The 576,716-nt window shown below is 38.2% G+C and overlaps 20 protein-coding genes, 3 long non-coding RNA genes and 1 other non-coding gene across 43 annotated transcripts; 8 read left to right on the top strand and 16 right to left on the bottom strand.

Moving 5' to 3' along the window:
* Positions 1-9,231: 9,231 nt before the first annotated feature.
* On the bottom strand, positions 9,232-22,750 carry spata18 (spermatogenesis associated 18). Of its 2 annotated transcripts, none has more exons than XM_022664370.2 (12): positions 22,163-22,750; positions 18,889-18,994; positions 18,481-18,596; positions 17,530-17,648; positions 17,310-17,405; positions 16,906-17,040; positions 15,413-15,647; positions 13,769-13,927; positions 13,457-13,632; positions 12,110-12,233; positions 11,366-11,431; positions 9,232-10,604 (listed from the first exon to the last, which is right to left on the bottom strand). In XM_022664370.2, exons 1-12 carry the CDS (start codon positions 22,247-22,249, stop codon positions 10,548-10,550), a joined length of 1,476 nt encoding a protein of 491 aa, XP_022520091.1. In that variant the 5' UTR covers positions 22,250-22,750; the 3' UTR covers positions 9,232-10,547. The 2 variants fall into 2 exon arrangements, with proteins under 2 accessions (XP_022520091.1, XP_022520085.1); XM_022664364.2 differs by having other exon boundaries at positions 9,232-10,607; positions 22,163-22,626.
* A 1,797-nt stretch (positions 22,751-24,547) lies between these two features.
* Positions 24,548-31,564, top strand: sgcb (sarcoglycan, beta (dystrophin-associated glycoprotein)). Its single transcript, XM_007257032.3, has 6 exons — positions 24,548-24,655; positions 26,673-26,882; positions 27,038-27,223; positions 27,455-27,646; positions 28,083-28,214; positions 29,560-31,564. Exons 1-6 carry the CDS (start codon positions 24,641-24,643, stop codon positions 29,764-29,766), a joined length of 942 nt encoding a protein of 313 aa, XP_007257094.1. The 5' UTR covers positions 24,548-24,640; the 3' UTR covers positions 29,767-31,564.
* A 1,506-nt stretch (positions 31,565-33,070) lies between these two features.
* Positions 33,071-50,652, top strand: LOC103040471 (titin homolog). Of its 3 annotated transcripts, none has more exons than XM_049481838.1 (6): positions 33,071-33,426; positions 34,596-35,024; positions 41,187-41,356; positions 42,625-42,967; positions 43,680-46,573; positions 48,077-50,652. In XM_049481838.1, the coding sequence occupies exons 2-6, from the start codon at positions 34,607-34,609 to the stop codon at positions 50,351-50,353; spliced, it is 6,102 nt and encodes a 2,033-aa protein (XP_049337795.1). In that variant the 5' UTR covers positions 33,071-33,426; positions 34,596-34,606; the 3' UTR covers positions 50,354-50,652. The 3 variants fall into 3 exon arrangements, with proteins under 3 accessions (XP_049337795.1, XP_049337794.1, XP_049337793.1); XM_049481837.1 differs by having other exon boundaries at positions 33,077-33,426; positions 46,760-50,648; XM_049481836.1 differs by having other exon boundaries at positions 33,078-33,426; positions 43,680-50,647.
* An 866-nt stretch (positions 50,653-51,518) lies between these two features.
* Positions 51,519-67,816, bottom strand: dcun1d4 (DCN1, defective in cullin neddylation 1, domain containing 4 (S. cerevisiae)). Of its 2 annotated transcripts, none has more exons than XM_022664352.2 (11): positions 67,735-67,816; positions 63,349-63,419; positions 61,226-61,265; positions 61,052-61,139; positions 60,661-60,749; positions 59,389-59,459; positions 58,751-58,842; positions 58,264-58,372; positions 57,558-57,662; positions 56,493-56,595; positions 51,519-56,362 (listed from the first exon to the last, which is right to left on the bottom strand). In XM_022664352.2, exons 4-11 carry the CDS (start codon positions 61,120-61,122, stop codon positions 56,307-56,309), a joined length of 696 nt encoding a protein of 231 aa, XP_022520073.1. In that variant the 5' UTR covers positions 61,123-61,139; positions 61,226-61,265; positions 63,349-63,419; positions 67,735-67,816; the 3' UTR covers positions 51,519-56,306. The 2 variants fall into 2 exon arrangements, with proteins under 2 accessions (XP_022520073.1, XP_007257091.1); XM_007257029.3 differs by lacking the exon at positions 67,735-67,816 and adding an exon at positions 67,026-67,137.
* A 3,607-nt stretch (positions 67,817-71,423) lies between these two features.
* ociad2 (OCIA domain containing 2) lies at positions 71,424-82,185 on the bottom strand. The gene is made up of 7 exons (XM_007257028.4): positions 81,945-82,185; positions 76,166-76,250; positions 74,662-74,715; positions 73,929-73,976; positions 73,315-73,453; positions 71,769-71,854; positions 71,424-71,652 (listed from the first exon to the last, which is right to left on the bottom strand). Exons 1-6 carry the CDS (start codon positions 82,008-82,010, stop codon positions 71,770-71,772), a joined length of 477 nt encoding a protein of 158 aa, XP_007257090.1. The 5' UTR covers positions 82,011-82,185; the 3' UTR covers positions 71,424-71,652; position 71,769.
* Positions 82,186-87,827: 5,642 nt separating this feature from the next.
* Positions 87,828-87,943, top strand: LOC125785823 (U5 spliceosomal RNA). Its single transcript, XR_007428170.1, has one exon. It is a non-coding gene; the product is annotated as a U5 spliceosomal RNA (small nuclear RNA).
* A 3,692-nt stretch (positions 87,944-91,635) lies between these two features.
* On the bottom strand, positions 91,636-92,420 carry LOC111191941 (uncharacterized). Its single transcript, XR_002649739.2, has 2 exons — positions 92,129-92,420; positions 91,636-91,842 (listed from the first exon to the last, which is right to left on the bottom strand). It is a non-coding gene; the product is annotated as an uncharacterized LOC111191941 (long non-coding RNA).
* A 104-nt stretch (positions 92,421-92,524) lies between these two features.
* On the bottom strand, positions 92,525-93,546 carry LOC125802483 (uncharacterized). The gene is made up of 3 exons (XR_007439616.1): positions 92,954-93,546; positions 92,691-92,760; positions 92,525-92,611 (listed from the first exon to the last, which is right to left on the bottom strand). It is a non-coding gene; the product is annotated as an uncharacterized LOC125802483 (long non-coding RNA).
* A 1,997-nt stretch (positions 93,547-95,543) lies between these two features.
* Positions 95,544-100,315, bottom strand: ociad1 (OCIA domain containing 1). Of its 2 annotated transcripts, none has more exons than XM_007257027.3 (8): positions 100,050-100,315; positions 98,292-98,376; positions 98,139-98,192; positions 97,996-98,043; positions 97,465-97,597; positions 97,104-97,264; positions 96,007-96,153; positions 95,544-95,751 (listed from the first exon to the last, which is right to left on the bottom strand). In XM_007257027.3, the coding sequence occupies exons 1-8, from the start codon at positions 100,107-100,109 to the stop codon at positions 95,714-95,716; spliced, it is 726 nt and encodes a 241-aa protein (XP_007257089.2). In that variant the 5' UTR covers positions 100,110-100,315; the 3' UTR covers positions 95,544-95,713. The 2 variants fall into 2 exon arrangements, with proteins under 2 accessions (XP_007257089.2, XP_007257088.2); XM_007257026.3 differs by having other exon boundaries at positions 97,074-97,264.
* Positions 100,316-102,311: 1,996 nt separating this feature from the next.
* Positions 102,312-256,755, top strand: fryl (furry homolog, like). Of its 8 annotated transcripts, none has more exons than XM_049481839.1 (64): positions 102,312-102,627; positions 127,027-127,097; positions 134,425-135,142; positions 178,158-178,372; positions 180,476-180,529; positions 183,631-183,770; positions 183,935-184,031; positions 184,131-184,210; positions 185,359-185,439; positions 187,229-187,397; positions 187,915-188,007; positions 189,440-189,538; positions 189,719-189,820; positions 193,205-193,249; positions 195,211-195,314; positions 195,522-195,630; positions 195,761-195,847; positions 197,749-197,920; positions 198,604-198,736; positions 200,067-200,174; positions 201,833-202,070; positions 202,467-202,643; positions 202,748-202,834; positions 202,932-203,200; positions 204,061-204,271; positions 206,775-206,899; positions 207,132-207,189; positions 207,360-207,451; positions 208,003-208,175; positions 208,344-208,504; positions 208,588-208,698; positions 209,873-210,027; positions 210,117-210,216; positions 210,384-210,552; positions 210,646-210,899; positions 211,427-211,567; positions 211,951-212,116; positions 213,824-213,908; positions 214,522-214,634; positions 214,784-214,934; positions 215,451-215,554; positions 215,730-215,912; positions 217,996-218,191; positions 219,326-219,447; positions 220,307-220,494; positions 220,654-220,748; positions 221,901-222,550; positions 223,581-223,849; positions 223,972-224,112; positions 225,840-226,040; positions 226,405-226,566; positions 226,676-226,750; positions 229,167-229,343; positions 231,442-231,642; positions 232,797-232,979; positions 239,205-239,542; positions 242,102-242,309; positions 244,010-244,159; positions 244,377-244,475; positions 250,040-250,108; positions 251,663-251,680; positions 252,416-252,526; positions 254,163-254,356; positions 254,540-256,755. In XM_049481839.1, the coding sequence occupies exons 3-64, from the start codon at positions 134,929-134,931 to the stop codon at positions 254,823-254,825; spliced, it is 9,558 nt and encodes a 3,185-aa protein (XP_049337796.1). In that variant the 5' UTR covers positions 102,312-102,627; positions 127,027-127,097; positions 134,425-134,928; the 3' UTR covers positions 254,826-256,755. The 8 variants fall into 8 exon arrangements, with proteins under 8 accessions (XP_049337796.1, XP_049337798.1, XP_049337797.1 ...); XM_049481841.1 differs by having other exon boundaries at positions 231,442-231,603; XM_049481840.1 differs by lacking the exon at positions 251,663-251,680.
* Positions 256,756-259,015: 2,260 nt separating this feature from the next.
* zar1 (zygote arrest 1) lies at positions 259,016-260,772 on the bottom strand. Its single transcript, XM_007257025.4, has 4 exons — positions 260,049-260,772; positions 259,584-259,676; positions 259,437-259,511; positions 259,016-259,365 (listed from the first exon to the last, which is right to left on the bottom strand). Exons 1-4 carry the CDS (start codon positions 260,745-260,747, stop codon positions 259,222-259,224), a joined length of 1,011 nt encoding a protein of 336 aa, XP_007257087.2. The 5' UTR covers positions 260,748-260,772; the 3' UTR covers positions 259,016-259,221.
* Positions 260,773-262,645: 1,873 nt separating this feature from the next.
* On the bottom strand, positions 262,646-270,595 carry slc10a4 (solute carrier family 10 member 4). The gene is made up of 3 exons (XM_022664317.2): positions 270,090-270,595; positions 268,025-268,235; positions 262,646-264,949 (listed from the first exon to the last, which is right to left on the bottom strand). Exons 1-3 carry the CDS (start codon positions 270,446-270,448, stop codon positions 264,404-264,406), a joined length of 1,116 nt encoding a protein of 371 aa, XP_022520038.2. The 5' UTR covers positions 270,449-270,595; the 3' UTR covers positions 262,646-264,403.
* Positions 270,596-273,144: 2,549 nt separating this feature from the next.
* Positions 273,145-278,506, top strand: si:dkey-90m5.4 (leucine-rich alpha-2-glycoprotein). Its single transcript, XM_007257024.4, has 4 exons — positions 273,145-273,216; positions 273,342-273,444; positions 274,546-274,889; positions 277,681-278,506. Exons 3-4 carry the CDS (start codon positions 274,556-274,558, stop codon positions 278,328-278,330), a joined length of 984 nt encoding a protein of 327 aa, XP_007257086.3. The 5' UTR covers positions 273,145-273,216; positions 273,342-273,444; positions 274,546-274,555; the 3' UTR covers positions 278,331-278,506.
* A 2,524-nt stretch (positions 278,507-281,030) lies between these two features.
* slain2 (SLAIN motif family, member 2) lies at positions 281,031-304,603 on the bottom strand. Of its 6 annotated transcripts, none has more exons than XM_007257019.4 (10): positions 303,910-304,603; positions 299,350-299,492; positions 291,060-291,230; positions 290,542-290,709; positions 289,944-290,294; positions 288,852-288,992; positions 287,877-287,957; positions 284,953-284,991; positions 284,059-284,266; positions 281,031-283,074 (listed from the first exon to the last, which is right to left on the bottom strand). In XM_007257019.4, exons 1-10 carry the CDS (start codon positions 304,371-304,373, stop codon positions 283,008-283,010), a joined length of 1,833 nt encoding a protein of 610 aa, XP_007257081.3. In that variant the 5' UTR covers positions 304,374-304,603; the 3' UTR covers positions 281,031-283,007. The 6 variants fall into 6 exon arrangements, with proteins under 6 accessions (XP_007257081.3, XP_007257080.3, XP_007257084.3 ...); XM_007257018.4 differs by having other exon boundaries at positions 287,877-287,960; XM_007257022.4 differs by lacking the exon at positions 287,877-287,957.
* A 1,027-nt stretch (positions 304,604-305,630) lies between these two features.
* On the bottom strand, positions 305,631-324,175 carry anapc4 (anaphase promoting complex subunit 4). Its single transcript, XM_007257017.4, has 29 exons — positions 323,998-324,175; positions 323,042-323,173; positions 321,669-321,774; positions 321,443-321,575; positions 321,285-321,359; positions 319,600-319,626; positions 319,439-319,483; positions 319,271-319,355; positions 318,325-318,432; positions 317,831-317,914; positions 317,270-317,356; positions 316,038-316,102; positions 315,254-315,296; positions 315,011-315,087; positions 314,631-314,731; positions 313,756-313,807; positions 313,575-313,630; positions 313,435-313,481; positions 312,668-312,724; positions 312,516-312,572; positions 312,323-312,416; positions 311,314-311,411; positions 309,436-309,497; positions 309,294-309,332; positions 308,890-308,991; positions 308,372-308,458; positions 308,061-308,228; positions 307,732-307,855; positions 305,631-306,027 (listed from the first exon to the last, which is right to left on the bottom strand). Exons 2-29 carry the CDS (start codon positions 323,147-323,149, stop codon positions 305,791-305,793), a joined length of 2,424 nt encoding a protein of 807 aa, XP_007257079.3. The 5' UTR covers positions 323,150-323,173; positions 323,998-324,175; the 3' UTR covers positions 305,631-305,790.
* Positions 324,176-325,469: 1,294 nt separating this feature from the next.
* Positions 325,470-377,692, top strand: trappc8 (trafficking protein particle complex subunit 8). Of its 3 annotated transcripts, none has more exons than XM_007257014.3 (30): positions 325,470-325,799; positions 331,363-331,557; positions 336,232-336,315; positions 338,738-338,827; positions 339,305-339,479; positions 340,745-340,898; positions 341,010-341,082; positions 341,803-342,059; positions 342,680-342,795; positions 343,215-343,365; positions 343,457-343,557; positions 344,237-344,342; positions 344,583-344,714; positions 344,815-345,039; positions 352,048-352,156; positions 353,615-353,809; positions 353,902-354,065; positions 354,168-354,242; positions 354,488-354,587; positions 355,962-356,110; positions 357,573-358,006; positions 359,435-359,603; positions 360,788-360,884; positions 366,099-366,167; positions 366,798-366,856; positions 368,099-368,293; positions 369,576-369,677; positions 373,562-373,704; positions 375,661-375,750; positions 376,370-377,692. In XM_007257014.3, the coding sequence occupies exons 1-30, from the start codon at positions 325,643-325,645 to the stop codon at positions 376,602-376,604; spliced, it is 4,401 nt and encodes a 1,466-aa protein (XP_007257076.3). In that variant the 5' UTR covers positions 325,470-325,642; the 3' UTR covers positions 376,605-377,692. The 3 variants fall into 3 exon arrangements, with proteins under 3 accessions (XP_007257076.3, XP_007257077.3, XP_007257078.3); XM_007257015.3 differs by having other exon boundaries at positions 336,247-336,315; XM_007257016.3 differs by lacking the exon at positions 336,232-336,315 and having other exon boundaries at positions 325,471-325,799.
* Positions 377,693-384,489: 6,797 nt separating this feature from the next.
* Positions 384,490-420,684, top strand: opn7a (opsin 7, group member a). The gene is made up of 6 exons (XM_022664256.2): positions 384,490-384,702; positions 399,850-399,937; positions 411,823-411,985; positions 414,344-414,471; positions 417,675-418,006; positions 419,579-420,684. Exons 2-6 carry the CDS (start codon positions 399,850-399,852, stop codon positions 420,224-420,226), a joined length of 1,359 nt encoding a protein of 452 aa, XP_022519977.2. The 5' UTR covers positions 384,490-384,702; the 3' UTR covers positions 420,227-420,684.
* On the bottom strand, positions 397,128-398,996 carry LOC125803743 (uncharacterized). Its single transcript, XR_007440117.1, has 3 exons — positions 398,449-398,996; positions 397,955-398,192; positions 397,128-397,405 (listed from the first exon to the last, which is right to left on the bottom strand). It is a non-coding gene; the product is annotated as an uncharacterized LOC125803743 (long non-coding RNA).
* A 16,130-nt stretch (positions 420,685-436,814) lies between the features above and the next one.
* On the top strand, positions 436,815-460,025 carry b4galt6 (UDP-Gal:betaGlcNAc beta 1,4- galactosyltransferase, polypeptide 6). Its single transcript, XM_007257013.4, has 9 exons — positions 436,815-437,376; positions 449,247-449,363; positions 449,486-449,599; positions 451,807-451,928; positions 453,369-453,485; positions 454,071-454,258; positions 454,925-455,047; positions 455,537-455,638; positions 455,991-460,025. The coding sequence occupies exons 1-9, from the start codon at positions 437,262-437,264 to the stop codon at positions 456,136-456,138; spliced, it is 1,146 nt and encodes a 381-aa protein (XP_007257075.3). The 5' UTR covers positions 436,815-437,261; the 3' UTR covers positions 456,139-460,025.
* ttr (transthyretin (prealbumin, amyloidosis type I)) lies at positions 459,756-464,934 on the bottom strand. The gene is made up of 5 exons (XM_007257009.4): positions 464,827-464,934; positions 464,159-464,298; positions 463,707-463,842; positions 462,127-462,273; positions 459,756-459,988 (listed from the first exon to the last, which is right to left on the bottom strand). The coding sequence occupies exons 1-4, from the start codon at positions 464,890-464,892 to the stop codon at positions 462,166-462,168; spliced, it is 450 nt and encodes a 149-aa protein (XP_007257071.1). The 5' UTR covers positions 464,893-464,934; the 3' UTR covers positions 459,756-459,988; positions 462,127-462,165.
* A 4,030-nt stretch (positions 464,935-468,964) lies between these two features.
* LOC125803755 (surface protein-like) lies at positions 468,965-471,349 on the bottom strand. The gene is made up of 2 exons (XM_049481921.1): positions 470,394-471,349; positions 468,965-470,267 (listed from the first exon to the last, which is right to left on the bottom strand). Exons 1-2 carry the CDS (start codon positions 471,347-471,349, stop codon positions 470,264-470,266), a joined length of 960 nt encoding a protein of 319 aa, XP_049337878.1. The 3' UTR covers positions 468,965-470,263.
* A 1,412-nt stretch (positions 471,350-472,761) lies between these two features.
* LOC103046397 (desmoglein-2) lies at positions 472,762-491,952 on the bottom strand. The gene is made up of 15 exons (XM_049472698.1): positions 491,739-491,952; positions 485,017-485,124; positions 482,825-482,983; positions 482,572-482,710; positions 482,216-482,385; positions 477,514-477,648; positions 477,246-477,431; positions 476,787-477,130; positions 476,518-476,660; positions 476,171-476,392; positions 474,829-475,074; positions 474,562-474,680; positions 473,455-473,712; positions 472,949-473,359; positions 472,762-472,818 (listed from the first exon to the last, which is right to left on the bottom strand). Exons 1-15 carry the CDS (start codon positions 491,790-491,792, stop codon positions 472,762-472,764), a joined length of 2,751 nt encoding a protein of 916 aa, XP_049328655.1. The 5' UTR covers positions 491,793-491,952.
* A 5,421-nt stretch (positions 491,953-497,373) lies between these two features.
* Positions 497,374-533,252, bottom strand: LOC103034413 (uncharacterized). The gene is made up of 28 exons (XM_049472967.1): positions 533,159-533,252; positions 526,980-527,105; positions 525,700-525,849; positions 524,909-525,050; positions 523,678-523,844; positions 523,401-523,535; positions 522,335-522,520; positions 521,694-522,151; positions 521,396-521,538; positions 521,071-521,292; positions 520,670-520,924; positions 519,657-519,796; positions 519,281-519,499; positions 517,592-518,890; positions 513,271-513,426; positions 508,960-509,067; positions 507,787-507,945; positions 505,654-505,792; positions 505,223-505,392; positions 504,990-505,124; positions 503,305-503,490; positions 501,878-502,542; positions 501,522-501,664; positions 501,145-501,366; positions 500,805-501,044; positions 500,589-500,707; positions 499,057-499,359; positions 497,374-498,931 (listed from the first exon to the last, which is right to left on the bottom strand). The coding sequence occupies exons 1-28, from the start codon at positions 533,210-533,212 to the stop codon at positions 498,122-498,124; spliced, it is 7,251 nt and encodes a 2,416-aa protein (XP_049328924.1). The 5' UTR covers positions 533,213-533,252; the 3' UTR covers positions 497,374-498,121.
* A 12,518-nt stretch (positions 533,253-545,770) lies between these two features.
* dsg2.1 (desmoglein 2, tandem duplicate 1) lies at positions 545,771-557,451 on the bottom strand. Its single transcript, XM_049481885.1, has 14 exons — positions 557,279-557,451; positions 554,328-554,456; positions 554,005-554,166; positions 553,571-553,715; positions 553,106-553,269; positions 552,634-552,768; positions 552,344-552,529; positions 551,711-552,153; positions 551,479-551,621; positions 550,514-550,735; positions 550,096-550,329; positions 549,375-549,502; positions 548,883-549,170; positions 545,771-548,013 (listed from the first exon to the last, which is right to left on the bottom strand). The coding sequence occupies exons 1-14, from the start codon at positions 557,327-557,329 to the stop codon at positions 546,916-546,918; spliced, it is 3,528 nt and encodes a 1,175-aa protein (XP_049337842.1). The 5' UTR covers positions 557,330-557,451; the 3' UTR covers positions 545,771-546,915.
* Positions 557,452-576,716: the final 19,265 nt, after the last annotated feature.

Consider the following 576,716-nt stretch of genomic DNA (forward strand, 5'->3'; position numbering starts at 1 on the left):
TACGCAATTAGCTCATTATTAGACTGCTGTGCTTTTTGGCCCTCAACATTTTTAAAACAATGGTTTGAAATTTTTAATTCTTTTCACTGTTCTTAATGTTAATAACCATTTTTCCAAGCTTTTTATTTTCACTTTTTATGTCCTGTCATGCATGCGTCCACCTTGTCTTAGCAAGCTGCAAAACAGGGTAGACAATGACAGGATCAAACCATTTTAGCAAACATTGGCATTATTATTATAATTATTATTATATATATATTATTATTATATATTTTTTTTCTACAATTTGTCAAGGTCACTTTCTTAAAGGAATCGGGGTTATCCCAGGATGACAGGGTGGACAGGGAATTTTGGAAACATTTAAGTAGCTATATATAATATACAGTACGAGTTTTTGTTTATTAAATAATTCCTGTAGTTCTTATATAGCTTTAATATCTTCAATATTAAATTTACAATGTAAAAAAGGAAAAAAAATACTTGGAAAGAAAAGATGTATGTCCAAACTTGATTGCTACTGTATTTTATAAAAGTGCTAAATGACTTATTGAAATGCATAAATTGTAAAAAAAAAAAATAATAATAATAATAAAAATGCATCTTCGAATATTTAAGAATATATATATATATATATATATATATATATATATATATATATATATATATATATATATATATTTAAAAAAACCTTTACTTTTAACCACTGTAAAAAAAAACATAACCAGGCAACACAGCAGATATGGCTAAATGCCCAACCCCGAATCAAATAAAAACTGTATTAAATTCACCAAACGTTTTTTTAAAGTGAAGGTTAACATTCCTCTATATTTGTATTACATTTGATTTTTTAATTTAGAGTAAATCTTGAAAAACATTAAACATCAGTGTAGGAAATATGAAAAAAACAATGCCATAGGCAGGAAGTGCATGTTATGGATTGATAGTCAAACATTTATAAACACATTTTACATGTTTCTGTCTCTCTCCTTTTTTCTTCCCTTGTTTAAATTACACAGCTCTCAAACTCTGCTCTAGGAAGTCGATGCTCAGTGACGTTCAAACAGCTGAAGCACAAACCCCAAACTTCCTGTCAGAGGCGGTCTTTGCATAGAGGCATTGCTAGGCAACTGCCTTGGGCCCCTCCCACTGCAGCCCACTGTAGGGGCCCCCTGACTAGCTGCAAACTTCCCATAGGCCTACAGCTGTAATTGGGGCCCTTTGGGCAGTAATTCACAGAAATGGTGATTCTTGTATGTTTAAAATGGAAACAAAGACAACACAATAAATTACAAAGAAATACAGTTCAGTCCACACCCCCTCTCTTTCCCGTTAAAATGGAATATTCCATCCACGCCATGTGGCCATGCCTTGAACCGCTACACGAATTAAGGTGAAATTAAGTGTACAAGTGGGTTGTGAGCGAAGCCATGAAGCGCCACTTGCTACAAAAAGAAAAAAAGAAGGAAGAGGCTAAACTAAAAACAGATCCTCTTCCAAAACTGATAAGCTTTTTTTTATCAATAAAATACTATTTTTTTTTAAATGAATAATAAGTAATTAATATAAAATAAAAACTCATTTAAAACACAATCAAAAGCTATATAATAGTGCACAGAATAATATCAGTTTTAGTTAGTTTCAGTTTCAAATAATTGAAACAGCTCACCAAAACCTCTACCCATCCTTTATATTTGACAATATTTTATTACTTTACAGGTCCTCACCCATCTTAATTTTAGTTGTTATATTATTTTTAGCCTCGCGCTGAATTTAGCTCTGTGCTGCGGGAGGGAGGGAGGGAGGGGGAGAGAGAGAGCGCAGCGCAGCAGCGCGGCGCATTTTGCCTGATTTCTCTTGATTAAATTTCAATAAACATGTGAATTTAATACCTTTTAATACAATATATTTTAATTCACTTGATAGGACCTTATTTATTAAAAAGTTTTTTTTAAATCGCAATGCCGCGCATGCTTTCCTTTTGACTGACGCTAAACTGTTTGATCCAGTTGTTATATTAGATTATATTAATACCATTTTAACGTTTTTCGTTTCTATGTTTTGAAATTTGTTAGATTATATTTTTGTCAACATTTTGGGTTTATTTTCGTTTGTTATTTTTCTAATAATAATAGAATTTACATAATTTATTTTCAAAGTACCGTGCCCAACACTGGCTGACAATGAGCAAGTTTCCTGGCACAAACCAGCATGAATGACATGAAATGTTTAAAATTAATACAGACATGTAGAAAAACGAAGACGAAGACAAGCTGTAACCTAGATATAAATAATAATAGAATAATAATAATAGAATAATAATAAATAATAATAAATAATAATAAATAATAGAATAATATGCCAATTATGCATATTTGTAGTAGGGTATTTTTTCATCCCTGACTCTAATTCATTTAAGTTATATACCTGATTTGATCTTTTTCCTACAATCCCTGCTAAGTTTTAGGTGAAGGAGACCTAAAGAAGGTCAGTGCATGTTTCTGGAAAAACAAAACAGTGGGCGTGGCATCGCGATGGTTACCATCCATCGCAATGTTGGGTCATAAATGAGGATGGACTATGATATCATCCATCGGCACAACCCTATTTCTTGCATATTAATGTCGATGGGCCCCCTAGCTAAATTCTACGGTGGCCGAGAAAGCCCAGCGCAGTGCAAATTGAAAAGCGCTGCAAAAGCACAAAACACATCCATCAAAATTACAACACAGGCGCAGCAAATAGAAAAACGCGCTGCAAATAGAAAAACGCGCTGCAAATAGAACCACAACACAACGGAAGTGAGTCACAACACAACGGAATTTTCCCGGGGGACCTTAAAAGATGCTGTACCAGCTGTATACAAAGGACAATAAGTGGCAAACAAGCTTCTGAAAAGTAAGTTATGTTTATTACCTGTGATTACCACGGTTGTGTGCATATTATTAAAAGTTCTGCTTCACAAAACGCCTTGTTTGCCACTTATTGTCCTTTGTACACATAGTGAAGTCCGAGACGTTACTGAAGACGCAGCTTAGCTGGTACAGTATCTTTTAAGGTCCCCCGGGAAAATTCCGTTGTGTTGTGACTCACTTCCGTTGTGTTGTGGTTCTATTTGCAGCGCGTTTTTCTATTTGCAGCGCGTTTTTCTAGTTGCAGCGCGTTTTTCTATTTGCTGCGCCTGTGTCGTAATTTTGATGGATGTGTTTTGTGCTTTTGCAGCGCTTTTCAATTTGCACTGCGTTGGGCTTTCTCGGCCACCGTAAAATTCGCCTTGAGCCCCCATATTGCTAAGTCCGCCACTGCTTCCTGTCTGTGTCCTCACTTTCCCTTTCTATCCAACTACACACCCTGTTATTTCTAACAGCTCAACTCATAGACTTATTTTCAGCATAAACAAAGTTCCCCACTCTGTCCTGACCGCCTGCCACCCTCTGTACAGTAGAGCAACAGCGCCACCCAATGGCCATCTCCTATTCTACTAAAGGAAATGTGGGATCACTACCAAACCCAAAAACCAGACTCAAACCTGCCAAAACCAAAATTGACCCTAACTGCTGCACTGCAGTCAACATCAAAAAAGGCCAGTGACACTTTTCTCCACTCTCAGTCAATGCCAGGTCCCTTCTTCTCCCTCAGACAGGCGCTTTTTTATTTTGAGGTTAAACCTTGTGTATTTCTTCTCTCGCCCATTCTTCGGGTCCCAGGGCCAGCGGCCTGATCTCAATGATTATACAGCCTCCTGCGGAGTGACTCAATTCTTAAAAATAAAGATGTTTAAATGGTTATTCACTTGGATGGACAATAAAGGAGAAAAAACATTAAACTCGGTCTGGGGAACAACACCCAGTTTAAGCCGATTCATTATTATTACCAGACATGTTTGGTGTTTAAAGATGATGCTTCTTTAGTTGTGCGACTAAAGAACATTGCCAACAAATACTATGAGTAAAAAGTCAACTCTTTTAATACAGGAGTTTTTAACCTTTTTTCCTGTGTGATCCCTTTTTAAAGAACCCTGATGCACATGAGTGAACTGATCTGATTCAGTGAGAGGACAACTCTGTATAATGTCCGGATCTAAAGGCTGGATGTCCAGTTTTGCGATGAAGTGTTTGACTGATGTGTGGAACTTTGCCAGAGTTGTGTCTCTATGTATATAAAAAAAATAATAATAATTTTACCCGCATGGACAGGTGCAAGTATAAACTAGGCATTAATTAAACTTTATAGGGACTTTTTTGTTACACAGGGAGTTCTGCTGGGTCTGGTGGACCCATTGCATTTTGAGGTTCCTCTTCCCCTGCATTACCATCAAAACCCTCTCTCTCTTCCAGTATCAACTGTTTTCAGTATGAACATAGAATCTTGATCAGTTGTGTTATGGATAAACTGAAAACAGGTCCCACTGTTTCAATAAATGCAATAAAAACCATGTATTGACTGATTGACTACATGTAGTATGTAGGAAAATACTGTATGTAAGAAAAGAGACGTTATCTAAATGAAATTTCTGATAAAAATTATTCCTTTAAATATTCTTCCTATTTATACATCTTATATTTCAAGGATATTTAGGCAATAGCACCATTTTGAGGGTCAACAGACCTTTAATGTCCATATTTTTAAGACTGTATGGTTGTTATATTCTTTCCTAAATGACCCAATGTGTATGCAGCTAGACTATTGTTACCAGTTTTATCAATTTGCTTTGTTTTGGCTAAAAATAAGAATATTATCATTGGAATTGTGTCCAGTGTCAAAACAAAAGTAGAACTTTCAGAATATATTAAGTAGTTACCCATTGTACTGCATTGTACTGATCATAAGTGGCTGGTAGATTAAGTATCACTTAGTAAGTAAGGCATCCTCTGATAATTAGCTCTGTTTAAACCAGGCTCCAGAGGCCTTTTGATCATGGACTCCAAACCCACTTTACCCAGTTGTAAGTCTTGGATTTCTTCCTCAGCCAATAAGGCTGTAGAGAACACAAATAGGCAGTTGAGTTCAGACAGCAACAGCACTAAAAATAACCTCCAGCCAGTGTATTTCAAGGCCTCTGGACAACATATAGCTGCCCATTCAGTTCAGAAAATGATTAGTTTAAAAAAAGAGTGGGCTCTGTGTGAGTTTGTGCTGCGTCCGCTGTATTACTGGTCTGTGCTTTATAATTTGCCGTTCTGATTCGGCCTTGAGCTGTTCTGCAATTACAATGCAGGAGCCTCCCTTTCTGGCACTCTGTTTGGCAGCAGGGGGTTATGTGATGCTGCGCAAACCATTAAGTGATGGTTTTATTTGCTTTCTCTTTGAAAGGGATGTTTCTGGCAGTGTGTGTCTGCCTCAGTAGCCACTGTTTGTTTCAGTGTTTTTGAGTGCTCTGGAAACTAAGTGATTATATGATAACACCATAGTTGCTCTCTTGTAATTATGTGCTGGCCCTGAATAGCTGAGACTGCTTGTTTGATTTACTTCACAGTGGAACATGTTACTTGTGTTTCTCATGAGTTTGTAGTTGAATCATCACCGGAACATTGTTCTTCTGTGTTGTTTTTCTATGTTTTTTGCACAATCACTGCATTCAGCAGGTAAATGAGCTTTTGCATCTTCAAAACATGCCATCAGTATTGGGTTGGAGTTGGGTTGGGTTGTAAAAGGAAGCCAGTGCCTCCTCTCTGAAAAGTGAAAGTACTTTGTACAAGCCTCTTTTAGGCCTTTTTTTCCTTTCCCTGCACAGTCATTTTCTTTGTTTGTTTGTTCATTAGATTACTTGATGTCACATTCTATTTGTGAATAAATAAATGTGCAAAATAAATAAATAAATGAATAAACAAAGATAAGTGGGAGAGATAACTAAGTTAAAGTGGGGAGACAGGATGGTGGATTGATACAAAGACTTGATGTGAACAAGTGCACAAAGTATACTGTATTTTTACAGACTATGAGGTGCACTAAAATCCTTTAATTTTCCCAAAAATGGCCAGTGCGCCTTATAAGTCAGTGCGCCTTACGTATGAATCTAAAAATCTACTCGAGTAAAAGTAAAAAAGTACTCAATTTAAAATGTACTTTGAGAAAAAGTTACATAGTTACTTTTAATTATTTGATGTAAAAAAGTACAACAAATCATAAATGAAAGAGTTTTTAATGAACTATTATTACACGTAATAATTTGAACCTTTCAGGCAGTATTTGTTCAGACCACCCCATAAAACATTTTCAGAATAGTGGCATAGGTTTCTATGATCCATTTTTTTTCTTTACATTTAAGAATGTATGGTCATATAGGTGACTTTAAACTGTATTTTTATAGTTTTACAGGTCATTATTATTTTTTAACTTGTTATTGCTATGCTTTAACTGATATTTACATGTTTTTTTAACATTTAAGCAGATTGTTTAATGATAAAAATATGTACCACCACATGCTTTCGCAGGTTTTATGTGAAGGTTTTGAGAGGTGACAGCTCTGTCCGGTGGGGCAGGCGCATTTTGCATTGCATGAAGACGTTAATGTCTCGTTATTCCAGCATCCGTGTGCCGGCGCATCCGCGCCAATTTTTTTCCCCCAGCATTTTATTTTTTACCCAGTAACAGGGATTTTTTCAATGTAGTGAAGTAAATCACTTGTGTCAAAATGTACTTGAGTAAAAGTAAACTTACCTATTTTAAAAACTACTTTAAAAATGACAAATTACTCATAAAATGTACTCAATTACTTTCCACCTCTGTCCAGCACTAAGGCTGGGTGTAGCACCATTAGCATTAGCCATTAACCGCAGCAGTAATATACAGTAAAATAGGAGAGAAATCTGCGTCGCTTAATGTGTCTTTAATCCAGTGCGCTTTATGTATGAAAATAGATCAGAAAATAGACCTTATAGTCCAAATTATATTTATACAACATTTTAAAACACCACTAGCAAAGAAGTTACTTAATAATTCCATGTGGAAATGTAGTCATAAAGTGGACCAAACTGTTATCTTATATTATGTGTTACAGATTGACTTATCTAGTGAACCTGCTTAGGTACTTAGTTTTCTTCTTCCAATCCATTTGTCAATAAACAGGCTTAGAGCAATTCGAATTATAGCTCTTTTTCATTACATACTGCTTTTGGTTTTCCTGAGTTGAGGAGCTGAGAAGAACCATGGCTCTCCTGGATCTTTGGAATTCTGTAGGACTGTAGGGGGGTGTGGGTGACCCCTAGTGGAGAACACAGGATGCTCTTGTAAAGAGTCACTAAAGACATTAAAGTTGCAGCTGGAAGAACGCACGTTTGATCTCCAGCCACTTTAGTTACTGAAGTATTGACTGTAATGAGGCCTTTTATGTTTTTTTAAGCAATACTGCAGCCATCTGTAAGGGGTATTTTTCTCACTTATAAGAAGCTGCAGTAGGACTACTAATGCAGTGTTCTCATGAAGGGCGATTTTAGGATCAGAGGTTTAGTGGTGATGAACACCCAACAAACACAGTCCCATCATCCTTAAAAAAACTGTACATGAATTTCAGGAGAGTTCCCAGGAGTGGTCAGTGTGACATAAAAAAAAAAAAATTAATCATTCAGATACAAAGCCGACACACAAACTATTATGCTCAGGGGCCAGATGTCTTACTCTAATTTTAACCATTTATTCAGATCAAACATCCCTCCAACAGCTGCATTCTATTTTTTTTTTAAACTGAAAGCTTCTTAAAACTCAGTATAGATTTTTCAGGGCATTTGCCCACGCTCAACAATGAAATCCCATCATTTGTTCTCACCTCACACTCTCACTCAATACCAAGGGCTGACTGGCTGGCACACACACACACAGGACATATCAGGAGTGGGACATCACCTGTCTCATCTTATCTTGTTTTATTCTGTATCTTTAATATGTTGATAATAAGTTTAAAATCATCAGAACGTTGTTCCAAAAGGCTTGAGGGTCATCAGAGTATTTTTGAAAATTTGTGCTTTACACCTTGCAACACTCCCACGTATACAATGTTTGCCTATTGGTGGAAATCATGTTCATCTGGGTTGTTTTTTGACTGCCAGGAAAAGTTGTTGCTGTGCTCTTGGAGGAATCTTGGTAGACTTCTGGGAAGATTCAGTACTGTTCCAAGTTTTCTCTGTTTGAAGATAATGGCTCTCATTGTGGTTAATTGTGGTTCAGCTTTGTAACCCTTTCCAAACCCTAACATTTTATTAACTTTATTTTGATCGTGGCATAGTGTACTTCTTCTCATGACCATTTAGCTTACTCCGGACAGCTAGCAAAGTTAATATTTTGATTATTAGATTATTAGGTCATAACATGGATGGCAGCAATCAAGCATGGGTTGGTCAAATAATAATAATGGTCCATTAATAACCTAAGTTATGTAACTGGATGATTGAGTGACTATTTGAGCAAAATGTTGTGCAAAAAAAATATACATCATATATATATATATATATATATAAATCGTTATTCAAAGATCTGTATATATGCACTGCGCATTGTTTGTTTGCATTTATAGTACCAGTCAAACATTTGGATATACCTTCTCATTCACAGTATTTTGTTTTCTACATTGTAAATGAATACTGAAGTCATCCAGAAACATAAGGAATAATGTAGTCAATTAAAAAAAAATGTTAAACGAAACAAAATAATCTGTGAAGCATTTAGGTATCTCTTATCTAAATGCTTCTCTTGTCCAACAGAGGTAACTCTTGCTCTTCCTTTTCTGGGGCGGTCCTAATGAGAACCAGTTTAATCATGAATTTTTTTTTTTGATTGACTGACCTTCATTTCTTAGATTATTTTTTCTTTACTTAGTTGAGTAGTTCTTGCCATAATATGGATTAGAACATTAATCAAATAGGGTTTTTGTTCTGTAGACCAACTCTACCTCTAAATTCAAATTATTAACTCTTGACGAGTTCAGCACAGCTATTAACTAAAAGCTATTCCAAGTGACTCTACCTCAGAAAGCTGACTAAAAAACTGCATAATGTGCAAAGCTGTTATCTAAACAAAAGGTGCCTCTTTTAAGAATGTAAAATATAAAACATGTTCCAGTTTATTTAACATTTGTTTACTAAATAATTATATAGTTTGGATGATTTTCATATAAATCTACAATGCAGATTTTAAAATAATGAAAAAACACTAAATTGAAGGTGTCCAGACTTTTTAAATAAAAAGTAAAAAAAGGAATTTACAATTTTTAACCTTTCAGGATAAAAAACAACAACATAGTTGCATTCAGGTTTAATTTATTAGTCATTTGTTATTTTCCATTGTTTTTAAAGAAATACAATATATTTACTTGTCCTCATTGCAGTTCTTTTTTTGTATGTTAATAAACCCTTACAAACACTGCAGTATCATCTTACAAAATCATCAACCTTTTTACAGAGTAATCAAACAGAAATACAGAGTTTACAGAGTAACTACTAATACAAAAAAATAGAATTAAAGAAGTTAAAAACTGGAATGTCTGATTTGTCCACAATGATGAAACACAGATGCCTCTGAGAGGTAGTAAACTCAATATTTTAGCACCAGTGAAAAGAGTGACCTTCACATTGTCTGCATAATGGTCTGGCAAAAGTATAAAGTGGCAAAGCACACAGAAAATACAATAAAGTATTAACCATACACATTCCACTCTACTCATGCAAACATCAGGGGGAAACTCCAGACTCATTATATTCATATGAGGATATAAACAGTCATGTTGACACTTAAGAATCATCAAACCTTATGAGACTTAATATCTGCCAAGCTTGTGCTGTCAAAATGTTGACTGCATTGTTATTACTAAAACAATGTAAGGAATGTTTTTCTTATAATTTAGAATCTAGAAATTTATACTTTTTAATTGGAAGAAAAATATAAATTGTACGGGCACTAAAGTTTAAAAATACATAGAAAGACACTGTAACTGGGAAATAGAGCCCTACAGTACACACTCATTTGCGTTAAAATCAGAAATAGGTCTTATACCTGAAAAGTCAGAAAAGTGCTACTGTGCAGGCTTTAAGACTGATAGACTACAGAGTAACTATCCTACTGTAAAACTCTATGACTAGTCCTACTGATTTGAACACTGAGAATTTTAAAAACACAGCACACACACATTTAGAAAAGGCTGAAACTGTAGCACCTTTGAAGGTTTGTCCAGCTATTTTACTAGACAATAAAAGCACCTTAACCTTAGTGGCAGGCCACAGATTGGGGAGCTTTTACTCATAAAGAGTGTAATGTATTAGCACCCAGGCTCTCCAAATGCTCCTGATTTATTTAATGCATGTTCCTGGTATTCTTTGAATGCCCTGGCCTTTGGCTTTGTATCGAGAGGTTTTCTGAGTATAAAACAAGCTTCAGTCCATATACTAAGGGTTAGTAAACTTGTGCCCATCTTTAAAGAAACAAAATGTCAAATTTATACAAATACAATCTGGAAAGACTCTCTAATACAAATGTAAAAGATAAAAGGAGATGAATATTAGTGGTAATGAGTCTACTAAAATTTCAGCCAAAGCTGAAAAGATGGATTTCACAAGCTAATTTTACAGCCGGCTCGCTGAGAGACGTCCAGGGGAAGGACTCCTACTACGACTGGACATCTGCTGAAAGAGAGAGAAAGAGAGAGAGAACAGAGGGTATGGTTGTAGAGTAAGTCACAGAGAGACAAAAAGTGTCAGAGAGAAAGAGAGAGAAAGGGAGCGTGAATGACAGATAGTCACAAATCTAAATCCAGCATCACACAAGCACTGAACAAGCATGGAGTGTAGCAGGATAGCATGGAGGCCTCTGGTCTACAACAAAAAATAATTTACCTATGTAAATGATACAAATATAATATCACTATATATCACTATGAATTAAAAATATAACAGTTTGTATTTAATAAGGAAAGCATTAGATAGATTTAGTGTTCTGTTTGTATGATAAAAAAAAACATCATGAATGTTTGGTAGCAGCATCATTAATTGGGGCTGCTTTGCTGCCAGAGATTTAGGATGTCTTGCATTTATGAAGGACCTATACATTACTGTTGAGGAAGTGCTGTTTAACTCTTTGTGAGTAAAGAAGCACGATAAGGACATTAACACACAGGTACTGGGTGATTAGACCACATTTTAGATCAAATATAAAAAGCTTGTAAACATTCTAGCACTGTTTACCATCAGTTATAAAGCAGTATAGTTCTATACTCACCCTCAGACCAAGAAAGCATGCACAGAAGAAATACAAAACTTAACATTGAGACACATATCTTTACAAAATATATCAGAAGTTCAACAGTCCAGAAAAGAATGTGAATGCACCATCAACCGTGATTGGCAGAAGCACTGATGAATCTTCAGTCATCAGAGAAACTTACAAGGGTGCGGGTGGGGCTTCCTGGGCGAGAGCGGACAGGACTGGAGCTGCGGCTTCTGCTTCTCCACTAAAACACATACAACAGAAACAAACAGTTACAACTACACTCACTGGCCATTTTGATGGAAACGTCTACTATGTATTCTTCTCACTGGATACTTTATAAACCAGTCCTACTGTATGTTATGAATGAGAAATACAGGTACACTGTATACTGTACAGGCCATCTGTTCATGCACAAGTTATAAGCCACACTCAGTCCCATTCATAAATGGTTTGTTTATGAGCACATGACGGCTGTTGTTAAGCTATTATTATATATTGGTCTGTTCTCAACACAGCTGTGATACTGACATACTCAGTGGTATGGTAGGCTGAGAGTATGGTGCTAGCATGACAGTCAGTGTTACTGCTAAGTTTAGAGTGCTCCACAATCCAAAAATATCCAGAAAAATCCAGACAACACTAAAGAACACTCGAGAGAAGTGGTTAGATTCTCCAACTGTACTCCTACTAGTACCAGTACAAGGCTGACGTATGAGGTGGATGTTTAAAATAATGATAAGCTGTGATTATAAACCAAAATAAAAAAACAGCTACAACAAACACATATGGAGCTCTGATAAAGTGAAATAAACTGTCAATGTACAGTATCTGGACTTCTCTACATCGTATTACTCAAATGCAGCTTTAGGCTGTATATTAAACAGTGTGTGTGTGTATATGGGTGTGTGTGTGTACATACCAGTGCCCCTCTCCTGGTCACAGCCTCTCCTTTTACTATGACAGCATCACCTTCCATCAGCGCAGGCCACACATGGTACGCTACCAGTGGAGCAGTGAACTCAGAGTCATAGCTACGCCTGTACCTAAATGAAAAAATTAAGTGGAAAAAACGTAAAACATAAATCTTCTGTAAATATGGGTGAATATCATTAAACTGCAATAAACTTTTTCACATATATATAGCTCAGTGTAACCTTATAGGGCAAGGAAACATGTTCTTACCTGAATATTATTAGCAATTACAAGTTATCAAATGTAGACAATATTAATAAAAATATTGTCATTTAGAGCATTTATTTGCAGAAAATAAGAAATGGCTGAAATAACAAAAAAGATGCAATCAAGTACATATTTATAAAGAAATCAATATTTGGTGGAATAACCCTGGTTTTTAACCTGGTTTTAATGCATCTTGGCATGTTCTTCTCCGCCAATCTTACACACTGGTTTTGGATAACTTTATGCCATTCCTGTTGCAAACATCCAAGCAGATTAGCTTGGTTTGATGGCTTGTGATCATTTATGTTCCCATTGATTATATTCCAGAGGTTTTTAATTTGGTAAAATTAGATATTCATCATTTTGTGATGGTCTCTTATTTTTTTTCCAGAGCTGTGCATACAATGCAGAACAGTTATTGTGAAAATGTGTTGATTATTTCTGCATCACCCACTTCTACCATTTCTAACAAATATGTATTCACACAATATAAAGAGCATATGAAATAAAAAAAAATGCATCTGCAAAACAAAGCATTTCATTTTGTGTGAGTGACATATGAAGTTCTTTCATCTTGCCTCCAGAGGTCACTATTACCAAGTTAGTGAAATTCCATGATTAACTGTGTCCACCTGTTTCTGTTTGTTTACTGATTGTTTAGTTCATGTCTGAATTCTGACACTATATATACTACACAGTGCACTATATTGGGAGTCTGTGTCCAGGACATCAACATATATGAATGTGGAATAAACACGAAGCACTATTTGCACTGTGGGTATATTTATGTAAGTAAATGTTTCTATTTATTTTGTTTAAGCTTTTTAAAAATGATAAAGAAAGAACTTTCTCTGACTCAACATCACAGTGCAAACTGCACATAATGTACAATCTATGAATTTGCAGCAAACAGGTTTAGGGAAAAAAGATGGTGGAACTATTCTAAATGCATTCTATATACCATAACATTAATTTTGCAAATCAAGTCAGATTTTTGTATTTATGAGCTGTAATTTTTCATCATTCCAGTAGCAGTCTGCGAGCATTTTTGCGTGCAAAACATAAATGAGATTGTGTATGCTCTCACTTCATGTCACTGTAGAGTTCTCCATCTGAGCTGAAGGCCAGGTCTAGAGTAGGATCAAGCGTCTGCATGGCGAAGGCGATTCTACACATCTCTCTGATGAAGCTACTGATAAGCACAAAGTCCACTTCCGGAGGGAAGGAGATACGTGGGTTCACGTTCATTGAGTTGATCACATCCTTCAAAAGATAAAAATAACACTGTTACTGTCACAGCTATGCTACTATGCCACTATACACTTTAAAACATTCAATATCAATGTTTAACAGATCACAATATTAATCTTTATATATAAGTCAACAGCACCGTACATACATTAACACTTGTTTGGACATCGTAGAGGTCAAGGTTTCGAACAATGTAATCCACTACTGCATCCTCCAGAGTCTCAGGACCAACATGTGTAGGGGACAGGGTCTTCCTCACACGTAGTTTAAACTGCCGATAGGCCAGTTTAGCTGCCTGGAATGACTCCTATTGGACACATTAGGATTTAGGGTGAAAGAAAAATAATTTTTATAATGGCAAAAATGTGTCATGACATAGAACACAAAAAATCATTTTCTTCACAATATAAAACAGTAATTTATAACAGCCATTTATTAATCAAGTAGTAGTAAACATAGCTTCTGTATCTTCATTAAAATCCTAAATCCTAAAAAGCAAACCTATCTAAAATGCCCTCAGTGCAGCGGAAGTAATGCAGAGGAACTGAGAGGTCTGACGAGAATATACAGTATAATCTTAATGGAAAAGTCATAAACAAAAGAAAACTTTAACTGATCTTATCACCTAATGTTTAAAGTATAAAACAGGCTGTCTAGAGAAGCCAGAAGATTTGAAAACAAGGGAAGAGCACTAATAAATTTAAAATAAAAGTAAAAAATAACTCTTTGGTCACATTTAGCAAATAAAAAGAACACATTGCCTACTGTTAAGCATGGGTCATGTCGATGTGTCTTTGGTACCATGAGAGTGTAAAAAATATGCCTTGCACATCTCGAAATGCACAAAAGGTATGTACTTATTCTACTAATTAATTATGGGTGTGTTTTAGGCGTAACAAGAAGTAAACCAGTAATATCAGTGTGCCAGTCGTCATTCCCTGACTTTGGCATGATGATATCTTAACATCTTGGCGCTTTTGTGCGTCTCAGCAGAAAAAACTGACCTGACACACTTCACTTCCAGACCACCACGCCCATCGGCGTAATTATATTCCTAAACTCCAATGCTATTAACGGTGTAAGAGAAAGGTGTGAAAATAAATTGTTCACAGCATCTAAGATAGCAATGAGCATTGCGACGCGCCTTGTGCATGGTGTACGTTAGGGCCCATGCTGTCACCAGTGGCATCAGCAAGACTACACAGAAGGCAGGAAGAATTAATTCCACAAAAGCTCAATTTTTCACTAAAGGGGAAAGTCTGATTGTTATGAAAGTCCAACAGTCTACTAAGGCCTGTGTTTACTAAACTGAAAAAAATGATGAGTAAAATTTACTTGAAAAACGTTTCGCAACTTTCTGCATTTGCTTTTTTAAATAAATTTAATTTCAGACAAAATTTAAGTAACTTCAACTCGGTTTCAGGACTTAAATGTTACATAGAGTAAATAATTGAACTGAACTTATACAATATTACTCAAATAATTTATGATACATAATACATTATAATTCCTGAAATGTAAATATTTTTAGTTAAAACACACATATTACACCTTTACTTAAAGAAACGGTTGACTGAAGTTAAGTTCACTTAACAGTCTTGAAACTGAGTTGAAGTTACTTAAATTTACATGAAATTAAATTTACTTAAAAAAGCAAATACAAAAAATTGCGAAACTTTTTTAAAGTAAATTTTACTCATCATTTTTTCAGTGTACTTTGACATGTGTGGCTGATTATGAAAAATCTTTTCATAATAAGCTAATAATGTAAACATTAATGAACCTGTCATACCACAGCAGCGATGAAAATGATCCTCTGCACTGTCTCCAAGTCATCGATGTAGCGGCGGAGGAAGCTCTGGGCCTCTAGCCTCTCAGTGGCGTACAGGTCAGAGAAGCGGGACACAAGCCGTGCGTGTCGGGATGAGTTGGTCAGTTGAGCGCGAGTGGGAGACTCACTTCTGACAGGACTGCTGGTACGACTCCTTCGAGGTAGAATTGGACTGGGTGAACGACTCCTCACTAGCCTTGAGAGGGAGAGGGTCATTAACTACTACCCTGAGTGTAGATTCCCAAAATCATCTTAGAGCTAAGATACATTAAGTGCTAGATTGGTAGACAGAGTGTTCAGTGGGATTGTTGTACAAATACAGTACAGTGAAAAAGTTTAAAAGTTTTTTTCTGCAAGCTGGCTTAGCTAATACTGGTGTTTTGACCAGCCTTGTGGATTTTTGTGCTTATTTTATTATATTTTTGAGCACATAAACCAACCTGTAATAAAAAAAATAAAAATGATATTGCCAACACCACAGTGGATATTCAGAGAAACAACCTTAGAAATTACATTTGACCCCGCAGCTAAAAAACATACCCAAATCTGATTTAGTTTAATGGTTTGCAGTAAATCTGAAATTTTAAATGAATTTCTTCATGTGTGCCTATACGTTTTGTCTGTAGTCATGCAGGGGTTCGGCTATTAAATTTAATTGTCAACAGAATTATGTTAACTGGTTGATTAGTAGTTTACAATTACATTTTTACATATTTTTATAAAAGAGTATAGTATATTTTTATAATAGACTGTAGTATATCGCACATGAGTGTTTACCATGTTAAACAAGCTACGTGTGAAGAAACGCTAGCTGATAGCACCCTGCCTTACCGGACCTCTGTGCTGCTGCTAACCACAGCTAGCGCTGCTGCTAACTGCAATAAAATACTGGAATTCTAAGCTTGCTGTAATAAATGGAAATGATTTACTCACCCAAATAAACAGTTTTTAAGAGAGAAATCTCTGTAGATTAGCATCCAGCACTCGTTTGACTTTTCTCGTTTGAAAGAAAATAGCAGCAAGACCTGCTAAAATTAGATGGGAAACAAGGCACCCTTGTTTTTTACTATTGTCATTTAAAATGCGCCTTATAGTCCGTTGTGCCTTATGTATAAAAATATGGTATACGGAAACAACATCCTCGCCTATAGCACAGTTGAACCCGCGAGGGCGCTGCAGAAATGAGGCAGAAATGACTGCAATAAAAGTGTTTTATAAAGGTTAGGAAAGGTTTATAAAAAAATAAGCAGGACAGGTATGTTTCATGTTTTCATGTTTCAACTTCAAAGAAACACATTTCAGCTATTAATGTAAAAAAATATGGTTTAGGGTTTAGTGCATCTTTATGGTTAGAACTTAAACAAGCAGCAGAGTGTAATATGTCCAAGGACAGGGATGGCACCGTGGTGTAATGCGTGTGTGTCTGTATGTGTGTGCGCATGTCTGTAACCCACCTTTCCTGTAACATGGTTTTCTCCGCAGTGAGAAAGGTGACCTCATCTCTCAGTAACCTGACCTGCCTCTCGTAGTCCTCCAGCACGTCCAGCTTCCTCTTATACACATCCACCTGTTCATAGGCTGCCCGCAACCTGCACCAAGACACATCACTTTAATCATGCATCTCAGCCCTGGCAGCAATACAATCAGCTTAGTGACATCCAGAGTTCTCAGAAGAAGAGGTTCAGTTACATGTTTAAGAACAATTCAGAAATTATTATTATTGTGCAGCGTGGAAAAAGTGTAAAAAGTGCACAAAGCTCAAATCTTATGAACATGTATTATTCCTAAAACTTAACAGTGGTGTCACAAGTATTTTGAATACCTGAATACCTATTTTGGCAAAGAGTTTTTAACTCACTCTGCTTTAAGGTGCAGTATTTCATCCTCTGTGGCAAGAAGGGTAGTGACTGATTTGTTTTTAGTGGAGTCCAGTTGAACCTTAGCTTCAGTGAGCCTGAAAACACACCCAGCCCACAATATATTTGTATTATACAGTACAAATGGCACCATGGTTTAGGTATAAGTATTGATTGCTGAAGTACAGTCCTGTGTGCTGTGTAAACTGAACTGGTACTGACTCCTGTTTGACAGAGCTCAGCTCTATGCGTGTGGAGCACAGCTGATCCTCAATCTTCTGCATGTCACTCTCGTGAGACAGCGACAGCTCTCGGATCTTCCTCTCCTTCTCCACATTGTCCTAAACAACACACAAGTACAACTGAACTTCATTTCAATCATATAAAGTCTGACACAAACTAGATTCAATTTAATTATCTTTCTAATAGGCCTTAGTGTGTATATGGGCCACAAGGTGATACAAAAAACATTTTTCTCTGCGGTAAAATAATTTATTTACACCCTGAAAACTTTGAAGCTTTTAGAGATTTCTACAGGACATGTGGAGAAGTTGCCACTGTCCACTGTCATACTGATTTTAAAATGAAGTTTAGGAAAGCGCCGATTTAATGATTTTTGTTATTCATATATTGACCGTTGCAGATTTACATTTACATCTATTAGAATTACAATTAAGATTTTCAGTAACATTTCTAATCAAACATGAAACCTTTATATGTAATGCCTGAATAGAAATCCTCAAGATATAAGTTTGTAATATTAGGAAGAAAATTGACAAAAAGGCGTGTTATGATACGAATCTGTTAAGGCTTTAATGTTAATGTTAAAACTAAGATTTTGAGAACAATTAAATTTTATTTATTGCATTTATTTGTTGATTGTAGTAGAATTATAACATTATAATTCTAATGTTGATGTTTTTACATTTTTTAAGACCTTTTTGCATGCTTCAACACTCTAGACACTTAACAACTGACTTTTAGATTCTCAGTTTCATATTAATTTTTGCAACATAAAAATGTGAATAGTTTGCATATATCATTATTATCATATTTCGTTTTATCTGCATACAAATATATTTTATTTTATTGCAAACAATAATTCTGCACTTTGTACTGGTAGTGAATCTCCACCTACAAAACACATTGTGTATCTATAAGATGTGAATTGACCTGAATGAGGTTGAGGCTGGTGTCTGGAGAGACGGAGGAGGATGCCATTGTGAAGCAAGTACTGAGCCATGGCAACAGACGGGATTTAAGGGTGTCCGCTCCTGCATAGTGACCACCTGCAGCAGAGAGAAATCTCATAGTGTGACACTCAAAACAACACATGTCTGTAGAGCATTAGAGTAGAGGCTCAGGAGTCTGTTAGGGACATTTTTATTGTTTTTTTGTCTAAATAGCCTAGGGACATAATACAGAGGTGGTGGGAAAAAACATCCCACCATATATTTTAAGTAGAGGGGGCAGAGGCGGTAAAAGAGAAAGGGTTGAAGAAGGGATGAGTAGGAATCAAATAAGGTCAAAGAAGCTCCCACTGTGGCAGAAAGAATGTGTTTTACATCATGTGTTTTGTACCTTCTTGAGCTGTGAGGTTTAGGATAGTGAACAGCTGCCCTTGAATCTTAGAGGTGAGCTCCACCAACTCACAGCAGCGGTTCAGGTTCTGGTCACATGAGATGACCTGCAGTCACATGAGATCAACAATATGATCCAGAGTGCATCGGAGATGTTTACCACTTTTCACTCACTTAAATTCATTGGAGGCTAAGAAGCTGTGTTGCTCCTGCAGACTGAATAACCTTACATTCTTCTTATAAATACAAAACATTTTGATATATTTTGGATAGTCAAGATGGAAGCTAATCTACTAAGAAATTGGGTTTATCTATTGTATGGTTCAAGTTTATTGTGTGTCTGTTTTCCCTGGCTGCAAAGGATCACTGTGGCTACACAAAAGCCAAAGGATATTTAATTAAATTTATGAAGGCTGAGAGCAACTGATGAAACAATGAGAACCAGGTGTGCTTCGGCATAGTTGCAACGAAAAAACAATACCAGTCTTTTGCAGGTAAGACCCTTGATTTAGCTTGCACAGACTAGGCCAGGGCTCTGCAACTCTGCTCCAGCACAGTTGAGTGGTTTTCCCTTCAAGGTTTTGTAGACACATTTAAGAATGGAGTCTTTATATAAAGACTTAAGTTTTTACTTAGTTTTCCAGCTTTTTAATTTTACTTTTTATTTCCTGTCATACATGCATACCCTGAGATGGAAAGTTGCACAAGAGAGTGGACAATTCTTGGTTGAATTGTTCAACATGACCTTGTTCTGTTTCAAAGATTCATTCTGATTTTCTAAAATTACCATGATATTTTTTACCACGAAAGTATGGATACCTTAGGGTGGATACTATGATACTTCACAGCATCTGTATTACTGAAGAGGATTAAATACTCCTAAATAAGCGAAATTATGCATTTACTGGTATCAGTTTCACAGAATTTGACAAAAAAAAAAAATCAGGTTTACCCTATTAATTTGATTAGCTCCACCATGTGGAGTAATGAAGCTGTAACATTGGTAAGTCAAATTAGGGAGTGAGCAATTTCACTCACTGCAATGTTCAACCTATGCCATAGCCTACATAAACCCTGTGAGAGTGTGCTACGCAGTGGAGTGCTAGTATACGTCTGTGTATGCGTGTCTGTGGTTCTGTGTCGCTCTGCAGTTTAAACTGTGGAGCTGCCCTGAGGACATGGTAAAAACCCACCTTCACAATAAAAGAAAAATGTACAAGAAGTGAAGGTAAACTTTCCCCTATATTTGTAAAAACTTGTTAATTCTTGAAAAATGTATTGTTACACAGAGATTGTATGAAATGTTAACAACTACGCTACATAAAATAAATTTTATATTGACATTGTCATGCTTTTGACCTGTTTTATGTTTTTTTGTCTGCTTGTTGTGGTTTTTTTCTCACCATGTGCTTTTTATCACATGACTTTGTTTTGTTTCTGTCTTGTCTCTGCCCTAGCCCAATATAGTCATTCGTTTCCCCACCTTTCTCATTTGTTAGCCAGCCCTCTTGTTATCTTTCCCATGTGTTCCCTGTATGTTTGTGTGTATATACAGTCCCTTTGTTTCTGTGTTTCTATGTCTGTTCTTTTGTGCAAGTTTCCATGTCAGTTAAAAGTGTATGTTAGCTTGGTTTTGATGTGTTTTGTTAGTCTTGCTTATTTATTATATAGTTTGTCTTGGTTTGTTTTCTTTTTTAATTAGAACCTGCTATTATGTCTGCAACTGTGAAAGATATTTACCAAAATGTGCTAAATACTGTCCTAGTGTAAGCTACATTATCTTACAGTTAAAAATGGCCTGGAGCTATGCACACTACAGTCCAGAGAGGGTGCTCATAAAATGTAGATTGTTCTTAGATCAGATTTCCCCAGGTTTGATGGTTAAATCAGTGTTTTTTTCCCCTGTCCTGCACATTTTAGGAGTTGTCCTGCTTTAAATTACCCCTGCAGCTCTGAGGGACTTGTTATGATCTGAGTAGTTGAATCAGGTGTGTTGGAAGCAGAACAGGACTGAGAAACACTGCTTTAAGAGATCGGAAGCTGGTTGTAGATCAGTGTTTTGTGAATGCAGGACCAGTCAGTCCATTCAGACTTTTACGGGGCCTGTCGGGGGCGCGCACGTTGCCTCTGACGCCACGAGGAAGCTCAGGAATGGGTCCACCGTTGCCCTGGCAACTGGCGTCCATAGCAACCAAACTCTGCTGGTGAATCATGGCAGCGAAAACAAACATTCCGTTGAGTAAAGTTTCCCTTTCTGAACTGCCGGGGTTAACATACTCTAAACTGATACAAACTAGAAACTTCACTCGAGAGGTTCTGACTGATAAGAGTCACACTCTGTTATATTATTAGCGTATTATTATACAGCTGTTGTGAGGGAAAGTTGGCTTGTCTGTGAGGATAAGTAAATATTAGCTCAACAACTAGCTAGCTAACCTAGCTAATCCTCAAAGCTCTGGTAGCAGCTGTGTAAAATCTAGCTGTCTGAGTTTCTCGTTTTAAAACACTACAAAGTATTTATTATTACATAAATTGCTGCATATTTTTCTCTGATACAGTGAATTATATGCAGTCCGAATATCTTTCCTCTATTACTTCTGCTGGGAACATTTTCTGATATAATGCTTTTAGTCAATCACAATATATTTTATTGTAGCTTTTACTTAACGTTAATTATTTAAACAGCTTTAGCTAACTACATATAAAAATAACACTTCGATACAAAAAGCACCAGAACAGCACCAGTTTATTTTAGCAATAAAAGCAATATGCTGTCACATTTGCAAGATAAAAGTGCATCTAAACTAATCAACTAACTAAGACTTTCATGCTTTCTGATTCTAGTCTCTGCAAACTAGCTCTGGATATTTTCGAAGCACAAGTTAAGTGTAAATGTAAAATATCTCTCTTTCGCTTTTAGTTTACACACTTTTCTATATAAATGTTAATTTATAAAACGCCAGCTGTAGTCAGATTACAGAAAACAGGAGACCATAGAGAACTGAGAATTTATATTATTGATATAGCTACATGTGCAGTAATGAATTGTGCAGCTTTTTCCATCACCATTACCTGAAATATGTGTTTTAGTTTTTCGTGAAACCTTATTATACTTCCTGTCTTGTTGTGTGCATATGTATACCCTTATACGTTATTAATAATAGTAAATGAATAAGACTACTCTCTTCGGCTGCACGTGGTGATCTAGTCACAGCCCCCTCTCTCAGTGTGGTTGGAAGAAGCCACAGATTTCAGGTCAGTTGTGAGTGACTTACATGGTAGTCTTTGTACCAGGCCTCCAGTTTCTGCTGCAGGACGCTGTATGATGATGTGTTGACCAGCCTCCGCAGCGTGTCTGCCATGTCTGCAGTTCAGCAGCACCCTTAATCCTGCTAGGACGTCCCAGAGAAACCGCGGGACTTAATCTGGAGCCGGAGCGCTCCCTATTTATACCCCCTGTATGTGTGATACACACACACACAGTTCCTGCAGCTCGTGACGCTGGATACTACGGACGCTCTTTAGTTGTAGCAACGGAGCTGCTGAGTTTGTGCCTCCGGTCTGTGAGTAAAAAACGCTCCTGAGTAAACCTGTTCTCCTCCTCTCAGAGTTTTACTATCCATTGAACACATAAAGCAGGGCGCGTGCGCGTGCCCGTGAGCGCTAGCTCTGTGCCCGAAGCGCGTGAACTGCTCTGGTGTTGGTGATGTAATGAGATGCTGAAATGGCACACTGTCATCACACACACACTCTCTCTTTCTCACACACACACACACAAACGCCGGGTGTTAGATGTCAAGTGGAGGACGGAGATTATTTACACAAATTTAGTGAAGGTTAATTAGCCTAATTTCTAATACAGTATAACACAGTATAGACTACTCATTCACTGCAGAGAAGTAAGCACCAATACCACCAATAACACCAATACATTTTAATATAAAAGAGCCAACATTCTTATGTGGGGCTTACATTGCCATTGTTTTTACATGTGTTTTACTGGGACCCAGTTGGATTTCATAAATGGGCCCAGACCCATCACTACAACCCACCTTTATCTAGAATGGGTTCCAGGCCTCATGTTCAGTACACAACCCAAATGAGGCCCATGTTAAACCTCTCCTGCTCTGGATAAATTGACAAATCTTTCTGGTTCCTTACAACAGTACAATGCAACCATAAAACAAACTTGTGGTACTTGCACAGATGGAATTTGACCTCCACCTTTAACCAATTCCTGCAGTAAACACACAAACACAAATACTCATGCCCTGAACAGTGGGCAGAAGAGCCCAGTGGACAATTAGGGTCCTAGCCTTGCTCAAGGGCCAAACAGTGGCAGCTTGCCAAACCAATCCCACAACCTTGTGGGTGATGGCCCAGTGCTTGCCACACCACAATTTCTTATCAATTAAAATTAATGAGATACCCCTAATTGTACCTATAATGACTTACTCTGTTACATGGGCAATTTAAATACAAACATTTCAGATATAGTTATTCTTTTAATTATTTAGGGTTAGTTATTATTTAGTTAGACCTCACTCACTGTTTTATTCTGTTTTTAAATGTATTTTCCAATTGAAAATAAAAATTTTACGTCACAGTCCTGCAGTTTTATACTTTGTATACTGGTGTTTTATACTTTGAGTGTTTATTGTCCCTTCATATTTATTTTTTACATTTACTATATATTAATGTTAAAATTGGAAATAGTTTGTTAGTCAATAATTGTCAATATTCTATTAAACCGGTTTGTTTACGATTGCCACACCATTATACACACAAAGTTTTGTTGTTTTTACTAAATAAAAAAAACGATAATTTTCTCACTTTCCTCAGTAAGGATAAACAGTGATGTTTTGTTCCACCTTGTTGTTTGTGTGTGTAGTAAATCATGTTTCTGGGAGTCTGGGGCAGAGCAGTGTGTGTGGGCCCTCTGGCTGTGTGTCTGTATGAATGGCTGCGCTTTATTTGGGTTTGCCTTTTCGGGAGAGCGCTTTATCTCTATTGGCTTTCATCGACTGGCCTAAACCATCTGAAACATGGGGGGGTTCACAGAGTTCCATCGGTTTTTGAGGAATATCCTCTTTTACGTACAGTGTAAAGTACAGTATGGAATTAATGTATGTATACACACCTCTGAAAAAATAAGAGACCACTTAAAAATGATGAATTTATTTTATTTTATCAAATTTAAAACCTCTGGAATATAATCAAGAAGATGGATGATCACAAGCCATCAAACCCAGCTGAACTTGTATTTTTGCACCAGCAGTGGCAGAGAACCAGTGGTGGAAGAGAACATGTCAAACTGCATGAAAACTGTGATTAAAAACAGGGTTATTCCACCAAATATTGATTTCTGGACTCTTAAAACTCTTTTGAATATGAACTTGTTTTCTTTGCATTATTTGAGGTCTGAAAGCTCTGCATCTTTTTTGTTATTTCAGCCATTTCTCATTTTCTGCAAATAAATGCTCTAAATGACAATATATATTTTTTTGGAATTTTGGAGAAATGCTGTTCGTAGTTTATATAATAAAACAACAATGTTAATTTTACTCAAACAATCTATAAATAGCAAAATCAGAGAAACGAAACTGAAGAACTCTTAATATTTCCCAGAGCTGTATATCGTGCTGTGTGTGAGGAGAGTTTGTGGACGCCCCCCCGCTTGTGTGAGAGAGTGGTTCGGTCCGGTGGTCTCTCGGTCCTGCGGTCCAAACGCAGCTCTGGGAGGGAGGGTGAACATGGCGTCGGAGCAGGTCTGTTTTTAAACCCGAACACACATAACTGCGTTAATAACATGCTCTGGGTGTGGAGTGTTTGGTGTGAATGTAGGTGAGATTGAGCGGGTTTGTGTGAGAGCGGTGGTGTTTAGTGTGTGCTGGTTCTGTCTGTGTCAGACTGAGGGGGTTCTGCTCGGTTCGTGTTTTAATCGGTTTATGGAAAAACTGAGTTAATGCTGAACTGCTCCTCAGATTTGTTGTCGTTTTACTGAATTTAGAGGTGCTGAAGTTAATTGTGTTGAGTATAAGGGAGGGCGACTGTACTGTATTTTATTACCCAGGCATTACTGAAAATATGGGAGTGCTATTTATTTTTAGTCCGTTACTCGCAGAGGGACAGACTGCGGTCTGTCATTACTGACAGAGAGAGTGAGCGCCCCCCTGTGTCCTCTACAGACACTGCGCCTCCTTCCTTATCTATTCAGAGCACGCTGCTCTCTGAGAGAAACAGGGGTCCTGGGGTTCCCCTTGTCCTGTACAATTTAGTGCCCTACAGCCTCCACACACAGTTCACCCTCAACTAATCACATCATTAGAAAGACCTGCTGCTGAAAAAAACACTCAAATATGCAGGAAAGGGGTTCCTGGGTTGAGAATGTATCACCTAAAAAGCATAGCAGTCAGCCTTTAACTTTTTTAGTTTGGGGCATGTACTTTTTATTTGTATTACTTTCCACTTCTTTACTCCACAGTAAATAAAACCTGAATAAATTGTTGTACATTATTTCAGGCTGCACTTTTTAGACCGCCTTAGCAATTTGTGTATAGAAAATGCACTCTTAATCTTACTCTTAATCTTAATAGCTCTTACCTACATGTGTAAATCTTACTCTTAATGTATTGAGTTTAATAGCAGTTAGGGCTATTATTTTTATGTATTAGAAGTTAATCATTTTAGTCTGTTTCTAATGAAACTTTCAAATTATTTATAGGATAAAAATATAAGTATATATGATATAAGACATAACTTGTGAAACCAGAGGCGGTCAGTGTGTGTAAATACCAAACTGCAGCTTCTTGTTTGACCAAAATTTCACAGAATATTCTGGTGTATCTTATTAGTAAATATCAGCACATCTAATTCACAAAGTAGGACTGGGCAATGTTGGAAAAAAATCTCTTCACATGTATGAGCAATTACTTCAGTTTTTATTTGTAAACCGACAGAACCATTTAAAGTAATTCGCAAGCTACTGTTTCCTTTACAATTAATTTCAATTTTAAGATTTTTTAATGAATAGTAAGCATTCCTCTTCAACCTTACTTGCAGCTTTTGTTTTCAACATGGTGTAAACACATCCTCCTTATATTTTAACTTAGGAGAAATGTAAAATATGAAAATCACTACCACATAAAAGAGTTCTTTACAGGTTTCTGACAGAATTACAAGCCTATTTACTGATAATCCCTCCTACAGCTCTCTGTAAATATTGTTCTCTGCACACTAATGGGAACCTGCACCCACGTTTTTCACTCACATGTACACCTGTACTCTGTGACATGACAGTAAAAATGTTAAATCTTGACAGCTTCTGTAAACCTGTACAATCTCAAATATTTTAATTTTAAAAATCACAATTAACCAGTAATTTAATTAATTGTCATTATACTTGAGTTGCAGCACTTAATCACCCTCATTATCTCCTTGAATATACAATATGTTGCACATGAGAATGAAAGATGATTCTTAGGTGTGTAAAAATGTTGTTTATTTAAAAAATTACAGCACATAATCTTGACTAGCATTTTCAATTTTGTGCTTTCCTAATAATGATTCATTTTGTTGTTAAATCGTTGACAAAAGTGGAAATATCTTTTTATTGATCCATGCTACTTCTCCTAAAAGTAAATTACATTAAGACTAGCATTATAACTTTAAAGGACCAAGGATGAAATTTAGCATGACACATCCAGCTAAATATTTTTTTCAGATAATTTTTGTATATTTTAGTAGTACTGATATTAATGAATGTTTAATATTTCCTTGCTGTAGGAAAGCTCGAATGGGCCAGTGAAGAAGTCAATGCGGGAGAAGGCCATTGATAGAAGGACGGCTAATAAAGAACACAACAGTAACTTTAAGGCTGGATATGTTCCCATAGAAGAGGAGAGACTGCACAAGACAGGACTGAGGGGTCGAAAGGGCAATATTGCTGTGTGTGTTATTGTCCTGCTCTTCCTGCTCGCTCTCATCAACCTCATTGTGAGTGAAGCTTCAGTGTATTAAGTGTGAGGTGTATATGCAGTCATGGTAAAAGCCATGTTATTGACCTGAAGTGTCAAATGTAGTTTTAATGTGGATATATCATAAATGTACATCAATGTTGTTAATGCTCTTTGTTTCTTACTCTGTGTCAGATAACTCTGGTGATATGGACAGTAATTCGAATAGGTCCCAGTGGCTGCGACAGCATGGAGTTTCATGAGAGTGGGCTGCTCCGTTTTAAGCAAAAGGCAGATATGGGGGTGGTCCACCCACTACACAAGAGCACTGTGGGAGGGAGGAAGGACCAGGACCTTGTCATAACTGGCAACAACAACCCAGTAAGTCTGAAAGACACTTGCACATGTTTAGTCTTTAGACTCACCTTTGATTCTGTGGCTAAAGTGTATCGTAAAACTTTTTGTAAACTTTCTTAATTATTTGATTAGTTAGTTTTAGTACAAAAAAAGTTTGTTTTTACAAAACATTGTTAAAATAATAAGATCTAATATATTTTTACAAACATAAATGTTGTTTGGTCAATAGTGTGTTTGTATGTGTGTGTGTTTTAGGTAGTGTTCCAGCAGGGCAACACAAAGCTCAGTGTTGAGAAAGATAAGACATCCATCACCAGTGACTTAGGTGTTTCATTCACGGACCCACGCACCCAAACTACATTCTTTAGCACAGACTTTGACAACCACGAGTTCCACCTGCCCAAACAGGTCAAGGTCCTCAATGTAAAGAAAGCCTCCACAGAACGGGTGAGCACCTGCACAGCATGAGCTTAATGTAAAAACGCAAGCGCACCTGCAGTCTTTTTTTCACAGTTGCAACGTTTTTGGCTTGCTTTCAGATGGGCATATTAAGCTTGAGTTGAAATGCTTGTTTCAAAGCTTAGTAGTTTTAAAGATTACATATTGTGTATTTGTCCAATGTTGCTTGCATGCTAATTTGTCATTTATTGCATCTTGGAGGAAATGTTGGATGGGCAGTGTCCAATTCCAAGCCTAACCTTCCTGAATAGACTCTAATTTAATCCCTATCCGTAAAGCGAACCCATAATTTCACAAATATTATCCATAAAACTAACCCTGGCTCAGTTTTCTCAAAGTGAGTGCTCAGTGAGATGTTTGCTTCACCATTTAAGAATCACCTTTTGTGTGAAGATGTTTTTTGGAAACTTTTGTGCTTTTACAGATCACTAGCAATGCATCGTCTGACCTGACAATCAAAGGAGACGGCAAGGCCATCATCAGAGGCAACGAAGGCGTCTTCATCATGGGAAAGACAGTAGAGTTCAGGATGGGTGGTGATATTGAGCTCAAGGCTGTGAGTACTAAACTTAGTTACAGTAAAACTCCCCTGACACAGAACACTGCTGAATTTTAGAAACTGTCTTTGGAGAATCAGGAGTTAACTTAATCCAAAACTACGGTGGCCGAGAAAGCCCAGCGCAGTGCAAATTGAAAAGCGCTGCAAAAGCACAAAACACATCCATCAAAATTACAACACAGGCGCAGCAAATAGAAAAACGCGCTGCAAAAAGAAAAACGCGCTGCAAATAGAACCACAACACAACGGAAGTGAGTCACAACTCAACGGAATTTTCCCGGGGGACCTTAAAAGATGCTGTACCAGCTGTATACAAAGGACAATAAGTGGCAAACAAGCTTCTGAAAAGTAAGTTATGTTTATTAAAAGTTCTGCTTCACAAAACGCCTTGTTTGCCACTTATTGTCCTTTGTACACATAGTGAAGTCCGAGACGTTACTGAAGACGCAGCTTAGCTGGTACAGTATCTTTTAAGGTCCCCCGGGAAAATTCCTTTGTGTTGTGACTCACTTCCGTTGTGTTGTGGTTCTAGTTGCAGCGCGTTTTTCTATTTGCTGCGCCTGTGTTGTTATTTTGATGGATGTGTTTTGTGCTTTTGCAGCGCTTTTCAATTTGCACTGCGTTGGGCTTTCTCGGCCACCGTACAAAACTCATCTTCGGCTAGACTTGCTAATTTTACTATTCTTATTTATTACTATGACAGATGTTGTATAATAGTAGTAATATGCTATTTATACCATACTCTTCATAACACTCGTCTTCTTCTAAACTTCTAAAAAAAAACACACATTCTAAAAGGTGTATGTAGCCATGTAACTGATGTGCTGTTTTGTTTTCTAAATGGAAGTTTAGCTGGCAAAGTTTACAAGAAGAACAGGCCCTAAACTCGTAATTGTGAGAGACCCCAAAATAAATCTGAATCGTTTAACAAATGATTTCACAGTAAGATAATAAAAAAAAATGCATTCCCAGTAAATAAACCCAAAATGTAAGGATTTCAAGCATCAGCACTATGCCTGAGGTCAAGTGACATTGTTGTACTAAGGTTAAAATCTAAATCAAGATCATAATTTCTCAAATAATTAATTTTCAACATGATAAAGTTACATGTATTATAAAATATATGAATATTTTTCTTTAAATAGCTCATGAGCACAGTTTACAGTAGGTAAAACTAAACAGCGCACTCAGTAAAACCCATTTTAACTGGTTGTTAAGGTTACAGCCGTCTTCTATTCTTTGTCTGCACAGATATTTTGTTTAAAAAAATCTTAATATCCCTAATGAAGTAACTCATTCAGAGATGCTTAGAGATTTATCATGTTAAACCTTTCATCTGCAGGAGAACAACATTATCCTTAACGGCTCTGTGATGTTCAGTCCATCCCGTATTCCAAACACCTCCCTGGGAAGCGAGCTGTACTTCGACGAGGGTCTGGAGAGGTATAAGCTGTGTATGTGTGCAGATGGGACCCTCTTCAGAGTTCAGGTCAAATATTCCAACATGGGCTGTCAAACCTCAAACAACCCCTGTGGAGCAGCTCACTGAGTGATGGGGGACACCACTGCAAATTTGCATACACTCAACACACACATACCATACACAGAGACACAAACACACACATCCCTCCATACAGCAAAAATATAAAGACAATGCAAGGAAATAGTTTTTTTTTTTTTTTCAATTCTATCAGTTACTATCAATTTTTAACTGAGAAATAAATTCAGTAAGTAATCTTATCTAAAAAAGAAAGCAGTAAAACAGCAAAGAAACAAAAGAATATGATTTTCATAAGCTGTTGGTATACTGTATCCCATTAAAATGGCTCATTCTAAAGGTGCCCTGTTGTATTTGACATTAAAATGTGTGTTATTTGTTAAACAAAATCCAATATTTAACTTTAACTATGAGAAATGACAAATCAGCTCTATTATTCACAGCGAGCAGCTTACGATGAGTTTCATCCACAGACAGAACACTAAGAAATACTCATATGTACTGACAGACCTTTCCGCCTTATGGTGTGTGTTAATCACAGACACACACACAACTTTGCTGTTTCTGAAACTGGCACATACACATGTACATTTTAATTCCTCATAACCATAAACCTCGTCATACACAAACTCTCCTCTTTTTATTATGTAATGATTTGGCCAAAGAGCTCTTTGTGTTTTATCAATAAAGATATCGTTGTTAGATTGTGGTTACGAAATCAAAAATCAGAAGACATTGTAGAGTCACCACATTTTGTTGGGAGAAAGCTGAAAAATCAAGAAGCTCATGTTTTTTGTAAAAAGATATCATGCTTAATATGAGCAGTTAACCTTAAAGTAAATAAAAGGTCAATATATTTTTACAGACCTCGAGAGGTTTGACCTTTAGCTTTCACTCTGTGCAGAACGTTGTTTTGTTTTATATATTTTTTTTTTAATGAAGGATACATGATATTTATATCTTGGGCAGTATTACAATGGTTTTAACCAAGCCTTATATTTTTTCAGACATAGTTTAGCCTAAATTTTAGTTCAAGGACAAGAACATTTTCTCAAGGACTGTTTTAAACATCTAAAATGTCTGGACATACTTTATCTTGTATCAAGTAGGATGTCGGATTTGCAATATCAATTAAATCTGCACTGTGTTCCACAGTATGAAAGAATCAGAAGAGCAGAAGTTGTTATGGGTGTATTTTTGAACGGATTATAGTATTCAAAGTGGTCTTGTTACCACTGTAGAGATTTTAACACATTTATTGCAATGCTTTGTTGACTTAATGTGCTTCATATAACTGTTTGTGTCATTATGACTTCAAAACAATCTAACCAAATATTGTTTTTCAGGTTTTTAATAGAAAACTTTAATAAGCATGGCTAAGCATCTCCGTCCTGAAACTCTGAAAGGTCAATGGCCGATCGCCTTTAACACTGATGTTTCATATATATATTTGAAGTGTGTTGAGTTAAAAGTGCCAAACTAATTTAAAGTGTTACAGATTGCCATTTTAGATTCTCAAATTACCATTTTGTGCTGAAAATCAGGCATGAATGCAATTCAGTTTGATGATGGAGTTTTTGTCAGCCGATATGAAGGTGTGATTTAAATAATATTTTTTGATAAGATAAAAGCAAAAAATAGGATGATATATTTGAGTTGTTTGTTACTGTGTGCAATATAATGTTTAATCACTCATATGAGTCCCAGTGTTCATGTTTGGTATTTATTTGAACTTTTGTTTTATATCTTGTTGAAGTTCTGAAGTGTTCATATGGTGGTCATACTGCATTTTTACTAATGGACATTAAATCTGCATCACCTTTATATCATTTGATTTATCTTATTTTGAAATGGATACGTGTGGAGTGTTGGTTGGAGTAGTATTTGTCTGGTCTTGTTTATGTACAGACAAAGGGAAATTAAATAAAAAAACTAAATAAATCCCATGTTTGTTTTTGTTTGAACTGAGTATTTGCTCGCTATGTTCAATAATTACATGTATTATGATTGTGCTAAAAAGCTATAAAATGCTGACTTTAATTAAATTTTACAAAATAATTTTAATTAAAGTTAAATTAATTTAATTAATTTAAAGTTAAATGTATTTAATTAAATGTTAAAGTAGATGTAGTTATTTTGGAGCATTTTAATGGTGTCTTTTTCATGAAATACATTTAAAGTCACAAACTAAAATCCAATAATCAAATTATAGAAAATCACATTTTACATTATTACCCAGACAGCTCATCAGTGTAGGGTTTTAGGCCAATTAAACGCTATAGCTGTAAGTTATAAGTGGTACAAAAGAAAATATTTATTTGTGTGAATGTTTTTAGGGAAAAAACAACCCATATTTGGATGTTTTTTCTAGAATACACTCTTATGAAAGAAACGTTTCTTCAAATTGTTATTTTAGTGATGGCATAGAAGCACCATGCCGTTTCTACCATTTTTGAGGAAGATAATTGGTTAAGAATATTTTCTTCTATCAAGTGGAGATTCTTAAAAACGTTTTTAAACACATCTCTTTAACAAACAAGATTCTTTATAGAAGATATATAAAATGGCATCTTCTAGAGTGTATATGATGAACATGTTATTTTCTGTTGGCTGTTTGATCATCTTGGACCAAGCACTGTGCTCTGTGATTATATAAACTGTATTTTATATCAGTGTGGGATCTCAAAAAGATGACTCTAAAAATTACTTAGTAATTTACATGGTGATAAAAGAGGACATATTAGGCAAAACCTTTTGCATGCTTTTCTGTTTTTGTTTGTGTCTCTGCTGCATCTACAAACAAGTGTGAAAAAATCCATTCATTCATCAGTTTTCTGTGAATCAGACTTTGGTGTCAGGAATCGTATGAGCGATTCTATGAGTTGTTTGGATGGCTCAGTTATTGTGATTACACAGGACTGTCAACTCCCACCAGAGCCCCACCCACTAGATAAGCTGAAGTAATGCCATTTCAGTCTGCTGGTTGAGCACTGTGCTTTGTCTGAAGTAGAGAGATTTAAGTGCTTTTAAATATCGCAGCTAAGCATGAACAAGTTTGTGTTCATGAGCATGAACATGGTGTTGCATTTGCATAAAAGTGACAGAGCCCTTAAACAGCTCATGCTAAAGGGACTGAAACTGGAAGGAGTTGGTGAGATCTTTTTATGTGAGAGTGATTTTGTTCAAAGAACTTAAAAAAATGTTTTGTAAAGCTTTTAGACCTGTTGTAAGTTTTGTAAAAAAAAAAAAAAAAAAGCCCCCCTTTAAACTCAGCAACTAACCATCAAGAACACAACAGTATTTTAATGGATAAGTAACTGACATTTCTTTCACAAATAATGAGATCATGGTTTTACTGGACCTCTCGCCTTTTTAACTTCTCCCTTTTTTTTACTTTGAAGTGGAAGAAGTATTTTGATGTTATTTTTTACTCTCCTCAGTTTTTTATGAAAGTGCTGAAGAGGACGGACACCAGAGTAAGCTATTAACTTAGATTTGTGAATCATTGTTGTAAGGTATTCACTATTGTGTGTGTGTGTGTGTGTATCATCATGTGTGTCTCAGCTGCCGCAGTACTGTGCAGACTTTGATCTGAGGTGAGTTTGAGTCAAAGTCAAAGATTTCTCCAGTCACCCTCAGTGTTTAGATGATAATTACGGAGCAAGTTGCGCAGAATTGCTTCTGATCTGACAGCTGTGAACAGTGCGAGAGGTAAGTGTAAACGTTTCCCTTTAAATCCTGTTGAATTTTAACCTAAAGGGGAACTCTCCTCTTCATAATGGGAGATATTTAAGTGTTTGATCTTTGCAACCATGTACAACTAGTTCTGTCAGTGTAAACAGATGTAGAAGTTTATATCATAATGATTCAAAGCTGTTTTATAAGTACATTCAGATTAATTCTTACATGTAATAGAGGTGGTATCTTTACACTGATTGGTATCAGTATGGACCTGGTATTGGCAGAGGACGAAAAGTAATGAAGCTGTTCCAGTGCCATAATACAAAACCCTAGCTTGTGTAATGTGATGTAGACTGTGTGTTAGTGTAAGTCTGTCCTACTAGAGTAGTAAATATTTAATAATTAGTTTTTAAAGAAGATATATTTCAATTATGTCAACACTCAGGGTTTTAATATTGGTACAAGTATTAGAGAAGAACTGATTTCGAGGCATTTCTATAATGTAACTCCTTTGGTATTAGTAAGTATCTAAAATGTCTACAGGTCCTTAAGTCTTCATTACTTGGTCTTGTTAATGTTAAACTAAATGCACAGTCACATTAGAAATAAAACAAAGGCATTTACTAAATCTTATGTGTAAAAGTGTAAAAGGAAAAGCCTTTTAAATAATAGAAGATTATGCTGTGCACATTTTTCTTTGCTGCATTTAGAAATGGAAAATTTGAAATAAGCAAACAATGATCTCTGATTTAGTAACTGTATGTACATGTAAATGGCTAAATCATTTTACAAGCATGGTCCCACCCTTTGGATTGAAACATTTAGCTTTGAATTTGATGCAACAATCAGCTTTAATTCCACTTATTCATCAAATATATCCAATGCTGAGATCTCACACAACATACAGTGCATCCTGAAAATGTAGGAATTTGCAGTTCCATCTTAAATAGTGAAGAAGTGATAAAATATTACATACCTTTAGGAGTGCCCATACTGAAAACACTGAGCTGAGGTAGCCATAAGTTATGCAATCATTTTTATCATCTGTTGGATAATTATTCTAAAATAATGATAAAAAACTGTCAGTGGTACTTATAACACTCTAAATCACATAGGCACTTGAGCTATTCACAAGGACCTGCCTAATCAAGTGTTATTTCTGTATTTTATTGCTTACATCATGTCTTCCCATTGTATAGGGCCTGCTGTGATGTCAGCGTCCAGCTTAGTGCCCTGCATCGCCATCCTGCTCCTCCAGCTGTGGGGAGCACACGCATTCTCCTCTACACCCCTCTGTCCAACACCCTGCCTATGTCAACAGACTCCCCTCCTAAACTGCTCCTCATCTGGCCTCTCGGAGTCCCCGTCACATATCCCAGCAACTGCCACGGCACTGGACCTTTCCCATAATGCCATACGCTCTCTGGTCCCTCTTGGTCGTGCACGTTTGAGAGGGCTTCAGCACTTGTGGGTGGGAGATAATGCCCTGGAGAGTTTGTCAATGTGTTTGGGGAAGGGTGTGGAGGGAACTAAGAGCCTCCCTAGAAGAAAAGAGTGGTGTGTGTCTTGGGCACCTGACCTTCAGCTGCTGTCCGCTCAGAGAAACCAGCTGAAACGTCTACCAAAGGGTGAGAACATCACACACACACAGATATTGAATGTAAATGAGTTAAATGAATCCACACTCATAGCCATTATATCTTAATAAGCAAAAAACAGATACAGTATTTCACACATTTATGCAAACATTTTTTTTATATCTTTTGATGGGACAACACTACAGAAATGAACCTTGAATATCATGTAGATTGTATAGCACCATACATTTATTGTCCTCTGAAAATATCTCAATACACAACAATTAACAGCTGGCAATACAGGTAAGTACACCACACACTGAACCTCCAACGTCCAAATTGTGCCCAATTATGTTCACATTTTGTATGACGACCATTATTATTTTGCATTGCCTTAACCTATTTGGGCATAATATTGACCAGAGCTGCACTCAGCTGCATTTAGGTTGCTACTGAAACCTTAGTCCATTCCTCCACAATGACAACACAAACCTGGTGAATGTTAGAGATCTCATGTTCCTCCACATTTCACTTGAGGATGCCCCTCTGGTGCTCAATTGGGTTTAGGTCTAAAGACATACTTGGCCAGCAACTTTATCTTCAGCTGTTGGAAAACTGCCATGCAGCCCAGTTTCACAAGGGAGGGGATTATACCCTGCATCAAAATGTAATACTATCCTGTGGGAATTCAGCTCCCCAGACCATGATGCTACCACCACCATGCTTGACTGTAGGCTAGAGGCAGTTGTCTTGGAACTCCATATCAGGGCACCACCACACATGTGGGACACCATCTGAGACAAACAAGTTTATCTTGGTCTTGTCAGACCACAGGACATGGTTCCAGTAGTCCATGCTCATGGACTGCTTGTCTTCAGCAAACCGTTTACAGACTTTCTTGGTTATTAGCTTCAGAAGAGGCCTCCTTCTAGACAGTGCTATGCAGACAGAGATGATGCAATATGCAGTGTACAGCCTAAGCGCTACAGGCAGACCTCATATGTCTATTTTAAAGCCAATCTCTGGATATTGCGCTAAACATATGCACTCAATTTCTTTGGTAAACCCTGGGAGGGCTTGTTCTGGGTGGAACCCATCCTGCAAAACTGCTTAGTTTCAGGGTGCGAACAATCTTATTATAGCCTAGATCATCTTTGTAGAGAGCAACAATTCTGTCTCTTACATCCTTAGAGAGATATTTGCCATGAAGTGCCATGTTGAATATCCAGTGGCCAGTACCCAAAACAAATTTAACAGCCCTGCTCCCCATTCACACCTGAAAGCTTGTACATCCAACCAGTTACATAACGTCAGGGAGGGACAATGAGACAAATCACACTGTCCACTGTGAGGTGAACTCAGTTGTGTTACCAGCTATTTAGACATTAGTGATGAATTATATTCAGAGAGCAATAAATCTATACTGCTATACAAGCTGTACACTGACTACTTAGTTATATCCAAGTTTAATTTCTATACTGTTGCCCCATGAAACTATATAATATTTGCAGAAATGTAAGGGGTACCACTTTTCAGAGACACTGTAAGAATGATTCATGCAGTGTGTCTGTTTATCGCAGTTTCTACCCTGTAGTAAATCACTCTGCAACATGGTAATTACTAGACCTTTGCTCTATTACACTATAGACACTCCTGATTTACTAGTGTCCTTCAGCCAGCCAATCAGAATGCCCAGTTCTGAGTAAACGGGCTGGGCACAGAAATTCCAGTGGATCATGAGGGGTTGTAAAAGAAGGCATGGCTGTGTCTAAAGATATCAATACATTCCACAGATATCAGGGTTAATGTAACATTTAAAGGTGTGTTCCCAGCACAGTGGCATTTTTGGAATCGAAACCTTTTAATTTCTCAGCGATTATAACGTTGTAATATTTCCATGCTTCCAAAGTTACTTTGTCACCACCAGTTTTCCATTTTTAAAATAGAGTTTGCCCTTGTGTATTTAAAAGACACATCTGGAAGTGAATAAAATGATCAACCAGAATATTTGTAGAGCAACACTGCCTTTCCTGAGTGGGGTTTGAGATGATGTGTAAACTGCAGAGTGAAACATTTTCAGTATAAAATGCAAAAAGCCTCACACTGAGAATCTGGAACACAATTCCTCCAGCAGTATCTCCATCACTAGTCGTCACTAACCCTTTTAAAGGGTGCTCAAGCACACCTAAAATAATGAAATTGTTGTGATATAATAATCTCAGTCTCCCTAAAAGTGAAAGCATGAAATTGTGTTTTTCTTGATTTGTATCTGACAAGGTAAAACATTTTCAAATCTTTAAAAGTAGATCATTAAACAAGAACAAAAATACAGCAGTCTCCACTCAAAGGGCAAATGATAATATTAATTTTCTTAAACACACACATGTGCACAATCAAACAGCACTCTTTATGCTGTTATTATATGTTTCTTATTTTAATAAACTAATGTTCCAGGCTAATATGTTTGAGCAGCCCAAAGAGCATTTGCAGAGTTTTTTTTACTATATTAAAGCATCTCAAAAAAATTAGAAAATCATTTAAAAAAATATTATTTTAGTCATTCAGTTCAAAATGTGTAACTCGTTTATTGTATAGATGTTTTAAACACAGAGTGATCTATTTTAAGTGTTTATTTATTGTATTGTTGATGATTTTCCTGATTTTTCAGGAAAATACTGCACTGACTTTAGACTTGATACAACACAGTGGATCAACACCAGCAGATAATATGTCTCCCCAAACCATCACTGTTTGTGGCAACTTCACACTATAGACCTCAAGCAGCTCGAACTGTTTGTCTCTCCACACTTCCTCCAGACCCTGACCCCTTGATTTCCTAATGAAATGCAAAATTTACTGATGATCAGTGATGGTCATGTCATCTGCTGGTGTGCACTGATTTTTGGGTTTTCATTGATGTAAGCCATAATCATCAACAATAAAAGAAATAAACACTTAAAATATATTAATCTGTGTGTAATACATTTTGAACTGAATTATTGAAATAAAGTAATTTGTCAATGATATTCTAATTTTTTGAGATTAGTATTGTAGAAAAATCTGCAAATAATCTTTGGGCTGCTCAAACATACATTATTTTGTCGCTGTCCAGTAAAAATTAGTATCTCCATTTTTTTTTATTTTTAGTTTACTACAGTTTAAACAGACAAACTGTCCCTTACACTGTGCCAAAATTACTTGATGAACGGACCAATAGAAATACTTTACAATTACCTGAAATAAACTATTTTTCAATACTTGTTTTTCATTGGACAGAGGCGATGTGAATCCTAAATCCTAAAGACAACAGTATTTTCCTATTTGTGCAGCTTACTTTTGAATAAAATCATGGCCCATAATTGAGTAGTAATGTGTTAATTGTATTCCTGCTCTCATAAATCTACTAACTGCAGTGTTTATGGTTGGGCTTTATGTCAGGGATTAAATACACAAATCAGTGTTTCCTTCCTTCCAGATAGTATCTAGGTCAGTATTTGCCGTTGGATACAGCAGTGTCTATTCCCTGTGAAGGTTTCACTGTTTTTTGAGTAGAGTGTCTGTGTTAAGACCTCTGTGTTTTTCCATGGTTGTGGTAATTAATGTCAAAGGGCTTTGCTTCGTCTCTGTCCCTACTGGCATGACCGGCTTCAGTTTTCACAGTCCACTCTGAGCCTCTACAACCTTGAGATGCAGGGAGTTTTTTTCTATGAAAGCAGAATCAGAGATTATTGCAGCAAATATCTGAAAACTCTACCTGCCAACATCTTAAACCAACCTGCAGTAAGAAGTGTGAAACACAATGTTTCTGTTTCCTGAGGCAGTGTGCTAAAGCTGTGGGAGTGAGCAGTTTTTAATGTAGTCTTATTACAGCTGAAGAGACAGTGTTTTATCACAGAGCTGCACAGCCATTGCTTCGTAAGTGGAATAATCAAAAGAAAGCTAAACCCAGAGTCCATGCGCGTTAGTGAAATGTGGGCTTATTAAGGTGGTCTCAGACACCACACACATGACAGGATCTCTCAGCTGTTTGTGAGTCAGTGCACAGCCTCTCCTCTCTAACGAATCCCTGACCAGCAGGCCGTCAGTTCTGCTCTGCAGTCAATACAGCTCTCAGTATAGAGGAAGCAGACATCTCCATTTCTCTCCTTCTTTCTTCTGCTGTATCAGACAGATCATCATTACCCAGGTCTGAATATGCAGTATCAGCAACAAGATCATAATATACTGGAAACATATACAGCACTGAGGAGGCTATTCTGTTTCTTTAGTTTTTCCATTAATATCCACATTATATATATATACAGTAATGAACAAAGGATTGAAAATGACAGAAAACGATTGCAATTACACACATTTTATTTTGCACATGTTTATTTTCTGTGTGTGTACTGGAACAACAAAGAAAAACAAAAAGCTAAAACATATATAAGATCATTAAAACTCAAAAAATGGGCCTGACAAAATTACTGGCACCCTCAATTTCACCCTCGGGTGAACACCCTTTGGAAAAATAACTGAAATCAATAGTTTTTTATAACCATCAACAAGCTTCTTACACCTCTCAACTGGAATTTCAGACTACTCTTCTTCTGCAAACCGCTCCAGGTCTCTCATATTTGAAAAGTGCTTCTCCCAACAGCAATTTTAAAATCTCTCCACAGTTCAATGGGTTTTAGATCCAGACTCCTTGCTGGCCATATTAGAACTCTCCAACACTTTGTTTCCATCCATCTCTAGGTGCTTTCTGAAGTATACTTGAGGTCATTGTCCTGCTGGAAGAACCATGACCTAAAGTGCAAACCCAGCTTTCTGACATTGGGCCAAAATCTATTGGTGATCTATAGATTTCATTTTGCAATGCACTCAGTCAAGTCACCCAGTTCCAGAGGCAGCAAAACAACCCCGAAACATTTTTAAGCCTACACCATGTGTTGACTGTAGATACTGTGTTCTTCCTTTGTAGGGCTTATTGCTTTTTCATTAAACAGTAAAATTATATTCTTTACCAAAAAGCTCAAGCTTGGTCTCATCTGTCCATAAGATGTTTTCCCAGAAGGATTTTGGCTTACTCACATACATTTTGGAACACTGCAATCTAGCATTTTAATATCTCTGTCAGCAGTGGGGTCCTCTCGAATCTCCTGCCGTTATTTTATTTAAATGCTGGCGGATAGTTTGCGCTGACGCTGATGCACCCTGAGCCTGCAGGACACTTTGAATTTCTTTGGAACTTGATTGGGGCTGCTTTTCCACCAACCAGACTATCCTGCATTGCAGCCTTTCATCAATTTTACTCTTCTGTCCATGTCCAGAGAGATTAGCTACAGTGCCATGGGTTGTACCCTTCTTGATTATGTCGTGCACCATGAACAAAGGAATGTTTTAATATTTTACTAGTAATGTATTTTGACCTTAAATTACAAATGATTTTTCCATTTCAAATCTGTTAACTCTTTATTTGAAGGGGAGGCAGTGAATAAAGCATTGGATGCAATGCTTTAATATTTACAAATACCATAAACATTCATAGAACTGATACGTATTAGTCATGAATAGCTGTCTGTCTTATACACTCTACGTGTTGTGGGAATGATGCTTTATAACAGTGCTATAAATGAAGCAAAGGTTAATTAATGTAGTTTAATCAAATTTTTTTAATGAATCTGAAAAACATATTTCTTAACAGACAAGAACTGTCCTAATTTTAATGAGAGGAATTACTGTAGAGTGTTTGATATAAAAAAAACATAGATAAATACAGATTTAAATATGATTTGTCAATGCAGCCTTTAATTCATAAAATGTCTTCTGTCAAGTTAAGAGTACTGGCATATGGTATTCATAAATATTAAACCATTTCTTTATAAATGTATTATTCAATGCTTATGAAGCACTTTTATGGGTACCTTTCAACTAAAGTGTTACCACAAATTTTGTTTTTTGCTTTATTTTATGCCTAATTGTGCTCCATTTTACAGTACTGTGTGTTTTTTCTTCATGAGGTTTCAGAGCAATTGTAGAGAACAGGTGCGACTCCAGGACCAGAGTGAATCTGAGATCTAGTCCAAGGACACAGTGACAGCAGCCATAATATCAAACACATAATACAAAACCTGACAGTGTGTGAAGGAGGAGGGATGATTGCAAACCAGAATTCTATTATTTTCTATTACACAGTTCTTAATGTAACATCTGTTGTCTCTGTCTTCCCAGGACTCGGCAGGATAAAATCTCTGCAGGTGCTTCAGTTCGCTCATAACCAGATCTCAGAGCTTGGTCCTGCTGACCTGGCTGACTGTACTCACCTGAGAGAAGTTCACCTCCAGCATAACCTCATACACACTATTCACCCACAGGCCTTTAAAGACCTGACAAATCTACAGGTAAAATACTTTAAATGTTACACACTCAGAAAACAGTAGTGCATTCAATTTTATTTGATTAATAAAATCCTAATATATTACCTCAACAAAATGACTTTGTCTGACTAAAAAATATGTGTCTGCTGTAATAAATAAAATCTCATACGGTACCAGTCAAAAGTTTGAACACCTACTTATTCAATGTTTTTATTTATTTAAAGAATAAAAACATAAAGAATCACGTAGTAACCTAAAAGTGTTAAACAAACAAAAAAACACTCTGGAAAGCATTTAGATGCTCTTATCTGGGGAGCTGTTAACTTGCGGCTGTTTAGGCTGATAACTCTGATGAACTTATCCCGTAAAACAGAGAAAACTTTTTCCTAGGGTGATCCTGATGAGAGCCAGTTTCATCATAACGCTTTTAAATGTTTTCAAAGTTCTTGAAATGTTTCAGATTGAAGACCTTCAAGTATTTTTTTCTTTACTTAATATGGATTAGAACATTAATCAAATAGAGATATTTACTGTATACCAACTCTACCTCTTCACAACTTTACAACGGATGCTCTCAAACACATAAAGAGACAAGAAATTCAAATAAATAACTCTTGATAAGTTCAGCACAGCTGGTAACCGAAAGCTATTCCAGGTGACTCTACCTCATAAAGCTGACTGATAAAATGTCAAGATCTAAAATATAAAAAATATTCTGGTTTGTAAACTTTTGGTTTACTAAATAATGTAATGTTTTTCTTCATAGTTTGGATGATTTGGTACTATATTATTCTACAATGCAGAACAAAAAATAAATAATATGCAGAAAAATATTTTTAAAACATTAAATGTTTGACTGGTACTGCATTTATACAAATCCTTCAATATTGATGGTTTAGCTGACCTACAAACACGATCAACTTGATAAGGCTAAATAACCAGTATTACCAGGCCTAACCATGCTGGTTGACCAGCATCACCACCATTACCAAGCAACATGACCAGATTGGTCAAACAGCTTGGCTGGTCAAGCACTGGGTTATCCAGCTAGCTATCTAGCTGGCTTGTTAGCTTGTGATATGATTTTATCTGGAATTCCATCTTTTCAACCACCTTTACCATCAAAGAGCAGCTTATATCAGCTACCAGCAAAAACTGGTCTTGAGCTGTATTTCAGCAAAGTGGTCACTTTATATGTACCTCATATGTATGATCTATAGTTTTCCAAATGAAAACTATACTTGTACAAATTTTCTCAAAGTAACAGTTTATTCATCCATCATGTCATTTAGGTTCTTGACCTGAGCTATAACCTGCTTACCATCGTACCACTACCAGCCTTCCTGTCTCTGCGGAACCTGAACACCTTTGTGTCCATTTCTGGAAACAGGTGGAGGTGTGACTGTAACTTACAGACAATAAGAAGATGGCTAAGCTTTGACAACGAATTAGGTAATCCAACATGGAAAGTGGACTGTTTCTCTCCAGCTCATCATGCTGGAAAAGATCTGATACATCTGGAAGAGTCTGATCTTAAATGTCCACCACCTGAATTTAGCACACCGGGTCTTCTTAAGGAGGTTACTGTAGATGAGGGGACTGAAGTATTGCTTTCCTGTGGAGACACCAGCCAAGGTACTGATTATCACAACTGTCTTTCATGATCTTAGCAGATATAATAGTTATTATAATATAATTTGTGCATGTTTTTAGTTGTTGTTTGTTTTTAACATAATACACTTAAAATACCTTACTTTTAAACTTTAAAATGAACCCATAAGAGATGATCCAGATCCAGTACTGAATATTGATACAAAATTCTACATTGGATCAGTTAAATTAATTGAGGAACTCATTTTTTTTTCTTATTGTAAAGATAATGAGGATACATGACTGTAAACATTTTAAGGTTAAAATACCTAAAAATTATTTCAGAAGTTTTTTATTTGATCTTCTGTTTTAGAAACTTTGTGAGAACTAGTTATATGGAATATAAACATTTAACTTAAGCATTTGATTTGTTAAACTGGTTGGAACAGACCTGTAGAAGCTAAAAATACACTTTAAAATGAGTATGAGCTACTAAAGTTTTATCTCTAGCCCTAACCCAGCACTCCTACATTCTGTAGATAAAGTCAAATGAAAAATCACACAAGTTTATGTCACTTAAGGACTTCATAGGTTAAAGTGAAGAACAGAATGCTGTAAGGATCTTTACACATCTTTTAAAGGGTCTGTCACCATGGGCTCTTTTGGGTTAAACATGTCTGTCCAGTTATTATTAATATACAATATGTTTATGTGTATGTAATGAATAGAAATGAAATCCCTGTTGTATTTTCTTTAGGACTCACACAGACTAGATGGTGGATACCTCAAGGCCACGTCTCCGAGAATCAACAGGTCCTTTTTATCAGCAACATCACAGAGCAGCATGCCGGACATTATGTCTGTATCTCAGGAGCCCAGGAGCAGCATGTATCCATATTTAATCTACATGTTCGTAAAAGAGTTTATGAAACGAGGCAGCGACGAGAAGCCCAAAATGTGAACATGGTGAGGAACGTGCGAGCTGTAGAACAATCCCAGTTTGTCTTAGCTGTCTGCCTTTCCGTCTTCATTACCTTCATCGTGGCCTTCATCCTTGGTGTTGTGTTACGGCCATTTTTGGACAAATTATGGCAAAGGATTCGCAACAAGAGGGACTCTAGATCATCGTCTGCAAACTCCAGAACTTCCTCAGCTCAACCAAGGCCGTATGACAACGAGGGATTTTCGGATACAGATGAACCTGTGCAGGAAGTGCGAGTGGGATCAAGAGTGACGTTTGGCGGAGTGACAGAAGTTAATGACAATGCGGGCAACATTCCTTACTACGTCACAGTTGAAGACACCAAATCAGACAGCTCTTCTGAGGACAATATGGATGTTGAAGCATCATACGAGAACACACATGGCAGGGAACCCTTGACTAATACTGTTATAACTCATGTTGAGATGGAGGATTTAAGGGGCAAGGAAAGCAGCATTCCTAGCAGCTCAATACCCGTCAGTAAAGAACTACCTTTGAGAGAGGAGAACCCAAGAACAAGTGTGGAAACTACAGAAGCTGTGGAGTTGGAAGCTATTCCAGACCCAGAAGACTCTATAGAGTTAGAAGAGAAGAGGATTTCTAGTGTATCCAGAGAATCTGGATTGCCCCAAGAACAGGGGTCCATTTATGAAGTAATTGAGTCTGAAGAGCAAAGTGTAGATCCTCCGACAGTGACCACTCTGGATGATGAGGAAAGTTATACAGACAACACAGAGGCAACAATACTGGGATTTACAACTGACCCATTTTCAGGGACACTGTCTGATCTAAATGAAGAGAATGTGGATGATCTGGACAGAGATTTATGGAACGACAGTGGCGAGAGCTTTTCTTTCCCTGATGAATCTCCAAGATCAAGCAGCCGAACTACACAGGGTGCTGTTCTTGATTTTCCACTTTTTGAGGAGGAGCTGTCGGTGGATAAACAAACTAACAACCTAGGGTCTTGCAGCTCAAGTGAAAGTGGTCTTACTGAAGGAGAACAAACAGAATACACAGTAAACTCAGAGGAATACGCAGAATCAGAAACCTATGATGATCCACACTCAAGAAATGATGACTTCAGCGACACAGTAACACCAGTCCCTAGTGAGTTCTCTGATTATTCAAATGGCAATTTTAACGCAGAAGAACTTCTTGAATACCATGTGCACCCTGTGTATAGGCCTGGCCAAAAGACTACCAGTGTCCCAAAGACAAATGAAGCAGGTGCCAGTATCTCCAGTGAGGACGAAGAGACACAAGCTGAATATGAGGACTATCCCCGGAAACTTGAAATAAAAGTAGACCCCGAGGTCATTAACGAGAGTGTTATTCCAGTTCAAAATACCAGCAGCATCGTCAATATCAACTTTGACAATTCCTCAACTAGTACAGATATAGAGGAAAGGCATAAGGAGATGGTTCCTTCCTCTGAACAGAGTTTCTTTGAAATAATAGGACTAACTTTTGATCAACTACCGAAAGTGAAAAAATCTCTCCAGTTCTCAGTCTCTGTTCCTCAACCTCCAACTCAACATGGATCTACAACGACACCTGAGGCAGGATGTGATTTAAAGTCGTCCCAGCTGAATTCCTCCTCTGAAGAAAGTTTCTTGGGGAAATTTGATGTGACTTTGTATCCAGTACCAACAGTAAAGAGATATCTTCAGTTCTCACATTCTGAGCCTCCACCTTTAGTTTCATCTCCCTCAACATCTTTAAAGACAGAAACGATCACACCAGTGTTAGGAACTACAACCCAACAATCTGTGAGACCTAATTCGTCATCTGAAGATGAGCTCAGTCCAACCGGAGACAGTTTCTTTGGGGAAATAGGTGCATCAGTTGATGCTGTGCCAAAAGTAAAGAGATACATTCAGTTCAGACCATCTAATCTTCAACCTCTTTCTCCATCAGCATCTTTAAACACAGAAACAATCACACCAAATCTGGTGCCAAAAACCCAGTATGAGACATATGATTCATCGTTTAGGGATGAACACAGCCCATCCTCAAAAGAAGACAACTTCTTCCAGCAAATAGGAGCATCTGTTGATGAAGTGCCAAAGGTGACAAAATACATTCAGTTCTCAGAGACTGAGCCTCAACCTTCAGCTCTGTCTCCCCCAACATCTTTGAAGACAGAAACAATCAAACCAGTGTTAGGGTCTAATACACAGTCCAAGAGACCTGATTCTTCATCTGAGGACGAAGACAGTTTCTTTGGACAAATAGGTGCATCTGTTGGTGAAGTGCCAAAAGTGAAAAGATACATTCAGTTCAAACCATTTGAGGACCAACCTTCATCTCCATCAACACCAATAAACACAGAAACAATCACACCAAATTTGGTGCCAAACACACAGTCTGGGTTTCAGGATAACCACAGCTCAACTACAAAGGAAAATCATTTCTTTGAGCAAATAGGTGCATCTCTTGACAAAGTGCCAAAGATAGAGAGATACATTCAGTTTACACAATCTGAAGTTCAACCTGGCTCCACAGCCAAGGATGGGTTCAGTCCAACCTCTAAGGGAGACGGTTTCTTTGGACAAATAGATGTATCTATTGACGAAGTGCCAAAAGTGAAGAGATACATTCAGTTCTCAGAGACTGGGCCTCAACCTTCAACTCTGTCCCCATCAGCATCTTTAAAGACAGAAAAGGTCACACCAGTGGTAGGAACCCAAACACAATTGATGAGACCCGATGCTTCGTCTGAGGACAGAGACGATTTCTTTGGACAAATAGGTGCATCTGTTAATGAAGTGCCAAAAGTGAAGAGATACATTCAGTTCAAACAATCTGAGCCTCAACCTTTAACTCCATCAACGTCTTTAAAATCAGAAAAGATCACACCAGTGTTAGGAACTACAACACAGTCTATGAGCCCCGATTCATTTAAAGACAGAGACGATTTTTTTGGACAAATAGGTGCATCTATTGATGAAGTGCCAAAAGTGAAGAGATACATTCAGTTCTCAGAGACTGGGCCTCAACCTTCAACTCTGTCCCCATCAGCATCTTTAAAGACAGAAAAGATCACACCAGTGGTAGGAACTACAACACAGTCTATGAGACCTGATTATCCACCTGAGGACAAAGACAATTTCTTTGCACAAATAGGTGCATCTGTTGATGAAGTGCCCAAAGTGAAGGGATACATTAAGTTCTCAGAGCCTCAACCTTCAACTCTGTCCCCATCAACATCTTTAAAGACAGAAAAGGTCACACCAGTGGTAGGAACCCAAACACAATTGATGAGACCCGATGCTTCGTCTGAGGACAGAGACGATTTCTTTGGACAAATAGGTGCATCTGTTAATGAAGTGCCAAAAGTGAAGAGATACATTCAGTTCAAACAATCTGAGCCTCAACCTTTAACTCCATCAACGTCTTTAAAATCAGAAAAGATCACACCAGTGTTAGGAACTACAACACAGTCTATGAGCCCCGATTCATTTAAAGACAGAGACGATTTTTTTGGACAAATAGGTGCATCTATTGATGAAGTGCCAAAAGTGAAGAGATACATTCAGTTCTCAGAGACTGGGCCTCAACCTTCAACTCTGTCCCCATCAGCATCTTTAAAGACAGAAAAGATCACACCAGTGGTAGGAACTACAACACAGTCTATGAGACCTGATTATCCACCTGAGGACAAAGACAATTTCTTTGCACAAATAGGTGCATCTGTTGATGAAGTGCCCAAAGTGAAGGGATACATTAAGTTCTCAGAGCCTCAACCTTCAACTCTGTCCCCATCAACATCTTTAAAGACAGAAAAGGTCACACCAGTGGTAGGAACCCAAACACAATTGATGAGACCTGATGCTTCGTCTGAGGACAGAGACGATTTCTTTGGACAAATAGGTGCATCTGTTAATGAAGTGCCAAAAGTGAAGAGATACATTCAGTTCAAACAAACTGAGCCTCAACCTTTAACTCTGTCTCCATCAACGTCTTTAAAGATAGAAAAGATCACACCAGTGTTAGGAACTACAACACAGTCTTTGAAACCTGATTCATTTAAAGACAGAGACGATTTTTTTGGACAAATAGGTGCATCTATTGATGAAGTGCCAAAAGTAAAGAGATACATTAAGTTCTCAGAGACTGAGCCTCAACCTTCAACGCTGTCCTCAACATCATCTTTAAAGACAGAAAAGATCACACCAGTGGTAGGAACCCAAACACAATCCCTAAGACCTGATTCTTCCTCTGAGAACAGAGAAGATTTCTTTGGACAAATAGGTGCATCTGTTGATGAAGTGCCAAAAGTTAAGAGATACATTCAGTTCTCACCATCTGAGGGCCAACCTTCAACTCTGACCCCATCAACCTCTTTAAACACAGAAACAATCAAACCACAGTCAGTGCCAAAAACCCAGTCTGTGAGTCCTGATCCTTCATCTGTGTTTGGAGTCACTTTCTTTGGACAAACAGGAACACCTATTGAAGGAGTGCCAAAAGTGAAGAGATACATCCAATTCTCACATTCAGAGCCTCAACCTTCAACTTTAAAAACAGAAAAGTTCACACCAGTGATAGGGAATAAAACACAGTCTATCAGACCTGATTCTTCATCTGATGATGAAGTCTTCTTTGGAGCAAGTGAAGCTTTTATTGATGGAGTACCAAAAGTGAAACAATACATTAAATTTACACCACACGAAGCCCAACCTTTAACTCCATCAGCATCTTTAAAGACAGAAACAATCACTCCAAATGTGGCACCACAAACCCAGGCTGTGAATCCTGTTTTTTCATCTGTAGATGGAGACGGTTTCTTTGAAGTCGTTGGAGTACCTATTGAAGGAGTGCCAAAAGTAAAGAGGTACATTCAGTTCTCCCATTCAGAGCCTTGGCCTTCAACTGTGACCCCATCAGCATCTTTAAAGACAGAAAAGATCACACCAGTCATAGGAGCTACAACACAGTCTACGAGACCCGATTCTTCATCTGAGGACAGAGATGATTTCTTTGAAGCAACTGGAGCATCTTTTGGTGGCGTGCCAAAAGTGAAAAGATATATTCAGTTTACCCAGTCAGAGGCCCAACATTTGTCTCCATCATTAAACACAGAAACAATCACACCAAATTTGGTGCCAAAAACCCAGTCTGGGAAATATGATTCATCATTCAAGAATAGCCAGAGTCCAACCACAAAGGATCAGAATTTCTTTGAGCAAATAGGTACATCCATTGATGAAGTTCCAAGGATACAGAGATACATTGAGTTTACACAATCTGAAGTTCAACCTGGTTCCACATCTGAGAATGGGTTCAGTCCAACCACTAAGGAAGACGGTTTCTTTGGACAAATAGGAGCATCTTTTGATGGAGTGCCAAAAGTACAAAGATACATTCAGTTTTCACAGACTGAAGTTCAACCTTCAGCTGAATCTCCATCAACAGTGTTCGATTCAGAAAGGATCCCACCGAAGTTTGTGACTACAGTACAGTCTGAAGAAGGGCTCAGTCAGACCAAGGGAGGCAGTTTCTTTGAGCAAGAAGGCACATCTTTTGATGGAGTCCCAAAAGTGAAGAGATACATCCAGTTCTCACAATCTGAACCTCTTTCTCAGTCTCTGCTACCAAGTACAGGCACAGGAGCACAGAGGAATAGCTCATCATCTGTAGATGGTGTTAAACCAACTGCTGAAGAACACAGTATCTTTTGGTCAATTGATGTCTCTGCTGATGGAATACCAAAAGTAAAGAAATACATTCACTTCACACATTCTGCATCTCAGCAGTCAGGACAGTCTCCAACCCAGGATTTAGACAGACTATCTACACAACAGTTTGAAGTGAAGCCAAGCGGCGACAAAGACAGTTTCTTGGGGGGAATAAGTGTACCTCTTGATGACATACCAAAAATACAAAGATCTCTGCAGTTCTCACAATCTGAGCCTAAACCTGAGATGACAGTAGCCACAGAAACAAGCGTGCTAGACCAAATCTCCAGGCCTAAGAGAACTCTCTTCTTTTCTAATTCAGAGCCATACGGTCAAACTGACCAATCATTCACTTCACCACAACCCCGATTCAGCCAGAGTATCTCACATTCCCACTTCGATGATGATGAAGATTCAAATGCACAAGATTCATCCCCAGCATCCTTAGGAAAGGATGATGCCAGAGAGTATCTCCGAGACAGCTCTCAAGCTCGGGAGAAGCAGGAGCGGAGGCGATTACTGTTTACGCAGAAAAGAAGAGCCATGGATGGGTTCAAGTTGACCACCCACTCTTACACCGTACAAAGACCGTCAGATCACAATGAAGAGACATTCCCAGTCTACAAAAGGAACATTTTCCATGGAATTTCTACAGGAACAGCAGACACTCCGATCCACACAGATTTTACTGCTGCAGAAACTGCTGAGAGCCTGAGTGCCAAGAGTATCTCACCCCTCAGATACAAATATCGTACTGATGTTTAAACAGACTCGAACAGACTGATTTCGCGTTTCAACATTTGATATGTATTTATATATATATATGCACATTTGTAAAATGTTATTAATTTACTTTTATCTAAGTTACTAATTCCGCTCAAAAAATACAAATATGGAATGTTAATTGTTTATCAAGCCTTATTATTAATGTAAAAAATAAATTAAATCTCTTTATTTGCTTTGGCACAAAAAAGTACATAATGTGAAATATTTTTTTAATGAAGTAGATTCAAACATTTATTTACCTGATATATTTTTTTCTAATGTTTACCTTCTTTAAAAGACCATCATATTAAAGTAAACAAATAAGAAGAAATGAATGTTATAATTAAAGAAATGTTTAAAAGAATGTAAAATTGTTCAGTATTTTTGTCATGAATTTTGTTTAAAAAGAATTGGTAATTACTGACAATTTTTTTTTAGTAATAAAATTTGTTTCAAGATTTTTACTTTTTACAAGATTTCACTAGAAGGCAGTGATCAAGCATAATATGATATTAATAATATACACTGCGAATCAAAATCATAGTTAAATGTATTATTTTGTTTAACTGGTAGATATGCAGCACATATCAAAAATGTTTGTTTTAATGGGTTATGACATTGCACAAGACATGCAATGTGCATGTGATAAAGATGCTTAAATTATATACTATGATGCCCTAGAAAGAATGTTGCATTCTTTTTTTCCCCATTCTCTCCCCAATTTACACAGCCAATTACCCAACCCACTCATTAGGACTCCCCCTATCACAACTGATGCCCCACCAACACAAGGAAGGTGAAGACTAACACATGCCTCCTCCGATACGTGAAATCAGCCACCGCCTCTTTTTGAACTCTTTTTGCTTTGTTAAGCAGCATCACAGCGCACTGATACATCAGCTCACAGACGCCTTGTGCTGATCAACATCACCCTTTGGAGTGATGAGAGGAAAAAGCGCCATCTACCCACCCAGAGAGAGCAAGGCCAATTGTGCTCTCTCAGGGCTCCGGTAGCTGATGGCAAGCTACATGAACAGGATTCGAACCGGCGATCTCCTGATCACAGTGGCAAATGTTGCATTCTTATATACTAGATGTGTTGATACACAAGAAGGAAAGACTTTTCTCATTTAAAATGTATGATAGACCAAAAAGGCACAACAACTCGTTAATAAACCCCTTTATATACTGAACGTAGAGATAGGTTACAGTGAAAACAAACACATATACACACATCCATACATATATACAGTCAGATGAGATTGTTCAGCCCCCTGCATTAGCCAACGTTCCCACCAAAAACAGTCATGACTAAGAGATCTGCTTCTTCTTTTCACATCTCCATACTTTCAAAGCAGACCCTTCTTCATTCAGAGGCACAGACAGCTATATGAAAGAACCTACAAAAAAGTGTCTATGGCAATGTTAGACTGTATGGTCTCTAATTAGCATGCACATCACAGTGGGTTTGTTGCCATTTCACGTAAAATTTGGTAATATATCGTATCTAACTCTAGTATAAACATTTAACTCCTTAACATATCACAAATTTAGGGTCGCCACCTGATATCCTAACCCTCCGCTGACTTGAATCCCTATTAAATTAAATATTTGGCTAAACAAAATTTTAATCATATAAAAAAATGGTTAATCAGTGATCCCAGATGCAGTTGATAAATGAAAATGTGTTTTTTATAGACAAAGTAAATCATACATTTTGTAAATTATTATATTATCATAAAAGAGTTGTCTCTTTCAAACAAATGAAGATCTGGATGTTTGGGGCATGTATTTACAGAGAAGAAATAGGTGACAGTCTACGTCCATTGTTTTTAGCAACAATAGCCTAGTATTTGTCATTCTAAACATGTCTTGGCTAATCGACTGCATCTGGGGGGAAAATAAACCAAGTTAATACAATTTTTTAACTCATATGTTGTAAGCATCAACAGCCAATACCATAAACTCAAATATGTTATACCTCTAGAGGTGTACAGAGGTTATACATTTTGTTCAACACTTTAATACGTACAATTTAATACATTAAAAGAAAAACATTGAATGGTAAATTTATTCCAGGCATAAATTGTGTTCAAGTCAGCTTAGCATTAACAAAGTTATGAAACTTATGAATAAGGGAATCACATTTTCTCCCAGTCTGATTTTAACAAGTATCTATTGTGTAGATGTAAATGCATTCCCAAAAAAAAAACAGACCTTTATTTCTGGTTTTGGGTAAGAATTATAATGTTATCATGTCACCGTACTATAATATAAGGAAGGCTCATAATTACCAGTTAGTTCTTAAATTATTCTAACTAATGTATTTGCATTGAATTTGTATTCCTTTATTGCCTTTATGCATTTCAGACTGACATGGCCACCATAGAGAATGAGACTTTGGTCTCAACAGACTTTGTGCAATTTAGTTTTAAACTAAATGAAGTCTAAAAAAAATAAATATAAAAATATTACAGTTGGAATGACGCAGCAACCAAGAAGAGGGACAATACATCTTATAAGAAACCATTTTAAATGAAAAATAATGGAAAGCAAACAGTCGTTGGGCATTTGATGCTGTGAGCAGAATGTGACATTATTTGCAAATAACCTTGAATGCCGCAATGACTTCTGGGAGTTGGAGTTCAGCACTTGGTGAAAATGGTGGGACAGTAAAGTAATGCAAAGAGGAACATCTCAGCAAATGAGGTTACAAGTGTGTTTAAGCTCTAAATACCATCACACAACCATGATGTTTTATAAAGCATTAAGATTGCATGACTGGAAACAAAAATAAGCACAAGTCCACAAATACCTGTACAAAAAAAATCACAAAATTTACAAAAAAAAAGGAATTTATTCACAGACAGCTCTGATGGGAGTGGAGCATGCATGCACACTTTTTTCACTCCAAAGACAAGTTAGCTTCACATCACAGCCAGAGACAAAACTGAACATTTTTACAAATGTAACTAGAGTGTTAAGTGGTTGCTCTGCAACAGTCACTATGGGTTTAAGGTCTTTGCTGTGGAAGTTTGTTTCACTTCAAGAGCCTGTCTCCATATCGCCGGTTTACTTTTGCAATACGAGAGCAACTGTCCAAAGGAACACTTGTTTGGAACAACAGGAAAAAAAGTGGAATGGCCTCATACTCTCACAGCTGTACGATTCTGTGGGAGATCTATCAGAGTTGGCCAACCGGAGGCTGTGCCCACCGCCAACACAGACTTCAACCAGAGGGCATGAACTCAATCTAAGGGCACAGCAGCGTCTGCAATCTACAGTCCATTCAAAACTCAAGGAAACAGTCATACACACCTGGGACAATAACACACTGAGCCTCAAAGAAAACTCCCTGCAGTGAAAGCAGCATGAAGACTAAGTGATAAAAGAAATGTAACACTTAAAATCTGTAGCTAGAGAGTGGCCAGAATCTAACTACTAACTTTTGGCAAACTTTCCTGCATTTAACTGTTAGCCTCACTTATCTAATGTCAGCAATATCATCTCCACCACAATGTCTCAAATTATTAGCCACAGTAAAGAAAAAAGTGCTAAGTTTTCTAAAATGATTTTGCGCTGAAAAGTAGCATTCTAAAGGCTACACAGTACCTACATAAGCTGTTCATAACATAAATCTACATAGAGTTCAGAAAAGCATTTTCAAACCAGTATTAGTTGAGTTATGCTTGTGTTAATTTCACCCCATAAAAGCCTCATCATAACAGACAAATTATTAAAATAAGCTTTTATAAACATGTACATAAAGAACCTCACAAACATGAGTACACCCCTCACATTTATGTAGGTATTTTATTATATCTTCAGTGTTTTCCCATGAAAAGGTATACGTATATCTCACATTTACTGTGTCTGCAAAATAACTCAATAACTCAGTGCCATGTTGAATATCCAGTGGCCAGTATGAGAGAATTTTGCACAAAACACCACATTTAACTGATCTGCACCCAAGAACTTGTAACACTAACGAGTCACATGACACCAGGGAGGGAAAAGGGCTAATTTGGAACAATTTGGCCATTTTCTCTCAGGGGTGTACTCACTTTTGTTGCCCGTGGTTTAGACATTAACGGCTGTGTGTTGAGTTATTTTGAAAACACAGCAAATTCACACTGTAATACAAGCTGTACACTGACTACTTTACTTTGTATCAAAGTATCATACCGTCAGTGTAATCTCATGAGAAGATATTTAATATATAGAATATTTACAAAAATGTGAGGGGTGTACTTACTTTTGTGAGATACTGTAGGTTTTAATTCAACTAAAATAAAAGACTTGACTAGGTGCAGTGTAGCCACTAGAAAGCAGCCCTTCATGAAAGTGTTACCACAGGAACTACAACATAAAGTAGGCCTAAAAACAGAAAAAGAATGGCAACTTAATTATTACTTCATAACAATCATTATTTCTTATAGCTGGCACTTCATAAAATCTGCCACACCGAAGTTCATTTTGCTTCACACCTAATAACTGTTGCCACTCAGTTAAGTACAAGTTCAGGTATGATTAACAGCATTAACAGATCCAATTGAATCAACCATCAAAAACGAAGAAAGAAAATAAAAAGTGTGATAAATAGGCATTTCCATGCCTACTGAAAGGTGCTATTGAGGTACAGAAGAAATAATTTGTACAGAAATAGATTCGGAATCAGGATCACACATGGATGTAGTGTATCCTGAGCAAAGTGAGACACTGTACGAAATGGAGCTAAAGTACTGTAATGTGCTCTGGTAACTTTTCTCCAGTGTGAAGACCACCATAAGCAACGTTGGAAGCATGGCGGCCAGCGATAACACACACAGGTAAACATACAGCGTGTTATACAGAAATTAAGAAAAGGAAGAATGTTTTTAAAAGGCCAAACCAACTGAATACACAAACATGTCTCATCTGTTTTCCACACAGCCTGGGCCTCATTTATCAAATATGTGCAGAACAATGACAGTCATTATGATCCTATATAATTAATATATAAGGATCAATTTATATTAAATATTTTAAGTTACTGTTCATTTACCCTGTGGAAATGGTGGATTTAAAGCAATATGTGCAAACTTAATACATAAAACACTCCAAATTTTAGGAACTTGTAACTTACAATTGAATTGTAAACACTCCAATTCAGTCTAACTCCAGTCTAACTGGACTTTATCGTGCTGTTTAAGGGAAGGAGTCGATTAATAGTGTATTTCTCTATAAAAGCAAGTAAAGTGAAAAGGGAACATCTTTTGTTTGGATGCTGTATTTTCACATAAAATACATCAGAAGCTGAGGACTCACACATACGTTTTAACCCTTCTCGTATTTGATAAATAAGGCCCAGTGCAATCAATGCCATGGCATTATTACGTAAAATCACTAAGAATAAAAAGTAAAAAGGGGGAGGGGCCTGTTTGGAGATACCCTGCCATGTGGAGAATACAACTGCTCTTAAACGCCCATCAAAACATTCACAGTAATATGACACGTCACAGTAGGGTGGGAGGGAGCGGCACTGAGGTTGGCTGTGTGCTTTCCCAAAGGTGCACTGCATGTCAGGGAGGACATCAGGTGGGGATTTAGGACTGAGGTGCAGTTTGTCCTACGATTCACCAGTGGTGACCCTCACATAAAAATGGTGAGAAGGGCAACATGTGAACTGGTGCATTACAGGACTCTCTCTCGCTCACTCAGTCTCTCCATAATTCACTCATGCATTCACTCAACCACTCACTCACTGATCCATCCATTCATTCATTCACACAAACACACACACACACACGCTACTCATCACTGGCAGGACACCTACAGTTTGCGCCAGCCGGTTCAGGTTTATGCTTTGTTTCTTTGTGGACCTTTGTTTCTATGCCATTTCTGTCATTGTCGCCTTGGTGCTTTGTTGCCGATTAGTTTCTAGTTGTTGGTGTCAAAGGCAAGGAAACTGTCGCTACGACATCTCTCTGTCTTTGTACCATTCCACAAATTCATCCAGCAACACTGGCCCTGAGGGGAAAGTGAAAAAAGAAGGAATGTAGAACATAGTAAATCCTAATATAATATTTCAGTGTACAGGAATATCATAAAGGCAAAACTTTTGCATGGCAATGTAACACTGAAGTGCGTTTTTACTTACAGGCCCCATCCTCATCGTAGTTGCTGAGATCTAAGTTGATGGTCCTACTGAATTCTAGAACATTGCACCACTGGTCTTTATTTACTACTTTGTACTTGGATTGCTGAAAAAAAGGAGAGAGAGAAACAGAGATTCTGAGCACACATGGAACCGCTAATGAACAAGGTATAATGTAGCAGGGCTGGACATTATTAGTTATTTAAAATAATAATAAAAATAGACAGTTTTACTCTTTTTTATTTGAAGAAGTGCCAAAATAGTAAAAAAAAAAAAAACAGCTATAACAACAAACTTAATGCAGCAATCTTTTTCTAAGAATTCCAGCAGCTTTTATATTGAACCAGATACAAAATAACCTCCATATATAATATAAAAATCACTGTCACATAAAAGTGTTCTTTGTAGTTTCTTGACCAAAATACAAGCATAACTACTGTTTCAGGCTTTAGAGGCTTTAGGCAGGTTCTATATTTAAATTTTACGACTACCCCATTTTGAAAATCGCTATTAAAACAGTAATTTGTTTAATAGAATAAATTAGATCCTATAACCCCCAAGCACAAATCTGGGAAACCATGTTAGCACAAACAAACACTTACATATTTAAATATACAAAATCTCTTGCATGCTGGTTGAGTATGTATAGACATCACTAAATTTTCATATATGCTCAATCATGTTCATTACATATAAAAAGTATTTGGAACATCAGCACAGTGAAAGCAAAAACAGGTTCATACCTATATCATCATTTTACTTATGTAATGAAGCCAATGCACACATATTTCTGAGAATTGGGTCTTAATCCGCCTTGATTGGCATTACAGTGAAACAAACAATTTATTAATATTATAGATGGAATAAAAACATCCAAGACTTATATAGCTATCAGACAAAAGCCTTGTTTCTCTCTTAAATGTGGCAGTTGTCATTTATATAGTTACCATTCTGGATGTATACACAATGTATAATTGTTTTAATTTGTTATTATTTGCCCACACTGATATGACGTTGCTACCTTGTATCCGTTCTTTAAGTGATCTGGGTAAGAGTTAAAAGTGGTACCTCTAGAAACTGGTTGAACACAGGAAACAGTGGCCAGGTCTTCCCCAATAGAAGTCCCAGCATGCACTTGGCAGTATTTAAATCTAAACTCCTCTGATCCTTCTCCTGCACACACAATGGTGTCACATGTTAGCAGTCATACATTATATGCTTAAAACTGTGTGTGTGTGTGTGTGTGTGTGTGTGTGTGTGTGTGTGTGTTGTGTACAATTAAACACTTCTTTGCAACAGGTACACCTTAAAGCAGCTGAATTTGGTAATTAGCTTATCAGTACAACCTTCTGGAGATTGATATTACTTCGGGCAATTCAAAGAACAGACTTCATACAGCTTCAAATTAAGTTAACTAAACACTTATCATGAGTGTTCATCTCCTCATAATCCCTTTTTTTTACAGGTACACTTTTCCAAGGCCTCATAAGATATTCATTAAGCTTTTTTATGTTCTTGTTTAAATCAGTCTAGTCTGCTGCTTTAAAGCAGTTTCTTTAGCTTTTCAGAGTGGATAAACAGAAATTACTTGTATGAGAGTCACTACAGATACAACAGACAATTCTCTCTACTCTTGCACAGTCTTGTCTTGTGGTCTGCCTATTAACATTTTTAGACAGTGACAAAGAACTTTTCTTGCAGTATTATGACAGTGCTAGGCAGAAAGAGCTGATAGAAAGATGAAGATCATCAAGAAAAATCAGCAGTCACTTACCCGGGCAAAGTCGAAGGCGTATCGGTAAATGAGTTTGAAACTGGTGGCATCATTGAGGATAGACCTCAGGTAGTCTAAAGAATTCCTGAGTTTTTCAGTTGAATCACATCTGGAAGAAAGATAAGGGGAGTGAGAGAGTGACAAACTTAATCAAACAAAAGAAAAACTGAGCTTGGAGACTGTTCAAGTTTTTGTATTTTTTTATTCCTAGCATGTAGTGCTTGTATATAGTGAGAATTAATTTATTTATTTATTTATTTTTTAGAGAAGAATCTCGAATTTGAGTGAAGTTCACGAGGCTGAGACATTTGTAGGACTTGAGTCCAAGATGGCATTGGGCCTGGTGCTAGGTGGTCCAGCAACTTAACATAACTAGTCCACACACACAATTATCTTATTCAAGAATAATTTCAACAAAGGTTTCACTATTTTTTGTGAAAAAAGTTTAAAGCTAAAAATTAAAGCTAAAAAAAGTTAAAAGTCTTACTGCAAAGAGCCCATCCCCTTGAGCCACTCCTGAAGAGTGAAGTAGCCCATACTCTGGGCATTCAGTTTCCAGGCTAACACCAGCATCACGACCTGTGTACACACATACACACAGAAACAGACTGACTGAATGAGAGCAAATATAACTTTAACTCTTTACACTACATGAGTTTAGTAATACTACTCATGATTGAGTGCTAGAGTGAACACAGTGGAAGAAATCTTAAAGTCCACGTTCATCTTTAGTGCATGCTTTCATTATTTTTTTCTCATAATTCAAATGTGTTATAACAAGATAATTCCTTCTCAATCTTACAAGGTGTCTCCAAATCACCATTTCTCCTTTAATCGCACACCAAATGCTCATTTACTTTAGGCACATATAGTAAATTTATGCTACATATTTGTACCTTATACATATCACACAGTAAAAATGCTAACTGCATTTAATACAAAAACTTATGATTCCCAACTTTCAGTGGAACCAATTGTTGAACTCATAAATTAAAAGCTCATAAATAAATTAATAATATATAAAAGCTGCTAAAACATGAGTTCCAGGGTTAACCATTTCAAATTTGCAAAGAACAAATGCCTTTATTTTGCATGTATTGTTCAGCATCATTATTAGTGTCATACATTCTCTGGCTCCACTCCGATATCTTCACAGAATTTCTCCATGCCTTCTGGTCCTACCACCTCATCACACCCTAAAAAATACACACACACACACACACACACACACACACACACACACACACACACACACACAGACACACAGACACACAGACATCAATATCACTTTGTGTTTCTATTATTTTACATAACAAGATTACATATTGAATATATACTTTATTAATTTACTTATCTAAACTAGAGTCGGTTTACTTTAGGAATAAACAGGTTTTTTTACTTTATTTTATTGACAGTGTTAAATAAAAAAAAAATGTTGTTCAAACAATCAGGCAGAGCTTGTATTTTAAGTTTGTAAGTACATGCTACAGAAAGTGGATAAAAACTTCAGTGCTCAAATGTTGCATTTTAAAGTAAACACAGTAATGCTAAAGTACATCTCTAGGCTTCCACGTAATAATTAGAGATGCTTAAATATCGGCTGATAATTGCTTTTTTTTTTCAAACCGATACTTGCTGATTGAAATACTTGCGCATTTATTGTGTGTTAGAAAAAGAACAATTGCTGTCCGCTACTACAACTGGCCAACAAAGGCCGGGTTACTATTTTTAAATTCACAGATTAAGCACATTTTTCAAAGTATTAAACTAAGTATTAAACTAAGGTTATTCTGGGGTGTTTATTCACTCTATTCTCTCTGTTATTAATTTGTTATAAATGTGTATATAGGCATCAGCAGAAATGTACATGTGATATGTACATCTGCATTGGCTCAAAATTCCCACATTAGTGCATTCCTAATAATAATAAATGTCATCGTTGAAAAGTAAAATGTTTGCTCACTGAAAGAATATTTTCTATACCAACAGACAGCAGCAGCATATCACTTTCTTAAAGTTATAGAGTCAACCCGCCTATCTGTGTGTATTAAACAGGGTCAAGTTATCGGAGGTTAAATTTTTTTTACACGCCCCCTCAATAATAAAATAGTTTCTCACAACCAGTTGGCAAAAAAGAACACCAGAGTTTGAGTGAATTTAGTATGACTGATTCATATTGTCTCAGGACCAGATTCACAACAACTGCAATCCAACAATGGTTTTAATTCATTTTCGTTTCAAAAAGTTTTAGGAATTGACAAGTGCTTGACATTGTGTGGTCTTCAAGTTAAATACAAGTTAGCTGTTATCTGAATGATTCCATGGTAACTGGCTGAACACACAAAGGTAAAATCAGTGCTGTTCCTTCTCTAATAATCTCTAATAACCAGAACTTACCTGCATACTCATAAAACCACTCCAGACATCTCTTATTAGAGAAGGCCTCTGCCTCCTGAATGTGTGATGGCTCCTGTTTTCTGTAAACACTGAAATACATAGACAGTTCTAATAAAATATCAGCACACAAACACATACCCTGGCCAAAACACACCTTTACAGATAGATACATTGTTTACAGATACACGCACCCTTATGCAGCATCAATTATACAAATATTATTTGCATTTAACTCTAAAGGGTCAGAATCAATGACCTCTGCAGATACCCTTTAAAGGATTAAAACATTCTTTTAATGCTGAATTAATGAAAATAAGAATTAGCAAATTAAAAAATGAATGGACAGGTGAAGAGAAAGGTGATTGGAAAAGGATCGAGTTGTGACATTTACTTGTCCTGGCGGCTCTTCTTGGCGGACAGGTCATCTCCTGCTGTGGGCCTCCTCTTTTTCCTGGGGGGCATGGCTCTGGAGCAGCAGGCTAAGGCAGAGAAAGGAAGAGATTAATTCAATGTAATCTTGACTGCTGTAAAAGTTGGGATTTGGTAAAAGTGATGACGTCCTTACCTGTGGCGTGAGTGTCTGGCCCAACGTCCTCGGTCAGATTCTAAGAGGGGAAAGAAACACAGTCATAAACTCATAATCCCTCTTGCTGTCTCTCTCTCTCTCTCTCTCTCTCTCTCACACACACACATAATACAGTACAGCAGAGCCTGTCAACTGTATTAGCATACTGCCGTGCAAGGAAAGTGTGTGTGTGAGCAAAGTAGGAGGCAGCCTCTCTCTTTTTCTCAAATCTCTAACCTTTCCAGATGCTTCTTACATTCTAACTTCAAACAGAGTCTCAGGGGCTGGAAACAAAAATAACGCAATAGCCCATAAGCCTACCAAAATCATGCAGCAAATAACGACACAAAGTGCTGAAATCGCATCTCTTCTGTTACTGAACTACATCATGAGCAGTGAATCAAACATTAATGACAAAACAGTACCTTCAACCATGCTTTCAGTAAAACCTAAAAGCCTGAAACATTATGCAGCAATAATGCTGAACAACAGGAATATCTCAATCCTGACTAGTCACAGGCTCCCTCACTGTTGGCTAAATTTTTCATCACTGTCTCCCTCTATGCTTTTCCAGAACAGTCTGCACACACATACCAAAGACCATTCACATCATCTGATATCATTAAAATGTTAGCCCACACTGCTTATTCACAATAACTGGAAAAGGCATAAGAAAAAGGAATTTTTTTGGTAACTATAAACTTAATGTAACTGTTTTATTCTGCATTTTTAAACTAATCCCAAGACTGCTGGATAGTTGTATGGATAGCTATTTAAGGAAACACAAATAAAAAACACTGTTAAATATCATTAGCATGGATAAAAGTGATTTTAAGGAGACAAAAATCTTTGTCTAAGAATGTTTGTTGAATAAGAGTATACTTAGTTAGTAATACATACTTAGTAATACATAACTGCTAACTACACATTTATACATGCGTGGCACGTTTTCTGTGTCCATTTAATGTGTTGGTTATGCACTTATTTGCACACCTTATTTGTACTATATGTTTTTGCCCCGGTGGCAAATGAAAACCTCTAGCAGATGCCTCCTGTAACATGCATAGCACATAGTCAAGTATATAAACTGTTACGTTTGTGGCGCAGTCAATTGCCTATGTTAGCGCACAGCCAAACAGAAAGTATATCTCTAAACTAAGGCCCAATGTACTTATGCCATTTTTAACATTTTTAAACAGGACTAATTAAGCTGTCTTTACTTTTTTCCCCACTCTTCAAGTGACTAGTATAAACTGGATGAAATAATGATAAGATTTTAACCACATGCATATACACTTGGTAGTCACAAGCATTTCCAGGTAGTAAGACTAAAATTTGATTAGCTTTGTGGGACAGAGTATGCAAACGTGCTGCAATTATTACTGGTGTTTCAGTTGCACTGGGAGGAATCTAGGTTGTTGAATGTGTCTTGGAGAGACAGATGTGTTCACTTCTAATACATGTGGCTCAAATGTATCTCATACCATCTATTGATGTGGTCTGAATGACTTGTTATATTTGTTAAAAATGTGTCTTGGTGTGTTTACACTTTGGTCTGATCGCGTTATAATCCTGGCACTCAAGATAAAATGCAAAGGTGTAAACGGGGTCCTACTATTGAAATCACTGTTTCTGATTTAAAAAAGGTTGTTCAGGGTGATGCTCAATAATGTAGCCAAAATGCTTTTGGAAAACCCAGCCCAGTTTTTGAGTTTTAATGAGATACTGCCACTCTGCATGATATGTTTAGAATATGCATATAATGTCATGTCTCACAAAAGCAATAAAGTATCATATCATTATACTACCCATTTACAGTATTTACCTTTTACTGTGTACTTATTGCGCACGATTGGTCTGGTCAAGCTTGATTTGAGCTAAACCTTATTACATAAAAAGACCCATAGTCCATGCACACCCAGAACAGCAGTGTTTTTAATCTGAAACAGATTTTAACTGGCTGGTCTGAAAGATCAACTAACTTACACAGACAAAGTGATGCTGAAGGCTCTTGCCATGACAACCTAGAGCAAAGTGTAGCCTCACACAACGTGCAACCCATAGCTTATTACAATGACCTCACTACAATGCTTGTGCAGAAGTTGAGGAGAATGGGTATTTACCAGCCTGTGCAGTGTATGGTAGATCTTGTGGATGCTGGCCAGTGTGGACAAGTGGGAGTTCAGCTGAAAATCTGCAAGAGAGAGGCAGAATTAGCCATAGTGCAAACGTCAGTCAGATTTTGCTCACCTGCATGCACACATCTAATTAATTGATATAGACAGGGTCACGGCTTGTATGTGCTCGTGCGCATGCCTTCAAACATTCACACATCATACTGTACATAGTGTGGAAGCAAGCCATCTGCTCCAGTGCGGCTGCACTGCCCTCTGGGTCAAAGCAACTCCAGCCAATAGTATAAGGGAATCATCCATGAGTCAGGAGCTTGTACACAGATATATATTTATGCCTATGCAGTTATACAGCACTGCATGGGCAATCCATTGTTGTTTAAATTAGAGGTGGCATTTTAGTATTGATAGGCATCAGTATGGAGCGGATCTCAGCAGAAAATGCTGGATGGGATATTGGAGAATGAAAAAAGAATGAATCCAATCCAATCCTGTAACAGATCTAGCCTGACACAGCTCATGCTCTCACTATACTGTTGTTAGCTGTTAACTGTGTTTCTTCGTGTGGGGTAGTTAAGTATTGGGCAGTTTGAACTTGATGGCCTACTTTAAAAGAAGCACATTTTTAAAATGCACTAGTTTTAAAAGCCAAAAACATTGCACCCTTATCTGCTTCCTCCTGGTCAGGGTTACAGAACATCGCCTGGAAAGGGTGGAAGTTCATCGCAGAGTACCCCACATACCTGAGAGAAGAACCATAGCATCCAGAGACTGAAGTAACAGAAAAAGCAATTGAAAGGAGGGTCGAAAGGACAACCTTTAGAGCCCTGGTGCTTCACACTGGGCCATTGCTAATTTCAACAATTGTTATCTGGACTAGTTGTGCAAAAACATAGTGATGAAGATGAATCCTTTGGCTTTCTAAAGCGATCTTTCTAGAACACACATATTCTTACTTCCTTACTAAGATGACCATAATGCACTTGCAACGACAGGTTCACTGACAGGGATTAAAGCTCTAGTTCTGGACTACACAGAATTTAATTTAATTGCAACTTTTAATACATTAACAAATGTACAGTTGTTTTCAGAAATCTCCTTTGCCTGTGCCAAGATACACTTCCACAAACATGTTGTGAAGAGAAGACATTGACAGATCCTTGTTCTTCAAATAAAACTGGGTGGCAACACGCACCTGATTCCCATCCCATACTTTTTCCACTCACAAATATGTAATATTGAAAAATTGTCCTCATTCTTGTCTAGGTTGTTCAACATTATCATTCTTTTTATCTACTTTTAGGAATTTAGGAAATTTAGGAAAATCTGATGAGGTTTTAGGTCATATTTATGTAGAAATATAGAAACAGAGAAAGTTTACAAACTTTCAGGCACCACTGCAGGCCAGGACCTTGGTTACTTTCTGTGTACAGAAAAAAAACATATACACCTCTGGAAAAAATAAGGGACCACCAAAAATGTTTGAGTTTCTTTGATTTTACCTAACTTAAAACCTCTGGAATATAATCAAGAGGAAGATGGATGATCACAAGCCATCAACCCAAGCTGAACTGCTTGAATTTTTGCACCAAAAGTGCCATAAAGTTATCCAAAAGCAGTGTGTAAGACTGGTGGAGGAGAACATGCCAAGATGCATGAAAACTGTAATTAAAACCAGGGTTATTTCACCAAATATTGATTTCTGAACTCTTAAACCTTTCTGAATATGAACTTGTTCTCTTGCATGATTTGAAGTCTGAAAGCTCTGCATCTTTTTTGTGATTTCAGCCATTTCTCATTCTCATTTTGAGAGAAATGTTGTCAGTAGTTTATAGAATAAAACAACAATGTTCATTCTACTCAAACATTTACCTATAAATTGCAAAATTCAGAAGAACTGATTCAGAAACTGAAGTTTTTTTTTTTCTAGAACTGTAGGTGCTACTTAAAGCAAGGTTTCTCAATATATAACCTAAAAAAATAAAAACAAGAGTGTAGACTGTCCGGCAGAAAGGTCCTTTATATCTCCTACTGGACAGCCTTGACATTTGACTTAATGATGTGGGTAAGTGTATGTGTGCTCCTGCTTTGGGAAGCAGTGTCCATGTCAGGTTTAGTTTGAGGCAGGGAAACACTAAGACAATGATGGCGGCCCGTCTAACACACATACACTCACAGACACAGTCATACACACACTAAAATCGGGACTAATGTGGTACTGCATATGAGAGGATAGGATCCTTGTGGCCCAGTGTTTGTATTACACAGTACAGGGGTTCAGATTTGGGGAGAGACAAGATACCATAGACACATATGACAACAACTAAACAACTACATAATTATGCTGTGTGTGTGCTCAGCGTTTCTGTAAATGTGTGTGTGTAAAAACACAGTTAGTCTGCGACCCTGTGACGCAGTCTGAAGAAAAAGGCTGATAGCTAACACACATACACACACACACACACACACACACACACACACATAATAAAACCTCTGCTCCGCGCGTGTGTTTATATATATTTGTACCCATTGTCACGCACCCACACCGTACCGGAGCACCGCACGCACTGCACGGACTAAACCTGGCCAACACTCGGCCCGAATGCCACCGAAGTGACCACATACCGAGCATAACAGCGCGCACACAACTTGCAACGAGTTTACAAAGTATCTCAGCGCGAACGGGCTTCTGGGAGATGTAGTCCCCATGACGTATCCCAACTCTCTTCCTCGAACGCAGTGAACCGGCAGAGCGAACTACACTTCCCAGAATTCCCGAGTGAAATAATTTTATTCGGCACCCCTTCTCCTGACACTCACCCCAACTGATGAATGCAATCCAAATGCCACAAAAAACGTCCTGATTTCTAATGAAAAAAGTCCGGGTCGGGGGGCTCGGTCACTCCGCGAGGGGCTTTAGGGCACCGTGCTCGCGCTCTTGCAGAAGACGCGCGCGGGCGCTGCGAAATTTTTACACAACTGCGTCACAATTTTCACCCCCTGTAATTTTCCGCAGTTTTCTCGGAAAACTGACCTATTTAACGCTAATACCGCGGGGTTACACAATCCCCCTGCAGCCTGCTCGCCCAGACCGAGCGAAAGAGCGAGCTGAGGCCAAGCGGAGCTCGCAGATCCCCGAGGTATTAAGGCTAATTAGACTTACAAGTGCATTGTCTGGCTAAACAGGCTCAGATAGATAACCTAACCAACTACAGTCCTGCACTAGATAACCTAGCTGTCTATCTATCTACAGCTCTTGGTCTCTGTGTCTCAGGGAGTAAACACTTTTAGAGAGAGAGAATAATAATAATAAAGGAAGAGCACCGCGAGGCTCAGCTAATATACAGGGTTATGGCTATCTGAAGCTATCAGAGGAGAGAGAGCTATCCGCCGTCGCTGCCAGACCCCAACACAACCACAGCAGCAGAGACAGAGAAATACAAAGAGCCCGGTGAGCTTTAGATTATCCATAGCTATGTTAATACTGTCTCTCCCCTGATTTGTACAGACTGTTATCGCTCGGGTTTCGGCTAGTTTAACACCGCTAAAATGCGTCAAACGCCACAAACAAGGCGAAACGCTCCGTCGTGCAACAAGTTCGCAGCGGGCGCCCCGTGTCGGAACCGTAGCCGGAGAAAAGCGCGCTATTAAGACACTATTGTACTTACTTGTCGCATCTGAGTGCATTTTTATGAAACGCTCAACTGTATTTGTGTGAAGCTGCAGCAGACCGGCCAGTGGGCGGGATATGTCACTGTTCCCCATGCCCACCGATGATTTAGGTGGACGATGGATTTGCAGGCCACGCCCACAATCGACACCGATTGGCCACGACAGGTGCCAATCTCTGAAGGCACACACAAAGAGGTGAAGCCCTCACAGGACGCGGTGTGATACGCTGAAGCTCCACTAAAGCCCCGCCCCTCAAAGCAGCCCACTGGCTGTAGGTCTTCTACGAGCGAATCAATTACGACCGTTTCCTCGTGCAAAGAAGAAAACCGCCCCACGCTGACAGCTCATTGGATACTGTGCGCCCGGGTGCCGCCCCCACCTCTGCTGACAGTGGTCTAAACTCACGTCAATCATCGCTGATTCGGCTGATCTCACGCGCTGATTGGTCGAGGCGCCCAGTTTTGTTTACTGTAGGGCGTGAGAGTCCATTTCCTCACAGATATTTTTGTAGAAAGTTACCACACAGCGAGTTACTCCCTACAGGATTCGTCTTAAAATCTAAACTGCGCTTAAAGTAAACCCAACACTGACTAAAGGCCGCTCTTTAAAACACCGCAGCGCTGTCCTAACGCTCTCTCTCTCTCTTTATCACGGCTGCTCCTGAGGTGTCCATCGCACACATAAATATTCATTTCCTTTGTTTACCATCGTCTCGTATTGTGTTCTTGGAATTTCGCTGTTCACACAAGCACCTTCTCCGTCGACTGAACCCCTCCCCAAGACCTCCTGGCTTTAGATAGACAGATAATGAAGAAAGCTGGCTGTTTATTCCTCAAACTGTGACCATATTCCTCACACATACAGTGGGAGGGGACTCCACAGGGCTGGACTTGCCACGCATGAAGATGTAGCTTCCATCAGATGTTTTATCAATGTTCAGCTTCGAGTCTAGAGCTACAGCTCTGCTCCCAGTACCACCATGCAGTTAGCTGACAATACTGCCTATGTATATAAATATACCCAGCACCACTTGGTGGATTATTTCAGTTTCGTTCAGCATGTTGTCATTCAGAACTCCTTCCTTACTGTTTAACCTGTAGTAAGACATTAATTACCCAAACATGACTGCAGACTACCTTCACACTCTTATCCTGGATTTTTTTTATTGGTCAGCCATGCAAAATTACATCCCTGCTAAAAACAAAATCCAGCTCGAGTCTAGCTTTTATTGGTTGCTGGTTTCAAATGGGCTTTTTGGTATCGAATTTCGAAACACAGCCCTAGTGCCCTGAACGTTTAAGATTCAAAAGTTTATTCTCATATGCACAGAAAAACAGGTAGTTTCACTGTACAATGAAATTCTTACTCTGCCCTTTCCCCTGGACCACAAGTAGGCCGACAAACAATGACAGTAAAATATATGCATTATATACATGTACAAACGGGACAAAGTACACAATATATTTGCAGTATGATTAAATAATGACAATAAAAAAGTGTCAATATGAATGCAAAAGATAATACTGTGCAATACTAAATAGCTGCTAAAAGAGACTTGAGCATTTATATATTTATAAGTATTTTGCAGTATAAATAATAATGTAGGTCTATGAAAGAGGTGACGCATAGAATTGACTAGTGTATTATGCAAAAGAGCAGAGCACTGTGTGTAATGTTCTAGTGATCATCTCATGGGAGAGATGAAAGAGCATGAACTGCATTACTGGTCAGATGCCTGTTCCTAAACCTGTTCCATAATCTGGTCGTCCTTGATTTCACACTCCTGTATAGCCTGCCAAATGGGAGGACTGTGAAGAGGTTTTGTTGAGGATGAGTGTTATCCTTGATAATCTTGTGGACCCTCCTGAAGTGGGGGGGGGGGGGGGGGGGGGGGGGCTTGGATCCAAATCAGTGATGCTTTCAATGATGCACCTGTAGATGTTCCTCAGAGTTTTGGTTGGCATGGTAGCTTTATTGAGTCTTTGTACAAAATACCGAATTTGATACAGAAAATACCAAAGTACCGAAAGATGGCACAAAAAAATTCACTCCCATTCTTTAACTTGCATCAATTTCATTGTGCGTCCATTTATTTTTCTATTTTAGAGACCCTTAATGTACAGTTTTTTCATTTACATGCTCTAACACCAAAATAATCAAGATTTCATCATTATTGGACATTTTGAATAAAAAATTGCTATATAAGCTGTAAAAAGTCAATCATTTTTCTAAGCTTAATTTTTATTTTTGCCATATGCTATATTATATTGTAGAATGATTTTTGTATGCACTGCTATTGATATAAAAAAATTGGTATTGTTACAACCCTACTACAATTCTACTACAATTTGGTCAATTTGGTTTGGGTGGTAGTCCATAGAAAGTCTGTTGTTCTTTAAGCCTGCTGTAAATATTTTGAGCACCATAGGAAAGCCCCAGCCTAGGAGGAGCTTCTTAATTAACTACATATTTGAATGGCATCTGTTTTATGAGGAAGCGTGCAAAAATGTGCAGCATGTACGGTTACTAGAGCTGACTTTGTGAACCTCTGAACTCTGCACTGCTTATTGTACCAATCCTAAAGCAGAGGGTTAGTGTGCTTTGATGTAACCTTTCCAGTACATCTAAAATATCATATCTAGTTAATTTATTTAATTTAAAAGGTAGCATTAACCTGTACCACTTTGGACAGTTCAGATCACCTTTTTTAGGTTTACACATGGATCAAGTGTGTTAGATTAAACTGGAGCCAAAATCTGCAAGGCAAAATCTTGACAGAACAAGTATTGGACATCTCTAAAAGTAGTTATTTTTACTAAGTTGTTCATTTGCTGCTGTATATGTAATGCTCTACATATAGGTCTACTTTCTGTTATTCTGTGTTTACTCTGGTGCAGTTGCTGTGTTGCTTTGTTTAGCTAAGTATTTTATTTTGCTGATATGTAAGCCAATTGGCCTAAATTGGCTTAAATTTAATTAAAACAATTAAAACATGTCAAACAACAATTGATCTACCCAATTTAAGTTGAGGCCTCCGGTGTCCACTAGATGCCCCTATTGGTCAAAAACAATTTAGATGTGTGTGGAATTGTTTTAGATATCAGGGTTGTAAATATAAATCCGAACCAGTAAGAAATCAGGCCAAAGACAAATTAATATATAGTGTTAAAAAATAATTATTACAGGTATATTACATTTCTACTGCAGTCTAAAAATTACTTAAATTAATTTATAAACATGCTATATATTTTAGTTATTGTGCAGTTTCTTACTTTTCTTTCTGTATGTTGATGGACATTATAAATCTATTAGTTGCACCATGTTGTTTCTGCTTACAATTTGCATGATGATGATGAGCTGCAAGTTTAAATACTGGGAAGGATATTCTGCTTGTGCCGGACCGTGACCATGAATGGGATTTTGAGAACAGAAAAAGTTGCGCATCATTGGTGAACCAAATAAAAAAATACCCTATACTGTCCCATAATGTCTAAACAAGACCATAATGCATATCTATGATCAGCTTAATCTAGTAACAACTCATTATTATATGGATTCTGAAAATTCTCTCCATTGAAATGTTCGAACATGGTGTAGATATCAGCAGTGTGAAACTATGTTAATGTGTAAAAAGAAAACTTTGTAATATCTGCAGTGTCAGTGTTACAACTGTGAATGAATTATAAAACTAACTACTAAAAGCTCACTGGCTAAAACAAAATCTGGATATGTTCGGACAAGGCTTACAGTTTCTTTTTCTCCTGTCAACAAAGCTTTAAAAAAAACTCTCCAAAATGGAAAGTTTAAAATCTGTAATTTTGTTACTTGCATAGTACACTACATTGGGAATAGTGTGTAATACATAGGTCTGGAATCTGAATTTTATCTCCTTCCACAAATGTATACAAAATACACAGCTGCCACAGTTTTCCCACCATTGTTCAAACACTGAAATACACAATGGGACTGAAACAGCAGGTGGGGAAGGGCACACAAAATGCATGGTTTATAGAACACATGCTAATTTAAAAAGTGAAGACCCTACTTTAGGTAAAAGAAGAAGACTTTAAGTGAGCCTGGCTTTAATAAAATTGTGTGTGTTTTTTATTATCAAAGACATGGATACTTTATGTTGGATCCAAGTTTACTGGTTTTAAGGGGGCAGCTTGTTTGATTGTAAGTTAATGATAATGGTAGGTTGGTGTTATAATAAGCTTATTATTTAATTAATGATAATAAATAATGTTATCCACAATAAGGTTTGGGATCCACACTTAGAAGACCATTTGATATGTATGATTACCTACCTTTATGTTAAATGAAACATAGTGTGAACTGACTCAATGAATGGGCCTGGAGTAAAATGTTGTACAAATGTGTTCATTACTAACGAGTATGTATTGTGAAAACTTTATTCATTACATTTTTCAGGACAAAAAAACATAAAAATATGATAACATATAGGAAATGTTTTTTAAGATCTTTTATAGATTTTTCTTACAAAATGTTAGCTTTTGAATAACAATTATAAACCAGAAGTCTGTTCCTTTTCTGCTTTGGCTCCCCCTTGTGGTGTAGCTTTGGTCAAAGAAGACACACATTTCTGCATAGAAGTTTAGTGTCCTGTGAAGAAAGTGTACGAGAATTAATGGCTTGAATATAATAGCAGCTTTTTAATGTTTGTAAGTGTTAGTGTGTGTGTGAGAGAGAGTGAGGGATGAAAGGTGTGTAAAAACTACCTCAGCTTTGAGTAGGTGTTTCTGGTGCTGCTCCATCTTCTTTTTTTTTTGCTTTTTGACACTCTTGACATACATGATTGCAGTGTCTGGAGAAGATGAAATATTGGAAAGAGAAATCAATATGAGAAACAAATATTCAGTCTTCATTATCACTATACCATTTTTATTCATGTTTTTGTTCACTGTAAATTTAGGAGAATTATGTTAGAAACCACACAAGCAAGTCTTTTTTTTATTAGATTACCTGACAACTTGACAACATGGTGCAAAGTGTATGTTTAGACATGTCGTGTGTGAAATGTTACTTGGTATGGTATAAGCTTTTGTCCAAAATGTACTTGTAAATATAAAGAAATAAAAAATGCCAATTAGTAACCATCAGCATACTAGCGGTACTTAGAATGCACTTGAACTCTTTTCAGAAATAAACTAGAAAATCAGAAACATGATCAGAGCTGCCCTTTTACACATACAGTGTACTGCTTGAGATTTTCCCTTAATTTTGACCCAATAATGTGTATTGACTGGACAACATCTGGGTAACCGTGCATGTATGAAATTGGCTTTAGAGTCCACTTTGATACACACACTTACATTGTTGGTACACCCTGCCTGGTGTAACTCATGTTTGTTTTTCCCATGTATGTCTGACCACAGAACAATGAATACATGGACATATTTGTTGATTTGCTATTTTCAAAAATAAAAAAGTCCCACTTAGGGTGAAAAAAACGCTCATATCCTGTTGGTACTATCTACCATCTAAATAATATCTGGACAAAAATAATGGGTAATAAAGGGTACACACTGTGTATAGATCATCTCCTAAACTGGCAACTCAATGTACAGTACAGGCCAAAAGTTTGGACACACCTTTTCATTCAATGCATTTTCTTTATTTTCATGACTATTTATATTGTAGATTCTCACTGAAGTCATCAAAACTATGAATGAACACATGTGGAGTTTTATGTACTTATTAAAAAATGACCTGGCCTCCACAGTCACCGGACCTGAACCCAATCCAGATGGTTTGGGGTGAGCTAGACCGCAGAGTAGCCAACAAGGCTACAAGGCAAAGGAGCCAACAAGTGCTGAACACCTCTGGGAACTCCTTCATTCAAGACTGTTGAAAAAAACATTTCAGGTGACTACCTCTTGAAGCTCATTGAGAGAATGCCAAGTGTGCGCAAAGCAGTAATCAGAGCAAAGGGGGGCTATTTTGAAGAAACTAGAATATAAAACATGTTTTCAGTTATTTCACCTTTTTGTTTAATACATAACTCCACATGTGTTCATTCATAGTTTTGATTCATTCAGTAAGAATCTACAATGTAAACAGTCATGAAAATAAAGAAACGCAGTGAAAAAGAGAAGGTGTGTCCAAACTTTTGGCCTGTACTGTATAATATACTGGCTGGTATAGATTACATGGTACACTTAGCAGCTAAATATATCTGTGTGTGTTTAGGTAGTTAACAACAGTCTACTATCCAGTGTATACTGTCAAAAATATATATTTAAAAAATATATATTTACTGCTCACCTGTGGCCTGGGCCTCCGAAGCCAGGACCCCAGCCTGTGCCAAAGCCTTTACTGAACTCCGGTCCCAGCTTCTGGAACTTTTCTCTACATGTTCCCATGTAGGAAGCTTTCCCCACAGCGTAACCAAGAATACCTGCCACTAAAGTGGGAAAACAGGGACAGGTTATATTTCAATGTATTTTATTCCCTCACAATGTAAAGCGACCTTGGGTTTTTGAAAAGTGCTATATAAATTGAACTTCTTCTTCTTATTATTATTATTATTATTATTATTATTATTATTATTATTATTATTATTATTATGTCACAATCTCTGACAGCTACTTGCTGATAATTAAATAATAAATTAGATTTCAAAAACATAATATTTCCTATTTATTCTATACAGTCCAAACGTGATTATTTGGAAAAAAGGCCAATTAACTTGGAAGAAAAACAAACCTTTTTACATTATTTATTCGGAAGGTTTTTTTCTTTTACTGTCAAGTTACTGTTCTGGACATACAAATATTTTTTTTTACTATGGCAAAAACATATTTTGAAAACTAAACATTTAACTAACTAATATGGATAAGCATCACAACCATTACTCCTTCATGTTTTAAGCATCTTACCTGCTAGCTTGGGGAATGGTCCCAGACGCTTTGATTGTTTCCAAACACCTGTTGTAAATAAATATACATTGCTGAAAAGAGTCAATTTCATAAGACAGTAAAAGTCCAGTGTCATTCTATTTCCTTTACATGTTTTTCGTAAGATGCTGTTATTTCTGTTCTTTCACTGGATGGTTATATCTGCATAGACAATATAGGCAGATGTTAGCTAATATTGGCAATATTATAAGACATAATTTTATTAAAGGACAATCCTGATTCAACTATATAGAGTTTCTAAAGCAATTATATGGTCAGAATCTGACAACCAACTAAAAAAAAAGAATAAATTGAAAATGCAAATTATATCAACAGATGAGCTACAGTCTGCACACCAACATAATGCAATGTTCTATTAAATATATTCATCATCAAAGGCTCTAAAAGCTTTTCTGTTCATTTAGAGAATAAACAGATGCTAAAGCCAACATCTGCAGTGATGCTACTCTAAACATGCTCACCATGAGTCAGACAAGAGAGAGGGGTTGGGCACAGTTCAACAGTAAACAAGTGTAAACCAGGGAATCTGGGCAAAATATTTTTGCTAGTAAAAAAGTATGTAACATTTCAATGATACAGTAGCTTTATTTTTAAAAATAGTTACAGTTACTAATCTTACTAATCTTCAACTACTAGATTAATTTACATGTGCGTCAGATGTACCACGGCTCTGAAACTGTAGTGTAATATTTACCATTGTAGATTAGTCCCCCGGTCACAGCCATGCTTCCAAGAGAGAGAGGAAGAGCTGTGAATGGAAAAAAAATATATATTAATATAAAGATTCAGTCAATTTAATTCAAAATGTCATTCGTTCTCACAGTCATAACAGTCGAACCTTAATTCTCACTCTATATTCAAGTCACATGTACTGAGGTCAGCCTTTTTTTCATGTGACCACATTTAGTAATGAAATGAAAAAATATATATATATAAATCTACATACATAAACAGTATGTTCCAATTTATTTTTTTTATTTTTTTCAAATTTTATCCCATTTTCTCCCAATTTACACATCCAATTACCCAACCCCCTCCTCAGGACTCCCTCTATTACTACCAATGCCCCAACACCACAAGGGTGAAGACTAGCCTATGCCCCCTCTGATACATGTGAAGTCAGCCACCACCTCTTTTTGAACTGCTGCTGATGCAGCATTACCGAGTAGCATCACAGCGCACTCATAGGAAAAGGCAGCAACTTAGTTTTGGTACATCAGCTCACAGACGCTTTGTGCTGAGCGACATCAACCTTTGGGCTGATGAGGGGAGAGAGCACCATCTACCCATCTAGAGAGAGCACGGCCAGTTGTGCTCTCTTAGGGCTTCAGTAGCCGATGGCAAGCTACATGAACAGAATTCGAACCGGCGAACTCTGATGTTGGCAGCGCTAAGACCACTATAGCCTACTATATTGTACTTTAAGATGGCAGTCTTATTTTAAGTAATTTAGTACATAATATATAATAAATAATAGATAGTTTAGTTTAAAGTTATAAAAACACAGTTTTGTCTCAGTGTCCATAATAGTTCTGGTGGTCAATCCATGTGTGAAAATAATGTTTCCTGCACTCTCTGCACAATCTGAGCCCCATGAATCCTGGCAATGTCTTCTTGGAATATGTCCATGCAATAACGTAAGAAAAAATCCATTGATAGGACAACCTGGTGATTCAGTAGCCTACACTGTAGCCAGGCACTATAGTTTTACTAAAGAGACAGTGTAAAATAACGCACATCCAGCTTTCATGTCTCAACAGCTGCCTACTTGGGGGTGGGGTTCAAGTATGCACTCACACGCACATGCACACATGGAAAGGGCTAATGTGGAAACAATTTCACCCAAAAGCCAGATGTAAACATTAGTGACTGATTAGGCCAATCTTCCTCTTTGCTAAAAGCCACTATTCAGAAAAAAACTGTACTCAAAGCCCAAACTGAATCACCGTGGTCTATGTAGATATATTTTAACGCAAAAATATGTAAAAAATAAAAAAATAAAAATAAAAAAATAACCGCTCACAAAAATAAATATTGATATAGCTTTAAAAATATTAATTATTAATTAACAGCCAAGCGGTCAGATGAAAGATAAACTGGTCCCAATTTTAATCGCTGTTTTATTATCAGAAAACAGATTAGAAGTTGTGTAAAGGTCAGAGTAAATGTGATATGTCTGTGGGTGTTTTGTTTTATACCTCTGTACCAAAAGCTCTCTTCTTGGCATTCCTTCCAGATCTGCTTAACCTCCTCTCTATTGACATTTTTGTCTGAAATGGGACACTGAAGTCAATGGGACAACAGATTAGTAACAGCTCGTTCAAGTCCTGAACATTTCCCCTCTGGAACTATTTCTATATGAAGCCTCATATTTCATCACAAAAGCTTTTAGACTTTTCAGTATTAGGTAGTATAACAGTGATCAATATAATGAAGTGTAGAGAGACAGTGTTTCTCTTGTGTTCTATTATATGATCATGACTATCACTATGAGTATAACGACTACAAGACAAGTACAACTACCAGACAAAGACAAGAACATGTTCCCCCAATTTCCCTGGAAAGACAGACTTTTCTTTTACTAATGTATACACTTCAGATTGTTAAAAAAGGAAAAAAAACTTTTCACTGTACTAATATAAAATGTCTGTCTTCCGTTTTTAAATCTTTACAATATATTTGACAGATAATGCGCAAAAGCTTAAATAATTATATAATAACATTATTAGAGTATAACAGTGGTTTGTTTTTAGGATTTAAATAACTAGTTGTGCAAATTGTAGTTATGATGTCACAATGTCCTGACTAATTACATTTTAAAGAAGCGCATCATTGTTTGGTTTCTAAAAATGTGCTGTCTAATTACAAAATGTTCAGTTTAAAGTAGATTTGTTATGATTATTATTATTAGTAGTAGTAGTAGTAGTAGTAGCAGTGGTAGTATTAGTTAGTAGTTTCGTACAATACTAACAATAGTAATAGTAGTAGTAGTAGTAGTAGTAGTAAGAATCATATTGGTAATGTGTTCTTTGTTCATTTATTTCTTTACCACTTATTTACCCTGCTAAAAATCCAGCTCAACAACTGCTGGTCATTCAGAAATAAACATTCCTTATGGTGGTAGCCCATTAACCCTAAATCATAGGGTACATTTTTTGTGAATGACCAGCTGCTCCTAAGCTGGATTTTGTTTTTAGCAGGGGAAAGGGGTATTTTTCTGCACTATGAGGTGCAACTATGAGGTTGTAAATGCCTTAAAAATCATTAATAATCAGTTATAGCACATACATAAAAAGGGCAACAATATAGATGGCTGTGGGTTCACTATTTGGCAAAAAACAGGTCATTGTTGCCCTTTCTACGTATGTGTTATAACTGATAATTAATGTTTTTTAAGGCATTTACAACCTAATTAGTAACCATTAATAAATAATAATTGTAAACCATTTATAAGCCATTTATAAATGTACTCTTATTTTAAAGTGGTACCAAAACCTTTATAAACTTTAGTTATAAGTAATTTATAGCTATATTATATAGCTATATATATAGGGATAACCTGCACATCCACTGTGAGCAACTGTATTCTTTACTGAACTTTTACCCATTAAAACACAAAATAAGATTTGTTTAAGCCACTCAGTAGCTAGTCTATTGCCAAGCACTACTCTAAACAAACATCATTACAGTTATTAGACCAGCTAAAACACACGAGGCTGAAGTTGGTTTGATATTCGCAGCTCCAGATTCGTTTGGCTCGATATTCACAGCCTCGTATTCCCCGGCTGAAGTTGGTTTGATATTCGCAGCTGCCGCTTCACTGAACCACCGTGAACTAAAGGGAGCGTTCACAAACACCCGCTGTTTATATTAAACACCTCACAGATCATAGAATGTAGAAAAGCAGTACAGCTGTTAATGAACAATGTAAATATACAATATATTATTAAATATAATTTTATATACACGACCTTTCATCAATTATTTTCTCCAGTTTTACTTACAACATGAATTTGCTGTTCTAGAGTAATTCATTCATTTCCTGAGTAAAAAATATCTGAAATAGAGATTTAGCCTCCTACTTTCAAGAAAACCTGGCATTATCCTGTCCGGAGCTAATTGTATATTGTAAAATATTTATTTTAACTACTGAATTTATAATTATATATTATAATAAATAATAAAAATATATATTTAATACAATTATATTTTAAAAGCCATTGCGCTCAAAAAATATGAGGCAGATGTTCAAGTGTGATTTTGAAGAACTTTTTCATGTTGGGCCAGAACAAATACACATGATCTGAAGAGTACTAGTCTTCTTCTTTAAGAAAAACCTGGAATTAGCCTGGCCCAAGCTGATTTTATACTTTAAAATAAACTGGCAACATAGCATACCGATCCATAATGCACAGTTTTTTTATGTAAAGCTGATGTTCTAGTGTGATTTTGAAAGACTATTTCATCTTGGGCCAGACCAAAGACACATGATCTGAAGAGTACTAGTCTTCTTCTTTAAGAAAAACCTGGAATTAGCCTGGCCCAAGCTGATTTTATACTTTAAAATGAACTGGCAACATAGCATACTGATCCATAATGCACAAAAAAATTGAATATAAAGCTGATCTTCTAGTGTGATTTTGAAGGACTTTTTAATCTTGGGCCAGAACAAATACACATGATCTGAAGAGAACTAGTCTTCTACTTTAAGGAAAACCTGGAAATAGCCTGGCCCAAGCTGATTTTATACTTTAAAATTAACTGGCAACATGGTATAACGAGCCATTATGGAACATCAGCTTTACATAAAAAAATAGTGCTTTATGGATCGGTATTCCATGTTGCCAGTTCATTTTAAAGTATAAAATCAGCTTGGGCCAGGCTAATTCCAGGTTTTCCTTAAAGTAGAAGACTACTACTCTTCAGATCATGTGTATTTGTTCTGGCCCAAGATTTAAAAAATCTTCAAAATTGTACTGGAACAGTGTTTTTTTTGTGCAAAATGGCTCGTTATACCATGTTGCCAATTCATTTTAAAGTATAAAATCAGCTTGGGCCAGGCTAATTCCAGGTTTTTCTTAAAGTAGAAGACTAGTACTCTTCAGATCATGTGTATTTGGTCTGGCCCAAGATTAAAAAGTCCTTCAAAATCACACTAGAACATCAGCTTTATATTCAATTTTTTTGTGCATTATGGATCGGTAGGCCATGTTGCCAGTTCATTTTGAAGTATAAAATCAGCTCGGGCCAGGCTAATTCCAGGCTTTCCCTAAAGTAGAAGACTAGTACTCTTTAGATCATGTGTATTTGGTCTGGCCCAATATGAAAAAGTCCTTCAAAATCACACTGGAACATCAGCTTTACATAAAAAAATTGTGCATTATGGATCGGTATTCCATGTTGCCAGTTCATTTTAAAGTATAAAATCAGCTTGGGCCAGGCTATTTCCAGGTTTTCCTTAAAGTAGAAGACTAGTACTCTTCAGATCATGTGTATTTGGTCTGGCCCAAGATTAAAAAGTCCTTCAAAATCACACTAGAACATCAGCTTTACATAAAAAAATTGTGCATTATGGATTGGTATGCTATGTTGCCAGTTCATTTTAAAGTATAAAATCAGCTCGGGCCAGGCTAATTCCAGGTTTTCCTCAAAGTGGGAGAGTAGTTCTCTTCATCTGATGTGTATGTGTTCTGGCCCAAGATGAAAAAGTCTTTCAAAGTTTGCCAGTTTATTTTAAAGTATAAAATCAGCTTGGGCCAGGCTAATTCCAGGTTTTTCTTAAAGTAGAAGACTAGTACTCTTTAGATCATGTGTATTTGGTCTGGCCCAAGATTAAAAAGTCCTTCAAAATCACACTAGAACATCAGCTTTATATTCAGTTTTTTTGTGCATTATGGATCGGTAGGCCATGTTGCCAGTTCATTTTAAAGTATAAAATCAGCTCGGGCCAGGCTAATTCCAGGTTTTCCTTAAAGAAGAAGACTAGTACTCTTCAGATCATGTGTATTTGTTCTGGCCCAAGATGAAAAAGTCCTTCAAAATCACACTGGAACATCAGCTTTACATAAAAAATTGTGCTTTATGGATCGGTATTCCATGTTGCCAGTTCATTTTAAAGTATAAAATCAGCTCGGGCCAGGCTAATTCCAGGTTTTTCTTAAAGTAGAAGACTAGTACTCTTTAGATCATGTGTATTTGGTCTGGTCCAAGATTAAAAAGTCCTTCAAAATCACACTAGAACATCAGCTTTATATTCAGTTTTTTTGTGCATTATGGATCGGTAGGCCATGTTGCCAGTTAATTTTAAAGTATAAAATCAGCTTGGGCCAGGCTAATTCCAGGCTTTCCCTAAAGTAGAAGACTAGTACTCTTTAGATCATGTGTATTTGGTCTGGCCCAAGATGAAAAAGCCCTTCAAAATCACACTGGAACATCAGCTTTACATAAAAAAATTGTGCTTTATGGATCAGTATTCCATGTTGCCAGTTCATTTTAAAGTATAAAATCAGCTTGGGCCAGGCTAATTCCAGGTTTTCCTTAAAGTAGAAGACTAGTTCTCTTCAGATCATGAGTATTTGTTCTGGCCCAAGATGAAAAAGTCCTTCAAAATCACACTAGAACATCAGCTTTATATTCAATTTTTTTGTGCATTATGGATCGGTATGCCATGTTGCCAGTTCATTTTGAAGTATAAAATCAGCTCGGGCCAGGCTAATTCCAGGTTTTCCTTAAAGAAGAAGACTAGTACTCTTCAGATCATGTGTATTTGTTCTGGCCCAAGATGAAAAAGTCCTTCAAAATCACACTGGAACATCAGCTTTACATAAAAAATTGTGCTTTATGGATCGGTATTCCATGTTGCCGGTTCATTTTAAAGTATAAAATCAGCTTGGGCCAGGCTAATTCCAGGTTTTTCTTAAAGTAGAAGACTAGTACTCTTTAGATCATGTGTACTTGTTCTGGCCCAAGATTAAAAAGTCCTTCAAAATCACACTAGAACATCAGCTTTATATTCAATTTTTTTGTTCATTATGGATCGGTAGGCCATGTTGCCAGTTCATTTTAAAGTATAAAATCAGCTTGGGCCAGGCTATTTCCAGGTTTTCCTTAAAGTAGAAGACTAGTACTCTTTAGATCATGTGTATTTGGTCTGGCCCAAGATTAAAAAGTCCTTCAAAATCACACTAGAACATCAGCTTTACATAAAAAAAATTGTGCATTATGGATTGGTATGCTATGTTGCCAGTTCATTTTAAAGTATAAAATCAGCTCGGGCCAGGCTAATTCCAGGTTTTCCTCAAAGTGGGAGAGTAGTTCTCTTCATCTGATGTGTATGTGTTCTGGCCCAAGATGAAAAAGTCTTTCAAAGTTTGCCAGTTTATTTTAAAGTATAAAATCAGCTTGGGCCAGGCTAATTCCAGGTTTTTCTTAAAGTAGAAGACTAGTACTCTTCAGATCATGTGTATTTGTTCTGGCCCAACATGAAAAAGTTCTTCAAAATCACACTTGAACATCTGCCTCATATTTTTTGAGCGCAATGGCTTTTAAAATATAATTTTATTAAATATATATTTAATTATTTATTGTAATATATAATTATAAATTCAGTAATTAAAATAAATATTTTACAATATACAAAATTATATTTAATAATATATTGTATATTTACATTTTTAATAAACAGATGTACTGCTTTTCTTCATTCTATCTCCTTCAGTGTTGATCTGTGAGGTGTTTAATATAAACAGCGGGTGTTTGTGAACGCTCCCTTTAGTTCACGGTGGTTCAGTGAAGCGGCAGCTGCGAATATCAAACCAACTTCAGCCGGGGAATACGAGGCTGCGAATATCGAGCCAAACGAATCTGGAGCTGCGAATATCAAACCAACTTCAGCCTCGTCTAAAACACACAGCACTCATTCACACAGCTAGGTTACCTGCCTCAAACACAGACCGACCCCTCAAATGCTCCACTCACCGGCCAGCCTGACGATTTTGCCTGCGCTGCTTCTGCCTCTGTTTTCTCCGGTACCTGGGTGCTCATGTTTTCTCCTGCTCGCTCTCTCTCTGTTACAGGGACGTTCAGTAAGTCAGTTCTCTCTCTCAGCCACTTCCTCTGGTCTTTATCTTGTGTTCTAACCTGTGTTTCAGGCCTCGTTTAACCTCTGCCTCAAAAACACGTCTGACTCCTCCCCCCTTCTGTAAACATTAAACAGAGCTTGCCCACCAGCTCAGCCATGCAACCTCCTGAAATACTGAGCTGCTGACACAATACCCCCTTTACTGAGTGCAATATCAACCCCACGTGCTGCTAACATAGGCCATTAATATTACAGCTACTGAGCCATTCCACCAAATCTGTGCCATTTTATTATTAAGCATATTGTCTTGTACATTGACCTAAACTACTTAGAACACTGAAAAATAACATTAATTACATGTCCCTACTCTCTAACTGTAACTTTCACCATGAAATATAATTATTAAAATCATTCAGAGATGTAATTTCTTTTGCATTTTTGTTACTTTTTTTCATAATAAATCCATAATATTTAAGTTAAAATACAATTTTTTTTGTGTCCCTGGGTTTCACTCATTCCTGTCACTGTACAATATTAATCCATTTGAAACATCTGTAAACACTCTACAAGTCACATCTACAACAGGAAGTTACATCAGTTGGTTCTTCTGAAGATCGTGAGAAGACCAAAATCAAGTTCCCTCATTTGTTTTTCTGTATATTTAATCTTATTGTAGCTATGACTGAGGAGGTCAATCTCAACACTCATTTCTGTTACCTACATTAATTCTTGTATGTTATTTGTTTATTTTTAAAATACAAATTGTTGGAAAATCACTAGAATGTGCTCAGTGTTATCCTCATGCTCTTAGCACAGCCGCCATTTAGCTATTTTCATATTTTTGCTAATTCTATGCTAAAAACTTAGTCCTGTTACATTAATTCCTGTTACTCAAAACATAAAAAACAGAAATAAGGACTAGTGACAGAAGTGAGTTCCAGTGACAAGAGTGAGTTCCAGTAAGGGGAGTGAGTGTCAGTAACAGGAGTGGGTTTTTTTTGTCATAAATATCCATTATTTGAACATGCAGTCAACTATTTCTTTAACATAAAGACTTTTTTTGAGAGAGAAAATTAAAGAAATGAGTGGACTTGCTTTTAAACATAAATGGGTTTTGTAACCATCTTTTGCTTGGAACCTTGTGAAAAAAACAAACAAAAAAACAATAAGTTTAATCTGGAAGAGTTACAAACAAGCAAATTGCACCCATTCGGTGAAATAGCCCTACTACATTAAACACTATACAGCAAAGCTGTGCAGACATCTTAAAAGACAGGATAGAGATATCTAAAAGATAAGATATCTAATCTGTTTTTTCATGATTATAAAAAAAACACCCCACATAGCAACCATTCTAATTGGTACAAACAGTTGCCTTGTCTAGACTCTCTCCTTAAAGTAAACTAGGATCTAAAGTCTAAAAAATCATACTACAAAAGCCCCACTCCATGTTCTGCCTCTGACTATTCCAGTTCTGTGAGTATGATGCTATGCTAAAACACTAAACTCATGGCTAAAAGGGTTATCCAGTGCCCTATTATCAGGCTCCCCCTTCCTATAACATCTTCAACTGGTTAAAGAGTAACTCAAAATTTCTCCTTTGTTTTGTCTACCTGATCACAGGTAGTAGCTTACTCCGGAAACGCCTGCTCCCATTTGTGCTCAACTTTTACACCAATTCGTAAACAACCACTCCCTATGTAAACTGTCTCTAATCTGCAGGTGTGGAGAGGTGTGGAGAGATGTGGGAGAGTCTGTAGCTTTAAAATGAAGCTAAGATCACAAATGTAATCAGTGGTCACACAGGTTTTCTCTTTGTTACTGCACTTTATTAAATTTACACAAACTCCCTTAAAGACTAAATAGATGAAAAATGAAAATCACATGTTTATCCTAAAGCCTAAAACTAGATAACACAAAGCCAATTGAACATTTGATTGATTTTTATATTTTTTTAATAAGGTGCCATCTAAATGATTCTCCATCTTTGCTGGAAAAGCTACACAAGTTACTAAGTAAGTAATTTACATATAGAAAAATATAAAAATACACAAACCTTTGCACATATTGAAATATACATTTTAATTTCTAGTATATACCATTTACACAATCTACACTGACTGGCCAATGATCTGGCGTTGCTGCAGTTGTTCAGGTCTGGGTTTAGCAACAGTATGTGCTGAAAGAATGAGGTCAGCTGATTACCTGAATATACTGAATATAGACCAGGTTATTCCAACAATGGATTTTTTCTTCCCTGATGGCACGGGAATATTCCAAGATGACAATGTCAGGATTCATGGGGCTGGAATTGTGAAAGAGTGATTCAGGGAGCATGAAATCATCATTTTCACAAATGGATTGTTCACCACAGAGTCCAGACCTTAACCCTATTGAGAATAAGATGGGTCTTTTGCAGTTTGCCACAAGCTCTGTAGGGGACACAGCAAATATGTGGAAGATAGTACTTTGGCCAGATGAGACCAAAGTGGACCTTTTTGGCCTAAATGCAAAACACTGTGTAGCGAAAAACTATTCACTGAGTGATTCAGCGAGCATGAGATCATTATTTTCACACATGGATTGTTCATCAGATCCAGATCTTAACCTCATCAATGCTTGGTGATGATCTTGGTGAAAAATGAATGCAACACTGGATTGAAATAAATATTGTGACATTGCAGAAGCTTATTGAAAAAATGCTACAATGAATGTGTGCTTCGATCAAAGCTAAAGGCGGTCCAACCAAATATTTAGTTGTGTTTATATGTATATATTATTATATATACAAGTGTATATAATTTATTTGTATATAAGATTGATTTGTATGGTCTTCTCACACCCATTCTACTGTAACAAACATTTTTGCTTGATCAGAATGTTGTGGTGAGTACCAGAGAGCCTATTACACCCATTTTAGCACTATTACACTGGCTGTTTGTTTCTTTTACAATTGATGTTAAGATAAATTCATTATTTTTGAAGCTCTCAATAATGAACAGCTTCTTACATTTCAGAATCTTACAGAACAAGTGTCAAAGTGTTATGTTAGGTCATCAAATGTTGGCTTGCTATAGTTTACAAATATTTGCCATAATGCAATAAACTCTAGAACACGCTTTTGATAGATATTTATCAGACATCTAAAATTACCAGTTATAAAAAGGTGGTAATGGTGCAACTGAAACAGTTTAGATTAGTGTTTGTATAGTTTTTTTTTATATATTTACATTTTAAGTTATTTAATTTGATATTTATTATTATGTTTAAAACCACTATCATACCTCTGTTATATTCTGCGTTTTTATCGTATTTGCAATTGCACTGCTCCAAAATGAACTAAAATAACCTTTTTTTCCAAGTTAAGGTTATATCTCTTTTCTGTGAAGTTGCTGTATTGGAGATACATGTTTTTCATCGGACATAAATAATATTTAATTTTTTTTTTTCATGCAGTTTCATTTTATTATTAATGTTTTTTCATTATCTTATGTACTACCTTAGCACTTTGAGATTCATTTAATGTCTAAAAACTATTATATAAATAAAATTATTATATTTATTTTACATGGGGAAAGATTTATATGTGCCTTTCCTTAATACTGTAAGTGTAGTTTATGTCCGCATTACAGTCACAGCTGACTAAATGCTATGTAAGTTTACTGTTTAAGGCACATGTGTCAAACACAAGGCCCGCGGGCCAAATGTGGCCCGCCACGTCTTTTTATGTGGCCCGCGAGAGCTTGTAAAATCTTAGTGTCTATAATAAATAGGTCAGAAGCGTTCTTTGACCAAAAAATAAATTTCCCACAATGCTTGTCGATTGTATGACCCGCAAAGTTACGGCTTACTGCCACTACACGGCAGTGTAGTCATTGATGTGGAAACCCTGCCGGAGGGAAGGTGTAACTTCGCGGGTGGAATTGAGACATGTTTATCCCATAATATCCAGAAAAAGAAAAGTTGATGCAGACGGACGGCTGTGCTTCAAGGCGAAAGACCGGTATGCATTTTGTGTTACTGACCAAAATAAACGCTTTTTAGAAGAGATATAAATTATGTGTAAATATTTATAAGACAATAGCTGATAAAATCTGTTTTAATGAGGTTAATAAACATCACTGTGACATCGCTAGTCGCAGTTTCACCTCAGCAAAGGACGAGGAGGTGAATCACTTATCTAACCAGCCTTTACTGATTTCTGCCCCCAATAACCCTTTCAATAACCTCCAATAGCCTTTAATAGTCTCCAGTAGCCTTCAACAGTCTAACCTTGCAGCCGTGGTGTGTTCTAAACTCCGTAGTTATAAACATCCTGAGGTTAGCAGCGCGCTAACTGACCTGTTTATAATGTAATCCGAGCAGTGCCTCCGGGATGGCTGCTCTAAACTGCTGCTGTTAGCTGCTTGGGCTGAAATATGAACTGTAGAGAGCTGTATTATCCGGTTAGTGGGGTTATTTTATTTCATACACAGAAGAACTTAAAATTTTAAAAACGCTCCAGACTGGCTCAGCTGAGTCCTGTAGCCCGTGGCTGGGCTGTAGCTCTGACTCAGTAAAGACTGTGGGCTTGTGCTGCTGCAGCTCCCACTAGTGGTTGGATGAGGAAATGCTAAATCTGTCACAGCTCACAATTTTTGATTTTATATTAATTAAGCCTCTTTTCAGTATCAAACGTTTTGATCAAAGTTAATATAACTTGTATTTTATGTCATTTCTATTCACTTGTATAGTTTGGTTCTTGATTGATGGAGTTTTTGGATTTCATAACAGGATTTATGTTAATAGAGCAACAAGCAAACATTTTTTTCCATGCAACTGTAATATTTGATTGAATAAATAATATATTGAGAGTTATTTAACATTAAGGAGTAATTACATTCATTTACATATATTACATTTGGTTACATTTTCTTATATTTATAAGTTACATCTGGCCCTCGGAGGACAGCCAATATGCCAATGTGGCCCTCGGCCAAAATGAGTTTGACACCCCTGGTTTAAGGGATTAAGTTGGGCAGCATCTTATCTTATTAAGTTGATATCACGCTCTAGCCAATGCTGTAGGATTTGAATGATATATTTAATATGTAAATACTGTATCTAACTTTTACTGGCTTACTGAATGGGGGGAGAGAGGGCAACTATTTAATGCTGCAATTAAACTTATAACCTTCTGGTAAAGGGATTTTTAAAAGAGAAGTTAACACAGCATTGCTGTTTTTATGACCATTTAATATTATTGGATAGATTGGATTACTGGATACTGCAGCTTGTATGGTTAATCTACATTGAGACATCAGTAAATCGGTTTGTTCAATCTGTATTTTTGTCTAGATAATCTCGGGAAATGTGTTGAGTCATACTGCATCAGAACACAGGAGCAATCTTTTATCACTGTAAGCTCTGTTCCAATGATAAACTCAGATCATCCTGTGCAGGTGCTGTTTTGTAGACACAGCGAGGAAATCCAGTGTGTGTGTGTGTGTGTGTGTGTGTGTGTGTGTGTCAGAGACTGCTGAGACCACGTGGTCCAACCATGACGTAGAAATCGTTGGCTGATTATGCGTCCCATGATGCACTGCGGTGTAATACTTTAGCTTTAGATGAGTTTAATATCTGTTTCTGACTCTGGTCAGATGGTAGTAAGAGCGGATATGAACTGGTTAAGGGGTGCTGTGTGATGTGTCGTGTTTATGGGGTGAGCATGGAGAGTCTCCCATAGTGGTGAATGGTACTCCTCTCGGTGTGGTCGTGAGCAGCGCGCTTTGCTCCTTAGTACACTCTTGTTTCTCTTCAGATCGTATAAATCTTTCGCCTTTTACTAAAGATTTCCGTGGGGAGGAACATTATGAGTATCAACTAATTTTTTGATGCCCTGCTTAACGGCGGGGCTCCTCATCTGGTTAAAAATTAGATTCAATGAATTATCGTGAGAGTTCGTACATGAATGAGGCGCTCTGAACATCTGTACTGCGCATGCGTGTTCGTAGCGCACAAGCAGTGGGTTTCGATTTACAGTAGGTAAAGTAGCTACTGAACTCCTGAAGAGACATGAGGGGGAAACACTGGGAGTGACTATTTGTACCAGGATATAAGCAGCATTTGCAGCACAGGAAGGCTGATTTCGCCCGTTAATTTAAAAAAGGAAACAAAACAAGTGCGCATATCTATCAACGAATGTGAGGACAGAATTTGGTGCATATGTATTTATAAAGTAAGTTACATCAGATATTTTTAAAGTACTTCTTAGCATCTAAGGTACACGTATACACTTCCACCAAAAACCTACAGACTGTCACTTTAAGTTAGATCAATTTTTTAGAAACTCAATCTTCAGTGCAGTTTACCCTATTGACTGGGAACATCTCATTTACTGGTTATAATACAGATAGAGATGTATACATTAATGTTAAAACAACGTCAAGCCTCTTGTTATTCTGTGAGCTTTAGAATAAAGATAAATCATATGGGTAAATAAGTACTTACATTTTAAAAATGGCCATTGTATTAAAACCAATCTAACATTTAGGTGCAAGTGAATAAAGGAAAGATTCTAGTTTTAAGAATGTAGATTGTCAATATTGTCACACAAAAACCTTGTATCTTAATATTTGTTTTTTACATAGTTTAAATCTGAAATGATGAATGGACACGATTTTAACATTGACTTTCATATATATATTTTAGTAAGAGTACACACTGACCTGTGTACAAACAGTACACACTGCTACATACACGTGTGTACAAATACTAATAAAACAAAATATTACATGCTCAAGAGTTTTTTTTTTTTGGGAGAGGAGTCCACTTGAGTTTTCCTTTAGGAATAATTATCACGAGGTAATTATTTAGATTTAGAAAAATCCTTTTTTTGCCAGCAGCATTACCCGCGCGGGCCTTTAGATGGCACCATTAAACCATTCACTAGTGTCTTTTTAGCTCAAGCGTGTTACAAATCTGCTCAGATGAAGGACCGCACTGATGAATTCGTGCTATTCGTTCTTTTTAACAGGAGCTACGGTTTTCTGGACAGCATAGATGAATGTGTATGCATCCTTTTGGGGGGTCCGTAGTAAATAGCGTCAAACGTTTTAAAGGTAAGATATTCTATGAAGTTACAGAATTTTTTTTTTGTGCAGTTCAATCTGCTGCATATGGAAGCCCATTTCCGCCACCTGAAGAAAAAAAAAACGTCCTCAACTATGAGATAGAAAAGTCATAATTATGGGATAGTAAGTCATAATTATGAGATAGTAAGTCATAATTATGAGATAGTAAGTCATAATTATGAGACACTAAGTCATAATTATGAGATAGAAAGTCATAATTATGAGATGACTTTTTATCTCATAAATATGACTTACTATCTCATAATTATGACTTTTTTATCTCATAATTATGACTTACTATCTCATAATTATGACTTACTATCCCATAATTATGACTTTTCTATCTCATAATTATGACTTAGTTGAGGATGTTTTTTTTTCTTCAGGTGGCGGAAATGGGCTTCCATAGGGGGCTGCATACCACAGTGGTCTGAAATAGAGTTCCAGAGGGATTTATTGAACAAAAATATTTACTTGCTAGTACAGTCATAGCCACCTCAGTAGCTAAGTCACAAGCTACTCGAGCAAAAGCTGTGTTTGTTTGTCACTTCTGACAATGTTCTACTATATAAAGTCATGCTTTTTGAACTTCTGCTCCCGCCACTTTTCAGTGGCTTGTAAATCACATACTACCTGGTATGCAAAGCTGTAAGGCATATTTAGATAATGTGGTTCTTTATTGCTCTTCTTGGAAGGAAAAATATCTTCAAATTAAGAAATGTTTTGGCTGTCTAAACAAAACCCAGTTGACTGTCAGCCTGACCAAATGTGAATTTCGAGTTCAACCTGTTACTGCAAGGATTGAGGCAATTTGTAATTTCTCTACACCCAACAGCCGTAAGAAACTATGATGGATCCTTGGGATGACTGGCTACTACAGGGGGTGTTGTCAGTTTTGCAACAGTGGTTGCCCCACTTACCAATATTCTTAGTTCAAATGTGATGTTCCAGTGGTCAGAAAAGTGTCAACAGGCCTTTGAAAATGTTAAGGCTCTGCTCACATGTTCGCCAGTTTTACCTGCCCCCGTTTTTGTGAAAGCTTTTACCCATGCTATTGATGCTAGTGATGTGGGCGTAGGTGCAGTTTTGCTGCGATGTGGTTCAGATGGGATTGCTCAGCTCGTTTTTTACTATTGTAAAAAGTTAACCCCCCCCCCCCACCCCCCCCCCCCCTCAGAGCGGTGGAAAAGGAGGCCTTTGCATTCATTTTAGCATTTGACCATTTCAAAGTGTATCAGAGTTCTTTAGCTGGTTCTACTGTAATGTATACGGATCAAAATCCCTTGGCTTTGTTACGGTGGAGTTTGGCCCTTCAGATTTACCAACTTGAGATCGGACACAATCAGTGGTGTTGACAATGTGGTGGCTGTTACTCTTTCTAAACAAGAGTCTAAACCAGAGACTGTATACAAGATTGACGCCGTGTCACCGATCCCATTCACTCAATGAAAATGAAGCCAAAATCTTCCGCCATGTTGGCGATCCTGAAACCCGAGTCTGCGCAAGTAGAGATCAGAGGAGGGAGAAAGACTGTGGAGAGACAGCCTACTCATTTAAATAAACCCGCCCCTGAGGGCTGCCTCCACAGAGCTCACACAGACTATGTTCCCACCCATACAGTCATTGGTCCCACCTCGGCTAGCTGTAATCCAGCCCTTTTACAATAACCACACCTTTTTGAATAGAGCTGAATAATGTTTAAAAAAAACTAATTCTGTGGGGATATACAAATATGACTATATAAGCAGAGGTTACACTAGCTGTTGCATTTAAATAATGGAGGTAGAATTACAGTATATTGAAAAAAACGTGATTGAAAGTTGTCTGTTTTGCCATTGAAACCTATGGGGATGGGTGGGGTTACACAGCTTTCTGCAACCGAACAGCAGGGGGCGCCCGACCTGTGGTGGCTTCACTTTTGAGAGACGATGCTCTGTCCAGCTATACACAGTCTATGGTGGAAACGAAAAAAAAAAAAAAAAACACTGGTGTTGGAGGCATATGTTTATTTTTCTTCTAAACTCTGTTCCTCTATTATAGATTATACGTTTAGGGTGTATTGGGTTGGAGAGAGAAATTTTGGTTTACTTTGAGGAATCCTTTTAAGGGTGGAGGTGTTACGACCCTGTGTGTTGTAACTCAACCTGTCAGGTTGTGATTGAAATTGTGGGTAAAACTTATGGGGGAACAGACACTTTTTTATAAAGGGTTAGATTGGTTTGGATTTTCTCTTAAATAAATGAAATCCTCAATTAGAAACTATTTATATTTAGAATTTGTATAATATTAAACTTTGTTTGACAATCTGAAAAATGTAAGTCTGACAAAAATAGACACAAATGTACTGTAAGTACAAATACGGTACTTTTTCATGACACTGTAAGTGCCTCACACTGGGGTAAACTTGATATTAACTGGATCCAGATAATATGCCCATGTGAGATCTAGATCAAATTCCTTACAGAAACACAGAAAATGTTGCTTTGGTTTTATTTAAATAAAATCTCTATTTAGTGGAGACAGGTCATGATGGTAGTGATGGCAACCAGGCTGGGTTGGTTACAACTTCATCTTGAATGCTGTTCTTTTTTCACTCTTTCCTGTTTTTCCATCTTTCCTGTTTTCTTTTTTTATATTTTGTCTTGCAGTCCTCCAATGGTTCCCCAGTTGCCGCAACAACCTACTGAAATACACAAGAACAGCCATAAAGAGCTGCCCTTCTCTTCAAATGAAGGAGTGCTAAACTTTCAAAAATTTATAATATGGTCATAAAAACAAATTAATGATGAATAATGATATATTGTAATAGTCCCTATTGTGCTTAAAATCATTTTCAAATTACACTTTACAATACAGACACTCAGTATTCCCCTTAAACATAAACAGAGAGCCATTTCAGTCACAGCCAGTCAGAATTACAACTGTACATGCTTTTATATGGTATTAATGAATATACAGCATTTACATACCGTTCACCCAGGCCTACACCAAGTTCAGCCAAGCTGATCTCTTCTCTATGCAGTCTAACAGCCCAGCAGATGTCCTGCACTCACTGCTCCTAGCTGTCTCACCCACTCAAGCAGAAACAGAGAGACAAAAACAGTGATACATTTGAACTTAAAGATCAAACATGAAGAGATGAATTATTCTAATTATTGTGGAGCTGAATGTGGGTATGTCTCAGTGGTTTGGATTTATTAGCTCTTTAGTTGGAGGGCAGTGGATTTGTCAATCAGATTCTTCATAGTTGTTCCTGCATGTTTTATCTGAAGGGAGATAAAACACAATACACTCAACATCATCATCTTTATCACAACACATCTATATATATCAGTGATGATCTTTATCTGAATACCAACCAGGTGAGAATATCCATAGCCCAGGAATCCATAAGGGACTGCCAGTTCTGCATCCAACACTCCGATCTTCCCTTCCTCCTACTTAGATGGGCCCTGTCACATACAATACAGCACCACATGAGCACCAGACATTGCAAAAGCAGTAAGCTTGTATATCATCACTCCCACACACCTTCTTCATGATCAAATTCTCCAGAAATGTCAGCCTGAACGTCATTCATATAATTTGTAGACGTGAAAGCCTGGCAAACACACACACAAAAATAATAATGAACGATACATCAAAACTTAGGATGTTTAAACTAAGTGTGACTAAAATGTGGTATTAATGGATGTGCAGTATCACCATTTATAGTTCCCTCAAGCCCAGATCAAGTTCAGTGAGGATTATCCATGCCAGTCTCAGCTTAAACCCTCAAGAAGTGCGACACTTACCTGGCTCTCCTCCTTACGGCTTGTTCCACTAGGCCTGCAGGTTCAGAACAACTGACTGAGTCTGACTGTATCAGTGAGTCGAGGTCCACTGGGGGCAGTGTAGAGCTCAGTGTAGGGCAGGGGTGTCCAAACTTTTTTTGTTGGGGGCCAGAAGGAGAAATATATTTGAAGTCACGGGCCACACTCTGTAATAAAACAAATAATGAAATATACCACTTTAAATAATACTTTTTCCTGATTATTTCATTTACACACCATTTTACTTGACTTACTATCTTTATCTTTGACAGTGTTGTGTAAACTAAGATTTTTCAAATTGATGTTTAATTTCATGATGTCTCTTAATATTAAACTCCTTAATTACGGCAACTTTTAGACTTTTTGCTAGAAATGCACACTCTCTCCGCTTTTAGACTCTTTTGCCCCGTTTTTCTGCGCTAGAAATGCGCACCCTCGCCGCTTTTAGACTCTTTTGCCCCGTTTTTCTGCACTAGAAATGCGCACCCTCACCGCTTTTAGACTCATTGGCCCGTTTTTCTGCGCTAGAAATGCGCTCCCTCTCCGTTTTTAGATTCTTTGGCCTGTTTCTGACACCTAGCGTTCAAACTTTGAATCTCACATTATAAAAAAACATATATATATATATATATATATATATATATGTTTTTTTTTTACCCTGTTTTGATTTTAGAAAACCTCAAAATATAACAATTTCTGCACCAAATTCTTGTTTCTTCTATTACATATCTATAAATCAAGTTATTTATAGTTAACTTATTGGATTGCAAATCTATAGTCTCTTTCTAATTAGAACACAATGAGCAATTGTTTTTGATGTTTGAGCTGAAAGAAAAAATATATGAGATGATAAATCACAAATTTGTAGTGGAGGTTCACCCAATCTTTGATAAGAAAAGTTTTTTTTTTTAAATTAAAATTCCTTCAGCCTCCTCCTCGAGATAAAATGCGTGCTCAACCGGCGATCCACTAAAGGTCTAAACCTTTATACTTTTCTCCATGAAGGCTGCATTTCTCTGTAAACTGGCAGACAGCTACTGCTACTGAATTTGTTCAGCTGTCTTCATTATAGATTAGTGAGCTCATTGCAGAAGCAGCCGTGCAAACCAAGACTTCAGTTCTTACTGATTTGGTTAACATATTGTGGTATGGCTCCTTAAGATTTCTTGGAATAGGGGATTGTGATAGCTTCACCCCTGCCCTGCAGAGTTTATTTTATTGTCTATTTTTGGTCCAGTTCCCCCAATAATTCAGTCATGGACTGCCATTGTTTTCTTTGGCAGACCTGTTCGTTGTCTGGTTTTACAGCACATCAGTGGTTTCTTTCCTTTTTAGGACATTCTAAATGATTAAACTGGCTTTTCTTGTGCTTGAGCAACTGATTTGGTCTGGTTAATGTTCTCTTTTGTCTCAGCTTTAAAACAATTGCTTTTCTACCATAGATAGCCCATTGGTCTTCATATTGTTTCTTGTTTTTAACAAATGCCTTTACATATGAAACCCAGGGCTCTAAAAGTAGATCATTCAGATCCAATAATTCTTTAGACAGTCAAACTCTTAGGACACAATTGGATAACATGTGATACATGTCAGTGTTACGATTCAACATTTTTTACACACACAAAAGTGCATATTGTGTAACTTACTTTTTAGGACGAATGATCCATTCTCTTAGCAGGTATAGAATGCATTAAAATAATAAATAATATACAGCAAAGATCTGCATATGCAAGAAATCAGTTTAACCAGTTTAATTGTGTTGGTTGCTTGAGTAATTAATTTATTATTTTTATACAAGTATTGCATTTTAAAAGATTTTAGATTTAATCAGTGATACATTCAATGCTGGTGCTGAAGCAGTTATACAGAGCTAGAGATGTACACAGAAGAAAGGTTCCCTCATACTACATTTAAGCCAATGCAACACTTGTTCTGGCTCACTTTTGTGCCAGAACATATCAACTATTGCTCCCTACTGTAAAAACAAATATTCAGTATCAGAACACTCTACACATTAATTGAATGTGTACTTTAAATTATAGAAGCTGTTTACACCCGGTCACATCATTCATGTATCCAGATTGTATCTTGATAAATATAAAGCCACATACATTCACATTTGGTTGAGCAATGTCTTTCCAGTTAGTCAGACTGAAATGTGATTTCTGTGTGGGGCAGAATATGCAAATTCACTGTATCAGGTATTCTTGAAGAAAGATGGGTGCTTTTACACTGCTTTAACGTGGTTCAAATCAGACCACCTCCAGAAGTGGAGTCATCAGATTTGCATCTGTTTAAATGGGTCCTGGGTGTGTTTACACTTGCATTTTCTGTGGCTTGGTCTTATCCGGATATAACCCTGATACTCAATATTCATGAAGTGTGTAAACAGGGTTTAAAAATGAACAAGAACACTTTTATGGATTACTATCGATCCATTACTAGAAAAAAAATGAGAACACATATGGTCTGATAAAAAAACACATACATTCAAACTTTATTATAATCTAATTAAACATTTTAAATCATTATGCATGTAAATTGTCAAAATAAAAACAATTCATAATTTAAGTCCATCAATATTGCTGTTTATTTTTATATCAGGAACAGGACTCAAACACATCCAAAAGCTTTGGGCTTTAGTGTGATTAAATGGCTGCACTGCATCACACTTAATAAATCACTGACATATTTAACACCCAGTGAAATTGTAGGGTAGTCAGTAGGAGCTCCAACACCGTCTTATTCTTCCCAAGAATCACCATACTTGTTTCTTTTACCTAAAGAAACAAAAGAAAACATTAAACATACAATATATTTTGCCTACGGGAAAAATGTAACACTGCTCTTATTTTTATTTTTTAGTGCTACGATACAACAATGATTTAAAGCAAACTGAAAACTGAAGAGAGTAGTATACAGCCAAAATGTCCAAATGTTTCTACAAACATGCTGCAAGAAACATAATAGACCTGGGGATTGAAATAATATCATTATGATATGAAATATAAAAATGACACCTTAATTTTTCTCACCTTCTTTTTTTGGTACCTCAGCATGTGGTTTTAGACTTTCAGCCCTTTGTGTGAGGGCGACCTCATAATTCTCCCTGTTTTTACTGCGCAGGTCCTCATACAGTACTTTTCTTTTCTTAGGGATATCCTCTTCCTGGTACAGAGGAGCTGTAGGATAGAACAGATAACCAGAGATGTATTAAAATGAAGTTGAACTACTTCACTAAAATAATGTAGCTTTTTATACTGGGGCATTTTTCATAAGTTAATACATAGATATGTTTATAAAAATGTTAAGATTCATTCCAAACCCATATTATCACTAAAGCCAAAGGGGTAGATAGATGCTCTACATGTTTGAAACACTTTAAAAAGTAACTACTCAAGTTACTTTTTTGATAGCGCTCTTCTACTTTTACTTAAGTCTGGGTCTCTAGTACTTTATAAATGTCTGCTTACAACCATCAGTTTGCTATAACAGCTATATCAGCTGAAGCTCAATAACCTCGAATATCAGAAACTGATTTTTTGTTGATTAGCATCACTGAGGGCATTTTAACTGAAAGTCAGGACCACAGTGTAACACTGTATACATTTAGTCCAGTAAGCTTTGTTTTCAGACTGCAGTTTAGTCAGCAGACTAAATAATTCGTTTTGCTATCATTACTTATGTGAGCTGTTTTTCTGTTTGTTTTTTTCTGTTTATAAATTAGAGATAATCTACAGTGTACAAGTAACCTGCTGTGTAAATCATGTGACCCCTTTTTAATCTGTTGTTGAATGGTTGATGACATTGTGTCTCAAAAAATATTTTACGTTGAAAACGAACCGGACCAAGTTTCATTTGATCAGGTCTGGACCAAAGAAAATATTTTGCTTCAAATTTAACACCTTGGTTTCCCAATTACATTGGGACTAGTATGAACTTTAAGGCTGGGATGGAAAACAGGGCTAGAGTCCATCATAGTTTGTCAAGTAAACCTGGTATTTAGCTGTTTAATTAGATGTTGACTCCAGCCCTGTAGGACCAACATTTCCAAATTCTGCATTATGGACACTTAATCAGAACAGTCAAATAATTTTCTTACAATCTTGTGATTGTAACGCCGCAGGCTCACTTTGTCCAGAGCTGAAAGAGGCTCGGTCATATGAGGGAAAGTCACTGGAATAACTGCTGTAGGAACTTGGCTGAGAGTCTTCTGCAGGCTGGAATGCTCCCTCAAACCCTGACTGCTGTGAAACTGCTGGATTTGGATCTGCAAACTCTGACTGGTTCGACCTGGTTAATCAGAGCAAAAATATCACTGTTTAAGTCAACCTAATAGGTCTATACAGTATAAGCCAATGTTCTACTGTACCAATATTAGGTTTCATTAAATGGAAATGACCACAGCTGTGGATTGTTAACTACAAGACCTAGCTAGAATATGTGTATTAAAAATATATATAAAAAAGCGTGAGTGACAACTCAGTACTTACTCAGGGTGTGCACGGCGAAGGTGTGCTTGCCGAAGTGCATCTCCGAGTGGGGAGTTTTCCAGGGATTTAAACTTTTCTTGACAAATTTTCATGTAGGACACCTTCCCTCCAAAAAATCCACACAAACCAGCAACTGCAAATAAATACATTCACTGAAGATGCCACATTTTAAAAACTTTGCCCAAGTACACGTATTGCAACTGGATGCTGTGTAAAGAAGGTAATCCTGGTCTTCGAGTGCCCCTCAAATGATTTTGCACCTATTTTATATGCAACACATGACCACAGCTAGAAAGCAATTTGTCGTGTGACATTTTATATCAGCAGTTTTCATGAGATTTAAAATGTGGACACACAAATTTGTTAACTGCAAAAAAATTAAAAACATTCAGTACTGTAGTGAACTAGTTTTCTGTATTGTACGGGGGAGTGTGTTGCCAAAAAGATGTGCAGAGACAGGGCTATGCAGAACCAGAGCTGGAAGACACCAAAAGATATAGGTCACAGTAAAATATACTTTTTGTAACTTACATGCAAGTTTTGGTAGGGAGCCAAACCTTGGGGATGCCGATAATACTCCTGAATAAAAGAGATAAAAACAACATTAATAAAACAGCCAATAAGATGACCCATCAATACAGCAATGAGAACTGGACAAAACCACTTGGACTCACCTCTAGTTACCATTACCTGAGTGGCTGTCATTGCAAGAGCTGCCAATGGCAAGGCTAACAGAAACAGAGGAAAAACAGAGACTCATGTACAACTACATTGAGTGACAACTGTTTGACTAACATATAACATGACTGTAGCCTCAAAACACTCACATCGGTACCAAAAGCTCTCGCGGTTACATTCTTGAAAGATACGTCTCTCATCCTCAGTGGGACTGTACCCCGCTCCTAAGGGAGCCTAGATATAAAACAGGACAAATGAAACAGGACACAACTATATAATTTAGCAATACTTGCAATTTATGAGCAAATAATGTTCTAAGAAAATATATCAATATAAAAAGACATTTTGCACTACTTTTAATTTAAAATGATACATTATACATGCACAGAGAGGATGAATAGGGAAAAACACACTTTTACTGGATATGCCTTAAACACTGTAAAGCCTTGCAATCTCTTAATCCTTCTTCTTGTTCGCTATGCTCGTCTATACTTTTTTCACAATTGGTGAATTTATGGTACAATTTTATGGCAGAACAATATATTTTTTCAGCATTACCACTGCAATATGCACATTGCACAGGATGTTATGTATGGCAGCTTAAACTAAATGTTAATAATTTGGCTGCTTGACACTTAATGAAACATTTTCATTCAGTGACTTATCTACCAGAGGCAAATTTATTTATCATTTATATTTCACTCCAATCTGGGATACACAGAGTATATTAATTAAGTTTTGGGATTGTTTACTTTTGTTGTAACCAGATTAAAATAATGTAACCTTCTATTTATTATTGCAATGTTTATTGCAGAAAGAAATCTTAGTGCATTGTACTAATCCATACATCTTAAATGATTACCATTGTAAAGTGGACAATAAAAATGAGCTTAGATTGATTTATCAAGGTATTCTTGCAATGCTTGATGTACCTGTAGTAAGAAATACTGAGTAGAAACAAACTATGATGATTTTTTCCAAATAAACACAAAACGCATGTGAGCAAGACATATTATTTGATGTGGTGTTATTAAGAGTATATATATCACATCATACACAATAATATTACAATGAAAAAACTTGTATAATATATTTAAAATATATTAATGAAAGTGATATTATTGAAAGAGGATTATTTTGTAATTTGTTTTACTATTTAAAATATTTACTTTTAATTGTCTGCTTGCCGTTTATATCCATGAACTACATATGCTGAGTTTTTTTTTGTAACATTTTATTTTGTTACATTTTTAATATTTTATACAGAATCAGGGTCTTGGCAAGTTAACCTACTCTATATTAAATATACAAACATTTATAAAGAAAATAGTTTCTGGTAAATGCATGAAAAACTGCCCACCTGTATTTCTACTAAATAAAATAATTGTGTGTTTTGTGGCAGTGTCAAATTCTTGATTTTTTTTTGTTTTGTCATATCACCAAAAATGTTGTTATCGCAGAAATACCCTAAAGTTTTTAGGAGCATATTGCACAGCCCTAGTCTGTATTCAGTGTACACTCAGACAGGACAGACCAAGAGGGGTCTGCTGAGTAAATTAACTGCTGGACTTGAGTTGAAGAAATGTTCTGTGCTTTATTAACGCAAATGTAGTTAATTAATCTTAAACACAGAGACTTACGTAACGTTAACTAGGTTAATACATTCTATAATGAAGAATCAATACAGTAATGTAGGCAGCTAGGTTAATACAGCTTACTTAATTAACTAGTTAGCTAACTTCCCTACTGACGTTTTAAAATGTTGTTTTACAGCACTGGGTTGGGAGAAAAGCCTCTATTTTGTTTAATAAAGGCTGTTAAGTATTTTTATTCGGTAACTAACGGTGTCGTTGTTGTTGCTATGAGCTAGGTTAGCTATAGATTAGCTAAGTTAGCTGGTCACTTGCCTGTGTGTTCCGCTGTGTGTGCTGGGAGGCAGGGTTAAAGCCTGAGGACGCCTGAGACATGGCTAGCTAACTCTGCTAAATCATAAAACACACACTGGCTCCACTAAACAGACTGACTGTATATCACTCCACTGTTTCTGAACTGCAGTCCTGCAGATCTCAGGGGTTAAACACACTCACACACAAACACCACAGACACAGCACAGCACGACCTCCACACAGCACCCGCTCTAACCCGGAGCTGAACGCTGCTGCCTCGGCGGGGTCTACCAGTGCTCCGCGGATGAACACAGGGCGCGTGTACTGCCCCCTACCGCCTCCACACACCACTACACTACACTATAATTACACTACACACACAGTTGCTGCTGAACATTTCTACTTGAGCTGTCAACATGTACACGTTAATGTATGTAGTTAACCATTTTAGACCTAAATTATTATGTTCCAGTGATGGAAAAATATAGGAATGCTGTTTTTCTGTCTGTACACAAATATGTAATCTGTATCTATCACTTTTAATGACCAAGCTGAGAGTACTGAGTGAATGATCAGCACTTAACACTCCACAATCACGTTTCTGTCCCCAGCACTTTGTGTAGTACATTGCAGTTACAAAGCACAGATTAGTGGACACTCAAATTTAGATCCAATGAATGTTTATAATCAATATTTGTCAATTATGTCAACTAACTGTTGCAACCTAATTGATATTATTGTTTGCATAAAATGATCTTATATATTCTTATACAACACCTTGTCAAAAGATACAATAAACTACTGAGCAAATGCTCTTTTTTACACAAAAGCAGGTGATTGTGTTTGAATGTTATATATGCAGAGTTTTAGTCTATTTCATGTGCACTGTTTTAAACAGACATAAACTTACAGGAGCTAACAAACCCCAATGTTTTGTGTCCTTACAACCAATGGAGTCCAGCTGGGCTGTGATTTATGCACCAATAAACAAATGGGCTGCTTTTTTGTATTTGACTATTAATGAACAACACAATAGTACAGCCATCAGTCAATGAACTATTTTGTCATAATTCCAGAAACAGTGAAACAAACAAAAGCAGTACCACAGTATTACACATAAATATTAAAAACAGAGCATAGGTTTCAGTTTTTTTTACTTTACAGCTTCTAAGTAAAAGATGAGCAAAAGGGCATCGCAAAACATTCCACATCTTTGATAAAACACAGAATGTGCCTTACGCTAGTACTTTCCATAGGAAAATTCTTTTGCTCAAATGTTGACTTGTGTCAGGAGATGTACCGGTATTTGGGATTGTCACTTACTCATTAAGAAAAATAAGTATGCTGGGGCTGTATCTTATATTGAGGTACAATGGAGTAGCTGTCAGTTTTTTGTACCAGTAAAGATTATAAAGATTTAAAAAATTAGCATCAACTGAAAATGTGTCAAGAACCTAATGATGTAAAATTATCTGGCTTTCAAATGAAAAATGTATAATTAAAATATATATTGTTTATTAATACAGTGATAAGGATTCCAAATGTACATTTTGGTTGGTTAAATGGTACAAATCTGAACTTCCTGCTGTAAGGAAAAACTTTGTACTTCAGAGGGAACACATCTGGCCCTGTAAAGACCAATATTATATCTTTGAGGGTACAATTATGAAAAGTGTACCTTTGAGTACAAGAAAGTACTCATATCATACCTCTGTTTTTTTTAGTGTGTAGGTTTTATTTAAAGTCTCTTTTCATCTGACCTCCTTTTTTGTCTATGAGAGATAATAGAGAGATAACTACAGAAATAATAAAAATATCTACTTTTTTCTTTCTTTTTTATTTTAGCTTGCCAAGCTTAAAAAGAGTTAGATTACATACATTTGTGAAACAGAACAAATCAGTTCAATTCCATTATAAATAAAATCCTGAATAAAGCTACAAATATTTAGTACGTTAGTATTGTGAGGGTTTCTGGTTATAAATCACAAAATAAACAGTTTATATCAGTGTTGAACTTAAATATTGAGACTAGAATGGATTTTACTTGGGGAAAATTTGATCAATGGGTTTATAGAATTTTTATTTATTTATTTGACTTTATTTTAATATATAAAACGTATTGTGGAGCACAAGTGGATCTGTTGTTTCTGGGGGTCCGGGTGGGGAGTGTGTCCCCCGGTGGCGGACTGTATAGCGGGGGGCGGGTGTGTGTGATGTGAGTGTGTGTGTGAGAGGAGAGAGAGAGAGCGAGCGGCGCTGTTGACAGTGATCTGCTCCTATCAGGGAAGAGAGCCGCCGAGGCCGTTAGCTCGGGCTGCTCCAATCTGACGGACAGGGAGGAGGGCTCGCTCGTCGTCCGTCGAGTTTTTAGCCGTTTTAAACGACAGGAACATAACGATATAGTAACAGACAAACCGATAAACATGGATCGGAAATCGGTGGGTGTAGATGCCCCTTTGTAGATAGTGAACGCGGTCTTTTAGCAGTCGGAAAACGGCCCTGGACGGAGCGAGTCAGCGGGTTTTCAGAGCTAGCCGATCAGCAGCAGGCGAGCGAGCTAAGCTAAAGTGTCCAGGAAAAAGCACAGCGACTCAGTGAGGTAAGAACGGCCGAGTCTGGAGGTACTCTCTCTCTCTCAGCCACGATTTAACGTTACTCTTCTCCACACTGCAGCTCTCCTCCTCTGAACTGACCCCTTTAAAAACACCAGCGGGCTGGAGCTGTGCTCTGTAGTGTAGCTAACCTAACGCTAGAGGTGGTTTTAAATGCAAGACTAAGTTAACTAGCTAACGCTAAATAAGCTAGCTATTATTTAATGGACCTATATTTAGCTAACGTTAGCTATCCTAGCAAAATATCTAGCTTTCTTTTTGCAAAAAACAGAACAGCTCCTCTCTCTGTCTGTCTGTCTGTGTCTGTGTATATTTAATCACTGAGTCTGATGGGCTCTTATCTCCCTCTCCGCCTGGACTACATTTCACCAAAATCTCGGGTTGAGTACATCAGCACTGATCTCGGTGTCCTGGTCGTGCTAGAGTGTGAGAATCAGCTGCAGGAGAGGAAGACCAGTCTGCTTCCAGTTAGCTCACTAGCTAGGCTAGCTATCTCAGCTTCTCACACTAAACGTCAGTTAGACAACTAACGTTAGCTACTGTTAGCTACTGTTAGCCAGTGTTGGCTATGTGTTAGCAAGCATTCAGAAAGCTGGCTAACTAGCTAACCTATCTAAGAATAGCTAACACATAAGAATAAAGCAGGCTAGTTGGCTAGATAATGTTAGGTTAAGCTAGCTAGTTAGCCAGGTTAGCTACATTATAATTAAGATTTTTTTTCTTTTTCTGTAAGTTATATATGTTGACAGCAATCTCTTTAGTTTAATGAGCTAGTCAGAGTCTTCATTATTGTTTATGAGCTAACTGCTAAGGTAAGACGTTTCAAAAACTAGATAAGTTAGCTAACCAACGTTAACTAACCCTGTGTTTACTGTGCTCAGCTAGGTTAGTTAGCTAACGCTAATCAAACTAACGTTAGTTATAACTAGGTTAGCTGTTATGTTATTTAGGATATGGCCAGCTAGTTATGGAGTTGTAACTTACTTTGGCTGCACTGCTATGATTATGGTCATGGATATAGGTTAGCCACTTGACATAGTTTTAGAAGGTAGCTAAGCTGACCTCAATAACTGGGTATATTGGTATAGAAGCCTCTCTGAAAGTCAGCTAGCACCTCACTGTGTAAAAAAAAAGTGTGCAATTTCATTTAGTGAATTAGTTGGTCGATGTTTCCTGGAATCTGACAAGCAGCCTGAAATGTTTTTGCTGTGGCAGTTCACTTAGTTAAAAAGTGTGTAGGTAGGTAGGCAGTATACTATGAGAGAAAACTGTCTTCACACCAAAAAGGAAATATCTTATTTAGTTAGGTGAGTGAACATAAGTTCATATTTACCACTGAGATTTTCCATGAGCTCCTACTTTCCAAGTTGGGGCGTGTCAGTAAAATGGCTAATTTAATAGTATCTAGGTAAAAAGGTCACAGGACAAAAAAAAACTTTCCCCAGGCTATTTGTTCTTTCTGACTAAAATCACTTCAGCAGAAAGACCTCCAAAGTTGTAAGTCAGCATGGGCTCGAAGTGAGTTTGTACTAGGGCTGAACGATATTGGGGGGAAAAAACTGCCATTGTAATATTTAGCATTTCTGATGTATATATTGCAATATTTTTCACCAATGTTTACATGAATGCTGCTGATGTTATTGATTTAACACGCCATAATATCAATGATGCACTCTATTCATCAAAGATTGCAGTTATCAAATATAATCTACCTTTGGTAGAAATGTCATGCAAAGTAAAAATGGTGCTAAATTAAAGTTGTGGCATATTGATTTGCATTATGTGACTTTGCCAGGGCTCTATAAAATATAAACGAGTTTTTTTTTCCGATTTAAATTCAGATATTTTTATCTTTGTGTGATTGTGTTCATGTTCACCACTGCAGGGCCCTACATTGCATGTCCTGCAATGTGACTACTTGTACTTGTACGATGCGATGACTATGCCCATGACATATATTGTGCAGCCCTAGTTTGTATGTGTTTTTTTTTATACTAACACAGTTACAATTACATTTTACAATAATCTCAGATGGGTCCCATCTATGCCCAGTAGGCAGTGTATAATCCAGATGGGCCCATGTTAAACTCCTCCTGCTCTTATTGCTATCCATGTTGGGACCCATTCAAATAGGTAATGTCAAAATGGAACCCATGGACAAAATTGACTGGTTTCTAGTTGGGCTACCTGAATGTGGTCATTCTGTCTGGGATTATCATGGCTAGCAATTCCTTTAGCCAATTCAAATGACAGCATCTTTGCAACATCCAGGTGATTAATTAGGTTGTCATTGATTTCTTCAACCAGCTGAAAACATCCAGGTGATTCATTAGGTTGTCATTGATTTCTTCAACCAGCTGAAAAGTAAATCTGAAATTTAGCCAACTGCTCTAACAGTAAAAAAACAGTGAGAAGCTGGCCAGTGCACCATTTAGAAAGCCACAATTGCTTTTTTTTTAACCTGAGGCAGGCCTAATTACTCATTACTCATTACAGCGAATGAGCTGAAACAGTGTCAACACGATGTACTGTCTAATCGCCTATAGTTATATCTTTAGGTGTTTGCATTTGACCTAAGTGTGTTTGTACATGCCCCGGGCTAAATGTGCAATCTAGGTCGTAACCACTGGCTTTGGTTGAGCTGATTTCCTCCACTCATGGCTACTCTCTGCCTTCCGTGCATAAGCCAGGACTTCTTTTATAATTGTGTGATTTAAACAACAGAACCTGGCTTAATGGCCATGCTCTCTGTGCAGAGTATGCACGACACCTATTTCTCTTCAAGGAAAAAAATAAATAAAGATCATCAGAATGGTCTTATACACAGTGCTGTGTAGTATCCTGTGGTACGCAAACCATCTTTAACATATAATATATAGTTGGGAGTGTGTGCTTACTCTGCTTATATTTTTGTCGCCAAAGTGTTGAGAAATTAGGTGCACCATGATTATTTAAGTGGAAGTTTATTTTTACTTTATAAACAATTGATTAATAACCGATTGATGCAATCATCATAATCATACTGATACAAAAGGTCACAGACACCTTCTCATAAGAAAACATGAACTAAATATTGTGATCTGACCCCCCTCATACTTTCAAAGGTTACTGGACCTTTGCACATGCCTTTACAGTGTCTCTCACTTTGCGTAGTGTAGTTTTCTGCATGATCAGATGAATGACTCCAGTCTGTCTCCACCCTGCTCCCTAAATAAGGCACAGCATAACAACATACATTACCCCATAATTGCTCTATTTAGCCAAATTTAGACAAGATTTGCAGATAGCCTAACACCTACAGATGATGTCTCATGAACCAAAGAGAGATCAAGTGCTATGTGCTAATAGTCTTATTAGAATAGTGTCATTAAAGAGTGTGGAGGTGATGAAGAGGGGTGCTGCTGAATGCCCGGAGCCACTTCTGTAATATCTGTTGCTGCTTGATTACTCTTGCCTTACACTTCAGTTTTCTGCATGTCTGACTGGATCTCCTCCCACACTTTTCATTTCAGTAATACTGCAGTCCTATGACCTGGTCTTTAGGACTGTCTGTCACCATTGATTATATTGATTGTTTTAGTTGTGTACCAATTAGGTTGATTGACTAATCAGGGTAATAAAAAAAAAGGTCAAACAATAAGTATGGATTTTGCTAAACAGTAACTGATGACTTATAGGTAAAAGTCAGTGAATTCTTTGGAACTTGTTTTTTTTTTTTTTACTATTTAAAACTGTAGTGTTATAGTTATCATTTAAATCACAGTTAAGGACAAACACATTATAATTAAACTAATAAAATGTACCTTTTGTGTCTTGTGTTCAGATCATTCCACAGCATTATGTTAGGGTTAGGCTAGAGTTATATTTGCTGTTTCTTCAGGTGTTTGATTTGAATGAGTCTTGAATGTAAAACCTAAAACATTCTTCATATGCAAAGACACAAGTATGCAAATGCCAACTCCCAGCCAAAGCTCAGCAAACGCACAGTCAGCGTGCATCATTTACTGTGGTAGTTTAAAACACTCTGCTCACAGGGCTTATAGATTAGAAATCATAGCCCCATGACAGTTGATCCAAAAGAAGGCTTTAATGTAAAGTGCTCCTATACTTTTGATGACTTGGGTCGTACATTTCTCTCTCTTTTTATTAATAACGTTGTCCTCTGCTGTCCGTCTTTTTTTAAATGCTTCTTCCAGAATGCGGCACACAAAGGCTTACTGCTCCACATTATGGGATGGCAACTGTACATGCGTGTATAAATTATGTATACCAACTAATTGATTATTAAGTTAGTTGCCAACTATTCTATTAATCGGTTTTAATCAATTAAATCGATTAGTTGTTGCAGCCCTAGGTTAGGTTTGACACACAAGTATAAATTGTTCTTATGGTGTGATAATCACAATATAGCAAAGTAACAAATCGCACTGTGATTGTAAAAAAACAAACAAAAAAAAAAATGCAGAAGTATGTGGTAGGTGTAATGCGGCCGCCAGGCAAGAAACTCTCGGGGCAGAAATGAGGAAGCACAGTCACCTTAGATACGTACCGAAAGTACGTACCGAACGTCTTTGCCAGTATAAACATGCTTTTACATTTACAGAGCTGTATGTAACAGGTTTCTTAAATGCTTCTTCTGTGTTGCATTGTTTATTAACATCATTCCGAACAGATTTCACTCATTAAAACAAGAAGAATTCAGAATTGTGCTTGCTCTTGTGTTGCATTGTGTTGTGTTGCTTGTGTAGGCACATTTCTAAACAAAACTAAACTGATGCATAATAGATGAAGCAGCCATCGTGTGTGTGAATGCGTATTAAGTATATTTCAAGCCTTAAGGTCAGAACTCTAACTTGGTTATTTTGAAACGCACATCTTCCTCTATTTCAACCATTATTTGTTGACTGACTTTGGTTGATGCAACAGGACAAAGACACACAACATCCACAGCTTCCTCTTTTTCAACCATTCTTGAGTTGGTTTGCTTGTGTACCTTGGGTCATTGTCTTGATGCATCATCATCCAGCATCATCATCAGCTTGTTCTCATGGTTGCGTGTTCTTACCTTCTTTGTAAAATGTTTTAATATATACAATACAATTATGAGGCAGCAAATCATCACCAAACCTTGATGCTCCCTTCGCCATGCTTCACAGCTGGGATTAGGATATGGTGTTTGCGTGTAGTGTTGTTGTAGAACATTGTAAAACATTCAGGTAGTCTTGGATCTTTGAACAGCAACACTTTTCTTTGGAGTGTCTTTTTATTTTCAGAACATTCACGTTCCGTTTTTTTTCTAATAATAAACAGTATAATTGTATTTTTTGCCGTAGAGTCTTTTGTAGGCCTTTAACAGATACATTTGAGAGTAAAGTAGTGTTTGTAATGGTCTGTTTAGCTGAATGGTTTATTCATGCAGTTCAAGGCTCAAGAAGGCAAGTAATGCTTCTGATGCTTCATTCCACCTGTCCAGTTACATCACTCTTAATCTGTGTTTGTATTGTAACTGAGTATGTCCCATTAACAGTGCATTTATCTTGGAAACTCAGTGCACTATCAATAACAATGCAATTATTCATTTTGCTTTCATATTGCCACACCAACTTGACGTGTGTGTTTAAATATTTGTGAACTTCCTATTGAATAATCACATTTAGTTACTTTAGGGTGCACCCTACACACACACACACACACACACAGCTTGTCTAGAGTATATAAAGAAGTTTTTTATTAGAATAGGACTGTATGTCTGTATGTATGTAGGGTCTTTTCTTGAAAGTAGAGACAGTTACTAAAACACAACTCTTTTTAATACCTTTGAATTGGAAGAATGTCCATATAGTGTATCTAAAAATTGTCATCTATTCATTTGTAATAATTTTAAATGGTTTTACAGTGATCGATTAGGGCTTGGAGCATAAATGCTTTAATCAATTTACTGTTTAAGTACGATTCTCAAAATGGGATAATAGATTGTACATCATTCCAAATAGAAGCTGTCAGAGGAAATCTTAGTAGTAAGACATTTATTTCTGTCATAAATCAAATAATAACTTTTTAGTGTGGCATTGATTTTCTTTTTTGACACTTTTCACTTGTATTTTAACTGAAATACAAGGAGGTTATGTGTACACTGTGTTTCATATAAAAGCTGCATGTAAAGGTTGTGGGGGGCTGCTTACTATTCATATAATGTTAAAAAAGTTATAGGAAACAATAGCTTGTGCATTACTTTAAATGGTGCTGCATGTTTCCTAATAAACCAACTGAGGTTGTTCTGTAACTGCTAAAAATCTAAATCGTAATCGAGAATTGTTTATATAGTTGAAAAAATATCAAGATTTTAATTATTTTTTCAATATCGTCCAGCCCTATAATCGAGTGTCTGTGATTAATTGAGTTGATTACTCTTATGTAATTAGTGCATATGCGTAAGCACATGGTACACATTTTTGTTGTCCAGCTGTGCACATTCCCTGCTGTTCAAAATGGTCTGCACATGGGAGCTGAACTGACCACAGGCTGAACCTAACACTCTAAACTATGCAAGTGAAACAGTGTGTGTGTGTGTGTGTGTGTGTGTGTCTCTCTCTCTCTCTCTTGCGCTCGCTGTGTGTTTGCTCAGCTTCTTGTGAAAGGATTTCTTCATCTCTTCCTCTCGAGAATCTCGTCGTGGCCTGGGTGTGAGGGACAGAGAAGTGGAGAGAAAAAAGCGCCTCACACAACGGGAGCTTTTTGTTTTTGTGTCATCTGATGTCTGGCGCTGGCTAAAAGGCACTTGGAGCCATGAGGCTCGTCAGACTAGTGTAGGTGCATACGTGGGCCTAATGGAACTCTGCCTTACAAAGCAGTATTTTAATATGGACACTGAACACAGTTTTTGTTCCCAGCTTTGTTGTAAACACGAATAATCGGACACAATTTACCCCCTGGACTCCTATGCCCTTTTGCGTGTTGTGTAATCGCACATTTGTTTAGTGATGTAAGATGGGAGTGTGAATGTGACGCTGTGCACATGAGCATATTTTCATATGCCATCTTTGATGAACATTGAGGACTCAGCTTCTGCCTGTTTGGCTTTCCACCAAAACAGAAAAAGTTAAATGTGTCGTAGCTTCAGCTTGTGCACCCGGAGCTCCAGGGCAGAGATGATTACGCTGTGAAATGGCGATTATAATCCTCAGTCCTTTCAGAGAATCTGTGCGATTTAACCAGCAAATCCTTGCCTTGGTTTACTACTAATGGATGGGATAAGCTAGTAGTGGCTGCTTTAGTACAGCTGTGTGTATGTTTGTGCTGCATCTGGATGTGGTGGGTTTGTATGTGTCGTCTGATGTGGCTGTAATATGAAAAAGAACCCACCCTGAATGCCCAAGTGTAATATTAGCAGTTTGTTAACTTGATTTTTAAATTAAATCATTTGCAAAGTTTTTTTTCAAAATGGTTACTAAATATAAACAGCCAGGAAAATCTCAACACATTTATTTTTAATTACCTTTAATTATCCCACAAATCGACAGTGTGCCTTATAATCTGGTGCGTCTTATATATGAATTTTACCAGTCAGGTTGTAAGGAGCAGTAAAGCCACTCCTTTTTGGTGAAGTTTTTCCAGCACTGAGGCTGGAGCAGTATTAGCATTAGCTGCTAACAGCAGTGCTAGCGCTTTTGCTAATCAGAGTTGAGTATAGGGGCCTGTAGTCTGCGTGTTTACCGTGTTAAAACAAGCCATATGGGATGAACCGCTAGTTAATAGCACTCTGGTTTACTGGAACACTCAGAGTCTAGTGCTATCGGGCAGCATTTACTAGTGCTGCTAATAACCGCGCTGTTGAAAATATTGGGAATCTAAGCTTACTGTAAATAAACGGAAGCGCTTTACTCACCCAGGAGAGAAATCTGTGTAGATTATTGTTGTTTAAATGAGCCTTATGTATGAAAATAGATCAGAAAATAGACATTTGTTGATAGTGTGTCTTGCAATCTGGTGCGCCTATCAGTTTGTAAAAAACGGTACTGTAAAATGTAACCACAGCCGTTTAACTATATTCTATACAAACTGTGTGTGTGTGTGTGTGTGTGTGTGTGTGGTGGGGGGGGGGTCAATCAATAAGGATCAGATTGTATGTGATCTTTTCTGTCATGTACACTTGAAATTTCAGAATAAGACCTAAACTAAATGTCTTTGGTAGTTGTCAGTAGTTGTCAGGAACAAATTGTGAGTGCTGTTCAGTATATAAGGTGTATTTAGCTGCACGCTGTACATTTATTTACCACATTTACTTACATTACCTTTAGTTTAAGGCAAATAATAGAAGGGGTTATACAGCTTTCTATTCTGTTTCTCCAAGGGTTAGGTAGCTACATGAAGTTTGGAGGTCTGTAGTGAGTTGGTGATCGCTGTGCACTATGCTCTTCAGCATCCACTGACCACATTCAGTTATTTTACACTGACAGACTGAGTTGTTTAAGTCCCAGTCACTTTCACTTTTTATAATAGCACTGAAAGTTGACTGTGGAATATTTAGTAGTGAGACAATTTCAAGACTGGACTTGACAACATCCTATCACAGTACCACGCTGAAGTTCACTGAGCTCCTGAGAGCTAATGTTTATAGAATCTGTCTGCACGTCTAGTTGGTTTTATACACCTGTAGCCCTGGAGCCATGGAAGTAATTGGTACTTAACTTCAGTTATTTTAATGAGTGAACAAATGCTTTTGGCTAGGGCTGAACGATTAATCGTTTTTAAAATGGAAATAACGATTAGAATGGACACAATTTAAAGTGTGTGTGTGTGTGTGTGTGTGTGTGTGTGTGTGAAGAGGCAGCTTGCTGTTCTGGAGATGTGTCACAGCCTTGCGGCCTTGAGTTTGTAGTCCGTAAAGTGCTGGGGATTGTAGTTTTTAGGCTTACAGTCACTCCCATGCTCAGGGGTAATGACAGGAGGCGCAGAATGAGCCGTGGCCGGTGTAATAATGTCTTAATATTTATGTCTTATTTATTTATTTATTTTTTGTTCATTGAAATTTAAAAGTACATCTGACGACTGCATTTAATCTACAGATCTCTGGGTTTAGGGTTTAATAGATTAAAAAGAATCAGAATTTAAATATAAAATTGCAATTAGATATTTTGCCCAAGTTGTACAGCCTTCCTTTTGGCAATATAGTGCATTTAGTTAGTTGGACATTGCAATATTAAGTTGTCCAGCGATAAATATTGCTGTGATAATGAAAATACAGGGATTTCACTAAATTTTGACAGATGTTAATGATTCAATATGTAATAATATTAATATAACAATCTGTGTATCAGTGATGGGTGGAAAATAAATGATATTGGGTTTATATAATTAATTGGTAGATATTTTCATGCAAAATGAGAACGGCGTATTTTCAGGCAGCAAAAATATTTTATAAATATAATTTGACATCGCACAGATCATTGCACATCCTGCTGTGTGACTGTTGTGCATGAGTGCATTGCAGTATTGATTTTGAAACGATATATTGTGCAGAGCTAATACTCTATATATCTCTGCTTACACTTGCACCTGTATATGTTTACCAGGTTGCAGATCTAAATGTTTGAGATGTATCTTTTTGAATTGTATCGAATGGGCATTGATTTAATATCCTCTCTTTTCCTCCTTCATCAGTGTTGTTTTGTTAAGGTGTTTAGTGCAGTCAGAAGCTCTCAAAACTACGGTTAATTTCTGCACTGCAGTGTCGCAGTGCTGTGATGCACTCATTTTCTGAAAAAGTCTCCCAGTTATGCCCGCTGTTGTCTCTGTCTGTGCTGAGGTGTGTAATGAGACCTGATGCTGAATGCATTGTCCCTGGGGTCTCTCTGAGCAGGAGGAGCGCTGCAGTGCTGCCTGCGTGTCCACTCAGCTCTAAACTGTCCTGCAGCAGGGAAATTCTATCAGTCTGCACTGGAACACAGTGCATTATTAATGCTGTGAGGGACATGGTTCTAGCTCACTGGTGGCTCGGTACAGCGGCACAGCAGAGGTCCTTCTCAGTCCATTCTTCACTGTCTGTTTGGCCCTAGCTTCTCGTTGTCCGAGTCTGCTGACAGACTAGCTAAAATGCTGTCCTCTTTCTAAGTGACTTAGTGTTTAAAATTTGGGTAAATCAAGAATGCAAACAGATGAGCTGACGAGGATGTTGAAAAATGTTTTTTTTTGTGGTGCAGTATCAGTGGTTCACATCAGGACACATTCAGTACACAGCTGAAGACCTGAAATACTCTCTCTAGAGACTGAGTGCCAAACTTTAATGCTGCAGCAATTTTGGACAGACATGGATTTGGCCTTTTGATAGACCTTTGTTGATTAAATGAAATGAATTATTAACTTTATTTGTGGAGGCTGGTTGTTGTAAAGAGTGTTATGGACATTTCTTTTCTGGTAGCTTTATACAGGCTCAGGGATTAGGCCTTATTTAGTATTTAAAATAGTGAAGTTTAAGACCAGGCTTAAACCATTAAACCACTGGCCCATTAAGTCTTATGCAATTGTTCAGACATCCTTTTTCAAATAACACATTCTCTGGAGTAGACCGGTCGCAATATAATTACATTATCGACTTATCGTACAGTACATAGAAATAACCACAATAATTTTGCTGACCTCAAAATAGCTTTTTTGCATTTTATTTTATTTTTTATTTTTTTGTGAGAAGAAACCATAAACACAAGTGCACTGGTAGGTCATCTGTGTTCAAAAAGTGTTTAGGTGTTCTTAGGATATTTCATGTAAAATATTCCAATGTTTGAATATTTAAAATAATAAATCTTAATTGCTCTTTAAAAGGGTGCAACTGCATTATTGTGTTAAATAATTGTCATTATATTAGTGGAATAATAAAGTTTAAAATGTCCCACAATTTTTTGGTGGGACAATATATCGTCAAAAAAAACCAGGCCTACTTTGAAGCTTCTTAAATCACATTATTTGTAGCAAATGCTAATGCACATTTATGTTATTAAATTCTAACACACAAACACACTTTAAATAATCTGTATGCTCTGTGTAAATGGGCATATTAGCAAATTAGGCAAGAGGCATGCCACCATTTTTAATTAGGAACTGTTTAGTTGACTAAAATGTCTAAGCTTCACATATTCTGACTGTGTTAATATTCAGCCAGTATGGGCTCCACTAACCAACTTTCTTCAATACCACATAACTTTGTAAATGAGTACTGTGGACTGCTAAAATACTTTTGGTCAACAAAAAAAACGAAAACAAAACAAAAAACACCTTGCTTACTACTTACTACTCCTGATGCAAGGGGTGACTCTGATATGATTTGGTGTTGACAGTGACATGGGCAAAATTCTGCAAATAGATTTTTAAATAGAAGTTCCATGATCTAAGTATAATATAATATTAAATGACCAGAGAATATCTGGTAATTTCTGGAGCTAAAGGACAGCAGGAAAATGTACAACACTGAAAGAACTGAAAAAAAAATCACAAAGTCCTCACAAAGCCCTGTGTATTCCAGAACATAAATCTTCCAGTTTCTTTCAAAGTTTTAAGAACAACAGCGTAAATGTGCATTAACACTGCCAATTTGATATTTTTGTTCATTGTGCTGCAGAGACTATTTATTTACTGCTTAAAATGTTGGCCTATCTTAAGTAAGACTGCAGGCCAGTCTTTTTTTTTTTTTTTTTTTTTTTTTTTTTTTTTTTTTAAACCTCCCTTACTTTGGTACGTATAGCAGGAAGCTATTTTCAGTTGTCAGTTTTGTACTGGTTTTGGTGAGAGACACACATTCAGTGTTTTATTTCCTCTTTTGTTTCTGTTATGTCATGCTGTTTTGGCTGTGTTCGTGTCCGTTTGGAGAGCAGGTGCTTTCTGGTTGATCTTTGACCGTTTTTCCCCCATGTGTCGGTTTACGTGAGGGAGTTCGTTACTGCTGGTTAAATATCAAACCAAATTCAGAACGTTTTAGTTTCATAGATGGTGTTTGAAGAAAGGCAGGTGGTGTTTGTGGAGGCCAGACAGTTAAAGCATTATGCCTATATTTCACCCTTTGCCCTATCACACAGATTATACGGCCGCACCTGGCTGTGTGTGTCTGTGTGTCTGTGCGTCTGTGTGCATAGTTACCTCATCAATTTAATTTTTTTATGGATAACACCTGACCCCTCCCAGCCATGATAATTACATTAACCACTTATCGTATAATGTGTGGACATAACCTCATATCATTTTACTGACCTCAGTATTGCTCATTATGTTTTAGCAAGGAGAGTCCATTTTATTTGTTTTGGAATTATTATTAACATTCATACACTGCAAATAGTATTTTTTTTTATTTTTATTTTATTGTTGATTATGGCTTACGGCTAATGAAAAAAACCCCTAAAAAATCATTGTCTCAAGAAATTTGAATATTATATATGACCAGTTGGTACTTTTAGCAGTGTGGACAGTGTGCCAAGTCCTGCTGGAAAATGAAATCCTCATCTTCATAAAAGTTTCAGCAGAGGGAAGCATGAAGTGCTTTAAGATTCTGCGGTAATTTTGCACTGAATTTGGACTTGGTAATACACAGTGGATCAACACCAGCAGATGACATGTCTCTCCAAACCATCACTGATCATCAGTAAATTTTACATTTAATTTGTAAATCAAGGGAGCAGAGTCTGGAGGAAGAGTGGAGAGACACAGTCCAAGCTGCTTGAGGTATAGTTTGAAGTTTCCACAATCAGTGATGGTTTGGAGAGTCATGTCTTCTGCTGGTGTTGGTAAAGGCAGTCATTGTTTTCCCAGAAAATGTTGCAGCACTTAATGCTTCACTCTGCTGACAGAGAACAACTTAAAGTAGCTGAATGCATTGATTAGATGTCCACAAACAGTTGGACATGCAGTATAGTATATTTTGAACTGCGGTGATAAACATATTAAAAATGACGAGTATTTATTGATTATTAGCAAAACATTCATTAATAGTTTTAGGAGTGTTTTTAACGAATGAATATAGGGCCAGCACTGTACCTTAATAAATGCATGCCACTGATTCATTGAGTCAGTCAGATACCAGCTTTCAGCAAGGGCTTGCCGCAGTTTAAACAGCACCTAAACAAATTGCACATTTTGCATAGGACACATCATATCATTGATCTTTTATGATTTAATGTGATTTCTTCCTGTACTCAATTATAATAGGTTCTTGTGTAGTGCAGAGTTGAACACCCTGCCCTAGTCTCATCAACAGCACAGTCTCATCAAATCAGTACTAGCTGTTGTATTCTGATAAAAACTTGTGAGGGAGAAATTCATTCTAGTTGTCCTCTCTGTTCAGCAGAATTTTAGGTCATGCAAAGTTGGCTCTTGGCAGGTGTGCAGGCAAATACAGTGCAGGAGGAATTGTGGTGTGACTAAGCAGACCTATTTTAAATAGGACATTTCAGCAGCTTAAACACCTATTTCACCAAATCAATGTTCTGCCTATTCAGGTTCAGTTTCAGTCATGGCTTGTGAAGCTTTGAGGTAGCCTTGAGACTGATAAACTGAGAAATGTGCGCACACACATCCGTTAACCTTTAAAGAATGCAGACATGGGTGATTTTGGTGGTCAGAATATTATCTTCTATTTGTGTCTTGAAGCTTGTTGGTTAAACGACAGTTTACCATTTCTTTACTCAATCTTTTGCATTTTTATTGAACATGACAAGATCTTTTAAGCTGACTGCACTAACTGTGTAGTAGGGGGCAGACAAGGCAGGTCCACGGCCAACAGTTCGTGACTCAACAAATTACATGTGGAGTGATGATTGGACAGTCAGATATCATCTGTCTGATATATACCAATAAAAATGGCGTTTAAGTTGCAGCCAAATTTAATCGTGTTTTGGACCTAAAAACTTGTAGTTTTCCCAAAAATGGACAGTGCGCCTTATAATCCAGTGCGCCTTATGAAGAAATTCTACTGGTCAGGTTGTAAGGATCATCCTTTAGCACTGCTAACCGTGGCTGGCTAGCTCTGTTAACCGTGGCTGGCTAGCTCTGTTAACCGTGGCTGGCTAGCTCTGCTAACCGTGGCTGGCTAGCTCTGTTAACCGTGGCTGGCTAGCTCTGTTAACCGTGGCTGGCTAGCCCTGCTAACCGTGGCTGGCTAGCTCTGTTAACCGTGGCTGGCTAGCCCTGCTAACCGTGGCTGGCTAGCCCGTCTAACCACAGTAACCTTTACTGATAAGTTGTCTGATTAAGGGAAATGCACTTCCCAGCCAGAATTAGGGGCTTTGCCTTTCTCTCCCTATAATTCAGTAAAGTGGCATACTTGTGTTTTTTGTGTCTGTTTTATAAAACAAAGTAAATTGAAGAATCTTATTTACCCAACGGGCCTCTGACTAATGACTCAGCTCAGCTCAAATGTTTATATATTGTTGTTGCTATAAGCACAGAAAAGTGATAAGCGTTTCTTTATTATTTGATCAGACTTCCTGTGTTCCTCCTCTCTCTGTACAGTAACAGTAAGAGAGTAAGAGTGTGTGTAAGAATAAGATAACTAGCGCAGCTTTAAATAGTCTAATTAAGCTTGACCTTGGCTGATTACCCTTGGCCCAGACAGTACCAGTCACTGGTTCCTGACTTCCACAACAAAAACACTCTTCTCTTCTAGCTGGGAACTGTTCTGCTTTGTGTTCTCTGATGAATCTCACCTGATCTTCACATTGAATAAAGCTTTGTACTGATGGTTGTGGATATGCCCTGAGAGTATTCTGGCTGAGTCAGACTTCTGTCTGACCTCACCTCTCCTCTTCTGACCCACAGAACAAGAGTTACCAGAGGCTGAATGAGACATGTTTAATGATTTAATCATGTTTACTTCGTCTTTAATATTTTATATATTTAATATTTTATATATTATAATTTATAATTTCTGAAATTTGTCCATTTATGAAATTTCTTACAATGCAGATTAGTTGCTACCTGTACCTTCAAATATAGTCCACCCTAAATATTTGTCTGCTACCTCAATATCCCTTCACTCAAACCTTCTTCACTCTTCTTGTCCCTTTCCCTTCTTTTTTAGTAACATATAAAAGCTGCATCATTTCACATTAAATATGTATCAGATTTCAGCACTTTGTAGTAAAGTAGACCAATTAAAAAAAAAACTCACACAGATAAAACATAATGTATACCATATGAGTAATATATATCCAATATTTTCCATTGCAGCCTGTTATTCAATTATATAAACTGATAGGTAGAGCCTCAGTGAGGTGCTTGCATGACTATAAAATATTTTAAATATGCTTAAATTATGTGTGTTAAAATGTTGCTTTATTTCTTCTTGTTATTATACATTTGTGATCCATTGTGTGAATGAATATCCGTTCAGAGAGTGTGCATATGAATAACATATGAAATGATTTCACTGCAGTGCTTTAAAATATCTAGCGGCTGAATGATCAGAGAAAGTCTTAAAAAATGTATAAAGTTTTACTTAATGTGAGTACGGTAGTGTTTATGTATTGTGGATTTATTAGGCTTGTGATATATGACCCTAAAATAATAGCACAGTATTTCATGTTTTTTGTCCTATAACAATATTTCTGGTGATATGAAAAATATTGATGTTTTTTTTTAAAACAAAAAAAATAACATCTAGAATTCACTGCTTCAAAAACAAAACAAATCTTAGAATTTTATCATACATTTCATACATTCAGGAGAAACGTTTGTCTGTTTTATAAAATAATAGTGTAACAAAAAAAAATACAAAAAAAAATTGACCACAAAACTAAAGTGCAACATCTTAAGTGTATGCATATAAACCGCATACAAAAAAATAAATAAATAAATAAATACACTACTAGAAGAAAAACAAATTCAAAATGGTGCTTTCAAGAATGTTACAATATCATAATATAGTGTTTTTTTTATTGCTCAATATTATTACTCTGTATTTTGTGAGCAGTGTGACAGTAAGACATATTGAATTTGTCAGTTAATTTTGCTAAGAAGATAAGTCTCTAAAATCACACAGTCTTTCCCCACTTCCTGCAAGCCAGAACATGAGCTCATGCGAGCGTGTTCAGTTGTTCCTCTGTATGTCTGGCTGTGGTTTCTGTGTGTGAGAGAAACTGAAAGATTTGAATGTGTGAACTGTTCTAGTTTGGAGAATGTGCATCCATTTGTCTCTTGGTTTCATTTTTTGTGTGTCCGTTGCTTTTCTGTGAGTTTCAGATTCTTGTCTGCGCGGCTGAGCTGTGACAGGAAGTCGGATGTGTTGCGTTGTGTGTCTCCGGTGTTTTGGGGAGGCAGACTGTGGTTGTGAGTGTGTTTGTGTGTGTTTGGCTGACAGAACGCTAGTAAATGTTAGCAGTCTTTTTCAGACGCTGGTCTGTATGTAAGCTAAGTAAATTAACGCCTGGGTGGGAAGTTCTGTGCTGAACATTGTTTTGGGTGATTGATGGGACCGTCCTGTTTCTCTGTGTTTGTGTGTGTCTGTGAGCTGGAGTCGCTAGGTTGTGCGTTTGGGGACTTTCCCAAGGGCTGTAAAATCAGCCTGTATAATCTTGTCCTCTTTATACTGCTTTTTTCAACAGTTTCACTCTTTAAAGATTTCTTTTTTCTTTTTTTCTGAATCGTTTGGTTTGTAACATGTGAATAACTGTTGTAGTACCACTAAAATTCAAAATTCATCTGCTAAACACAAAGAATGTAGAATTAGTTTGAGTAAATGAATCTACCTGTTGCCCTGTTCCACTCGTTATAATTATAAACAGTAAGATAATCTACAATGTGTGTCACTACTGGACTGAGAATAGTCCACCAACCAGAAATATGCAGCCAAAATTGTCCTGTGGGCAGCGTCCTGTGAGCACTGATAAAGGACTAGAGGATTACCAAAACCAACAGTTCACCAGCAGACAGTGTTGGGAAGTAACGGATTACATGTAACGGCGTTACGTAATCAGATTACAAATTATGAGTAACTGTAATCCGTTACAGTTACTGCTTCAGTAAATGGTAATCAGATTACAGTTACTCTGCTAAAATAAAAGGATTACATTGCGGTACTTTCCTGTTTTTGCTCTTCCAATCCAACACTGACAAAACGCAAATAACATTTTGCGGTGAAATCGCTCTGATATGACAGGAAACTGTCTGCCCCTCCTCCCGTCTCGCTGCACACACACACACAGGGAGGAGGGGCAGACAGCGGCTCACAGCACACACAACGAGACGAAATTAACTGACATTTTGGTCAACGAATAAAAACGAGACGAAAATGTTTAGCAGGGACGAAATCCAATCAGAACTGATTTAGTTCTGTGAAAGGTAGGGACCAGTTAGGAAGAGATCCAATCACTGCTACTTTAGCGAAGGTGGAGAGGCGGGATAAGCGGGGTAGTCATCCAATCAGTACCTGTTTTTCCTGCAGTAGCGCTGCGCGCTCAGTTACAAACCCGGGAATTAACCTGTCGTTACTTACGGAGCTCGACTGGAAGTTAACTCGACAGTGTTCAGCAGGGAGAGAGAGAGAGAGAGAGAGAGAGAGAGAGAGAGAGAGATATTTGACATATTTCTCCTTTGACGTCGCAAAAAAACAAGACAACGTGTAAACCGCGTGGAGCGACTCCATCTCCGGTAAAAACACCACTAATCTTTCAGCTTCTGCAGACCACAGAGTCACAGGTCTCCATGCAGAGATCCGCGTTTTAATGCTGATGTTATTTCATGAGCTGATGGGGTGTTTAACTCGGCAGTGCACTAAAACACAGATCTGATACAGAACTCACTCATTAAGACCAGATCATCTGTTTAGTATCACAGTGGGAAAGATATAGCTAGTGTTAAATCAGCAGCAGGTCAGAAAGGAACTCAATAATATAACCAAAATAAAACAATAAAATAAGTGAATCTATGAACCCAAAAGTCTGTGTAAATTCCTTACAGCACTTTCTCATAAGTTTCTCACTTTAACTCATGAAGTCTCTCAGTACATCCTGAGAGCATCTCTACAGGACAGTGTGTGAAGGTGTGTTTTTGATCTCATTTATAGACTGTAGCTCCAGTAGATGTGCTGGAGATAAAACTAGATCATTTAAAAGCTGTTTTTGCATCTACAACGCTGTTCAAACTATAATTTAACTATTCAGATGTTTTATGACCTGATTTCTAGAGCAAAATTTTAAATGTAAATTAGTCACACACCTACAATAATAATATACATTAAATCATATATAAATATATTTCACTTTCAAACATTAACAATATTACTCAAGTGGTTATTAAACGTTTCATTTCGTATAAGTGTATAGTTAATAATTCAAGGGAACTGATGAAAAAGCATTTACATCCCTTTACATTTTAGTCGACTAAATCAACTGTAATTTTAGTAGACTATATTCTTATGACATTAAGTCGACTAAAACTAAAAACATTTCAGATGACTTAATTGTGACTAAAACTAAATGCTATTTTCGTCACAAGACTATGACTAAGACTAAATCAAAATTTGTTGTCAAAATTAACACTGGTGGCAAACCTGCAAGTAGAGAGCTTACAGTTGTTACATTGTTTGGTTTTAAATGGTTTTATCATCAATTTATAGAAGTGTTTCATAAAATTGTTTGATGAAATGTTTTCATAAGTATTTTTATAGGGTGATTGAAAAGGCTGTTTTATTTGTTTATCTATTTGTTGACTGGAAAGAAAAATAAAATAATAATATGCAATATGTGGTTGCTACATTCTTTCAGGCTTAAAAAAAATGACAATATTGTAAGTAATCCAAAGTAATCAGATTACGTTACTCACTTGAAGTAATGTAACTGATTACGTTACAAATTACATTTTGAGTGATGTAATCAGTAATCTGTAAGGGATTACATTTTAAAAGTAACCTTCCCAACACTGCCAGCAGATGAGCTTTTGTTTCTTGACTTGTGGCCCAGCTATGTAGTCGTAGTAGTAGTAGTGATAAAGGCTACGTTCACATTACATTAAGCCACATTGCTCTAATCTGATTTTTTGCTCAGATCGGATTTGGCTATCGTTACTGTTCACATTCACAATTGTGAGTGACCATATAGAGATTTATATGAAAAAAAAAAACATATAGCTATTATCCATCCATCCAATTTTTTATTCATCTGCTTCTTCTTTGTTTCCCAGACTTTCGGTGGGAATCACAGGGCATCTTACGATATGATATTGTCACAATACATTGCCCACGATAATGATTTATGTATATAATGGTTTCACTTTCACAGAATTTGTCCACCGATATTCTTTACTGCAGGTTTACCCTATAGATTTTATTAGCATAACCACATGAAGTAAAGAACTTAGTGAGCAACTCTTGAAGTTTAGAGCTCCTGAGTTTCAATAAAAAAATCAATAATTGATGCCGCATATGTATAATGTTGTGCACAAGAAAACAATCCAAAATAATGCAATATTGATATTTCATATATCTGAGAGAATGTGATACTTTTAAAATATATTTGTCTTTTAAGTACAGTTACTAGTATTGAGCATACATTCCCTTAATGTTGTATAATTAGCAATATCTTTATTTCAAAGTAGTCAAATAAATCAGTGTGTTTTAAAAATATATATATATAATTTTTAAAGTATTTTACAGGATAACGACTTGGATAAAGCAAGATATTCTGGTAATTAATTTTTCTCCTATAATTTTCCACAATTTGAAAGATATTACAATTTTAATAGCTTGTAAATCTTTATTGTTAAATACACCTTAATTATGTATTACCAAATTCTTTGAATTTCATGGAATCCTTATTCTACTTTAATTAATTTGAATTTCAAATTCAAGTATAAAATTAGAGTGTAGGGATTATTCTCAATTTATTCCTGAATTTTGTACAAGAAATATTTATGGCAAGTTGAATATTAAAGGTCTGTAGTAACTCAGTTCATGTGCTTGCAACATCTGCAGACAGCTTATATATAGCATTGCTTTAGTACTAATTACTGTAGTTCTATATTTTAGACTTCACAATGCATGTGACAGTAATAAACAGAATGTTGTTTTTTTTCTGTCTGTTTCTGTCTTTATCTGTAACCTCTGCTGACCCCTGCTTCGCTCATCATCGTCACAGGCTCTGTGCCTCTGTGTTGGCTCAGATGTTGTCCTGCACTTTGTGTGCAGGAGCTGTGAGGATAAACACGCACCGTTAGCTGACCCTGGAACAGCGCTGCAGTGTCGCAGAGCTCTGTGGGTGTGGGCAGAAGTAATTATAGCTAATGAGATGTAGAGATACTGCCTAATGCTCGCTGTTTCTATAAATACGACTCTGGCGGCGGCTGTGGTTTTTTTGACTTGGCAGCCCAAGGCCTGTTTTGTGTGCACGCATGTGCATGCAGACTTATGTAACGGGCTGTTGGATAGTGGGCTGGATGTCTGGGAGGAGGGAGGGCGTAATCTGCAGATTAATGCCCAGGAAGATCACTATAATCCTGGCTACTGTTTGACTGGAGGCAGCCTGACCTGATGTGGATGAACCGTTGCCCTCAAGCTATAGTGATGTCTCAAATGTTGACCCAGTGCCTGCACCTGAACAAAACTCAATGGATGGCTGTTGATTTACAAACTGCCCATGTTTCCTGTACTATCAAGTGTATTAACGTTAATTACTGCATGGTTAATGTGAGAAAATAAGAAAGAAACAAGCAGACACAATCATGCGATCATCATTTGTAAAAGTGCAGGACAATGTGTTTCACTCATTTTTAAGTTTCCAGCGTAAGTATGCAACAGTGTGGCAGGCTAATGGTCAGATATTTGAGATTTGATCATTTGGAGGGGAAACTTTTGTCCTGAGAAAAGCCAAGTCAAATTGAACACAAAACCTTGTTAGTTTCACTCCATTTACAGAGAGACTGGCTGAGAGACTGGCTGAGAGACTGGCTGAGAGACTGGCTGAGAGACTGGCTGAGAGACTGGCTGAGAGACTGGCTGAGAGACTGGCTGAGAGACTGGCTGAGAGAAAGAGAGACTATCTGAGAGAAAGAGAGAGAAAGAGAGACTGTCTGAGAGAAAGAGAGACTGGCTGCGAGACTGGCTGAGAGAAAGAGAGACTGGCTGAGAGAAAGAGAGACTGGCTGAGAGAAAGAGAGACTGGCTGCGAGACTGGCTGAGAGAAAGAGAGACTGGCTGAGAGAAAGAGAGACTGGCTGCGAGACTGGCTGAGAGAAAGAGAGACTGGCTGAGAGAAATAGAGGCTGGCTAAAAGAAAGATAGATTGGCTAAGAGAAAGAGAGACTGGCTAAGAGAGAGAGACTGGCTGAGAGAAAGAGAGACCGGCTAAGAAACTGGCTGAGAGACTGACTGGGAGAAAGAGAGAGAGAAACTGAGAGAGAGAGAGAAACTAATAGTCTTTAGCACAGTGACCTAGTCTATAGGTAGCTTGCTGGTTTAGCGTTATTGTTAACCGGACACGCGATAAACAGTACCATGAACAGAGTGGCCATGAGCACACTGACACAGACAAAATCATCATTCCCATCATCAATAAGGTCTCTGACTGAAGCACAAAGCTAGGCGAGGCGGGGTGGTTGCTAGAAAATGTATTAATTTAAAAAAATGTGGCTAATCAGTGGGCCCTAATCATTGCATGGGCCCCAAGGTTGCAGCCTAGGGTCGCCTGTGTCTTAATTCACCCCGGCTGTAACCCCAAATCAAAAAACGTTCAGGACAGTGTGGAAAATGTAAATGCATTGATTTTTGAACTTGTTCTGGTAACTTGTAACTTGTTTCATGTTCTGGTAAAATTAATGGCGTATTATCAGTCCAAAAAAAATTGTTGTGGGTGGCATCACAGAAGTGTATTAACACACACCCATACCATGACAGATTGTGTTGTTTGGAATTGTTGCTGATTTAAAACTTTGGACGGTCCTTTTGGATTAGAGTACATGGCATTTCATTTCTTCAAAAACTGTCTTGCACCCTTGCCCTTTATGCACTGAAATTTCTCCTGCTTCATTGAATGCTTTAATAACAATATTACCTGTATGGGGAGAAATATGTAAATTCATTCCATTCTTTCTTAGAGGAACAGTTTTTTTTTTTTACCCGCTGTCCAATTTGCTCCTCAACTACTTAGGCTTTTGTGGATAATACTTTTGTATCAAATCATGCAATTGCCTGTTAACATTACCTTGTTTAAAATTATGATGATTTGTAGTTTTTTTTCAATTGTAAAATGTTGTAAAATGTGTTTCTGGTTATTCAGACTCTTCAGATTGCTGTGTGCGACATAATGTGCAAATTTGCTCACTGCGCTGCAAATGTTACTGGTGTTTCGGTTATACTGGGAAGGCATTTTGGTTGGCGAGTGTATTTTGAAGAGACTGGTCCATTTACATTGCTCTTCTGTGGCTCTGGATTTGTATTTGTTTTAAATGTGTCTGTCTTATTACACTCGTTTTTATGTGGCTTTGCTTTAACCAGATTTAATTGGGGTCTTTTATGTTTTTAGTCGTATTAAACAATCCATTGTGACACAATTATAACAAGAATTTTTAATTCTTATTCCTCTGTAATCTTTGTGATTAAAGATTTTGTTCCAGCTACTCCACAGGGTTTGATTTCATCGCTGTGTACCTGTGTAACTAAATTATATTAATCGGAACCTAGCAATCTGACCTAGCATGGGTTTCCTCCCTCTTCCACCCCCCCAGTTTCACAGTCACAGCTTTCCCAGCTGCACAAACAAATATGGCCTAGCTCCGCATACAGTAACAGCAGCAGTACAAATGACTAAATCTGCTCTGCATTGCAGGCTTAATTGCAAATGGACGAAAGCAAAACAATGCGTGCAAATATACTACCACCTTATTGTTCTCTTGAACACAATTCAATTTAGCCCTAATCCAACATAAGCCTAAAGTCTTTAATTCAAATCAGTCTTCAACTCAAGGTTATGTCCTTGATGCTGGAGGGAACATCATTTTCAAAACTTTTCTTCATTATCTTTGTTTTGAAATATAGAGTAAAACCGTTGGTTTCTGTCGTGTGTTTCTGTCACACTAGCTTCTGTTGGAGCAGTAAACAGCTGTGACTGGTCTGCTTGTCTGTTGTGACTATCAGTTCACGTTAGCATGTTGTAGCATGACCAACATAGCTCAGATCAGTTTAAATAGTTATCAAAAATATAAGCTGCTTTGATAACCCAGCTGTACACAGACCAATGCAGCACTCGAATGTTGAAGTTACTTAAAATGCTCGTCCCTACTACTTTAATGGTGGTGTGAAATTACCCAGCTATGTTTAACAAACCTTACCGAGGCTCAGTGATTACCTGTTTAGAGAAAAAATAGCCACCTCTAACTGTTGCCTATTTCTATAGCTATATACGCTTTGGCGAACAGTGCAACAACCTGATAATTAGTGCTGGGCGGTGTGACCAAAAATGTTAATTAAATGTTAATTAATGTTAATTAATGTTAATTAATGTTAATTAAAATTTTGCAAGATTCTGACTGTTTCACGATAGATCACTGTGTTTTTTTTTATTATTATTATTTATATATATATATATATTTTTATGACTGGGCTTTAATATAGGTTAGTGAAGAATGTAAACAACAGACCTTAAAAAGAGATATACAAACAACTTTAACACAGCTTCCTTTACAAAACTAAATATTTTAAATAGCTCCATAAACACTAAATGGACCTAAAATATTCAGTGTTTAAGTATTCAAAGAGCTATTTCTTAAAAGCTCTGTTGCACAAGTAAGACACAAGTTTATTATCAGTTTTAAATATATTATTATTGAAGCCATTAGAAGCATTACAGTACTAAAATAGCTGTTAATCATTTGATCAAAGTTCCCTTGGTTCTCCAGTTTACAAACACCTTTAATTCAGTGTGCATTAATATTATCCTTCAAGCTACAGTATTAATATATTTTAACAGGGCTATAGTTACTCATATATTTAAAGGAGTAGCAGCAGCAGAAGCTCCAGGAGTTTTGTTTTCATGTTTCTCCAGGCAGGACAGTGTACTAACTTGTTATGCTAACTGGCTAGCGTTACCTAGAGCTCTGCTACTGTGCTTTTTTTGGTGGTGGTGTTCTAGACAGCGCTCCGCAGCACCTCTAGTGGTGTGGCGGTATGTGAAAAATGCATACCATTTTTTAAGTTCCCCTCCGGTATACCATATGAACCAGTATACTGCCCAGCACTTAAAATATTGTGTAGTATAAAGTAGCTATAGGTAACAGAATGTAGTGGTAGCTACAAACCAATATGTGTGTTTTTGCCCAGTACACTATATCAGCTAGTATGGTTTAAATGACTGTAAATGATATTAAATCTTGGTTAGGTTTTTTTAACTGTCCTCATTGTCTTTTATTTTTATATTTCTCAGGGTAAGAAGAATCAACACTGCTGGACTGCTTGTCTGACCCACCGTCTCCACTGCTGCTCTATGGCCCACAGGTATATTTGTCATGTTTGTAGTGCTGCCTCAGTTGCTGTGTATCTTGTGTGTATCTGTGTGTGTATGTGTGGGTGGGTGGTAGTGAAGCTTTGTGTGTGTGAAGTGCTTGCTAAGCCCTGTGGGAGTAAAACGCGTGTTAATCTGGGCCTTCATCTTCCTCTGGTCTTACACGGAAGTGGTGGTGAGATCACACCTGCAAAGTCACATCAGACTACAGGCTAATTGATTCATGCGCTTGAAGAGGAGCTCTCAGACTGAGAGTCGACAGTTGACTCTTCGTTGACCACATCAAAGCTGGGCTTAGCTGGTTAATGACTCTTAAGTCTTGTTTGTGGTTCGTGTTTCTCGCGCTTGTTTCTCACTTCTTTGGAAAATGTATTTTTGTGCACTGTAAGACTGTTAGACTGTGATTAAAAGATGGAGTAGATCCTAAATGGTGTGTGTGTGTGTACGTGCTTTAGAAGTGTCAGGGTGGATAAATTGCATAGTCTCCATGTGGGAGTCTTGAGGCCTTATGCTCTGATAACGGCCATGTGTCACTCTGGCCAGCCTTGTTATCAGTCAAGTTCACTTCATTGTCTGGGTGCTGAGTAGTTTTCCTGTTTTCCCCGTGTGAAGCAGTGTGTGTTGTGTGAGTGTCTGTGTGTGTGTGTTAGTATTGTGGGAGGCTGCGCTGCTGAGTATTGTTCCTGCTGCTTCCTCTCTGACATTCCTGGACTGATTGGGATCGTGGGGGAGAGGGGTGTCCGTCTTGCCTTCACAGAGCTATTGGTCACCACTGTTGGCATGCCTGGCCAGACCACATATACCCAGCAGAACACACGCACACACACACACACACACACACACACACACACACACACACACACACACACACACACACACGTTAGACTGTGGGCAGACAGCCTTGCACCCACACCACCACTCACCTTGCTCAACCCTAACGTAGATTTTGATCACTGTTTCACTTTTTCAAAGATTCAGTGTCTGAATCAGTTTATCTGATTTTGCTGTTTATGGGTATATTTTTGAGTAAAATGAACTTTGTTGTTTTATTCTATAAACTACAGACAACATTTCTCCCAAATTCCAAATAAAAACATTGTTATTTAGAGTATTTATTTGCAGAAAATGAGAAATAACTGAAATAACAAAAAAGATGCAGAGCTTTCATATTCATAAAGTTTGAAAAGTTCAGAAATCAATATTTGGTGGAATATCCCTGGTGTTTAATAACAGTTTTTTAAACTTTTCATGCATCTTGACATGTTCTCCTCCACCAGTCTTACACACTGCTTTTTGGATAACTTCATGTCACTCCTGGTGCAAAAAATTCAAGCAGTTCATTTGATGGCTTGTGATCATCCATCTTTCTCTTGATTATATTCCAGAGGTTTTCAATTTGGTAAAATTAAAGAAACTCATCATTTTTAAGTGTTCTCATATTTTTTTTCCAGAACTGTATATGGTCCAAAATATTTATATAAATATTTTTGACCAATAAAAAGCTTGTTGTTGTATCGCAGCTGCTAGTTTTAACCTGAAAACACTCAACTATAGATGAAATTCGCCTGTGCTTGTGTGTTGGCAATAACTTAGTGATACCATTTGTAGCATGAAACAGGTGTTAATCTTAATATTGTGAAACAAAAGTAAAAAAAAGTAAAAAATACACACAAGTATCATAGAATGTCCTGAAAATAACATTGAGCCTGTGTGAATATTTCTATAATATACTTTTTAATTTTTTGTTTAGTATATGTGCACGTCAAACTATAAAATGTACTGTAAAATTGATCTTGGGCCCTAAACATTGATGAATATGAACTGAGTATGTATGAAAATGAATAGAGCAAACCTGCGGTGAAGAATATTGTTTGTCAAATTCTGTAAAACTGACCATGATATATTCATAATTATTTGTATTATGGTATTTGGTTATTAATGAGAATTGTATTCTCTTCAGTAACGCCACTGCTATTAAGAATTGTAGAGAATTATCTTGCAATGTATTGAGTATTGCAGAATCACTGTATTGTGAGATACCCTGTGATGCCCTTTGATTTTTACCCTTAATATAATGTAAACATAGTCTTATAGGCTTGAATATTCACCACAATTGGTTCTGTGTTGTTTTCCAATAAAATACAAGGGAAATTATTATTAAATGCCAATTCTGAACAGTTTATTATATGCTGGACTTTTCTTGCACAAGTTGCCTCTAAGATGAGGGTTCCTCGTTGGTGCAACAGATCAGAGACAGTGATCTGTATATACTGAAGTGATCTTGTATACTTGGAATTTGTTTAAAGATTGTAGCAAGCCTTATCAAACTCAGGAACAAAGAAGGAGGAAACAGAGTTGTTCCTCATTTTTCTGAAACGTGTTGCTACCCGCTGGCCTTATCAGCCGCATCAGTCTTTCTGCTTCTTCTCTGCTTATCCTTCTCATTGCCAGCGCTTAACATAGCTGATTTCTGTGTGAGATTGTGTTGATGAGAAGGTTTAAAATGTCCCACACTAAAAACCCTCTCTGCTGCCTCTTGCTTTCTCTGCGTCTCTATGGGATTTTAACATTGTGCTTTCTTTTTGCTCTCCACATTCTCGCTCTGTCTCGCTGTCTTATCTCACTCTCTCTTCCTTAATCTCTGTCTTGCTCTTGCTTGTTTCGGCACTTTCTTTTCCGTGATCTTCCTTGTTCCTGCTTCTTTTTCTCTCTTTTTTTCACTTTCTCTGCCTTACTCTTTCTCACTTTTCCTGTTTCACTTTTTACTTACTCTCTGCTTTGCTCTCTCTCACTCCTGTTTTCTCATTCTCTCTGCTTTGCAGTCTGTCTCACTCTCTGCCTCTCTTTTGGTCTATCTTGCTTTTCTTTATCTGTCTCACTTTGTTGTCTCACTCTCTCAGTCTCTGTCTCGCTCTTGTTTTCTCACTCTCTTATTCTCAGTCTCTTTTTCTTGTTTTCTCACTCTTATTCTCAGTCTCTTTCTCTTGTTTTCTCTCTTACTCATTCTCAGTCTCTCTTTCTCTTGTTTTCTCTCACTCATTCTCCGTCTCTGTCTTTCTTTTTTCTCACTCTTTTTCTCAGTCTCTCTTTCTCTTGTTTTCTCTCACTCATTTTCAGTCTCTGTCTTGCTCTTGTTTTCTCACTCATTTGTTCCCAGTCTCTCTCTCACTTTTGTTTTCTCACTTTCTCTGCCTTCCTCTCTTATTGTTACATTCTGTTTCTTTTGCTCTCTCTCTCTGCCTTCTTCTGTATCTTCCTCTCTTTCACTTTGCCTTTATTTTGCTCTGTCTGCTTCTTTTTTTTCTCTCTCATACTTTTCCTGCCTCTCTCTCGCTCTCTCGTTTCCCCCCCTCCCTCTTTCTTTTCCTCCTTTTCAGTCTTTGTTGAAATAGCCTTTAAGCAGTGTGTCTGTTCTGAAAGGGGAGGAGAAGACTTATAGGTTTTGGCCTGAAGCCTGTGCGGGGCAGTGCCCTTAGCTGTTGCTAGAGGGCAGACTTGTTTGGAGATCAGTGACACACACTGTGGCTGCTCGTTGATCTTGTTGTGCTGCTGCTTTGGAGTATTGCTTTATACAAGAAGATGCGTAGCGCAGAATGGAGACTAATTCTTTACAGAGAGTGTGCTGTCCTGCTGTGTGTGTGTGTGTGTGTGTGAAAAGTGTTCACACATTGATGGATGGAACTAAAGCCGTTACATCATCGGCCTGACATTTTCACACGCTACAGAGGGTGTGAGCATTTCCTGTGAGAACCTTCTGACACACATACGGACACAGTGTCTTTTCTTTTTCTTTCTTTCTTTTTTTCTCTCTCTCTCTCCCACAGGCACATGCTCATGCGCAGTCACTCACTCAGCGCATGGTTTTAGCTGTTCCCTGCATCGCTCTGTCCCTCTCTCACTGCGTTTACTGTATGCGAGTCAAGTAGACTATTTGTATATGCACACACCGCGACACAGGCCCACACTTCTCCAGCATATCCTGCAGGTGGCGATGTGGTACAGAGATTTTTTTTTGCTGTGTCAGGCATTCCTGACTCCATTCTGCAGCTGTACTTCACATCTTCTGACTTGGCAGACGTCAGACCGTGGGAGTGTTAATAGGACGTTCACTGCCCTCACACACCGAGAATGAAGGCAGCTTAATGAAGAATGCTTTAAACTGCTTAGGCTCATGTTTCAGTTTTTGGAGGGAATGCTTCCCGGGCTGTTCAGCAATGTCGCACCTGTCACCGGTCAACTACTGTATGGGTGTAAATCCCAAACTATTCAGGGGAGTTGTGTAGCGGGCCGCTGCTGCATTGTTTTGAATGGGGGGCTGGGCAGACAGAGTGTTGGTGGCATTATAGCGATGTACATTGTCAGCGAAAGCAGAGGCTCATTTGAATGTGTAGCAGTGAGTCAGCACAATCAGCCCCCTGCCTTTATGTAAAGTGGCTCCCAGGACGGACTCTGTCATTGATTTAACTAAAATTGAACTTTTTCCTGCATTACCTAAACACTTTCTAGCAGCTCCTGCATGAGCTCAGCTGCTTCTGATTTTTTCGCCTGCAGAAGTTTAGACGCCTTCGTCACACAGTGACGTAATGACGATGATGATCTCACTGTGCTCTGGTTTTAATGCCTGGGTCTGCTTTGCCTAATAATGTGTAACATATGGCCTCTGTGTTTAATCACTTAAACTAAACTTAAAACAAGCTTTGTTGAAGATGCTGCTAATAATGCACTGAAATTCACTCAGCTGTGTAGTTGTTATAAATCTGTGGTAGTTTAGAGGCACAGTGTAGCTGATGTAAATGTGTGTTTAGGCCTCATTCTTTAGTTGTTAATTGTTTTTCCCGCTCTCACAGTGCCCACGGTTCACTTGGACAGTACAGTACAGAGTATGTACTATAGTGTATATACTATCAGTAGTACAGAGTATAGTGTGGGTTTAAAATGTGCCCACATTTAGTCTGATTTGCATAAAATGTCCTGTAAATATGAGATGGTACTATGTGTTAAATAGAACATCAAGTTAATCATGTAAAAGTCCATCACCGTATTTTTTTGCACTATAAGGTACACTTAAAATCCTTTAATTTTCCCCGAAATCATCAGTGCACCTTTTAATCCGGTGCGCCTTAAAGCACTTTACTCACCCAAATAAACAAGAGAGAAATCTGTGTAGATAAGCATCCATGTTTGACTTCAAAATATTTTATTTATTTATTTATTATTTTCTAAGAATTACAGTTTTGTTTATTTAGCTTAGCTCGCTGAATTAGAAGGAAAACATGGCGACACCTCTGTTTCTTACTAGTGTCACATAATGTGCCTTATAAACCTTTTTGCCTTATAGTGCGAAAATTATGGCATACTGAAAGAGTTTTAATCAAGTACGCTCACAATTCACAACTGCTCATGTAACATATGGGTATCACTTAGGGATATCCCATAAACATTTTCAATATTTTTACGATACACTTTGTTTATTGCAATCATTTTTACGTGCAGACAAATGGCATTAACAGTGGAAGATTCTTGAAAACATCTATACAAATACTTTTTTATGCAGAGCACATGTATTAATTTACTTGTTTGCAGCACATAATCGAATTTAAAAGTATTTTAACAGACTTTGTAGTGAAATGTACAGTTGGTTCAGTGTTCTTCATATACTGTTAATATCCTAAATATGCCTAGTAACTCATATTGTCAATATGATGGAAAATGTATCATGATACAATAAAATATAGTCATATTACCCAGCTACCCTAATGCTAATAATGGCCCATACTGGTCTGATCTAATACAGTGTGAGATGTACTGCAAATTAATACTTAGGTAAAATAATGTTGTTTTAGTAACATATACATTTAAAAAAAAATATGATAAAAGTTTTTGGACTGATTTTATTAGTTTGGTAGCATATTTTTTTAAAATTACAGTTTCATAGTATATTTAATATCTTATTGTGCATTACAGTTTGACTGACCTCGCTTATCAAACCTAAGAAAGGTGTGTGGTATTACTGCCAATAAAAGGTGTTTACACTACACAGTATTTTACCACTAAAAAACTGCAATTTAGAAGTAAATCTGTGGTGTGTGAGACTTGGGTAACACGTCAGAAAGCAAAAAAAATAATACATTTATTATTATTATTATTATTATTATTATTATTAATTATTTAAATATAATACTTTTATATCTGTGTGTTGATGTACTCCCCCCCCCCCCCCCAAAAAAAAAAAACAAAAAAACATGCTATGTCTGTCATTCAGTAAAATACTAATTTATCAATCGTAATTGAGGTCAAATCTTTATCATAATGAACAATTAATCATGATATTGATTTGATTTCATATTATCAAGCACTACTACAGGTAACCAGGGTATCAGTGTCAGAAAATAAAAAGTGGGTGTGGTTTATTATTATTATTGTTGTTAATAGTGTAGGTTAATAAATTTATAAAGCAACTGAGGAGTGAGCTGTGTTTGGAATGAAGGAGCTTATTTCGTTAAAGCTATTTCGTTTATAGTGGTTTTTATTTAAAGTCAGCTTGCAAAGGGATTTCAACACAAGGAAGTAAACATTGACTCTCATAGGAAACTATGATTTCTCTGCTAAAGTGTAAACAAGGAATATTATTCTGAGTGATTTATGGCCTTAAAGACAAGTGTGGAACAGCCTGGATTTAGAAACATGTTAAGAGATCACTCCGCAGTGTGTGGCACGTTGTGTAGAGTGAAGAAATCAGTGAGGAACTGAGAGAACTCTCACTCTAGCAGCAGCGGACTCTGTGGAACTCCATCAGATCCTTGTAGAATAAAGTGAAACTAAAACTGAGCTGATGTGTGGCTTTGATAGAGCGAGCAGGACCTGTTTTTGTTGCATTGTTTCTAGATAGGGGGGAAAGGAGTTCAAGCAGGACAGGTCAGTTTGTATATGAGTGTGTGTGTGTGTATGCGAGCACTCTGTATAGTACACACTTCTAATCCTCTAGGGCATCGGTGAGTTATCAGTATGTGTGCAGGGGCACTAAAGATGCCACGCCCTCCTGCTTTGCACTGATGAGGGCATGCTCTTTCTTTCTTTCTCTCGCTCTCCTTCTCTCTTGCTCTTTCTCTCTCTCTCTCTCTCTCCCCCCCCCCCCCTCAGGGGGCAGGGCTGGGGCAGGGCTGATAGTTTCTGCACTTTTATTGGCTGTGAGCCCAGACATTCGTTATCTTGTGTTCAACATGTTCTGGCTCCGCCCACCTCGACTACATCATCGCCTGAGAGAGGGAGGAAGACCTGACGATCTCTTCTTGTTTGTTTGTTCGTCCCGTCTGTCCTCAGGTAGTACGGCTAGGCTCCAGTGTGAAGCTGCACAGGTGAGTCTGACTCATTCTATAGGGGCAGCGCACGCAGCAGGACAACAGGATATGCAACTTTCTAAGTGTTCCAGTGCAAACAGGACTACATACATACATACTTACCTGTCTGTCTGCCTGCCTGCATGTGCTTGAGATTCTGGGTGCGATGAGCGAAGATGATGGATCTACCTTTTTACACTCTGACTTTGTGGATTTTATTGGAAAACGGAAAGCTGTGAACTTCTCCACTCTGCTTAAATAATAAAAAAAAATACAAGACAAACAAAAGAGATTTACTGTCTTCTGGGACGAGGAGACATCTCAGACGGTCTCTCAGAATATCCTCGCCTGGATCAAGTCATGTGTTAACGCAGTAAAAGTCGTCTGTCCAGTTACAGATGCCTCATTTCCGACAGAAGATGGTGTGTCGTGATACAGTAGCCATGTATCTGGAGTGAAAGTGCACACACTTGCACACAACACACCCATGGAGTTTCTCAAGAGCCTCGTCCCCACCGTCATCTCTGGGGACGGAGGAGGGATGGTGGAGCCCGGGGGGCTGTTGCCAAGGGAGACTGGTCCACGCTTGCTGAGGATAAAGCGCTTGAGCCTGATGTCAATGGGACAAACCATAGAGGAAGACCCGGAGGGGTCGCGCCGACCAACCCGACCAACTCGCCTGACCCGACATTACGCCAAAGGTACAGACAAGCAGAAAAAAGAGTTTATAACAGAGTTTCAATAAGCCTCGTAAACCTCAAACTAGAGCAGGGCGATAGGTTACAAATATTATTTCACAGTATTAAAAGGAATTTTTATGATACACAATGTTTGTCAAAATGTTTTGACACTAGTGCTGAACGATATGGCCAGAAATTTTATCACAATATGTTTCTTAATTTCTGTCAATATGATACAGGTTCGCTACTGATATGAGCAGTATAAAAAAAAACCAACGCCTGTGGTGTAAGTCATCAAACACTGGCTCTGTCAGGCTATGGAAGCATATAGTGTTCTGCTGTTTGAGTCAGTAACAAATTATGTAAATACTGTATATCTCTTACAACTCTAGACCAATGTTCTATAGTAATATACCATATTTTGGTGAAGTCCAAATAAAATGTACAACATTGGATGTACTTTATTGTTCTTGGTTTACAAGAATTATTATACAAGCTGGTTTGAGGACTTTTATTATGAAACTCAGAGTAGCAGATTGGCAACTATGTCAGTTAACTGGCGATGCAAGCTTATTTCTAAGCTGAATTAATGGTTTATGTTTAATAACAGATGGATTGTTTGTGCTGGTTAGATTAGTAGGATCTAATATCTGATATTATATGAGGTATATGGCTGTAGTTCACTCCAGTCTTTAGTTATTACCCCCAGAACACCTGGATGCAGACAGACTGCGGGTGTCAGTGAAGATGGCTAACTGGCCATTCTGATATTCCGAGCTACATAAATGTTTTTTAATTTGTTTTTTTTTTTTTATATAAAAGAAGATATAATTGTGCTGCTACATATAGTATGTTTTACTGTTTAATTTGATATTTGTATTATATCTGTACGTTACTCTGGTCATTTACATCACATCACATTACATTACATTTGGTCTTCCGTTATTAGTGAAAAATCACAAAAAATATAAAATATGTTCTATTGTGATAAATATTGATATTGTGTTACTGTCCAGCCCTTTTCGACATACAGACAAAATGCATCAGCAGTGGCAGAAAAAAAAAGTTATTTAATTTGTTTCATATAGTTGTTTCGTATAGTTAAGAGATTTTTATTCAGTTTAGGCTGCTAAACAAAATTTATTACGCTTTCTGTAGTGAACTGTACAGTTGGGTAAGTGTTTGTTAAGCACTGATGATATCCACGATATTAAACGCAATATTTTAAAATATAATCATATTCCCCAGCTTCTCAAATCTAACAGTCACTTAATAACAAATGACAAAATACCATCTTGTCAACCGTGTAACATCCCGCTAACAATGAAACACTTTCTCCTTACAACCTTTGCTCTGTCGGGACATATAAAACCAAGTGTATGCCACAAATAGCCAAATATGTGCTAAAAAGACAAAAAAAAACAACAACAACCAATCAACCATATTGCTCAGCTCTACCTCAAACTTTTAATTCCGCCAATTTAAACTGGTAAATTTAATGTTTTAGCACTCCGTTGTTGAGGTACAGAAGGTGTGGGTGGAACAGTTATGGTCTAGCAGAGTAGTTCCCAACAGTCCAGAGTAAAACTCGGAGCAGAAGTCAGTATTAGTTTGCAGAAGGTGTGCAATACATCATTATATATAAGCTTAGGTCCGTGGCGTGAGATGAAAGGTTAAGGCTTCAGCGTTTGAGTTAGATAACACTATCTCTCAGACCTGCTCTGATAAAGAAAAGTACACATTACCTCATGTGCGACTGCTCTGCATTACTAATTTTCTTTTAATGCTTTCTGTCTTTCTTTTGTCTGTTTCTTCACGACATTGCTGAAGGCATTTCTACATTAAATAGTTCTGGGAAGTGGGAGTTGCATGAGTTGACACTCCACACTAATGGCAGGAGCTCTCTGCTTGAGTTGGCTTTGAACCAAATAGGGGTTGTTGTGTAATGGGGCCATGTTACTGTGACTTGGTCTGCAGACGTTAGCATCACTGCTAACTGCTTTCCATTCAGAAACTGAAGTGTGTGTGTGTGTGTGTCTGGCCTTCAGCCTTGTTTCTGGGGAAATGTTCCATACAGTGTCTACATTAGCTGAGTAGTATGAGCAGTATTAGCAGTGAAGTGCTGTGGGTCTGCTAGTTGCTAGATGCTAGCAGAGCGATGTCGAGGATGCTGTAAGGAGAGGTGCGTTTATTTAACAGGCAGGGATCACTGTAGAGAGCTGAACCAGAGCTGTCCGTGTGCAACATAGCTAAAAGACTGCATGCATTCAGCTGTGCGTACAAGCAAAGAGCACACATGCTGACAGCTGAGCTCACACTGTTCGTTTATAAGAGCATAAGAGCAGATGAGAGCTAGTGTTTGTTACACAACAGTTTGGAGCAGAGAGAGGAATTACACAATTATTTTGCACAATAAATCATTGGTTGAGGTGTAAACAGAGTTATTTAGAGTGGTTTGATGTACAAATGTCCCAACTAAGTGTTTTTTTTAGCCCCATAGTCTGAAATATGCAACAAAATGCTGATGGTTAACCTAGAATATCCAATCTTTTTTTTGAGGGTTGGCAATGTTAAACTTAAAAATTTGGAATCAGTAAAGCATTATTTTTTTAAAACAAATTAAATATGCCACCAAAGTTGACCCCAACTTCTGCTATAATCTTCCCTGCCCAACACATCCTGATCATGTGGATCACATGGCGGTGCGTGTGACACTTGTGCTCGGCTCGGTTGTTTGGTTTGCTCGGTACGTATACACTATATAAAGTATACACAAATATTTTAATTAACACCACTAATATAAATATGATTGCATTGTACATTTTCTACATTTATTCTTTCATTTTCATTCGCACCATAAAACAAGAACAATTATTATTGTTCACAGAATATTGTTGTATTTAATCAGTTAAAATGTTTATATTGACAACACTAGTTCTTATTTAAGCAATAGAACACGAGAGGGAGTGTGTTATCACGAATAACATCACAGCTGTGATTTGGTCGTAGGCACGAGCCGAAGGCAAGGCTGTAGATCATCACAGCCTGATGTTATTCGTAATAACACACTCCCTCTCGTGTTCTATTGCTTAAATAAGAACTAGTGGTTTACTTTTGTGTATACTTTATATAGTGTATACGTACCGAGCAAACCAAACAAACCGAACCGAGCCGAGCACAAGTGTTCTGTGTTTTATACAACAGTTTTTTTTTTTTTTACAAAATGAATTAAGAAAATAAATCAAAAAACTTCAAGAAATTCAGTTTGAGTACACTTTAATATGGACTGTGCCTTCCGCCAAAAAGTAGTTCCACCACAACTGTAACAGAACTGAAACTTAACTACAAAACAATGCATGGTTTAGGCAGACTAACACCACGAAAGTTAGCTTGAAAGCAAAATTGGGAATAAGTGAAGATGGTAACATTAGGAGCGTGAAATAACACTAATACTCTCCTCTCCTGTTCCGTGGAGTCGTCATCAGGTGAACGCTGTGCATTTTTTGAGCATGTCTGTTTGTTTTGCTGTGTGGTGTTGGTTAGCTTGCCGGTGTGGCTGGACTGTGGGTAGGTGACCGGAGTCAAGCTATCCGCGCTTCGGAAATTCCCAGTCAGCCTAGCTTGATTTAGCTCAGCATTAAAGCTCACCTTCCGTTGTTTTTTCTTTCATTTTAAAATGTCTAGTTGTGGTCTCTAGTATGAATGAATGACATGTGAGCCGTTTTTGTAAAAAAAAAGTGCTCAGATGTCTCTGTATAGCTCTTTTTTAATGGACTGTTTTAGGGGTGTGTCCAAAATGACCGGATTCCAGCTTTGCTCATGAATATTCATACATGCAAACAGCATGCAAATATCTCTCCTCTGATTGGCTAGGAGCACTGCGACGCCCCTCCACCGCTCTGCCGCTCACTGCCTCCCACCTCCTAACTGATGAGCGGTGATGTTGCGTCGCTTCAGCTAATTCAAAATTCACCCGTTTTTCGGAGGGGGGGAGGGGGGATTTCTTTGCTTAGCTCCTGCAGACAATGGGGGCTGCAAAACAGTTTAATGTGCAGGTGTACACATTCAACTCGGAGAGACCTACTGTATTCCACAAAAAACAAGAAAAATCGGATTTTCGCGGAAGGTGACCTTTAACTTAGTTTAGCCTAGCCTGGCTGGTTAAATTATTGTTGTGGCTTGTCAGACGGCATTAGCCGAGCGATGTTCCTTCCCCTTTTTTTTTTTTTTTTTTTACAAAAGACGAGTCAGCACTGCGGGCAAGTATGTCGCGGCTGAGCGCTAGCCTTTGTTAAGCTGTTGGTGCCGGTGGAGGCGAGGATTCTAAACTGTACTGTGTATATACACCGTTACTCGGCAATGCGTCGGCGGAGTGATACAAGTTTAGTGTGAGAAGGCCGTGATGTTATCACGAATGTCATCACGGCTAGAACACTTCTTAACCAATCAGATTGTGAGATCAGAACTAACTGTTGTATAAATTATAATACAGCCCCACAATGTAGGGAGAATATGCTATTAAAGAACACCAGTAAACACTAGTAAACCACTTTATTTTTAGTCAACAGTTTATATAATGAGACATTCTTAACTTTTTTATTATTATTTGATTTTACATCAGCTTTGTTGACTGATGACATAATAGTTGTAAAAAGACAAAAACAACAGTAATGTTTAAACCAATAAAAATATATATTTTGGTATTTTGAGTTTTGCCAGGTCTGTAGTTTTAGAGAGTAATGAAAGAGCAGAATTAAATTATACAGTGTATTTTGCTTTGACTGTGTTATGAAATTGGTTTATGCAGGTGCCTAAGCTAGGGCTGGTTATTGTTTTAAAATTTTAGATACCGATACCATGCTTTGAATTCCGTACCGATACCCAAACTATACTTTTTTAGATGCCTTTTTTCTAAATTGTAATTATTCTCACACAACGTATTTATTTAACAGATGACATGAATAATCTCATTTTCATACTGTCATCATGAGAGACTCCATCTTTCTGAATCTTGTTGGAACAAACAGTGAGCAAAAGAACAAAAATCATTGCTTGTGCTTAAACTACAAAAAAAATCCTACGCATATTGCCGTTTTTAGTTTTAAGATTTCTTTTTGATTTTGGTCAGCCAGACAAGAGCTTTACTGTATTATAGTATCTCAGGAGAGAGAGAGGCCGGGGGGAAAGAGATTTTTTAGACATTTCAGCATTTTACTCTGTGCTTTTTTTGGTATCAAAGTTCGATACCCAGCCCTATTTACAGCTCCTGTAATCGGTTTACAATGTATAATAAATAGGTCAGATGTATTCAAACTACATTGCTACAAGTACACAGTTGCTTTATTTATTTTGTCTTTAAATTGTCTTTTAATTAATCAGCTGTGTGTGCAGAAGTTAATAAAACAGATCAAAACAGCAAGAAAAAAGATCCAGCTATTTTTACAATAACAAACAAAAAACAGCACGTATTCATTTTCTTTGATACAGTGGCATGCAAAATTGTGGGCACCTCTGGTCAGCATTTGTTTTGTGAATAGTCTAGCCACAGGTTTTCAATAAAGCCTTTCAGGGCCTTAGCATGATCTTTAACTTTTGCTTTCTGAATTTGAATTTGTATATATTTTGAGTCCGTTCTTCTGAGAGGATGTCTGTGAAATGTTTGTGGTCCACTGGCTGCAACACAAGATAGGAAAAGATAAGATATGTTTTTATTAGTCCAGCAGTGGGGAAGTTCACAAACAAAAGACAAATCCAAAGTATGGGTCATCCACCCTCATGCTTAACAGTTAGGTATTTGTATAGTCATAACAATAACAATCTGTAAATGGATCAAGTGTATTCCTGTTGCATGGCAAGTGCATGTGTTGCTTCATTGTAGAACAGTGTACCATCATCCCATAGTCTGTTAAATCTTCCTGAAGGTCTTTTCTGGTCAGACAAGGGTTTTGGGGGCTGCTCTATCTAGTATGTATAATATGTCCATTAGTTCTCGTTGAAAGTGTTCTGGATTGTTAAGAGCTGCTTAAACCGCTCACTTAACTAGTCAAAGTAACAAAGTTTGCAGGGTTCCCGCGGGTCCTTAAAAACTCTTAATGCCCTAAATTAAGATCCAGATAATCAAGGTCTTAAATTGTCTTAAATTTACTGTAAATTTGCTTTAGGTATTACATTTTTAGACGTTTAATGCCAGTTGGAACGCATAGTGGCCCACTGTAAACATCTAACCCGGGAGAGAACTAAGGTTAGTGGAGGGTTAGCTAACATTAGCGGTAAGCTAGCTAACATACTAACGTTAGCGGCGAGTTAGCTAATATTGCAGCTAACTAGAAGGTCAAAAGAAATCTTGACTAAGACTATAATAATTAACGAATAATTTTAGGCTGCATTTTACAACTCATTTGACCTAGTCAGATAATGATAAATGGACACTGATTATGTAGAGGAAAGACCCTTTTTCATTATTATTATTAGTAGTATTATAAACATCATCACTATAATTTAATTGATCATTTTCTCTCTCTTTTTCTTTTTTATATGTGCAAAAAGCTACAAAAGAGCTCATGCAACTTACATATGTAATGTTGACTCTGTTCTGCATTAGAAACATTTGAGTTTTGATTTTTTTTAATACAATAAATATAATTTTTTACCAAATAATTTATAACTACATTTTTGGATAACTTTAAATTATTTTTATTGAGGTTTTAAAAGGTCTTAAAAAGCATTACATTTGGCTTTTAAAATGGTGCAAGAACCCTGAGTTTGTTCAGGGTTGCCCAAACTTTTGCATGCCTCTATAAAGTAACAGCTTGAATGCATAGTTGCTTTAAACTATAAGTGCCAGTCTTTTTAATATTGTTTCAGGCCCGGTAAGCTGTCTGTGCATGTGTGCAGGCCTGAGTGGGGAGAGTTTTTTACCACAAGCTTGGAAAATTGATGAGTCGCCATTGTGTGATGATCTTCGTATGTTCCTGTGCCTGCCAGGGCATGCAGACGGCTGTGAGTGCGTCTGTGTGCGTGTGCTCATCTCTAAAGCACGACTCCACTCCCTCTCCACTCCCAGAGCTGTGGCTGTACCCCACCTTGCCTGTGTTTGACATAACATGCAGAGGAGGACAGCAGATCCTGATCTGCAGGCTTCTTAAGCTGCCTGGCATCTTTAACAACAAGGCCAGTAAGGCCTGCCTCGTTCAGGCTGTTACATAACTATAACTGGGGCTTGTGTTTAGAGTCAGGATATGGTACAGTTACTGTTTCATGATAATTCCTGAAGATCTGATGCACTTACGCTGCAGAGCAGAGTCCGCTTCAGTGCGTGTGGCGGATTTAAATATTTATTCTCATTTTTTCAAGTTCTCTTAACAGTTGTTTAAGTGGTTCAGACACAGATGAGGTAGCAGCCAGCAGCATGTTTCATGAATGGAGAATACTGTTCTAGTTTGCTATAATGCAAATGCCTTTATTCTTTTCATTAAGCAGCATTATCCACATTATCCAAGCATTAAACTGTTATATATATATATATATATATATATATATATATATATATATATAAAATATATATATATATATATATATATATAAAATATATATAATATATATAATTTATTCCACCCACTAAGCTGCACTCCCCCATCACTAGCAATGTTAGTAAAGACCAGCACATGCCTCCTTTAAGACATGTGAAATCAGCAACCCCCTCTCTTTGAACTGTTGCCGATAATAGTCTAGGGGCCAGTGCACTTTGAGGAAAGCGCAGCTACCCAGTTCTGATACATCAGCCAACAGACACCTGTGTTGACCAGCATCACCTTGGCAGTAATATGGGGAGAAAGAGCCATCTACCCATCTAGAGAGAGCCAACTGTGCTCTTTCAGACTCCGGCTGCTGATGGCAAACAGCATGATCCAGGATTTAAACCAGCAATCTCCTGATGATATTGGAAACACCTTAGTTAAGTGTTAAAATTAATAAAACAAATTGCATGTAAGGGATGGATGCAAAACTCTCTGGAACAATGCACCTGATGTATTTTTGTTCTTTTATCTACATAACAATGACTGAATGAATGAAGTTACACTAATATAGTGCCTTTCTAGAAACCAAAGTATCTAGTACCTTTACAATTTACACAGAACCATTCATACTCCGCAATCATCCACACGCCGTTGAGAAGCGGCAGCCAATAGCACACAGCGTACTCTCAAGCGGAAACAACCGTCCACCTGGAGGACTGCTTTGGGCACTACAACATTTACCCAGGACAGAGTGCCAATCTATATCTGGGCATACAGTCATTTACATAGACACAAACTTGTATACATACCACACACATACACATAAACATACACACCAGATCAATTTGGAGTATTCAGTATATCGGGGTAATTTACAATATCCAGTTATACCTGATCTCCATGTTTTTGGACTGTTGGAGGAAAGCATTGTTCCTGGAGGAAACCCACACAGACACGGGGAGAACATGGAATCTCCACCCAGATAGGGACTTGAACCCAAGACCCCAGTGCTGGGAGGCAATGTGCTTTTTTTTTATATTTGCTTAAAAATGGTTCAGTCTTTAATTGACTGAATATGCAGTGTAAATAAAGCATAGACTATATAGGACTACAGTCAGCGTCGTACTGTAGCTTTCTACCTCTTGTAAACATAAAGGCTAGAACACGTGTGTGTGTGTGTGTGTGTGTGTGTGTGTGTGTGTGTGTGAATCTGAAGCTATAAAATGAGAGACCAACAAAACATTCACACACACGTGAATCAGATCACGTGCATCTGGATGGCATCATCCCATTGGCATTTAACAGCTTAACAACACAAAGCAGTGCTAAATGTTGTAAATATCACACTCCTTAGACATGAATGCAGGGTCTGTGCCATTCATGCATACACACCCTGTGTAATACTAAACAAGCAGCTAGCAACAAAACCTCTAAATACATAATGATAGGCTTCATTTCATTCGTTTAAGCAGACAGTCGTCCAAATTACAGTGTGTTCCTCTTTGATGTATCTAATACAGCCTTTAAAAGCAGTGTAAACCGTGACGTACTCTTTCATATCTAAAAATAGACCAGAAAATAGACGTTTATTGATAGTGCGCCTTCTGGACGTTTCCGGCTGATCATTTGTTGCAGTTCTGTTGTTCTTGCTGAAAGTGTGAAAAACTTCCACACTGCTGACGTTTTCACTCTGCAGCGTCAGAGCTCAGTGTCAGTTCCTGCACCACAGCAAACGTGGAGTGCCTATTTAGTGGTTGTAATTACGGGCTGAAATTCCGATATCACATCAGTGAACTGTATGCGTGTGTGCGTGTGCGTGTGTGTGTGTGTGTGTGTGTGTGTTAATCAGAGACTATGGAGGACCAAAACTGCCAAAATGATAAAAAAAAATAAATAAAAATATAAATAAAAACATAGGATAATCACTTAGTAAAAGTAATATGGTGATTCAAACGGGAAAACATAATTACAACTATGGTAACGGGGAAGATTATTTAATAAAGATAATTTAGATCTTATTTCAGATATTTCAGCTCCTGGACTCTTCTACTCATATCAGCTCCTCTTTCTCTGGGCTCTATTACTAAACCTGTACCTGAAAAACACGGCCCTCAGTTATCTTATAAGGACACGGGAAAATAGGAATAAATAAATCGGTAAATAAATGGATGCAGAAATAAATAAACAACTGAATCGAAAGAAAAATTAAGCAATGTTAATAAAGAAACCCATAAAAACTAATTATTAAGATATTAATTTTTATGTGTATGTATTTATTTTTATATTAGTATATAAGAATAACTATTCTTCACCCTTTTATTCACTATATTACTTTTAGTGAGTGATTTGCTTATGTTCTTATTTATTTATTTATTTATTTATTTTTCATTTTGGCAGTTTTGGTCCTCCATAAGAGACGTCTTTAAAGAATAATAGTAATGTCATGCTTATGAGGTTTAGTAAGTATATGAACTATTATATATTTTTATATATTTGAAATAATTAAGTGGTAAACATGCTTGCAGAACTTCTCCTGTATAAGCCTGCAGATCAGTAGCCTGTGTGACAGGACAGCATTTGTAACATGTAAATTCCTAATGACTTTTTTTTTTTTTTTTTTTTTTTTTTTCCTGCTGAAGAAAAGGACAACGCGCACACCCTTTTCCAAACAATTCCTCACCACACCTAGAACTCTGGTGCCTGAACTGAGCTGCAGGAGATTTCTCTTTGTTCTTTCTCTCTCTCTCTCTTCCTTATTTCTATCTTTATGTCCTTGTATTCTCATTCTCACCTCACTGTAAGAGAGTGCTGTATGTTAGGTTCAGTGTGTACACTGTAAAAAGTGAAGCATGGAGCTGTTCATTCAAGCTAATAAATATGATTGAACACATAGTACAATTATTGACTTTATTGTGAAACTCAACCTTTTTGAATTTTGATGTGTCAATTTTGATTCAGACTAAATTAATTACAATTCTGAAGGAAATAAACCAAATGTTTTGGTTCCACTGAAATCATACTCGAAGAAAAGAGATAAGGATGTAATATTTTTAATTTGAATCAAACATGAATTGCGCATGCGCACTGTGGAGCACGGGAGAAGTTGTAGAGAAGTGCTTCAGAGCACTGAGGGAGAGAGGGAGAAAGTGCCTGAACGCGCTCGCGAGATAGCAACGCATGCTTATGGTATTGTGGCGTCGGGACTGGAGGGGGGGCGCAAGGAATTATGGGAGCTCACCCTGTTGGGGGAAGTGGGTGTTTTTCTGCGTGTTTATGTTACTGTTTATCCCAGAGTTTCATGTCATGTTTTATTATCACTGTTCTAGTATTATTCATGTAGTTATCAGTTATGTTGTTGTTTTGTGCCTCACCCTTTGTGTGTTTTCTGTGTGTGGGAGTGGGGTTAGCTGCGTTGGAGCTGTAGTTAGTTTTACTTTCAAAAGTGGAATCCCACGTAAATCCAACTCTTAGTGTCCTCCTCAGAGCAAAATTAAAAGAGCAAGAGAGCACTGAAACGAATCTCGCTGGTAATCCGTCCTCTTCCACGCCACAGTAACTTCTGGAATTTCTGAATATGCTGCCATGTTTTTTTTTTTTAAGTTCGGTTCAATTTAAATGTATTAGTTTGTTTCCGAAACTGAAATGTAAAGAATTTAACTTGGATCAAGGTGAATAATTAATATTGGGTCGAGTGAAGTAATAGGGTTTATGTCAAAATAAAATAATAAGGTTGTAACAATTGACTTTATTTAGATTGAGTGAAGTCAAATAGTTTAGATGCAACAAATGGACATCAATTTTTTTAATTTGAGCAGGGCTACACTTTTTACAGTGTATGAGCATTATGAAGCCCTTTGCTGTATTATTGGCAAACCTCATTTGCTTAGAGAGCATTGGAGGTCTCCTTTCTATTAAAAGAACATGTGGACGTAAGCAACGAGGTTGTTTGCATGTCTGCAAGTGAACTGGAACATCTTTGCATATAAGTGTGTGTGTGTGGTGTGTGTTTTGTGTTTCACCGCTGGTGTGGTTGCTAAGATATCAGCACAGGGTAAATTACATAAAAATACAAAATACAGCGTGGAAAATGTGCATATGGTGGTCTCCTTTTAGGGCTGTGTGATATGACCTAAAATGTATATGCCAATTTTTTTTTATTGTACAAATTGTTAATTAAACATAAAATATAAAACATATATATTTAAATGAATGAATAAATTTGTGCACCTAACTTAGTCAACAGCATGAGTTTCTCAGTAGTGGTCCTTAGCAGTGGCTGCTGGTTAAAAACACGCAGTTTTGGTTTGTGCTAGGCCTGTCGCAATAAGAGTTTTTGGGTGGATGAAATATTCTTTCAGAATAAAAAAAAACCTAAAATATTTCATACCTCTGAAATATTTATAATTTTATAGCATACTAATAGAATCACAATTTTTAATACATCCTCTTAATAGATAATCTTTTTTTTTCTCTTTATTGATCAATTTCAATGTTACATTAACAAACATTCTTTATTCTTTAACCCTTAAATCACCCCCCCAAGCTATCCAACCCCCCACTCCCTAACAAACCCCCTTCCAATGTCTGTTCTTAATAAGACAAAGTTAATTTTACTGTAAAATGGTGTAAAAGTATTATTATGCTAGTATACTATTACTGTGGCACATTGTTTTAAAGCTTCTTTGGGAGCCCAGAAGCAAGAAAAAAGCATTTTCTATAGTGGCGCTTTAAATGACTCTTATCTCTGAGTGATTTGGTGAGTGAGCCACATTTACCCACCCAAAGATAGCTTGTTCTCTCTCAGATTGTTCTCTCTCAGATTTCTGCTGCTGATGGGAAGCAGTATAATCCAGGATTCAAACTGGCTATCAAATGATCATAACGCCTTAGTCCACTAGAACACTCTGAGCCCCTATCCTCCTATTCCTGTTAGTGATCCTGTTAGACTGCTGCTGGTATCATCTCTGTGCTCACATAAAAAGGATGTGTTTGACAGCTCTCTTTGTCTTGACTAATTAGGGTTTAGGGTTAGGTGAGGTCAGCCGCAAAGCATAGTGGTGGTAGCATAACACCAAGCCAGGCAGCGCTTAGTTTGAGACGCTGGGGTCTCTGTTGTGTGTCCGGGGGCTTTCTGCCTTTTGCATTCTGTCATTGTTACGTTTTCAGTTTTGTCTAATGTCTAGAAAAGGGGTTCCCAAACTTTTGCAACCCACAGCCCACTTAACCCTCCTTAAAATTTACCACTGCCCCCTGCAGTATTTTTTAGGCACTTTAAAAACAAATACAGCAAAACCATCAACTTTAGCATTTTCTGTTCCTGTAAAGCTGATTCTTTGTTTGTATTGATGCTTGTATTTCTTGGTTCTCTTGGACAGAGATACAGTGTCTGCTTTGCATGTAGATGGTTTAACTTCAGGGTCTTTTGCTGTCAAAAGACATTAAGCATTACCTTAAACCCTTCATCCATGATGTGTAAAAAGCACAGAAAAATCGCTTTAATCAGACTCTCATCAATAATGCAACTTGTTTGTTACTAGGCCTGCACAATATATTGATTATGCATAGTCATTACGCTGTGCGCATGTGCAGTAGTCACATCGTAGGACGTACGATGTCACTTAAGGCAATTAAATCAGTGTTTTAATTCTTGACACAAGAAGTAGATACACAGCATTGTCTCTGTGTCTGTGTAAGTGACAGGCTGCTGCTGCCTCGGGAAGGTTAGCTTAAGGGGGGGTAGGAGTAAACACAAGGTAACTGCATGGCCTCCATCCACATGGTTGGGCATGAGCTTGTAAACACACGCGTCAAAGGTGGTGTGCACCTCAGTTTAGCACAGTTTTGTGCAGATATTTCCAGTTACAGCTGAATTCACACTTTTAATCCCAGAAAAACGCTCTTATTTACCTTTTAAAAAGCCATTTAAATGCCTGATTAAAGGGCTGATTACTGTTGTATTGCTCTTTTCCTCGGGTTCTGAGTGCTCGACACTGACTCAGCTTAAGGGTAAAGAAAATAGAGATCCAATAGGATTAGAGTTTGTGGCACGTCCAGAACATATGTGACAAATCAGGGGGTATGCCACCACACCCATTACAGGGCTGACCTATATGAAGGTAAATGTTGGTAAGCTTAGCTCTACAATAATGGTCTCTGTAGATGACTTTGAATTGGATGATCTTAAAACATGCGCGAGGCTGTACACTTTTAACCCAATATTCCTTTTCCTTGCTCCTAAGTATGACTCAGCTATTTATATCTGACTTTCAGACTCCCACACTTTGTCTTTGTTTATGTAGAAAGAACTCAGGCGACACAGAGTTGGAGCGAGAGCATCAGTGAGAAAAAACATAAGGTGCAGTGAAGGAAGTGGTAGCGAATAATGGGTGTGTATAGATGCTGACAATACCAGTGCTTCCTCTGCGAGATGTAGCTAAACCCATTTCACTGTTTGTTTCTCTCACACGCCCCACTTTCCTCTTCACTACTGTAGTCACAGCGTTTGTCCTGATGCACATGCACATGCGAGGGAAGATCAGGTAATTCTTTACTTTACACCGGCCTTTCTGGAGCTCTGCAGTCGGCAGGGACCATGGAGGAGGAGGAGAAGGAGCAGTGGGATTGAGATATGGCGTACTTGGCATTATGTTTAGTGTGTGGTTGGCTGAAACCTATTAGTGAAAATGATGGGTCTAATCCTGTTCTCAGAATTTCCTGTGAAGAAAGTGTAGTTTAACTCCTTAATCTAAAAGGTGATCATGCACGTTCATCTACTTTTTATTAATCTGATGCATTTGAATGAATTTTTTCACTGGTTGGTGGTAGGTAACTCTATTTTTTCAATAACTACTAATTGTGATAGATGATGATTGAAGGAAACAGAAACCTGAACTATGATTTTCATTACAAAGCACTACAAGCCTTTGCTGTTTAAAAAAAATACAGCTCTGTAAAAAAATAAGAGACTACTTAAATTTAATCAAGAGGAAGATTGATGATTAAAAGCCATCAAACCAAGCTGTGAACTGCTTGATTTTTTGCACCAGGAGTGGCATAAAGTTATTCAAATGCAGTGTGTAAGACTGGTGGAGGAGAACATGCCAAGATGCATGAAAACTGTGATTAAAAACCAGGGTTTTTCCACCAATTATTGATTTCTGAACTCTTAAAACCTTATGGATATAAAATTGTTTATTTTTTGCATTATTTGAGGTCTGAAAGCTCTGCATCTTTTTGTTATTTCAGCCATTTCTCATTTTCTGCAAATAAATGCTCTAAATGACAATATTTTTATTTGGAATTTGGGAGAAATGTTGTCAGTAGTTTATAGAATAAAACAACAATGTTCATTTTACTTAAACATAAAACTATAAATAGCAAAATCGGATCACTATAACATGTTTGAACCCAGAGGGGTTCAACAAAGATATTGTGGAATAAGGCATATTAATAGCAGAACACTGATATTGGCTGATATATGATATATATATATATGATCATTTCTTAAAACATTAATCACTTTTGAACACATTTACATTGGTATGTTTCTTCAACATAGTATGTGTGTGTGTGTTTGTGTGTGTCAGCATAAGCAGTTGTGTATATGAAAAGGATAAGACATTGCTCCACAACTGCACGCTTATTAATTGCGATGTGTGGAAATAGGAGCACTTGGCAATCCTGGGAAGAAGGCCATGGAATTGTTGTGCCTCTGACAGTCTCTGACTGTTGGGTATCGGATGCAGCTGTGTGTTTGTGTGTGTGTGTGTGTGTTCCTGAGCTGCTGACAGGTGCGCTTGTTTCCTGCAAGGTGTGCAGTGTCTCGCAGCCCGTGGTTCTCTCAGCTCAGGCTGCTGATGTCATCACAGCTCCAACACAGCTGAGCACCACTTTGGGATTTTTCTTCTTTTTTTCCCTCCTTTCTTATTGGCTGTTTGCTTGTCTGTTTGCATGCCCTTCAGAACACTGGTTACTGGTTATCAAGTCTTTAAGCCAATTAGGTGCTGTTAAAACCAGATCTGTTTGAAGGTTAAAAAAGATTTTATGGAGATATTTGGAGGTAGATGCCTGTTTTAGTGTTGTAACCTGTTTTGTCCTTCATTTGAATCATTTGTCTTTCATAGTTCATTTGGTATGCCAGATAAATAGGCTTGTCACGATAACCAAGTTAGTTTGGATGTTGTATTGTCCCATAAATAAATGCAATAAATGATTTTAGTGTTATTATGCTACTGATACATTGGCAATAGAATAGCATAATAATGCAACTGCATCAATTTTATAACCAACAATTTTTTTAAATCCTCTAATTTCCCCAAAAAACGACAATGTGCTTTATAATCTGGTGCATTTTATGTATAAATTCTACCAGTCAGGTATTAAAGAGCAGTAATGCCACTTCACTGAAATAGAGCATTATAGAGTTTTCAGTAAAGTTTCTCCAGCACTAAGGCTGGGTGCAGCAGCATTAGCATTAGCCATTGTAGTGCTAGCGCTTTTGCTATTCAGTATTCACTATTCACTATAGAGTATATGGGACTTTAGTCTGCATCTTAGCCGTGTTAATACAAGCTACGTAGGATGAAGCGCTAGCTGATAGCGCCCTGGCTTACCGGAACACTAAGGGTTCCTCCGTCTAGCGCTATCAAGCGGCATTTACATCCCGCTAGCGCTGCGGTTAGCGATTAAAGCTAATGCTGCTGCACCCAGCCTTAGTGCTGGAGAAATTTCACTGAAAACTCACCCTCAAACAAAATACTGGAAATCTAAGCTCACTGTAAATAAACAGTGCTTTACTCACCCAAGTAAACAGTTTTTCAGGAGAAAAATCTGTGTAGATTCACATCAAGCACTCGCTTGACTGAAATAATTTTTTTTTTAAAGAATTATAGTTTTGATTATTAAGCGCTTCTCTAACCTTTGCTCACTTCAGTTTAGGCATCCTTACTAGTGTCGTTTAAAATAGACCTTCAATTATAGTCCGCCTTATAATCTGGCATGCCTTATAGTCTGAAAAGTATGGTAACATTTTGAGAGATGTATACCAATTTCTTGACCTGTGCAGTTCACTCTGTCTATGGAGGTACCATATTTTTATATATTGGTTATCTGCGACTGGCTAAAATATTGAAGCTGGTAATGTAGTTATTGTGAAGTGAATGCATAGTTGCAAGTCTGTATGTAGCCCACAGAGGTAAACAGAGGTTAAACAAGGTTAGGAGAAGGGCGCATGCTGTGAAGGCTGTCTTTGCAGTGTAGTAAGGGAGTGACATGTTGGATTTGCATCGTTATTTATGGACGGTTCCATCCTTTGTACATCTAAAAAGGGACTTGAGGGTAGAATTACTACTGGTATTGAATATTGTTTATATTGATTGTAGCTGTGCTGGGCTTTTACGTGGCCACTCTCTCGCTCTCGCTCTCTCTTGTCGTCCCTCTGTCTCTTGTTCTTCCTCTCTCTGTCCAGGAAATGCAGTCTTGCTATGGCCTCATGGGGAGGGGGGAGAAAGCCTTTTCACAGACAGTTTGGAGGCAGGAGAGTCAGCTGACAGTAGATTGTTTCACACAGAGACCTGTACCTGATTGTTGGATTGACTTTGCTTGCAGAGGTTCCTGTTCCTCTTATGCAGCACCTGTTATTTGTACAAGCAACATTTACTACAGTGTGACTGTCATTTATATAATACAGTGGAGGTCAGCCACTGCTCTGTCGCTCAGCCACTGAATATTAATCTACACAGATTTAAGCTAGGGTGATATTAGCTAGCGGTTTGTCCCACGTAGCTTCTTTTAACACAGTAAACACACAGACTATAGTCCAATATACTCGCCTCTGAACGGCAAAATAGCTAGCGCTGCAGTTAGCGACTAATGCTAATACTGCTCCAGCAGTGCTAGCCAGGGTTAGGAGCTGGCTACAGGCCAATATACTTACCTTTTAATGGCAAAAGAGCTAGTGCTTAGTGCGGTTAGCGGCTAATGCTAATGCTTCTCCGCTGATAATAATCACTTTTTTGGGAGTTTTTGGAAAATTAAAGGATTTTAACTGCACATTTATAGTGCGAAAAATACGGCAAACAGCTAAAGAATTATAAGCATTTAACATTCCACAAACAAACAAAAGTGTAATTTCTTACTGGAAATGTGTAATAGAACCACAATGGGCAAAGCAGTGGGTGGTAATGATTGTGACCAGTGGCAGGCATCCTGGCATCTCATGTAGAAAACACATCCACATTTAATGCAGGGGGCCCCAGCTGTATATATCCCACAGGTCAGTTCAGCATTTTTAACTTGCATGATGGGACATGGCAAAAGTCATAAGACACAATACTTCTCCCACAGATTCGTACCTCTGGAGCTATACAGAACATATTCACACACAGGAGTGCCATATGTCATAGCTGCTCTGCTGTATTTGCATAGGATGCATTCGTCTGAACTTGCTGTTGATAATCTGGCTTTTTGTCCAATGGCGGCTGTGTGTTTATCCTCTCTGTGCTAAAGCTGCCATTTAATAAGTGATACCTACACTTCTTGTCTCTTAATGTACAGTATCTCTGTAATCTGTGCAAATTGAATATACAGATCAGATCTTGACTGCTTTAAAGGTTTTCTTTGGAAAGGTTTAGATTATTCCAATTAAATCAACTTATTTGTTTCTCTGTGACGGGAACATCCTGTAAACCACGATCCTGTCATGCTTTTAAATTGTTAGGACAGATTTTGTTCTCAGAATCGGCAGAAAGGTCAGTCATGACTGGAAGTTATTAGTTTAAGTGTGTGTGGGTGGGTGAAAGGGAGAGAGTGTGTGTAGTAGGGTTGTCACGATACCACAATTTTGACTTCGATACCGATACCAACTGTAGTATCACGATTCTCGATACCAAAACGATACTTGGAAGAAAAAAAAAACAATAAAAATATCTGAACATAAAATGTTTATTTTTGACTGAACTGGATTGAACACTGAACAATAGGTGCAAACGTTTTTATTCTAAAATGAAACATTTGAGCAAAAAACAAGTTTCGTTATTATAACCTTAACTATAACATAATTATCTAAACACTTCCTAAAAACTAAAACTAAAACCAGAGGTAATGGTAGCCTGACTATGTGAACCTGACGGGCGGGCAGAAGTTAAGTTCTGAATAAGGAAAATAAAGAGACAGAAGAACATTACAATGTTATGTTCATTTTAACACTCACTGCTCCGTTTTATTAATCAACCGTTTAACGTTTTTAATAAGCAGTCGCTAGTAAATCTTAGTAAAGCTACAGACAGAGTGTATCTTGACTAACTCCACTAACCTGTCGACTTCTCAGCTCTTTGTAGAGATCAGGGTGCTTGTCTGCTATTATGTTAAATAACACTGTAACATAGAAGCATAGAACTATTATTTAATTAAAATGATTTTTAAGAACAGCTAAACACAGTGCTGCAGGTCAAACGCGGAGGCGTTCACGTGCGAGAGAGAGAGAAACAGAGAAAGAGACACAGCGAGAGAGAGAGAGAGATTTGCGTGTTCTGATGTGAACTACTCACAGGTAAAGGTTCTCTTTTATCTCCTCGTGCTCATATTCTAGTCCCACACATAAGTCTGCAGCTCCCTCAGTGTTTTCTGTCGTATTTTGCGGCTAGCGCGAGCGCTTACAACTAACACCGCGGACCGCGAGGTGCCGCCGCGCTTGTGCCGAATCCGCTACTGAATCCGACTCCCGCTTCGCGGACAGAATCGGCACAACACCCCCCGCTGTACAACTGCGGGAGTGAAAACAGCGCTAATAAATAAAGTAGTTTAGCTTCACTTTCAGTTTTCGTTATTTTCGTTATTTTATTTAAAAATAAAAATATAAATAAAAAACAGATGCCTACATCTCAGACTATTTTCCCACACTTCACTCCTCGCGCCCGTTTTGTCCACAAGTCGCGGACGAGAGACATCTGTTATTTTAGCCGTCGCCATTCTACACTCGCTCCTGCTCTGCTGGCTTGCGCGTGAATCGATTCATTTGTTCAGAACACTAAGTTTATCTGAATCCTGCCACACCGACTGCTGCGGTGTGAATCAGTTTTCTTATGAACTGAATCAAATCGCGCCTACTAATTTGACTCATTTGAAGCTAGTGACTGGGCTATATACAGTATCGAAAGCATCGAATGCTAAAGAACCGAATCGTTTGTGATGACGTAGTATCGAAAAAGAATCGAACCTTCGGTACACCGTGCAACTCTAGTGTGTAGACATTTACAGTCAAAACGTTTGTTCATTGTTTTTTTTTTTTTTTTTTTTTTTATTTAATTTATTTTCTACATTGTACATTCATATTACAGACATTAAATCAATTAAGGGACATGTATGGAATTACGTAGTAAACAGTAAAAAAAAATGTTAGTCCTCCACAATCCCCTGATCTAAACCTTATTAACCGAGATGGTGGTTTGGGATGAGCTGGAGCTTCACAGTGTGAAAGAAAAACAGCAACTATTGTTCAGCACCTCCAGGAACTCCTTCCTTCAAGACGCTGAGAAAACTATTCCAGGTGACTCTCCCTCGTGTGTGTGCAGAGTGTGCAGATCTGTCCTCAAAGATAAATGTGCTACTTATAAGAATCTAAAGTATATAAAACATATTGTTTCTGTCAATTGAAAAACAAATGTCTTTTTGTTGATTTTTAGTTTACTATATAATTTGAACTGACAAACAGTTCCTTACACTGTTCCAAAATTTCTTAATGAAAAGACCAATAGAAATACTTAAAATGACCTTAAAAAAAAAAAAACTCTTTTTATGTTGACTTCCATTGAAATATTTTTTTTCTCTCTCCTGTAAAGTTGCTCTTTTGGAGATAATTTCATTTGACAACAGTGTTATTCTGGTTTGTTTACTAAATAATTCTGCATATGTTCTTGTAGCTGTAGATTTAATGTCTTTAATATTAAATGTACTGAAAAAAAAAACTGAAAAAGAAAAAAAACACATTGAATGAGAAGAGGTGTGTCCACACTTTTGACTGGAACTGTATGTGTACAGATCAGGCAGGAGAGTTTATGAGAAATCACATTGTTCTGTCTCCTGCTGTGCCCTTTTAATAGTCTGAGTCTATTGACAGAAGAGCACGATTCCAGGATCCGAGAGCAGGATCTTACTGTTTACTCCAAACACTGAGAAGAACTACAGAGGCTTTGGGAGTATGTGTGTGTGTGTGTGTGTCTGTGTGTATATAAGAGTGTGAGAGGGATGTAGATGATGGACAGCAGGTGTGACCTTAGCATTACTTAGATTGCATAAAAGGGTGAGGCCACCTGCACCTGCTGAGGCCCATATCTCATGTAGCTCTGTTCTGGATACAGTGTCACTGAGGAAATGCGGTGCAGTTAATAAAACTGGAGACACTGATTAATTAATGCATTATTTTAGTGCCTAGGTGATGCTCTTATTTAATTTTTTTATTTTTCATTTTTTAGTCAGCTCTATTTGTGTTTCATCATGAAGTGCCACTGCTGCTAAGGCTCTATGTGTACTTGCTGTCTGATTATGTATATGTATGTGTATAGACATTCTTATGGATGTTTCCACTAGAGGACAGACTAGGTAATACAAATGTGCGTAGTTGCAGATTTAGTTACATACCCTTTTTTTATTTATGTATGTACATTTTTATGCTGTTTTAACGCTTCCAAGTACGGGTGCGAATAACAGGGCATCTTTCCTTCGCTCCAGGTTTACCCTATTTATTAATTAGTGCCATTAAAGCAGTACATTTATTAATTCAAATTGGGCGGACAGTCTTAGAGAGTTTAGTGCGCCTGGCTTTCAGTAGAAATGTCTATATTTGACACCAAGTATTGATGATGTATCTAAAAATTAAAACTGGACAATATATTGCAATATCAATATTTTGTCCCACCCCTACTGTCAAGTGCCTACACGCACAAAACCTTTTTTGTGTGTACTGTATTTTTGTGTGTACTCTAATTAGAGCTAGACAATATATTAATATTTTATCATATCGTGATCAGTTTTCTTATTGTGTTAACAATAAGCATGTTGGGAATTTTGTTTGTACTGCACCTAGATTAGTAGGTTCTGGGGTTCGATGTGATTTTTCGATTATGGTTATACTTCACTCCTGTCTTTAGTTATTTACCTCAGAACACTGTTTACTTTGATTGTAACTGTTTCCCGAGATGAATTAATAACTGATGTTTGACATCAATTAACAGAACTTACCATATCTAGCCAGACCAGGAATATTATTCTGATATTATGTGTACGATATCTATACATTCCTCTGCTCTTCATATATGTATTCGAATTCCTGAATTCTGCTTTTATTCCTCAAGTCTGTTATTCCATCCATATTTTCTGCTTCCCAGAAATTGTGACCCTACATTATATATCACAATAAGGGGTAGTTGTGATTCTGTAAATCATACTATGTTTTTAAAAACTGTTACAGTATTGAGGATATCAGTATTAGCTTACAACACTGGCCCAACCATACATTTTATTATAGAGAATGTAAAAAAAAATAAAATCTGTTTGATTAAAAAAATGATGTGCAGCAATTCAATAAGAATCACTGTACTATTCATGAGAGAATATTTAAATAGCAGAGTCTGCCACTGCTGATGGATTCTATCTGAGTGTAAAAACCACAATCAATACCATGAAAATATTAGAGGTGTGCCAAAAAATCGATTCACATAAGAATCTTGATTCTCATTTACTACGATTCAGAATCGATTTAAAATGTCCCAAAATCGATTCTGAGGGGCGGGTTTTAGACTGATTTGGGGCTGGGTATTTTTGTTGGACCTGGCAACCCTGGGGATAGCGCTTGTCCCTTTGGAGATCTTCCAGACACACACAGAGCGTAGGTGTTTGAGAATCACCGGTAAGATGGCAGAACAAGCACTATATTACCTTAGATTAACGTGTAGTTTCAATGTTTTATGGCAGAATGCTTCATAACAAGCATAAAAAAGATCGCTAGTAGTTAGTTTCAGTAACTGTTAGCTAGCTAACTAGCTAACTTTCCAGTTCCACCTTAAATAACGCTACAGGTGGCAGCGGGCTGCAGCATTTAAGGCGGAACGGAAAAATAACAATAAGCTAATCAGAGCTAATTTCAGCTCCTCATCACAGAGGAATTAAGGAATGGACAATATGAATTAATTTCTCCACCTCCTGCCCCCTTTCTGAAGAAATACAACCACCTTAAATTAACTAGTTAATCAGCAGCTGCTCCTGAACTTTAGCGCTCCACTGCTATCATCACATCAGCCCAGCAGCGTCACCTACACACCACCGCTAGTAGCCTGGTAATAAAGCAGTGTTATTTATTATTTATTTATTGTTCATTAACGTCATTGTGATATCCCAGTGATTCCTCTGTCACTGAGGACCCACATTCCTGCACATTTTATTGTTTTTGTAACACATTACCTTCTCCAGGACCAGTGTATATTATGGAGGGTTTTTTTTCAATACGATTCATAAGCCAGAAGCAGAAATATTTATAATTCAAATCGTTTTGAATCAAAAATCGATTTTGAATCGAATCGTGGCCCCCAAAATCGGAATCGAATCGAATCGTGAGATAGTAATCGATTCCCACCCCTAGAAAATATCATGAACATGTCTAAGTATTGGGATATTGTATTTTTACCGTAACACCCAGCTCTATTAGTGCGCGATTTGGTACATCAAGGGTGGTGGCTTTTATACTGTTCGTATCGAAATCAGAATTGTATCATATGAACCAAAATTAAGAAATATATTGTGATAGATTTTTGCCGTATTTTTTGTCCAGCCATAAGTTATGTATGATGTATGATGTACAGTAGAGGCTTCAAATCCCAGCGCTTGCCGTTCCACACTGTGTGAGTGGGATCTACCACCCTACTGTGCATTTTAGAGTAGCTTCAATTTTTTGTAGGCAAAAATGCTGTATTCATGTGTATTAGAGGCCACAATATGATGGCGTTTTAGGGCCACTCTTAAATTTTTTTTAATAAAAACAACCCACAACTTTTTTTCTGTCAAAGTGAACTGTTTTTTGTTTTTTCATAGTGGCTCTAGAACGTTATCATACCACAAAACAGGAAAAAAAGGCCACAATTGTTTTAAAAATATCCTGATGCATGTGGACGGGGCCTCAGTAACCTCTTCGGCCACTTCAGGCCATTCTAAATAACCATATTGAGGCAGGGTTTCATGTCTTGACCCATTTCTTTGTGCTGTGCGAGTGTTCGGAGAAGGCCCAGTTCCTCAGCGTGGCTGTTCTGCAGCACTCGGCCACAATGCAGGCCTTTGTGCAGCGTGTTTGTTTACAATGCTGCCCTCCTGCTTTGCATAACTCCAGCAGGGAGGGACGATCATGTGATGGAGAGAATGTAAGCGGAGAGAGAGAGAGAGAGAGTGGAGAAAGAAAGCCATGTTATTTAATGGGCTCGTGGGCTATCAGTGCGATCTGTGTTGGGACCATTTTATCTTGTCCCGGGCCTCAAGTCAGATGATGTCATGCGCTAATGTCTTTGGCATTAGAGAAGGGCATCGGAGACGCTGGAAAAGTCATCCCAGTGTTGTCTTAGGCTGCTCTGAATGCTCTCTAGATGCTTGAGAAGTCTGCCAGTCTGTTTTAATGTTCTTCAGAAACACTGTACTAATGAATAGACTAACTTCATCCTTGCTCCTCCCACAAATCCCTTCGTTCTTAGAAACTGTTTTTTTAAGGTGGGACAAGCTGTTCAGAATGTTTCACCAACATCAGCTGGTTCTAATTGTACTGAGCGTCCCTCTGTCACTATTATCACAATAACCCCTTTTCCCCCTTAAACATAACATTATTGCAACATCCTTGTTTCAGCACTCTTCCCCCCCCCCCCCCATCCTTTTTTTTTTCTTCATGATTGCTGAAGTCATATGAAGTCATATTCTGCCAGGTGCAGGAATCACTAACCTGGCAGGCTAGCTATTGTCAGCAATTAGTGGGAGGAGCCAACCATGAAGGGAATTCTGATAAGTGTCATTGTATTTTCCTGTATTGGCCGTCACAGAATTTAAAGGGGTGCACACCCTATTTGTAGTTGCATTCAATACAGAACCAGTTGTTGTCTTGGGACCCCAAGCCATCTTAGGGCCCTAGGCAGTTGATTGTTTTAGATTAGACGTAGCAGTTTTTAAACACTGTGTCCATTCACTGTCCACTCTATTTGACATAACTACCTAGCTGTTCCTCAAAGTGCTTCTACATGTTCTGTGGAGCTGAAAAACAAATGGATATTGGATATAGTAACAAGTAGGTGATCATAATGTTATGCTTGGTCTGTGTGTGTTTGTGTATTTATATACAGCTCTGGAAAAAAATAAGAGACCACTTAAAAATTATGAGGTTCTTTTGATTTTACCAAATTGAAAACCTCTGGAATATAATTAAGAGGAAGATGGATGATCACAAGCCATCAAACCAAACTGAACTGCTTGAATTTTTGCACCAGGGGTGGCGTAAAGTTATCCAAAAGCAGTGTGTAAGACTGGTGGAGGAGAGCATGCCAAGATGCATGAAAACTGTGATTTTAAACCAGGGTTATTCCACCAAATATTGATTTCTGAACGTTTAAAACTTTATGTATATGAACTTGTTTTCTTGTTTTTATTTGGAATTTGGGAGAAATGGTGTCTGTAGTTTATAGAATAAAACAGCAATGTTCATTTTACTTAAACATATACCTATAAAGAGCAAAATCAGAGAAACTGATTCAGAAACTGAATGGCCTTTCAATTTTTTTGTTATAATTGATATAATTGTTATCGTATATGTAATGTGAATGCCTTCTATCTGTATTTTTTCTCTTTGTTTTAGTTTTTGGTATAGTGTGAATGTCTTTTTTTATTACATTTTATCAAAATTTCATAATGAACGGAGCAACAGAATTTTATTCAAAATTAACAAAAGGAATAAGATTTTTTGCAGTTTGACATACATTGGTTTTTGAAATTGGTTTGTGAAATTGAAATTTAAGAAATGCAAAAATATATATATTTATATATATATATATGTGTGTGAGAGTGTGTGAGTATTTAGTGTCTCTGGGTCAGGCGGTTATTGGCTATTATCTTTAAGCTAAGTCATTGTGTTGTGGTGGGTGGGGTTAGGGGTGTTTTGAGTGGGTGTTTATATACTTGCTGCACTGATAAACAGTTCTACACAGCTAATAAAACAGTTCATAAAGATCTGTTAACTCTACCCATCTGATCTCACTTTTCCCTCAGTCATTGTTCAACTGGCCGCTGGTGCCACACCTACTGCCTCACTCATGGCACTTGTTAGCTCATAGGTCAGGCTGGTGTGTACACACACGTCTGACACTCGGATGTACTGCGGCTGCTGTACAAAGAGAGTGTGTGTGCACGAGTTTCCATGAGTGCAGAACAAGTGTGCTGCATGGTTTTTATGGTGTGGGAAAACTGGTATTTTTAGACAGCTGACATCCTGTTTGGAGTGGAAAAAACCTGAGAATGGGGTTTGTGAGAACAAGTGAGTGTGTGTGTATGTATGCGGTGGGGGAGAGGGTTTTGGTTTGTGGTGCTGAACTTCAGAATGTAGGTGTGAGCAGTGCTGTCTGATGCCATATTCACCAGTGTAGTGTGTTTATTTTGACCATGATGAACGCTTGAATGCTTAATATTCTAGCAATATAGCAAATCCCATCATCACACTGAACTACAGCGTCCACACAGATTAGGAGTAAGTGGGGAAGGGCAGCGCCGCTGTATTTGAGAGTTAAAATTCTAGAGGTCCTAAGCCCAAATAATACTGCTAAATACATAAATATCAATTTAACTTTTTTTTTGTCTGGACTGCTGTCAAGCATTTTGAAGTCTAGATGGGTTATTATAAACTATTCTTGTCTTTTATTAACTATATAATCCAAATAAAAAGCCTAGTTTTAGCTCTAAAACACTTTAGATGATCCATTTCAACATTATTGTTTAGAATCAATCTGTTGATGTTTCCACAAGCCAATAGGAAAAACAGAAATGGCATTATTGTCCCTTCAGATAAGACAGAAGGGTAAAAAAAATAGCTTTCAGATATTATGTATATGTTTACTGTGTTTCTCGCACTGTAAGGCGCACTGGATTATAAGGCGCATATAAAGCAACACTAGTAAGGAACAGGGGTGTCTCCATGGGTTCCTTCTAATTCAGCAGGTTTCACCCCTGGGTGGTTGGGGGTAGGGGGTTGTGGTAACTGAAGTAAAGTTAAGCTAAGTAAACAAAACTGTAATAATAAAAAAAAAAAAACAAAAAAAAAACGTTTTTTAAGTCAAACAAGCACTGGATTTTAATCTACTGAAAACTGTTTATTTGGTTGAGTAAAGCACTTTAGTTTATTTACAGTAAGCTTTATAGATTTGCAAATTTCCACTAAGGCTGGGTGCAGCAGCTTTAGCATTAGCAGCTAACCGCTAGCCATGGTTAGAGCCTGAAAGTACAACACTGAGAACCCTGAGTGTTCCAGTAAGACTGGGCGATATTAGTTAGTGGTTCATCTTAAGTAGCTTGTTTGAACATGGTAAATGAGGAGGCTACAGTCTGATATACGGAAAAGGAAAAGAGCTAGCACTTAGCACGCTTAGTGACTAATGCTAATGCTGCTACTGTATGCTCCTGTGTAAAGCTGCGCTTCAGCAGAGTGGCTTTACTGCTCTTTACAACCTGACTGGTAGAATTCATACATAAGGTGCACTGGGATATAAAATGCGCTGATGATTTTTAATCAAAAAATAATAATTTATTTTATATTTAAATTCCTTTTCTTACAGTATTGCAATATTTTGAATCATCACCCTGTGATGATGATCAGTAATATCAGTCAAATTGATAGGTTCCTGCCGCTGCACATTTCTACTACTACATTAGCTTTGTATAGCAGAAAATCATTGTTTTTTAAGGTAATGTGCATATTTTAGTACTGTTGGTTAGTTCCCACAGTCTGGTAGATGAACCCTTGAGCGCTGAGTGACTAATGTTGTTTAAAACAGCAGCAGATGTGTACAGTGTCTGGCTATTTCTATGTTTATATCGGAAATCTCTTTATCCATACAGTTCATGATCATGTTTTCAGCATCAAAGTATGAATAAGGTTGTGGGGAATGATGGGTTTATTCAATTTAATGATGTAAGCAAGAATAGCAGATGATAATATGATATGATATTTTATGAAAAGTCATGAAATTGAATTTTGTTAATACCTAGCAGCTGTTTGCGTGAGTAACCAACATCAGCTTGTTCTAATTGTACTGAGCGTCCCTCTGTCACTATTATCACAATAACCCCTTTTCCCCCTTAAACATAACATTATTGCAACATCCTTGTTTCAGCACTCTTTTTTTTCCCCCCCATCCTTTTTTTTTTTCTTCATGATTGCTGAAGTCATATGAAGTCATATTCTGCCAGGTGCAGGAATCACTAACCTGGCAGGCTAGCTATTGTCAGCAATTAGTGGGAGGAGCCAACCATGAAGGGAATTCTGATAAGTGTCATTGTATTTTCCTGTATTGGCCGTCACAGAATTTAAAGGGGTGCACACACTATTTGTAGTTGCATTCAATACAGAACCAGTTGTTGTCTTGGGACCCCAAGCCATCTTAGGGCCCTAGGCAGTTGATTGTTTTAGATTAGACGTAGCAGTTTTTAAACACTGTGTCCATTCACTGTCCACTCTATTTGACATAACTACCTAGCTGTTCCTCAAAGTGCTTCTACATGTTCTGTGGAGCTGAAAAACAAATGGATATTGGATATAGTAACAAGTAGGTGATCATAATGTTATGCTTGGTCTGTGTGTGTTTGTGTATTTATATACAGCTCTGGAAAAAAATAAGAGACCACTTAAAAATTATGAGGTTCTTTTGATTTTACCAAATTGAAAACCTCTGGAATATAATTAAGAGGAAGATGGATGATCACAAGCCATCAAACCAAACTGAACTGCTTGAATTTTTGCACCAGGAGTGGCGTAAAGTTATCCAAAAGCAGTGTGTAAGACTGGTGGAGGAGAGCGTGCCAAGATGCATAACTTCCTTGCATCATCTCCCCCCCCCCAACCTCTCTCTCTCTCTCTTTCTCTCTCAGCCCATCGCACTGCAGTCAGGGATGACACATCAGCATCACCGTTGCAAATAAAGGATGTGTGGCTAGTGTAGAGAGAGGAGAAAGAGCGAGGAGAGCGAGAGAGAGAGAGAGAGAGGGATGGGGGGGACTTAGCGAGCTGAGCGGGAGAAGGGCAGTAGCGGTTGTGTTTGAAAGGCTGGAAGTGAGCCAGGCAGCGTTCGCAGCACGCTGATGACATCATCCTCCCACCGCTCCCCTCCCCTCCTCTCTGCCATTGAAACAAACGCTTCTCTTTACTGGCCCAGAGAGCAAGTGCTAGCAAGCATCACTGTGGGGAGGGGCTGGCGCTGAGCGATTGGACAGGGAGGGAGAGAAGTGTGTTTGGTGTGTGTTTGTGTGTGTATGAGAGTGTGTAAGCGCGCCAGTGCTTTTGCGCACACAGGAAGAGGAGGAGAGGAAAGGGGAACATCGCTGCTCTCTGCTGGGATTCTATTCTCACCATTCCCACCCCTTTCTCTCTCTCTCTCTCTCTCTCTGTCAAACACACACACACACACAGACACGCGGGCGAGCGGGTGGGCAGGCAGCGCGATCCCGGAACAAACTTTCACTGCGCTGCTCTTTCCCAGTCAAGCATGCCGTCCACTGAGGGTCGAGCAGCATTTGGAATTGGACAGCTCACATTTGGAATTCCTCTCTGAGAACCTCTGTGGCTCCTGTTTCTTTCTTTCAACCTTCTTCGCGGGCTCCTTCCTTTCTTTCTTTCTTTATTTCTTTCCCGGGTTTTTGCTCTCTTCATTGAACTCGCTTTGTCATGGGCCTCTCTCAGCCCCGCAGCTGATCTGTGTGTGTGTTTTTTGTGTGTGTGTGTTGAGAAGCATGCCATGCACTCCCTCATGGTCCACAGTGGAGGCTGAAACTTTACCCAGGTGCAGGAGTGTGTATGTGTGGGTGTGACGGTGGAGAACGGGCCGCACCGTAGTGCCAGCAGGACTGGCCAGTGAATTTTGTGCAATTTTTTTTTTCCACACCACTCAACAACTCCGTGGTTGCGTCATGCTGAGTCTGCAGGATTCGGTCTTCTTCGAGATCAGCATCAAGTCTCTGCTCAAGTCATGGAGCGGGAACTGTGAGTACCTGCGAGACAGAGAGAGAGAGAGAGAGAGAGAGAGAGAGATGTGTACACACACATACACAGACAAACATATACTCGTCTTTTCTCATTTCTCCAGTGCTATAGAACCATGACAACTCAAATAACCATTTGGATGTTTCATAAAGTGCTTATTTGGATTGTGTTTGAAAGATTTTAGGTTTCACTTTGTTGTTGGGTTTTTATATATGTATAAAGATACAGGTCTGGCAAAAAAAAGAGATCACTTAAAAATTATGAGTTTCTTTCATTTTACCAAATTGGAATATAATCAAGAGGAAGATGGATGATCACAAGCCATCAAACCAAGCTGAACTGCCATAAAGTTATCCAAAAGCAGTGTGTAAGACTGGTGGAGCAGAACATGCCAAGAAGCATGACAATTTTGATTAAACTGTGATAGAACTGTGATTTTCTTTGCATTATTTAAGGTCTGAAAGCTTTGCATCTTTTTTGTTATTTCAGTTATTTCTCATTTTCTGCAAATAAATGCTCTAAATGACAATATTTTTATTTGGAATTTGGGAGAAATGTTGTCCGTAGTTTATAGAATAACACAGCAATGTTCATTTTACTCAAACATATACCTATAACATATACCTACCACTTTACATCCACTGTCCACACACACACGGTCAAACCTTCAAACACACAGATCCCATTTACACCTGCTCATCTCTTGCATCTTTAGTTTAAGGATTATATCTAGATACGATTAAGCCACATAAGTAGAAAAGTATGCAATTGTAAACGCACCCAATGAGCATTTAAACCAGTTTCAAATCCCATCACTCAAATCACTTCTTAAAGAGGTCTGAGATGCATCTAAGCCTCATGTTATAGCAGGGTACACACACCCACAAAGGCACCTTTCCAAAATGCAGTTGACAACTGAAACTTCAGTAATAATTGCTGTACTGTAATGAGAGAATTTGCATTCCTTACCACAGTTCTCATCTATTGCTGATTAGTAGATTAATTGGAGTCGCAGTGGACTTTTTCACAGAGTCACAGTGGATATTTTATCAGGATACAGTACAAATACTAGTCACGTGAAAAGACCAGGTGTAAGTGGTGATCAGAATTCTGTGCACCAGAGTGTGAAGCAGTTCCTTTAGATTAGGGCTGCAATTAATAATTATTTTGATAGTTGACTAATCTGGCGATTATTTTTCCGATTATTCGATTAGTCAACGTTTTTTCCTGCCATGATCTTCATCTCAAAAAACGATAGAAACAGCTGAACATGAGATATAAAAAAAATATATATTTAAATCTACAGATGTTGATTAAACGTGGAAAGTACTGATATTAAGTGAGTTATTATGTTATCTGTTGTGTTTGGGCACTTTTGGAGACCAAGTTGAGTGTAAACTGCAATAGTGAGCTCATTACTCATCTACCATTGCGTTTCTTTCCCCAGCACTGTGTATTTAACTAACAAAATTAATGTTTAATCGACAATAAAATTTGTAGTCGACAACTTTTAAATCATTAACATTGTCGATTATATTGACTAATCGTTGCAGCCCTACTTTAGATCACACTGTCAAATTTTGAGACACTCTGAGCTCTGAGTCTTTGTGCCAAAAAAGTTTTGACTCAGTTTTGTCACTGTGTTCACACGCTTCTTGCCAGTATTAATGCTTCTTATCTGGTAAAACTTGTCATACAGTCCATTAATGCTTTGACACCTGGCACACAAAGGGCCAGTCTGTAGTCTGCTACACATGCAAATACACACATTCTACAATAGCACTGCCCTGTACGTTACACAGCCTGCGACTTCATAAGATAACATTGTTTTGCCTGATAAATGACACACGACCTGTGCATGCACATGCTTGCGGCACCTGTAGTTCAATGCAGCATTTTTTTTTTCATTGTCATAAGACAAAACTTTATATTTGACCTTTTTGTTAACATGAAAAATTCTAATTTTATACATGTTATTAATTAGATTATTGCCAGTACTTCAAGAATATGAGAACCACAGCATGTTTCATCACACAGAGAACGTATTTGGTTCCTGCTGTTAGTCTCCACACCATTTGCAGCACCCCCACCAGCTTGGAGTGTTTTGTTCTGTGGCTTTATTGATGCCCAATTCTGGCTCCTGCATCTGTGTGCCTTCAAAGAATCAAAATTTATCAGACCAGGCTATTATTATTCTCCAGTTTTCAGTTGTCAGGATTTAGGAAGTCTGTGTGCACTGCAGCCTCAGCTTTATGTTCTTAGCTGACAGAAGTGGAATCTTAATTCTGCAGACCACATTAATTGTACAGAGCTGTTTGCTAAGTTACTGTAGCTTTTTTGTCAGCTCCAACCAGTCTTGCTGTTTTTTTATTGACCTCTTCCCTCAATAAGATGTTTGTCAGCAGAACTGCTCCTTACTAATTTGATGATTTTTTTTTTCTTTATAGCACGATTCTGAGTAAACCTTTGTCCTTCAGCTGCAGGTCATACTCATTTGAGTTTAACTTTGGGGCGGTGCCAAAACCCAGGGGTGTAAAATAATTTAGTAATTGTACGGAAATAATATGGTGGAAGATTTGCACTTTTTTTTCAGCTGATATTTAATTTAAATAATTAACTTTTTCTTGATTTTCTTGATAAAGAAACAAGAAAATCTTTGTTTTACTGCTTACTATTCTCATTTAGATCTTAAAAATACTTGTCAAATTTTAATCTGTCATATTCTAGAATCAGCCATCACTCATCAGTGTAAAATGACTTGTAATTCATCACACATCAACACTTACGTTATATGTTTTCATTAATGTATTTGTGAAAAATATTTCACACTTTTTCTCAGTGATAAACTCTTACATCCGGACTGTAGTTGCATCCGAATTGTAGTGTTTTTTTTTTTTTTTTTTTTTTTTTTTTTTTATACATATATAAAATTTTCTCTTGTCACATGACATCACGTTCAGTAGCTCCTCCATTTCTACTCGCTGTTGTGTAATTGGCTAGCAAGTGTAAGTGTAATTACGGTGCGTGGCAGTGGACAAATAGCTATTTTATTAAATGCAAGACAAAACTCAGAGATGTGCGTCCGGACAGGACTAAAATTACGGGATGACCACAGATGTTATATTTCTTCTTCTGTTGGATATTTCCATGTTTAAATCTTGTTTAAATTTTTAGTTAATTTTAAGGTTTCTCCAAATAGTGGTTAATTCTCCTAACATATAAGATACAGATAAGCATACTTTACTTCAATAGATGGACAAAGGAGCGTCACACTGCGCAGAACAGACTTCACCTCACTCTGCTCCTCAGTGAAATTGCAACACAGAGAGAGAGAGAGAGAGAGAGAGACGTCATTGTGTGTGTTATAATGGGGGGGCAGATCAATGAAGGGAAACATTAGCAGTCCCAGTGGATCTTTCAGAAATACACTCTCGGATGCACTCTTGCTCACTTCCAGTGGCTGATTGTGTGGAACAGGAAGGATTTGTGGGATAGGAGGTCGGAGGTGACCTCGCTGTCTTGTAGGTCAGACGTTGTCCTACTGAGATTTGATCCTCTGGGCTGTCAGTGTCCATGTCAGGGTCATAGTATTGGATATAGTCTAATGCTGACTAGATCAGTACAATACCAATCACAGGAATGAATAAATAAACAGATAAATAAAAGCGACAGTATGAAAATGGAGCGGTTTAGCTGTAGCTGATTATTCCTTGTGTGCTGTATTCTCTTCTTGGCTCGTGACATAAACACTGCTAAAGTTCCAGAAGGCTGATGTTTTCAGTTTTAATGAAACCGCTTGCAAAATAAGTAATGTACAGCTCTGAAAAAAAATGAAGAGACTACTACAGTTTCTGAATCAGTTTTTTTTTCTGATTTTGCTATTTAGAAGTATATGTTTGAGTAAAACAAACATTGTTGTTTTTTCAATAAACTAAAAACAACATTTCTCCCAAATTCGAAATAAAAATATTGTCATTTAGAGCATTTATTTGCAGAGAATGGGAAATGGCTGAAATAACAAATAAGATGTAGAGCTTTCAGACCTTAAATAATGCAAAGAAAACAAGTTCATATTCATAAAGTTTTAAGATTTCCGAAATCAGTATTTGGTGGAATAACCCTGGTTTTTAATTACAGTTTTCATGCATCTTGGCATGTTCTCCTCCACCAGTCTTACACACTGCTTTTGGATAACTTTGTGTCACTCCTGGTGCAAACATTCAAGCTGTTCAGCTTGGTTTGATGGATTTTGATCATCTCAGAGAAAAAGAAAGAAGCTCATCATTTTTAGGAGGTCTCTTATTTTGTCATATTTATTATACCTAAAATTATTTGTTTTTTACACTTCTTTTTTTTTTTACACTGCATTTGGTGTTGCTGGGTGGTATTTTTTGTTTTTCCAGGTGGATACTATGATTTTGCTATAGTGGTTGCTTTTTTGTTTACACAGATGTTGCTAGGTGGTTGCTGTAGCATCCCAGGTGGTTGATATGATATGGTATGAGGTGGTTCATCAGAGGATGCTGTGATATACAGTGTGGTTGGTTGGGTGATACTAGTGGTCATGTTTATGTGTCATGACTAGTGCTGAATAATATATAATTTCAGCATTTTCATTGCATTTTCAATGATCATATCTCTTTTCCAGACATGCAATGTCACGTAGTCCAAATTTAATCAACAGTGCATTATTAATTACATGACATTTTTCACTGAATCATTAATATATGGGTGACCTCTGGTGAAATATACTTTTGCACCCCACTCATTCCTATATAGAGGGAAAAAATGTACAATAATTTAAAAAAATTAAAAAACTTCTATAAATACGATCATAAGAACCTAACTGATTTCTGTTATTGCTAGTCAGTTGTCACTAGCTGCATCTGCTTGTGTTGGCCAGTAATACCAGACTGATGTTCTGTTCTCAGCAGTGTAACCAGGATGCTGATCAGCCTTTAGAACATCATCCAAGAACACTTTCAATTGAAACTTGATTTCCCATCAGCCTCTGCTGAGTCTGCAGTGATGTGCATTAAACGGCTGCTCAGCAACGTGAGAAATGAGATGTGGACAGTGTGCTATGAGCTTTATCATCAAGCTGCGCTGTGAGAAAAGGTTTACCGGGGTGGGAGAGAACTCCCGCCTCCTCTTCAGCGGAGTTTAGTTATTCAGCAGTAAACAGCCGTGCGAGCGGCCGGTACAGTTGGGCCAACGGTCACTCCTGCAGGCTGGCAGACACACAGACGTCTCAGACACACAACTCCCGCTCTTCCTCCCTCCTTTCCTGTCCCGCGGTTTGTTGTTGCCAGCTCTTTTCTTCGGGCTTCTCTACCTTAACAATGAGGAGTGAGGCCTAATTTCAATGGCTGTAAACATGTGACACTGCCTGGTAACTCAGAACGAGTGCACACTTATTCGCTCTTCCGCTCGTTGGAATAATGAAAGAAGCTGTTTTTTTTTTGGTTGTTGTTTTTGTTTTTCAACATGGTGATTTATTTATTTTTTTTTACATGATTTAACACGATGATTCAGGATTTTTGTTTGAGGCACAGCATGATATTGTTTTAACTCAACATTACTTTTTCTTTTAGTCAATTTTTGCTATTGTAAACAGCACAGTCACCTAAATTTCAAAATTTATAAAATTAAAGATAAAGCATTTTATTTTATCTTTAGTAAAATTGTAGTAAACATTTGACCTCCTTTCATGGCCAGTACTTAGTCACACCCCCTTTTGCAAGTATCACAGCTTGTGTAAATGCTTTCTGTAGCAGCTCAGAGTCTTATAGTTCTTGTTTAAATATTTTTTTTATTAATTCTGCCTCACAAACGGCTTCTAGTTTTATGTGATTCTTTTTTTTTATCTCACTTTTCTCCCTAATTTAGCTATGCAAATTAACCCTCCAACTTAGCTGCACTCCCTCTATCACTAGTGATGCTCTAATATCAGCAAAGTGAAGACTAGCACATGCCTCCTCCAATACATGCGAAATCGGCCACCACCTCTATTTAAACTGCTGCTGATGCTGCATTACCGATTAGCATCACAGCGCACTCGGCCTACATCTATTACATCAGCTAACAGACACCTGTGCTGACCGACATCACCTTTGGCTCCCCACATCAGAGCACCATCTACCCATCCAGACAGAGCATGGCCAATTTTGCTCTCTCAGGGCTCAGGCAGCTGATGGCGAGCTGCCGATCATAGTGGCAGCGCCTTAGTCCACTGGACCACTCAGATTTCCATTTTGTGTGATTCTTAGACTGCTTTCACACCTGCCTTGTTTGGTCTGAACTTTTCATTTGGCCTGGACATTTCAGTTAGGCTCAAACCAAAGTAGCAGGTGTGGAAGAGACCATGAACCACAGTCCAGACTAAAGCACCAGAGGTTGGTCCGACCTAAAGAGCTGGTCAGTGTGCTAGACAGCTGCTTAGAGAAGCCAATAGCTGCAGATTTTTGGGACTAGATCTGAAAAGACAGAGTATTTAAAGGTGCTCAGACTTGTACGTCACTGTAGGCGTGCTCTGTATTATGTCTTAACATACAAACATTAGAGTTTGGCATAAAAATAAATGACTAGTAAGTTTTCACTGACACAGAGAATAACATTGGAACATTGGAGTCTGGGCATGTTGAGACGCTATAATAATTGTGTAGACGTTTTAATCTTCTTGTAATCTCTAATTTCTGCCTCTCCCTGTCACTCTTTAGACCTCATGTCAGCCTGTTATGTCTGAAGCAGGTGATAGATGAATCTGACTGTAGTAAATGTTGAAAAATGCTTGGAAACTAAAGCCAGTGGGATTTTGTTATCGTCCGTGCTGTATCCTGACATTGTTTTTCTTCCTCCTCCTTAGCTGGAGCATGTCTTCACAGGTTCTGCTAGTGTTTACATAACGATCATGCAGTTTAGTAGATTGATCAGCCTTCATGAACCTTGATGACACTCCTAGAGCTTGTAAAAAATCGAAAATACCAGTGGCATGCAGTTAATATAGTGGGTACCCCCCTCACACCCCCAGAGACGCTGACGCCGTATACATGGATGAATATTACAATATCTAAACTTAGTTATAGGAACTTAGTACACATTAACAGCCCACAAATACAGCTCCAAATGACAAAAGTATACATTGCTATTCCATGATAGTTAGCTAACTATTGAACTAATATAGCATGAGCTCTATTTTACGACTAATCAACGTTTACCCCTTCAGCACAGTGCTTAGAAGGGGTTAGACAGCCATGGCCCCGCCCCGTAGTGAAAATCATGAATCTGATTGGTTAGATTGTCCAAAGACTTTGCTAACAGACTCATTACTACACCCGTCTTAAAATCAGGAGAAGGGTCCACGTAGACACAAGGGGGCAGAAGCCATTTTAAAAAGCTTTGATTGGTTAGAACAGCTGTCAGTCATGTAAGAGTCCCATAGCAACTGAAAAACTTTTTTATTTTAGTTATTCTATAAAATATATGCTTATAGTTTACAATAACTATAATATATATTTCCTGATTAAATATAATGTAATGCTTTACATGCACCTATTGTCACCCCTTCTCTAAAGAGGTTAGAAGGGCCTCACTGCACACCACTTGAAAATACATTCATAGATGTATATGCTTCTTGTGTCCAGCTTGATCCTTTAACAGAAATTAATTTTAGCCTTATTTAATTTAATGCAAGCTTCTCAGTGAGAGTCTTGGCCCTCTAAATAAAAAAATTAGAAGGCATAAAAACAAGATCACATTTCTTCTTCTTAGAGTTTTACTGTGTACGCTGTATTATGGCGTGGCGTCCTGAGTCTCTCTCTCTCTCTCTCTCTCGTTGTATTCCTTTGTAGGTGTTGAAGCTTGAAGTAATGCATTTTCCCTCCCTGTTCCACATGACTCTGCTTTGTCAGCAGCTACACTGAAGCCGCTTCACACAAGCTGAGAGATGCTATAATGCTGCGTTTAAGTCTGTTATCTTTCATATAGAGATCAGCTAGCGATTTCGCTGCCTCCTCCTGTCCCGCATCTGTCTCCGAGTCGGTCTTTAAATAGATGAATGTAATGGGAGATGATAATGGGACTGGTGTGTTTTGATCTCAGTGTGTGAGCAGTCTGAGCAAAGGCTTATCCACCTTTCCACTGTTCCAAACAGCACTGCAGCTTCACTAAACACATAAAACAGTGCGTTCAGTGATCTTTCATTCACCGGTGTCAATCTGGAGATCAGTTTTAATTTCTTTATAGGCAAACAAGATGCAGTGAATTGTGAATTTCAACTGAAATTATGTGTATCTACAGTGTTTCTGCAGATAAGAGTGCTGGCATTTATTAAAAAGCATAGCTGAAACAAGTGCAAATATGTTGATATTCTTATATTCATGTGGATTACTGAATCTTTATGTTCTTTGAGCTGAAGCTCTGTTGTCTGAGATGAAGCTCTGTTGTCAGTAAACTAAAGTTTTGTTTGAAACATAAAGGACTGTCAGTAAGCTGAAGACTTGTCTTCTGTGAGCTGAAGATCTGTTGTCTGTGAATTAAGGCTCTGTTGTCTGTAAACTGAAGCTCTGCAATCTGTGAGCTGAAGCTCTGTAGTCTGTGAGCTGAGGATCTGTTGTCAGTGAGCTGAAGCTCTGTTGTCATGGAGCTGAAGCTCTGTAGTCAGTGAGCTGAAGCTCTGTAGTCTGTTAGCTGAAGTTCTGCTGTCTGAGCTGAAGCTCTGCTGTCTGTGAGCTGAAGCTCTGCTGTCTGTGAGCTGAAGCTCTGTAGTCTGTGAGCTGAAGCTCTGTAGTCTGTGAGCTGAAGCTCTCTAGTCTGTGAGCTGAAGTTCTGTTGTCTGTGAGCTGAAGCTCTGTAGTCTGTGAGCTGAAGCTCTGTTGTCTGTGAGCTGAAGCTCTGTAGTCTCTCAGCTGAAGCGCTGTAGTCTCTCAGCTGAAGCGCTGTAGTCTGTGAGCTGAAGCTCTGTTGTCTGTGAGCTGAAGCTCTGTAGTCTCTGAGCTGAAGCTCTGTAGTCTGTGAGCTGAAGCTCTGTAGTCTGTGAGCTGAAGCTCTGTTGTCTGTGAGCTGAAGCTCTGTTGTCTGTGAGCTGAAGCTCTGTAGTCTCTGAGCTGAAGCTCTGTAGTCTGTGAGCTGAAGCTCTGTAGTCTGTGAGCTGAAGCTCTCTAGTCTGAGCTGAAGCTCTCTAGTCTGTGAGCTGAAGTTCTGTTGTCTGTGAGCTGAAGCTCTGTAGTCTCTGAGCTGAAGCTCTGTAGTCTCTGAGCTGAAGCTCTGTTGTCTGTGAGCTGAAGCTCTGTAGTCTCTCAGCTGAAGCGCTGTAGTCTGTGAGCTGAAGCTCTGTAGTCTCTGAGCTGAAGCTCTGTTGTCTGTGAGCTGAAGCTCTGTAGTCTCTGAGTTGAAGCTCTGTTGTCTGTGAGCTGAAGCTCTGTTGTCTGTGAGCTGAAGCTCTGTAGTCTCTGAGCTGAAGCTCTGTAGTCTCTGAGCTGAAGCTCTGTAGTCTGTGAGCTGAAGCTCTGTAGTCTGTGAGCTGAAGCTCTGAAGTCTGTGAGCTAAAGCTTTATGAGCTGAAACTCTTGTCAGTGAGCCAACTATGTTTTCTCTGATCTAATGCTCTGTTATAAGTAAACCAGAGCTCTGTTGTCAGTGAGCCAAAGCTGTTTTTCCTGAGCTGAAGCTCTGTTGTCTATGAGCTGAAGCTTTGTTGTCTGTGAGCTAAAGCTTTGTAAGCTGAAACTCGTCAGTAAGCCATAGCTTTTTTTTCTGACATGATGCTCTATTATAAGTAAACCAGAGCTATGTTGTTCTGTTGTCAGTGAGCTAAAATAGTTTCTCGAATATAATGCTCTGTTTTTAGTAAACCTTAGCTCTGTTGTCCGAGAGCGTGAAGTCGTTTTCTCTGATATGATGCTCTGTTGCCAGTGAGCCGAAGCTCTGTTTTTTCTGAACTGTTTTTTTTTTTTTTTTTTTTTTTAGTAAACCAGAGCTTTGTTGTCTGTGAGCTAAATCTCTGTTGATGAGCAGAAGTTTTGTCAGAGACCTAACTTGACTATTTTAAGTCAAAGCACAGTTGTCGATAGGCTGAAACTCCTGAAACTCTGTTGTTTGTGTGTTCTGTGTTCTGTTTGTGTGGTCTTTAAACTGCATCTATGTTTTTTTTTATTATTATAACTCTGTTGTCAGTGAGCTAAAGTTCACAGACAGTGATCACACGCTCTGTCTCGGGCCTGAAGGACAGTCAGTGAGGCAGTTTGGCCAAATAGAAAGAAGTCAGAGTTCAAGTTCTGATGTTTTGAAAGTCTAAGGTAATGTTAGCTCAGTGTGTTCAGGCAAAAATCTTGTTGATTTTGATGATTCCTCTGCGATGGATCGCTCTCATTCTCTTTCTTGCAGCACTGCAGCTTGAGCTAGATCATGAACAGGCGAAAGAAGACTGAAAATACTTTTTTTTTTTTTCCTTTGGTGTTATATTTTTTCTTGTTGAGTGGAAAAGTACAATGTGAGTTTTTCTCCAGAGCATGCCAGCCAGCTGTGCCAGTAGACGGACGATGAAGGGCAAGGAGTCAGTCTCATTCGATTGGCTGCCCTGGGCTGGCTATGTGACATCATATGGGTGGGTGAGGCCACTGGTACTCAGTAAACAAAGAATGAGTGTTCGTCTGACCAGCTGATAAACACGCTCCCTCGCCAGGGTTACACAATTAATAGTCTATGATTGGTCATGATTTCAGCCTCTGATGGGTGCTAATAGCTCACGGCTGCGCTTAATGCTGTTCTATTTGTAGCACATTTGAGGGAAACGTTGATGGATAAAAATGGAACGGGTCTGCAAACGGGCGCTCTTGTGTGACGAACACGTTTCTACTGAGCACGCTCAGTGTGCCGGCTGCCTCTGCCAAGCGTTGTGCTAGAGGCCTGACCAGTCGCGGGTGTGTTTGTGTTCTCGAGGTTCGCGTGTTTGATGTTATTATGCGCGAGTTGCTGGGTGTGAGTCCTTCTGCTTTCCTCTTCTGAAAAACTCATAAACCTTTACAGCTTTTTTTTCATCTTCTTCAGCCTCCTCTCATTGTTTGCTCCTTTCTGGGCTTATCACGATTTCCCCAGCAACCGAGGAGAGAAGAGGACAGGGATTTCCTGAATTAGGTGGACTGTTAGACATGTGACGCTCATTCTCCTGCTCCTTGTGCGCTCTCTAGGTCTTTTGTGCTCTCACACACACACTCAGACACACACACACACACACACACATGGCAGCTTTTCTTGTGCCCCAACTCTCCGAGCCCCTGGATGAAAGGCTTTGTTTTTGAGATCTGATCTGATCTGGTTCACCTCCTCAGAGATTCACTTTGTGGTTCGTTTATATTGAAGTGGAAATGCAGAAAGAGAGAGAGAGAGAGAGAGAGAGAGAGACAGTGAGAGGGAGGTGGAGAGAGAGAGAGCTTACAGGGTGGAACAGTGAAAGTGAGAAAGTGGATTACTGCTTTTTGTCTTTGCAAATGTTTTGTGAACCAAAGGTTGTAGGACAGCTTTTTAGGGACTCTCTTTTACAACAATGAACTTGTCATGAGCCACTGTGATTGACACGTAGGTTACTCCACCTACGTGTGTATGTGTGTGTGTGTGTGTGTGTGTGTGTCTACACTTAGGAAGCAGGAAATCAAGTATGCCTGAAATATCGTCTGTTGGAGCGAACAAGATGTTTTCTCCTGTTTCTATGGAAGCAAACAAAGCAGAACAACGGTCAGATCAACAGCAATGCACACACAGATGTACAGTATTGGCATGTGGAGGAATGTGCTGCTGAGGTGTCTTCTTGGAAGTATTAGGAAATAAATCTGCTGGGCTGATGGGCTGGGGGTTTAGGGGGGAGGTTTGTGAATTAATGTCTAGGTTCTGACCCGTTTCACATGGACAGGGTTGTGAGTTGCACTGTTTTTATTTTTATTTGCTGGTGTTAGTGTGACCTGTGCATGCTGTCTTGTTTTTTTGCAGAGGTTTCCTCTGTTCTGCAGATGCTGCTCTTCTACCTTAATTACATGAAATTACATTAATAATAAGCTGTTAATTAAAAACTTTCGATCTATGGATAATGTCTGGTAAATATTCATTAATCAGAAAGGCGCTGATAGTGCATTATTATATTCAAGCTTCTTGTTTGTTTTAATGGTTGAAAAGTTGTTGGTTTCAGTCGTGCAAACATCTAAACATTGGTGGTCCTGTGAAATTGGGAATTGCAATTCCCTGCAACACCACAGCTGTCAGTGGCAGCAAGAACATGCAAACATGAGCTGAGCCATTTATGCTGACTTTATGCTTCACTATATGTACGCAGTTTAATGTGTAGTTTCATTGTCATAACAAGCATTAAAAAGGGCTAATATTTTGTCTTAGTAGATAGCTAGCTAGCTTGCTAAATTGTATGTTCTACCTTAAAGGATGCAAGGATGCATTATTTAAGGTGGAACTATAAAATAAATTCAAAGCTAATTTCAGCTCCACATCACAGAGGAATCAAGGGATGGACAATAATAATTGTTATTTTATTATAAAATAATTTCTGCACCACATCCCCCCCTTTTTTGAAGACATACGATGCCCTAAAATGAACTAAAGTCCAGCGGCTAGGTTGCTAATCTTGAGCATTCCATTGTTCTCACATCAGTCTGACATTGTTACTCTGTTTCGAGGGGAAGGTTTACTCTTGAAAACATTAGAAATTAGAAATGAGATTGGGCCTAAGGGATTCCTTAAAGAGTCTTTTTTTTTAATGTAAAGTGTTTTTTTATGTCTGATTATTTGTAGTAATGATTATGAAGAATATGTTTATTGCTCTTTAAATGAGTGTAGTTTCACTATACATTATGACATAACATTTACTTGAGAATTATAGAGGAGTGTGTCTCAGTGATTGGTTGGGCGACCCATAGCCAGAGGTGTATAGCATGGCCTATAACCAGGTGTTTCCCAGGAGTAGGTAGAACTGCCCTGAGCTTGTGAAGAGAACTGAGAAGCATGAAGAAATGTGATGATTAACTAAACTTATAAACATATTTTTCAATTCAATCACTGTTTAAATTCATTTGTCAGGTTTTCACTGTATTTCACATTTTTGTATATTTTCAAATAGATCAGCTCATAAAAGACAGAAAAAACAGATTCAGTGTCCGTTCCAAAATCATTTGTAGAACTGTTTTCGTTATCAGTGATAGAGAATAGTGAAAAGAGAATAACCCCAACCCTGTGTCTCTCTCTCTCTCTCTTTCTTGTGCAGCCTCTGTCCCTGTGAGCAGCAGCAGTGTGAGTAGACGTCGTGCAGCCCCGTCAGCCCCGCTCAGCTGGGAGAGGCGCAGCGCCCAGGCCGCAGCCATGTCCAGCATTACCATCGACCCCGAGGCCAAGCCTGGCGAGTTCGTCATCAAGAGCCTCTTTGCCGAGTTTGCGGTACTCGCCGAGAAGAAGATTGAAGTGGTCATGGCCGAGCCTCTGGTCAGTACATCTCAGATGAGTGTGTGATTTGAGAGGAAGTGTGTGTGGTTGGACCTGTTATTGGTGGTGGTGGTTGGACCATGTTTACAGAGCGGTCATACTTCCACAATTAAGTCAATGGGTATCTGCCAGCCGTTATAAAGCTTCATTTAGCAGTCTGAACATCCTTAGAATGGTCCTTATAACTGCTTTTGTGTGAATGATTAAAAAAAAAAAAAAAAAAAAAGAAACCTAACACCTGCAGTATATTGTGTTGCAGTGAAAGTATTTATTAAAGGCACTGTTTACAATTCCAATGGTGTAAAATTCTAAAAGATGTCCTCATCTTCCTCATTTGTATGCTAGGAAAAGTCAGATATTCGTACTCAACCTTGGTTCTGTAAATGAGAAACAAACACACAGTGTCTTGGACCGAGCCACACAATACAATTCCAGCCTATCAGCAACAGCGATTGTTTAGTTTGTATACATGACCAGAGAAGGGAAGGGGCTGGGCAGCCTGTGTATGTGGCACACGCTACCTGTTAAACTGCACGTTGACTAAGACGGATTGCCAAGATTGCCGGATTGCCAAAAATCTGCTAAACAAAAGCTGAACAAAAGGCCTGAAAGACACAAAGAATGTTGAAAGTCAAGACGATCACTCTATTGCTGCTCAATAGGTGATGTTTGTTTGTGATGTTTCACAAAAAAAAGGTCAATGTTGTTTTGTCCATTTTGCAAATGTTTGTGTTAGACAATATACTTAAAAACATGAACCATGTCTTTCAGTAGCAAAGTAAATGGCTTTTGTTATTAAGACTAACTAAACTCTCAACCAAGAGAAGCTCTAGATTCCATATATATTTCTAATATATTTTTGATCTACAAACGTAGTGTTCATATATTTGCAGTGTGCATGCATGGGTTATGAGGTGGAGATTCTGATGGGTATGTTTGTTTTTCTCTTGGGTTCATGTATATTTATACGTTTATTTTTAAGTAAATTACATTGCTGTAAAATGATGTACTTGTACATGTCAGTAGCAAATGAATTGACTGTCTGAAAGCTGTTATTAACTCACATAGAGCCAATCAGTTTGTTGGTAAGATCGCGAGAGGATGCCAGTTAATATGGTGCTAGTGGGAAAATCCTATATAGGAAAATTGTGGTTGGTGTTTCGTCATGTCAGTCTACTGTGGAGCTTCAAAAGTGGCAAAGGAATTTAGGGGAAACTGCACTACTTTCTCACTTATCAAGTAACTGCATTTATAAAACATGCCAGCTGGCAAAAAATATATAAGTCACTGATAACATTAATGTTTACAGTAATGTTTAGTAAAGCTAACAGAAAGCTTTGGGATAGTTCTGGGACGTTTGTGCAAAACATTATTTAGTCTAAGACCTATAATGGAAGTGATTGACCAATAGTGCGTACTAATATTGATGCGAGTGTATAGGTTTATATAGATATCTGTGTTGGTTTCTATGCAAACACAGCTTTGTGGAAAAAATAAGAGACCATTCAGTATCTGAATCAGTTTCTCTGATTTTGCTATTTATAGGTTTATGTTTGAGTAAAATTAACATTGTTGTTTTATTCTAAAAACTACAGACAACATTTCTCCCAAATTCCAAATTAAAGTATTGTCATTTAAAGCATTTATTTACAGAAAATGAGAAATGGCTGAAATAACAAAAAAAAGATGCAGAGCTTCTAGACCTCAAATAATGCAAAGAAAACAATTTCATATTCATAAAGTTTTAAGAGTTCAGAAATCAATATTTGGTGGAATAACCCTGGTTTTATTCACGGGTTGGCATGTTCTCCTCCACCAGTCTTACATACTGCTTTTGGATCACCTTTGTCACTCCTGGTGCAAAAATGCAAGCAGTTCAGTTTGGTTTGATGGCTTGTGATCATCCATCTTTCTCTTAATTATATTCCAGAGGTTTGCAATTTGGTAAAATAAAAAAATATATAATTTGACTGTTAATACTGTAAATGTAGCTTTCTTTTTGGGTTTACATCAAAGTCATAAATATGCTTAATGGGTTAGAGAGTAAAATCTGTTTGAAATCCAGTACCATGACGTTGGTTTCTCTCTCTATTTGCTTTCTAGGAGAAGCCTTTATCTAGATCTCTGCAGAGAGGGGAAGATGCACAGTTTGATCAGGTGAGTCTCTCTCTCTCTTTCTCTCTCTCTCTCTCTCTCTATTTATTTACTGTATATCTATAGAAGTTCAGTTTGGCGTATCTACTACAGTTCAGCCTGTGTGTTTGTGTGCTTTGTGTTGTCTGTATGTATCGGAGTCCATTGGGAATAGTGCTTGTTTGCATAGAGGACGATAAATTGATGTATGTGTTGTGTTTATTCTGCAGTCATCTGCTGTGAGATGTGGTATCCAGGGGGAGTGTGTGTGTGTGTGTGTGAGTGAGTGTGTGCTTGAGGGCTGGGGGTGTGTGCTGGAATCGCTGTGTCATCCTCAGCAGTATATCAGCGCAGGGTGTTGGAGTGTGTCGGCCCGGCGCGAGTAGGGCAGAGAGAGCAGTTACATAACTCTCCTCAGCAGCATTCATCACTCTGCCACACACTCGCACGCACTCACGCTCATACACTCACAGATACACTCATACTCTCCCCCCCCCTCTCTCTTTCTTTCTCAATATGCATGTGTACACACACTTAACTGTCTCATAGCTGTCACCTTATCTTACATACTAATGCAAATATTAACTTCTAAAAATAACCCTGTATCTAAATGCATCTGAAATATCAACAACTTTCTCTTCCTCTGTGTTTACTGTATATCTATAGAAGTTCAGTTTGGTTTATCTACTACGGTTCAGCCGGTGTGTGTGCGTGCGTGCGTGTGTGTGTGTGTGTGTGTGTGCTTTGTTTTGTCTGTATGTATTCGAGTCCATAGGGAATAGATAGGAGGAGAAACAAGCATTCACACAAGTTTGTATACACTGTCTTATTTAATGTCCCCAACACCCTCAATGTACCTTATTTAATTGGATCAGTATTATTTTTTGAGCCATGCAGAGGTGGACTTTCTGGTGTGCTTTGGGCCATTGTCCTGCTGCAGAACCCAAGTACGCCTGAGCTTGAGGTCACAAACAAATGGCCGGCCAGTACTTCAGATGTTATTTTGGGTTATTTTGGGACCTCCTGGATGAGTTGTCCATGCCCTTTTAGAGTAGTTGTTGTCTGCTGGAGCGTAAGAAATTCTATGTTCAGCCAGAACATAGTGTTACTGTGCAGATAGATCCAACAGATAGATTCTTAGGGACTCTACCTCTCTGTCGCTCTCTCTCACTTTTTCTTTTTCTCTGTCTCCCAAGTTAAACCGTCTTTATGGGGTTACTGCAGATCATTTCAGATGGTTCTTTAACACCTCAGTCAACCATCTACTGTTATTGTGCTGTCTCTGACTGCGCTGTGTTTGTGTGAGTGTTTGTGTTGGGTGCTGGGTTACTGCAGAGATCTTCATTCCCAGTGGGGAAGGTCAATAGTGCCTGCTCTTAACTGCTCACTGTCACACTCAGTTATCACTCTCTTTCTCTCACACACTTCTCTCTCTCTCTGTCTCTCTTGTGTTTTGTGTCTCTTATGCACAGTGTTTCTCATATTCTGTCTTTCTGTCTCTCTAGCTCTTGCTCTGTCTCACCTAGCTCTTGCTGTCTGTCTACTGCATGCTCTTTGTGGCTTGCTAGCTCCTTATCTCCATCCTATTCTTCCTATTTCTCATTCACTTAGTCTAAAATTAATGTTGGTGCACATTTGAGCTGTTTTATCACTGAAGCGTTGTTGTAGCAAGAGTTTAAATACTGTATTTTTCGCACCGGAATGTAAGGCGTACTATCAATGGCCGTCTATTTTCTGGTCTATTTAAATGCATAAAACGCACCGGATTATAAGGTACATTATGTGACACTAGTAAGGAACAGGGGTGTTACCGTGTTTTCCTTTGGATTCAGCAGGTGTCACAGCTGGGTGATGAGACCTGTAAAGCTAAGCTAGGTACACAAAACTCTAATTCTTTAAAAAAAAAAAATAATAATATTTATTTCCACTAAGGCCAGATGCAGCAGCATTAGGATTAGCGGCTATGCGATAGCGCTACACTGAGGAACCCTGAGGGTTCCTGTAATCCAGGGCGATTTTAGCTAGTGGTTCATCCCCACATAACTTGTTTAAACACTGAAAACACGCAGGCCAATATACTCGCCTCTAATTAAGAAAAGGGCTAGTGCTGCAGATATTATATAATGCTAATGCTGCTCCAGCAGTGCTAGCCAGGGTTAGCAGCAGGCTACAGTCCGATAATACTCACCTCTGAATGGAATAATAGCTAATGCTTAGCAGCCAGTGCTTATGCTGCTCCAGCAGTGCTAGCCAGGGTTAGCAACAGGCTACAGGTCGATAATATTCACTTCTGAACAGCGAAAGAGCTAGAGCTTAGTGACTAATGCTAATACTGCTGGAGAACTAAACTGAACCTTCTTTATAACACTGTACTTCAGCAGAATGGTTTTACATACATTTGTACATAAGGGGCACCGGATTAAAAGGCAAACTTTTTTTTTTTTTTTTTTAATTTTGGGGAAAAAATTAAAGGATTTCAAGTGCGCCGTATAGTGCAAAAAATGTTTCTATAGATGTTGTTTAGTTTTTTTGGGGGGACCTCCTGGATGTATTGTCCATGCCCTTTTAGAGTAATTTTGGTAGGCTGGTCACTCTTGGGAAGGTTTACCAGTGTTTTTTTTTTTTTTTTTTATTGTTATTTATTTATTTATTTTATTTGTTTATTTATTTATTTTTTTTTTTACTTTTTCACATATGGCCAGGTCTGTTTGGATTGCTTTTTTCCCTTATTAATTCATTTTGTTATTTTTGTAGTTACTTAAATAATCTTTGTCTGATATAAAAGTTTCTTTTGAAGTATGATAGAAAAATAAAAACTAAAGAAATCTAGTGCAAAAATACAACAAAATTTATACTATAAGAAATATAGTGTAAAAAAAAATATGAACAAATACATTTTTTGTGTATCCTCACATGGATAGTAACATGTAATGCTATCTCTGGTCTGGAAATGCTCTGTTTGGTCTGGCTTTCTTGGATACAAAACAAGTGTGCATAAAATAATGCTTATTTGATAAAAGCATCCCTCCCTCAAAGCTAGGCCCAGGGTTGTTGTGAGTCAGTGCAGGACTCCAGTTGAAGAATATAATGGAATGTGTTTGTATGTGTTTTTGTGTGTGTTGTAGTTACTAAGCTCTATGAGCTCAATAGCAGAACACTGTTTGCCCTCGCTGTTGCGGACGCTGTTTGACTGGTACCGGAGACAGAGCGGCACTGAGGACGAGTCCTACGGGTACAGACCCAGATCCAGCACCAAGTCCAAAGGGTGAGCGCACATGCACCAACACACCGTCTCAGTTTGACGTGTCTTATTATATATTTAACAGTCTCATGCTCCTTTCTTGCTCTCTGCATAGGTTGACCCCAAAAACATGACAGCAATTTGTTCTTTTGAGTGATTAATTGATGATTCTCTCTCTTCCCATCCAGGGATGAGCAGCACCGGGATAAAGACTACCTACTGGAGAGGAGGGACTTAGCCATAGACTTCATTTTTTGTTTAGTTTCAGTAGAAGTTTTGAAACAGGTAAGTAATTAGATATGCATGTTTTTGTTATTTTATTTATGTCATATTCAAAAGTGTGTTTCAATTCCTGTGTGGGTCTTGTTGTTATTTTACTCCTAGATTCCTCTTCATCCTGTGCCAGATGCATTAGTCCATGAAGTCCTTAACCTGGCATTTAAGCACTTTAAACACAAAGAGGGGTGAGTGTGATCATAGTCATGCATACCACACACACGCATTTACGCATTTACATTGCAGTATATTATTTAATTACTTTGCCGAATATTAAACAGACAATTTTAATTGAAGTTAATTCTAATACATTATATTAGGGCTGTAAGATTTGTGCAAAATAGCTAATTGCTATTTTTTCCTACGGAATATTGCGATTGCGATTTAAATAGGAAATATTTTTAATCCATTAAACATTAAACCTGTATTAGTGGTTAACATCTTTCAGATAGAATTATAAACTTCTTTCCACAAAAATATATATATATATGTTTCCAGGGTTCTTAAATTAAATGCAGGAACAAAAAATAAGCCTTTTTATTCAAACCACATCTATCAAAATGTCACAGCTTTTATTTATAATTGGACAGAACTAAATGATAAAACATAAATATTAAGACATTATCACGCCGGCCACGGCTCATTCTGCGCCTCCTGTCATTCCTGCTGAGCCTGAGAGGGACTATGAGCCCAAAGACTACAATCCCCATCATTCTGTGGACTACAAACGTGGTGATGTCACAGCACACCTGCCGCAACTTCATGACATTTCTCCGGAAAAGCAGGCTGTATCTTCACACACACACACACACACACACACACTTTTTTTTAGGCTATTGGCTATTGACAATTAAAAATGATTAATCAGAGGCTCCGAGTGGTTCAGCCAGCTAAGTGCTGGCACGATGATCAGGAGATTGTCAGTTCGACTCCTGTTTATGCAGCTTGCCTTCGGCTATCGGAGCCCCAACAGAGCACAATTGGCTTTGCTCTCTCTGGGAGGGTAGATGGAGCTCTTTCCCCTGTCTGTGAGCTGATGTATCAGAACAGAGTCGCTGCGCTTTCCTCCGAGTGTGCTGTGATGCTACTCGTTAAAGCTGCATTAGCAGCAGTGCTAAAAGAAGCGGTGGCTGAGTGATAGGACGAGTCCTAATGAGTGGGTTGGGTAATTGGCTGTGTAAATTGGGGAGAAAATGGAAAAAAATATGAATAAAAAAACGATTAATTGTTTAGCCCTGTAGTAGATTTAAATATAATTGGGTTTAAAATAAATCTAAATCATCCGGTATTGACATATAATCATATTAACAATGAACTTTTATGGTTTGTTTGGCAGGTACTCTGGTCCCAACACTGGCAACGTGCACATCATTGCAGATCTATACGCTGAGGTCATCGGAGTCCTCACCCAGTCCAAGTGAGTCAGGATTTCTGTCCCGCTTCTCACACAAATCTTTTATTTGCTTTCCTCGAAGAAAATCTGCCTGTCGTTGTTTATTACCTTCCAGTCTGCATTTATGCAAATGCTAACAGTAGTGGCTCCATTTATTCCTGAAGATGAGGTGAATTTACTGCTCATGCAGAGCAAACAAAACTGCCAGTCTTTACGCTACCTTTCACACTGGTAAATCCATCACACCGGTGGGCTGTTAGCTCAGCGTCGGGTCCTCAGTGATTTAGATCAACTCCAGACACATTTACAGTTCTCATAATTCACCCTGAATGCATGCTTGCGTTCCAACACACAGATACACAGCACAGCCCGTTCAAACCCTAATCTAATTTAACCTAGCGTGGTAATAGTCATTGATGGAAACTGATTTACCATACCAGTTCTCTCTCACTGTCTGCTGAAAGTACTTTAGCTGAGAGGGAGTCCTGTACGTTATGTAACGATGATAATGAAATAGCTTGAAGCCTGTGTTGTATCTCGACAGGGTTTTATATTTAATTGAATGATTTTGAAGGTCTGTGTGTGTAGTCCTGGACTTGATTTGCTTTTATCTTTTAGGCAGCTGGCACACTACCACATTTATAATTTCTTCCACCACTACTGAATCCTAAGCTATATATATATAATTGACATTAATCATTGTAAGGGATCTGTATCTGTAGTGAGGCCTTGTGCTTAAAAAAAAAAAAAAAAAATCCCATCATTCTACATACGATACTACATTAATTATAAAGTGACTTTGGGACATTTATAAAGTGAATTTTAGACGTTTTACAAATGTATTAAAAAGGACAAAACTAAAATGATATGAAAACCTTTTGGAAGGTCAACCATCACTGCAGCACTGTGCCAATCTGGGCATTATGGTAGATTAGCCAGGTGGAAGGTTTTCCGCAGTATAAGATGCATGAGATCCTGCCTTGAACTCTCAGATCGTGTGAAACAAGATCCTCATCTCTGATGAAATCAAAATTAAACTCTTTGACCTCAATCCTAAATATTATATCTGGGGGAAACCAGGTACTGCTCATCACCAACCCAACACCATTCCTACAGTAAAGCATCATGTTGTGACTGGTTAGGGTTAAGTGAACGCTGGGTGGCGCAACATACAGAGATATTCCTAATAAAAACCTAATCTTAAGACCTGCTCGGGACCTTAAGACTGGGCCAAATATTTACTTTCCAGAAACACGAAGACCGTAAGCATGTGTTACTACGTGTCATGCAATGCAGACAGCAGCAACAGCAGCTGTGATTGGTCCACTGAGCCTCCCACATATTCCTGCCTTGACTTCTTGAGTTTTCCAGCCTGAGCTCTGATTCAAACCCAATTAAACATTACGGGGGAAAGATAAAAATGACCACCAGTGGTCCCGATCCAATGTAATTGAATGTAATTCAAAACAAGGCATCAGAGGCTCTGAGTGGTCCAGCGGGCTAAGCGCTGCCACTGTGATCAGGAGCTTGCTGGTTCGAATCCAGTTCATGTATCTTGCCTTCGGGTACTGCAGACTAAGAGAGCACAACTTGCCTTGCTCTCTCTGGGTGGGTAGATGGCGCTCTCTCCCCACGTCACTCCAAAAGGAGATATCGGTAAGCACAAGGCTGTTGTATAGGAACCGAGTTGCTGCGCTGTCCTCAGAGCGTGCTGAACGAGGCATCAACATGTGAAAAATGTGAAAAAAGTAAAAGAATGAAATTGTACTAATAGTATTTTACCCTCATGTTCATAACCGTGCTGTGTGCCCAGGTTCCAGGCAGTCCGTAAGAAGTTTAACACAGAGCTGAAGGAGCTGCGGCAGAAGGAGCAGAGTCCTCATGTGGTGCAGAGCATCATCAGCCTCATCATGGGCATGAAGTTCTTCAGGGTCAAAATGTATCCTGTGGAAGACTTTGAGGCTTCCTTCCAGTTCATGCAGGTTAGTGAAAACACACCCACACACACGTACATTTAATAAACAGTCTCTTCCAGTGTATCTTGCTTTTCTAGACTCACTGGTGTTTTTCCCAGTTGTGTCCAGTGTGTGTTGTTGCTGAACATAATAAATAAATTAGTTGCCTATGGCCTCACCACTGTTTGTCTGCAGTCCTTTAACCTGCACTCATAAAAGTGTTTGAGTAAGTGTGTGTGTGTGCACGCATTTGCACTTGAGACACTGCCCACTCTGTGCCAAAAGCCCAGTGCAGAGTAATGCTTTTTCATTAAGGCTGATACAGGCAGTAAAAATCTGCACTCAATATGTGCTGCGTTTAACAAGCCCTGTAATTCTGAGCTTTTTATTGAGTCTGTTTTACAGTGTTTTTCATTTGACACGTTTGTGCGTGTGTGTTTGTGTGTATTATTACTCCTAACTGTGAGGGTTAAGTTGAGAATTAATGTTGCATGTTCCCTTATGAATTTTTAATAAATGATATTCTCTTTTGTTGTTTGTGCAGGAATGTGCCCAGTATTTCCTGGAAGTGAAAGACAAGGATATAAAGCATGCGCTAGCTGGCCTGTTTGTGGAGATCCTCATCCCTGTAGCTGCTGTGAGTATTGTAGAGTATTGTGAGAGCAGTACTGCCTGATTACTTAAATGTGCTGCTACCATTTATAATGCTGTGCCTGGTTCTGTGTTCCACATAAAAACATCCATTCTGTTGACTTAAAATGTTCAGAATTCGGGGAGTCACATTCCACAGTGGTACCACAAAATTTTTACTTATTAATGCCAGATGCAGATATGCAGCTTTATCTCAGCATTGCCACATCCTTGCTTCTGAGGTCTGTTAGCAAGAATTGCTCAATCTGCAGCTTAGCACTGAATATTTCATTGCTAATGTCAGCACAGTATAAACTAATAGTCTATTTCACACATTACGTTTTATACAACAATGTAATGATAAACATGAAGGGCCCTATCTTACATCCTGCACGAGGCGTGTCACGTTGCTTATTGATATCTTGCACCCCACATACAGTCTATTTTCACACTGTTTAAGTACCAATCAGGCCCTACAAAATAAATTTACGCTGGTGGGTGTGGTGGTCTGGAAGTGAGGTGTGTTCTGCGCCACTGACTGATTTGAACCATAACAACAGTCAGACATTCATTGCTATCTTGGCGCCGCATGTACACCCCCATTTGTTACACACACACACAGACAGACAGACAGACACACAATCACACACACACAGCAGAAGTAGCACAAACTAGTGCTGGGCAGTATGACCAAAAATTTATATCACAGATTTTTTTAAAGATTATGACTGTTTTACAGTATCTTGGTATTTTTATTTTATCTTATTTATTTATTTATTTTTTATTTTAGTTTTTAATGACTGGGCTTTTATATAGGTTTGTGACTTTCTTTACTGTTAGGAGTATATATAATTTCAAACATTAAGGCTTTAAATTAAGGCTTTGATTACTATTGGGTTTACATTGTCCCACAAAATTATACAATATATGAAGAAATTAAAATTCTTTAGCAAAAAAACAGCTGAAGAATAAAAACAATAGACCTTAGAAAAAGATGCCAACAACTTTTAACACTGCTTCCTTTTTAAATTGTTCCATAAACACTATAAAAGGACCTAAAATACTCAATGTTTAAGTATTTAAAATATATTTTTTTATATACAAGTCAGACACGTTTAATATCAATATATAGTGTTTTTCTGAAGACATTAGAGAAATTAGAATTAGAATTAGCAACAGTCCCTTTCTTTCTCCAGTTATCAAATTTCAGTGTGCATTAACATTATCTTTCAAGTATTAATCTATTTAAAAGTGCTATAGTTACTTCCTCGTATCCAGAGATTTAGGTAGTTTTATTTCCTGTGCTGAATAAATGACCGTCTCTGGGGTCGTTGCAGTTCTGTGTTTTAATGATGCTAATAATGTCTGATTCTTTCAGCATGCAGTGTTATTGAGAATCACTATTAATGTAAACGTGTTTGTGTGTGTTCATGTTAAAGGCGGTAAAGAATGAAGTGAATGTGCCCTGCCTGAAGAACTTTGTGGAGATGCTCTACCAGACTACATTTGACCTCAGCTCCAGAAAGAAGCACTCACTGGTAAAGCCAATGCTTTATTTACTCTCAGTACCCTGCTTTCAGTTTTAATTACTCTTATTCAGTTACTGGACAACAATGATAGTAAAACTTTTTTTTTGTTACCCTACTGACTAACTTGATTCGCCTGTCTCTTCTTCACTTTCTCTCACTTTCACTTTATCTCTCTCTCTCTCCCCCCAGGCACTGTATCCTCTGGTCACATGTTTGCTGTGTGTCAGCCAGAAACAGTTCTTCCTCAATAACTGGCACATCTTTCTTCAGAACTGCCTTTCGCACCTAAAGGTACAGCATAGCCCATCAGCTCACAGCAGAATCACTGTCTCAGCTTGTTTACCCACAGTGACATTCACACCTCAGCCTATTATAATGCAGAACTGTGGAGCACAGTGGAAAAATGTTTTGTCTGTGTGCCCTGTGGATATTGGAGGATATTACTGGCTTCTGGATGCTGATAAAAATGTAGCCGAATTGCTTATTCTGTGTCCTGAAATCTGACCTTTAAATGAGTCAAAAAATGCTCATTTAAATGTACAATAGAAGTGAAATCTCAGAGACATGGATTAAACTTAGTATTAGACTAAAATGTGGAGTTAATGGGTTCAGGTAAGCATTCAGTAATTAAGTACTGAATGACTAGTGAGTCAGCAAGACTTCCCAATGATGTAATATATCCCAAAAGTCTAAAAGTATAATAAATCTAGAGAGTGTAGATAGAGGTATTACTTGGGTAACATTTATTTGGCTAGTTATTACGTTATTAGTTTAATTAAAGCTGATGTCCGTAAGCTTTGGGATTTTAGGGCCCTCTCTGGTGAGAATAGGTAATTGCACCTAACATTCGGAAGAATCATTTTTTTAAACTGGGTGGATCTGATACGGTCTCCTTTCAGAACGAATGAATCCGATTCCAGGTTATGTTCAGTCAGAGAGAGAGAGAGAGAGAGCACGCTCAGTCAGAATCTTCACTTCAACTACACACTTTGGTTTTACTGTGGTTGAAGGAGTACGAGCCCTCCACCAGCCGCTCGTGTTCAGTAAAACTGAGCCGATTCCTGTATCGATTGGCTGTACGTGTGACTTGAGTACTTAAAGACGTGTGACGTGGCCAGAGCAGCAACCACGAAAAAGCGACCCGACACCCCATTTTTTAAACTGAATATATTAGACTAGGGACGGTTGTTCAGCGCACTGTTACCATTAAACACAATATTTTATCCCTTCTTCACTCAGAAATGCTTCTGAGTTCAGTTTAGAAACACAATAATACAGACTGCCACTTTAAATGTTGTTAACTTTAAGTTAAGTGCACACTTATCATTTCTTGGTGTTATTACATTATTGGGAAATTATTGCAGTATTAAGTGCTACAATGAGAGCACTAGAAACCTGAGATTCTGTGACTCTCTCTAATTGTTTTTTTTTTTTTTGCACTATTAGAGACCAGTATGGTAATGGAAGTAATCTAATAACATTATAAGGCCTAAAGCTTAGAAGGAAAAGGAATTATCGTTTCAAAATGTTCTCACTGTTAAGCAGAAGCACATTATTCTTCTTTTGTTTGTGTGTGTGTGCGTGTGCCTGTGTGTGTGTATGTGTGGGAGTGTGGTGTTAAGCATAAGTGTGTAAAAGTTGTGGGTTTACATCTAGAATTCAAAATTCAAACTAAATTTCTACGCATGGCCGATTCAAACTGCAGTGAAATGAAGCTGTGCTGGACAATAGCCCTTCAGTTCCTGTATATTAAATTAGTACATGTCCTATAAATGATATAACACACTAAATGTATACAAAATTATTATTTTGTACAATACAAAATACAGTAAGTGTCCATAAAGCAATGCTACAAATATACAGCTCTGAAAAAAATTAAGAGACCAAGTTTTTGAATCAGCTTCTCTGATTTTGCTATTTATTGGTTTATGTTTGAGTAAAAAGAACATTGTTGTTTTATTCTATAAACTACAGATAACATTTCTCCCAAATTCCAAGTAAAAATATTGTCATTTATAAATATTTGGTGGAATAACCCTGGTTTTTAATCACAGTTTTCATGCATCTTGGCATGTGCTTTTGGATAACTTTTATGCCACTCCTCAAGCAGTTTAGCTTAGTTTGATTGCTGTGATTATCCATCTTCCTCTTGATGATATAATATAATTATATTTCAATTTAGTAAAATCAAACAAACTCAACATTTTTAAGTGGTCTCTTATTTTTTTCCAGAGCTGCATTTAAGTAACTGTGATATGACTGTGCATCTTGTTTTAGTTGTTCTAAACATGTCTCTACACACTTGTATGTGGTTGTGTGGTCATCTGTTGGGTGTCAGACTTCCCTGTGACTCAAGGCTGATCATGACTAGATGTTTGATTTCCTGCAGAGAGTCGATTTCCTCTCCTTCTTGTTCTTCCTTTTGATACACTGGAGAAATTGCTCCGTCTTCTCATTGATCTCATGGTGTTAAAGTTGATTGTGTGAGTTTAGTGCTTGTGATTCCATTCACTTCACTGCCATCTGATGTTTGATTATTCCTGGTGGTAATTTAGAGCAATGAGTGAGTGATCCTTCCCCTGCTGTGCCCGTCTGAGGACGACCTGATTCAAACCTTTCGAATGGTTCATTCAGATCAATCTATCAATGGAGGGGTTAGCGTAGCGTTAGCATCAGTGCTTGGTAATGGTGTAGCTCAGTGGCTTATGGGATTTGTAGTCTCAGAATGGGGGTAATTCCTCTCCTAATTGATCCAAGCTCTCCCTTTTCCATGTTCTTACCCTGCTTGCAAACATGTTGTCACCTACTTTCCCACCAACCCTTCCCTGCATGTTCTTTACAAAATACTGACACTGCTACTACTACACACACACAAACAGATTGTTTGCAATTTAGCTAATCAAAAATATAGAGTTTTCCTGTGCTTCCTAAAAATGGCAGCATCCCTTAATCTAAAACCTACTGCATTTAATAACTTGTGCACAGCTGTACACAAAAAAGAGGCCACTTCAAAATGATGAGTAATTTTGATTTGAACAAATTGAAAACCTGATGGATTGATCACAAGGCATCAAACCAAGCTGAACTGCTTAAATTTTGGCACCAAGAATGGCATAAAATTATTCAAAATCAGTGTGTAAGACTGGTGGAGGAGAACATTCCAAGATACATAAAAACTGATTATAACTGAAATATTGATTTTTGAACTCTTAAAACTTTATAAATATGAACCATTTTTTTAACTAAAGTAAAACAGGTTCACCCCAGAGTATCTGAATCAGCTTTGAGCACAGATGCAGCAGATAGACATTAGACTGAAATGGGATAAAGTATCCCTTAAACACTAATAGTTGTTTAAAGCTCATATTTGGGCCACTTAAGTATGTCTTAGCTATCTTCATAGTATGTTAGTTACTAGTTTAGAATATATAATTCTGTACACACATTCCTTACTTACAGCTTTGCGTGTCACTAGCAGTCACTGGGTGTATTTTTTTTTTTTTTTTTTTTGTCTGTTTAAATGGGTTACGTTTGTTCTTTTAAGTTCTTGTTCTTGTCTTGTTCTTTTGTTTTTAACATGCATGTTTTCCTCCGCTTCCCATCACACTCCTTGTCTTTTGTCCTTTTTTTCTTGTTTTTTTGTTTTTTTGTCTTACACACATTCACCTGCTCCAGATGCCCTCAAACAACAGCATCCGTAAGCAGATTGAGACCCTCCAGGTAAGTTCTGTGTTGACTGTCTGCTGACCTGGCCTTGACACTTCTGAGGGGTCATCTGATTGGCCTTCAGGCCTTCTTAATGGGCTTTTTTGATTGTTTAATTTTCCTTATGGGTCAAAGCTATGTAATAACTGTATCTGTAAACCTGTATATAATAGTGTACGATATATTCTGCCTTTTTAATGGGTTCAAACAGGTGCTGTAGATGAGTTTTAAGATATAGGCTCTCTTTAGCATTAGCATGTGACTTAGCATGTGCTGAATTTATAAAGCTTAGCGCTTGGGTTTGCTTTGGTTTGGTTGGTTGTTTTGTACTTTGGATATAAAGCGGAATCAGGGTTATGTAGCTGTGAGTGTAAATAAGTAAATTATGGAGGTTTCCTCTTATAACACACACACACAGACACACACACACACACACACAGACACACACACACACAGACACACACACACACACTGCATTCACTTACCCTCAGAGAGGCACTTGTTTATTTGTGGGTCTGCTGGAACTTCTCATCAGTTGTGCTGACACATTGCCCCCTGTGGATAGCATACGTCATTACAACTGTGCTGCCGAGAGCTCTTTGGTGCAGTGAAGGTCCTGTGCCTGTGCAGAAGGCTTTGGTGATGTGGTGTGTGTGCGTAAGTGTGTGTAAGTGTGTGTGCGTTGGTGACGGAGGAATCTAGAAGAAAATACAGCTGCTTAGTCAGCGACTCTGTTGTACACAACTGAAATGTGTTAATAACAGGCTCATTAGCTGAGATTTTATGAATGGTCTTCTCCAGTTCTAAGATGATTAATGAATCATATCTTCCTACGGGTCGATGCATTTAGTGCTGAAATCATCAGCGTTATTGGCTCCTTAGCCAATGTGCTGTGAATCATCCTGCTCATTAGCTCTCCTCTGAATCAGTGAATGTGTGAATTATGTTGATCACCACTGCAAATTCTGAATCAGCGATTCTTTCTTGCATGAACTGAACATCTTAATTGATTCCACTGATTCAGGTTGGTTTCTGCATTAGAAGTTATTTGACTTTTTTTCTTTTTTTTTTTTTTTTCTTTTTTTCTTTTTTTTTTTTTAATCTGCTTTTACGTGGTTGTGTGTGGGCCTGTCACAATAACTCTTTTAGATAGGGAAATATTTGCAATAAATTATATTATTGTCAGTTTAGGAGCATTTTATGCCACTGATACAGTAAAAAAAATATATATATAATATTGAAATAATGCAATTGCATCATTCTTAAAGAGCTAAGAATTTTTTGTCATAGTCTGAATTGATGACATGCATAATTTGTGTTAAAGGCACACTATGAAACCCTTGGTTGGTTTTCTTGAAAGGCTCCTCCTACAGGCCGAAAAAAAATGTTCACTGTCGTAAAGAAGCTTTGCTGTTCCTCCAGTTCTTCCCCCTAGCCATGTGTGATTTTTTTTTTTTTTTTGAGCACTACAGACTGGCAAACGTAGTGGAAAAGGGGCTGTGCATTGCATGGTTTAAAGTAAATGTTTAGCCAGCAAGCTAGCTAGCTAACTAGCTTTCTAAATGAACAACCCCACTAGCCATTTAGCAATGTAGCAGTAGACCACAAAAATTAAAAATACTGGAATAAACACCTTTTCAAACAATCCCCACCATAGTGAATGCTCGAACATGCACGGAAAGAGAGACATCATCCAGTCATCACTTACAATCAGCCTTTTATCTCTCGCCATTTCTCCTGAAGTTCCCATACAGACCACAAGAGGGGCCAACAAAACCTTTATTCTCCTTATGAAACGCTTTAATTAACTGAAAAACACTTTACTTGCTAAGTAAAACATAAATGGAAATATATAGAATTCAGCAAAAATGATGTCCGAGTATTGTACGATAAGTCAATAATGTAGTTATTGTGACAGGCCTAATTGTGTGGATAATGACCGCTCTGATTGACTGTTTATTATTTTTTCTTTTCAGAACAAAGATCCTAAAATGTCTCGTGTAGCACTGGAGTCACTCTACAGGCTGTTGTGGGTCTACATTATCAGAATCAAGTGTGAGAGTAACACCACCACACAGAGGTAATACTCAGTATACAAGGAAATGTGAAAACTTGTGAACAGTTCTGTGTATAATAAACAATATACAAGGAGCTGCATACTGTATTGATACATAACTGGATCTGGTAAATAGAGTTAATAATAAATTGCAGCTTTGTTTTCTGAGTGAATTGAGTTTTGTGCACATTTTATTGTATACTGAGCTTTTTCCTTTGTCTTCTCTCCTAGTCGTCTCCTCAGTATTGTTTCAGCACTTTTCCCCAAGGGCTCCCGCAGTGTTGTGCCCAGGGACACACCACTCAACATCTTCGTCAAGATCATTCAGTTTATCGCTCAGGTAAGTCACACAATAATTGTGATTTTGGGCGTGTGTGATGTGATTGTGATGTTGATACAGTAATAAGTATATAAGTAGGTCTTTTGAAGTTTTTCTCAAGGATTTTTGTGTGTTTCTTCTGTTTGTGCAGGAAAGGCTTGACTTCGCCATGAAAGAAATAATCTATGACCTGCTGTGTGTGGGCAAGTCTCACAAGACCTTCACCATCAACCCAGAGGTATCAATCAACCTTTATTTTCACTCGGAGAAAAAAAAACATTGAAGGTGACCCTCATTTACAATGTTACAATGAGCCTCTATAACATCAAAGAAATGAGAACACATTTATTGACAATTTAGAAATATAAGAAATAAAATAGTAAAACAAAAAATAAATAAATAAATTAAAAAGTACACATTTTAAATTAACATTTAATAAAAATATATATGTAAAACAAAAAATTCTAAAATACCATTAAAAACAAATTTGACATAAAAAGTAAAAAATGAATAAAATATAAAATAAGTAAAAAGATAATAGTAAAGGTAAAGTAAAATATTAAAAATGATAAGTGATTAAATGAATAATAGAACTAAGAACAAGAATGAAAATACAAAACATTAAAATGCAATAAAAAAATACAAATAATAATAAATAAACAAAAAAATGAATAAAAAAAAAATATATATATATATATAAATAAGAAGAAAAAATATAAACTTATAAAGTCATTTAAAACAGTCACAGGCTATAGAGACGGATGTTTTACATATTTGACACACATCATTAACCAATTAGAGCTCAATTATCTATTAGATCTCAGGGTTGTGTTATACAGCGGAAGCCTTGTGGATGCAAGATTAGAACCCACAGCACAGTAATCAGTAACCCACAAGGTAGCAGATTATGTGATTGGTGGCAGATATATACAGTCCAGCTGTCTTCTGATGGTCAAGTACAAATTCTGTTACAGTAACTGTTATGTATGAGTTGCCAAATTTTCTTTCTTATTTAAATTAAGGGAATATAAATGTTACAACATGGAGAATGGATCACTTTCCATGTGTTGTCTGTTCATTGAATTTCTTTGTATTGTACTTGTTTACAGTTCTCTTCCTAAAACATATTTGTTTGGTATATAAAGTATTATTTCCCTACGTATTTCCATTCTAATTAATATATTTGTCGCACTATAAGGCACACTTAAAACCCATCATCTGGGGTGCATTATAAAGGAGTTTTAGTTTAGTTCTCCAGCAGCATTAGCATTAGCTGCTAATTACCCTCGGCGCTAACTCTTTCTCTGTTCAGATGTGAGTATTATCTGACTGTCAAACAGCTAGCTAATATTGCCCTGGCTTACTGGAACACTCAGGGTTTCTCAGTGTAGCGCTGTCGGGCGGCATTAGCCGCTAATGCTGATGCTGCTGCACCCAGCCGTAGTCAAAATCTGGAATTATAAGCTTACTGTAAATAAACAAAAGGGATTTCCTCATCCAAATAAACAGTTTTCAGGAAAGAAATCTGTGTAGATTAGCATCCAGCACTCGTTTGACTTTAAAAGAAAATGTTTTTTTTTTTTTAGAATTAGAGTTTTGTTTACTTATCTTATCTTTACAGGTCTCGCCTCCCAGTGACGAGACCTGCTGAATTAGAAGGAAAACATGGCGACACCTCTGTTCCTTACTAGTGTCACATACTGCGCTTTATAACCCAGTGAACCTTGTATAAATGTATAAAAAACAGATAGAGTTGATGGATTTTTGTTATTTACTATATATTTAACCAACTGTGTTTAATGGGCTTTGTTTATTAAATAAGCTTGTATAAATAAGCTGCTTTTTACTGCTTAAATGGCTGTTATTAATGTTACAGACTGATTACAATATAATATGAGCCAGTGATAATTAATACATTGTGTGTGATCATTTTACCTTTGCCGATAAATCTTCAGGACCTCGATATCAACATCTATTTGCCAACCAAACTGGATATCACATGTTGATTTCGAGGTCATGCAGGTCCTTTATTGACACTGGTGAAATGATCACACGTGCACTCTCTAAAACATAAATGTGTGTCAAAAAGACTCACACTCCTCCTCTCTTTGTCTTTTTTATTCTCTCTTTATCTTGCAGAGAATGAATATTGGTTTGCGAGCGTTCCTGGTGATAGCAGATAGTCTTCAACAGAAGGATGGCGAACCACCGATGCCGACCACTGGAGTCATCTTGCCCTCAGGCAATACCTTACGGGTCAAAAAGATCTTCCTCAACACCACCCTCACAGACGAGGAGGCCAAGGTCATTGGTACGTGACTCTTAAGTCGATATCTAAGAAAATGTTTGCGAATTTTTACTTTAGTCAGGTTTAGGTAGTCTAATTCAGATACACAGCTTTTCATATTTATATTTCTTTAAGATCATGAAAATATATTGGCACTCACGTTCTAACATTTGTTTTACATGCTGTCCTTTACAGTGTTTTAAAGTATTTCAAGATTATTGCATTAAGAAGGCTTTTTCTTCTTCTGTTTTTTGAGCTCCTGTTTTTTTTTTTTTTTTTTTTGTCTTGTCTCATTTTGTTCTTGATTTCACAAACACTCATTAAGTGTTCTATTTCCTTTAGCGTGATATTTTTTTCTAGACTGCGTTGTGGTTAATTTACATTGAGCCATTTTTATCTACTGCTTTGTTTTATCTGGCTTCTAGTGCTGCTAGACTGAACATAAATATTTCTCTGAGTGGAGAGCATTGTAGTACAGGGGAGGAATTGTTTTGAGTTGTTTTGTCTTCATTTCCGCCACCAAAATTCTTACTATATTTGTCTCTCCCCATTGTTTTATATTTGGAGGCAGGATTATTGTTGTAGCTCGCTGTACACTGCCTGACTGCTTGATGGCATGTCGTTTCTTTGTTTAGGAGACAGTAGAAATGTGTTTGTTCTCTCTATAACTGCCTAAAGTGTTTATATTTATCTGTCTGTGTCTGCAGGGATGTCTCTGTACTACCCTCAGGTGAGGAAGGCTTTGGATAACATCCTCAGGCACCTGGACAAAGAGGTGGGCCGCTCCATGAGTATGACCAATGTGCAGATGTCCAATAAAGAGCCAGAGGACATGATCACGTGAGTGTTTTTTTGCTCTGCTGAGGTCTGTTGTGAACCTAATAAATTTGATATACTTCATGGTTGGAATCTGTTTTATGCTTTGTTTATTAATGTTTGCGGTAATTAACCGATCGTTTAATATCATTTAAGATTTTGAGGTTCCTCTGTTTAAAAAGTTGAGAGTGACATCGAGCAGTTTAGAGTTGACTGTAGATCATATCAGTAATTAAAAGCACTACTGAACTAAAATGCCTGGACTTAAAACGTTGTAAAAACATTTTAAAATGGTCATCAGTTCTTGCAGTACACTTAAAATTCATATTCATATTATTATACCATATTATACCATAGTTCCGACTCTGCAATGTGACCCTGCAATACTCAGACCCTGCAATGTGATTGGCTGAGAGGTGTTCTATGAGTGTTGTTATCAGACAGTAATGCACTGTAACCAAAGCTCTCTATGTATTACTCCGCCACTTACAGGTAACCTAGCAACGATGCAGCGCTTACAAACCAAACAGAGCAGCTACTAACAGAGCAGCAATTAAACTATTTTAACTTGTGGAGAGTTTAAAACCAAACAGATCTTATTTTCTCATCCTCTTTAACTCAAAATCTTTTCATAAACCGTGGTATAATCACAATAACACACTCAAGATTTGTGCTATAAAGTATTATATTGGTGCTGCTGCAAATGTCAATATTACACATTATCTCAAACCTCGAGTGTATTATGGCCTAAATATAATTCATAATTTTTTTATATACCTTAACCCCTATCTGGACAGGATTAGTTTCTCAGGGGATCCTGGGGTAATGTTCTCTTTTATGGGGATTCTCTGTTATTTTACTCCTGTCTGGAACGACCATGTACGTGTTTTTCTCAGACGTCCTCTGAGAAAATTACAGGCTGAAGTAACTTAACTACTGTTTTTCGCTGAACTTCGTGGTCCTCCAGTAATTTTAGTCCCATCCAGATTCACATCTGATTTTAGTCACCTTGAGTTTAATAAAATAGTTATTTGTCCACTGCCACACACCGTAATTACACTTTGGGCGTGCATTTCCATTGAGATCCACGTAAACACAACAGCGAGTGGAAATGGAGGAGCTACTGAATTCGATGCCATGTGATCGAGAAAGCCAAAAAAAAAAACTCACTGGTCCTCTTGCAGTCAAGATGCAAGAGTTTTATCATTGAGAAGAAGTGTGAAATATTGTTCACCTACCCTGAGAAACTAATTCCGTCCTGATAAGGCTTTAGAATGCCTTTAAAGCATTCTAATACATGTATATCATTGACATTTATACAACATGATGTGATATGGTATGTTCTCTGTTACAGTGGAGAGCGGAAGCCGAAGATCGACTTGTTCCGGACTTGTGTGGCTGCCATCCCCCGACTGATTCCTGACGGCATGAGCAGACAGGACCTCATTGAGCTTCTGGCAAAGTAATAACCTTTCCTCACTGTACAATAGGTTTAAAAAGATGCAGGTTTGGCCAAAGACAGCAGGATGTTTTTGTATTTATTGAAATAGTTGGCATTGTGACTAGGGCTGCCACGATTAGTCGACTAGTCACGATTATGTCGACTATTAAAATAGTCGACGACTAATTTAATAGTCGATTAGTCGTTTTTGTTTTTTTTTTTCTTTGTTTTTCTCTCCAAACTGCTGCGACTGCCTTTCTGTCCTGGACGCACATGCGCAGTAGTGGAAACCGGGGTAGGTAGTGGACGACATCTCAGGACATTATACAGACAGGCTCTGGTTTCATGGCTACCCCGCTACAGAACTCAAAAGTGTGGGATCACCAAGAAAATAAAAGTGAAACGCGTGCAATGCAATATCTGCAATGAAGAACTTGCCTTCCTCGGCAGCACAACCGCGATGCACGAGCACCTGAAAAGGAGGCATGTTGTGGCTGATTAAATGACGAAGAAGCTAAATTGCTATTTAGCTGCTAAAATTAGCGTAAACAGAGCGTTAACTTAGTACTTAACTTACTCATCTTGATAGCTTTAAAACAGAGGTCACTAATAGGCGGACCGCGATCCGGATCCGGACCCAGACGTTGTCACAAATGCCGTCCCAAACCGATAAACTACAGAGAAGGATTTCATTCTGACAGTGGCTTCTGTTTTCAGTGCTTTTCGGTGCAGTAAACTCACAGATCACTCATGTGTGGTGTAAAATCACCAAACGCTCTCCTCTGCCAATCAGATCTGTGCAGACCGCTGCCCTGTGTACGGTAATGTACACAATATCTGGACAGAGAGGCATTTTTTATTGATATACTTTTTTTTCATAATAGTTCAAACAACCTCACGGTTGAGATGTTTCATAAATGCCAGTGCCTTATCCTTATTTTACACAGTTGTTTACATTTTATGCTAAACAGTAAAATAATTGTCTGTTACAACAAGCTGCATATTTCATTAAAGGTTTAATGAACTATGATTTTAATTGTTTTTATTTTTAGTTAGCATATAGCTGAAATCTAATGTTGGTTGTATAATAGCAGCTGCATTCTATTGTGATAAACTGTGTTTTATATTCAATTAACGTATGATCCGATTAGTCGACGAATCATAAAAAATAATCGGTGATTAGTCGACTATAAAAATAATCGTTTGTGGCAGCCCTAATTGTGACTAAAAGGTGGTTCATATTGTCTGCTCAAGTATACTCTATATGGGCTGGATTAAATCCCAAGCACCACTCCTACCAAACTGTCACGTCCTTGTTTCTGTCATGGCTAGACTTGAGTACTTTGTGTGTGTTTTCTGCTTATGTCCAATGTATGTATAACCACACATACACCCACACCTAAAACAATAGTGAACTAATTAGTAGAATAGTAGATTAATATCCAGCACTCGTTTTACTTAAGAATTACAGGTTGGTAACTTAGGTGCCTTTAATTAGGGAAACATGGTGACACCCCTGTTCCTTACTAGTGTCGCTCAAAATGCACCTTATGTATGAAAATAGACCAGAAAAAATACTTTTTTTTTTTTCTTGCTATTTTTGTTAAAACCATTTCCATTGCACTACCTGCACGTTCAAATGTGAAACATCTGGTGTTGTGTGTTCATGTGTCCTCCAGGTTGACCATCCACATGGACGAGGAGCTGCGTCAGCTGGCCTTCACCACTCTGCAGGCTCTGATGGTGGATTTCCCGGAGTGGAGGGAGGACGTGCTCTCAGGCTTTGTGTACTTCATAGTGCGGGAAGTGACGGACGTGCACCCCACCCTGCTGGACAACGCTGTCAAGATGCTGCTGCAGCTCATTAGCCAGTGGAGAGGGGCAGTGCAGACCAGCAACCGCAGCCATGACTCCCAGGTGTGCAGAACCTTTATACTGTAATAAGGGGTGTATGAATATATTGTTATTGATAAAAACTTTGCACTAGTATGTTTTGCGTTACTGTATTTATATTAAAAAGCACAGTGTTTATTGATTTTTAATTTGTGAATTAGACTTTTAGGGTGTTTTCACACCTGTAGTTGGTTTCTCTGGTCCGAATCAGTTCAAGAGTTTTTTTTTTCCTCATTTTGGTTTGTTTTCACACGGACACAAAGCTGTTAATTGTTTTCTTGTCGTTAATATCAATCTTCACACCTGAAAAGGTGTGTCCAAACTGTTGACTGGTACTATATGTAGGTATTAGTGAGTGTTGTGTGTGTGACTCTTACTATCCTCTTTCTCCTGTGTGTGTGTGTGTGTGTTTTGTATTAGAGCTCTAATGGCAGCGCGTGTCTTCCTCTGGAGCGCTCTCCTCTTTGGGGTGTTCTGCATGTGGTGGAGGGTCTGGCGCTGGTGGTGTTGTGTAGCTGCAGGCCGGCAACACGCCGCCTCGCCGTTAATGTGCTGAAAGAGGTCAGAGCACTGCACAACGCCCTCGGCATCGCTAAGGTAAGCACCACAACAGAAACAGATACATAACCCTATTCTGTCTAGACTGTTCAATGCTCATGTTTTTTCTTTCTTTCTTTCTTTCTTTGCATTCTGTCTGTCAGGGAGATGAGGAGCTGACCATAGATGTGATGGACAGAATAAGCGCTTCAGTTCTAGAGAGTTTTATCCACCTGACTGGGGCCGATCAGGTACAAAACATTTATGATTTCTCTGTAAGATTTTAGAGACTAAACCCAGTCATAAGTCTAGTAATAAGACACTGCCTCTCCTGCTCTCTTTCTGCAGACTAACCTCCTGTACTGTCCCAGTGGAATAGACCTGCTGACTCTGGCCGAGTGGAGCTCCTCACCCATCAGCCATCAGTTCGATGTGGTCAGTCCTTCGCACATCTGGGTGTTCGCTCACGTCACGCAGGGTCAGGATCCGTGGGTCATCAGCCTATCCAGTTACTTGCGGCAGGAGAATCTCCCCAAACACTGCCCCACTGCACTGAGCTACGCCTGGCACTTCGCCTCCACCCGCCTTCAACTGCTCTCTCCTCAAGTTGACATCAAGTAGGAAATCAATTCAGAAGCAACTGTGTGTGTGGGTGTGTGCTTGAGTGGATATTTGCTTGTAAGCAAAGGTGTCAAAAGTATTCTCATTCGTTACTCAGCTAGGAGTGTAGATACTAGGTTTTAATAAACTTCTGTAGAAGTTGCAGTATCAACTTAAACTTTTTACTCACTTTGTAACATTCCCCAAAATATTTTAAAAGGACTCTTAATGAGACCTCTGTTTTAGATTTTAAGTATATATTGAGTAAGCAAACACAGTGATGCTTTGGAAAGCATTTACATTAGCTCAAATGTCTGTAAAAATGATCAAACTGCTATTATACCGCAGTTAGTTCCGACCCTGCAATGTGCTTGGCTGAGAAGCGCTCAATGAGTTCCATTATCAGCCAGTAATGCACTGTTACCGAAGCTCTCCATGCATTACTCCGCCGCATACAGATAACCTAGCAACGAAACAGCGCTTACAAACCAAACAGAGCAGCAATGGAACTATTTTCTCCTCCTCTTTAACTCAAAATCTTCCAATAAACAGTGATAATGAACCTGTGGTATAATCATAATAATACACTCGAGGTTTGTGCTATAACATGTAATACTGGCACTGCTGTGCTGCGCTCGTAAGCCTCGTTCCAATATTACATGTTATTACATGTCCCTCTCGTGCATTATTGCTTCTGCACAGGTAGTCTACACAGGTAGCGTTGGCTATAGTGCCCCCTTGTTGTCGTGTTCAAAATGCTGCTTGTTGTGTTGGGTAAGCTTGTTAGCTAATGTTGCTAGCAGTTCTGCAACCACAAAATAATTTACGCAAAAAAAAAAAAAAAAACCTCTTGCATCTTTGCCCTTTCTGTCTGCAGTAGCCCGATCAATGCAAAGAAGATGAACAGCCTGAGCAGCAGCACCGACTCCTACATCGGCCTGTGGAGGAACTACTTGATCCTCTGCTGCAGTTCTGCAACCTCCTCTTCGTCGTCCTCCTCCTCATCCTCAGCCCCCGGCTCAGTCCGCTGCTCCCCTCCCGAGACGCTGGCGTCCACCCCGGACAGCGGATACAGCTATGACTCAAAGGTCAGAGTCTCATCACTTTCTCCAAAGCAGAAATCCAGTTGCCATTTATTTTATGATGTAGTGTAATGTATATCATAGTAAAACACAGCATAAGAGGAGATGCAAGGTCTTTGCAGAGCCTGGACACACTCCTTTAGAGCCCAAATTACACACATACTGTACATGATGTGGCCAAAAGTGTTTAATAAGGGGTTTGTCCCCATTTGCTGCAAATAATAGTAATAGTCTCTAATGCGATTTTAGCCCAGTGCATGATTTTAGCTCAGTTTTTCAGTTGGCGACAAAAAATCTGCTCAAAGGCAAATCGGGAATCATTCGGCGTTCGAACACAGTCCTGTAGTGTGAACTACTGAAAGACGCTCGTCGAGCCAGATCTGTCAGAGACGCCTGGCAAATATTTGGCATGCCAGATATCTGACCCAGTTGACGACTGGGAGTCAGGAGTAGCAGCTTCCTACAGCTGATGGGATCCCAGAAAAATAGAACCACAGGTTTAAAACACGTCTTCTACAAACCCAGAGCTGTTTATGGAGAGTCTGACCCCTTTCTGTTTCCCTGTTATATTAGTAAATTACTGTTAAACTCTAGAGGAGCTCACGAGTGAGTCCTCTATGAATAGGGGTTAATGTAACTAAAAGCTAAAAACATTTTATTAAAATAGTGACTAACTACTAAATACTATTCTGAGTATTCCATTAATTTTAGAAAATAAAATGAGAAACCTTTCTTTAAAAAAAGCAAAGAAAGCATGCATGTAAGCTTCCATTTTTCTACAGAAAACAGAGTTTGTTCAGTAAAGACGCTAGCATTACTGCTATGAGCTGATTGGTTGGTGAGCTAGAACTAGAGCGTTTAACTAGAGTTTAGAAGGCTTAGTATAGAGTTTAAAAATTTAAGGTTTTAGCTCTGTGGTGCTGAAACATTTGATATAGTTCTGTGTTGAGGGCAATTCTGTGTTGAAGTACATATCAATTGCTTCATATAAACCCATTCATTTTGGACTCCCTGCAAGTGCGTATTCTCCTCTCTGGAGATTCTGTGGCATGGCATTGCTTGTTCTTGTGTGCATTTAGTTATGCCGTGTTCTTGTGTCGAAGGTGAGTCCGCGATTTCCCACTGTAAAAAAATCATCTAGTCCGTCGTCGCCCTATGTCGCTGATCAGTCACGTAGTGTGAAAGTCTTAACACGATTTCAGCACAACCCAGTCGTGTAGTGTGAACTGCACAAGAACTTACGACCTGCCATAACTTTGCTGGGGGTTTTAATCTTAAGTATAGGAACAGAGGATTTGGTACACTGAGCTAAAGAGCATTAGTGAGGTCTGGGGCTGATGTTAAGTGATTAGTTGTAGATCACAGACTCTATTCCACAGCTCAGTGTTGGGTGAGTTTCTACTCCTCTAGCTGATGCATTAGACATGATGGCCTTAGGCACAGGCAACTGGTGTTGCACTGGATCCCCCTGTACCTAGACTTACGTTTTATTTCTTCACACACTTAGCACAGCTTTGGAATATGTTAATGTTTATAAATACCTAGGCATCTGGCTGGATTCTTCATTGTCTTTCACCACACACATCAATAACTTGCAGATGAAAGTTAGATCTAGACTTGCCTTTCTTTTTCGTAATAAAGCCTCTTTCACTCATGCTGCTAAACACACTCTTGTCAAGATGACAATACTCCCAATTTTGGACTATGGTGACGTCATTTATAAAATGGCATCAGGCACTGCTCTTAGGAAATTGGACACTCTTCATCATTCAGCAATCCGCTTTGCCACTAACGCTCCTTTCCACACTCATCACTGTGACCTTTATAAACTGGTCGGCTGGCCCTCCCTTCATACTCGGCGGCTCCATCACTGGTTTAATTTAATCTATAAAGCAATATTGGGAAAGACACCACATTATCTCTCCTCTCTACTTGACATAGCCCGTAATACGTATCATACTAGGTCAAGTAATTGCATTAAGCTCACCATTCCAAAAACCCGTACTATTTTTGGTCGTAACTCCTTTCGTTTTGCAGCAGCAAATGACTGGAACGCCTTACAATGCACATTGAAATTTGAAATTTTAACTAAATTTACCACTTTCAAGCAAAAAATTGAGCATATCATAGTTGATGACTGTTCCTGTTAGTCTTTACAAGTCCTTGTTCTTTGTGTCTTTTATTGTTGACATGTTTTTAGTTTTGTGTTTTATCTATGTTTATGTGGTGCCTATTTCTATAGGGCCAGGTCATGTTTGTAAATGAGAACTGGTTCTCAAACATTTTACCTGGTAAAATAAAGGTTAAAAAAAAAAATAAATAAAATAAAAAAAAATAATAGAACAATTGGAGCCATAGCAAACTGAACTCTTTCCTACTATAATAGTTAAACGTGAAAATGATATGATTGTGTTCAGGCCATAAACAATAAGTATTTAATAGTAGGTTTAAGCTTAATAATATTTGTATTTGTATTTGTGTTTGTGTGTGTGTGTGTGTGTGTGCGCAGATCATTGGCATTCCGTCCCCCTCCTCGTTGTTTAAACATGTGGTTCCTATGATGCGCTCTGAGAGCATGGACATCACTGAGTCTCTCGTCCTGGGGCTTGGCCGGACCAACCCCGTTGCCTTCAGGTGCGTGTCTGTCTCTCTCTCTCTCTCTCTTTCTTTTGTGTGTGTGTGGGTATGCGTGCACAATAGAATTATTATACTCTGTCTTCACCCCTATCATCAGGTCTGTGTTTAAGTGTGTGTTTGTGTGTGTGTATATGTGTGGTGCTCTGCTGTGGGCTTTTTTGTATGTGTATGTTTTTGTGTGTGGTGTGCCGCTTGGCAGTTAATGCTGGTGTTTTTGTGTGTTGATTAGAGAGCTCTTGGAGGAGCTGAATCCCATCATTAAAGAGGCTCTGGAAAGAAGGCCAGAGGTGAGAGACCTCTTGTTGACCCCATTTTTTTTAGATACGTTTTTTTTTTTTTTTTTGTGAGGACAGCTGGTGAATATAAATACATAAAGGAATAGCTTTATCTGCAGTTTGAATCGCAACACCTATGAAAAGCCATTTTTTGTTTCACTTTTCTTTTTCTCTGTGTGTAGAATATGAAGCGGCGCCGGCGTCGTGACATCCTCAGAGTCCAGCTGGTCCGGATCTTTGAACTGCTGGCTGATTCAGGTGTCGTCAGCCAGATGTGAGTCTTTCACACACACTCTCTGTTGTTCCCTTTCTTTATTTTAAATTCAATAATTGTGTGAATGCAGGGTTCATTCGGCCAATGTAAACCTGGAAAAGTCATGGAATTTGAAAATAGCAATTTCCAGCCCTGGATAAGTTTTGGAAAAATAAAAATACCCAGAAAGTTTTGGGAAAGTCATGAAAATTTGGTCTTAAAATCTTTGTGTTCCAGGTTATCGATTGGGGAAAATCTATTTTGAGCTTCAAATACATCAGCTCAGAGTTAATTCAGTAATTTAACCCGACACAATAGAGCTCTCAGGATCTGACACACATTTTATTATTAAATATTGTGTGTGAACATTTTTATCAGATTCATTTTAGACCTACTATAATCAGTTTTAATTATAGTTTTAGTTGATTTTTTGTTTTATTGTGCGTGTCTGCACTGATGTTTTAAAAATCATATGGTCATGAAAAAAGTCATGGAAATTTATTGGTTAAAAAGTGTATGAACCTTGTGAATAACATGTGGTTGTGTTTGTCTGTCTGTCTGTCTGTGTGAAGTGGGAGTGGAGGGCTGGATGGGGAGAGCCATTCTCTGAACGGCACTCTTCTAGAATATGTGGATCTAACACGGCAGCTTCTGGAGGCTGAGAACGATAAAGACTCGGACACACTCAGAGACATCCGCTCCCATTTCAGTGCTCTGGTGGCCAACATCATTCAGAATGTTCCAGGTACTCACATACAGACATGCACACTCATTTCAGGTTCAAAATCACCTCGTTTTAAGCCATAAATCTCCTAATTTCATGATTAAAAATTTGTTCGTGCTATAATTTTAACACTTATTCCACTCTTCTTGGATGAACAAACCTGCTGTGTGTGTATCTATGCATTTCCAGTGCACCAGAGGAGAAGCATTTTCCCCCAGCAGTCTCTGAGACACAGTCTGTTCATGCTGTTCAGTCACTGGGCCGGACCCTTCAGCATCATGTTCACTCCTCTTGACCGCTACAGTGACCGTAACATGCAGATCAACAGACACCAGTACTGTGCTCTTAAGGTAAGCCATGTACACACAGCACCGGTGAGAAAACACAGTATAGCGTGCAACGTTACTGAAATCCTCCGCTCTCCGTTCTTCAGGCTATGTCTGCAGTGTTGTGTTGTGGTCCAGTCGCTGATAATGTTGGTCTGTCGTCAGACGGATATCTCTACAAATGGCTAGACAACATCCTGGACTCGCAGGACCGCAAGGTAACAATACATTCACTGTCCAATCTCACAATCAAAGCACATTATCCTAGCTACATGTTTGAATGAAGCTGTGAGAGGCTGTGCGCTGCTATGTTTTTAACACAGTTAATATTGTGTTAGCATTATCATGGTTGGCGCAAGTATCAGTTTTACAAGCTTTAAATACATCCCTCTATTTCTAAATGAGTATTCTACAGTGAGTCGTTCCCAGTAGACATTCTTGTTGGAGCTTTCCTGAAGAGCATATCCCGACGAGTCTTTCCCATTGAGTCTTGCTCATTGAATAGGGGTGTAACGAGACACTTATCTCACAATATATACACTATCAATATATACACAATATATACATATCTCTCAATCAGCGAGTCTTGCCCAGCGAGTCTTACAAAATGAGCCTCTAAACTAGCAAGTCTAGACCATTAAGGCTTTCGAAAAGATCCTCCCTCAGAAAATACTCTTTAAACTACCGTTTCTTGCTCAGCGAGTCTTTTCGAAATGAGCCTCCCTCAATTAGACACTCTTGCCCATTGAGTCTTGCCCATTGAGTCTTGCCCATTGAGTCTTGCCCGTTGAGTCTTGCCCATTGAGTCTTGTCTATTGACTCTTGCCTATTGAGTCTTGCCGTTTGAGTTTCCCTCAATTAGACACTCTGAACTAGTGAGTCTTGCCCATTGAGTCTCCCTCAATTAGACACTCTTACCTATTGAATCTTGCCCTTTGAGTCTTGCCTATTGAGTCTTGCCCATGGAGTCTCCCTCAATTAGACACTCTGAACTAGTGAGTTGTGCCCGTTGAGTTGTGCCCGTTGAGTCTTGTCCGTTGAGTCTCCCTCAATTAGACACTGTGAACTAGTGAGTCTTGCCCGTTGAGTCTTGCCTGTTGAGTCTTGCCCTTTGAGTCTCCCTTAATTAGACATTCTCTGAGCTAGTGAGTCTTGCCCAGCAAGACTTCTGAAATGAGCCCTCCTTAATTAGACATTTTCTGAACTAGCAAGTCTTGCTCAAAGAGTTCTCCAAAGAAGTCTTTCAAAACAAACCTCACCACAATGAGTCTCTCCACATTAAATCTTTTCCCCACAAGTCTTACCCACTGTGAATTCATCCCCATAGAGACACATCCAGTAAGCCATGTCCAATGACAGTTTGTGTTGTAATTAGTGTTTGTTTTCATGCAGGTGCACCAACTGGGCTGCGAGGCGGTGATGCTACTGTTAGAGCTGAACCCAGATCAGAGTAATCTGATGTTCTGGGCAGTGGATCGCTGCTACACAGGGTCACGCAGGGTTGCCACCGGATGCTTCCGAGCCATAGCCAATGTCTTTCACAACAGGTACCTCTCGCTCTGTGTGTGGATCTAAGCATGTATACAGGTTGTATGAGAGCAGCGTGTGTTTACTCTGTATTGATTGTCTTTTGCAGGGATTATCAGTTTGACACGGTGGTGCTGCTGAACCTGATCCTGTTTAAGGCTGCAGATTCCTCCAGAGATATCTATGAAGTAGCCATGCAGCTGCTCCAGGTAAAGAATACACATAGAGAATACACAAAACAACAAGCATTTTATACTGTAATAACTATAATATTAAATTATTAGGTTTGTAATTTGCTGGTCTTTCATTTTTTACACTCATTTTCACACTGTTTATGGGGCTAATAATTGATTTCTGCTTGTGTGTTTATCTGTAGATCTTGGAGCCAAAGTTGTTCCGTTATGCCCATAAACTGGAGATCCAACGTGCTGATGGGGTTTTGACTCCGCCCTCTCCACTGCCTCACCTTTACTCAGTGTCCTACTACCAACTGAGTGAAGAGCTAGCACGCACATATCCTGAGCTCACCCTGCCCATCTTCTCAGGTATTCACTTAACCTCATCTAAATACAAACATGCTGTAGTAGTCTTTTAAAAAATGACATGTAACTTGTAACTGTTATTCCCTATTAATACAGAGGTCAGTCAGAGGATCCAGACGGCGCACCCTGGTGGTCGGCAGGTGATGCTGCACTACCTGCTGCCTTGGATGAATAACGTGGAGCTGGTGGATTTCAAGCCCACAGCTCGACGACAGGAGGAGCCTGAGGAGGAAGAGGACGCACGGGAGATGATGATGGTGAACAGCCGGCGCTGGCTCAGAGGAGAGGGCTGGGGGTCACCACAGGCCACCACCATGATCCTGAACAACCTCATGTTCATGACTGCTAAGGTATGTCCATGCCACAGTTCTCATACCATCGTTTTCTCCATAAGCTGTAAAAAGCTGTCCCGAGTGGTCCAGCGGACTAAGGCACTGCCATTATGATCAGGAGATCGCTGGTTCGAATCCCAGTCATGTAGCTTGCCATCAGCTGCTGGAGCCCTGAGAGAGCACAATTGGTCTCTTTGGTTGGGTAGATGGCGCTTTTTCCCCTCATCACTCCAAAGGGTGATGTTGATCAGCACGAGGTGTCTGTGAGCTGATGTACCGGAACCGAGTCACTGCACTTTCCTCCAAGTGCACTGTGATGCTACTCGGCAATGCTGCAGCAGTTAGAAAAGAGGCGTGGCTGACTTCACATGTGTTGGAGAAGGCATGTGCTAGTCTTCACCCTCCTGGTGTTGGGGCATTACTGTCCTAATGAGTGGGTTGGGTAATTGGCCTTGTAAATTGGGGAGAAAATGGGATAAAAATGAGAGAGGAAAAAAAATGTCAATGTGGACATTAGATTGTAATGTGTGTGTTTGTTTCTCTAGTATGGGGATGACTATGCATGGTCAGAGATTGAGAACGTATGGACCACTTTGGCAGACAGCTGGCCCAAAAACCTCAAAATCATCCTGCACTTCCTCATCAGTATGTCTGGGGTCAACAGTGAACCAAGTCTCCTGCCCTACGTGAGTGACCACTTTCTTATCTATTCAATATATGTTTTATTCTTATTTTTTTAATATATGAACGGGGTAAAAATATAGTTAATACTGATTCTACATATACAAAAAATATATCTTTGTCTAGAGTTACAGTGTGACGATCACCATCTCCATAGCACGCAGGGCAGCTCTCTGATGTGTGATTACTCCAGGGACAGGAGTAACAGATAATGGATTGATGCACATAAATAATGCATAAATAATGGAAGGGGGGAAAATGCTTATTCATTTTTTGGCCGTTACAGATAAATCCATAGCTGTTCTTAGCCCTAGAAATATCTCTGTTATGCAGTTACAAAGTAGTGCAGTATGTAAATGTATTTAAACTGTAACATTTAATTGTGCAGGTGAAGCGTGTGGTGGTCTACCTGGGCAGGGATAAGACTATGCAGCTTCTGGAGGAGCTGATGTGTGAGCTGGAACTGATGGACCCCGTGAGCTCGGCTGTCACTCACATGGATAACCCACCCTATTACCGCATCACATCATCCTACAAAATCCCCTCTGTTACAGGTACACCTCATTTAACTCTATTGGCTTCATGCGTAATTATAAATACCATATTTTTCACACTATAAGGTGCACCAGGTTATAAGGCGCACTATCAGTGAACGTCTATTTTCTGGTCTATTTTAATACATAAGGTACACCGGATTATAAGGCACATTTTTGGCGACACTAGTAAGGAGCAGAGGTGTCGCCATCTTTTCCTTCTAATTCAGCAGGTCTCGCCACTTGGTGATAATGGGGGCTAAACAAAACTGTAATTCTTAAATAAAAAAAATAGTTCAAAGTCAAACGAGTGCTGGATGGTTAGCGGCTAATGCTAATACTGCTCCAGTCTCGGTGCTAGAGGAACTGAAACTCCTGTATAAAGCTGTACTTCAGCGGAGTTGCTTTACTGTTCCTTACAACCTGGCTGGTAAAATTCATACATAAGGTGCACCGGATTTTAAGGCACAATGGTGATTTTTAAAGGGTTTTAAGTGCGCCTTATAGTGCGAAAAATACGGTACACTATTCATGCATAACATTATCACCACATCCTTCCAACTCCACTGATCATATAGGAGCACTTTGTAGTTCTATAATTATAGACTGTAGTCCTGTATCTGTTTCTCTGCATGTTTTATTATTATGCCCCATAGGTCCACCACAACTATTGTTATTTTGGTGGTGGGTCATTATTCTCAGCACTGCAGTGATGCTGATCGGCATGGTGGTGTATGAGGTGTTGGTGAGTGTTTTGCAGATATGAGTGAATCAGACACAGCAGTGCTGCTGGAGTTTTTAAACACTGTCAAGTGCTCTGTGGAGGTCTATCCTGTGGATAGGTTAAGTATGCAGAGAAACAGAAGGCCTACATAGGGGGGGTGGAGTCTTCATCTAAATAGATATGTACCTACACACATAAATACATACATAAATACATACCTACAAAAATAAATACATACATAATCAATATACAACATATCTTTTGTTGATACCACAATGACTTGCCTTGTCTTGGACAGTTAAGGGAAAGTCTGCATTAAAAAATAAATTAATTAATTAATAAATAATATAATAAAATAATATATATATATATATATATATATAAATATATGGATTTTGCTCATGAATTTAGTGTCACAGATTTCCCTCACTTCCCTTATACAGCAAACACATAGGCTGCATCCTAATCTGCACACTAGCACTCCAAATAGTCTATTTTAAGAGGTGCACCATTGTTGGAAGTGTGCAATAGTAAATAGTTATTCAAAAAATAAAGTTTGCAAAAAAAAAAAAAAAACACTATTCTGAATTGAGATGATTTTAAGCTGGTAAACAAAAATCTTACAATGCTACAGCATTTCTTAATGAAAAAAAAAGTTTAAACAGCTCTCTGAGGCAAAGAAACCGGATCCCTTGCCTCACAGATTTCATGGAAAAATGTAATAAATGAAACACAATGTTCTTATGACTCAGTTATGGCAACGTCACTGAAGCCAGCAGTACAGAATTTACGACTTGTGTGAAACTAGAGATAGAAACATGTCCAGCATTTTCATCAATGAACTGAACACATCTTTTTGGGAAATGACTTCATCACACAGTTTTTATTGCAAAAAGTCAGTTCTATGGAAGTGTTATTTATTACCTTTTCCTTTTATTCTTTGTGATTTTTGATGGAAGTTGAGAAATTGTTTAGATTTTATATGTTTGTTTGTCTGCTAACAGGGACTGCATCTAGTAGTAACACTATGGTTCCTGGACCTGACGGCCATCACGACAACAAACTCAAAGATCCCAACATGGATGACAGGTAAGGACTCGGTTATACATCCTTTACGCAGTGGATGATCCACTGGGTGGAGTGTTGTGTATGTACAGCTCTAGAATAAATAAAAGACCACTTAAAATTATGAGTTTCTTTGATTTTACGAAATTGAAAACCTCTGAAATATAATCAAGAGGAAGATGATTATATGCTTGAATTTTTTCACCAGGAGTGGCATAAAGTTATTCAAAAGCAGTGTGTAAGACTGGTGGAGACATGTCAAGATGCATGAAAACTATAATTAAAAACCAGGGTTATTCCACAAAATATTGATTTCTGATCTCTTAAAATGTTATGAATGTCAACTTGTTTTCTTTGCTTTATTTGAGGTCTGAAAGCTCTGCATCCTTTTTTGTTATTTTAGCCATTTCTCATTTTCTGCAAATAAATGCTCTAAATAACAATCTTTTTATTTGTGAGAAATGTTGTCTGTAGTGTATGTTCATTTTACTCAAACATATACCTATAAATAGCAAAATCAGAGGAACTGATTCAGGAACTGAAGTGGTCTCTTGATTTTTTTCCAGAGCTGTATATGTTTATATATATTTAAATACAGTTTGATGTGTCACTAAGGGCTGTCTCTTTGTCTGTGCAGTTATTCTCATTTAGACATTTACAGTGGGCTGAACAGTAATCTGAACAGACAGCACCACCGCCTGGAGTCCCGTTACAGCAGCAGCTCTGGAGGCTCCTATGAGGAGGAGAAGAGTAAGTGCACACACACGCGCACACACACACACGCGCACACACACACACGCGCACACACACACACACACACACACACACACACACACATAGCAATAAGTAAGTGTTCTAGTTTTGGATGATTTCAGCTTGTTCTGTCTCTTTTTCTCCAGGTGACTCCATGCCAGTCTATGCTAACTGGCGTCTGAAGGTCATGGATCATAACCGGCCCGAACCCCTCCCCTTTCCTCCCACGGGAGGGTGCTGGTCTCCACTGGTGGATTATCTGCCAGAGACCACTACACCTGGAGTTTCCCTCCACAGGTGCTTACACACACCACACATAGAGAGGCTTACTTGTGTGCATATATATATAGATATATTTTTTTTTTTAAGAAAAGGTTCAGTCAAAATACGATAACAGGATTTCCAATGGTTTCAAATGTATCTCCATTTGTTACAACAAAGAAATAATCTACAAAACATGTGTATACATGCAGGTGTGTATGTGTTTATACTCATCGTCACCTTGTATTTCCAGAAGTGGAAACTTAAAAAGAGGAGTAAGAAGGTTTTATAGGAAAAAACCTTAATTGTTAGAGGAGTCTGGTGTCATTTTTTTCTGCCAAGTTCTTTGTGAAGTATTTCAGTTTGGTTGATTAATCATGACATTTTGAAGCAATATAGAAGATTAGATAAAAATTATTCCCAAGCATTAAAAATGAAAAAAGGCACATGGGTTTTGGGGTGTAGTGATGAAAAAACAGACAGCATACAGAAGATGTAAACATTTCTGTCTTAGTTTATCATTATTTTGCTCACTCTATAACCTTTCTGTAGGTGTAATATTGCTGTCATCCTGCTCACTGACCTTATTGTGGACCATGGAGTCAAAGTGGAATGGAGCTCTTACCTGCATCTCCTGCTGCACGCCATCTTCATTGGTAAACATTTACACATTTTTTTTAATTAACAGCAGCATGATCTGTATAAATGTTGTGTGGGTTTCCTTAGTGTTGATAATTGATACCCTTAAAAGCAGCATGTAAAATTCTTTGTGTCTGAGTAGATACAGCATAGGTTTGTGTAGCTGTTGATGGTTTCTGTTTTACTCTGCAGGATTTGACCATCAGCATCCAGAAGTTTATGAGCACTGCAAGCGACTGCTGCTCCACCTACTGGTCGTTCACGGAACCAACAGCAGTGTCCAATCGTTGGCGTCTGTCTTACTGCGCAATCGAGAGTTCCACGAGCCCAAAGTTCTGACGGTTAAACCCATTCCACAGGAGTTCAACCTCACAGGTTTGTGCAAGAATAACACATATAATTAAAACATGCAGCTCTTGATCATAATAAACAAATGGGTCAAAAATAGGTGGTAGAAAACAAAGTGCAGTAAAATAAACCTTTTATAAGACCCTCTAACATGGAGTAGTATTGAATAACATGTATTTGTAGCTCTAGAGCTCCCCCTACAGTCAGAAATGCAGTGATAAACATGCCACTCTGCCTATACCAAGTCAGTGAAGAAGCATAATGATTTTGATTGCTGTGTATTAAACACAGCAGAATATGTATGATTTATAGCAGTGGATTTAAGCAGCCCTTAGTTCTACTCTTGTTATTGTAGTTTTAAAGAAAACACAGTAAGAGAGAGAGTCAAGCCACACTGCTCAAATTTTTGCACAGATCGGGATGGTTCACATTTACAAATGTAAGTGAGCTGTATCTGTGTGTAATGTGAACAAATCTGTCTCTAAAAACACCTCACATGCGCACATTGATACATGTATAAATGTAGCCTTCTTCACCAACAACAAAAAACTCATATTTGAGAGACGACTCAAAGCTTAATAAAGGAAAATGGATGCGTTAGCAGATCATATGTGGAGCATCTTTTGCTGAAGTGTAGAGTAAACAGCTGGTCTGCTTAGTTCATGGTTCATGTTCAGGTCAAGGAGGTGAAAAAAGACCAGGTGGTTTGCTTTTGCTGTTTTTGCAGCTATAGCTGCACAGCTGCACCCATAGACTGTATATAGCTGGACAGAGCATCGTCTCTTAAAAGTGAAGCCACCACAGGTCGGGCGCCCCCTGCTGTTCGGCTGCAGAAAGCTGTGTAACTCCACCCATCCCCATAGGTTTCAATGGCAAAACAGACAACTTTCAATCACGTTTTTTTCTAATATACTGTAATTCTACCTCCATTATGTAAATGTAACAGCTAGTGTAACCTCTGCTTATATTGTCAAATTGTTATATCCCCACAGAATTCGGTTTTTAAAACTTTATTCGGCTCTATTCAAAAAAGGTGTGGTTATGGTAAAAGGGCTGCTTATGGGCGGGACCAATAACAGACCGTCAGCTCCGCTCCGCCCTGCTCTGCAGTCGGGGACCGCGAGGCAGCCCTCAGGGGCGGGGTTATTTAAATGAGTAGGCGGTCTCTCCACAGCCTTTCTCCCTCCTCTGGTCTCTACTGCGCAGACTCTGGTCTCTGAATCGCCAAAATGGCGGAAGATTTTGGCTTCATTTTCATTGAATGAATGGGAACGGCGACACGGCGTCCATCTTTATATACAGTCTATGGCTGCACCAAGAGATTAATGAGTATGAGAGAGAAGAACGAATGCGCAAAAGCAAAAAGACGCATGAACTCTGATTTGTCCGTTCACATTCATGTCCCATGTCCATGTATCGGATACGTATTGGATTTAGTACCACTTATGAAAGTGACAAATATGATTTAAAAAAAAAGTCACACGGCCATTAAAAAAAAAAAACAGATTTGAGCCACATTGAGCAAAAAAATTTGATTTGAGTCACTTTGGCTTGGTAATGTAAACGTTTCCATAGTAAGTTTTTTCTATTTTCTTGCAAACTTACTATAAAACCTCAAACTATATTTATAAACTCTACTTACTATAAACCTCATAATCAACTCTCTCTCTGCATAATCCCCCTCCCCATCCTCCTCCAACACACACTCACTACTACTCTACTCTACACACGCACTACGTACTTGCACTGTCATACCCACTTTAATTTCTCTTACGACTATGACATCTGTATGTCCTGTACATATGCAGTATTGACAATAAAACTACTTGACTTGATTTGACTAAAAAGCTAACTTCATAGCAACCTGCAATAAAAGCTGCAGTACAGCTTTGCTGAAAACGTGTGCATTGCTCCAACCAGATGTGACAAATAATGTCAATTTTTACAACATAGATGACTAAATGTTTCTTTATACCCGCATAAATACTGGCATCAGTGGTGTCCAGCAGGTGGCACCACTCCCTCATTCATATCAGCAGTGAGCCAGTTGAAGTTGTGATCTGTGCGTTTACAGACTTCTCTCTTATTCTTTTTTTTCTGTAATCTTCAGGTGTGACAGAGCTGGTTCCAGACTACCAGCCGTCCCCAATGACCGACTCTGGTCTGAGTTCAAGCTCCACCTCCTCTAGTATCAGTCTGGGTGGAACAGCCCTGCCCCACCTCCCCAACACACTGCTGAATGAGATGGACCTGTCTGCTGAACAGGACGAGAAAGTGAAAAACCTCATTGAGTTCATAAGCTCCAGGTTGGTTTGCTTATGTGTGCTTATGAGCATAAGAACATGAGCATTTTTCTGTACTAATTTGTTACACTGTACTAATTTATTTAGCTATTTTTGATTATTTCTTTGACACAGAGTTTTTAATTTAGAACCAACTTATGCTATGTTTATATCAGTAAAATCTTGGTTTGCTTATATGGCAAAGCTATCGTTTAACAATACATATATATTACTTTATGATGTATTAATTATGGCATCAGTAATTGTTCATATGTGTGGCTAGTAAAGTTAACATACAATTATGCCCAAAAATATATTTGGACAGTGACACAGTCTTCATGATTTGGGCTCTGTATACCATCACTTTGTTTTTAAACCAAAAAATATGAGATGCAGTTAAAGTGTAGACTCTCAGGTTTAATGTAAGGGGTTGAACAAAAAAATCTAAAGCTTTTAGGAATTACAACCATTTTTCTACAAAGCCTCCCCAATTCAGGGTCAAAAGCTCAAAAGTATTTGGAGGAATTATCTTAAAAGCTTTTCCCTCATTAATCTATCATCAGTTAAGCAGGTAAAAGGTCTGGATCAGAGAGATAGCAGAAATGTTAGGAGTGGCCAAAACAACAGTTTGGTACATTCTGAAGAATGATGATGAGCTCAGGAACTTAAAAAGACAAAACCTTGAATTAAAGAGCCAAAATCATAAAGATCGTCATTGTCCACATTTTTTTCTGTATCTTGATTTAAACTTCTTAAAGTTTATTAATCATCAGTTAAACTAAATATGCTAATATTTACACACCAGTTGTACAATTTTACATCTATGTCACCCAGCCATATTGAACCCTTATGACCTGTTCCTCATTCATCATACAGCATTGTCTGTGCTGAGGCTTTGTGTTGTCTTGTGTCCGCAGCTGTATCTAACTATCTAACAGGAGAGGGTATTGTTTCGCTGCATGTGTGTGCCCAGCTTTTTGTTTGTTTTATATATATATATATATATATATATATGTGTGTGTGTGTTAAGAGTGCATTCTTAAATGATGATACTCATCTTTTAGCCACATTCTTTTGTGTGTCGTGTTCTGAGTTCCTCCTGAGCCACTTTTCCTTCTGGTTCTTATCCATTGCTTTCTCTGATTGGCCGCCTTACAGGAAGCGAGGTCCTCTGTGGAACCATGAGGACATGTCTCCTAAAAACCCCAACATCAAGAGTGCTGAGCAGCTCAGCGTCTTCCTCAGACACGTGGTCACTGTCTTTAAACAGACCCCGTCAGGTTTGTTGACATTATTATATTACATTTGGCAGACGCTTTTATTCAAAGTGACTTAAAAATAATTACAAATAGTATATTAGCAATAGAGGAAATAGAAGTTTAAGGCAAAAACATTTTAGGCAGGGCCTAAAGGAGGCCAAAGTTGAATAGTGGGATAGAGGAGGAAAGGAGGGGAGGAAGGAGTTAGTTTGTTAGAGGTGTTAGGAGAGGAAGTGCTTTTTGAAGAGCTCTGTTTTCAGGAATTTCTTAAAGGTCTCATTCCATTGTTTTTTCCTTCATATTAAAATGTCTAGTTGTGTCTCTAGTATGAATGGATACCATGTGAGCTCCGGTGATCCAGTGTAATGCTGCTTTATTGAATTTTGACTCTTGCTCATCAATATTCTACACATGCTATACATGCTTACATATCGCCTCTGATTGGCTAACAGCACTGCGACACCAGCGAGACTGTTAACAGTTAGAAACTAATAACAGTCTTTGCATCATATGCTACTTTACATTAAATGTGTAATGCTCTGCCAAGTGCAGTTTACTGCAGCCACTGATCTAGTCTTAGAGTCTCGGTGAAACGCCAAATCCACAGGAGATCCTATGTAAACACACAGAGGTGGGTAGTCCAGGTCCAGAAAGTAATTTGCTTTACTTTTAACTAGTGTAAACAGACCTGTTTTAAATACACTCCTACCTATCTTAATTGTACTTCACTATTGGTGTTCCATAGATAAATTCTATTATTATAATTACTGGGCAAAGCATATAACGTGTTATTTGCATAAATAAAATTAATTTGCATGAAAGCACTCTACAGCTATATGTGTATGATCTTTAAGTGTATGTTACCTGTGTCTGTGAGCAGGATTCCAGCTGGATCAGCTGTTGAGTGAGGTAGCCCTGCAGACGGCACTGTCCTGCTCCTCTCGGCACTACGCTGGCCGATCTTTCCAGATTTTCAGAGCTTTGAAGCAGCCGCTCACGGCGTCCACACTGTCAGACCTGCTCTCTCGCCTGGTGGAGACAGTTGGAGACCCGGGAGAAGAAGCTCAGGTAATAAATAATTAGCAGGGCTGCTTTCACTGATGTTTCAAATGGTATAAATATGTACTGAAAGTGTGGGCTGATGATGGTGCCCTGTGGATTATGCCTCTATGAATGTTTATACTACATATAGTATATATCATTTTTTTTGTCCTCTGTTGTGGTCAGGGCTTTGTGATAGAGTTGCTTTTGACTCTGGAGGCTGGTATAGACACACTGGCTGATACCCTGAAGAACTATGACCTGCTCACAGCACTTTCACAGTAAGATCCCCTTTGACATAAACACGCACTACACAATCACATTTACAAACAGCAACATCTCAAGGTTTAATCCATTAGATTATTTCTGTCACATGATCTCATAAATAATATTTACATACAGTTCTGAACAAATGTCAGAAACATGCTGTTGTTTACATAATAAAAAAAAAGTTGAATTACATACAAAATGTAGATTTCTGGTATGGTTATTGTTATTTAGGTTAGAAAATTACCTGATTAGGACTGAATACACTGATTAGATTAAGTAAATACTGGATAGTAACTCTAAATATTGGCCTTATATTAATATATTATATTACATTGAGTAAATAAAATATATATGCTAACAATTAGTTCTTTAGTTATATATTTATTTATTTATTTATTTGTTTATTTACTTGTGGTAGTGGTGGTGTGTTTTTTTTTTTTTTTTTTTTTTTTGGATCCCACAACCAAGCTGAAATGTAGCAGTAAAACACATTCAGGAATGCATTCACTGACACACCCAATTCCAGAATATTATGTTTGTTTTCTTCATATTGTTATAGTTGTATGTGTATATAAAGTACCAGTCAAAAGTTTGGACACATTAAATTCAGTGATTTTTGTCATTTAAAATGTTCTGTATTATAGATAATTCTAAAGTCATCCAAACTATGAAGAGAAACAAATTCAATTATTTATTACACAAAAAAGTGATTTTTAAAAGTAGTCTTAAAAACTTACTTTGATGACAGCTATGCACTTGTTGCCAAGAGTCGAGAGTTAATTACTTTAATTTCTTGCCGTCCTAATGTGTCTGAGAAAGTCAATCCAGAAATTTTCAAGAACTTTGAATGTATCCTCAAGTGCAGTCTTAAAAGCTATCAAACATTATGATGAAACTGGCTCTCATCAGGACCGCCCCAGGAGAGGAAGACCAGAAGTTACATGATAAGTTCATCAGTTACCAGCCTTAGAAACTGCAAGTTAACAGTAACCCAGATAAATGCACTACATGATTCATTATGTGATTCTTCATAGTCTGGATGATTCAGTATTAAATTACACTGTAAAAATCATCACCATAAAATATAAAAAAAAACCTTCTCAGCTTTTTACTGGAACTGTATATAAATCTTTCTAAAACTGCAATTTCCTTATGTTCTTCAGGGCTTCATCCCATGATCCTTTGCTGGGCACCAAGTTTGCCAATAACAGGAAGAGCACAGGTCAGCTGAACCTAAGCAGCGGTGGGCTTTTCCACATGCACTACAATCATGCCCGCAGTAACTCCCTCCGTGCCAGCCTCATTGGGGAGTGCAAGGGCGACCGGCGCCGCAGCAACACCCTCGACGTGGCCGACCGCCTGGGTGGAAGCCACGGCAACCTGGCCCGCACGCGGAGCTTATCGTCACTGCGAGAGGGTGGGGTGCCGGGTGGAGGGGGAGGAGGAGGAGGCGGTATGGTCGGAGGGGGATCCGGCCTTGGAGAAGCGGGACCCCCAGTAGACCCCACTAACCTGATGGCCACAGTGTTCTGGATCGCAGCTTCACTGCTGGAGTCAGACTACGAGTTTGAGTACCTGCTGGCACTCCGCCTCCTGAACCGACTGCTGGCCCAGCTGCCTCTGGAGAAGCCAGACAGCCGGGAGCGGCTGGAGAGAGTGCAGGCCAAGCTCCGCTGGTACAACTTCCCCGGCCTTCTGCAGCTCTTCCTGAAGGGCTTCACCTCAGCCGCCACGCAGGAGCTTACCATACACCTGCTCAGCAAGCTCATCAGCGTGTCACGACAAACTCTCGTAGATCCTTCACAAGTGGCAGGTCAGTATACAAAAAACAGACATTTTCCATTTTCAGTATAATTTAAGAGACTTTGTTGTAGCTAGTGGCTATTCAGTGAGCCTTTTCCATATAGAAGATTTGATTAAACATAGAATGTTAATCAGGCTTTTTGATTTGTTCATAGTGTGTGAAAGACGATATATTTGTGAAGTCTTTGAGTGTGTATATGATTCACAGACAATAAACCGGCTAAAACTGTCTGCTTTCAGCTCGTTCTTAGTGGTTCAGAAGTTACTTTGCTTTTTATTCTTCCAGTACGCAAAGCATTACACTAGTGATTTCAAATCGGTAGTTGGCAAATAAAAAGCCAGCTTAGGTTTTGACCAATGGTCAATTTCTTTAACAGTGTAAACAGTCTTAGAATCGCATCTGTTTGTGTGTTTTTTGCCATATTAACCTAAATCAGGAGGCTCGCCATCAGCTACCAGAGCCCTGAGAGAGCACAATGGGCCTTGCTCTCTCTGGGTGGGTAGATGGGCGTTTCCCCCACACCACTCCAAATGGTGATGTTGATCAGCATGAGGCATCTGTGAGCTAATGTTTTAGAACCGAGTCGCTGTGTTTTCCTCCGAGCTCGCTGTGATGCTACTCAGCAATGCTGCATCAGCAGCAGTTTAAAAAGAGGCGATGGCTGACTTCACATGTATCGGAGAAGGCATGTGCTAGTCTTTACCTTCCTGATGTTGGGGCATCAGTAGTGATAGGGGGAGTCCTAGTGAGTGGATCCCTGTAAAATTGGGGTGAAAATGGGATAAAAATTAGAAGAGGAAAAAAAAGGTGGACCAGTGCTTGTTGTTAAAAAAACGTATTGTTAAATCCTTTAAACCACTTTGCTGAAGCAGTGCAAACTGATATCAAACAATCAGACACTAAAATAACAGATCAGTTACTAAAGAACTAAAGTTCACCACAGAATTAAGGAAATTAAAGTTCACCACTGATGAAACTAAGTGTAGCAAGTGTAACCTATGTTTGTGTGCTAAAGCATTTCTCCTCCTCCTCCTTCCAGGTTTTCCGCTGAACATCCTGTGCCTGTTACCTCACTTGATCCTGCACTTTGACAGCCCCACAGTGTTCTGTAAGGAGACAGCAGACCGCATCGCTAAGGTGTGCGCTGAGGAGAAGTCGGCTACTTTAGCCAACCTGGCCCACATGATGAGCCTGTACTCCACGCACAGCTACTCACGAGACAGCACCAACTGGATCAACGTGGTCTGCCGTTATTTACACGATGCCTTTGCGGACATCACTTTTAACCTAGTAACTTACCTGGCTGAGGTGAGCCTCCTCTTCTAATACTGTCGTATCTGTATAAAAAATGAGTAAATACTGAAAAGAATTCGATAAGACAATATGTTTTGTGAGCAGAAATCTAATTTCTGTCAACATTTCTTTTTCAGTTGCTAGAAAAGGGGCTACCCAGCATGCAGCAGTCTCTGCTGCAGATCATCTACAGCCTGCTAAGTCACATAGATCTGTCGGCTGCGCCAACCAAGCAGTTCAACCTGGAGATCATGAAGATTATAGGCAAATATGTACAGGTAGGTTTCAGATTTAGACTCTGTTTAAGGCTAAGCTACATAGTAGAGTAAATAAATTCAAAACATTTAAATAGATACGTATCTACATGAGACATATTTGTGCCTTAATGTAAACTAGTGTAAATTCACACATCTCACCGACACACAACCATAACTCCTACCAGTACAACTTAAACAATTATATTCAGCATATTCTATACCACTCATTTAGGCCAGATCCCATTTCACCCCTTGGCTCTACCACTTGTGTAGGGTGTAGGGTAGGGTGCCCCGATATAGCACTAACTTACCATAGTTTAATGTGTAGTTTCAATGTTTTATGTCCATTTTCTTTATAACAACACTAATAGTTCATCTCAGTAGCTAGCTAACTTTCCCATTCCACCTTAAATGGTGCAACAGACTGCAAAAGATTCAGCAATTAAAGTGGAACAGAAAAAAACAATAAATTAAAACTTTTACAGCTATAACAAAGGAATTAAATGGACATTAACAATTACTTTTTTTTTTCGCACTATGAGGCACACTTAAAGTCCTTTCATTTTCCCCAAAATCACCATTGAGCCTTATTATTCCGTGCGCCTTATGAATGAATTCTCCCTGGTTTTAAGGAGCAGGAAAGCCACTTCAGCATTAGCCGCTAACCACAATGCTAGCTCTTTCGCCTATCAACGTGTAGTCTGTGTTTCCCATGATAATAACAAGATACGTGGGATGAACCTCTAGCTAATATCACCGTTGCTTACCGGAACTCTCAGGGTTTCCTCATTGTAGCTCTGTTGGATGGCATTCACTAGCACTAAGTGCTGCTTACCTTGGCTAGCGCTGCAGCTAACTGTGCTGTTGAAAATTTTGGCCTATAGCTGTAAATACTGCATCTTATGTATGAAAATAGACCAGAAAATAGACCTTCATTGATAGTTCGCATTATAATACTTATATGTGCCTTAGTCCATAAAATACAGTCATTGCTGCACCACCTGCCCCCTTTCTTAAGACATATGATGCCCTTAAGTTAAGTTTTTAATCAGCAGCTAGGTTCACTGGGTTGTCTTAATTGTTATGGGGAGAATTTCACCCCTTCTATTTGTAACTTTGTTCCAGGGGGAAAGGTTATCCTTCAAAACAAGGGCTAGGTGTAAAAAAGAGAAATGGGATTGGGCCTCAGCATAGGATTTTCAAGACGACCTGTTTAAAAAAATATAATCCAGATACTAGTCAACTGAAGTGACATTTTGTTTTCTTTTGCTTGTGTGTGTGATTGAGTCATAGAAGAACTTTTTTGAAGTCCTTTTTGCTGCACTAAAGAACTGCATTGAAACAGAACTGCTGCTACCCTGCCATCACCTCAGGGTAACACACTGGAGGGGGCAGGGGTGGAGTGAAGAAGGTATTTTAGGGTTAGAGAGATGAAGAGATGCTAAGGAGATGTGAAGAAAAAAACAGTGAATATCACACTATTATTATAACAGTAGAGTAATAAATCTATTCCGTTCTTTTTTTTGTTTATACGTTATATATACACAACACAAAGAGAATACTACGCTCTGTCTGCAGCTCCAGACGGAGTCATTTCTGTGTATATGAGTAAATGAGCGTGAACATATGTTTTCAAGTGGAAGCCCCAGTGACTCCATTCTTAGTGTTTACATTCTGGTTGAGTCGTTTTATAAACAGTTTTAGAACCTCTGTAACATTCAGTCTGGGTTTGCATGTTTTTTATCTAGAGTCCCTATTGGAAGGAGGCCCAGAACATTCTGAAGTTGGTGGTGTCTCGCTCGGCCAGTCTGGTGGTTCCTGACGAGATGCAGCGTTCCTACAGTGCAGAGTCATCGGGCTCACCCGAGATCGCCTTCACTCGCATCTTCAACAACTCCTCCAAAGAGCTGCCTGGCAAAACGCTGGACTTCCACTTTGACATCTCTGAGGTACTAATGCTTCTTCTCCTTTTACTGTCTTCCCTTCTCTCTCTCTCTCCCTCTTAGAGAGCTCTGTTGCACATTCAGATGCATGTTCACGTAAACGTAAGGGCAGATGTACTTAACAGAATTGGTTTCCTCTCAGGTTAATTGAAATTCTAGACATACAGATTAGTTGAGAATTTATTGCTTCTCATATTTCTTCCACTATGGCTGTCGCTCAGTCTTAAAAAAAAAAAAAAAAGAGAGACACACACATAACTCTGAATGCAGCCTCTTCATAATTTTTCATTTTTATTTCTCCGCTTAACCCTCTTCAGTTATGCTGAGTCTGATCTGTAGCCTGTAATGAATCCTGTCTTTGATCTCTCAGACACCCATCATAGGACACAAGTATGGAGACCAAAGCAACGCAGCCGGTCGTAATGGAAAACCACAGGTCATTGCTGTGACAAGGAGCACATCCTCAACATCCTCTGGGTCAAACTCCAATGGGCTGGTGCCGGTCAGCTGGAAGAGACCCCAGCTCTCTCAGGTGCGGCACTCTTTAACTCATTAGTGGTGCAAAATGATAGAGAGCTTGATTGATTCTGTATGGCATAATGCCTTGTGTGTTTAAACACTACTGTGTTTTCTGTTTTCAGAGGAGAACTCGGGAAAAGCTGATGAACGTCCTCTCTCTGTGTGGACCTGAGACTGGCCTTCCCAAAAACCCCTCAGTAAGTTTAAGTTTAAGTTTAAACCTTGTATTTGATGTGTTTTAAAACTAAATTCTACATTGTCTACACACTAAAGAATGGTTTCAAGCTTAGTTTTGGAATAGAAATGGTTAGAAATAGTTTGAAATTTTCCTTTAATCTGGATTTAAAAAAATGGAAGTAAGTTGAAGTAATTGAACTTCTTTTGAATCAATCTAGATTTTTTTTCTAGCTTATTAAAGTTGAAAGTATTTAAGGTTAGAGAAATACTGTAGCTGTCCAATAAAATACAAGTATGTCAGAGTTTAGTACATAATTTAAACAGACAAACTCTCTCTTACACTGTGCCAACATTTCTTGATAAATGCACCAATAAAAACTCTTTAAAAAAATTTACATTGCTTTTATTGAATGTTTAGAAGTTTTTTTCTCTCTCTCCTGTAAAGTTGCTGTTTAAGAGATACTTGTTTTTCATTGGACATTTACAATATCCAACTATCATCCATTACATTAGTAATTTTCTTCTTGAATATTACTATTTTTACTGTTGTAGATTACAGTACCAGTACCAGTCAAAAGTTTGGACACACCTTCTTTTATTTATTTTTCTCCTACATTGTAAATGAGTACTGAAGTCAACCAGACTATAAAAGAACGCACAATGAATCATGTAGTAATTTAAAAGTGTTAAACAAACTGAAATACTGTGTAAAGCATTTGGGTGCCTTTTATTTGGGCTCCTGTTAACTTGGTAACGAGGTTTCTGAGGCTGGTTACTCTGATGAACTTCCTGGGGCAGACCTGATGAGAGAGTTTCAAAATAAAGTTTTAATAGTCTTTTTAGCCACTGCACTTGAGATTACTTTAAAAGTTCTTAAAATGTTTCAGACTGACTGACCTTCATTTCTTAAAGTATTTTTTTTTTCTTTTCTAAGTCAAGTAGTTCCTGCTGTAATATGGATTAGAACATTAACCAAATAGGGCTATTCACTGTATCCACCCAAAACGGGCACATGTCACCCCGCTGCTCATTGAGCTCCATTGGCTACCAGTTGATGCTCGCATTAAATTCAAAGCTCTTACTATCGCCTACAAGGTGATGACAGAACAGGCTCCTTCCTACCTGCACTCACTCCTGAAGGCTTACGCTACCTCCCGGCCGCTGCGCTCCTCCAATGAACGTCGCCTCGCTTTGCCAAACACTCACACAAAGCAATCCAGACTGTTCTCATACAGAGTTCCCCAATGGTGGAACAAACTACCTTCCACTACCAGATCAGGAGAATCTCTCGCTATCTTTAATAAACTCCTGAAGACAGAGCTCTTCAAAGAGCACTTACTCTCCTAACACCTCTAACTAACTACCTTCCACTACCAGATCAGGAGAATCTCTCGCTATCTTTAAGAAACTCCTGAAGACAGAGCTCTTCAAAGAGCACTTACTCTCCTAACACCTCTAACTAACTACCTTCCACTACCAGATCAGGAGAATCTCTCACTATCTTTAATAAACTCCTGAAGACAGAGCTCTTCAAAGAGCACTTACTCTCCTAACACCTCTAACTAACTACCTTCCACTACCAGATCAGGAGAATCTCTCACTATCTTTAATAAACTCCTGAAGACAGAGCTCTTCAAAGAGCACTTACTCTCCTAACACCTCTAACTAACTACCTTCCACTACCAGATCAGGAGAATCTCTCGCTATCTTTTAGAAACTCCTGAAGACAGAGCTCTTCAAAGAGCACTTACTCTCCTAACACCTCTAACCCCATTTCCTTCTTCCCTTCCTTCACTCCTCTATCCTATTATTCCCCTTTGACCTCCTTTTATCCCTATCCAAAGATGTTTTACCTTTAAACTTATTTTACATTGTACTTCACTATTGTAAGTCGCTTTGGACAAACGCGTCTGCCAAATGTAATGTAATGCAATGTAATGTATACCAACTCTACCTCTTCACAACTTTACAACTGATGCTCTCAAACACATTAAGAGACAAGAAATTCAAGTAATTAACTTTTGATAAGATTAGCACAGCTGTAAACTGAAAGCTATTCCAGATGAACAGCTCCTAAAGCTAATGGGAAAATCTGTCATCTAAGCAATAGGTGCCTTCTTTGAAGAATCTACAATATAAAACCTGTTTACTAAATATGTTCTTCATAACTTCATAATTTGGCTGAGTTAAGTATTAATCTACAAGTCAGAGCATTTTAAAATTATAAAAGAATACTGAATTTAAGATGTGTCCAAACGTTTAAATGGTACTGTAAGTGTAAATCAATGTTAAACATTCTATAATTAAATTACTGTGGAACATGCTTTCTTCCTACATGGAGAAAGGGTCAGTATATGGTTATTTGTTGGAAGAGCTCAAATGCAGACCTGACTTTTTTTTTTTTTTTTTTTAACTAATTACCGTTCTTCCCTGTAGGTGGTGTTCTCCTCAAATGAGGATCTGGATTCAGGTGACCAGCAGAATAGCCTGATTCCCACAGTAGAGGAAGTGACACGTGAGGAGGAGGTGCAGGCAGAGGATGCAGGAAGTGAACAGCAGTTTGGTGTCTTTAAAGACTTCGACTTCCTAGATGTGGAGCTGGAGGATGCAGAGGTGAGAAGTGACCTGCTGATGGCTCTCTGGAAACATTGTTATATGTTCTATAATATTTATTTATGAATAGACATTGTTTTTTTTTTTGTAGCACATTTGTAGTTGATTAGTTGTCCTCAGAAATACACTAAATCCAGTGCATAGATTGTTGTTTAGAAATGAAGTGGTGGTGTTTGTTTGTAACCTTCATTGCTGTTGCAGTTGCTGTTTGTCTCTGTGGTGTTTGAGTGTGAGAGATTGACTGACTGTGTGTTTTTGTGTTCTAACATCTTTGAATGAAAGCCAAATGTCTGTTTGTGTGTTTTATTCTTTCCTTTTTGTCCTTAATCTCTAACCCTGCTTTTGTCTTTACTCTTATCTTGCGATCAGGAGCTGCAGGTAAGTGTTTGTGTGAAGCTGTGGGTCATAGTGTTGTCTTTTACTGCTCTGTAACTGTGACCAGTCTGACCCCGGCCAGTCCTCAGATGTTTATTACTCAAACAAAAGCTGTGTTTCTGTGTTAGTGTCTGCCTTTACTTTAGCAGACTACTGTGCATGTCTGTATCATCGCTTTAGATCACTACTGGTTTAGCTCGTTTATGATTTGGCTCATTACCTTTTTGTATGCAGATCAGTGTTTGCCTGCCACTTTGTATATGTACAGATTTTAATTTGGCACTTGTTAGGAAACCCTGCAAAAGCAGAAAGAAAATTATCAGTAATGTTTATGTGCACTTTTGTAGTTAGCTTTTAATAAAATATTCTAAGATATATTAGCCTAAGATATGATCATATGTACAGAATAGTTTAATGTGGATGATCTCTCATGTTAAACATTTTGTCAAAAACAGACATACAATTTTTAATGGTAAAAATAAAGGAATTCAAGTTATGCATACATGGCATATATATGCAAATCTTGGTGTGTGCCATAAGTACCGTAGTCCGACATGGATGATAATGAATATAAATATTCTATAGGTTTATTGTACAAGATTACTTGCTGAATTACTTGGTCCTTTCTTGTTTATGTAATCAAAAATTTAGTAGAACTATAGTAGACAAGTAGAATTAATTAATGATTTTGTTATTGTTTTAACTTTTATGTATCTTTTGAATAGTGTCTTATTTGTAGTAGGGCTGCACAATATTAAAAAAAAAAACTAAATGGTGGCATTAAACAGAAAAACAATATTCACAACATTTTTCATATATGTCAGTGATCATATATATATATATATATATATATATATATATATATATATATATATATATATATATATATATATATATATATATATATATATATATATATATAGCTTTGGAAAGAATAAGAGACCACTTACAAATAATGAGTTTTTTATTTCATTTTACCAAATATATAATCAAGAGGAAGATGAATGATCACAGCCATCAAACCAAACTGAACTGCTTGAATTTTTGCACCAGGAGTGGCATAAAGTTATCAAAAAGCAGTGTGTAAGACTGGTGAAGGAGAACATGCCAAGGTGCATGAAATTAAATAAATATAAACTTGTTTTCTTTGCGTTATTTGAGGTCTGAAAGCTCTGCATCTTTTTTTGTTATTTCAGCCATAAATGCTCTAAATTAACAATTTTTTTTTGGAATTTAGAAGATTTTTGTCTGTAGTTTATAGTTTTATGCAATGTTCATTTTACTCAAACATATATTTATAAATAGCAAAATCAGAAAAACTGATTCAGAAACTGAAGTGGTCTCTTAACTTTTTCCAGAGCTGTATATATAATGCACTGTGTGTATTGGAGACTGTAGTAAAATAAAGTATATTGGGTATATATGAGTATATATCAGATATAATCTGTCTCTGATTGAGGAGTCATGGAAGATGAGAACAGTGTAAATTTGTATTATGTGACATTGCAGATTCTGCACTGTGCCTATTGATGCACATTGCAGTGTTGATATATTATGCAGCCCTTAGATTGTGTTCACTGCCTGTTATGTGTTTCCCTTTTGGGTTTTTTCTTTGCTTCTTCCTCATTTGAAAATCCATGTGTCATCATGTGTTTTGGTAAAGCTTAGATTGGTGCAGCATTTTTTTTTTCTCTGACTGATTTGTTTCCTCGCTGTCCTTTAGGGGGAGAGCATGGACAACTTTAACTGGGGTGTGCGGCGCCGCTCTCTGGACAGCATGGACAAAGGCGACACTCCGTCACTGCAGGAGTGCCAGTACACGGGCAGCACGCCCAGCCTCAACCTCACCAACCAGGAGGACACGGATGAGTCGTCTGAGGAGGAGGTACTGAGCGCTAGCCAGATTCTCACCCGCTCCAACCTCGTAAGTCCCCCCCCATCCCCCATGTGTCCAGGCCCCCCCCCCCCTCACATGGGGCACTGGCATGGTGTGTCTGTGCGCCAAGCTGGGCTTAGACGCTGCCACGTCCCACCTTGGGGTGGTTAGACGCTTGCTTCTACCTGTAACTTGCAACCCCAATCATCCTCAGACAAATCCCCTGCTGCCCAGCCAAGCCTACCGCCCACCTTCAGCCTACCCAGTGTATATATATTTATTTTTTCTCCAGTATTTTCTCATATACCTGCTGCTCCTTTTTTTTTTTTTTTTTTTTTTTATCAAATTTTTTTTTCTTTTTCTATGGTGGTAAGTAAGGTTCTGGGGTCCAGTCCTTTTCTTTTTTCTTGTTTTCTGTTTTCATTGGTGGCCTATTTAGTTGGGGACTAAGTGTGTGGGCTCAGCACGTTTGCTACCAAATAGGGTTTGCACAGGAATTACGCAATTACACGTAGAGACTTAACGGCATGGTCCCAGTTCAGCAAAAACGTTTGAAAATATTTTAGCTGCATGGGTTAGTTTAAGCATGAATTTGGGGTAATTATTATTTATTATTATTATTTATTTTTAATTATTATTTTTATCTCAATCCAAGCTTTTAATCGAACTGCTCTAACCCACCTCTGCTTGCCATGGTGCACTTTTTGCAGAGCTTTTATCGACCGAGTTCAAAAAAGCATGCTGATACACTAAAAATCTGATCCTCTCAGTGCTTTGGAATGGAAGCTTCCTTCCTCTCCCTTTCCCAGCTCCTTTCTGCGCTCTGTGTGAGTGAGAATGAAGTACCTCTTCTAGAAATGTTTAATTTCTGGCTGTGCCAGGCTGGAAGCTTATTCTGCCGGCATGCAGCATGTTGAACATGAGGAATGAATGAAAGGCTCAAAAGACAGATTAAAAAGCAAGTCTAAAACATATAGGCTACTACATAGATGCTTGTTCTCGAGTAACAACAAATTTACAATAAGATATATATATATATATATTTAGGCTATACTTGTTCCTTACCTGTAGGTTGTGTCTAATATTACGCCTCCAACAGCACAGATCAGTAGATCAGTCTTAAGATCAACATGGTGAAATAACTGTTCAGGTTTTGTTAAAAAATGTCTTTTTAAAAGTTGTCCGTTTGTGCATCTCTACAGCTCAACAGTGACTCTGCCACAGATGAAGCTACATCCAATCACATGGATTCTCTACAGCAGTCCCAGGAGTCTTCCAGCAGTGTCCTCACTGAGGAAGCCATGCCAACCCCGCCTCTGCCCCGCCCAGACAGCCCAATCCATGAGACCACGCATTCCGACAGCAATATCAGCCAGCTGCCTGAGGTGGGATCAATTGGGAGTTTCAATAAATTGTGGTGTACGGGTGCTTTCTAGCTGTTGCTTTTTAATCTGCGCTGTTTTGCTGGTGTGTAGCTGGTGCTTCTTTGCCTACCCTTTTGTTTGTTATTAAAGGGTGTTTAGCACCTTTGACTCTCTTAACAGGTGCTATCAGGGACTGTGATGGTGTTGCGTAAAGCTGCAGTGGTTCTAAGACTGAACCCTGTGGAACACCATTCCCTGTCAGCTGGCTTACTGTGTTGAAAACCTTAAATATGGAGAAAATTCTTTGCCGCTTCCCGCTTTCCCACGCCCCCAAATGCGTTGCTTCCCTGATCATGCACAGATTATTTTTGTTCGTAGTTCACGCTGTTGATGCAGTAGGTCAAATTAATTGCTGCATGGGTGAGTCGGGCTTGCTTATGAGCTTGTTGGGTGATTCTGGGATAGATTCCTTTCAGGCATGACACACACCTCAGGCCTGCTGTGCTAAAACATCAAATTGGACTGGGAAATATTCAAAACACAGAAGTTAACTCTCTAAAAGTCCCGTCGGAGACCCCGCATATAGCCTCTCATGGAGCAGCAAGCATGGCGTGAGTATTTGTTGAAGCTTTACACTGTACAGAGTGGGTGGGAGGGACACTGGGGTTACATTTGTACTACTACTAACAGGCTTGCATTGCTGCCTTATGCATCTAACTAACCAAACATGACTAACAGGTGTTGAATATGGCGTCACATCAATGTCAGAAGTCGGAGGCGCAAAAATATCAAGTGAAAAAAATAACAACGTGTTTGAACATTGTAGGTGTGTAAATTTATTTCTTGCAAGTGCAAATTCACAGTTGTCCTCGTGCGCTCTGCGAATTACCTGCAGCTGCTCTTTTTGCTCGAGTGAGGTTTTTGCGCGCGAGTGTTGAAGGGGTGGTTTTGACAGTTTTGGGGACGGGGTCAGGGTCACCTCCCTCGGCGAATGCTATTGGCCGATATCTCCAGCAGGGTTTGTGACGGACCACCTACTGCCAACAGCCGGAAGAGGGCGAGAAAGAAGGACAGCAGGAGAGTTAGGAGAGCGGTTCACTCCAGGTGTTGAACCCAGGCTAACAGTGCCAGAGAGCTGCTCATTCCAAGGCGCTGAAGTTTGGATTTTAGCATAGTTACCCAACTCTCCTTCTGTCCTTCTTTCTCGCCCTCCTCCAGCTCTTGGAGGTAGGCGGTCAGTCACAAACCTTGGAGATATCGGCCAATAGCATTCGCTGAGGGAAGTGTCCCTGACCACATACCCCAAACTGTCAAAACAACCCCTTTCCACACTTGCGTGCAAAAAAACTCAAACGAGCAAAGAAATAACTTTTGTAGGATTACAAATATGAAAGAACCGTTTGAAAAGATCCCACCAGCTAAAATACTTAATTTTCTGGAAGTCCTTCATATGAAGAAACTAATTTAAGTGATGCTCAGGTCACGAACATTGTCGATGCCTAAAATAGCCTAAATGTTGCTGATATGGCACAAAACACAAACAAACAAACACTCGAGCAAAAAGAGCCGCTGCAGGCAATTCACAAAGTGTTTGAGGACAACTGTGAATTTGAGAGGAAAAAAACACACGAGAGAGAAAAATTAAGCTTTAGAGCAATATTCAATTCTGCACACACACAATTCCCCCTTTGTTTTTTTGCTCGCTAGTATTCACGTTTGTGCTCGCGAGAAGTAAGTTAACACACGCACAGTGTTAAAACATGCAGGTTATTTACTTTTTTATTTTTTTGTAACTTTTTTTTGTTTGCACCCTGGCGTTTGACATTGATGTGCCACTATAAAAACTTCATCCTTCTGTCCGATTCTGTGTTCACTATGCGAACAGCAGATGATCTTGATTAAATTCATGAAAAAAAGTGCTAAACTAGCTTAGAAAGCTTTATTTAGAAATGCATCTCTTCAACAATTGACGTGCACAGTTTGTGTGTGGTTGGATTCCTGTTCTCATGAACTTTCAGTGACCAGGCATTTCAACCGGAATGCAAGACTTTCTTCTCACAGGTTGAAGATGATTACCGTGCATGTACATCACTGCTGACTTCATCAGGGAAAGTGGAATCGCATCATATTTCCTCGTGTCATTCACTGTAAAAAGGCCCCTCCCCTTTCTACTAGTTATACATATGAATGATTCTCTGAAAACCCGGCAGTTCTTAACAGTTCTGAGTCGTACCTCAAGATCAGCTCAAGGACATCTGCTCCTGTCGTTCCCCAGCTCTTAGTGTAATGAGTCCAGATAAAACCATCAATACTCTTACTCATCAACTCCTCCACCATAGCCATTCCCCTTAAAAGCTTTCCGTAATTCTGCTCCTGATTTGGCAGCTTGCCACAGTCCTCAGCGTTGAAGCTCTAGACTCTTAAACAGGAGGGAGGATGGAAGGGAACGGCAGGAACTCGCTCACTTTGTTATATATTGTTTTCTTTCTATTCCAGTGACGTCTTTGTCAACTTCCAGGTCATGCTCTGCATTCTCCCACAGCAGCACTTTTGCTGTCACTCATTTTGTTTGGGGTGAGAAATAACATGCCATTCATCTTTGGCTTGTTACAGTCTCAAGCTCATATTCTGTGTCTACGTTGTGATGGTAGGCGAACGATGGTTTATTATATGATATTTAGTTGCACGGCAGCAACATATTATTGTACATACAATTTATGTAGAGACAGCATTAAAGAGTATACTGGGTATACTCTTATTTATGTACAGTAATACTAAGATGTATGACCGTTCCAATACAATATTGGTATCGGGGCTGATATTAATGTAATTTACCATATCGAATATCGGGTGACCACGGCCGATTCACCTACCGATCCATATTCCAGTCCGCAGCTTGCAATAAACCCAATAAAAAATGTCAATTGTCTGGAGAGTTTTCACTTTGGAAACGCTGAACAGCAGGACGGCTACATGAAATATGTAATATGTAATTGTTTCAAAATTCTGAACCATCTAGAAAAGTGTTTCACACTGCAGATGAACCGGACCATGTTTCAGTAGATCCGGGCCGAGACCACCTCTTTGATCAGACTAAACTCTGGTCCTAGGGTCTGGACTGTGGTTTACACCCCCTTTCACTCCAGCTACTTTGGTTTGGACCAAACTTAAAAAAAATCAGAAAGTTCAGACCAAACAGGGCGGATGTGAAAGAATTAAATTATATTATTATATTTTTGTATAAAAAGGCCTTATTTTTCCATTAATGCCAGTCATTGTGAAAGATTGCATAATACCCCACCCCTCTGGGTAGACACAAAATTTTGATTCGTTAGTGTCAGATACGAATCTTGAATATTAAAATCATGATGTTTTCCCAATGTGGCGGAAATTGAACTGGGTCCTAGAACTAGAGGAATGCTTCTAATTATATATTAAATATTACAGTACTTACATTTTTTTCAAATGTTTTTAGAATTTTCCAATATATTAATTTATAAATCATATTAATTTTATAAATTAATTTTATAAAACATCATAAACAAATCTGCATACAGTCATGAAGATTTTATAATTGTGTTGTAAGATTAAAAAAAAAACACCCTCATGCTTTTTATTAATGTTTAAGATTCTTAGACCTGTTGTATTTCAGCAAGCTCTATGTGTGAGCGGCTTGTTATGAGTGAGTCGAGGCATGTGCCTTATTTGTGATGGCAGTGGTCTGGAGGTCACGATTTTATCACAAATGTCTAGCAATAAATCAACAGTATACTTCCATGTATTGATTTCTTATGTTTGCTAATAAGAGCAGTGTCTCTGAAAGAGCAGATCCATTTTGCAAATTGCCATTTTTAAGTGCCTCATGGTAGTGTTCAAGATCTGACCTCTTGCTAATTGGCTTAAATTTGCTCTGCACTTGAATGTTGTATTTCTGCGGCCGTAGACTGAACCGGCTCTCTGGAGACCACTGATCTGACGTCAGAGTTGCTGCAGGGAGAGGGGAAATGTGTACCCTGCAAAATAGATTTATTGAACCTTAGCAACTGGTGTGAGTTGGTGGGTGGGAGTGCTGTTGTGTAGTGTATGTATCTACTTGTTCAAGGCCAGTCACTAAATTTAACTTTAAATAAAATTTGGTTATTATAACTTTTGGGGACATTTTTAATTGGTGATCAACACTTATGTATTAGTTCATTTAAAAATTATTTTAATGTAATTTAATCTTCAAAACCTCAGTGGGCAAAAAATGTATTTTATGTAGTGTATCATATCTTTTCTAATATTTGGCTGTTTATCATTGCTTTAACAGCAGCAACCTGACGGCCTCAGTGCTGTCAGGTAAGGAACTCACCACGTTCTGTAGACAGCTCCTGTACATATTAGTCCTCTCCTTCATAAACTGTGTAATTTACCTAGATTTACGTGTGTTCCTATGTTAGTGTTTACCCTGCTGTTCTAGAATGGCATTTATTGTACTGCCTCTGTATTCAATCATGCCTGCTAAAACCCTGGAGTTATAGAGTTGAGTAGTATTACAGGAATAGTCTCCCTAGGAAATCATATCTAATACATTTAGGTCGCCCAATATCTATTATGGCTCCTAAGTTTATCATCCTTTCCTAACATATTTTGAGCCCTATGATTTCCACAATGTGGAGAACATGGATAGAATTGCTGAATTAAACCTTAAAGTTGATTTCAGGTAAAGAGACGTGACAAGAAACAAAAAAAATATGAAAGAAACATGTATGGGGAGAAAAATAGAATTTGTGAAAAAATAATCTAGATTTTGTGGACCTCTAATTATTGTGATGATTAGTCGTCATAATCGTGTTGATTAACTAAATTTGTCGACTACATAATAATCGCTAATTTGTAACAATACTGCATTACACAAAGTGCTGGGGACAGAAACGCAATGGGAGATAAATGGGGGTAAATGTCTCACTGACACAGTTTAGACTCAACTCTAGAAGTGCCCAAACTCAACAGATTACATATTTACTCATGAAATATCACTACTTTCCACATTTAAACAACATCTAAACATTTAAACGCCTTTTAAATCTCATGTTCAGCTGTTTAAATTGTTTTTAGAGATGAAGGACGTGGCAGAAATAATCGCTGACTAATCAACTAATCGAAAAAATTATCATCAGGTTTAGTCGACTACCTAAATAATCACTAGTTGCAGCCCTACAAGTATACTAACTAGGTAAAAAAAAATGCCTGATCATAAGATATTGTAATCTATTCAAAATTTTATGGATGACCTCAATAGTGTACTTCCATTTCAACTTATAATATAATACTGATGCCTCGCATTTAACACTCGCATTTTTCCAATTTTATGGTAATTCTCTTTTTCTTCCCGGTGAATCTGCAGTTTTTTTTTTTTATCTGACAAAAACAACTTGGTGGTTTTATTTTTGTAATATTCATTTTTGTGCACATAATGTCAAATGTAGAAAGATTCTGTAATGGGGCGACTCTGTGTCTTTGTGTTCTTGGAAGAGTGAGATAAAATTACCAGTTATTCCAGTATCTCCAGAAAACAGTGTAATCTTTACCTTGCATAATTGATGCTGTTAGTCACAGGGTTCGTTCGGTCATTAAAAACCTGGAAAAGTCATGGAATTTAAAAATCGCAATTTCCAGGCGTTCTGGAAAAAAAAATACCCAGACAGTTTTGGAAAAGTTAAAAAAGAAATTTGGTCTACAAATCTTTGTGTTTCCGTTTATCGATTTGATTGATTTTTGCTTTTATTGTCCACGTTTTATCAAATGGTCATAAAAATTTGCCTTTAAGGCATGGAAAAGTCATGAAAAAATCATGGAAATGTATTGGTTAAAAACAGTATGAACCCTGTAGTCAAGGAAAGTATCATAAAGTTATTTTTTTTCTCTGGCTGGCTTAGTATACATGAACATTTCAAAAAAATTCAGTGCAGTTTCAATTTCAGTGTTTAGTACCGATGTAATGAGGCTTCTGTTGTTTTGTTAGTATCTTGTGGCACAAACAAAAATTGAGTGATAACAACAACAAAAAAACTGCTGCATCATTTCATAGATGAATCACTTGAATAATATCATTAGGTCAGTGGTGAGTAGAAATGTAGGAATCGCAGGTAGATGCAGGTTTTTAAGATGTTTTAAAAAGTCTACCGTAATTAACCTGCATGTACCAGTGAACTTGTGCTTGTGGTTTATCTTCTGCTTCACTGGGCCGATGTTTTCCCCCTGCAGGACACCAGCATGACGGCGGCAGACGAGCTGAGCAGCAGCGTGAGCGAGGACACGGGTTTCTGCAGCGCTCCTCCTCTGTCCTCAGAACCCCCCGATCTGTGTGACCTGCCAGACTGCCCAGACCCTCAGGACCCTCCTGACGACCTAGACCCGGCCCCCCCTCCTCCGCCAGCTGTAGACAGCCCACCGGGGTACCTGTGTGAGGACGAGACCATACTGCCCCCCACTGCACCTGATAGTGCCCCAGATTCAGTGTGTGATGAGGACGTGACTCTGGCACTGAAGGAGCTGGATGAGAGGTGTGAGGAAGAGGAGGCCGACTTCTCAGGCATGTCCAGGTGAGTTAGAGTGGTGATGTTTCACACATTCCACAGAAAACAACCGAAGAGTTTGTGGTCCCACACATACGTCTACATTTAAGGAGTTTTCCCATATACCCCTGTACTACTCTTCGCTTTTTTATTTTTTTTTTGGTTTTATCCAAAAGTCAAATTTCTAGCCATATTTAAGCCTGAATTATGTTCTGCTCCTTTGAGCATTTTATGTTTGTCATGGAGTGACAGAAACCACATATACAAAGGCTCTATATTTGTGCTTACCGCCTTAGCTCCTGTGCAAAACAAAAATCATTGGACACAAACAATATCACAATATGCTCTATTCTCCTCAAATCAGAGATATTAATTAATAGTTTGCTTTTTTTTTTTTAAGTACAAGGAACAGCCTCTTCTGTTTTGGGAAGGTTTCAGATGTTTCATAAAATATACATTAGAGGTTGTCCATTGGTCTTGTATTACTACCAGACAGCAGAGATTCCAAATTGTACACATGAATAAGTTAATTTATCAGTCAAATAATTGATTGAGTGACCACATTTGGTTCTAAGTAGGTCTATATTTGTAATTGATGCAGACCATGATCATCAAATGCAGGCCATCATTTATACAGCTCGGGTAAAAAAAATAAGAGAGCACTTAAAAATGCGGTTAAACTGAACTGCTTGAATTTTTGCACCAGGAGTGGCATAAAGTTATCCAAAAGCAGTGTGTAAGACTGGTGGAGGAGAACATGCCACGATGCATTAAAACTTTGAATATAAACTTGTTTTCTTTGCATTATTTGAGGTCTGAAAGCTCTGCATCTTTTTTTGTTATTTCAGCCATTTCTCATTTTCTCCAAATAAATGCTCTAAATGACAATATTTTTATTTGGAATTTCGGGAGAAATGTAGGCTGTAGTTTATAGAATAAAACTACAATGTTCATTTTACTCAAACATATACCTATAAGTGGCAAAATCAGAGAAACTGATTCAGAAACTGAAGTGGTCTTTAATTTTTTTTCCCCTAGAGCTGTATATGGCATTGGTCGAGCTCTGAAGTGCATAATTAGGTTTATATGCCAAGAACTACAATTTAGTGCCAGTATTTGTCTGTGTTTTTGAGGCAGCTCCTCGTTAGTCTGCACAGAGCATCTCTACTGAGAGCATTAAGAGCTTGAAGCTTGATTTGAGTGCCTGAACTGATAGAGACACTGAGATCCCCTATATATCTAGGTACGTGTCTTGCATACCGCCCTATTGTCAGGATAATTGCATAATTTAAGATCAGAACAGTGATGGCTGAGCTCATGTTTGGCTCTGGTCCTTGCTGGGCATTGGTACGGGGACCGGGACGTCTCCTTGAAGGTTGGCCAGCGTTGGGCTCTTCAGCTGTGGGCTAATAAGTAAATGTGAAGGTGGGCCAATTGTGAACAGAGGACGTTAGTCCCCAAACTGCAGTAAAGATGCTGAAGCAAGATGCTGAGCCAGATACTATCAATTATCTGCTCTCTCAGGGTACGGGGACACGCATACGCTGCGGAGAAGCTTTTGTCATTGATTAGCAGAGTGCCTTGCAGTGCTGTGGCTAAACCTGCACTGGGGAAAAAAGAGGCGCTCACGTGTTTGTGCATGTGTGCACGTGCGCGCTCCAGGAAGCGAGGGCCTATATTCTGCTCTCCCTGTAGTGCAGAAAGCAGCGGGGATCCATCTGACGGATCCAGAACTGCATCCGTGTGCGTTTGTGTGTGTAGAGGGAGAGAGTGGGGGTGGGGGATAATGAACACAGTTTGCTAATGCAGTGCAAACTCCCAGTGGGTGAGCGGGTGAGAGAGAGGGAGAGGAGGAAGAGGAGGAGGGGAGAGAGAGAGAGAGAGAGAAAGAGAGAGTGAGAAAAATGATAGGAGAGGTGGTCAGACAATGTGAGGTGAATGGAGAGACGGAGAATAGAGTTTGAGCTTAGAGAGGCAGTGACTGCCGTGAAGACCACGAAGAGTGACTGAGAGAGAGAGAGAGAGAGAGAGAGAGAGTGTGGAGCAGTGAAAGAGGGAATTTGGAGCAGACAGAGGGGGGCTGCTAGTGAGGATGAGGATGAAGACGAAGACGGTATCTTTCACGACGCTCAGCAGCACAGGCTTCAGATACTTCTACTCCGTCTGTTTCATCAGGCTCTTCGGCCCCTCAGGCCTGTAAGTGTGCGTGCTTCCTTCTTTTGTTTGAGAGAGAAAGAGAGAGAGAGAGAGAGAGAGAGAGATGTTTTTCTCTGCAGTAGGTCTGGACTAGAAGTACGTACACTGCAGTACAAAACATCTGCAGTAGAATGGAGAGAGAGAGAGAGAGAGAGAGAGATAAGGACAGGTAGGGGGTGGGGGGATAAGCGATGGAGAGAGTGCGGACTCAGTCCTGAAAGAAACGGCGCATGCTCACGATTACGCGTTTTTACCTTAGTGACGTAACTTGTTTACTTCCAGCAGTGTGTGTGTGTGTGTGTGTGTGTGTGTGTGTGTGTGTGTGTGTATGTTAGAAGGAGGGGAGAGAGAAAGGATCTGACCTGTGTTGTGTTGTGTGTGTGTTTGCAGTCAGGACGAGGGTGATGCGGATGGTTTTCCTGAGCTGCAGGGCTCTCCGCCCCCCTCGCCCTTTCTTTCCGCCATCCTGGCAGCGTTCCAGCCCATCGCTTATGATGACGAAGAGGATGCCTGGCGTTGCCATGTCAACCAGATGCTGTCCGACACAGATGGGTCCTGTGCCGTCTACACTTTCCACGTGTTCTCCCGCCTCTTCCAGGTGAACGATCTCACAAAAACACTGCTTTTCATTAAACACTATAAAGAGCATCTATTTAAAAAAGTGCACTATAGCCAATATAGCCATACCCCACACATACAGTACCTGTCAAAAGTTTGGTCACACCTCTTCTCATTTAATGCTTTCTTTATATGATTTATTTATTTATTTTATTTTATTTTTACATTTTTTAGGAACACATGGAATTATTTAGTTAAACAAAAAGTGTTAAACCAGAATGTTTTATACTTTAGATTGTTCTAAGTAGCACATTTCTCTTTGAGGACAGATCTGCACACTTGGTATTTTAATCTCAGTGTCTTCATGAGGGAGAGTCAGCTGGAATAGTTTTCTCAGCATCTGAAAGGAGTTTCTGGAGGTGCTGAACAATAGTTGCTGTTTTTTCTTCACTCTGTGAAGCTCCTGCTCCTCCCAAATCACCTCAAATCACCATCTCATTTGGTCAGGTTTAGATCAGAGGATTGTGGAGAACAAACCATTTTTTCGTTTACTACGTAATTCCATATGTGTTCTTTAATTGTGTTCATGTGTTTTAATAGTGTTCTGCAATGTAGAAAACACGTTAAATAAAGCAATAAATAAAAACAATAAATGAGAAAGTGTTTCCATACTGTTGACTAGTGCAGTACTGTGACGGCTAGAAGATTGTCCAGTCCTGGATAAATTTTGTGTTACTGTAAATAATTGAATGAATATCACATGAGCTAATTTTCAAAAAACATGGAAAAAAGTAAAAGTAAAAAATGCACTGTAACCTGACCTGTGATGTTCTTGGGCCATCTCGCTGTACTGTGCTTTTGAGGTTTAATAAATGTTCAATAATGCTTAGGTCAGTGAAATTATTCTTTGGCTTGTGCCTTTTGAGGTAGTCCCTTATGCATTTTAAGATGTTTGGATCATTATCCTGCTGTAGAAGACATCCTCTTCCAACTTTACGTCTGTGTGGAGTTTGCCACTTGACTGCAATTGTTTTTAATTGAACGATTTTAAGGCATAACATATTCAATCCACCAGCATACCTACCTATTGGAATTCTTCTCCAGAAATACATTTTTTCTCAGCTAAAAAAGTTTAAATCTGAATTTAGTGCTGAATGATTTTTGTGGTTAGGACACAGGAAAGCTGCAGGGCTGAATTATTCTTATGAATTCCATGAATGATTGATTGAACCCCACCACAGTAGAACAGGGCACCACCTGTCCAGAGGGAGGTTATAAGAAGACACCAAAGTGGCCAAACTTTGATTTTGATTTGCTTTGTTGTCAGTCAGTGAACTGTTCTCTCAACAGATTCAAACCTTATCTTGATCTTCACTGTTCATATTAACGGTCATTTTCCACTTTAGGAAAATGAGGAAATGACTACAGAAAAATACTTTGCTGTCTTCTCAACCTTTTTCTGGCTTGTGGCCATTAATTATTTTAATACTCAGTAGCACTCAGCAGATGATTCAAGGATCCTTTGGAAGTTATGGTACTTTTTATATAGAATACTGTATGCCAGTATTCTGTATATGTTTGTTTTATTTTGTGACAAAATAAAATGGACATTTGCTAAAAAAAAATAAAGATCCTTCAAAGGTGCAGGAGAGTGCTTGAAATATATATATGCTTAAAAACACTGAGGTTTTGTCATTAGCAGACCTCTAATGTGTATTCACTGTACTGCTTTTTCTACAGAACATCCAGAGGAAGTTTGACTCCATTACCCATTCCTCAGTGAGATTCCTTGGTGAGGGGCTCCAGCGAATGGGAAACCAGTTCCTCAGCTCTCTGGAGGTCATGACCTCCTGCTCCCAGTGTCCCACAGTTTTACTGGATGCAGAGACTGTGAGTTCATCTTTGTGCAAAAAAAAAAAAAAAAAAAAAAAATATATATATATATATATATATATATAATAGCAGGCATTACTGTTTGTCTTTTTGAATGTTTTATAAATGGCTTTTTTAAGGTTTCCGTTAAATGTGTTGACTTTCACTTGAAACTTTCTGCAGTGTTAAGTACACATTACACTTTGTGTTCACTCTGTCTCTTTTTGTATTGTAGCTGGTCTCCTGTGGACTGTTGGAGACGTTAAAGTTTAGTGTGCTGGAGTTGCAGGAGCATCTGGACACCTACAACGGCAAAAGAGAGGCAGCCGAGCAGGTAATTACAGTGCCTTCCCCTCTTATCTGCTATACATAATCCAGTAGGTTGTGTTTTAACATTTTGTTTTATATATAATTATAGTACCAATCAAAATTTCTTATTTAATGTTTTTTATTTTTTTCTACACTGTAAATAACCTACTGAAGTCGTCCAGACTATGAAGGAACTCATAAGAAATCATGTAGTAACTTAAAAGTGTTAAACAAACCAAAATACTCTGTAAAGCATTACGTTTCTCTTATCTGGAGTGCTGTTAACTTTTGGTTTCTGAGGCTGGTAACTCTGATAAACTTATCCTATGCAAAAGAGGTAACTCTTGGGCTTCCTTTCCTGGAGTTGTCCTGGTGAGAGCCAGTTTCATCATAACATTTTTGATGGTGTTTACAACTGAACTTAAGGATACTTTAAGTTCTTGAATTTTTTTTTATTCAAATAGGGTTTTTCACTATCTATCCAATTCTACCTCTTTACAACACAACTCATGCTCTCAAACACATTAAGAGGACAAGAAACTACTTCTTTACATACTACTTTACTTTGCAACATTCTGCATCAACACTATATGGACAAATTTGGGACCCACCTCTTATCACTGACTTCAGATGTTTCATTTAGTCTTCCCATGCAGACTTTTCTCTCATTAGTAAAGAATAGCTGGTTTTAATGAGATCACTGATCTCCAGCATGGTACTGTAATAAGATTCCACAACTGCAACAAGTGAGCTGGTGAAATTGTTTCTGTCCTAGAAATTCCAGCATCACCTGGAATAATACTGAATGACGCTATCCATATTAATGCTTATAGTTTTACTGTAAAATGAGATAATGATGCATTATAGCTCCTGTAGGTGTAACACTCCCCATACTGTGGTCTGTCTATATAGTGCATCTCTGTAAGAATGTAGACCAATATCTCAAAACTCGCATAAACAGTGTCTAAATCTGAGGTGGGCAATTCATTTTCCCAGTGGGTCAGATGATAACCTCACTGTAAAAAAAAAACACCGTAAAATTTACGGTAAAATACTGGCAGCTGTGGTTGCCAGAATTTTACCGTAAAATAAACAGTTGCCAAGAATTATACTGTAATATCTTTTACATGGCAACCGTTTATTTTACGGTAAAATTCTGGCAACCACAGCTGCCAGTATTTCACCGTAAAATAAACAGTTGTAAATGTATAAGATATTACAGTTTAATTCTTTTCAACAGTAAATTTCACATTCATAAACCGTTTTGTTTACAGTATATTCTTGTAAAAAAAAGTATATTACATTGTAAAAAGCCTACTGTAAAAAATTCTTGTCAAATTTACGGTGAAAAATTGGCAGCTGTGGTTGCCATTTTTTACCGTAAAAAATACAGTGATATTGTATATGGCTTTACAGTAAGGTATTTTAACACTTGTAAAAACAACAGTTTGAAAATGTACCAATAAAGAGGAGTTACTGTTAAAATAACGGTGAAATTGTGTATAAACTCATGGTATAGCTGAACAATTCACAACGTAACCCTGTTGCTTTTTAAGTGAAAAACTATCCATTCCACAGCATTTATTGTCCTATTTTATGGTCAATTTTTGTTAAAACACTTGGTATGTGGTTGTGCAATAATTTTGATTCTCGCTGTAAACGTGTGTTGTTAACAACATACAGTTTTAAACAGCATGATCTTTATCAAAATCATTTCATTAACTGGACTACTGCTCACTTACAGCACAGAGATGTGCTCGGAGAGTAAAATCACTTATATACTCATAGTGTAAAACCCAGCCAGGTGGATAAAACCGCTATGAAACTACATCATGGTGACTTCTCTAAACTAAACATCTAATTAACATAACCACGCCCCATAGACAGCTGCGTTACATCCCATTCAGACCCTGCGGATATCAATAAAATCCAGGAGCAAACAAACTCATTATATACAATGCCCTAATAATATCCTTCTCCTTCAATGTAATATACTTTTTTTCACAAGAATATACTGTAAACAAAACGGTTTATGAATGTGAAATTTACTGTTGACAAGAATTAAACTGTAATATCTTATACATTTACAACTGTTTATTTTACGGTGAAATACTGGCAGCTGTGGTTGCCAGAATTTTACTGTAAAATAAACGGTTGCCTTGTAGAAGATATTACAGTACAATTCTTGGCAACCGTTTATTTTACGGTGAAATTCTGGCAACCACAGCTGCCAGTATTTTACCGTAAATTTTACATTTTTTTCTCAGTGATTATACAGTAATATGCTGTTTTTAATATTACAATCTATTACCATTGCCATGTCAGTTTTTTAATTTATGGTAATTCAATGTTTATTCTACAACAATAAGCTAGTTCTTGCTTTACGGTTTATTTCTGTTGCCATTTCACAGTTTTTCACTGTAATTTTCACGGACATTTTTTACAGTATTCAATGGTGAAAAGAATATTATTCATGACAAATAAATGTAGAAATTACAGTTTTAGCCGTTATCCAAATAATATGGAAATTTATTAATGGCTTGTGTATTTAACAGTAAAAAAAAATATTAATCACAAAAAATGAATGTAGAAATTACGGTTTTGCATGTTGAGTAAAAATACGGAAATGTAATAATGGCTTGTATATTTAACAGTAAAAACATGTATTATTCACAAAACATGAATGTAGAAAATACAGTTTTGCTTGTTTAATAAAAATACGGAAATGTAATACTGGCTTGTATATTTTACAGTAAAAACATGTATTATTCACAAAAAATGAATGTAGAAATTACGGTTTTGGCTGTTATCTAAATAATACGGAAATGTAATAATGGCTTGTATATTTAACAAAGAAAAAATGTATTATTCACAAAAAAATAATGTAGAAATTACGGTTTTACCAGTTATCCAAAAATACGGAAAATTTCTGTTATAAACACAGTGCAAGAGAATTTTACGTTGAAATAATGTATTTTTTCCAGAGAAAATGTGTAAAAATTAGTGTATTGGATGAATTTACGGTATTTTGTTGTTACCGAAACAGTATTTAGCCTTTTTAGCGTTTACAGTCTTTTACTGTCATGGTTTGACAGTTTTTCACCGTAAATTCTATGGACATTTTTTACAGTGCTGGTTTCGAAGGGCCGGGCCAATAAATCAGTGATTATTTCGGAATCTCTTTAGAAATGTAGTAAACACATGATTTTCACATCATTTAATATGTTATTACTGCTAAGAGTAGATGTAACAGTAAGGCAATGAAAATGTGAAGCATCATTATTTAACCAACAGTCACTTTAAACAACATTTTCAACATTAAATTCATTTAATACTTAATACTACTTAATGCTATTTGGGTTTAGTGAGAGAAATCTATTTTTTATTTTTTTTTTGCTTTCACAAGTGCAGTAAAGTCTGTTTCAGTTTCAAAAATAAATATTTAAGGTGTCGGGTATAGAAAAATAAAAGGGCCAGGTGTGACCCCAGGCTGTAAAATGCCAAGGTCTGGTCCAAGGCATCAAGCAACTGTAAAATATTGACCAAAAAAGATGTTTTCTTGCTTTAAAATAAAAATAGAAACACTGTTACAGGTTTAAAATAATTTACTCCTCTGCACATACAGTTTATACCTGAAAACTGATCTGCAAAACAACCCACTTTAATATTTCTGTTTCTATATAATGAGACCCAATTCAGATTTCATTTACATATCTCCTCTCATTCAGCCTATTCAGCCTGCTCTGCCCGTTCATATTGCTGTTCGCATTAGTGCTTTCTTAATGAAGCGTAATAAAGGGCTGCTATAAAGGTGCAGTAACAAAAACAAACATAATGTAGGATATTATCCCTTTAAACACCCCTGCCATCTGGATCCCATCAGTCACCACTGTGGAGATTCGCTCTGCAACGATACTTTTCACATCAAACCACTCAACTGAGTGATTCGACTTATATCCTAATGATTTAATTATACAGAAATATTTAATAATCAGAATAGTTTCCGGCTTTTTTTTTTCTTCTTCTTCTTCGTTTTCCTCTGTGGAGATGATGACAGTAGTCAGGAGACAAGTACAGGAAAGAAGGAAGGATGGCAGGATGAATGAGAGAATAAAGCTGAGCATGCAGGCAGATAAATGGCACCCTGGCGTCTGTTACAGTCATAGTCGAGGGCAGCCATTAAATCATCTTGGGACGTGAGTAGATTTAGCCAGCGCTAGTTTCCGTTAGCGCCCACCCAGTGTTCATGTTCAGGCACTAAGAATAGTCCCACAGAGCCCCTAAATCAGTTAGCTGGGCAGACACGCCACAGGCAGGAGGAGAGGGTGAGAGGAGGAGAGCGAAGAGAAAGAACGAGGGGAGGGGCTGATGAGATTGGGGAATTGAGGGACGGTAATTGGATAAGACATAGGCGCTGTCTCTGGAGTATTGAGCCCTGCCTGCCACTGCACTGAAACAGATCCTCTTTAATTCGCCTGATACTGCACTCTGATCAAATTTACCATACCCACATACAAACACACTGTACCAGTCCTTCTTTAAAAAGCAGTCTTGAAACTCATGCAAACTCATGTTTATAAATACAGGCATCTCTTCTCTGCATCATTACTGTGCACAGTGTGAGCTAGGCTTGTGACATTGTGATATTGTGTATTGTGTTTTTATTCACATATATAACAGTGAACAGTATTTTAGCGAGTCATGCAGTGACCAATTCTTCAGTAACTGCGACTCCATACACACCGTTTATATTGCAGTATGTGGAAAAAAAAAGTATTTAAGATTCAAAGTACTTAAAATCCTTTCATTTTCCTGTCTCACAATGTGGTGCGCCTTATGTATGAATTTTCCAGTCATGTATTAAGGAGCAGTAAAGCCATTTGGCTGAAGTACAGCGTTATCAGTGTGAGTTTGCAGTGAAGTTTCTCTAGCACTAAGGCTAGGTGCAGCAGCAGTAGCATTATCCTCTAACAGCATTTACGTCCTGCTAGCGCTGCGGTTAGTGGCTAATGCTAATGCTGCTGCACCTAGCCTTAGTGCTGGAGAAACTTCACTAAAAACTCACCCTTAAACAAAATACTAAGAATCTAAGCTTACTGTGAATGAACAGAAGTGCTTTACTCACCCAAATAAACAGTTTTCAGGAGAGAAATCTGTGTAGATAAGTTACAGTACAATTACAGTACTTAGGCGCTTCCCCCAGCTTCTCCGTTAGAAGGGAAACATGGCAACAATCTTGCTCACTTCAATGTAGGAATCCACTTTATAATCTGGTGCACCTTATGTAAGAAAATAGACCAGAAAATAGACATTCATTGATTGTGCGCCTTACAGTCCGAGAAATATGTTTTTCTTTTATCATTATACCAGTGCCATTTAATGGTCTTCAAATGACAACAATATTGTTTATTCCAATATATTCTGGGATGTTCTATCTTCCACAAATAAATGCTATCATGACAGGCCTAGGTGGAAGGGCTCCTGTCTTGCTGAATCACTTCCTGACCTGACCTTTTTCAGTTAACCTGAGACTCACCCTTTTATATTATTTTCTCTCCCTCTCCCTCTCTCCTTCTCTCCCTCTTTTAGTGGCTGGAGAACTGTAGAAAGACCTTTGGTGATAAAGACAGCAGCCGTCGACCCACCACTCAAGCCCAGGTATTACTCATCCATACACACACACACAGTATTCCTGATGCTATGGGTTATGTTTTTTAATTAAGAACCTTTTTTATTTCAGATAAATCATTCCACTGATATGAAACCTGAGCTTACATATGCAAACCCACACGTTTACACTTACTGTCTCTTTCTCTCTCTCTCTGCTACCTCTTTTCTATCTGCTTTCTTTCTCTTTCTGTCATGTGATCAGTGTTGTTTATATAATGTTTATTTATATACTAGTGCATTTTAAAAAAGTAGAATGTCATTAAAAAGTTTCAGTAATTCAGTTCAATATGTGCAACTCATATTACATAGATGTATTACACACAGAGTATTAAGTATTTTAAGTGTTTATTTATTGTATTGTTGTTGATTATGACTTACAGCCAATGAAAACCAGCTTGTACTTTTGGCAGTGTGGGCAGTATGCCAAGTCCTGCTGGAAAATGAAATCTGCATCTCTATAAAAGTTGTCAGCTGAGGGAAGCATAAAGTGCTGTAAGATTTTGCGGGAAAACACTGCACTGAGTTTGGACATGTAATCTGCTGGTGTTGGTCCACTGTGTTTTATATTTAAGTCTAAAGTCAGTGCAGTGTTTACCCAGAAAATCTTACAGCACTTCATGCTTCCCTCTGCTGACAACTTCCATTTAGATGCGGATTTCATTTTCCAGCAGGACTTGGCACACTGCCCACACTGGCAAAAATATCAACTGGTCTTATATAATATTCAAATTTTTTGAGACACATATTTTTGTATTTTTATTGGCTGTAAGCCAAAATTATCAACAATAAAATAAATAAATGTTTAAAATAGATCCCTCTGTGTGTAATACATATTTAAAATGTATGAGTTTCACATTTTAAACTGAATGACTGAAATAAAGTATATTTTCAATGATTTTCTAATCCTTTGAGATGCACTAGTATTGTAGTGTTAAGATTTCAACTGCTTAAACAGGGCCATCAGACTTCTGTGGTTTTGCACATTTGGTTCCTCCATTTAGGTAAATACAAATTTACAGTTATTCCAATATTGAATTGAAAACCTAATTCAAAATTAATAGTATTTATCCATTGATATATATCGTGATTGCTATTTAAGATAACACATTTCCTTAAATGCTTTAAGCTCTTTCTGTGCATGTTTATTTGTGCTATACAGTATTTGATACTTAAGATACAGCTGGATATTTAAGTGTACATTGTACAATGAAATTCTTCCTTTCCTAATCCTCGACTTACGTAAACTAGTATGACATGAGTAAAGAATATAAGACAAAAAATGAACTGATATAAGTATGATAAGTAAATTGTATTGCGATGTATACTCTGTTTTCTCATATCTCTTGCATGTATGCAGTTGTGATATGTCTACTGCTGCGCACCCCTCTCTCTCTCTCTTTCTCTCTCTCTCTCTGTCTATCTCTCTTTCCTTTTCTTTATTCTCTTGGTGGTTTGGGGCTGTTGTGCATTGACTAATGTATCTTTCTCTCCGTCTTTTTTGTTTTGTTGTGTTTTGGTGACCTGCTCTCCCTCTTTGCTTAGCAAATGGAAATTCTAGCAGTAAGTGGTTCTCGTATTCTTGACCTTTCCGTAATCATGTCGCCGTGGCAACACACACTGACCCTTTCATCCATTCATCATAAACACAACCCCGTCCTGCTAAACCAATCAGAGCCTGTCTCCGCCTTGTTGTCTCTTTAACACCACTACAGACTTGGAGGTTAAATACGTATGACGTTGCTTCATTAATGCCTTGCCCTGAGCAGGTGCTGTTACTCGTACCTCGACCCTTGCTCTTGTCTGTGCTCGTTTTCTAACATGATTTAAAAGCCTGATGCACAAATCATTTATTAATGACGATGTTGTGATTATAGTGAATGGGGTGTGTCCATGGGTTACGGAAAGGAGGATGGCAATAGAAAAGAAGGCATTAAACCATTTTCCTCTCATTCTGCATGCTCTTCACTCCCGGCTCGTTTCCCTCTTCCTCACTCCTGATGCAGAAGATCAGTTTATACAGGCATGAAGTTCGTGAAGAGAGGTGAAGTGTGACAGTAGCATGTGACTGTGGGGTTCACTAATCACCGGTAGTGCTGAAGATGAGTGAGAGGTTAAACTCCTTTATCCTGCCTCTCTAACCCAGGACCTTCATCCATTCATTTGTTCATCCATCTATACATCCAATCCTTCATTTAATCATGTGACCTTCCTGCTGATTATGTGACCAAGCAGAAGAAAGTGTGTGTTGAACTGATGATGCCTGGTTCTCTCTTTCTTCTCTCATCTGTCCTGTAGGAGCTGGAGCTGTGTCGAAGGTTGTATAAACTCCATTTTCAGCTGCTGCTGCTCTTTCAGGCCTACTGTAAACTCGTCAGCAGAGTGGACACCATAAAGAGAGAGGCTGAGGTGTGTATCTGTGTGTGTGTATGTGTTTGTCCAAGGGGAGGCACCGCAGCTTGACATGATGCATGATGTGTATGAATTAGCCTTAGCTTTCAAAATGCTTTTTTTTTTTTATTTAAGCTTGTAACACTTAACCAGGCATACAATTAAAAAAAAACATTTCTTATTAACAGTGTTAGCCTGAAATGTAGGATCTCATGTAAGTGTAGCATCACAGTGTTCTGGAGAAACAATAATAATGCTAAACATTTAAAAAGGGGCATTAAACAAGAAAATCCATAAAACAGCATTTAAAGTCATTTTAGATTAGGCTTAAGCCCTATGTGGATGGGATTAGGTTCTCACCAGGTCCTGGGGTGATTTTCTTTTATTGGGTCCTCTGTGATTTTATTGCTGTCCGGAACGACCATGTATGTGTTTTTCACTGAACTCTGTGGTCGTCCGGTAATTTTAAACTCAGAATCAAGACAAAATAGCTATTTGTCCACTGCCATGCACTGTAATTACACTTTGGGCACGTGTTTCAACGGAGATCCACGTAAACACAACAGCAAGTGAAAATGGAGGAGCTATTGAATGCGTAATTTTGGAGAAAGTGCTTGAAAATGCTTTAAATTCTAACTTCATTTACTTTACAATAAATAACTGACAAAAAATAACTGACTGATAAAAAATGCTTAAAGAAAAGGGTGGAGTGTGGAGAATAGTTTTGTGATATATTGATTATCACTGAATTGTAGTTTTGAGATAGAACCGTTATCATTACCACAGCTGAAAGGTGCAGGAACAACTTGAAAATGGGCCTTTGAAAGTGCTTGAAAAGTGCTTGAATTTTACCTTGTAAAAGGTGTATGAACCCTGTATTGAGTTTAACATGAAGATGAAATCTCGAAAGAAACAAAGCGGTTGTGGCCGATAGACGTGCCTTTTTTTATTATTTGATTAGTTTTTTAACAACAGTCAGCCAAAGAAAATCCTTAATAGTTGCTGTGATGCTGGCAGAGATGAAACCGAAACTTTGCATTCCTTTTATTGGCAACCGCAGCAGTTTAGGAATGTGAACTGTTTAGGCAAATGTCAGATATTAGTCACATTAAAAAGAAGAGTGTGATTAGCCTAAAAAACATAAGATTTCTTAAAAAAAAACAGCCAGTTTACCTGCAGTGTAAGCATAGCCTAATGATTTTATTTTTAGGCGATGTCCTCATAACGGATCTCTTTTATTTTTTTGTGTTAAAGCCTAGGCATGTTTCAGTTAAATTGCTATAAAAATGGCTAAATGAATTGGATGCTGTCCTGCACACAGGTTTGCGTACTAACTGCTAGCCCGCATACATAATTTATTAGCTGTCTCGTATTGTTAGTGCAGCGCGTATGCTATAAATTGTGTTTGTGCTCGGAGCTCTTACACTGTAGCCGTAACTAGATTAGGTCTCTGAGTGAGACTGATCTTCCACACACACGCCAGAGCTGGGCCATACCACTAATCACAGATCAATGTTAACACACTTACTGCTCTCTATAGACTACACACAGATTGTGTGCACATTCAGCTTAAAGATTTTTTTTTCTTTAGAAGTTGGCTGTAAGAAATGACTCTTGTGGGGAAAATAAGAGATTTTTGCTGTTTGTTTTCTAGGTAACAAACATGTCAGAGGAGCTGGCCATCCTGGAGCACTGCCTGAAGGAGGCGGAGTCAGTGAGTGATGGACAGGAGGGAGTGAGCGTGTCTGAGGCAGTTCAGTCCAACACAGAGACGGCCATCCACTCGCTGATTGAGAGTCTGCGGGCACAGGACTTCAGTTCTGCGCTGGCACAGGTCAAAGCCTTCAGGTAAACACTCACGAACTCACCACTGAAAGAGTCTCAGCACACAGACGAGCTTCGTACACACTGAGAGCTCATATTTGTATTTTTCGCCACACTACTGAGGCTCAGTCAGTATTAACTCCGTAAGAATGATCTTCACTGCATCTCTTTTCCTAACTGTCCTCCTGCTTCCTGTTCCCCGTCCAGATGCTTGTGGCCTAACGACATTTTCGGCAGTGAGAAAGATGACGCGGTGCAGACCTTGCTGCATATTTACTTCCGACACCAGACGCTCGGCCAGACGGGCTGCCTGGCCGTGGTGGGACCAAGCAGGGATCTGTCTCAGGCCAGCGCCCGCCTCATGGAGCTCAACCTGCAGATCCGCGAGGCTTTACACCGAGCCCAGACTCCTCAGAGCCTCATCCACAACCAAACACCCACGCCCCAGACCCAGATCGACACCCACAGCACAGTCCTCAGCACAGGCCTGTGATGGATACGGGAAAAGCAGGGCTGCCAAATTCTCAGCAGTTTTGTAAGAGGCAGCACTGAGGACTGAGGAGTGAGTGTCTGAGATATCTGTGGTTGGGGTGTGAGTGTAAGGGGTTTGGGGGGGGGGAGGGGCATTTCTAGAGACTTTATCTTAAAGGGCTAAAGGATGTGTGTGAGGATCATACTGACTTAAAAACTGAAAACACAATTCCATTTCCCCCTCTCCCCATGATGCAACATGGTCGAGTTTCAGCCGATGCTGAAGCGAATGCGGAAATTGAGGACCGGTTTGGTCGAGGACTTGTTTACTTGACAGACACTGGGCTGTGATGACGCTGAACTTGAAGCTTTTTTGGCTGAATGACCTACAACATCTGGAGTGTCCATATGGGAGAAAACAAAATGACCAATGGTTGATATCTGCTTTGCTTAAGCTCTGGAACAGCGAAAAGGTGTTTAGTCAGGTGGCTCATAGCCATAAATACAAAGCGGTGTGTAAACTGGCGGAAAAAAGTCGTTAGGGACTTCCTTTCACCTTGTGCTCATTAAACACAATTAAAACAATAAGTACATATAAGAAAACAACAAACGCATGCTTGAAAGTGAAAAAGCACTGCAAGAACTATTTTTTTGAGAAATGTATTTTTATTAGAGCTAACAGCCCTAGGTTGTAAATGTTAGGATATTTAATGTATTATCGAGAAGCGAGGGCCTGGCTCTCAGACTCTGTATAAAGAGAGGTTTATCTGGTTAACTTTATTGACCTGCATTGGGGAGAAACTTTAGCTTTCACTGGGTTGCTCTAACAAAAACTCCTACTCTATAACCAAATAAGTAGCTGCCTGTAGACAACCATAGACTCATGTGTCAGTGTGTGACGAGACACAGGGAGTGTGTGCCCCCGCGTGTCTGTGTGCGTATGAGAGTGTGTGTGTGTGTATGGCGCGCGCATGAGCAAGTGTGTTTTTACATATGCCGATATTTGCACACACATTCTCTATCTCCTCCTCTCTCTCTTTCTCTCTATCTCTCTCTCTCTCTCTCACACATGCACATTAGCACATTAAAATGCACCCACAAAGTGCGACAACTGGCTGCAACTCATTATGGAAATATCAATAACTTATTGTACTCTGTATATATTTTAGATGAAATGTATAGTGTAAAAGCAGTATTTTTCCCTTGTACATTTGTGTAATGCAATGTTTGACCAGAATAGAGTATGAAGCTAATGCAAAAAAAAAAAGAAAAAAAAAAAAAACAGAAATTCCAGCTGTAACAGTCACTAACAGTCACTTTCCATCATTTACCCAAGTCCCCTGACCTTCAGCCTTTTCTCTCTTAACAAGCAAGCCTAGCTGGGAGCTGAGAGCAGAGAGTGGGTGAGTCTCACCTTTGCTCTTGACCATATGCATTCCTTAATCTCCACTGTGATCTTGATGTGGGCTCAGAGAAAGCCCCCGCCGGGGGGGGGGGCGGTGTTTGTCCATGTTGTCCCTGTGGTCATGCTCAGGCTCAGGGCGGCACTGACGGAGTGGCGTCTCCGCCTCACTTCTCAAAAGCCACTGTGCTTCACTTCGCTCGACCGCAGGACGCAAAGCGCCGGGCCGGCGGACCAGGAGAGACGCCACAGTGTTGCGGCACATTAAACATGAAAACAAACAAAAAAAATATATAGAAATCACTGTATCCATTCCTCACAGGACTCTTCTGTTTGCTTGTCTGGTACATTTTGAATGCTGTTCTTAATTATTTAATGGATATATGGATATATTATTTACCTGGAGAAAATCTAGTTTTTATTTAGAGGTGCATTATCCCATGTGTTTTTTTTTTTTCCCTCTCTGTTTTCTCTTTTTCTTTTTCCATTCTTTTCATCTCACTCATTTGCCTTCCCCTGTCCTAAATAAATAAAAACCTAATCGAACTCAGCCGTTTTCTCTGTGTGGAAGTTTGTGTATACGTGAAATGTTCCAAGCCCAGTTTCATTTTAAGATCATCAAGTAAGTTTGGGATCTAAAGTAAGCCAATGCCAACAAACTAGTACCCACAGCAAAATTTTTCCTTTGAAAAATTGGCGTGAAACGTGAAGGCATTTTCTTCTCTTATTTTTTTGTGTTGTAAGGAAATTGAGGCAGAAATGTAGTGTTTTGTCAATTTTGCAACCACAGTCCAAAGACCAGAAGTGGAGCCCGATTTGCCTACTTGTGTGGTTGGCCTGCCCTCTTCTCACAAAGCAAACAGCTCAGTTAATCGTTTGATTAACCAAATTATTGTTTAAATACGATTTTCAAAATGGGATAATGGCGATTGTACATCTTTACATATGGAAGCTGCCAGAGGGAATCTCAATAGATAGTCAGAAACAAAGAGCTTTGTAAATCAGTACTTAGTCAAATTTTACCTTTTCATTTCCAATCTAAGTCAGAACCTGTTAAAACCTAGTGAATTTTATATATATATATATATATATATATATATATATATATATATATATATATATATATATATATATAAATTGACTATTAAGAGAAGGTGAACACAAATGGATTTCTACCTGATCAAATCACTGCACTTTTTCACACTTCTCACGGTAGAGATCCTGGCTTTTATAGTACCCCTGAACTGCAAATCTTATTTTACCTAATATATACATATATTTTTTTGTGTGCAAATATTGTACATTACCATTACATTTTGTGACTTGACCAAGATTTGGGGCCCTATCTTACATCCTGCGCAAGTCCTGTCTTGATGCTCATTGATATCTTAAAGGGAATAGCTAGTGATGCGCTGACAGGTTTATTGCATGTTACACCCCCCAAAAAAAACATGATTTCTGAAGAGAATTAGTTAATGCCTTTTGTATGTTTTGAGCTGCACAAGGCCTACTTCTCCCGTGGTTACGATACCAAAGACGCTCTGACGCCCTGCTAGGTGAATGGTTGATGGCTTACCTATTAAACACTAAAATAGGGCCCTTTATGTTTAAGACTTGGGACATGACCCAGAACATAAGTGTCAAGACTTGACATTTACTTGTTACTTGCAACTTAGGCTATGTTCACATTACAAGCCACATTAAATCAGTTTTTTTTGCTCAGATCGAATCTTGACAGTTTACATTCACAAATGTAAGTGAGCTGTATCTGTGTGTAATGTGAACGAAACGTCTCACATGCGCACACTGATACGTGTATAAACGCCATCTTCTTCACCAACAACAAAAAACTTCATATTTGGGAGACGACTCGTAGCTTTATAAAGGGAAATGGATGAGTTAGCAGCTCTTATGTGGATAATCCTTTGCTGGAGAGGAGAGAAAACAGCTGATCTGAAGTACATGCTTTAGCTGCACAAAGAGATGTGTGGTTATGAGAGAGAAGCACGTAGCGCTTATACCCTGCGCTGCTGTGAGTCATATCACAAACCACAGAATATTTTGGAAAAATCCAGACTCCGTCAGGAACAGACAAAGTGTTACCAGATCACTGCCCAAGACAGCATAGAGTATAAATACTAGATTCCAACATGTAGAACTATAACATTAGTTGGCAAACACCTGATTAGTTCCAGCTACAGCACAATCACTTCATTTCTAGTTGGAGTTACTCAGTATAAAAGCAGCACATTTTATTCATTGAATGCAACATGTGCCCATTTAGCACAGCAATGTAAAAAGTTTCTTGGAAACATGAGGGTAGAGCTATACATTACTTCCATTCAAAGCATTTAGCTGACAAGGTTTTTATTACAGAGGTGGAACAACGTAGTGTTGAATCTTGCCCAAAAACTTAAAGGATTTTTGGGTGTAGCACAGCATAGTCACCCACACCTGGAATTGAACCAGACTTCCACCACATAGCTCACTGGCAGGTGGTGGTGGTATCCACTGCACCACACAAACCATCAGAACATGTACATCAAAACTACAGACGGAAGATATTAGATTGAGATTTTTTTTTTGTGCTTTTCTACAGTTACTGATGTAACCATTTATTTACACAGAACATGGTTGTAGAAATGGGTAGAGTTTGCCTAGTTCAATTGAGCAAGTTGGTTTAATATTGAAAGACACTCATGAAGGGTTTTGATTCACACCAAAAACACCTCCTTGAACCAACAGTCCACCGTTACACCCAGCTTTTCCAGCTTTCAGAAACAAGGAGACAATAAAATGAGACCACAGTATTGCTGTTATTGCCTTTATTTCACTTTTCTGAAGTGGTTCCTGCAAAACCCTGCTGATCAACATGAACAAATCCCAGAGCTCAGGTCCTTGTCCTGGGTCTCTTCTAACAAGGACTAGTCTCGCCACTTGAGGCTTGCTGTTGATTCCAAGACCCACAGCCAAGCAGTGGGGCAAAACAGCAGTGCAGGAACCTCCACCACAAGGGTTATATAATGTACTTGAAACTGAAGGTGCTGTCACAGGAGAGCCGTTTGCCTTTACAGCGACCACACAGGTCCTGTCTGTGAGGTCTTTTAGGGTCAACATGACGTGCTGTTCCAGGGCAAGTGCAGCGTGCCTTCTTACAGCTCTGCAAAACAAAGAGCATTAGTATGAAACTCAACACAGACTAAGACATTGTGCAAAGAAGGGCAAGCTTACTTGGCAGGTTATGTCCTCTACACGGTATGGGTTGAATGACTTCTGACATGTTCTGCAAAACTGCTTGAAGTAGACCTAGGAGAAGAGACGACCATTGTGATCATGTTACAGCAAGAGAACAGTCTAGGTAAGAAACTGTGCATGTACCTTGTTTGTGCCCTGAACACACCACACATATGCACTCTCCCAGCGCAGGTTGCAGTCTCTGCAGTGGTAGTAGCCGTACTTCTGTTCTAGAAACTAGTGACATGTGCGAAGATGGTTAATTCACTACAGGTCAGCAGAATTTTCCAAACCTCTTTCAGGTCTGTGGACCTTGTTGGGCATGGGGTCCTTAGATTATTATTGAAAACCCTAGGTTATTAAATACAGAAACCATTGGATATCAAATGTACTTTAGTACAAACTTTTGTCAGAAGAAATTGCAAGGACAATGTACACCTATTGTTAGTATTAGCTTAAAAGCACTGTATTTTGAAATGCTGGAGAAGGGGAAAAAAAAGTATATAGTGTTTTTTTTCCCACAACTCAAAAAAAGTAATCCAAACTTGTGTAAAGTTTTTTTTCTTTTTCTTTTTAACAGTATGAATCTGTGTTTCAGTAACTGCTCACCTGAAACCTCACTCTGCCCTTGATCTTGGACTCCTCCTGCCCACTCTTCTCAGCCTCACTCTTACTTCCATCCACAACTCCAGTCTGCTCACTTCCTTCCATGCTTTTGTCGGGACTAAGCTCATCTTTGGCTTGTTTGGAGCTCCTGCGCTCTTTGTTCTCCTGCTGCTGCTGTTTCTCCTCTTCCTCCTCCTTTGCTCCCCTGCGCTCCTCCTCCTCCTCCTCCTCCTCCTCCTGAAGGAAGGAGGCCAGGCCCCTGCTGGCTATGGGGGAGTACACTGCTTGAGTGCGCGGGAACCGGACGCCCCCCGGGCTCCCGCCGCCGCTGCTGGAGGAACCGGGGCTGCCGGGGGTCTGACCGTCAATCCTGCGCGCGCGCGGACTGTCGCGCCTGCGCACCTGCAGCAGCGTGCGCGGCCCCAGCGAGCACTGGATGGACACGTGCGCCCTGGGGTTGACCTGCACGGCCACGTCCCGGGTGTTGGCCTTCCTGAGGCGGGGCGTCAGGTTGGGGTTAATCTGGGACAGGATGGACTTGAGCTGCGCGCGGTGGTAGGTGTCCAGGTAGCTGTCGCTGTCCCCGTACGCCGCCAGGTAGCTCTTGTGCCTCCAGCCCTTGGGCCTGGGGCATCTGTAGGAGTAAGGGTTGTAGGAGGTGTACAGATAGCTGTCGAGGGACTCGTCTCCGTATGAAGCCATGTTCTCTCTCTTCGCTAAGCCGACGGACGCCTCGGCACGCGGGATTTAAGTAGCCGCGCTGATTGGCTGCAGGTGTGCAGTCACAGCCAATCAGCGCCAACACTGCAGGCAAACTCCGAAAACTGCTTCAGGTAAACCTGACCCCAATATTACATCATCCACTATATAGTACAATATAATCACCATGTATAGCTCTGGAAAAAAAATAAGAGAACACTTAAGTTTCTGAATCAGTTTCTCTGATTTTGCTATTTTGACTTGTCTCCCAAATTCCAAATAAAAATATAGTCATTTAGAGCATTTATTTGCAGAAAATGAGAAACGCTTGAAATAACAAAAAAGATGCAGAACTTTCCTTAAATAACACAAATCACTGTTTTCATCCATATTGGCATGTTCTCCTCCACCAGTTTTACACACTGCTTTTGGATAACTTCATGTCACTCCTGGTGCAAAAATTCAAGCAGTTCATCCTGGTTTGATGGCTTGTGATAATCCAGAGGTTTTCAATTTGGTAAAATTAAAGAAACTCATCATTTTTAAGTGGTGTCTTATTTTTTTCCAGAGCTTTCTACTGTGTGGGGCAGGTCCACTCCAATGATCCACTCCAACGGTCCACTCCAACACATCTTCTCATTCAATGTTTTTCTTTATTTCCCTATTTAATTTACTTATAGATTAATATTATGAAAACAATTAAGGGACACATGTTGAATAATTTGGTACATTATTTTTAGTTCAGATTTTATATGTGAAAAAGTTGTGAACCTCTGTGAACCACATATTAAGTGGTGAGCACCAGATACTAAGTGATGAGCAACAGATAGTATATTCCCTGGTCTCTACATGACTTCAAAGGCTGTTATGTGCACTTCTAATAAGTGTTAGCTAGCTTACTAGCTAGCTGGCTATCGTTAGCTCTGGGTTTATAGCTATCTTTAGCTACCAAGCTAAAACATTCGACGCTAAAATAAAGCAGCTAACATTAGATAACCTAGCTAACAACTTTATTTCACTGTGGAACATCTACTCAGCTAGGCAGGTTATTGTAAGTTGTTGGAGTTGTCTGTCAGTTTAAACTATAGCTTGCTAGCTACCATTATTCCCTGTTTGCCACAGATTTGCTAGTTTGTCTAGCTTGTAAATCGTCTGAGACTAAACTGCATTTTGAATAGAAATTTTCCAAAAAAAACATCCAATATACGACTAGGCTTAATCACTTCCTGTGCCGTTATGACTCCACAAATTCATAAACCAAGGATGGAGGATTGTAGAGCCTGTGCACAGCACAACGTACTTCCTGACATTGCCAATATATCCACCATTCACTGTTAAGCATTTAGCTGTGTTGTTAGCATTAACATAGCTTTTAAACAAAAGGCCAGATAACAATATGCTATTTATCATTCTATCCAAACAAATTGACTACTCTGCTGTTATGTATGTTTTTATGTATTTCAGCATACATAGCACTTGCTACTTTGATTTTTTTATTTCAACTAAAACTCTTTAAGTTTGTGGGTGTAATGTAAAAATGTGAAAAAGTTTTTCAAGGCACTGTGAATGCTGAATATACTAAAAAGTTTCCTTTAGTTCTGTACTCAGAACATACGTTATGCAAGTGGCTCTTCTGTGGCATCATGCAAAGCATTTTTTGGCACATTTACTTTTTTTAAGTGTCGCTGTATGCTGCTATGCATAAATCACAGTGTGCAGGTTCATTGAAGAGATTGGTTTTGTGGGACACAAGGGACCCGCTAAGTCAATGAGCTTAATTTACCCATCTGCCACCCTCTTTACCCTGGCCCTGCTGTGTTATTCCCCAGAGTGCTTTATGAGAGGAAAGCAATGCTTGAGTTATAAAGAGGTATTTTATCAAAAAAACAAACAAACAAATAAACACTTACACTGTAAGTTTATTCATAACAGTGGCATCTGATTTTATATACTTTTTCTCAACAATTTTACATTTAAATGATTGATGGAGAAGCAAGTCTTGTTCTGTGACTGATTTTATTGATCTCAGTGTTTAGGCTTTTTAAAGCTGACCTTTTTTCACAGTAGTTACTTGGCACACTCACTTTAAAAACACATTTTTATGTAATTTGCTTTAAACGGCTCTCTGTATGTCTATTAAATCAGCATTTTTGATTTGCATAATATCAACTTACAAATTCGAACAGATCTGCAATAGTAGAACTGTGCAAAGACTAAAAATTAATACACTTGTCTCGACCAGGTAGCAGATATATTTTTCAGAATGTCTGAAGAACAAGAATCGAATGTATAATGCTGATCTGCTGTCCAATGAAAATCATGTATCTCTATTTTGTCTGTTTTAGTTATCTCTATTGTGTGCACATCTAGCTGCTCTGTACACTGTGTAAATAACTGTAAATAAATAGACCAATAGAAAAATTACATGGAAAAAACTCAAAATGGCCTTCTCCTGTAAAGTCACCGTTTTGGAGATGGAGGCCCCCATTGTGGGTAATAAGTATTATTGTTACCCCCCCAAATCCCCACCCTACCTGACGTAAAAAAAACAACATTTCTAAAAAAAAATTTACCAGGCATCAGAATCTGATAATAATGAATTGATGTAACTGAAAATTATATATAGAGGAAATACAACCTGAAATATTTTACTGTGGCCCCTTGTGTGAGAAACTGGAAGAAAGATTTATTGGTGCAGATTTTATAGACTGTAATTGAGACTCAGCCCACAGGCTGAGTGCAGAATAGTGCAGAATAATTGTTTTCAGTGTAGCCCAAGACAAGCACTTAATCCATTTCCATTACTTACACAGTGCCTTGCAAATGTAATTAAAGTCATCAGATTCATCTTACATTTAAAACTTATTCCTTTAGGTTCGCAATAAATATACAAGCTGGAACCTGCTGTCATGTGTTATTCAGAAAAACCTGAAGACTACAGACAGGGTTGGAAACATTTGCAAGACACTGTACTTCAGTTTCTTCTGATACCAGTGTTCTACATTCAGCACAGGTGATATTACAGCTGTAATGTCCAAAAGTATGTCCAAGCTCACCAACCATGTGGTAATAAATTTTTACCCACTGCATGATTTCAGTTATAATGCTTCAGCAGCCAGCAATGACATGGGCAGATGTAGAATGTCTGTGGGGTCCAGTGTCTGTCTGCGGTCAGACTGCATCCTGCATAGGCATGGAGTTTCCCCACCCTTTTCCAAGGCGTGGAGCATGGTGGATTAGTCCTGCATTCAGGCTTTTTTAAAGTACAGAGGCTTAGATCCAAAACACAAAACAGCACCACACTCCATGCATCGTTACATGGGTTATCACATTTCAGCACCATTGCTGCTGTTTTCATGCAGTAAAATGACAAAGCTGTGGAATGTATTCTCTTTTGTTAACCATCACAAACCCAATTTGACCATTGACTACACAATTTCTGCAGAAAATCCCTGTAAACAGATGCTGCATTTGCATTTCAACTATTCCTTGGACCAGTTTATCATGAGCGTTTACACAGAATCAATACAAAGTCATTGTATATCAGCATGAGGCAGTGGGTATATTTGAGGCAATGGTGGATGGTTGATTACATGGACTGACATAAGTCATGACATCATCAGCTTTTTGGATGTTTAATGTGAACATACTGTAGCCTCCTATACAGGTGTGGGGCTCCCCAGTGACTCCCCTCCCCGAGACTCCAGCACGATTGTATTGGGGTCGCTTACGGTCACCGAGCCATAGGCCGCATCAAAAGGCCCATCCTCCTCCTTGAGTGTCTTGTAGGTGATGTTGGTGTCATCGTCACCGTCCTGCTCCAGGTCCTGCTTGCGCAGCACTTCTCTACGGTATACTCTGTAGCCCAGGATGAACACGCCGGCCTCGGCCGACTGAAACAGTGCGTAGAGCAGTGGGAACATGTACATGCCACCCATCAGCTCAGGTGGAAAGGCCAGCTTCAGGATGGCAGTGCACAGCTGCACATTCTGGCAGCCCGTCTCTAGAGAGACAGTGCGGCAGCTGTTGGGTGGCAGGTCAAAGAGCATGGCCAGGCCGTAACCGGCCGCATAGCCAGTCAAAGGCATCAGCACAGCCACCACGTAGACTGAGGGGGGGATGGTGGCCAGCAGTTCAGGGCCCAGCATGACGCCGGTCATGATGAAGAGCATAATCAGTGTGACGAACAGCAGCCACAGCGATACCTGGTGGACAGGAGAGAGTGAATAAAGGTTTGAGATATGACAGAACTAGTCAACTAGTGATCAGGTTACAGTGGAGAAGCCAACTATTCAAAATTTTCCTTTTTTAAATGTCAGTACAAAGGATGTAGGGTAACTGAGTTGATGTAAAGTCAAAGGCTGGTTTGGCTGCAGGTTTTCATTCTACACAACTAGCAGCACACCTGATTCACCTTGTTTAATCAGTCTGTCAGTCTTCAAACTGGAATAAAATGGCTGTTATGAAAGTAACCCACTCTTTCCAGATAAGGTTTGACACCCTTGATCTAACTGCTTTTAGTAGTGTCATGACATGCAGATGGACACACCATAACAATGGAGATAAATGTAACACCATCAGTATAAAAAAGTTGTGGACCACAACTACTGTAGTAGCTAACACAACACAGATAAACCAATGAAAAACTAACTAATCTAATACTGCAAGAACTAATTCAGTAGCCAATCCAACAGAAAACTGTAATATTTATGCATCAGTTTTTCAGTCCAGAAATACATGTTCATGTAACACTGCAAGGATTAACACATCACTCATTTTAGGAGAAAAAAAGTTCTAAAACACAAATAATGAAGTTACATTTAACTGTGCCACTGCAACACTCATTTAATCTAGTATAAAAAAAGATTTACTCTAACAGTAATGAGGTAATTCAACACTTAGTTAATTCAGTAGGGAAAGAGATAACCTAACATTGTAAGGGGTAAACAAAAATAATCTAGTGGAAACAGTTAAAAAGACATTGTAAGAGTCAACATGGTAGAAAAAGAGTAAATCTAACATATTGTTAGTACAACACGGATCTAATCCAGTAAAAAATAATAAAATGTTAATCTACTCCTAACACTATAGGAGTTTACACAGTAGATAGTCCAGTGAGCTAATGCTCTAGTGGTATACACTGTGGTATAATGCACTATATTGTTTTACTCCTAGTAAGAAAGAATTAACTGGTGAATCATTAATCCACACTTTCTGTGTTTGTTTAATGCTGTATATGTTAATTCAGTAAATGGAATGGTATCTTCCTGCTTTGGTGTAAAACTGACATTTTAAAAAATGACATTTCAGGCAGCAAAATCCGCAAGACAGAAGAAAGTGCATATTTCCATGAGAAGGTGATAAAAATGTGTCACCTGACACATTCACTTAGAAACTGAAGCCTGAACTGAATGAGTGCCATAATAGAGAAGCGCAGAAGTGTGCTTACTGTTTGCCATTTATCAGAAGAGAAAAGAGCAAAGCCACCAGAGTGACAATGCAGCCTGCTTTTAGCCACTCTCCTTAATGCGCACATCTCTCCTCCCCCACCACATCACACACACGCAGTGACACACATCTTCATACTCTCCATTCCTTTATCACTTCTCCCCCCTCCCTCTCCCTCTATCTTTCATTCACCATCCAGCCCATCCCAGACTGCTGTTAGATAAGCGTAACTGAAAGGAGGACCCTTTTAAGTGCACATAGGACATCAGTCTGACCCCAGGGGTCTGTTCTTTTTGCAACGGTCAGGTCCTGGATATAGTGTCATCACATTAAGTTTCTGAGCAGCTTTTTGAAATGAGAGGTGGGATTTTGGGATGTCAGGCAAGGTGTAACTTACTGTAAGATACAATAAGGTCCAGTGGGTTATGTTGTAAAGATTTATTTATACGTAATACATTTTAAATAAACAAGTGTCTAAACAAAATAGCATCTCATTTTAAGTATAATTTGTTGTCTTACTACAGTGTAGAAGTGTGTAACTGTAATTTAGCATCAATTCTGATGCTCTTCTTATAATAAAATATGGAGATATGTGCTAAACCAACATTTGAGCCCTTTCAGTGAACTGAACTGTAAACATAACCATAACCATTTCTCCCTTTTGGGACAAATCAGGTATTTTTTTTACTATTTTAATATTTTTTAAAGTGCCTTTATACAAATATGTCTGTATATTGCATATGTGTATATTTAGTTTCTTGTATATGTATATATTTAGTTTGTTCAACCTCTTAAATCCCAGGATTATTAGTATTATCCAGTTATTATTGTGAATACAGAGTACTGTTTAACAGTACTGTTTAACCCTAGCTGTTTAATTTAACTTATCTTATGGAGTCCCACAGGGTTACATTTTTGGGCCAATGGAACTGTTGTAATTTAATTATGACAATAATGAAGTGTGGATATAAAGTTAGGTTCTAAACATTTTATGTAAACTGTCAAACACTTGTTAAGAAATGGTTAATTCATAGTTATTCATTGCAAGGCCTCTTTTCTTTACAACTTAAACATTGGAACATTGCTGTGAGGATTTGATCCGATTTTTTTCAGATCTGTATCTGTATGTAATGTAAATGAATCTGTCCCTGAAATGCCTCACATGCGCACATTATTACATGTATAAACGTCACCTTCTTCACCACCAACAAAAAACGTCATATTTGAGAGATGACTTGTAGCTTTATAAAGGGAAATGAAAGTGTCTGCAGCTCGTATGTAGAGCATCCTTTGCTGGAGTGGAGAGTAAACAGCTGATGTGAAGTACATGGTCGGGTCGAGGAGGAGAAAAAAGACCAGGCTGCTTGGCTTGCTTTTGGTGTTTTTGCAGCTATAGCTAGAGAGAGAAGAGCGTAGCGCAGCGTAAAACCAAAAAAGACACATGAATTCTGATTTAGGACCTAAAGTGACTTAAATCTGATTTGATAAAAATCGAATTTAGCAGTTGGCACAGCCATCTCTGATCCACAGTCAGCAAAAAATCAACCTGGTAATGTGAGGTTATATTATTATGTTGGTTGATTATGTCTGGACTAGAAAGAAGCACATGACTGCAATGAGGAACATCTTGTCTAGCACAAGTTTAGTTGTGCTTTAAGCTGCTGGGCTTTTTTTATTTATTTAGATTAAATATCTGCTGTGTGTGAAACTGAACACCTGTGTCAGCGACATGTGCACCAATTAAAGTGTGCAAAAGTAAACGAACCCAATTAATAGTGGTGTCTGTATACTTTTCGACCTGCAGTGTAAAAGAGAGAGTGTTGCTTTCTCACCTTCAGCACTTTGTCGGCGGCGCGCGGGTATCGGTACCGGATTGCGAGCCCGAGGCCGATGGGCACGAGCGTGCTGCAGACAGTGAGCGTGATGGCGCCCAGAGGCAGCAGCTGTACGGCGGGCGCGCTGATCCACGCGCGGCTGTAGATCCACAGACAGAGCGGCGTGAAGACCAGCGCGAGCAGCGTGGAGGAGATGGTCATGATCACACTGCAGAACAACACACTCACATTACAGTCATACAACTCATACAACTCAGTTTTTAACTATCAGACCCTACTAAGCACAGTAAAACACAACTCAACAGAGCTTCAGACCCGAGGCTGAAGTTGGTGCTTCAGACACGGTTTTACTGAGTTTAATGAAGCAAAATAAAGCCTTAATAAGTTCAACAACAGCAACAATACACTTAAAGCTCAGCAAAACAAAGAAACCATTTGGGGAAATTTGATATCAAAGTGTAAATATGTTGTACAATGTGATTTACTTACTTTAAGTACATTTTAGCAACACTGGATACTCTGATAGCATAGAACATTCAATAAACGTTGTTTTCTTTTAAGGTTTATATTGGAAAAACGTTTTTGATTTAACATTGCCTCATATGCGTTGGTTAATGCATAATTGCTTAATTGGACTATAGAGATTTAAACCCGCTAGGATTGAGCTTTGTTGCTTACAATGCTTTTGGGAAAGACATTAGGAGATAGCGAGAGTAGATAAAATATTAAACCTCACCCCCTCCCTTTTTTCAAATAATTAATCTTTTGGAGATTATGATTTAAAGTGGCATCCTATTAGGCACTTTATCACTAGAATAAATATGACCAATATAACCTTCTCTCTTTTTGCCCCTCTAGAAAGCACTTTTTTACACTGGGGGCACAAGGGGTGAGGGGGGTGGGGTTGCCCCACCCTTGAGTCTGCCACTGGTTGGGAATGAGGTGGCGTGGTGGTCATCCAACATGCTGACCTCACTAATGCTCTTGTTGCTAAGTGCAATCAACTCATCAAGCCATCTCTGGTTACTCAAACAGTTACTCAAATAAAAGCAGAATAAACCCTCTTTTAGTACTCTGAAGAAACTCGTTCAGAAGAAACAATGAATGAGCAGGTGTCCCAATACTTTGGTCCCCGTAAAGTGCATAGTCTCTGAGCTATACTGAGCACAGACATAAAGAAACCTTTTTTTTTGTTTTTGATCACACGTTTTATATAGCTACTTCTAATCATCAAGTCACTTTTTATGTGATGCGTGATGTTAAAACTAGAAAATATACTTACAAGAAGGCTTTTGGGTTTTTGAGTAATGCCATGGAAGAATGTTAAGTTTGTTTTAAAAAAAAAATAACGCAATAAATCTTTAGATCTAGATGCAGATTTTGTGTGCCTGATGATCTTCACCACCTGACAAATCTATATTACCCTATAAATAAGGTTCTTCATGGAACCAAAGATGAGAACACCCGAGAGGTTCACTACTATCCATTTCTAGGATATAAAACATATATTTGTCCCTTTTCATGAGTAAAACCTAGCTAGCAGAGAACGTTATAAGAACGTTTATCAATGTTTTAAAAAGGTTCCAGGAAGGTTAGCCTGTAACCTTGGAGAAATAATGTTCCAACAACGTTCTAAAAACGTGTGTAAGTTCCCAGACGAATATTAACATATTAGAAACATTAAAAAATACCCATCATATCCAAAGTGAAGTGACATTACCAGAACGTTTAAAAACATTAAATAAAAATGTTTAAGAACATCCAGAAAACATGAACTGTAACATATAGAAAACGTTCTACTAACCAAAATGTTTTGATGGGAAATTGCATTTACATATAAACATAAAATATAAAGTCCCTGTGTTGGGCAGGGCAACTAAACTATTAACAACTATTAAAAGTCAGTAATATGGTACAGTCATGTTCCTTAAAGACTAAAAGTACTGAAGAAGTTTAAAGTTTAGTTTTATTTGTTTGAGTTGAGTTGATTTATAACTGGATAAATGTAGCCACTGTTCATAGAGAGACGTTGTCACAATGTGTGTGTGTGTGTGTGTGGTACCTGAGGTTCATCTCCCCGTTGACCAGCAGGGTCATGATGTTGGACAGGTTGCCCCCGGGGCAGCAGCCGCACAGCAGCACCGCCACCGCCGCTCCGTCGTCCAGAGAGAAGGCGAGCGCGAGCACGAAGGCCAGCAGCGGCATGAGCACGAACTGGCACAGCGCGGCCAGCAGCACGCCCACCGGCCGCCGCGCGTGCTCACGCAGCTCGCGCACCTCCGCCGTGCAGCCCAGCCCCAGCATGGTGAAGCCCAGCGTTAAGGCCACGAACACGCTGATGCCGTGGCTGAGCGGAGAGTCCCAGAAGGGCGCGGGACCCTCCGCGGGCATCTCCACGAGCGCAGCGCCCGGGCTCTCCATCGCGACTGAAGCGCACGAGCGTCTCCGGCTCACATTCGGCGTTTCGTGCCCCACCTCCTCCTTCCTCCCCTCCTCCTCTCTGTTACTCTAGTGGAGGGTGGCGCGCACCTACGCCAAGCATTCACCATACACTACATATGTGGAACTTCTGTCTTCTATTACTAAATGTGAATCATTATTGTAAGTCGCTTGGAACCAAAGTGTCTGCCAAATGTAATGTAGTGTATTGTAAATTTCTGTTGTAGAATGTTCCAGATTTTTCAGATGGGGTAATTTGTTACAGTAACAGTCTATTACAAAATATTTGTCTACTGGCACAAAGGAAGTGACATCACAAGGACATTTTCTGCCCACATGGCAAGACCAAGAGTCTAAGTGCTCTAATAATTTCCAAGTTTTTTTTCCAAATATGTTTGTCCAAGTTGTGTGTGTCACTCAGTGAACGCAACCCTGTTACTCATATTGTAAGATTAATGAGTAGAGACAAAATTTACTTTATATACTTATATAACCATGTTGTCCTTGATCTTGTATACTTTGCTAAATTTTACAGTTAGCATCTGTTCCTGGGGTAAACCACAACTTAGCCTAGATTTGCAACCCTGTTACTCGCAACCCTGTTACTGTAAGTTACCAAATATATTGCATAATCTAATTAAAAAAACTGCTTCGATACCTGAGCTTGACAAATCAAACTTTTTGATAGTCTATTACCTTATTTAATAAATATATGACTAAAAATGATCAAATTGAAGATCACCCCTGACCACCCCTGAAATGTACCAAAATCCTGGAATGTCAGTTGTGCACAAATGTAGGACATTGAAGACCATTGCTACCCTTCGCAGGAGTGGTCAACCAACAAAGATCACTCCAAAAGCAAGGCGTGTAATAGTCAGCTAGGTCACAAAGAACCGCAGGGTGACTTCTAAGCAACTGAAGTCCCCTCTCACATTGGTTAATGTTAATGTTCATGAGTCCACCTTCAGAAGAACACTGCTCAACATTGCAGTTTGCTAAAGATCACATGGACAAGTCAAAAGGCTATTGGCTACTTTTTGTGGACGGATAATTCTAAAAAGGAACTTTTTGGTTTAAATTAGAAGGAAGGGGAAAAGTTTGAAAAAAGGGAAACACTGTATTCCAGCTTAATAGTCTTATCCCATCTGTGAAACATGGTGGTGGTAGTATCATGGTTTGGGCCTGTTTTCCCAATTATATTAAGATTTCAAAATGAAAATGTCAGGACATTTGTTCATGAACTAAATCTCGAAAGAGAAGGTAGGTCATGCAGCAAGACAATGACCCTAAGCACACACGTTCTTCTTTTAATGGTTCAAAAAGATTAAGATTAATGTTTTGGAATGACCAAGACTCCCTGACCTTAATCCAACGGAAATGTTGTGGAAGGACCTGAAGTGAGCAGATAAATGTGAGGAAACCCAGAGATGAAACTTTCCTGTACTGAGAAATGAGCTAAAACTCGTCCAAGTTGGCATTCAGGACTGATCAACAGTTACTGGAAACGTTAAGTTGCAGTACCAGATACTGGGAGCAGAGGTTCACATACTTTTGTCACGCACAAATATGAAATATTGGATCATTTTCTTTAAAAAGCACCACACCTCTCACAAACCTGTCAGCTTTCATGCTGACCAGCACATCCAGATACATTTGACCACATTCATGCAAACTTTCTCTGAGGAACACTGAGGGATACAGTCTTTATTTAAAGCAATCAGCTGTCAGTGGGCTCACACACCGAACAAGAAGTCTGAAATCCTTTCCTACATGTTGAATTCTGTTTCCAATAATATTGCTTTATATAGTGATCTGCATGTAGGGGATAAATAGGGGATGAATAGGCCACAGCTTTGGATGCAGCTCTGGTTAAGATTCTTTTTTTATAACAGCAGGGGTTTGGGCAGAATAAGGAGATAGTGAGTTAGTGTGCATTAAACCAATTGTTTTCACCTCTTATTCTGGAAAGCTCCCTGTTCTGCTTGATTTAATTTGTTACTGGTTTACTGGTCAACTCAGAAACAGGTTCTTAATGAGCTGATTAGTATATCTGGTGGGGAATAAAACAGGAGAACCTCAGGACTGGGAACCAGTGGACTAAAGACACTGTAATGATAATTAGTGTGCACAGAGCAGACAGAAAACCACTCTGGTTGAGTAATCAAACATAACCATGCATCTTACAGACTAATGCCCTTGTCTGTTTGTACAGAAAACAACTGCAGAACTGGGCAGAACAGAGTCAGGGATGGTCTGGAGAGTCATCACACCCCTGGTGTGACATACACAGCTTGTATGTGTATTTTATACAGGTTATTTGTAATGCAAAGCTAAACAAAGCACATCTTTACTTAAGTCTGCACTTAAATCAAAGAGTTTTACTTTAATGAAATGACCTGTTAAAGCAGCAGTATGGAGAATTGTGTTTTCTTACTCCAGGGCTCCCTCTACAGTTGGGAAGTGTAACTCACTTTTTTCATGTCCCTTTCTGTATTAAAAAAAAAAAGCAGAACTGTCACATAAAGTGAATAAATCACGTGGACTGACAAGGCAGAGTGATATTGCAGGATTTCACACAAACATGGCTTGCTAATAAAATTAGTTTTCCCTGTACAGCAATTTACTGGATGTCTAACATTATGCAATGTGTGATGACACTAAAGCCTCAGAGTAAATGATTCACTGTTATTGATCTGGTCAGAATCCACATTACAAAAACCTTTGAAGTTCACACAAATACTTTTTTGGTGAGTTTTAACGAGTTGCATCTTAAGCTGTGTGTTATTTTATTTCTTATCACATGTGTAATAGTTTGCATCCTCGAGTCAGGGACTAACGGACTCAGTGTTCTGTGTTATTTACTTAATGATAGATTTCCTCTGACCGATGTTCCAGTAAAGCCTGTGGAAAGGGCATTTAAAAGTGAATCAGGAACGGAATTATATTAATTTGAGAAAGCTTCATATATCAGAGAGGTAAGGACTGCTTTCTTCATGCTTTCTTTTGGTGTTGTTAAGTGCTGAGTATGATTACTGTCATGTTTTATTGATTAATAAAGATACATATTAATTGTGTTTTGTGCTAAACTGTATTATTTTCCTGTTTTGTGTGTCGCCTATTCACAGATAACTTACATATACTTATCTTAGAACTAAAACTATACATTTGAAGTATTATACTCTTGACAAATGCATTATGTGCTGGTGACTGCTATAGCTTACCTGGGTAGCATGATTGGACAGGTTGCCCCCGGGGCAGCAGCCGCACAGCAGCACCGCCACCGCCGCTCCGTCGTCCAGAGAGAAGGCGAGCGCGAGCACGAAGGCCAGCAGCGGCATGAGCACGAACTGGCACAGCGCGGCCAGCAGCACGCCCACCGGCCGCCGCGCGTGCTCACGCAGCTATCCAAATTGGAAGTCATAGAGTGTCACACTTACAAACAGTCAACATGTTATTTTACTCACCAAGTGCATTAAAGATATGTCTACTTGACAAATGAGAGTGGTCTCACCTGAGCCTTGTCAAGAGTTGAATTTCTTGCTCTGTTTAAGAGTATCAGTTGTAAAGTTGTGAAAAGGTATACAGTATAATTGGTATACAGTGAATAGCCCTATTTGAGTAATGTTCTAATCCATATTATGGCAAGAACTACTCAACTAAGTAAATGAAAAAATACTTTAAGAAATGAAGGTCAGTCAATCCGAAAAATATGAAGAACTTTGAAAGTATTCTCAAGTGCATTCGCAAAAACCATCAAACATTAGGATGAAACTGGCCCTCATCAGGACCATCCCAAGAAAGGAATACCAAGAGTTACCTCTGTTGTACCGGATAAGTTTATCAGAGTTTCCAGCGTCAGAAACCACAAGTTAACTGCACCTAAATAAGAGCACCTAAATGCTTCTCAGAGTGTTTTGGTTTGTTTAACACTTTTAAGTTTTTCCCTGATGCCGAATGTGTTCTTTTATAGTCTGAATGACTTTAATATTCATTTACACAATTTAGGAAAAACAAGAAAGCATTGAATGAAAAGCCAATATTGTATGTAAAGCCAAGGTCCTCTTTATTTCCGGCAGGCTTGTGAAGATGGGTTTCTGGGTCCTCTTTGTGCTGAACATTATCATCTCTTCCGGCGATCATGGTGTCTTCTCATGTCCACAGCGATGCACCTGTCACTTCAGCAGTAAATCCACTGAGGTGGTCTGTCCTGATGCCTCTCTCTCCCATTTCCCTAATGACAGTCTTCCAGGTAACACCACCTCCCTGACCATTCAGTACACCAACCTGGACAGTATCACCACCCATGAGCTGAGAGCTACACCCCTCCTGCAGGAGCTTCACCTACCAGGGAACAGACTATCCACTCTCCCTGCAGACATGCTTATGGGCCTACCTCATCTCCATACCATAGACCTCACGGGTGAGTGACTACAGTGCACTACACCAGTGTCTCCTTTCCCACATTTTGGACTGGTGATTTCCATCTGGTCCACTTGTTTTATAACATGTGCACCTGTTATTCAGTTGACTTGATTCAAGTGGTCAGATGAGGTCTAGCTGGGTACACTAAGCTGGGTATCCAAACTACGGCCCGCGGGCCATTTGCGGCCCGGTTCCTTTTTTGGAGCGGCCCGCGAGGTCTGTTAGAAATAGAATGAAAGTTGGCCCGCTGTTAAGCAGGTTTTTATAAAAGAGTCGGAGTCGGAGAGGGTGCGCATTTCTAGCGCAGAAAAACGGGCCAAAGAGTCTAAAAGCGGAGAGTGTGCGCATTTCTAGCGCAGAAAAACGGGCCAAAGAGTCTAAAAGCGGAGAGTGTGAGCATTTCTAGCGCAGAAAAACGGGCCAAAGAGTCTAAAAGCGGAGAGTGTGCGCATTTCTAGCGCAGAAAAACGGGCCAAAGAGTCTAAAAGCGGAGAGTGTGAGCATTTCTAGCGCAGAAAAACGGGCCAAAGAGTCTAAAAGCGGAGAGGGTGTGCATTTCTAGCACAGAAAAACGGGCCAAAGAGTCTAAAAGCGGAGAGTGTGCGCATTTCTAGCGCAGAAAAACGGGCCAAAGAGTCTAAAAGCGGAGAGTGTGAGCATTTCTAGCGCAGAAAAACGGGCCAAAGAGTCTAAAAGCGGAGAGTGTGCGCATTTCTAGCACAGAAAAACGGGCCAAAGAGTCTAAAAGCGGAGAGTGTGCGCATTTCTAGCACAGAAAAACGTGGCAAAAGAGTCTAAAAGCTGAGAGGGTGCGCATTTCTAGCACAGAAAAATGGGCCAAAGAGTCTAAAAGTTGCCGTAATTAAGGAGTTTTATATTAAGAGACATCATGAAATTAAACATCAATTTGAAAAATCTTAGTTTACACAACACTGTCAAAGATAAGTTAGTCAAGTAAAATGGTGTGTAAATGAAATAATCAGGAAAAAAGTATTATTTAAAGTGGTATATTTCATTATTTGTCATATTACAGAGTCTGTGGCCCGTGACTTCAAATATATTTCTCCTTCTGGCCCCCAACTAAAAAAGTTTGGACACCCCTGCACTAAGCCAAACAGATGCACCAACTGAAACACTAATCGAGCTGCCAGTTTACTAGTATAACCCGCCTTCATACAAATGGAGCATTTCCAGTTATTTATAACATGAGCTACAAATCAGAAATACCATTGTTTGCATGAGCCAGTGAAAGGGCCTACAAGCGTGATTGTATTACAACAGTATTAGACCAAATCAGCTGCCAGTGTTATCAGGGAAAACAGAAAAAATGCTAATTTTTGTGAAGACATATGCCACAGGTCAGTGCAATGCTTTAGATTCCACTGAACATGACAAAAGTCAAGGGACTCTTAGTCCAGTGACCAAACACATGTGGCATGTAGTTCTTGGAGCATAATTTTTTTTATTGCTTCAGTGGCCTGTACAGTTCTCAGATTTCAGTATGGAAACTACATTGTTATCTTTTAATCCACAGACACACTGGAACACAATATTCACTACCAGTCAAACGTTTTAGAACACCCCTGTTACCTTATTTTCTTATTTTAGCAATGACTTTATAACTGCAATTCACTTATCCTTTAATACTTTTTTAGTTTTTAGTTCATTTGTTTTCCTTAAAGTAAAATTAAAGTTAAATTTTTTAGACTTTTTAGTCTTCGAAGTCACTTAATTAGTTAACAGAGTGCAGCTGTGTGTAATGTAGTCTCAGTATAAATACACCTGTTCTGTGAAGGCCACAGTGGTGTGTTAGAGAACACTAGTGAACAGACAACATCAGCATTAAGACCAAGAAACTCACCAGACAGGCCAGAGATAAAGTTGTGGAGACGTTTAGAGCAGAGTTAAGTTATAAAAACATATCCCTTTGAGCAATGAGCACAGTACTGTTTGCAGTTTGCCACAAAACACATGTAGAAAGCACAGCAAATATGTGAAAGAAAGTGCTCTGGTCAGATAAGTAGAAATGTAAAGCGCTATGTGTGGCGGAAAAGTAACACTGCTCATCCCCTTGAACACACAAACCCCACTGTGAAACATGGTGGTGGCAGCATCATGCTGTGGGGATGCTTTTCTTCAGCAGGGACAGGGAAGCTGGTTGATAGGAAAATGGATGGAGCTAAATACAGGACAATCCTGAAACAAAAGAAAACCTTCCCAAGGCTGCAAAAGACTTGGGAAGGAGATTCACCTTATAGCAAGACAATGACTCTAAACATACAGCCAGAGCTACAGTAGAATGATTTAGATCAAAGAATATCCATGTGTTAGAATGGCCTAGTCAAAGTTCTGACCTAAATACCACTGAAGTTTTGTGACAAGACATGAAATTGCTGTTCATAGACGCTCTTCATCCAACCTGACTGAGCTTAAGCTGTTTTATAAAGTGGAATGAGCAAAAATCTCAGTTTCTAGATGCGCAAAGCTGGTACAATTGTACTTGCTGCAAAAGATGGCTTTACTAAGTGCTAATATACTTTTGTTACTGTGTTACTTCTGTCACATTTGCCCATTATACTTTTTTCAGATTTCTATTTGATTAAAATGTTGAAATTTTTGAAAACCATGTATAATTGCCTCTTCACAATTACATGCTACATTGTGTTAATCCATCACTTAAATTCTCAATAAAATACATTTGCTTTTTACTCTTAAAAAGTATTCACAATATTTGTATTGATTTGTATGGAGTGCTTTCTCCTCATTGTGCTGTTCTTTTCTCCTCATAGGAAACCAGCTAAATGACTTACCTGCTCAGGTATTCTACCATGCCCCGCTGCTCAACCTCGTACTTAAAGACAATCTGCTCACAAGTGCGAATGCGGACTGGCTGCCCAGCAACAGCAACCTCACCTGGCTGGACTTGTCAGGGAACAGAATCATGAAAGCCCCCTTTGCTCTACTGAAGAACCTGGGCCGCCTGGAGACTCTGCACCTCTCTCAGAACCTCCTGGAAGAGCTCCCAGCCGACAGCCTCCACTCGCTTCCCGCCCTGGAGAGACTTTACCTGGACAACAATAAACTCCAGTCCCTGGATGCTAAGGCCTTCAGCCAAAACGTTAATCTAACTCACCTGTTCCTGCAGAAGAACAAGCTGGAGAGTCTCCCTGCCATGGTCTTTCACGGCCTGGACCGTCTGCAGTACTTGGACCTGAGTGAGAACAGGCTGAGGTTCCTGGCTCCAGAAACCCTCGGCTTAGGGATCAGCTGGGTGGAGCTGAACCTGAACCCCTGGCACTGCGATGCTAAGATGGAATACTTGTGGAAACGGCTGAACAAGCAGCCAGTGCAGTCTGAGCCAACATGTGCCTCACCTGAGAGTCTGAAGGACAGAGCCATCACTACTCTCACTCGCAAAGAGCTGGGCCTGGCAGATTAATGAATGAGGAGGGATGAAGAAGCTGGATGACAGTGTAAAAATGTGAGAAAAGATGAGAAAGAAGAACCACAAAATAGGACAGCACAGCGATTTACAAATAGTGTTCACATATATATCAACGTATAATTCGTAATTGCGAGTATTACAATTATTAAACAAAACCATATTAAAATTAACCACTGTTTCCTGTTCAGAAGAAATGTTTTACATGTTGTTCATGACAAATATGCAGTAAAGTGTACAGGTGCATCTCAAAAAATAAGAATAGCATTGAAAAGTTACTTTATTTCAGTAATATAGTACAAAATGTAAAACTCATATTTTATATAGATGTATTACACACAGATTAATCTATTTTAAGCGTTTATTTATTTTATTGTTGATGATTATGGCTTACAGTTAATGAAAACCCTAAAAAACAATTGAAACTTTTAGAAGTGTGGGCAGTGTGCCAAGTTCTGCTGGAAAAAGAAATCTGCATCTTCATAATAGTTGTCAGTAGGGGGAATCATTAAGTGCTGTAAGATTTTGGACTGACTTTAGACTTGATATTACACAGTGGATCAACACCAGCAGATGACATGACTCTCCAAACCATCACTGATTGTGAAAACTTCACACTAGACCTCAAGTAGCTTGGACTGTGTATCTCTCCACTCTTCCTCCAGACTGCTCCTTACTGATGGTCAGTGATGGTTTGGAGAGACATGTCATCTGCTGGTGTTTCTCCACTGTGTTTTATCGAGTCTAAGGTCAGCGCAGCTTCTACCAGAAGATTTTACAGCTTTTCATGCAACTTTTGTGAATTTCATTTTCCAGCAGGACTTGGTACACAGCCAAAAGTATAAATTGGTCTTTTATAATATTCTAATTTTCTGAGACCCCTTTTTATTGCCTGTAATCCATAATAATCAACAACAAAAGAAATAAATGCTTAAAATAGAGCACTCTGTGTGTAATACATCTATATGAGTTTCACATTTTGAACTGAATCACTGCAATAAAGTACCTTTTTTAATGATATTCTAATATTTTAAGATGCACCTGTTATACTATACTAGAGTTCTTAAACTTTCCCCTCATACAAATCATCAGAATTTTTCATCTCAAAATGACACTTTTTGTGATTACAGGCTTGTGTTTTTGTCTGTCTGCACCAACTAAAAACTGACTGGTTGATCATTTATCAGTCCTCCTTCTGTAAAGAGTTGTCTAGTTGTGTTTGTAGAAGCTGCTCTTTGTCCTAATGTAGCTTCAGGTTTGTTGTGCTTCTCTTATTGGTGAAGGTCATGGTTTTGTTAGGGTAATGGTCTCACACAGCTACAGACACTATCTAATGTTTACCTGGAGATCAAAGTTACCCCTGTGTCAACAGGGATCCAACTGCAGGGTGCATATAGCATATCTGAATGGCATAAGCCTATATGACTGAAGCAAGCTGAAATTTTAATCTAGTAATATTGTCACATTAAGAATAATATTTGTTAATGAACTCCCACAGCAGGAATTTTATATGGCTTAATAAATAAAATTAGCCAAATTGGCAGGTTATAAACCATCTATAATAAACACATTGAACACATTCTTCATTTTCAGCTCCATCTAATATAATTATAGTTTTATGTAAAAGACAGGCTTAAAAGAGAAATCTGGTGTGAAATGGACTTTAAACATGAAACATGATAACAAGTATGAATGTGTTGAAAAGCTCACCTTTGTTTACCCCCAGCATTCAAAAATAAAGCGCTTTCAGCCGATGCTCTCAATTGCTTTAAAATGCTAGCGATAGGGGCATAGCTTTGCCCATTGAATGGAATCGCTTTGTTGTTTTTTTTTTTTAAAGGAAAAAAAAAAAGCTAAAACATATTTACACCTTGTTTTAAGCCCTCAGAATTCTACCAATGAAGTGTGCAGCTACTTTGAGCTTATTAATGGTGTAGAAATAGTGAAAATTTGCTATGCCCCTATTACTAGCATTATAAGCCTGTTGGAAGCATTGCCTAAAAGCGCTGTATTTCGGAATGCTGGGGGTGAAAGGAGAAGGGGTTTTTAACAAAAGTTTTCATTGTTATCATGTTTTACTACACGCTAAGTCAATTTCACACCGGATCCCTCCTTTAAGCCTATGCTTTAAATAAAACTATAATTTCACTATACAGAGCCTTAAAATTAATGTTTCAATGTGCTTAACTCTAACCACAGCAACCCACCTGGTCAATAAGTTTGCTTACATGCACTTAATTATCAAATAACTGCAGATCAGATTGTGTCAGTAGTCAATGTGAACAACACATTCACAAATGCACCCAGCTAATCAGATAATAGATAAGTCAGATAATCCGATCAATGTAAATCTGGGTTTACATGGAAAAGGCAATCAGATTTTAGCCAATGATTTAAGCATGTGATTCAAACTTCAGGTGTCCTGCCACAGCTTTTTGAAATCTGATGATCAGATATCTAGACCTTAATCAGATCTATAAAATCAGAATATGGCCACTGCAACAGCAGATACCTGCAGAAATTAGAATTATTAGACTTTTAAATGCCATACAAACATGCCCATTGTTTTGGAAAAACAAAAACTAAAAAAAAGTTGTTCTATTTTACGCACTTGGTTTGTGTGTGGCTGAGGCTTGTGGCCCTGAATACTAATGACAGAAGCAAAGTAGTCTACTAATGCATTTAGCAGACTGAGACTGATTTTTTGCACATTTTATTTGCAATGTGAATTAACACAGGGGAAACTGAGCATCATGTCTGTGGAGATATAAAAGTTTTTTAACAAAACTGTCCACAAAATGGTGTGGCATGACCATCCTCATGCCTATACAAGGCTCAGGCATCCCACTGACGCTGCCTCACACCGTGCAGAGGCATCGCTCTGTTTAATAAATAAGCCTCTCAACAGATCAGAGCATTTAGTCATAAATATCAAGGCGTTTATAACATACATTTTTTTTTGTTCCAAAAAGCAAATATAAATGTTATCAAAGCAAATATAAAACCAAATAATACATTAGCCAAAAAAGATCAAGCAAGAAATGCAGCGACCCCTGAAGCAAACAATTATTATTGGCAAAACAACGCAGTTGGCACCAAATTAAATACAGAACGAAAAAAAACAAAAACAATAATGAGGACATAAAAGCAATCATGTGATTTTATAACTTATAGGCACTCATGTTTATAACGAACGTTCGCAGTCTTACTGACGCATTACTGCATGCGTCTGAAGTGCCACTGCCACTCAAGCAACGGCAAGCACTTCCTATTTTCCGTTTCCTCTGCGACTCTCACTGGAATAACAGTGTGGTTTCTTTGCTTAAAGTGTATGATGTTTGAAGCTTTGCCTTTAAGGCATAGTTTCCTGTGCTTTTGCTGGACCATGAACCTCAATGTACATGCATTTATGCACTGAAAGGCTTCTTTCTCTCTTTTTTTTTATCAAATCCATAAAAGACCTGATGATGGGGACAACCACAAAAAGATAACACTCCATGATCAGCTGTTCATTAGACATTTTCAGTTACTTGTACAACCACGCTACACATCACAATGTCATCTTATGACCCCTTCCCCTGAGCCAGAAACAGACCAATGGACCGGTCATCCATCAAAGCTTGATTATGCACAAAATACATTTTTTTTTCTCCACCAAATTTAACAATTAATGTTTAACATCTAATGGTTTACCATAGTTCAACTGCCAAATAGGGATATGATACACACACACAATTTGGGAAAAGTTGCTTTGATCTTACAAAGAGCACTATCGATGATCCTCCTGTATTTCAGCAAACCACTCCATGATTCTACAAGTTTACACTTGAAACATATTATATAAAAAAAAGAAAAGAAAAGAAAAAAAAAACACAACAACCCTGGTTTGGATCTCATAGTTCTGGATTGATACACAGTGATAAAATGAAATGTTATATCCAGTTGCTTCGTCATGAATCCACTGAAAAATGCTTTGGAAACTTAGCTTTTAAATTGAGGTTTAAACATTAACATTCAAAACTTAAGAAAAAAATACTGATTATGAATATTTTGTACTTTGGAAATAAGATTTTTAAATAATGACTCTAAATAAATAATTGTCACATAGATATGACAAGACATTCTGGGAGAAAGACACTGTCATGGATTCATATTCAGTCCATACAGCCACTGTTTAAGGGTGTCCAGCAAGCACGGCAGGACAACTATTATATAACGTTAAAAAACACTACTCCACTCACACAGGATTGCAACAGGCCCGTTACAGAGAAAATTTATGTAAGGATAGTCCAGGCTTTTTTTTTTTTAGGGGTGCAGAAGCAGAGAGGAACAGTGAAAAGTCAGAACACAGGTTCAATGAGAGATAGATAGAGTGAGTAGGCATTCAGGCAAAGATATCAGGTACTGGTTTAAATCAGTTCTCTGTATAGGCTCTGTTTAGTTGGTGAGAGTGCCTCCTGGTGGCAGTTGGTTTCTTTGGCATTCTCGGATCTCCAGCTAGCCATGTTTCTACCCCACTGAGATGAGAATTTCCTTTATGTTGCTGATTGTATGGAGGTGCTAAGAGTGACTCTCTTGCAGATATTGTGTAATCTAAAAAAAAAAATAATTATGTAGGTCGGTAAAGTGCCAGGTTGGACAGTCCGTCTTTGTGCTGCAGGTTTCTGGGCATGCTCAGTAGCAGCCCTCCCTCCAGCTCTCATCTCTGATGCCGCTGTAGCTTCGGGGAGCTGGTAAAGACCTTTGAAGCAGAAGAGAGGGAGAGAGAGAAATAAAAACTGATTAAAACAGAACCTCAATAAAACATATTTTTTCATTTTAAAATCTGACTTGACATTTTTTATATTTTCTTTTTTTTTCAGTTTAGTAGGAGATTCAACATATCTTGGGTGATGTGCAGCAGAGGGATTGATGGTTTACTTTTTTTTAAAACATCATTACTTTTATGAACTACACACAGAAATAAAATAAATACTTTGTTCCAGTCTTTTGAAAGTATTGGTAGACATCTGTGTGTACTGAACTGAGATTATTCGAATGATAGATTTAGGACTGATGAATAGAATATTGTTTTTTCATCACAAAGAGAGCCTCAAGTGCCTATTCTTAACTAAGGTGAAGCACAATGGTGTACAAAGTCTAATTTTACAAAGGAATTGCTCTTTACACAAAGTGCAATACGCAAATCTTTACCTTGTGGAGAGCATTTACCATTAAACAGCAGTTTTTAATATTGTAAAAAAAAAAATCTCCAAAACAGCAACAGAAGAAATAAAACGTTCTTAAATAGAAGTTAGTGCTGGGTAAATTTACAACCGGTATGCTTTTTTTTTTTTTTTCATACAGTCATACCACTAGAAGCACTGTGCAGAACAGCACTGCCAAAAAAAAATCATGCTGGGCCAGCTCGCTAGATAACGGTAGCTAGTTATCATAGCAAAATAACACACTGGAGTTTACTACTTAGCTCTATTGAGCCTAAACACTCGTACCTCTCTCCATCTTGCCTGAGAACAGCACTGATATACATTTTTGGACAAACTGCCCAGCACTAATAGAAATCAATGTAAAGAGTTTATTTCAGGTAATTTTGGAGAATTTCTATTGGTCCGTTCATCAAAAACTTTGACATTGTGTGTCAGTTTGTTCACAAATTAAACTAAATGAAAAAATCGTCATTTTACATATACATTGTGTGTGTGTGTGTGTATAAATGTTTGTGTACCTGCGCACTGGCTGGGCCAGTTTGCTGCGAGGCACAGGTAACCCCCCACCAGCTGAGCCACTAGGGCGGGGCAGAGCACTGCGGGGCGGGGCTAGAGATCGAGTCGGTGTGGATGTGCCCGAACTAGGATTAGACACAACCTTTACAGGCTGCCGCAGGGCCAGAGGTGAGGGGGCAGCAGGAGTCCTCAGTTTACTACTGGAAGGAACTGTGGAGGACAAGAAGACAGAGAGATGAAGAGACAGATAAAGAGAAACAACCAAAAAAGCAAAAATTCCATGCAGCCAAAAGGAAGAAAAAGGTACAAAGTACAACAAAGGGAGAACAGAGATTTTACAAATGGGGATTCGGAACATCCAGCACTCAAGCTCTGCATGAAAACATAAAAGGGTGACCAAATGACTGGAAAACTGTATATATAAAAAATATCTAAAATATTAAATACTGACAAAGTATAAAAAATAAAAAGATTGATATACTGTAACCTGAAAGTCCAAATGTGTAAGATTACTTCATGTTCACAGACTCAGACACCTGACCAGTATATGCACAATCTCATCATTATAAAGGAACAAGAAAACAATTAAAAAACAAAAAATACACCCACAAGGAGTCAACAAAGATGAATTCAAATAATACATTGACATATGGATGGAAGGACGGGCTGCAATGATCTCAGTTGGCACATTTTACTAGCATTTGTTTCCCCAGCATAAAATGCTATATAATAAAATGCTCCACTGAGGGTGGAGAATGTAGCTTTTACTCCCTCTAGTGGCAAAAACAAAATAATATTCATATTAAAAACAAGCACAGTCACACCAACCACATTACACACACAATAAAAAAAATACCACAACATAGAAAACTGCTGGATTCTCAGTGAATACTCACTGAAATCTCCCTCCTCTCCAAAGCAACACGAGAGATGAACTAAAGATAGAAACAGGAGATTCCTGGGTTCAAATGCATTCATATACATTCTTCATCAGCCCTCCCTTTCTGACTGACCAGCATCAGAAAGGACCAGGGGCACATGTGGGATGTAAACTAATAAATACTGTGAAGATAGACTCAAATACACAAATCCAGCGTAAAAGGTAAATACTTACATATATGTTTAATTATGTTTTAGTCTGAACTGTGAGTAACTAAACTGTTGGGTAGCAGTGTTGTAGTACAATACATTACGTTAAGATTCTCAAAATCAGATCCACTGTTTACCTATTCAAGAATCAGGTTGATGTGCGTCATCTTTAATTGACATGTCTTAAATATAACATGGTGTGGCTTACACATTCACGCAAACAGGTGAAGAGTGGTGGCGTGCACAGGATCATAATGGCACACGTAAACTTCTCAAATAAATGCAATATTGCTCATGGACACATCAAAGATCAACTCCAGAACTTACACAAAGAACACATTCCACAAAAAATGCAAAAATTCAAACCACATTCGACACAGTGGCTATTAACAGCAGCTACCGCAAACTAGTCTATATGGACGTAGAGACACCTGCTCAATCATGTTCGTGTTTATTTATTTCAACATCAAGGATAATATAAAGTGTGTATTATGAAGTGTCACTTCAATATTATGAAGTGCTATGATGATTGTATTACATTCAGCCACTAGGTTAATATAAAAAATAAATATTACTAATCAATGGCTAACTCAAGCAAAAAGCATAGAGACTGTAGTGAAAACACTGGAGGCAGTTCTTCCACACAATTGGTAAAAAGTGGAAGAAAAAAATCTGAACAAGAAGGTGGATTTGTCACAGAGTTAAAATCCTACACAAAGCACTCTCGAAAAATACACTAAATTCCTTTGTATTGAAAGAGCTTTTTTACAAGCTGCCAAGTAAAACAAAACCATATATTACACTCAGCAAATGCTGGGTAGCCAATAAACACATAAAAACTCAAAAAATGCATAACGTGCCCTTATTTGGTTACATACAGAGGTGGATTGCTGGAACACTGCTATGTGATACAAGGAGCATGGCACACAGTATATATATATATATATATATATATATATTTTTTTTTTTTAATAACAATGCGTTTCGATATTTAAAAATGACAGGATTTAGATTCTCACTGAAATATCTCTTTCCTGTAAAACACAAGAAGACAGGAGAAATAAAGTCTTTATCTAACTATAAAAAACTATTGAAATTTAAAACATTCTGTATATTTCTATATATTATATATTATTATATATATACTTGCGACATGTGAAATACGTGAAGATACATTTTTTGATTTGACACACCTGTTGCAATAGTAATAGTATTTTGTAGCTCTTGGTCATGCATAATGCAGTGGTGAATTCTGTTGTTAACAACTTGTTGTCACACTGGTGTGCTCAAACAAAATTCTGAGTGTTTTTTTTTTCATGCTATAGAACCCTGTCCTGTAACTGACGGTGTCTGCAAAGATTGTACATCAAAACCATTCAGAATCAATGACTGCTTCAGTTTAGTTATTAATGGTTAGTTAATTACCATATTAGTCGAATGGCACATATTAGTACACAATAAACCATAATATGATTTAGGCATACTATACTTTAATATACAAACTAGGTTAAAAATAAATAAATAAATAAAATAATAATAAAGGTTTGTACTGTTCTTCACACAGAAAAAAATGACGTTATAAACCGCTGATCCACTGGGTCAGTGAAGGTACAGAAAATGATAAGGTTTATTTTAGTGTCACAGCGTCAAACTGCCCAGGATGAAACTTAGTGGACTTTACCACATCTTACACCTTAAAGGAGAAATCTGATGTAAAATGGACTTGGTGTAGTGAAACATTATAACAACTACAAATGTGTCAAATAGCCCACCTCTGTTTACCCCCAGCATTCCAAAATACAGAGCTTTTAGCCGATGCTCCCAACAGGCTTACAATGCTAATGAAAGGGGCATAGTATTGCCCATGCAAAGAAATCACTATTCACTAAATATACTAAATGTTTTTATACCATTAACAAGCACAAAGTAGCTCCACACTTTATTGGTAGAATTTTGACGGCCCTAGCATTTAAAACGTGGCACTGAGAACTTGCACAGAAAGTGCACAAATGGTTTATTAAAAAACACTGTTTAAACACACAGAACCTTCAGGTAGTTCTCCGGGTACTGCCATCATGAAATGAAGCCACGATAAGTTGACTGACGAGCACAAACAAATATGTAGGAAAGGGAAACAGATTGCGAAATTAATTCAGTGGAAATGTACAAATATTATAGAGATATTTTCAGTACCAGCTGAAAATCATGCATTTCCACTGAACGCTGGAGGCAAACAGATGTGGGCTTTTCAACAAATGTTCGTACTCGTTATCATGTTTTACTACACCCCAAGTCCATTTCACACTGGATTTCTTCTTTAATAATTCCTTACACTGATCCACTGTTAGAGTAAATGGACTAAAATATCACATGCCATATATTATTTATTATTATTATGCAAAACATTTATAAAAGCAAATGTTTTCTTTACTTCAATTCTCAATCATTTCTGTTTACCAACATGACAATCCCTGCCATTGAATCAATGCTGAAATCAGATTATGCTTCTCTATTGCCTATGCCTTTATTTAATTTAATTTTGATAATACAACATATCAAGTAATTCTCTTCACCAAGGCCTTGACCTCCATCCACAATTTCTTGGTAGATATGTAATATGTCGTGACAAAAATTTAGATGACCAGAAGGGGGCAGTGCTGGCAATGGCTGTGAGGACTACATCATCTGTATGCAACAGTATTTTCAGGCTGGGGCTGTCTGTATGCATTACCTCGTAGGGACGTGGGGCTCTGCAGCCGCTCTTTGGGTTTGGGGGAGGCGCGAGCCGGCCCGGAGAGCCTTTGCTGCTGTGCTGCTGAGAAACAAGCAGACGTCACTGTCTGTGATTCAGACTGGTCTGAGGTCAGCACTTACCTCAGCATCATCCTGAGGCCTTTAGCACTTACTTAAGACACTGATCCAGGATCAGTACATAACTAAGGGCTTAAAGAGTCAGCCAAAGGAGGAACAGCCAGCCAGGGTGGGGTATTTTATGATGAAGCAAAGATCAGTATGTGAGCCAGCCATGCCTCACCTAGACAGAGTGCACTGTTAACCAGCCAAGGAATCACCAGCCACTAGAGGGTGCCCCGGAAAAATAAGTTTCCTGATCCATGAAGAAAGCACCAAGATATGCCCATCACAAAGAACAAAGCCAAACTACCATTACCTCAGCCAAGAAAGAGGGAGGTTTAGGATGGAGAAAACACTAACATGCAGAAGAGAAGAGATCAAGACAGAGAGAGACAGAAAAATATGAAAGAAAGAAAAAAAAGAAAGGGGTTGCCATAATGCCAGTGAGAATTCAAATTCAATCTTGTCTAAATATTTTCATCACAAATATCACCTGTGCCGTATTAAATATTGATTGATTGAGCTTTTATTTATAACAATCAACGTTTTCATTTAAAAAATACTCAAATTTAAATAAGGACTGTTGTCTAATGCTTGTTAGATATTTCAAAAATGTTCACTGGGAATGACACTCAAGATAAAATAAAGTAAATGCTGAAAATGAGTATTCTAAAATGAAGAAGAGTCCCTTTCCACCAAAGCCAAGGCACAGAGAATGCAGTGAGTCAGGATGTGAAAGCCAGACCGCTCGATAGAAGTGCTTTTTACTTTCTATGGAACAGAATATTGAAACAAGTCAAACATGGATTTGAGGAATACAATGTCTGTTGTGTGTGCACAAGTGTGTACTCACTAGCTGACTGACTCGTCTGGTGTCGGGGGGATCCGTTTGGCACTTGCAGGTTGGACTCACAGCTGCGGCTGTTTTTGACAGGTTCAGCAGCAGGGCCGGAGCTGGAGCGAGTCAGGTTGGGAAGACTCCGTCGCAATTTTTCTGCATGCACACACAAATAAGAAACATACACAGGCTCTTGAATTGTTCTCTACATAATACATGTTCAACAACAATAATTTTGTTATGTCTAGCATGACACTGCTAAAGATCAAAAACATGAGGATAGCTTGCTTGATTAGATCCGTATAAAGAACATAGAATTGTACAATCATACTAGCAGGTCACAATGCGTGCACATTACGCTAAGTTATGCTGGCAAGTCTGAATCGATTTTTGGCATCAGTATTGCCCACGTTCGAATTAAGATGCAACACAGAATTGAAAATAAATAAATAATTTAATTAATAAATAAAATACATATCAGAGTTCAGAAATTAATATTTGGTGGAATAACCCTGATTTTTAAATCACAGGTTTCATGCTTCTTGGCATGTTCTCCTCCACCAGTCTTACACACTGCTTTTGCATAACTTGATGCCACTCATGGAGCAAAAATTAGAGTAGATCAGTTCGGTTTGATGGCTTGTGATCATCCATCTTCCTCTTGATTATATTCCAGAAGTTTTCAACTTGGTAAAATCAAAGAAACTTTATATTTAAGTGGTCTCTTGTTTTTTTTTCCCCAGAGCTGTATTTATGTGGTACAAATGCACAGCACAGCAAATTACCCAGTAAATTTAACTGAGAAGCCTGTCTATAATGTTAAATTACAATATTAAATGAATAATTATGTTCAAAAATATGCTAATTCACTCCATGCTACTACTATTACTGTAGCCTACTAATTTGTTTCGATTATAAGACGCATGTACTTTCATTTTGTGGGTCTTATGCCACATTTATTCATTTATTCTGGTATTTAAACCATCTAACTTCACAGGTGCAAACTATTTCTGATTCCAGTTACAGTAGCTAAAGTTAAGTATTTATCATCACCATGCATCTTCTGCTCACTCCTGCAGACATAGTCTATGCCTAGGCACAGCCTACCTTCATTCTTAATGGCATTAGTCGGCTCATGGGCGTGGCCCTGCAGGGAGAGGCGGGGCTGTTGAAGGCGGCTGATCATTGGTTGTGGTGAGGCTCGGACATATTCCAACGAGCGTGCAGGGGAACGTGAGCGTGGCGAGTGGCGGGGTGAGACACGGGGAGAGGGGCGAGGAGACGGGCTGAAGCGGGTCACAGGTGGGTGATACAGTGCAGGGTGAAGCATCTCCTCCTCATCATCCTCCAAGCTTTGGGCATCCAGCTCCTGGTCACTGAGTGTTCCCCGCCGCAGAGACTGGCAGGAAGAGCCTGAGCTGCGCCGTGATGCTGTGGCAGCATAGTCTTGTCTCAGGCCTGGAAAACACAGTAGGAGAGTTTCTATGTTACTAATGTTACTATACTACTTTAGACTACTTTGAACTACTTTGTAAGCAACTACTGTATGTAACAAGAAATCAACAAAGCTTAGCCTATGAATTTAAATAGTTCTTAGCCTATTTCAATTCAAGACAGACTCAAAATTATTAGATTACAGCCAATCAGCCTAGGCCATGCTGGGACAAAAAATCAGACCAAAATTTCTGTTGTAAAAGACACTCACTCTCTTCCTGCATGCGGGCGAGGATCTGAACATCAGTGACGTCATTGAGCTTGTAGGTGGTAGAGGAACCCACAGAATCCTCTTCCATCTCTGATGTGCTTAGCTCACTGTCTACTGATGACTGGGGGCTAACTGCTGGAGGGTTTCTGTCCGAGCTCCGCTGATGGCCTACACACACACATGCGCACACAGTTTACCAATATATTAGCCAGTGTGATAACCAAAGCATCAACAAATAGCCTTTCTGCACACAGACTGGTCTGAAGCATATAAAGTACACATCTCCTAAAATAATATTAATTAAAAAGTAAATAGATTTTCAAGTGAAATTTCATTATGCTATTACATTATATTCACATTAAATAATGTTCAACTAAAAATAACAATAGCAATATTTTGTCCAATACAAGTTATTGTGCCAGGCATATTATAAATTATGAAAAACAAAAAAGGCTGGAAAGTTCTGCAACTGACAGTAAACAGCAAAGTACGAGGATACTGTTAAAGTGAGTACCAACCCGCGTTGCCAGGCAGTACTAGTTGCTTGACGATAGGCACTCTGGAGGGAGTGGAGGAGGGGGAGTTGAAGCCGCTGCTGTACGGACTATTCGACGCGTTTGGACTGTACTGGTTTCCATAGCCCACCTGAGGGCTGTAGGTGTTTCCATACAGACTCCTCCTCTTATTTGCTACAGACAGAAAAGAGAGATGGTAAAACAATGACACATTACAATTCATAAAGAATTTTCACTGTGAATCTCAAATATTAATAAATAGTCACATGAACAGATACACCCCCATACTTCTAAAAATGTCAGTGCAGGCATGGGGCAGTGTGTACTATGTTAAGTTATTTACCAGAGTCTATTATAGCATATGGAAATGGCAAATCCAACACAAAAAAGCCTTTCTTGGTCAGCACAGAGTGTTACAATACACTCTATTCAGTCTGTACGAGCCACTTCTCGCACTCTCTCTCACACACATACATGCCTTGTTCAACAGTCATTTAGCGAGACACACACACACACACACACACACACACACACAAGCCAGTGCCTGTTTCAATGTTGCTATTTAGTGTATAACAATACACCAGGAAGTGTGTAAAAGTATTGCAATACTTTGCAATTCTGTATACATTCTCAATAACAAATGTATTTATTTGGAAATAATAGTTTACTTTAAAAGATTGGTGGCACACAGCTGTTCATTTTGTGGTGTGTTTAAACACCCAGAACTCTAGATAGCAGTGTTTTATTCTCTCTTCAGATCCCACTGTTCGGATTTAATGAACATGACTGTTTTTTATATTACAGTTTTATTTAATTCAAAATGCTATCATTAAATATTATGTTGCTTACAGTATCATAGCTAGTGGGGGAAAAAAAATCATGATCATGATGGTGACCAATTTTTTTTTTTTCTATGCTCGGGAGTTGGGCAGGGGAGGGGTGCTATGTGTGCAACAAACTTAACAACTTAACAACTTGCTGGACCTGGGGCCCATTCATACAAACAGCCTGTGTATAACTCTGATCATTATTATTGTCAAGCAGGGTTGAGGAGTATGCTACCCTGCAACAATTTTTTAAGCCCCTTAAAGATTTTGGTGAATTTTGTAGAAATAAATGAACAACATTCAGATTCTAAACAAACCCAATATAGGCCTATATTATATTGGGCAGAGCACCAAAAGCTTTTGGGACTTTGGACCTGGTAGACCTGTTTTGTAATCCATCTCTGCTTTTAACTAGTTGATTATAGCAAACTGAGGTCAGTAGGTGGCATATAAAGTACTCTAGGATCTGATCAGTAGCCTAACCATGACTGACTAAAGGATATGAACAAGGACACAGCTTCATTTTTTATTGAGAAAGAAAAAAAAAGTTTGTGCTGAGGCTACTGCCCATTCCTAATACAGCAATTACTCAGTTAAACTACCTCACCAGAGTTTATACTACATCAGGATTAAACTTTTTAACTTCAGCTTATTAGGGGTCATTTAAACCAGGAAGTCATGCTTAGTAAGTGTTATTTTATTCTGTAGTTCAGAGATGATCCTGAAGAAACGCTTTGCTTGTAAAAACTCTTCGTTTGAACGCAAACTTTAGTGGTTTTCCCAATACACTCTTGCCTATAATGCTGGTTTTATACTTGACAAAAAACGCAGCCGCCCGCACGGCTAAAATTATGTTAAAAACAAAACCACTGCCCTGCATGAAAGCTCCGCACATCGTTCAATCTCCACCCCGTGGACCTCCAAGTTTCTCTAACTACGCTGGACAGCAAACAAGGCTGCCAGGCAACACAATGGAAACTTTTGGCGAAGTACAGGCACCTTATGTGCCGTGCACAAGTGAGCATCGACGCGTCTTTGCTTAGTTCTTGATGTGGACAGTATAAAGCAGGCTTTAGTGTGTGATTGCGTGGCGCCGGAACACCATCAGCCCTGTATACAATTTAAGTTCCCGTAAGTCCACTTGTGTGGCTGATTGAGGTTTATTTGATATTTTAATCAGTATACAGTTTGGGTATGGTAAAAACGTTTCATTTTAAAAACAAAAAAACTCAATATGCTGACAGTGAACACCCAAGTATGTCTGTTATAGTAATACAGGTTGAAATTTATAAGCACAAAGCACCATTACATAAAACTGACAAGAACATGACTGTAAATGATGTTGTACTCTCGCAAGGAAGCTGTATGTTCTGACACTGTGCTACTACATTCTCCTTACTCCTAGAGGCAGCAGGCATGTTGTACACTACAAAAACATACTGGACTGAGTTGTTGAGTGGTTCTGGTTGATGTGAACTGTATTTATAACTAATCCAGTTCCTATTCTCAACAGGGCATGGTCATTTAGCTTGGAGTAACAATTGTGAAATTAGCTAACTAGCACTTTCCAAGAATGTAACAAAGTGTTTAAACTGGTAAAAAATTGGTAAAAAAGCACACCTGATTCTCAGACAATTGGGACACAGTCTACAGCATTTCAGCTGCCTGCTTGGAGAACCTGAATGTTCTGATGATGAATATCTATGTGCACTCCATCTCTCCTCAGCACTGAGAGGATAATGGAACAAGCTCCCTGTGGATACACACTCACATGATCTCCTTTCCGTGTATGTGTGTGTGTGTGTACTCGCAGCTGGGTATTCAAGAGGCCATTAGAGTCCACTGCTCCCTGACCTTGTTTTCCTTTCCTCTCCATCCTTTATGCTCCGCCTTCTTCCTCTGGTCTGCTGTTCACCCTCTAGAGCCACATGCTTTTTCCACTGCATTCCTTGAAAATCTCCTACAGAGGAAGATCACACATCTAAGCATGCTTCTCCTCTCACAACTATAAACACGTTGTATGCATAGCTCTACTGAATGACATATTTCTGGTTCACATAGTTAGCGTTTGGGATTAGCTGTACATTCTACAGCTATGAACATCAGAACAGACACATTAACAGAGCAGAGGTCTAAACTTTGAGGTTACTTCATGTCACATCTTTAGGCTAATTTATATTCCTGTGCCAAGTCAATGTGTCGTCTACAGTGCAGCCTATGTGTGCCCTACTCTGCAGTTTAAATTACAAGGGTCGGAATGTGTAGATGAAAACACCAAGCTCAGGTACTTCTCTCTGTGATGCATAGTTACATATCTGGTCAGGCTACAGCGTACCGTATGCACCTAAAGTGAAGGTTCATTTTAAATTAAAAATATAAATTGTCCTTTAATGAACGCTTGTCATTTGAGGCAGATCGTAGCCGATCCTGGTTTAGCAATGTAACTGACAGAAGCCTGACACAATAATACAATGCATTTGGATGTGTTTATTAAGAATATAGAAATAGAGAATATATACAGAAATAAGGCTGGGAGGTTAAACAAATTAATTTGATTAAATGAATTACTGTTTTAATGCAACTTTTAAAATAGGATAATTATGATTGTATATTTTTTACATGTACAATCTGTCAGAGATACTCAGTAGTACATTTGCTTCAGTCAGAAACCTGTAAGGTTGAAGGTCTGCTTATAATTAAATGTAATGTAAAAATTAAGAAGTGCTCATACAAGTCAAGAATATTGAGAGTTTGTTTTTTTACATGATCACCCACCCAGAAGCATATTCTAAAGCCCTAAACCAGAGCTACGTCATCCCAAACTCCCAGACTGCAAAGTACTTTAGGACATGACCTCTAACCCCAGTGCACTGACAGGAGTCTGGGTCTGGAGGAGCCAGGAGGAAAGTCTGTCCTGATTCATACAGACAATGACAGAAATTAGAACTGACAAAGAGAGACCCAAACTGTTATATGAGACAACATGCCTGAAAGAACTGACTGAAAACTACATCACACTCGAAAACATGCAGCACTAAAGCTAAATTAAGCTGATGAAATACTGCAGAAATGGGAATTTGAGATAATGATATTTTCAGATTTTGAGCCAATGTGATGCACCGGTATGGCTGTGCTGCTGTATATTAGAAAGGTACAGATTAAAATAGACAAGTCCTTAAAACCTGGCCTAAAACAATATATCAACAGCATCTTTATACTGTCCCAGTTCATTCCAAGTGTACTTGGAATTTATGTAGCAACTGTCTCTAATTGTCTAAAAAAGGCTTTCTACTTGATGGAAGACAAATGTTAATGAGGTTAGAATGTTACATAAATCACCATCACATCCCCACATTTTTAAAGAGGCCAAATAAAAGCACAGTCTGCTAAATTTGACTGTCAACTGAATACTGTTAAAAATTCTTAGTGAGTGCTATATGCAGCCAAAATCACCCAGTCCAAGCTACAATCCTACTAGAAAAAAAAGTGGCTACAGTGAGACCACAGATGCAGAAATGATGGCCTTTCCATTCCAGTGCAGCTGATGGTTTGGCTCATGAAAAGATTTTTCCAGAGACAGTAAAATACATAACTCCTAAAGCCTACTCATTATTCTGTGTGTGTGTGTTTGTGTAATAAGGAAAAAGGACATATATGTATAACTAATGTCAACAGACTGAAGCTGTTCCCTGGATAGCTGTAGTACTGCAAGGCACTGAATGTGGTCTAAAAGTCTGCCGAGCTCATTAGAGGATAAGAGTCTGGCCCTCCTCCACTATGTTCCGTCTGTCAATCCCTCCATTAAAACACTACCTACACAACTTATGAGAGAGAAAAGCACAGATATGCCAGCCATTATGCTCTGTTTATTTCTCGCATCATGATACAGTTAGCTGGAAAAACAGGACAGTACTGTTTTAAAAAGCTGTCACTGGGACTTTATAAGTTATACTGTGGAAGCACAATGGGGTTATTTTGGGGGAGAACTCAGAGTGACTGCAAAGAGCAAAGACACCCACAAGCACAAACAAGGCTGAGGGCAGGTCACATGAGGAGAGGAATGAGAAAGGGGGCAGAGACTGTGCGAGAAACAGAGGAGCAGAAGAGGAAAACAGAGGACATGAGGCACAGCAGAAGAAAAGAGGAAAAAGGAGAGAGTGGAACAGAGAGAAAATAAAAACATTAGAAAATTGAGAAAAAGGTATAAAAGTCATGGAATTAAATAAAGAAAGTCTCAGCGTTATTCCAGCTCAGTAAGTGTAATTCTAAGGAGTCTATAAATCCTTGTTCAAGTACATGCCTCTCAGGAACTCATTCAGAGTACGCTTTCTTTTTAAAAAGATTGGCCTTGAAAAGAAAAAAGGGCACTAGAGGTAAAGGACTTTTAACCTGCACATTGCTTACATCCCACTTCAAACACTTCAGACACAGGTTTAACACATCTTTAAAAGTGCTCAGCTTTGATGATGTGCTTTACCACTTCAGTATAACAGTGTAAAGCACAGATACTGAAATGGTCAGTGATGTGAGACCGCAACCTTTAATTTATATATAAAAAAAATCAGTGATTAGATTAGTGTTTAATTGAGGTATTCAAGATGATAATCAAAGAAGCAGTCCAACAAACACAGGACAGTTACATAGCTCAGTGTGGTATCCTACAGTGAGGTGATTTAGACTACATAAACACAATTTTTATTACAGAGTTTTCTGCTCAGCATACAATGCACTAATTTTATAGCCCAAAATTTTGTTTCACATATGCGCTCAAATTGACCATCGTTTTTGCCAACAACTATGGGTGTAACAAAAATATGCCTGTAAACAACCTTAGCCCAAGCAGATCACTTTTTTAACACGAACATGGTTTTTGAAATAAATCATGTTTAAAAAAAACTGCATTTTAACTGTTTAACTATTTGTGTACACTAACCTTCATCTTACCCATCTTGAGAGACTTAAAAAGTGTTACCATAGTAACAGAAATTTGCATTTTTCTTTCACTGAAGTCATCTGTTTACACCAGGATGAAAACGCTAAACTGGACTGACGCAAGTCACATCAATTACAATCTGACTGTTCAGACGGGTCATTTTGCTGCATACAGAATATGCATCTGAGTATAACACTACATATTTGTTTAGAGAATGTGCACAATCACAGAGGCAATGAATGCAGAGTATGGACTAAGGCTTTATCAGTTACTGTATTTAATGTTAAATGTAAATGAGCCTTTACAGGGCAGGTTGAGTCTAGTCACTCAATCTAAAAAGGCCACAAACAGGCCACAACACGATGTCACAAATTTCAATACACATTCACAACATCCATCACTCAATCAAGGTTATTAAAGCATTTTTAAAACATTTTTGCTGTTTTTGTTTGGCTTTTATATTATTTTTATCAATATTGAAATTATATTGTATAAACCAAAACTAAGGAATATATTGTGAAATAAATTTTCAACTGTGCACTCAAAGAAGACCATTTAAACACTGAGAGCAAACTTCCTGTAATGGTGAAAACAAGCAAACAATTAATGAATAATTTATATTAAGCTCAAGGTTAAAACCATGAACAAATCAAGTGGAGTGCTAGTAAGCTCCAGGGCTTGGTTTCTGTCTCTGTCTGCATTCTGAGTCTCTATCTCCTGTGGGTTATGCAACCATGGTGCTTGGAATAGCACTGTGCTATTGTTTACATTTCAGACACAAGTGTAAAGTGAATGGATTGGTTACCATGGACAGATAAACAGACACATACACGTTAGGCTGCTTGTTCCCGCATTGCAAGTTCATCTGTGAATCTGCAATGTTCAAACAGATTTGTAATAAAACTGTGTGTTAAAGTAAAAATTAATGAATCTGCTTTTGCTCTCTTCTTTCCTCCCTCTTGTTTAGCTGTGATAACACCTCTGAGCTGAAACTGTCTGATCCCCTGCTGTCACAACATTAAATGTCTGCTGTCAAATTAACTGTTCAAAAACAAAAATTACAATGGAAAATTACAGATGATTTCTAAAAAAAGACAGTAGTAGAACGGATCCTTCTTTTCTCTTTAATCCGTCTCACTGTTTCTCTTAAGCATGCACACTCACATAGCCTCTAGTGTACACCTGCCCTATTCACATTTTAAAAAGCCAGAACAAAGAAGCACAGGACAAAATAGAACGCACTGAAAGGTGTCTCCCACAGGACACAAGATAGAACAGGCACGCCACTCGTCAAGCACGTGCTTCTGAAAGTTCTCCTAAAGGCCCTTATGTAGATCCTCCAGGGAGCCTGAGTGACTCAGGTAACTTGCAGTTAAGCAGACCTCGCTACAAACCCAGCACAGCCTGACTAGCCAGAGCCCCTGTAATAAGCTAGCGCTAATGTTATGCTGACGAGGCTGCTGGGTAATCCATTGTTTGCGATTTCTCTCTTATTGCAAAATCAATAAAGGCTTGGTTAAAGTGGGTAAAGTGCTTCATCATCAAGTAATGGGAGATTCCTGTTTATCATCATGCCTTTTAACCCTATTACCTTGCACATACTGTACATTTATCTGCTAACCAACTGTTGCTTGGTAGCTCTATGCAGTGCAGCAGTGTGGAAACAAACACACAGGCTCTCTGTTACTGCTGACATATTTCAAGTTAAATGAGCATGATGTTGTGGACACACCCAAGACAATGTCTTTGTAACCAGATCATGTCAGTCTGGAATGTGGACCTGCCTCAAGCATGAACCATTTTTGGTCTGGCTTTTGAATTGCTGGTCTAATCTTAAGAGCCGAGAAAGAGTGAATGTGCCGCATCATGAATCACCTGGCACACTTCTGAGGTCATTCAAGGTGATGTCACAGGATAGACATCCACAGACAGAGTAAGCACAGTGCCAGCACTTGGCTTTGGGGGGAATGGAAAAAACTAAAGCTCTATGCAAAATATAGCTAACATTAACCTAACTAAACTAAGAGTAAAAAAAAAATAATTGTGGTACTCAAATGTATAGGATTATTATACATTATACATTTTAACAGTATTAGAACACATGATGTGAAAAGCTCTGATGCAGTAAAGCACTTGACTTGCTGGTAACTGTAGACATTCAGTACACTCTTCTTCCACAGTGTTGCTCAATTTAAAGCTAGTCATATGAGCATACCTGAGCAAAAATGGCACTGACCCCATGTACAGACCCCACTCATCTGAGCCCTTCCAAAAAGCTTTCCCTATAATTAGTGTGAGGACGCAAGAGCACACACACAGGGGCACACACACTCCCGGATATGCAGGCTTTCAAAGTCAAAGACAGGGCCCAGAGAACTGCCAGCACGCACATGCTGAACACACACACACACACACAAACTCAGTGACAGCCAGATCACAGTGAGGAGAACAGGAGGAGAAATCCTAGTGAATAAAATGAGATGATGAAAGCAGGGTGTACGCAAGTGTGTGTGTTCATGGGTGGGTGTAATACCGGACATAGTGAGGTCCAATCTGTGTAGGAGGGAGCGTTTGGCTGACTCCATGTCAGGACTGGGGTTGTCCAGGGCTTGTCTGCACCACACGATGGGGCTGAGTGCTTTCTGCAGAGGACTGTTCAGCTTGGCCTCATACAACCTGCATACAAAACACAGGACAAAAACTTTCAATACATTGTTTTAATGCCATAAGCCATTAGTTCAGACTGTTATGGGCAGAAGTCCCGCTGTTCATGATGTAAGCATGCAGATGGCTGATGTAGGATTACTATCTGGTGAACATACCTCAATATATTCTTTTTGATTTTTTTTAAAGGGCTCAGACAAAACAAGCCAATTCTCCAACACTGCCAGTTTGTAACTATTTTAGGATACACAATACATGACAAAGCTAGTTTAGTATGTTTTAGTTACGTTTTAGAAACTAAATAAGCATTAATCACAAAAAGAAAATTACATGTCTTTAAAAAAGACATGGTGGAACGAGAAATTTAAACTGAGCTGTGCAAAAGTCCTACTAGCTGAGGCCTAGCTAATCAAGCTTCAAAGAGCAACAATCATGGAGGTCCAACTGAAGTGTAAAATAAAATGGGGATGAGGAAGAGAGAAAACAAAAAATGGCGTAAATAAAAACCTGACTCAGCAGTTGTAAGCACAGTCTCTGTGTGTGAGAGAGCTTATTTAAGAAAGGGAGCAAGGGGGAGACAGAGAGAGGAAGAAAAGAAGTAATAGAAAGAGAAAGAGAGAGAAAAGAATGGAAAATCAGACAGGGAGTGAAAGAGGAACAGTGCAAGAGAATGTGAACCTGAGTGACAGAAAGCAATGTTTCCATCATTTTTTCCACCAGAAAACAGTGCTTGATTTCCTGTAGGGACTAAGAATGAGCGGTACCCACAGGTGCTTCAACAGGCCTGGAAAATCAAACAAGTAGAATAACCATTCATAACGGAAGCCCTGTGGGATATTTCAAGTTTCTTTGCACTGACAGAGAGACTTCCTCAAAAACGATTACACAACGAAACCAGCACTGCTGCCTTCTGCTGCATTTTATCTACAAAAGACTGCAGGCTGTCATCACTGTTACATCTCATTAGACAGAGTGCAGCAGAACAAATCTCACTACAGTGCTGTTTGACAACATCAACTTAAGCCAGAACGAGGTCTTTCTGATTACAGGAGCTTTTCTGCCCTCTGGACAGAAGCCACCTGCCTGTTAATCCAGCCTGGTGGTATAATTTAGGATTACGCTAGGACTCAGTGACAGACACTGGCACTTAGTGTAATCTCTCTACTCTGAGAGCATGTGCTGGCTAGAGAGCGATAACACATATTAACACGTAGAGCTGTCATAATCACTTCCTTTTAAAAATTAAACTACTGTTTTTTGACAGGAAGAAACTAAGCCTGATTTAAATAGGTAACGAACAGTTCTGATCATATAACCTTTTAATGCATGATTATTATTGCAATACATTGTACTATGCCAGCTACCGCTGATCTCATTTATAGGGTCATGAACATCCATGCCACATCCATCCAATACACTACACATAAGGTAACAGAGAGGTTACCTTAAAGACCGACTGTGGAGCCAAAGTTTTGAAATCCATAGCAAGAGGATCTTTATTATTCGTGGTCTGTGCTCTCTCGTGTCAAACCATGAACATTACATTTTGCACTGATAGTAGGCTTGAGGTTTTACATTTCATCACTGATCTCATCTGTGATCTCATCGCTGAGTCCTCATCAGCTCCTGACCACAGCAGTCCAGCTGCTGCAGGGATTTCCCAGAGCTCCCAGACATTCCATGCGACTCAGCCCAAATCCACCCAGACAAGCTCAAGTTTCAGGATTACGGCTTTCTAGGGGGAAAATCTGTGTAAAGTGTGCTAAATCTCAAAGCTTCGCAAATATAGCCAATAGAACACAAATACAGTAATGCAGACTAGGACACAGCATGACCAGTCAAAAAAACATTAGAATGTAATTCTAATTCTACATATACTGGACTGTAAGTTTATGTTCAAACTGCCAGTCCTAATCAGATTTCTGGCATATCTAGATAGTATTCAGATTGATTGATAGACTAAACCACAAAAACAGCACATCAGCGAATCATATTAGGAGGTGGTTTGAAATTATATTATATTTAAATTTGTACAGATGCTTTGGCCACTAAAATCAGATTTCAACGCGTCTTTGCATCACTTGTGATGCGACATACAACAACTATGTTAAAATCCAGAGTGACAGAACTTTGGGAATCTAGCTGTGTGGTTGTGGAGTTACTGACACCTGCACTGTTACCACAAGAACCCAGACAGATAAATTTGTGATGTCTAGGTATGCAAATTCAAACATTATCACTTAAAAACGGCAATGCAGGCAGTTGGTCTGATTTGAGCGACAAATCCGATTTGTCTGCAGTCTGAACACCGACCCACCCATTTAATTAACGAAGGGTCGCTATTAACAAGAAACATAATTTATATATTTTTAGACCTTAACACTTAACAAACAGTCTGATTGTAACTACAGGGTAAAAAAAGGTCAGCCAATGAGCATGTAAAAGAGAATGACTTTTTCCAGTAAATAAAACCACACAAATGTGTTATAAGTGGGCAAATAAAATCTAAGACATGCAGAACTACAGCCCTTTAATATGCATGTCTGAGATCAGTCTGGACCTTAGAAGAATACAAACTCACACACCTCCAAACTGAAACAGTACTTTAAAAACAGACATATTCCTTAAGCTTTCAGAACCCAAATAGTTAAGTGTAGCGTACCATACTTATGAGCATGTGTTATGAGCAAAGTCATGTCTGAAATGTCACATGCTGGACCTGGTGACCACAAAGAGAACCTGCTGTGCTCCTGACCTATCCCTGCCCTCTGTCGCAGGATAATCACAGACAGCTTCAGGACAGGACTGTCACAGGGAGCTGTCATCACAAAAAGAAGTGCCTGAAGAAGTTCCCCCTGTTCTATATGAACAGGTGCTACTGTGAACTCTGGCCCTCACACTCACAGAGACCAAATGTGCACACACTTGTGCCCTCAGCTGGGAACGAGCAAATGAGCAAAAGGCTGTGCAACAAACAGTCTTCTGAAAATAGCCTACAGGGTGCTGCCAGCTTTGGATGGGTTTAACTGATAAAGGGCGGGTAATCGGTGAGAGCACTCAAAATTCAAATGGTGTGTGTGTCTGTGTGTGTGATGACCAATATGCTGTGACCTCACGCCAACAGAAAGTTCCTGGATTATTCTCCACAACAGCATGTTCATAGCCATGATACACAAAAGTATGGCAGTACGGTTTAGCCTAAAATCCTACCAGTAATACAAGGCCATACAAATCATTTAGTACCAGTAAAAAGTAGGGCCACACTGTTTTATATTTTAGATTCTTCAAAGTAAGCACCATTAGCTTAGATGACAACTTTGCACATTTTGGCATTTTCTATGTTAGCTTTATGAGGCAAAGTCACATGGTTAACAGCTGTCTTGTCTTACCCCTTTAACCTGTTGAAAAGCATAAGTTGTGTACAGTAAATAACATATTTAAGTAATGTTCTAAACCATATTATGGCAAAAACTACTAAACTAAGAAAATGCAAAAAAAAAAATCTAGAACTTTGAAAGTATCCTCAAGTGCAGTTGCAAACACCATCAAAAATGTCATAATGAAATTGGCTCTTATCAGGACTGACAAGGAAGACCAGGAGTTACCTGGGTCGTACAGGACGAGATCATTAGAGTTACTACAAGTTAACAGCATGATAAGAGCACCTAAATGATTCACAGAGTAGTTTGGTTTGTTTAACACTTTTAAGTTACTACATGATTCCTTATGTGTTCCTTCATATTCTGGATGACTTCAGTAAGTTATTTGACAATTTATGAAAAAAATATTGTCACTAAATATTAACAGTGATTTACATAACATAACTTTTTACCTAACCTAACCTATCTAAAATACACCGTGACTAGTCAGCTAATTACTGTTATAAAATATGGGTTATTGCTTGGCATATCCAACAAATTTCTCAACAGCTAATGCTGAAGTGAACCGCCTTTCCACATTGGGCTGATAAAACATGAATAACTATGCTAGAAAGTTCATGTTTGAGTCCTAAATTTGAGTTTTAGTGGGTGTTGGTATTTTAATACTCTAAACTAACGTTAGCAGTTTAGCTTAGCTAGCTAACCTAGCTAACAACAGTCCTGACGTCAGCCGCGGAAAGCTAGCAGCAACTAGCTAACAGAAAGTCAAAAAAAGGTGGAGCAGGGGGTCTAAAACCCTCTAACACTAGCTAACAGTTTCACTCAAAATTAAACCAGCGGATTGTCACACAAGTCCACGGGTTTTAGTAAACAGTGCAAACACAGGAAGCTCGTTCCCTGGCGGCTCCTCACCACCACTCACTCTGACCGGCCTGTCAAACTTCAGCTCTCCAGCTAAACAACCCCAAACTAGCCCCAGCCCGGCCCACAGCCCCCACAGCTCCCCGCGGCGCGCGGTCTCTCCTAGCCCGGGCCGTGTGCTCACTCACCAGCTGTCCTCCTCCTCGTTCAGACAGTCCATGTCCTCCAGGTCGAGGATCTCCACCTCGTCCAGCACTGAACTTTCCCCCACCTCCAGCAAATCCACCACGGAGTCTCGGTAGCGCGAGGAGACGCCGCTGTTGTTGGTGGTGTCGCAGTCGTAGCGGCCGTTAGATCCGTGGTAAGAGTGCCGGGGGCTTAGGCAGCGCGAGTTCTCCACCAGCGACACCCCGTAATTGAAGCCCCTCGGCCCGCCGTAGCCGGAAAGCGCCGGCGCCGCGCCCGAGCTCAGCGCGGAGGACTCGTAGCCGGCGCTCAGCGGTCTGCCGATGGATCCCGGCGCGGCCCCGGAGGAAGACAGCAGCGCCGAGCGGGTCCGCAGCTGCTCGTTCTGCTGCTCGAGCTTCTTGACCAGATCCTGGAGCTTCCGGACCTCCAGGTCCGCGTTAATGTTGGAGTTGATGTCCTCCATAGCCGAGCCCGCGGCGTCGGCGGCTGAGGGAGGCGCGGGGAGACCGACAGCCGGACGATTCCTCTCCGCTTCACCGCGCTCACAGCTCCTCTACAGCTCCTCTGGGCGTCTCCCGACTCTACACTGTCCACGCGGCGCCTGAGAACTGAGCTGCTCGGCTTCTCGTCGTCATCTTCGCCGGACTCGCGCACACACGGGCGGCTCCGTCGCCATCTTTACCGAGCAGCACCAGGGGGACTGAGAGAAAGGCAAGGTGCGCTACGTCACCGCGCGGGCCTGCGGGCACGAGCACGTTTAGGGAGCGACCCTCCTCGAGAGCGCGCATTCTTCTTAACACCAACAACTTTCTCCCATAGTTAAACTACGAGTGTGCTGTTACAATGCACGCAGCTGAACATCAGTGAAACGTCCAAGCATTTGAGGCTTAATTTGAATATAGAATATTAGGAGTAAAACTTTCATGATTTCACTCACACACACATTGGAAATCCATTTCCAATCTTGTAACAAAATTAGGTTGGATTATCTGATTTTTGTTACTTAACGTTATATAGAATATTTTTCCTGAAATGAAACTAAATAAACTAGACCACTAGACAAATGGACGAAAGTTCATTTCTTCTTCACTGTATTAAACGATATACTAAAAAAATATATATTTTGAGAAAAAAAAAATGAAATAAGAAAAAAAAACGTGAATCATATAAAAATATATACGTTTGAAGTATTTACTAAAGGTAAGTAGTCAGTGTCATGTCTACCAGTAATAATCTCATCGTTTGAGGCTTTTTTATATAGACCAAAATTGCTAGAGACAGTTCAGTTGCTCTACCATGTAATTACTTTTGTGTTAGGATACTTTTGGAATACCAGTCTAAGTTTAGTTTTACCAGATCAATACATCGGTCCACTTGTTCTCAAACACAGCAGTAATTCCATCCATCTCTTCATGTGTAATCCTTATACCTACTTATTTATACCTGTCAGATTATGTCATGACGCAAGTTAAATTAAAGAGGCATTCTGTTTAAAAGGAAAATAAATAACCGTTGCTTGGTTTTAGGCCAGATTACACATCTGTATCAGCCACGGTTTGTGTTTAATAGTACATTGGAACAGAAAAAAACTCTTCCTATTGCAACATTCATAATACATACTAATACATAAAAAATTAAAACCCAGCCTGCCCTAATACATACTAATACATAGAAAATGCATAAAACTAACTTATACTAATACATTAAAAATAAAACCGAGCCTGCTCAAAAAAGTCACTTTATTCTCAAAACAGAACATCAAAACAGAACTTGTTTCAGTCAGATGTACAATCGTTACAAAAATACTTGAAATTGTTAACTCAACTGGTCTGCACAAAGTAAGACGTTGGCATGTTTAAAAGTCCAGTGGGAGGGAAAGGTCATAGTGTATCAGATGCTGACGTCTGTTCCACGGCGACCCCTGACTCTTCCCCTGTTTCCCCAGAAGCCTCTGCCTTTTTGTCTCCATCTGCTCCTGTCGCTCCACGATTGGCTTGTGTTTCCTCCAGACCGTCCTGATCGGAGCTGATGTCCTGTGAGTCGTCTGGCCGTTCTTCATCCTCCTCGTCTTCAACGTCCATCTCAAACACGCGGATGTGTCGCAGGTTTGAGCTCAGCTGGTTGGATGAGTAAATAATTGAAAAGCATGTGTTTAAAATATCCATTTAGGGAAAAAATCTAATAGGTTTCATATATGCATAACTACAGTGTAACTATACAGTTACAAAAACCATACCATTACCATAAACATACAAAGGAAAACAAATGGGAAGCAATTTGTTTCCAAGCTTGCTTTGGTTGCTTTAAAGGATTCATGACGGATTTGTAGAATTCCTTTGTTCTCAACTAATCCTTTCAATAAGATTAGCAAACAGATTAACTAAATAGGCTTGAGTAAAGCTAACAACCAACTGCAGTGTTTCCAGGATTTTAATCTCAAACTCTCTTCACAATAAAGGAAACCCTCCACAGTTTATTCCTGCTTTGTTTTATATGAACAAAAACAGCAACCAATTAACGCAGTGATCTTTAATTTCCACATGCTCATGGCAGAGGTGTCTGTAATGTCATTCTTACAAGGAAGCACTGATAGAAAATGCTAAGCTCATTTACTAAGCTCATCAGCAACAATATATTTTGAGTATTTTAAGGTTTGCCATTTTCAACCTATATATTTTGTTTGCTGAGATTCGAATCAGTTAATGATTTTATGAACTTTGACTGTTTCCCCTTTGTTTGGTTGCTTTCAAACAAAGAAAAAAATATCCAAAACTATTCAAAATAAACCCCATAAAAAATTATCTCCTCTTTTGGGTCAGGGCACTCTGGGGCGAGTGCAAGAAAGTGAATATGTGAAAAAGGTGATGTGTTCTGGAGTAATGCATATTTCTGTTCAGTTCATCATAGAGCAACAGCATAAATGGCATTTGTTTATAGCAGTAGTGATTATCTGGATAACATGCCAGGTCATGGCTTGCACACCACACCATTTTTAGCCTAATTTTACAGTCGTCATCGTTTTTTTGTAAATTGTTGATCTGCTTTTTCTAGATTTACTTAAGCTTTGAGGCAAGTCGATGATCACTGGGCTCAGTTGTAGAGTGTCAAGTGCTGAAAGACCAATGTCGTGTCAATGATACCCAGCAAACTAGCAGGTTTAATATCTAGACTAGTTGGCCTGTGACTGAAAGTCAAGACCAGCGACTAACTAAAGTGAATAGGATCACGTATCCAACGTGTCTTCAGCATTATATCACTAGATCTTGTGTGTTTAGGTCTTTCATGTTCCACGACAAAATGTCAGATGAATTAAAAATTTCGTAATTCATAAACCCTGTTAAAGACTCACAATTACGGCACAACTAGTCCTGTAGTATAGCAAAAAGACCTGACGACACAGAATATTGTTTAGAGTGAACCAAGCATTACACTTGTTGAATAATAAATTAGCAATTTATCTAAAACTTGTAGAGAATGTCTAATAGTTGGTCTGACTGAGGTCTGATTACTTTCTTCCCACAGACATCATTTCTAGAGTTTGCTTGGGATTGGACCAAGAACAGCACCTTAAAAATAGATAGTTGTTTTGGTCTGCATTCCAAGTCTTATAATTGTTTTCTTGGTTTACATGCGCTAATATATGTAAAGATGCACTAATACATTTAATACTAAGGCACTAAAAAAATAAATGCATATACAAATACAGTAAACAGTATAAAGTGAGAACAATCTGATGCCTAAAATTTCACAAGCTTAATATGGTTAACTACTTGTTACTAAATATAATGTGTTCCACCAGGCATAAAAAATACTGCTCTTACCACACAAGCTACTTTGCGGATGCCATTCACAGCAACAAACTGGGCCTTCATATTCTCCAGATCTCGGCTTTGGTTCCCCCAGGTGAGCCCTTGTGCGGGGATCCCCTCACTTTGCTGATCCAGCCTGACCCAGAATACAAGCATGCAGAATGGCTGTGTCATTATTCCCAGTGTATTAATTTTCTCATTGTTTCTTTAGTTTCAGTCTATTTAAGGTTAGTTATGAAGTTACTGCAAGCGAACAGATCTTCATTGCTTTCTAAAGTAATCTTAGTTACAGACAAAATAGGAGACCTCCAAACACATGATGTTTTACAGGAGGGTGGTACCTAAGGCTGGGGTCCCACGTAAACCCTTCCTCACATCTGAGGGCAGAGCCAAGGGGAAGCTGGGCAAGGAGGCGGAGCCTGTTATCATCACTGTCCTGGCCCTGCAACACCACTGTCAACGTCTCGTCATCATAAAGGCGGGCATCGAGGCAACTATAGGAGCGATCACTAGAACATAGTAACATTGATTACAGAAAAAAAACTTTAGTGCACCGGGAACCAGTAACTACCCAATATATATATATATATATATATATATATATATATATATATATATATGTTTTTGTTTGCAAAATGTTCAAGAAACTTACACAGACTCTGCTACAGGCGCCTCATCATCAATAGTAGTGTTCAGAGGAGTATTCAGGTCTATGGCCACCAAGCCATTAGGGACAGACCTAAACATACACACATAGAAATGTAAGAAATACACCCTCAAATGTTGTCAAGGTTATTTTCTGCTCACTAGCTACAGTACGTAAACATGTACACTGATCACATTTGTCTTAACTGTTGCTGATCACTACGGGATAGCTCAACATGCCTCTAGGAGAATACTAGCTGGCAATTGTATTGGGTGTACTGGTCCAGAATGAGTACCAGTTTCATCATAGTTTTTATGGTCTTTGCGACTGCACTTGAGGATACTTTTTTCAAGTTCTTAAGTTTTTTTTTGACTGATCATTATTTATAGAAGCTATTTTTTTCTTTACTCAGTTGAGTACCATGTGATTTCACTAAAGAAAACACATGGAGACTTAGCTGTTGACTAAATGATCAGCATTATGCTTCTGACATAATTGTATTATTTATTTATAGAGAGAAACACCTGTTTGGATCTGTTGCTCTTCTCAGAATGTAAATTTTGGAGGGTGAGATCTCTTGCATGCAGAACACTATATAGTGCATAGCAGCATTCTTATCATTCCATCTGCAAGAGAAGAAAATACACTTAGCACTCAGTGATAATGCTGTATTATATTCACTTCAATACATGAATTAATATTACATTAAATTACATTAGAATGGTGTTTTAAAGCATTTTGTTTTTCATTTTGACATAACATACAAATTAATTACTACTTTATAAAGTAACACATTTCTATTGAAAATACAATTCTAACAACAAACCTGTCAGCACAAATATTAAATTAAATTCATGGTAAACAACCTTGAATGAGCTTATGGGTTCAGGTGTTAGTTAAGGGGTTTAGGTATTACTCGTCTACTCACAGTGAAGGAAGCTCAAACAACCGAGGCGTGTCCTCAGAACTGTAAAATAAACACATCAACAACAAAGTGAGCACTACATCTACAAGAGTTATTCAGCACTTCAAATCTATCATTAGTGGTGTCATTTAGTGGTAATGTTTACCTCTTAGATACGGAGTACAGGGGTAAACGCACAGCCTGCTTCACTGAACCCCCGATTACACCCTGACAATAAAAAAAGAACACACAGCACATAGATTAACAAAAACATGTACATGCTGAAATGTGTACATTAAAACACACACCTCAGTACTAAGCCTCATAAGTGACCAAACAAACAACAGGTTGTTCTAATGTTGAAATTATCTGGACAGCAGGAGAGATGCAATGTGTGTGGAAGAAAATGATGATTGGCAGTGTTTTCAAAGTTACTTTAAAAAGTAATATTGTTACTGATTAGCCCTTTAAAAAGTAAAGAGTTATTTTATGAATTACTTGATTTTAAACGTAACTAATTTACTTTTATGTAACTGCCACCTCAAGATAAGTTTTGCTCAAAACCTTTACTTGAAGCTTCACTCCACCTTTGGGACTTGTTCTGTGTGGAAAGTGTTTATATATGTGTGTGTTTAAGGAACAAAAGAAGGGAGGCTAGCTATGTGAGGTGGAATTATTTTAGTGTGTTTTTGCGGCCGACAGAAACCATTGTTAGTTCCAGCAATAACGTGACGACTGTGAACGTCTTTCTTGTCCATCCTTTCAATGTGTCCAGCCAGATTACAGGTTACAATATCTTTTTACTAAGGAAAATAACAATAAAGTAACGCACATTGGCTTGGATAAGTAACTTTAATCTGATTACTGAAGTGGAAATAGTAACGTGATAGATTACTCATTATTGAACAAAATAGTCACATCACTGAAATAGTCACATCACTGATGACTGGATGGTGCTACATAAAATCATGTATAAAAAAAATGAAAAGGGATTCTGTGTGTTTTCCCCTCAGGGAGAGGGAAGGGGGGTCTAAATCAGGACTGTCAGGAACTCCCACCACAGAGAGTCAGATTTATAACCACTGCCTCTGCTTGAAATCAAAGTGTGGCTTTACACACACACAGACACAGACACACACAGACACACACATACACACACAGACACACACATACACACACATACACACACATACACACACATACACACACATACACACACATACACACACATACACACACACCTTACTCAGCAAAAACTATAAGCCCAACTTTAATAACAAGCCTGGAGACAAAGTATGCCTGTAATTTGGGTCTAAGAAAAATACATAAACAGAATGACTCTTTATGCAAGTTAATAAATTCTTGGATTTAGTCAACCCAGAAACTATGAATAAAAAGAGGAAGAAAGATAGAGCAAGTGAGAAAGACACTGTGTGTGTTTCTCTGTGTTGTGTACTGTTTTTCTCTTTTAGAAGAGCAAAAAATCCTCAAAATGTAAAAACAATATGGAAAAATAGTTTTTATTCTCTTATAAGTAAAAATTAAAACTAAAAGAGAATTATTGTACTTAGTGCAAATATATTTTTAAGGCATAAGAATAACATTAGACAGGTTATGGTTAGGGCTATGGCGAAGATTAGCATTGTTAATGCTATGGTTAGAGTAAGTGTTAGGATTAGCTCTAGTAAGGCTATGGTTGGGGCTTAGGCTAGAATCAATACACTTATAGTTCGGGTTAAGGATACGATTAGCGTCATTAAGGCTAAAGCCAGGGCTAATATTAACATTAGGAAGACCATAGTATGAATTTAGAGCTATGGCTTCCACCAATAAAGGTATGATTAGGGTTTGGGCCAAGATTAGCTAGTGTTAAAGCTATGATTAGCATCAGTATGCTTTTGGATAGGGTTAGGTTTAAGATTATGGTTAGATTTGTCTACAATAATACACAACTCAATGCCAGTCCTCAGAAAACAAAAAACAAAAAAAATATTCAAGAGTGTGAGTGTGTGTACGTGGGTCTGTGTGTGTGTTACAGACTCACAGCTGGTTTCTGCAGACAGATATCGATAGTGCTCTCCATCATCCTCTTGACAAAGTGCAGGGATTTTTGCGGGTAGGTGGGGAACAGCAGCGGGCTCTCTGCATCACATCACACAAATATACAAAGTTGTCAGTTATTTTCATGTATCATATTGGCCATTTTATCTTATCCAACGGTTACATAGGTACACTATGTTGGTACAGTGACTGGCTGTAACTTGGCTGTAGCTGGCTGGTGTGCACTACTTCCATTTATCAATAGAAAAGAGCCGTTATAGGACCACCACTGACCAGATTATTCAGGCATATGGAAATGGAACATTACAAGTGAATAGTGCACATCAGTGTTGATGGGATTTAGGCCCTTAAAATGCTGTGTCTCCAGGCTACAGGTGTAGGTGATACAAAACCCTTTTTTCTGCAGTAAAATAGCTTTAAAATCTCCTACAGAACACTTGGAGATGCCGCCTGTTTTTCTCTAATCATTCTCTAATAATTTCAGATCAGTAACAGAAGTCAAACCAAATTCTACAGGTTTGAAAATAGATGCAAAATCTAGGCAAACATAAAAAACTAAAGGTTTGGAGGACATGAGCTGTTTGATTTGCATTCAGAAGTTCAAAGTTCAAAAAATAGCCAATTACATGATTGAGTGCATTATATTTTGACATTAAAATATTTCTTTTTTTATATATATTTTCAACTATAATTGCTATTATGATTTTCAGTAATGTTTCTTGTCAACCATGAAACCTTTTTATGTAATGCTTGAATAGAAATCCTCAAAATTTACTGGTGTAATGTCAGGCAGACAAATAACAAAAATCCTGGCCTATTAAGGGGTTAATCTCTGAGTACACCTACTGGTAACTTTATTATATATCTTACAATTATCTCACAATCATTTCATGCATGTTCCACATTGTATTGTCAGTGTCAGACCACAAGACTCTTCACTGCTGCTCATTATGTATTCAGCTGGAGACTGTGGATGAAAGTGAACTCTTTACCTTTGAGGTGTGTGCTCTGCTGAACAAACGTCACCCAGTGGTTTCCGTCCATGTTAGGTGGAGACACCAGGTCTTCATCCTCATCTTTCAGATACTGAAGGGAATACGATGGAAACATGTTGTATTACAAACACACACAGATAAACAGACAAACAGAGACAGACACACATGCAAACACAAACACTACCCTTACCTGTCCCACTCGCTCCACATTAAAATACTTCCCTTTGCGATCAAACAGCTCTTCGTTCTGTAAGGAAACATGGTTTACAATGTGTTTGAGGGAAGTTGCATTGTTTGATACAACATTTGATGATATGATATTAGCAGGTTAATTTTACTTACAGCACTAAAATGCTCAGAAAGGAAATCTGCAACGAATGCAAGGTCCCTCTGGGTCATCTGTAAAACACAATCACCATAATGGCCCCACAGTAGTTAGTATAAGATATTGAAAAATGTTCTATACAAAAACAATTTGTTGTAATTATTAAATGTACTTATGTTAAAACCTTCAAACCCACACCATTTGTGTCAAATCAAAAGGACTGCAACGCAATGCCCCTGTATCCATGCCTGTTCAGTGCTTAAAATCACTGTTTCTAGACTGTTTCTTTAAAACTGAATACGGACCTGGTCTGACCCTACCATTAATGCTGAATGGGCCCTTTAAGTAACATTTTATTATGGCTGGTGATAATAATGCAAAGCAGTGAAAAATATGGGCAAAGTCTGTGCCAGTTAGATCTGTATATGCATTTTTTATATGTTTCTTTATTTATTGAGAGGTCAGCTGCTCAGTGCACAGCATGTGATGTGCGTGGGCTGTATGGATTAGCATTTCTGCTCAGCCACAGACTCACACAAGCAAATATATATTTATGGTTAATCACAAGGTCAAGTCTGGAGTGTCAAATCATTTCCTACCAATCATAAAGTGGGATCTACCAAAATACATAATAAAATATATGTATACTTCTATCTGTTTAAGATGAAAAACAGATTATTCTAAATAATGTATTGTTTTTAGTTATATTTTTACAGGCCAAGCACCTCCTGTAGCTACTCTTGCATCATAGTCTATTTCCCTTTACACCGTTACAATCTCTTACCTTGTTTAGCTCTGGTGGAACATGGTCCTCTGACATGCGAAGCATCGCTATTAAGGAAAAACAAAATCACTATTACAGTGACACCAAGGTTCTTTTAAATAACCCACTATTAGAAAAGAAGTCAAACGATCCTGTCTTACCAACATACAGCCATCGGAAGAAAGCTTTAAAATTCTTCATACTTTTATCAATCACTCTAGAAAGAGATTGCACAAAACAAAAAGTGATCAAATTCAGTTCTAAAAAAAAAAATCCCTGACATATTTTCAAACACATAACGCACAGCAGATGTTCATGTGGTGGCCATATGTTCAGACTCACTGTAGGAGTTCACTAGCCTTTAGCGTGAAGGAGCCGACTGCTGTGATGGCATCTACAAGAAACACAAGTCAGCAATATTACAACTGAAAGAATATGACTGAAGGAGTTTTCTTCTATAGTATATTGTGGTATTTTTTTTTTCATTAAATAAATGATCAGTATTTTATCTTAAATCAACATTTAGCTTGATCCATATGTTATACAGTTCCACTTTTTGATCTCTGGTTAATTATTTGGAGTAAAAAATGCATGTGCTGTGTTTTACTTTGGCTGAGGTGGGCTTGGGCATGGCCTCTTCTTAGAGCATTATGAAAACTGAAAATGTAATCAATATTTTGTAGACTATCAGATATACAGCTCTGATTTTGCTATTTATAGGTATATGTCTGAGTAAAATGAACATTGTTGTTTTATTCTATAAACTACAGACAACATTTCTCTCAAATTACAAATAAAAATATTGTCATTTAGAATATTTATTTGTAGAAAATGAGAAATGGCTGAAATAACAAAAGTTCAGAAATCAATATTTGGTGAAATAACCCTGTTTTTAATTCAGCTCAGCTTGGTTTGATAGCTTGTAATCATCAATCTTCCCCTTGATTATATTCCAGAGGATTTCAATTTGGGGACAATCAAAGAAACTCATAATTTTAGGTGATCTCTTATTTTCTTATTTTCAGGCGTTATTTATTTTTCAATTAGACAGAACATTTAAGTCTACAGTCAAGAGTATCCAATATATGGAAAGATTAGGGTTCATAATTACTTGACAGCCAAATGTCATTATGGCTTTAGTAATCCACTGATTGATAATACCATTAAGTTTGATGGTCCATTTAACTTGCTGTAAAAGAATGCAGATCTCTCCTTACCTTCTATGGCTGTAGGGTCCAGACCCAGGGGCTGAAACTTCTGCTTCCACAAAGCCATGCCCTTCACTTCACTTAAATAATACAGCAGAGCTTCTGAACCACTGAGAGAGGGAGAGAATAATCTTAATTAAGATAAAACAAATCAATAAAAAATAAATGTAGGTAATGAAAGTAAGAAAAGTGTCCAATAAACAGACTGAAATGTTTTTTGGTTGGTTTCTAGCATCCAACCCTGAATAATTTGTACTGTAGTAGAAGTGCTTTCATTCCTGTAAGCAATATATATTTCTCACTTTGCAATTTAAAACCTGTTACTTTAGGATGCAGAAAAAAGCAAGAGAGAGAGATATAAAGAGAGAGAGAACGCTATTTGTTCGTACCTCTGTAAGTGACTGATTACCAATTTCTGAATGCTTGAGTAGGATGACTCAATAGACTGGCCCAACATCTTCAGGCCCTTTAAGCATAAACACAAATACATATGAATTCAATGAAGATGTGTTAGGCTTTAGCATTGCTGATACTAATGAACTAATGCTATAAGAAAAAAGTTAATGCTAATCTCTGCAGTATCTGTGAACAAGCATACTGTGAGTAATGTGGGGAAAAAATGCTGCACTTACTTTGACTGTCAGCTGATTCATGAGTAGAGCCTGCAGCTCAGGGCTGAAAACACACAAAAAGATTCAGCTTCTACACCAGCATAACCACAGAAACTACTGGTTGCATGGAGACCCCTGCTGTCTGCCTAAAGCTAATGCAGGCCATGAGATAAATATTGTGTGTTCAAGACAGATGTAAAATTATACTGTACAGTTCACACTAATGTTTATAGGTTCGTTTATATGTTCCACTGTAATCTGTCTTAAATCAAATTTATCATCTGCAATGCTACAAGTCACCTAGCACAGTCAACTTTTTTATATCTACAGTGGAAAGCCTTTTGTGTGCGAAACACGACTATACCAGAATCACCTGTGGGTCTTAATAGACTCAAAACAGAAATCTTCTGTATTGCTTTCATTATGAATAATACTAGATAATGAAAGCAATACCTATTCCATACCTTGGATCTCTGTTAGATTTCTTTGTTACATTAGATTATTTTTAATGTCTTATTTTTTTTTCTTGGCAAGTTACTGTTATTTAGAAAGGTTGAATGGTTTGAATATATAACTTGCATAATTAAATAAATAACTGGAGCACAGTGTAATGTGAAACAATGTATCAATATATTGTGATGAAGGGATAAATAAAAATGCACCAAAATACTTAGAAATATTTTTTTACACAGACATAAAAATCCAAAGTTTTTTTTTTACTGACTAAAAACTATTTTTGAAGATTTTTGTGTGACAGCAATGATATACAGATGTAATGTATATCTGCTTAGTAAACAATACATACCTTGCATGTCCCCAGAGCAGAAGCTCCAAGAACTCATCCTGAACTTGAGTGTTGGTATTTTTCTCCTGCCAATTTAAAAAATAGGAGGAAAACTCAAACATGCATCAGCTACTACAAAGTGGCAGAATGACAAGCATTTCATCAATGCACTTTATGAAAAAAGATTTTGGTAAGCATATAATCCACCATATCAGTCACTTATATAACCCTTCAGGCCTAATTACCTATTACTAATAAAGTATCAATTATATTCTGAAAGCAGAAAACTGAGCTGCTATTGTATCATAAAGGATGGCTGAGGTTGACTGTCTGTGACTAGTCAAGATATAATGACTACTGACTAGAGATGTCCCTCTCACATTTGATTTATTTGATACTGATAGCGAGTCCCAATCCGATACTTTGGCAATGCAGTAAAAAAAGAAAGAACACATTCAAGTTGTCCCTTATTTTTTTTTTAATAAATATTTATTTATTATTGAAATAACAATATCAAAACTTTTTTTGAATCACAAAATAAACACACTAAATAGCTATATAAATGATCTTAATTTAAATATGCATCTTTTCTTAAATTAACAAAGTAATAAATGCCTTTAAATTAAATTTCAGACAGAAAAATGTCACAATTCTGTGAGCATACTAAGGCAACTTAGTTTAAAAAAAACCCAAAATATTACAAAATTTAAAATGATAGTTTAAACAATTATTTAAACTATATATAGTTTAAAATGTGAGATAATGTATATTCTTTGTGAGTCTGTTAAAATAATGGCCAAGTAGCTCAATATTACAACTATGATTTTTGTTCCTATTTACTGACTCACCAGGGGGAACTAATAAAGCGGGATGCACAGTAGTGCTGTGGCTAATTGTACTGTCCACAGCCGTTCAGTAGGAAATAAAAGAGAAATTGTACCTCAGTCTGTAACCCAGCAATTTTTTCCACCCCACTTGCGCTGATTGAACTCATGGAAGCCCTGCAGTACTCTTTCACACTGAATATAGAGCTTTAGACCAGCACTACTCTACAGTTTATTTTTGTATGCTCACTCTCCATTTCCTGCAAATGTGTAGTGTTTGCTGCTTGGACATATGGACACATCAATGTTACATTTTTGATAAATCAGTGAACTGGATCTTTTCCACCCGATTCCGATTCTTCGAAAAAATACATGATAGGACCCGATTTCGGTTCACATGTTCGAATCAGGGACATCCCTACCACTGACCTGGACAAACTTGGTGAGGCGGAGATCCATCTGCATGAGGATGTCCTCCCAGGCTTCACACATACAGGTGAGAGAGAGGCGCAGGTACTGAAAAGGATACGGACACCTTTAAGCACAGCAGGCAAGTGTATCTAAACTTGTAAAAGATAGTAAAACAATTTAATTGGTATTTTTTGCTGCAGTCTGTTCTCCTACAGTCAGTAAGTGTATTTTGCACTTTGGGCAAATCCTACAGGACATGCTTTACACATGCATTTCTGGACAAGCTGAGAAATACAAAATTGTCACTAAAAGTATGTGAACTGATGTGCAATATTATAGGAATTTACATGAATATGGTTATGAAGTGATGTTGCTTTAATGCTTTTACAGTTACAGAGCATGATTAGCAGTGACAAAGACTTCATTCGTCCTATTACTAGTTAGTGGAGCATCAGCATGGTTCATAAACTGTACATTTAAGATAAAGAAACTACACAATGTTGTTTAAGTTAAACAGATTAGAAGCCAATTTAGTTTCTAAGCCCTTAAACACATGTGCCGAAGCAGTTGCATTGAGACCTGTATTAGGGTGGAGATGTGTGTAAATTTTCGTGCCATCCTGGTTAACTCCGGAAGACAAGAAGAAAGCAGTCCTGTATCCAACTAGAAGAGAAAAGACCATGGCATTAGAAAGCCTTATGCAGTTTGCAATAATTAGATTAACTCTAAAATGCTTCCTACTAGGTTTAAAATGCAAAGAAAACACACACACACACAAATTCATAATATGCAAAAAGGATCTCTAAACAGTGTTGTATTAGGAGCGTTTAGTTAATAGACAGCATGGTAATCACCCTTAACCTGTAATAATATGAGCTTTGCAAACTCTTTCCTGAAATAATTATCAGAGTGTGAAAGATCAATGATATAAAGCTATAAAATGCTGATAGCATATAATAAAAAGACAGTCTTTCACCTCTAGCAAAGAAATTGTTATGAAACCTAATCTCATTTTATAATCTAATGAATTCTCTTGCACATGTAACCCCATTTTCTAAGCCAGCACTATCTACCTGTACGTAGTGGATCTCAGCATTGTCTTCTGGAGATCTCACTTCTGTGATAATGGAAAGAGACTTGAGGTCACCGGAGAGACAGAGACTGCGACAAACCCCGGTAATCTATAGGTGGGGAGAAGAGAACTGTATTAGGATAATTCAGCAGCAGTCGGACATAAATGTGATTAAGATACAGACTGAGTATGAGCTGTAGATTTGAGTGAGTAAATGTCACTGAATGTGTTTTTTTTTGATGAGCTGTATGTTTTTACTATTTTTTTATTTTAATTTGAATAAATTGAATGATAAAAGCAGCTGCCATTAACACTTTGTGTATTCAACATTTCAAGATAAATAGACCAATATAAAAACTCTATAGAAAATTACTTTGAATAAAATCTGCATCTACATTACATTTAATTGCAAAGTTATTGCTCCCTGTAACGTTTCCATTTGGGAGTATATTTTTCTCAGAAAGTAAAGATTTGAGTTGATCCCGGTTCACTCATTTGTCCCTATTTCACCCCCTTACTGAATTAAGCACTGCATGAATCATGAAGCAGGTCTCCTACGAAGAATGTCAATCAAGTGTGCTTATTAGAATATTGGGTCACACTTGTCATGCAGACAGTTTTCTGGCAGACTGCATGGTCCATGTTTTTTCCCCCTAACTTTTCTGAGAGTACAATATATCACTGCAGTTTAATACGACACAATTTCATATTTTAAACTGGATGTCTTCTGGAAAGTAAGTAAAGGGAAAACAATGTGGAAAAGTCAACTAGAATAATCTACTACTTTTGCAGTTAGTGAGTATTGAACTCAAGTCCAAACCCAAAATGTGCCACTGCTGTTTTTTTGGTGCAGGGCATCTTATTCATCTGTATTGTAAACCACAGAAAAACTTACAAATTGCAATGCATTTTACAGATCCTAAAAAGAGAGGAAGAGAAAGTCTTACTGTGTTTAGTGTAGCTATCTTGTACAGGCCATATGCATAGAGTTCCACAAAGCCAGACTGCCCGCCTACCACCAGGATATTGAGTCTGCAGTGAACACAGCCGACATCAGTACAACACACCAATACCAAGGTTCAATTTTTACCCCAAGTCATTCTCACAGCACTGACCTCACGTCTCCCAAGAGGTTGGTGACTTCATCTGATTTTTCTTCACTGCAAAGCAATAGAAACACAAACACACATAAATCAATACCTTAAAACATTACAACAGTTAACATCGCACATGAAATATGTCTGTAGTAACACAGCATACCTGACACAGCACCTACCTGAAAATCTTTGATGTGGAGCTGTAGCTGAAAACAAACAGAGCACACAGCCAATAAAACACTGCTTCAGTTCAGTCTTACAACCTCAACATACACTCTATATCCAAAGGCTTGTAGAAACTATGGGTGCACACTTGAGTGCGATATCACCCTTAATTACATTACATACACACATAAATTATTGAATTATGAAATTAGAGCATTATGAATTATGAAATTACAGAGCATTTAGTGGAAATTCTATTTTAGCATCTAAATACCTAATAAAAGGTGTGTTGGAAGCAAAGTCTGGGCAGAAACAGACCAGCTGGTGGACCTGGGGGCTAGCCTGATTCCCCAACAGAATTGCAGTAAAGTTATTGTGACTTTAATTACTGTGATTTCAAATGTGCAGCTTTTTTTTCTTTTTAGATTTTATCGCATTATTTATTGTATTTAATCTCTGATTAATCTATTATTTTGTGCCAAACAACGCTGGGGTTTACAATTTCTAATTGCACACACACGCATACACAAACGCACTTGCATTTACCATGCCCAAAATGTTTCACTGCTGTTTTCTTGAAAATAGAAATTTGCTAAATATAGGAATAAAAAATTGCAACACATAGTGCAAACACTGTTGTTGAGATCACAGAGCAAATCACGGTGCAGAGTAGGGGTGTGCCACATCGTATTGTACGCAACAATTTTGTGTCGCCAACAATTTTGAACATCGTCAACTATATTATACCCTTAAATATCAGCCACCCCTAATTATCACATAAGGTTACTACTTTTTGCTTTTTTTTTTTCTAAAAAGGGGAATCCACACTGTTCTCATTTCCCATTATATATCTACTAGAGACAGATTATATGTGTCCAGTATCAATAATTTTACTTCAGTCCTGGATATATGGAGATATATGGAATGCATCATTAGTATCATGACATTCTGGATCATTGACTATTGTAACAAATCTGATAAAAAATATTGTATTTGTATTATCTCAGTTAGGGGTGTGCAGTATCATATCATATGCAATAATAACATTTAATTTTTCTTTTTTTTTAATTTAGTGTTTTGTCATCACCAAGAGTATCGTTATCGCAAAAATACCATGAAATATCATGATATTATTTTAGGGCTTTATCATCTAAACCTAGAGCAGAAACAAAACATGGGTTAATATTATAATATATGGATTTGTATTAAAATACAAAACTAACTTTGCCAGACAGGATTTTCTTTCTTTTTGACACATTTGACTATAGACTGAATAATTAGTTCTAGATTACAAACTTCACTTTGGCTCATCCAAATGGTATTTGCCATAACTCTATTAATGCAGAGGACACTTTTCCTCTGCTCTATTCTCCACTGCTGAAGGCCCTTTACCCCTCTGGCTGACATTCAGCATTGGACATGGTGACCTCAAACTAATAAGCAGCTACTTTACAGCAGCCCATAAGGGCAGGAAACAAAACAACAAAATACTGTAATTTGCATCTAGTGTGGCTGAGTTATTATACCTTTTTTATTATTTGTTTTATGGATGACCTGGAACCTGTTCTCCAATGCATGATCTTGAACACCCTTTATTTATTTATTTACATTTGTAGCAGTCAGTTTCCTGTGTCCATTCTATTCTAGTACACAATCTTTAACACATATCAGCAATGAATTACACCTTTGCTGAACTAACCTTTTGGGTAAAATTGGTAGCTTGGGCAGGAATCGGTTGGACTCGTCTTCAGAGTCAGTGAACGATGATGATACACTTTAAATAAAGAGAGAAAACGATTAAACAAACTTATAAAAACAATCCCAATCTTTCTTTTGTGTCATTTAAAAAAATAATACCTGCTGTCACTCTGCACTTCCATCCAGTGCATGCAAGACACGGGGTAGTCTACAGTAAACAGGTGGAGGATCTCTGCCTTCTCAGCATCACACAGGACCACCTGCTTTGTGTCCCCCAGACTAAATGCCAAGACTGCCAACAATAACATACAGGTTCATTATTTTGGGGTTAAGTCAATTCTCTGGCAGTAAGCATTCTCAAATATCATAGAAAGCTTTGGCTTACTTTTGCCATCAGGCCTCCAGGCCAAAGATGTGATCTCTTTTCCTGTATTTTCACTTGGGGGTAAATTCCACACACGCTGAAAGTTGGCAAGGCGATGCAGCAGGAGCTGAAATTAATTTTAAACCCCAAACGTTAACAAACTGGAGCTCAGATACAGACAGTATTTATTAAACGCTCAGCAATATATGTCTGTGTACTAAACTAAAGAAAATCCAAAAATGTTTCCTAGAGGCTTTGTTCATGTTCTCCAGCCTTTTTCACCGACATATTTGAAATGATTATTCTTTCCCATTTTATAAATGGTTGCCATGGTTCAATAGTTGAAAAAAACTTCATAGTGGTTTGATTTAAAATGGTGTTGTACAGTATCTGACAAGCACTACAGAGTTTTATACTGTACTGTGTAATGTACAAAAATATTTGGTAAAACATATATCTAAATGCAGCATAGGTCAAATGCAGAAAAAACAAGCTCTTTAATGACCATTTTAACACCTTATTGTGAGTAAGCTTTTAGGAAAATTTAGTTCGTTGGATGGCTGGTTCCTGTAATCACTACTGTGAGAAATCTATATTTCTCTGGTGTTAAATATTACATAGCAAAACACACTTAGTTCATATACATATAAATAGTTGACTTGTGTCTTTTCCACAAAACATTTAGCGTAAAATTCCCCTTTAATTTTTAGCAATAAATAAGGTATTAACATTAATAACATTTATAATTAATAATATGTTAAGTATCTATTGCAATTGTAACTTAATTCTATGAGTCTGTTCTGTCATTTTAATTAATTATTTTAATTTAAAAAGTGTAGTTTTGTTATAGATTTTTTTCCTATGTGTCTTGTAATTAAATGTGAAATCCAACGTTAAATGGACTTGGTGTGCAGTAAAACATACACTACAATGCACTCCAAAAATGAGTAAGAACTTGTGTCAATTAACAAACCTCTATTTACCCCCAACATTCCAAAATACAACGCTTCTACTTGATGGTCCCAACAGGCTTACAATGCTAGTGATAGGAGGATAGTGTTGCCCATGCAAAGATATTTTTACACCATTAACAAATTCAAAATAGCTCCACACTTTATTGGAAGAAATCTGAGAAGCTTTACATTTAAATGAGGCACTGAGAACTCTGTAAGCCTGTTGGAGCATTGGCTACAAGCTCTGTATTTCAGAGGGGGAACAGAGGTGGGTTATTCCACAAAGGTTCATACTTGTTGACATGTTTCACCAGAGGTCAAATCCATTTTAAACTTAAGTTTAATCGCTGATACACGAGTTGTTTTTAAAGGTAATGTAGTTCTATTTTGTGGAGAAACTATTGACCCTCACTGTGGAGAGTACAGAAACTTTTTCCTCACCTCACCAGCTGTGTTGACCAAAGCGATGAGGTCCCTTTTAGGAGACCAGGCCATGTACAGAACTGGGTTTGGCAGCTGCTTCTCCCCCACTTGTCGGAAAGCAGGCATTGTGAAGCCCTTTCGTTTCCAAACCTGAGGATGGAAAAAAAACAATGCTTAGATTAAAGGGACATCATTTACTGAATGAATCGTCAAACAAACATAAATAAATAACCAGTGTATGCAATTTCTCCAGGTTTGAGCAAAATAATTTCTTCAGAGATTGTCTAGTTTTGCACTGGAGCTACAAGAATGTGCTACATGTGGCTAAAACGAAGTGGAAATCTATACTGGCTTTGTAGCATGAGTACAAAAACAAGAAGCAATGTTCAAGCACCAAACATGTGACCAAATACACTTTGTAATAAAGGGCAATACTGAGTTTTTGATGAACCATTAGTTTATCTAAGCTTGACCAAACAGAATCATTAAACTGTTGTGGAAAATATATCTTTGTTATGATTTAGCTACTGGAGAATGCTAGACCTATCTGTCAAATGTATCCAATGTTTTATAGTATTTACTATACGTTAGCAATTCATTAGTAAGTGACTGGAAACCGAGGCAATAGAATATGAGGTAAGAGAAGCTGTCTACAGTGTTACATTTTTTGGAGGTAAAAACGAGCTCTCTCCAAGTGACAGCCAATCAACGAGCTAGCTAGTCTGTGACAAAGAAGCTAGTTAAAACAACTAGAAATGTCTACTGATGTAAAGCAATATAGTTAACTAGCTACACCTCTCGCGAGCTGGTCAGCCAGGTTAACTGAACTGTGTAAAGAAAGTCTCAGTAAACAGTTAGTTAAATAAACACCTGTCCAACTAACTAGCATGTTAGCTAGCCTAGCTCAGTACCGCTGTAAACAGCACTTAAGACCTAGCTACCTAACTAACGTTGTAAATGTTACGATTACTCACTCGAACGCTCAATAAAGATCATTAACTGTAATCAGGGTGACTTGGACTTGAGCTCTATAATCCCCACACGCGCTGATTTTATCAGAAAAAGCTGAACACTTATTATTAATCCAGTGAAATAAATAAATAACACGCAGTGTGCGGGCTGAGCAGCCCGGCTTCTCTACTACCCGCCGCTAAAAACATAACTACGGAAAGCCCAACGAGACAAGCAGAACGACGAAAAGCAATTTGCCACACAAGCAACGAAAAATAACCATAAATAATGCCCAACGTATAAAACATATTTGAATTCATATAATGTATGCTAACCCCTTGTTTTAATTTTAATTTTTTCATTACTTATATATTATTAATTTGAATTCAATTTATTTCAAAGCTACAAACTATTTAATTGTTCATTTCGTTTACGGACTGTTATAAGATGTTCATAAAAAAAAAAAATCTCTCTTTATAAAAGGTATGAAGAAATATTTCATACCTAATGATTATTGCATGAGATCCTTTATTTTGAGAGCAGAGCAAAGAAGGTTGATTTTCTGGTTGCATTACATCTTTTAAGATTAAGGATGGAAAAACAATCTTAAAACAAGTTTTTGTTTCACATCGCCTCATAGGCATCAGTTAGTAATTCAATTATTTTATAAAATGTTAACTTTAAATAATTAAAGTTTTTGAGTGGTTGGCTGAGCTCTTCTACATCCACAATGCTTTTATGTAAAATGTGCTTACCACAAATAAAAAAAAATAATGTTAGTAATTATTATTTTAATGTGTTTTTACATAGCTAGACTACAGTACCGGATAAAAGAATACAATACAAACAATATATATAACATTATATAGCTTTTCTCACATTTTTGTAGACTGTTACTAAACTTTAATACAAATAATACATTTAAAACCAGACAGTTGAAACAATGTTGAAATAAACGTAAAATCAATATGCACAAATATATCAAATCTGACGTCAGAGATCAACATTATTTTAATACATTAATGACGTAAAAATTATGTTTATATATAAATGTTGCTATCTTTCATTAACCAGATTAGTTACCATTAGTAAAAATCGTAACATTTTACCTGATTAAACTGTGCATATTTTAGTAGTAATATAATATATTATATTATAAGTTGTACATTATTACAAAATGCTTTAACCTGTTGAACAATTACTTGCTCAAGGGCGTCCTCTAGTGTTCTTTCTGTTTCAGCTTTCGTGTGTGCAAAAACGTGTTTTTATTAATAATAAGCCTTAAATTGCTGCGTTTTGGTAGCTTTTACGCCACAATATATGGATTAATATTTCACAACTGGTTTCGCAGTTATTTAATCTATTTTTATTACCCTTGCTTTCTTCTGTTTTACCTCTTTTCACCCTCCTCTACAGACCGCATTAAGACTTTTATTTTGAAGGGACGTGTTTAGGCTGCCTGTCTGGTATCACCTGACAGGCGTGGTGCTCGACGGGAGTTAAATCGGTCAGCAGGGGGGACTGTAGAGTCCATCATGGCTGCTGCGGGCTGTCAGTAGAGGGACTTGTTTTTAACTCTGTAGCGGCTCCTCTGTTCTCGGTGACACTCCCGCGCCCGGCTCGTCTGCTCCCCCGGTTCTCGCTCGGACTGCCCGCTGGACCGGCGCCATGGCCCAGTGCGCCCAGTCTGTGCAGGAGTTCATCCAGGACTCGTTCGTGCCGATGGTGGCCGTCCTGTGCAGCGAGGAGGCGGAGAGAGTGACCCGCAGGAACAGCCTGAGCTTCCCCGAGCTGCTGCGCCCCTTCTGCCGGCTTCCCTCGGAGGGTAAGGAGCTTGGGGTTAACTGGTGGAGGTCGGGCGGGGGTGTCAGGGGCTGTTGAGCAGCGGTAAACACTGGGACGCTCCGCGGGCTTTAACTCGGAGTTAGTTAGTTAGCAAGGCTAGTTAGGTTAGCTAGCAGGCTGCTAACTAGCTCCCCCGGTCGGCCAGCTGACAGGAGGAGCAGTTCAGGGCCCGGTCTGTGTGTCTGTTCCGCTCAGTCTACCGGTTACCTGAGCGATTGGGTTACCCGGATCAAATGACACATTTCCCTTTAATGACTCCGGCTGGACTGTTTGGGTTTCGACTGTAATAAAGGCCTCAGGCCGACAGGAGCTCCAGCAGCAGCAGCGGGCTGAACACCCCGGCTCTGTTTTCGGCTGTTAGCCGCTAAGCTAAGCGCCCGGCTACACCCTCCTTAACTAGCTCATAAACACAGGCTAATCCTCGAGGAGCAGAGTTCACTCCTCTAACAGTAACGAGGAGCGGGATTATGAACAGTTTAGCAGCCGCTGGATTGATTAAATATTGCTGTGTTTGTGCGTCATGGACAAATTTCAAACGAAGCTTCTGTGTTTCTTTTACTTTTGAAATCTCTAGACGAGGTTTCTTCAGTTCCCTTTCTTCACCAACACACACATTTCTGAAACCCGGTCCTGGGGGCACACTGCTCTGCAGTTTATAGTGTTTCCCTGCTAGTAACACACCTTATTCAATTTGTCACAGCTGATTAACACGCCCGTTATTGAGTAATGTGGGTGTATTAAGGCAGGTAAAGGACCAAAATGTGCAGGGCAGTTGGCCTCCATAAAAAAAACACAATAAAAAATTCTGAATTAAGCTCTCTAACTAATACTACAAATAATTTAAAAAAATTGTAGTAGATGTGTTTGAGAAGAAATTGTCCACGCTGTCATAACAAGAAATGTGATCTCAGTTTTTTGTTTTTTTTTCCCATGATCTTGCAAAGCCCAGAGAAGGAAATGGAAGAATATTTGGACAGTACATCCTGCCACCTCGCATGCACAATACTGTATTAAGGGTCACTGGCTATGTTTTACATGCAAAGATTATCTCCAAACCAATGAAATCAATTCAGATTAGAGTACCACTTTTAGGAATTTTGTCAAACTCGTAAGTCTATGTCTTTCGCACCTGAGTTTTGTCTAATTTCAGAGCCAAATCTCTTCTAAGGAGAATGGCCGCATACTTAAATCCATGTTATGCTGTGTTGTTTCTAGACTACCAGAGCAACAAAGGTTCTTACATGTGACAGTTGGCTCACATGTTGTTTTGGTAGCAAAAAGCTCCATCAGTGCACCTCTTGTGCTCTGTATAGTTCTGCCCTTTAGCCTGGCAGTAGCTTTTTTTATGTCCATGCTGATGCTTCACAGTATCTTGTTAGACCCTCTTTCTAAATCTAAAAGAGAACTGTGTTCATTAGATGCTGAAAAAAAAAAAATAGACGTGTGTTTTGAGATTCTTTGAAACTGTACTTAAGCACTTCTAAGAAAACTCAATCTGTTTGGGTCCGCAGAGGGTGTGTTCTCCAAGAACATCCCTGTGTGTCGTCTGCTGATGTAATTTGATTTATTTAGGAATGTTTTGGAACAGTTGACAACAGAGAAAGGCCATTTTTTTGTTTGGCAGCTGTAACATGCACAGATGCACATAGATATATAGAAGGTGCAGTGTCAAATACTCCTGTGTGCTGTTTTAAGCCAGGCGGACACTGCGATTTTAGCCTGATTTTAAGCCCGATCTGGTCGAATGCGACTGAATTTCATGATCGGGCCGAATTTTAGCTTGATCGTGCGTCGTTTGTCGTGCAGTGTGTGAGGGGAAGCGATGTCCGATTAATTGCCCATACGAGCTGCGAATGAGCAGTCGGACGCGACCAGGGATTTCTGACATGCCAGAAATTTTGGTCGCTTGTCTCACAGTGTGAGCTATTTTGCGGGCCGATTTCTTAACGTCACGACCTGTTTTCCCAAAAATCTGCACAGTAACTATAAATTATTATTAGTCATATTTATTTCTGTCAGTTATAAGGATTTATATTTATGTTCGGTACACAGACTTATAGCTTAATGTAGCAGACACAGGCATTCTGCTGTTTAATAATTTCAACAGATGCTTATTCTCAGTCAATAGCTGGAGTTTTTGAAAAGATAAATTAAAAGAGAAAATAACTTTGACAAACATAAATTTATTTTATTTCACTTTGCTATTATATCTGAAAAATAAAGCACATTGTCAGCGTCTGGTGCTGCCCGTCAATTATATAAAACTTAAAACATGCACAGAAATATATAAAGCTATATTTTATAATTCGTTCCTTTTCGCCAGGGCAAATTTATTAAAATTATAAATATATTAATTTATTAATTAAAATCTCGTCCAGTGCTTCAGAATATTAGCCATGCAAAGCCAGCTTAGCGCAGCGCATGGCATTGCGCGCGTCATTGCGCGCAGAATAACCTCTGTCTTCTAAAATAAACGTTTTAATAAATAAGGTCGGAGAAGTGTAGTAAAATTAATGCTATTAAACTTACTAAAGCTAATAAATGTACTGATAATTAATCAAGATAAATCGGACAAAATGCGCTGCGCCGCTCTCTCGCTCTCTTTCGCAGCGCGGAGCTGAATTCAGAGCGAGGCTACAGATAATATAAAACTCAGTTCAGTTGAATAAAAATAAGTAAGGGCCTGTAAGTACAAGCAAAGGACCTGTAAGTAAATATTGTCAAATATAAAGAATAGTTTGAGGTTTTGGTGAGCTGTTTTCATGATTTGAAACTGAAACTAACTGAAACTTTGATTATTCTGCAGAAAGCCTGGGTTATTTTAAACGAATTTTTAATGAGTTTATATTTAATATTTTTTATTCATTTTAATTATTTTTCTTCTTTTATTAATCAAATCATTAAATATATATCTTCATAAGATATATTTTTTACCTTATGTCAATTTTTGTGATCTTTTTAAAAGGTCCTATTTTTCCTTTTTTACGTATATATTTTATTCGTCTATAATAAATGTCAGTTTTTATTTCTATTTTTTATATATTTTTTTAATCCCTTTTAAACTGTTAATGCTCAGCGGCACTATAAATGAGGGTCCCTATCCAGTGTGAATAATCGATTGCTTGTTTAATATTCAGTGTTGCAAAACCAGTTTTTACATAAACAATAAACAGAATAAAAAATAAAATTATTTTATTTTATTTAAGCTGCTGGTGTTTCTTTCACAGCCTGACGCGCAGTCATTTTTCTATGCGCTCTCCTTCTGTAAAACGGACCACGTAGAGTCCACGTTGCCTCAGCCACCTGCGAGTCCATGTACGTCTCTTCCGTGGACTTTCAGCGCACAACAGGGCACAAATAAGCAAAGCTAAGCGCTTTCTTTTGCAAGGCGACATGTTGTGTTGAAGCGAGAGTTTGTACGCAAGGAAAGCTACCGCCTACGGGCTGCGTTTAGACGTGCAGTGTAAGCTCCCCCGTCGCAGCAGGTCAGTCGGACCGTACAGTGTGTGCAGATGAATCGCAGGCGTTGTTCATACACGACAAACGATTCAAACGTGCAGTGTGAGCTCTCCAGAACGCATCTGATTACAAAAATCGCACGGTGTCCGCCTGGCTTTAGCGGTCAAAGGTTAAAGGTTCTGTATATGATCCCTTCTGACGCTAGATGTCACTGTAGAGCACCAACATCTTAAACCAAGACAAACACTTTATGTAGCCACACTCTTTCTTTCTCAAACACTTTTAACTATGCCTCCCAACTCTCGTGTGTGTTTTAATTATGGTCTTGCAAAACTCAGAGAAGGAAATCGAGGAATATTTAGACAGTACATCCTGCCATCTCTCATGCAGAATACTGTTTGTAGCGTCATTAGCTATGTTTACATGCAAAGATTTTCTCCAATGAAAATAAATGAATTCAAATTATAGACTCTAAAGAATTTGATTATATGTAAAGACTACTAAACTAGCTGATAAAACCAGATAGTTTAGTAGTCTTTACATATGAACCAGTACCTAACCGCTTAAGGAGCACATCTGTCTACAAAGCAGGACATAGGGCAACATGACTGTTTCTTAAATCACATTAGTACACTTCAAAAATGTTATTTGTATGACAGGAAAGTTTTAGCACATATAGAGCAAGGGAGCTTCCACAACCCTCTTCTCTTTTCTTTTATTAATCTCCATGTTTGTAACCAAATACAGTTTATAAAATAGAAGATTCTAACAGGAGTAAGTGTTCTTGCTGGCAACTAAAGATAGAAATATTTTGTTTTCCATCATACTTCACAGAAATATTACATTTGAAATGCGTTTTTGCTAGAACTAAGTCTACTTGACTAGAATATTTAATTTTCTTTTAGCTTAAATCCATGACTTCATGGATGACATGTTTCTTTTTATGTTGAGTTCTAGACAGATATGCCCCTCAAGTAAGTGACAAGGCACTCGCCAGGTGGCCAGACAGAGAATTGTACACTGCTGTATTTTAAAAGCCCCTATTCCAGTAATTATTTGTGTGCTGTTGTCGTGTGGGTGGTAGATTAGACTGAGTTTAGACTTCAGTGTACATAGCTCGTGTTGTTGTTGTTTTTACTTTCTTTAACAGATTATTTGATCTGTTAAATAAAGTCCACCTCGTTTAGTCTGTTAGAAATTGTATTTAGAATGACTTCAATCATATTCTCTATTCCTAGTAAGGTGTTTACATAACTTGTCCGGCCATAAAAAATAGAATACAATTCATTAGCTCAAACCAGACGGAACCCACATGCTGTGTGACTGCTTTCTAAAAAAAAAATGCAGTAAATGTAGAGAATTTGGTTTTCTGCAAAAAAAATTGGCGTTGTAAAACTACAAAAAAGGTATTTAAATTCTGAAAATAGTGTTTGAAAACTGTAATGTCTGCCAAAGATGTCCTGACTCTCTTGCTGGTTTTGCCTTACAGCTTTTTTTATATATACAAACATTATGTAGCATTAGAAACATCTTAACATGGGGAGAGTGTGTGAAGTGTGAAGTTTGCTTGACCATCTAAGAATTATTTTATCCCAGAGAACCTTTTGAAAACCCACCCCAGCTTTTTACCTGCTGTCAAATTCCTTAATTACACTCTAATTAAACATATTGTGACATGTAATAATGGTGATAGAATTTTGACATTGTAAAGAACCATTAAGCATCTACACAGATATCTACCTAAAACCAATGCCTTTGCTAAAGCACCCTTGAAGACCCGTAGAGAAGAAAAAAAATCTGTCTATTTTTGTCTGAAGCGGTTAGGTGACAGCAGTAGAGATTGGACGGATAGTCTTTTGTGCTTCCCTTACTCTGCATTTTCATTTTGCTGATGTGTTGCATTGGGTGTGACTCTTATTATCTAGCTGATTAGTTTAAGGTGTGTTAAATCAGAGAGAACACCAAAATGTTGTGTTAATGATTGTGCTAAGGCAGACATTAAGAAGCCGTGTCAGGTTTTTCAGCAAGATATGAACTTCTTTTAATTTGTAACTGTTTGTCTGTCTTGCTTTGTTCCACTGCAGGTCACTTGCGTGACCCCAATAACCAGGTGGTGGTGGTGAAGGGCCTTCGGATTAGCGTGACCGGAGTGAACACTCGACCACCAAATTCCGGAGAAGTCCGCAAGGTCTTGAGCCAGGCTGTGTCCGGCTGTCAGCCTCCTGAAGGGCTACCTGCTAACGTCATCACTGCTGGAGACTACGACCTTAACATCAGCGGTGAGTCACACATAGTAGCGACAGTGGTGGTGGGGAGACTTATCTGAGAAATCAAAAGTGCTGATGCATTTAAATTTTTTTCTTTCTGTGCTTCATGAAAATACAAATATCAGTGGCTTATGGTACAGGTCCACTAGCATTTTCTTCAACGCATTTCATAATCTTAGTGTGTCTGTGATCCTTTTACTTTTTAAAATTCAAATGAAGCACCAGAAGTAGTCAATCATAGGATTTAAGGTTTAAGTTTTAAACAACCTCATTGTAATGTTTAGTTCTACAAATTTAGATTCATTTTCAGCTTCTCTTCTGTGGTTATAGGGTACTTGTATTGTGTGTGTGTGTGTGTGGGGCTCGTATGTGTGTGACATCGCAGCATGCTTATCCCCAATTGGCTGGATGCAGCACGGCGGTCAATTATTTTGTATTCATTTACATAAAGAAAAACTCTGCTAAACTTTTTACCGGACGGCGAAGCTACATTCGCCTCAGTGCAACCCAGTATGCACCGTGGCATGCAGCAGCTTTCTCCAATAAAATGAATAGGATGCGTTGAGGCTAAAGTGCTAGCGGACACGCACCTTCCAGGCTAATTATTTGTTAAAGATGAGGCTTGTCATAAACATGGCATAAACATGGAACATAAACATGGAAACTTGTATGAGCAGTATATATTAGAGGTTAGATCGGGCCCAAAAAATCCGACCCTACCCAGCCCGAGCCCTTGCACGTTCTGCCCAAGCCCGACCCGACCCGCCCCATAAACTGGCTGTTTTCAAGCTGTTTGTATGAGCGCAATATGATCAGAATTATGTTAAATAACACTGTAACATAGAAGCATAGAACTATTATTTAATTAAAATGATTTTTAAGAACAGCTAAACACAGTGCTGCAGGTCAAACGCGGAGGCTACTCACAGGTAAAGGTTCTCTTTTATCTCCTCGTGCTCATATTCTACTCCCATACATAATTCTGCAGCTCCCTCAGTGTTTTCTGTCGTATTTTGCTGCTAGCGCGAGCGCTCACAACTAACACCGCGGACCGCGAGGTGCCGCCGCGCTTGTGCCGAATCCGCTGCTGAATCCGACTCCCACTTCGCAGACAGAATCGCCACATCACCCTCCGCTGTACAACTGCGTGAGTGAAAACAGCTCTAAACTAATAAACAAATAAATTAGTTTAGTTTCACTTTCAGTATTCGTTATTTTCGTTATTTTATTTAAAAATAAAAATATTATTATAAAACAGATGCCTACATCTCAGACTATTTTCTGGAGCCCGACCCGGCCAGAGGAATGTGGTGGGAATGTGGTGGGAAATCTCGACCTCGGGTCAGGTTGGGTTCGGGCAGAGAATCTAAGCTCTAGTACATATTACTTATGACCTTGCGTAATGATTGACCTGTTGACTATGAATAAAACTTTTTCTTTAATTCATTAGCACAACACAAGAAAGTGGTGTTCATGCAGTTTTAATTATAATAAATATCTAGAAGTTTTTTACATGATTCTTTGTGTGTCCTCTCATTTCCTTGGGAGGGCAGCGAATCCCTGTAAGGCAAATGTGTGTGTCTGAGTGAAATTAAGTTTTTCTTTTTTTCTTCTGTTTTTGTTGCTCATTCTGATTTGATTTTTTTTATCTAACTTGTCTGCTTTCCACCTGTCATGTCTTATTTTTTTTTTCGTATGGATTACCTGGTAAGAACTCACTCTAACATACACTCTTCCTCAGCTTGTGTGTGTTTTAGGACTCTAAACTCTGTGTTAAAGGGCCTATATCAAGCTGTATTTCATAATTTTGTATTTGCGCTTTTTTTTTATAAATAAACTGTACTGTTTTAGGGATTGACACTGACATGCCAAACGTCACATGATATGGGAGTAGTATTGTGTTCTATGGTAGCTAAAGAATGCTTTCCTGTCCTCTGACACGGGGGCCTGTTTGGGGGGCCTCCTGTGTGATTTTGCTGGTCTACTTGAACAGACAGGCACTGTCCACTGTGGATGGTAATGCCTTCTATGACACATTCCCAGTACACACATGATCTGGACTGAACTGTGGAGCTTTTGTCCGAACTGTGGTTCACTACTTTGGTTCGGACCAAATTGAAAAGTCTCAATATCCGGAACTAGTGCTGGATGATATGGATTTTTTTTTTATCATGATAACAATATATCATGATATACCACATTTAAGTGTGTTTTCAGTTATTCTTCGAAACATATGATGAAAATATCATTGCTTACTTTTTTACAACTTTATTTCAAAGTGACATCAAACCTAACTTTCACAAATGAGAATTACTACCTTTTAGCGCAGAAATATATATATGTATCAAATGAAAACAGATGAGGTAGATGCAGTAGCTAAATTTTTCAAAAGAACAATGCGTCTCCATTGTTCAGCTTTCAAGAGTTTAATAATGTAAAGCAGCGTCAGGTCTCAAAACCACATTATGAAGCTTTTTTTGCGAAGATTACTTTATCACTTATATAAACTGAGTTAATGCAAAGTGACCATGACAATACATTTAATCGTAGTTTTATATATTTGCATGAATAATTAATGAAATTACTGTAGAAATGATAGGGTATATTTATCAGCGATATTTATCGTCATATCGCACAGCACTATCCGGAACAAACAAGGCAGGTGTGAAAGCCCCCTAACAATTTATATACTACTATCCCATACCATTTGACATGTCTGTGTGTATAAGATCTGTTCTGTTTGGATGCAAGCCTGTGTTAACTGGAACAGAAATGTTAAGCATTTTGTTAGGTTAAACCTTTAACAATGTTTGATAAAATAATATATTTCTATGATATGGGCCCTCTCATCCCTGCAGAGTGTTTTTGTGAACACTGTGAGGCTGTGATTTCTTTTCCCCATAGCTTTAAACCTATTTATTCCTTTCCATGCAGTTGCCCTGTGCCCTGATTTAATTTTGAGCCAACCTAACTCTGCCTAACCAGGTCCTGATATAGAGTTCCCTCTGCTCTCCAGTGCTGCAGTGGACCCCTGCTTCTCTTATTTGATGTGAAGTGATGTGATGTAATGCAGCACACACGGTGGGCTGGATCCTGAAGTTCTGGCTAGAAATATCAGTTTCAGGACAGCCACATTCTTCAGGACCATCACTTGAATTATTTGGTTAGATTTATTCTGTAGCTTATAGCAATTACAGTATCAATTCCATTTTGGAGAACTCAGGTGGTTGGCGTTTTAATAGGTGATGTTCAAATTGTGAATATGTCAAAAAGGAACACCCTATATTCTTGGAAATACTCTGGGAGTGCATAGACAGGATCCAGCTCACAAAGCCTGTGTGTATGTGTTATGGCTGTGTGTGAAAGGTGTCTTTGAGTAAGATTATTTTAAACAGCTGCTTACTCAGAATATGAATAGAAAGAAAAACTAAAGAAAATTAGGTATTGTGACTAGAAGTTACCATATACTCATTTTAAATGTTATGGTAGTATTGGGATCTCATTGATTTTGTTTTAAAATGTGAGGCAGAATGACTGCATATATATTTAATGTAAATATTATAGGGAATAAGAATGGTAGAATAATAAGTTTGGCTTAAGTTTATTCTGAGGTTCCTAACATCCACACAGCATGAGAATGCACTCATATTTTAAATTCATTAATGCTGAAACTCTTTATTGAGTGATTAAGCTTGTAGTTTTTATTGTGGCCACATAAAAGGGTTTGCTGGGTTGATGGATGCAGTACAATGGGAAAGTTCATGTGCACAGCTAAAAAGAATGATCATAGTTCATCTTAAATGTACAGATGTGTGTGGTTAGAGGTACATTTGAAAAAGTGAAGGTAAGATATTTAAAACCAAGTAAATTGCACATGTAGTTGCCCATGGAGGTGGTAGCATCATGCTCTGGATTTGCATTTATTTGCAGAAAATGAGAAATGACTGAAATAACAAAAAGGTGCAGAGCTTTCAGACCTCAAATAATGCAAAGAAAAGTTAATATTCATAAAGTTTTAAGAGTTCAGAAATCAATATTTGGTGCAACAACCCTGGTTTATAATGACAGTTTTCATGCATCTTGGGATGTACTCCTCCACCAGTCTTACGCACTGCTTTTGGATAACTTTGTCACTCCTGGTGCAAACATTCAAGCAGTTCAGTTTGGTTTGATGGCTTGTGATCATCCATCTTCCTCTTGATTATATTCCAGAAGTTTTCAAAATCAAAGAAAATCATGATTTTTAAAAAGTCTCTTATTTTTTTCCAGAGCTGTATATTTGTTTTCAGTGCTTCTTCATTCCTGTGCTTTATGAAGCCAATATATTTGTTGATTATCATGCTGTGAAAATTGCAAAGTAACATTCCCTGGTTCTGTGCCTCATTTGAAGTGGTTTGAAGTTTAATTTGTTCTCAGCTACTCACAACCTTATAGACTAATTCATCTATAGAATGGTATTTAGGCCCAGTTTTCTAGACCGGGATTAGACAGGGCCTAGTCTTGGACTATACAACATTCTGAAGTTCTTCATTAAGGGATAAACTTTGTCTAAGACTAGGCTTAGTCCTTGTCTAAGAAACCAGCCTGTAATGATTCAGGTCTATTTTAGGGTTGGGGTTGTTGTGTGCTTGTTCTCACCCTCACTAACTGGTCTCTCCGGCTCTCTGCCTCTTTCTCCCTCCCCAGACCGCTCGGTCAAAGCGAGCGTTCCCTGGTACTCAGACTGGAAAGAAACGTTCACCCAGCTCAGCTCCTCCAAATACTATACAGGTACTCACACTAGCCTGCGCTCCTGGGGGGAAGGGAGGGAAAGAAATGTTTCTTCTCCTTTAGCTTCAATCAACTTCTTCTCACCTCTTACTGTTTCTCTGCGTAGCAGTTTTGTAGCTAGCTCTCCTTTCTCGTCTCCTAGTTATTTTCTACGTGTCGGTCAAGGTGGTGGTGGTGGTGGTGTGGCAGCTTTGTGTGTCCAAGTGTGGGAGCAAACAAAGATATTGAGGGAAATGACTCATTGTATGAATAGGAGCAAAAAATGTCACATGGTTTTATTTATCACAGTCATTTTTGCTTAGTTTAGTTTCCAGATTGACAGAAACGGCTTTAATAGTTTTATTTTGCTGTTTCATTGCAAATTAAGGCATATTTTAAAGGGCACGCACTCACAAAAACTGTATTTAGAGAAAGTCTGTCAGGAAGTTTGTATATTTTAGGCTTCATAATCATTGAGTCATTTTTCTCACTCTCAGATCCCTTTCGCTCCTTGTTTTTTTCCCCCTCTTTCTAGATGTGGTGTAGCTGCTGTAGGTTCTGCTGCTCTCCGTGAACATGTTTGTTAATCACAGGCTGAACACATCTGTGGTCTCTTCTTGAGGTGCATATATATGTATATATTTTTATATATATATATATATATATATATATATATATATATATATATATATATATATATATATATATATATATATATATATATATAATTTATAATATATGCACTACTGATGCAAGCCAGAAAAATCACAAATCATCAAGGAACCCACCGGCTTTCTTTTGTTGTACTGAGAGAAACTCAGATGTGTTCAGTCCTTTTGTTCTTATTTTGATTGCTTACTTCACGAGTCTTGGCTGTGCACACCTTGCGTTAACATGTTTTGTGATCAGTTCATTTTTGTTTTTCTTGACATTTATTTATTTGTTTAGACCCTTATATGGGAGATGGATGTTGATGGATTTAAAATGTAAAATGTACATTTTTCACTTAAATTTTTTCTCCTTAGGAGATTTTATAATTTTTTTCACAATTGCACTGTGAAGAGCATAATCATTGGCTTTTTACTAGGGATGTAACGTGCATTTTTATTACATTGAACTAATATACTCACTATTTATGTTTCAAATAACCACTTCTAATGTGTTCTGTAGGCCCTGTAAGTTAAAAGTCTACAGAATGATTAATGCGAAAGTGAAACCTAGTCTTCATTTTTGTCTCTTGTGACAGGGTGTAGAAACACCAGCAGCTGTGTTATGGCTATTATTTGGCCAATACAGACAATCCACTGCCTGTTTAAACAATTTCTCTATTGTATATTTCCTACATACTTTCAGCATTTTTGAGGTTAATACCAGTCACACCTTTCAGTTGCTACAACTGGCTGATTGCAGTTAGGGTTGCAGCAATTAGTTGACATAATAAACATTGTCTCACTCAGTTTATACTCAACTTGGTCTCATTAGAAAATTAGAACATGTCAATTTATTTGTCTTCTGGGCATTTAAAAGGCATTTAAGTTCCACATTTTGCTGTTTTTTGTATTTTTTAGAAATAATTGACCAGTCAGAAAGTTATTCGACAGATTTATCCACAACCAACATAATCATTAGTTGCAGCCCTAATTGAAATTCTTTGATCTTACATACATTGTCTCTCAAGATCAGATGAGATTACTTTTTTTTTAGGAGACTTAGTTCTGTTGATTCTACAAATATGTTTGAGTTTAATTCAGATGCATTTTTTTTAATGCATAGTTTAATATTTTATGGTCAAACTGGGAACACATTGTAGTTGCATTGGTAAATAGCCTCTGGCCAATGCATGTTCGTATTAGTTTTAGATACAAAACAATCTGGAAACAATTTGAACATGAAGCACACAAGGTGTAAACAGTATCTTAGAGGTTATCCAATTTATTAATATTTTTTTTTATCATTGTTCTGTTCCTTTAATATTTGACTTTATAAAGTGTGTGCAATGATGTGCTTAACCTTGCTACCTGTTTTTCAATTGTTTGTCAACATGACACTCATCTTGTTAGAGTTACTGTTTTCCAGGCAATTTAATTAACATAAGTATTGTATCTTTTGACGCTTCCATGGAGCGTTATGCATTGGGAAAGCTTTAGGAAATTCATGAATGAGTTCTCCAGGTGTTTGACCTCTACATCCAGAACTGAAGGGATGTTCCTCGTATTCATGTACCCTAGTGTTTATATCAGCAGGGTGTTTTATGTATTAAAGTGTCCTCTCTGGTTCCTTCCTCAGCCATGAATACAATTCTCCTATGACCTAGTTTGGAATCTTGTTCCTCTTTTCATAAGCAGTTCCCCTTCTGCCCTCTGGACTTCCCTAGTGTGTAATTGAGTTTTACTTTCTGCTTTGCTTAAGTGTGTGTGTGTATGTGTGTGTTCATTCTTTACAGCAACAACACCATGGTTTGAAGCTTACAGGGAGAACTTCCTACAGTCCATGCCTCCAACAGACCATGAGTTTCTTAACCACTACTTGGCCTGTATCCTTTAATTCTGTTTTTGCACACAATCGATTACAGTATTGCATCTTTATATAGAACTTCCTATAAGAAAGCTCTAAGCATAAATAAGCGCAGTACTGACAACTTGAGCTGAAATAACATTCTGCTCTGAGATTTAGATTTCTGAATAGAATAATTAAATGAAATGCTTTAAGCAGATGTGTGAAGTTGTTAACATTCTTCCATGTTAATGTTGAGGTTCAGGCTTCATATTAGAACACATTTGTGATTTAAAATCTTCTTCTAATCCACATAGGGCTCAAATAACATTGTATATTTACCAATATTATGGTGAGTTTGTACAATAAACACATTAAAAGAGCTGTGCTTACATTATCAATAATCTCAAACTCAAATTGCATTCCCATACGACAGTGCAAACTGTGGTCTTGTGACGTAATTAGGCTGGAGGCAGAGTGTAAAAGTGTGTGTGTTCCTTCACTGAAGTGTGTGTAGGCATGTTGGTGGTATCTTCTCGTGAAGCCGTTCCCACAGAGCAGTTTCTGAAGCTTTCTCAGGAGCAGCACAGGATTCAGCACAGTGGAGAATACACCCATCCCAAATGGTTCATTCCAAACACCCTCAAATACTACGTCCTGCTTCATGACATCAGCGATGGAGATGAACAGAGGTACGTGTCTGTGGAGCTAATATGCCACCATCTTTGACTAGGTTAATTAAGTGGTAACATTTAAAGGTGTTGTTTAGCTTGAAACCATTTAGTACTTGCTCTTTTTGAAATAAAAGTTGTGTATTGAGTTGTGTGTTTATTGCCTGCATTAGCCAATAAATTTAGCTAGCGATTCCTCCCATGCAGCATGTTTTAACAAGGTAAACGTGCAGACGTATAGTCAGATATACTCACCTCTAAACGACCAAATGGCTAGCGTTTCGCGGGTAATGCTAATGCTGCTCCAGCAGTGCTAGCTAGGGTTAGCAGCAGGCCACAGGCCGCTTAATACTAACCTCTAAACGACCGAATTGTTAGCGCTTAGTGGGTAATTGGAATACTGCTGGAGAACTAAACTGAAGCTCCTGTATAACGCTGTACTTCAGCAGAGTAATGCTCTTTACAAACTTGAGTAGTAACATTCATACATAAGGTGAGCTGGATTAAAAGGCGCACTAGCGATTTTTGGGAAAATTAAAGGATTTTAAGTGCGCCCTATAGTCCAAAAAAAATGAGTGAATGGGGAAAAGCCCCAAAACTGATTGATTGTTCCATAAATTAGGAAAGATTTATACTAGTGACCACCGCAAAATAATAAGAAAAAAACATTAAATGAAACCTTTAAACATTAGCATGGTGAACAGGACTACAGTTACCATAGCGGTACTCTTAAACTACTACAATTTCCACAGTACCATGCACATAGAGTTACACCCGTTAAATACTCTCAATTTTTTAAAAGCTTATTAAACAAAGATTTTCTTGCTCATTGGACTACAAAAGCTTTTGTGCTACTTTCAAATGTTCAAATGTTTTTGTTCTATAAATGTTTTAAATAATTAAATAGCAGAATGAATGGTTTTATCATTGATTTAGCTCTTTTGTCCTTGTAGTAGTAAATGGTTTTTGCAGGTGGAGCTAGGTTGGTTTAAAATGAGTGTGTGTTAATTCTCTTAAAATAAAAAGTGAATTGAGTGAACTTGTGTCAAAATGTCAAACTTTGATTTAACACACTCTTATGAAGTTATCCAGTCAATTACCTAATTTTCTATAGAGACTATAGAGATGATAGGATATTACTACAGTGCTAGTATTTGTGAGAATGAAAGCAGCTCATTATAGGTTCCACTTCTTTTATTCGTTAATTGTAGCCGTGTCCTGTCCCATAATTATGTCTTTCTTTGTCCTCTCTTGTTTCTCCTTCTTGTGCTCTTTCTGCTGAGCAGGGCAGACTCTGTATATGAAGATATGAAGCAGAGATATGGTACTCAGGGCTGTTACCTGTTAAAGATCAACTCCAGAACTGATGCTGCTGGACCAGATGAACAAATGCCTGACCCCTGGAGTCAGTATTTACAGAAGACTAATTTGCACAGCCCTGTGAGTACCTTAATATCTTATTTTCGAGTTCAGTATAACCATGTACACACAGCCTCATGTGTAACAACTATGTAGAACTGTTAGTCAAGCTATGTTATTTTTATCTTACAGTATGAAGAGACCATGGTGAATAATGTTGTCGAGAATAACATCAGCTCAGAAGTGGATGGACTTGACTCCTCAGGTGATGATTCAAAATTTGTTTTTAAAAAAAAAAGTAAATTTACCTTCAGTGTTTAGTAATCAGTTCCCACCCATTCATAGACATTGGAGCCTGGTCTTGTGGGACTGGTTCTAACTGCCAGGCAGGATTGCAAAGATGGTGGCAGAGTGATGCGAATGCCTAATGCGAATTAAATACAATTTGAAATCCATTCATGCCACATGCCTGTGACTCGAATTAGATTAGAAAAGGTCAGATTTTACATGTCCCTTAAAAAAATTTGATCTGTTATATTTAATATATAATAAATATTAATTTTGCAATGAGTCAGTCTGGTATTTTGAACATAGCCAGCATAAAACACAGCAAACTTAGCCACTAACCAGCAACTAAACCACAATATAATTGACTTATTTTGCTAAAAAGCACTTTCTGATATTGTGGCTAAAATCCCAGACAGATTTCAGGCTTCATGATTCTCACCTCTACCAATTATAGCCATGTGATGCTGATTGTTTGATACAAATAAATTTGTTGTTTAAATCATTCAAAACCTTCTACATTTCTAGTTTCATCTGTCATTTTTGAAAATTGCTATTGATTTGAATCAGAATGAGAACAACTGTCAGTTATGCGAAAAGGTGGAAAATGCAATCTACGTGAAAGATAATTTGGAAATTGTTTATGTACGATGGCCATGGATTTCTTTAACAATTTCTGGTGCTATTCTTGCATTTTCAGACGGGGTACCAGAGTCCCATCCACTCAAGCTGGATCAGCCAGCTGATTCTGGATTTCCTGGTGACCCCAGTGAATCAGTGAACAGTGCAGACGCAGCAAAGAAACAGGGGGTAGTGACGCCTGTGGCTGCTCCAACGACCCACGGTGCCTGCCTGACCCTCAACGACCATGACCGCATCCGACAGTTCGTCCAGGAGTTCACCTTCAGAGGACTACTGCCTCACATAGAGAAAAATATTCGACAGCTTAATGACCAGGTGTTAATACACACAGACACACAAACACACAGGCAGATAATATTCTAATGCTTCACAAATATATTCTTGCTTGTATCTTTGCTTTTTTCTTTTTACAAAAAAAGGCCCTCGCCATTCTTTATATTGTTACTTATTTCTTATAATGAATGCATGAATAGAGATGCCCCAAAGTAACTGGCAACTTTTTCTATAAAGTTGACATTTTGGAGACATGACTGTGACTATATCAAAAAGTTATTCTAACCCTCAGCCAATACAAGCAATAACAAAATGTAGCATTGGGAACTCAACTAAACCTTTATTTAGAAAACGCACATAACAGCAGATCAGTCCTGTGAAGATGGGCTAGTGAGGAACGCTGAATAGTGTTTTTAATCTTAAATCCAGAAGGTTTGGTTGCCTAATCAACTTTCTCTGGAAGAAGAAAAGCAACAAATGTGCCTCTTGCCTCTGACACTCTAAAAATCCCCATCAATTGGGAACACATATTTTAGCCATATACTTCTTTTAAAAGAAGAAATAAAAAAAGAGTGCCTGGCATTCTCTGCCTGGATTCACTGTCCATGTCCAGTGTATGTCTGCTTTATTCAGTCTTGCTCTCTCTGTTTTATTTCTTTCAGCTGGTGTCCAGGAAAGGATTGAGTAGATCTCTATTCTCAGCCACAAAGAAGTGGTTTGGGGGAGGGAAAGTTCCTGAGAAAAGTATTGCTGAACTAAAGAACACTGCAGGATTATTGTGAGTGAGATAAATTTACCAATCATTTTTTCCCTTTTCTTTTCTACACACACACACACACACACACTTGATCGTAGTGATGCCCATTTACTTAAATATAAGTATTACCGTAGGCAGTCTGTTGGAATTACTAGTAGGGAAGTAATTAAATTCTGAGCTGTTCTTAGCTGAAGCCAATATATTTCTTTTTATATTTTATGGGGTAAAAAGAGGTTAGATGTCAAAATTGTTTTATTATAGTTGAACACATACTGAAGGTCTTCACATTTAACACATTAAGGTGTGACAATTTCTCTGTCAAATAAAAAGATAAACTAAGCTCATGGGTGATAAACAGCATCAACATTTTTTTCCTCAAAAAAATCCCTCAGTGTTCTATATATGATGTGTGATTTTTATTTGTTTTTTTATGACCCCAGATACCCTCCAGAAGCTCCAGAGCTGCAGATCAGGAAGATGGCTGATCTCTGCTTTCTTGTTCAGCACTATGAGTTGGCCTATAGCTGTTACCACACTGCCAAGAAGGACTTCCTCTCTGACCAGGCCATGCTGTATGCTGCAGGAGCACTTGTAAGACTTTTGTCAGATGTAGACAGATACACAAACACTCATGCATGCATGCAAAAAAATATTTTGTCTGTCTGTATTTGTGTATTTGTAGGAGATGGCTGCTGTGTCTGCGTTTCTGCAAAGTGGTGCTCCCAGGCCGTACCCCGCACACTACATGGAAACGGCTATTCAGACCTATCGAGACGTCTGCAAGTATGATACATTCATGGACACAGCATAGTTTATATATGTATAATTAAATGTGTGTGTACATATTGTTTTTATTTATTTCGGGCAATCATCTGTTAAACTGTCTGTACGCAGCCTGAACGGCATGTATTCCTCTGAAAATTTAAATCTATTCTTATTGCTGGTCCACACACCGGCACGGACTCCAGGACTCCCAACGTTGTTATATTCCTCGGTGCACCACACAGTACCATGCAGCCTTTTTCAAAATAACACTAAATTAAAACCAAAACACAAAATCAATATTATATATATCCTGTGACATTTCACAAAGTTGCGGTTTGCTCTTCTTCTTTTACAGCCATCAGTTAAAATTGCAGGGGGAAAAAAGTATGGTCTTGATGCGTTTTTCTAAAGACCAAATTAAACACAAAATAGTGACAAGCCCTTAGAAGCTCTTACTTGTATATATTTTGGTTGAAGCTTATGAGATTTAGGGAATTAGGGAAAAAATGGGAAAAAATAGGAATTAAAAAAAAGAAATGATTAAGAAAGCACTGAAAAAGCAATGATAAAGAAAGCATGTTTACTCCTCCTCTTATAAACGCAGTTAAAAGTGCAACTGCACATGCTCTAACTGCTCTACTATCTAGGTGTTTGTTCAGCAGGATCTTTTGTGAGCGTATGGTTGTGTGTGCTGCAGGAACATGGTCCTGGCTGAGCGCTGTGCTTTGTTGAGTGCTGAGGTTCTGAAGAGTCAGGCCAAATACTCTGATGCTGCAACACTCCTAATCAAGATGACTAGCGAGGTAAGGTGCTTATGTGAGTGAGTGAATGTGTGTGATTTTGTGTGAGAGAAAGAGAGAGAGAGTCAGTCTGAGAGGGAGAGACACTGTGCCTGTAAAAATGGTTGGAATTTCTGTTTTAGTGCATGCTGTCAGCTATTACATATAGTGTGAGTGTGTAGCTTTTATTCTGTGTTGTATTAAAAGGGATGTGTGCTTACTTTGTTTGACTGTTTGCATGTTCAACCTTCTTGTCTCTGATAGGACTCTGATCTGCGGAGTGCGCTTTTACTGGAGCAGGCAGCTCACTGCTTCATTAATATGCGGAGCCCCATGGTGAGAAAGTTTGCGTTCCACATGATCCTGTCAGGTCATCGCTACAGCAAAGCGGGACAGGTGAGACCCAGCCTTCTGTTTCCAAACTTCTTCAAAATTCACAAGGTTAAGGCTTTGGCTTTTCTTAAGGTGTTATTGCTGTCTCTGTGTCTGTCTGCAGAAGAGACATGCATTGCGGTGTTACTGCCAGGCGATGCAGGTGTATAAGGGGAAGGGCTGGACTCTTGCTGAAGACCACATCAACTTCACCATCGGCCGGCAGTCCTTCACACTGCGTCAGCCTGAGAACGCTGTAGCTGCCTTCCGGCACATTCTCATCAACGACAGCAAGCAGACAGCCACTCAGCAGAATGCCTTTCTCAGGGAATACCTATATGTCTATAAGGTAAATAAGCTCATTTTATACACTCACATGCTACTAATTTGGGGTGTTAATGTATGTATTCTCATACCCAAAGAATCACAGAACAAGCTTAATGGAATGTTTAATTTCTATCAAAAGAGTTAGTTTTACTTTATGTGGCAGCATTTTCCTAAACACGTCTTCTGCCTCAACATGCCATATTTTTTCTCTCTCTCTCTCTCTCCTTTCTTTCTCTCTCCTTTTTTTTCTCTCTCCTTTTTTCTTTCTCTCTGTCTCTCTCTGTCTCTCTCTCTCCTCCTTTCTTTCTCTCTCCTTTCTTTCTCTCTCCTTTCTTTCTCTCTCTCTCTCTCTCTCTCTCTCCGTCTGCCTCTCTCTGTCCTTAAGTGAATTTAACCAGAAAAATATTCCAGTCATATTTCAATTAATAGTCTGATACTTTTTATTCATTCCCACACATTAAACTGGAGGGAAAAAATAAAATAAGTGGGCCGGTCCAACTATTGCAAGAATGGTAGTGTGAGTCAGCACTGTTTTTTTTTTTTTTCCTCTACTGTTTTTTTTTTTCTTCTATTCTTCTTTCGCATATGTTAATTGTGAATGGACATTGTAGATTTCATCAATTGGTTTGTCTGTTGCTGTTCCCTCAGTTCCTAGTAGTCCATCTTCCATGAACCTGAAAATATAACCATATAGGGGCACCAGATTCTAAGGCGCACTATAAACGAACATGTATTTTCATACATAAGGCGCATTAAGTGACAGTAGCAAGAATGCATACTTGAATTGAACAAGGGTGTCTCCATGTTTCATTTCTAATTCAGCAGCTCTCAACGCTGGGGGTAAAGTAAAGAGAATTGAAATTCCTTTAAAAAACTTTTTATTTCAAAGTCAAATGAGTGCTGGATATTAATATAAAAAGGGTGAGCGCCAGCTGCGGTTAGTAAATGCCGCCCGATAGCACACCAATGAGGTACCCTGAGTGTTCCGGTAATACAGGGCACTATCAAGTTAGCATTCTTTCTTGGAAAATTAAAGGATTTTAAGTGCGCTTTATAGTCGGGAAATTATTTTTTTTTGCATATGAAACCATAAGCAGCTCCTCCAGTTTGAGATGATCTGCAACATAAAACATGAGTGGACATCTATTTGTCTACAGCTTTCTAATAGTTATAAATACATAAGTAATAACACAGATTATAATATAGTGTCTGCAAATACTGTTTGTTTAATGTTCTAGCCCATGGGGATTTAAGTAGAATACAGATAAATATTTACATTGCACAGGAATTTTTTGTGAGTTGCATGAAACACAAAGCCCACATTGTGAAGGCTAAAAAAAACATCCTGCCGCTTCATATGTACAGATAAAATAGTTCTCAATAGTTTGAGAACACAACGTCTGACCCGGACCAGAGTCCCTCTATTAGTGATCTATTTTATAGCCCAAACAAGCTGATTGTGCTGCCGTTTTTGAGGTTGAGGTGGAGGGCATTTGTTGTCAAGGCAGCTGATCTAACTATTAGAGACCGACCGATATGGGTTTTTCTAAGGCCGATACCGATCATTAGTGATCAGAGTCAGCCGATGGCCGATGTGACCTGCCGATTTTTAGGGCCGATATGCTATCGTATTATACTAATAAATATACTAATTTATTATACTAATAAAAAAAATATTAATTTTATTTAGATTGTATTATCCATCACATTTTATTTTATTCATTATATAACATATGTTCTATATACACTATATATTCATGTTTATAGTAGAAATATTATGTTGGCTATTATATAAAATTTACTGCAGGGGCCTACTAATTAACAAATGTATGACTTGTTGCAGTCTGTTAGTCTATTAATTATTCATTTTAATATGTTTAACAGAGTGCAAGAAGACTTCCATAATGTGACAACTTTAGATAGTTACTCCAAAACGGCAAAGCTCATTTCTTCTTCAACTCCATGCAGTTGAAAACGAATGGACATGGGAGGACAATGTTATAAAATGTTCACATTAGGGCTGCAGCTATTATTTTACAAAAATGGGTGACGTTTAAATTAAGAATAACATTATAAATAATGCAAAAACAGACAGGTGCTGTAATTTAAATATAGCTTTATCTGTTTTTTTTTTCTTCTTCAAATGAGCTCCTTAGCCAGAGAAACGCGTCTCATCAGCTGTACTGGAGGTTCGGTGCGTGAGCGGAAAATGAGTTGAGAAAGCTGAAGAGCGCGGACTTTAAGCCAGACGGACACTGTGCGATTTTAGCCCGATTTTAAGCCCGATCTGGTCGGATGCGACTGAATTTCATGATCGGGCCGAATTTTAGCTTGATCGTGCGTCGTTTGTCGTGCAGTGTGAGAGGGGAAGCGATGTCCGATTAATTGCCCATAGGAGCTGCGAATGAGCAGTCGGACGCGACCAGGGATTTCTGACATGCCAGAAATTTTGGTCGCTTGTCTCACAGTGTGAGCTATTTTGCGGGCCGATTTCTTAACGTCACGACCTGTTTTCCCAAAAATCTGCACAGTAACTATAAATTATTATTAGTCATATTTATTTCTGTCAGTTATAAGGATTTATATTTATGTTCGGTACACAGACTTATAGCTTAATGTAGCAGACACAGGCATTCTGCTGTTTAAGAATTTCAACAGATGCTTATTCTCAGTCAATAGCTGGAGTTTTTGAAAAGAAAAATTAAAAGAGAAAATATCTTTGACAAACATAAATTTATTTTATTTCACTTTGCTATTATATCTGAAAAATAAAGCACATTGTCAGCCTCTGGTGCTGCCCGTCAATTATATAAAACTTAAAACATGCACAGAAATATATAAAGCTATATTTTATAATTCTTTTCGCCAGGGCAAATTTATTAAAATTATAAATATATTAATTTATTAATTAAAATCTCGTCCAGTGCTTCAGAATATTAGCCACGCAAAGCCAGCTTAGCGCAGCGCGTGGCATTGCGTGCAGAATAACCTCTGTCTTCTAAAATAAACGTTTTAATAAATAAGGTCGGAGAAGTGTAGTAAAATTAGTGCTATTAAACTAACTAAAGCTAATAAATGTACTGATAATTAATCAAGATAAATCAGACAAAATGCGCTGCGCCTCTCTCTCACTCTCTTTCGCAGGGCGGAGCTGAATTCAGAGCGAGGCTACAGATAATATAAAACTCAGTTCAGTTGAATAAAAATAAGTAAGGGCATGTAAGTAAATATTGTCAAATATAAAGAATAGTTTGAGGTTTTGGTGAGCTGTTTTCATGATTTGAAACTGAAACTAACTGAAACTTTGATTATTCTGCAGAAAGCCTGGGTTATTTTAAACGAATTTTTAATGAGTTTATATTTTATATTTTTTATTTATTCATTTAAATTATTTTTCTTTTATTAATCAAATCATTAAATATATATCTTCATAAGATATAATTGTTTTCCCTTTTATGTCAATTTTTATGATCTTTTTTTAAGGTCCTATTTTTCCTTTTTTACGTATATATTTTATTCGTCTATAATAAATGTCAGTTTTTATTCCTATTTTTTATATATATTATTAATCCCTTTTACACTGTTAATGCTCAGCGGCACTGTAAATGAGGGTCCCTATCCAGTGTGAATAACCGATTGCTTGTTTAATATTCAGTGTTGCAAAACCAGTTTTTACATAAACAATAAACAGAATAAAAAATAAAATTATTTTATTTTATTTAAGCTGCTGGTGTTTCTTTCGCAGCCTGACGTGCAGTCATTTTTCTATGCGCTCTCCTTCTGTAAAACGGACAACCCGTAGAGTCCACGTCGCCTCAGCCACCTGCGAGTCCATGTACGTCTCTTCCGTGGACTTTCAGCGCACAACAGGGCACAAATAAGCAAAGCTAAGCGCTTTCTTTTGCAAGGCGTTGTGTTGAAGCGAGAGTTTGTACGCAAAGAAAGCTCCGCCTACGGGCTGCGTTTAGACGTGAAGTGTAAGCTCCCCCGTCGCAGCAGGTCAGTCGGACCGTACAGTGTGTGCAGATGAATCGCAGGCGTTGTTCATACACGACAAACGATTCAAACGTGCTGTTTGAGCTCTCCAGAACGCATCTGATTACAAAAATCGCACAGTGTCCGCCTGGCTTTATAGGTTCAGGATAAAATGAGCTTTTATCAGAAAAGTCTGGAGGGGGTTCTAAAGTAGAACCCGACAAAACAGAAAATTCTGCTCATCGTTTCATTTAATATCTAACAGCTCAAACCCCTTTAAACGGGTGAGTTTTACAGCAGAACAGCAGGAGGCGGCATGATTTAATGTCTGTTTGTAGTGAAGGAAAAAGAGATGTTTTATTTTAACTCCATTATTTTAGAAACTATTTGTTTTATTAATTCGTTTACAATAAAGCTTATTTATATATAAGGAGAAGTACAGTCCTCTAATAATCCTGACTAACCAGTAATTATTATTTCAGCGCAGCTGATGCTGCGAATATCCTTAAACAGTTTTAGTCCTGCCCTTTTTCATTTCGTCTAAAAATAATTTAAATACTGAAAATATCAAGTGTTAATTTGATTTTATTTACTTAGATTTTCGTTTCTGAAGAAGAGACGTCAGTTATTTTATACTAGAGCTTATAGATAGGGCTTGCCTTGCATAGTCAGGGCGCATTCCAAATGCACTCCTGCCATCAACGCTAAGCATAGTTTCGTTTGGAGAGAAATGCTACAACACCGATGCAGTTGAAATTCTATTCTTTTTCAGTAAATGAAGCAACATCACAGATCTAATCATGAGAGAAAATATAGACTTTGGGACACTGGATTGTAAAAATGGATGCCTTACCCGTTGAAAGTCTTGCTCACTCTTGAAACCTTGCGCTGCGTTCCAAGTAGCTGCCCGCAGATGTGCCGGATTAAAATCGGCGCGGCAAAATAAGAAAATCGGCCGATGCCGATTGATAAAAAAATAACAAAAATCGGCCGATTAAATCGGCTGGCCGATCGATCGGTCGGCCTCTACTAACTATAAAGCACTATGGGGGGAAAACCCTGGAATCCTGATTGTCTAGAAAACTATTGTTAGTTTGTGCAAAATGTTGTATGTTTGTGGCCATATATAGAAGTCATGAAAAATGTTGACGTAAAAAAAGAAAATTCTGAATCACGTTGTGAATTTTCTGCTGCATCTGCAGATTCGAAACAATTGCAAGGTTGCATTTTTCCGGGGGAGTGGCGAGTATGCTTTACAAATAGTCTTTCTATCAGACTATATCTATCATCAATAGATATAAGAGCCTAAGGAGGTGGAGGTTGCACTCAAGACCCCAGAATGAACCAATCCGTCCCCGGACTCTACATAATTAAAATTCAGCTATGTCGCTGAGCTGAGTAAAAGCTCTAAGCTTTCTTTTTATTATATCTGACCTGTTAATGCAGGAGTGTGTGTGAGAGCTATAGCGTAGCAGGTAAATGGATCAGTGCACTGAACTCTAGCCCCAGGTTTCAGCAGCCATTAAGATTCTGCACAGCTCTCGCACAGCACCGTTTCATCTCTAACGCTTTACTGCAGGGTCAACGGGTTTGTCACATGGCGTCAGACCTCCAACCAGCATGTAGTCCTTCATGCAGTGACACAGCGGCCTGATCTCATTACTCTTTTACACTTGCTTCAGCAGGTTTCCTTCACATTGACTGAATCTGAAAGCCGCAGATCTGACTCGCTGGATGCTGCACAGGGTGTGAGCTAATGGCTTTCCATGTGCAGCGTACTGTATGTCAAATACCGAGCCGTTACTAATCCAGTGAAGTGAAAGGAACATGAAGGAAAGAATAAAAATGTAATCAGGGCCAGTCTTTAGTGGGCACACAGCGATTACTCAGTTCTCTGTGTAATTTCTATGAACGTGAAATGCATTAATGCATTGTTTTGATGGTAAAGATGAGTGTAAAGCAGTTAGGCTGATCCTTGCTCATTAAGTTCCTACAAATTAAGACGTTTGGGGACAGTTTCTTGAAGTACACAGCATTTTGAATGAAAATACTGCACTGAAAGGAAAATATAGTCTGTAAAACTACCTTACTAATAATATGTTAACATTTAATGTAAATAATTAAGTCAACAGAAGATTATTAGATCTGTAAAATGCAAGTAAAAAACGTTAAGTAAAAAAAGGGAGCGCCATGCAAAATAATTTCATATATATATTTTTTTTTAATACCAGGGTCTTAATTAGCTTTTTAGTGCTATTGCTTATTCATGATCTGTGTTGGCTTCATCCAGCTGGCCAGCACTCTAAAATCTAAAGTAAATGATGCTCACAAAGTAGGCTAAGGCTGTGAGGAGATAGTAAAGCTTTATCTGCCATCAGTTTTCTCAGTAAATAATGTGATTATGGAAATGATATTTAATAAGAACAATGAATGTCAAAAAAAACCCTTGTTTAAATGCAAAAACACCTGAGAAGATCTGTTATACTCTGAAGTGGCGATACGTTGTTCTGATGTGCAGTGACCCAGAAATTCATAAAAGGGACACCTATTCAACTGTTAAATGTAAAAGCTGATCAGTTCACCAAAATGCTTGTTTTTTTGAAAGCCATCAAAATCTGCTTCTACAATAAAGATGATGAGGGCTGCTTTAAAACAACCTGCAGGTATTAGCCATGGCTGTTGCAGTCTCCCATCCAAAACATCATTGAAAATCTGCAGAAAGGCATCATTAGAGCTGTGCATTCAAGATCACCAAATAATTTCAGAAAAACAAGCCTTTTGCAAAGAAAAAAAAGGCTGATATACTTGCCAAAGTTCTGACCAGAAGGTGTGCCTGAAACTTTTGCCTCAGGCTCTTGGTCTTTGTTGTTTTGAAACTGTGGAAGATGTAAATAAGTTTGCTAAAATGTGTAAAGAAAGCTTTTATTTAATATTCTGTCTTTTTTTTGTCTTTTTACACCAAATAATCTACTTCAAGGGTGCCCAAACTTTTACATCTCACTGTATATATTAAATATAATTGTTTAATCCTTTTTATCTATCTGTCTATTTACAGAGTGTGGGTCAGCCGCCCAGTGAGAGCTCACTGCCTCAGCTCCCACTACCCTGCCTTCATAGTGCCCAGACACGTGTGTTCTTTGGCCATGAGCGCAGACTTGCACAGGGTAAGAAAACACACACAGAAACACTCAATAAAAACTCACATTAAACAGAAGAGAAGATTTCTAGAGTTGAATGAACCCAGTTGGACAAAAATGAACATTAATTTGATTTAACTGCAGATCTTGCTGTGAATACACTTGCTGAGTCACACTTGAGCTGTCCTGTCCTGGTAAAATGCATCATTTATGCAAGTGTAATTAGTCCCCTACAGCCTCCGTGGTAGAAGCACTGACCAAATTGTCAGTCTCTTGAAATGCTGGTTGGGGAGCAGTAAGCAGCAGCTATTTAAATGCATCAGCTTTTTTCATTTGTATGAATGAAAGGTTTGAAGAAGCAGGAAGCTGATTGCTGTCTGTTCATTCTCTCTTTTGAAGTGTATTTTTACAGTGTGTGCTAAATTGCCCCAGTGACTCTACTAAAAAGGCTTGAGTGTAAGTGAGTGACTGTATTATTACTGGACAATAGATTCATTTTGTTGCTAAAATACTTTAATGGCATCTTGCGATATGTTGTCCAAGATAACAATTATATCACAATACTGATTCTGCAGTACTCAATATACAGCTCTGTGAAGGCCACTTCAGTTTCTGAATCAGTTTCTCTGATTTTGCTATTTATAGGTATATGTTTGATTTAAAATAAACATTGTTGTTTTATTCTATAAACTACAGACAATGTTTCTCCCAAATTCCAAACATTTAGAGCATTTATTTGCAAAAAATGAGCAATAGCTGAAATATAAAAAAAGATGCAGAGCTTTCAGAGCTTTAATAATGCAGAGAAAACAAGTTCATAATCATAAAGGTCAGAAATCAATATTTGGTGGAATAACCCTGGTTTTCATGCATCTTGGCATGTTTCCCTCCACCAGTCTTACACACTGCTTTTGGATGACTTTATGCCACTTTAAGCAGTTCAACTTGGTTTGATGATTTGTGATCATCCATCTTACTCTTGATTATATACCATAGAAATAAGAAACTCATCATTTTTAAGTGGTCTCTTATTTATTTATTTTTTTCCAGAGCTGTATATCAAAACAATTGCAATGCTTCATGACATCTGTTACTGAAAAGGAAAAATTAAAGCAGAAAAACACTAGGTAATTCCAGGCCTTAGAGGGGTTGAACTACATTGAACTGTAGAGCAGTGGAAAAAAAATTGTTTTTCTTCCAGTACTTTTGTGATTAGCCGAGGAGTTCAAAGACACCAGGATGCCACTATATCTGAAACCACACAGGGAAATCTATTTTGAGATTGCATAACAAGCTGATGTGAAATTATTATTTGGGTATAATTATTTATTGTTTTAAAGCACAGTGCTAAAATAATATCGTTAGTTTAATTCCTGTTACCTATTAGCAAAAATTACCTCTTGCAGTACGTGGAGTGCAAAGGCGTAAATGTCTGTTGTATTTGAATGTACTGAATGTGTTTGTGTAAATGAATGTGTGTAACAGGAGAAAAGCAAGCTGCCACCCACGTGTGGCTGGATCATCCATATGACCGGGAACAGGCCCAGTTGTGGGCAGAGTTAGAGGAGCAGGTTGTGGCTGTGGCCAACAGGGGAAGCGTGCCTATCAGCTTCCAGCCCACACAGTACTGCCTCAGCAGCCACACAGACAACCTGCGCTACCCTCTTGCTGTGGTAGAAGGTAAGTATTCTGCTCCTTCTTACATTCTGTCTTTCACCACTAGAGTACCACCAACACAGCTTCTCTGATTTCTGTTTCTTGTGTTGCTCTAGAACCCATCTTTGTAGAGATAGTGTTCAGAAACCCTCTGAAGGTTCCCTTGGCTCTGTCAGACCTGTCTCTGCTGTGGAAGTTCACAGCAAAAGACTTTTCTGCACTTCAAGGTGGCACACTTGGAGAACCGATTACCAATGAGAACGAGGCAGCCACAGGCAACGTAAGACCACTGCATCTGTACAGCCAGCTCATTAGCTCTGGAGGTCTCTGTTTTAATTATCTGTGGTTATTGAAGTCTCCCCGTGTGGGTCTTTCGTTCCAGGCCGCAGCGCTCAATAACATTATCAGCACTGAAGTCATTCCAGAGTTCACAGTCAGCCCGGAGGAAACGAAAGTGGTGAGTTTTTTTTTTTATTATTTATTTTTATTTATCTACGGTGCTTATTTTTTTTTCTTCATTGCCACTTTACTCTCCCTTTATTGGTTATATTGCTTTCACCCCCATCACTCTCTTTATTTACAGAGATTGTTTGACCCAACTTTGCTTTTTATTCAGTATTTTAATCTCTTCTAATTAATGTTCAGTTATTGTCTGATTTTAATGTGCTATATCTTTGTCTCTCCACACCTTTTGTCCTTCAGGCTCGACTGAAGTTGCTCCCTCATAAAACCGGAGAGCTACATGTGCTTGGTGTGGTTTACAACCTGAGCACCAGAGACGATGAGAACAGCGCTAGTGAAGGTACCTCACACAGACTAAAAATCCCCCCCTGGAGTAATTCTCCCTATGTCATACTGGTTTGACAGCTAACTAAGTTACGTAACGATAAGCTAAATAAACTGTAATAACGAGAGACTTTCTTTTAAAGTCAAACGAGTGCTGCATGTTATTCTACACAGATTTCTCTCCTGAAAACTGTTTATTAGGGGAATTAAAGTGCTTCCCTTTATTTACAGTAAGCTTAGATTCCCAAATTTCTCTAGCACTAGGCTGGTGCATTAGCATTAGCTGCTAACCGTTCCAGCAGTGCTAGCCAGGGTTAGGAGCAGGCTGAAAATACTCACATCTAGACAGGGAAATAGCGTTTAGCGGCTAATGCTATTGCTACGTCAGTCTCGGTGCTGAAGAAACTTAACTGAAACTTCTGTATAAACCTCAGTTTGGCAGAGTGGATTTACTGCTCCTTACAACCTGACTGGTAAAATTCATACACAAGATGCACCGGATTATAAGGCGCACTGAACATTTTTGTGAAAGGTGTGCCTTATAGTGCGAAAAATACGGCGCACAATTACTGTCCATTCGTAGAGATGATGAAAAACTTCTACAGCGACATGCCGAAAGTTATAGAAAAGCTTTATATAAATTGAACAGAACTTGTTTCCTCAGAGGAGTGGTTGGGAATGCTCACACTTGTGAGGTTGTGAGGTGTTCCTTTGTTAGTGAGGTTGATCGCTGGCCACCGCGTTTGAGGCAGGATAAGTGAGACCTGATCGTGGATGCTACATAGATTGGATATTCTTGTTCTGAGGTTGTGTGGCATTTAACAAAAAGTGTGAACAAGCGAGTAACATTCTTAAGCTTTCATGGGACATGATGTTGCTTCCTGTTCCATTACCTGTGGCACATCAGTGTACATATTTTTGTTTGCCTTAGTTTTGCCCCAATCAATTATGCTGAAGTTCTGACCTTTTACCCAGGACTGCTTATTGAACAGTAAACAACAGGGAAGGGAGGCCAGTAAATGCTGAGCTTATTAAAACACTATTAGTCTTAAGGGCATAAGGGTAACAAATGTCCAATATAAATATTAACAGTTGTGAATGTACTGTACAGAGGATGTACAGATAGAATGCACACTAATGGGATGTGTGCATAAACATTAGCCTGCTTTTTTCTTTTGTTCTGGATTTGATTCACCCACAGCATTATCTACAGCAATCAATCATCTAAATTTAAATTGTGTTCCAATTTGTGGAGCACTGCATCGGGCGTTGTTTGTTTGTCTTTTACTGTTCTGCTGAAATGTTCTGTCTTTGTTCTCTCTTAGCTACTCATTTCTGTTTTAGCTGTATTGTGTATAATGTGTGTATTTGCGCTTTGTGTGAACTGCAGGCAGTCAGTTGATGATTGTGCGCGGGCGGCAGGACCTGGAGATTCAGGGGCCGAGGCTCAATATGACCAAAGAGGAGAAGACCTCCGTCACACATGGACCAGACAGACGCCTGGACCCCATCATCACCCCTCCGATGCCCTTGCTGGAGGTATGTGAATTGGGGGAGGGCATCTGAGTGTGTTTAGAGCGCTGTGACTCCAAATTACTTGTCTGCGTTTTGCTGGTTCCTTATATATTATATAGCACATTTGAGTTTAGTTGAGGATTACCTTTACCTGTTGAAAAAACTTGGGGAAAAATTCTGTACACTTGCACATTTAACTAAATAAATGTATCCATCTTTAAAGGGAACCAAAAGTGTAATCGCACAAAAGGCAAACAATGTAATTCTGTAGCCCTACATAAGTTTATGGCCCGTTACATTTTGTTAATGGCAAGTATGCTCCAGTGCTTTGGACACATACTGTACACTAGGGGTGCTGAAAGAAAATCTTTAAAGAATTGTAATTCCTATTCCTGGCGATTCTGAATCAAATCAGAATGCCCGAAAAAGATAAAAAAATGCGTTAAGGTTTTATTTTTAATCGCTCCTACTCCCGACAGTACTGCATACCGCATTACGCATCCACTTGGCCACTGTAGAAGAAGCCCGTCCAGGCCACCTTGCAGCAAGCCAGTTAGTTTGCCAGCAGGAGAAAAGTGTGATTTAACCAGCCCCGTTGTCGCTAATAGCCAGTGTTTGGGCACAATTTGGATATTACAGTGTCCCGGGGAAGAGAGAACTTGACACAAGCATAATTGTTTGCAAGCTGTGTAAAATGAAACTGAAGTACTTCAGAAATATGACAATATGACATTGCAACAAACTTCCCACTGAGAATATTTCCCTTTGCATTGCTGCTATATTGCAAAGGATTTACCACCATACAGCTCAATTGAAGGCGCCCAAGGAATGTTTTACCTTCATGTAGCTTTTTTAGCGAAAAAGCAGTGCCACAACTTTATGTGTACAGGGCTTAAAGCAAGAAATAATTATATGCCTAAATGTATCAGTGTTTCAAAATTATAATGGCTATGGCTATTTTTAATCTATTTCTTTGTCATATGTAGTTAAATTTTTAGTAGGGGGAAAAATACTTGTTTTTTTTCTTTTAAGGACATAACACGCAGCTCTACTTTAAGTTTGTTAAAAAAAAACACCTAACATTTTATTTAAAAAAAAATTAAAGCTGTTTTAAAAAAGACAAGAACATATTCACCAAAAATAAATATTTGATTGTTTTGCACAAATCCATCAGCAGCAGCTGCAACACATGATATACCTTAATGATAAATACAGACTGACCTGAATCATATATTGAGATTAGTTTCGGTCATTGATCATATAAGCTGTGTGTGTTTAGTGCGTGAGTGTGAGGTTTTTTGTTTGTACACTAGAAGTTAGTTTTAATGAGGCCTGCATTAAACACTGCCCCTGGCACAGTTTGGCAGTCAGACTAAAGCAGTGAGGCACCCATTACAGGAGTCGATAATGGTAATGCAGGATCTATTATCTTCCTCACCCTCTCTCTCTCTCTCTCTCTCTCTCTCTCTCTCTCTCTCTCTCTCAGGTGTTCTTCATTAACTTCCCTTCGAGTTTGCTGTGTGGTGAGATCAGGAAAGCGTGGGTGGAATTTGTCAACGTGAGCGCAGCTCCTCTCGCTGGGCTGCGGGTGGCCTCCACACACCCAGAGTTTTTCACATTCGGCAGCGCCGCCTCTGACCTGACCCCTGTTACCCCTACGGCTGCCGAGCATTGCTCCGCATACAAGACTATGGCCACGCCCCCGTCTGACGGCACAGTGACGCTGGTGTCTGCTGCTACATTTGGCGTTAATGGGAATGACAGACCGACAGTGGTGGATATTCCTTTAACAGGAGGCGTACTGGGACCAGGAGAGGCGCTGCAGATCCCACTGTGGCTAAGAGGACCTGACCGAGAGGGGGTGCACGAGATCCACTTTCTGTTTTACTACGAGAGTGTGGAGAAAAATGCAAAACTCAGGTATGTGCAGCAAGATTTCCCACTGCATTGCTGCTATATTGCAAATGATTTACCACCATACAGCTCAATTGAAGGCGCCCAAGGAATGTTTTACCTTCACGTAGCTTTTTTTAGCGATAAAGCAGTGCCACAACTTTGCAGTGAAACGACTAGCGCTTATGTATGACCCCTAGACTCAGTCGTATGTTTAGTATTTAAGGTTCTGTATGTTCAATATTTAAAGTTAAGTTTTGAAAATTAGCCATGATGCAATGTGGTTAAAAAGACTGAGGTCTGTGTTTCATTTTTACGTTTTAAAGAAATGTTATGTGTACAGGGCTTAAAGCAAGAAATAATTTTATACCTGAATGGATCAGTGTTTTAAAATTATAATGGCTATGGCTATTTCTAATCTATTTCTTTGTCATATGTAGTAAAATTTTTAGTAGGGGGAAAATATATATATAATTTTTTGTGTTTTTGTGTAGGCCATAACACCCAGCTCTACTTTCAGTTTGTTAAAAAAAACATGTAACATTTTATAAAAAAAAACATTAAAGCTGTTTTAAAAAAGACAAGAACATATTTACCAAAAATAAATATTTGATTGTTTTGTACAAATCCATCAGCAGCTGCTGCAACACATGATATACCTTTATGATATACAGACTGACTGAATCATATATTGAGATTAGTTTCGATCATTGATCATATAAGCTGTGTGTTGTCGAGTGTCAATTGGATGGCATTAGCAGTTAGCTGCTAATAATAATGCTCTGGGAAATCTGTAAATGTAAGCTTTCTGTAAATAAAGAGAAGTGCTTTACTCACCCAAATAAACAGTTTTCAGGGGAGAAATCTTATTAACATCCAGTGCTGGTTTGACTTTTTTTGTTTACTTAGCTTAGCTTTACAGCTCTTGCACCCCATCGGTAAGACCAACTTGTGTTTGAAGATAGTCCAGAAAATAGACGTTGGTTTTTAGTGCGCCTTATAAAACGGTGCGCCTTATAGTGCAAAAAAATGTGTATACTTTATTGAAGCAGTATTGTACAAGAGTTATGCCCCCCTACAATCATGAGCACACAATATTTTAACTCTCCCAGTTTCCCATTTAAACATTTTTTTCAATGAAGCAGAAGCTGTGGTGTGTAGTGCTTCACTCTTCTGCTTGTAAAAGTTAAGCGTTTGATTCATGGTTAAGTGAGCGAGCTTTCATCTGGAAACATGTTTTATGGCTTCTACAGCTGAGATAATTAGCTTGTAACATCATTAAGAGTTGGGAAATTACTTTCAGACCCCACAACCTAAATGACTTGTCTCACACAGTGCAAATTTCTCACTCTCTCTCTCACTCTCACTCTCTCACCTCCCATCCCCGTCTCTCTCCCTGACTCATTTTTGCTCACTTTCTCTACTCCACTCTCTCTCACACTGTTTCTCTCACAGTCACAGAGTGCTACGTCACACAGCTTTTATCTGTGCGAGTCGTTCACTCAGTGTGAAGGCGACAGCATGCCGCAGTAACACACTGCCAGGAAGAGGCAAAAAGGAGGAGAGAGAGGAGGAGCGTAGCGGCAACATGCTGGTGTTTGTGGACGTGGAGAACATCAACACTGTATGCTTGTTTTGCTTATTTGTGTATTTTACACTTTTTAACAACCACTTTTTCATTTGTTTGAGGAATGTATAGGTGCGTAAAGAGACTACATTCACTTATATCTATATGATCATCTGTTAAATTGAAAATCTTCATCAAAAACTTTTGTTATACTAAGACTGACTGTACTGTGTTGCTAACAAATCCCTCCAAACACACACATAGCTTACTATTCGTCTTGTTAATTCAGTTACGCACAACAATTTTTCTTTAGCATGCTGTGCCAAACAATATAGGCGTTACTAAAGCAGGACAGAAAACTTGGTAACAGGAATAGGCCTTTCAGTTTTGAAAAAAAAAAACATACTGTTTAGAAGCTAATAGCCCTAACCAGACAGGATAAGAAAAATATTTCACACTTTTACTCAGTGATCAAACTCTTGCATATTGACTGCAATTGAAAAAAAACAGGAGGACCAGTGAGATTTTAGGCTTTCTCGGTCACAAGACATCACGTTCAGTAGCTCCTCCATTTCCACTCGCTGTTGTGTTTGCAAGGATCTTCGTGGAAATGCACACCCAAAGTGTAATTATGGTGCGTGGCAGTGGACACATAGATGAAACTCAGAGATTTGCAATTTACTGGAGGATCACAGAATTCAGCAAAAATTAAATCAGGTCATTCAGCCTGTATTTTTGTCAGAGGACATCAGAGAAATACACATGCATGGTCGTTCTGGATGGAAATGAAATCACAAAGGATCCCCCATAAAAGAGAAAATGACCCCAAGACCCCCTGAGAAACTAATCTCATCCAGATAGGGCTTATCAGTTATAGGAAGGTGTAACGCAATTAAAGATTAACTAAATAAACTGATTAAAATAAGAAAAATGCACTCTTCTTTTAAGTTTAAATGGACGTGTATCACTCATAGATTTAGCCACTAAAGATAAGTCATGTGACATCTAGAGCAAAACAAAAAAAAATAATTAATAACCGACCCCAAAGTTTTTGTCCACTTCTAAAAAAAAAAAAAAAAAGCTTGATTTTTTTTTTCTTTTTAAATTAAATAGCACAACCATACAAGACTCGAAGACATGTACAAGTTTTTAAAAAAAATAAATAAATAGCTTGGAGGGAAATCTAGCTCCACCTTACCAGTTCCTAGAAGTTATAAACATTGTTTTCTTTCTGTCCTCAGAGTGAAGCAGGAGTTCGGGAGTTCCACATAGTGCAAGTGTCCAGCAGCAGCAGACAGTGGAGGCTACATAAATGCATCAATCCTGCAGGAGACAGAGGTATGAGCAACATGTTTTCTTTAGCTTTGTGCAAAACAGCTTAAAATCTCTTTGTTCTTTTCCTTAAACTGACCTCTTTGAACAGGTTTTTTATTTTGTGAAAACAGACAAACGTTTCTTATCATTCTCTGTAAGATCTGCAGACTTACTCACTTAGAATATCAGAGTTTAATCTTGGTGAATCTGAACCAGACTTTGAGCGTGTGTGGTTTACGCTTGCTAACTGGTACTAAGCGATAAAGCTGTGATGAGGCCTTCCTTCAGTCACTTTGGCAGGCGAATAAAAAAAACTGCTTAGTACACAACCTTGTGGGAGGTCATGAGCATGTCAACTCCCATTTCTCCTTCCCTCTTTATCCCCTACTAGGCCCTCTATGCTAATGTATGTACATACAGCCACTCAGCTGCACTTGTGTTGCTTTAAAGCAGTTTTTGCTGTATTATATAGGCCTGCAGAGATGCTGTCTATATAAATCTCCATATATCAATCTGTGCCAATCTGGCTAGCTGTGTGTAGCACCATGCCAGCAGTGAGTATAGTGAGGGAAAGCCTGTTCCCGAACTCTTACTGTCATAACAGGAGTGTTCCTATATGCTCACAGAAACATGTAAGGACACTTGACTGTTAAACTGTCATATTGGGTCACATTGTGCTTTGTGATGACTCGTCAATACTGCTAATGCTCATATTCAATTCATAGTGAAAATTGCTGAGAACTGCAAAAACACTCTACAGCCCCTCCTCCCCTCCCACTTTACACAGTGCACGGTCACACTTCAAGGTTGGCATGTGTGTGTGTTTGTGTGTGTACATAAGTACCCACACATTACACTTCCACGCACAATGAACTGTTCCCATTTAAGGATCGCTGGTTTGTATCCTGGATCATCATGCTGTTCACCACCAGCAGCCAGAGTCTGAGAGAGTACAGTTGAAAACTTTTGAAAAGCCCATTTATTCTCGCGATTCAGAAATTAAGTTTAGACACAGAACTCCAAACAACTTAGCGCCAACTACAAAATGATGACACAGCTGCAGTGGTCTATTTGGAAAATTTGTGTAAAATGCCCTTGTGTTTATAATCCTTAAAATAAATAAGAAAATAATCTTAATTTAGAGAGTACAGAGAAATGTTGCGGTGGCTGACCTGACCTGTATCAGACAAGGCATGTTTTGGTCCTCACCCACCCAGTCTTTCTGGGTATTAGTAGGGATAGAGGTAGCTTATATAAACACTTGGATTCGTCTTGAGCAATTTTTCAGGCTTATAGTATCTTAGCCTAAAGCAGCAGAGTCCAGAGTTTGTCAGCAACATTAGCTTATTTCCTTTTTTAAACGTAATAGCTAAACAGCTGTGTCTGGTGTAAGTGATGATTTGGCATTTAAATAAGATCACATTTACATGATTTAGTATTTAAACTCAGACTCCAAACTTACTCCAGAACCAGCTTTCTTTTAAAATACTTCATATGCATATTAAGTTAAATTGTAATGATTTTCAGCTGATTGTTCTTTTAATATACCATTTTTTGAAAAGGTGTACATGCACTAAAATTATACACAGGTGTAGAAAAAAGTATTGTTCGGGGTATTGGTATCGAATTCAAGGTACCCGTACCGGTATCGAAAACTTTAAAATAATACCCAGCCCTACACATGAATAGTTATAAAATGTTGCTACAAATTTTATTCTAGAATCTATATCAGAGGTATATCAAAGGTATATCAAATGAAAATTTTTATACTTAAGTCTGTCAAACAGACCTGTAAAAGCAAAAAAATACACTATTTGAAGGATGTACTGTTATCTCAAGCACTAACCCTGCACTCCTATATTCTGTAAATAAGGTGAGATAAATAAACACAGATTCACACACTGTCCTGTGATTATGCTCTCAGGATGTTCAGTGTATGTCACTTAGAGACTTTATGAGGTACACCAATGGACAGAGTGCTGTAGGGAAATTTCTACGTACCTTATAAAGGGTCTGTGATGCATAGATCACCATGGGCTCTTTTGGGTTAAATGTACATTGTGAATTTTATTAAATTGTCCAGTGCAATTACTTTCAAACCAATTATATTAAATTATGTTTTTATCCTGGAGTGAGTCGAACCATCAGAATGCTAAAATGAACATTCGTGCAGCTGTCTGTGTCTAGAGTTTGAGAGCCCTACGTTTGTTTAGTCTAAATAGCTATTCTACTGTTCAAGTGTTATTGTTGTTAATGGGCTGAAGTGTGAAAAATAAATGTTTGAAAACATCTCTTACCAAAAAAACATTGAAAAACACCCTGTCTTAATTTGCACTGCTCTCAACAGTGAACATATACAACACAAAGCATCCTGTGAGCACACAACCTTAGAATGTGTAATCAACCTGCTGCTTTATTTGTGTTTTTGCTACAGTGGAGGATTTTGCCTTCAGAGAAGCTTATCAGTGTTCATATGTTGGTGTTTAAATAATTGTTTTTTTTTTTTTAGACACATCTCTCCCATTATGTTCTTTTTAACATGAGATATGTACAGTGGCCGAGAAAGCCCAACGCAGTGCAAATTGAAAAGCGCTGCAAAAGCACAAAACACATCCATCAAAATTACAACACAGGCGCAGCAAATAGAAAAACGCGCTGCAAATAGAAAAACGCGCTGCAAATACAACCACAACACAACGGAAGTGAGTCACAACACAACGGAATTTTCCCGGGGGACCTTAAAAGATGCTGTACCAGCTAAGCTGCGTCTTCAGTAACGTCTCGGACTTCACTATGTGTACAAAGGACAATAAGTGGCAAACAAGGCGTTTTGTGAAGCAGAACTTTTAATAATATGCACACAACCGTGGTAATCACAGGTAATAAACATAACTTACTTTTCAGAAGCTTGTTTGCCACTTATTGTCCTTTGTATACAGCTAATACAGCATCTTTTAAGGTCCCCCGGGAAAATTCCGTTGTGTTGTGACTCACTTCCGTTGTGTTGTGGTTCTATTTGCAGCGCGTTTTTCTATTTGCTGCGCCTGTGTTTTGATGGATGTGTTTGGTACTTTTGCAGCGCTTTTCAATTTGCACTGCGTTGGGCTTTCTCGGCCACCGTAGATATGCTTGTGTTAGAGGCTCATGCATTTGTAATATTGCTGCATGGCCTTTTGGGCATTTTTTCGCATTTTACCTTTTCAGTGTACCCACAAGTCAACAAGTTTTCTAAGGGCATCCCAGTTTATTTCATATTACAATAGATGTGTTACTGGTACACTGGTACACACGTGTTTTTTTTTTAAAAAACCCTGTTCAAAACCGTGTACGTTTTACTGTATTTTTCACACTATAAGGTGGACTGAATTATAAGCCCCACTATGAATGAACATCTATTTTCTCGTCTGTTTTTATACATAAGGTTCACCGGATTATAAGACGCATTTTAAGAGACACTATACTGAACTTCTAATTCAGCAGGTCTCGCCTCTGGGTTGTAGTGGTGGGGTAACTAAGTTCCGTAAAGCTATGCAAAGTAAAAAAACATGTAATATAAAAAAACACTTGAACTAATTGTAAACCATGATAATTAAGAGCCTTAAAAAATAAAATAAATAAAATGTATTAATAAATAGCAATAATATGGTATACTTTTCTACTGTGTGAAGCTGGTATTGTATCAGAGCAAATAAAGAAAAAATAGTAGTTACCTGGTTATTCTGTTGACGAGCTAATCATCAAACATGTTTCATCATGCATGCCTTCATGTGCTGCTAAAAAATCTGTGCTTATTCATACTTAACTTATTTCTTACTATATTTCGCCAGTTTTGACTGTCTAAAATTTATACACCAAGTTAAAAACACCCAGCTAATATTGTGTAGACAGCTTTGAGGTATTAACCTTTTTTTTTAAGCAGGCAGCCCTGGGTGCCGGCCGCTAAACCCATTTAGTTATTCACCAGTTGTCCTACTTTGTGTGACTTTTCATAGTCCACTGCATACCCAGAACACCCAATAAGACCTACCATTGTGGAGATGTTTTCACTTGCCAACACAAATTAGCTCATGTCAAAGTTCCTCAGATCTTCTCTGCTTTTATTACATTACCTTTCATATTAACCTAATATTTATCTCCCACCACTTGACTTGTGCCACTGTAACCAGAAAATCAGTGTTAGTCACTTCACCTGTAAGCTGGTTTAAACTGTGTTTCTGCTGGTTGAGCTTTATAACCATAAGTGAGAACAAGCTTGTATTTTACAGTTAAGTACCTGACAGTCATATATTCATCCAAGCAATAATTTTGACTGCATTTTATGAAGTAAAACGTCTAAAGTAAAGTCTTTAAAAAGCAACTTGGGTGTCAATCCATAGTCTTGACCCCCTAATCCTTTAACTTCTGCTCAGCTGTTTGGTAGACCATATTTGAGTTACTATATTTTATTATTAAAGGTGTTTAACTGAGCTTAACTTGTTTATGCAATCTCTATTAATCTTCAGAGATATGTTGGGTTAAACAAACAAGTTGTCTTTAATAGTATGGCCTTCTTAGTTATTTCACACGTGGGTTGTTTTAGGTGGAAAATTAAAAGGAAAGCATTTAATTCGGCAAATTAAAGTTTTAGAGGTTTTGTTAAATTATATTATTCAAGACAAAATACACTTAATTATTATGTTATGTTTTTGGTTATTTTTATATATATATGAAATGTTAAAAAAAAAAAATATATATATATATATATATATATATATATATATATATATATATATAATATTTTTTTTTACGTTTAATAGAGGTGTATATATTTCCCAATCTGTTTTTTTTTTAAAGCAACACTAATTGCTTTTATTATTGCCTATCATAGCCTTTTCCTTAATGAAAGATGTTAAATGCTAAAGCTTGACATTTTGCTTAAGAGCTGGTGTTGAAGTATGGGTGGTAGAATGGGAAGAATGAGCACTCAAGCAGTCTGCATTTCGTGCTGCCTGGTGCTTCAGATAAAGAAAAAACATACACTGTGATGTGTAAATCTCTGACCTCAGTAATTGGGAGCTTTTCAGTCCAGACCCACGTCAAGAATTCTTAGCCAGATTTTCAGGTCAGAGATAATGTGAAAGTGGAGCTTTTGAAGCCAGACTGCAAAATAGACACTGTGAGAATTAGTGGTGCTTTTAAGTTATATCTTTTCAATCATTTTTCATGTGTTATTCTTTGTTTTGTATCATTTATTTACAGACTCCAAGTTGGGCAGCAGGGAGAGGGGGAAGCTGTGCTTCAGGGCAACTAGATGCAGAACACAGGAAGGTGAGAAATGCACACGTACATGGATGGTGCCTTCAATTAAAGATAATCATACTTCATCAGATTTAGCTGGCAGGTAATTACTGTTCCTCATGCTAGCATATGCTTAACACTCGCATGATTACCTTTTTGCCAATTCACATCATACTTTAACTGCCGCCAATTATAGCTGTCTTTCAGATCAAAATGATTGATGCTCGTCTGTCACAATAGTCATAATTGCTCCTCACTATTTAGTTATTTCTTCTAATAATAATGCGTACCTGCCAGCCATTATGAACAATTACCATGCTGATGATCCCAAAACATGTATACTTGATTATCTGACTATTTAAAGCACTGTTGTTTTTGTATAGCTTAACAAAACATATAATTCCTCTCAGAACAAAAGAACCTGAAGGACAATGCCTGCTGTCTGTTATTGTGTAACATTTTCTTGATTTAATAAAGCAGTGTTTATACATATACATGTAACAGCCAATGTTTATGAATGTAAAAAAAACAACAACAATCAAGTAATTGACACTTTAGTTTCCACATTCCTCTCATTTAATTGTCTTATTCTGTACTTGATGAGCTCCAGTGTCACTTTGTTTAATGGTACAATCTCTGTTCAATATTCCCTTTTTGCAGCTACCTCAGGCACACTGGAGAAATACACTTTTGCAGACCTAAATCTCGGCAATGAACAGGTGTGTTTTTAAGATACTGTTTAATATGTTGTGAAAGTTCCATTTTTTATTCAAATCAGTACGAAACTGTAGCCTGTTCAACAAATAAACAATCAATTATTTCTCCCTTTTATCTGCAATTTTTGTTTTCTTACCTTGTAAGTAGCGATGCCAAATGATTAATCGACTTTAGATTAATTGTCGATCAAGAGGTTGCTCGAACAAAATGTATTACTCGCAATTAATCGCTAGAGGGAGCTACTTTAGTAAGTTGAACAGAGGGTTGAGAACAAGAGGTGAAGACGTCTCGCGAGAGACCAGTGTTGAAAACAAAACGAAGCGGGCGAAAAGAAGTGCGGTGTGGGACCTTTTCAACATTGTTAATTTAGGCAAAGAAGACAAATGTTCTCTGTGTAATGCGGTATTGAAATACAACAGTTCCCCAACTCACTCAGTTATCATTTGTACTGTCCTGCATGGCACCAGTGCACCTGGTCAACCTAAAATCACAGCTACACTGGGAAGGTGAGCGTCTGATGAGAGAAGGACGGAGGGCATTACAGAGAGGATATGCAGCATGAGCGAGAGAGATTTGATGCCAGTCAACACAGTTGACGGTACAGGGTTTCAGGATCTCATTGCATTGAGGATTTCTGGTATTTTTAAAGGCCCTATTGAAAAACTAAAATTCAAGTGGAAAAAAAGCTGCTTATCAATTAATCAAAAGTTGATCGATAAGATCAATAAACAAATGATTAATCGATAATTTGCATCCCTACTTGTAAGCCATGTATTACTTCAGTAATAAAGTAATACAATAGAAAACAATATTACAAATTTCTCCCAGACGGGAAAAATGTTTGATATATGGTTTTGTTATTAGGGCTCATAACAAACTCAGAAACCAGAGTTTGTGATTTTATATATATATATATATATATATATATATATATATATATATATATATATATATATATATTATTTATTTATTTTAATTTTTTTCATTTTTATTTTATTAATTAATTATTATTTTTATTTAATTTTTTTTGGTGATCATTTTTCATCATTTTCTTGCATGTTTGTGTGTGCTTTGTACACTGATTTAATGGGAAATATGTATATTATTTTTACATAAGTTAACCATGTTTTATACCATAACTTTTTTATCATTGACCAGAAACTTTCTTCATCCTTTCCCCTTTCCCCTACATTATTGAGTCACAGTGTCATTTGTTTCTTAACAATTGGTTTGTCTGTCTGTAGATTGTCAGTTCTATGACTCCGTGTGCAGACTTCTTCTTCCGGAGAGGTCCGCCCTCTGAGTCTAGGAAAGGGGTTGCTCCCACAGGCCTTATAAGGAGGCAGAGCCTAACGCCAGCAATCAACGCTGACGACAGCATGACCAGTATTGTTCGCAAATGCAGTGAAGTGGAGCTCGACATTATTGTGCTGTGGAAGGTGATACAGTCCTCTTCCTTTATTTCTGTGTGATTTGTATACATTTAACCTATATCTTTGTCCCATATATCATGTTGTATTAATTTGGCCAATGAGCAATAGTGAATTAATTCCAAAATACAGTCAGAACTGAGATTGAAGTGCGCAATTCTATGTATTATTAAAATGACCAGAAGTTATGTAAACTATAGAATGCATCGTAGTGGCTGTGCATATACTTAGTTACAAGGAGCTGATTTGGCTGCAGGCCAATCAGGCCATTATCTTATTCGATTAATTTTTTTTTGGCCTCAGGCTTTGTGTGTTTGTGTGCACTGCTTGACAAAGACCATCATAAATGTATTTCATTTCCAGCCGTTCAGTTTAAGGTCCCATTATTTAGTCATTACATGAAGTGACAAAAAGCTGCAGGTGATGTGGGGTAATATCAACTGTGCAAAACCTGGAATATCCGCAAATCTGTCCCAAATAAATCATTAGCTTTTAAAACTTTAAGGTGGAGCAGACACTCAATTTTTGCTTAAGATCGGAAAAAAGTGCACTATTTCTCTCCATTCTTCCACTGTAAGAAGAATATAACATTTAATAATCAAACTGCTGAAACTTCTAGTCGTCTATAAACAGCTGATTGATTATCCCAGTTGAGTAGTCGGATTCACCGACTGAACAGAGAATAAATGTTTACTAATGTAGCATAAAGCGGCAGTAGATAAAAATTGTCACACAGACTAATCATCATAATAATAATCATCATTTTCTCTATCCTCTGTAGGAAGTATTGCTCTGTGGTAACTTAGGTTGCTTATTCTTTTCATGATACTTCTTTAGTTCCTGCAATGTCTATTGTTGGTGAAACAAGGTTAATACGCCAGTTTTACAATCGCTTAATACAACTTGTAAACAAAATACTATTAGGCAAATGTATATTTTAAGTTATTACTTAAAATCTTTGTGGAACTTGTGGAACTAGGCTATGATCAGATTTACATTAAGCTGTTACAACTGAGTTCAGGCCTCCAGAAAGGAATTCAATTAATTGGAATGTGAAAGACAGAGCATGCTTTGCCTGGTCAGAAATATATTTAATTGAAAATATATATTTAATTTTCATTTGATTTAATTGAAAAAGACTAAATGCAAAAGCATCAAAGATTATATTTGGTTGGTAAGGCTTTTTACAAATTTGATTTTTGAACGTACCTGTATTTTGTATTATGTATATATTACATGTAAATATTTATATATATATTATGTATATATTTTATATATATGTTCTGTGCAGGCCTATGTGGTGGAGGACAACAAGCAGCTCATTTTAGAGGGACAGCTTCATGTGGCTCTACAGACTATTGGCAAGGAAGCCTGCTCCCTCTCACAGAAAGAGGTATCCCTGTAACATGTGCTAAAATACACACATACATAATTTTTTTTTTAAATATGTATTAAAGGTTGATTATCTTGGAGTGTGGCTACTGATGTGGAGAGTCTGCAGGCTTGCTTTTTTTCTCTGCTTGCTGTATGTGTTTTTTTTTTTTTGTGTGTGTACGGTGCTCCATATTCATCTTGCATTTATTTATGAACTAATCTCGTTCTGTAGTGCAAACTAATCTTTCTCTACAATATCCTTAGTGGGAGTGTGTAATCGGGGTGGGGGGTTGTGCGTATGTTGAGAAGATACTTCGGCATCCTCTTTTAGGCCTAGCCAAGGGCACAAAGGTGCGTTCATTCAAATGCAGGTTAAGTGCTCAGTTGGCGTAGTGCCAGACGACTTGGCAGGCTACAGATCCCTCCGTGTTTTTTTTTAAATATAGTGCTTTATTTACCAGTCAAACACATTTTGATAGTGAACATGTCGTAAAGAAAATGCTTGAAAAATGGTCCCTGTGGATCTGTCAGTGTTGAGCTGTAGCTGCTGCTGGAGGGTGAATGCGCTGTTCATTTATTTTAGGAGGACAGTTGTAGCTTATGGCACAGTGTTTAATGGACCTTACCTCTGCTGTCTACCTGTCCGAGGCAGAACAAATAAGCCCAGTGCTCTGACTGCATGCTTCTCTGCCCTAACAGGAGGTCAGCCCCAGGCTAAGATTAAAATAATGAGCCACTTAAGATCACTTCTATGGTCCTTTGAACTTACCTTACCAATTGGCCTTCATCTGTGTACTTCATGCATCAGTGGTATGACTAGTTTATAAAGGGGATATACATTTTTCAACACACCCAAAACCTGCACTTAGTTGGCAGCAACATGTCTGTGTTCCGAGCTTCATAAATGAAAACCAGGGTAAACGACAAATTTCAAATCAAAGAGCAGAATGGACCCTGTCAACCGATCTATCAACTTCCAGCAAGTAAACCAGCTCAAAGCAACACACTACTTATTAACATGAAAAGAAGGAGATTGAAAACATTTTGTTAATATTTTCATTTCAAATTAAGATGCATTTCAGTTTGCGTGGTCCAGGGGTCTAAAGCGCTGCCACTATGAGCGGGTGGTCGCAGATTCGAACCCCCGCTCATGCAGCTTGCCATCAAGCTGCCGGCGCTCAGAGGGAGCAAAATTTGCCCTGCTCCCTCCGGATGGGTAGATGGAATTCTCTTCCCACATCACTAAAGGGTGATGTCCGCAGCACAGGGCGTCTGTGAGCTGATGTATCGCAGCGAGTAACTGCACTTTCCTCCAAGTGTGCTGTGATGCTATTCAGCAATGCTGCATCAGTAGCAGTCTGAAAAGAGGCGGTGGTTAACTTCACGTGTATCGGATGAGGCATGTGTTAGTCTTTACCCTCCTGGTGTGTTGGGGTATCACTAGTGATAGGCGGAGTCCTAATGAGTGGGTTGAGTAATTTGCTGTGCAAAATTGGGGAGGAAATGGGAAAAATTAGAGAAGAAGGAAAAAAAAAAAAAAAATCCCAGCACGACCCCCCTCTAAGCCCTTGTTAAAATGCAGAGTATGAGTGTATGTGGTTGCTGATAGTGCACGTGCATCTTTTTTATGAATCGCTTACGGTTTGTGTGTGGGTGTCTTCCTGTGGGTTTTTTTTTTCCTCTCAAAATTAAAAATGTTAAATGTTTCCTGCAGAAACACTGATTATGTTTTAAGCAGTAAGGTGTTTGATTTAGGTCTGTGTTCCATGTACTGGACAAAATCGTCTGTGTGTGTCTGTGTGTGTCTGTGTGTGTCTGTGTGTGTCTGTGTGTGTCTGTGTGTGTCTGTGTGTGCTCACGTGTGCATCCTATAATAAGCATCTGTAATCATGATGCAGCTTAATCTGCACAACTGTAGAATCTTTCCGTTCTATAAATAACTTCCAATAAGTCCTATCTGCTCAACATGCGCTCGCATCCATCCAACCCTCCCCACCTTATCTCTCCTTTTTTTTTTCCTTCTTTAACTTGCTTTCTCAGTTCAATATTTCTCAGTCTGTTACCATTTTTTCTAACGTCCCCTTCTTTTCTTTTCATTGAAGACTTTTGTTCATTCATTAGTTCCTCCGTTCATTCAGTTATTTTCCTCATTCATTCATTTTCTTCCTTCCTCCTCCTCTTTGGGTCAGACATACATTTTGGTCCTCCACTTTTCCTCTCACACTGTTGCATAGCAACAGTCGCCGTAGACACTCGTTCTCAGCAGAGGAAGTCCCTCACGTGAGGGAATCACGTCACACATGCTGTTCCAGACGTGACACGTGAGCTGCTGCAGCTTCACTGCTCGTTCGTCACCCACACGCACGAAAAATAGCTTCTTGCTCTTTTTTCTTCTCTTTTTTTCTCCTTTCCCTCTTTTTTCCTGAACAAAACCAAGAGAGCAGATTTTGTTACAGCGGTTCACGCTGGTAACTTTTACACCAGTACTGTAAATGAATTATAGCAGGTATTAGAATCACAGAGACCAATTCCTAAAATTCTTTTTTATAATTACAATCAAATATGATTTTATATAAATGTATTTTTGGGGGTAGAAGATTTTGCTGCGCTACTCTCAATATATAAGATTTTTTCTTTTTTTTTTTAATTTTTTTTTTATATGGTTTAGTAAATCCGGATTATGAAGTTGAGTACATTTTAATTGTACATACAGTGATCGAACATTATGCTTATTATTTATTTTATTGTTTTCTCTCTTTTTGTCTACTCTATAAATAATAGTGTTTAAGTGTAAAATATACCAAGGCCAAATAGAGGTACAGGGCATTAAAATGCACTTTTCCCATGGGGAATCCATCCCTATGCTTTACAGATGGATTGATGGATACTGGGGAGGGAAAATGGTGTTGGATTGTTTTTATGCACTTTTGATTTGTTTGTTGTTTCAGAAATCAGAATGGTTATCTAGGGGTTTCCTGGTAAACCTACTATTCTCCCATCAATACCATTATTGCCCAGGGTTTTCCTGATGCTTGAGTCATAAAAACTGACCATAGCTAAAGTAAAAGATGACTTTTTGGTGTCTGAGGTCTTTCTGAGTCACATTCTGGATGATGTATGCCTTGTTCTTGTACTTGTTCTGTGTTCTCTGTTTGGATGGTGTAGCTCTGACTAGTTGAGTGGACTTTTTCTCAAGACTGATTTCAGGCATGTGAAGATGTTTTTCTGTGATCTTCAGGAGTCTTTCTACTCTGTGGCACAATGTCGATACTTTGAAGTTCTCTCTCTGGGTACTGATCACTGGAAATCAAATAGGGCTCTTTTTTCAGCAGTACACAGCTCTGGAAAAAAATTAGACCACTTAATAATTATGCGTTTCTTTGATTTTACCACATTGAAAAACTCTGAAATATAATCAAGAGGAGGATGCTATCAAACCAAGCTGAACTGCTAGACGTTTTGCACCAGGAGTGGCATAATTTATCCAAAAGCAGTGTGTAAGACTGGTGGAGCAGTTTAATAAAAGTGTCTACAAACTATGGTGAAATGTGCGCATAATTCCAGTAAAATCCTTTACATTTTATAAATGACTTTATTACTATATAAACTGTATGTACCATGCTTCTATGATATAAATAACCAGCACAACTAGTGGTCTAGATTTTATGTTTTGGGTTGTTGTTTTCTGTATGGTAATGCTGGACAACAATGGATCCAAGTGTTTTCGTAATGAGATACTTTTGTCTTCTTATGCCCTTTGAACAAGTGGGTGTTACTGAAGTTGTCAAATGAATCACAGTTTCAGAGAGAAAATGATGATAATGGTTTAAATAATTTTGGAAGCAATTTGGGGGTTGTTTTTGGCTATGTAATTGCAGTGTTTGTCATCTTTCTGTGTTCCAGGATGCTCAGGAGATGGTGCTGCTGAAGTTCAAGCCTGATCTTCCTCCACCTGTCAGTAGACCCACGCTGGAACAGCTTTCTCATCTCATCAAGACCTGTCTGCACTACCCGGAGTCCTACGACCACCCTTTCCCACAGAAGAGGTGACATGCATGCGTGCACACACACACACACACACACACACACACACACACACACACACACACACACACACACACACACACACACACACAGCAGTCCTCAGAGCACATTCAGTCTTACAGATATGTCAGAATTTTTTAAACGTGCCATATTTTTCATTCACACTTTAGCTCCCAGGCACACATGCATATCGATTTAAATCCACTGGTTCTCAAAACATTTTGGGAAATTTAGGATGACACTAAAGAATAAATGCATCCTGCTTTACTGATTACTCTGTCGTTCATGTTTCTTTCTTTATGTTGTCTCATTAAATATTTGGGTAGCAATCATGCTGATTAGCTTTACTGTAACAGATCTGCCAACAGCATTTTGCATGACTGGTACACATTCTAAAATCTGGATATTGTTTAATCTCACATTTCGCCAGGTTATCACTAAAGATGATTCCACACAGAGATCTGCATGTAAGCAGAGTTCTTTCAGCCAATCGGACAATGACACTAAACATAAAGCCAGATCTACAGTGGAATGATTTAGATCAAAGAATATCCATGTGTTAGAATATATAATAGAAAATACCACTGAGCTTCTGTGGCAAGACATGAAAATGACTGTTCACAGACGCTCTTCATCCAACCCCAAGTTTTATAAAGAAAAATGGGCAGAAATCTCAGTCTTTAGATGGTCAAAGCTGGTGGAGATAAACCCCAAAACACAGCTGTTGGTGTATCGCTTGAAACCCTTATAAAATACATGAAGTTTGTGGTTGTAAGGTGACAAAATGTGAAAAAGTTCAAGAGATATAAATACCTTTGCAAGCTACTGTACATACACTGCCTGGTCAAAAAAAAAGTCTCCACCTGGATTTAACTGATTTAAATGATCTGGGGTTGATGCTGCAATTGGTCAGGTCTTGGTTCAGCAACAGTATGTGCTGAAAGAATGAGGTCAGCTGACTACCTGAATATACTGAATATAGACCAGGTTATTCCATTAATGGGTTTGTTTCTTCCCTGATGACAATATCAGGGAATATTCCAAGATGACAATGTCAGGATTCATGGATCTGGAATTGTGAAAGAGTGATTCAGGGAGCATGAGATCATCATTTTCACACATGGATTGTTCACAATGGAGTCCAGACCTTAACCTCATTGAGAATCTTTGGGATGTGCTGGAGAAGACTTTGTGCAGTGGTCAGACTCTACCATCATCAATGCTGCAAGATCTTGTTGAAAAGTTAAGGCAACACAGGATTGAAATAAATCTTGTAACATTGCAGAAGCTTATCAAAAGCTTATTGCATCCCGCAATCAAAGCTAAAAGCGGTTTAACAAAATATTATTGAAACCGTTTTTTTTGTTAGCGACTTTTTTTTTTTTTTTTTTGGGGCCAGGTAGCGTACGGGCCCAGTTATTCACAGAATCCAGAAAAAAAATTAAGTAATTTATTTAAGAAAGAAATCACATTTTAATCATTATAGTAATCAAGCATCTTTTGTTAGTGCAGGTGCATATATATTTTTTTTAATGTGCGTCCTTTTATTTTATAACATAAATTACTTATTGAAACCGTGCCCATTTTCCTTTGGAAAAAAAAAAATCCCCTAAATTTCCCTTTTCACTCAAACTTATTTGCATTGTTCATCACTAAATGCCCCATGTGTTTTGATACAGACAGTGACAGGGTCTTTATAGTTCTAGGAAAACTCTTAAAGCACATCTGTTGGAGAAAGCGTGCCAACCTTGTTTCCACCCCTCAGTTTGACTGAGTAGGAGATGCTGCTTGCTTTCTTTCACTCTTCAGACAGGAAAAACAATACATGCAACAGTATGGATCACGCCTTTTGTATAAAATGCCATATGAACAAACTGTTCCTATTTCTGCAGGATTATTTACTAGCTGTTGTCTGTCTCTCGATTTATCTTTTGTTGTTCTGTCTGCATCTCTTCCAGTTTATGCATGGTTCCAGTTACCTTGACATTGTCCAACTGTTCCCTGGCTCAGGTGGATGTCATTATTGACCTGCGTCACAAAACTACTAGGTAATCTGTTCGTGTAACCATATGTACAACCGATTTTTGTATGAATATTCCTGTGTGTACTGTTTTAATTTAGAGCTGTAATACAGGGCGAATTGTTGTTGAATTAATACATTATTAATTTAATTTAATTTAATAACTATGCTAATTCAAGTCAAGACATCTGTTATTGCCAGTCTGTAAACATTGCCTGTTCTTTGTTCTCACCTTTTCGATGGTGCATAGTGCATGGAGCCCGAAAAACATTTCAAAATGTGTTCATACCGTGCTCAGACAACAGCCTATTATTAATTGATTTGTTTTGGTTGCTAATAATATGCACTTGCACAAATAAATACATTTATTAAACACAGCTTAATCGCTTAACATCAAAAAGCTATTGAAAAAGTAAAGAATAAAGGAAGTCGGTCTCCTTTTTTTTTTTTTTTTTTTTTTGTTGAATTATATTTTGGTGTGTAATATATGTTCAATAATATATGCTTTTTTCCAAAAAAAAAAAAGTTTCTCAGAAAGGCAAAGTAAAATTTTTTTATGTACTCTCTCTCTATATTATGTGTGAATGTGCATGTATGCTTAAATTTATGCATAACTTCCTGACTGCTGATGCTTGTTTTTTTTTCAGCCCGGAGTCACTGGAGGTGCATGGCTCTTTTACCTGGCTGGGACAGACGCAGTACAAGCTGCAGCTGAGGCCACAGGAAGTCCATCGACTGTCCCTTCAAGCCTGCTTCTTTCAGGCTGGTGTGTACAACCTTGGCACGCCGCGGGTATTTGCCAAGCTTGCCCAGTCAGGAACGATGTGCGAGACCAGCCAGCAGAGCGCTATGCCAGCCCTGATCATCATCAACAGTGTGTGAGCCACTCGTCAGCACTGTGGTCTGCTGCTGCTCTCCCAGCATCGACTCTTGTCTCTCCAGCTAAATCCTACAGCATCCAGACTGCAGCTGTTTTCTACTTCTTAATAATAGAAATGAGGAGAAACCTGAACTGGAAAAAGTTTAGTACGTTTCAGTTCAGTACTGCATCTGACGTGCTTGTGAACTCTGGCGAGATGGTTCAAAACTAATTGTACCCCTAGCTGTTTTTGTCTTAAATGCAAAAAAAAAAAAAAAAATCATGGACTCGAAGTTTAAAAAAGCTCTTTTTGTTCTTTCCCCAATAATATTTATCTCATGTCAGCAGGGTCTTTTTATTTTAAATATAAATGAAATCCATTTTTCCCCTTCCTCTTTTTAAGAGCCCTAATGGAATAATTACCCAGATCAAATGCTCAAAAAATATAACCCTGTGTATGAGAGTGCTAATAGGATGTGTTCAGTCTCCTCACACTGCCCATGCTTAAGCTGCAGTGCTTTGTTGCCACAGTAACAAAGACCTTCTCTCCACATGGCATCTTAAAACTGGATAGTTAAAGACAGTAACGTGTTGAACGGCTGCAGAAGTACCTGCTGAAAAGGACCAGAGGATATTTCATATCCAATAAGCCGACCAGCACAAGCTGTCTGAGCCAATGAGGAGCCGGCGGGAAGAAGAGAGTGTGTGTCTGTGGGTGTCTGTGGGTGTGTGTTTGTTTGTGCGATCCATTGAATAAAGAAAGGAATGTGTGGCGCTCACCAAGAAAGCAGCAGGATCTTAGCCCACTGAAGCAGTATGGAATACTGAACACAGTGAAACAGGCTGAGAGTCACTGTTGGGTGTGTGTACAGGTCCTTGTGGCGTGTGTATGTGTGCGCGGAGGTGGTTGGGCTGGACTGTTTTCACAGGAAAAAGATTAATTTTCTACAAAACCAATCATCTTCCCCTTCCTCCACCTCTCACTGTCTGCCCTCATCTGATCCAGCTGTTATTTAAATGTATCTACATGACTGCTTTTCAGACAGAAATGATGTATTATATTTATAACAAATTACTGTACATAGAATAAAAATAACCAAATAACCATGAAGGAGGTGTGTTTGTGTTCTGTGAATACACACACAATATCTACTCTTCTTTCTGTCTTTCATTTTTTCCTTAGTAGGGCTGTCCTATAAAGAGTCCTTATCAGTAGCTTGTTGGTCACACATGGAGCAGTCTAACAGGGCTTTATGGTGTGCTATTTCATTTCACAGAAATACTGTACAAAAAATTTATAAAACAATCTCTGCAACAGTCTTTATTTCATTATTTTGCCCAATTTTTAATTGGTGCTTTTCTTTTACCCCGTGTTGGGCTAGCAAAGTGAATCGTGCAACTATGCAAAGGATACCCAAGTTGCGTCCTCTGACTTCAAATGCCATCAGTGGCATTTCTTGGCTGTATATACGATGGATTCTTCACCTCGGAAAAGCCTTATATTGCGTAGCAGCCGAGAAACGCAGCCATTGAACACAGCTACTGTCAATTTTTATTTATTATAGAACTACAAAGTACAACTGTATGGTCAATAGAGATGTTAAAATGGCAATGACATTGGCAATGAGTGCAGAAACAAGGAGGTGCTTATAATGAATACTCATGTTGAAAACCTTGTCTTTTTGACCTATTCAAACATATGGACATTTGAACAATACTGAAAACTGAAGCTCAATGAACTAAACAAAATACAGAAGAAAGTATTTACATGAAACAGAAGTTGCAAGGTATTGTAATAAAGTGTAAAGGAGGGAAGAAATGATCAGGAAACTTTATGGTATTTCCCCCCTTCGGCTAAATAATCTTAGTATGCTTCATTTCTTTCTCTGTCCAACTGTACATAAAATCCTCGCACTCATCTATTGCTCTCAATCTCGTTTTATCTATGTCTGTCTCCTTTTTCAGCTGTATCTACACTACATTTCCACAGTCTTTCGCTTTATCTACATCTCTGTTGTTCATCCCTGTTTCTCTCCTTCAGCTTCACTCCTCTTACCATCTACCACCACTTTATCTTTTTCTGTCTCTTTCTGTTCATCTCTTACCCTATCTCTGTCTGTATCTATCTCTGCCTTATCTCTGTTTTTCATCTTCACCTCCCTTTTTCCTTTCTTTGTCCAACTCATCAGTTTATTCAATGTTTGTCCCTCTCTCTGTCTAGTGGACTATTTCTTCTTTCTCTTTCTTTTTTTTCCTCAACCACTCCTTTTCTTTTCTTTGCCTCTGTTCCAACTCTTTTTTTTTCCCCACCTTCTTTCTCTCTTAATTTTCCTAATTGTCTCTGTTGCTCTTTTTCTTACAGTCCAACTCATTCTGTCTTCTCTTACTTTCTCTCGCACGCTCTCTCTCAGCAGTGCAAGTGCTTGATGGAGGTAGCTGTGGTGGTCCAGCGACTCTGTATGACATTAATGAATGTCATTGGGTGTATTCTGGAAAGCTTTGAGCAAGTAGTGTCTAAACAGGGAGGAAATGTGTGTTTTATTTATTATTTGCTTTTGGTATTGTAAATAAGCTAAACTGTTTTATTTTATATTAAGCTAAATGCCACTTTATTATTATTATTAGTATTGGAAGCAGGTGATAGAAATGTAATGTGTTATATTTATTTAAGAGTCATATTTCTAGAGTGCATATTGCTGGAACAAACAATTTTAACTAAATGGTTTTGGAAGGGTGGTGGGTTTGTGTGTAGGCTGTATTGTAACTGATGTTCAGTGTAATAGCAGGTTTTATTAATGGCATAAATAAAGCGAAAGAAGGGTTGCTGTCTATTTAATAAATCAGATTTTAGATTTGCTGACTAAATTATATTTACAAGTAAAGGATTCTTAACAGTATCAGGTAGGGGATTCTGTAATGAAGATGTCCTATAAGAAGAAGTGTGCAGGGAGGCTGCTGTAAAGTAAGAAGGAGAGTATAAGACTTCATCAGGTCACATAATTACACTGGATCTGTGCCACAAACTGCAGAGTATGTCCAGGCAAGTTTTAAAATCAATGTGAGCACAGACAGGATGCCGGTGTAATTTGGTAAATAGGCTACTGGAGTAATGATAGCAGAGAGTTACACACAGTGAAGCTTCTGGGGAGGTTTCACAGGTAAACCAGCCAAAAAGTGTGTTAAAGTAGTCAAGCCTGCCCAAAATAAAAGCCTGTGCAAGATAATCGGTATCAGAAGAAAGAGAGCATTAAAATCTGAAAGGGTTTAAGAATCTTACAGGTGTTTTAAAGATAAAATTTTGGGAGAAGGAATATATCTGAAGCCCTCCTCCCAAAAGAGGCTCATATTTACATATTATCGTTTTAAACTTATTTAACAGTTTGCAGGTCTTATTCGTAATATAAACACATTTTGAATTTGCTGCAACAATGAGTGGTAGAACTATAAGATATTGATAGCGATGGGTTGGGGGGTATAACACAAGTTCTTAAAAGTTTTAAAAATTTAGAAATAAATCTAGGATTATATAAGTAGAGGGGTGACAAAATAACTCAAGTAAGTATTATCCTAAGAATCATCCTAAATTTGGTGCAAAAAATAAGATTTGAGATGTATTTGTGATGCATTTTTAAAATGCTAAATTATGTACAGCTATGCTCTTACAAAGATATATTCCACTGTCCTCGTAAACAGAACAAATCTCAAACAAAAAAACTCCATCAAAACTGCATACATTTGTTTTTGGAAGAAATTATGAACATGTAACAGTTGGTGACTTTTTAAAATAAAGGCTGGAAGTTAAAGAAGAACTTTATAATTTAAAATGTAATAATTGAGGGTTGAATGCACACTGACCTTATAATAGGATAATATATTATATTGCCACTCCAGCCCTGTTAATCTGCAACTACACTCTCAGTTTGATATTGTGACAAGCATCAAACACCATCTCAAATGCAGACATTATGGAAACACACAAGTGACATTAATAAACACATTCTAAGAACATCCAGAAAACTTGAATGAAACAGAAGAAATTACTAACGTTCAGAAAACATTCTACTAACCAAGCCTAAATTGTTAGCTGGGACTATGGTTTACAGCTAGCTATAAGAAGAAGCTAGCTAGCTATTCCCAATATAAACGCTTTTGAGCGAGGCACTAGTTAGCATGATCTACAAGAGATAGAAGATTCCAGGACTGGTTCTAAAGCTGTGGGTTTATGATGTTTCACTCTGTTAGCGTAGGCTAAACTAGTTGAGCTAAGCAGCTTTAGCTGCTAGCTAGCTTGTTAAATAACACAGTCAGATGTAGTTTTTCCTTCATTTTCTTAAGAAATACTTGTGTACAGTTGTTTATAAAAGGGGCTCAATTTCTATTAGTACTTTCTTATCCCTTCTATATTATTTTCACAATAATAGTAATAAAAACTGGTGAACTAAGGTGAGCTGTACCTGCCCTTTACCTCAGCGACTCACCTTCCTTCCACATGTATTAAAGTAATAATAATTTTGTTACTTATTAAGTGAAAATTAAGTTCTTATTGCTTTCCAGAGAGGTATCCAGGTAATGGTTTGTGTATGCATTAATCCTGCAGTTTTGTGTAAAACATGATCCCTTACCAGAAGCGCTCACCTTACACTGTACACAGGCTTGATTCCTCACCACTTCTCCTTCTTCTCCTTACCACACATTTGCTTTTAATGGTAACATATTTGGAAGGTGCTGCTGGAGTGTGGCCATAACCTGTTTTCTGATTGGCATTTTAGTCTGTTTACCAGAGATAGTAACATACTCTAACAGTTTTTTGGGGGCAAAGCTTTTAGAAAGAGCTTTTAGTGCTCCCAGAAGGAAAAAAAATGACCTCAACATTTTTCAGCAAAGCAATACGTGTAAAACCAAGTTAGCTAAAGGTAGATCTGCCTTTTCATGGTTTATATGAGACACATATCTAATGGGTCAAAATCAGAATACAGTGTCATTTGCTTCTTGATCTTGAATCACTTAAGATTTTAAATTCTCCTGATTATTCATCATATTTATAAGATGTCAGACTACACAGACATTATAGCTTTCAAGTTAATCACTTTTCATTTCCATTTGCATTGCATTCCAGTGTGTGTCAGGGTGGACATTTTTGTAAAAAGTGGTAATTGATATTGTGCCTCAGCGAAGTATGGGACAAAGATAAAAAGAAATTGGTGAAATTAATATTATTAATTGCTAAACATTTAGCATGCGTTTTCAGTCTGTTGAAGAAAGGTTACTTGTAAAGGTTACTTTCTTAAAGGTGCTGGGTATTCTTTGACATTTAAATAGCTTGATACGTTTTGGAAAATAGCTAGATGAATAATTTAAATGTGTAAATAAATTTATTAAAATGAAATGTATTGATTAATTTAATTGAAGTTACCATTTTCAAAACTTTAGTAAAGAATACTTTAAAAATGTGCTGTTTAGTCACATATTCTTATTTAACTAAACCAGGCAGCACAGTGGACATGGCAAAAAGCCATACTTCTAATCAGATAATAAAAATAAGATTTATTGCCTTGAAATTTTATAACTAATTTTCTAAGATTTTACTTTTTGCTGTCTATTTGTGAATGAAACACTGTATTATAGTGCTTGACAAGTAGTGCCTTGTACATGTTCTTTCACCTGTTATACATTGTTTTTAGGATTTTTTTTTTCTTTTGTCATTTGTCACAAACTAAAGATCCTCTAATTATTTTTGCTCATCAAAGACTTGTTCATCAAAGACTCATTTTTATTGGATACTGGTTTTGTACCAAATCTTTTTTTTTTTTTACAATCACTTGCTTGAAATAAGATTATTGTTTTGTCTGCCCTAAACGTTTTTGGAATGTGTTGGCTCATGCTGTCTGTTGCAATCAAGTAAAGTCAAAGAAACACAGTTTTTTTCTGTTGTATTTTTATTTTTTGCATTGTCCACACTGTGGCACTTTATTTTTAAATAAGGGTTGTACCTAACCTGTTTAAACAAGAGTGCCCTTATTCTGTGTTTTAGTGAAGGTGTGGACATGGCATGGTGTGTGTGTGTTGGAGTGTTGAGGGGAGAGAAAGACAGATATGCAGTTGTAAGCAAAAGCTTTTAATTCTCTATATGCAGCCATTAGCTAATTATTCATAAATCTTAAGATGTGGTCAGATAGCTTACCATGTGGTCAAACAGCTCTCCCTCTCCTGCAGTAAATATAACCTATAATAACACACATTACTTTACTTTTTTTTATTCGTGCACACACTCTCAGGTCAAATCAGTGGTTTGATTATGTTTGTTTATTTCATTTGTAAAGCCTTATTTTAGTTAGTTAGGTAAGTAAAACAGGCTGCAATGAAGCTTCACACACACCTTCAGTAATGCATGCCCCTTGCCCATTTCTGGGTAAAAACTAAGACTAAGAATCCTAGTGTTAGATCATTTACAATATATACAGCATACACAATAAGTAATCCTGATATGTAAATAACATCTGTTTTGATTGGCTTCTCAGTATTATTCCTTGTTCAGGCAGCAGCCTGGTGGACACACACGTTTTGTAATTTTACTGTGAACTGCTGCTGGCTAAATAAATGAATGAATATATATTGTGACATCATATATAATATAATATAATATAATAATATTTAAAAAAAAATAATATATATTTTTGAAATATGTGTGGACTGAAGAGTTTAAGTTTGTGACTTTAGTTGGGGGTCAAAAATGTGCAGTTGTGGTTTTATGATGTCTTTTACAGCCCCATTATGGAACATACTGATTTTTCTTTTATTGCAGAATTGTGAAAAAAAGATAATATCTGCTTTTATTGGCTGGTTTATAATGCCGGTGGTGGCCTACAAAACCCCCATATAATAGCATAGTCTGTGCTGTTAACTACCTGAGGAAATTGTACCCACATATTCTAAGCTTTGCCCCCTTTTATTTGCCTATATTTTTGGCTTTCTAATGTTATAGTAGTACAGGAAATAAGCTAGTGCTTTCCCTTCTGGTGTGAGTTTAGTTAAAGTTTGGTAGTCAACTGAAGTAGTCCAGTTTGTTTTGAAAAAGAGGATGATGGAGAGAAAAAAAAATACATAAAAAATATATGTTTTTGCTTTATTGCTTGCTGAGTCTAGGCTCTCTTTCTCCAGACACTGGCACAGAAAAAGTTTTTTATGTAACAGTTTTGGGTTTTAGAATTGGTCTGTTTTAGCTCAGTTTGGGTAATAGCAGACTTTAAAATAAAGCTGTGAATTGTCACTTTGGAATTACTTTAATTTTAATGGGATGGTCCAGGAAAAGTCCAGGGCTGAATTTTGGTTGACGTTCACATTACAAGCCGCATTGCTTAAATCAGATTTTTTGCTCAAATCGGATTTGGCTATCCTGACGGTTCACATTCACAAACGTAAGTGATCTGTATCTATGTGTAATGTGAATTAATCTGTCTTTAAAACACCTCACATGCGCACATTGATACGTTTATAAATGTAGTCTTCTTCACCAACAACAAAAATGGATCGGATACGTATCTGATTTAGGACCACACATAGATGCGGCTCCGGTCTGATTTGGAAGAATTCGGATTTAGCACATTCACACAGCCAGAATGTCAGATCTGAGCCACATTGAGCAAAAAATTAGATTTAAGTCACTTCAGCCTGGTAATGTGAACACTGCCTTAGTGGTAGGGGCAATGGCTTTTGTCCCCAAAGTGGCTCCAGGTGGACACTGAAGTGGGTGTGTCTGGACGTGGTCATGTGACTGTCGCTGTCTTTGATTGGTGAAGCTGCTCCCCCCCCCCCCCCCCCCCCAGTTCACTCTGTGGAGATGTGAGGAGTGAGGTACCCTGGATCTTCTCTGCTCTTTTCTGAGGAGGAGGAGGAGGAGGAGGGAACTCAGCCATGTGCGCACGAGACGTTTCCGACCCGCGCGCTCCCGACCACTTACCGCGTGTCCCCGCGCTCAGACGCACGCGCGCCAGTCTCTGTTCCCTCCGCTCGCGAAGGCGCTGACCGGGACCCTGGCCGCGCGCTCACAGATGAAGTTGGTCGCGCGCTGGAGGAGGAGGAAACCCGCGGGCTTCGAGAGGAGTACAGGCTGCCGGAGAAACGGTAAGAGCGCGCGCTGAGGGGGGCGCACCGGCCACCCTGAACAAGGGATCAAGGGATGAGGGAATGGAGAGAGAAAGAAAATGAGAGCGAGAGAGAGAGTTTGGAGGGTCTGAGAGAGAACGTGGATACGGGGACTGAGGAGGAGGGAAGATTTACGCGCGCGCACGAAGAGCTCACCCTGATAGCAAAGAACATTTAGTTTTAGTTGCATTACAGATTTTACTGTTAATTATGAGGAAACATCAATTAAACAACCTTTATTTAACATTACCTCACTGTTATCCCAGACAGCAAAGGAACGTTCAATCAACGTTCATTTTTTCCGTCGCTATTGCATTAAAACAACGTTATTTATTTGTAAAGTTATTTGTGCACATCAATTTCACATTGATTCAAGGTTATGTTTTAATTAAACTTTACTGACATCATTTAAATGTATATCTGGTTTGTGTTCTTATAGCCTGTATACTGCGCTTTTGCAGTGTAGAATAGAATATTTAAATAGTAATAATAGTTTTTATTTGTATTATTCTAATAATACATGTTAAATTAAGGTTGTTCAAGGGTTTTCATCATCAACATAAAAATATCTAATGTAATCAAAAATAACGTTTTTCCAGTGTTCTTTACTATGTTCTTTACGTTTACTCTTCTACACGTGTCTACAATGCTTGTGAGTGAAATATGCTGACCACAATTAAAAATAAGTTTAATGATAAATCTTGATTATTGATTGTTAATTTATCTTAAATTTAAATGATTTCTGAACCAATGACAAAAACGCAATTTGCTGTACAGACTGAATAAATTTCCTTGCTTATTTCTGATTGGCTCTTTGAGTCATATAAACCCGTCAAACTGCTTGCAGCTGTTCAGTACAGCAGTGCAGGTTCTGTCAGTGTAAGCATAAGAGGAAAGTATATTGTATAGAGAGCTAATTCAACACTTTTGCGCGTTTAAACTACTGACGTCCACGTTGTAACATTTGCTTAACTGTTTTGATCCGTTGCTTATTGCTACTTGCTTGTAATATTTCACAAATAAATACATTCTGATGTCAGATCAACATTTTTCCAGTGCATTAGATGGTGTACCAATGAATGTTGATGCGACATACTTATGCTTATCTGGGCATCGAGTATGCACAGTCATTTTTATTAGCCCAGACCAGGTTAAAGCTCCCCATTGTGTCCAGCTCTTCTGGAGGGTTGTACTGAATGGATCCCCACTTGTTGAGTTAAACGTAACTATTAGTTTAATTAACATTTTCCTAAATAAGTGTTTGGTGTAGAGTTGTAAGGTGTGCGGCTCTTTTTACACATGCAGAGGATCCAGGTCATTGTGTGTAATGTAATAAAATGTCTTCTAGGAAATTCTTCAGGATGGACACACACAGTGTTGTTGAGCTTGTTGAAGGTATGCAATGGGTTTAGGAGTGAGAGGGGATGGTCTGATGTGTTTAGAGAAAAATGGAGAGTAATGGAAGTATTGTGTCCAGCACTGACACTGCTGAAGATATACAGGTGCTGGTCAACGAATTAGAATAATTTGAAATAGTGCAATCATGAAATTCTTTGAATGCATTTTTTGTGCAGAAAGCAAATCAGGTGTTCACCGCACCTGTCCTACTCGTTAGACTAATCACAGAACACGTTACCTGGAAAAATTGCTCAGCTGAGCTTTCCAAAAGGCCCATTTAGGCCATTTAACTGTGACACTGTTGTTTTATTGAATTAGAATAATGGAGAAACCGTTTCATTGAATTAGAATAAATGCTCGATTTTTTGTTTTCTGTGAAGAGTGTTCACTGTGCAGTATAAAGTCAGGGTTGAGTAGAATTTCTAAGTTGTAAAATCAATCATGGGTAAGCAGCGCGACCTCTCAACCGGAATAGTGGCTCAAATTCAAGCCCTTCGCCAACAAGGCTTGACCCAAACTAAAATTGCTGAGCAGCTCGGCATCAGCCAGTCTTCCGTCTGCAAAGCTCTCAAGAAAAACTGCAGCAAGCGCACCAACTGTTCCGGCGTCCGAAAAACTTCTGCTCGCGACAACAAGCAGCTGAGAAAGATCGCAGTCAGCAACCGGTTCAAGTCCACTTCCGAGCTTTATGGTCTGGGGATGCATGTCCGCTCGAGGTGTAGGGAAACTCTGCTTCCTCAAGAAGACTGTCAATGCTGCCGTATATCAAGATGTTCTGGAAACGTTCCTGATTCCGACTGTTGAGGAACAGTTCGGCGAAGAAGACTTCATATTTCAACAGGATCTTGCACCGGCTCATGCGGCAAAGTCGACCAAAGATTGGTTCACTAAAAAACAGCTTGAAGTTTTGGCATGGCCGGCCAACTCGCCTGAACTCAATGTCATTGAAAACCTTTGGGCCATCGTCAAGCGGAAAATTTGCGACAGAAAGCCTACTACGCTGGACCAACTGAAGCAGAACATCGCCACTGCCTGGGAAGCTGTCAGTGCGGAAACTTGCGACAAGCTGGTCAAACCGATGCCGCAGAGACTTCAGGCAGTCATACAAGCCAAGGGGGCAGCCACAAAATACTGACAAATTGATGATTGTAATTATAATAAAAATTATTCTAATTCAATGAAACGGTTTCTCCATTATTCTAATTCAATAAAACAACAGTGTCACAGTTAAATGGCCTAAATGGGCCTTTTGGAAAGCTCAGCTGAGCAATTTTTCCAGGTAACGTGTTCTGTGATTAGTCTAACGAGTAGGACAGGTGCGGTGAACACCTGATTTGCTTTCTGCACAAAAAATGCATTCAAAGAATTTCATGATTGCACTATTTCAAATTATTCTAATTCGTTGACCAGCACCTGTATAGCTCAACCACTCAGCCTCTTCTGACTGCAGTTTTCATAACACACACACACACACACATTCTCTCTCTCTCTCTCTCTCTCTCTCTTTCCACCTCCCTCTGTACCTCTGTCTCTCACTTTGTCTTTCACACTTTGTGTTTTTCACTTTTTTCTCTCTTCTCACATTCTCTCTTTCAAACTCTCTCCCTTTTTTGCCTTTACTCTCTTTCAACCTATCTCTCTTGCTTGCTCACTGTCTCATCTGCTCTCTCCTCTCGCTCTCTATGTCTTTCTCCGTCAATTTCTCATTTGCTGCCTCTTTCTTGTGTGCTCTTTCTTTCTCACTCGCTCTGTCACTTTCTCGTTTGCTGTCTCTTTCTCCACTTCTCTTACCCTCCCTCTCTCTTGTTCTCTCATTCTATAAAGATTCAGGAGTTTTATTGTATGATGGTAATGGGTATCAGTAACCACAAAAATGGCAATACCAGCATCAGTAATTACAGCAATAGAGAATAATAATAATAATAATAATAATAATAATAATAATAATAATAATAATAAATAACAATAAAGATAAATGTTGTTCTCTCTATTATGTAGTACATACATTCTGAATTCCAGGATTGGTACCATTTATATGCAATATTTTCTGTTTCTTTTAAAAATAGCTATGATGGGTACAGATCATTTAAAAGATAATTATGGCTGTGTGTTACTCTAATCATATTAGGCTAAATAACCCCTTCACCTTTACTTACCGTAACTCTCTGAGATTTGTGTGATGCAGCAGCTAACACTGCTTCACCAGGCAGCTCCGTCACCTTCATTCTGCTCCATTTCATTGATAACTGATCCTGATAACAACACACAGCACATGTGCAGCACAGCCTTCCCTCCGAAGATGTGAACCAATGCTGAACATTAATAATACATTTCATGCCACAGTAATATCCAGATATATCAATTTTGCATTAATAAAGTCAGTGAGTGGATTAACTCATTGGATTAACTCATTAACGTGCTGAAACAATGTGGAGCTGCAAAGCCCTTACAAAGATTTTCCAGTGGTCTGGGCTGTTCTGGTCTGCTAAAGTGAATCAAGAAGACCTGTCTCTAGAACAGACACCTAATTAAATCTAGCATCAAGTAAATTACACACAGTGCAGTATTAAATACCACGAATAAAATACACTAAGTAGATTAAAAACAAAACACCAGGTGACATGATGCTGAGATTGTTTCTATGGTATCATAATTAAAATGATTATTAGGTATCAAATATTGAACAAAAACAAAATGTATGTTGATCGTGGACATTTATTTGTCAAAAAAGATGTTATAAAAGATCTGAAGGTGTTTAAAAGGTGGTTTCTGTCCATTACCTAGTTTATCTAATCAGTAAAACATGGGAACAAATCCAAACTCTGATTGGAATTCGGAGATAAGTTTGCAAGGGCCAATCACTATCCATTGGCTAATGGCAACAGACTAAACTAAGTTTTTAAAAATGTACACAGTTGAGATAGTCTAACACTGAAATGTTTTTCGTGTTTACTTCGCATTCTGTTCAGGGTTACTTAAAAAACTTTTTTAAACATAGATCTAGTTATTCTATTTAGCATAAAATAGCTATGGTTAGAGTAAAGATTACATTGTATTATTTTGCTCAGCAGATATGAAAAAAATATGCAAAGGAAACATTGCTGTCACAGTTTAGCCCATGTCTGTCTTGTGTTTTTCCCTCATTTGGTCTCTTGTCCTCCTGCCCCTCTGTTTTCCTGTCATGTGTTCCCAGCCATGTGCTTCTGTTGTGTTTTTGTACCTGTCTCCACCCTAGCTCCGCCCCAGCCCTGCCCTAGCAATTAGTGTTCTCACCTGTGTCTTGTCTGTAACCCCGCCCCCTCGTCATCCAAGCCCAGGTGTTTCTCACTCTCCTGGTGTATATAAGCCCCTCTGTTTGAATGTGCAGTGTTGAATCTTTTGTATCCTTGTCCTCTGTATGTATGTTTACCAGTTTTGTAGTTTGTAATCTTTGAATCTCTGTTTCTTCAGTCCAGGTCTGTTTTGTTATCATAGTAAGTGTTCCAAGTTTGTTCATTTCGTATTCTTTGTGTTCTCTAGTTATTCTATGTTAAAAGTTATGGTTTAGTGTTTCATGTTTCCTTAGTTTTTCTTAGTCTTTGTTAATATATGTATTCTAGTCTTGATTTTGTGAGTTTTTTTTTTATTTTTTATATTGTTTATTAAATAAAAATTAGAATATCTATATATCTGCACTTACATCCACCTTCCTCATTCGTAACATAAGATTTGACACTGCACATTCAAACAGAGGGGCTTATATACATGAGGAGAGGGAGAAACACCTGGGCTTGGATGACGAGGGGGTGGGGTTACAGACAAGACACAGGTGAGAACACTAATTGCTAGGGCAGGGCTGGGGCGGAGCTAGGGTGGAGACAGGTACAAAAACACAACAGAAGCACATGGCTGGGAAACACATGACAGGAAAACAGAGGGGCAGGAGGACAAGAGACCAAATGAGGGAAAAACACAAGACAGACATGGGCTAAACTGTGACATCTGCAATGAAATTGTTGCATTTTCTTTAAAAGAATGAATTGATTAAAGAACTTTAAATGTTAAGTGATTAAAATAATTTACTGTTTATGTGTTTGTGTTAAAATGTTGTTTGTCATATACTGTAAAAAATGTTTTAGTTTCTAATGATTTATTAAGATTATCCTACATAGTTTTGTTACCTGATAGAGCTGGGTTTTTGTAACTGGTAAATGTGGTGTTTTTCAGGTTAGTGTATTCTATAAAGAATCACAAGCTGTTGAATATGTATTGCTGCATGTATTGTAAAAAATAGTTTAGAGTGTGGCTAAAAGTGTGTTTTAGAATTGAGCTTATAGTTTAGTGTACAAGATTATTAATGCCAGATGATTAATTCTCAAAAGTGTGCTACAAGTACCAGTTTTTGGGGTCTTATCGAGCACGAAAACTGTAAGTAGGCTTTTTTCATTAATATATTGCTAAAAGCCAAAGATGTATCAGTGTCTTAATGTACCAGTATAGACCCATTACGTTACCCAGCACCACAAGAACATGATGATTAAGGCATGAATTTATACATTCCCAGATCTAACACTGTCATTATTTTATTTTATGAGCTTTGGAACAATCATATATCAAAATGCAAAATTTAATCTAAGTAATTTTTAAGTTTTGGTCATCCTTCATTTTAAGACTATGAAGGAGTGGGATTTTGTTTTTGTTATTTTTATGTGTGAATTATAAGGTTGATAAGGCTGAAGTCCAGGTTCAGTTTGTACCTTTAAAAGATTATGACTAGAGTTTTAAATATGCTGCAATGTCAGAGACACATTTTTCACACAGATTAATAATATCCCTCTCTCATATTATGGTCTCAGGGAGGACTCGAGGAGTCAGTCATTTCTATTTATCTCTCCAGTAATGAATTGCAAACTTGTATTCTTTGAACACTTCAACTCACTTATTTTACCTGCAGTACTGACTGTTGAATTTTACAAGTTTAATTTGAAATTTAACCATTGTATGTACATTTTTTATTTGGTACAATTATTGTATGTTTGGCAGTCTGGTGACCTAATTAGAAGTGTCAGATGGTGCAGGAGCAAGGACACAGAAGGGGGACACAAATACGAGAGATTTTAATAAACAATTAAAGAACAAACAAACTAAAAACAAACCAACAACAGAATGGAAAACAAGGAACATAGAGAAAACGGAAAACACTGGAAACAACCTAACAGACAATAAACGTAAAAGAACTGACACTGGCCTGTGTTTTGATAAGAGGACCAGAGAACTGCAAAGCTGTGATATGAAGTCCTTTTATAGATAAATAGAACTGAAAACTATATTAATTAAATAAAATCCTGATATAATTGTTAGACTTTGTAGTGTAATATTTGGCATGGTGTGATTACACAGTCATATTAGATTTTTATGACCATCCCCTTGTTTTTACTGTCCATCAAATTAGATCCACTAGCTATATAGTGACACTGTGTATAAGCCTGTTCACCCTGTTCTTTAATAGTCAGGACCCCACAGGAGAGACCACCACATAGCAGCTATTATTATTATTTAGGTGGTGGGTGGTTATTCTCAGCACTGCAGTGACACTGATTGGCATGGTGGTGGTGTAAGAGGTGTGAAAGAGTGGATTAGACCCAACAGGGGTGCTGGAGTTTTTAAACATTGTATCAACTAATTAAACTAATTTAATTAGAGCAGTGCCATGTGTAAAGGTCCCAGGAGGATTTTTGTGGCATGATGCCATGTAGGAACCACTTTTGGATTGTATTGATTTGTATCAAGACTAGCATATTAGCTAATGGCTTGAGTTAGTTTTCCATTAACATATTAGCATTCGCTATTCATGAGACTTAACTGTGTTGTCCTTTTTCACATTGCCTTGCTTAGTCATCCCTTATTATTGTTCTGGTGAGAAAATCAGTTTAAGGTGGATTTGTGTTTGAATGAAATACATATGAATACATACACACAGGATTATGAATTCATGGATGTGCGAAGTACTGTACAATTTGTTGTTATCAACCGGTTTTGCTAACAATGCTAATCTGAGACAATGGTAAAGTCTTTAGCTAACTGTTTTTGGTAATGTTTAGAAATATGATACACTTATCTGAATGTTTAACTGGAATGACATTAAATCAGGAATAATTAAGAGAACTGACATTCAAGGTCAGTGGAATGCAGCGTAGCATATTAGTTTAAGTGTTAGATCAAGAATACAATTTTAGCTTTGGCGAGAGCCTTAGACTGGGATCAAAACACTACCTTTGATGTAAGGTTGGGACCCAATACAGCCTTTGTTTTTCAATGAAATAATAGAACAGGCAGTTGAAACACTAAAACACACATGCTCATTGTTTGGAGATTTGGAGAAGAGGAATATACACACTCTCACACACTGTATAACAATTAGATACCTTCTTTTTGACCAGTCATTCGTTGGATTGACCAGAATACATGGTGGACCTGTGTTTTCTGAGGCAGACTATCATTATTGTGTTATGAAGACTCGCTGCAGATGAACATATACACAGTTTCAATGCATGTCAGATTGAAGCAGAGAGGCATTTCTCCCCAGAGATCAATCTGACAGAGTAAAGCTGGTGAACCTCCTCTTTTATTATATCAGTGAAAGCAGGTATGAGACCTTGGACCATGTGTATGTGCGTATATTGATGTAGGTGTGTGTTTGAGTATTCGGTGAATGGCAATGTTGTTTAAAGCTTCTGATTCCATGTGTGGATTTTGTAAAGGCTTGCAGTTTTGAGGAAATGGCAAGCAGATTTTTAACAACACTGTATTGGTATATTTTATTGAGGTATACACAATCACTTTTCCTCTGACGAAATGAGATTTTTCACTGTTTACACTGTTTTTTAACTGTTTACTAATCCTTTTGGCAACTATTGCAATATTGAAGAAATGAACTTGCCACATTCATGAGAGTTTGACCCCCTTTTTAGTGCAACAGTCTGTACTATATATACCACATAAGTTTACATGCATATTTCACTTTAAGTGATGCTTCTCTCAGCTCTCAGAATCTCTGTAAAACATGTCCTTGAGGGGTGGTGCAAAATACACCTCTCACCTGTAGGTTGAGCCCAAGAACAAGAAATGCCAGGTCTTGCATAGTGTTGCTTTAAATGTGTTATAGAATGCTTTAATTGAGTATTTTCACTAATCCTTTTTTATTATTTTTTTGTACTAACAGTAATAATGAGACTTTTGGATCAATTGTTTGGATGTTACACCCCTGTGTACAGCCTGTGATGGGCTACTCGGTTTGGTAAAGCTTTTCTCTGATTAGTTGGTTTAAATCACTGTGACAGTTTACATAGTACAGATTAGATTCTATATTGTTTTTAAAGTGAAAACATTGCACTTAGATATGCAAGAGTAGAAATTATTACATACATACATTTATTTAAAAAGACAATATTGCAAACAGACATGAAGTACAGACTGCAAGATCCATGCACAAAGCACATTTAAACACATAAGGCTTAAATTATGTAATTATTCTTTTTAGAGCGAGCTTTATATGTATCACTAAGAACATTTCTAAGTAAATAATGTCATATGAAATTTAAACATACACAGTGAATATTTGCCCATCTATAGATTGCTTCTGTTTTTGCTTTTTTATGAAACATATTTTTTAATAACAGGCAAGTATATGTTAATATAAGTTAATATAAAATGCAGTTCTTAAATGAACACATTTTCATTTATTAAGGGATTATTAAGGGTACTCAAATTAAAAGTACCAACTTGGCCCTATGTAAAAAAGTGTTTGCCCCTAAACATAACTTAAAAAAATAACTTGATCGTGCCACACTTGTCTTTCACATCTCTGTGGAGGATTTTTGACCCACTCTTCTTAAAATAATTATTTTAATCCAGACATATTGGAGAGTTTTTACGCATAAATTGCCTGTTTAATTTCTTGCCACAGCATCTCAATCAGAGTTCGACTTTAAACTTCTTAACTTTAATCATTTAGTTCTATTTTAAGTGATTTCTTGATTCTACATGTCTGGTAGTAATCAGGTCTGGTTGTGGTTAGTGAAATAAAATAAAAAAAATCCAAAATATTTTGTTAATCAGCGTTACTTCATGGGGGCGGCAGTCCCTGGTTTGTTTGGATTGCTTTTTTTCCTTAATAAATGAAATCACCATTTAAAATGTGTTTTTTATATTTACTTACTTTTTATATTTATTTAGGTTATAATCGATGTTAAAAGGTGTTTTTTAATCTAAAAAAATGTAAGAATGAACAAAATGCAAAAACAAGAATTCTGTATGGGGCAAATACTCTTTTACACTACTGTATTCTGTGGAATAAAAATTATTGTTATATATTGCCTCATATATTGAATTTTAGTTCGTATAAAGAGCACTTTTTGTTTCATTTGTATGCACACCAGAAATGAGGAGGGTCACAAGATTCTAATTTTTCCAAGTGGCAATTAGAGAAAATATTTACGTAGTTAATTAATTGTTCTGTTCTTATAGTATGTAATTAACTGCCATTTCTGTTGTTTACATTTTAGAAATAATTATAGATTACATTGAGTGTTTTAAGAGTGTGATTAAATAAAGACAAATCATGTGGCATGTAAAAGAGAACAAAAGATAATTTGCATAATTTATTTTATTTAAAAGATTGCAATATTTAGTGATACTGATTACCAGTAAGACTTGCAGAATATTTGATTTAGAGACACAGTACTGTCTTGTTGTATTTCGTGGAATTTCATTTTCAAGCTTTAAATGTGCACATAAACTCCTTACATCAGCACCTCTGAATGATTCTGAACTACAGACATAAAGAACAGCTGGTTTCATTAAACAGACAGGACTTTTCGTGCAGATAAAGAATAGCATGTGTGTGTGTGTCCGGATGTCGTTGACAGTGATGGCGTTGGTAGACTGATTTACTGCTGTTACCGCTCTGTGATGATCAAGTGGATGTGTGTGTGTGTGTGTGTGCACGTGACAGTGAGGGAGAGGGGGAGATTTTGCTGTATAGAAGCTCTCTCAGGCACGTCAGACAGTATCCGCTGATGCTGCTGACGCAGCTCCTCCACAAGTTCTTAGTCATCAAAGAGAGAGTGTTATTGTGCACACGTCCTCTGGCACACACTTCTGAGAGTGTGCAACCTCTTCAGCTCTGAAGCACGGGCAGAATGATGCAATGTTTGGCTACCTGTTGTGTATGTGTGTGAAACACTACAGGGGATCCTGATAATTTTTTTTCTTTTTTTCTATGACACGCTGATATCAGCAAATATAGCATCAGATTAAGTGCTGCTTCTTTTGTTCAGGACAAATATATATCTGTAGAATAAAACAAGCATACAGAGGAGATAACATCATTGTTGCATTATTTTTGTGCAGTGTGTACAAGACATTGTGCAAGAGGGTGTTGGTTCATTTGTCAACAGAGATGACAATATGATAAAGATGCACCTTCTGTGAGTGGTTGGGAACATCACATCTTTCCTAAGTGGACTCTACCTGCTGTTATAAGAGTTAAACCATTTTCAATGTTTTATTGTGGGTTTGCAATGAATTAATATATTAAATAGATAACAGATTTTGTCCCATTTCCCTACCAAAACTAAGGAAAGAGCTGACACAGTGACTAAATTGAGGATAATCACATTATAAACTGCATAGTACATGATATCTGTGACACCTGTAGCCCTTGTCTGTCTTGTTTTCTTTCTTTCTTTGTCCTTCCTGTTCCTGTCTTGCTTTTCTTTCCCATGTTATCTTTAAGCATGTGGCCATTTTTTTTGCCTCCACCCTAGCCCCACCCTGTCATCAGTGTTCTCACCTGTGTTTGTTTGTAAACCAGCCCCCTCGTTATCTTCCCCATCTTCATCCATCTTCTTTTGTCTGTCTTTTGTTGTTTATTATTCAGCTTTTGCTTGTTTATTTCCCTTCTCATTTGCTCTCTTGTTTATTTCCCTTGTCTTCTTGTTTTGAGTTTATTGTGATAGTTCTAGATTTCCTCTGTTGTTTTGTAGTATCTTGAGCTGTGATGCCATGTAGATCAGTGTTTCTCAACCAGGGTGCCGCGGCACCCTGGGGTGCCGTCTGGCTTCATCGGGGGTGCCGTCAAAATATTGCGCCTCACGTGCATATTTCCTTTCCAGAGTCAGCTCGTGTCGGGGTGTGTCCCAATTCACAGGCAGCATACTATGAAGGATGCGACCCACAGAGGCGGTGTATTACTGCGCAGCTGTGACGCAATCTGTCTTCGAATACAGCCTCTGAAGGATGCAGCCCCTAAATTGGGAAACACTGTAAAGTTTTTGTCCCCCACGCGATGCACGCGCTATTTTATGTCAAATTCCGCCAGCAACACCCCTCGTTCTCTCACCTGAAGTACTGCGCCAGAACCACCCCCACCACCCCCCCCCCCCCCCGTTCTCACCTGAAGTACTGCGCCAGCAACCCCCCCCCCCCCCCCCTTAAACTGGGGTGCCTTGATATCTCGCATATATTTAAAGGGTGTCGTGATATAAAAAAGGTTGAGAAACACTGATGTAGATGAATGAAATAAGTCTTCGCTTATGGAGTGAATTTTGTGCCAAAAGTTTTACACAAAAAAAATAAATCCGCAATCAAAATGTTAGGAATCAAAAGCAAAAATTGTATGTTACAAATTCAAAAGAGAAAAAATATATAGCAAATATATATTTTTAAATATACTTGGTTATTTTATTATCCTTTGCAGTTATTTGAAAATTATTTCAGTTTGGTCTTTGCTTTTATTTTTGTGTTTTTGTGAATTTTCTGTGGATTTTTTTGGATTTTTCTGTTAAAGACTTTTGCTTCTGGAATCCCTCTTTTGCTTCTGCTTCAGTTTTTTGCTTCTGAGTTTTGGCACAGTTTTCACGGGTGGGCGGGGCTTAGAAGAAGGGGTTCCCCTTGAATCTCCATTGGTCCCTCTGAACCCTCGTCTGAGACTGACCACGCCCCCAAACACCCGCCAGCTTCAAGCGTCCTTCCAAACACGGAGTGAACAGCAGCTTCCAGCAAACAGCAACAGCAGCAGATACTTTTACAATTAAATATTATACAAACGTTATGTTTAATGTTATATTATGTTATATTATTCTCTGTTTCACTCCATTTAAAAGCTCACATTAGCAAGATGTGCTAAATATTCACGCGCAAATTATGATAGTTACCTAGTCAATGAGCTAGTGAGTTAGCTAATTACCTAATCAGTGAACTAGTCAGTTATCTTAGTCAATGAGCTAGTGAGTTAGCTAGTTACCTACTCAGTGAGCTAGTGAGCAACCTAGCCAGCAAACTAGTGAGTTATCTAGCCAGTGAACTAGTGAGTTAGTTACCTACTCAGTGAGCTAGTGAATTACTTAGTCAGTGAACTAGTGAGTTACCTACTCAGTGAGCTAATGAGTTACCTAGTCAGTGAACCAGTGAGTTACATAGTAAGTGTGCTACTGAGTTAGCTACTTACCTACTCAATGAGCTAATGAGTTACCTAGTCAGTGAACCAGTGAGTTACATAGTAAGTGTGCTACTGAGTTAGCTACTTACCTACTCAATGAGCTAATGAGTTACCTAGTCAGTGAACCAGTGAGTTACATAGTAAGTGTGCTACTGAGTTAGCTACTTACCTACTCAATGAGCTAATGAATTAGAATGCTACCTAGTCAGTGAACTAGTGAGTTACATAGTCAGAGAACTAGTGAGTTAGCTAGTCAGTGAACTAGTGGGTTAGCTATTCAGTGAACTAGTGAGTTACCTAGTCAGAGAACTAGTCAGTTATCTTAGTCAATTAGCTAGTGAGTTAGCTAATTACCTAATCAGTGAACTAGTCAGTTATCTTAGTCAATGAGCTAGTGAGTTAGCTAGTTACCTAATCAGTGAACTAGTCAGTTATCTTAGTCAATGAGCTAGTGAGTTAGCTAGTTACCTACTCAGTGAGCTAGTGAGCAACCTAGCCAGCAAACTAGTGAGTTATCTAGCCAGTGAACTAGTGAGTTAGTTACCTACTCAGTGAGCTAGTGAATTACTTAGTCAGTGAACTAGTGAGTTACCTACTCAGTGAGCTAATGAGTTACCTAGTCAGTGAACCAGTGAGTTACATAGTAAGTGTGCTACTGAGTTAGCTACTTACCTACTCAATGAGCTAATGAATTAGAATGCTACCTAGTCAGTGAACTAGTGAGTTACATAGTCAGAGAACTAGTGAGTTAGCTAGTCAGTGAACTAGTGGGTTAGCTATTCAGTGAACTAGTGAGTTACCTAGTCAGAGAACTAGTGAGTTAGCTAGTCAGTGAACTAGTGAGTTACCTAGTCAGTGAACTAGTGAGTTAGTTACCTACTCAGTGAGCTAGTGAATTACTTAGTCAGTGAACTAGTGAGTTACCTACTCAGTGAGCTAATGAGTTAGCAGGTTACTTACTCAGTGAGCAAGTGAGTTACCTAGTCAGTGAACCAGTGAGTTACATAGTAAGTGTGCTACTGAGTTAGCTACTTACCTACTCAATGAGCTAATGAATTAGAATGCTACCTAGTCAGTGAACTAGTGAGTTACATAGTCAGAGAACTAGTGAGTTAGCTAGTCAGTGAACTAGTGGGTTAGCTATTCAGTGAACTAGTGAGTTACCTAGTCAGAGAACTAGTGAGTTAGCTAGTCAGTGAACTAGTGAGTTACCTAGTCAGTGAACTAGTGAGTTACCTACTCAGTGAGCTAGTGAGTTACCTAGTCATTGAGCTAGTGAGTTAGGTAGTTACCTACTTACAGCATGAATATTTAGCACTCTCGCTAATGTGACTTGTGAACATAACGTTTGTATAATATTTAATTGTAAAAGTATCTGCTGCTGTTGCTGTTTGCTGGAAGCTGCTGTTCACTCCGTGTTTGGAAGGACGCTTGAAGCTGGCGGGGTGTTTGGGGGCGTGGTCAGTCTCAGACGAGGGTTCAGGGAACTGGCCAGTCCAGAACCAGCTGACCAATGGAGATTCAAGGGGAACCCCTTCTTCTAAGCCCCGCCCACCCGTGAAAACTGTGCCAAAACTCAGAAGCAAAAAACTGAAGCAGAAGCAAAAGAGGGATTCCAGAAGCAAAAGTCTTTAACAGAAAAATCCAAAAAAATCCACAGAAAATTCACAAAAACACAAAAATAAAAGCAAAGACCAAACTGAAATAATTTTCAAATAACTGCAAAGGATAATAAAATAACCAAGTATATTTAAAAATATATATTTGCTATATATTTTTTCTCTTTTGAATTTGTAACATATAATTTTTGCTTTTGATTCCTAACATTTTGATTGCGGATTTTATTTTTTTGTGTAAAACTTTTGGCACAAAATTCACTCCATATTCGCTGATACTGTTCTTTGTATATGAGAAAATTTATTACAGAAAAAAAGAATAATTAGTACAAAAGATAACAGCATCATATTCAAGCACCTAGGTTTGCTTGGAGAGAGTTCTTTTCCCAAATCTGATCTGTAGCTCTCTGGCTGGAATTGCTGAAGTCCAGCCTTTATGTTTATGCATTTTTATATCTATGCATTAAAACTGCTTTGTGAATTTATCAATATCTGAGCTCAAAAATAAAAAAAATAATTAATTCATTAATATGAATATTTTCTGAGTGGACAAATAAGCACTTTGGTATGTTGATAAAGTGTAAACATAACTGTGTGTATGTGTGATTGTGTGTGTGTGTGTGTGTGTTTTAGATGCGAGGGCCAGTAGACAACAGCACTTTCCACTCCAACATCCCTGTTGCTGCAGATATCACATTAGGAGTGGTTTACTCCATATTTGGTAAGTCTTTACTTTGTTACATATTTTAATGGGATTTAACAAAACATGATTCTCTTTTTTCTTTATTAAATGTGCTACCTGCATGTTTAACTTCATTAAAATGTTACTTTTGTAGTAGATAATACATAGGAAAGATTGAAATTATACTAAGTTTTGGAGACCCACAGAACAATTGCCAGGCATTAATATATTTGGTTGAGGAATAATCCCAAAGTGTGATAAATGCCATAAAATGTAAATGAAGGTGTAACTCATGTAGTGCCAGATGAACTTTAATACTGAACTTTTTTCTTAACAAAAGAAAAAAAAGGGACTACTTAAACCAACAATATATAACAGTATATAACAGTATAAAAAACGCTAGAAGTAGGAGTTCATTTAAAGGAGAAATTGAAAGGTAAGGAGTGTGCTGCTTTCAACAGCTTATAAACGCCAACTAGCCACTCGGCGCTGGATCTTTGAAGCTCGTGAGAGCGAATCTATGCCGGTTTTCCGGCTCTCTAACTCTATCCCTTTTCTCTTCGGGTTTGGTACAGCTGTGTAGAGCATTGAGCTCCACGGCCGCCATCTACCTGTCTCTAGTTTGGTGGAGCAGAGCGGTGTGTATGGCGTCAAAACCGTGTCAAAATTCGCGAGCGAGCAAAGTCACTTGGCGCAAGCAAAACCACACTCGCGCGCGCGCGGAGAGGGCTTGGCGCAAGCAAAACCACACTCGCGCGCGCGCGGAGAGGGCTGGCTGCGCGCGCGCGGAAGCAAAACCATACTCGCGCGCGCGCGGAGAGGGCTGGCTGCGCGCGCGGGGAGAGCTACGCGCGCGAGGAGGCAAAACACTCGCGAGAGTGGAATTTGCCACGCCTTCGGCTTAAATAAATAAATAGGACCTGTTAGGGACGTCCATAAGGGCCAAGGTCACGTATGTCCTATAGCAAACGTTTTAAAAATACTCAAATAAGGACGTCCGCGAGCTGTTTGCTGGGTATGTATGTCGCCACTGAATACACATTCAGGCTGGCTAAAATGCAGTTAGGTATTCACTATTAGATATATAGTGCACCTAATTGAGCTTAGCAGAAATATGACACTATGGCAGGGCAAATGGGGGGAAATTTCATCTGCGGTTATGAACGTAAACGAAGTAAATATGCGGTTATTAATGCTTATCAACACTTGCGTAGGAACCGTCAGAAACCTCAGAAACAGAAATTCTGGACCAGGGTTGGGGGCTACTACATATAGGTTTATATATTGCTGTTGCCTTTTTCCATAGAATTCAAAATTTTATATAATATTGATTGTAATTTTTTGTTGTAATATTTCCTGTCCATTAAAATTAAATATATATATATATATATATATATATATATATATATATATATATATATATATATATATATATATATATATATATATATATATATTGTTCTTTGCAGAATATTCTGAAGTGCCATCTTTTTGAGCGACTCCTAACGTACGTGACCTTGGCCCTTATGGACGTCCCTAACAGGTCCTATTTATTTATGGTGGAGTGCAAATGCCGATTCATTAGCAATGGATTCATATTTATTAAAACGTGTACAAATGTACATTTAGGTACATACTTGCTGCTGTCTTATTCCCGGGTTTTTCGTGCAAGTGCTATGACATTGACAAACAGCCAATCACAATCCACTTCCGGAAAACAGCCGTAGCCAATCCTGTCTGGGTCCCTCCCCCGACTGTCAAGCCGAAGGCGTGGCAAATTCCACTCTCGCGAGTGTTTTGCCTCCCCGCGCGCGTAGCTCTCCCCGCGCGCGTAGCTCTCCCCGCGCGCGCGCGAGTGTGGTTTTGCTTCCGCGCGCGCGCAGCCAGCCCTCTCCGCGCGCGCGCGAGTGTGGTTTTGCTTGCGCCAAGCCCTCTCCGCGTGCGCGCGAGTGTGGTTTTGCTTGCGCCAAGTGACTTTGCTCGCTCGCGAATTTTGACACGGTTTTGACGCCATAGGTGTGCTCTTTCTGCCGCCCCTCTCGAGTCTGTGTGTGTGTGTGTGTGTCTGTGTGTGTTTCTCACCGCGAGGCGCAGTTTGTTTACCTTCCCTCTCCCGCGCTGTTCCTCCACTCTCTGGTGGAGCAGCGTTTAATCCATAAGCACCTCAGTTCAGTTTTGGTCTGGCTATCGGCCAAGGACCTCCCGTTGCGGGGTACCCCACGTAAACTGGCCCCGCGGTAATCCATAAGCACCTCAGTTCAGTTTTGTTTTCGTTGGAAGCCCCTTTTGTTTAGTTAATCCTTAACCTCGTCTCATAAGAGGTAGCCGCTTCCAGGCAAGCCTTATTTACGTATTCTCCCCCTCTCTCTCACTTTTGTTTTCCACCCGTTTTCCTCCTCCGCCCATTTTCGTTGCTCCGCCCCTTTCGGCGGAGGTTCTTCAGAGTGATTAAAGCGGCCGCGTCCCAATCCGCTCGCTGGTTCAGCGGTTAGAGCATTGGGCCGCGACCGCGTGAGTTCGATCCCCGCGTGGAGCGGGGTTTAATAATAATAATAATTATATATATATATATATAATATTATTATATAATATTATTATGTATCCTATTAATATATATTAACGATTATATATTAATTCTTCTTCTTATTATTATTATTATTATTATTATCCTTTTTTTTCTTGGGTTTACCTGCTTCGAGATCTACTGCTCTGCACTTGGATTCTACAACCTTCTGGGCTGGAGAGCTACCGCTCCCCAACCTCCTTACAGAAAGATCCAGCCCCAACATGGATCCAGCAGAACAGTTGGATCTCGAGCAGGTAAAAATTGCCCTGGGGAACCAGGGGGTGGCAATAGGGAAGCATGAGCAGACCCTACAGCAGATCTTAGCCCAGCTGCGGGGTCTGACTACCATCCTGTCACAAAACCTGCTTCAACCCATACAGCCAGCTCCCCTAGGGTCTGCCCCTCCCCAGGTAGAGGAGCTTATGACTCCAGGTGGAGTTGAGCCCTCGCTGCCCACCCCTGTGCATTATGGTGGGCAACCGGGAGGCTGCAGGGGGTTCCTCCTTCCATCAACATGGAAGGTCCGTCTCTGATTATGCCATTGAGTTTCGCACGCTTTCGGCTGAGAGTGGGTGGAACTCTAACGCTCTGGTCAGCGCATCTCAGTGAGGACCTTAAGGATGAGCTTGCTCACCGCGACTGTCCTGCCTCACTTGATGACCTGATTGAGCTGACCCAGAGGATAGACCATCGCCTTAGGGATAGGAGAAGAAGGGGGTGTACAGGACGTGTTCGAGGTCCTCGTGATCAGCCCTCCGCTGGGGGGCCTTCCTTGGCCTCCAAGAAACAACCTGACCATGGGGTCCGACCTGTTCAGTTAGGGCACACCCGGCTGCCAAGGCAAGAACGCGAGGCCTGCATGAGGGAGGGGCGTTGCATCTAATGTGGGCTTGTGGGGTATCAGCGCGTTACCTGTCCTGACTTGGCAGCCAAAAGTCAGCATCTGTTAGGGGAAGAGGGGCCCCTAACAGATCGACCAGGGCCCCCTCGAACCCAAGGGGTGTACCTGAACACAACGCTAGTGTGGGGGTCTGTGGAGGTTCGTCTACCAGCCTTCCTAGACTCTGGAGCGGCAGGGAATTTCATGGACGCAGCCAGGGCCAGAGAGCTTGGTTTGCCCCTGGTCCGCCTACATGAACCCCTACCCATAGCAGCCATTGATGGGCGGTCCCTGGAGCCAGGGGTGGTTTCCCACCAAACACGGCCCCTCACGCTGCGAGTCGGGGCTCATTCAGAGCAAATTGCACTGTACATCATAAATGCTCCCGACTTGCAGCTGGTGTTGGGGTTTCCCTGGCTCCAGCGGCACAACCCCCACATTGACTGGCTGACGCGTTCGGTCATACGGTGGGGGCCAGCCTGTCAAGCTTCCTGTCTTCGGTCCCCCAGAGCCTCTAAAGGTGTGGACCTCGACCCCGAAGGCCCTTATCACTCTCAAGTACCCAGGGAATATCGAGACCTTCGGGAGGTCTCCAGCAAAAGGCAAGCCCAGGTACTGCCCCCCCACCACCCCTGCGACATTACTATTGACCTTCTCCCTGGGACTAGCCCCCCCAGGGGGAGGCTGTTCTCCCTCTCAGGCCCTGAACGGCGAGCAATGGAGGGCTACATCCAGGAGGCCCTAGCCTTAGCTTTTATCCGGCCATCTACCTCCCCGGCCGGCGCCGGTTTCTTTTTTGTGGGCAAAAAAGACGGTGGGTTGAGGCCCTGTATTGACTACAGAGGCCTCAACAAGATCACTGTGAAGAACTGCTACCCCTTGCCCCTCATGTCATCCGCCTTTGAGGCACTGCAGCAGGCCACAATCTTCACCAAGCTGGACCTGCGCAGTGCCTACAACCTGGTCAGGGTCAGGGCGGGTGACGAGTGGAAGACGGCGTTCATCACTCCGTCCGGGCACTATGAATACCTGGTCATGCCGTTCGGGTTGATGAACGCCCCGGCCGTCTTCCAGGGGTACATAAATGAGGTTCTTCGGGAAGCCTTGGACCGCTACGTGTTCGTCTACCTAGAAGATATACTCATATATAGCCGGTCTGTTCACGAACACGTCAGCCACGTCCGACGGGTGCTTCAGCTGCTCCTGGAGAACCACCTCTACGTCAAGCTTGAGAAGTCCCAGTTCCATGCGCAGACCATCTCCTTTTTGGGGTTTGTTGTGTCGCACAACACACTGTGCATGTATCCCACCAAGATCAAGGCAGTGGAGAGCTGGCCCCAGCCCACCTCGGTGCGCCTGTTCCAGCGCTTCCTGGGCTTTGCTAATTTCTTCCGAAGGTTCGTGAAGAACTTTAGCTCTGTGGCCGCCCCGCTGACCGCCCTGACGAGGAAGACTTCGGGCGGTTCAGCTGGTCAACAGAGGCCCAGGAGGCGTTTGACGCCCTCAGGCGCCTGTTGACCAGGGCCCCAGTTCTCCAGCTGCCTGATCCGGGACTTCCGTTTGTCGTGGAGGTGGATGCCTCTGAAGTGGGCGTAGGAGCAGTCTTGTCCCAGAGATCGGGGCCTGGAGGCAGACTGCATCCATGCGCCTACTACTCTCATCGTCTTACCCCTGCCGAGCAGAGGTACGACGTAGGAGATCGGGAGCTTCTGGCCGTCAAGCTTGCCCTGGAAGAGTGGAGGCATTGGCTTGAGGGGGCTAACCACCCCTTTCTGGTCTGGACAGACCATAAGAACCTGGCTTATATCCAGCAGGCCAAACGTCTGAATCCACGCCAGGCCAGATGGGGGTTGTTCTTCACCCGGTTTGACTTCATCTTGTCTTACCGTCCTGGGTCCAAGAACGTCAAACCGGACGCCCTCTCTCACCAATGGGAGCCCCTCCCTCTTCCAGTGGAACCAGCCACCGTGATTCCCCCGGCCAGGATCCTGGCACCCCTCCGTTGGGCTCTGTTGGATGCTGTTCGACGGGCCCAAGAGACCGATCCTGACCCGGGGAACAACCCCCCAGGCCGAGACTTCGTACCATCCTCCCTCAGGAGGCGGGTACTCGACTGGGGTCACGCCTCTCCCCAGACAGCGCATCCAGGGGCCACACGTACGCTAGAGTACCTGCGGCGCCGGTTCTGGTGGCCTCATATGGAGAGAGACGTGCGTTCCCATGTGGCCGCTTGTGAGGTTTGCGCTCGCTGTAAGGACCCCAGAACCAAGCCCACGGGTCTGTTGCCTTTTGAGTGCCAGTTTGGGTATGCTCCGCCTGCTTTCCCCGGACAGGAGACTATTACGGGGGTGTCCTCGGCCGACCAGACGGTCAGACGTTGCCACAGAGCCTGGAGGAAGGCGCGGGCTGCCCTCTTGTCTGCCAGGGTGACCCAGAAACGCCATGCAGACAGGAGGCGGCGGCCCGCCCCCTCATATAGGGTTGGCCAACAGGTCTGGCTATCGGCCAAGGACCTCCCGTTGCGGGGTACCCCACGTAAACTGGCCCCGCGGTACGTGGGGCCATTCAAAGTTCTTCGCCGGATCAATCCGGTATCATACCGGCTCGCCCTGCCACCCGCCCTTAGAAGAGTCCACCCGACCTTCCACGTGTCCCGCCTTAGGCCCTACCTCTGTTCTTCGGGTCTGAGTCTCTGTGTGTGTGTGTGTCTGTGTGTGTTTCTCACTGCGAAGCGTGGTTTGTTTACCTTCCCTCTCCCGCGCTGTTCCTCCACTCTCTGGTGGAGCAGCGTTTAATCCATAAGCACCTCAGTTCAGTTTTGTTTTCGTTGGAAGCCCCTTTTGTTTAGTTAATCCTTAACCTTGTCTCATAAGAGGTAGCCGCTTCCAGGCAAGCCTTATTTACGTATTCTCCCCCTCTCTCTCACTTTTGTTTTCCACCCGTTTTCCTTCTCCGCCCGTTTTCGTTGCTCCGCCCCTTTCGGCGGAGGTTCTTAAGAGTGATTAAAGCGGCCGCGTCCCAATCCGCTCGCTGGTTCAGCGGTTAGAGCATTGGGCCGCGACCGCGACAGCGTGAGTTCGATCCCCGCGTGGAGCGGGGTTTAATAATAATAATAATTATATATATAATATTATTATATAATATTATTATATATCCTATTAATATATATTAACGATTATATATTAATTCTTCTTATTATTATTATTATCCCTTTTTTTCTTGGGTTTACCTGCTTCGAGATCTACTGCTCTGCACTTGGATTCTACAACCTTCTGGGCTGGAGAGCTACCGCTCCCCAACCTCCTTTCAATTAAATAAAGACATTGAGAGATTCTCCTGATCTGGTAGTGGAAGGAAGTTTGTTCCACCATTGGGGAACTCTGTATGAGAACAGTCTGGATTGCTTTTTGTGAATGTTTGGTAAAGCGAGGCGACGTTCATTGGAGGAGCACAGTGGCCGGGAGGTAGCGTAAGTCTTTAGGGGTGAGTGCAGGTAGGAAGGAGCTGCACTCCTGTCATCACCTTGTAGGCGATTGTAAGAGCTTTGAATTTGATACGATTAGCAACTGGTAGCCAATGGAGCTCAGTGAGGAGTAAATACGCATTAAACAAACATCTCCAGGAATACTTGCTAAAGATAATATGAATAAGCCAGAAGCACATTAAAGAATGTCCTGTGTACAGGTTACTCCAAAGTATAACATTTGTGTGGATTGTTTCAGCACATTCTACTTAAAAATGTCAGGCTGTCTGTCTGTGAACTGAAGCTCAAAGCCTGAAGTACAAGCAAATACAAACCCCAGCCCAATAGGAATGTTTTAAAGGAGCTAAAAACACATAAAATAAAAACATCCCCAACATTAAAGTTTAGAATAAGTTTTAAAGGGACATTTTATAATAGACATTTTCCATACTTCTTTCTTAATTGCAAAGCTAATGTTTTTTAGTTTTAAATCTAAAATAGAATAGGCATGCAATATCGATAAGAGACACATGCACAATGTTCTCTATCATGTATTAAAGTTAGAGAGATGCATAGATTTTAATTTTTTTGCCATATAAAAAGAGCATACAGTAAAGTACAGAAAAGTCTTATTTAGAAAGTAATGAGCATGGAAGGAGTGTTGGTACACACTCTGTATTGAGAAATGTTTGGACTAGTGTACTCACAAGTACAGACTTAGTATAGGACTAATCAGTAACTCCACATTTTCTATTTCAAATACGCTACATGTTATCTGCAGTAATAACAATTCTGATCACTTTTACCTTTGCATCAAAACAGCAAGGCTGAAAGTGCTTTTTTACAGTGCCTCAGTGTATCTCTTGTTTCTAGTTTAATGTCACTGCTCATAACAAACTAGGGCAAGGCCGGTGGTGTTTTGCTTGGTGCCAGCCTGGCCCATTAGAGACTGGCATCAGGGGGTTATATGTGCAGGGCGTGATAGAGGTAATAGATCAATCATATCTGCCGAGTCATTTGTGTATGGACAGGTTTAATAGAGCCTGAAGGAGAGTGTCACTCCCTCAGATTTAGAGCGAGGTAGCAGCACAGCATTTCAAATCACTCCTGACAGAGGTTGTGTCTGGGGGTGGGCAGTATCACAACATGATATTTTTATCATGATGAACTGCACAATGTGCTTATTTGAACATATCATCGAGATCTTAGTGCTTAAAGAACACTGCCCGCTGTATGTTTCATTATAAAGCGAGCTTTAGTCCTTTTATTAGCTTTAGAGCAGTTAGAGGCAGAGGATAGGCAATTGTGTGAGGTTCATTTTGCAGAAACTGCTGACTGTGCCTATTACACTAATTTGCGATTTCCACTCTCTTGTCTGCTTTTTACCACCTCATTACTCCCTTTGTTTACAATGCCGCCCCTAGTTTTCCAATAACGGTATTGCAAGTGTATGTATGAAGTATTGGCACCTCCTGCCCTGTAAATTTATGGCTCCCCAACACTACTGATTCAACCAATTAGCTCATTAATAAGCCCTTTCAGAGTTGCAGGAAATCCTCTAAAATGTACTGGACAGGGCAGCCAGAACCCAGACTGATGGTGTAAAGTTATAAATAAATGAAGTGAAGCTTATATAGTGCCTTTCTAGAAACCCAAAGACACTTTACACTTTATGCGTTTTTACACACAACCATTCATATTCAGCACTTATCCACACACCAGTGAGAAGCGTCAGCCAATAGCACACAGCGTACTCTTAACCGGAAATGACCCTCCACCTGGAGGACTGCATGGGGCGCTACAGCATTTACCGAGGACAGAGATATATGCCAATCCACATCTGTGCACACAGTAATACACACATTTAAAGACACATAAGCTTACATACATAGTACACAACTTCACAAACAAACCAGAACAATTTAGAATATCCAGTTTACCTGATCTTCATGTTTTTTTGGACCCCGGGGGAGGGACCGGAGTCCCCGAAGGAAACTCATGCATGTAGACTAACTTGCTCAAACTATCCCACAGAAAGAAACACATAACCAGGATCTTCACATGCCACTGATTGTAACATGCTTGGATCAGATTGTTTCATTTTATCTGTTTGATATCCAGTCCAGTCTTCTGTGGTGGTATCAGCCTGATATTGTCATCCTTTGATTTTTATCTAAATTATTAATAAACCTTTTTTTTGCTCATTTCTAAAATGTAGCAATGAGGTATGATATGAGTACGTTTTTGTACTCAAAGGTACACTCTTCATAATTCTACCCTCAAAGATATAATCTTGGTCTTTACAGGGTCAGGTGTGTTCCCTCTGAAATAAGTACAAATTTGTACCAATTAACCAGCCAAAATGTACATTCAGTATTCTGTATCACTGTACAAATGAACAATATATATTTTAATTATACATTTTTTATTTGAAAGCCAGACAATTTTGGATTATCAAGTTCTTGAAACATATTTAGTTGATGATAAATAAGTCTATAATCTTTATAATCTTTACTGGCAGAAAAAACATGGGTACACAGGAAATTTGGCAGTGTTAAATCAACACTGTTAGTGTTAAATCAACACTTATTAGTGTAAAACTTTACACTCTCAGTGTTAATTTAACACTAACAGTGTTGATTTAACAATATAGTTCTATATTGTACTGAGGGTTCTTTGGACAGTATATCAGTGCATGTTGTTTGTCTGCATGTGTGACCTTTAAAAGTTTTGAAATTGTTTTTTGAATATTTTCCTTCAGTTTGTTGAATGCCCGAAATATTTTTTTTGCTTCCACACAGTTTGACTCCGTGTGTGTGTTTTTTTGTTTCCTGTTTCCTAAGCCTTGAGATTCCTTCATGTGAATCACAGTAGCAGTTGTGTAATTCCCTCACTGTGAGTCACCACGGGTCTCCTCAGCCTTCATAGATTATTAATTAGAAGCTAACTGGGAGCGGAGCCCACTACAGAGACTAAAGCAACCTGCAGTCCCTGTACTCCTACCCATCCCGCTAAAAATGCATGTTTATTATTTACCAATTTAAGGCTTAATTAACATGTGCCTTGATAAGAAACTTGCTAATAAAAATTCACATAAAAAATAAGTCCATGTTTTTCTGCACTGACAGTTTTGGAGCTCTGAATATTGGCACATGATTGACAGCAAAACACTAAGCACCACAAGTATTTCACTAAATCAGCTCTATTTTTTGTTTTTGTGAATTAATTAACTTATTAAGGATTTAATTCAGTGAATTAATGTGTTGATGATTGAGCTGCTCTTTTAAATAAACCACAGAAAATTTAGTAATAGTGATATACATATTAATATAGTGGAACTACTGTACGTACTACTACTTTACTGGCACTTTTACACCTGAGCTCCAAATGCATGTAAGTTTATCTTCAAAACTGAGGTCCCATATCCTTTGTATATAATAGTGTCTTATAATTGTTTAGTGTATTATTTAACAGATTTCAGACTCTTTTTTTTCTAACATGGTTAACTAAACATTTTGTTCTTTTTAACAGACTTTATTAGCTCTGTTTGGTAGAATCTCAATAAATCCCAATTTGCCTTTAGCCTTTTTTCTCCCTTTTATCACTTGGACAGGCATGGGCAGCACAATTTTTTGAATAAATGCACTAGGTAACTTTTTGTATAGTAGTATAGTTTTGTATAGTTGTTATGGATAGTCTACATTTAGGCAAACTAGATTGTTTTGGCAGACCTCATTAGCTTACTATTTAGCAGAAATCACTTTCTCATTTGAATGAACTGGATCACCTTTTGGCAGATATGACTAGATTACTTTTCCTTTTATTTATTTCCTTTTTTTTGTTGCAAATTTCACTATATATCTGTGTTAGTCTCTAGCATGATTTCCATAATAATTTAATTACAATAGATACAGTGAGCAACCAGTGACTAGTAGGGGTGTATGGGAAAAGAAAATTCATGGTTCGGTTCACACTTCAGTATAAACCCCACGGCTCCGTATGTTTTCGGTACATTTGGTAGAAAAAATAAAGAGGCTTGGCATTCCGTATAATTTATATATTTATAACTTTATAATGACAATGAATCATCATTATAATCGTGATTTGTTTTTAGGGATACAATGTTGAAACAGGGCTCGAGCTCTTTTATTAAATGCTTGAAATTAAATGATTGAGTTCTCTCCTACTGTCAACAACAGCATTACTTTCTTCTCAATAGGTTACGCATTTACAGTGATGTGACCTGAACTAGTCAGAGCTCATTTGTTTGGCAGACTTCACTAGTCATGTGTATCTAATTATTTGGCTGATGTGATCCAATCATTGATAGCTTGCCCATTTGCAGATCTCAGGTCATGTATAGTTAACTACATACTATGAGTTTTCCACAAGTGATTTCTGTCAAAATGTAAGCTATCCGTGACTACCCACAACTTTCAGTAGTTTAATGATTTACAGTAAAGTGGCCTAAACTATTCAGGGATAGCTCACCTTTGGACTTCACCAAGTCATAGAATCCCACTTTTTCTGAGTTAATTTGTCCTTTTCAACTTTATAAGTCATTATATGACACACATCACTTGTTAATAATAGATAATTCATGAGTTCTTTTGTTACGGACAGTTTATTTTAAAATCTTCACCAGATATGGAATTGATTTTTTTTTTTCAGATTTTGCTAGCCTTTGATACCTATTATTCTTTTTTGGCGGAGGTGCCTAATGTTTTGGCAAAATAAACTAGTGATGAATTGCTTGTCTGTAGTCCCCTTCATTAATTATTGATAGGTAAGCTATGGATAAGATCACATTTAGTCAGATTTATTAATCTTTTGTAGCTTAAATTTTAGCAGATGCAAATCCTTTTGCTGAAAAACTCACTTTTACAGACACCAGTTATAGATCACATCTCACTTAATGGCGCTTGTCATTTTTATTTTACTAGTATTGGATAGCTCACTTTTGCATATTTGACTAGTTACAGCATGTGTAACTCACTCTGGTGTGTTTATTTCAGGTGTGTGTTCTCTGTGCGGGAACACCATGCTGCTCTATGTGTCCCATAGGAGGAAGCATCTGCTGAAGCCGGCTGAGTTCTTCATCGTTAACCTGGCTGTTAGTGATCTGGGCATGACTCTCAGTCTGTACCCCCTCGCTGTGACCTCCAGCTTCCAGCACAGGTAGCAGAATAAAGACCCTAAATTACTGTATTCTGTGCTGTAGTCTAGAAACAGGGACACCACAAAAACCCTTACTGCAATTTTAAAGGAGTTTTAAAACATGATAAACAATGATGATGTTTTATATAAAAAAGCAACTTATTTACAGATTTGTGGTTTACAGGGCAGAGTGAAATAAAACCCTTAACAATTAAGTCCAGAAGCGATTTTAGGACCAAAGGTTTAGCAAATCACCCAAGATCCATGTCTGACTGGCTACATGCAAACATACACAGACATACATGCACACACAGGACATATCAGGAGTGGGACATCACCAATCTCATCTTATCTTCTATTATTCTAAATTAATTAGCTGATACACCGACTAGCCTTGCACCTTGCCCTTAATATCAACACACAGACTGACCAGCAGCACCACAGCTAACCTCTTTCACTGCAGTTTAATCAGTTTAAACAGTAGCTGATCATCAGTCCGCAGAATAAAGCTTAATGAATTTAAAAAGCATCAGAGAATAACAGCATAAACAGTGCTGTTTGATTCAAGTCAAGTCAAGTAGTTTTATTGTCAATACTAATATGTACAGGACATACAGAGAATTTAAATTACGTTACTCTCCTTCCCAAATTTTACAGCAAGTACAGATGGTAGATATAATAAAGGAGAATGGGAGACACTATGTGTACAATACAGCAGGGACACAAATAGACATACATGAGACAAAAACAAGGTGCAGTAGTGGTGGGAGTGAATTAAGATATATAAATATAAATAAAGAGAAATAAGATATATAATATAAAAGAGTGGGAGACACTATATGTACAAAACAACAAGACACAATAAACATAAGTAAGACGGAAGACAACAGTGCAATATTAATGGAGATTGAGATGGAATGACAGTATAAATAGAACCCATATAAACAGTAGTACAAACAGGGTATATAGCTTATGGCTGGTAAAGTAAATGAGTGCATGTGTGTGCAAGAAAGAGAAAGTGGATCATACCATTTGTATGGCGAGGAGGAGAATGCTGAATATTCGTTCTTAAGATTCTGTTGAATAATCTACTTTCTTAGATTTTGATTTATTATTTATTAACTGATAAAACTGACATCTTTATGCATTCACTTTTAGAGAGGCTTGGACTCATTTTAGAGGAGCATAACCCCCCCCCCAACGCCGGCTAGCAACGCCCCTACTTAAATCCATACACATATATATTAGATACAAACAGTTTTTGACCTATATATTTAAACCTTGTATAATAATGGAAAACTGTAAGACAGATCACAGCACAGGGATGTAAGTTAAGGAACTAGAAATGTTTAATTTTCAATTTTCAACAAGACACAGAATGTTTTTGTGCACAATACAAATCACTTTGAATAAATCAATTTGTTAAGTACTTGCTTAATTAATTAATCTATTAATTAAATATGATAGTACAAAATGTCATATCTTATTTGGTTTCCAGATGAGTGATGCACTTTAAAGTGTTCGCATACTGTTGCAGTCTGTTTCAGTGTTTTAAACAATTGAAGGAAAATAAGGGTTTAGCCAGAGGTCTTAGGGATCTGAACAGTTAGAGGCTGTACAGTGCTGCAGTAAAACGCTTCACATCCATAATCACAAGGGCACAGGTTCACCTCTCAACTTGGTGCATTAGAGGAATAAGATTTAATGTCTGCGCGGTTCTCTGGTTTATAATACCCCAGACCTTCACCTGGAACTGCTCGTTCAGAGTGTTAATCTTTAAGTCATGGTGGATTGATGTATTCAGGTCATTCATTTATAAAATGTCTGTTAAAGCTCAGAGACCCCTTAAGTGCCAAACAAGACTTGATGGTTCTTTAGAGAACCTCTGTGGCATTCTTCTATCTTAGTATCTTGCGTCTATTTTTAATTGCATACAAAGAATTCTCACAATAAAATGAAATGAAAATGTTCACATTTTTAACTTGCTGCATATGATTCCAGCAAAATAATTCTGTGATGCACGAGCTTCAAAAAGCAGAGAGACAGAGAGGCGGAAGCACCCACACACACATTCAGCAACCTGCGTGCCAATTTAGCTTTCATCTCAGACGTCAGGGCTTTAACTACCTGCCAGTGAGATAGGAGCAGCATGTGAGATGAACCCAGCAACTATCCATTTTCAGTGAATCTTTTGGAATTTAAATGGCCGAACCTTGACTCTAATCTAATAGCATCGGTTAAGCTAATGAACAATCCTGAACCCACTCATGTGTAATATTTCATTCATTAAATGAACCATCCAGAAAGTTAGAAAGCTTGATTGATTTGACTCCTTCTATTTTTCTCTTTGTTTGTGCGTGTGTGTGTGTGTGTGTGTAGGTGGCTTTATGGGAGGACGGTGTGTTTAGTGTATGCCTTCTGTGGTGTGCTCTTTGGCATCTGCTCTCTCACCACTCTAACCATTCTCAGTACTGTCTGCTGCCTCAAAGTCTGCTACCCTCTTTATGGTAAATACATAAGCACACACGCAGGTTTTTTTACTCTGGGTAAAATTATTTTTACCTTACTAAACACATTTCTAAATTAAACAGAACAGTTGTGCACAATTTTATAGGTTTAGTAAACAATATATTTTCATGAAAACACTTTTTATTGCAGTATTTGGCATGCCCTTTGTGTGGTATCACCGGAGATTGAGTGTGTGAGTCAGTGAGTAACAAGCCAGGTCCCTGAGGTGCTTTGCATCTAAAAGGAACTTGACTTTGTGGGGACTAAACAGATGCCATCAACATTGCTGTTTTCAGTCAATTGTAAATACAGTATATGAGCAATAAATCATGCTTGTTAAAGCTCATTCATACTCTTTTTAAAAACAAAAATAATATGTACATGTGTACATCCATTTCATTACCTAAACCTAAAGGCAGTCCAGAGTCAAAGGTGTCTAAAAACAACAAATATGAGGCAACAAAAAGGCAGAGGTGTAAACAGCTGTAAACTGTGTGAAAAATATTCTGCCATAAGTTTCTGTTCTCCTGAAGTTTGTTATTCAGCATGTGTTCCTGGTACTGCATTTTAAGCTTATGCTTAAAAATATGGACAAAATGAAAGCAGATTACAGACAGAAGGCTCCATCCATATTCATATCCATATTTAACTTTGAGCATTAAACTGCATGCCCAGATAAAATTTTAAAAACGCTAAAAAGTTGTTTGGAAGGAGTACTGGGTGATGTATGGGTTTATGGGTGGGATATTATTGATTGGCTAATTTGCATTGCATTTTGAATGTCTACATGCCAAAGTACAACATCATGAGGCACTGCAGAGGCAGAAAATTACTTCAATAAAAATATTTTTTAAAGGTTAGGAAAGGTTTATAAAAAAAATGAAGCAGGACATGTATGTTTTGCAACTTCAAATGAACACATTTTAGCTATTAATAAAAAATATATAGTTCATGGTTTAGTGCCTTTTAAATCAATAATTTAGCCTGTTTGGTCAATCTGCTCTAAGACAATTGGCTACAATTATTACATAGATTGTCACATTTACCATTGACACATTTACAGGTGTGGTGGTAGAGAATCAAGGCTATTATTACCTTTATTGTTTTCTTTCTTTAGGTATATCTGCTTTAAAGTTTACTATTCTGTTACTGTTAATCCTATTAAACACATATAACCAAGATTCTATGCATCAAGAAGGTACTGTCCCAGCAGAAAATATTTATATGCAAATGATATGTGTCATGCAGTCTTTGGGGTATTAAACCACATGCTTTGTACTATTAAATTAGATATCTATGAACAAAAAAAATGTTTCTTTAATCGATTTTCCCCAGGCTCTGAAGAATTGAGGAAGAAGTGTTTTCCCTAGATGGTTTGTTAGATAAAATCTATTACTTTATTACCACTACACAATGATTAAGTGATACTAACTAGTAATGCCTTATTGGGTTCAATAAATTAGAATAGGGGAAAACACTGTTTTTTGCAGAGCTGTGGGCAGGAGGAAACCCAGTTTGACACTTGTGATCTTGGCAGTGAGGTGCCTGTGCTTCCTCAAAGCATCCAGTAGGAGTTGTAGGGTACTTGATTTCTTAATTAGGACATGGTGTTAGTGACAAGAGCAGAGGTTCAGAAGCCTCAGCTCAAATATTTTGGCATACAAAAACACAATTTCTAAACCCCTGTGTTTAATCACTTCTCTGCTAACCCCACAGTTGTTCCCTGCTCTTGCTTTGATGTATCCCAAGTAGAAAACCATGATTATCTTCTAAGAACTAGCCAGAAGCGAATCGTTTCTTTAACAGTGTCCTCATCACCAAAGAGTCTGATTTTCCTCAAAACTGAGTGTTGATACTAAACTGCTTTAATTGTTACAATCAGTTTAGGCTGATGCTCAGGCCTGTTTATACAATTGCAGCAGCATTCTGTAGGAAAGAAAAGCTTTAGGTTACACTCGTATTTTACTGTTTTTCACCAGAATTTGTGGTGAGCTGTCTACTTTATAAATAAGGCATATTAGACATAAAATTCTGCTGGCAGGAACTACCATTCATCCAAGCTGCTCATAAACTACATCCAGTGCCGCTAGCGTGCAGGGAAATGACTTAGAATTTTCAGGGTCATTCAGCCGTGCTCTCATCTTTAGTAACATCATTGCAAGCTAACTTTTGTGGTGGACGTGGGAATGAAAAGTAGCGCTGTCAACGTTAAAACGTTAACACAAGCGATTAATTTGGAATCAGTAACGCATTTTTTACGCATATAACGTCTGCCGTAATCTGCCCCCCCACCCAACACATGCCCATGATGACTGATAAGCACCAATATGGACAACACAATGAGAGAGGAGACATCCACCGGTGTATGGTGTCTAGTTGTTACGCTCTGGAGCTGTTCTCGGTTCAGACTTCCAGCTGAACCCAGATAGTGAGCTTTGGGGCAGGTGAAACACGAATCACATGAAGCAGATTTGCTTATTTATTAGTTCATACATGAACTAATGCAGCACTAAAGCACATTTAAGGCGTAACTAAATAAATAAAAGAAAGAAGCTCTGTCCAGTGCTCTCTGTGGTACAGAACAACAGACTTGACTACACATTATTGACTACTGGCTATTAAATATTTCCCACAGGCAATTTAAATGCTGACCCCCCCACCCAACCCCCCATTGTGAGCATGTGTGCAATACCAAACATTTCCTGTTTTTTTTATTCAGCAACTAAAGTTCTAATTTAGAAATCCTTACAATCAAGCTGATATGTTTACAATAAAGTAAAAACAGTTCCTTTATCCAGTTTATTATGCATTCTTTATTCCAGTGCCACACACTGGCTTTGTCTTCCTTTAAACGTTCAAGTATATAAATTTTTTTTTTATAATTGACACCATAAAAATAAATTTTTGCATATTTTACATTTTTTCTTTTATTTACATTTAAATATCCACTATAAAAACTTGCGTCTTTTGAAGAACAAGTGCGATTAATTGCACTTAATCACAGAATATTGCTGTGACTTATCGGATTAAATTTTTAAGTCAATTGACACCACTAACAAAAACAACAAGACAACAAGCAAGCAGATCTGCTTATCATTTCTGAAAGCCCCAAAAGCTTTGTATAGTATAAGTGTATATAAGTGTATGTCTTCAAGTTGTCTTCAACGTGTATAAATTAATGTGTTTTTTTTTTTTTGTGCAGGTAACAAGTTCGGTCATGAACATGGCCGTGTGCTTATAGTGTGTGCGTGGGCGTATGCACTGGTATTTGCCTGTTCTCCGCTGGTCCACTGGGGGCAGTATGGGCCAGAGCCGTATGGGACAGCCTGCTGTATCGACTGGAGCTTTTCAAACAAAGATCCTACTGCCCGTTCCTACACCACAGTTCTCTTCATCTGCTGCTACCTAATACCTTGCACCATCATCATCTTCTCCTACACACACATTCTGATCACAGTGAGGGAGTCTCGCCGAGCTGTGGAGCAGCACGTCTCCCAAACACGCATGGTCAACATCCAGACCATTATAGTGAAGGTGGGCACATGCACACACGCACATACATAGAATAAGAAGCAGGAACCATCTTGTTTGGTAAACAAGCAGCTTGTTTATTGTGAAGCAAGGCAAAGTAGTATTAAAGGATTCAGTATATGATTAATTGAACAGTGATTTACTTTGCTTAGCTTTAAAACAACAAGCATGGCGAGATCACTTACACACCCAATATTTCTGCAGTCAGTAACATAACAAAGCTTGAAGCAAATATTTAACATTTCTGGGGCATAGCACATGTGAAACAGAGTATTTATCTATAATGGTCTCTCTCAGTCTCACTTTTTCATTTAAAAACTGGCAAAATCTTAAAAACAAAGTCTTAACATTTTATTTTATTCTAAATTGTATCCAATTTTCTACCCAATTTACAGCCAATTACTCAACCCACTCATTAGGACTCCCCCTATCACTAGTGATACCCCAACACCATGAGGGTGAACACTAGCACTTGCTTCCTTCAGTACACATGAAGTCAGCCACCGCTTCTTTTTCAACTGCTGCTGATACAGCATTACTGAGTAGCATCACAGCACACTCGGAGAAAAGGGCAGCGACTTGGTTTTGACACATCAGCTCACAGACACCTTGTGCTGATTGGCATCACCCCTGGAGTGATGAGGGAAGAGAGCTCCATCTACCCACCCAGAGAGAGCAAGGCCACTTGTGCTCTCCGACGATCCCCTGATCATAGTGGCAGCACGAGTCCCGAATCTTAACATTATATCTCTATAATTTAAAATTATTATTTTTTTAACACTTGACATCATTTCTCATTGGAACAAGTTTCTTGATTTCTCAGTTCGCTCAATGTTTGTGTTTTTCTCCATGTTGCTTTAATGTTGCAGTGGTCACCTGACTACACGTGTATGTAGGTAGTATTATTACATTAAAAAAAAAGCATTAACAGAAAAAGTATAATAACCAAGGATGGGTATCGGCTAGAGGTTCTGAATGTCGTTTTCAATAAATTTTCGCTTCATTGCCCATCCTTAACAGAGACTGAATTCAGGTTCCTTTTCTTGTGTTTTTCTCATTATAATGGAGAACGGATTTGATATGGCTGCAAAGCCCTGATTGGTTAAAAGTTATATCTGTTTACAACTGGTCCTGTTTGGAAGAATAATCCAAAGCATCAACTTCCAGCCTTTACTGTGCAGATAGCTGGAGCCATCACTTCCAGTTGAGCACAAAGCTAATGTGTTCAACACAACTGTATTATTTAGGCTCATTAAATCTAGAGAAAGACAAAATTAAATGATGTTGTGAGTTTAAATGGACTATGAATTATTTTTTCCCCTTCGTGTTATTAATTGAGTACATCATTCATATGAATATTAATCACATATTAGACATGTTGTGTGCAAAATAGTGTGTCTGACACATCAGCACAGTGTTTAAATGGATCAGTGAGTCAGTAAGACAGGATTTGTATTGTTAAATCTGTAATGATCAGTTCTTTAGTAGTGATTAAAACATTTACACATTGATACATTCTTTCTTTTTCTTTCTTTCTCTCTCTCTCTCTCTCTCTCTCTCTCTCTCTCTCTCTAGCTCAGTGTGGCGGTGTGTATAGGCTTCTTCACGGCGTGGAGCCCATATGCCCTTGTCTCCATATGGGCTGCATTTGGGGATGTAGAGGTCATTCCACCGCTTGCCTTTGCTGTCCCGGCCATGTTCTCTAAATCCTCCACCATCTACAACCCCCTCATCTACCTTCTGCTCAAGCCCAACTTCCGGCATCTTCTGTGCAAGGACATGCACTCGCTGCGGCAGGTCTGTGTGCGTGGCTGCCTGACCCTGTGCGTGCCGTGGGACAGCTTCCGCCCTGCTCTGGCTCTGGGGATGCGCTCATTGAGGTCGCGGGGTCACTTAGCACCTGTGGGGCTGGACCATTGCTCCTGCGAATGGTGCAATGACCCCTTTGAGCAGTTCAGGAACTACCCCCGCCGCTGCCCCATCAACATCAACACGGTGCAGTTCTCTTTACAGGACAGTGGAGAGCCTGAAGCAGAACTAGGGCTGGATCCAGAAGCAGAAGCAGGAGTTAAGCTGGGAGTCTATAAGAGGGACCTGGCAGACCCCAATAAGCCAGTGCGGGTGCTCGTGAGGGGCAGGAAGAGTTCTGAGATTGACAGCCTGGAGATTACACTGGAAACTGTGCCCACTTACACTAAAGCTACTAAAGTCGGAATGTCCTGAACAAGCTCAAAATATAAAAATATAAACTTTAATCTTTTTGGAACTTTGCTTCAAATGTAAATGCTTAAATGTTTCTTTTTAAACTTGTGCCCAGACTGTTTTTATGAGGGAAACGGGACTGCATGTTTTGTGTTATTCTGACTGTTTAGAAATAATACAACCCCAAAGACAATGTGGGACAGTATTAAAATGCTTATTTTATTCAATTGCAGACATTATGAACTCAAGTCCTGGAAACTAAACTTAATTTGTTAATATGCATCCATTTCTAAATTTCAGCCATGCAATACATTCCAAAAAAATAGTGGGATCTTAAAGCAAAATCTTAAAGCACTTCATGCTTCCCTCTACTGACAACTTTTATAGAGATGCGGATTTCATTTTCCAGCAGGGCTTGGCACACTGCCCACACTGCCAAAAGTACCAATTGGTATTTATATGATGATTAGTATCCATAATCATCAACAATAAAATAAATCATTTACATAGATTACTCTGTGTGTAATACATATATATATATATATATATATATATATATATATATATATATATATATATATATATATATATATATATATATATATGAGTTTCACATTTTGAACTCAGTTACTGAAATAAAGTACCTTTTTTTTAAAGATTTTTAGATTCACCTGTATATGAAAATTTACAAATGCAGAAAGCTCAATAGACAAAACATTAAACTGTCTGCAATTAAATAAAAGTCAAAGTAAACGTAAGAAACATTTCTTTTTTGTTTTGTTTTACTTGTCATTTTCTATACTGTCCCAAACATGTTCTGATTTGGAGTTTTATTTTACATTTGGTAGAATGGTTTTATAAAGTTAAATACTGTAATGAAATGATGTGTGTGTGTGTGTGTGTGTGTGTGATCACTAGGCCCACATGGTTATATTTTTCATTACTATTTTTTTTATAATGCCATTATTGATTTTACAATCAACACTTGTTTTTAACTTTTAATTTACTAAAGAGGTATTACATGTTTTTTTTTCTCCACTGCAGATATTGATGTGCAGATATTATTTTGCTATTATGTTGGTATTTATTATTTCTATTTACTTATTTATTTATTTGTCTGTTTGTTTGAAGTTTTCAAATTATTTGGACTGTTGTAAAACTTGCATATGCAATGTATATCTCAAGCACCAAACAAGTTTGTTAAGCTTTTATGATCAGTGATGTAGGTGAGTGTAGTCTCACTGACCGTTAACACTCTTAACCAATCCCTTTAAATTAGCCGAGCTGGTAATGATTGGTTGATTTTATGCAGAAAAGTAGCTTTTAGAACACCGCACAGGTGATGCAGTTTCTTGACTTATTTACTATACAGTTTATGTTTCTATGAACAAAAAGGAAATATGTTCTGATTGAATGGTGCTGTCTTTAGAAATGTACATAACTGGAAGTTTGTATTATCTGTTGTTTTCTATGCGCACTGTTATTTGATGCACATGATATATTGTTTTTTTATGGACCTGTCATACAGTAGAAAGTAGTTTGATTTGCTCTGGATTGTGTTGTGTTTTTAATACAGAATGGGATGTCATTAATTAGTTTTTAATTAATTAGTTACAGTTCGATAGTTCAAATCGTTATTTAAAAAATAATGTGAGAGGGGAGAGATCTCAGAAAACTTATGGGCATGAGATATGTTCCTTCTCCCCGCGATGTTATGATCATTTCCACTCACTGCACTGTCCACTGTGGGTGATAATGCCATGTAAGAATACAAATGCTGTGGCACCCACCATCAGGCAGTTAAACTCAACCTTAATGCATTAAGGTAGTCCTTAACTTGGTAATATCTTACAACAGTTGTGTGATGCTTTTCTCTTTATAGCTACATTGCATTCATAGCCTGATTTCTTTTGCAGTTATTAGACGCTTAATAGTACAGTGTTCTGAACTAGATCCCAAGGTAAATATTGGGAAATTAAGGCGAAAAATAATGAGGAACCTTATGAGCACCTACTGTATCTTTTACTGAGCTTTTATTGTAGTTTACTTGCCATCCGCGTGAAAAAGAGTGCTGCACATCTGCTGAAGTACAGCTATGAACTTCTATATCTCTATAAATCCCCCAAACTGTGCGTGTCGGGAAATCCAGAAGATGAAGATGAGAAGACACTGACGTGTGCCAGGTGTAAGGTACCATGGAAACCGGGGAGTTTATTTGAGTGCACCTAGATGCTCAGCATTACACACACACACACCTTGCAAATGGATTTCTATTGAAAGGATAATATAGTCTACAACTCGGATAAATCCCTGTCTGAAAAAACTGACCCATAGTGTCTGTCTGCAGAGAGATTCAGTAATCAGTATCTCCATAGTGTCCAGCAGTGTAAATTATTATTTATCGTTTACAAAGGGTATTTTACGGTAAAGTTTGTGTGCACCAATCAAGACCAATTTTTGCTGGTAGCTGTTTTCAAGTGGTCTAAACTGGTCTTTTTATGGTCAAGCTGGTTTAAAAACTGTTCATATAAACAAAGACAAACTTTATGCTGGTAACCAATCTCAGTTGATTGCAGACATCCCAAGTCCCAAATCATGTGTGTGAAAGAGAGGGAGAGGGAGAGAAAGGCATTCCCCTTGTGTGCATACTTATGAAGCGCATGCAAAACAGAGAGTGTTCTGATTGGCCTGTTCTCTGCAAACAATACGATTTTAGTGTGGACGGGCAGTGCTTTTTTCCCTCCTGGATGGGATGCGTTCAGGAGCATCATGGATCCCATCACTACTCATTTCACTTCTAAATTCTCTAAAGTATATCCATGTCTGGTAAAAGTAAAAAAAATACAATGAAAGTCTTGTCCGCTGTACAGTTTGTGAAGCTTGGCTTTGCTGGTCATGTTGGTCAATAAGCTTGATCCTGGACATTGAGCTCTGTAGTATTGATGAGGTGTGTGGGTGGGTGTGTTTGAGTGTGACTAATTAAAATTAAGGGTTTATTCCCAGCCTAAGTCTGAATGCGAGACACACTTGTCGTAAAGTCCTGCCACGCGACACGTGCTGTGAAAAACCCACCAACACCTACACACACATGACTCATGAATGAACTGGTGAAGAGAAAAAAAAACATCATTCATGCAGAGCTGGTGCGATGGCTGTGCTTTTTACACAGACAGGCCCACTGACTTATGGTACATTAACCTGTGGGTAATTATCCTATACATTAAACTGAAGAGAAGACACCAAACAGAAATAAGGAATGGATGAAAAGAAGAAATGAAGAGAGCAAAGCTGGAAAAATATGAAAACACTTGAGAACTGATCAAAAGAAGTGGAGTGGTGCACTGAGAAAAAGTGAGAAAGGAAAGGGAAAGAGGGGATAGAGGGATTTAGAGGGGGATTAGTGATAGAAGGGTAAGAAGGAGAGAGGGAGAGAAGGGATAAATAGATATGAAAGAGTTGTGGAAGAGATATTTTTAGAGCAGCACTGCCCTCCTCTGCTGCCCACTCACGTGAGGCTAAATATAGCCCCACTGTTGGCGACAGAGACCAGCACAGAATACAAAACAGGGTGCCCGGATACACCCACTCACCTACACACACACACACACACTATCACAAACACAGTTAATAAATTCAGCAGATCACCTGCAAGTCTGAACAGCAATGCTGGCAGTACTCAAGCGTCTATTGTTCAAAGCCACGCGGACTCAACTTCTTTGTTTAAACATGTGAAGGCCTGTTCTGAGTGAAATCTATCCTTAAAAAACTGCTGTATCTCGCTGTAGCTCAGTTTCAGAGTGTTAGCAATTTTCTTACAGCCTAGGCCATCATTTTGGAGAGCAACAAATTTGTTTGTCAGATCCTCAGAGAGTTCTTTGCCATGAGTTAACATGTTGAATGCTGCTACAAGATATCATAACGTGACAATAGTTGATTAGCTTTTTGGATTAGCCTACAATATGTCCTGTTTACTGCAGCAGAATTTATATAATAAGTACATTTAAATGTATCTTGGCCAGTGTAGTTATGATTGTGGCATACATATATCTTGCATGACTGTGCAGTCTGACCCGCTGAAAAGAATACATTAATTAATATATGTGTGTTAGCAGCGCAGCAGCAGTGGCCTAGTGACCTGTGCAGCTGTTTGGTAAGCTGACTAGGCTGCAAATTAGTGGAGATAGTGGAGATAATCATGAAAAATTATCATTAAACTGTGCTCTGTTGATATATTTATTAATTCAAGTTAAAGCGGCAGTCTGTATTATTTAGTTTTTAAACTAAAAGCAGAAGCATTTCTAAGTGGAGAAGGGATAAAATATTGTGTTTAATGGAACCAGAGTGCTGGAACGACCATCGCTGCTAAGCCTAATACATTTGAGTGATGCTTAATCTGATTGAGTGTGCTCTCACTCTCTGGCTGAACATAACCTGGAATCGGATTCATCCACATCACAGTTTAAAATGATTATTTCCCATGCTCGGTGCAATTACCCATTCTCACCAGAGAGGGCCCTAAATCCCAAAATTTACAGAGCTTTAATCCAATTAACCTAAATTAACAATGTCAAACTAGCAAAACTCAAGTTAGCTTTTCTGGATATTCCTTGTAGAAGGCTTGTTGCTCTAACTTGCTAATATTCAGGTGGAAAAAATAAATTGTGATGGGTCCAAAAAACGGCTACCTTTATGGGTCCAGGACCCATGTATTGTTAGCACAGGTTGCAACTAAAGGTCCCAGTCTCTGCAGTCTCTGTTCCAAACAAAGGACATGCAATTTATCTATGTCTTATCAAGACCAAAGCTCCAGTTAACTCAGCAAACTCTTCACAGACTTTCTTGTGTATCAGCTTTAGAAGAGAAGATGGCCATGCCGATCAAGCTGATACTGTGTGCTGCGTATTACTTATTGTATACCCATCTTTAACCCACGTGAGCCGCTGCCTGAGGCAGTGTAGGATGTTAAACAGCAGCTTCATATGAACCTATTCATTTTAATTTAGATCTGATAAATAGAATTAATATTTGATTTCAAGGAGCTTGTTACAACTGGTATTGTCTTAGTAATTGGGGAGAACACACAGCACAGCCCAGCAGAGGCTAGACATTTACAACAACGACCACTAGAGGGCAGCACAGTCCAGATATTTACAACAACGACCACCAGAGGGCAGCACAGTCCAGAGAATCAAGGGGAACGGGTGGAAACGCACTCAATACTTTCAGTATACAATTAGAACATAGATAAATTCTTAAAACATTGTGAAGAGCATTTTAAAAATAGGAAATGTATCTGTTTGAGGTCTTGTGTGTGTATCTGATCTTCAGTGTGTAAAGCAGAGATGGTCTCCCTCCAAAGCCACCAGACAGAAAGGTCAAAGATTTTTCAGATAAAAAGATTGTTTTGTTGCAGGTTTAAGCATCTGTACACACAGGGCAGCCCCCAGACTTCCCAGAGCATTGATAAATATCTAAATTAGGAATTAACACTGTTTATTCTGTCGAACATCCTTAATGTCACAATTTAAATCAAATTTAATGAGTTGTCAGCAAATCTTTAAAAATGTGAACATTTAAAAGGGACATTCCAGCATTTTGGTACATTTCAGGGGTGGTCACTTCTGAAAATTTGATCTTCAATTTGATCATTTTTAGTCATATATTTATTAAATACAGGTAATACACTATCAAAAAGTTTGATTCATCAAGCTCAGGTAGCAGTTTTTTTAGATTAGATTATGCAATATATTTGGTAACTTACGAGTAACAGGGTTGCAAATCTAGGCTAAGTTGTGGTTTACCCCAGGAACAGATGCTAACTGTAAATTTTAGCTAAGTATTCAAGATCAAGGACAAACATGGTTATATAAGTATATAAAGTAAATTTTGACTCTACTCATTATTAATCTTACAATATGAGTAACAGGGTTGCGTTCACTGAGTGACACACACAACTTGGACAAATATATTTGGAAAAAAAACTTGAAAATTGTTAGAGCACTTAGACTCTTGGTCTTGCCATGTGGGCAGAAAATGTCCTTGTGATGTAACTTCCTTTGTGCCAGTAGACAAATATTTTTAACTCTTTCTCTGCCAGGTAAAATTCCTTATGGTAACAGGGTTGAGCGCATGTTGTGGGACACAACTTAATAGCATAAAAACTGTGACATGCAAAACAATGTACACAAAAGAAGATGCATATCAACAATATACAAGAGGAAGTAATTTATTTAGAGCTTGGTCACCCAATGTGTGGGACAAGAGACATTTTTTGAGGTGCTCCAAAGGTATTCGGTATTTTGAATAATATCTAAGAAGCTTATTTTTCCACCATATTTTACAGTTTGTCTTATAACTAATACACAGTTCACAAAAAATAGTCATTTAGATATTTTGGATATGTACATTAAATTGAAATTTAAGTGGTGGGACAGGAAATGTACCAAAATCCTGGAATGTCCCAAAAACAAGAAGCTCAGTACCTGCCTGTCTTTGATATAATATTAACTCATTCTAACGTGTTTGCTCTATTTATCTGATCACAAAACTTTACTCTTATATTAAGTCACCCACTTTATGCATTAAACACTTACAGTTGCAATCAGAATCTAGTTTATTTACAAAATTTACAAACTTACAAATTCAAATGTACACATTTAAATAGCTCAACCACAACTAAAATGACAAGTGGTTTCTCCAACAGAAAATTCCACTTTTGATTAAACTACTGCAGTCCTGAAATTATTTAACCCCTTCATTACAAGCAACTGTATTACTCAATAGAGCACGTTTTCTGTTTTAACATGCTGTTCTGATGTGATGCATGGGCATGGCAGGTATTTGGTGTCATATTACTTTTCACTCATATCATGTTAGTTGTAGTAAGCTATTAATATAGGTTCTTTATTGCCAACATGTAAGGATTAATTTTATAATGGGGTTAAATAATTTGGACTGCAACTGTATGCAAACAGTCTCTTTTCAGTTAGTATTTTTTTTGCCACAGATTATGTTCCCTCTAAATTTTACCACTATTACAGGTAATGTTATCACTATTGTGAATTAATGACACAGTGCCCTACATTACACCCTGCACAAGATGCGTAACAAGCTCACTGCTATCTTACACCCCACCAACAGTCTATTTTCACACCTTGCGTCTGCATCGTTAAAAAACGACAGAGTAAGGTGTGTGGCAGCGGAAAACGCAGGTGCGCTACTGACTGATTAGAACCCTGTCAGACGTTCATTGCTGTCTTGGCCACATAGGCGCATGCAACCCCCGCACACACAGCATTAAGCCGCAGGTCAGCTTTCTCCGCTGAGTCGTTAAAATACCAATACCACCAAAGTCAGAGCACACCTGACTCCTTTTACGCATTTCATTTTGTTTTTTGCACCTCATAATACCACACACTGACATAAATTCACCATACCATAAACTGTCCTAAATCCTGCTGCGTGGTGCACAGTTGGCAGCTGACCTATAGATCGCTAAAATATGGTCTGTTTTCCTGTACTGAGATTTGAAACAGATAAACCATGTATGACTATTTAAATACTGCTCCATGCTGGATATGCTGGTTCTTTATCTTCCTAAGAATGTTCTTAGGAAATTATCTTCCTAAGAATGTTCTTACATTTGTTATTGAGAAAAAAATGTCTAAGAAAACATATGTTTAGAATATGTATGAAAATGTCTAAACAAAAAAGGAAGAATGGAAAATGTGAGCTTAGGAGGGCAGCTCAGAAAGCTGTTAGTGTTTAAGTGTTTAAGGTTGTGGTTTACTGAATCTTTAATGTCAGTCACAGCTGTAGTGTGAAGGGGAAAGACTGGCTAAAGTATTGAGTAACAGGTGTCCTCACCTAAGCTCAAACACAAAGGCTCTTCTAGAATTTCACAGAGCTCCATTTAGCAATATCTTAAGATTTTTTTTTAAAAGAGTTTTAACCTGCTCTGTTTCTTTGCACCTTTTGATTTTGCCAAGTTGTTGTTGTGTTACAACCCTCTTTGCAAATGCAGTTGAACTGGAGAAAGCTAAACAACAATGGTAACGTATGGATCGATTTATTCCTTTTATTACTTAAATATACATATTATCATGGAAGCTAGCTAAAAATTAGATATGTAAACACATTAGCATTCAGCATGTTCTATTTTTGAAACTACCAAATGTTAGCTAGCTGGTGTTTTTAATAAAATTAGCACATTTTGTCTATCTAAAGCAGCAGATAGCATGGTTTCATAGAAATATTATTGTGGAAGCTAGCAAACATTATCCACATTTTCATTTAGTTTTTTTTTCCTGCTAGAGGATACATATTGTAAGCTAGTTAGCTAGGTTAGCAGTTAGCTGGTCATATGAAAATAATCACCTTTGTCTACCTAAAGCAGCAGTTAGCATGTTCTACAATGCATATGAACGTATTAATATTAGTAAAATATTATATCTTATATCTGTTCTCTGCATCACTAAGGTGTTGGCTTGAAATGTTTGGGTCTTCCTGTTAAGATCCTGAAAGATCTCATTTATTAATTGTTTCCATATATTGTTTTCAATTTGTTCATTGTTTACATAATGGTCATGTTGTTCCATTTATTGTTAACCTAACTCAAATACAAATGCTAACCTTATCTGTGGTGTCCTGAGGCTGTCATCATATCATGTTGTACTGAGACTAACATCATGTGTGTGGTCCTCAGATCATCGTGTGTGGTGTCCTGAGACAACACCACAATGATGACAGACATGACAATGGTCACATGATGATTATGATCTCAGGACAACAGAAATAATAATGCTTATGTTCTCAGGACAGCGCATATGATGATAGTCTCAGGACAAAACACAGGATAATGCTAATATTCTCAGGACAACAGAAATAATAATGCTTATGTTCTCATGACAGTGCATATGATGATAGTCTCAGGACAAAACACAGGATAATGCTAATATTCTCAGGACAACAGAAATAATAATGCTCATGTTCTCAGGACAGTGCATATGATGATAGTATCAGGACATAACACAGGATAATGCTAATATTCTCAGGACAACATGTGATGATCATATCAGAAAAACATATAATGATGGACCACACTGTTTAATCTTCTCAAGACAACATACATTATGACACTGATGGTTATGGCCTCAGGACAACACAGTGATGATGGTCTTAGGATGACACATGATGATGGTATTTCCATGACATCTTGATGATCGTACATGATGATCTTACAAATAAAGGTAGTATTGCAGGATGATAATGAAAATGACGGTCTCAGTACAAATAGGTTATTAAGACAACAAATGTTAATCTCAAGGCAACACACATCTTGATTATGATGGTCTAAAGATGACACACAATGGTCTAAGCGCAACACATGGACTCAGGACATAGACACCTAATAATGATGGTCCCAGGACACCAACATCACGTGTGCCATTCTTTTACTTTACACTTTTGCTGACAGCATTAAACAAAACAGCTAATGATCTTAGGGAAAGACAAATAATAATAATAATAATAATAATAATAATAATAATAATAATAATAATAATAATAATAATAATAATAATAATAATATTTTATTTATATAGCGCCTTTCCTGAAAACTCAAAGCACTTAACATCACAGCCATAGACAGAAGTTATAGTGCGTAAGAACAAACATGCATACAAGCACTTACACGTAACAGATAAAAGACGTGCAAGTATTTAAAAAAATAATGATGGTGTCTCAGGTCAACACACATGTAAGCCTTAGGACAACACATGATGTCTCAGAACAGGCAGACAATGGACAATCATGATAGGACAATATTAGAAGCTACATGTCTAGCTACTAATCTAGAAGCTACTAATCTAGCTAGTAGATTAGTAAAGCTCCTCAATACGTAAGCATGGTAAAATATAATACATTAAATACTGGTCAAATAAGATGTGCCTTATTCAGAGGAGACAAAAAAAAACAGTTAGCAGAGAATGGTTTCCATCCATCCACCTCTGGGTTATGGGCCCAGTGCTCCCGCTGCGCCACTCTGCTGACAACTAATGAAGGGGGCAGGACAATATTAGTAGCTACATGTCTAGCTACTAATCTAGAAGCTACTAATCTAGCTAGTAGATTAGTAAAGCCCCTCGATACGTAAGCATGATAAAATATAATACATTAAATATTATTATTATTATTAAAATATTATTATTTATATCTAGGTTACAGCTTGTCTTCGTTCTTTTTCTACATGTCTGTATTAATATTAAACATTTCATGTTATTCACGCAAATAGAATAAGCCTGCTGGTTGTGTGTCGGGAAACTTGCTCATTGTCAACCAGTGTTGACCACCTCACTTTGAAAAAGTAATTAGTTATATTTACTAGTTACTTCTCCAAAAAAGTAACTGAGTTACTAACGGAGTTACCCCACTATAAAAGTAACTAGTTACCAGTAAAAGTCACTATTGACTTACTTTAATTATGTAATTTCTATTATTATTAGAAAAACAACAATCGACAATAAACCCAAAATGTTGACAAAAATATAATCTAACGAATTTCAAAACATAGAAACGAAAAACGTTAAAATGGTATTGATATAACATAATATAATATAACAACTGGATATAATACATTAAATACTGGTCAAATAAGATGTGCCTTATTCAGAGGAGACAAAAAAAAACAGTTAGCAGAGAATGGTTTCCATCCATCCACCTCTGGGTTACGGGCCCAATGTGCTCCCATGCCACTCTGCTGATGACTAATGAAGGGGGCAGGACAATATTAGGATCAAACAGTTCAGCGTCAGTCATAAGGAAAGCGTGCATGGCATTGCGACTTAAAAAAAAAAAACGTTTTAAAGCTCACCTTCCGTCGTTTTTTCTTTCATTTTAAAATGTCTAGTTGTGGTCTCTAGTATGAATGAATGACATGTGAGCCGTTTTTGTAAAAAAAAAAGTGCTCAGGTGTCTCTGTATAGCTCTTTTTTAATGGACAGTTTTAGGGGTGTGTCCAAAATGACCGGATTCCAGCTTTGCTCATGAATATTCATACATGCAAACAGTATGCAAATATCTCTCCTCTGATTGGCTAGGAGCACTGCGACGCCCCTCCACCGCTCTGCCGCTCACTGCCTCCCACCTCCTGAGCGGTGATGTTGCGTCGCTTCAGCTCCGCCTCTGGGAGTTTCTCGAGCCAAGGTGGGCTGGTCTGTGAGTTTCTGCCTACATAGGCAGAAAGATAATTCAAAATTCACCCGTTTTTCGGAGGGGGGAGGGGGGATTTCTTTGCTTAGCTCCTGCAGACAATGGGGGCTGCAAAACAGTTTAATGTGCAGGTGTACACATTCAACTCGGAGAGACCTACTGTATTCCACAAAAAACAAGAAAAATCGGATTTTCGCGGAAGGTGAGCTTTAATAAATAAGGTTCTATCAAGAGAAGTAAAATATATGGTATTAAATTCACATATTTATTGATATTTAATCAGGAGAAATCAGGAAAAATGCGAGCTGCGCCCAGTGATGCCAACTTTGTCGCTATATTTAGCGACTTTTCAGACACTCTAGCAACTTTTTTGTAAAAAAGCAACTAGCGACAAATCTAGCGAGTTTTTGTGGTGTTATTGGAGACTTTTGGCGACTCTGAGATGAACACACGCTCTTCAGTTACTGTCCTCCGCGCTGCAGCGGGCGCTGCCGTCAGCCCCGCCCCACACCACTCACAGTGCAGTCTGACTGTCAGAGCAAACACACACCGCTCCACCAACACAATGCAAATGAATCTCGCGTGCCCATAGCCGCCGCTGACTGACCCCGCTCTGTATTTACAGATCAGAAGTATAAATATAAATGTGTCTTCAGTGTGACACGAACAGAAATCCCTTAAATTAACTCACACAGTCTCAGTCATTCACCACACAGCCTGTCACTCACCTCCTCCACAGTGTCTGCCTCTTTATAAAAAAGCTAAACATCTTTTGAACCATTGAACAATTTGTCTATGATAGGTTTAAAAATAAAGAAAACTTCAGAAAACGTAAAAAATTAAATAAAACAAACAAACTAAGGAAAAAAAAAAACGTAGAATAACAGTTCCGGCTCTTCTAATAACATTTAAGAACACGGCAAAAAACTAATTTATGTAATTCACATAAAATTAAGTTACTGTAAAAAAGTGACCTACTATTTAAAAAGCAACAGAAGTTGTTCATTTGTAACATTTCTAACACATTTATGGTGTTTTTTACTCACTTTTTTCTCTCTCACAATCAGTGTTGGGCACCTTACTTTGAAAAAGTAATTAGTTATAGTTACTCCTTACTTCTCCAAAAAAATAACTGAGTTACTAACGGAGTTACTCCACTATAAAAGTAATTAGTTACCAGTAAAAGTATCTATCGCGTAACTTTTTATTATTCGCCCATCAAAAAAAGGAAATCAATTATGCATTTACTATTATTATTAGAAAAATAACAAACAAAAATAAACCCAAAATGTTGACAAAAATATAATCTAACGAATTTCAAAAAAATAAAACGAAATTCTCCACACAACCAAAGACAATTACTAAAACTTGTAATACTGAAAAAAACGGAAAAAACGGAAAAACGCGTCTGGGGATGAAATTAAACAAACCAAGCCACACTCAAAGGAAATATGTATATATAAACAAAACAAAATAAAAGACAAAAACAACAATCTAATGACCGTTAAAATGGTATTAATATAACAGCTTCACCAAAAGAGAATAGAGCTTAGATCGGGCCCAAAACGTGCACGTTCTGCCAGAGCCCGACCCAACCCGAACCATGAACTGTCATTATGAGCCCGAGCCCGACCCGATCCGCCCCATAAACTGTCTGTTTTCGGGCTGTTTGAATGAGCGAAATATAATCAGAATTATGTTAATTTACATAAAAGCATAGAACTATTATTTAATTTAAATGATTTTTAAGAACAGCTACACACAATGCTGCAAGCTCTGCGCCCAGAGCTACGTGATTACATTTTAATTTTATTTTGTTTTTATTTTTTCTGTTCAGTAAATTTTTAGGGTGGGCTTGCTAGTTTTTATTAGTTTTCACACATCTCACACACTGTATCTCCTGTTTCTCTTTCATCTGCCTGGCGCTCATATTGTAATCCCATACATAGTTCTGCAGTTTCTCAGTGTTTTCTGTCGTATTTTGCGGCTAGCGCGAGTGCTTTACACAAGAACAAACGCCACGGACCACGAGGTGCCGCGCGCTCGGCACAACACCGCCCGCTGTATAACTCCGCTGTACAACAGCGCTTATAAATAAATTAAACACGAAAATGAGGGTATTCTATCAGTAATTTCAGTTCGTTTTAGTTAGTTTTATAAACACAAAATACAGTTCGAGATAGTTATGTTTTTTTTTTCCATTTAATTACCGTTTTTATTAGATTCAGTTAACACAAATGTTTTTTCACTTTCAGTTTTCGCTATTTCGTTCGCTTTAGTGAACAATAATAATTGGTTACTTAGCAACATTGTGATTATCACACCAGAGCTTTATATAAAATAAAAATAGGAGCCCGATTTCGGGTCGGTCCTCGGGTCAGGTTGGGTTCGGGCAGAGAATCTAAGCTCTAAAAGAGAAAGCAGCAGCACCACAAAAATCGGAGCAGCTAAAAAGAGTTTAACGTCCTTTATTCGGAACTTGGCCTGTCCACGGCAATCACTGAATTAATTAGAGCAGCAAATCGTCACAATTGTGCCTCACTTCACCACGCCAAACCACAGGTACAGCGGCCAGAAGCTCAAGTTCTTATGCAAATTATGCAAATTAGGCGATGACGTCATTTAGCGACTTCTAGCGACTTTTAGGACAGCCAATAGCTACTTTCCTTACTGAGGAGTTGGCAACACATGCGCTCTCTCTCTCTCTCTCTCTCTCTCTTTCTTCCGCAGCGCGTAGCTGAATTCAGCGCGAGGCTAAAAATAATTTGAAAACTCATTTTAGTTAAATAAATTAAGATGAGTGAGGACCTGTAAAGTTAATCAAATATTGTCAAATATAAAGTATAGGTTGAGGTTTTGGGGAGCTGTTTCAATTATAACTAACTGAAAGTGATATTATTCTGAGCACTATTAGATAGCCTTTGATTGTGTTTTAAATGAGTTTTTATTTTATATTTATTTTTTTATAATTTTAAATATTTTTTGTTTTTTATTGATCAAACATAATCTGACAGCCACCTACTGTGCCACGTTTAGGTAGCAAAAAAACCCGATAGCCAGCTAGCTTGCAGTCAACGTTTTACATGGCTCAGGTTGTTTCCTGTGAGGCTAACCAAACTAAGTTACATGCAGCTGATAACATTTCATTTTATCAACCAAGATGAATGACGGACATAAAGCACTATTCGACTTTTTCACATGCACTTTGTGTTAATGCAGAAAATTCTAAATGCCCACGGAAAAGAGAAGAATACAGGAGAGAGAGAGAGGCGGGGGCTTTTTTCAGGTTAGAGCAACTGCCCTTCAAAATTCCTGTGCACGTCCCTGCAGGAGGACAGATCAACTGCTCAGATTAATTTGGTGTAAAAGGTGGGGAAAAGTAACAGGTATTTTCAGCTGTTCTGGAATGATAAAGTGAGCTGCTGACTGGAGCTGCTGACTGGAAGTGCTGTAACAAATAAAATGTACTGATGGCCATTCCTCTTGATGAAACTATCTCAGGACATAAATGAACAGGGGCAAGTAGTAAGTATTGTGTTATCATTAAAAATAATTTAAATAATTTAAATTAATAAAGGGATTATTCAAGGAAATTAAAACTGCCCAAAAAGGAACTAAATTTACCTGCATTTTATGTTTATTCATGTCTGTAATTGTTCAATGTAAAGAATGGGTATGTTTTTGTTGTGTGGTGAAAACTTCAAAATAATGCCTTTTGTTTACAAAAAAAAAAAACACATCTGAGGGAGAGTAAAATTTTTGTATAAATAAAACTACATATGTTAAGATGTAGGCCGAAATTGAGCTTCCCCTCCTCGAAAGACCAGCATCTGCCACTGCATGATACTGATAACTCCAACACACGTGATGGACTCCTGTGATAGTAATATTAATGGTCACAGGATAACAATGATGCTGAGAGTATCAGGAAAACACACATGATGGACTCTTGACAACTCAGAATGTATTTTATAGGCTCAAGACAACACATTGACAATGATCTACCACACATGATAGTCTTAGGAGAACACAAATTATGGTTTAAGGAGAGCAACATCATATTTTTCTTCCTGAGACCATCATCAGTCTTTTGGGGTATTAACCAGCTTTGCACATCTAGAGATGTTTTTGCTCGTTCTTCTACGGAATAACTCAAGCTCGGCCAGGTTTAATGGAGAATTTCTGTGAACAACAATTTTCATGTCTTGCCACAGAAGTTCAATGGAATTTAGGTCAGGACTTTGACTGGGCCAATTCACTGTATCTCTGGCTGTATGTCAGGGTCATTGGTGGAGTTAATACTTTTTCGCTACACATAGTGCTTTGCATTTAGGCCAAAAAGTTATACTTTGGTCTCATGAGGTGAGAACCTCTCAATGAGGTTAAGGTCTGGACTCTGTGGTGAACAATCCATGTGTGAAAATGATGATCTCATGATCCCTGAATCACTCTTTCAGACCCATGAATCCTGACATTCTTGGAATATTCCCGTGTCATCAGGGAAGAAAAAACCCATTGATGGAATAACCTGGTCTATATTCAGTATATTCAGGTAGTCAGCTGACCTCATTCTTTCAGCACATACTGTTGCTGAACCTAGACCTGACCAACTGCAGCAACCCCAGTTCATTTGTTTAAATATACTTAGTTTTTTTTTGGCCAGACAGTGTAGCAATTATTTTGTTTGCTCATGCGAACTTGATCCTTTATACATGACCATATTTTTAAATAATGTTGTGTTGTGACTAAATAAAGCTGTTCAATTTTGGTTGTGGTTAACTAGCCTAGACCTTACAAAATAAATAAATAAATAAATTCTGTTCTATTTGGGCTTTAAAGCAACTCATCTAAACTTTGTTTAAATCATGTCTCAGGGTTTAGAGTAGTCATTTAAACATTTATTTTGGAGTGCGTATTACTAACTACTGGTCCATGACAGTACAGCTCTGGAAAAACAATTAAGAGACAGCTTCAGTTTCTGAATCAGTTTGTCTGATTTTGCTATTAATAGTTTTATGTTTGAGTAAAATATCATTGTTGTTTTATTCTATAAGCTACAGACAACATTTTTCTCAAATTCCAAATACAAATATTGTCATTTAGAGCATTTATTTGCTGGTTTTTAATCACAGTTGTATTTCTGTGTTTGGCTCGGTGGGGTGGTTTCACCTACCGGAAGCCGGTGAGCGCTGTGTGTGTGTGTGTGTGTTGTGCAGCGCCAGCAGGAACGAAGCTAAACTCTGGTTAGAGGAGGGTGGTGCTGGTTCTTCTCCTCTGAGTGATACTGCTGTAGTGCGGGGCGGTGTGGCTCTAAGAGTGACCCTGGATAAGTCACTGTGGGGGGAGAGGAGGGGGATCTCCTGAAAGCAGGGGGGCGGGGGGTGTTTGGGTTGAGTGGGAGGAGTAGGAAGACTATCATCATCATCATCATCTGAATTCCTCCTTCTCACTCAGTCCGTTTCAAACATGGTGGTGCCTGCTCCGCTGCGGATATGAATGGATATTAGTCACTCCCCTCCCGCTGTCACTGAGAGCCGGCGATGCTGCGCTGTGTGCGGGGTGCGGGGCTGGACGCTGCTTGGTAGAGCGCCGGGCCTGCTTTCTTCATCAGTCTGGAAATTTCTTGACTTCAGCAGTTCGGCTGTTTCGGGCCGAGCGAGCTCCACGCTAGCCGCACCGCCGCATCCCTCTTCCCCGCTGGCCCGCCCAGGCCACAGCGATGCGGACTTTAGCGGACCCCTGATCCCCGGGAGCACCGCGCGTATCGCCAGTCAGAGGACGGGGCTGAGTGTTTTATGGACCTGACGGTTAGCCGGTGGTAGCGGCAGCAGCGGCTCGGCGCGGAGACATGTTCAGTACGAGGCGGCTGTTGCGGTTGTCGAACCGCTCCTTTTTGGCCTTCATTTTCTTCTTCTCCATGTCCACCACCTGCCTGTACTTCATATATGTGGCCCCAGGAATAGGTGAGTGTCCTTTCTCCCTCTCTCTCTTTCTCAAGTTCTCTCTCTGTGTTTTTTCTGTTTGTACGCAGCTGTTTTTGATTTTAGGCCAAGTTGCTCACCGGCCAAATACCAATTAGCCAGCCTTAGTTACTGCCTGGATACGCTTCAGCTAGGCTAGGCTAGCGTTAGCAAGCTAACAGGCTAGACATGGTCGCTAATTTTAGGTTTTAGCCGGTGTTCTGTCGATTTGTGCTACACCGTCTAACCCCGCTACCCTAGTGTGTTTATATATATAACTTATATATATAACTGTAAAAAATACAAAAGAAGCTTCATATTAGAACATGTTCACAGTAGAAGTCCCAGCAGACGTGGTTAGTGTTAGTATATTTGGATAGCATAAATTACTGCAATGTTATCATGTCAAAGTTATAGCACTAAGAGGTCATTACAAAGTTTTTTGGATTTTTCAATAATATTTATTGTATTTATTTATAATAATTTCCGTTTACACTTTTGTGCAATGGCAGGGTTTTTTGTTAAAAAATAAAAACAAACAAAAAAAACGTAGTTCAGCGCATGCGCAGTGCTTTTAGAAAGCATGTATCGATGGGTATCTTAACTCGACAGAACACCGTACCTCATTCATTCTGTCTGGAGCTTATTTGCTTACAGTTACTTTAGCCACACGTCCCCCACTAGCTAATTTACTTATCGGTCTGTGAACGTACCTGGACTGTAGTAGCTTAGGTAACTGCTGTGTTTACACATTTTAACTACTATCACCCTGCCCGCTCTGTTAGCGTCAGCAAACCTGCTAACGCTAGCTAACACAGCCAGAAACACAGCGGCTAGTTACGCTGGCTAATCAGCTTAGCAACCCCTAATCAGCTCGCCAGCGCCTTTTAAACGACGTGCAGCTCGCCAAGATGATTCATTTCAAAACATCAGTTATTCTTGTACTAATCTGATTAGCTCAGCCTAGCTAGCTGTCTAGTTAGATTATTAGCTGAACCGTGAGTTAGTTAGCCTATCTAGCTAGTTAGATATGTTGGGGTCTTGATGATCCTCTGAAACGCACTGTTTTGCCTGTTTAGGTCTGTACCTCAATATAGATATTACCTATATTTACTGTATTGTGTGTCCAGAGTCTACTTCAGGACCCATGTTTATGTATCCTGGTTATTGGGGCATATGCGGAATTCCTGTGCTGTGGAGCTGCAGCACTGCCCCGCTGAGTTCAGGGTTTTCCCTGCCTCAGCTAATTTGGCTTGGATTCACTCTTGCTGAGGTGGAGAAAGCATTAAACCGTGCATCACTCCTGAGTTATCCTGAAATGAGACTAAGAAATGCACCTTTGATTTCATAGTTTTTTTTTTTTTTGTGGAAACTGACCACCCAAACAAAATACCAGGTCATATTGTCAGTTTGGAACACCCGTTCAGTAATTCAGTGTGTGGAGTACTGTGCCACATTTGTGTAAACAAAAATGGAAAAAAGACAATTATAACACACTAATTTACACACACATTTGCATACGTGCATTAGGGGTGGGCAACATGGCCCTAAAATTATATCACAATATTTCACGGTATTTTCACAATAACAATACTTTAAAAAAGTATTTTAAGAATACACTAATTGAACAAACTAAAATGTAATTTTATGATTGAATATGATATGGCACACCCATAATTGAGATATTACAAAATAGAAGATTTTTTGTTCAGATTTGTAACAAGTCAATGATCCAGAATGTCATAATACTAATAATGCACTCCAAAGGTTATTGTTTACGATACAATATGCCTAAAAGTGATGCCTATACACAACAGCACCAAAAACTCTACTCATCCACTGCTTTCTGTGTTAGATAAAAAGATTTATTACTTGTTTTAGCTTAGCACAGCACATTGTACTAGTGCTCCCACGCACAGTAATTTTACAGCTTTTAAGCTTCAAGTGTTTGCAACTGGTAATTAATAGGTAATAAGATTGGTTTAGTAAAAAATATATCATTAACCCCTGTGTATAACTAGGTAACGAGTAGTATGAGGTTTTATTCTGTATATACTGTACATTTGTCTGTGTCTATGGTCTGTGTTTCATACATACCATAACCCTGCAAGTACTTAACTTCTGCATGGTGTAATTTAGATACACCACAAACATCACTTATGCTTAGCATAGTGCTTAGTAGGGGTGGGAATCGATTACTATCTCACGATTCGATTCGATTCCGATTTTGGGGGCCACGATTCGATTCAAAATCGATTTTTGATTCAAAACGATTTGAATTATAAAAATTTCTGCTTCTGGCTTATGAATCTTATTAAAAAAAAACCCTCCATAATATACACTGGTCCTGGAGAAGGTAATGTGTTACAAAAACAATAAAATGTGCAGGAATGTGGGTCCTCAGTGACAGAGGAATCACTGGGATATCACAATGACGTTAATGAACAATAAATAAATAATAAATAACACTGCTTTATTACCAGGCTACTAGCGGTGGTGTGTAGGTGACGCTGCTGGGCTGATGTGATGATAGCAGTGGAGCGCTAAAGTTCAGGAGGTGATTAACTAGTAAATTTAAGGTCGTTGTATTTCTTCAGAAAGGGGGCAGGAGGTGGAGAAATTAATTCATATTGTCCATTCCTTAATTCCTCTGTGATGGGGAGCTGAAATTAGCTCTGATTAGCTTATTGTTATTTTTCCGTTCCGCCTTAAATGCTGCAGCCCGCAGCCACCTGTAGCGTTATTTAAGGTGGAACTGGAAAGTTAGCTAGTTAGCTAGCTAACAGTTACTGAAACTAACTACTAGCGATCTTTTTTATGCTTGTTATGAAGCATTCTGCCATAAAACATTGAAACTACACGTTAATCTAAGGTAATATAGTGCTTGTTCTGCCATCTTACCGGTGATTCTCAAACACCTACGCTCTGTGTGTGTCTGGAAGATCTCCAAAGGGACAAGCGCTATCCCCAGGGTTGCCAGGTCCAACAAAAATACCCAGCCCCAAATCAGTCTAAAACCCGCCCCTCAGAATCGATTTTGGGACATTTTAAATCGATTCTGAATCGTAGTAAATGAGAATCAAGATTCTTATGTGAATCGATTTTTTGGCACACCTCTAGTGCTTAGCCTACTTAGAGGAGGCTAGGGAAGGTCCTGTATTCTGCATTAGTGCATATTTCTGTGTAGTGTATCATGCATCAATATTAGTTCAAAACTGTCATCTTTATCTAGTCAATATACCAGGTTAATGATGCATCTGCTGATACTGTATTAGCCATTTAGTTAAAACCTGCGAAAGACACTTAAAAGTTGGGTCAAATCAAAGTCAAATTGTGTTTTTACTACAAATTAAATGTTATGGGGTTTGTTTGGAACTGGACAGAGATCACTTCCTTTTAAGGGTTGTTAGTCCATGTCTGAGTGTATTTACACTTGCCCAAACAAAATCTACCAAGTCCAACTGGTGCTAATAAATATTGGATAATTGCAGTTGTGCACTCATATTCTAATTAGCACAGTGATCGCAGGCATGCGTTTGTAGTGTCTGTTTTTCACACTGTTGGAACAAGAATTTTATCTCTGATCAATGTGGGAATCCTGGTCGATATCAATACCCGATATTACACATGTACATATCTGCAGATGCCAATGCTGATATACACCTTTAGAACTTACAAAGTGACTAGACGCCCCAGTATAACTTTAAAACAAATACAAAAAAAATAGCTTAAATCGATTAATTGAAATGATTTTTATGATTTTTAGAGTAACTTGGCCACTTAAGTAACTTATATATATACAGTGCCCTCCATAATTATTGGCACCCCTGGTTAAGATGTGTTCTTTAGCTTCTCATAAATTGAGTTTTGTTCAAAATAATATAGGACCACGATGGAAAAAAAGAGTAAAATACAACCTTTAACTCAAGTGAATTTATTCAGTAGGAAAAAAATCCCACATTAAGAAATAATTATTTAACATCAAATCATGTGTGCCACAATTATTAGCACCCCTGATGTTAATACTTTGTACAACCCCCTTTTGCCAACAAAACAGCACCTAATCTTCTCCTGTAATGTTTCACAAGATGGGAGAATACAGAAAGAGGGATCTTTGACCATTCCTCTTTGCACACTCTCTCTAAATCATCCAACGACCTGGGTCCTCTCCTCTGCACTCTCCTCTTCAGCTCACCCCACAGGTTTTCAATGCGGTTGAGGTCTGGGGACTGAGATGGCCATGGGAGGAGCTTGATTCTGTGTGCGGTGAACCATTTCTGTGTAGATTTGGCCACATGTTTAGGGTCATTATCTTGCTGAAAGACCCAGTGACGACCCATCTTCAGCTTTCGGGCAGAAGCCACCGGATTTTGTTTTAAAATGTCCTGGTATTTTAGAGCATTCATGATGCCATGCACCCTAACAAGGTTCCCAGGGCCTTTAGAAGAGAAACAGGCCCACAGCATCACTGATCCCCCGCCGTATTTCACAGTGGGCATGAGGTGCTTTTCTGCATACTCAGCTCTTGTGTTACGCCAGACCCACTTAGAGCATTTGTTGCCAAAAAGCTCTATCTTTGTTTCATCTGACCAAAGCACACGGTCCCAGTTGAAGTCCCAGTACCGCTTAGCAAACTCCAAACGTTTGCGTTTATGATTGTGAGTGAGAAATGGTTTCTTCCGTGCATGCCTCCCAAACAGCTTGTTGGCATGTAGATAGCGCCTGATGGTTGTTTTGGAGACTTTGTGACCCCAAGAAGCTACCATTTGTTGCAATTCTGTAACAGTGAGCTTTGGAGAACTTTTTATTTCTCTTATCATCCTCCTCACTGTGCGTGGTGGCAAAATAAACTTGCGTCCTCGTCCAGGCTTGTTTACCACTGTTCCAGTTGTTTTAAACTTCTTAATAATTCCTCTGACAGTAGATATGGACAGGTGTAGGCGAGTAGCGATTTTCTTGTAGCCATTGCCTGACTTGTGAAGGTCAACACACATCTGCCTCACTTGAATGGTATGTTCCTTTGTCTTTCCCATGTTGAAGATAAATGGCCTCTGTGTCACGTCATATTTATACCCCAGGGAAACAGGAAGTTGTGAATTACTATTTAAATGTTCCTACATACTCTGATCAACTTCGTAAACTACTGTAGAAGTGACAGAAATACTTTTATTAAATTTATTTCCTAAGAATTGTTAGGGGTGCCAATAATTGTGGAACAGGTGATTTTATGAAGAATAATTATTTCTTAGTCAGGGATTTTATTTCCCCCTTAAAATTTACTTGAGTTAAAGGTTGGACTTTACTTTTTTTCCCATCGTGGTCCTATATTATTTTGAACAAAACTCAATTTATGAGAAGCTAAAGAACACATCTTAACCAGGGGTGCCAATAATTATGGAGGGCACTGTATATATATATATATATATATATATATATATATATATATATATATATATATATATATATATATATGCCCGAAAGCTGAAGATGGGTCGTCACTGGGTCTTTCAGCAAGATAATGACCCTAAACATGTGGCCAAATCTACACAGAAATGGTTCACCGCACACAGAATCACACAGAATCACACAGAAGCTGGTTTGTTATAGCTAGTGTTTATGCACACAAGAGCAGAAGAAATGTCTTTTTTGAGACTTTGGGACACTCTTTGCATGCTTGTGTTTCAGAGAAATCTTGATTTCTCTGGTTGACTTAGGTCAGCTTTTCTGTGAACTTGCAAGCCAAACCCTTGGCTCCAACAAGAACATTCAGAAGAAAGAAGTTTCTTAGCAGAATTAAACATTTGTTCTTCAGTGAAGTGCAATTTTAGCTTTCAGTATCTTCTAATTTAGAAAATTTCAAGCAATATAATTTAATTTTTCTAGTACTGTAGTAAGGTTTCCAAAAGATTTGTCTCCTTTGTAATGAAAGGGCTAAAGACTAGTGGTTTTAAACACACTGCTCTAAAGCTTTGTGCCCAGATGTGTTATATTAATTTTAGCTTTAGCTGTACACCATTTCTTAGTGTAGTGCAGAAGACACTTAACAGGCCTAGACTGTTAAATTATTGAGAACTATTTAATTTCGACAGTGTTTATCTTAAGATGTGTTACATTACTAGCCTTCACAGTGGGAGCTTTGCTGTTCAAGAAACTCACTGACCAGTCGCGTGTGTTTTAAAATATCTTAAACATGCTCCTTAGCCAATGAGATCTGTGCAGATTAGGGTGAGTGGTGTTCACACAGAGGACGTACAAAGTGAGAAACAGCAGCATGGTAACATGGTAAAACTTGACTTTACAACAGAGAATAGACCGTAGACACCATAGTGCAAATTAATATCAACAGCAGCAATGTGAAGCGTGCAGTGCTACTACAACACAACACAGATCTTTAGAGCAGACACTCCACCTCAAAACTGAACTGAGGGCATCCTGAGAGTGACACTTAAAAAAGAAAAAAAAAGGCAGTGTTGTTTTTTTATTTATTTATATATTTTTTTTTAGTTTTAATCAATCAATTTAGATAAATTTTTCCAAAAATACTTTATGTATCAACTTTTTTTCTGAAGGTGGGGAAAAAAAGACATTTATTTGAAGAATCTGTTGTTTTTTCCACCCATTATACCAAAATTGTACCTAATTATGGACAATTGTGAACCACAAAAAATTGTGAATTTTTGTGTACCGTTGCACTCCTAGACCTTGTAGTTTTATATATTCATACATACATACATACATACATCTGTGTTAAAATGATTCCTGGTATTTGAGAAGTGTACTTTTTAAGTGAACAATATATGTATAGTTTACCTGTACCTGTATTTCTTGCGTGTGTGTGTGTTCTCGCATTGCGGTACATATAAGTCTTGTTGCATCCTTTTTTTCAGCCAGGCTTTCATCCATAAGTTCTTAATTTCTTCCTCTTTTAATTTCTCATGACTTTAATAGCAATGGTTTTGCTGTCTTCTGCCATATTTGTTTTCAAGAAACTCCCATCTGCTCTCACAATACAGTTAGTGGGAATTGTCTTAGAGTTTTAAGGATCGGAGCTTTCGGCTGGGTGTGCATCACTGAAAGTGTACATTTTATTTAGGATGTAGGGTGTAGTGTGAGGAGTTTTATGACTGACTAAGAATGATTAAAGACAGAACGATCTGTGAACAGTTTCTGTGAGTGGGGTCTCAACTTTAATTTAGATTTAAAAAAAAAAAATCTTGTCATGTGGGCCAGACATAAGATCCCAGATGAGCGTCCGAAGAACTCCAAGTCTTTCTTGTTGTCAGATAAAGTTCACAACTCAAACTGTACAAAATGTGGTGTCCATAGGAGCTTTAAGAGAAGAACAAAGACAAGCATAAACGCTGATCTTGATGACCCATAAGTGTTTTGGGTGTGGTGAAAAATTCATGCAGCATTCCACAATAAGAACATCATCAACCAGCACCTAAACAAGGGGGTGGTAGTAATGTGGATATTTGGAAATGCTATGTAGGAAATGCCATCAGTTTGTCATAATTGACAGGGCCATAAATTCTGCTCTCACAGTAAATCCTGCAGGAGAACATCAGTAGCCAGTAGTGATCTGAAACAAAGACAGTTGATTTGTTCAAAGAGCACATCAGCCACTGAATGATCTAGAACAAACAGAAGTAAGGGTTTGCAGTGGCCTAGTCAAAGACCTGGTTTGAACCTAATTGAGATGCTCTGAGGCCCATAAACACTGTGGTCATTTGCATGTGTATACTTGCTTTGAGTTGATGTTTCTTGCCTAGGGGGCAGTAACTTTTTCCACAAAGAGCCAGTTAGGGCTTTTTTCTTAAATAAATTACAGAGACTCATTTAAAGCCTGTTTGTGTTTGGCTAAGTTGCCTTTGAATTTCTGATGATTGGTTTTAAAATCTAAAAAAAAAGCACAATTTTGACCAATAAAACTTATAAGAATTGGAAAAATATTTTTTTATGGCACTGTACTGTAAAAAAATCTGCCACCACCCAATTCTTCATTCTATTTTGATAGCAGAATGACTTTGAATTGTCCAGCAGAACGAACTTTGATTTCAGGGTTTCGGAGTGTAAAAGCTATGTAATAATGGCAAGTTATTGTTTAAAATTAAGTGTAAATGCTAACATGCTGCAGTAATAATATTAGTATTTTTAATCTGTGATCTTGTTAATGTGATGTTGTAATACATGTCCAGTGTAATGGTGATGTAAGTTTTGTTGGCTAAGAATTAGGTGGTTGTGGTCACTTACACTGGGTTACTGGGTGAGCATTATGGCTTAAGTTACTGTGCATAGTAGGGCTGCATGATATATGTATCAAATGAAAACAGATGAGGTAGATGCAGTAGCAATTTTTTTCAAAAGAACAAAGTGTCTCCATTGTTCAGCGTGTCCATCAAATATCGTAAAGCAGCGTCATGTCGCAAAACTACATTATGAAGATTTTTTTTTTTTTGCAAAGATAACTTTATTATCACTTATATAAACTGAGTTTATGCAAAGTGACCATGTCAATACATTTCATCGTAACCTACTTTATATATTTGAATGAATAATTGATGAAATAGCTGTAGAAACGATAGAGACGATAGAAGGTACGTAGCACGATAGACACTTTTAGTCGCCACGATATTTATCATCATATCGCACAGCACTAATTAATAGTAGGGGTGGGCGATATGGCTCTAAAATAATATCACGATATTTCATGGTATTTTCACAATAACGATACTTTTGGCGATATGACAAAGAAAAATTAGAAAAATTATTTAGAATTTTATTGTTGCATGCAATATGATCTGGCTAACTGAGATATTTTATAAAATAATTTTATCAGATTTGTAACAGTAATCAATAATCCAGAATGTCATGATACTTGTAATGCATTCCAAATATCTTCATATATCCATATTAAAGTAAAATAAATGATACTGGACAGATAAAATCTTTCTTTAGTAGATATATAATGGAACATGAGAACAGTGTGAATTTTTCTTTTGCTAAAAATGCCAAAAAGTAGTACTCTGATGTGATTATTGGGTAATTAGGGGTGGGTGATATGGCACAATATTTCAGGGTATAATATCGTTCACGATATGAACATTTTTTGGCGATATTGTCACGTACGATATGATATGGCACACCCCTAGTATTCTCTGGGTATTGAGTATTGGAGTAAACAATGTTTTATATAGATAGATATGGGTGGCCTTTGTTAGATATGCCATGGGAAATTAAAAAAGTTTTTTTTTTTTGTATCAAGCAGCAAAACATTTAATTTACATTGTGTCCTGTGTGACTGTTGTGCTTGTTTACATTGCAATATTGACCCTAAAACAATATATTGTGCTGCGCTCGTACACAGGCCTAAACTCTGTGCAGTGTGCTGGCAGTACAGATACAACTTGGTGAAAGCTGCACTGTCTGGAACCTATGACCTCAATCCAGGAAGTGAGACCGCACGCATGAGTCATTGGTCTTATCGGCTTCTGCAAAAGAAACGTGAACCCTGTGATAGTACTGCATTTTTGTTCATTGAACGTGATTGTCCAGAAAGTCTTGAAGCAACTGAGACAATACTTTAAAATGTGAATTAGTTTAAATAAATTAAACTGTGTATGTAAACAATATTATTTTTTTTTCTATGGAATGAGCTTAAAAATATAAATAAATACAATTGTTTTTTTTATTGTATTGACTGAATAGGTTTTTTATTTTATGTATTTGTGCAAAAAAAATAAAAAGGGCAGAAACTGCAACTATGGCAAGTTTCTCAAGCTTTAGTTAACATGTGATGTACTTCTCTAACACACATCGTTTTTTTATTTTATTGGCTGTCTTTGCATTGTTATTATATTAATCAGTATATCCATGGCTTAAAATGTTTTTAAAAATGTAACTGTTTATTGCACAAACAAAAATGGTTATATTTAAACGTTTATACATTTAGCTTCAGATGATGTCAAGCAAGCACAAATGCAGTGCTCTGTCACACAGTAGCATATTATTAGGTGCTTAGGGTGTAACTGTGCACAAGTTACTTTATACCACTGTTTGGTTCTCAGGGTTTAGTACAGAGTTTGGTACAGCAGTGTGAGAAAAAAGCAACCACAGTGTTTCCAAAGCGTGTTTGCAAGATATACTTTGTTCCCCCAATTGTTGTATAGTTTCCCCAAGCTAGTATGTTTGATGAATCCATAACTTACAACTGTCCAGTGGCTTTTTGCCCAATTCCCTGTGCTCTTTTTAATTTAAGTTAAATTGTAGAGGCCAGGTCATTCTCTTTCCACAAAATGGGGAGGGAAGAGGAGACATTACTTTTAATTATCACATCAAAACATGTACATCCACTACAGTTGCCACTATACTATAAAAAAAATACTAACTTTTCTCACTAATGGCTCACAGTTTTAATAGTAAAGCCTATGCTTATGCCTCGTCCATAGCAAACAACACGTGGAGCTTCTGTTATATATTATTGTGTATAAACCTCTAGTTTAATGACATTAACTGTGTTGGAAATGTTGTTTACTCCAGTTTTTATTATTTGTTTTTACATTTTTTTTATGTAAAATGATACATTTAATGAATAGTGGTTGAAGTGTTACTAATCACAGGGTTGTGGTTCTGATGGCAAGATACAATAAATAGCAAAATTCACTGCGATTAATCCTTTAAGACTTGAAACAATGTGACGGAGCCTGAACAGCCAGATCAGAGTTCATTCTTCTTCTTTTGTGTAAAGATAAAAAAAAAGTCATTAGAAGAAGGGAAAATGGAGGACAGCGTGAGATGAGGGTTTAAGTTGAGAGACAGTGAGGTAACTGACTTTATAAATAATTGCGGTGAAGTCTCTGTTCTAATAATGTTAGAAGGCTTGTGTGAAAAGTGCTGTGTTTCTAAGCAAATAGCCAAATGCGGCCACAGAATGTGGATGCAGGGACTGTGGCTAAATAATGTGTCATTTTTATAGCGCATTGTTTCTGCATTCTAGAGTCATAAGCTCAACTCTCGGAGACTTAAAGTGATGTGGTAGAAGATGATCCTATAGATTTTTTTTTTTTGGTTAAGTGTAAATATGGATGAAGTTTTTAATGTATTCATTTTGGTAGCAGCTTTTGTTCTACATTAAAACTTAGGATCTGAATTGGATTGGAACTTTTAAAGCTGAAATCCCATTTAACCTAAACAATACCCCTTATGTGTCTGTAAATTCTGTGAAATTGCACTTCAAATTAAAGCATTTGAATTCTTTAGCAACCACAAAAAAACTGGCAAGTGGCAACTTTTAACTATTTTCTTGGTCAAAATGGCTTGTTTTTTTGTTGCTTTAAGTATAGAGAACTTAGACCCGTTTTTTATGACAAAATAGTTTTAAAAGCTGAATACCAAAGTTTTTTTTTTTTCTTTCTTTCTTTCTTTTTTTTTTTTTTTTTTTTGCTGTATAGACAATACTCACTTGTAAGTTTTACTGTGGTTGTATGCATTCAGTGTCGTGGTAAAAGTTTCAGCTTCAGTTCTGTAAGCATTGTCTGTGTAGCCTTTTCCAAAGCTGCTTGCTTCTCTAAATATGCAGACAGCTTATCTTCTAAATGAGAGTCTGGAATTTGAAAAGAAACTAAGGCTTTTTGAAGCTGCTGGCTTGAGATTTTGTAGTTGGCAGCCTGTTTTAAGGGTTTGGGATTTAGACCTGCAATGCCATGTTTATTTCTGTACCTTTTTTGGTGGGGTGGGGGAGGGTGGGTTGGTTAGTTAGTTGGTTCCGTACCAGCAGAAAGTTATGCAGTTTCATTGTTACTTTGTGTAATATTGTCAGACAGTTAAATTTCCTTCTCTTTTTCTCTTTTTACCCCCCTCCCTTCTCATTTCAGCCAACACATACTTCTTCATGGTGCAGGCTCAGGGTATTATGTTGCGGGACAACGTGCGAACATTTGGTCAGATGATCAGATTGTACACCAATAAGAACAGCACGCTCAATGGCACAGGTGAGTGAAAACAAGTAGACACATCCACAGCTTATTTTAACTGCAGCATGAAAACCTATCAAAGCATATGGATGTGCAAGCCTGGAAATCTGCTGACGTGATCTCCCTGTATGCTTGCACAGATTATCCAGAAGGAAATAACTCCAGTGAATATCCTGTTCAGCCGACTACATACCTCCCAGAGAATTTCACCTACGCCCAGAATCTGCCCTGCCCTGAGCGCTTACCTTCTATGAGTAAGTTTAATCATTTTGAAGGCTTTGTTTGTAAGCCTAAATGGCAGTTCAAGCTCATGTTTTACAACAGTATAGTTGCATATTTAAGTTAGTTTTTAAAGCTCTGTGTTTAAAACAATTGTGTGTTAAAGTTAGTCATACACTGTTCACTTGTAGAAATCTTGTTTTTTGATTTCTGTATTTTTTGCACTATAAGGTGCACCAGATTAAAAGGCTCACTATCAATAAATGTGTATTTTATGGTCTATGTTCATACATGAAGCCAACTGGATTTAAAAGGCACATTAGGCAACTCACCTCTGAACCGTGAAAGAGCTAGCACTTAGCGTGGCTAATGCTAATGCTACTCCAGTCTCGACTCTCTGTGCTGAAGAACTAAACTGAAACTCCTGTATATGTCTGTACTTCAGCGAAGAGGCATTACTGCTTCTTAATACCTGACTGGTAAAATTCATACATAAAACACACTGGATTAAAAGGCGCACAGATGATTTTTTGTATTTATACGCACAATCATGTGTGACCAAATTATAGCATATCATAGTTTAGCATATAGCGTGGGTGCTTACACTGTAGGTGAAGCTCAACCAAAGTGGAACAGTTCTGCCGATAACAAAGATTTTTCATTCACAACAATAAGCTGTGTTCCATAGTACATAATATGCCCAAGTAAAGTATTAGATTGCGGACTGCTTACCATTTAATTATTCTTCTTGTGAAAATGGTAAATATAAATAATCTCACTAATTTGATTTTTTTTATCTATACGTAAACTGAAAGTCAAAAGCAAAATATGAAATATAATGTGAACTCAAGGTGAAGTTAAACTGGCTGGAAGGTGTGTTATGGTATTTGGTTTGAACATCACGGTTCATTAGGAATTTTATACAATGGGAAAGAGGCAAGCGAAAAAAACAAAACAGGAAATGATAAAACTAACCAACAATTGATTTTATGCAGTCATGCAGTTACAGTTTGTTCCACCTAGTGTTATAACTTTCTCCTTTACAGCCTGTAGTAAATTAAACAAAAGTTTTGGCATGTTTTTTTGTATACAAATCCTATAGCCGTTTAACAACATTGACACAATTTTGGATACGCCATGATTTCATGAGTTGAAATAAGAAGAAAATTCACAGAAATACCCTTAGTTATTTAAAAAAGGAAGGTCTTAGAATATATGTAGCCTGGGAAGTGAAGCAGCCCCTTTCAGGAACAGAATATGGACAATGTCAAAATGTACTTCAGTAAAAAAAAAAAAAAAAAAAAAAAAAAGACATGCACATACATGTACATGCCAGTGGAACAGCAAGATAAAATTTGAAATTTCTGGCAAATTTCTACAATTAATTTAATCCACTGACTGCTAAATTGCTGCTCATTTGGGCAGTTCATATGGTCACAGCCCCTTTACACGACTGTGATCTGTCACAATCTACACAATCTGCAACTTGTTCTGCACGTACTGCAATGTATGTGGGCTGTAATGATGTTTATCTTCATGTGTAAAAGATTCCATTATGGTGCCACAACAATCATTGGGACATCTCTGGTGGCTTAAGTGTGACGTGAGCTGTAACATTACTAGGAATGCTTGTTACACCAGTTACTGCTAAACCAAGTTTCCTAGAAATTTTAGTTATTTTGGCATTTTTGTAGGCGTGTTGTTGTCTGATATACTTGTGGACTATTTGCACATCTGTAACTGTTTCTATATATTTATTTATTTGTGCTGACTAATAATTAGGGCTTCAGCAATTAGTCGACATAATGACAACAGCGGATATAAAAATCTGTCTGTGTGTAAAATGTAAACTAATATGTAAATTCTCTTAATGTTGACATGTCAATTAAAGACATATATTAAGGTATCCTATATCATGAAAATACCAACATCCATCTTTTGTGAATGTTTTATATTTTATCATTTTTAGGTTTATATACGTGTGTCAAAGTATAAAAATGCTGTGCAAAAGTGGTGTAGGGCATTGCATTTGCTCATGACCTTTACCAATAGGAAAAACACATGGAAGGCATGACAAAAATAATCACGACCAATAAACTGTTAAAAGAATTTACTACTTAAATAGTAATTCGTTGCAGCCCCAATAATAATTTGGTTCACAACCATGAGTAAATAAAAATCCACTGTCTTACTGGTTGTCCTGGAGAAAGTTGATAAATAATGTGAATTTCTGCCTCCTCAGAGGGTCCTATGGAAATAAACATGACTGAAGTTCCTATGGAGGAAGTTGAACTACGCCTTAGCCAGCTGGGTGTTCAGTCTGGGGGCCACTGGAGGCCTGAAGACTGCAAACCACGCTGGAAGGTTTGTGCTTGTTTAGGATTTGTCCAGATGTCTGCATTTTTGTGCATCTTAATTTGTAGAATTTCTAAAGGGTTGATCAATTGTTCTATATGTTTTTATAAGTGGGTGGAAAATGGTAAAATGTTCAATATTTTAACTATTATTGGGGGGTTAGGTATTCTTCACTTAGACAATCTGCAAGCTTTCAGTAAGGGAACCTCTCCAAGTCATAAATAGAGAAGTTATAAAAAACTAAAACAAAAGCTCAAAGCTCAGGACAGCACTTTGTCAGCCTTAAACCATTGTATATGTTAATTAGCCGTAGTCAGACAGTCTCAACAAAGACATTTAATTTAAGTGTGTGACTGCCTCTTACTAAATTTGTACAATGTTGGATTTTAAAAAAGGAACATCACCGGAAAATCAATTAAGTGTGGTCTGAAGAAAACTTCAGAACAGCTTAGAATATAAGTTTAGAGTAAAAAGGTTTATAGTTTTCTGAAAAGACAATTTCACTGTTAAGCATTGGGAGTGGATTGATTGTACTGTAAGGGTTGTGTTGCAGCCAATGGCATAGGAAATGCTAACTGGCTCGAAGGGAAAGGACAGATTCACAATACAGAAAAAAATGAAGTAAACACCACAGCGGAAGATAAAAATATTGTGGCTTCTGCAGCAGGGTATGCCACAATGGACTGCCTCAATAGATGTAAGCATTAGGTTTTACTATTGCCCTCACAGTCTTTTAAAAAATAAAGTAAAGTTTTGTCTTTGTGCCTTTATACTATCCTTGTTATCTGTGCAATTTGCCAGTTTTTATTGTTAATAATATTTGATATGCCTATAAAAGTATAACGTGACTTATTACATTATTTATAAGTACATAACCATACATCATGTTATTTAATTGTTTTGCAACATATTGTGTTTGTATCTTGACCAGAAATGTAGCTTTAGGCGAGTGTATGAGCTGTTTTAGCAGATTGTCTTGTGCTAGAAATTTCTTTGGCAACAAGTAACGACTCCTTTTTTTAAATGTGGAACTGGTTTGGTATAGCGTGATACTGGTAACATAATGCTTACTTTATTATCCTAATGTAAGCTTTACGGAAGTGGTGTGAAAGACCTGAACTGGAACTGTGATTTATGTAAAAATGTTGAACTTGTTCCCAAGTATTACGGTTGTGGGCAGATACCTCACCACTATATTGGAATGCTTGTATATTAACGTTAATATATGTTCAGCCACTATTGATTTGCAGTATAGCATTTAGGACCTCAATCACCCTAATAATTTATCATCTTGATAAGTTTCTCAGTTCCATCTATTGCTGTGTCTTAGTAATGGCTTATAAACCACATACAGACACTCAGAATGGACTGGAATAGGTTTGTTTATGTAGCAATCTTAGATTTAATGGCAGTTAATTTATATTCTCTTTTAATCTGATTCTCTTTCAGGTGGCTATTCTAATCCCCTTTAGGAATCGTCATGAACATCTCCCCATCTTGTTTCAACACCTCGCTCCAATGCTGCAGCGCCAGCGCTTACAGTTTGCATTTTACATAATCGAACAGGTATTCTCAAAACACGCACACATTAATGCAGAGCAATTTCACTGGTGTTTTAATTGTCACGTGGTTCTGCCCTCTGGTGGTGTGTTTGGGTATTGTACCTGTAGCAACTGTTCAGAGCGAACAGATTTACACTTTTATTGTCTTATTATTATTTTAGGTCTAAATGTGTGGTTTTCATTCAACATTTACATCTGATATATGTTCTTTACAGTGTCAGTGATTGATGAATGCAGCAATAGAAATGCTCCAAAATGAATAAAATGTTTGCACATGACATCTATTGAAAATTAGCTATATGTTTGTGAGTGTATAAAGTAATACATTCCTTATTTACAGTTTAACATTATAATTAACATTTAATAGTTTACTGTTTCATGTCTGACCCAAACATTTCTTGCTTAATATTGTTCTGACAGTAAAAGTAAAGAATGCAAATTGTTTTATATGGCCTCTCCACGATGTAATAATTTTTACTAAACAGAAAAAATGTAAAATTGAATTGAGCAGCATTTTGTTTTGCAGTGTTAGGTTAACTGTTTGATAACTGAAAGGGGATTTGTTTTTTGTTTTTTTCGTTTTTTTTAGGCAGGTACACAGCCATTTAATCGTGCTATGCTCTTCAATGTGGGCTTCAAGGAAGCGATGAAAGACCTGGACTGGGACTGCGTTGTGTTCCATGATGTTGATCATATCCCTGAAAATGACAGAAATTATTATGGTTGTGGGCAGATGCCTCGCCATTTTGCTACAAAGCTGGACAAGTACATGTACATGTAAGTATTATTTCTGAATTGTTCACATCTTTCTTTTCCATTTTTGTTCTTGCATTTAGAATTACTGTTAGATTCTTAGTTATTGCATAGAAATACAGACATGACTGTTTAGGCTGTAACTTAAAACCTTAGATATTGTTCATGCTATAAGGGAAGACTATGTATTTGTGTATATAAGGAAGCCTGTGCATAAATCAGTCAGGAAGGAAATAGATGAGGTGCTGTGTCAGGATACGCCCCTGTTTGGGTAATTTAGGCTTCTGCTGGGTGTCTTTTGTCCTGGGAGGTGAACGTTTTTGTTCGTTGCTAAATGAGTTCTGTAGTTGAAGTAAAGTTTTTTTTATTGTCAATACTGCATATTTACAGGACATACAGCTTATTCAAATTACATTACTCTCCTTCCCAAAAGTTACAACAAGTATAACAAGATAAAAATACAAATATAAAAGAATGAGAGACACTAAAATACAATATAACAATGTCACAGATATAGACATACGTGAGGGATTAAAAAAGGAATTACTGTACCATTGTAATGTATAAAAACATTAGTGCAATACAGTGGTATAAAAGCTTAAGGTTCAGAACTGTAATAAATTAATTCTACAGTATTGGGTTGAAAACATTTTCTGAGTGTCATGATTAAGAGTTCATGTGTGTTTTCAGCCTGCCCTACAGCGAGTTCTTTGGAGGAGTGAGTGGGCTCACAGTGGAGCAATTCCATAAGATCAATGGCTTTCCCAATGCATTCTGGGGCTGGGGAGGGGAGGATGATGACCTCTGGAACAGGTGAGCGTGTGAGGCTAAAAACCAAACAGGCACCTCAACTAATTCACTGAAAAGCAATACTTTGACTTGATTAGTGATGTTATTGTGTCCATTGTCCTTTTCCATGTATACATCATAATTTCTCCATTGTTTACTTTGCTCTAAAAGCTGGTGACAGCATTTCAGATTGATTCAATAATTTTTCATAAAATTGATTAATTTTAGTATAGTAACAAGCTAAACAATTATATTCAATTAAATAAACAAAATGTAGTTGACTGAAATGTACTGTAGAAAGTTGACTGAATTATGCTATATGCTATATTCTTCCCCCTAAAGTAATTAACTCTTCCCAATTAGCATTCATGTATGCTCTTAAAATTTAAAATTGCCTATGCATGTTGTGTAGAGAGCACCTTTTGACTCTTACTCTGCAATGTGTAGCTGTAATGCAGTTAATATTTAGATAGTGAGTGATTAAATATGGAGCTATCCTTTTGTATTCTCCAGGGTGCATTTTGCTGGCTTTAATGTGACGAGGCCAGAGGGAGAGATTGGCAAATACAAATCAATTCCACATCACCACCGTGGAGAAGTGCAGTTCCTTGGAAGGTAAGTGCATACTGTTTCTGTTCTCTCCCTTGTTTTGCTCTTTCTTTCCCACTTGATTTAATACAAACTTGAACGGAGGATTTTATTGCACCTTGCAGGGTGCAGAACTGGTCATGCTTGTAGAAAGATGAACTCAGCAGAGATCTATTTGCTTTAGACTTAATTTGCTTTACCTTAAACTGAAACTGTGTACCTTCCTGTGTTTGAGTGTAACCTCGAGTGCACCGACCCACTGTTGACTTGTTTGCAGTAGTGAGTGCAGTCCTCTTTACATACCGTTTCCCGTCCTCTATGTACAGAATGTTCTAACTGAATCTTGTTCTCTTTCTCTTTCCTTCTCTTTCTCTCTTAGGTATAAGTTACTAAGGTATTCTAAAGAAAGGCAGCATCTGGACGGCCTGAACAATCTCCAGTATTCTCCAGAAATCTCTTTAAGTAGTCTGTATAAGAACATCACTGTTAACCTGAGCCCTGAACTGGCCCCCATAGCAGACTACTGACCAAGCTCTCTTCCATTCACCTCACCTGTCCCTCGATACCCCGAATATGATCCAGCACCCAGTGGCGTGGGGAGGGGTGTGTGACTGCAAGCATTGACGTACTGCTGCCAAGTTACCTTAAAACCAAGAGACCAGAGGTTAAAGGCCTGAATTCTCGAACAATTGATTGTGTGTGTGTGAGATCGTGTGTATGTTGGATCATACCACCAATGTTTTTGTAAGTGTGTGCCTGTGAGAGTGTGTGTGTGAGAGAGTCCCATTGCATGTTTCTGTGTTCATTCTGGCTTTAGCAACTCGAATCGCGTCACGCTACCAAAAACGGGGGGTTAAAAGACAATTACAAAAAAAAGAGAGAGAGACTGAGAAAGGCAGGGAGTGCCAGCGTCAACAAATCAGATGTTTACTGCGAAGCCTTAACTGATTTTCATAGGCTGTTATCACTCTGTGTCTGTTTCATTTGTGCTGACAATGTAGAAAAGCTCAGTTTTACAATTCAGCAGAACCCTAGACGCCAATAGACTTTTTTTTTTACGGTATGATACTGTAGTATTTTAAAACATAGTATTTTTTTGGTCTTGACAAAGATTTGTGTATGTACTGTATATTTTGAAACAATTTGTTTTTGTATTTATTTTGGACTTTTATCGAGATGTGTTTGGGAGCACTCCAGTGGTGTGTGTCATGTGAGCATCGTTGTTTCTGCGTTCCATTTGGCTGTGCAGAGGACTGCTGTGAGAGCTTGCATGATCCAGACTCTGTCTGTAAATTTCCGCCTCTTTTTAATGATGCTGTCGCTGAGTCCTGTAACGACGCCCATCATTCCAGTGCGCGCACACACACTCTCTTACTTTGGCAGCTATGTGTCTTTCTTTCCTTCTTTCTTTCTATTATTTCTCTTTACGAGAATTAGACACCTCTTAAATTAAGGACTCAAATAAAACAGTAGGTGGGATACAGGGATCTGCTCACTATATACATATTTAAAAAATCAGCAAAACACCAATATCAGCTGCATGCCTTACTTCTTTTGTTGCCAGATTTTTTTAAAGCTTTTTTTAAAAAGTTGAACATTTTTTTTGTTCTTCCTTTCTAAGTAGTTTGTAGTTTTTCTTCCTTGCTCTTATTTGAAATGCACTGTACAAACAGAATAAAAGAGAGCAGGAGAAGGCAAAGACAGTAAAGGAGCGAGGTGGGCTTTTTTTTTTTTTTTGGAAGGAAGACCTGCTGGTCATTGGGGTTCAGAGCTGCTAAAAAGCCAAATAGCCCTTCACTTGGTCTGGCATCTGTGTGTGTCTCTGTGTGAGCGTGTCTGTATGAGTGAGTTATTAGTGAATGGTGCTCTAGCTCTGTGTAATGAAGTACCTTGTAATGTTGCACTCTAGTCTGAGCGCAAGTTGGGCCTGGATGAGGGAGTGATATATTGGTATATTACTTTTGAAAGGCATCAGAAACTGCGTAGAGATGACTATTTTAGGTTTCAAGCACTCACAGCTGTCGGCAAGCGAGCTATAGGCTGTGCTTACTTTTGTACATTTTGTTTTGCCTTTGTATATACTCTTACGTTGAAGATGTTAATGCACCATAAGTTGCTTTATTTTTTTATGTTTGTTAATTTATCATATCTGTCCTAAACAGAACTACTATGTGGTGTTCTTTTACACTCCCTGTGAGCGTTGATTGCATGTGTTTGTGTGGAGACTTGGAGAAACGTGCATCAGCTTCCATAAAGGCCAGACCCGAACAGCGCAGTGCAGGCTTAAGTGTCCCTGGGGCTGGGGCACACTCTTAACTTAATCTTAACCCTTATCATAAAGTGCTGGATATGCTGGTTAATTTTATATGCTTATGGTCGTCTTGTGCGTTGGATCTGGGCCATGGTTCTGGAGGTACCTTGGTCGTTGATGGTTTTCCTGCTCTAGTGCACCCACTTCAAGCTTGTTCATTAGGAGATCACTTAAACACGCTGTTGGAGGAGGGGGGAACCAAGCCACAGAAAACCAGAAATGCCAAATTGGATGTCTCATTAGTAGACCATACATTAGGTCAGTATGTGCAATCTAATGTAGTAATATTTGGTTTTGAGCTGGGGCTTCTAGTGACAGGGTTAAGACACTTCTTTTGTTCTGCAATCAAACATGCTGTGATGGTCCCCCCCCCCCAGGATTTATATGCTGGTGCCTGCCTTCACTGTGCACCAGGGTGAACCATTAAGCTGAAGCTTGTGCTCTGATTAAGCACCTGTCTGAAGAATTCCATAATGCTGAGTCTCTTGTTGTTTACAGAGTATTTCTTTTCTTCTTATACCTGCAGACTGAAGTCTGTGCTTGATTGAGCCCAGTTATTAGAGTTAGGGGTTACATGATCTGTAAATTTTCGACCAGTATGTGCAAAGGATTTGAAAGCCGATTCTATTTTGCTCCAGAAATTGGGTTCAAATGTGAAGGATAATGCAGAAGTGAAGATTACAGGTGCCAAAGTCCTCTTTCCCTCTTCTTTTGTATGGAAAATGTATCCCCCTTTTTTGTGCTTTATCTCTTTCTGTAATCTTTGCCTGTAAAAGCTTTCTGTGGTAAAATGAACTTGCCTCCTACCTTTTCTGTTGCAACCTGATCGCTGTGTGTCAGGGAGAGAGAGAGTTGAGAGAGGCAAACATTTACTGTGGCTCAGTATCCTCTTTTCAGTGTTCCTGATTAAGGAACAGAGACGAACATCAAACTGTGATTCATGTTGTAAAAGAGAAGGTTATTTTTGAATACTATTGGACCATGTCTTAAGTGTCACCACATTAGAATTGGCATTTACAGTGTCGCCACCTGATTAGGACACAGTATTTTATGATCTCCTGGCACTGGATAACAGTATTTTGTGGCAGTACTGTCGGTTGTTACATTTACATTGCAATACATTAGCACGGTACTTAACCTCAACATAAATGGTCATTATCAGTTTATCATTGCCATTTTAAAAGTAACCAGTGCGCTTTTATCTGATATATAGAAGAAAACCATATCTGAAAGCTACCAACACCAAACTGGTCTACTAGACAATATATGTACTTTTTCTTAACAGAAGTGTTTGCCATGTGCGAATAGGAAAATCTTGTATTCTTGAGCTTTGAGTAAATCTAGTATGTCATTGTAAGTATGGGTATCACATATTACCTTTTCACATTTAGGAGGTGTTCAACCTTCTGCTGTATATCCCTAGTTTTTGAATTTGGCTTATGCCCAGTGTTTTAAGCATAAATAGATTGTTGGAAGGGGACCCATTTGGACTCATTGGTTTTTACTTAGTTGTAGGTATGAAGGACTTTGTGTTAAATACTGTACTCTGTCTGCAAATTTAAATCAGTTTAATCTTAACTGACCTCCCACCCCACCCCTTCAAAAAAAGCAAACCTCACCCCATGCCGATCTGTGTGTTTAAAAATGGAACGTTTTAAAGAAGAGTTCACATTACAGACTTGTAACATATCGTTACAGATTTTTTTTGCAGTATTCATCTTTGTGCCTTGAGTTTTTCTTTACTTTTGCACATTTTGCATTATTGGTTGAGAGATGCAGTGAGGTGGTTGTGGATGCTGTTTTAAAGCAATGAAAACATGTACAGAGGAAATGTTATTTTCAGAAGTTTTAATTTGAATCTTGAGCTATGTATGTAGACCATCTGAAGCGTCTGATTGATGAACTGGAGCAGAAAATTGGGAGGATCCTTTCTTCTATGTCTTTGTTACTCCTTTTTCGAGGGTCCACTTTTGCTGTAACACCAGTTTCAGAAGCGGCATCCTGGTTACAGATCTTTGTTTGCCAGTCTATTCACTGCGTTGCCGGTTTGTTCACTGCATTACGCTCTGTAATGATCATTAAAAGAGTTTATAGTTGAAAACATTTTATGAGCAGTATCTTTTTTGTGTGAATGTGTCTAAAAGCTGAAGAAGATTATTTTAGAAACTGCTGCTTGAAATGTTTTTCACTTCTCGATAAAAACACTATATTCAGCTTGTACTGCTAAAGAAAGACAACAAAAAGATGGACAAAGAGATGGGTCATACGAAGTGGTGTGTTTTCTGTTGAGCAAGTAATGTAATCCTACAGTTTATTATTTTAAGGTAATGTAATTGTAGTTATTCTTAAAATACTTTTCTTTTTAAAGCCACATATTTAGATTTAAATAAATAATAATGAATAAAGTCACACTAAACAGGCAATTTTTTGTCTAGTACACACTCCTCAAATAAATGTTTTTGAATGCCATTTACCAAGCCTGTTAAAAAATCCAGGTCAAGACCAGCAGGTCCTCCAGAAAAAAACTTACTTGCGTCACCATCATCTGCCAAAAAGAGGCTGCAGGGTATCATAAGGTAGGGTAGCAATGATTATCACGTCTGTGTTTCAAAAAGCATTTCTTCAAAAAGAAAGATTTTTTTATAAAGGGCTAATCTTTCATTGTTTCCCCAAAGATCACTTACTTCACTGTGGAAAAAGTTTACAAAATCAGTAGAGAACACCATTTCAATTTAAGATGTATGTTACTAAGCTAGCTAGCTAAGTCTAGCCACAATATTATCCAGCCAGCAAATCTAACCAGATGAACGTTAGCAAAGAGACAGCCAGCTAGCTAAACCTGGTTCTCCAGCTATGACTTGATTAACCCTGAACTGGCTTTTTTCTCAGTTAAACATCAAAACGAGTGGAGGGTAACATTAGTCAAGCCAGAGCTCTTTAGAGTAGCCTGCTTAGCTAGCTAGCTAATATCCTACCGTGGGTAACCTGGTCTTACAGGATTGCACACTTGCATGCTTAGCTGGACTGTGTTTGGCATTTAACGGTCGTGTTAACATTCATTTAATGTCTGACTTAATATTACAGATTAATGTTGACCCAAAAGTAAGTTCAGAATACTTTATAAAAGTTGAAAAAGGAAGCTAAGTTATTTGCCTCTACAGCCTCTAAGCAGGACTGTACTACAGAGTATTTTTCTACCGTCACTAATTTAGTTAGTAACTAAGTAGCTAGCAAGCTAGCTAACACATGCGTTTTCAATACAGCAAACAAAAGCAATTACCTTTAGCTACCCTCAACTTTGTGCACGTAATCCTCAGTCTATTTCCTGTAGCCTCTTAGTAAAGGCACAGAGTGAATACAGTGCATTGGGCATGTTTTTACTGGATGACCTGCTGGTTTTGAGCTGGATTTATTTTGTCTGGGAAGCTAGATATGAGATGTGGTAGATATGCAGTTATTTGTTTTACACAATAAAACCGAAGGCTAGGATGTTGTGATTAATACAATTTGTTTTAGTCAACTGACACCATTAATATAAATATAATTGAATTATAATAAATATTTATATATAATTTTGCCATTCTAGCATTGAAACAAAGTGTGATACCTCGCAGAATTCTGTTGTAATTAATATGATTAATTTATCAACTGACTCACACCATTAATCTATACTTTTTAGAATTAGTGTATAGTACATAATTGGGACAAAGCTTATGAATCAGAACTCCTTCTGGTTTGAAAGTAGCCCCGCCCCTTAGACATTCTGATTGGTCCTTTTGTGAAGTTTGACTGTCTCCCTGCAAAGTAATCCATGTCAGTAATTAGTCTATTTATAGAATGTACATGTTATCTAATTACTCTTTTTCACTTTTTCACTACAACTGTTACTTCTATATCATTACTTCCGGACACTGATTTCTGGTTTAGTTTTTAGCAAGTCCTTGATAATATTTTATTTGGGTCTTATTAGCTTTAAATGGGACATTTTATACAATGGTGGTGTAGCCAACTAGCTTAGTAGAGTTTAATTAAATTTGAGAAGTGATAAAATGAGGGTGGTGTTTTCTGTTTCTGCTTATTAAAATCATATTTATTTTTGATTAGCTTACACAGACTGGTTTCTAGAAAATCACCTTCTTCAGCTTTAAGTGTTTAAAGTCAGAGTGACAGTATTGGGAACATGGAAAATCTTAAGTGTGATTACCTGTAGTATTGTGATGTGATATGTGTTTTTTTTGCAGCTTCAGTCGTGTGCTTTGACCACTACAGCTGTTGTGGTGTAGGAGAAGGGGCTCAGTAACAAGGCCAGAGTGTAGTGGCGATGTCCTTCTGTGTGAGCGGCAAACACCACCTGTGATCGATAAAAACAACACCCTTTTGACAGGCTGGAAACATTCCATAGTCCACTTACACACACATGGTTTGAACTGTATCCAAGTACAGTACATTAATGTGTTATGTATGGTCTTTGAATAGTCCATTGAGGGCTTATCTACAATGTTTGTTTTTATCTAAGCACATGTGAAAACATATATGTTCTTAAATATTTACTTTCCTTTATTAGAAAAAGAAATGCAGCATTTGGTTGGAATCCAGGAAAAACATGATTTCGCTTGGAATTTTGCCAGTATTTACTGAATGATCCGTTTTTGTTGAATGCCAGAGTCCAGTTTACTCATAGGCACATTTGGGGACGGTCACAAATATGGGCAATGTTACATCTCTTAAAGGGAAAGTCTGCTTTTCTCGCTCACAATTAAAAAAAAGTTTCTCAGATCACTTTTTCTTTCCTGTAGTATAAAATGTTCTTTTAAAAATAAATAAATAAGGGTCTAAAAACAACAGAAATATTGCACTTAAGCTTGGAGTGAAATATACTTTTGAATAAACATCTGTCAGTTTCCTAGAAAGGAATCAGGTGTAGTCAAAGATTAGGCCTAGTTCTCATACAAAAGCTTAAACATTAAACAGTTATATATATATTTTTTTTTCTCCCAATTGAGCTAGGCCAATTGTTCCATCCATTCAGCTGCTAGTCAGCTGTACTTCCCCTATCACAAGTGATAACACAACACCAGGAGGGTGAAGACTAGCACATGCCTCCTCCGACACGTGAAGTCAGACACCGCCTCTTTTCAAGCTGATGCTGATGCAGCATCACAGTGTGCTCGGAGAAAAGCGCAGCAACTCTGTTCTGATACATCAGCTCACAGACGCCCTGTGCTGAGTGACTTCACCCTTTGGAGTGATGAGGAGAAAGAGTGCCATCTACTCACCCAGAGAGAGCAAGACCAATCCTGCTCTTAGGGCTCCAGAAGCTCATGGCAAACTACATGACCGGGATTGGGACCAGACCATAGTGGCACATTTTAAACCGCTGGACCACTCAGCGCCCCTAAGCTGATGTTTTTTAAGTTGTGCTGTGAAAGCCAATGGCGATAAATAATAGCTTTCAATACAAAAATGTATGAGCTCATCCTGGCATTTTCTTTTTTTATAGTAAAACTTTCGGACGGCTTAAATAAAAAAAAAAACAGACAAAAACTAAAGTTTTTTTTGTTTTTTTTTTTGAAATGTAAATGCAGATATTTGTATGCATTTTCAAGTAAAGAAATCAAGTGTGTGTATAATCCATAAGTTTAATTCTGCACAGCAATCAAGAATTAGGAATGCTCTCAGGATGTCTCTATAACTAAAAGCTAATGTACCCTTACCATTTTTCTGTGAGCAATTAACAGACGATAAGCTGCTTTTCGTTGTTTTTTGTAGAGATTGTCTACTTACGTCAGCCACCTCATGAAAGGGTGTGCGGCCCTCTGCCTTCCAGTAGCTTTTAGTGTCGAACTCCACGCGGTAAACACCAGGTGTGAAGTCCTGGTCTGTGATAAGGTTATGAACCTCTCCAGCTAAATCTGTTGTGCTGCAATAGAAATGTAAAACCAGAAGCAGAGAGAAAGTGTGCAAGACTGTTAAAAAGATGCAGGTATTCATCAAAACTTTTCATTCAGTGATGCTATTTCGAGTTTAGGAAGAAAATAATAACCACTGATCCTGACTTTACATTGACATTTTCTCAGAAGCATTAAAGAAATTGCAATTCAGTTATTAATAAAAGACAAAAACACTTAAAGTACTGCTCAGATTTACATATATATTTGTATTTATATATTATTTATGCACATGTTTTCATATGTTTTATATGTTCATATGCGCCTTTTCTTCTTGTATAATCTTACCCACTAGCAATCTTTTCCCATGTCCCGTCCGAGCCTTGGCGGGAAACCTTGAGTGCCACATTTCCAGCAGGGACACCTTTCACTGCATCTAGGATCTTCACTGTCAGCGGACAATGGGAGTCTGAACCACCATGTACATCCTAGATTAAAAATGGTATTTGTACAGTAATTTAACAGAGATCAATCTCCTTATGTAATTAATCCAAGTTGTCCAGTTCCAGGCATATATCACCACAGCAATTCACTGTCTCATTAAAAAAAAATCACATTTTTTTCATTTTCATTTTTGTCATTTGAATAATCAGTGTTAATGAGCAAGTTACAGTTTTTGACCTCTAACTGTAACAAAAAGTATAAATAAATATCTACTAATAATATATATACCACCTTATAGTTTAAGCCAACTCAAACAATCAACTATGAAAATGTGAGTAAAGTTGTGATTTGTTTTTCATAACCTGAAGTTATGTAAAAATAGAACATAAACGTGGCATTGTGAGCATATATCACAGTATTCTGTACAGTTAAATTAATATATACCTATCCAGACAGAGACATATTATGACAGTAATCTCTATATATTTATAAGAAACTATTATAAGAAACTCATTTTATAAATCAACTCTATACAGAATCTGTTGCAGATCTTTAAATTTTCAGTAACTTACCACAGGAGCAGCCTGACAGAAGACGAGTGTTGAAGCGAGGAATATAAAAATGCTAGCTTTGGCCATTGTGGAGGAACACTACAGGCAGCAGGACAGTCAGAGTCTTATATACTGAAATTGCTCTTTGTTATCTGGTCAGGTGACCAAAGGGAAATCTGGGGCGTTCTGTTGACACAGTAAATAACTGGAGAATGCATAACTCCAAACAAAACAACCTTTGTGGCAATTTCAGTTATTAATCCCCACAAATATTTGTTGGCACAATGCATGTCCTCTCAGTTTCAGGTATTTAGAGGGAAACATAAGACCACAGAAGTTACTCAGGGTATGTTAGGGACACACAGTTCCCAAAGCTCTCTGTGCCTGAACTCTGCTGACCAGCAAATCCTAGTTTAACCTCTTCACTCTTGTACTGTTTGTTTTGTCACTAAACTGATTGAATCTCCAATGAAACTACTTTTCTGAGCCTCAGACATTAAGAGATTTGAGGGATTGTTAATCCAGTTAAAAATCAAAAGCCAAATCCAAAATACACTAAAAATGAAAACACTCAATGTTACTTAAAATGAAATGTCATGTCATCGTAGCATATACCAAGTATTTTAATGTTTGTTTTTGTATCTAACATGCAGGTTATTCCTGGTCGTTCCCAGTTTAGTATCAGTGTCACACAAAACAAGTAAAGAACTGTGTAGAAGTTTTACATTTTGCTGCTTTACAAGCTCAATATTCTTTGGGCAGATTCATAAAGTAGATGTGTTTACTACATTTGTATCTGTGTGAATTTGTATTTACTAGTTTCTACCTGTGGAAAACTTTCAAATATACACTGAGCCACATTATTGCCCTAAAATAAATGTTGTATGATACTTTGCTAAATGCATTTGTTTTAGTAAGATGTCTGGAGATGTTCAGCGGAATTGGTTTTAGAGTAATTAGACACTAGAACACAGACAAACAGTACAAACAAAACATTTAACCAAAATGTATTTTGTTTTAATAAATCAAATTCATATCATTTACAGCTGAAATTTGTCAAATTTCATAATAACTTAATTCAAAACTATAACAGTGAAAAGAAATTGTGAAAATAGTTGCCTAAAATATGCTGTACATATACAGATTTACAGAGTAAGGTTTAACATGCTTTGCTAAAGTATTATTTTATTTGATGAAAACCACCTGGAAAAAAAAACTAAATCTAAAGTTCAGCAGTTTTAGAAAAAATAATATAATATTATTTAATAAAAATCAGCTTAGTCAAGAATAAAATGACAGAAATGTCAACATGTATGGAGTCAAAAAAGGGTCATAAAGATTTTGAGTTTGTAAAACAGAAGTCACAAATGTACTGAAACTTGTAACTGCGTTTAAACAACTGCATGCACAAAAATCCAAATCCACAAATTAACTGGAATGTGCAAACTTGAAACAGAAAGTAATATTAATAATAATTCAAATGTACAAATGTGAAAAAAATATTTTAATTATATATAAATATATATTTTTAAATTTGTAAATCCAATCTCTTCAATGTGTGAATCAGTACTGCTCAAATGGCTTAAGCTGGGTCAGCCCAAAAATCACATGGAATTTGTGAGTTTGTAAATGTGACAGTGGGCGTTTTTCACTGTGGAGCTAAAAATCCTCTCATTCATCTTCTCTGCTGCGTGTGCGAAGCTCTAGCTGCAGTCAGTGTTGCCAACTCCTCAGTAAGGAAAGTAGCTATTGGCTGTCCTAAAAGTCACCAGAAGTCGCTAAATGACGTCATCGCCTAATTTGCATAATACATGTTTTTGAAGCTGTAAAGGATTAGGGTTGTGGGAGAGAAAAAAGTGAGTAAAAAACACAATAAATATGTTAGAAATGTTACAAATAGGACGTCACTTTTTTTTTACATTAACTTCATTTTTACGTGAATTACATAAATTAGTTTTTTGCCATGTTCTTAAATGTTGTTAAAAGAGCAGCTGGAACTGTTATTCTATGTTTTATTTTTTTTTTTTAGTTTGTTTTATTTATTTATTTTTATTTTTTTACATTTTCTTAAGTTTTCTTTATTTTTAAACCTATCATAGACAAATTGTTCAATGGTTCAATAGATATTTAGCTTTTTATAAAGAGGCAGACACTGTGGAGGAGGTGAGTGACAGGCTATGTGGTGAATGAGGTGAGTGAATGACTGAGACTGTGTGAGTTAAATTAAGGGATTTCTGTTCGTGTCACACTGAAGACACATTAATATTTATACTTCTGCTCTGTAAATACAGAGCGGGGTCAGTCAGCGGCGGCTGTGGGCATGCGCAATTCATTTACATTGTGTTGGTGGAGCGGTGTGTGTGTGCTCTGAGTGTGGGTCTGCACTGTGAGTGGTGTGGGGCGGGGCTCACGGCAGCGCCCGCTGCAGCGCGGAGGACAGTAACTGAAGAGCCCGTGTTCATCTCAGAGTCGCCAAAAGTCTCCAATAACAACACAAAAACTCGCTAGATTTGTCGCTAGTTGCTTTTTTACAAAAAAGTCTAGAGGGTCTGAAAAGTCGCTAAATATAGCGACAAAGTCACTAAGTTGGCAACACTGGCTGCAGTTGCGAATTTTGACCCTGTTTTGACGCCTGATTGATGGACCAATAGGAAAGCTTTATCCGGACCAATCAGGTTACGGGGTTTGTTTAACCAATCAGAACAATGGGTGGGTCTCTGCAGGTCGGAGTACTGGGCATGTCAAAGGTGTGGGCGTGTCGAAAGTGTGGCCGCCATTTTGGAGTCGGCCACCATGCGCCCCCCAGTGGATCAATTTACACTGAGGAAGGAGTTTAATAAAACAATAATATTCATAACTCTACCAATTTTTACCCGATTTACACATTACAAATACGTGCTTTCATACTGAAATACTTTATATTATGTTCTAATAATATGAATTAATTTTATATTTATGTACATAGATGCACACACTCACACACACACACATATATATATATTAATAAATTAATTAATTTATGTACTAATTAATATGCTATACCATATGTCTGTCTTTGATAAAGAGCATAATGTAAAGTATTTCAGCATGAAAGCACATATTTGTAATGTGTGACAGCGTCCTGTATCATTACTACATCTCTGCTGTTTGTAACAAACCAATCCGTGTGTAAATCGGGTAAAAATTGGTAGAGTTATGAATATTATCGGTTTATTAAACTCCTTCCTCAGTGTAAATTAATCCACTGGGGGGCGCATGGTGGCCGACTCCAAAATGGCGGCCACGCGGAACGTCAGCTCCAATAGACCAATAGACGACCACCTTTCGACACGCCCAGTACTCCGAGCTGCAGAGACCCACCCAGTGTTCTGATTGGTTAAACAAACCCCGTAATCTGATTGGTCCGGATAAAGCTTTCCTATTGGTTCATCAATCAGGCGTCAAAACAGGGTCAAAATTCGCAACTGCAGCTAGAGCTTCGCACACGCAGCAGAGAAGATGAATGAGAGGATTTTTAGCTCCACAGTGAAAAACACCCACTGTCACATTTACAAACTCACAAATTCCATGTGATTTTTGGGCTGACCCAGCTTAAGCCATTTGAGCAGTACTGATTCACACATTGAAGAGATTGGATTTACAAATAAAAAAATATATATTTATATATAATTAAAATATTTTTTTCACATTTGTACATTTGAATTATTATTAATATTACTTTCTGTTTCAAGTTTGCACATTCCAGTTAATTTGTGGATTTCGTGCATGCAGTTGTTTTAACGCAGTTACTACAGTTTCTATGTAACAGTTTCTATGAAAATGTACAAGTTTCAGTACATTTGTGACTTCTGTTTTACAAACTCAAAATCTTTATGACCCTTTTTTGACTCCATAAACATGTTACTCAAAAAATGCACCATAAATGAAATGAATACAATAGAAATCTCGCTGTGATTTACATTTTCCTATAGGGGTTTTGGACTAGTAACATTTTTGCCGACTTTTTACTGTTTTAATGTGGTTATTTTAGTGATCACATTAGCTTCCTGTTCTGGTTCTGCGTGTTAGTCTGCATATTATTAAGACCTGCTCCATGACCTCAGATGACATATGAACTTATTTGTCCCCAGAACATCTAGTGCTTAGGTTAAGCCCTCTTAACTGTTTATTGTGGCCCCTTTAGCTGTTAAGGTACCTTCCTGTGATAAGCCTGATTGCAAATCATTGGCTTTCCTTTCAACTAAATCTATTTGTAGTATCTCAGCTTGTGGTGTAACATCTGCTGGACTTCTTTATCTTCATATTGAACTCCATCCTGTACTAGGGGAAGATTTTAAGAAGGCTCTGTAATGTGTTTAATATCTTTACTTGATTATTTGTGCTCCCCTCCTGAATCCACAGTTCTTGGTTGGATACTCAAAGACACTGACTCTTGGCTGGCTGTTCCAGAACTTGGCTGTCTCATTCTCTTCTTACTTTACAAATACAATATAAGCACCTTCAGTATGGCTAGATGTTTTATTTTGCATAAGCTTCACTGTATTTCTTGTCACTCTATGCTGAGAACCAGCTTGTGAAGAAGAACTGTATACATCTTGCTCAGACATCCCCATGACTCTGTCTATTAAACAATAAATCATTGGCTTCATCTGATGATTTCTCAAAATATTTTCCTTCGTTCTTATTTAGGATGGAGCACATCCTGGTCCTGTTCACTATGAATGGTGTCCAGGAATCCAGTATTGACTTCAGCGTCTATGTCCTCAGAAACCTGCAGTTGAACCCTGTCTACAGTTTCACTATTAGATGTATTAAAATGTGTAAAGATGTTGTATTCCCAGTATAGTTGAATCTGTAGATGCTGTAGAGGTTTCTGATGAACTACTTATGCCCTCGTCTAAATCCACTTGTTCATCACTGGTGATCAGCTGCTGACGCTGACAGTTATACGTCGTCATGGTCACAGTATTGCAGGTCTGACTCTTTACCGCTGTGATTACTACTTGCTCAATCGCAGACATGTTCTCTGTTCTTTGTATGCTTGGCTTAAGATGATCCATGACATCTTTCTTTTTTTGACTTGAGGCTGGTCAATTTATATTCTTCTCCAGTATGAATGGCATCACTGTCCACTGCCAAACTGATGTCTTCTAACCAGTTGACACCCACATTAGATAGATAGATAGATAGATACTTTATTTATCCCGAAGGAAATTTAGGAACAAGAACCATTGACCATTGGTGTGTCCTGTGGTATCTCTATGCCTGTATGCCTCTATGCCTCTATCTCTATGCCTGAATGAAGTCCATGTCCAACCATAAGATGTTAATGAGTATCTTGTTTTGGTCTTTCAACATTTACAATTAAATCCCCAACATCTTCCTTTGAGTTAAAAGCTGCATCTTCCTGATTTGAGTCAGAAGCTTCATCTTCCTTATTTGAGTCAGAAGCTTCATCTTACCTATTTGAGTCAGAAGCTACATCCTCCTTTGTGTCAGAAGCTACATCTTCTTTTGAGTCAGAAGCTACATCTTCCTTTGAGTCACAAGCTACATCTTCCTGATTTGAGTCAGAAGCTACATCTTACTTATTTGAGTCAGAAGCTACATCCTCCTTTGCGTCAGAAGCTACATCTTCTTTTGAGTCAGAAGCTACATCTTCCTTTGAGTCACAAGCTACATCTTCCTGATTTGAGTCAGAAGCTTCATCTTCCTGATTTGAGTCAGAAGCTGCATCTTCCTTATTTGAGTCAGAAGCTGCATCTTCCTTATTTGAGTCAGAAGCTGCATCTTCCTTTGAGTCAGAAGCTACAGCTTCCTTTGAGTCACAAGCTACATCTTCCTTTAAGTCACAAGCTATATCTTCTTTTGAGTCAGAAACTACATCTTCTTTTGAGTCGCAAGCTACATCTTCCTTGTTTGAGTCAGAAGCTGCATCTTCCTTATTTGGGTCAGAAGCTACATCCTCCTTTGAGTCAGAAGCTGCCAACACTGTGTTGTCTTTCTCAGGAACAAGAGTAGCAAGGCTTTGTTCAGAATGTATTTCCATGGTCCTTCCCAAATGTCTCTTTGCCACCGTTTGGCACAATTCTTCGACCATTGCAGGTGTGTCCTGTGGTATCTCTATGCCTGAATGAAGTCCATGTCCAACATCATCCTTTTCTGTTTTAGAAGATGCCAACTCTTCATTAAGAGTGTCTTCATCAAGATCAAGAGTAAGCAGACTTTGTTCAGAACTGATTTCCTTTGTCTTTGGCACTGTTACACTTTCCTCCTGTAACAGACTGCAAGTCACACTACCATCATTAATGCTATATTCATTGATCTTTGCATTATCTAAGTTTTGTGGATGTGGGTCTTCCTTCATCTCATCAGCAAGCAAAGGTATCTGGAGCTCAGTTGTATCCCCTGTTTCTGCATCTACATCCAGGGTCATTGATGCATCGTCTTGTTTTGGTGCCCTAATAATCTCATCTAAAAGCTCAACACATTCTTGATCTGATTCATTGTTCATCTCTATGGCTGCAGTTTGTTTTTGGTCCATCACATGTGTGTCCTCTGGCACTTGTATATCTGACTGAAGTTCATCCCTAACATCTTGCCTGTTTACGCCAGAATCTGACAAGATTGCAGTGTCCTCCTCAGTATCAAGAGTAAGAAGAATTTATTCAGTGCGTACTTCCTTGGTCACTCCAAAATGCATATTTAGCACTGATACACTGACTTCCTCTTCCTCTAACTGACTAACATTCTGATTAACTTCATGAAGACCATGCTCATTTTTCTTAATGTCTTCTAAGTTTTGTGGATGTAAGTCTCTCTTTATCTCCTTAGTAAGCGAAGTTGCTTGAAAGTCAATTGCTGCTCCCACCTCTCTGTCTACCATCAGATTCACAACTGAAATGTCTTGTGGTGTCTCAACAGTAGTCCCAAAATCAACTGCAAGTTCTTGCTCCGATGCATAAATTAAGTCGGTTTCCTCTGTTACAGTTAAGTCTTCCATCACTGGCTGAGAATCAACGAATTCTCTTTCTTTCTCAAGTTCATGAGTAAGACTTTGCTCAGGAATGACTTCTTGGGTCATCAATGAGCTTGTATTTTCTATAACTGCAAATTCCACTGAATCATTAGCATTGATTTTGTCTGTCTTATTGAGTTTGATGCTACATTCTGTAAGAGTGGCATCTTTTCTGATTAACTGGACAACACTTGGTACATGGGTGTCCAACACAGTTTCTTTTACTGTTTCAGTTGAGAAAACTGAGCTTGTGCTTGTAGGGAATTCATAGACTGGCATCTTGTCTTGTTCATTCTCATTCAATTCTGTGTCAGGTGGCAAAGCTGAAGCTGCGTCCCTTACTGTGGGGTTAGGCTCTTCTAGTGAATCTTTTAGAATCTTTGACGCAAGATCATCAGTTTCTTTGCCACTGAGATCATCGTTTTCTGAAACAATGTTGGCTGCTGATTCTGGTGGTCTGGCAATTAACAAAGTCTGCTCAAGCTCTTTTTGTATAACATTGGCTTTAGCTAGTACTTCTTCAGTAGTGGGCCTAGCTTGCAGGATATCAGGTAAACTTGAAGGCATTCCATTTAATTCAAAGGGAGCTATATTTTGTGCCATGCTTTTAGTATCATCTTTTAAGAATTTCACCATATTTTCTTGCCCTTTGCCATGTGGTGGGACCAGTTCATCTGTTATATTGAGCTCCTCCAGTGCATCTTCTGGCTTACTGAGATTCACAATGTCGTGCCTGAGCATGAACACATTCTCAGATCCTGTCTCTTCACTGAACTTCAAAGAGCTGTCTTGTATCTGTAATTCTGCCTGAGCTTGTGTTGGACTTCCAGGATCCAAGGTTGAACAATCTTGAATGAGCCCTGAATCTATGCCTTGAACCATATTATTTGTATGTGCTTGTGAAAGCAAAGTGGGTGTTTCATTACACTCATTTTGCACTAGCACCACTTTCTCACTCCCAGGCAGCTCATGGTGCTGGAATTGGCTTTGATTTCCTTGAAGCCAAACAGTAGAGAGAGTTGGGCTTTCAGGAATGGATAGATTTAGCCCACCAGTCGCTGCTGACCCATTTATCAAATATGCACCATATGCAGGCCTTTCGGCAAGAATCACAGTGGTTGGTACCTGATGTTCCACTAAATAGTAAAGAGGCTGATTCTGCTGTACAAGTTGTATCTGATTAGTGTGCATGGTGGACAGATTATCTAAATTATTATTGAGTGCTTCGGTATCAGCTTTGTCTTGATCCGGTAACGGTGTAACAGGCTTTGAATCATGATCTACACTGGTGATGTTGGTGTCCAGTACATTACCATTGATTTTATCTTCTGACAATGGTGAACATGGTTCTGGAGCACTGCAAATCTCTGCTAAAGCCATGAATTTTGGACCCAAGTCATTAAGAAATGCCAGACTGTTGCTTGACTCAAGGAGACTGCAGCAGCCCAGTGAGCCAACAGGAGAATCCTGACCTTCATGGTCGTATACCAACAGACTGTCTGTGAGAGGTGGGTTTCCAGCTCCATATCTTACTTTCTGAAACAAACAAAAAGTATAATAAGGCAGGAACCTTATTAATATTTAGGTAAAAAAATAAGCAAAACAGTGTCCTAGAGTTTTTGATTCTTTACCTGAATAAAATAGTCACGTAGATAGTTATCAGGCAGTGCTATCTCTCCATAGGTATCTTGCACCTCATGCCTGAACAGTGAAGAGCAGATGTGGCTTCTATGATGCTCACATGATAAGGTGTTATTTTGGTACTCAAACATGGTACCAATCCCCATAACTTGTCCACGGCCATGAGAAAGCATTGTGGAGACGTTGCTACCAGGGTTACCAGCCACTGATTTGGTTTGTTGTTCTGAAAAACTCAGAATTGGCACCTCCTTAAAAAAGAGACAACAAAAAAAAAAAAATCACATTGTTTTAATAGCCTAATTGTGACAACAGTATATTTTTTATTTACTGTGAAGCTTTAAGTGTAACATATTAATATTATTTTAGGGCCATATTGCTCATCCATGGTGAAACCTGATTCTGCCTGATCCTTTTTTTTTAAAAGACAAATTAGTTCTTCTTTCTTTTTTTCTTTTTCACACAGAAAAGTAATGGTTTATATTTGGTTATACTTCCAAAGCCCATTTATAAGTATTTACACAACCCCATAAAAGGCCAGGATTTATGTCTGCCTGACATTACACCTCTAAATCTTTAGGATTTCTATTGAAGCATTACATAAAAAGCTTTCATGATTAACAAGGAACATTACTGAAAAGCATAATTGTATTTGTAATAAAAATCGAAAAAAATATTTAAGTAAATCTGCTAATGTCAAAATATTATTCATAAAATCATAAAATTGGCTCTTTCCTAAACTTAATTTTAAAACCAATATTTTCCTGAATACAAATCAAAGAGTTCATGTCCTCCAAACCTTTAGCTTCATTATGTCTAGCTTTTACGTCTATTTTCAAACCTGCAGAATTTGGGTTAATTCATGTTACTTATCTAAAATTAGTAGAGAGAAAACAGGCAGCTTCTCCAAGAGATTTCTAAGCCCTCAATTTTTCAGAATGTAAATAAGTTATTTTACTGCAGAGAAAAAGGGTTTTGTATGACCTACACCTGTAGTCTGTATACGGAACAATGCATGTTAAGGGGATAAATAATGATTATTATATGTTTTTTATATATGTTTTGCTAAATAAAAAAGCATATCTATAAGAAGTATTTACCTTGTCTTCTCCTTTTCCTTCAGTGTGATAAGAGATCAAGTGCTCTTTGGTATCAAATGGCAGCTCCATGAATTCATTCACTGCCCCACACTGGCAGAACAACAGCAACATGGGAACCACTAGAAACACAGCACAAATATATTAGATCTAGAGAAGTACTGTGTATTGCAATATTGAAATACTGGGGACTGTGTAAATTCAGCCCTGGTGGTGTACACATAACACACTGAGTTAATATAATGTATATAATGTAGAAATGTTACTCACACATGAGCAAAGCCATGCCTGCCACCAGCAGTCCGATGGCTGGAACTCCCACTTTGACTGAAGAGACACGACTTTTAGCTACCCTGAGAGCCGCAACACAAGCATCGTCTTCATCACAGGTACACACCTCCACCTGAAGCTTCTGTCTGTCCTCACAGCCCAGACCCTTCACATCAAAGATCTCCACAGTCAGCTCATAAAAGCCTGGCCACAGCAACTCCTGGGCATGGAAGCTCACAGTTGTTCCTTGGAATAAAAAAGACCATATAAAGTTCCATTTATAGATAATGCTGTTTGTGCTTTTTATTTTTAAATATAAAGAAACACACACTACATGGAATAGATATTGCACTATATCTTGGATTATATTTTAAACTGGATCTCAGAATTGATTTCGGAACATATTAGGGAACATATCAGGGAATAGATCTTGGAATAGATATTGAGAAACTAAGAATTTGACTGCAGTGAACTTTAAAATCATTAATATTTTAGATACTGAGGTTGAATGATAAGTTATGGATCAGAAACATTCCTCATCATCTTATTCCAAAGGTAACTGGTGGTACTGTTATTCCAGAGAAAACTATTTAGATGGGCAATATGTGCATCTTAAAGACGCAGAGTTCACTGATGGAACCCTTTGATTTCTTTTTAATTTGGCTTCATGATTAAAGAAATACAAGTTTAAATAAATCTCATGTAATTTATTTTTTATTCACTTTTCTTCCCAACTAAGCTTTGCCGATTATCCCACCCACTTAGTTGCCTAGCTTTACTCTCCCCATTAATAGCAAAGCCCCAACATCAGGAGGGTGAAGTCTAGCACAGGCCTCTTCTGATACATGTGAAATCAGCCACCGCCTCTTTTTGAGCTGCTTCTGATGCAGCATTGCTATATAACATCACAGCGCACTTGGAGGAAAACGCAGCGACTCGGTTCTGATGCATCAGCTCATAGATGCCTTTTGTTGACCAACATCACTCTTTTGAGTGATTGGGGGAGAGAGTGCTATCTACCCACCCAAAGACTTGCATAATTTGGCCAATTGTGCTCTCTCAGGGCTCCGGCAGCTGATGGTGAGCTGCATGACCAGGATTTAAATCATAGTGGCAGCACTTAGCTCACTGGAAAAGTCTGAGCTGTACACATGTTAGTTTTTTTATGTTAAAAATAATTACAAATATTTAAAATAGAAGGAATAACTAAATATCCCACAAGAGAGATATGGCCTCTTAATGGTTATATGTTGGAAGGGCTCATTTAAATAGCATGTTTGGATACTGCTTTGGACATATAGTGTACATATTATGAAATAAGTGTGATTCTCTGCCGTTTTACCATTTACAGGAACTATTTCCCATTTTCCACGAGTCTCCTCCTCTATGAGCACAAATTTATAAGGCTCTCCGTTTGGATTGACGTCCTCATCAAATGCAGTGACGTTTATGATTTTGGTATCAGAGCAGACGCTCTGATAGGTGCTGGTCAGTTTAGGACAGTGGTCATTAGAGTCTTCCACCTGTAATGCTATTGTTCCTGTAGCAGTCTTTGGAGGTACATCTGAATACACAGAAAACAAATTAAGATAGCAGATGAATAAATATTCTTATATCTTATTTTACAAGATTTTTTTGAGAGAAAATAGCACAACAGTTTTCACTAGCACAACAGTTTGCTAGGCTTGCCTTGGGTGATGCAGATGATCTTGGCAAAATAGGTACCATTGACCAGAAATGTTGACTCTCGATCTGGAGTCTTCACAAGTTTAATTTCGGATGTCTGCTCATTTATGGACAGCCAGTTATCTGGATCATATCCTTTCGCATACCTACAATTTCAAGTTTATCTTCGTAATCATCTATAGATTTGCATCATTATGTAAAACAGTGTAGAGAATCATTCATTTTATTTAAAAAACACAAAATTCAGATTTTTTTTCTGGAAAAGGACTCACCTGATATTTTTAGCAATTTGTTCAGTATCACCATCTATAGCAGGAAAGGAACCAATGATTTCAGGAACTTTAATTTTCTCTGGATCTTCTGATACAGAGAACAACTTTACAGATGGTGAAAAGAATATACCATCAGATAAATTGTTGACAAACACTTTTACTGAGTATCTTTTTCCTTCTTGAGTTAGTGGCCTTTTGTCAGGTTTTTCAGGTCTTAGTCCAGATCCGGTGCCTCCCATTTGTTTGTCTGAATCCAGAGATTTTTCAGTCCCATTAGCAAAAGGAGCCACATTTGAAATGACCAGGCCCAGATTCAGCTGCTTGACCTTTTCATAATCCACAGGCTTCAACAGGACAGCAGTGTTAGAAGAAAAAAAAAATAACAAGACTTTAACAACTGAAATGAGACCCCTAATAAAATAGATGGACTATGTCTTTATTAATTCTGTGTATGTTTACCTTGACCAGCTTAAGAAGGCCTTCATTGGTTTTGGGATCTGTCTCTATGCTAAAGACTCCATCTTCATTCCCCTCGATTATTTCAAAGTGAGCCAGCCAGTTCTCTGTGTTCTCCAAGTCTTTATCCAGAGCTTTGATTCTCATCACCACCACATCTGCTGCACCTTCATCTACATAACCTGTGTACTGACACATGAATAGTGAATAGCATACTTTTGTGTTTGCAGGATTTATTTGATGTGAAACATATACAAAAAAAATGTCTTACCTCATCTTGTTCTAGAGTGGGAACATGGTCATTGATGTCCAGAACTTTAATCTGCACAGTACCAGTTCCTGTGTTGCCATTTGGAGCTCCGTCCATATCCACACCCTGCACTATTAACGTGTAGGAATCGAGTGTCTATAAGAAACAGAGCAAAAGAAAATTGTATTTTTTAAAAGTATACTTAACATGGAAAAGTACATACTTAATATGTACTTAAATACATACTAAATGTACTATTGTGGAACAACTTATGGCAACTTAAATATATTTCAGTTGTAATTAAGCTGTATTTAAACACAACATAAAAGCATTGAATTGTGCTTTGGGGTGCTTTTTTGTGAACTTAAGTAGATTTAAGTTTGTGTTTTTTTAAACACCTTTTTTAATAAAATTGAAGTATATTGTAAATGTACTAATTTGCGTATTGATGCACATATTGTGTACACCTTAATGCTACTGGAAAAAAATACACTAAAGCGCACTTTAAGCAGTATTTAATGCCACTATATATAGTTTCTATCAACACAACATATAATTTAAAGCATATTGCTTTAAAAACATTTTATGGAAATACAGAGAAAGTATATTTAATGTGGATTTTCATAAAGTGAATAGAAAATGCACTTTTAGTATTGTTTACCTAATTTGATCATGCTCTTAAGTATATTTCTTTTTCATAGGGTTACTAAATAATAGTGACTCCAATTTTTTTAGTATACCTTCTTAATTAAAAAGACATAGAGTATATAGCTCAAAAGGAAAAAAATAGAAATAACAGAAATAATAAGGTGGTAAATATACTATGGTGAGTTAGGGCTGGGCAATATGGTAAAAATACTGGATGATGATATTTAAAGACATTTTCATAGCACACAATATTAGTAAAACATCTTTAAATACAAATGCAATACACCAATATTTAGTACAGTTATTTTTATTCTAAATATGCTGGACATCAAACAATTATACAGGACTAGTTACATTATTTGTGAATTAACCTGCAGCTAATCATTGTTATTTAAGCACTGATGATATTAACAAAATGCTCAGACAAGTATATTGTGTATCATAATAACACAATTTAGCACAAAATGATAAAATAGTCATATTTCCCATCCCTCCATTATTGCTGAGTCTTTAAATAGATTTTTGTAGAAGTTAAAACCTGCAGGAATCCTGCTCTCCAGAGGAAGAGATGGATATCACTGGAATGTATTATACTGATCTTTAGAGGGTTAGATGTGTCCCCTTTGAAGTCTTTCCAAACAGCAGGAAGTACAGATTTGTATCATTTAACCAGGCAAAAGGTACATTTTACCATCATAATATGCACATCAACTGGTGTTAATTGTCTACTGAGCTCTATCTATCTATCTATCTATCTATCTATCTATCTATCTATCTATCTATCTATCTATCTATCTATCTATCTATCTATCTATCTATCTTTTATATTTTGTATCTCTGTATTGTTAACCAATATATATTTTAATTTTACATTTTTCATTTGAAAGCCAGACAATGTTGGATCATCATGTTAATGACACATATTCAGTTGATTATTATGTTTATAAGATTTCTTAATCTGCAATTTGGAGACTAGATCTGTAATTTTATACGTTGAGTTTGGACACAATAACCAGAATAAATTTACCAATAACCTTATGTGCTTATTTTGAGTTTAAATCACCTAAAAAGGTTCAAATAAAATTCTGAATAAGAGCAATATTCATAAAAAAGCTAAATAATCACACTTACAATGAAAAATTACATTACATTTTTTTTTTATTTAAGCTTAGCACTGATATTTACTCTCTCCAACTCTCACACATCTGTTGTCTACGCATCATGGCTCTCATTTTGTTCAACCTTACTGCAGCCTCCTCATCTATTTCCTGGCCACTCTTGCTTTCTTTCTCCATCCTGGCCTTAATTTCAGCAATTCGTTTCTTCGCCCTCTCCTTTTCTCTCTGCATCTTGGCCCTCATTTTGGTCATCCTCGTCCCAGACAACTCCTCTACTTCCTCTATAACTGCCTTCATTTCACAAATCTCCATCTCAGTCTTCTTCTGTATTCGCTCGATCTTGGCCCATAGATCGGTGGTCGCCTCTACCTTGTCCTCATATAGTGGGAGGTCCTGGGCAGGGGAGGGCGCTGCTGCTGAAGCCTCTTCGGTTTTTAATTTCTCCTCCTCTCTCTTGGAAAGCGCTAGAGTCTTCTGCTTCAGCTCTTCCATCGTCAGGCGGGACTTCTCGAGCCCTTCCTCAGCTTCTCTGAACGCCTGTCGCCTCTGCTCCACCCAGCCCAGGAAGCAATCCCTCGCGCGGTCTAGGTGAGACACCTGGGCATCAAGCTCTTTCAGGACCTCCTTCACACGATCCTCCATCTCACTCAGCGCGCGGGATAGGGGGCGGCCACTGCCGACAGTGACCTGCCCGGTTGTGCGCTCCTCCATCTTCCTCGGCGCGCGGACTCGGTGGCGGGCTCTGCCGCATATCACCTGCCCGGTTGTGCGCTCTTCCTCCAGTCTCAGTGTCATCGTCTTCACAGAAGCAGTTGCAGCAAAACAGACCAACTCACGCTCAGAACAGCTAAACTCCTCACAAACTTAAGATCACAACAGTTAAAATGCACACCAACTGAACCTCACAAAAGTCGCACACGCTCTGCTGCTGCTCTGTCGAGCTCACGCGTTTATATAGGCAGGCAGGCAGGCTACGACGTCACATTTGGAACGCGGCAGCGTCACGTTCTCACCGTCACAGCTACTTTTGGCTGAAGGCACAGTCCATATTAAAGCACATTCATTCTGATTTTCTTAAAAATTCTTTTTTAAAGTTCTTTGATTTATTTGTTTTTATTCATTTTGTAAAAAAAAATTGTTGCATTAAAGAAATAGAACACTCGAGGTCGTGTGTTATCACAAATAACATCACTTATTACAATTATAATATATAATCTTATAATTGTACCTAGAGTTGCCACATGTACCGTAAAATATGGAATCGTCCTTTATTTGTCAACTAAATGTTGTCCCGTATTACACATAATCATAAGTGTCCACTACACGTGTCTGTCACTCACAGATCAACATTAAACCCCTCCTCCCTCTGCTCCTCTGTGTGCTGATGGAAAAAATATGGATATATAGATATGGAAATAATCTTGAATTGTCAGCTATTGCGCAACGTTTGCAATATCGACTTTGTAGAGTCCAATACTACGGTGGCCGAGAAAGCCCAGCGCAGTGCAAATTGAAAAGCGCTGCAAAAGGACAAAACACATCCATCAAAATTACAACACGGGCGCAGCAAATAGAAAAACGCGCTGCAAAAAGCTCGTTTTTCTATTTGCTGCGCCTGTGTTGTAATACACATCATTAACCTCTTAACACGCCCTGGCCCACCGGTGGGCCAGAAATATGTAACAATTAATATCTGTCTGTGTTTATGAATAGACATAGACACCCAATATGCCATTTTAAAGCTTAGAATCTCTGCTTGTCAGTTATCTAGCCTATTTAGCTGTATATCATTTCAGGAAATAAACATTTAGGGCGAAATATGCCTTGTTTATTAGAATGATGGATATGAAGTATGATTCATAATTTCCATATTTGCATGTTTTGTACGTGTTATATTTGATCCAATGCGGACATATACATCATTCGAACCGCCTAAATCTCAGGATAACGGAATAGTAAACCTTTTTACTGTAGGATGTATGTTTCCCTGAATTAGAGCCGAAAGAGTGCTTATACTTTTTACAGCAGCTTTAAAAACAGACTCTTTAATCAGCCGGGCTCACACGCCCAGCCCCCACCCCGAGCTCACCTCACACTCCTGCCTCAAACACCACTCCACAAACCAGCAGATCCAACAAACCAGTCTACAGTAATCCTCGTTTATATCCAAACAGTGCTTGAAAAAAGTTGAGCCATAAAAAATTGAATATCTATTTTAACCCACTGTAACACAACTTCCCTTTAAGCTACCCGTAGGCCGAGAGGTGAGGTGTGGGCTTGTTACCCGACACTCAACACAACAGTGCACAAAATAGGAGTAGAATATACACCTCTTTACTGCAAAATAAGTTAGAAAATAAGTAGTTTTTATTCTTATAAAGTTTCCGGTCCTTTGGAGAAAGAAAGTACCATTTCAAGTTTAAATCTCTATAATATCCATAATGACCAGTGAAAGAGAGCAGTTTATAATTTTACATGGTGATTCTAAACACTTTAAAGCAAAATATAGAGCTGCAAAACCACTTAATCCATATAAATATTTCTCTTTATGGATCTGAAAAAAAATAAAATAAAATAGAAAATCTGAAAAGTGCCTAAAAATGTCCTGTTTTTTTTTGTAACCATATTTTGACCATTACATGTTCAATTAAATTATTTTAAGTGTTTTCAATTAATTTTGTAAAGGCTTCCAAGTAATATTAATTCATAAAATTATTTTTTTAACTTTCAAATCTTTATCTGATTTAAATTTGAATGAAACATGTTTAAGTGAAGAGTGTTCTGTTAACTTACCAACATATACTTGAACTTATATGCAATAAAAAGGCATTGTAAGAGCTAGCTGCTGTTTCATTTATTCAAATTCCTCCTCCATGAAAAAAGTGGGCCGGATTTGGGCATGAAACTCCCGGGCTGAAAAAGGGGCCCACTCCGGCCCTGCTGGATTGACTTCTTACCTCTCTATCGAGAGTGTGCTGTTTTACATAGAGTTTCCCAGTGTCTCTGTTAATGGAGAACATAGGACCGGATTCTTCTGGAATCTGCTTCACTATACTGTACGCAATTTTAGTATGGCTTGTTCCTGGCTCATCTGCATCCTCAGCTTTTATCTGCATTACAGGAGTTCCTGCAGTTTTTCAATAGAAACAAAAGAACATAATCAGATGTCCAACAGAGGTCAGTGTGTAGCCACACATGTACAGATTACAGTAAAGCAAGAAGCATTCATAACACAGTACTTTCATACAAAACTGGAGTAATAGGCAGTGATACCTCAGTGTGTATGTTAAGATAATGATACATTTTTATTTACCTATTTTTCTGCCTTCCTTCACAGACCCTTGGGAGAAGCTGAACTTTGGTGGATTGTCGTTCTGATCCAAAACCTGTATTTTCAGCTGCACCTCTCCTTCTGCCAGACTGCCATTTCTGTATTTACCTAGTCCTTTTAACTGGTAACACAATAAAGATTACTTGTATTGATGATTAGCATTTTTATTATAAGCATTATTAGTTCATTAGTTAGTGCTGCTTCTGGCTTCTGGCAGGTAATTCCTGTAACTCACATCATACTGTGATATCTCCTCTCTGTCCAGAATCCCTGTGATTCTGACAAGGCCATTTTGAGGGTTGACAATAAAGAGGTTATAAGGCTCAATGTCTGCACCGCGTCCTGTCAGACTGTACTCCAACGGACTCGCCTGTGTGTGCTTATCAGACCAGATCTAAAAAACATTACACTGTTAATTAAACTGAAGCAGACAAATCCTCTACAAGAACAATATATACACAATTTCTCCAATTACTAAATAAAATGTACAAAATATACAGTACTGCATAAAAGTTTTAGGCACTTAAACACATTAATTAAAACCACTGTGTATAGTTGGACAGAGCAAAAGTGAAGCCACCACAGGTCGGGCGCCCCCTGCTGTTCGGCTGCAGAAAGCTGTGTAACCCCACCCACCCCCATAGGTTTCAATGGCAAAACAGACAACTTTCAATCACGTTTTTTTTCCCAATATACTGTAATTCTACCTCCATTATTTAAATGTAACAGCTAGTGTAACCTCTGCTCATATTGTCAAATTGTTATATCCCCACAGAATTAGTTTTTAAAACGTTATTCAGCTCTATTTAAAAAGGTGTGGTTATTGTAAAAGGGTTGGGTTATACCTAGCCGGGGTGGGACCAATGACTGTATGGGTGGGACCATAGACTGTGAGAGCTCTGTGGAGGCAGCCCTCAGGGGCGGGGTTTATTTAAATGAGTAGGCTGTCTCTCCACAGTCTTTCTCCCTCCTCTGGTCTCTACTGCACAGACTGATCACCAACATGGCGGAAGATTTTGACTTCATTTTTGTTGAATGAATGAGAATGGCGATCTTTTTACAGTCTCTGTTAAAAAACAATTATCTCAGCAAATGAGAGTCTTTTTGCCTAAAAAAATATTATTTGAACAGATGTGAATCCTATTGAATCCTATAAAATCCTATTTGTTATTGTAAAAGAAAATCTAAAAACATATTGAAGTAAATCTGCAACTGTCATATATAATGAATAAAGGTGAAAAAAAATGGATAAAAGTGATAAAAAAAGTTATACTTATCTACACCTCTGGCCCGTGTACGGACCAAGGCCTGGTAAAAAGTTCTCTCTGAGCTCTGATTTAGTAAACCAGCTTTGGTAAACCAGATATGATAACTAAACTCCCACGAGTAGAGTTTTGGAGATGTTTTAATGAACAAAGTAAAGTACAGTTTTTTGTATTTATTTTAATATTAGTGTTTTACTGAGCTAATAGACAGTTTGTGGAGTTAGCCAAGCCGTATATCACCATCAATAGTTATGCCACAACACCAGGAGGGTGAAGACTAGCACATGCCTCCTCCGATACATGTGAAGTCAGCCACCGCCTCTTTTCGGGCTTCTGCTGATGCAGCATTGCTGGGTAGCATCACAGCACGCTCAGAGGAAAAGCGTAGATCTCACCCTAGGAGTAATGTGGTGCCATCTACCCGCTCAGAGAGAGCAAGGCCTATTGTGCTCTCTCAGAACTCTGGCAGCTGATGACAAGCTGCATGACTGGGATTCAAACCAGCTTTCTCCCGATCATAGTGGCAGCACTTAGCCCACTGGACCACTCGGTATCCTAAATATTACAGTATGTTTGTTATCCAAATATGTAAATTAGTTGAATTACCCATTAAATACACAGAAATCCTGTTTTTAGATATTTGCTTATTTTCACTTAAAACAATATCAAACAAATTGTGTAATTTATCTAGGGGTGTCAAGACTTTTGCATATGTCTGTGTGTACTTTGCAATCAAAAACCATTATTGTATCTGTGACTTTAAATTCTTGTTTTCAAAATCTGACTGTGTGAACACTTTTCCTAAACTGCCATTCCCTCCTTTATTGGTTCTGTATGTGTCAAGTTTATCTAACCAAACAGGTTATATCTGCCTTTTTCGCAATATGTTGAAATAATGTAGCTCCTCAGCCATAGATTTTGTGTATTTAGGATAATTATTTTTATGCACACAGATGATGTGTGCCATTGTGACAACCTGTCAGTCTAGTTCACTTCCAGGCCATTTCTCATAGCTCTAACCTCTGCACCAACAGGCCTGCAGAATAACACCACCCAACTCAACCATGTGGAAAATACATCCATCCTTGCCTGAAGTTTCTGCAATTTTTGTATAAAATTAACTGACAAACACAACTTATATATTTAGCTTGAATCGTCTTACTTTAGCTATGAATTCCTGTTTTGTGTAGTCAACATTCTCCATGAGTTTTCTGGCAGGTATAATCCACTCCCGCTTTTTTCTCTTTGATCCTCCTTCAGTCTGTGAGAGCTAAAAGATAAAAAATTAGTTTACATAGAGTGCACTGAATACATCTGTACACATCCTCATTAAAACAGCCAAAAACCTAATGATAAGGTCTACACTGTCAAAATAACAGCAATTAGCTATTAAATTGCTGTAGTAAAGTTTATTATATACTGTAATTTTTATTACAGTAATAATCAGAGAACTGTACGTATTATCAGCAATAAGATGCTGTATTTCGATTACTGCACATAATAGACTATTTTAAAGGACATTGCTGCATTCATTTAACTTTATGTAGGGAAAAATAATCAATACTATTAATAAATAAATTCTGACATAATGCATCGAACAACTAGATTCAAATTATGTCAGAAAGTGAAAAAACACAAACATGGATAGGCAAAATTTCGCACAACAGTGATTATTTATTTATTCATTGTAATTTTCAGCAGTCTTTAATGTCTAAAAAAGAATATCTAATATACAAAGTGCCCAAAGGGTTACACTAAAAACAAATTCTACAAATCCTGTAACAAATCCTACAAAATCTACTGTTCATTAAACAAGTATTACATAAGTAGTAGTTCTGAACAGTAGGTATTCTTCATTTCCTGACTGAAGTGAATGCCAAAAGTGTTGAATATGGAGCATTAATGCCATGGAGTTATCAGCAGCAGTTTACATACAGAAAAAGACAAGGTACAGTTTCATAGCAGCAACTTCATTGTAGTTTTTATCTATGACACACCAAGGCATATGCAGAAAAATACCTAGACATACCTAGAAGTCTTTTACATAAATTTCAGATATATCTAATTTTACTTATCAGGTTGATATTTTTTTATTCATATCTATCATGCCAACATGTTCTGTATTCACCATAATCTGGTCAGAGTGCTCTTTGTCCTCCTCCTTTCAGTCTTTTCTGGCTCTATGGGAGTTCAGTGCTAACAACTTATCAGCTTTATCAAAATGCTATTTACATAATTTAACCAGTTACATACAAAGTATTACTGAAAGCTTTTTAACAAATTATATATATTTTTTTAAGTTCTGTTTATTATTTAATTATTTAATTTATTTGTTTATTTGTAGGCTTACTAACCTGCCCATACAGCTCTGTTCAGTTTCTGAATCAGTTTCTCTGATTTGGCTATTTATAGGTATATGTTTGAGTAAAATGAACTACAGACAACATTTATCCCAAATTCTAAATAAAAATATTATCATTTATAGCATTTATTTGCAGAAATCACAAAAGATGCAGAGCTTTCAGACCTGAAATAATGCAAAATGCAAAAAAAAGTTAATATTCATAAAGTTCATAATAGTTCAGAAATCAATATTTGGTGGAATAACCCTGGTTTTTAATCACAGTTTTCATGCATCTTGGCATGTTCTCCTCTACCAGTCTCACCCACTGCTTTTGGATAACTTTATGCCACTTTTGGTGCAAAAATTGGTTTGATGGCTTGTGATCATTCATCTTCCTCTTGATTATATTCCACAGGTTTTCAATTAGGTAAAATCAAGGAAAAGCATAATCATTAAATGATCTCTTATTTGTTTAGGAGCTTCAATATACATGAAGATGTTTTTTTGTTATTTGTAGCATATAACAACATTTATTTAATTAATTTACTTAATGTAAACTATCATTTTGAATGGTTTCTTAATTATCATATTTTAGTAGTAAACTAGATTGCAGTTCCTGCAGAAACTGCGAGTGTGATTGCAGTGCTGGCTGGTATCTGCTAAGGTGTTGCTAAGGTGTTGCTATGGTATCCGGGGTGGTTGCTAAGATGTTGCTAGGTGGTTGCTAAGCTGTTGCTAGGCGGTTGCTAAGGTGTTGCTATGGTATCTGGGGTGGTTGCTAAGGTGTTGCTAGGTGGTTACTAGGTGGTTGCGAAGGTGTTGCTAGGTGGTTGCTAAGGTGTTGCTAGGCGGTTGCTAAGGTGTTGCTATGGTATTTGGGGTGGTTGCTAAGGTGTTGCTAGGTGGTTGCTAGGTGGTTGCTAAGGTGTTGCTAGGCGGTTGCTAAGGTGTTGCTATGGTATCCGGGGTGGTTGCTAAGGTGTTGCTAGGTGGTTGCTAGGTGGTTGCTAGGGTGTTGCTAGGCGGTTGCTAAGGTGTTGCTATGGTATCCGGGGTGGTTGCTAAGGTGTTGCTAGGTGGTTGCTAGGTGGTTGCTAGGGTGTTGCTAGGCGGTTGCTAAGGTGTTGCTATGGTATCCGGGGTGGTTGCTAAGGTGTTGCTAGTTGGTTGCTAGGTGGTTGCTAAGGTGTTGCTAGGCGGTTGCTAAGGTGTTGCTATGGTATCCGGGGTGGTTGCTAAGGTGTTGCTAGGTGGTTGCTAGGTGGTTGCTAAGGTGTTGCTAGGCGGTTGCTAAGGTGTTGCTATGGTATCCGGGGTGGTTGCTAGGGTGTTGCTAGGTGGTTGCTAGGTGGTTGCTAAGGTGTTGCTAGGCGGTTGCTAAGGTGTTGCTATGGTATCCGGGGTGGTTGCTAAGGTGTTGCTAGGTGGTTGCTAGGTGGTTGCTAGGGTGTTGCTAGGCGGTTGCTAAGGTGTTGCTATGGTATCCGGGGTGGTTGCTAAGGTGTTGCTAGGTGGTTGCTAGGTGGTTGCTAGGGTGTTGCTAGGTGGTTGCTAAGGTGTTGCTATGGTATCCGGGGTGGTTGCTAAGGTGTTGCTAGGTGGTTGCTAGGTGGTTGCTAAGGTGTTGCTAGGCGGTTGCTAAGGTGTTGCTATGGTATCCGGGGTGGTTGCTAAGGTGTTGCTAGGTGGTTGCTAGGGTGTTGCTATGGTATCCGGGGTGGTTGCTAAGGTGTTGCTAGGTGGTTGCTAGGGTGTTGCTAGGTGGTTGCTAGGGTGTTGCTAGGCGGTTGCTAAGGTGTTGCTATGGTATCCGGGGTGGTTGCTAAGGTGTTGCTAGGTGGTTGCTAGGGTGTTGCTAGGCGGTTGCTAAGGTGTTGCTATGGTATCTGGGGTGGTTGCTAAGGTGTTGCTAGATGGTTGCTAGGTGGTTGCTATGGTGTTGCTAGGCGGTTGCTAAGGTGTTGCTATGGTATCCGGGGTGGTTGCTAAGGTGTTGCTAGGTGGTTGCTAGGTTGTTGCTAGGCGGTTGCTAAGGTGTTGCTATGGTATCCAGAGTGGTTGCTAAGGTGTTGCTAGGTGGTTGCTAGGGTGTTGCTAGGCGGTTGCTAAGGTGTTGCTATGGTATCCGGGGTGGTTGCTAAGGTGTTGCTAGGTGGTTGCTAGGGTGTTGCTAGGCGGTTGCTAAGGTGTTGCTATGGTATCCGGGGTGGTTGCTAAGGTGTTGCTAGGTGGTTGCTAGGTGGTTGCTAGGGTGTTGCTAGGCGGTTGCTAAGGTGTTGCTATGGTATCCGGGGTGGTTGCTAAGGTGTTGCTAGGTGGTTGCTAGGTGGTTGCTAGGGTGTTGCTAGGCGGTTGCTAAGGTGTTGCTATGGTATCCAGGGTGGTTGCTATGGTGTTGCTAAGTGGTTGGTAGGTCACTCCTAAGCAGTTGCTAGGCGGTTGCTAAGGTGTTGCTATGGTATCCAGGGTGGTTGCTAAGGTGTTGCTAGGTGGTTGCTAGGCAGTTGCTAAGGTGTTGCTATGGTATCCGGGGTGGTTGCTAAGGTGTTGCTAGGTGGTTGCTAGGTGGTTGCTAGGGTGTTGCTAGGCGGTTGCTAAGGTGTTGCTATGGTATCCGGGGTGGTTGCTAAGGTGTTGCTAAGTGGTTGCTACGCAACGTGCAAATACATCAATCAGCTATGCACGCTAGGTTGCTCTGGCCGTTCCGGGGTGTCCAAACTTTTGACCCGTGGCTCCATTACACACAGTACTGGGGGGCCGGGGTGTCCAAACTTTTGACCCGTGGCTCCATTACACACAGTACTGGGGGGCCGGGGTGTCCAAACTTTTGACCTAACGCTGTTTTATCCCATAGCTGCTCCATACACTCACAGTACTGGAGTTCTAGCTACCTGTCCTTCGATCTAGCTGCCGTCCTCCGATTGGCCCCATTCATTCCAATGGGGCCACTTCGTACGACATTCGTACGAAATCCGTACGTCGTAACTTTTCGTAACGCATATTTTCGGAAAGAGCTCAATAAGTTCTACAGGTCCTCAATTGGTTTCATCTTAGTATTTCAAAAATTGCGACGTCCACGGGCGTGCAAAGTTCTGCCCATTCATTTTCAATGGGCAAAAAAACGCGTACTTACGAAGTTTTTACGAAAAACGTAAGTCCGATCGGAAAGCTGTATACAAGCCCACCATTCCCGATATGGACGCACGTTTTCTCTTTTGAACGAAGTCGATATTTCGAAAACTGCGGCACTAGTTAACCGGACAAAAAACAGGTGGAATAATAATAATAACTAGATTGCAGTTCCTGCAGAAACTGCGAGTGTGATTGCAGTGCTGGCTGGTATCTGCTAAGGTGTTGCTAGGTGGTTGCTAAGGTGTTGCTAGGTGGTTGCTAAGGTGTTGCTATGGTATCCGGGGTGGTTGCTAAGATGTTGCTAGGTGGTTGCTAGGTGGTTGCTAAGGTATTGCTAGGCGGTTGCTAAGGTGTTGCTATGGTATCCGGGGTGGTTGCTAAGGTGTTGCTAGGTGGTTGCTAGGTGGTTGCTAGGCGGTTGCTAAGGTGTTGCTATGGTATCCGGGGTGGTTGCTAAGGTGTTGCTAGGTGGTTGCTAGGTGGTTGCTAAGGTGTTGCTATGGTATCCGGGGTGGTTGCTAAGGTGTTGCTAAGTGGTTGCTAGGTGGTTGCTAAGGTGTTGCTAGGCGGTTGCTAAGGTGTTGCTATGGTATCCAGGGTGGTTGCTAAGGTGTTGCTAGGTGGTTGCTAGGGTGTTGCTAGGCGGTTGCTAAGGTGTTGCTATGGTATCCGGGGTGGTTGCTAAGGTGTTGCTAGGTGGTTGCTAGGTGGTTGCTAGGGTGTTGCTCGGCGGTTGCTAAGGTGTTGCTATGGTATCCGGGGTGGTTGCTAAGGTGTTGCTAAGTGGTTGCTAGGTGGTTGCTAAGGTGTTGCTAGGCGGTTGCTAAGGTGTTGCTATGGTATCCGGGGTGGTTGCTAACGTGTTGCTAGGTGGTTGCTAGGTGGTTGCTAGGCGGTTGCTAGGTGGTTGCTAGGTGGTTGCTAGGCGGTTGCTAAGGTGTTGCTATGGTATCCGGGGTGGTTGCTAAGGTGTTGCTAGGTGGTTGCTAGGGTGTTGCTAGGCGGTTGCTAAGGTGTTGCTATGGTATCCGGGGTGGTTGCTAAGGTGTTGCTAGGTGGTTGCTAGGTGGTTGCTAGGGTGTTGCTAGGCGGTTGCTAAGGTGTTGCTATGGTATCCGGGGTGGTTGCTAAGGTGTTGCTAGGTGGTTGCTAAGGTGTTGCTAGGCGGTTGCTAAGGTGTTGCTATGGTATCCGGGGTGGTTGCTAAGGTGTTGCTAGGTGGTTGCTAGGCGGTTGCTAAGGTGTTGCTATGGTATCCGGGGTGGTTGCTAAGGTGTTGCTAAGTGGTTGCTATGCGGTTGCTAAGGTGTTGCTAGGCGGTTGCTAAGGTGTTGCTATGGTATCCGGGGAGGTTGCTAAGGTGTTGCTAGGTGGTTGCTAGGTGGCTGCTAAGGTGTTGCTAGGCGGTTGCTAAGGTGTTGCTATGGTATCTGTGGTGGTTGCTATGGTGTTTCTAGGTGGTTGCTAGGTGATTTATATGCATAAATTAGATTAAATGGTGTTTGCACGTTGCTACGCAACGTGCAAATACAACAATTAGCTATGCACGCTAGGTTGCTCTGGCCGTTCGGTGTGTCCAAACTTTTGACCCGTGGCTCCATTACACACAGTACTGGGGGGCCGGGGTGTCCAAACTTTTGACCCATGGCTCCATTACACACAGTACTGGGGGGCCGGGGTGTCCAAACTTTTGACCTAATGCTGTTTTATCCCATAGCTGCTCCATACACTCACAGTACTGGAGTTCTAGCTAGCTGTCCTTCGATCTAGCTGCCGTCCTCCGATTGGCCCCATTCATTCCTATGGGGCCACTTCGTACGACATTCGTACGAAATCCGTACGTCGTAACTTTTCGTAACGCATATTTTCGGAAAGAGCTCAATAAGTTCTACAGGTCCTCAATTGGTTTCAACTTCGTATCTCAAAAATTGCGACGTCCACGGGCGTGCAAAGTTCTGCCCATTCATTTTCAATGCGCGAAAAAACGCGTACTTACGAAGTTTTTACGAAAAACGTAATTCCGATCGGAAAGCTGTATACAAGCCCACCATTCCCGATAAGGACGCACGTTTTCTCTTTTGAACGAAGTCGATATTTCGAAAACTGCGGCACTAGTTAACCGGACAAAAAACAGGTGGAATAATAATAAGAAGAAGAAGAAGAAGAATAAGACTTAAGAAGATCAATACTGTGATTGCATTACTGCAATCACACTAATTAAGCTTACCATAAGTACCCATGTACTAAATGCCAGATTTTTGAAACAGAAATGCAAGTATGTTGCAAGTACACTGTTAAATGTGTAGACTGTAGGACTGTTGAGCATTTACTGCTGAGTGCAATGTTTTTTATGAATGTATTCTCACACCCAGTACAGTACTAGTGTCAAATAGAGTATTGCCACTTACCACAGACATGCACAGCAGCAGCTGCAGACATTTTCCAGTCCATATTGGAGTCATGATCACTGAGAATTGGCAGTTAGAAACCACATTCCACTCTAATCTTCCCTTCTTCTCTGTTAGTCCTACATAATTTTGTCTCCTTTACTTGTGCGTGTCAATCGCTAATGGGCTTGTTTGTGCATTAGAGAAGAGAGTAGAGTGTGTGTTTTGTTTTGGAGCTCTAACCACACCCCTATTTCACCCACCCTCCAGTTTAAAGAGACTGTGCAGCATATCTGCACAGATTAATCAGTAGGGGTGGCAAAGCAGCAGAAATCCAGGTCCACACCCCTAGTGAGCAAATGAAGGGAAGCCTTGCCTTTTTAATCTGCCAGCTTTAATAATGAAGACAATGGATCTAAAAGTGGGGTCCAGAGACACACAGCTAGGGCTCTGAGTGATCCGGCAGACTAAGACAATGTCTCTATGATCTGGGGCCAGTTGTTCAAAGGTAATCTGATCGGATTTTGGTTATCGGATTGGATCAAATCTGGAAAACGGGTTGTTCATTCTGAAATCGGATCAGATCACGTAATCCAATCCTAGTTTGTAAATGGATCAAACCTTCAGTTTCTGTTGTTCAAAACTTTTCAGTAGGATTTGGATAACTTTGATCCAAAAAAACAGGATTACCCTGATCCCAACAAGGGGTAGGATTTCAAGGGGGATTTCAGGAAGTAAATGTGGTAAAACTTTAAAATCAAAGTTTTAAAGTAAAAAAAAATACATTTGTACAATTTAGTGTATATACATTTACTTCTATTTTGCACTTGACCTGTTTAACCGTTACAGTAATAAAGTAGACATAAGCTACCAGTTAAGCCTTTTACTATAGTAACGTAAAAATAAAAACAATCTTGACCCCATTAAATAAACCCCCCAAAAGATTTCAATAACAAACAAAAATAATATATTCATTTTTTCATCTACGTCACTGTCATTCATCACTGTATATTAATGTCAAAGAAACATTTATCAGATATGAAGCTGTCAAAAATAATTTCGAACAATTGCAAAGAACACCAGAGTTTGTTCTGGTTCTTCAACAGGCTCAGGTGCATCATGAACATCACAGAGAGGGACATTGCGTCTGGTAGCAACATTGGGCAGGACAATACATGCAAGTGTTATGTTGCATGCTCCCTGTGGTTCAACTCGCAAATAGTTAAGGCATGCAAAGCGTCTCTGCAGAATGCTCAATTGCTCGTATTGTTTTGCAATAAGCAGTATCTTGTTACTGCAAGAAAAGGAGTCATCAACCCCTGTTGGTTCTTCTATCTGTTTTTTACATAGCTGGTAATCCGGATTAGGTAATCCTGAAAACTGTGTTTCTGGATCAGGTTGATCCAATCCAATATTGCTTTGAAAAACTGGCTTAAAAGTAAGACAGATCACCTGATCCTGGATAGCAAAAAATGTGACTACCAAATCTGGATAATTTTGATCCGGATTACATTTTTTGAACAACTGGCCCCTGAAGATCAGCGATTCGAATCCAGAATCATGCTGCTTGCCATCAGCACCTGGCCTTGCTCTCTTTTAGGGGTGGGTAGATGACACTCTTTTTTCACATTTCTACCAGTGTGATGTTGGTCAGCACATGTATTTGTTGTCTGATGTATTGCAGCTGGGGATCCAGTGTTTCGTCTTTTCAGTATCTAGTGATGCTGCATCAGTGGCAGCTATGAAAGAGGTGGTGAGTGGCTTCGTATGTGTTGGAGAGGCATGTGCTAGTCTTTACTCTCCTAGAGTAATATAAATGGGGATTAGGTAATTAGGTTCCCAAACTGTGAAGAAAATGAGGCGAAATTAGAAACAAATTAATAAAAAAAAATAAACAAATACTGAACAGTTAAATTAAAACACTACATTGCCTGAATGGCAAAAATTGAAAACATTTAAGGGAGATCACAGGGTTTTAATAGTGTTTAAATGTTTTTTAAAATGCTGATCTTTAAAGATGACTGACTTCCTAATGGTGAACATAAGAAAAAAAAGCCAGCAAGCAGTCAGGGCTTGAGATCATGAGGAACCAAATAAACATCTGAATGGGAGAGAACGGGATGAAGAATAATACCTGGTCATCCACAACTACAGTTGTGGAAGGAGATGGTAAGATCCACGACAAGATGTCAGTGAGAGATGTCAAACTACAAAATAAAACCTGAGTATCAGAAGCTGGGAAATAGGAGTGTAGGAAAAGCCAAAGGAGGGAATGCTGTGTGAGAAGAGAAGACGACCAAGCACTGAGCCTTGTGGGACCCAGATAGGTAAAGCCTGTGAGTCTAAGGTAATGGATAAATGGTCAGTTTTGGTCAACTGCATCAAAGACTGCAGAGAAATGAAGGATACCAAAATATAATTGCTATTTTTAATGAGTGTATTCTTACATCCAGTACAGAACTCTACTAATCTACTGTCAAATAGAGTAATACCACTTTCCACAGACATTAAACACTACACTGCCTGAAAGACAAAGAATTTACACATTTAAGTGCAATCATAGAGTTTTAATAACCACAAAATCTGTGTTAAGTGTTATTGAAAGATAGAAACTGAATAGGCACCTGAATGGCCCACCAAAGAGAATTGAAGTAATACTCTAAAGTCAAGAATGATATCTGGTCATCCACAACTACACTAAGGTTTTGTGCTTTTGCTGTTGGAATAACTTCACAGAGTACTTGAAGGACATGGTAAGATCCATGACAAGATGTCAGTGAGAAATGCCAAGATACAAGTAGAAACCCGGGTATCAGAAAAATGAGAAATAGGGAGTGGTGAAAAAATCCAAAGGAGGGAGTGTTGAGTGAGAACAGAAGAGGACCAAGCACTGAGCCTTGTGGGACCCAGATATGCAAAGCCCCAGTTATGCGTCCAATAGATCAACGGATCTTGTGCTCAACTGCAACAAAGGCTGCAGAGAGATAAAGGAGACCAAAATTTAAACTGCCTCAAGATTCTATCAAACAAGGTCAAAAAGCCATACCTCCTTATTATTGTACAGGCAGAACAAAAACTTTTTCTTGTAGAAATAAGATTACAGACTTTTTATTTGCTCACTTGTCATTAAATGTTCACACAAGTTGAAATATATGATAAACAAATGCAAAAACAACAAAAACTGAAGGTATGAGGCATGAACGCCTTCAAGAACAATGATAACAAAAATCACATCAGTTGCATGTTGTGATGATAAGCTTATACATACAGAGGCACAAAAGAAATATTGGCAGTAACTTCCAGGACACCTAGGGCTGCAGCAGCGTTTCCAGAAATGAACAGGCCAGGAATGTGTCAGTATGCCTAACACATTAATGTCTGTGAGCATGCCAGACAAACACTGCCATCAGCAGTGAACTAGAAGAACCCAGCTGACAGGGCAATTCACTGGTGAAAATACAGCAGGAAAGGACAGGCTTTAATGAAAAGCAAGCAAACGCTGACATGGCACATTTAGTCTTTGATAAAAAGGAAAATCACACATTCAAAACATATCAAACAAGGATGCTTAGATCAGGACTTTTATCCAAGATAAAAAAATGAAACCATTAACAAAAATAATCCTCAAGAAAGCCAATCTACATATAAAAACGCACACCATTTCTACAAAAAATAAACCTAAACATGAAACGTAAAGACAAAAATGCCATATTGAGCCATTTTAAAGTTTAAAATTGTGTAATATGTATCATCAAGGTACACTGCCTGGCCAAAAAAGGTCACCATTTGGTTTTAACTAAGCAAATATGTTGGCTTATTACTGCATGGGTGTTTAGGTTTTAGCTGGCAACAATTAATTTAACCCTAACTGATGCAGTGAGTAGCTATTTATTTGTTAAATAACTATGTGGAAAAACGGTCAATTAGCATGCACTCAGCAGAAAAAACATCATAATAAGGAGAAACTACTGACACTACTAAAATTGGGTTAAGAAATATCCAATGCTTTATTAAAAAGTGGAAGGACAGTGCGGAAACATCATCTTTGAGAAAAGAAATGTGGTGAAAAAAACTAAATGATGGTGATTGGTGATCACTTAAACCTTTGTTGAAATCAAATCATAGAAAAACAACACTAGAACTCAGGGATATGTTTAATAGTGAAAGTAAGAGCATTTCCAAACACACATATGCAAAGGGATCTCAAGAGATTGGGACTAAAAACCGCTGTGTAGCCTGGAGAAAACCACATATCAAATAAGCAGCTAAAGTGATGCACCCATCATGTCTACTGTCTAAAGTACAAGCCTGTGGGGGCGGAGCTATGATCTGGGGTTTCTGCTGAAAGAATGAGGTCAGTGCTGAAAGAATGAGGTCAGCTGACTACCTGAATATACTGAATATAGACCAGGTTACTGCATCAGTGGATTTTTTCTTCCCTGATGACACGGGAATATTCCAAGATAATGTCAGGATTTATGGGGCTGGAATTGTGAAAGAGTGAATCAGGGAGCATGAGATCATCATTTTCACACATGGATTGTTCACCTTTGAGATCTTTGAGATGTACTGGAGAAGACTTTGCGCAATGGTCAGACTCTTACATCATCAATGCTGCAAGATCATGGTGATAATTAATGCTGGATTGAAATAAATCCTCTGAAATTGCAGAGGCTTATTAAAACAATGCCACAGCGAATGTGAGCTGCAATCAAAGCTTAAGGTGGTTCAACTAAATATTAGAGTGTGTGACCTTTTTTTTTTGCCAGGCTGTGTATGATTGCACTTGCCACTGATTGCTAATAAATGTAATAATAGTAGTATGCCTGTACACAAGGCTGTTTGCATTGCATATAAGCAATATTGATGTAGTATCATATATAGGTACAGTTGGATAAAATAAAAAAATGTATGTCAGCCATTACCATTTAATAAAAAGGCAAAAATAACATATTTTTCAGGTTTTTAAAATCCCAGTAAAAATAACATAGACCCTGTGTTTACTGGTTCATCTAGCAATAGACCTCACTACTCTGCTCTGTTTATACAATCTCCCTTAGGTGCTGTCCCACAATGATGAGTCATCAAAAGGCAGTGAGACAGTGAATCGGGTCTCAGACAGTGAGATTTGCAACCATTTATATTCAAACAATATACATTATACATATATTAATGTATATGTAGCTATGTATATATAGCTATGTAATGGTCTGCATTAGCTTTTTTTTAAATTACTGATAAAAAAGTCTCTCTGGCATCTGCAGATTTTCTCCACTTTCTCTTCATTTGCATCATAGTATTATTAATTAATATTAACTTTCTTAATCTGTTTTTGTGTCAGCTATGGCATCACCTAAACTTCCTCATATCACTCCTATACTTAATGATCTCTGTGACAGTGATTAATACTTTGGTAGTTATCAAGGCATTTTTAATTCTAATCATTAAAGGGTATAACACTGGGATTGTTCATCTCACACATATCTGTTATACACAGTACTTTCTTTTTTATGAACACAGTGGAGCACAAACATTGTGTTCAAACTGTTGCAGTATGTGATTGAATAATGAACCATGTTTCATTCACCAGAGTCCCCCATTTCATCATGAAAACAAAGTGAGTGGTGGACCAGTCAAGACAGACCATCATACATGCTTCCAGTTCCAAACCAGTTTTATCAAAAACCATTAAAAAGTCCCAATAAACCTAATATTTTTTCCAAAGATATTGCACTCTGCAAACTTCCACCAAATGCACTCTGCAAAAAAGCTTATATACAGTACTTTCTTCCTCTCAGTTTAAACAATGTCCTAGAAAATCTAGAAAAGCACACAATCATTGTATCTATTATTGTAAAAAAAAGAAAAAAAAAAGAAAGAAAGTGCCATCAAGTTGTCTTGATTTCTAAAAGCTTCCTCACAACAGACAGAGCTTTACCAATCATAATGATAATTATTTAAAAATAACGTTGACAGAGCTCTTCAAAGAGCACTTACTCTCCTAACACCTCTAACAAACTAACTACTTCTAACCTCGTTTCCTTCTTCCTCTCCTTCCTTCCTCTATCCCACTTTTTCCTTTTGGCCTCCTTTAGGCCCTGCCTAAAATGTCCTCTATTGCTAAATGTACATCATTGTTAATGTACATAAGTCGCCTTAGATGAAAGCATCTGCCAAATGTAATGCAATATAATGTATTGGTATTATAACCACACACAGCTGTGTTTCACTAATCAGCATAAATTCCCAGAGAGCATATATCTTCCTTTGTCAGTGAAACCAGGCTGCTTCAAACATGCTCTTCTTGGCATTTCTTACTTCTTTTTCGTATAATTTCTTTTGTAAAAATGACATATCAATTCAGTGTTTGAACCTGAATCACTGAAGGCTGAGCATTTAATACTTTACCCTGACCCTTCACCAGTGACATTTTCTGATTCCTTTGATAGAGGGCCTTTAGAGCCCAGTGAACCCTGAAGTGGCTTCTTGGCTCCATTTCCCTGGACTAACATAGTGGGAAAAGTCAAGCCACCTACATTTGAAAGATTTGAACAACTGCCTAACATGATATTTCCTTGCAACATTGATGCTCCATCAATCAGGTACATTCCTTGTTGTTGTAGAGCGTCTTGTGTTATGTTTCCACCCTGAAGAATCAGCCCGTCAGCCCCTGCTGCTCCATTTAACAAATACGTACCATGCGCAGATGTCTCAGCAAGAATCATAGCGCTTGGTACCTGATGCTCCACCAAATAGTACATAGGCTGCTGCTGCAAAAGCAGTGTCTGACTAGTATTCATCCTGGAAATCTCACTTGATTGGTTGATGGTCTCTGTAACGTTGGTCACCATGCTCTGCTGTGGTGGTGGTGGTGGAGGTGGAGGTTGTGGTGGAGGAGGAGCAGGAGCAGATTCTGTAACCTGAACTCTGTTGGTGGTGGTGACAGAACTCTGACAGACCTCACTTCTGATGGTAGTATCCACTGATTTGACAATTTTCTCAATCTTCTGGGTGGGTGGAGTCGGTTTTGGAGGACTGCAAACCTCGGCTAAAGTCATAAACTTTACTCCCAAATCATTTAGGAACTCCAAGTCATCGCCTGACTCAAGAAGACTGCAGCAGCCCACGGAGCCGGCTGCAGATCCTTGACCTTCAAAGTCGTACACCAGAAGACTGTCCATGAAAGTGGGATTCTCAGCAGAAAATCTTGCTTTCTGAAATTAAATACAAGGAATTGTGCTTAGTAGTTGTGTGCTTGCTACTAATATATATAATTAATATATTAAAATATAAAGAATATTATGTAATATAAGTATTATGCATATATTTGGTTTCTAACCTGAGAAAAGTATTCATGAAGATAATAATCTGGCAGTGATATCCCTTCATAAATATCATGAGTCTTGTGCCTGAATGATGAAGTGTACATAGTGCCTCCTCCATATTGCTCAGCCGAGAAGGTGTTGTGCTGATATCCAGACATGGTGTCAATCTCCATAATCCCTCCATAAAATTCCTGACTGAACATTGCACTGTCACAGGCCTGGGTCCCGGACAACATTTGGATCATACTGGGAGCATTACCACTCAGCAGCATAGGACTCTGCTCAGTCTTACTCAGAGCACTGAGTACAGGAACCTCCTACATGAACGGAGTGATCACAAAGCCAAAAGGGGTTAAACAAATATTCATGAACATAGAAAAAGTGGTTTATAAATATTTATTATAGATAATGGATATAGATGAAGTATTGTATGAGTATTGCTGTGGAATTATATTTTGTAATTGCAGAAAAGGGACTTTATGTAGAATCTAAGGCAGGGGTCACAACCTCTGCTCCTGTAGGATACACCTCCATCCCAAATCTATAACACACCTCTTTCAACTGACCATGCACTCCTCAAGGGAGTAATTAGATGTACCAGGTGCACTATAAAATATGTTTATGTGTTTTGCAACACAAATTGTACCCAATTCCTCCATGTTTTCTTGTCTCCTCAACTTAAAACGTATTTTTAATTTTGATAGAAATAGCCATTTAAACTTTTGTTAAGTTGTTTGTTTTTCACATTATGTAATGTATTAATGCCTGCTGGAAGGTAGCTCTCCAGGGGCAGAGTTGGTGACCCATGAAGTAACTAAACACAGCACAAAAAGTAAAGGAAATTTGTGTTTGATAGATTATTTCTTTGTGGTAACAATGCTTTGTGCAGATGAATCACATACCATTGGAAAGCCTGTTAATTTGTTTTTTTGATGCCACATTTGTAAGGAACATGCATTTGTTAGATGAGTATGTGGAATGCTCCCATGAAAAATGGCCAAATCCTCTCTGGTCAATGTCAAACAGCCTATTCTGTTCACTTGTTTTAATGAGGTTTGATGAATTTCTCGGGTTGTCGTCTTGGAGATACTGGTACCAGGGCTCACTTCAAATAATGCTGCACCTTGGTTTCCCTATAGCTCAGGCCAAATCCGTCAAACAAAGCATGATGCTGATTCTTGGAGCAAACACCTACTGAACACTACTTGCTCTTCATTGTAATTTCAATTACTAAATTGCTAAGCACATAGCTCAATGAACTTCAACAACAAGAACAACATATTTGAGCTACATTGACCAGTTTAAAAGACTTTAGTACCGTATTTAACACCTACAAGTAAGAGAGGCCTAGAAAATTTTTCAGCACAAGAGCACAGTCCTTATCTCCCACAGTCCTTAACTCACCTTGAGAAAACGAATGACTGTTCAACATACTGTAGTGGGTTATCTATTACTACCCATTTTCACGTTCTTGCCACAAATATCTATAACATTTCTGACTCTTAGGCTAAATCATGAAGTTTTATAAGGTCATAGAAGTAAGTACCTTGTCCTCTCCCATGCCTTCAGTGTGGTACGAGATGAGATATTCTTTAGCATCGAATGGCAACTCCGTGAATTCACCCACTGACCCACACTTGCAGAACAGCAGGAAAATGGGAACCACTGACAATATACCAGCAACACCAAGCATGTTATTAATCACACAAATATTTTTCTAGAAATACAAACTAAGTATATGTTTGCAAGGGATTCAACTCACTCATGAGCATAGCAAAGGCTGTAATGAGGGGTCCCATAGCTGGAAGTCCGATTAAGCCTGCGTTGCCTTGCTGTTGGGCTGATCTGGATCCACAGGTGCCACTTTTCTCACAGGTACACACCTCAACTTGAAGCTTCTGTTTGTCCTCACACCCCAGACCCTTCACATCATAAATCTCCACAGTCAGCTCATAAAAGCCTGGCCATAGCAACTCCTGGGCATGGAAGCTCACAGTTGTTCCTTAGAATAATTAAACAGACATGTAAATAGATGCATTTACATTACAGTGTATACACAGAAATGCAAACCTTTATAATAATGGCCCTCTTTGCCTTTTTACCGTTTACAGGAACCATTTCCCATTTTCCACGAGTCTCCTCCTCTATCAGCACAAATTTATAAGGCTCTCCGTTTGGATCGACGTCCTCATCAAATGCAGTGACGTTTATGATTTTGGTATCAGAGCAGACGCTCTGATAGGTGCTGGTCAACTCTGGACAGTGGTCATTTGCATCCTGCACCTTTAGAGCTATTGTCCCAGTAGCTGTCTTGGGTGGCACATCTAAAAAATAAAAGTCTTGACTATTATATTTAATAACAATCGTGTACAGTATTATCACTGTGCATGTGATTAACATGTTAGATTGGTTCAGTAAGCTTTCTGTAAATCTAACAAAATCAGATTAGTAAGAATGGCTTGATTTGAGATTGCCTTGCCTTGAGTCATGCAAATGATCTTCGCAAAGTATGTTCCATTGACCAGGAATTTTGACTCTCGGTCTGGCATCTTCACAAGTTTGATTTCTGATGTTTCTTCATCAATAGCTAGCCAATTGTCTGGGTCATGTCCTTTGGCATACCTGCGTAATTATATTTATGTTAATAAAGGCTTGGAAACTATGCTGAACAACTTTTCAACTATTCTACTGTGTGGTCACTGCAGTCAGAGCTTCTCTGCACAATTCTAAATATATTTTGATATTTTAAAACCTTTCAAAAAATGTGAATTGAAGGGAACTTATACAGAGGTCCATTAACATATAAATATTTGAATTATCTGAACTTGACATTACCTGACATTTTCCATGAGTTCTCCAGTATCACCATCCAAAGCAGGGAAGGAGCCAATGACCATGGGGATGTCCAGTTCTTCTGGGTTCTCTGACACAGGAAAGTCCTTTTCTGTTGGTGAAAATCCTGGGCCATCAGGTAGGTTGTTTACACTGATTGACACTGGGTAGCTCTTTCCTCCTGGAGACGGCTTTTTGTCTGGTTTAGTTCCTGGTTTAGTTCCTGGTTTAGTCCCTGGTTTGACGCCAGGCTTGGTATCAGGTTTAGTGTCTGGTTTAGGACCAGGTTTTACTCCTGGTTTAACGCCAGGCTTAACTCCTGCGCCAGCACCCGCGTCTACCCCAACACCTACATCAACACCTACATCTGCACCTGCATCTACATCTACTCCTACATCCACTCCAGCATCCACACCCGCTCCAACCCCTACTCCAACCCCTACCCCTACCCCTACACCTACCCCTACACCAACCCCTACCCCAGCTCCTGCCCCTGCTCCTGCTCCTACTCCAGCACCAGCTCCAGCTCCAGCCCCAGCTCCCAGTCCATCAGGGCCATCCAGCTCGATATTCAGACCAAGGGCTATAGCAGTTCCATTTATAAAAGGAGCTACATTGGAAATGACCAAACCAAGATCCAGCACTTTCACCTTTTCATAATCCACAGGCTTCATCCAGGCAACAAGATGACAGAGTGAAGGAATGAAACATAGAGAAAATGTAAGAAAATGTAAAACATTTAAAATGAAATGGAACAACAGAAATGAAATCAATAACACTTTATAATACTGTTTCACAGTTAATAGGTAACTAAGCAGTAACTAATTAATAGTGCTTCATTAACACCTAATTATCTTCTATTAACTACCAAGAAGGAGTTACTACTCAGTAGATAGTATTAAACTAACGATCATAATGGTTCACTTTTAACTCCACATTAATTACTGAGACTTACATATCTCCTAAAGAACTACTTACACTAAACATTAAAAATAAACATTAACTACAAAAACTCTTACATGCCACCTGGGGAGCTATAGATCTAAATCAGTCTACACAAACAATTATTTGATCAGTGTTGATATTAAAGGCATATTTGAATGAAGCCAGTGACAACATTTGTAGTAGTAGTATTAACCTTAATTACCGTATTATCCTCAGTATCTTCCAAATGTTAGCAACATATAGTAAAATACTACAGTCTGTAATAATCTGTTTAACCCCCATTTTTGGAAAAGAAAACATTATTATGAAACATAGGAGACATTACTTAAAGTTCTTTAGAAGGGTCTATGAATGAAGACTGTAATATTTTTTGTCTTAATCATTATTGCTTTAATAATAAGCAGCTACCATATAAAAGTTCCTGCTTAGTTACCTATTAAAAAGTGTTACCATGATATCAATCCAAAATAACTGATAACACATACCTTTACCAGCTTTAAGATCCCCTCATTGGTTTTAGGGTCTGTCTCTATAGTGAAGAGTTCGTCTTCATTACCTTTGGCAATTTCAAAATGTGCCAGCCAGTTATCTGTGTTCTCCAAGTCTTTATCCAGAGCTTTGATCCTCATCACCACCACATCGATTGCACCTTCATCAATATCACCAGAGTACTGATTAAGAAAAAAACAGAAAAGAAAAAGTCAGTTGTTATAATTTCATTTCATTTATTTGGGAAAATAAGGTTGAATGGTTGATTGGGACAGTTTATTCATGCCAAAATAATCAAACAAATGTTAAATTTAAACAAATTACATCATATAATTTTGCTAGTGCTTAGCAAAGAACGAAAAATTCATTTGTGCAAAAATTTTTTTACATTGTTTAGCTGCACTGTCACTCTTAATTCACTCTACTGTCTAAAGCAACATTATGGAGCATTGGCATTTCTTGCTATTGAGCTCCCCCTACAGCTCGGGAGTGTGATTCATGCTTTAAGTGTCTGAAGTGAATGAAGCACGTAGACTGAGGAGTAATACAGAGTTACAACAAACTTGCAAATTACATAGTGTAATTAACACATTTCAAGGTACAAATAATATAAAGTGCTGTTTAAAGCCACTGATGGGAAAACACATTGAATCTCTCTCTATATTTTCTCTATATATGTATTTTATATTTCGCCACTTTTTAACATACAGCTATATGCAAATGTTTGATCACCTTTGGTCAGTTGGTTGGTTTTGTTTTGTTAAAAATGAAAAGTACAAAAGTGGATTATTTAAATACATTTTTTTTGCACATTTAATGTTAAATCCAGCAAATAGAAAAATAATGTGCTAAATAAGATATGTTTCTTACTTATTAATTAGACAAATGCTTTAATGCTTTGTAAATGCTGGCAGATGCTCTAATGACCAGTATTTCATAACCAGTGCATGAATAGAAATAGTTCAAAGAAGCTTAGAATGAAATATTGTTGCATTAACTTGAACTGAAAAAAGAGAGTTTTTGTTTGCTTACTGGTCATAATGCTTTGTTTTGGTTTTCCACTTGTCAGTCTTGCTCTGTCAGCCTGCCTGCCCCGAACTCTTCTCTTGTCACTAATGACATTTCCCAGCATACACTTACACTGCTCTGAGTAATGAATCTATTTTCCTATCTCTTCTACAACACGTTTGCCTTTTTTTGATGACCCGTACTTGTATTACCGTTTTTTTTGTCTGTTGCCTTGGCCAGTTTGTTGACTATCTAGTTATCAACCTTATTTTTGTATTTTTTACTTCTTTTTTGCCATCCCCTCTGTCTTGCTGGATCTCTTGTGTATGACCTACTCTCACTGGTGTGTTGTTTATGTTTGCTGCCATTTGGTTTTTGACCCAGCCTACAACTGACTACTCTTGTAAGCCTAGTCCATTATTAATATTTTGTGTAGTCATATATTCTATGTTTTTATTCTGATTAATTACATATAATATTTATACTTTTATTTTTAATCAAGTTTGCTTCATATAATATTTAGTTTTGTGCAAACAAAGGATTAAAAACTCACTTTTACATGGTTCTATTGTATTTTGTTTACACTTAAACTCAAGCATTATAGATTTTTAACTCATCATTAAATAATATATAGTTGTAAATGTTTATATGAGACATTTGATTAGTTTGTTACCTCATCTTTTTCTAGAGTGGGAACATTGTCATTGATGTCCGAAACTTTAATCTGCACAGTACCAGTTCCTGTTTTGCCATTTGCAGCTCCGTCCATATCCACACCCTGCACTATTAATGTGTAGGAATCGAGAGTCTGTAAAAGAGAGCAAACAATAATATCATTAAAACCCTTTCTTCAGTAAATATTGGCAGTTAATTTCAATTTGCTGCTTGGTTTTTAACACCACTTACCTCTCTATCGAGAGTGTGCTGTTTAACATAGATTTCCCCAGTGTCTCTGTTAATTGAGAACATGCCACCAGATTGTTCTGGAATCTGCTTCACTATACTGTACGCAATTTTTGCATTGATAGTTCCTGGCTCATCTGCGTCATCAGCTTTTATCTGCATTACAGGAGTTCCTGCAGTTTTTTATTAGAAACATGCAGCCAGAAAACACATACACACACTCAGTTAACCAATAGAGGTCAGAGTGGACACACATTTGGGTGCATACTAAAGATAACACACATACACTATTACAAAACCAATACTAGAATTCTATAATTTGTGTTTTGATGTTTTTACATTTTTAACTGTGTTTTACTGTTTATATAAAGTAATATGTGCTGATTTAATGCAGAGTGAATGTTTGGGTGAAGGCAAAGGTTGGTGTTACTCACCTATTTTGCTGCATTCTTTTACGGTGCCCTTAAATAACCTAAAATTTGGTGGATTATCATTCTGATCTTCCACCTGTATTTTCAGCTTTATGTCTGACTCAGCCAAACTACCATCCCTGTACCGAGCTATCCCAGTCAGCTATGCAGAAAAAGTGGCACACAATCAGTAACAAATCCAGTAAATAAAAAAAATATATGCAAATCAAAATTAATAGGGGAATAGTTATGATTGTCATGATTATGTCAGGTACTTTTTTTAATGCGATTGTAAATAATGACAGTATGTTCAATGAGCCACTGCTCAGCAGTAATTTATAAGCAACCTTCTACTTACATTACATTTACACCTGAAATGATTTTGCCCATATTTTAGAAGACCAATATCCACAGCAAATAGTAGCCCTACACATAATTTCAAGGTAAGATATATTTCTACAAAACCTATTTCTGTAATATCAACTTATTTTAACAGGAAATCTACCAGACATGTCCTAGAGACCCAGATTTGAGTAAAATGGTACTTTTTATTATATTTTAGTACTTAAGTACTGCAAATATTTTATTCTAAAATGTACTACTCAAGTATTGAAAGTAAATACAGAGCCGTGAAAAAAGTATTCGTCCCCCTTCAGATTTCTTTTGTTTTAGCTTTTTTGTCATACTGTTATTTTTCCGATTATCAAACAAACTTTAACATCAGACAACGATAACCTGAGTAAATTTAAAAAGCACTTTTTTAAATGATGATTTTATTTAGTAAAAGAAAAAATATCCAAACCAGTCGAGACCTCTGTGAAAAGTGTTTGTGTATGGGCTTGTGTTATGGCATGTGAAGATGCCTAAAATATTAAGAAAGGCCATCAATAACAATGGCTACCTATTACAATACCTGGAATCGCCATTAGTGTGAGTAGAGGGCAGAAAGGGAACTAAACAACCATTTTCTCTTCATTAATTAAATGCATATTATGGAGAGAGGTTGTGTTTGTGCACTGTCCTCATACCTCTCTTTTTAGGCATTTACATTTCCCTCCTAAACCTAATAACTTAACTTGGTTGTGCCACCCATGAAGGCAACAACTAAAATCAAGCTTTCCTGATAAATGGCAATAAGTTTTTCACATCTCTATGGAGGAATTTTGGTTCACTCTTCTTTACAGATTTATTTTAATTCAGACACATTGGAGGGGTTTTCCAGCATAAACCACCTGTTTAAGATAATCTCAATCAGACTTTGACTAGGCCACTTCAAAACTGTTTTGTTCTGGGTTCTTTTGTGACCTCCTGGATGAGTTGTCCACGTCCTTTTGGCATAGTTTCAGTCAGCCGGTCACTCCTGGGAAGGTTCACCAGTGTTCCATGTTTTCCATTAGTGAATAATAGCTCTCACTGTGATTCACTGAGAGATCCAAAGCTTTAGAAATTCTAACCTTTTCTAAACTGACAGATTGTAATGAATTTGTTTTTTTTTTTCAGATCAGAACACAATATTTTGCTTTGAGATATTTTAGCTGATGCATGCTGTCAGACAGGTTTTAGTTTTTTTAATGATTTAAGTGATTTCTTGATTCTACAGGTCTGGCAGTAATCAGGCCTGATTGTGGTTAGTAAAATTGAACTAAGGTTTTTGATATTTTACCCCTTAATAAATCAATTCATCACTTTTAAAGGGCTTTTTATATTTATAAGGGTTATTGTCTAATATTTGTCTAATATTAAAGTTTGTTTGATTAACTAAAAATACTAAAGGGGCAAAAATTTTACTTTTTCACACAATAGTGAATATATAGTGAAATAAAAGTGAAACTAGGAGAAAAAATAATGCTTTAGTAGATACAGATACACCATTTTATTGCTTAAGTTCAGTAGTGAAGTACTGCAACTTCTTTACTATTCACTTCTAATATTTAATAACAGGTAGCATTACAAATTCACATTTGATTTATTTTAATTATGTTAGCTATTTAAATATGCTAGTCATGTCAAACTACCTCAAACAAGCTGTTTACACTGTCTTATTCTGTCTTATTAAAAGCAACATGTTCTTCTAAGGATATACAATGTCGCATAAGGTTATTTGACCAGACATGAAGCGATATGAATCAATAAAGTGTTATTTTTTTAAATACTCACATTGTACTGTGATATTTCTTCTCTGTCCAGTATGCCTGTGATCCTCACAAAGCCATTTTTTGGGTTGACAACAAAAAGGTTAAATGGCTCCTTGTCAGCACCATGTCCTGTCAGGCTGTACTCCACCGGGGTGGTCTCTAAATGTTTATCAGATCGGATCTGGAAGAACAGTGACACACTATTGAGACAATACTGAGAGACTGTTGAGATACTATTTCGATTTTACACTGGGCTAAAAGCTTAATTTTTAAACATTTTGTGCATTTCTGTGCTACAAAGAGGCTGTATGTAATAAACAAAGAACAATAGTCATTAGACTGGAACCACATGTTGAAAACACATATAACTAGGTCTGTCACAATAATTGCAATATTGATTTATCGTACAATGAATGAACATGACCTCAATATTTTTTGATAATCGTGGGATCTATCTGTCTATTGTGTTTATTTGTATGTTTCTTCACGTATATGACAGTGAACAATTATGCTTCAATAACTGTGACTCCATACACACAGTTTGGACTAAAGTGGGTGAAGAAATAAGTATATAATTCCCTAACTAATTACAATAAATGATTTATTAAATTTGTGCTGTCTTCAAAAAATGTAAAAAAAAAATTGCTTTTTTACGCTATTCTCTTATCATTATATCAGTGGAATTTATTAGTCTTAAAATTACAAAAATATTGTGTAGCGCAATAATTTCTGGGACGATATATCATCCACAAAAAAAATTTTCATAATCTAATTATGAGACAAATGTATTACTAGCACTCATCCTCAACAACTATTTAAATTTTGACAAACAAAAGTTTGTTATTATTACAACACATATTCTCCTTTTTGCCTCATATGGATTGGAGAATTATTCGACTTTAAAGCCAAAAACATAGATTCTCCCGGAGGCCAGTGTCAGATTTACAACACTCAAGAAAAAGACCTGTTGAGCTCTGAAAACCTGTCAGTCCAGTTCTCCTCTGATGTTTCTACACTTTTCCTCCCGGGCTGAGTCTCACTCTGCTCAAGCACTGATCCTAACCTTACTATCTCCACACTACATGAGGGAACATGCCTCTGTGGCTTGTTTTCTGGTAGCTTCAGCGAGAAGGAAACAACCTAAAGTAACTCTTAGATATGAATCAGATACAGAACAATTAGAGACAGAGCTTACTTTGGCAACAAAGGGTTTCTTGGTGTAGTCCACATTCTCTGCTAGTTTTGTTGGTGGGAGAATCCACTCGCGTTTCTTTCGCCTGGAACCATCTATAGTTTTGGATGCCTAAAGAGAAATTCAAGAATATGAAAATGATGTTATTCCCTACTGTTGTAGTCAGTGTGATCAAATATGTCAGCACCCAGCAAACTAACAGTTTTCATATTGATATTATTATAATGCGGTTCCACCAGTTCAAAAACGATACAGTTAAAAACATAAAAAAATTACATATATGTAAAAAAAAACTAATTGCCAGCTAAAAGCAGTTTACAACAGATATATGTTTTTTTTGTAAAATCAGGACACATTTCAATAACAAAAAAACTATGGATTCTATGTTGTAATGTTGCTTTTAGAAACAAATACAAGAAAACATATTGGGGAAAGATTGTCAAATATAAACATATACAGCTCTGGAAAAAAATAGAGCACCTCAGTTTCTGAAACAGTTTCTCTGATTTCACTATTTATAGGTTTATGTTTGAGTAATATGAACATTGTTGTTTAATTCTATAAACTACGAACAACATTTCTCCCAAATTCCAAAAATCAAAGAAACTAATCATTTTTAAGAGGTATCTTTTTTTCAGAGCTGTTTATGAAGGTTTCATATCCAGGGCTCTTGATCAAACAAAAAATAAGAGGAAACAGTTAATCAGGAGAGATAGTGGTGTTTAATTTGTAATGAGCTGCATCATGTTTGTATTGTATCGCTTCTAATTAACTTGAGACACTAATAATAAGGCCTTTTCAAAAGCCTAGTATAAATTACAGAATGACAGGTAGTGATGGAGCACTGGTGGGTGGGGCAGCTAAAGAGGGCGTTCTCACAGAGCATAATACAAGCTTTAACTCACACTGCTTATGCAAATAAAAAAATGTGATGGCCTGAGGGGAGGACTGGCATCATAGAGTCATTTGATTTTGAGCGTCTCCATTAAATGAGCGTCGGTTGGAGAGAAGCTGACGGTTCGCTTGTGGGAAAATATCTTGGTTAGAAAGACTTTACTGCACAGAGTTTTCACTGTTTTGTGTGTCCTTTAAGAACTTTCTTACGAAGAAGTTTGGAAATAATTAAATGAACAGAATGAAATGCATAAAATCTCCACTGTTTGTAGTAGTATGCCTTTTTTATTTTATATTTGTAGTGTATCAGCAAATAAAATGTTTATTGTTTGTTCGAACAGCTTTTAAAACCTGGCACCAGCCTGCACTGCACATTTTAGTGATTTCCTGCTTTAACAGACTCCTTGCACTTATTATTAGGTTAGTTGAATCAGGTGTGTTAAAGCAAGGCTGGGTGGTGTCAGGTGTCAATCCTGTTACTGTCTGTTTGCTTGCCACTGACTCTAGTTCTCAAGAAAAAGACTCCATTTCCCAAGATGCACCTGAACTTAACCCTCCAGACATGCCGAATCTCTTGAGGCATCGGCATTCTGGCTTGCGATTAAGATTGCTCACACCTGGACTCATTTGTATAAATAGCCCCTGCTTCCACCTACTCCTTGCCTGGTATTGGATTTATTTTCGATTTTCTTCTGCCTCACGGTTTCTTTGTAGTTTAGCCTTTGGTTTTAGACCCTTTTTGCTCTCTCGACAACTATTTTTGCTTAGCCCTTTGTTGTTTGTTATCTGATTTGTTATTGACCTATTTTTTTATTTTGTCCAATACTTTTGTGCACTGTTTTGGATATCCTGTGTATGACCTCTTTGCCTGCACACTCTGATATGTTGTTTATGTATGTTGCCATTTTGTAATTGACCCTGCCTGTCCCTGACCATTATTATCTTCAAAATATTATTTCTTGTAGATAGATAGATACAATGTAAAGTTGAAGGTTGAATACCTTAAACTGGTGCCTCTTAGAGTAGCCCATTGTAGATTTTAAGGTGTGTTTAAGATTACTATTCTATTTTTACGATTTATTTCTGCAATGTTCTTTGTGCCACTGAGTACAAGACAAGCATGCATTTATTTAAACATACAGTACATTTGCACACTGAGAGGTTTCTTAAAAAAAATTCTGATGCTGAATTTCCGAATTGTGTGGTAAGAAAAAAAGTTTTATATTGCCATTTAGGTCCATTTTAGGTGTTTTCCATATTTAACATACATTCACACATTGTGTCCGATTTTAAATTTATCACACCAAGCTTTGTTTATGGGGTGCTGGGACTTATTTCAGGGGTGATTAAGTATCACTAAAGAAGTGCGGTACATGTTTATATATACAAGTTTATATTAAATGTATTCTTTTGAGAATGTTAAATATATTTTAACCAAAATGTTTGCAATGTTTTGTTAAAATGTTTTAGCTTATCTCTAGACAAATATATATTCAATATTATTATGTAGATTCTTTTCTTGCTCAGCTGAAGAAGTTACATGTTTTTAACTAAAGAAAAACAGCAATTCTGTATTTTATACAGAATTATTATAAAGAATTTTATACAGCAAAATACAGCTTTATCCGCTTTAAAGGAACAAATAAAAAAAATAGGAGGGTCTCATTTTTTACTGAACTCTGCCTTGAAGGATTTATTACCTGTCATGACAGTATGGCTATAGTATTTACCCATAATCACAAACACACCCTAGCGCCTACAGCCCATACCTCATAAAGGATTTGCATATGACTTATATATTGATCAAATACAGTTTTTACATTTATTTCTGAAAGCTGCATCCTTCATAATGCCCTGTCCAAAATATCAACAATCATATAAATTGCCCCACAGAAAGTGTGGCAAATATAAAACATTTAATTTATCTGTTTTTTTTTAATAGCAGTGAGTGAGCTGGGTCTGTAGGGTCATGTCTAAGCATGCTGACTGTAAAGAATGTGAATTCTCATTTGAAGTTTTTTATGAAACATCTGCTTCACTGGGCCACAGTTCAGGTTTAAAGCTGTCATGGGATGTTTTAAAAGATGCCTCAGGCCGTTTTCCACAGAAGAGTTCAGTGTGGTAAATATGCTTTTTGCTAATCCTTAAGATAACAAAAGAGGACTTCTAACAATTTGTGTCAATTTTTTCAAGAGACTTTCTATTTTTAGTTTTTTTCTACATAACTTGAACACACAAACTGAACCTCACACTGTTCTAAAATTTCTTGATAAATGGACCCATAGAAATTCTACAAAATGAAATGAAATAAACTCTTTTTTTTCTTTTTATCTTTTTATTTACATTGACTTTTATTGAAAGTTTGAAGATTTTCTCTCCTATAAAGTTGCTGTTTTGGAGGCACATGTTTTCCATTTGACAGTGGCGATATAAACTAAACAACTGTACAAAAAAAAGACATTTTACAGAATTTAAGTTTACTTTATATCAGCATCTGAATCTGCTAGATGTAGATGCATTTGCAAAAAAGCAAATTTCAAAATCATTTTAATTCTTTTCACCTAGTTTTTCTACTCAAATTCCCAACACTGTAGTCTTAAATGTATGTTGAATATATGCTACAAATACCATAGAACCATTGTAATCAAATCTATAACTTGAATCCAGTCTCCAGTGCCGGATTTTGTAATCACTGTAAGTTAAGGCAACAGCTGATGTAATTGATAGGCCAGATATTGTCTCACCAACCAATGATCATAAAGCCTAGGAATGGAAACTGAATTCAAGTAAATGTAAATCCATCTAGTGCCATAAAGAACTAAGTTTGTAATAGAGATGTGAAAAACCTTTTAGAAATCTAAAGAACCACCACCTGATTTTAGATATGATGAGATAAAATGAAGATATACATTTAATTCCACAGTGGTGAAAGTTGCATTTTTTCAGCAGTGTTGGGACTTGAAAAAAGTGTCAGAAAGATATAGATTTGTCTGAAAATATACAAACATACAAGAACATAATCACAAAAAAACTAGAAAATACATATCTAGTAACAGTGACAGTACACAGATTTAAAGGTTCTTTAACATTTTGAAGGTTATTCAATCTCAGAGAGTAGCACAATCAACATGACCATATGTCTTTGAACAGCAAGACATAGTTAAAAAAAATGGAAAACTCCAACTACTATCCAACTACTATCCCTACAACTATCTACTGTACCCAGTTACACCCAAATTACACAGTATTAGTAAAGGATAGGTAGAATAAAACAAGCATGCAATATGTATTTAGATATGTTTTGCCCTTTTCCCCATGTATATCCTTAAGATAATGTTTTGTTTTAAAGTTAGGCCTACATTAATGTAAAGAGTTAATAGCAGTAACTGTGCTGCTTGTTGCCTAGCACACTGTACTCACCACAGTCGTGTACAATATCAGGAGTAGACACAGTCGTCCAAACCAGAGATAAGTCATGTTCAACACCTCTCCCCAGTCTCTGCTTCTGACTGTACCCTTCCTCTTTTGGCTGATGAGAAAGGCTTGTGTGTCTGTAAGTCTGGGGTGGAGGAGATGCTAAAAGCACCTAGTGGTGGGGCCTCTGTGCTCTCACTGCTACTATAGACACACCTACAGGTGATAGGCTCCTCCTGTCACACCTATGTATACTGTCCCTATACCATTCCTACCCTTACCTGCCTGTGCTCTAGTTTCTCTCCGATCACGTCTGGCCTGGATCACTTGTCAGTCTGTCAGTATCTGTGCTGTGTGAACTTTTTCTGACTGTGTTTTTGAAACTGTAGTTAAGAAGGTGTGAACTGAGCTGCATATTTTGTTGATTTGGGTAGAGAAGCTGGGTGCTGAACTTGAATGCCACACTTGTCACTCCTTCTACAGTATAAATTAAAAAAGAAGAAAAGTTGAAGTGTGACCAATCGGATCTGTATATCTGTCTGTCCGTATTTCTGTCTATCTATCCATCTACATTTTAAAAGTGTTTGTAGGATTTGTGAGTAAACTGGAAAGTGTTGGGATGAGTGTTACTTGGAGTAAATTTATTTTATTGGATTTAACAATTGAAAAACATGCATGGGACTAACATTTTGTAGATTGTATTGGTGTAACAGTACAGAAAATTAATGGTTCGGTTAAATACTTAAAACCAGGGTTCTCTCCAACTGTCATCATGAGAGGCTCCATCTTTTGAATCTTGTTGGAACAAACAAACAATGAGCCTGATTGTGGTGCTTTATTAAGAACAAAAACAACAGCATTACTTTTACGGATTAAAGTACAATAATATTTTTTTCTAAGAATATTACTGGATGCATTTCAGCGTTTGAGTTCTTTCTAAGAATTATCAGCATTAGAAAATTAAGAGCGAGAGAGAGACAGAGAGACAGACAGATGGCACGAGTGAACGAAAGAGAGCAAGCGAGAGAAAGAGAGTGAGCCAGAGAGACAGACAGATGGCATGAGCGAAAGAGAGGGAGGGAGGGAGTGAGAGAGAGACAGACAGATGGCGTGAGTGAAAGAGAGAGAGACACAATACGAGCACATAACCCTGCGTTCACACTGAAAGGAGACAGCATTAATTTCCTATGGCAGAAGTATGAACATTTGTCAAAAGGCTCATCTCCAGAATTCTGAAACATAGCACTTTTAGCCGATGCTCCCAACAGGCTTACAATGCTAGTGATAGGGGCTTAGTGTTTCCCATGCAAAGCAATCACTATTTTTACATTATTAACAAGCTCAAAGTAGCTTCAAAATTGGTAAAATTCTAAGCGTCCTGACATTTAAAACAAGGCACTGAGAACTTTAAAAGTGCAAGTACTTTATAAAAAACATCCTGAAATTAAGTTACTGATGATCCATGACAACGTGTGAAACATGAAAACGAGTACAAACTTTTGTCCGATAGGCCACCTCCTACTTTAACGTTCTACCCACTCACAATCTTATTCTGGGGCCTCTGATGGAGACATTGTGACCCTAAATAAGTAAAGATTAATGAATAGAAGTGTTACACTTCACAGACTGTTCTGTGCTGCAATACTGTCCCAGTATTCAACTGTTAAACCAATCAGATTTACCTAAATACAATACTGTTATTTTAAAATAAACAAACAGAACAATGAAGGAAAAACTGTTAAGTGCAGAAGTGTGTTTTATTGAAAGTATGCGTACATACTGTATTTAAAGAAGCACTGGCTTCTAGCAGTCAGAATTCTGTCTGGAATGTAAATGAGTGAAAAACTTTACCTGTTTGACTTGCAGTGTCATTGTTCAACTTAAATGTAAAGGGCTTGTTTAAAATAATGTAAATCGTGCACAGTATTGTAGATCACAACGAAGCTACAGAGAAAGATAAAAGTCGACCAGTTTTCATATTTTAGATACATTTCTTTGTGCACATGTCTTTGTTTTTTATTCTAGTTTTTAATCTGTAAAATTCACTTTCATGAATAGACTTTAGTCCTAAAATATGAATTTGGTTTTTGAAAGACAGAACAGAGCATTTGTGTGTCTTCTTTGATGGAGAAGTATTTGGTTGCCATTGTGAGTGAACAGGTGCTGCCAGTCATGTCTTTATGTCTTGTCTACTCTTCTAAAAATGTTCTAAGCTGGTTTATAGTGGCCTGGTGCTCGTTTTACCTTGTTGTTACAATATATGTGGTTTTTCTAGTATGGTATCGAGGCTGTTCCTGCTATTACACAAGTTTAAATATCTAAAATATAAATGCTGGGGTGCTGGTCATTGGACACTTGATTACAGACCACTGTTTTGTGTCTTGGATGACACTGTTTACAGTCTGGGTCCAGAACTCCAATAAATAAGCTATGGATGACAGAGATGGACAAACTACTTAAAATGGAATAACAAATAAATACTTAAAAGGTCAAGGGAATGGAGGATAAATCTTTGCTACTGAAACACATAACATTTCAAAACAAGGTTTTAAGTGATCAGAATATGAAACAAAACATGTGCTGTTGGCCTTGGAAGACTACACTAATTTAATATATTTTAAGCACCAGTACTATCCATAAGGATAGTGACAACAAAAACTGCACATAAATGTGTTCAAACCATTAAAATATCTTGCCCTGGCATCATGCACTGAAGGAAACTACACTTTGAAATCACATTATTTAAATACTTTGAAAAATGAAATGAATATCATTGAAAATGAATAATATGTGTTGCATTAGCACACATCATGCTGAATCTAGTGAAATTTAAAAGTTTAAAAAAGCTGTTCCTATTTAAAAGCATTATATATTTTTACTTCATTATACTATATTTTTCAGTGATCTCAGTTAGCACTACACAGATGTTTGTTAAGAAGATAAGAAGACATACTGAACACATTTTGCAGACAGACAAAACAGATTAATAGTTGATGTTCAGAGTAGTCTACACACACGTGTTTATCATATATAAATATAGACCTTTCAGTTTCCTTGGCAGATTTTTATTTTAAATGCCAATGTTTTTTATATATTTTTTTACTGCCTAATACTGCCTATTGCAGCACACTCTTAAAAAGCACACTTATCTTAAAAGCTAAAAATATATTAAAATTATATTTTTGTTGCTTTTAGTGCCCAATAATGCATTTTCCAAATATTTTGAGCTTATTTATTAAGTGTGTCTTTTTGGAAAAAAAACTGAACCTGAACTTTTTTTTGTGATCAATTGTTTGTAAACTGAACTTTTTTCATTCAAGGACAAACCTCAGTTTTCAATTCTAGGGCAGCTTAATAAATAGGTTTAATAAATCATAATGTATAAAAGTACATCTTAAATATTTCATTAAATTATTTAAATGAAATACTTTTTTTTTTCATTGTAATCCAGAGGAGCTCCATTGATCGTTTTTTAATTGTTCCATAAACAAATACATTTAATGTTGACGTCTGCTTAACTGACTCCTTATTCCTTTTGACTGGATTGAAATGTGTGGCATATGGTGAATTAAGTTAATTTTATTATTTATTGCTTTGAAGGATAAGTAAATACAATACCCATCAACCAAATGATTTCTAAATGAATGACAGTAAAAAAAGAATAATATATATATATATATATATATATATATATATATATATATATATATATATATATATATATATATATATATATATATATATATATATATATATATATATATATTTGTGATAAAGAAAAGGACAAGCAGTGCTATTTACAAAACATATCACAAATATCACAACATAAATTACATACTCTGTTTTACACTTCTTGTCTGGAAGACCATTATAAATGTACACTTTCCCCCTTTTCCCTTAAAATAAACAAACTGAATATATCTCAAACCATTTATGCTGCAAAACAATTCATTTGGGCAGTGCCAACACACTTGCTATGGTAGTTTGAATATTGTATAAACAAATAACTATGTAATACCCAAAAATAGCATTGTTTAAAAAGATTTAGTATAACACCTCACAGAATTAAAGCTATACATCTTAATTGCAAAAGTACACTATGGTACAGTAATTAAAAAAAGAGTATTTATACAATATTACAGATTAACCTTTTTAAAACCCATAAAAAAGGTATTTTTCTGACCATCTGAAGTATTTCTCCAAAATCTACAAAACCTCTAATCCACACCTGACAAACACTGACTAGACTTTTATACAGGGCTCATGGCTACTGAACCTGTTAATATAGAACCTCTAGGAACTTCTTGTCTCTCTATCGGTCTCTGACGGAACCCTCCACAGGAGTAATTTTATTTGTTTGTTTCATTGCTTGTTCACTCGTCACAAGTACAACTCCCTCATGGTTTATTCCCCCGGTTTCTCTCTGCAGTGTATGTACTTTCAGTGGCTGTAATTGTGCTTGACCTGCTTGACTTCCTACTAGCACCTGACCTGCATTCTCCACTAGAGTCATCCTATCTCGCTCGCTCTCGTTCACCAACACAACCTCTCCATGATTTAGACCTTGGAGGCCCATTTGGAATGTTCCCCCTGACTGTCGCTGTGTTGGAGAAAGTTGCCCCTGCAACATAATGAAGTTCTGTGCTGGTGAAACGTTCTGAATGAGACTTTGATTAAGTCCATTCATTCTCTCCCCTAAAACCACATGTCCTGGCCCGGCTGCATTCTCCATGATGACTAGCTGCTCACCATTGATTAGAGTTCCATTGTTCAGGCCAGATGAATGTCCAACCACTGCACTGGTAAGACCAGCTGTTTGTCCAACTACTGAATGACCATTAGTCACTACTATACCCTCTGACCCAGTTTCTCCAGAGAAGGAACCCTGATGCCTCCAGCCAAGACTTGTTTGGCGCTGGACAGATTTACTCTTAGGTGCACTTTGATTGATGATGACACTCTTTTCTGAATCTCCATTAAGCACTAGGTGTTGATGAGCACTTAGGTTTCCCTCTGCATTATAACCTTGTTGAAGAATTAGCCCTTCAGCTCCTCCCATTCCATTGACGAGAAACATGCCTTGACCTAATCCTGCTGAGTCCCGTCTTGTCAGAAGAACAGTGCTGGGAACCTGCTCGACCATGTAGTACACAGGTTCCTGAACCACTAGCATGTGGTCTTGCTTGGATGTGTTTTCACTCACCAACACGGTGGCTGGTGGTGATTCAGCAATTATTTCTGAAGAGGTTTTCACCAGGTGACTAGAGCTTGAACCATCTGTAGATCTTTCACTGCTAATGTGCATTGTCATGTCAGTGCTTGCGCTGCTCTCTGTAATTGTTTTTGAGAGCACAGGCTCTCTAAACACGTTGACCTGGGCGGCGTTGCACAAACTGGTTTCTGTAATGACTTTAGACTCCGCAGGTTCTAGTTCAGGGCATGTGAATCCACAGATCTGCGCCAGGGTGGTGAATTTTGGCCCCAGGTCATTCAAGAACTCCAAGTCTTCAGACGTCTCGAAAAGGTCCTCAGAGTTTACTGAAGTAGCAGAAGATCCCTGCCCCTCATAATTATAAAATAGCATAGCTTCCTTTTGAGGTGCATGTACCATTTCACATCTGGCTCTCTGTAATAATAATTCAAAAATCATATTAAAACCTGTACTGTTATACATTGCTGTAAGTGTGGTGGTCAAATACGTTTAGTATTTGTTCTGGAGTAGAACTTTAGTTCTGGAGTAGAACTGAAACCAATATGAAGATGATGTTCAAATCAACACCACACATTTAATGAAGATGCAGCTTAGCTTACCTCATAGCTATGTGTGTGTATGTGTGAGAGAGTTTGCCTGTGTGTGTGTGTTTTGGTATGTTGCAAAGTGGTTCTATGCATCAGAATGTTCAACAAGAATCTCAGTTAATTTTTTAGCTTCAGTTCTGAATATGATGTCTAAAAATCTGATTTAAGAAAAAAATCAGAATTATACTGCAGTATTTCCACATTTTAATTCACTCACCTCTGTAAAATATTTCCCTAAAAACTCATCAGACAAGGCCATGTCATCTTCTAAATACTGAGCGTTGTCTTCTCTTGAAGTATCGTACATCATCCCTGTCGCACCAGCCTGCTGATAATTACAGTCCAGGGCCTTGGAGTTGTGTACAGCCATGCTTGCCTGGACATTGGCTGCTTCAGCCTTTAATACTGAGATCGGGACACTCAGCAGAGGAACCTCCTGCAAACAGATACAAACACAGATATCTAAGAGATACATTGTCTACACTTAAACAGCAAAATGCTCATATTCAGTGATATACATAATACTTTATAAGCCTGAAATAACCTATACAGATGGTGCTTTTTGCAAAATAAAAATTGAACACGTATTTTACCCGGTCCTCTCCTCGTCCTTCGGTGTGATAGGGAATTAAGTATTCTTTTGTGTCAAATGGGATGTCAGCAAAATATTTTGGTAAACCACCTCCTCCACCAGCATTTCCACAGGAGCAGCTCAACAGTAGCCCAAGCACCACTTAAAACACAAACAAACATCAATATTAGAGATTGTTCCAGGCATATTTCTTATATATTTCACCTGTTGTTTTTTATCTGGGCTTTGGAATTTAAAAAATGTTTAATAGAAACTGAAGAGAATCTGTCTCACTACCAAGTTGCGTCCTGACCAAATATTTTGAGGTCAGGTGTTTAGGAAAGCCATTAATACCAATATGGCCAAATGCCTAATGTTATTTTTTTTTTTTTTATCTCATATGCATATTTTGACTGTGCTAATTTTAGAAGAAAAAAAATACTAAAGAATCATTATAAGAATACTGTGCCTTCTGTCCTTCTTAATTCGTTTGTCTATTCATTATATTTGTATTGTCACTGTCTAATGGCAAATAAATATCTCCATTTTTGTAAATTTTGTATTTTTTACATACCTTTAACACACAAAAAATGTCCAATACAATTTTTAAAAAATACCCTAAAATAAACTTTTTCATTGACTTTCAATGAAAGTTAGGAAGGTTTTATCTTTCTCCTTTAAAGTTGCATTTGATGAAAATGTGCATGATCTAGAGTTTCTAATGGTTTATTCACCTTCATAATTTAACACAACAAGTGTGACAGCTTACGCTTTACCTCAGCTAAATGTGAGTGAAATTAATAGTATTAATTGCTGAACATTAAGCAAGTATCTTCAGTCACTTAAAAAAATAAAACAATACGAAAACTGTGATGTCACTAATATCAATGTTTCTTAAAGGGCGAATTATCCCAGGGGGACAGGGAGTTCTGGCACATGTTTAAGTAGTTTGGAAATGCCCAAATAATAAAACAATCTTTAAACCTTTAAGAAAATTGTGTTATTAAACCATTTAATATTAAGTTTTGAACTTACAAAGGAGAGCCAGGAATCCTAGAAGCAGGACACCAATACCTAGTGCACCAAATGAGGCTGTGGCAGCAGCTTTAACAGCCGCAGGATTTCCTGCCTCTACAAGGCCGCACGTTCCTCCCTCTGAGCAGGTGCACACCACTATTTGGAGGACTTGTTTGTCTGGACAGGCCAAACCCTGCTGATCTTTGATTTCCATTGTGACCTTGTAGGAACCAGGCCACAAGGTTTGCTGTGGCAGCAGTACAGCTGATGAACCTGAGAACATTAAGAATCAATAAGAGATTTTGATTGGTGATTACTTGTGGTTTTATGTACATAACCCCCACTATATGATGTCATTTTCTAGATGTGAGGTGTATCTCTGAAATTTGCAGCCAGTATTGTGAAAGCATGAAACTCACCGCTTGTCCTGTTGACCAGCCACTTCCCTTGTGTCTCCTCTGGGATCACAAGGAACTGTAGTGGAGCACCATTGGGATGTGCATCTGGATCCACTGCTGTCACGTTCACTGCTGGAGTATCACTACACACATTCTGCACTTTGCTGAGCAGTGTAGGACAGTTATCATTGACGTCTTCTACCTGCAGTGCTATGGTTCCTGTTGCAGTCTGAGCGGGAAGATCTAGGAAAGAAAATCTATGTGTCATATTTATAAATCTTAAAAGTAAGTGGTCTGTCACAAATATTCTGTTTGTAGGAATGTAGTGTTATAATTCATATTTTACCATCTGTTATGCAGAGGATTTTGGCGTAATAGGTTCCATTAACAACATGCGGTGACTCTCTGTCTGGCATCTTGTTCAGTTTGATCTCAGCTGTATTTTCATCAATGGATAGCCAGTTTCCAGGGTCATGGCCTTTAGCATATCTAAAAATAATAAGTGGGTTCAAAAAAATGGTGGTGAACGGTAAATTAGGCCCAGTGTTGGTTTAAACAAATGTGTAAACTTTATTAATTTTAATAAAAATGTAAAAATGTTTTTAGTAAAAATGCTGGAAACCTTAAAATCTTAGGACACTTACCTGACATTTGCTGCCTGTTTGCCTGTGTCACCATCCATAGCAGGGAAAGTAGCAATAACTTTTGGAATGGAGCTGCTTTTAGGGTTCTCTGAAATAGACACAATTTTTGGATTTGGTCCATATTTGGGTCCATCTGGCCTGTTGTTCACGTTCACCTTTAACAAGTATGTTTTGCCATTTTTCACAACTGTGTAGATGCCAGGTCTCACTGGTTGCCCTCCTGAAACAACTGTGCCAGGACGTCCAGCTCCGCCTGCTCCACCACCTGTGCCTGTCCCGGCACCTGTGCCTGTCCCGGCACCTGTACCAGAACCTGTTCCTCCTCCAGCACCCACTCCAGCCCCTGTTCCAGCACCAGCGGCGCCCCCAGACCCCGCCCCAGCTGCGTCTCCCGGAGGGGCTTTGTTTTCCAAAGCGACATTTAAATTTAGATTAGACACTGTCTCAAAGTCAACAGGCTAAAGAACAGGGAAAAACAAAAAAAAAAACATCACAGTTAGCTCAAGTTGCCAGTGAAAAAAATATATAATAATATGTAGTGCAGACTTTTCACACTCCAAAGGCCAACTGACCATTCCTTCATATGGTATATACAGTAAGTAAGTAAGTGTGTAGAAGAGTGACCCTGGCTATGGACTGACCTTGACTAGGTACAGCACTCCCTCATTTGTATTTTCATCTGTTTTAATCTTGAAATATCCTTCTTCATTTCCCGACACAATCTCAAATACCGCCAGCCAGTTGTCTGTCCTTACTTCATCCTTATCAAAGGCCTGGACACGCAAGACTTCAATATCTGCCACATTCTCATCCACAGACACTGCATACTTAAGAAGAGAAATATCAAATGTTAAAACTGAAAACTAAAAAACACATACACATATTTGCTTAGTATTAAGGGGAATGCATATTTATATTTTTTATGAAGCTAGTGAGAAAACTGATTAAAAGCTTCATAAGAGCTTCCTTATGATGATAAAACATAAATATATGTACACAGTGAAGGCAGAAAGTGTTGAAATTGTAATAAAAAGTGGGTTTAAAGAAGAAATTTCTTTCTAAGAGTGGTGATGAATGGTAAATAAGGCCCAGTATTGGTTTAAATGAAGATATAAACCTAATTTATTTCCAATTTTTTTGCTTAAATAATTTTAGAAAATAATTGCAATTACATGCTTTCTTATATACATGTTTATTTCCTGTATACTTATTGAAATAACACAAAAACTGAATTTATATAATTTCACACAAAACTAAAACTAAACCTCTTTTACAAATTGTTCCAGAAGAAAACTGACCTGGCAGAGATGTTTAGGGCACCCCCCCTTCGATGATCACTAACAGGTGTGCTCATTCCTGGTCCTGGAGACCTACCACCTTGGAGGTTTCAGATCTAACACTCCTGAGTCTGGAATGTTCACATGTCCCTTAATTAAAGGCCTGAATTACATGTATCAGGTTTGAGATTAAGGGCGGAGGTAAACTATGCAGGGTGGTAAATCTCCAGGATCAGGAATGATTTAATTTCCCTGCTCAGGCCAGTCCACCACATCTCTTTTAAAGCTTGTGCACCTGCTAGCTAAAACAGGTATTATATAGAAACAATGCTAACACATGGACAGAAAAGGAGAGAGAGGCTGAAATCCGTACAAAGCAGGATTAAAGAATTAAAAGCAGAAATGATAAAGAGTATATAGGATGATTCACCTCATCTTTCTCCAGGGTAGGTACATTGTCATTAATGTCCAGGACGTGGATCTTTACTGTAGTTGTTGCTGAATTGCCACCAGCATCTCCACCCATATCAGAGGCTTTTACAGTTAAAGTGAAGGTGTCTGTCGCCTGAACGTATAAAGGCATGATGTTTAAACAGTTATAAACACAACTAAACACATTCATAATCATTTGATGTTACCAATTAAATCTCGGTATGACAGTAGAAGCAGTGAAGTGATTAGATAATTAGATTATTATAGATAAACACCTCTCTATCCAGCGATGAGTCCTTTACTGTAATGAATCCAGAGTCCTTATCAATGGCAAAGTATTGCTTGCCACTAGGTTCCTGTTTCATTATGCTGTAAGCAATTTTGGAGTGAGGAGTGTTTTTCTCATCAGCATCCGTAGCAATGATTTGAGTCACGAATGTCCCTGGGGGTTAAAAAAAAAAAAAAAAAAAACTGACCAAAAAAAAAGACCAAAACAAGATGAACTATTGTTAAAACTGTTTTTTTTTATCTCTTCAAAGCTTTAATCCTTTTTATTCGGCTAAAATATGCAGATGGTGTTAAACATAAGTCAAACAATTATAAACATAGAGAGAGATATGTAAGCCTTATTAACAAAATCAACAAAATCTAAATCAGTTGCTGTGTCTTTCAGTAGTATGTTTCCATTTTCAAAGTAACCATATACACAGCTGTGAAAAAGTATTTGCCCCCTAGAGATTTCTATTATTTCTATTTTTCTACTGCTTTTTTATCATACATAATTTTTTTAAAATTAACAAACACCTTTTAATATGTATAATAGGATACTTATATTTATTACAGGAAAACATCTATCCAAACCAAACTAGCCCTATGTCAAACAAAATATTTGCAGCCTAAACTTAATAAAGTGGTTAATAACTGGCTTTAATCAAGCTTTAGCGATAACTGACAATGAGTCTTTTACATCTCTGTGAAGGAATTTTGGCTCACTCTTATTTACAAAATTGTTTTAATTTAGACACACTGGGTTTTTGAGCATGAACAGCCTATTCAAGCATCTTAATCAGACCACTGTAGGCATTTGACTTTGACTTAGCCATTCAGAGGTTGACTTGCTGGTGTGATTCATTAATAAATGAAATCTGCTTTTTTTGTGATTTTTATTTTTACTCAGGTTATCTTTGTCTGATGTTAAAGTTAGTTTGATAATCTGAAAAATTTAAATATTACAAAACCTCAAAAAAAAAGAAAAAAATAAATCTCTAAGAGCACAAATACTTTTTCAAGGCACTGTACTTTTCAGCACGTAGTTCTAGAGATTTAGGGGAATGGAATTATATAACGATATAGCTTTGTACAACAGACACTATTATTATTATTATTTCATATTTCAGATGTATATTAAAGGGATGTTGAAAGATCAAGCATCAAAGCCACAACTGATCTAAACACCATGGCTCTGTTTCAAGTGTGTAAATGTTTGTAACCGCAGATCAGACTAACCTGCAGGACTGCCTTCGTAAACATTTGCTGGCTCTGGTTTAATGAACTCAGGCGGGTTGTCATTTTGGTCGACCACAACAAAGGGTAAGCTTATAGCTTCCTCAGCAATGGTGTTATTCTTATACCACGCAACACCAACAAGCTGCAGAGAAAGAGATTCATGTTATTATTCAGTGTACAGTAGATGTGCCTGGATATGACAGCATATTAATGCATACAAATAAGATCCTGGATAAAACATGTGTTATTTGGTTTAGTTGACAAGTTGTGTAAACTCAGCATTTGAAGACATTAAACATTAAATTGAAGATAAACCTTAAAATAGGTTATGCAGCAATATGACCTATTTTAGAACTCATGTTACTAATTCTGTGAGGTGCCCAAATTTCCTTATATTTTTCATGTCAGTGTCAGAGTAACTGTGTATTAGAATTGGCTAAAAGTTTTGTTTTCATGTTTGATTAACCACAGATGCTGTTTACTTATGTATTTAAATAAATACAAAATGTTTTAAACTTTGAAACTTTTAAATAGGACTCACTTAATATTTTTTACTTTTTAACATAATTTAAATTTGCCATTTGTCCTTTACATTGTGTATTATTATGAAAAGACCAACATAAATTATGCAAAATAAGCTTTAACTTTGACTGAAAATTATTGTTTTTTTCCTGTAAAATTTGTGTTACCCAAACTATTACAGTTAACCTATGTTTAAATGAGCAAATTATGTATAAAATAATGTATAGAAAATATACATGTATGTGTGCATGTGTGTGTGCTGTTCTTACATCATACTTAGGTATTTTCTCTCTGTCCAGAATGTCTGTAATCTGGACCCTTCCTGTGTTCTCCTCCACCACAAATAAGTTATAGGGAGGCTCATCAGCTCCAGCACCCTTCAGGCTGTAGCGCAGGTTACCACCCAGATCTGAGCCGATCTGAGACAGATTCCATTAACAGTATGTAAGTGTGGAGAGCATCATGAATCAAGTGTGAACATGAAAGTGATATACATTGAAAAAATTCAACTGTATGGAAAAAGGAGCTGAAATCAATTTCAACTACTAAAAGGTTCACCAATTCCCTTATAAGTTAGCAGAATTAGCAAAATTAGCCAGATGGGGCATTTCTTCTATTATATATATTTTTTACATATCCGTATGCCCTGACATGATAAGTCTTGCACAACAAGGTATGTTTTTTATATTTTAAAGTTTTTAAAACTCCCTTTGGCCAATGAAGGTGTTGATGTGACATTTGATTTATGTGCCACCACATTGTAATGTTATAAATTATAAACAAAATTTTTTATCAATTTGTGTTTTTATGCAGTTTTTGCTTGGTCAGCAAACCAACCTGGGCAGCCAGGATGAAATTTGCAGCTCTTCACAGCAGGCACACAGCCAGTAGGTTGTGGGAGGTTGAAGCATTCAGATATTGTTTTTTTCCCCTTATTTTCTTATTTTTTTGCTTACATTTAGATATTCAATATTAAAAGCTTAACCCTTAAGTAGAAGAAGAACTGTGATTAACCCTTTCAGACATGTACAAGCCAATGAAAAGGTTTACCAGCCAATAAAACAGTAGCTTGCCAACAGTAACCTTAGCTAAGAAGAAAATGTAGGGGGATTATTTTTCTATATTTTAGCAAATTTAAAACACTTTATTTTATCAAGTTAAATTGACGGTTTAATCATGATTTGTGAAGTAAAAAGGTCAGTATCAGTTATAAAACTAACAATGTTAAACACAGGCTTTCAATGCAATGGACGTAAAAAAAATATTATATAAAATATTACATACGAAAACATTTGGGATTGTACTGTATTAAATTTTATATTTGAATACTGATTCGTGTTTTGTGTGGATTACAAAAAAGAACATTCCTAACATTAATTGGAAATAATTCAGGTCTGAAAGGTTTAATGAATAAAAAACACCAGAATACCATTTTTTTCAGAAATCTCAGGAGACTGGTATATTAATACATCAGATGTAAAACAAAGTATTTAAAACCTGTGCTACGTTTTACATCTGTATGTTAACCATTCTGCCACAGCTGCCTTACCTGGGCGATGAAATCGTGTTTGGTGTAATCCACATTCTCTAGAAGCCTTTTTGCAGGGAGAACCCACTCCCTTTTTTTACGATGGTTCTTGGAGGACTCCTTGCAGTGCGCTGTATCAACCAGGAGCTGAGAGAACATGAAAAAAGTGACAACAGCTCAGTCAGTACCTTCTTAACGTTCTAGATCAATACTGAAATCCAAATATATGGATATACACTGATTTAAAACAGATAGAATGTGGAATGCATATAAGTCCAAGCATCGCCAGCTTGGAGTTGTAGTCCTTATTTTTTGAACTTTGCAATAACAGAGTCTGAATACCTGAACTACTGCACTCACAAAGGTCAAGGATTCTGAAGGATTAATAAAGTTAATGCATTTCATGTGGATCTGTGTAATTTGTTGTTTCTCTAGTGTACAGTCATCCTAGACACCCATCAGCAATTACCTAACATGATAATTTCCTCTGACAGCCAACAAAAAAAGGCAGGTAATAAAACTAGATTTGAGAAATGCATACATTGGTGACCTAAAGTAATAAGCAATCAGAAAAGCCAATAGAAAACAGAATCATTAATAAAACAGCAGTATGATTTTTTTTTTAAATGCAAAGTTAAGTTCACTGAATAGTTTAGAAAAATATAGAAAGTTTTCTTTGATTTGCTCTAAAGCTCAAGAATCATACAATCAAATGCAAAAGTAAAAATAAGACAACAAATCATCTAAAGGAAAGAACTTACATTTATTTGATTTTGTGTAAATATAACATGTTTAAAAAAATGATTTAAAATGAAAAAAAAAAAACTGTAATTTTGTAACTGTCAGTTTCCCAGACAGAGATAGAGCCGTTTCATAAACTACATTTTCCTTTAATAGAAAATCTCAATTAAAAGCCGTGTAGTCCAAGACTAGGTGTAAACTCTGTCTAAAAAACTGCCCCATAATGTTTATTTTATCCCAATATGTTGAGTTAAGGTAATAAACAGTAACTTTGCATTGTAAAACATTCTCAGTAGAGGATATGAAGTTATTTATGTTTAGAACATCAAAAAAACAGGTTTAAGTTGACCAAATATATGAGACAAAAAAAAAACCTTTTTAGCTTTCAGTATGATATATATTTCTATTGATTTATTCATCATGGCAAAAAGGTAATATACATTATAAAGCATATCTGCCAGATTCAAATGATGTCATAATTTGGAATTGGAATATCACCTTTTTGTGCAACAGAAACAATGTAGTATGTATAAAGCATTTACTAAATCCGTTGATCTCAAAACCTGTCTAGTTATTCTTGATTGGAGCTTTTACTGGATGAAAAGACTGTAAGCGTCTACGCCAGCAAGACCATAAGTATTACTGTTGCGTGAATAGAGTCCACATCCTCCTATCTGTAACAGTCATTTAATATCTCATAAAGTTATGGGGGCTGTGTTTCCGTCTGTGGTGGTGGTTTTGAATGTGTTCCAAAAAATCCTAATTTGCATATAAGAAAGTAAAAATGAGAGAATGACACGCAGCCACATGACAGAGTAAAACTCCCACATTCCCACAAACCCTATTCTATTCCAGTTCTGATACAGGATTTTTACACTTTTACAGTAAGGGTACATTAAACAGTGCTTACAACAGAATGTCTCTAATTATAACAAATTATTAACTGACACGAGTAAAGACATTATTAATTATTAAAATTTTATTATTATTTACATATAAATTTACATATTATTTACATATATTTACATTTAAAGTATAGTGCTCACCAGCACTGCTGTTGCGATATGAACCCTCCACTCACTTACAAATGTGTGCGAGTGTTAATCTACCTAACCATCTTTACTGGATTCGGCCAAGTTCGTGATGCACACTATAGTGTGAATGTACAGTGGCACAAAGAAGTATGTACCTAGGGGTGTGCCACATCGTATCCTACACAATAATATCACCAACATTTTTGAATATTGATATTGACATTCTGGATCATTGCCTTCTGTTACAAATTTAATAGAAATATATATATATATATATATATATATATATATATATATATATATATAATATCTCAGTTAGGGGTGTTCCATATCATATCGTATGCAATAATGAAATTTAATTTTCTTTTTTCAGCAGTAGTGTATTCTTGAATTTTTATATTCAATGTTTTGTCATATCACTATGAGTATCATTATTGCGAAAATTCCATGAAATATCGTAATATTCTTTTAGGGTTATATATCTGTGATGGGCAGTGCTGCACCGCGGGCTGCCAGCAGGGGGACTGGTAGAAATGGTAGAGTGGGATCCCAAATCTCCAACTCCCAGAATCCCCGGCGGTGATTAGTGTCAACCAGCTGCACATGTGCACTACCCTATTTAAACCTCAGTCAAACCAGACCTCAATGTTGCACCTTCACAGAGGGGTGACCGGTACTAGAGGGTATAAGAAAAGAAAAGAAAAGAAAAGAAAAGAAAAGAGAATAAAATAAAAGGTGATCTCAAAAAAGGAAAGTGATCACAGCAAGCATCACAAAAAGAAAATAAAAGAAAAAAAAAAAAAGGTGGTCTCAAAATAAGGAAAGAGATCTGAAAAGAAAGCCACACAGAAAGAAAATAAAATAAAAGAAAAGAAAATATCTTGAAAGAGAGCATAAAGAGAGGACTGAGCGGTGCTCAGCCAGTTCTAAGTTTGGTTGTGTTTTAGTTTGGTTTATTTGAAGTTTAAAGCTGTCTTTTGTTGGTACAAGCCATTTTGTGGCATTTCCTTTGTTCTGTTTCCCGCCTTTTTTTCCACACCTCTTGTTGGGGATTTTTTCCCACTCATTCTCCAGTCTCCTTGGAGAAACATTCACCTAAGCACAACACATTTAAAATTATTATCCCAATCCATAACTAGAACTAAATAATACAAAATAGAATTATATCCTTATAAGTATATAAATATATATAAATATATATCCTTTTATATATTCATATCTGCTCTGCACTTGGATCCCACACCTACCCCAACCGTAACAATATCCTTTAGAATTTCATGTTTTTCTGCATAGATTTGTAGTAAAATGGATCATATCTTCATCCAAGACAAAAGTGTTGGCCAATATAATGTGCCTGAAATAATTATATAAAAATATACATGATCTTACAGGTCTTTAATTAAAACACTTATTCAACACTCAAAGTACTCAAAGTACCCTTGGAATCTAAGGCTGGTGGCCCCCCTCTCTCAGCAATAATCTCAACTACACACTTCCTGTAGCTGTGGGTCAGACCAGTACATCATTTAGTTGGACTTGTATACCATTCTTCCTGCCAAAACTGCTATTGCTCTTATAGAATTTGATATTTGTGCTCTGACTACTGTTTTGGGTCATTGTCCTGTGGCATCACCCTATTTCTATAGACAGTCTCACAATATACTGTAGAATGTTTTGATACTATTAATGATTGTAGGCTGGCCCGGCCCTGATGCAGCAAAGCAGGCCCAAATCAGGAATGTTCCACCGTACTTTCAATTAAGATGATGTTTTCATGGTAATGTGCAGTGCTGATTTTTTCCAGATGTGGTGTAGCAGGACACTCTGCTAATTAAAGTTTTTTTTTTACGAACTGTAGACTCATGTACACAGATGTTAGCCTGTACCAATGACACCTTTGTATCTGTCACTTTGCATTGTTTCTTTCCTCATTGATGACTCTGTTGTGCTCTTGGGGTCATTTTGACTGTGCACCTACTTTTTGAAAGAGTATCCAGGGTTCTAAATTGTCTCCATTTGTAGATTTGTAGTTTCAGTCTTAATCACGCTTTGAGAATTTATTTTGCCTAACAAATACCGATCTGGTCAAAACTTATAAATAATAAAATAAGTAGGGAGCCTGTTCTGTCAGTGTGTGGATATTCCTCTTTAATTCATCAACAGATGTTTTAATGTCACCTTAGCCCTATTCAGACAGGATTAGTTGCTCAGGGGGTTCTGGGGTAATTTTCTCTTTTATGTGGGATCCTCTGTGATTTAATCCTGTTTATTCCACGTATGTGTTTTTTTCAGACGTCCTCCGAGAAAATTACAGGCTGAATTATTTACTGTTTTTTGCTGAATTTTAGTCCCGTCCGGACTCACATCTCTGTTTCATCACCTCGCATTAAATAAAACAGCTATTTGTCCACTACCTCGCACCGTAATTATACTTTGGGCACAAGTTTCCACGGAGAGCCACATAACCACAACAGCTAGTGGAAATGGACACAGCTCACAAACGCATTTCTATACGGACTCCCACACTTGTCTCTTCTCTGCTCCGGTGCCCTTTAGAGCGCTTAGATGTTGCCATCGCGTGACAATGCGATGTCATGTGACCAAGAAAGCCAAAAAACTCACTGGTCCTCATGTTTTTTTTTTAAATTGTAGTTCAGATGGAAGAGTTTTATCACTGAGTAGAAGTGTGAAATATTTTTTACAGACGTCTCCATGAGAATCTAATCCCGTCTGGATAGGGCTTTTGACAAGCTTTCTTTTATTTTACTTGCTTAAATGAAATTTAATGACTCATGTACACATATCTCATATACACATATATTTTCCATTGGCATACTCTTATGTGGTTTAGTTAAGTACATGGCCTCTTTACTAGGGGTCACTAGTAGACGTACCGCGTTCTGGGTCCAGACCCAGACGTTTTCCAATGCGGACCCAAACCGAAAAACTACTGAAAAGGATATAATTCTGACAGCATTTTTTTAAAGCGCCGGAACTTCTCTTGTCTTTACGGTTGTATGTGCTTTGCAAGCACAGTAAACTCACAGACAAATTACGTGTGTTCTAAGATCACCAAACGCTCTCCTCTGCCAATCATATCTGTGCAGATTCGGGAGCGCGGAGCCACACAGGCGAAGCACGCAGTGAGAATCAGCAGTTGGAGAATAAAGTGGAAAAGGTTATAGTACACAATCATAACAAAATTTTCCTTTAACTGGACCGTACTGAATTCTAATTAAATAGCCCTGCTCTACACAATTTTTGGCTTTAGAGCAAATAAAATTGTGGCAGTAAATTGACTTTGCATTACAGTGATCCCATCCGCACACAGGTTCAACCCATCAGTATGTGGCAAGACAGTACGGCACTGAAAAAAAACCTTTCACTTTACAAGATTTAAATGTCATAAGTGGTTACAAAACAGTAAACTGTGTCACATCAACATGTAAAAAAGAAATTTTACACATTTCCAGTTCCCATCTTTAGATAGGACCCCCCAACACTTGTTTTAGTGTCACTAGTGCAGCAAGGCAGGTTAAAAGCCAGATGTAACCACATCATTTTAAACCGCCTCTAATCCAACATTACTGGACAGCTGGTCACACTTGCAGGAGGACACTATTTGTGTGTTACTGCTTGTCATATAACAATCATCCTGTTGAACACAAGTAAGGTAAGGCGTAAAAGCTCCCACTGTCACTGAAAACGCCCTGTAACTTGTTGTTTCTGTTGGTAGAAGTTGCATTGAACAGCATGTAAATGGTCATTTAAACTATATAAAAGTCATTTTAGGAACAAAACCATATCTCAATTTTTGTTGTTTTTAAATTTGTCTTAATAATTTAAAAGGCTAGCTGTTCTTTTAATGACAAAACTGATCCAAAATGATACGGAGTTAAGTTCATCTGAGGTTTTTTTCTTATTTTTTCTCAGGTTATTATTGTTGAGATGCAAACTATTGTTTTAATGGGCACATTAAGCATATATCTATTTGTGAAACATCTTCATTTGTTAAAAAAATTATTAAAAAGAAATGCTAAAATTGTATACGTTAGAACAGTGACCCAGAAATTGTAGGTTTCAACATTACACTAGCCATAAACTCCTTCGCCTTTTGAATTCATGCCAAGTCTCCAATCTAATTGACACACACATTTTTCTTAATGTCACTGAAAAAGTTTGTTACAGAAACAGCATCATTTTCATCATATTGGTTTGTTAGACCATATCCACAAAAAAATAAACTTTTACCTTTTTAGTTGCATTAGCAGCTATTGGATAAAACGTTAAACGATAAAAAGTGTTTACAGCTTTAAGCAAGACAAAGTAGCAGTCAAGATAATCATTATTTGCAATTATACAGTGCCTCCAGCATCAAGAGTAGATTTTTTTTTACTTATAAACATTGGTACTCTTTACACTTACCTTTACAGCAAGGAGGAGCAGCAGAGCCCTGCTAACTGAAGAGCGGGTAATCATTTTGCATCAGTGTGTACAGAAAGACAAGAGAGAGCAATCATATCTGAAAACCCTCTCAGATCATGTTTATATGTATCTAGGAAGCATTTGAGTTAGCCATACCCACTTGAGGAGTGGCAATCTATTAGTGGGTATGAAACTTCTTTGGAACTTATGACATATGAGGAAGAGGTGAGACAGAGAGAGAGAGAGAGAGGCTATTTATTCGTACATTTGTGCAGGTGTGTGTATGTGTTTCTGTCTATTTGTTTATCTGTTTATTTATTTATCTGTTTATTTTAGTAGTAATGTGTATGGTATTAATTTCTCTAGAGCTTTATCAGGATTATACTGATAGCAATATTAACCTGGGCAGTATCTGGTATTTCCTAGTGGATCACATTCCGTTTGCAGTGGCTGCCAGAAGCCAATCAAATGCAGTTGCACCTATGTATATACAGTAGTAGCAATTCATACTAGACAAAGAATTATTGTAATTGTTTACATAAAATTAATTCATACATATGATACAGGAGCAGTCAAACGTTTGGACACACCTTTTAGTACTTTAGCATTACTTAGAAGACAGCTTTGTAGGCTTTGTGTTGGCTGGATTTTCTCAGTTAGTTTTATAAGGTAGAGTTCCCTGGAATGGCTTTCAGTTAACAGCTGTGCTGAACTTAATTACTTTAATTACTTTAATTTCTTGTCTCTTAATGTGTTTGAGAGCATCAAAAGTTGTGAAGAGGTAGATTTGGTGAATACAGTGAATAGCTCTATTTGAGTAATGTTCTAATCCGTATTATGACAATAACTACTCAACAAGTAAAGAAAATATTACTTAAGGAAATGAAAGCCAGTCAAGGACTTTAACAGTATCCCCGGGTTCAATCACAAAGACCATCAAAAATGTAATGGTGAAACTGGCTCTCATCAGGACCGCCCCAGGAAAGGGAGACCAAGAGTTTTCTCTGTTGCACAGGAAAAGTTCACCAGCCTCAGAAACTCCAAGTTAACAGTAACCCAGACAGACAGTAGCTGCTGTACCTTGACATCAGCTGTGGTAAAAGTTACCTATAGGCGCTTTTTTTACATTTTAAGATTGGTAGAGACTGTTTTAAGCATCGTCTACAGTCTTAGGGACAGGACGGCTTGTCCTGATCATGTTGCCCATTATTTTATATGTTTTTCACTTGTAAATTACTTTACAGGCAGTCTAAATTCTAACTTAAAAAAATAAATATGATTAACAAAAGGCATTGCTTCAGCTGTATGTGTGTAGTTATATTATTATGTTAGAATTTAGATTCTCTACTTGAGCCCGGCACAATGCCCAACTCAAACTTGGGCCGAGCTGGGTCTGGCCTAGATTTGGGCCCTGTTGGGACTGGCTCAAAAAAATGGTCTGTGACAAAGTCCTACATATTTTAATCAAAATATTTGTCATTTATATTAGGCTATGGTGTAATAATCACAATATAATAAATAACAAATCAAACTCTAATCATAAAAAAGTTGCACAAGTTAGGATGTTATAATCACACAGTACTGGCCTGCACAGTGTGCACACGCCAGCTCCTCCATACATCTGCATTACAATTTTATAGTTCAATTTTTAATATACAGTTTTCTTAAATATTAGGCCTGTGCTTCTTTAACATCATTCTAAACAGATTTCACCAATTCAAACATCTCGGAAATTCAGTTAAAAAGCTCAGTGTTAACGACAGTCTATTACTAAAAAATGTTTGGTTTAAATCAAGCTCAGGCTCATAATGACAGCGTATGGGATGAGACAGGATGGGGTCTGGGTAAAGTTGGTGCTGGATTTTTTGGGCCTGAAGTTATATTACCAACATTTCCTAAAAGTACTACAATTATGATTTTTATATTAATTATGGTTAAGGTTTTTTAATGTTGTGTCCTATTTTGTTCCTCAATTGTCTTACACTGTATTGAGTAAAATATACAGAGTGAAAGGGTGAAAGACAGCGAGAGAGAGTGAGTGAGAGAGAGAAAGAGAGAGAGAGAGATTTGTCCGGTCAAATATATTCCTGGTTAGTTTACATAGGCTTGTCTAAATAGGTCAGCTGTCAGGTGATACAGTATTTATTTATTATTATTGTGGACATGTGCAGGTGTGTGTGCGTGTGTGTGTGTGTGTGTGTGTGTGTGTGGGAAGGGGGTGGTGGCTGGTGGGGGTAGGTGTGGTTGTGTGTGTGCATGTGGTTTAGGTATAAAGATTTTTGTAATGGTTTCTCTGGAACTTATCAGGAAACTTGAGAGAAAGAAAGAGAGTATGTCTGTATTCATTAATGTTTTTGAACTGATTTCTGTGGAACATAGCGTGGCATTTGAGGAAAAGCAGATTGATTGAATAAAAACTTACTTTAATTTTGATTTACTGTAATAGTTACTTCCCTTAGTACAAAAAGCACGCAACTGCCTTAAAAAAAAAAAAATGAAACCAATATAGTTTACTTACACTTAAATTATTAAACTTTTTTATTATTACAACTGTAGGGAATTCTTAATCACTTACATTAGATGTACCTCTGACTAATATAATACTGTAATTAACTGTGACTCAGGGCCAGTCATTGTTCTTACACTTCCATATCAGAAACATTAACAGATGCCTTCTAAGGGCATAATTCTTTATTAGTGCATGAATGGTAACTCTCAGCAGCAAACAAAGAGTTAACTTGCTCTTACAGCCTTCATAACTGTGGGAAGACAGTCAACCATCACATATGCTTTATGTGTAAATGTAAGACAATGTAATCCAGGGGAAACAACTACACACTGATAATGAGAGTCAGTGAGAGGAGTATGCAAATAGATGGTATACCCAGAACAAATGAGAAAGCTGTTTTAGAGTTTTACTTATCAAAGTTTTGTTAATTTTCTGAACATTACAGAACACAGTATAGTCGAGTTCACGAAATGTTCTATGCAGTCTTTCTGTCTGTCCCCAGTATGGGGACAATATGGACATCAATCCTGACCGAAAGGAAAGACTGAACACTGCAACATGAAAACACCTAGGAAAAAGCTGAGGGGAAAAGTAGTAAAAACATCCAGTGAAATGTTCTGTTAGTAAGTGTAAAGTTCACTACTTCTTTACAGTTTACACTTTGCTTCTAACTGATACTCCTAATGTTTGCTGGTGTTGTGACTTGGATTGGAATAATGGTGTCGACTGTCAGATGGGCTGTAGAATGAGTTTGAGAACCGCTGGACTTAAATGCAAAGTTACTATACTACCAGATCCAAAAGCCAAAAGCAAAAAATACACATTACAGATATAATATATGAGTTGTTACTAACACATTGCGGGTCAATCCACGACACATTTAAAGTTCAAAGGGCAATATGTAGAAAAACAAGGAAACGTGAGGTGAAAAGGACATCTGCACTATGTGCACTATATCATGTGACATATATTCAAGTGTACAGTGTAATGGCATTTTAATGGTTCAGAGGAATTAGCTCTAAGAGGAAGTAAGGAAAAGGAACCTACGTGATAATGTGTTTACTTAAAGGTGGAAAGCCAGTGGAGTGAGGGTCATTTGGTTATATTCAGGTTTAAAAGAATTACCTATTTCATCATATTTGTAAAAATGGCGTAGCTGTTGTTATTTTAATTGAAGCTCAACAGAAGGGGAGAGTTTAGGTTTAGAACTGACTAGAAGAATATATAGACTACATTTTTTTTATCTATGCTGATGGTCTTGGTAGTCTGGAAGTGAGGTATGTTCAGGTAAATATCTTGTGCGTTTTTATCTTGGTGGCGGAAAACACTGTTTCCACCACTGAATGACTAAATGACCCTTACCAACAGCACTCCAACTTTTAACTCAACAATAAACAGAATAATGAATAAAATAACATTACTGTTCTCTTAAATGAGCCGCTGGCGAACACGCAGGTCATTTTTCTCTGCCAAGACATACAAAGCGTCGCACTGTTAAGATACAAACATGCCAAAGTCAGAGAGCACCTGCCTCGTAAAGGGATACACTGATTGGTTTATTTGTTGTGTTGAAATTTCAATGTTGGCTGGACATTTCTGGTTAGTGGACTGCTCTTAGATAGACTACAGTCTGTTATTAGTGCTCCTATATGGTCAGTGGACAATGAATATAGAAACAAGGAAAAGGTCATTACATCGTGACTGGATCTGTTTCTGCAAATTAAATCTTGGTAAATGTAATTTAATTATTTCTTTTAATTTATAGATTGTGAGAAAGGTGTTGTAAGATTCAAATACATTATTATTATTTTTATTATTATTATTATTATTATTATTATTGTGGAAGTATGATGTTTCCTGTGACGGTATGTATTGCACATTGCAATTTTACTGTTGCAGGCTACTGCAACAGCAAAAAAAAAGAAGACTTCTTGACAGTTTTTTTGCTGACTTTTTGACAGTTTATTATTCCCATTAACTGTTCCATGTTCACATAGGCAATGTTTTACATAATTCTCACAGTACACTAGCACTAAAACAAGTACAGCATTTCTAATATACCAGTTTTAAAAAACAAGCCATGTCACCATCAGGTTTTGACCACACTAATCGTGCGATACATGCTGTTAACCTGTTCAGAGTCAAATTTATGGTTACTTAACCTTCAAATAGCTGATGCCATCAGATATTCAATAAGAACTTGACTTCCAGAGTAGTTTCTGATTAATGAGTAATCACAAAAGGTTCATATTCATGTCTGATCATGTCAGAAAAGAACTTGCAAAATTTAACATCTGAAGAAGCTTGTAATTACACCTTAGACTCTTTTTAATTATTCTAAAGAAATAGTCAGGAGTTTCACAAAACACATGTAATAACTGAATCACATGTCATACAAAAAATAGCAATAGCAATATAAAACACAGGTTATCACAAGTTATCTAGGTTTTTTCCTGGTGTTACTAGGTTAGTTATTAGGTTTTACAGAGCAATCTGGATTTTTAAATATTTAAGTATTTTTGAATAAATAGAATAATAGTTTTTTTTTATTGTGTGTTTACTGTTTTTATATTTTATTACAAGTAGTTTGATCTGAAATGTTTAAATATGATCAATTCAGAATTATTTTAAATAATAACTTTTTCACAGCACTGTAAATATAAAAACTCTTCTTAATGAGGGGTTCACACTTCATTTTTTTCTTGTTTTTTTATTGCTTTTCTCAACTGGACAGCAGGTAAAATGTAAAACATTTTTTATCTCACACAACAACAAAAAAACAAAACTAAAATCTATTGTTGCGGAGACTTTTGTCAAAGCGTTACTTGATTAAAATAGTCATTCAAACATTTGTTAAGTTTAATCTGTGTAATAGTCCTTCCTGCTACTCAGTTCAAACTATTTCATTGCATGTGAAAACATGCAAAACCTTCTTTCAAAAACTAGTCCAAGGTTTTGCAGTGGCATAGAAAAGTTTAAGCACCGCTGGTTACACAGCATGTTACTATACTAATAAAATAGTTTATTTTTGAATAAAATGAAGCTAAGTGAAACATTTCTTCAATAGTTTAAGCACTTTTTAAAATTACATCTGGTACAGTTGTACCAGAAAAGATAATGAGGCTTAAAGCATGTTTAGGTGTCCTGCATGGTCAGAACTTAGCAACACCCACATTGGCAGGTTTAAATGTGAAAAGTTTTAGAAGTTTGCCAGCAGCCTTTCAATTCTTGTTTGTGAGGTTTTATCCCATTTATCTTTGCAGAAATCTTATACTTCTATTTGATTACTGGGCCGCTTTGCTGTAATGCTCTTTCAAACTCTATAGACAGATTTTGAGAGATGACTTTGAGGGTTGGGGACCTTTGGAGACAGACTCTTCCCATATTCAGTTGTTTTTAAACCTTTCAGTGTAATGTTTGTTTTCAGAATGTTCTAATAATAATTGAATCTATTTCACCCTCCACCCGTAAAATACTCCACATGCCACTGTCTGCAACACAACCCAAAACACAATCAATCCTCAATATACTGAACACATGAAAGTTGGAAACGATGAGTGTGAACAAGCCATAGTCCTAATAACATAATTAAAAGTTATCTGAAAACTCTTAGAGAACTGAAAACAACTCAAAATGTTGAAGATAATGTAAATGAGAACTCATGATTTACTTTATGTATGTATTTATTCTAGATCGGGGTTCCCAAAATTTCTACTTTTTGCCGTTGTATGTGTTCATACACTGGGTGTTGGGGAGGAATGGATTGGAGAACGTTTTAGGAGAGGCAATGTGCTCAAGGGCAAATCTTGTTTAGCCCTACTTTCCTGTCAAAGGTGCCTGTCTACAAACGCCTGGAGCTATAAAGAGCCAGATAGACCAGTTTCAGGTTCATTAACAGGCGAGCAACAGTGATGTGCACTACATACCCTATGGCTATTTCCAGTTTCAGCGTACAGGCAAAATACTGTGGCATTTCTCTTTACATAAGAGTAAATCAAGTAACAAAACGAAAAGTTGAGTGAATAAAGCATACACATTCAGAGAAAGGTGTCTGGTGCTGTTTTGGCTAAATTAAAACTTATACAACAAACCTTGGAGTTTTACTCACATTTACATTTCTGTGGTCATAGAAAAATTATTAAAGCCTGGCTGAGAATAAAAAATGAACCACCTGGTTTTTGAAAAATGTAGTTGACCAGCCAAGACATGTTTGCTATCTCAGGTGTGCTTCTTTGATTTTGCTCCAAAGAACAGCAGTTGCTTTGCTGCACACAAGCTCAATCCATGATCTATAGAGGAACTACTGCTAAATAATGTTTTTACAACCCTAAAACGCTTGTAAAATACTGTATGTTAACGTATCAGGAAACCTATAAATAACAACTGCACAAAATTTAAAAATGGTACATTCCTCTGAACTCAAACACGCTCCTGGACTGTGCCTATTCTTTCTCCATAAGTAATCTTTGCTGCAAAAATATTTTATTTATATATTTTAATTGTAAGTAAAATTTTATGTCTATATTTTACGATACACTATATTTTCGTATAGTACTATAATTTTGTTTCATTTCATTATCTTCATTTTATAATTTTTTGTTGTTAATGTTAACATGTCAACGCATACAATTAATCTGGAAACTTTAATGTATTCATTTTTTTACACAAATAAATCTTGTTAGCAAGTTTACAGAGTCTGGTGAAATATTTAAGGTTATTAAAGGATTTATTTAACAATATAACACAACATTGCTTAGCGTCAAGTTTAGTGGGTAGATTACTTTTTACTTATGCTGAAATATGGAATAAATAACTTTCATTAACTCGCACACTCTTACCCTCTCTCTCTCTCTCTCTCTCTCTCTCTCTCTCTCTCTCTCTCTCACACACACATACACACACACTGCCACAGCTGCCGTTCCTCTCCTAAAATTATTATAATCATACCTTAAAATAATCAAAACTACCCTGGTGTTAAAAAAAGTAAAAATGGCTTTAGACTGCCAGGCCTAAACCACACACACAATTACCGTATTTTTCACATAAGGTGCACAGGATTATAAGGCGCATTATGCAACACTAGTCAGAAACAGGGATGTTGCTATGTCGCCCTAGTTTCCCTAATGTTTCCCTAATTCTGCAGGTGTAAACCAAACTAATTTCCAAACAAAAAAAAATAAAACTTTTTCTTTGAGGTCAAACAAGCACTGGATGTTAATTTACACAGATTTCTCTCCTGAAAAGTGTTTATTAGGGTGAGTAAAGCACTTCTATTTATTTACAGCTAAGATTTCTAGATTTCCACTAAGGCAGGGTAAAGCGGCATTAGCATTAGCAGCTAATGCTGCCCGACATTGCTACACTGAGGAACTGGGTGTTTCAGTAAGCCAGGGCGATAGTAATTAGCAGTTTTTCCCAAATAGCTTGTTTTAACATGGTAAACACGCAGACTACAGTCCGATATACTCACCTCTAAATGGTAAAAGAACAAAATAGCTAGTGCTTAGCACAGTTCTGGATAATGCTAATGGTGCTGCAGCAGTGCTAGCCGGGGGCTACATTTTGATATACTCACCTCTAAATGGTGAAAGAGCTAGCGCTTAGCACAGTTAGCGGCTAATGCTAATACTTCTCCAGTCTCGGTGTTGGAGAACTAAACTGAAACTCCTGTATAACGCTACACTTCAGCAGAATGACTTTACTGCTCCTTAAGAACAAGTGCGATTAGTCACGATTAATCACAGACTATTGTTGCGAATAATTTAAATATTTTTAATCAATTAACACCACTAGTTACAATATGCCTGTATATACAAATGCAATACAATGATAAACATCTTTGTACCTTTTCCTCAACATGCAAAGTCAGAGTGTACTGTGTCAACACTGTTCAGTCCTGTCTATTGTCTAACGTCTACCATATTAATTGTAAGAGTATCCTACTCTTAACAGTACTCTTGGAAATCTTTGTTAATAAAATACTGTATTCTATCAAAGTACAGTATACTCTCTACTGCTGTTCACATATGTTATTTGTACACCTGTAAGTTGCAGCAGGCTACATATCTTTGCACCTATTCACACACACACACACACACACAATCGGAAAATGCTGCTGTGTCGGTACCGCACTGTCCCGTCTGTTAAACTGTCTAATGCAGTGGTTCTCAAACTGTGGTACAGGTAGCAATAAAAATTCTGCTTGCATTAAAACATTAAGGAATGAAATCTATTAAGTTTCCATTTGTAGTTTTACTAACATTACATTTGTTGGAGTGTTTATTGCTTTACTCGTAGTTAAGCATACCATTTACTCCTTCACTCTCAGAACTTCAGTTTCATTTGCCCTAAAGTAAAACCCTGTGGAACGGCACAAGATATGCTAGCTATATCAATGAGTCATCAACAATTCACAGCAGTTTCTGCGTTACAATCATTAGCGAAATAAGATAGTAAACACTGTAGTTTGTTGCTTGTTGTTTTTCTCTGTCTAAATTCTTCTGATATGTCTAGGTAGGAATATTGTATTACACAGAAACAATAATCCAACAACTTAATCTACCACGCTAATTTACAGGTTGCAAGCTCCACACAACAGGTGAAGAACAATTGGCAAAAGATATGACATGTATATATGTGGATAACACGTCTATCTTGCTGTGTGTAAGCATGTGTGTGGTACATGTGCTCATTATTAAACTTCTTTTGATATGTATGTTTGCTCATTTTACCTGTTTCACATTCTGCTGCAAGTTCAAGAAGCAGTGGTACCCTGAAGCTGTTTTGTTTTTAATATTGATAGATAAAATCTACTGTCTGTTGTTGGCATGGTGGTGGTGACTCAAAGTTTACCAAGATTGTTCTACTGTTAGAGGTTTCTAATGGTGTTTTTTGTAGTTTTTGTAGTAGACCACATACTCTGTTAATGAAAGGAAAAACCCACGATGGTCACAGAAATAACTTGAATCAATCTGACAATCTGACAAGTAATAATAAATATTTAATAAAAATGAACAAATGAAAATCTGACATTGATTTTGAACCATGGCTCAACAGAATGAAAAAAATAAACTCAATAAACAGGTCTGGACATGATGGTACCTCTGAAAATAATGTGACTAAAGAGACATGATAAATCAAGGTGCGTCCATTAATTAGCATCACAGGTGTCCACCATCTTGAAATGAGTCAGTGGGCCTATATATAGAGCTACAGGTAGTCAATGTGCTGTCCAGAGGAAGCAAAGAAAAGAGTTGTCTCAGGAAATTAGAAAAAAAAAAGTGATAGACAAGCATGTTAAAGGTAAAGGTTATAAGACCATCTCCAAGCAGCTTGATGTTCATGTGAGTACAATTCACATATTATTCTGAAATAAAACATCCGTGGGACCTCCCTGGACGTGACTGCAGGAGGAAAATTGATGAAAAATCAAAAAGACGGTTAATACGAATGGTAACATAAGTGCACAGAAAAACTCCTAAAAAGATTAAAGATAAACTTCAAGCTCAAGGAACATAAGTGTGTCGCACGTCGTTGTTTGAGCCAAAGTGGAATTAATGGGAGATTACCAAGGAGGACACCATTGTTAAAAAACAAAACATAAAAAAGCCAGACTGGAATTTACCAAACAACACATTAACAAGCCAAAAATCTTCTGGGAAGAAAAATTGAACTTTTTGCCAAGGCACATCACCTCTATATTTACAGATGGAAAAATCAGGCATATCAAGAAAAGAAAACTTACTTATGTCCTTACTGTGAAACACAGAAGAGGCTCTGTTATGTTCTGGGCTGCTTTGCTGCATCTGGCACATGGTGTCTTGAATCTCAGCACGGTGCAATAAAATCTCAAGACTGTCAAGGGATTCTAGAGAGAAATGTGCTTCCCAGTGTCAGAAAGCTTGGTCTCAGTCGCAGGTTATGGGTCTTTTAGCAGGATAATGACCCAAAACACAGCTGAAAACACCTAGGAATGGCAGAGAGGAAAACATTGGACTCTTCTTGAGCCCTGACTTAAAACCTATTGAGCATCTTTGGAAAGAGCTGAAACATGACGTCTGGAAAAAGCCCCCTTTAAACTTGAGACAGCTGGAGCAGTTTGCTCATGAGGAGTTGAGGAGCCAGAATACCTGCTAAGAGGTGCAGAAGTCTCACTGACAGTTACAGGAATCGTTTGATTGCAGTGATTGCCTCAAAAGGTTGAGCAAAAAAATCATTAAGTTTTATGAGTTTTTTTTTTATAATTCTGTTAAAGCATGGTTCAAAAGCAAGGTCTGACTTTCATTTGTTCATTTTATAGCATTTTTATTTATTATTACTTTTGTCAGATTCTACTGTGTCATTTTACACGGGATGTATGGATCTGATTTAAAGATTGAGTTTTTCACTATGAACTCTTAATCATTAAAAAAAATTCTCTACCAGCCACAGCTTTAAGAGCTCACAGGCTGTTGTCTGGTACGTGACTTAATTACATAGCGACGAACAGCGCAGCAATGTGAGGCATGCAAAAAAAATTCTTAACATGAAAGCTTAAACAAGTATTTTTAAATTGAACTATTATACTTTTATACAATTCAATGGTTCTTTGGAAACCCAATTAAAGCTGGTTCTATATAGGAACTCTACATAGCACTGACTCCACTTATTACTTATTATTACCATTAAGCACCTTGAGTAAACAGAATCAACTTTAACGATTCATAGAATGGATTTATTGATTGTTTAAGTTTTAGATTACATTTTTTAAATGTATTTTAGTATGTTATTTGGTTGGGGTGATAAATGTTCTGAAACCAAGCATTACCTTAGAATAAAACATCAATGTTCCCTGTGTGTTCTCTGTGTGTTCTAAAGAAGATATGAACTCTGGGTTTGGTCTCTGGTTATAGGAACCACAGAGCATAGCACTGTAGTTGTTTTTAGCAATTTAACAATTATATTAACAAAAATATTGTAATTTGCTTTTATAATTATTTCTGGGTAGTACGGTCGTCCTCTCTGCATGAAGCTTGGTGCTGTTAGCTAGCTATAGACACTGCTCGTAAGCTCAGTTAGCTTTTAGCCTAGCATGAATACACTGTTAGCTTTTCGCTGCTTTAGTTTTCTCAATTGCTGTTCACAAAGTTAGACATATTCTGACAATAGGTAGCAGTCTGGCAGTGATGTGCACGCACAGACTCAGTATCAAAAACACCATTCTTTCTAAGCCATCAATAAAACTGCAGCTCAGCTTTAGGGCAGTTAAGACTTTACCTTGTGGGTTGGCTGCTAATTCTTTAGAAGGGCGTAGAGCCTGTTACTTAACAGGTTGATGTTTTGGTAATTGATCTGTTTTAGTTATGCTGGAATTTTCTTTCAGTGAAAAGACAAGAATATTTCAAGTTTTAGGGTATGTCATATCCATGTATTGACCTGTCATTTCATTTTCCTCATTCTCATTCCATTTTTCATTCTAGGGAAACTTTAACGTCAATATATGCAAATATTTGTAATATATATGAATCTATTTTCAAAAGACGCAAAGAAGTCCTTAACCAGGCAAAGAAAAAAATGTCATTCCAAGTTATTCTTTGTCACAGGATTGTATAAAGAACCATTAACTAGAAGAATCTGTGATGAATTTGTTTTATGAGAGATTAATGTTGAAATATGCCGTTTAAACTCTACATTTCTTACCACAATAGACACATTAAAATGGTAAAGAGCCTTCAAACTTAGTAGTGTTTTACTACCTTAACTAAATGTCAGGTTCACACACTCACACACCAATATTTGCATATCTACGTAGTAGTTTTTACGCCTCCTGCTATTAATGTTGAAATATGCCGATTAAACTTAAAAGAGAAACAAACAAGGGTGCGTACATTCTACTATTTACAGTTTAATTTAAGGGCAGCCACATTGCTAGTCTGTTAAGTGCCTTTTTTCCTTGGAGTCACTTCATTACCATGAAACACCACACCAAACCACAGAAATGTTCATTACTCTGCCTATGACTAACCCAGTATCAAAAACAAGTTCTGTGTACTTTCCACAATGCACCATAAGGTATAAGCACAATATGAAAGGGAGCTTAGTAACAACAATCTTTCTCAACAAGATGCTTTTTTAATCTTTTTTTATTAATTTTTGGTATTCCAGTCTTCGGTAAACAAGACAAAATAACTGCCGATATTCCAGTACCATACCCAAATATAAAAACAGACAGATCCAGAATTTTGGCCCACTAGCTAAAAAAAAAAAAAAAAAAAAAAAAGGCAGTTTATAGCAGAGTACATTCAATCTTTCAAAACAGAAAAAATATTTATAGCTGCTATAACTCTAAATTTAAAACTAAAAACTAAAAAACTAAAAGTTCAAGTCAGCAAAAGCCCTTGAAAAAGTTATTGCCAAAAAAAAGTCAAAATTTGTACAACAATATTCACAACGTACCTAGCAAAATGCAAATATTTCTTATTAATCACAAGCACAAAAACACATGAAAGCATGTAACAGTGTTCCAGAATTTGAATCCTGGTTTAGAGTTCAGTGTTTAGCATCGTTTCACCTTAGTGTAATTAGTGACTGCAGTGTGTAAATAACTTCAGCCGTTGGGATCCAGATATTTAGGTTCCATCTTGTTAAAAGCAGTGCAAAGCGCAAAGAGAACAAAGTACAAATTATTTTCAAATATTCACACTAAATGACCTTAACTTTTTGACCTTACTTTTAAAGCAGTTTACATTTTACAAAAATAAAGTTATACACAGCTATAAAAGTGTAGTAGTCATAGCAGGTTCACACACTCACACCAATATATCTGTGTAGTAGTTTTTATGCCTCAAGCTATTTTCCACAAAACACCTTATTACTTTGGATCAATTTCAAGTGGATGTTAAAATAGACACAAGGGCTGAAACACTGAAGTTTCTGAAGGAAGATAGGTAATGCCTAAATAAAGTGTTAAGTAACTAATGGCAAAGGATCTTCATAAGGGACTGTTATTTGAAATATGACACTGCATAGTATATTAAAAAGTACACTACCCAAGTTCATAACAAATGTAAAACAAACAAACAAAAATACATACATGCGAAACAAATGTTATGTTACTTGGGAAACATTTGTAATGTGCATAGCATAATGGGGGGGGAAGAGCTGAAAACCTTTTCAGGTAAACTTCTGAATGCAGCATAAGATAATGCTATAAGGGCATCACTGTAGACTACACTCAGGTTGAAGATTATCCATTATTATCCATTCGTTTTTACAGAGAGCTTTGCTGAGTTGATACAACCTTCTTCTCTTGGATGACGACTTTTCGTGTAGATGGAACTCCGCTTATTTGGACTGAGCCTGTGTTCAATCCAACAGTTCCACTCTGTGACCCTGCGCTGGAGGTCATGCCCCTCTGCATCAACCCATGAACAACTCCAGATGACCCACCCTGTGCCTCCATAAACAGCATATTCTGAGATCCGCTTGTTGCAACACCTCTTTGGAGAGACCCTTGCAGCATGGGACCTGACTGCCCATCTACGAGCAACAGGCCTTGAGAGCCAGCTAATCCACCTCTATTCAGCGTCCCCTGGAGGACCTGTCCACCTTGTGCAGCCCCGTCCACCAGCAGTAGCTGCGATCCCGACAAGTTAGCCGACTGCAGCAAGCCTGTGTTTAGAGCCTGGGTGGATCCTCTGCCTGTCTCCAGCAGCATCACTCTGTTGCCACCTCCAATGGTGCCCTGTGCTGGAACAGCACCCTGCACTAGAACTCTCTCTGCCATTGGAGCGCCGTTCAGCATGTACACGTTCTGCCCCAATCCAACAGTAGGCCTCTCAGCCAACAGCATGGTGTTGGATACTTGCGGCTCCACCACGTAGTACATGGGCTGCTGCTGAACCATCAGAGTCTGGGCTGGCTGGACGTCAATCAGAGTCTGGCTGGGCTTCACATTAATCAGAGTTGTGGCGGGCTTTACGTCAGCTGCTACTGAGGCACGGCTGTTTGTAACCATTACATTCTCGACTGTATGCACAGAGGAAGATGCCGCAGGTTTGGGAGGAACATTAACGGTGTTGACACGGTGGGTTTCAATGGAGACCGCTTTTGGGCGTTCCACAATCGGTTTAGGAACAGATGGAGGTGGAGCGGCAGCTGGAGGGGCTACAACCTCTTTTGTGAACTTTGTGCCTCCACATATCTCAGCGAGAGTGGTGAACTTAGGCCCAAGGTTGTTAAGAAACTCCAGATCGTTGTCCGATTCGAGGAGACTGCAGCAGCCAATGGAACCAACAGGAGAACCTTGACCTTCGTAGTTATACATCAGCAGGGAGTTTTTGGCCGTGGCATCCAGCTCCATACTCTTCTGCAGGGGTGATAAAGACAAATTCACATTAAGTTTCTGAAACCATGATTTAATCTTTAACATTTAGTCTAATTATTCAGTGACTTGAACCTTTTGAAAGTTACTGCTATGTTTGGCAAGTACTGCTCTCTACACTTCAGAATTTATTCTGCTATATCCACTAATGTCATTTATGGCCACAAGAGACTCAGTTCCTCACCGCAAAAAACTTCAAGGCACTAAACCTTTTTTTCCCTGTGATAAGTTTTTGTTTTTGTCTTACTAAGCATTTACAAGTATGAGGTTATTTTGGTTATTTGCTTATTTTAGGAATACTTATCTTAATCAATCTTACTTATACATTTTCAGCAATACGAACTGAAAACAAAACAAAAAGTCACTGGTCAAGTTATTCTGATTCTTGTGTCCAAATTTAAAACAAAAATAAAATATTTTTGCTTGATTTAAGTCTTACTTCGTTCATTTTAAGACTGTTTGAGATTTTTGCTTAATATAAGAATGTTTTAACATATTATGTGGTATTGTTTCAGATGAAGAACACTTTCTTTCACACTGAACCTTTGTTTAATATATCCAAAGAATCATATTTCCGAACAGGGAAGCCTTTTATATGCTTTCTTGCAATTCTAATCTAATCACTCTGTTCTTAATTGTTACCAGTGATTTGCATCTAAAAGTAAACTTTCTGTATTTAGATTCATAAAAGCCTCTCTTGATTTCTATTTATTTTAAAGAGTTTATCTACTCTAGATGTTTTCCTAGCCTTTTGGTCTTGCAGACCCCTACAGAGCATTGATTATTATGATAGGGATTTTACACCACTGCAGTTCTCCTATGATTCAATTGTGATTAATTTTAGATTTACTTACTTGTGAATAGTACTGATTCAAATACTCTCCTGAAAGGGCCATTCCATCATCAAACTCCTCTCTCATCATTCCTAGACCAGCAGCACTCATCCCATGGTCCATTGTGGTCATCTCCATCTGATAGCCTCCCCCTCCCGAAAAGGTAGATGCCATGTAACCTGCTCCTGCTCCTCCTGCTGCTCCTGCCATACCAGCTCCAAAAGCAGCAGCTGCATAGCTGCCTTTAGTGCCCATGTTGACCAGGCCACCAGAATCAACCTCTGGTCCAGCAAGGTGTAAGGGTACATCCTGCCAAAAAGACAGTGCCAGAAAGATTCAAGATAAGTGAAAATGAAATGCATATTGAATATCTGGATATTTTTTTACCTTCCAATTCTCCATAATTAACTATATATTTGATGACTAAGAGTACACACAAATCATTTATATAACATACATTTAACAGCTAAACTGAGATTAACTGTGAAATATTGACAATATTTCTGGACTTACCCTGTCTTCTCCTTGGCCTTCTGTATGGTAGGCAATCAGGTGCTCTTTAGTATCAAAGGGCATCTCTGCAAAGGCTCCTCCCATGCCAGCTGCTCCACACTGACAGAACAGCAGCAGAAGTGGGATAACTGTAGAAAAAAAATTATTCATTAGATATTATAAATGAATATTGAGTTATTGTAGAACTACAGTTGCTGAATTTATTGTTTCTTGTGTTCATTTAGAGAGAAAAGCCAATTTTATTTTATTTTTTTTATTATTATTATTTTTTTTTACAATTGATTAATTTAGAATATAAAAAAATGACAATAACATTGCTTATAACAATTTACAATGTACAATGTACAATGTACATTATCCAAACATAAGGAGCTATTGTGACAGGCCTACATGTACATGACACTGGACTTCTCTGGACTACTCTTCTGCAGAGGTGAAGAATTTTATATTAAGTTTCTGAACCTAAGATTTAATTATTAACTTTATAGAGTATAATATTAAAATATTGTCCCACCAGCCATTGAAAAGTATTTATTTATTTATTCTGCTACTTCTAGCAGCAGTAAAGTCAGCAATGAACAAAATTGACCCAATCACAGGTGTTTTAAATGGTCCTAAATAGACAATAACACTGTTAATCATGATTAGTTTTAAAAGTATACATCATCCAAACAAAAATATTTATTGAGACAGGCCTACAAGTATATGATTCTGGACTTACGCAAAAGCATGAGGAGACCCAGGAGGAGCAAGCCAATTCCAGCTTTACCAAGAACTGCTCCCTTCTGTTGTGCTCCACGTACACCACACAGGCCATTCTTATCACAGCTGCACACGTCCAACTTTAGCACCTGTGGTTCTGGACAGGACAACCCTTGCTCGTCACGCACCTCCACGGTCACTTCCCGAGGACCAGGCCACAGAGGCTCATGGGATCTTAAGATGGCTGTCGTGTCTACAGTAACAATGCAAACATTAACATCAATGTAATAATTACATACTACACAACTGATAAGAGACTTGTCACTCTACTTGCCTTGATACTTATAGCAACATATGCTAATTCAACACCAAACAAGCTATTTTTTTGTTTTCTTTACACTGAACTGAAACTCCATTAGACAACTAATGCTGCATACCATTTAAGTGCTCCACACTCCATTTTCCCTTGGTCTTTTCTGGGACAATGCTGAAAGTGAAAGGAGCTGCATTAGGAGGAGCATCTTCGTCCACTGCAGTGACATATATAGCTTCCTGGATGGTGCACATAGTCTGCACATTGGTGGTAAGAGTAGGGCAGTGGTCATTAAAGTCCTCGACCTGAATGGCGATGGTGCCTGTAGCTGTTGTATAGGGTGCATCTGCAAAAAGAGATCCAAAAGAAAAGTACATTTTAGCTCCATTAAGTTTGAGTGTTTCTGAAAGTAACTTGAACAAAATGGCAAGTCTGCTAAATATCTTTACACATGTGATGACCAATCTGTACTCTGCAATATGCTTGTTAATGCAGCCTTACTGATTATGAACAGCACATCCTGTAAAGCAAAACATGTAGGACAATACTTCTGCAATAACCAGCAGTTAAATGATGCAACTAGACTCCCCCAAGTGGCTATACATTTAAATTACTCCTGTCTTTCCAAATCTGCAAATGCAGTGTAGACTTCAAGAAACAAGACAAAGAGGCTAACTGCTTGTTTATATTGTACTCCGATAAATAGTGTAAGTGTTTAACCAAATGGGGAAAAAAAATAATAATAATAATTTGTATATAATTATACAAACTTTTCAGTGCAACCTTACACAATAAATATAGTATTGACTACTTTAAATAATCCCCCTGCAGGACAGATAATGTCAGTGCACCTATCAGTCTTCATTTTAAACAAACAGCAGTCAGAAGAGAATGTCAGACAAAGACCTATAGCTCCACCTAGTGATAGACTGTTGCATTGCAGTTACTCACTAGCAGTTTACGAAGACTGAACATGATTTTTTTTCTGAGAAACATTATCTTTTGGGTCTAAATTCTAGATCAAGAACAGTATCACTCCTTTAAACAAGAAAGCAAGTACAGAAGAATATTACAAAATCTTTTGCTTACCCTGGCTGATACACAGGACTTTAGCTGTGTATGTTCCATTGACCAAGTGTGGTGACTCCCGGTCTGGAAGTTTGTTCAGTCTAATTTCACCCGTTTTCTCATCAATGCTCAGCCAGTTTCCTGGGTCAAGGCCTTTGGCATATCTGAGAGTAAAAAAAAAATAATAAAAATTACAAACTGCCATGTTAATTCAATGTGTTGGGAAAATTAAATGCAGTAAATGTAGACTTACCTCACGTTCTCAGCAGGTAACTTTGTATCCCCATCAATAGCAGGGTATGTAGCAATGACTTTTGTTACGTCGAACGTCTTGCCATCTTCAGAAATGGGGATTGCTTTCACTTTGGGGCTGAAGCGTGGACCCTCGGGCTGGTTCTTTACTTTGATGTTCACGTTGTAGACTTTACCACTATTTATGCCGCCTGCGCTACCCGGGCTGCCTGGGCTCCAAGAGCCAGAACCTCCCGTCCATGTTCCACTGCTCGAACCTGATCCTGCTCCCGCTCCGCCACCACCAGCACCGCCACCTGCACCGCCACCTGCACCTCCCGAAGCTCCTCCTGGGAACACCACTCCAATTGTTGATGAACCTCCTGTCACTGAGGGATGGTATGGAGCCACATTGGCCACCGCAATGCCCAGATTCATGCCTTTCACCTCTTCATAATCGACAGCCTGAAACAGAGGAAACATCACTGTGTCTGCGCACTACAAACGCTAGCTGAAGATCACTCTTCTGGCTTGAAAACTGAATGACATAAAACTGCATTATAGACTGGGTAATAGATAATATCAGCAGCAAATTACTGTATTCAAAGCAATTATACCCTTAATAACAAAAAAATTGAAGAAAAAAAATAAGAACCTTGTCAAGCATCAGGACTCCCTCGTTGGTGTTCGGATCAGTGTAAATGCTGAAATGGCCCCCTTCATTGCCTGAGACAATATTGAACTTGGCTTGCCAGTTGTCGGTGCCCTGCTCGTCCAGATCAGTTGCTTTAATTCTCATCACCTCCACTTTCTCTGTGTTCTCCTCAATACTGCCTTCATACTGAAAACAAATTGAAAATCAAAATTTAACCTACATTTCCGCATATAAAAGAACTATAAGCTAATTTGGCAAACATGACAAAAACATAAACAAATCTCCCTTACTGCTTCCTTCTCCAGTTTTGGGACATTATCGTTTACATCCTTGAGCTGGATCTTGAATGTTGCTGTTCCTGATTTGCATCCTGGGGCCCCGTTGAGGTCTGAAGCTTTTACAGTAAGTGTGTACTGCGGGTTGGCCTGTAGACAGAGCAATTACAATCATTCAATACAATGCTTAATTTAAAATATATATTAATAGACAGTTTGCTGAATAGCCACTTAACTTAAAAGTAAACCCAACTAAACAGACAAAATCACACCTTCTCTAATTAAAACTTTTTTAGTTTTGCACCCTTTAACCTTACCAGGCCTATTAAACATTTTTTTCTGGTGGTTTTAAATGAGTAAAATTAAGGTGGATTTGGTGGTTATAATGAAGAATTATTGTAACATTGTTGTTGTGGCATCCTTTTGAACATCTAATTCCTAATCTATTAAGCAAATGTCTTTTTGACAACTTACAATGAATTCTTACCTCTCTGTCTAGGTTAGCTCCATTTACAAGAACATCTCCATTAGGAGCGATCCTAAACATTGCTGCCCCTGCAGGGTCTTGGTTGATGATTTCGTAGCGAATCTGAGAGTTGGGGTTCCCAGGTTCATCAGCATCTGTGGCTGTTATTCTCATTACAGAGGTACCTAGAAATAAATAATAATAAATAAGGATTACTCATGCTATGCTATACATGCTATGTTCCATTGCTGTCAGACAAAATCTCGGGAGCTCCATTTTTTCTGTTTTAGAATCATATATTTTTTAAATAGTATGATGATGAATTTTATCAAGACTATTTAATAAAAATCTCGTCTTATCCCAAAACTTTGACATGAGTATATATACTTACAGAGAGAGATAAAAATGCTTGGTAGAATTATTTCCACTATTTGGGTAGTTAAATGAATAAGAATACATGCAATATAATTGAGAAGGTAAACTTGCCTACTGGGCTGAGTTCATACACAGAGCCTGGTGAAATACTGGGGGGGAATATGGGTGCATTGTCATTCTGATCTTTCACCTTTATCCTCAACTGAATATCATTCTCTGCCACTGTGCCATTAATAAATGTTGCAACTCCAGAAAGCTGCAAAGTAAAAAAAAAGTATGTTATTAAACCGAATAAAATGATCATAACACCAAATACAAATATCTGAAGACAGCATACAGTCTAAACATTAATACTAGCAATTCCAGTATATATTGGACTAAATAAATGGTAGAATAAAAAATATTGATATGTATTTTTTTTCCAATAGCAACATAACTGTCATGTACACATGAATTATGACTGATGTAACACCTGAATCCCTGTCATGTCATAAGTGAATTACAGGTCTTAAAATATGATGCCCTTTAACATTGAACACACTTACATTGAATTGAGGGATACTTTCTCGATCAAGAAGTCCAGTTATCCGAACATTGCCATTGTCAGGATTCACTACAAACAGGTTAAAGGGTGGCTGATCCACTCCAACTCCTCTTAGAGCATATCTCACTAAGTTTTTTTGTCCATCATCCTTGTCTGAGCGAATCTAAAAATAAATAAATAAATAAAACAAGAGATTATCAAGAAATTATCAAACTACTTCATTATCAAAACAAATTATTTTGATAAAAAACTAGGAAATTATCAAAACAGTTATTATTATAACAGCATCAATAGAAAGAAATAATTAGATAATAGGATTCTTACTCTAGCAATGAATTCCTTCTTGGTGTAGTCCACATTCTCCTCCAGAACTTGTGGAGGAACAATCCATTCCCTCTTATGCCTGCGAAGAACTAAAGAGGACTCCTTTCTGGCTTCAGATTCAAATACATGCTAGAGGATAAGACAGAGAGAGGGATGGTATGAACCTTCATTTTTCATTAAAAGTATTTTGTGTGACTGTCTTAACCACAAAGATCTCTTTCTTATTTGTTTCTGCTGTAGCAAGTAATCTGTCTTCAGAAATCGTATACAAAAACATACAGAACTGTTGAGAGTCTCTTTAGTTTATATTGGCATTGACAGGCTCAAAATGGCGGAAAAATCATACACTGTCACTGGGCCCATGCAAACGAGCCATCTAATTGACAGCAGAATACCTCCCATTTTAGCTAATCTGTTGTCTTTCTGAAATTGTGTTTCTGGGCTTTTAATGGTGACATCATGGAAAAAGCAGTTGTGATATTCGTTGATGTTCTACATGAACAGAACATTACCTTTGTGTATGATACATACAGCTTTGCATGCAGGCTAATCTAATGTATGACATAATACATTAACTGTAAACTGTACTCAGACTTATGATTGTGACACTGACATGTGTTATCAACACTGATCAGAAAATACAGTGACTATAAACAACACATTTATACATTAACTAAACATTCATTTTGACAATATTTGCCCAATAAATTCTTTACCCTGCATTCTAATCAAGATATTTTGCTTGCAATTATTTATGCCACTAAATATTCACAAGGGAATTTTGCTTTCATCAGACTCACTACCAGACATTTCGACTGATTCAAGACCACCTCAATCTGACCACACACTGACTTGGAGAGGCTTGACCTAAATAAATAAGCTGTACAATAACGTAATACACACATCTAAAACACTTATAATATGTTGTAAGCGACTATAAAAACTAGAATTACATCAGGAACCAACACATGAAAATTGTATGTTGCAACACATGAATAATTTGAAAAACCATGAGCATAAACTTGTCCAAACACAGTACCAATATACATATGGGCTATATAAAGAATAGTTCATTTAATACTGATTCAATCTTATGTTTTTTTATATGTAATTTGTATTAAACTTTACTTCTGCTAAATTTGTTTATCTTGTATATATGTTTGTTTTTCATTTTTATACTCTAATTTGATCTAGCAGTGTAGAAAAGGACATTTAAGTACTAATTACTAATATTGATATTTTTATTTGTTGGAAGCACCTTTCATTTAAAAGCATTGTGAGTGTAGAAGAGAACCTTTAAATAAATGAATGTTGACAAAATGTCATAATTTCGAGATTAAACAATGGCTGTAAGGCAATGTTAAATAAAGATTGTTTTAAAAGTTGTACAAGCAAAAAACGATTTGTTATCAGGGATGCGCTGTGTAGAAAGTCACTGGCATTTACTTCTACTTTTACAAGCCCTAACAGAGGTATGGGCTGTGTATACTGTTTGTCACTCAGAAAATGAAAGAACATTGAGTGATGTGCTGTGTCTCGATGGGCTGTGCCACAAAAGCAGTTTCAGCCAACACCCTTACCTAAACCAGAGCTGAACAGTTTGGGGGAAGGTGGTATCACAAAGAATGCAATGTGAGATCTCAATCCAATCCAGTCTGGTCTAGTGGGAATGAGTCCATTAACCTATGTGTAGCTGCTCATGCTAAAGTGACATTAGACTGAACCAAACAAATGTACTGTCTACAACAAATATAAAGAATAGGAGAACAGAGCTAATTAACTAACTTAACAAAAGGGCTCATTGGGAAACCTGCTGGACCAGTAGGGTCTTGTCCAGCTACTATCCACAACAAGGGTCAACGTACTAAACAATCCAGCTCAACACCAGCTGATCATAAAGAAAAAAGAAAGAAAAAACATACTCTATGCTGGTAGTCTAGCATGGTAACTAGCTCTTGATCAGCATATAATAGCTATTAGTGCTGCAACTACCCAGCTGGCACACAACCAACCTTTGAAACAACATTTAATGTTAAGTGGTTGTGCAAACATTAAAATTTTAACGTTTAATCTACATATGTTCTTAACCTTCTGCCTTTTGGAGGAACTTTTTACATTTCATCACCATACATTTTCAACAAACAGTTTAATAAGGGGAGAAAAAGTGGGTTACATTTGCTTTTTAATTTGGCACCAATTCTTCACCATAATGGGGCTATATTCATGTTCTATTAGTTTTGCTGTTAACCATAGTTTTTTTTTGTGAGCCATGGTTTATTAAAGGTTGAACGTACAACGTTCAAGAGATGTTTATTCAGAAAAAGAGAGAATAAAAATAAAATAAATTCCTTATTATTTAATACAGTTTTTTTATCCTCTTTCATACAATTTTGAGAACCCTGAATGTGAACTATGGTTTATTAAACATTGAATGTATGACATTGAAACAACGTTGCTATATCAACATTTATTCACTTTTCAAAATCAACACCAAATTAAACGTTGATTCAACCATAACAACGTACAACGTATCTATATGACCTGCTGGTCTTTGGTTTCTTTTTCATCAGCTCAGAACACACTGTGGGAAGTCTAAACAGTCAGAGTAACGCAGATGAAGCCAGGCTTTACTTTTTATAATAACTTCATTTAAATGTATTAAGCCGTGTTTCTCCTTGTTTATCCAACCTAGGTTAGCCAGCACAGGCTAACCTAACCTAGCTAAGATAAGCTAAGTTTAACGTATTTAACTAGCTACATGGTAAGTGATCGGGCGACAGGCTGCTGGTCTCCTAGCGACCTCACTCTACCGGCTGAAGGCAGTTTAACAACGTCAACACTGTTAAAAACAGACCCAGGCCGCTGATACTGAGAGAATTACCGCTGAAAGAAGCGCATAAATCACAGAAACAACTAGAAAGAGCCATTATAAAAAGTTCCAAACAACTCACCGATAAAGCGAAACAGAGGAGACACAGCGCTGCGCACACAGACCGAGCCATATCCGGGAGAGCCGCGGAGCTCCTGCGGCAATCACACACAACTTTACTCCCCCGAGCCGAGAAGCGGACTATCACCACCTACTACCAGCCCCAGAGAGAGCGATCACTGATAGAGATCCACCCAGACTCTCACACCCTCACCATCAGCCACACACACACACCCAGCCTCGCCCCGGGGCTCAGAACCTCCTCCTCTCAGGTACGAGAGAGAGAGAGAGAGAGAGAGAGAGAGAGAGAGAGAGAGAGAGAGAGAGAGAGAGAGAGAGAGAGAGAGAGAGAGAGAGAGAGAGAGAGAGAGAGAGAGAGAGAGAGAGAGAGCACCAGGTGGTTTCCGGAAACAACACGGGAACTTGTCGTCCTTTCAGAGCAATTAAATATTACACACTGTATTTTCGTTGACAAGCAGAAACCTGTTACCTCATTTAAATTTGACATAACATTATGAACACTCATAACAGGCCTGTAACGATAACATTTTTGTGAAAAAAAAAAATTGTTTTTATTGTAATTTAAAGACCATTTAAATGTCTTAAAAAATAGAGGCTCTGGAAAAAAAAACTTAAAAATGATGAGTTTCTTTGATTTTACCAAATTGAAAACCTGAAGAAGAAGATCTATCTATCTATCTATCTATCTATCTATCTATCTATCTATCTATCTATCTATCTATCTATCTATCTATCTATCTATCTATCTATCTATCTATCTATACTTTTATTTAGCTGTATATACCAAGTGTTGGTCATTGCATGACTGGCTAAAATACCCCAGCTAGCATTTCAATGTTAAAATAACAGTCAATAAATGTTGATGTTTTGGTTGAATCAATGTTTCTGTTATGGTTGAATCAACGTTTAATTTGGTGTTGATTTTGAAAAGTGAATAAATGTTGATATAGCAACGTTGTTTCAATGTCATACATTCAATCTTTAATAAACCAGTTCACATTAAGGGTTCTCAAAATTGTATGAAAAAGGAAAAAAAACTGTATTCAATAATAAAGATTTTTTTAATTCTCTCTCTTTCTAAATAAACATCTCTACAAAGCATAAACTGTACAATTACAAACAAAAAGCTTTAATTATTACAAGTATCTAAAACTAGAAAATCATATGTTTAACAAAGCGTTAATGATAAACTTCAGTACATCACTGTACTGAAGCTGAGTATAAAGAATGTTACCCACCACTACCAATCTGATTAAACACCTGATCTTAAAAACACAACAGTAAAACTGATAGAACATGAGCATACCCCAGGTATGGTAAAGAATTGGTGCCAAATTAAAATCGCTCACTGCAAATGGAAATAAAGCCACTTGTTCATCCTTTTTTCCACCCATGTTTTAAAATTGTGTGCTGATCAAATGTAAAATGCTAATTGAAAAGACAGAAGGTTAAAACCAAAACAGACATTTCTTCAACCATATGTCAACCCCATTTCAATGATGAAGGTCAGTTGTATGCCAGCTAGACCTATCAAATATTATTGAGGTTACGTTCCTTTACTGTACAATTAGTTGAAAAGGTAATTATTGTGACAGGCCACCTTATTTCTGCACCCATGATCTATTCTTAATTTAGAAGTACTATTCTGATATTAAAACTACTGCTCCTACTCCTTTGTTTTTTTCCCATTATTTGGACCCTGTAGCTGTTTTGTATGTTGTTGAATGAATAGACCAGTCAACAGCTCCTGGTTTGATACCTGCCTCTCTTGGTTCCTTAAACGGTCCTTACCTTCCTCACTGCTACATACATGTTTTTCTTTAGACAGTGATTCTTTTACTGGCACACTTTTATACTGGTGTAATTTTATCAACATTACAAGTATTGATAAATACCACAGGCATAATTCCACAGAAAACTTATTTAGTTGAAGTTACCCTGAAAACTTATTCAGGGTCATATTATTGCTGCCCCCTTTGAAGCCCATGATGTGCACATGATATTTTATTGTGGCAAAATTGTAACTTTATAAATGCATGTTAACATAATTACAGTAATTATTAAAAAAAACTATGCAAATGTGTCTTTTAGTTTATCAATAGTGTGGTCATTCATTGACACACAAGCTTTATCATTCTTAGGTCCAATAGAACCAAATATGTCTCTTTAAAAAGAATAAAAAACTATGGTAAAATTAATTGTTCATTAATGGTCTCTGTAAGGCAGTTTTATATTAGTTGGAACTAATGTTAGATATTAGCTATGAATTTGCTTATTACTTAAAAATAATATCAGATATACTAACACATTTTACGTGTCATTACCAGGAACACATTCAGCCTTAATATCAAATGTTACCCTTATTTTACATTAAAAAAAATAATAATTATCTCCCATCTATAATACATTTGAGGTATCTGTGACAGTAATCCTAACTAGTCAGAAACATTACAGCTTATATCACTGGTGTCATGTTAAGCTAATATGGCTTAACATAACTCCTTTTCCCTTAAAATATGGTAGCAACTTGACTAACATTTACTGTAAAAAGTCATTTAGAAAAAAAATGTTATTCATAATGTTACACTATGCCATTATTTTGCAACTAACAGTAATGATAATCGTTTCCATGTTATTTATATATAATTTCAGGTGTTTTTCTTCAGAATGTTTCATATGTCATGCATTGTATGGAGTAGTAGGGTTTTTTTTGTTTACAGCCTTTTTATGTCAGTTAGAGATGAATGGGTTCCTCTTTTTTGTTTCTCTTAAAGTTCCTCTTAAGGTCTGTTCCTGTTGCTCAGAGAAATATTTTCCTTTCTAACTTTGCCTCTGGCTCTGTAGGGGATTTTTAAACAGCTTCTTAGCACAATATCTCTGTATGGTTTTCATTTTAACATTAACACAAACATCATAACTATTTATTTTAGTAAATGCCAATAAATAACAGTCATCCATTTTGTTGTCTGAGGAGTAAGCTTTACACTGAAGTAATTTAATGCTATAATTTCAGTAAAACAAAGAAAGTTGTGCTGTGTGTTACATGGGTTTTTATTTTAATTTCTATTAATGTATTATGTGTATCATGTGGTTATTGAGCTTGTGTTGGCTAGAAAAATAACAACTCAGAAACATACAGACCGAACAGCATGTTCTGTAGTTATGTATTTGTATTTATTCCAATCAATGTTTTCAAAAATTAATTTGTACTACTTAGGTTATAGGTTAACATTTTAAATGCAATAACTACTATTTATGTAACATTTGTGGGTTAAAAATATGGACAGAAATAATTACTCATGAACAGTTTCTGCTGGTGTTTTATTTTTGTTTGTTTTAGAAAGGAAAATGGAAAATAATCTACCCTGTTCATGTGAATTTTAGGCTTGCTTGTTTTGGCAGTGTCAGAGAACCAGTCAGTCAATGTGAAACTGTATAGTATAATAACTCAGGTAACACCCCAGACTGAAAAGTCATGTCTTGCTCTTCTTAAGTATAGTTTTATTTTCATTGGCCATTTATACGGTTTTGTCAGTGGGGATTGTGTGATCAAGGTGTGCATATTCTAAAATAAACACATTTTATACTTGGAAGTGACAGGATTGGAAACATGTAAATATGCTGTCTTCAATAGATGCATGGAGAAGTGTACAAGTCAGTATGTTTCAGGCAAGAAGGTTTCAACAGGATTGAACTTTACTACAAGTATGTTTTGTGTTTTTATGCCTCTTCAGCTTGGAGCTCACAGCTCAAAGAAGCTCCCAGTGGCAATGAATACTCTCTCAGGCGTGTGCATGCAAAAATGTGCCTACAAATTTCTGGCAGCCGAAAGGAATGCCTGATAATATTTACTTCCAGCTGAGTTATGGTATTTAATTAGTGACTACTGCCTTATCAAGACTGAAGGACCACAGTGTTTCCTACACATATGCTTTAATTGGGTGCACCCACAAGTATGCTGATGACCACCCAAGTGCAATTCATCACATTTTAATGATATCCAATTTCCATTTTGTCTGATTTTATCTTATATATTATATTATAAATTAAGTACAGCAGATGGCTATAAAATTGTACATTTTTAATATATTTATCCAGTATTGTGCAAATGTTTTAGGCACCTGTGGGAATTTCGGTAAAGAAAAAGCTTCTTATCTGTGAAGTAAGTGTTTAATAGCTCAGTAAAACATTAGCATTACAATAAATACAAACATCAATTTTACAAAAAGCAGCGCTTTTACAACACAACATTTCCTAATTGTAATGGGTTGGGGAGCAGTAGCTCTCCAGCCCAGAAGGTTGTAGGAACCAAGTGCAGAGCAGCAGATCTCAAAGCAGGTAAACCCAAGAAAAAGGGGAAAATAATAATAATAATAATAATAATAAGAATTAATATATAATCGTGAATATATATATATATTAATATTATATAATAATATTTTATATATATATATATATATATATATATATACAATTATTATTATTATTAAACCCCGCTCCACGCGGGGATCGAACTCAGGCTGTCGCGGTCGCAGCCCAGCGCTCCAACCGCTGCACCAGCGAGCAGACCGGGATGCGGCCGCCCCAATCGCCCCTTAAAGAGCCTCCGACGAAAGGGGCGGAGCCACGAAAACGGGCGGAGAGTAAAAACGGGTGGAAAACAAAACCTCACGCCCAGCGCGAGTGAAAGAGAAGGGGAGAATGTAAACAAGACTCGCCGCGGAAGCTAACGGCTACCTCTTATGGAGCGAGGTAAAAACAAAAGAGCTTCCAAACTAAACAAAGAAGTGAATTGGGGTGCTTTTGGATTAAACGCTGCTCCACCAGAGAGAAGAGGAACAGCGAGGGGAGAGAAAAGGTGAGCACACCGCGTGCCTCGCAGCGGCTACCACACACACACAAACACAGACACACAGACCCGAGAGAAAGGGGGGTTAGCCGCGGAGCACACCGCTCAACATGACTACACCACACTCGAGATATAAAGGGACAGAGGACGCTACTAGTATGCCAGCGGTGCTGGATCATACTCTCTCCAAAGGGATAGCAGGAAGAGAAGGGGAAAAAGAGCAGAGGCTCGGTCTAGAAACCGGCATAGATTCGCTCCCACGAGCTTCAAAGGTCCAGCGCCGAGTGGCTAGTTGGCGTTGCTTATAAGCTGTTGAAAGCAGGTGTTGATAATTAGCCAACTAACCCTCGGCGCTGGCCTGGCGCGCCCTTCGATGCCCTGGAGGACGCCTCGACCGGGCACCAGCCCTTACAGGACCCCCCCCCCCGAGGGGCGGCACCCGACGGCCCTAAACCCGCCGCACGGTCTCGCCGAAAAGCCCTAACCAGTTCCGGGTCCAGGATGTGTCTAGCGGGCACCCAGGACCGCTCCTCCGGACCGTACCCCTCCCAGTCCACCATGTACTGGAGGCCCCCGCGTACCCTTCGGGAGTCCAGGAGCTGACGGACGGTGTAGGCGGGGGCACCACCAATGGTGCGGGGACCCGGGGAGCGGCCGGACCCGAAGAACAGAGGTAGGGCCTAAGGCGGGACACGTGGAAGGTCGGGTGGACTCTTCTAAGGGCGGGTGGCAGGGCGAGCCGGTATGATACCGGATTGATCCGGCGAAGAACTTTGAATGGCCCCACGTACCGCGGGGCCAGTTTACGTGGGGTACCCCGCAACGGGAGGTCCTTGGCCGATAGCCAGACCCGTTGGCCAACCCTATATGAGGGGGCGGGCCGCCGCCTCCTGTCTGCATGGCGTTTCTGGGTCACCCTGGCAGACAAGAGGGCAGCCCGCGCCTTCCTCCAGGCTCTGTGGCAACGTCTGACCGTCTGGTCGGCCGAGGACACCCCCGTAATAGTCTCCTGTCCGGGGAAAGCAGGCGGAGCATACCCAAACTGGCACTCAAAAGGCGACATTCCCAAAGATGAGTGCCAGAGTGTGTTGTGGGCATACTCCGCCCACTTCAGTTGGTCGGACCAGGTAGAGGGGGCAGAGGAAGCCAGACAGCGGAGGGTCCTTTCCAGATCCTGGTTGACCCTCTCTGTCTGACCGTTGGACTGGGGGTGAAACCCAGAAGAGAGGCTGACCTCTGCCCCTAACAAACGACAGAAGGCACCCCAGAACCGGCTGGTGAAGTGAGCCCCACGGTCTGAGACTATGTCCGATGGTGGCCCGTGGATTCGGACCACCTGGTCGAGCAGCACCTCTGCTGTTCCCTGCGCGGATGGCAACTTGGGAAGTGCCACAAAGCGTCCTGACTTGGAAAACCTGTCCATGATGACTAGTATCACGGTGTTGCCTCGAGATGGGGGCAACCCCGTGATAAAGTCAAGGGACAGGTGAGACCAAGGACGTAAGGGAACAGGCAGGGGGTGCAACAGACCCGTGGGCTTGGTTCTGGGGTCCTTACAGCGAGCGCAAACCTCACAAGCGGCCACATGGGAACGCACGTCTCTCTCCATATGAGGCCACCAGAACCGGCGCTGCAGGTACTCTAGCGTACGTGTGGCCCCTGGATGCGCTGTCTGGGGAGAGGCGTGACCCCAGTCGAGTACCCGCCTCCTGAGGGAGGATGGTACGAAGTCTTGGCCTGGGGGACCGTTCCCCGGGTCAGGATCGGTCTCTTGGGCCCGTCGAACAGCATCCAACAGAGCCCAACGGAGGGGTGCCAGGATCCTGGCCGGGGGAATCACGGTGGCTGGTTCCACTGGAAGAGGGAGGGGCTCCCATTGGCGAGAGGGGGCGTCCGGTCTGACGTTCTTGGACCCAGGACGGTAAGACAAGATGAAGTCAAACCGGGTGAAGAACAACCCCCATCTGGCCTGGCGTGGATTCAGACGTTTGGCCTGCTGGATATAAGCCAGGTTCTTATGGTCTGTCCAGACCAGAAAGGGGTGTTCAGCCCCCTCAAGCCAATGCCTCCACTCTTCCAGGGCAAGCTTGACGGCCAGAAGCTCCCGATCTCCTACGTCGTACCTCTGCTCGGCAGGGGTAAGACGATGAGAGTAGTAGGCGCATGGATGCAGTCTGCCTCCAGGCCCCGATCTCTGGGACAAGACTGCTCCTACGCCCACTTCAGAGGCATCCACCTCCACGACAAACGGAAGTCCCGGATCAGGCAGCTGGAGAACTGGGGCCCTGGTCAACAGGCGCCTGAGGGCGTCAAACGCCTCCTGGGCCTCTGTGGACCAGCTGAACCGCCCCGAAGTCTTCCTCGTCAGGGCGGTCAGCGGGGCGGCCACAGAGCTAAAGTTCTTCACGAACCTTCGGAAGAAATTAGCAAAGCCCAGGAAGCGCTGGACCAGGCGCACCGAGGTGGGCTGGGGCCAGCTCTCCACTGCCTTGATCTTGGTGGGATCCATGCGCAGTGTGTTGTGCGACACAATAAACCCCAAAAAGGAGATGGTCTGCGCATGGAACTGGGACTTCTCAAGCTTGACGTAGAGGTGGTTCTCCAGGAGCAGCTGAAGCACCCGTCGGACATGGCTGACGTGTTCGTCAACAGACCGGCTATATATGAGTATATCGTCTAGGTAGACGAACACGTAGCGGTCCAAGGCTTCCCGAAGAACCTCATTTATGTACCCCTGGAAGACGGCCGGGGCGTCCATCAACCCGAACGGCATGACCAGGTATTCATAGTGGCCGGACGGAGTGATGAACGCCGTCTTCCACTCGTCACCCGCCCTGACCCTGACCAGGTTGTAGGCACTGCGCAGGTCCAGCTTGGTGAAGATTGTGGCCTGCTGCAGTGCCTCAAAGGCGGATGACATGAGGGGCAAGGGGTAGCGGTTCTTCACAGTGATAGGTAGATGGCCGGATAAAACCTAAGGCTAGGGCCTCCTGAATGTAGCCCTCCATTGCTCGCCGTTCAGGGCCTGAGAGGGAGAACAGCCTCCCCCTGGGGGGGCTAGTCCCAGGGAGAAGGTCAATAGCAACGTCGCAGGGACGGTGGGGGGGCAGTACCTGGGCTTGTCTTTTGCTGAAGACCTCCCGAAGGTCTCGATATTCCCTGGGTACTTGAGAGTGATCGGGACCTTCGGGGCCGAGGTCCACACCTTTAGAGGCTCTGGGGGACCGAAGACAGGAAGCTTGACAGGCTGGCCCCCACCGTATGACCGAACGGGTCAGCCAGTCAATGTGGGGGTTGTGCCGCTGGAGCCAGGGAAACCCCAACACCAGCTGCAAGTCGGGAGCATTTATGATGTACAGTGCAATTTGCTCTGAATGAGCCCCGACTCGCAGCGTGAGGGGCCGTGTTTGTTGGGACACCACCCCTGGCTCCAGGGACCGCCCATCAATGGCTGCTATGGGTAGGGGTTCATGTAGGCGGACGAGGGGCAAACCAAGCTCTCTGGCCCTGGCTGCGTCCATAAAATTCCCTGCCGCTCCAGAGTCTAGGAAGGCTGGTAGACGAACCTCCACAGACCCCCACGCTAGTGTTGTGTTCAGGTACACCCCTTGGGTTCGAGGGGGCCCTGGTCGATCTGTTAGGGGCCCTGGTCGATCTGTTAACAGATGCTGACTTTTGGCTGCCAAGTCAGGACAGGTAACGCGCTGGTTCCCTGGAGCCCCGCAGTAGAGGCACCTCCCTTCACGCATACGTGCCTCACGTTCTTGACGGGGAAGGCGAGTGTGCCCCAACTGCATGGGCTGGACCCCGTGGTCAGGTGGGCCCTCGGTGGCCCCTGATGGCCCACTACCCGAGAATTGGCCACGAGGCCCCCGGGGGGTGGTACCCGAGCCCCGCACCTTGCGCCTCTCCCTCAAGCGGTTGTCCAGCCTCTGGGTGAGCTCAATGAGGTTGTCAAGGGATGCTGGAGTATCACGATGAGCAAGCTCATCCTTGAGTTCCTCATTGAGCCCATGGTGGAACGCGCTTGCCAGAGTGCTGGGGTTCCACCCGCTTTCAGCCGAGAGTGTGCGAAACTCTATGGCGTACTCTGACACCGACCTCCTACCCTGTCGTAGGTTCAGGAGGCGGGTCCCCGCCTCCTCTCCTCGGACTGGAAGGTCGAACGTCCGCATGAGGGCTGCCGCGAATAGTTCAGCGGTAGCGCAGACGTCCGGTTGGTGTTCCCACACCGGGGTGGCCCACGCCAATGCCCTTCCAGAGAGGAGGGAGACGATGTACGCCACTTTAGCACGCTCCGACTTGAAGCGGGACGGCTGAAGCTCAAAAGCAAGGGAGCACTGCAGGACCTGCTCATGTCGCCCAATGACAGCCCCCTGGTTGCCCAGGGCGAGCTTAACCTGCTCGAGATCCGACTGCTCTGCTGGATCCATGGTGGGCTGGATCTTTCTGTAATGGGTTGGGGAGCAGTAGCTCTCCAGCCCAGAAGGTTGTAGGAACCAAGTGCAGAGCAGCAGATCTCAAAGCAGGTAAACCCAAGAAAAAGGGGAAAATAATAATAATAATAATAATAATAATAAGAAGAATTAATATATAATCGTGAATATATATATATATATATATTAATATTATATAATAATATTTTATATATATATATACAATTATTATTATTATTAAACCCCGCTCCACGCGGGGATCGAACTCAGGCTGTCGCGGTCGCAGCCCAGCGCTCCAACCGCTGCACCAGCGAGCGGACCGGCACGCGGCCGCCCCAATCGCCCCTTAAAGAGCCTCCGACGAAAGGGGCGGAGCCACGAAAACGGGCGGAGAGTAAAAACGGGTGGAAAACAAAACCTCACGCCCAGCGCGAGTGAAAGAGAAGGGGAGAATGTAAACAAGACTCGCCGCAGAAGCTAACGGCTACCTCTTATGGAGCGAGGTAAAAACAAAAGAGCTTCCAAACTAAACAAAGAAGTGAATTGGGGTGCTTTTGGATTAAACGCTGCTCCACCAGAGAGAAGAGGAACAGCGAGGGGAGAGAAAAGGTGAGCACACCGCGTGCCTCGCAGCGGCTACCACACACACACAAACACAGACACACAGACCCGAGAGAAAGGGGGGTTAGCCGCGGAGCACACCGCTCAACACGACTACACCACACTCGAGATATAAAGGGACAGAGGAAGCTACTTATGCGGGAGGAGTATGCCAGCGGTGCTGGATCATACTCTCTCCAAAGGGATAGCAGGAAGAGAAGGGGAAAAAGAGCAGAGGCTCGGTCTAGAAACCGGCATAGATTCGCTCCCACGAGCTTCAAAGATCCAGCGCCGAGTGGCTAGTTGGCGTTGCTTATAAGCTGTTGAAAGCAGGTGTTAATAATTAGCCAACTAACCCTCGGCGCTGGCCTGGCGCGCCCTCCGATGCCCTGGAGGACGCCTCGATCGGGCACCAGCCCTTACACTAATCTTTCCTCATCTGAGTTTAATAGAGTTTTTTCTAGTTCTCATCATATCAACACCTGGTTTGGTAAATTTGGTAAATGAGCTGCTGATGGAACTGAACATATACACATACTGGCTGAGGGAATCAATCATTTCAAATCATATGTGGTGCTTTTTTTCAGGTAAAAACACTCATATTGCTGAGATAAATGGATTAGTGTAATTTGTTTTGGTGCCTAAAACTTTTGCGCAGTACTGTATGTCAGGGGTTTTTGTCTTTGTTTTAAGTTAAAGTTAAATTGACTTCTTCTAAAAGATAAGACAGATAGACAGGATAATAAGCAGCGATCACTGCAATTTCACAGACATACTATTTAAAGTGTGACTATAAACACCAAGCACACACTGTGCCATTAAAGCAAGACATCACACATTTTTTCTTGTGTCCATTTTGCCACTTAAATTATTATTATTAAGTTCAGCCATGTCCACAAGGTGCTTCACATCTAAATATAAAAGAAACCTAAATATATTAATATTAACTTATTGGTGCTTTGTTTAAATGTTTGATAAAGTACACCAAAGTCTGAATATGTATGCATTTATAAATTGCTCTTCCATACACAGATTATTTTCTGTTAGCTTGTTTGTTTATAGGTATATACCTGAGGGCTGACACACTGGGCCATCCTGAAATGCTATGTAAGCAATGTCAATCTGTGTCAAACTGTGATATTGATTAGCAATCACGTACTGACCATGTGTTTGTGTGAGTGACAACAAAAAAGCGTGAAAGCAAGAGTGAACGGTTGAGGCTTAGGGTGTGTGTGAGAGAGGGAGAGAGAGAGAAAGAGAGAGAGAGAAAGAAATAATGAGTCAACCACTTACCATGCCCTGCCTTTAGGCATGCTGAGACAGACAAAAAAAGTTTCTCTCTCTCTCTCTTTGCATTCCACTGTCTCACTCTCTCGCTTTTTTCCTTTACCTTTTTTCACCTTCCCTAGCTTAACCCGAGAACCCAAGCTCTTGAAGTGCTTGCAGTTCTTAAAGGAATACTGCTGTATTTTTCTTCATCACCTTGATCTGCTGCTTCAGTGAAATAGCTACAGTCGCTTACAATATTTTGTATTCTTTAGCAGTTCTCTTAACAGAACCATGAAAACTCTTCTTTATTAAAACGTAGAACGCTCTTATGGTACTTTGCCTGGTTAGATGGATTTTTTTAAACATGTAAAAGGTTCTTTGGGTTTTTGGCCACTAATGTTTTTTGAGTCAAACAACCCATTTTAGTACAATATCAACTAATATCAACTAAGTATTATTAGAGTGTACCACAGACAGTGATTTTGTACTAAAAGACCTCCAAAATACACTTAGACTAGAACTTAACAAGAGGCTTGGTTTCTGTTATAATTGTGTTCTGAGACAACAGGTGTTTTACATTTGTAAGTACTGGGTTTTAAAAATGAATTACAAGTGTGTACAAGTGTGAAAAGGCCAAATCCCCTCTCATATAGCACAGTTGGAGGTCTGCTGGGGAGGAGACACTGAGCATGACCTGCATGTTAATTAGGCTTCTAACTTTAAATGACTCACTATAAATCAGTTCCCAGGACCCATCTGACTTTTAGGCAAGACAAGGAAGGGAAATTAAATGAGAAAAAAAATGCTGCAGACAAAGCAGCGTCGTATCAAGCAAACCAGTCTTGCAGGAAACTCCCCTCGGTGAACACACACAAATACTCAGTCCTGCCGCTGCAGTCCGCATACACAAATGTCTTTCAGGCGTTCACATCGCAGGGGTGAATCGTCGAGAGATTACAGGCTGAGAGAAGGGAAGAATAGAGTGACAGGTTGGGTGGGAGGGTGTGGCAGGCCATTTTTTTGCCAGTTGAGTGTGTGTATATGTTTGGTGTGTACAAGGGTGGGGCTATAATCACACTAAAACCAACCAAGGCTGCACCCGTTTCCACATGTGGTTGCATGTCACACAAGGAGTCTCACTCTTAGGCCCAATCCCATTTATCTTTCGTTCCCCTTACTTCTTGTTTTTTGAGTGTGAAATCCTCCCCTTTGAGAATTTGGACAACACTTCAAAACCCTGTAGTCAGTACTGCTGGGATGATAACCGCAGAGCGCTAAAGTTCAGCAACCTCGCTGCTGGATTACTAGTTTACTTTAAAGGGGACATGAAACACTTCAAGTATTTAGTTTAATTCACAAGATGTATGTTCACTCTAAAAAATTTTATAAGTTTAACAGTTGTCAGTGAAGCGAGATATTAAAATAATAAGCAATCTAAATGTCATTTTTTTAAGTAAGGGCAGCGCCATCTTGTCCCAGCGCTGAAAGTGACGTCACGAGGTTGGTTCTCGCACGCCTCACTACTAGAATCTATGAGAATAACGTAATTTAGCTCCTCAATAAATAATAAAATCCAAACCAAAACTCAATGCAGAGGGGGGGGGCACTTTTGTATTGCCCCTGTGTGTAGTAATACTGGGAGTAGTGAAATTTAATAGCGTGAGGAATGAGAAATATTTACTTTCACTTTCATACCTTCAGCGGGGGCTTGCAGCGCTGAAGCGTGAGAATCCTCCGGTTAGCTGCAACGCTAGGGGTTAGTGGCGAGCACTTTCTAGACCAGGACTATGTGAAGGAGAGGGGTTTGAGTCAGGAGCATTAGCGCCGGATAAATAAGCTGAAGTCCGAGGCTTTTTTCCTCCGTTTTTTATTTTTCCTCTGATCAGCTGGAATGTACAGACCGTCTGACTGATGGTAACGTTACTATGAGAGCAGCAGCTGTGAGCCGCACCAGCCAAACAACACGCCCACCCAGCAGAGCAGCGAGAGGTACCGTTACCGAAAATCTAGATAAAATGACAATTTAAAGATAACATAGCTAGCGTTAGCTACTTAGCTAGCTATCTTATTCTAGATAGCCAACGCTAGCTAACTAGCTAACACTAACTAGATGAAGCTAAGTACCCAGTAAGCATTCTAACTTCTAAACTGAACGGTTTATCAACCAAACAGCGCCTGGATGTTTCAATATCCACTTAAATCATGTTCGTTTCATTCAGTCTTAATGAACTCTGGACTTTGCATGTTAAATAGCTAAATGTATATAAAATAGCTGGTTAACTGGATGGTAGTACCTGCTGTGGACGCGCTGCAGGGTTCTGCACGGCTCCACGTAGAGAGAGAATAAACACTCCCAAAACCCCTCGCTCTCGGAAAAGCATCTGAAAAGTTCTGCTCAGGTTTATACAGGAAAGATCTCTGAGTAAATGCTCCATGTTAGCCTAGTTCAGCTTCGTCTTCATCCATAATCTCGACAAACAATACGCTCTTTTCCTCTAGCTATATGCCTGGGATCTTAAACCAACCAACCTCGTGACGTCACCAGTGCTGCACGGGCAACATGGCGGCGCCCTAGCTCAAACGTAACAAACATAAATATATTATAATTTAGTGTGTAAACATTTTATATAAAAAATCCCCCCCAAATAAATTCCATTATATTTAATACCTTAGAAAACTTGTACAAACTGAAATGTTTCATGTCCCCTTTAAGGCATTGTCTGTCTCCAAAAGGGAGGTGGTACAGGAGTTAATTAGTATTGTCTATTCCTGAATTCTTCTGTGATGAGGAGCTGAAATTAACTTTTATTCTTTTATTTTTTCATTTTACATTAATTGCTGCAGCTTCTGTTGTCTGTTGCACTATTTAATGTGGAAAGGGAAAGTTAGCTAGCTTGCTACTGAGATGAACTACTAGTGATATTTTTATGCAAGATGGCCATATAACATTAAAACTATGCATTAAACTATGGAAATAACATATTGGTTATCAAATCTTTGTTTGAAGGCCCATATATAATCAATCCTGTCTTAGAAGAATTGGGGCACTCTACCATAATGTATAGGGTGTTTGCCCACCCTAATTTATTTTACTATAATTATTTCATGACAAAAATAATAATAATCATGACTAACAAATATAGAGTGTTGGTCCTTTGTAGGTCTTATACCTAAAGCTATTTCAATCCTACAGTTTTTACAGGATGTTTTGAGCTGCACAGTTCTCTAGCCCTAAATCAGTGGTTTCCATGCCTGCATAATGAGCAGCTCTGCTATGTGCGTATACTTAACGCACTCAGCCTAACTAATCAGTCCATAACCAAACCCTACAGTTAAAACAGAAGAGACGTTGAAGCAGAAGCAGTTGAGCAGAAGAGTTCTGTTACAGAAGAGAAAGCTAATGTAGTCATTGTGGCTTGGCATTCAAGTGTTTAGCTCTATGCACATTACTGCCATCTGCTGTTTTATCTTCACACATTGTACCATTTGATACAGAGAGCCAAATAGACAGGCCTCAGTGTACTTTTGCTTAGGGACAAGCCACTCATTGGGGATATACAATTGGGCTCTTTTCATTATACACTGCCTGGCCAAAAAAAGGGTTCAACACTTGGATTAAGCTAAGCAAATAGGTAAAGAGTCTCCCATTGGATAATTACTGCATGGGTAATTATGTTTTAGCTGTTTGTTAAACAACAATGTGAAAAGACACAATCTGTGGTTATGGAAAAATGTTCATCTGTTTTAGTAGTGTAAAATTATTGGCATGCATTAGGCAGAGAAAACATTGCTTTTCAGGAGAAACTACTACAATCAGGTTAAGAACTCTGTAATGCATTATAAAAAAGTGAAAGGACAGTGGGGAAGCATCATCTTTGAAAATGTCAGACAAAAATCTTGAATTATGATTACTTGGTGAAATCAAATTGTAAAAAAAAAAAACAACAACGCCAGATATGTTTAATATTGAAAGTAAGTGCATTTCTACACACACAGTGCGAATAAAGTTCAGGGGATTGGGACTAAACCACTGTGTAGACTAACACTAATTAATGAGACAAACCAGCAAAAACATCTTCAATTTGCTAAGGATAATAAAGATTGAGAACTAGCTGTTTCCCAGAATGTAAAGACAGAGTAAACTCTATTGTATGTCTTTGTGATAAATCACATTTTATTTTTATTGTGGTATGAATTTTAACAATGAACACATTAAAAGATCTGTGATAACACCTTGAATAAAAACAAACTCAAATTGCAATAGCTGTTTGTAGTAACAGAAGGAGCATTTCACGCTGCAGACTGTGCTCACGGGATATAACTAGGTTGGATGCAGAGTGAGGTAGAGATTCTGTATCGTGCACCCCTATTCTGTTGTTAGTTAGCACCAATCATACACACATTAACATTATCAAAAGACTATCCACACAAAACACTAGAAACATGCTCTAAAACTTACCATCTGTAAAGCATAAAAAAAGTTCATTTTCAGTCACCTTAAAGCAGTATTATACAAGAATTAGTATTTTACCTTCCTGGATTCTCGGCTCCCCCTACAGTCGGGAGGCTTAATTGGAATTTTGAGTCACCCATTAACTTCACAAATGCATTTCTAAACAACATGAGAGATACAGAACCAACACTGAAAGTAAAAAAAGCATGTGGCTCTAGTGTTACAAGACGTTACACTAATATTGTGCACAGTTTCAGTGAACACTGCCTGCCTGCCTGCTTCACCAAAGTTACAATGTACTTTTAGCAGGGCCTGGAGTGGCAATAATAGGAATATACACTATTCATCTAAAAAGCATGATAGTGATTTGCTTTTAATATCAACGTAAATAGTTTTTAAAAATATCTAAATACGTGTAGCTGGAGGATGACAATGCAAATCCGTGTGCAGTGTGTTCAGTGCAGTTTTCCACATGTTTCTGCTTGAGGAGGATTAGGTGTTGTTCGGAGGAGGCTCAGTGTGTTTATGGGTCCCTCTGACCTCCTCAGCTACACCCTCATTGCCACAGTGCTGCCTCACTTAACATTTTTGTGTCTTTCTTTTTGGCTCCCTTTCTAAAAAAGGAGCAATAAATCTATCTCTTGCTCTTTTTCTCCGTTTTCTCCCCCCCACACTCTCTTTTCACTTCCACATCTCTCTCTCCCTCCCTCCTCCCATGCTCACTCTCTCGCTCAGATGGTGTCAGTGTGTCTGTCTCTTTAATGACACATTCAACACAAAACAACTCCAGCTCTCCTTAGCAACAGTGGGAGTGAAACTTGAGCACCCAGATAGGAGGGAGGAGGGAGGGAACAGAGAGAGTATGAGGGGAGGTTAGCACATGTTTCTTAGGTGAACAGTAACAAGCGTAGTAAACATGTATATCAACACTAAAACCTATTATTTTAAAAAACGAATTTCTAATGTGTTCAATAGTTTATTACAGTTTAGGTGAATACTGAACAAGCCACTAGTTTAACACTGGACATGGTCAGATGGTAAGATAGAGAAGTTTATGTAGAATAACTTTTTTGCCCTCTGCTTGTATCAATTAAACAACGTAACAACATAAACCTAAACATTAATTCACAACACTGATTTACATTATTTTATCTCTACAAACAAAGATCGGAAATGCCCCAGCTATTGTCTTTCTGTGTTCCGTAATGAATGTGAAAACAGGAAAGGAAAACTACAGAGGCCTCGTTGCTCAGCCAGGAAATTCATTCATTCATTACTCTGGTTCTATGCTGCAGCATTTCTTTATATGGTTAAATAGTTTTATACGTACAAGAGAAACTCTTGTAAAGTGTTTTTTATGTAAATTGCATTCTATATGCATTACCAGTCAAACGTTTGTACACACCTCTTCTCATTCAAAGTGTTTTCTTTCCTTGTATGATTTTTGTACATTGTAAATTTAATATAGAAGACATTAAAGCTATACAAAAAGTGTTTAACAAACCAGAATATGTTTTATACTCCTCTAAGTAGCACATTTAGCTTTGAGGACACATCTGCACAATCTTGATATTTTAATCTCAGCGTCTTTATGAGGGAGAGTCACCTGGAATAGTTTTCTCAGCATTTTGAAGGAGTTTCTGGAGGTGCTGAACAACAGTTGCTGCTTTTTCTTCACGCTGTCGAGCTCCAGCTTCTCCCAAATCACCTTAAATCACCATCTCAGTTAAACAAGTTTAGATCAGGGGATTGTGAAGGACAAACACTTTTTGTTTACTACATAATTCCATATGTGTCCTTTAATTGTTTTCATGTCTGTAATATTAATCTACAATGTAGAAAATAAATGAAAACTTTATTATTTCTGTGCTTGGAAAAGTGAAAAGGTAAATGAGACCACCAGCCTAATTACTCAAATACAATACAGAATATAGTGTTAATGGATATGATTAGCAGGAATACAGTTAAAGACACTAAATATATTACTACTTCTATTTCTACTACTATTAATACTGTTTTTGCTATTACTATTATTAAAAAATAATATTACTATTATACATTCTAATACTATTGCTACTGACACTACTACTAATACTGCTACTAATAATTCTATTGCTACCAGTACTACTACTTCTTCTTCAGCTGCTACTACTACTAAATATCTTAATTTAGGGATGATACTAAGAATATTAATATTTTAATACATTTTGTATCAGTGTTGCAAGACATACAGACTGTGATTTAAATATTGTTGCATTTAATGCTATAAAATATATGTAATGTCAGCAATACATACATATGTCTACATGTGTCTACAAAGCACATTTTAAATGGATTTAAATGAAACTGTAGTCCAGCACTAGGCTTAATACCTGCCCTGCAAACCAGTCTCTCATTGTTTTCACTCTGTGCCTAAAATTGTAAACAGAATTCATTTTTAGGTAGTCCTAACATTCTGTATACTCCCCTTGTTCAAAGGGTAAAAAGATACTTTATGTACCCTGGTAGTCTACAGCTTTAATGTAAATTGAGGTCACAATAGAAAAGACCTTTCAATTGATCATCTGATGGTTTTATCTGCTGATGAGTAATTTTTGACTGTTAAGACAATACATGCATTAATTATGTTGATCATGCTTTTAGTATGTGCTCAGTTTTGGAGGAACTGGGCTTTGACAATCAAAATAAATAAATACATGAAAGCTAATGGAAATTGTACCTGCTGAACATATTAAATCATGTAGGTTTCACTGGATAACAAAAAAAAAGTGTGAACCCTTTCAGTGTGATTATAAATTGTGGTTTTCATCATGAGTACCCTTTAAAGGTGCTAACAAGTGTAAATGACAGTGATGCCTTTTTTTAACTGATTTAAATTTCTTCTTTATTTACATTTACTTCTACTTTGTTTAATAGGTGTTTGTAAGTTATAATATTTTATTTTTAATCATTTTATAATTTCAAGTAAATTCAGCTGGAGCAACAGAGGAGAAACAAAACATGTGCTTGTTAAAAGCTGTCCCTGCCCTCTTAATCTCACATTACAGAAAATAGTTTTAGGTTAGGTTAGGTTAAAAAAAATATGCAATTATGTGTATACTTAAATTGGATCTTTACATTGGTGGAAACCTTTTGAAGACCTGCCTATAGAAAAGATTAATGTTTTCAAAGAAATGTCTAATATAATAGGTCTGATGCAGTACACATATAAAATAAGGTTCCACCAAGTCAAGTGTGAATTTTCTCACTTTGATTAAAATAGTCTCATTGATGGCTGATCTGAGTAATACTTAAGAAAATATCAAATGTTTTTTTATTAAATTCTATTTAGTCTCAAACACAGGAAGCGTGTTCTAAGAAATACATTTCTATTTTAAATTAATAAAATAAATCCAGGTATGTTTTACCATCAGCGTGTTGAATCTTAGACTGTGTGTGTTTTTACCGACAGCAGAAACTTGTCTGGACAAACACAGAACACATGACGTGACTATGTATTATAGCGCCTAAGAAAATTATAGTGAGAAAACATGATTAGACTACGGTGGCCGAGAAAGCCCAACGCAGTGCAAATTGAAAAGCGCTGCAAAAGCACAAAACACATCCATCAAAATTACAACACAGGCGCAGCAACTAGAAAAACGCGCTGCAACTAGAAAAACGCGCTGCAACTAGAAAAACGCGCTGCAAATAGAACCACAACACAACGGAAGTGAGTCACAACACAACGGAATTTTCCCGGGGGACCTTAAAAGATACTGTACCAGCTAAGCTGCGTCTTCAGTAACGTCTCGGACTTCACTATGTGTACAAAGGACAATAAGTGGCAAAC

The sequence above is a fragment of the Astyanax mexicanus genome, chromosome 1 (assembly GCF_023375975.1).
Source record: "Astyanax mexicanus isolate ESR-SI-001 chromosome 1, AstMex3_surface, whole genome shotgun sequence".
In the NCBI taxonomy this organism is placed as follows: Eukaryota; Metazoa; Chordata; class Actinopteri; order Characiformes; family Acestrorhamphidae; genus Astyanax; species Astyanax mexicanus.

Bases quoted from the DNA above. Each gene is read 5' to 3' on its own strand.
- slain2 (XM_007257018.4), bottom strand. From the start codon at position 304,373: ATGGAGGACATCAACTCCAACATTAACGCGGACCTGGAGGTCCGGAAG. The intron at 291,231-299,349 runs GTATTACACCCA...TTCTGTCTGTAG, and splicing joins ATTGGACCTCACTATGTCCG to CAAATAAGAGGAGGAGTCTG. The intron at 290,710-291,059 runs GTTGGTACTCAC...GTGTGTGTGTAG, and splicing joins AGTACTGCCTGGCAACGCGG to GCCATCAGCGGAGCTCGGAC.
- zar1 (XM_007257025.4), bottom strand. From the start codon at position 260,747: ATGGCTTCATACGGAGACGAGTCCCTCGACAGCTATCTGTACACCTCC. The intron at 259,677-260,048 runs GTGAGCAGTTAC...ACATGTCACTAG, and splicing joins AGGGCAGAGTGAGGTTTCAG to TTTCTAGAACAGAAGTACGG. The intron at 259,512-259,583 runs GTACATGCACAG...CTCTTCTCCTAG, and splicing joins GTGTTCAGGGCACAAACAAG to GTCTACTTCAAGCAGTTTTG.
- LOC103046397 (XM_049472698.1), bottom strand. From the start codon at position 491,792: ATGACTCCAATATGGACTGGAAAATGTCTGCAGCTGCTGCTGTGCATG. The intron at 477,649-482,215 runs GTAAGAAGTCAA...TGTTTCTTATAG, and splicing joins AGCACACTCTCGATAGAGAG to ACACTCGATTCCTACACGTT. The intron at 477,432-477,513 runs GTAAGACATTTT...TTCATGTGTCAG, and splicing joins CCACTCTAGAACAAGATGAG to TACACAGGTTATGTAGATGA.
- slc10a4 (XM_022664317.2), bottom strand. From the start codon at position 270,448: ATGGAGAGCCCGGGCGCTGCGCTCGTGGAGATGCCCGCGGAGGGTCCC. The intron at 268,236-270,089 runs GTACCACACACA...GTTGTTCTGCAG, and splicing joins AACGGGGAGATGAACCTCAG to TGTGATCATGACCATCTCCT. The intron at 264,950-268,024 runs GTGAGAAAGCAA...CCTGTCCACCAG, and splicing joins CCGCCGACAAAGTGCTGAAG to GTATCGCTGTGGCTGCTGTT.
- LOC125803755 (XM_049481921.1), bottom strand. From the start codon at position 471,349: ATGGACCAAAAACAAACTGCAGCCATAGAGATGAACAATGAATCAGAT.
- ttr (XM_007257009.4), bottom strand. From the start codon at position 464,892: ATGGCCAAAGCTAGCATTTTTATATTCCTCGCTTCAACACTCGTCTTC. The intron at 463,843-464,158 runs GTAAGATTATAC...TTTCTATTGCAG, and splicing joins TGGGAAAAGATTGCTAGTGG to CACAACAGATTTAGCTGGAG. The intron at 462,274-463,706 runs GTAAGTAGACAA...TATCGATCACAG, and splicing joins CCTTTCATGAGGTGGCTGAC to GTGGTGTTTGCCGCTCACAC.
- b4galt6 (XM_007257013.4), top strand. From the start codon at position 437,262: ATGTTCAGTACGAGGCGGCTGTTGCGGTTGTCGAACCGCTCCTTTTTG. The intron at 437,377-449,246 runs GTGAGTGTCCTT...TTCTCATTTCAG, and splicing joins ATATGTGGCCCCAGGAATAG to CCAACACATACTTCTTCATG. The intron at 454,259-454,924 runs GTAAGTATTATT...GTGTGTTTTCAG, and splicing joins CTGGACAAGTACATGTACAT to CCTGCCCTACAGCGAGTTCT.
- anapc4 (XM_007257017.4), bottom strand. From the start codon at position 323,149: ATGCCTGCTTTCCGACAAGTGGGGGAGAAGCAGCTGCCAAACCCAGTT. The intron at 321,576-321,668 runs GTAAGCCAAAGC...TATTGTTGGCAG, and splicing joins CTGGAGGCCTGATGGCAAAA to TCTTGGCATTTAGTCTGGGG. The intron at 309,333-309,435 runs GTAAACATTACC...TTTATTTTACAG, and splicing joins CTGTACTCCGTATCTAAGAG to TTCTGAGGACACGCCTCGGT.
- fryl (XM_049481839.1), top strand. From the start codon at position 134,929: ATGGAGTTTCTCAAGAGCCTCGTCCCCACCGTCATCTCTGGGGACGGA. The intron at 202,835-202,931 runs GTACAAAACATT...CTCTTTCTGCAG, and splicing joins ACCTGACTGGGGCCGATCAG to ACTAACCTCCTGTACTGTCC. The intron at 214,935-215,450 runs GTGCTTACACAC...ACCTTTCTGTAG, and splicing joins CCTGGAGTTTCCCTCCACAG to GTGTAATATTGCTGTCATCC.
- ociad1 (XM_007257026.3), bottom strand. From the start codon at position 100,109: ATGTCTCAGGCGTCCTCAGGCTTTAACCCTGCCTCCCAGCACACACAG. The intron at 97,265-97,464 runs GTAAGTACTGAG...CTGATTAACCAG, and splicing joins CTTCGCCGTGCACACCCTGA to GTCGAACCAGTCAGAGTTTG. The intron at 96,154-97,073 runs GTAAGAAAATTA...TCTATCCTACAG, and splicing joins GGCGTTACAATCACAAGATT to CTCCTCTGTACCAGGAAGAG.
- si:dkey-90m5.4 (XM_007257024.4), top strand. From the start codon at position 274,556: ATGGGTTTCTGGGTCCTCTTTGTGCTGAACATTATCATCTCTTCCGGC. The intron at 274,890-277,680 runs GTGAGTGACTAC...TTCTCCTCATAG, and splicing joins CCATACCATAGACCTCACGG to GAAACCAGCTAAATGACTTA.
- sgcb (XM_007257032.3), top strand. The intron at 26,883-27,037 runs GTGAGTGAAGCT...ACTCTGTGTCAG, and splicing joins TCGCTCTCATCAACCTCATT to ATAACTCTGGTGATATGGAC. The intron at 27,647-28,082 runs GTGAGCACCTGC...GTGCTTTTACAG, and splicing joins AGAAAGCCTCCACAGAACGG to ATCACTAGCAATGCATCGTC.
- trappc8 (XM_007257014.3), top strand. From the start codon at position 325,643: ATGGCCCAGTGCGCCCAGTCTGTGCAGGAGTTCATCCAGGACTCGTTC. The intron at 344,715-344,814 runs GTGAGACCCAGC...GTCTGTCTGCAG, and splicing joins GCTACAGCAAAGCGGGACAG to AAGAGACATGCATTGCGGTG. The intron at 366,168-366,797 runs GTGAGAAATGCA...CCCTTTTTGCAG, and splicing joins TAGATGCAGAACACAGGAAG to CTACCTCAGGCACACTGGAG.
- dsg2.1 (XM_049481885.1), bottom strand. From the start codon at position 557,329: ATGGCTCGGTCTGTGTGCGCAGCGCTGTGTCTCCTCTGTTTCGCTTTA. The intron at 554,457-557,278 runs GTGAGTTGTTTG...CTTATCCTCTAG, and splicing joins TCCTCTGTTTCGCTTTATCG to CATGTATTTGAATCTGAAGC. The intron at 552,769-553,105 runs GTAAGAATTCAT...CTCTGTCTACAG, and splicing joins GAGCTAACCTAGACAGAGAG to GCCAACCCGCAGTACACACT.
- LOC103034413 (XM_049472967.1), bottom strand. From the start codon at position 533,212: ATGATTACCCGCTCTTCAGTTAGCAGGGCTCTGCTGCTCCTCCTTGCT. The intron at 505,393-505,653 runs GTGAGTAACACC...AAAAAACTGCAG, and splicing joins AAAAGAATGCAGCAAAATAG to GAACTCCTGTAATGCAGATA. The intron at 501,045-501,144 runs GTAAAAAGGCAA...AATTATTCTAAG, and splicing joins GGAAATGGTTCCTGTAAACG to GAACAACTGTGAGCTTCCAT.
- ociad2 (XM_007257028.4), bottom strand. From the start codon at position 82,010: ATGAGCACCCAGGTACCGGAGAAAACAGAGGCAGAAGCAGCGCAGGCA. The intron at 73,977-74,661 runs GTAAATATTACA...TATTTACAACAG, and splicing joins CGGGGGACTAATCTACAATG to GTGTTTGGAAACAATCAAAG. The intron at 71,855-73,314 runs GTGAGCAGTAAA...CATCTTCTCCAG, and splicing joins TTCGGAGGCCCAGGCCACAG to ACACTGCAATCATGTATGTC.
- LOC103040471 (XM_049481836.1), top strand. From the start codon at position 34,607: ATGTCAGCGTCCAGCTTAGTGCCCTGCATCGCCATCCTGCTCCTCCAG. The intron at 41,357-42,624 runs GTAAAATACTTT...CATGTCATTTAG, and splicing joins AAGACCTGACAAATCTACAG to GTTCTTGACCTGAGCTATAA. The intron at 42,968-43,679 runs GTACTGATTATC...TATTTTCTTTAG, and splicing joins CTGTGGAGACACCAGCCAAG to GACTCACACAGACTAGATGG.
- spata18 (XM_022664364.2), bottom strand. From the start codon at position 22,249: ATGGCAGACACGCTGCGGAGGCTGGTCAACACATCATCATACAGCGTC. The intron at 17,406-17,529 runs GTCAGTACCAGT...GTGTGTTTTCAG, and splicing joins CTGAGCTCTGTCAAACAGGA to GCTCACTGAAGCTAAGGTTC. The intron at 17,041-17,309 runs GTGAGTTAAAAA...GTCTTGGTGCAG, and splicing joins ATACTGCACCTTAAAGCAGA to GTTGCGGGCAGCCTATGAAC.
- opn7a (XM_022664256.2), top strand. From the start codon at position 399,850: ATGCGAGGGCCAGTAGACAACAGCACTTTCCACTCCAACATCCCTGTT. The intron at 411,986-414,343 runs GTAGCAGAATAA...GTGTGTGTGTAG, and splicing joins ACCTCCAGCTTCCAGCACAG to GTGGCTTTATGGGAGGACGG. The intron at 418,007-419,578 runs GTGGGCACATGC...CTCTCTCTCTAG, and splicing joins TCCAGACCATTATAGTGAAG to CTCAGTGTGGCGGTGTGTAT.
- dcun1d4 (XM_007257029.3), bottom strand. From the start codon at position 67,122: ATGGGGAACAGTGACATATCCCGCCCACTGGCCGGTCTGCTGCAGCTT. The intron at 61,140-61,225 runs GTAAGGACGTCA...TCTCTGCCTTAG, and splicing joins GCCAGACACTCACGCCACAG to CCTGCTGCTCCAGAGCCATG. The intron at 56,596-57,557 runs GTACCACTTTTA...CCTTTTTTTCAG, and splicing joins TGTTCAACCAGTTTCTAGAG to CAATCCAAGTACAAAGTAGT.